Source organism: Topomyia yanbarensis, chromosome 2 (assembly GCF_030247195.1).
Source record: "Topomyia yanbarensis strain Yona2022 chromosome 2, ASM3024719v1, whole genome shotgun sequence".
NCBI lineage: Eukaryota > Metazoa > Arthropoda > Insecta > Diptera > Culicidae > Topomyia > Topomyia yanbarensis.
The window spans coordinates 175,383,970-175,871,610 of record NC_080671.1 but is presented as its reverse complement, the minus strand read 5'-3'; the positions used below and the strand labels follow the sequence as shown (position 1 = coordinate 175,871,610).

At 38.9% G+C, this 487,641-nt stretch overlaps 4 protein-coding genes and 1 long non-coding RNA gene across 6 annotated transcripts; 3 read left to right on the top strand and 2 right to left on the bottom strand.

The window, feature by feature from the left end:
- Positions 1–4,196: 4,196 nt before the first annotated feature.
- LOC131679904 (uncharacterized) lies at positions 4,197–9,060 on the top strand. Its single transcript, XM_058960654.1, has 4 exons — positions 4,197–4,884; positions 5,432–5,689; positions 5,768–6,109; positions 8,912–9,060. The coding sequence occupies exons 1-4, from the start codon at positions 4,197–4,199 to the stop codon at positions 9,058–9,060; spliced, it is 1,437 nt and encodes a 478-aa protein (XP_058816637.1).
- A 1,891-nt stretch (positions 9,061–10,951) lies between these two features.
- Positions 10,952–78,753, bottom strand: LOC131682200 (protein bicaudal D). Its single transcript, XM_058963519.1, has 10 exons — positions 77,962–78,753; positions 29,334–29,699; positions 29,128–29,265; positions 28,908–29,065; positions 28,538–28,845; positions 19,598–19,791; positions 19,330–19,541; positions 18,791–19,257; positions 18,555–18,729; positions 10,952–14,826 (listed from the first exon to the last, which is right to left on the bottom strand). Exons 1-10 carry the CDS (start codon positions 78,163–78,165, stop codon positions 14,688–14,690), a joined length of 2,361 nt encoding a protein of 786 aa, XP_058819502.1. The 5' UTR covers positions 78,166–78,753; the 3' UTR covers positions 10,952–14,687.
- LOC131682201 (tubulin beta chain-like) lies at positions 30,377–32,106 on the top strand. Its single transcript, XM_058963520.1, has 2 exons — positions 30,377–30,956; positions 31,017–32,106. Exons 1-2 carry the CDS (start codon positions 30,435–30,437, stop codon positions 31,818–31,820), a joined length of 1,326 nt encoding a protein of 441 aa, XP_058819503.1. The 5' UTR covers positions 30,377–30,434; the 3' UTR covers positions 31,821–32,106.
- A 7,564-nt stretch (positions 78,754–86,317) lies between the features above and the next one.
- On the top strand, positions 86,318–246,616 carry LOC131682199 (calponin homology domain-containing protein DDB_G0272472). Of its 2 annotated transcripts, none has more exons than XM_058963518.1 (14): positions 86,318–86,882; positions 87,104–87,285; positions 87,347–87,548; positions 87,641–89,629; positions 90,118–90,279; positions 90,346–91,570; positions 91,628–91,751; positions 122,071–122,210; positions 218,454–218,599; positions 218,668–218,757; positions 219,520–219,611; positions 233,975–234,139; positions 245,519–245,671; positions 245,823–246,616. In XM_058963518.1, the coding sequence occupies exons 1-14, from the start codon at positions 86,807–86,809 to the stop codon at positions 245,895–245,897; spliced, it is 4,821 nt and encodes a 1,606-aa protein (XP_058819501.1). In that variant the 5' UTR covers positions 86,318–86,806; the 3' UTR covers positions 245,898–246,616. The 2 variants fall into 2 exon arrangements, with proteins under 2 accessions (XP_058819501.1, XP_058819500.1); XM_058963517.1 differs by having other exon boundaries at positions 86,318–86,891; positions 245,823–246,615.
- A 41,440-nt stretch (positions 246,617–288,056) lies between these two features.
- On the bottom strand, positions 288,057–289,912 carry LOC131682198 (uncharacterized). The gene is made up of 4 exons (XR_009304044.1): positions 289,652–289,912; positions 289,209–289,592; positions 289,046–289,152; positions 288,057–288,985 (listed from the first exon to the last, which is right to left on the bottom strand). It is a non-coding gene; the product is annotated as an uncharacterized LOC131682198 (long non-coding RNA).
- Between the last annotated feature and the right edge of the window lie 197,729 nt (positions 289,913–487,641).

The following is a 487,641-nucleotide window of genomic DNA, read 5'->3' as shown; positions in this document are numbered from 1 at the left end:
AAATGAGAGCCCTTTTTTAGCTTTCTTTTTCGATTTTTACGGCAAAACCATACAACTTTTTAAGTATTTATCAGTATGTTTCGCAGAGATGTGATGCACCTCAGAGCAAATAAAGAGAAGAATAATAAACGCTCTTTGCACTTTTCATGCGAACCACCGCTCTTCTCTTTCATAATAAACCTCTTCACTCCGATGTATGTTGCTCCCATACGTGCATTCTACTCCGTGGCTGCACACCTCAAAGAGCAGAAATAAAGAGGCTCTTTAATGTGAATCTTGGTCCCATGCGCACGGAAGCAGAGAAGGCAACCAAAAAACATTTTAAGAACGTTCTTCCGATCAATCTATATTTGAATTGTAGTTTGATTCGCCGTCCTATCCTACCTGCTTGCTAGTGAGGAGAGGCACAAAAAAGTGGCTCTTCAAGGTGGCTCTTTGCGCGAAATTGTGCAGCTCTTGGTGTACAGATCTTTCTCTTTTTCGTTTTCAAGTTTCTCTTTGTGCGGTCGTTCTACATATCGCGGTGTTTTTGTGCTGCTCTATTTTTCATCGGTGTATTTCGCTCTTTGTGCACATTGTGTGAGCAAATAACAAACCTATGTTTCGAAAGACCAAGGTTTTCATTATTTTATTGCGCAAACAGTTGTAGGGAAATCAGAAAGATGACCGAGTAATTCGCGGAACAGAAAGTAAACAAAGAGAGGCTCTCTTTTGTAGATTGGACCTATTGAAAAAAGTCTTCATATAATGTTTTAATTGATGCGAATAACAAATTACATTCCTAACCAAGGAGGTGCATCCCTATGTTGATTTACAGACGTTGACAGTAGTCAACGTATGGTGGGCCCTGCCGCATCTAGGCCCATGCCTCTCATGCTCTTGCATTGGGTTGTTTTAATAGGTTTGTTCCAGTACACGGAAGTCGCTTCGGAGTAAACAGAAGCAAAGAATACTTGCTGCTCTTTACTTCGGTTTGCTACCAGAAGAAGAAAAAAGAGAAAACGAGAGTACAGGAACGATTTTCTCCGGAGTACTTCCAGTTTCTCCTGGTACTGGAACAAACCTAATGTTAACAAAAGGAGATGTTGGCTTGAAAAAATGGCCGCCTTGAAGGGCACTGTTCCTAACCTAACCACGTGCATTTGGTTACAATGACACAGACTAACAGACATAACACTATGAGGGAATTCCCACAAAAAACAGGAAGGAATTCCCACAAAAAAACATCGGCAATTTTCCCAGAACACTAGCTCCACCTTTTATTCACAGTCCCAAGCACTCATTTGCTGATGGGTTACCCCTCAGGTTTGGGAGCAATTTTTCACTAGTGGTCTATCCCCCATATGCTTGTTCATATGTCAGTAGCGCCATAATTTCAAATGTGGCCACAGTCCCAACTACAAATATATTTAAAATGACCGTTAAAGCGGGCAAAGCATCGTTTTCGAGTGTTATTTCTGTTAGTCTGTGACAATGGTGTACAGAAATCGAAGTGTCACATTCGAAAAGTAATTGCCATACAATCTTGTGTATAATTCTTTATCATTTGAGTATTGGTCGTCGAGTGTAACAAAAAAGTTATACGGAACTCAATTATTAATGTTCAGATTCATTTATACATTCATTGAGTACGGAAAAAAATATTTTCAGTCACACAAAGCCATACATATGAGCGTTCCAAAAGTAGGCGTCCAACTATTTCCACGTCGAGGAGCGCCGCGTCGAACACGATAACACTCGATAAAATTGTCTGATGCGAAAAATTCAATAAGTTTTGTAAAGCTTAGACTTGTAGCTAGTCGATGAACTACAAAAAATAGAAAAAAGTTCGAGTTTCAGAAAATGGCTTCATGGAAACCGAAAAATATCAACTGAAACTGGAACTGGAAACTCCACGCACTTTTCTTCAAAATAATAGGGAGAATTTTTTTATTCAGTTTTCTGTGGTTCATCGACAGGCTGCACATATTGTGCATTCTCATAAAAAAATCAAGTCAATTCGCTGATTAGTTTTTGAGTTATGGTGTTTGCCAATTTGAAAAACGCGGGGTTTCGAGAAAAACGCTATTAAAGGGTGTCCCACATCAAACTGCATCACAGAAAAAAAACACTGGAGAAAATGACCCATTGAGTATTTTCTCTTAGAAATTGGGGTAGATACACGGTATTTTTATCGCTGTCAGTTTCGGAAATTGTTGCCGATAGATTAAAGTCTGCGTGTGTTATAGGAAATATGCGCGAGGGACGCATGGCTGTTTAAAACAACAGAAATTCAGCATGGCCATAGAGATTTCGGGAGACTATTCTAGCGGTTCAATACTTAAAATTAAACGGATAAAAAAGAAGTCGTTTTTTATTCACTACACCAGACACCCCCCCCCCCCCCCCTTAAACTCGTCAGTAACTGCAAATACCAAGAGGCTTGTCGAGCTTAATTCTCAAACCCGATTTATGTCCTTGTACTTCGATTACATGACACAAAATATCAATCCATCTTCATATTATCCTAATTGTGTCAATCTCCAATCAGTGTCTGATTCAACTGTATTCTTCGACACATCCATGAAAGATGAGATTCGTGGAATCCCGGATCACATAGGTCCGCAAGTGATCCCAAGCATCTTTCGTAGTAAATTTCGAGAAGTCGAGTGTAACAAGATGTTTTACACCGATGGGTCAAGCATCGACGGTTCCACTGGTTTCGGTATATTCAATCGAAACCTCACCGCCTCATTCAAACTCAATGATCCTGCTTCAGTTTACGTCGCAGAACTTACTACTAGTCATACCCATGGGATTATTGATACTTCCGAGAAAGTGCAGCCACACGTTTTGCCGAAGCTCACCTCTAAACTGGCTATGCATGAGGTCAATATTAGGACTCTCGCGATTCTGGAAGGTGTTACATTGGCAGATCCAAATTTCTGCAACCCCGAACCGATTGATCTCATCATTGGTGCTGAGTACTACTACGATCTGCTGCTGAAGGAAAGGATGAAGTTATCAGAAGACGGACCCATATTACAAAAAACCGTCTTCGGATTTGTTGTGTCAGGACGCGTAGCCGACAGCATTCTTGGGAACCCCAAAACTATTTCCCACACGTTCATAAAATTTTGGAAACTAGAGTCCCGAAGTAGTAGAAGTACATATCCTGTAGAAGAGACGACGTGTGAAGAGATTTTAGGACAAACGACAGTTCGCGATGCAGATGGATGATTCGTCGTCACGCTTCCCAAGAAGGAGTACATGATCGAGCAACTGGGAGAGTCAAAGGCCATAGTATTGAAACGATTCCACGGATTGGAAAGGCGACTGGAAGTAAATGACACGTTGAAAAGGTTGTACGGCGAGTTCATTCAAGAGTACCTTGTTATGTATTGTCGAATGACCCAGTGCGTGAGGACGGTTGCTGGGCGATCGTTCTCAGTTTAGTGTACACCATCAAAACATACGCGTGTTATTAATGAAAGAGATAGAGAACTGACAGTTACTGTCCCTCAGTTTACATAGTTTACAGTGGCGACGAGGTGAAAATATTTTAGAAAAAAATTAAGTGAAAGTGATTGCAAAAAAATATAAAGGTGTTTTTCGCTGCTGATAGCGGGCGGCTGAAAGGAGTGAACAGAAGGTTAAAGGGAGAGCAAGTGATTTGCTGTGGAATAAGTGCCGGTGAAAATTGGTGCGATATTGCACACGGCAGCGTCAAGGTAAATCGAAATCTGGGCCAGCGTATATGGCTATTGACCGTTGTTGCGCCAATAAAACGTTCTTTCGCAAAATTTATGTGCTTGTGAACGATTTTAATCACCATTTTGTGACGATAGCGTCAGTATTTTTTTGGCGGCGGTGATTGTGTATTTCGTTCTTTTCTTTCCTTTTAGGCTTTGGTGTTCATTCTGTTGTGCTTGGTGTTGGTAGAGTTCTCATTCAGTGAGATCCCAACAATTTCGGACAGTTCAGCGCAGTGCTGCCAGTTTTACTGCAGTTCTGCTGGCTTGAGTCGTGCGAAAAGTTTGTCGAATATTGTGTCGGGCTGAAATTTTCGGCAGAATTCGATACTTTTTGTTTGTTGAGACGGGTGTCGAGTACGGTAAGGTACCATATACGGGACGGTGAGCGAAATAAATAAAAGCATATTTTGTTGTATTTTTTTTTATTTTTGCGCTTGAATTGTTTTATTTAGCACATTCGATATGGCTGAAGGTAGCAATGGTAAGGCCAACGTGTTGATTGGCACGATTGAACTGTATGTGGTTGGTACTTCGTTCACCAATTATTCTGAACGGTTGGAATATTTGTTCCAAGTGAACGGGATTGACGATCCGGGGAAACAAAAAGCGCTCTTTGCCACGTTGAGTGGACCGGCAGTTTACGAGGAGCTTAAACTGTTGTATCCTTCAAAGGATGACCTTAAAAATGTTGGTTACGGTGATATTTCGCAAAAGTTGCATGAGCGTTTTGACAAGGTCGATTCAGACTTGATTCAGCGCTATAAATTTTATAACCGTGTGCAAGGACCAAACGAGAAGGCAGAGGATTTCGTGCTAGCTGTAAAATTACAGGCCGAATTCTGCGCGTTTGGCGAATTTCGCGAAACTGCCATCCGAGATAAACTTGTGATGGGAGTTTTCGATAAATCTTTGCAGGAAAAGCTACTGAATGAGGAAAACCCTAGTTTGGCAACGGTTGAAAGATTTATTGTGAACTGGGAGTTGGCTGGGTCACGGGCTCGAATGATCGGCGATCGACAAGGCGGCCAAGTAGCTTCGGTAAAGCAACGTTTGGGTCGAAAAGAAACGTTCAACAGAAAGGTCAGCCGTGACAAGAGCAGGAGTCGTAGTCGCAGTGCTGTTTATAAACGGCAAGGGCGAAGCAGGAGTGGTGAGTTTCGACGAGCAGGACGGTATGCGGATAAAAAGTGCGACAAGACAAGAAAAAAGATTTGAGTTTTGGCGATGAGAAAATCGGCGAACTTTTCAACCGTTTGCGAGCTGATTTGGACAGTCCTGAGAGCGATAGCGATTCAGGTGATTTTTTATGTATGAAAGTGTCGTCCATGACTAAAATAAGCGAACCATGCTTTTTGAAGTTACTTGTTCAAGACAAGCTGGTTAAAATGGAGGTTGACTGCGGTTCGACTGTTTCTGTTATTGTTCTATTTTATATGAGAAATTGTTTGACTTGCCATTACAGAAAATTAACAGGGAATTGGTGGTGGTGAATGGTTCGAAGCTAAATATATTAGGAAAACTTGACGTTATGGTTCGTTTTAGGACCATTGAACTTGAATTGCCATTGTTTGTATTGGAGTGTAATTATGACTTTGTGCCATTAATGGGACGTAGATGGCTTGACGTATTCTACCCGGATTGGAAAGAATATTTTACAGGGATTTCTCAGATGAACAATTTACATTTACCAAATCTAGCTGAGAATTTTTTGCTGGAAATAAAGCAAAAGTATTCTCAAGTATTTTCAAAGGATCTTACCTCGCCAATCATTGGTTTTGAGGCGGATCTTGTGTTGAAGGACAATACTCCTATTTTTGAACGAGCGTATGAAGTTCCATTCAGACTTAGGGAGAATGTTATTGAGTATTTAGGAAAATTGGAAAAGGAAAATGTTATTACTCCTATTAAAACAAGTGAGTGGGCTTCTCCAGTCGTCGTTGTTCCCAAAAAGGATGGTGAGATTAGGTTGGTAATAGATTGTAAGGTGTCCATCAATAAATTAATTATTCCCAACAGCTATCCTTTACCTTTAGCGCAGGATATTTTCGCAGATTTAGCGGGTTGTAAAGTTTTCTGTGCCCTTGATTTAGAAGGAGCGTATACTCAACTTATGCTGTCAGAAAAATCCAGGAAGTTTGTGGTTATCAACACGATCAAGGGACTTTACACTTACAACAGGTTGCCTCAAGGAGCTTCATCGAGTGCGGCGATTTTTCAACAGGTGATGAACCAGGTGCTGGCTGGATTGAAACATATACGCTGCTATTTGGATGATGTACTCATAGCTGGAAAGGATTTAGACGACTGTCCTAAGAAAGTTTCGGCCGTTTTAGATAGGTTAGCTCAGGCAAACATTAAGGTGAATTGGAGTAAATGTAAGTTCTTCGTGTCATCTTTACCTTATCTAGGCCATATTATTTCGGACAATGGGTTGCTTCCTTGTGCTGATAAACTAGCTACAATTAGAGAGGCTACAGTACCAAGGAATGTGACGGAGTTGAAGTCGTTTTTAGGGCTCGTAAATTATTATGGAAAGTTTGTTCCCCACTTGTCTTCGAAGATTAGTTGTTTGTATAGGCTTTTGAAGAAGGACGTGAAGTTCGTGTGGGATGAGAATAGTAACAAGGCTTTCGTTAGGTGTAAAAATGAGCTACTTAATGCTAATATTCTCGAGTTTTACGACCCTATGAAACCAATAGTAGTTGTTTAGGACGCTTCAGGTTATGGTCTAGGAGGAGTGATTGCACATGAGGTAAAGGGTGTAGAAAAACCTATCCCCTTTACTTCTTTCTCTTTGAATAAAGCTCAAATGAAGTATCCAATACTTCATTTAGAGGCTTTAGCATTGGTCTGCACTGTGAAGAAGTTTCACAAGTTTTTATATGGTCAGAGGTTTGTTGTTTATACTGATCACAAGCCTTTGGTTGAAATTTTCGGGAAAGCAGGGAAAAATGCTATCTTTGTAACCAGATTACAAAGATATGTTTTGGAAATGGCTATTTATGATTTCGATATTATATATAGGCCGTCTGAAAAGATGGGAAACGCTGATTTCTGTTCGCGGTTTCCATTGAATCAGGCAGTTCCAGCACAGTTTGACAGAGAAACTGTCAAAAGTATTAATTTTAGCCAGGAATTTCCTGTAGATTTTTCTCAAGTTGCCAACGAGACTAGAGCCGACGAATTTTTACAACAAGTTGTTAAGTTTATGCAGAATGGTTGGCCAGAGAGAATAGACAAACGTTATGCACGCATTTTCTCAAATCGTATTGATTTGGAAATTGTCGGGGATTGTTTGTTATTTCAGGATAGGGTGTTGATTCCAAATTCCATGCATAGCGGGATTTTGAAATTATTACACGCCAATCATTCTGGAGTTGTGAAAATGAAACAATTAGCTCGTCGGGCAGTATTTTGGTTTGGAATTAACTCAGACATTGAAAAATGTGTCGGTGATTGCGAATCTTGCAGGAAAATGGCTGTTGTTCCCAAACCAAAAGTAATTTCTGCGTGGATCCCTACCAAAAGACCATTTAGCAGAATTCATGCCGATTTCTTCCATTTTGAGCACAGAACATTTCTGTTGGTTATTGATAGCCATTCAAAGTTGATCGAGATTGAATAGATGAAACATGGAACTGATGCTAGGAAAGTTTTAAAGAAATTTGTTGGGGTATTTGCTAGATTTGGTTTGCCAGATGTAGTGGTTACTGACGGCGGTCCTCCGTTTAATTCTTGCGATTTTATAACTTTTTTAGAAAGGCAAGGAATCAAGGTGTTAAAAAGCCCTCCTTATAATCCTCCCAGTAATAGACAGGCAGAGCGATCTGTCAGGATTGTTAAGGATGTTCTCAAACGTTTTATGCTAGAGCCTACAATCAAAAGATTAGACATTGATGATCAAATTAATTTGTTTCTGATGAACTACAGAAATACTTGTTTGTCGTCAGATGGCAAATTCCCATCAGAGAGCATATTTTCTTACAAACCCAAAATGTTAATCTATTTGTTGAACCCCAAGTCTCATTACAAACAGCAATTAGCTGAACCACCACCATTAAGTGATAAACCGATACCAAAGATTTTTGAGCAGATTCAACCTAGTGAACCTGTAGATAAGTTGACGATGGCGATATGATTTATTACAAAAATCACAAATCCTAGGATTTCGCAAGATGGCTGAAGGCTCAATTCATAAAAAAATTATCGAAAAATTTATTCCAGATTGTGGTTGGAAACGTTCGACTCACAGCTCATTGAAACCAGCTAAAGGTGCCAAGTAAGACGATGGCTAAGGCGCGTGGAATTTTATTTCCTTCCGCTAGCACGGTCGTTACTGAAAACAATAGCGATAGTAAAAGCGCCAGTCGAAAGCGAGATTTTCGCGGTACGACGAGCGATGATGAGGAGGATGTTTTCCGAGGATTTCCAGAGAGGATCATCAAACGTAGAAGACTTTTCGAGTCATCGAGTGATAAACGAAGAGAAATTCAAACTCCTACTCTAAGGAGGTCGAACAGATTGAGAAGAGAGAATACGGAAAAGAATTTTGTCTATGCTAAGCGGTGAACTATTTTATTGTATCAACTTCTATTGCTATTGAATTTTATTATATTTTGTAAATAATTGTAAAAAAATGAAATAACCATTGAAAATTAAAATGAATTTATAAACATAAAAGGGGTAAGGATTGTTATGTATTGTCGAATGACCCAGTAATAAGCGAGTACCACAGTGTACGCAAGTATGCGTGAGGATACGATGAAGTAAATAAATATATTACAGACGGTTGCTGGGCGATCGTTCTCAGTTTAGTGTACACCATCAAAACGTACGCGTGTTATTAATGAAAGAGAACTGTCCCTCAGTTTACATAGTTTACATACCTGTCCATAGGTCACATGCGAGAAGTTGACCTAGAAGATTGCTAAGAGTGGTATTCGACGACTCTTGCCGTTCGTCGACGGGAGTATCCTTGAATGATGGACTGATGATGGGACCTGTCGTGCAGGAGGACTTGCTGTTCATATTGCGATTACGTTTTTGGAGGTTTGTGTTAGTAGCGGACATAGTCAAATTGTACCGCATGATAAGAGCAGAAGAAGCAGATCAACCACTTCAGCCTGTGGATTTGTGGACTGTGAACTTCAACTAACGAGCCAGTGAGAGTTTTCCAGTTGACACCAAGTGTCTTCAACGTCTTGCAAGTGATGGTGCAACCTCGCATAAAGCAGCAGTGAAGGTCGTTGAGAAGGATTTTTACGTCGACGACCTGTTGACCGGTACGGACAGCTTAGAAGAAGGAACCAATGTCAATGACTTCTGATGTGAGAACCAGAAGTCATTGACCTTACGATTTCGCATTTGCGCAAGTGGAGTTCCAATAGCCTCGAACTTCTTTCGTCTATTCCTCCTCATCTCCGTGACCATACTAGACCACACTGGAACTCGATTCGTAGTTCTCTTTTAGAAGAAAAACCATCTGCGACACTTGCTGTTCAAATGGAGCTTCAAAGTGACATATTTTAACTGAGTTCCCCGTTCCCGGATCTCGTTCGGATCGTAGCTTGGATTCGTCGTTTCGCTTACGATGCATTGCCTCGCAACCGTAGTAGCAGGCGTCTAGAACGTGCTGTAACACTTTTGGTTCGAGTTCCTGAACACGAGAGCCTTCCTGAAAAAATGCCAGCCTTGTCGAAAGGTGAACCAATAAAGTCATCATCTAAATTGCTCTCGTCAAATCTTCGTTTAGTTCAGCGTAGGCGGCCGATTAGCTCATGCACCAGTGTCAGAATCTCGTAAGCATCCAATGATTCTTCACCACCAACACCCACTGGCGAAGCTGGTCATGGAGCATTATTACCGTAAACTGTTGCACGCCGGTCAACAACTGCTCGTAACTTCGGTTAGAGAAAGGTTTTGGTCAACTCGCATTCGTGATCTATCAAGTTGGACCATCTATCGATGTGTTCAATGTTTCCACGACAAACCCAAAGTCCAGGAGCAGCTAATGACTGATGCACCATCCGATCGTGTCACTCCTGGAGCAATATTTCTGAAAGTTGTAATCGATTTTTGCGGCCGGTGAAGTTCTTCGCATTCATTTTCGTTTGCCGAGCGACCAAGGCAGTTCACATGGAAGTCGTAGTAGATCTGTCAACGCAAACATTTCTGGCGACATAAAAGCGCTTCGTAGCAGTCCGTGGCAAACCGCAACTAGTCATGTGTGACAATGCGACCAATTTCGTTGGGGCAAATCGGGAGCTCGAGGAACTACGGCAGCAACTGTATAACCAGCAGCTTCAGCACGAAATAATCAAGTCAACGGAAAAAGGAAACGATTTCAAATTCATCCCAACACGCTCTCCGAATTTTGGCGGATTGTGGAAAGCAACGGTTAAGTCCTTCAAAGGACATTTTCCCAAGACCATAGGAACTAGAACGCTGACATACGATAATCTACACAGTAAACTGCAGTGATTCTAAACTATCGTCCATTGACACCCTTGAGTAACGATCCTAACGATTACGCTGCACTAACCCCAGGATATCTTTTGGTGGGACGACCACTCACGGCGATTCTTGAACCAGATCGGCAAGAAATCCCCCAGAATCGACTCTCTCATTGGCAACGTACGCAAAGATTTGTGCAACAACTATGTCGGAAATGAAAACGCAATATCTGTCAAATTTGCTTGACAGAAGAAAATGGACTCACTCCACAACGCATCAACATCACGGTTGGGACGATGGTTCTCGTAAAGGAGGAAAACTTGCCTCCTCAGAAGTGGCGGTTAGGCCGAGTTGCAGAACTGTTCACGGGCGAAGATGGGAACATTCGAGTTGTAGCTGTCCGGACCAAGGATGGCATCTTCAGAAGGAGCACCTCAAAAATTTGCGTCCTTCCAATACGGGACAACGACGAGAAGTCCCCTACGGAATCGAACTGGAGATCTGGACAAGACATACCGGACCTTAGCGTGGTTTTATAGATAGCGATGCTCACTTCTGGAAAAGGACCGATCCCGATATTTAGTTTTCTACGGAAACTTTAGTTTTCTCATCATAGTTACTGATTCCCCGGCGAACCGTATATAATATTCCCTGAACCTGTGGACAAATATAAACTCCACCTACGCTATTTCGCAGCTGGGATGAGAACATCAAAATTAGTATTTCTTTAGAGTTCTATAGTGGAAAATTATATTATTGTCCTGTATTTATGTTACTTTATTTTTTTTTCTTTCCGCAAGACTTTTACAATATAGTTTAGTATATTTTACGTTCACTTTCAATGAGATACAATAAATTATTATAAATTAGCATATTACTTTTCGCTTCAGTACTTAATAAAAAAGATGCTTCAACCGATATGTCTTTCTTGCTACGGGGAAAGACTTCAAGCAGTCAAACATAGCGAATATATGGAAGCATGTCGATCGAACAGAGTGCTTCTATTGCTCTAGCTACAAGCTCGCCAAGAATTAAAAAATAGCACTAAACGATTACATCTAGAGAACAGAACAATTGCAGAAATTTAGCTCGAAATGAATCTTGTGCGATGCACCACGACATAACATACAACTTGCATGCATTCAAAAACAAAAAAAAAGGAATTGCTCAAACTTAACGACACTCATGAATTAGCATCAATATTTAGAATTGTTCTTTTACCGATGTTCTCTTTCCATCTTTCAGTGATCAGTTGCATAATTTGAAGGGTTTGCTCAGGGAGATGTACCTAACCGGAATCGGATTGCACGACTAGTTCCGGCGGAGATTGACTGATTCTGTACGCGGTTTTATGAATCATTCGGGAGTAAAAGGTTTAAAAACATGGAACAACTACTATTTTACTTTTGTTCGCCGGATATCTTCTATTTCGCAGTTTAGTCTGCATTCTACATTTGAATTGAATCGTTTGACCCTAAGTAATTGTCTGTAGTTATTAGTTAGTAACAGATGAGTTAGAAGCTGGAAACGGATTATAAGTTAGGTGAGTAATCTCAATACCACTGTTTTAAAGGATATTCTTGCCGACTAATACTCTATCTACAGTAACGGAATCTCGTGAACTGTTTAATTTTTTCGTCAAAGGTTCCAAATGCTGTTAGGCTAGCTATTTCTATTTGACCGGAGAAAAGACGAATAACACTACAAATATTCTCTCAGGTCAAACTTATCTCCTACATATCCTGGTTGGTTATGGCTGCTAAAAATCTCTAGAATGTGCTATTTTACTATGCTGGACAGCTAGGTTACTTCTTCGTTAATTTCTTGTCAGATGGAGTTGGTTAGTTTTATCTGTTTTTTGGATTAAAACATTGCTATGTCTTGCGACGTGTTCCTTGGAAAGAAAACATTGCCTTTTGTTTCAAAATTTCTTCTTTGTTCAACACGCCTGTCGGTCATTTCTTGATAAGTAATATTTTAGAATAAGCGATCAAAAAGCTTTCGAATACTATTTCCCGAAAAATGAATACCATACTTTGGCAATCTCAAAGTTGTACCGTTGAGCAAAGAATGGCATTTCGACATTTTTAGGATAGAACTGGAACATAAATTCCAATCCAAACCGACTCAAGACAACTCATACTATAAAGACGCCATTTCCGGGAAATAATATCAATATTTAATAAGCACAGCGAAACAAAAGATTATTTTCAAGCAAAACAAGACAATCATTCTGACCGACGTATCGGTGAATAAACGCGCGGTCTTTGTTAGAGTTGCGTAACGATGCTAAACAATCAAGCAGAACGTAGATATTAATTTTCCACGCATTGGCTATGAACAATTAACAGTTACACTCAAACAATTATCAAGTAAGATTATTGATCTCCTATTAACACACACGTATCTTATATGTTTTACTTTTACTTCTTCGTTCTCGTAAAAAGGGACGGTGATTAATTTATTTCCATTATTGGTTTGTTTACTTATCTTTTTTTGTCAGCGAATCTCTAACTGATGGACCGTTTGATTTTGGAAAATTGGTTTTGACATTTCCGAATATGCTTTCGTAGCAATTTGCTGTCTTTTTTCACACTTAGTTTAAGTTCAAATTTCTTTAACATTATTGAAATAAATAAATGGCTCGGTAATGTTTTTCATTTTATTCTCTTATTGTGTTATTACTCACAAATAAATTTGTTCAATCCTAGCCCTTAGTCGGAAATTTATTACTTTGTCAGTTAATTTTTGGACGCTTCCTGATTAGTGCTTACTTAACAATTTTTCCTGATAGAAAAAATATCATTCGTAAAGTTAGGACAGAATTGTGATGCATGATTTTTCTTTGTTTTGTTCACAGAATATACTTTTGTTACGATGTTACACATTTAGTATCATACTCAACAGTGTTGTTTGTGGTCATAAAGATTTCAATTGAAAGCAAAAACTTAACCGTTGATGAATCGAAAACGATGGTAAAATTATTTGATTAGAAAGTTTGTTCTAGTTTTCCTATACCTGGTAATTCGGCAATCTTTTTTCGATTGGACGTCCTCAGCGAAAAGAACGTCATTACTACAGCAAAATAACCTTTAAAAAGCATGTATTTTAATTCCAAGGAAAGGTCCGCGTATGTGTGCTAGATATTAGCCGTTAGTCTAATGTTTCAACAACCTATTTGCATGCGGTTATCAGTTCTAAGCCCAGCGTTAGGAAACTAAAGTAAGCCACCTAATGCTTGTAAGTGCGGATAGTAATATTCTACATGAGCTACCACTACATAGTGCCTGCGATTAAAAAGCTACTAATTTTATGCTGAGTACAAATGTTAGAAAACAGACTGCCTCTTGGAAGGTCGAACCATCAGGTTGCCACGCTCAAACTAATCTAAGATTGCAAAAATTACACGAGCGACTAAGCGTTCTGATCTTTATTTTCAGTTTTCGGCAAAGTCCCAATCGAAATAGATAAAACATGTTCAAAAAGTGTGAACGGAGCAAACGTTTTGTGTTGAGCTGCCAATAGAAAATCTAATTGCATCGTGTGCAATTACTTTCAAGTATATTTGCTAATATTTTTAGAGTAGTTTTGGTCCAATGTAAAAGTAGGAGCAGTGGAAGATATCACTCTTCTTAAATAGATAAGTCTAATCATCAATAATTTTACCACAATAGAAAAAAATCAAAATTCGCTTGATAATATAAAAATCTATTATATTGCACAAAACTACAAACACAATTCTGTGAATGGTAATCTACATTGATCCAATTTCATCAATAACATTATTGTTTGACAATAATTTGTTCATTTTATTCCTAGGAAACATGTCTAGAATAACTTCACATATGATACTACCCTGAAGGGGTAAATATTATTACAATAAAAGATTCTTTTGTCTGCTTGATTTTGTTGATTCCTTCTTGTCGCGTACAGCTGTTGTTTTCTTATACTCGAGGCGGTTAGATCTTTCCCCTTATTTATATATTAAATAATAGCAATAATCATCAAGTGTTGAATGTTCTTGGTTATCCATTACAATATATAATAATCTTATCAAAATAAATTAACGATATACATTCACACATTCGCCCTATTCCATATGCCCACTTCTTGGGGGTACCCAAACTTTAGGTCTTCTCTATAATGTTATTAAAAATATATTCTCTTCAAACACACACGTACAATTAGCTCATTAGTCTGACTTGTTATAGCTGGTTTACCTACAACAAGCTGTGTATAGTACAAAAAGAGCAGGTGAGATATTTTCCATTCGGCACAGTGGACGAAGTGGCGTCAGCTGTGCTGTGGATCAGGTGAACAAACTTAGTCTGAATGGATGGATGGAAGGATTCGCTGTGCCGTTCTCATCGGCAGAACGCGTTCGTTTATATGGTTGGTTAAAACTAAACGGTGCGCTGTACGAAAGTTGCCTTTCACGGTTTACAACTTCAACATTGTATAGAGAAAGGCTAAGATCTTACGCTGTACGCTAACCTTATGTTAGAAGAATGCTTGGTTCGGATTGTTGCTACTGTTGTTCGGGTTCTGGTTGCTGCTGCGGGCAGGAACCCCGCGACTGAATGCCGACTTACCACCGCCACGCGCTGGCATCGCAGGCCGCCGGACGTGACGCATTTCGCTGAAATGGATAAATAGATAAATTATTAGAATTTCAAAAAAGAATATGGTTGGCTCTAAAAGGTAACATATCTGAATATGGTTTTTGGCTGATCCTGCATTCGTTGGCTGTGTGGGTTGTGTGCAATAGAGTAAGATGGTAGGAAACGGCACTGAAGAACCTAAATCGAGAAATCTGTAAGTTTGAAACTCGTTCGGTCGTGATCCGGAACAAAGCGCGGATTGTTCGGTCACAATGATTACAGTGAAGATCCGTTTTTACCAGCCCTTGAATTGTAGGCTGATAAAACGGGGACATTGACAAAATCGGGACATATGTTTTGCTTTCTTTGTAATAAACTGAAGCTCTTAAAATATTCTTCTTTAGTCTCTAAATGTAGCCTCATAACCTTTTCTGATTATTTATTTCAAATTTCCCTTAAAGGGGTAAGACAGCGCAAAACAAAAAAGAAGTGAAAGTTTATATTTTACATATTTCGGATCTTTATTCGAATTTTCATATGAGACTGACAAAATCGGGTCAAAAAGGTGATGAATCGAGGGTAGATAAAATCGGGGGTTGAAAAATCCGAGGGCTGCTAAAACAAAACAAAGTACATAACAAAAACAAAGGCTTCCTTGTCAATTTCTTATTTAATTTTTTTCGAGTATTAGACCTGTACAGCTAGGGTCTCAGCAGAGCGGCCTGTCAGAATCACTCATTACTATTGCAGACGAGACAGGAGATGTCACCCACTAAAACATTGCTCAGGGCCAACTGCAGCGGACGATGTTTCTGACGGCGTTTGAGACCTCGTTTGTAACTTCGGAGGTACTAAAACCACACACTAACCAAAACGTTCACTTTATTACCAGAGTGGTTTAAAGTTTGTGCGATCGCTGGCGTGGGTTTGCGTGGATGACCACGTAGGGCTTAATCGTTCGCATGTTTACGTGCTTATTGCATGTGACTTCGTGTGTATAAATTCGAGTTTATGGAACGGGTTGTCTAATGGATATGTTTTTTATTTATCCGATTGAGGCATGGACCTAGCCTTCTGGTACCGGGAGACTTCGGAGGGGACCAACTCATGATCGCGTGAGCACGGGAATTTGTGGGTTCACGCTTTAGACCGTGTTTGAAAATTTATAAGTGCTGAGACGGTCAGCTTACCGCCGGGATGTTATGATGTTTGCGGGATCGCGGATGCAAGTTGCGTGGATGATCGCGAAGAGCTTAAGCATTTGTATGTTAACGTGTTTGTCGCGTGTATGTGACTTCGCATGTATAAATTCGATTTTTTATTACCATGGAACATGTTGTTTAGTCATTAAGTGGATATGGGCGTTATTTTTTGTTTGGTCCACTTGAAGACAATGGACCTAGGGCCGAGAATAGGGACCTCCTGGACGTATCCGATTCATGATCACGCGAACGCGGACGTTTGTAGGTTCATTCTCGAGTCCGCATTTGTGAATTTATAAGTGCTATAACGTCCACTGTGTCACCGGGGTGTTATCCTGTTTGCGAGATCCCGGACGTAGATGTGCGTGGATGATTGGGAAGGTCTCAAGTTTTTATCGCACGTGCTAGCGTATATGCAACTTCGCGTGTATACATTATTTTTTATAACTTTGTTGCCATTCACATATTCGCGTGTTCATGAATGATCGCGCGCGGACCCTTAATGTTTAGTGTAGGACTAGAGTTCCCGCTCATGTTGCCGTGGAACATGTTGTCTAGGGAATATGATCGTCATTTTTCTATTTGTTTAACTGAAAGTTTGAGTCTAGACTGCTAGGATCGATGGTAGATACTGCTAGGATCGATGGTAGGCTGCTAGGATCGATGGTAGATACATGACCAATTCATGATTGCGCGAGCGATGGATTGATGCTTGAGACAGCGATTGAAGTGCTAAAACGTTCACTTAATTTACGAGGGTGTTATAATGTTGGCGAGATCGCGGGTGTAAGTATGTGTGGATGATTGTAATTGCATATTCGCGTTTGTGATCAGGTCTGTGCTATCGCGAAGACCACGTTTGTACGTTTGGAATGAGAATGCTTACGTAATATGGACGATACTGGTCAGATCGACACGGTATATACCGGTTTGAAATCAGCATTTGATAGAGTTGACTACGCAATAGTTCGGGAAAGGCAAAAGTAAAAAGGAGTGTCGTTTGATCTGATTCGTTGGCTCGTATCTTATTTGAGAGATCGTTAACATGTAGCAAAAATTGGATGAGTCGGTTGTTCCTCAAGGAAGTAATTTAAGCCCACTCTTATTCACACTCTTTATCAATGATCGAGCTACAGTATTATCACCTGGGTGTCGTATATTCTACTATGGCGTTAAATTATGCATAACCGTCATGAGCATCGGGGATTGCTTAGCTGTACAACAGCTCTTGGGCTGCTCAATGACTGGTGCTCATTAAACTCGCTTACAATTAGTCTTCACAAGTGCAGTGTAATTTCGTATCATTGCAAGTATAAGCCAATTTCATACGACTACTGTATTGGGGATCGGCATCTTGAGCGTGCACTACAAGTGTGTGGCCTTGGAGTCACTTTGGATTCTGCACACACGTTCCAACCTCATTTCTTTCGACTTAATTATTACCAAGACAAACCGAGGCTGCAGTGAAGTCAGCTAAAACACACCTGCTGAAGGCAATCGGAAACATGGACTTTGTGTACGAGAAGATGTGCACACTGCTGGCGCAGATAGAGGTGTACCTCAGTTCCCTCTCGCTGACTTCAATTTCGGACGATCCGTCCGATCTCGAGGTCATTACACCAGGATATTTTCAAGCTGTTGTTATGTCAGTCCCAGTACGGCCAAATCGATAGTTTGGGTAATGGCTGATCTTGAAATTTTTGCAAACTTCAAGAAAATGGGACGCATTTTAGACAAGCCCTATGAGTTTCAAGGTAATTTCCGCAAACTTTTGAAAAGTTCTAAGCAAGCAAGAGCAGTAGGATATTCCGAAACCATAAGTATGTTATAAGAATTCAAGAATTAAGAATCACTGGGAAGTCCTGGATGCAATTCGGGGATGTCATTTAAACTACAAAGTTGCCTACGATTTTATTCGAAATTCGAAGAAAATACATACTACGAATTTCAGTGATTTTTTTTGCAAAACTCGCAGTTATTGTACAAACTCCAGAACTTCAGTGTTTTCCACGTCCGACTGAGTCTTTAAGACTTATAACAACTCATCTGTTGTTTTGATCTCTTTTGGATATTTGCCATTACCTGGACTGGATAGGACCAAAATAGGCTCTTTATCATATGTTATTTACCAGTGATTTCAGTGCGTTAACCACCTGTTCCGTACTCTCTCAATTGTTTCTGTTTTGCTTGCTCGTTTTTCGGAGCCTTCAATTATTTTATTCTTTTGGTTTGTGTTCGATGATTGTCTTTACACTTCATCGCCGAGTCATTTTGTGCCATTTCTTTTGACGGTATTTTAACCTTCCGACAGCCGCGCCAGTGCACTGAATGCACGCTGCTCTGAAAAACTAGCAAAATCGTCTTAGGGAATCAGCGGCTGCCCATTCAGTGGGGCATATACGCGACTTCAGGAGGGTTAATAAACATTGATGTAAATGTCAACTTTCAAATTCCGCTGGATATGTCAATTTACGGAATTGGAAGTATTGAAACCGACCAAAGAACATACCACCAACTACGCAATAACAACCAAGAACTAAAACGAGAAACTGAGAATAACTTACCGATCCATCTCGATCTCTTCCAGTTTTTGGGTAAGGCTCAGCTTCTGCTGCACAGCCAATCGGAGTAGTTGGTTAAGAGTTTTCTTCTCTTCTTCTGCAGCCGACAACTGATGAGTCAACTCATCGACCTGAGTTACGTACTCCTCGCATCTTGCGGCAAACATCGCTCGAAGACCTAAAAAGCGCAATTGGTGAAAAATTCCGGCACCCTAGAAGACACTGAGACAGGTTCTTACTCGAAAAAGTAGCAGCATCCTCCTTCAAAATCCTCAGCTCGTTTCGTAGCTTTGACATGGTATCGCTTACCACCAGCTTTTCGTTCTCGTACTTCGACTTGAGATTGGTTAGCGCTACCTCAGCCGTGTTCTTATTAGACTTAAGTACAGTTCTCAGTGTAGCGATCTGTTCTCGCTTCGTCGATAGCAGACTCTTCAGTTTGATAATCTGTTCATGCAGATCGGCAATCTCCTCCTTGGAGTCCTTGTCACCGGCGGCAACATCGGACACCTTGTCTTTGTTGAGTTCGATTGTGTGCTCAACAGCCGTCTTGAGGTACTTAATCTGGTCGCTGATGGTGTCGACGTACTTTTTAATCTCGACGGCGTCGCTCAGCGCTTGCAGATCCTCGAAAACATGCGGCCTCGAGGTTAGGATGTCGGATTTGAGCTGCGACTGAATGGCGGATAGCGAATCGTTATCGAAGCTGCGAGTGAAACAATAAGTTTATATAAGGTAGTTTACAAGTTTAGATCAGTTGGAGGAATAAAAAACAAACCTTAAATCATCATTCTTATGATCTAGCAAGACTCGGTTTGGAGTTTCGCCATTGACAGTGCAAACTAGATGGTATAACTGAGCAAGGTCATCACTCAACGAGACTAGATTGCTGCGGGTGGAATTAAGACTTTGGCCAGCATTTTGAGATAAGGTTGTTAGCACCTGCACATCGCTATGCAGATCCAGTGATTTTTGCTCGGATGAGAGTAACTGAAATACGTTGAATAGTTATTTTCGTAAAAAAGACAAATTATTCTAACACTGACCTTATTTTTCAAATTCGTAATCTCATTACGGAGCACGGTCATGGCATCTGAACAGTTGAAGCCCTTCTGCAACTCGACCAGATCCGCCTTCAACGTGTCGATCTCCTTTGCGCTGAGCGCGAACCAGTTGGAATAGATCATGATAGCTTCGTTAAGTTTGTCGTTCATCACTTTGTCCTTGTTGTTGGAGACATCTGGGGACAAAAAGTTAATTGGTAACTTTAACTAGAGAAAATCAAATCCTCATGAAGGGTCATCGAATAGCGTTTTCAATAAGCCGTGTGGTATCAAGCGGCTGAAATCTCTAAGAAATATTTCAGCAAAGAATTGACGCTATATATCGTCACATATCGTAAACCCAAATCTACGAACTGGAACCTGTACGAAGAGGGCTTAGCTACGAGGTTTCATAGGTATCTTTCGACGATTGAATCTCCAAGTGACCTGGATGAGGTCGTGGATAAAACACACTCATTGTAGCAACATACCAAGAGGCTTGTTCGCTTCGAGTTATGCGTGCTTCTAGTTACCGCTTGATGGAATACCGAACTTGTTCAACTCAAAAGTTATGTAGAAGAGCTTTGAATTACAGACACAGGGACAAGTCGGAGGTATTAAATCTAGCTCTCAAAGCATACAGAAATACCTTTCGATCCTCTGAGTGAAATGGTTGGAAAAGCCTCTGTCTCAAGTCTCAACGAGGCTAGTAGAATAAATCGGTTACTTTCGAAATCGAAAGACTTTCACGTCAGTTCCAGTAGAACTGCTAATGGTGAATACTCGTTCGATGAAGATGTAATACTCAACTGTCTCTTTGACACACACTTTCCAGGCTGCACGCAGCCATCACTGACAACCGCCCCTGAGTTCTTTTTAGGTAGTTCTTATTCTTGGGCATTTGTTCGCAGAATTGTGATAACCGAATAATTCCAGTTCTACTTCAAAGAGGATATGGACACTTCAAGCAAGCTGAATACGTTCCGTTAGGATGAGCGCGAGAGGCCTGGAGCTCGCTCATCATAAGACAGAGGTAGTTATCGTCAACAACCGCAAGTCGGCACAACATGCAGTTATCCATGTGGGAGAAGTCGCGATCACTTCACAGCGAAGTCTGAAGTCTCTCGGAGTCATTATAGACGACAAGCTGACCTTCGGCAGCCATGTCGACTATACGTGCAAAAGAGCGTCAACTGCTGTTGCGGCACTATCGAGAATGATGTCCAACAGCTCAAAGGTGTGCGCCAGTAGACGTAGGTTACTGGCAGGCGTTGCCGTATCTATCCTCAGGTACGGCGGCCCGTCATGGTCAAGAGCACTGAGGGTAACCAGTTACCTACAGAAGCTGGAGAGCACCTACCGCGTGATGTGCCTCAGAGTGATATCTGCCTACCGCACGGTATCACACGATGCATCCTGCGTGATAGCGAGCATGATGCCAGTCGGGCTGGTCATTCGGGAAGATGAGGAGTGCTTTGAGCTACGTGGAAATAGGGGAGCCCGCGAGCGCACCAGGGCGACCTCGGTCGCCAGATGGCAGCGTGAGTGGGACAACTCCTCGAAAGGTAGGTGGACTCACCGGCTGATACCTAGCATATCGAGCTGGGTGGGAAGACCCCATGGGGAAGTTCACTTCCACCTGACACAATTCCTGTCAGGCCATGGCTGTTTCCGTCAGTACCTCCACAGGTTCGGGCACGCGGAGGTCCCAGTCTGCCCGGACTGCCCAAGTGTAGATGAAACTGCCGAACACATACTGTTCGTACGTCATCGGTTCGACGTCGAAAGAAGAGCAATGCTTGACGTCTGTGGCTGGGATACAACCCCTGATACCCTTATTCAGCGGATGTGTCAATCGGTGGAGAAGTGGAACGCAGTCTCGGCTGCTACCATCCAGATTGCCAGTAGGCTACAGGTAATCTGGCGAACCGAGCAACAGACGACGGGCACGGCTAACTAGTGATTGGTTAGCTGGAGAGAAAAAGGCCAAGTGCAAAATAAGAGAGTGAATGGTCTGTTCATGCCGAGGCAGGTTGGCGCAGCGAATGGCAACCGCGTAAGGGGTAAACCCAGCCACCCCGAAGCAAGACAGAAGAATGAGTGTATAGGCGTATAAGTGGACTGCCTCATGCCAAGACGGGAGGGTCGTAGCGTAGTATGTTGGAACTAAGCTATCGATGCATCATGGCGTGGCAGAGGAGTGAAAGGGTGAGCATCCAAGTCAGTCTCACACTGCATGTTAAGGGTGAGCATAAAAGTCAGCCTCACAGGTTGGTAGAGGCTAGCACAAAAGTAAGCCTAGCAAGGAATGAGTAAGGTGAGCACACAAGTCAGCCTCGCATGGAACGTAAAAGGTGAGCACAAAAGTCAGCCTCATGTGGGAGTGTTTGAGAGTGAATCAAAGTGCGATTGAGAGAGCACCCAAGTAAGCCTCATACAGGATGTATGAACGCGTGAGTGAGAGTGAATGAGTACATTTAGTACAGCCGTCCCCCCAGAAGTAATACCGAGAGGTAGTTCCTGGGAGGAATGATGGCGGAGCCCAATGGAGTTTAGTCAGTATTAATGGCTGGTCACCATTCGAGTCCGACACGCCCCCAGTGCACCCCGTGCGGTAGATTGGACCCTACCAATAGCACGTGTACTGGGCTAGGACATAAAGGTCTTCTCCATTGTAAAAAAAAAAATACGTTCCGTTGGCGTGGCGGGAAATAACTGTAACATTTATTATCAAAAGTGAACGCATCACTTATGAGGAGATAAAGAGCTTTAGACCTCAATCTGACTTCCTTCCCTCTCAAATCAGTGAAACGTTTAGTCGACCACTACATTCAAGATGTTAGCTTGGACGAGCCCCCGCTGCATACAATGCAACGTGCATATCAGTGGGGGAAGTCTACTCCCACACCTGTTACACAGTGTTGTATACAACATTGAATAAGTTCGTTGCAAGAGCAATCCAGCTTAGAAGTTTTTCTTGATATTGAAGGTGCTTTCGACACGCAATGCTTAGCAACCGACATCTGTGCGCATCGTTAAGACAAACAATAAGGAAACTGAGTGTCTGCGAATGTCCTCAAGGTGGTGTTCTGTCACCACTTCTATAAAACCTTGTCACCGATGGCTTGTTGAGGAAACTTTATGAGCTTGGGTTTCCGACACATGGTTTCGCCGATAATTGTTATATAATGATCACCGGTATTTGCATTAAGGGTTTCATTCATAAAATGCACTAAGGTTTCATTTATAAAATCAAAATTTTCGAGTGTAAGGTGTCAAAAATGACGTCCAAAATGGCGGTTCCAGCAAAAAGTGTTTTGAAAACCGACCTCATCTGCGGACACGATACAGGTCGCAATTTACATTCCATAGAGGCGCCCACCCAAAAAAACAAAATGGCGGCCACTTGAAAATAAAGTATCGTTTTTTCACATTGCCCTGCTGTAAAAAATCGTTAATGATCACAATATTGCGATTTTATAGGTTACAGCGCCGGAGAATGTAGACTACCAAAGTTTCTTTCGGTCGGTATAGTAGCTTGTTTTAGAGCGCGTGGCGAACTTGTTTCTGAGCGTCCGTCAACGCTCAGGATATAGGTCCGTTTAAAGCCGTGCAGCGACGGAACTAATTCCAGCAAAAAGTGTTTTGAAAACCGACCTCATCTGCGGACACGATACAGGTCGCAATTTACATTCCATAGAGGCGCCCACCCAAAAAAACAAAATGGCGGCCACTTGAAAATAAAGTATCGTTTTTTCACATTGCCCTGCTGTAAAAAATCGTTAATGATCACAATATTGCGATTTTATAGGTTACAGCGCCGGAGAATGTAGACTACCAAAGTTTCTTTCGGTCGGTATAGTAGCTTGTTTTAGAGCGCGTGGCGAACTTGTTTCTGAGCGTCCGTCAACGCTCAGGATATAGGTCCGTTTAAAGCCGTGCAGCGACGGAACTAATTCACGGATCAAAAAAATAATTTACCAAGATATCCTAGACACTTTAAGCATTTGATTTATAAAATAAAAAAATCGATCCATTGAAAAATTTTAGAAGACACACCCACTTAACGCACTTTTTTGATTTGATGCAGAAAGCCTTATGTGTTGTTGAGCTATGGTGTCTACATGCTGGACTATCAGTTAATCCAAATAAAACATTAATGGTGCTTTTCACGCAACGAAGGATTATAATCGAAGCTTGTCCGTTGCAGTCCCTTGACTCTGAAATTATTGTCGCAGATCAAGTTAAGTACGTTGAGGTAATTCTTTATTCAAAACTAAATTGGTCGGCCCACTTCGATTCCAGAATCAAGAAAGTTTGCATGACTAACAATCGTTAGACCAGTACTGGCATAAGGTTACCTTGTGTGGTGGCAGAAGAAATAAGTCACGACAATCCATTAAAAGCTAAGCCATCTTCAGAGGATGGTCACGACCTGGGAGGGAGAAACAGACTCAAGAAATGTGAATGTCATAGCCAGCCAGAACGAAACTGTCATTCCGAGCCACAAAAAAGTGTTCATCGAGGAAATGAGAGTATTGTTATCATATGCTTGCTTGAAAATGTTTCCAAACGATGAGTTTCCTTGATTTTTTGTATAGATTGGGTGTAGCAGTAAATATTATTAAAGTTTTTCTGTGATTTCAATGCCATTTTGAAATTAGCCAGATAAATTTTTCGGTAATCCGTGCTGCCACTATCAAATAAATTGTATTTCTATGTATTCAATGATGAATAAGAATTTAGATGCGTTCAAAAGTTTCGAGCATCGTTTTAAGATAATATTGCGATCTTGCTATAATGTAAAATAAACGCCAATTTTATATGAAAATTTCAAATAATATTTACATTTTAAGCTCAATGAACTACGCCTAAAATATATTTTATGCTTGTTATGAAACCAGTTATGGAAATGTGACGACGCTGTAAATAGGGTAAATTAATTGATTCTTTACAAAATATTTAAAAAGTCTAAATTAACTATTACTCTGGTTCAGATTTATTTTTCCCGACTAACCCTTCGTTTCAAGGTGGCGAAGAGTTCATCAAATATTGCTAATTCCTTTCACAAAGCAATGAAAATGAAAAACAAAATTTACTACAAATTAACCTTCCGGAAGTCGCGCTAGTGCACTGAGTGCACGCTGCTCTGAAAATCTAGCGAAATCGTCTTAGGGGACCAGCGGCTGCTCGTTCGGTAAGCCATATGCGCGACTTCCGGAGGGTTAAGGAAAGTAATATTTCGCAATGTGCTACAATTGAAATGTTGCATTCCACTAAGTCGCTCAAAATGGTGTAAAAAAGTTATTTTACTGCAATTTTACCAAATCATTTCACTCTTAGTGGTGCTTATCACCAGCTGCACTAAGGTCTGGCAGATTTTTTCTAATCCAACTGACTAGGTCAACATCAAACGAGTTCTTGCGGTGTTGTTGCTACTCCAGCAGCGATCCTTAACTGGGCTAGGGAGGTGAGTTTTGCCCCTTTGTTGCGAAATTAAAATTTGTTGGTGACGAATAACCGACACCACATAGTGTGATGTCGTAGCTCTGCCTCCTTTGCTTTCCTTCTCCTGTTAGTTGTGGAGGAGAGCAATGCTCGTTCGGCCTCCACAGTGAGAGTAGCTGGCGCTTTTGTATTTTTGGCACTTAAGGCCTATTTACACCCTCGGTGAAAATGAACGTGAACTCGATGCGCACCAAATTGTTTTTTCCAATATCTCACTTATTAGTGCATGGAAATTGATGAAACTGGAACTAAACGATAGTACATTAATATACTTAGCGAATCCATGCACAATTATTCGATATAATTGAATCTATGCAATAATATTCATATTCCCCGATCATTTTAAATATTCCACGGTGAAATATGTCCGCAGTGGATAATTCACTTGTTCACCGGGAGTGTAAACGAGACGATGGGCAGAATTGATGCGGAGTGGTGAATATAAATGTCATCGCTGTTCACGGTGAACGTTCGCCTTCGAATACTAGATTGCATTCTGACAAACTGTAAACTGCCAGGTGAACGTGAAATCGTTGTTCGCTGATGAAACTGTTCACGACATCGTCCACCGTGAACAATGGAAGGTATTCAACACATGTTCACGTTCATTTTCACCGAGAGTCTAAATAGTGCTTTAGTCGGGGAAGTGAAATACTACACCACATTAAACCGATAAAACCGTTCTCAAACGTCAAAAATTTACAGCTTTACTTTAACGTAGTAATAAAAAGCGATTAAAGTTCTCTAAAATGCCTAGCAATCGCTTTGATTCCAATTTCTGTCTCGTTCCACTCAAAATCCACCACCCCCCAGATCAGTGAAAATCTCCGGGTCAAAGCCTCTCCAGAGGTGGCAACCCTAGCTGTAAATGTTCTCTACTCCAAGAAATGGGAATATAGAATCAAAAAATATGCTGTGACGTGCACGTTTTTTGGTAATTCAAAAATATTTTTTGGTTTAATATAATTTATATCATCTTTCTATTTAAAACATGTGATAAAAGCTATTTTCATATCTATAGTAAAGACCAATAATAATGGTGTAAATCGTGCGAAGAAAGTTTTAAAAATTTGTGACTTATTTGACAATTTTAGAATGAGTGACGCCTTGCTAGTCAGATTTGACGGTTCTCCAGTTTAAAGTTTCTTTTGAGAGTATACTGAGAAAATGAAAATCATCAACGTAGGCTTAGATGCATGCTAATAAATAAAAACAAAGTTTCGAAAAACATTGGCATGTTACTTAGACGTGAAGTTTGACATCGACATAATATTTTTAATGTTCGGGTGCTCATGCAGCTTAATCTGATGATCAGAATCATGAAAAAATTCCATTTCTATCTATTAGTTAAAATCTTACACTTCGAAAGTTATTTGCAAAATAACCTTGGCTAAATTTGACAGTTCGACGGTTAAAATTGTTGGATGATGTAAAAAGAAAGGCGGAAACAGTTTTCTGTACTTTATTTAGGTTGGCAATATTTTTCAGTAGTAAATAATGGGGAAATATAAAAACCAAAACATGTTATATCAAACGTTTTTTCGGTTATTTCATTATGTGGATATTTACGTTCCAAGGCTGCAGCCGTACCTATCTACCTATCAAATACCTATGCATTGGTCAACATTTCACAAATCAGATAAATGCCTCTACCGGCGAGTTTCCTTATTCAAGGATTCTGTTAGTTAAATTTTTATAAAATTAAATTCTATTTTTCAGATTGAATTTAATATTGTATCGGTTTTTAATAATCAGTGTAAGAAATTTTTTAGGAAACCGTGGTAGAATGAAGGAGAAGATCGGCACAAAAATCCTATTTTAAAAATAGAAGATTAGATACATCGATCCGAAATTTGATTCTTTTCACTCGAGTACTGGAAGCAAACTGTCGTCTGACTTTATCTTCAAATCAATGTAAAGCACCCGGAAAAAAAACATTCACTGATTTTATACTGTCCCAAGCTCCTTTCCATCACACGATTGAAGTCATGTGCCTGTAACACGCTTGCATCAATGACACGCAAAAAGAAATTTGCTCAATTATGCGTCGCCCACCTTGATTGATTTTGGCTGTCGAAAGTTTTCTTGCTTCTTGACAAGTGCTATTATTTACATTTCGTGCGTAGTGTCTGTTTCTCCCTCCCAGGTCACGACAACACCTACTACTGCTGTAGAGGCAATCTTGAACATAAAACCACTAGATCTGAAACCAGAAGTAAGTTCTTGTGCTACCGTCTTAAGGTTACTGGGCTCTGGAACAGTAACCCAATAAATCGTGGAATTAGCCATACGAGACTGTGGCCCCAAATGGTTTTTCTTGGGATGAATATTGCTTGCTCCTACTGACCTTACATTCACGTGAAGTTTTACTTTTGAAACTTTCAGTGAGAGGATTCCTCCTCGCGAGAAATGGCTGTCTGGCTGGATGGAGCGACAACTTGGAAAATACGTAGTTTGCTATACTAACGATTCTTTATTGGAGCGCCGAACTGGTGCTGACATCTAATGTCGTGAAATGAGAGTAGACCAATCTTCTTCGCTTGGCAAACGCGAGAGCACAATACCTAACTTAAAATTAGTTATATTTTTTTTGCATAGTGCCAGTCGCTCGCAAACCAAAAAACTGTTTCGCAATCCGCTTTCTCATCAGTAAACCAGAGCTTCTGTGCTTGTCTTCCGAGACATCACTCGGAACATGCCAGTTGCTTAGTTCATGCAAGACGTATGATTTTTTGGGTTTAGGATTGCGCGTCTAACTAGTGCTAGCTTTGGTACTAGTTTAGATTTATTGTCTAACAAGCCCAAAGATTGGTGCTAGTTATTAATGAGAATCTGAAACGTTAAAAATTAATTTTACGTAACTGCAGTAATGCAATTGCGTGTCCAGATTTTGGGTTCTTCATACATATATGAACCTAAGCTGAAACTCAAGGATATGCTAATGTTCCAAACCCATGTATGGTAAAAAGCTATAGAGTTTGCTGCAAAGTTCTAAGGACCAAATACAACAGTATTCTTAAAGTATCGACGACCGATCTTTGGAATTTCTGGCAAAAAAGCGTTATAAACTGAACTATAGCTTCCAAAAAGTCACAGCGGAAGTTTATAAACTTAATTCGATTTAAGCCGAATTTGAATGGCAATATCTCCCATCGAAATGTCTTGTTCTATTGGGAGATTAGAATACTACAGTATTGTCTATGTTCTGTGTGCCGTTATTCTCCTTACGACTTCCCCAATCCTTTCCACCAGGAAAATTATGGAAAGACAAATGACGCCCTGGCACCAATCTCCTATCAGCATGGGAAACGTGCCATTTGTGCAACTTGCTACTAATTCCTGAAGTGGTTTGATTGTTTCTGATCAGTGTTGTACGCAGTTGCGGATTCAAAACTTGAAAATAATAAGAGAAAACGTTTAAAAGTGATAACGTACTGGCAAACTTGTCCTCGGCAGCGATCTGTTTCTTAAGGTTCTGTAACGCATCCACGTGGGCAGCCATCAGCATTAGTTTGGCCATGAAGTTTTGCAACTCATTCTGGCTCTTGTCCAGATTCTGCTGGGCATCGCGTAAGTTGGCAGTCAGGCATATCTTCTCGTTTTCCATGGATTCCAGCTGCTTTTCGAGTTTCTTCAATTCGTTCAGATGAATCTCTGAAAACAGATCGACTTTGGTACCGTCCGGTGATTTTAAATCGGCCGTTTCCGCTTCCAAGGTTTCCAGCCGTTTCAGCGTCGAATCTCTGCGATGCGAAAAGGAACATTAGTAAATCAATGTTGAATCATCAGCACTCCACGTTCATACTTCAGTGTGGGCATCTCATCTTCACAATCACTGCTATTCAGCGTGCTTTCCTCCATTCCTCGTATACTGATTGCCAAGTTGTTAATGTTGTACATCGATTCCCGATTGATATGTGTATCAAGCTCCTTCTTCAGTGCATACTTTGTTTCGCGCTCAATCTACAAAAGAATGATTATTTATTGTCGGTTGAAAAAACGGATTATTTATAAATGAATATTACTTGTAGCGCGGTTAATGCATCTTCCATCTGTTTCTCGGCTATCTTTTTCAGACTGGCCAGCTCCTCCACTTGTGAATTCAGTAGCTCAATTTCTTCCGAGAGTCTTCTGATTTCGTGTTTGGCACCTTCAAATTCCACCTACAATCAATGGGACAAATTATAACTTTTGCCGATGATAGTCATTGTAAAATGGCAAACTAACATACCTGCGAGCTTCTTAAACCGGACACCTGCTTCTGAAGAGATATATTCTCCTCCTCCAGCTCACTGTAATCACTGAGCATTCGTGTCTCCCGGTATTTCATGTCTTTCAGTTCAGCCTTTAGTCGGGCCCTTTCTGCTTCTGCCCCGGATTTGTCACGACCAATTTCGGAATTTTCCTGGAGCATCCGGTCTCGCTCATTCGTGACCCGTTCCAGTTCGTGCCGAAGCTGTTTGGTTTCATTCTCCAGGTCTACGATTTGCAGATTTAGGGAGGTTTCCATCGCGGCGGACTCGTTGAGCAAGGCATCCTCTTGTTCAATACCACTTTTGGTGGTAACTTGCTGTGTCTTTTGAAACTTTTGTAGTGCCTGAGGAAAAAAAAAGCAGAAACGGAAAAAGAACACATGAATTGCGCATTCCCTTCTAGGACAACGGCTCGCATAATAGCGATGACGATGATGATGAATGTGCTTCCACATGGTATCCGGTAGCATGTTTCCGTTGGATAGTTCTTACACGACCAGAACGGTTTATCACTTAATAAAAAGGTAGAGTGTGTGCTTCGGCGCCTTCTCAATCGCAGTTGCTAACAGCATCCCCCAGTGATAGCTCTTAAGAGGAACGCAAAAGGAAAAAAAATGAATCCACAAAAGGATACACCCATGCAAAGAGGATGCATTTTACGTTTGGCAAATGCACCGTGTGTAATTCGCCGTTTGGAAAAAAAAGGTTGTGCATGTGACTGTTGGTTGTGTGTCTACCGGGAAATGGCGCTTGAATTGTCACGATAACCGTAGCAGAATTCACATTTCAGTGAACCAGTTGTGGGTTGTCCAATCATCTGCCACTAGGTTAACCATATTTAAATATATAGTCAATTTAGGCAAAATATGAAAAATTATAGATATATGATGTCGAAACTGTTACAAGAAGTTCTGTTTGAGTGTTGAGCTAATGAGAACATATGACACCTCCAACAAATTCCAACCGCCATCTCTTTTCAGAGTAGGCCACGGCAAATCTCTGTACATCTACAAAACTTCAATTGAAAACATACAGAAAAAAAAAATTTTGGCCTTCAAAATATCTCTAAATTTTTTGTGATGCGTGAAATTGTTGCCCTGCACCTTGGGCAGTGTGGCAACAAAATTGCAAACAGTTTTTGGGAAACGATCTGCGACGAACATTGCCTGAACGAACGAGGTCAATTCATAGGCAAGCATTACCTGCCTCTGCAACGAATTAATGTCTACTTCGAGGAAGCCCCATGCTGCAACTTTGTGCCTAGAGCCATATTTGCCGACCTGGAACCGGGTACGCTAAATGGGCTGCGAACTAGTCGTTTCGGTAAGCTCTTTTCACCGGAGAGCATGGTCAGTGGTATTCTGGGAGCGGGCAACAATTGGGCCCGCGGATATCACACCGAGGGTGCTGAAATGATGGACAGATTAATGAATGTTGCCAGGAAGATGGTGGAGAGTTGCGATTGCTTCCAAGGATTTCAGCTGGTGCACTCGATCGGGGGTGGTACCGGATCCGGACTGGGGACACTTGTGATGGAGAATTTGAAAGACGAATATCCTCGGAAGATTCTGAACACGTTCAGCGTGATACCATCTCCAAAGGTAACATTTGCTTAAGCTAATAGAGAAATACATTTTTTTATTTGAATTGCGATTCGACAGGTTTCGGAGGTGGTGGTCGAACCGTACAATGCGGTTTTCACCTTGAATTCAATGATTGATTGTAGCGATGAAACCTTTTGCCTAGACAACGAAGCCCTATTTGACATCAACATGACGACATTGCGAATCGAAAAGCCCACTTTGGACGACTTGAATCACCTTATTTCGATGGCCATGTCCGGAATCACCTGCAGCTTCCGTTACCCTGGTCAGCTTAACTCGGATCTACGAAAACTTTTAACCAACATGGTGCCCTTTCGAAAGCTCCATTTCTTCGTACCTGGAATCGCCCCACTCACATCCAAGGAAAATCAGTGCTACAAGCAGCTGTCCGTTCCGGAATTGGTTTATCAGATATTCGACGAGCGGAATCTTATGGCTGCGTGTAGTCCTACAAAAGGTAAATACCTCACGGCCGCTGCTCTATTCCGTGGTCGCGTCTCAACTCGCAACGTAGAAGAGCAAATGGCGAACATCAGACAAAAGAACAGCAATTGCTTCACTCCGTGGATTCCGAATAATGTAAAGTCAGCCATTTGTGACATTCCACCGAGGGGTATGAAGATGGCAGCTACATTCATTGCAAACACAACCGCCATTACTCAACTGTTCAACCGACTGTTGGACCAGTTCGGTGTCATGTACCGACGGAAAGCGTTTCTTCACTGGTATACCGGAGAAGGCATGGAGGAAGGAGAGATCACCGAAGCCGAACAGAACCTGCGGGAATTGGTCAACGAGTATGAAGCTCACGATACGGGTGACGGTGGAGGCTCGACGAAGGGATCGGTCTGCAACGATTAATGTTTATTAGTTGAATCGAAAAACATCTGATGAATTGTATCTGGTTCTATCGAGGTAACGCACCTCACAAGCCGATCGTCAGGCGTTGAGCTCCCCTGTTCGAGTACTTATGACTTTTTTTTTCCGAAAGTACATAGTTTCTTCCAGGCCTTGTGAAACAGTGAAATAAGAGACTAGTGGAACAGTATTGAAATTGATTCAGTAATTCAAGGCTGGCTTTGCGAATTTTTTATTTTCTGATTATGTCTGGATTTTAGTAGTGGCCAAGCATTAAAAATAAATAAAAATGGGAGACCTGAAAGTTGATTTAATGTTTATCCATAAATAAGGCTGACCATATTTTTTCGAGAGTTGTGCTACTGGAGCTGTAGAGCTAGGTTCTCGGAGGGGCTTCCCGCCAGAATCACACACCACAATTGCAGACGAGACAGGCAATGTCGGCCACTAAAACTCTGCTTAAGGACAATTGCAGCGGGCCGTGATTCTGAATGTGATATTTTTTGTACGGTTCAGATATGTGCGGGTGTAGAAACATCGCGATCGCGTGCGTCATCGCGAAGGGCTCGAGCGTTTGTACGTTAACGTGTTAAATCGCGTATGCGTTTGTATGTCGCGAGCGCAAACGTGTACATAACTTCGCGTGTATAAATTCTAATTTATAACCGGGTGCCTTTCGCACATTCGCGTGTGTTCTTGGATGGTCGCGCGCGGACCGTGAATCTAATACTTAACTTTTGAAGTACGGCTCAGATGCTAGAAGAAAGTGAGATCTTCCATATCACTAGGGTTCCCGATCACGTTGCCATAGAAGGCGTTGTTTGGTGGATATGTGCTTTATTTTTTTATTGGTCCAACTGAATGTATGGACTTAAGTTGCTAGTAAGGAGGGCAATGATTTCCGGACGTGATCGATTCATGATCGCGCGAACACGGTCGTTTGTAAGTTCGCGTTTGAGACCGCATTTGAAACTTCATAAGTGCTAAAGTGTTTGTCGCATGTGCTCGCGTGCATGTGACATCGATTTAATAACCGTGTGGTCATTCACATACACTGCTGGCCAATAAAATAGGTGTGTTATAGATTATTTTGTTTTTCTCTCAATTACACATACCAAGTTACAGCAGTCTCAATCACACCTACCGCACACACAAGCCTTGGTATCTGTCAAGTTACTAGTGGGTTGTTGGCGCTGATTATATTTGCAATCTCTGTCAAGATGTAAAACAAGACTGCCACAGGCTTTTTTGTGTGGTCAATATAATAGGTGTGTGAAATATATTAACTGGTTATTATTTTACTCAATACCATTATATGTTTAATTTGGTAACGTTTGAATTATGCGTGCTAATAAATGTATTTAAATGTTGAATAAGTAAAAGATTTGTTATAGAATGGGTCGAGCATCTCACTGTACTCAAGTGAAACGAGTTTTGCTAAGAAATTTTGTTGAAGAAGATAAGACATACAAATAAATCGCGAATACACTTTGGCATTCCGAAAACTTCTTTACAAATGCCTTAAAACCTTTGAAAAAAGAAACACGCAAAAAAACCCAAGAAAACATCTACAGCAACTGACCATTGTATTGCATTATTAGCGAAATCTGATCCATTCGCGTCATCCAGGACTATTACAGCACAAATTGGAAATGTGGTAAGTCCGAAAACAGTTCGCCGTAGGCTGTAAAACTCCAATCTTCCAGAAAGAATTGCTAAAAAGGTTCCACTATTGCGAGAGCAAAAGACTACGCAGAAATATGCAATTTACTTTTCAACACCGTTAATGGGCATGGTTCCTTCGGAGGGACGAATCAAAGATAAACCTGTTTTCCTCCGATGCACAACGAAACGCTAGACGTCCAAAGTGCAAAAAGTTTGATCTGCGACACACGCAAAATATGGTAAAGCACGGAGCTGAGAACAATGAGGTTTGGGGTTACTTTTCGTGGAATGGCGCAGGTCCCATTTTTCGCAACACCACTATAATGGCAAGATTCGAATGCAAGGCTAAAGAATGGACATCCTAAAGGATGTCATGCAGTTCTATGCCAAAGATAACGTGCCTTTATATGTCAGTTTGAGCAAGATATTGATCGAAAACACACATCGAAGTATGTAAAGGAATGATTTCGAGATAATAAAGTGACTATAATTACGGACCCTACCAATCTCCTGTCATTAATCCCGTAGAAAATCTACGGAATGTACTTAAAAAGAAGTTATCCGGTCAAAATTTTCGAAATAAGGGTCGTTTGTGGGAAGCAGCTTAAAAGGAATGGTACACTATGCCAACGGAAACTTATCAGCGTTTGAATGACTCAATTCCAAGGCGAATGGATAAAATTTGGTTGAATAAGAGAGGTTACACAGGCTACTAGTTGTTAAAAATATTAAAGTATTAAAATCATTGGATTTGAAAATTTTAAATGCAATGGATTTCAATACACCTATTTCATTGACCAGGTGCTTTTTTGGATTTCATGGGGAAGAGAGAGTTCCTGTAAAGCATAACAATTAATTTACAAATAAAAGTGTTATTTTTCATATTTACGACTGTGCCTAACTATAAAATATTGGAATAAAAAAATATTTCTAGAGAAAACTCAAAATTTCATGTATTTTTATCTCACGCCTATTTTATTGGCCAGCAGTGTATTCACGTGCGTTCTTGGGTGGTCACGCGGACCGTCATTCTGACATTTAGTTTACGGTACACAATTCACATTCTGACAGGGAGTGAATTACCCCATATCACTAGAGTTCCCGGTCTTGTCGCCATGGAATGTGTTGTCCAGTGGATATGAAATATTTCTTTTTTTTTTTAATTGATCCAATTGAAGCCATGGACCTAGTCTGCTGATACCAAGGATAGAAGCTTCCGGAAGTGACCGATAATTTCGATTTTATAATGATGTAGCGTGTATTCTTGCATGATCGCGCGCGGACCGTGAATCTGACGGTTAATTTTTAGTGTATGGTACAGATGGTAGAAGAGATTCAGTTTCCCCATATCACTTGAGTTCCAGGTCATGTCACCATGGAACCTGTTGTCTAGTGAATATGAGCGTCACTTTTTTATTGGTTCAACTGAAGGCATTAGTCTAGACTGCTAGGACCGAGGTTGGACTTTCAGGCGTGACCGTTTCATGTTCGCGCGATTGGTGGGTTAATGCTTGAGACCGCGTTTGGAAATTCATAGGTGCTACGTTTACTTAAATTCTGGGTTATTTTCATGTTGGCGAAATCGCGGGCGTAAGTATGTGTAGTTGATTGCAATTGTATGATCGCGTTGTGACTAGGTTTGTGTTATCGCGAAGGCTACGAGCGTTTGTGCATTTGTACCTATATTAGTATAGATAGAGTATAGTAGATATACTAATAAAAAGAATCATAACATGCCGAATAACGAAAAAAAGATGCAAAGGGCTTGTTTAGAAGTATATAAATTGACTGACACTATTTTGGTATACATGAGTAATGGAAAAGCAGACCGGACTAAGTGACATTGTATTGAATTCGAGAAAAACGAGGTTGAAGTTTGAATCGCAGCATCCTTTACGTTATAATGATATCAAATTTTGTTATAATTCTTGCTTATTATAATATATTTCAAATTAGGCAAAAATCGAATGTAGCCAAAGAAATTCTTTATCCAGTGCTATCATTATTTTTAAGATGTTGCGACTTAGTCCGGTCTGACTTAACACCGAACAGATGTATAAAAGAAACATACTAATGAAGTAGAATAGAAAAACACATGTAACATACAATAAAACTACTTTAACTCGTCTAAATGCAGCAAATGTTGTTTATTTACCGTTAACCTTCCGGCGGTCGCGCTAGTGCACTGAGTGCACGCTGCTCTGAAAAACTAGCGAAATCATCTTAGGGCATCAGCGGCTGCTCGTTCAGTGGGCCATATGCGCGACTTCCGGAGGTTTAACGAGAATTGCATTGGGTTGAACTTTCATCACGCTATGCTGGCCGGGAATGGATGATTCACGTGCGTCATTGTACCTTAATTTATCCAATCCGACCTTCTCGAATGAATAGAGTCGAAAACGCAAATTGAACTCCGGAGATATTAGCGACTATTCCATCATATACGCCAGTACTGCATCTATTCCCTGACCCAACTGTCACAAATACTCAGACGAACACATACACAGATAGACATACGACTAGCATTGTGTGACACAACTGTGCACTAGCACTAAAAACTACAATTATTACAAAACGACAACTAATAGGTTTCCACTTATGCGTTTATTAAATTAATTTAATTAGCCTATGCACGATGACAAAGTCGATCGATAAATGGACACACAATGACCCCCACTGTGAGCCCCGTCCACGAATACCGCCATCAAACTGTGGAGCAATGTTTGCAAACACGGCACACAGCAAAATTCAATTCACGTCGACCCGCCAGTCGGCCACGCCACCGCGCACATACTAATGAGTGAGCGCATAAGCCCTCTCGGTCTCCTCGATGCACCACTATCAAAGCGTAATGCAATAACCATCTTAAAGAAATTGTCTGTCAGAGGTTCTGTAGCACTGATTCACGCAATATACTTGATGATGTTTGCAATACCGTCAAACCCCTCAACCTTGGGGAGGGACCAAGAACTCTTCGTATTTTTCGACTGTTATTATTATCAGCCGTTAGCAGAGATCCGATGTATATAAACCTCGAATACATCCCCGTCGATCTGCTTCGACACTGCTTCCAAGGCAGGATCATTCCCGTTCGGTCGCTCCTATCAGCACGTACTTTGTTTTAGACGCGTTCTCCACCAATCCAAATTTTGCTGCTTCTCGTTTCAGTCGGGTGTAAAGCTCAGCCACTGTTTCAAATGTTCTCCCAATAAGGTCCATGTCGTCCGCAAAGCAAATTGGCTGGATCATGCAAAAATCGTACCTCGGTTAATAAACCCGCGGAGAGCCGGGTTTATTAACCGAGGTACGATTTTTGCATGATCCAGATCCACCTTCTAGTGTAATGTTAAACAACAGGCACGAAAGACCATCATCTTGTCTTAGTCCCCGACAGGCTCCGAATGAACTTGAGAGTTCACCTGATATCTTGACACATTTTTGCACCCCCTCCATCCATCGCTTTAATTAGTCTTGTGAGGTTCCCGGGGAAGCCGTGTTCGTTCATAATTTTTCATAGCTTTGTGCGGTTGATACTATCGCCTTTAAATCGATGAACAGGTGGTGCGTTGGGACCTGGCATTAACGGCATTTCTGGACGATTTGCTGCACGCTGAATATCTGGTCCGTTGTCGAGCGCCCGTTGATAAAACCGGCCTGATAACTTCCCACGAACTCATTAGTAATAGGAGAAAGGCGTCGAAGGCTAACCTGGGATAACACTTTGTAGGCGACTTTCAGGATTCCAGCTTGTCGCTCTTCTTATAAATGGGGCAAAGAAACCCTTGCTTCCACTTCTCTGGTAACTGTTCAGATTCCCAGATTTTGACTATCAGTGTGTGCAGACAAATGATCCTGGCCCATTTTGATGAGTTTAGTTCCAATACCATGCATACCAGCTGCTTTAGTGTTCTTGAGCTGTTGAATGGCATCTTTAACTTCCCCCAGCGTGGGAATAGGATAGTTTCCATCGTCCGCCGTACTGACGAAGTATTCTCCTCCGCTGCCTTGTCTTACTGCATCCGTTTCTTCATTGCCATTAAAGTGTTCAAAGTAGTGTTGCATCCACCTTTCAATCACCTCTTGTCCATCCGTCAGAATGCTTCCATCCCTATCCCTACACATTTCGACTCACGGCACGAAGCGTTTGCGGGATGCGTTGAGCTTCTGATGAAATTTTCGGGTTTCTTGAGAGCGGTAAAACTGTTCCATTTCCTCACACTCTGCTTCTTCCAGACGGCGTATTTTCTTCTGGATAAGCGGGTCTGTTGCTTCCGCTTCAGTCGGTATCGTTCTACGTTTAGCCGCGTTCCATGCTGCAGCATCAATGCCTTCGCTGCATTTTTCTCTTCTAATATCCCTCTACACTCCTCGCCGAACCAGTCGTTCCGTTGACTTCGTTCCACATAATCGACGACGCTTTTGGCTGTGTTGTTTATGAGTGCTTTGATAGTGTTCCAACTGTCCTCAAGAGGGAACCCATCGAGCGAGCACTCATACGGCAACGCTGCCTCCAGATTCTACGCGTTATGGCGTTATGGCGACTTCTGGTTGATTCAGTCGCCCAAGATCATACCGAGGCGGGCGCCGGTATCGTACACTGTTAATTACGGAGAGTTTTGGGCGCAGTTTTACCATTACCAGGTAGTGGTCCAAGTCAATGTTAGCGCTGCGATAGGTTCTGACATCGATAATATCAGAGAAGTGCCGTCCATCGATCAAAACGTGTCGATTTGAGATTCAGTCTGTTGTGATGACCTCCAGGTGTACTTAGATGGGAATGCTGTGCTGGAAATTGGCACTACTTGTGGCCATATTCTTGGAGGTGGCGAAATCAATTAGTCAGGTGGTGTGCGCTAAACTTCCCAATAATCGGTCAAAATTCCTCCTCCTGACTAACCTGAACGTTTAATTCTCCTACGATGACTTTGACGTCGTGGTTGGGCAGTTGTCATACTCGTGCTCGAGCTGCGCGTAGAATGCGTCCATATCATCATCAGTGCCACCGGAGTGTGGGCTGGGCTGTTAAAGTTGAAAAACCGACCCTTGATCCATAACTTGCACATTCCTTCATTGATCGGCCACCACCGGATCACGCGCTTCTGCATTTCGCCCATCATGATGAAATCTGTTCCCAGCTCGTGTGTGTTGCCGCAACTCTGGTAGATGGTATGATTACCTCTAAACGTTCACACCATTGATCCTTTCCAGCAAACTTCCTGCAACGCTACTATGCCGAACTCACGACCCTTCAATGCATCGGAGAGCATGCGGGTGCTTCCGAGGAAGTTGAGAGATCTACAGTTCCATGTCCCGAGTTTCCAGTCGGTAGTCCTTATTCTTTGCCTTGGTATTCGCCGATTGTGCCGGTCCGTATAATCTCGTAGATTGTTCGTTGTTTAGTTTTTTATGGCTGGCTTACAAGGCCTGACACCAATTCCCGGCGGACCATGGTGCATAGTTTAGCTTAGAGTCCCTCGCTAGCACTCGGACGATGATAAGCCATGGAGCGCAGACGCTCCGCTCCAGGTTTGTCGAAGCAAAATACTCGGGCGTTTGTGTGTTACTGTATGCAGTAGTTTTCATGGCGTGGGTGCTTGTATGTCGTGTGTGCTAGCACCTTTGTAATTTCACGTGTACTAATGCGTCTCTATAACCGCGTGGTCGCTTGCATATTCCTGTGTGCTTTTGAGTGTTGCCAGAAAGAAACAGCAAAGAAAGAAACAACACGATAATTAGATCATTTAGTAGACGTTAGATATACGTAAGACTCGTGTGCCACAATATATTAGACAAAGACATTAGATATTTTATTAAATTATTTTTTACAGCTTTAGTCGCTTATAACCCTGAAAATGTACATGTGATCCACACATACTATATATTTTTTGAAACAACATACCACTGGCTATTGATCGTAGTGATGGAATGATTTTTTCATGAGATATTGACCAATAACTAAAAGAAGAAAAAATAGTTTTTCGAGAAATCTCCAAAACCATTTCTTGAAAAAAAAAGGTTGAATATTGTTTTCGTGCTCAAATGCTATTTTGAGATTAAGCTATTTAAACAACTGGAGCGCATGATAACTACTCTACGTTATAGTTATTTCCGAAATATTTAATATGCATTGTTTCAGGACATGAAACGAATTGAAGTTTGTATCTACCATTTATACGGAGAAAAAATCATTTTCTACGCTGAGGTAAAACCCACAATTGACTTTGAAAAGGTTCACAGAATTAACAAACTTTGTTTGAAATGTGTTAAACACAAACACAAATCGTTGCGAATCATCTTAACACAAAATTACAACAAAACTATTTTAATTAATGTTAACAAAAAACATGGTGAAATAAACATTAAAAACATGAATAAGAGACGTGTTTAAATTTTGTTCTTTGAAGTCAAGAATATGGCACAAATCACACCTTTGTTCGTGAGATTATTTGCCAATATCGTCCTACTCATATCTACAACACCTAACATCTCTCCAGTTTTCGTTTTTCTTAGTTCCGGAGCGAAAGCGCACGAATTCAGACACCAGGCGTAATTAAATGCTCGATTTTCACCTATCATCCGCCTGTTCAATCATCGCCAGGCCGGTAACAGCCACACCTTCGAGCGAGTATTCATAAAACTATGCCGATGCAGACACTCATACACACCCGTACACACTTCAAACCTCATCGATTCAGCCTTGGACGCCACACCCAACGGCAAAGGTTGAACGAAGCCTATAATATCCCACCCAAAATCATCCGTACTGGATTTTTCCAGCACGTGTATTTGAATGAAACAGACCAAGAGAAGCACGATAGTAGCAATCATGACAAAACTGAAGTACACTTCAACGGGATTCGACGAATCCCATTGGCAGACTCGTTCCTTATGGTTATATACTAATAGCACATCATCGCACATCGAAATGTAAGTATTTTATCGTAGTCACTCATCCATTCCCGATAATGCTGCAACTCATCAATTATTGCTGCTTCAAACTTCAGGACAATCGTAGGAACGAACCTGCCAACATCGACAGAACAAATGATTTTAGAGTGCAATAGGGAATAAAAAAATAAATTCCATAATCCAATCATGGCAGCAGAGGCGGATTCGCCTGGTTTACACATCGACTTGCAGTCATTATCCGACTTTCGCTGAAGGTAAACTCTCCTGTGCACTCTTTTGCAGGCCCTATATTGGGGGAAAAATGCTTCCTGAATTTCTTTTCCTGGATGGAAAATGTTCCAGGCCACCGAATGTGACGAACGATCTGCAGGAACACTTGAGCCAAGCACCATTATGAACGTTCTAGTTTTTATTTCTTTCTTTCTGTTTCTGCGTCCGTGGAAATATTCAGATGAACATGAAGCATTATAATTTTTCCAGGCATATTTCATTACGAAATTTCTCTCATTCCGAAAACAACTTCGGGCGGGTACAATGTTGATGGTTTCTCGGGAAGTGATCTATTATTGCGATGGAGGAAAAGTTCCTAACGATATGAATTTCTTTTTTTTTTTTGGTAGAAAAATTCGTTGTTGCACACCGAAGCAAGTGGAAAACAGCTGAGGCTAGACTACAACTCCGAGGAAAGGCAGATGGAATGGTTCATTGGCATGATAATGCTGGCATCAGACATCATCGTTGATTGGGTCCTGGTCGGTTCACTATTGGACTAATATGCATCGTTATGAGAAAAAGGTCGTAAAACGCCGGTTGGTTCATCTGTTGGATACTAGGGTGACTCAAATTTTGAGAATAACTTCTCTCATCGCTGGAAAATTGTTTGCTACCCATTCCTTCAAATGCGTTTATTTATCACCGCAACCTTAGATTAGACAAGTCAAACTTGTTATTTAGTAATGCAAAGCAAAGTCTTGGTTGTACATTCCGAAGCGGAGTTTGACCTCCTGTTTCGACAAACTAACTACTAATAATCCTTCCTTCTGAACCACCAAGTATCAGGAAAGTTTTTGTTTACCACCACTAAAAATGTTAACAGAAACGAGTATTTTTGACATTGTCGGTAAAATAATGATTGCCTTTCATATCATCCAAAATATACAGCACCCTACTGCAGCATACGTAACATCCAAATACAAAAAGAGACAACGAGGCGCGCTTGAAAAATAATACAGAAGCCACTTCGGTTATTAATAAGTTGCTTTGTTTGGATTGTCTGTTTTTCTTCGTGGCACAGAGCGATGCATATACGTGAAGCGCACTGTAGCACGCGGTTCGCTATCAATTAACATTAATCGGTTAAGTGGTTTGGTAGCAGAGTTGCAGTTCGCAGCCAGGCATGGGAAAATTCGTTCACTCGCGCGACTGCTGCTAACTGTGGATCATAAAGTAGTCAAAATTTTGTGCTCAATAATTAACCATAATCAACGCACGAAGGGAGAAGTCTAATAACTTCAGAGCAGGTCACTAGATGGGCAAACTGCGAATCAGAAGTGAAGCTTAAAAAATTTAAGAGCAGCGTCAATTCTTCGCTCGTGAATGTTTGTCACGTAGCTTCGCGAAGCTCACAAAGGTTTCATCATGCATGATTAAAACATAGTACCTATTTTTGCACTGGATTTTTTGCTGACAGATCGCGTTATGGGTAGTTTTGTGATACACTACTAGCAATTTGATCTACTGAAGTTCCTTGCGGCCTATTTGTTGGCAGTGCATTGTTGCAAATTTCTAAAACCATTGATTATCAGCTAGTTTTAAAATGGTATATGGTTTTCCAAGTATTAATTAGATTGTGCGAATATGAAAATGAAATAAAACTGTGTAATGAAAATCCTATGCAAACCGCGAACCGCTCGAGAAGAGCTTCGCGAACGAAGCCATCCGCGTTGGGGAAGGAAAGGATTAAAACACAACCGATGTGCTTCTTCATTGGTTGTTATAGCTTTGAATCGCATGTGTCCGTAACGACAGGTTGCTAGGTATCATTTTCGAAGCTAACAGAATGCATCACAACTGAAGAAAGCTTGCTTGCGAAGCGCGAACGATCGGTTCACGATGCGATTTTTCCCATGCTTGTTCGCAGCTTTGTAAACATAAGGTTTTGTGGGGGGAAAGTGGAAATGGGCTGGCCTTTCATAGTGTTTTGTCCGTACTGAACTCGAGTTCAAATCGCTTTAGGTAGTACATGATAGTGAAGTCGTGTCCACTCAAACCAACGCATTTTGATGGAGAAATTTCTATTCAATTGGAGTTTAATTTATTGTCAGAATGCCAGTAGGAGTTTTGAGGTGACCAGATTACTCAATTTGTTGCCAATGTTAGCAAATACATTCCGAATTAATGTTTTGGGAAAGACGAAAAAATTATTCTTCAGTCAACAATTTACTTTTGTTCAATAATCAGAGCTATTTAAAAATTTACATGTGATCTCAAATCAAAGTTTTAGGCTTTTAATTTCGATCTATTAACACAATTGGTTCTGAATATTTTCTGCGATCAATATTCTATTGTAAATTGATTTTCAGCGATGTATCGTATAAGGATTTGAAAAAAATTAAGTAGGTACTGGACTATACAGGTGCGACTATAGGGCTCTTGCTACACACACAGTCAAAGCATCTGTTGGGCACACATTGCATGTTTACGTTCCATGCAGCAAGTTAAAAGTTCGAGCAAAATGATATTCTTCTCAACAATAAATCCACCCAGTTCCATAATAATAATCTGTGATTATATGGCGATAAACACAAAGGATTATTTGAAGATTTTTACATATAAACTCGCGTTTAGAACGTGTGTAGTTGATGGTTGCAAAAAGGACAATCGTGAAGAGGAAGTATGGTTTCGCTTTTCGCTGGCGTTTAATTGTCCAGAACTGCTCGGTGCAATCGTAGGGAAATGTACAATACTAAATGTACTGAAGTAGACCGACTTGGTATCAAACCAAATTTTCCAAACCCAAGCATGTAAACGTAAGAAACATTTGGTTTGCTCCTGTGAAATCTACTAACACTTCAGATATCATATTTGTTCACCTATAAAAATAAAACTTATATTTTTTGCAAATTACATTTTTCAAATATGCATTGAAATAGCATAAAATTTCACCCTACTATTTATGATAAGAAAGCCAAATTCAACATGTTTAAAACTTGTATCAGGGGGTGGGAGTACGGGTAAAGGGTTTCAGTATGAAAAAACACTTTATTTTGCGATTTTTTTTAGAAATTTAACTGAAGCGAATCGAGCAAAACTTTTGAAAAATTATCTCGAAGACTCAACGTAGGGGTTAGATATTTTTTACATAGAATGTATATGCAAAGATTGAAATAAATCGGTTCAGTAGTCTTTGAATGGCAGTTAACACTTCAAGTCGTGTTTTTTCAAAGACGTTCTACGAAAAGCTTCACCTCCGACTCGCTTGTTGATATTTTTGCATAGAAAAATTACAGCATGTTAATGAAATGAAATATTATAATGTACAAGTTTTGATTAATTCGCTTCACTCAAATTTCTAAAAAATCGCAAAAAGTGTTTTCTTTATACCGAAACCCTTACCCCGCCCCCCTTGAGTCGTATAGGCCTTAAAACCTTTCAAGTCTAGAAGCTTTTTTGTATGCATAAACTCTCGATGCACAAGATATTTCACAAATTTGAAATAAAAACCATTTTTTTCTGCAAAAATCTTTTGGAATGCTCGTTGTTTCCATGGGTATGAAGCATAGTATTGGCAATGCTTTACTTATTTTGTCCGCGTATCCGGTTCAAACGATAGAAAACATTATGTTACGCAATGAATATTTAATTGTGATTCCTATAATACATTACATTTTCTCATATTTGCTCTTAAAATTGTGAATTAAATATTTAAAATAAATCAATCTATCCGCTCCATATACATTATATGCAACTGTCATTTTTGCCTGCCCAACGGCTCACCAATACATATGCGCTCTGCAAGCACCCTATCGGCAACTCTTATACAGTGCAGCACGTAGGGGCCGGTCCAATAGGGGAGAGTGGTCACAAGTAAGTCCGCTAAATCATTTAGCCGACAACTAAAGTTGGATTTGATTTATAGGAGCAGAAAATTGATATAGATTGGCATTTGAAAATGCATTGCCGTATTCTAATGCTTAGTAACTGCTTTCTTTCCTGGTATGAAATATGCTTCAGTTCAGCCAAACATTAAAAACAAAAACGCTTTTAATCCACCTAACGGTGTGATAAGACATTTCTTATAACTCTTGCAACTGCCTCTTCGGACATTATATCGATCAAATTAGCATGGGACAACATCATTGCGAAAAATTTCGACAGTCAAATCAAATCAAAGGTAATGTGAAAAAAGCCCGTCAAAATAGGCGGACAATCGAATTATCACCAATGATTTGTGAATAAAATATTTAAGTTCTTCATTAAATGCATTATCAATGTAAAAACACAATTTCCTTAAGGGACTATATATGTTATGCTAGGTAAAAAAAGTTAAAAAAAAAATATTGCGTATATTTGAAGTACATATCCTTAATAGCGTTTATTCAAATTTTCATAGCGATCCGAGAACTAGAACTGAAAATGCAGCCCTTCATAATACGCTACCTCAATGCGATTACTACTATATCGGCTTTTTCTAAATGTGACCTCGCAGTCAGCAACATATTTCAAATACCGTTGGACTGACAATAGCTAGTGATTGAACAAAGAATTTTGATTTGCATCATTATTACTAATCCTAATGCCAAAACAACAAATTAGAAAGCTCTCAATACCTGATTTTTTAGGGAAAATCGTCACCATTACTGAGTGTACTGAAAACTTTCACTGCGTTTTTTTTCTCGAAACCACACCTTTTGCGGTAGTCGGAGATATAACTCCAACAAGTGAATTTCTATCGTACTAAAATTTTCACAGTGTGTTCAAAATTGCTTTCTTCAGTGACGTACGCAAGATATTTTTAAATGAGCAATTTTGTGTCAATTTTTATGACATCATCAACGTTTTTCAATTGCAAAGTGTACCATTTTGAGGAAAATAAAAATATCTAAAAAATCCTATGTACGTCGCTTTTTATCTTTCTAAGGAATTGAAAAAACTTTTGTTTTTTGGCTCTAGGTCAAAGATTGAGGGAGATAGATTTCCGGCCATGGGCCTTTCCCAAAAGAACTCGCCTGCGGAAAAATACTGTTCAACCGCCATTTTGTATTGAAAATACTTGACAATTTGATTATTTGTCCATCAGAGCTGGTATTATAAATCCTATTTTACGGGATCTCTATTCATCTTTACATTGCGTAAAGTAAAATTTCCAAAACATTCCTATTTTTTCGTGTTCTACAGTGGTGTAACCCATTAATAGAATTTTGAAATCTTGGTTGGAGAAAATAATGAAAATTTCTGATCTTTATACATCCCCTACATATAAACCCTTAATGGGGTGACTGAACAGCAGTGGCGGATTCAGGGAGAGGGTCCAGAAGGTCCGGACCACCCCCCCCCCCCCGAAAATGTATTTTCAACTTGTTGAGAAATTTTAAATTGGTATGAATTTTATATTAGTTTATATTTGAACTGAATTTTTTTCAAACCAAATTTTACCGCCAATACTGATTTTCTTTGAATGAGGTTTTTACGTATTACATATTGTCAATTTTTTTCTGGATCCGCCTCTGCCAATAAGTTTGAAAAAATCGAGTTTTTTGATCATATCAATAAATAAATCGAAGAATATATCACAACAATCTTTCATATAGCCTTTTTAGGATTCTAACAAACAATATTACCAGAAACTCGGTTTTAACTATTTCTGTGGCACGTTAAAATCCAAAACTCATACCAAAAATACATTAAAAAAAAATGCGGAAAGTCAAATCTTTGTTGTTTCATAAATTTTAACCAGAATACGAATCGCACTTTTCCCTCCAATTAGGTATTACAATAACGAAATAGTTCTTGACTCCGCCATTTTGTGAAGTTTTTAATGAACATTTTTATTTCAGCTTGTCAAACGTGTTTGCAAATGTGCATACATTTTCAAATAGCTTGCTTGAACTTTTCCTTCCCTTTTCAAAAATCACGAACACAAGTTTCTTTTTTGTCTTCTAAAGCAGTCCACCCCCTTAACTGTTCCTATTAATTTAGTACACCTTTTAAAGATAAACTACCCAAAGAAGCGAACGAATGAGAGAAGGTTCGTGATATTTTCGAAGAAATCGTTCAATTGATCTTTTAGCAAAATACCAAAAATTTGGCGTAATTCGATGCAGTAGAACAAATTCATCCTCAAAAATAATCCTCAAGTAGACAGTATTCGAAAAAGATTTTTGTGGACGAGTTTATGACTTTGTTTCCACTTACTAGGAATAATTTATTTCGGTTAGCAAAGCTGTTGGTTTTTATTAGAAATTCTTATGTGACTACAATAGCTGAATGAAACTCAACAGCAGTCTATGGAAATATTATATCTTTCCTTTGTCAAACTTGTAAAAATCAGTTGCGAGTTAATTGGAAAACAGTGACATTAGCTTAGGAGCCTGGCGAGTTCCCTGGGGACATCAAGAACCGTCATTGGTGGCCAATGTGATCAAAGCTACCTTGATAGATCATTAGTGCTCTAGACCCGCAAATCCAAGTAATGATGGATAAGTATTACATCATTCGGACATCATAGCGTTACCAGTTTATATGAAAATTTGCTGGGTGACCGCACTCTTCAACCCGTAACTCCAAAACCGGAAGTCGGATCTGCTAAAAAATCAATAGCAGATTATACAGTTATTTTGAAATTAATTCTGTGCAAATCCGAGCTATAGCTATATCTGAGCAAATTAAGAGACATTATTTGACACACAAATTGCTCAAAATTGACATACCCTCCCCCATGTAACAAATTGTCACAAATTTCACTATCCCCCTCCCCTATTACGTAACAAATTCCGCTACGACAGCTGCTACGCCTACAACATCATAACACAAACTAACAACTTTTCTTATTCTCCCTTTTTACAAAAGGAGTACAGTACCGTCGGATATGTGGGGCTACTTTGCACACTTCAGTTTTTCAATATTTACTAACAGACGCGCGTTTATTAGTTTTATTATACCTTTGACATTTGTAGAGCTATGTATTTTAACCATGTTGCATATGTGTTTTGTCATTTTTCTTAACACTGTTTACCACAACAAACAAAAGACTTCAAAGGTCGATAAAAGTGATTGGAGGCTCGTAAAATATATACCTTGCCCAGTGAACAGAGGTATGACGGGAGCGAACCCGCCCGTTCGAATTAAACTAATAATTCAATTTTTTGGTCTTTTGACTTAGGGGCCGTACACAAATGACGTAGCTTTTTTCAGCGATTTTTGACCCCTCCCTCCCCCCTCGTAGCATTTGGTCACAAAATTCTAACCTCCCCCTCGTAAATAACGTAGCATTTACCTACCCCTCCCCCTCGTCCCATGCAAAGCGGCCGTGGGATGAAAAAAATTACATATGGTTTTCGATTATTTTAAATACATGTCCTTTCAAAATGTTTGACGACTTTTATCAACATTTTCATTATAACGGCATATTGCGTGCAAAATAAGCTCATTTCACGACAAATATAGTGTTGATAGTTTTGTTTTGAATTTTATATGTCAAGGGTAGCATGAAGAGAAGTTCTCTCAGTTCACAATCCTGCAGCTGCCAATGATTCTAAGAAGCATACGTTCATCTAATTTACTAAATTTTGTTTGGTTAAATCCGAAGTGAAAATTCAATTCAGCTTCCAAAGTAAGTCTACTAATAAGCAACTAATGTAGCAAGTTAAATCCGCATACAAAATCTTTTCATATTTTTGCGAACTTGTAATTCCGCGAATCGTAAAATTTACCTCGTGAAAAATCGCATCAAAAGTAACTTGTTTGAATTTAAATTTATTTCTCTTGGGAATGGAGGATCATTAAATTGTTTTCTCTTAACAATGGGTTTTAAACTTAATGCTATGTCGCACAACTTCTGACCCTACCCTCCCCCTCGTCACACTTCGTCACAAATTTGGTATACCCTCCCTACCCCCCAAAATGCTACGTCATTTATGCATGGCCCCTTAAGTGCCAATACCTTATTTAGGACTGGTGGTATCCAACGGGGGAAAACGATCGGAAATGGTGAGTGAAGCTAAGCAACCATGTGAAAAAAATTCTCGCTTTGCAGGCAGGGTACGATCACCGTCGCCAGTGGGATAATCATATGTTCTTTCTGGGATGTCACCATATCCAGGGTAGCATAAGGGTTAGTGCATTGGGCCGAAGTCTCAAAGGTTGCGAGTTCGAGTCTCGCCTCTGGGGGGAATTTTTTTTACATGATTGCTTAGCTTCACTCACCATTTCCGATCGTTTTTCCCCGTTGGATACCACCAGTCCTAAAGAAAAAAAAGGATGAAAAATGGCGTTTTCCGTTTATTTCTAGTACATCAGGATCGGTTTTTATGAGCATTTGAAGAAGTTTGTAAATCGATTGCCTTGTATACAGCTCACCTGGGTTCGAGTCTCAACTCCGCACATAGTGTTAGAGATTTTTCTTAAGAGATTTTTCAAAGTCGAAGAGGCGAATGACCTTCAGATTTAAATTTCTGATCAAAAAAAAATAATCATGAGTTATCAAACAACCACAGAAAACGGTGAAAACGAATAACGGTGGTCAAGATTCAAGAACCTTTTTGCCTTTCTCATATAAAGAAAGGCTATGCAATCACTGTAAAAATCGACTTCTTAACCGAGGTCCGGAGGGCAGAGTCTCATATATCATTCAATTCAGTTCGTCGAGATCGGAAAATGTCTCTGTGTGTATGTATATTTGTGTGTGTCATTTAAACTCATACAATTTTCTCAGAGATGGCTGAAACAACCGATGTTTACAAACTTAGTTTCATCTTCATAAGCTGCTATTGCTATGATTTTTACAAATCTGATTTTAAATAAAAAGACATAGGAATCTCATTGACTGCTGATGAATTTCATTCGGTTTTTACTATTTGCTCCGGAGTTACTCGTTGGTTACTAAGGTTACACTGGAATTTCTCATATAAACCGTTTTAATCGTAATACCTCAGAGGCTAAATACTATTGAAATGGCCACCAAATTACTTCGATTCGCAGGTTTAGATCACTGATTGCCAATTAAACTTTCTTTGAATATATTGTCCACTGTCGACGATTCCGGAAGTCTCGGATTCCGGGCAAATTCCACAATTAAATACACATCGGTTCTTCGGTGATGACTGAACCGATTTTCTCAAACCAAATCTCAAATGGAAGGCACAATACGTTATTGAGTATTGCGTCGCCACACCTCCCCCCCCCAGGACCACCCTCACAGCCGCATTCCCTTCATCCACCCCGTATACCGAAACAAGATGAAGGATTTCTGACACATCCTCCATTCGTGGGTCAGGGGCGGGCTCTGCTATCCCCTTACCCCCTGCGTTGTTCGAGGTGCGACATTTATGTTAAACTGTTCCAAAATAGCAGGGCAATCCAAATGACCTCGCAACGCACAAAGCCCATAACGTATTCCTTCGAACACGCAAGGGGTTCCAAATGTATCAGCTGGCACCGGATTTCGTAATTAGGTAGACGAACAGAATCTCTCCACGGCAGTCTACGAAGTAAAATGCGTCGTTGCACAGACTCAATTCTCTCAACTCCGTTACTATAGTTTGGGCTCCAAACTTCACAGCGATACTCCAGAATTGTCCGCGACAGATAAATATCCGTGAAATTTTTGGCCATCCTGAAGATGCATCCCAGCATTTGGGATGCTTTGCTAACTGTAAAGGAGACGTGCTGTTTGAACGTAAGTTGAGAATCTAATATCACTCCTAAATACTTTACGTGACTATTGCGTTCAATTTCTGTATCCAGTAGACGGTAGTAGAAAAAACGGGTCTTTTTTTCGTGAGAATGAGATCACAGAACACTTCTTCGGATTTACAAACATGCGGTTCGTGCTACACCAATCAGCGAATGTTTAAAACTCTTGTTGAAGTAATCTGCAATCTTCACTAGAACAGATGAGTAGAAACATCTTGAGATCGTCTGCGAAGGACAGGCGTGGAGTCTTCAGAACTAGATGAACGTCGTTGAAGTAAAGAAGAAACATCAACGGTCCCAAGTGACTTCTTTCGCATATTCGCGTGTGTTCTAGAATGATCGCACGCAGGCACGTAGCCAGAGGGGGGGCTAGGGGGCTAAAGCCCCCCCCGAAATTTTTCAAAAATAAATTTAAAAAACTGGTGACTTTTAACAAAACTTGTTGCTTATTTGGTTTGAACAAATTATTGAGAAAAAGTTAAAGAAGGCTATTTCTAACCACCGAAGGCAATGGTCACGAAATTCAGTGTGCTTTATGCTTTTGCTCGAGCCAGTGCGAAGCGAACAACAAAAAAGTAACTTTTATATTGTGTGCCTTGTCTGAAGAATACAAGAGACTGTTACTTTAATTGTAGCTGTAATAATCTGTCGAGATTAGTGATTAGCAGAAGCAAGAATTGGTGCTCCAGCCAAATGCGGTGATTATAAAATTATTGATCATTCGCATCCTGAAGGTGTAAATAGAGATTAGACTTTCGGAAACCGGCTCTATCCAGTTCTACCATGGCAGGCATTTAGCGCTCAACAAATTAGTGCAGACGAAACCATTCATTTCGCACAACTTAAAGCACAAGGTTGTGTGTGACAAGGCTATAATTAAGATCCTTCTGTATATGGACTATGAGAAAATGAATGTTCCGCTACAAGATCGGATACCGCTTACTCGCAGATTAATGTCACATTTGGGAGAAATGGAATCTATTTGGAAGGGCAATTATTGAGGGCGAAAATCAAGGAAGATATTCGCGAACATAAAGGCAGCAACTACGATGATGACACGGAAATGTACAATAGCGAGATAGAAATGAACTACTCCCCCCCAAGACATAGTTGGTGAGGAAAAACATATTTCCTCGCCTCGTAAACAGGTTTCCACGTGCAATGGCTAAGCGCTTGCGCGAGATCTGTAGGACAACCACATAAACTCGTTATATTATTTTTATTGTTTACATAAGGAAATATATAAAAGACCCACGACCCAGTTTGTTATTTTTAAATGATAAGTTTTTGAATTGCATACAATTTTGAATTTCTGTATTAGGTCAGTGCACACTGTACACTCTGTTCTCTGTACACTACTCTGCGCTATACAAAAAGTATTTCAATTTATCTGAGAACGATTGAGCCGAGAATAGAATTTTCATTTCGCGTCATTTTAACGCAATACCATTTTTATTAACGCTTCATTTCATTGTTACGAGTAATTCGTTCCGTACTAATACACTGTTAATCCGTAAATCCGTGATATCTTCGACAAACGTGCAAAAAAAATTCTTTTAAAAGTGGACCGGGCAAAAAGTGGTAAAATAATAGGCAATCACGAAGAGGGACTAAAATGTTGGGACTGATTGAATCTATAAGTCAATAAGTTGGGATAACAGTTTCGATTTCATGTCTTAAGTATGTGACAGTCTTCCGTTCCGTTTTTGCTCGTCATGGAATAAAATGAGAGAGATAATCTTAAATAAGAGAGCAAAGAGAGGAAAAAATCAACCAATCTAAATCGACTCAAGATCACTCTTCTATCTTTACTATACACTCAACACGAGTTCTTTCCGAATTGCGCTCTGATCTTCTCATTTCGTCTTCGTTGCGTTAGGTGCAACAACTTTAATTGAAACTTTTTCCCAAATAGTGATAAAACAAACATGTAATCAGACAAACATTACAACTTTCTTCAAGAAATCATACATCTCTTCCAATCTTGATGATGATTGAAAAAAATCAAGAGCTAATTATTTTTATTCACAAACAAACCTATTACTAAACAGATTAGTGTTCATATTTGTTTAATCAATTGGCAAAGAGTTTTGCAAAAGTTTTACAGGAAACGGATAATTTGCTGTAATTTAAAACAGACAACTCTAAAAGAAAGCCTCGGTAAATTAGGTGCAAGTGCGATGTGTTCTCTTCCATGTGTCGGAAGCAAGTGATGCTGAAATTATTATCTATGTTTATAGTCTCTAGTTATATTGGTGTCATCAATGTTATATTTACCAAATTTTATGTAAATTAGAAGCATTGAGTAATCAGTGCTAAGTAATTTTCTTTCGATTTGTGAATAGATTCTGAGCAGTTTCGCTCAGTAGATTAAATTCTGGGTAGTTTCCATTAGTAGATTAAATCATTGAAATATATATTTGACATTGTCCAAAACCCCACGAATTCCGAAATAAAACCTTCAAATAAATAAATAAAACCAAAATGTTCAAATATAATATTTACTTAATCTAGGTAATCTTCTCAAGTTACAACGGTTTTGCAAGATTGTCAAAAGTCAATAGAGCTAAGGCATTCTTGCTTTGTAGTGAAATCAGTAGTTTTTGCACTCACTTTACATTTTGACTTTTACTATAGTTTTAGGGATCTAGGAAAATCAGTCTACGATATTTTTAATTCATAAGTACAATGATATAAAAAGTACCTAAAAAGAATCAACTTAAATAGATAAAAAGATAGTTATTCTGAGTTGCCTGATAATGTTGTCGAAGATAGTCTTTAACCCATTACCTATGAGAGTCAAATGAAAAAAAACATGTGTTTTTTTCAGGATTGTTTTGATTACGACATGATCAGTATCATTTAAATTGAAAATTTCATAAAGTCGAGTTAACGCAAACTTCGGATGAAGTCAAAGAGCTAGTAATAGTAGAAAGAAACCTGATCATGAAAATAGGAGTTGAACCTATTTTCTGCATCTACAAATCGCCTGCCTTATCAGAAGATTTGAAGCAAATTTCGACATTCACTTTGTTCGGACATTCTTTGCAACGGTAAACTTTGATTTCACACTGATATATTCCTATTCATGGGGACAACCTTGACGTTGGTTTCGTTCTTCTGATTAGCAAATGCGTGTAAAGTTTCATGAGACGGGTTTTTGGATATTTTTCTACTCATTCCAATTTAGCGTCTTCTACAAATTGTAAAGGTGTATCGAATGTGTAGCATTTTCAAGCAGCGTAGCATGCAGCGTAGCATTTTCAAGCAGCCCTTAATACTTTGAGCTCTTGACTATTCATTTTTGTAACTAGAGAAATTTCTAACTTGTAAATCAAAAATAATCAAATTTAATTCGTCGATGCACTATAGCCTTTCTTGTAACAGGCAACATATTATTAGAGTTTTTAGTGTCTATTGTCTTATTTTTGGAATTGTTTTCACTAAGAACTTTTCATAATTACGTTCAGTTTCCAGTGATTGTTTCAAGTCATCAGAATTAATACATTTATGCAATAATTTTTAAGCCCCTCCCGAAACAAAATCCTGGCTACGGGCCTGATCGCACGCGGACCGTGAATCTGATTTTTAATTTTTCTGTACGGTTCACATTCTAGAAGAAGGTGGGTTCTTCCATATCACTAGAGTTTCCAGTCATGTACCTATGGAACGTGTTGTCTAGTGGATATGAGCTTTATTTTGTTGATTGGTATAACTGAATGTATGGACCTAAGTTGCTAGAATGGAAGGTAAAGACCTCCGGACGTGACCGATTCATGATCGCGAGCGTGAGCGGGTTCGCGTTTGTAACTTAGTAAGTACTAAAACGTTCACCTTATTACCGGAGTGTTATCAAGTTTGCGCGATCGCGGGCGTAGGTGTGCGAAGATGATCGCAAACCCGAGCAAATACCCATGGGTTCAAACACCACATAGCCCCTCGAAAAGACCATAAACATGGTCCGTGCCAAAATATACAACTATCGACAATGGTCTCAGTAACCCATAAATGCACCAAGATATGGATGTTATATGGGATCTACCGGACCATGGTGACGGTGTTTTCATGGGTTGAACCTATTTCAAACACCCATGTCAAACCCCATGAGTATGGGGGTATTATGGGCTTTTCGTTTGTTTGGGAAGGGCTTAAGCCTTCGTATGTTGACGTGTTTGTCGCGTGTATGTGACTTCGCGTGTATAAATTCAATTTTGTGACCCTTTGCCAATCATTCGTGTGTGTTCTTGGATGGCCACGCGGACCGTCATTCTGATATTTAGTTTTCAGTGTATGGAACACATTCTGGCAGGGAGTGAGTTACCCCATATCACTAGAGTTCTCGGTCATGTCGCCATGGAACGTGTTGTCTAGTGGATAAGGGATTTTTTTCTTAATTCTTCAATTTCGTTTCTTTTTTATTAATTGACATGGACCTAGACTGTTAGTACAAAGATAGAAACTTCCGGAAGCGCCCGATTCATGATCCCGCAAGCGCGGGAGTTTGTAGGTTGACGCTTGAGATCGCATTTGTAAGTTTATGAGTACTGAGACGTTCACCTTATCACCGGGGTGTTATGTTTGCGAGATCGTGGGCGTAGGTTGCCTGGATAATCACGAGGGGCTCAAACGTTGCTGACGTGATTTTGTAACATATTTGCGTGTGTTCTTGAACGGTCGCGCGAGCCTTCAGTCTGACATTAAATTTTCGGTGCACGGTTCAGATTCTAGCAGAGAGTGGGCTGCTATATATCGCTAGGGATCCCGGTCATGTCACCATGGGACCTGTTGTCTAATAGGTATTAGCGTATTTTAATTGGTTCAGCTGAAGGCATGGACCTAGGCTTCTTGGATCGAGGATGGACTTCCGGACGTGACCGATTCGTGATCGCGTGCGTGAGGGCATTTTTGTAGGTTCCCGCTTGAGGCCGCGTTTGAGAATGTATGAGTGTTAAGACGTTTACTATCACCGAGGTGTAATCATGTTTGCGAGATCGTGGGCGTAGGTGTTCGCGAAGAGCTCAAGCGTTTGTATGTTAACGTGTTTTTCGCGAGTGCTAGCGTGTATGTGCTTCGCGTGTATACACTCGCTTCTGTGACCGTGGTACTACCATTCACATATTTGCGTGTGGTCCTGAATGCTCGTGCGAACCGTGAATCTGATACTCAATTTCAGTGTGCTAGAAAGGTGTGAGTTTTCTTGTATCAACTGTAGTTCCCGGTCATGTCGCCATGGAACGTGTTATCTGGTGGATATGAGCGTCATCTTTGACTGACCAGCTGAAGGCGGGTGTAGAATGGCAGTATAAGAATCGAAAAGAAGAGATAAAAGACAATATATGAGAGATATAATAGATTAGACAGGTACAAGATACAGCTGAAGTTATGATCATCACATGACAAATATAAATTAGTACTTCAAACACTACTAATACTTGAATAGCCAACCACCACACATAGCACATCCTTTCTCAATTATCTATTTGTTATTGGTTGATTGTTCGTTGTGAGCTGGTAACAAGAGAAAAGGCATAGAAAAGAAAAACTACAAGGGGCAGCTCTATGGGGTCGCACGAACTGTAGACGTAGGACTATACTACTTAATGTAAAATATTTATTTTCTTAGTACATTTATAGTAATAATAAATCAAATATATTTCTTACGTATGGTTTAATCACAACCAATCAACATCGAGTATTTCATATTTAACCAAACCTTCTTGGTTATCAGGTCATCTCATTTGTAGCAGGTGATCGAATCCGATTGAACTTATTTAAGAAGATCTGAAGAAAGAAGACAGAAAACTGTGACCGAACTAATATCTGGAACTAAATCTTTATAGCATAAGATTAGCTTGTAAAAACATTTCGATTGTGTGTGGTAAAAACCCGGATAAGTGAAGAAAAATCAAATTTTAGACAATATAATCACATTTCATGTATAGACTAGAATGCTTGGTCTAGTTATATTTTGCCATTATTGTAACTTTCCTAAAGTACGCATACAAATATAGCGAATGCAGTGGTCTTAATCATATATCGAAACTATAAATATACAAGAATCGAAAACAATTCTATATATGGACAAGATGCGCTTTTGCAACGGTTTTTCAAGTGACAGTGTATTCATTTATAAATAGGCTTTGTATTATGTACCTATTAGTAGAATCAAAATACTATAGGCTGAGTGGAAATGAAATCACGTGAAGGGGAAATGAATCAATGAATTGATCGAACGTAAATAATAAACTTTCGTTGTGCAATTTAGTAACAAATTAGATCTAACTACCTACACATTCGACTCAAACGTTAAACCCAAGCGCACAAAGCAAAATGAATCAACGCTGATGATGATGGGTAGAGCGAAAGAGACAACTAATACCACGACACTCTGTTAACCGCGCTTGCAAATGGAGCTCGCATGTACAAACTATTTTGTGTACGAATAATTATACATAAAAGTGTGCTGGAAACGAGCACAACACAAAAGATAGCATAGTGTTTGAACGGCAAGCACAGTCGCATTCATTGGGTAGCGTACCTCCACAGGCAGTGTAACGGACTTCTAACTCAGCTACACTGGCTGTGAAAACACACAACGCAGTGACCTGCTTCATCTGCAGCTCAACAGGCAACTGAGCTGCGCTGGCGAAATTCGTCCGTTTAAATAGTCGATGATGACGTCATTCATAGAAGCGTAGCGCGCTAGGTACACAAATCTGTTGTGCTGGACTAGGGAAGCGCTATCTTCTGTGTGTAAATGCGCGATATTTTGACTAAGTTGTACATTATTTAAATTTTTAATGCCATGATATCAAAAAACTTTGGGTTTATCTATTGGAATCTATTCTTAGAACTATATCGGGGCGATATGCGCAAAAAAATTGAAAATTTATCGTGAGATGGCTGAATTATATGCGTTTAAAATTGGACCACTCTTCGTTACATACCATTTTTGTAGAATTTGCAACGTGCACCCCTATATCGAAAACAAAGACGTAGTCCTACGTCAAAAAAGGCTCCAGTCAGCCCTCCCGGCCCCTTCGATACACCACTATCGAGGCTTATTGTAATCAACATCTTAAAACGGGCTTCTTATATAAATCAAATCTTGAGTAGTCATAAGGAGAACTACCTCTAGTAGTAGAACTTGGTGCAAAAAGAAACTAAAAAGAGCTAAGTTCCTTGTATTTAGATAACTCTATTGAATCTATTATGGCTTGATAATGCTTACAATACCAATGCCATCAACCTTTATATTCTATATTCAATTTGTACTTTTAATCACTGCTTAAATGTAGAAAAAATTACAATTTTCGCTGAATGAATAACAAACCGTTCGAGGTTTCATTTTAAGATAACAAGACGTGAACTAAAGCATCCTCTTTGTAACTTATGTTCCTTATCCAATGTGGTAAAGAGCTTTAGGCTTACTCGCAGGCGATGTTGTTTTTTCCTCCCTTCCAATTCTACTTCCTCCCTCCTCCTTCTTCTTTCCTTCCGTTCAAAGAATGACGAGAAGATGCGGAAAAGCACAAATTCCCTACTAAATACAAGGAACGTGTCATTTGAGCCAATATAATCTGATTTTTCGCATGGTGATAGAGATCAGCTCAAAGATGATCATTCACCTTTCAACGAACTATGCCTGCAACACAAATTTAGCAGGCCGCGAAGAAAACGCAGGTTTAAAATGACAAAATTCATATGCACACTAGCGCCATGCAGAGAGATATAATATTGATTCATTCAGCAAATGTTAGCGAAACTCACGGAACATCTAAAATATGTTGAATATTCTGAATAAGATGAAAATTTCGTTCTATCTGGCACTTCGCGTATTGAGCGTATTGTACCTCTGCTCAACCACAGTACATCGGGTTGACTGAGAATATCAACGACATAATTAATTCGTAGTAAGATATTCTAACAGATAGGAAGCATTTTGACGTACACTTTGACCCTTAATGACAATCTTCTTACTCGACTAGTTGCTAATCTTTTATCAAAAATCTAACGAAATGTGTTCATGTAATGCTGCAAACAGCTTGTTTGCTACGTAAAACTTATTTAAATAGTACAAAAACAACCTTTAATGTGTTAGAACCCAAATACATTGGTGACATAACTTTTCTCAAGGCCAAATGGTCGGTGTTAAGTCAGACCGGACTAAGCGACAATAAATTGATTTCGAGAAAAACGAGTTTAGTTTGAATCGCAGCATCCTTTACATTATAATTGGAAAATAATTTCTGCCATAATTCTTGTTTATTGTTACATATTTGAAATCTGGCAAAAGTCGAATGTAGATGAAGAAATTCTCTATCCATTGCTATCATTATCTCATTTTCTTATGTTTTGCGACTTAGTCCGGTTTGACTTAACACCGACCAAATGTGTTCGATGCACTGAGAAAAACACACGTGCATGATGCATGTTCCGTCTTAGCAAAAAACGACCGCTAACAAGTGAGTTGTTTTCATGACCCCACAGTGTAATCCAAAAAGAAATTGGATCAGTCGGATAAACATGTTACCCTATCTTTCGGAAGTAGACATATCAATATCAATAGTCAATCAATGCATCCGTACTAATGATTTTTTTTTTAATTTACTCTGAAACTGAGGAAAACCTGAGTGCAAAGCGTTGTCAACTAATCCAGTTCAACAAGAGGGTACCACTTCGAAGATTTAGTCACACTGCGAGCTATTCTAAAGCATTCCTTTAAACCGCGACCATGAGTGTGCGAACTAGCGATAATGTCTTCTCAAACGTTTAAAAAAGTGCCAGAAAACGTTAAACAGTCTCGAAATCTAAAACGAGGCCGAAAGCCAGTTCCAATCGTTCCGTATGATCACTTTTTCTGTCTTCTTCATTAACTTGCTTTTTTGAGAGAAAAATATTTAAAATTGCCCCAAACGTGTCCGGAGCGACCACATTTAATTGCATAATTCATTTACAGCCACTTTCTTTCGCTCGACTGCGCTAATTTCTTTTCTCCGCTAAAATCAATTTTCAACCGTCAGACGAGAGAAGCGATGCAAAAGGAAATCGCAAACGATGCACCCAACAGTAGCATCAGCAGCAGCAGCAGATTCAAATAAGAAACGGCTGGCTGGAAATTACACGGCCTTCGCTGAGCACATGTTCGTTCAGTATATATGCACTCGAGGTTTACCTGTATCTATAGTAACTAAAGTTGGCGTAGGTGGGCCTACCAGGAGTGATGCCGGTGACGCCGAAACTACCACTAACCGTTCGTCTCCATCACTGAAGCCTGATGCAGAAGAAGAAGGCTGCATCACATCGTATCGCATTCGCATCACATGAACCAGCAGCAGCGAAGCGATCCATACGCAAACAGGAACAGTTGTCGGGACCAAGAAAAATCAATACAATTAACCCCCACTGCACCCCCACAAAACCGACACCGGCGACCAAACATAGTGAGAATGGGTTCAACATGAATAATGTGAACAACTTGAGATAATCACGAGGGAACAAAATCTAAGCGCACTTTGACTGAGGTTGAGGTGAAGTGGATGTTGGCGGTGGTATACAAAATAATGCGCATATTAAAAAGTTCCTAGTTTCTGAATTGTAGGAAAATTGTTCGAGGAAAAACATGACCACTTCCGGTACGTTTCGATGCACCGTGCCGAAGCAGAGACGAACATAAAAGTAAATAAACCATAAATTAATCCCTTTTTCAGCGTCTGGCTTCTCTTTGATAAGCCTATATTGCAGTTTTTTTGTTGTTGTTATGAAAAGCATTTTGTTGACCTCCAGATAAAAAGCTCATGCTGTTGGTGTGCCTGACGAACTGAGGAAGAAAAGTTAAACAACAGCTGAAATGCGATATTTTAGGTTTGGAACGGTCTCGATTTTGACTTCTTTTGTTGGGAGTGTTTGCGGTGACTAGGGTATTGTGCGTTAAAAAGAATCACTATCGACATTCACCATAACCTTGTAAGTTGTCGGTGGCAGGAAAAAAACAGTGCAATCACAACTGGGGGTTTTGTTACGACAAACTTTACAACCGTTACTTAACCTAACACTAGGCAACGAGGATATCAATGTTTTTTGCTGATTTTTATTTTTTAAGAGTTGTACTGGAGCTGTAGAGCTAGGTTCTCGGAAGGGCTTCCCGTCAAAAGCACTCACTACAATCATAGACAACACGGGAAATGTCACCGACTAAAACACTGCTTAACCCTCCGGAAGTCGCGCAAATGGCTCACTGAACGAGCACCCGCTGGTGCTCTAAAACGATTTCGCTAGATTTTCAAAGTAGCGTGCACTCAGTGCACTAGCGCGACTGCCGGAAGGTTAAGACCAATTGCCGCTGGCCGTGTTTCTGAATGTGATATTCATTGTAGGGTTCAGATATGTGCGGGGGTAGGGACTTCGCGATCGCGTGTACCATCGCAAAGGGCTTTGAAGGCGCAAAGTGTTCGATCGCGTGTGATAACGTGTATAAATTCTATTTTATGACTGTATTCGCATGTGTTCTTGAATGATCGCGCGCGGACCTCGAATCTGATACTAAATTTTTGGTGCATGATTCAGATACTAGAAGAGAGTGAGTTTTTCCATATCACTAGAGTTCCCGGTCATGTCACCATGGAATGAGTTGTCTAGTGGATATGAGCGTCATTTTTATTGGTTCAACTGAAGGCATGGGCCTAGGCGCGGTACTGGTCGAGATTCGAGCAACTATGGTGGAGATCAGGTAACCTACCCCCGGTGGAAACTATGGTCGTACGCTGACAGGGAAGGGGGGGGGGGGGCGGTGCGTTGCTACGATAAGCCTGGAGCGGAGCGTCTGTTCTCCATGTTAGAAGCGGCCCATCACAGCGTCTGTTCCATATGTTAGCAGCGGCTGATCATCGTCCGAGTGCCAGCGAGGGGTTCTAATCTAAACTATGCACCATGGTCCCCCGGAAATTTGGGGGGTTGGTGTCAGGCCTTGTAAGCCAGTCATAAAAAACAAAACAAGGAACAATCAACGAGATTATACGAACCTGCACAATCGGGGAAGACCATGGGAAACAATAAGGATTACCGAATGGAAACTCGGGACGTTAACTGTAGGTCTCTCAACTTCATCGGAAGCACCCGCATGCTTTCCGATGCATTGAAGGATCGCGATTTCGGCATAGTAGCGTTGCAGGAGGTATGCTACAAATGATGATTGCTGCGGACGTTTAGAGGTAATCATACCATTTACCAGAGTTGCGGTAGTACATACGAGCTGGGAACAGCTTCCATCGTGATGGGCAAAATGCAGAAGCGCCCGATCCGGTGGTGGCCGATCAATGAAAGAAAGTGCAAATTAAGGATCAAGAGTCGGTTCTTCAACTGTAGCATAATTAACGTGCCCACACTCCGGAAGCACTGATGATCATAAGGACGGATTGTACGCGCAGCTCAAGCACGAATGTGACAGCTGCCCAAGCCACGACGTCAAAATCATCGTAGGAGATTAAGACGCTCTGGTTGGTCAGGAGAAGTTTAGACTTTTGGGAAGTTCAGCGCACACCAGCTGACGAACAACAACGGCCTACAATTAATTGATTTCGCCAGTTTTTTGTTGATGGGGTTACCTATCGGTGATACCGAACATCCTCACCCCAGTTGAGCTCACTCAATAGCTGATACAGATTTCGGTTGATTATCTTCAATGGGAAGAACGGAGATTTTGTTGATAGGGCGGCGATAGGTTGAGCCATCGATGAACACATCGACCAATCTCACTAGCCCGTCTTCGTCTGGATAAACAGCTGTTAGTTTCCCCAAGTGGAGTGGTGGCTGGATGCGATCATGAATCAGAACTATCACGCTGATGCAGATATTTGGCATGGTTCGTAAGTTCCAAACGATTAACCTTCAAGTTTTCCAATCATGGTTCTGCAAAGGCGGTGAGAGGATGGCCAATCAAGTAGTGCGCTGGTGTAATCACCAACGGGTCAGCAGGATCGTTAAACACGGCGAACAGTGGCCACGAAATCAGCACAGCTTCAATTTCGACGAGAACAGTTGAAAGCACCTCCAATTAGAGCTTCACGTTCCCTACGATACGTTTGAGGTGTGTTTTGGCGGACTTGACCGCCGTTTCCCAAAGTTCGCCAAACTCGAGGGCGTCCGGCGGGATAAAGTGCCACTCGATTTCTCGTGTGTGACAAAACTGCTCGATACGTTGGGCCGCTTGCTGATCACGAAACTGATTCTAGAGTACGTGCATCTCGTGGTTTCCTCCCTTAAAATTCGTGGCGTTGTCGGAATGCTATTCTTGAATGCATCCTCTGCATGAACCATCTCAAGGATGCTAGAAAAGCATCGGTGCTGAGGTTGGATGCTTCTTCCAAATGGACGGCCTCAGCAGTCATACAGACATATACGGCTATATATGCCTTTATGAGAGTGGGTCGTCGCGATCCTTGTTTGACCCAGAATGGAGTCAACGCCGGTGACTGCGAAGGGCGGTGACGGAACAACTCTCGCGGAGGGCAGGCTGCCTATCAATTGAGTCGGCTGGGTTGCATCGAAAGCATCGTACGCAACGCCGCGTGATTTACCTGATCGTGGATCGAGCCTTTAGCAGCCAATATCGTTACCGCATGGCGTTCATCAACCCACTTTAACCGATGTGAAGTTTCTCAGCGTGCATTTCACGGATCATCATACGCACGGCTTTCGAAACGTAGTTGTGAGCGGTCTAAGCGACCACCTACTCGAAGCAGCCCGTCTTGGAAGATAGGTCGGAGGTTGCCAATCATTTTGCAGGGTTTTTTGTGTATCACTCGCTGAATTTCATCCCCTAGGTGGACGATCTGGATCACTTTGATTATAGGCTCCTTCGATTTGCGCAGTTCACGGACGGTCATTTCGACAAGTTTCACGTTCGACAGATTTCTTACGGCAGTTGTTGACGAATCGCAGGATGTAACCGATGACTCGTTGCAGTTTGCGAAAGCTATTGTATAGGGAAAAAAATTGGAAGTGGTTTAATTTTCACTGCTTTCATTTCTGACAAATCTGTATCTGGAACGGCTGCAGACGGTTGAATCCGATAGACTACGCAGACGAGGAATTCAGGACGGTGCCACCAGAGGTTGTTTCTACTGAGGATCTCAGGAAGCTGGCCACGGGAGATGATATCGGCGGGATTGTTTTTGGTGTTGATGTACACCCATCTGAAACCGTTGGTTTCTTCTTGGATTAAAGCAATGCGATTACGGACGAACAACTCAAGTTCATTTAGCGGTTTTTTGATCCAAGTTAGAACAATTGTACTGTCGCACAACAGAACGACTTCTAGAAACTTCATAAACAGCTCTACGGTTACTCTCTTCACCAAATGGAACAGCAGGAGGGCAGCAGACAACTCTTTCCGTGGGATTGACAAATCGTGTAGAGGAGCCAACTTAGACTTACTGTCTAGAAGAACCATCTTTGCCGTTCCGTTGGCAAATATGCTCCGCACGTACACACAGGCTCCGTACGCCATGACCCAAGCATCAGAGAATCTGTGTAACGTTGTTATTTGTCACACACCTAGGAATTCGGCTTTGGTTGAGGTGTAACAATGAGCGAGGAGTTCTTGGCACTGTTGTGCGAATTCATCGTCGACCGGGTCATCCCAGTCTGCTTTAATGCTCCACAGACGCTGCGCTTGTAGTTTGGCGAGGACAATAAATGGTGAGTACAGCTTGGTCACAACGTCTCTTGTCACTGGCTTCATCTGGTTAGCGAGAAGTAGTGCATCTGCCTCTGGACCCCAGAGCAGACCTAAGACCTTGATGACTTTATTCCCTCAGCATTCTTTCAACGGCACTTCGGGTGGCACGTGTTGGAGGAACTCCAAGAAATTGGAACACCATTTGTGAATGGGAAAACCACCGCATGCCAACAGCTGTTTAAGTGCCGTTGTGCTTCGATACCTTCCGACACCGAATCTGCACCAGATAGCGTATCGTCCATGTAGACCACGTTTTTTATTATTTCGACTGCAATCGGGTAATCAGTTCCAGTACACGCAACGGTTGCGACGTTCGTTCACGCAAGAAGATTCGTTGATAGTGTTTATGTTCAGGTGCTAATCACTTCATGGCAATGACCGAGTCTCGTATTCTCGGATGAACTCAATGTACTGGGTCTGGGGCTCGGGGTTACGTAACAATCTCTTCTCTAGCATCAGAAATCGCTGAATCTCGGCAATCGTCCAGCTTGATAACGCTAACTTTGAATGGTTGTTGTACCACAAACCTCCCTGTCGGATCTCGTTTATATGTGGACAGGACGTAGAATTGACAGGCTACTTGTCCTCTGGAGAGCTTGGGGATGTCCGGCAATTGCTCGACTTGCCAGAACCGCTGCACCATGGTTTCAACCTCTTCGATGGAGACCCGGTTGGAGTGCTGCACTGGAGCGTCGGCCACGTACGACTATTTAAGGACACCGGCCACGATTCACCCTAGGTGAGTTTCTTGCAGCTGTGGCAGCTTGTCGTACAGGCTTAGATGTCTAGGCTTCAGGATGCCAAAGAACCACTCTCCACCGATCCACTCTCCATCCGACCGAGTGTGGAACGCTGGATCGCCTATTCCGGAAGGCACCATCTACTGACGTCAATCTTGGTGGTGGAGATTTTTCCAGTCACTTTGGTTGTGACCAGACACTCAAGAATCAGAAGAATGTAGACACTCTGGATCGGAATTTGACCATCACGTTGTCACGAGCGTGGCTTCGCAACTCGTTGATTCCAGTAATGGGAACGTTGGCTCGCTGCTGCTTGACACCCAAACGGTTGGCCATGTCATCTATAACAAAGTTTACTTGGGAGCCGCTATCGAGGAGGACGACGCGACAGGGATGAGGTTGGCACTATTTGTCAATGGCATCTATCACTGCGGTGAGCAGCAGTACGACTTTCGCGCTAGTGTCGAAATAACTGGAGCAGAATGTAGAAACTTGGTGGTCTATCGTAATGGGTGCTTTCGGTTCTTCAATGGATGGTGGTTGCGGTTTAGGTGCTTTGGTTACCACCGATGCTTTGGGTTGGACGTCACGCTCTGGAACTGGCGCCACATCTTCATACAACAAAATGTGGTGCCGAGTCTCAGACTTGCGACACAACTTGGTGGAAGAACAACTTCTGGTGAGGTGTCCTTTCCGAAGCCCAGCGATTTGCACCTTCGCTCTCTTCTGGGATGTGGTCAAAGAGATGAAGATTGAGAACTGGAAGTTGCGGTGGGAACCACCGCAAATGTCACAAGCTGGATCGGTTTTCATTGGATTTGTTGAGGCTGTATGACCTTTCTGAGCTGGTTTCGGCCATAAGGCTGTTGGTTTTGGATTATTCGCTGGTGAAACTTGCATCTGGTACGCGGCTTCACAGGTCTCCAGAATTTCGCCTCTGGATGTCAGGAACTTGATGGTTTGCTCGTAACTTGGAAGCTCTCCCTTTCGTTGTGTGGACTCCCAAGCCTTTCGTGTCGACTTGTAAAGAGCATTTACAACCAAGAACACGGTCATGTGCTCCGACACGCCGGTCATCTCTTACTTAAGGTAACGTAGGCTCTCTAAATGGCGGTAACCTCGTTCACCGGTGATAGCAGCTCTTTGTGAGATTTGGACGTCATCTTCTTGAGTGATAGCAAATCTCGGAGGTGTGATTCCACAATCACACGCACATTTTCGAATCGCACTCTCCTTGCGCTTTCCATTTACGAACTATGTTTCAGTTTAAACAATCACGTCATATTCAATATCCGTGGTCTTCTACGTCAGGAGTACTCCAGGGAAGTCACTTGGGACCGCTCATGTTTCTGTTTTACTTCAACGACGTCCATCTAGTTCTGAAGACTCCACGCCTGTCCTTCGCAGACGATCTTGTTTCTTCTCATCCGCTCTACTGAAGATTGTAGATTACTGCAACGACAGTTTGAAACCTTCGCTGACTGGTGTAACACGAACCGTATGTGTGTAAATCCAAAGAAGTGCTCGGTGATATCGTTCTCACGCAAAAAAGACCCGGTTTGTTTTAACTACCGTCTACTGGATACTGAAATCGAACGCGTTAGTCAGGTGAAGGATCTAGGAGTGATACTAGACTCGCAACTCAAGTTTAAACAACATGTCCCATATACAGTTAGCAAAGCATCTCGAATGCTGGGATGCATCTTCAGGATTGCGAAAAATTTTACGGACATTTATTGTCTCAAATCGCTGTACTGCTCTTTGTTGCGGTCAATCCTGGAGTACTGTTGCGAAGTTTGGAGCGCAAACTATAACAACGGTGTTGACAGAATTGAGTACGTGCAACGACGCTTTTTACGTTTTGCGCTTCGTAGGTTGCCGTGGAGAGATCCCATCCGTCTGCCAAGTTACGAAAACCGGTGCCAGCTGATTAGTTTGGAACCCCTGCTTGTTCGAAGGAATACAGCAAGAGCTTTGTTCGTTGCTGATACTTTGTGAGGTCATCTGGATTGCCCAGCCATCTTGGAACAAATTAATATAAATGTCGCACCTCGAACAACGCGTAACAACCAATTGCCAGTTCGACGCACTAATTATAGCATGCACGGATCCATTACTGGTCTACAACGGATCTTCAACCGAGTCGCATCAGCTTTCGACTTTAATTTGTCTCGCCCAACTCTACGTCTACGATTTTCCAGAACCTTTAACGGACCCGTTAATTTCGGCTGATTCCTTCATTGCTGTTTTTTATATTTTTTCACTGTATTGTTATTATTTTTACTGTATTATTTTTTTATTAAGTTTGTAACGATTTGACTCTTAGCCATAAGTTTAGCATTAAGACATCATTGGGGCTTTGAATTGCCTGTTGGTGTATATATGACAAATACAAATACAAATACAACAACGAACAGGTCATCAACTTTCGCACGAAGTCCTCTCACGTTCTGGTAATATATTCGAAGTTGATCACATATATTATCATCTGAGAACAGTATACGTGTACATTGTGGGTGATTGATAACAATTGATCACCTCACGACTCCAGCGTATCAACGGCTATTGCTTTGCGCCCGCACGGCTAATTAAATAAGTTGTGTGAGGCGTTTATGAATAGCAGAACTAAAAAATAAAGGTCGACACACAACCTCAAATCATGGATGCGTCCATAAATCTTGCCACTTCTCGAGCGTCTTTCGCTCTACTGGCTTAAATCACTGCGGCTTTCTCCCTGGACACCACCCTTCACGCTATTTTAGCAAGAACGATACGATCTATCCAATCTGCTACTGTCGTTTGCTGCTAACGATCGTTCTGGGATACGGTGGTTGACTCGAAGACCGATGGGGGATCACATCGATCGGCCTCGCCGGTGTTGGTTGCTGGTTCCTGATCTATCGGCCAGAAAAGTTGCGATGGGTTTCCCGGCGATTGAAAGAAACAGCTAGTAGGCGGACTGTCCTTCCCTTCGGCGTCGTAACGGTGCCGGGTTCAACCCGAGCAAACAAAAAGATCATAATACACCCATGCTTATGAGGTTTGACATGGGTGTTTGAAATGGGTTCAACCCATGAAAACACCGGGGGAAGCCCGTTTGGCATAAAGTCATTTGGCATAACGTCATTTAGCATAAAGTCGTTTGGCATAAAGCCACTTGGCATAACCATAGCGAGAGTCGAGTAGTCGTTTGGCATAAAGCCATTTGGCATAAAGGTCATTTAGCATAATCGACTAAAACAAAACTCAAGATAGATTGCCATTTGGCATTATGACCATTTGGCATAAAGCCATTTGGCATAATAACCATTTGGCATAAAGCCATTTGGCATAATGGTAATTAAACCTAATTACTCAGGTGTAGACCTGTAGGTCAATAACTGAAATAATAGGTCACCAAATCGGCAATATTCTGGGATGCAGTTTCCCAAAATATCATTGCCCGAAATGAACTATACCAATTATCCGAATTTTCCGTAAATTCAATAAAACTACACTGCCCATGATCGCAAATCAGTCCCATAAAGATAGGAAATCCCATAGAAAACGGACAAATATGCAATCATGGGCAGTACTGCCATTCCACATTGCACTTTTTGAGAAGACCTATTATGCAGCCAACATTTTTTTAGTTTTTCTTTTTTCTTTGAACATGAACATTTTTTTAATTTCATTGATTTTAAATGCAACTAAGAATTTCTAAGCGTTCACATTCTCCTAAATATTGTCAATTCTTCGAAAATATTTTTGATTTCGATTATAACTTACATTGACATTTTGCCTTCTTTTATACATATATAGTAAATTGTCATTAGCTTTTGATTATTTTGTTTTGAGGTTTTTTTTCTTTTAAATATGAACTATTCTTGAGATTTTTCCTTCTTTTGAATTTAGGCTGCAAACAAAAGTAAGGCATCGAAAGAACAAAAATTTGGAAAGCAAGATACCAATACCGTTGAAGATACGAATTATATCACGAATTAAATTTCATATTATGTAAATAGTAGTTGAGTTTATATGGTAGCAATCCAAATATTCGTAAATTCGCCATACAAAAAAATATTTCGTTTTCGCAAATCCCTCCAATTTCTTTGGCCTGGTCTGTAGTTTGAAACTAACAGACTATCATATGAATAATAGATTACAATTACAGATTCCTTGTTAAATGACATTTCACGAATATAGGGGGCAGGTATAGCGTAGTTGGTAAATCGATTGCCTTGTACGCAGTTCATCTGGGATTTTTCTAACCCGAACAGGCGATTGACCTTAAGGTTAAAACCTCTATAATCAAAATAAAAAAACACGATTATGTTAACTTTCATATAAGATGACCAACATTGTTCTAAATACAAAAGTTCTCAAAGCAATTTCGTGCTTACTCTAGTTTTCTATGTAATCAATCTGACACTGAAATATTATTTTTCTCACTGAAGTTGATTCCTTCTTTCAAACATGAGCAGTTCTTGGAATCGCACTAAGTGCACATTTTGACGAAGGTTGATATCAACATTGCATTTAAACCAACACAAGCAACCAGCAGCTCGGAAAATACTTAAAAAGTACACATGTTCCTAGCGAATTTTCAAGCTTTACTGGAACTTGAAACTATCGGATAGGGAATCGTGTTATTTGGCATAACAGAAATTCGGCATAATTATTTTTAACTTGGGAAAACGGTCATTTGGCATAATTTGACAAAGTGATAACACTGAAAGTCATTTAACATAGCGGACATTTGTCATAATTATTTGCATCTTCAGGTAATGGTCATCCGGCTCGTTCCCATCGTATGCAAACGTATCACTTCTCCACATCATGAAAACTCCTTTCTTTATAAGCCCGAACTTTTTCGCCAGCGAATTGTTGCTTTTCAAAACTGTGTTTCAATAACTGAAATAATAAGCTTATTATCCTTCTTTATAACATGTAAAAATTACTACACAGCCAGCCCTATTACGGTACTCTGACCAGGTTTTACCAAATTTAAGAAATGACAATTTATTGATGGATTCACACTTACTACTACCGGTTTCTTCACTGCTCTAGTGTTTAAGGCGTACCTAGAGCAATGCGACTTTGCCGCATAACCGAGCCCGATGATCCAAGCGGTGCAAAGTCGCTGAGGATGCGCTGGGCGAGGTTGCCGTCGACCGGTTGCGGAAGCGGCGGCCCCTCGTAAGCAAATCTGTGATTCGCTCATTTGACCGGATTATTCAAACATAGGGGCTATGAATTTGTTGTTTAATTAGTTTGGGTTTACGACAAGTTTAATTATTAATATATACTATTGGCAAACAAACTCCTCTGTTTCATTTAAATATGCAGCGAAAAAGATACGAAGTGGCACAAAGCCTGTGAGAATCCGCCGGTTTTCGTCAAAAACCTCTCACTAGCAAACCTGTGATCAACACAATTGTCTGGCATACTCAATCATAGGTGCAGGCTCAGCGCTCACAGCTTTCTGGAAGTTTGAATGACAGATAACCATTTTGCCGAATCAAAGCCTATTTTATTTATTGTCATGCCAAACGAACTATTATCAAATAACGCATTCCCAACTTTCTTACCTATCGACATGTGTGGCGTGTTAGTTCGTATAGAGTGAAAAACGTGGCGTGGTGATATACCGCTGGCATAACCAATTGAGATACCGATAGTTATCCGGCACTCATTAGCTCAGTACACTCAATCGCAGTTCTGCTCTCTCCACAATATATTTATATTCATTTAGTGGAAAACGGTTGGAGAGCTCATACGTGCTGTGTAATTCCAAATGTTCGATGAAGAGGGATTTCTTGGATTCGAAGAAGAGACTGTAGAGCCATTGCCAGAAATTCTGAAAAGTTCAAAGAATAAAGATGTGCTAAGCTACCGAGGATTTGTGTACTATTCTAACAGAAAACCGGTACGTATATTAGCTTGAAATATTTTTTCATCTATTGGTCACATGATCACGTGCCGTTACATTTTCATCAAGGTTATGAACACATCACGTGGTCTTACAAAGTTTTTAATTGTATTCACAGGTGGATAGTATATATTACTGGGAGTGTAAAGGTAGCAGTCACTCGACCGGGAGCGTAGGTCGGAAGTGTCGATCCCGAGTGGTTACGAAAAAATGTGATGGAATACATAAATTAGTTTCCAAAACAGAACATAACCACGAATATGATCCAATCTACGTGTTACAAATCAAATACAGATCTGCATTAAAAAGAAAAGCAACGGAAGATCATAGTGGACCGGCAAAAATGATACGATTAGTTTCTGCTACTTTTCCAAACGAAGTTCAACAACGTATGTCCCTGAATGCGCAACGGAAAATAGTGAAGCGCGCTCGAGCCGGCTCACACAAAAAATATGAAGAGCCAAAAACGTTGAAGGAATTTGTCGTCCCGCAAGAGCTTACTGTTTCGATAGATGGCGATAAATTTCTATTAGCCGATACCGGTTTGGACAAGGATAGAGTGCTCATATTTACAACGAACGAACATTTAAAAAAATTAGCTTCTGCAAAGTATTGGGTGATAGATGGCACTTTTGACAGCGTACCGGGTTTATTTCGCCAGTTATTTACCATTCATGGTAGTTGTGCACCTTCCAATGAACACACTTTCCCTATGGTGTACGCCCTAATGACTTCCAAGACTGAAGCACTATATAGGAAACTGTTTGCTACAATTGTGGAAGCAGCCGAAAAGATAGGCATCGATTTAAATCCAGAGGTAATACTCTCGAATTTTGAAAAGGCCATTATAAATTCAGTCCAGAATTTCCAGAAGCCAAACATAACGGGTGCTTCTTCCATTGGTGTCAAAACCTCTGGAAGAATGTACAAAGTAGCGGACTGACAAATAGTAGTACTCTATTTTTTGAGTATTTTAAACGGGTGCAGTCTCTTGCCTTTCTGCCAGCGGCAAAAATCGTAAGAGCTTTCGATGAATTGAAAGCGTCAGCACCCAAAGAGTCAAATTCTTTTTTCCGATACGTAGAAGAAAACTACGTGAAAGGCAGAGTTTTGCGTGTTACATTTGAGGGACGCGAAATTCGAACGGAACCACTTTATCCGCCTCAGTTGTGGTCGATTTATGACAATATTCTCAGCAACATTCCCCGTACCACCAATCAAATTGAAAGTTGGCAACGCCGATGGAATACTGCTGTTGGGCGTCGTATTGGTATATACAATATAATAAAAGAATTGCGTGTAGAGGAGAAATATACAGCAGGGCAGATTAGTAGCTACCTCTCTTGCAACACTAGTAAAAAACACAAAGTTACTAGTCAGAAAATTGACGAGAACATCAAAAAGATAGTGGACAATATGGATTCCTACAATAATGTGCTAGAATATCTAGAATCAATTGCGGCGAACTTGGGATCAAGAGCTCAGTGATGATAATATTGATAAACTATTAAATTATTAAACATTAAATTGATCAACAATAAAATATTTTTTGAAAGATAAATTTATTAACAACATATTATTTCACTGAATCAAAACCCCTAAAAATTTGAACGAGTATTTTCATGCTTTATGCGGAATGGCTCTTATGCCGAACGACCATTATGCCAAAAGACCATTATGCCAAAAGACCTTTATGCCAAACGACCATTATGCCTTAATAGCATTCAATGCCCTGTACATTTTATGCCAAATGGCCATTATGCCAAATGACCACTATCAAATTAGTTCTTATGCCATATGGGCATTATGCCAAACGACTTTATGCCAAACGACGTTATGCCAAGTGACTTTATGCCAAACAGGGTAGCCCCGAAAACACCATCAACATGGTCCGGTAGACCCCATATAAAATACAATATGTTGGTATATTTATGGGTTACTAAGACCATTTTATGGTGTCTTGATGGTTGTGAATTTTGGCACGGACCATGTTTAAGGTCTTTTCAAGGGGCTATGTGGTTTTGAACCCATGAGTATTTGCTATATTATAATTGGAAATTAATTTTCGCCATAATTCTTGCTTATTGTTACCTATTTCAATTCTGGCAAAAGTCAAATGCAGCTAAAGAAATTCTTTATCAAGTGCTATTCTTCTCATATTTTGATGTTTTGCGACTTAGTCCGGTCCGACTTAGCAGCGACCATATATTCCAAACGAAGGACCTCCATGGTGTTCGTCTTCAGGAGAATCTGAACAGGCAATTTAGTCTGTTCCACTCGTGCAGAGTATTTACTTGGGCGTTGCGCAAGAGACGATCGGTTATCTAACTCTTGGCGCAAACCAGACTGGATCCACAAAATTTGAAAAATATTACTGAATATGACATGACCGCTACACATCTGAAGCTCTAAACGATTTCGCCTGAATTTCACGACGCTGTTCCCTCAGTGCACACCGCGACTTCCAGAGGGTTAATATTCCTCGACACTGTTAGCACCCGGAATGACAGACTTCCAGCTTTACTCATTGAGTTTTGCTGTCTGCCAGGATGGATTGCTCCACTATTCTCGAACACCATAATAATTCCAAATTCAAGTTCTGTGAATAAATTGCTTCTGCGATTAACCTTCCGATCACTACAGCCACTGTTAAAGGCATTCAGTGTATTCTCAACTATGTCGATAAAGCTTAAACTTCCACTTAATTGGTCGTTCTATCACGATTGGAGTCAAAAAGTCGAATTATAAGTTTTTTTGACACGTGACTTTGTCCACGTATTTGTACTAGTTACTACTACTATGCTGACAAGATCATGACATATCTCGACAAACATGTCAAACGGTCCTAAGTGTAAATGAGAGCCTCTCTTTGTTTACTTTCTCTTTCGATTATTACAGCGTCAAACTTTTCAATATTGTTCATGATATATCGAAAAACTCGGATTTCGACTATCTTATTCTGCTAAAAGATGAGTAACAAACGTATAAACTGCCGAGTTATTAGCGAAAAAGAAAGTAAACAAAGAGAAACTGTCATTTGCACTTAGGACCATTCGACATGTTTGGCTAGATATTATTTTCTTCTTTCCCTGGACATCAGTACATATTGATATATTTTCGTTATGCTCCCCCATTTTCCCCCTGTAAGTGGAAAACATGTTTTTCTTTTGTGAGTATGCTAGTTTAGTGTTGTAGATTCATAAAAAAGAGGCGGAAAGCGAAATTTTTAATAATTTATTAATGAGAATAAAAATAAGTTCTACCTACTAACCTTGCACATAGGGTTATTGTACTCCCGAAAGTAAGGTTTTTGGTGAAGCTAGTTTAATGCGGTTACGCCACATAGCTGAGTCCAAGGATCCGAAGCGGCGTAAAGCCGCTGAAGATCCGCTGGACGAGCCTTCCTTGTACTTGTCATCAGAAATGCAAGCGAACCTGTGATCCACTCGTTTGCCCGGTATACTCAAACATAGGGGCTATCCCTAGCACTAGCACCCAATTGAAACGATGTGGCGTAGCCACATTAGGCAGTGACAATAATTTAATTTTTGCCGATAAATACAATCCTATTGTTGCTAAATAAAACATTGTTAATGCCTAATGTGGCTACGCCACATCGATTTTTCTCTCATGCTGTCCAACTTCGCTACCGCTCAGTCGGACTTAAACTAGCCGTAGCCCGTATGTTTGAGTATACCGGGCAAACGAGTGGATCGCAGGTTCGCTTACGTTTCCGATGACGAGTACGAGGACTACGGCTATGCGGCATAGCCGCATTAAACTAGCTTCGCCAAAAAACCTTACTTTCGGGAGCACAATAACCCTATGAACAAAGTTATTAGGTACAACTTACTTTAAAGCTAATTAATGAATCATTAAAAATTTTCGCTTTCCGCCTCATTTTTATGAATCTACAACACTAAACTAGCATATTCACGAAAGAAAAACATGTTTTCCACTTACAGGGGGAAAAGTAGCTAAAGTAAACAATTACCTTAAACTCGAGTAAATCCTTTCTTGAGCATATGTTTCTTATCTTAAACACGAAATATATGAAAAAATCGAAAAAAACATTTTTTTTTTCTTCTTGAATTTGCGCTGGAAATTTCTACTAGATACTCAGAAAGGGATTGTACGTCAATTCCCGGTTTACCATTTCCCGGAAAACCATTTTCCGGAATGTCATTTCCCAGAAAACCATTTCCCGGAATGTACCATTTCCCGGAAAACCATTTCCCGGAATGTACCATCTCCCAGAATATCATTTCCCGGAATGTACCATTTCCCGGAATACTATTTCCCGGAATGTACCATTTCCCGGAATACCATTACCCGGAATGTACTTTTTCTCGGTAATTATTTATGCTATTGAAATCTAAAGTAAACATGTAATTCGAACTTTAAGAACAAATCCAGAGCTATGTTGACTTACATATATGGTATTCTATAGCATTCAAAATCTTATCATTTTATAGAAGGCAATATCATGAGTTTATAGAAACAGCCCAACGAATCATGTGTTTTTTACCTTCCAAGATGTTTGTGGACCTGCATACACGTGGCCTGGTTACATAGAGAGAATTCTGGTTTCTAAAAACTTTAATTATCACGAGCGTTTACAATTAACCACTTTTTTCGTGAATGGTCTTCCAGAGGAATGGGTTAAAATTATCGTCGAAATCAAAAGATTTCATTTTCGCCGTTACAGAAGAGTAATCTTGGATTTGTTAAATTATTTTAACAAGGAATCCGTGAAAAAGAAATATTTTTCCTTTTGTATGAGTCATTCCATTTAGGTATATTTAGATGGAACACCGAAAGAGCTACCAACTTTTAAACTAAACTAACCTATTCTCCTCTATTCTTTATTTCACATTATTCCGCGACAAATAAAATTTACAATCAAGATATGATAAGCTTTATAGATATTGATTGAAAGTGCTGGAATAAAACATGATGACATTCTTCTGCATTCCAAGTTTTTGTTTGGTTCGCTTGACACCTTATCTTTGCTCTCTGATCATATTAATAAAAAACAAGCTCTCATAAACCAATAAAGTACCTGAAAACAGATTATGCTTAAAAAAGGCAAAGTCTCAAAGAAGATTGTTATGAATTATTAATTGACAAAAAAAGTATTCAAATTTTAAAGAAGACAAATTCAAAAATATTTTTCATGATTTGCCCATCTCCAAAAGAAGGCGAATAAGCTCATAGAATAACAATTATAATTCAAAAAGTTATAACCCCACAGAAAATCCTCCCGATTTTCCCACTGACTAAATCGGTTTGCGTCGGCACAATCGGCCGACTATGCCACCAATTAATCGGTCGATTGTTGCTCCGACTCTTATGGGGGTTTAACATGGACGTCACGTCAGCCGACGCGACAACCGATTAAATATGACAGACGAAATCTGTTGAAATCGGTCTATTTCAACCAATTAAATCGATCGATTAGTTGATAGTTTAAAACTGGAACCAGATTCACACAGATTAAATCTGGCGATTAATACGGTGACGAAAATTGTCCACCGACGAAACCCAACTTGGTCGTTTAATTAATCTGTCGACCTCGAAGCACCCGTTTTCGTCGGTCGACTGTGAAATTTATGAACTGTCAAATTTTCTATGGGGAAGGTATGTTAGGACCACTAGTACTTAAATCCAATAAAACACCAAGAATATTTTGAAAGAGTACTTAAAAGAATGTGAAACTACATAGAAATAGAAAGTACATATAAATCAAAAATATGCCAAAAATAACGACAAGGAAGCATGCATGCATAAGAAAGAAAAACCGGATTTTTTAGATGCTCCATAAAAATCCCAAAATAAATATATCTGAAGCATTGTTGATATGTTATTCTAACTTACATTTAAAATCAATAAAATTCCAAACTACTTTGTATGTTCTAAAATAGAGAGAATTTCGTAGTTTGTTTGACATTTGCTGCGTAGCAAGTGTAATCAAAATGAGTGGTGGCAAGGTACGTGGTTTAATTTATGTTCCGGGAAATGGTATTCCGGAAAATGGTTTTCCGGGAAATGGAACATTCTGGGAAATGGTTTTTCCGGGAAATGGTACATTCCGAGAAATGGTTTTCTGGGAAATGGTACATTCCGGGAAATGGTTTTCCGGGAAATAGTGCATTCTGGGATATGGTTTTCCGGAATATGGTATACCGGGAAATGGTATTCCGCGAAATGACGTACAACCTCAGAAAGGGTTATGAGATTATGTGTAGAGACTAAAGGAGAGTATTATAACAGCTTCGGTATATTCAAAAGAAAAAAAAAATGTCAATCTTCCCATTTTATCAGCGAGTCTTTACTGTAATTCCTTTTTTGGGGACCATCTTTTGCATAGTACTAGGCGTTTGGTTTGCAAGCCAAAAGAAAGGTCGTTTTCGCTCTCTTATTGGTAAACAAAAACATCCGTGCTCACTTTCCAAGACATCACTAATCACCAGCCAGTTGTTTAGGCGTTCACACAAGACGTATGAATTTTTAGATTCACTGTCTAACTGGTTGCCAAGACGGTACCAGTTGCTGACGAGACAATCCAACTTGAGTAACAATTTTGCGTTTTCTAGACACCAGAAATGTAACTTGTAATTTATTTATCAGCAGAACGAAAACTTGTCAGTTACATAAACTTTGTATCAAGTCAAGGAAAAATGTGGTCAAAAAAGGTATATAATAATATAATTTGAAAGCTACAAGAGCGTACATGCCACTTTGCGCTAGTTGTACAAAATTTAAAGGAGCATGCAGGTGATAAAACGCGTTTTCATATATTCTATAATTCCTTTAATTTTGTCACTAACATTTCTATTTCATTTTTACCAAAAACCTACCGTCAAAGTATAGTTCAATCATTTTATAATCATTTCTTGTTACAATCGGTTGTAGGTTTATGAACCGCACGATAATAAAACAGAGTTACACAAAACAATCCATCGGAATTCAATTAACAATCGATGATCAGAAACTGAAGAATCGCTGTATTGCACCAATAGCCCAATAATCTCGTTTTCTGGAGGAGTGAACTAGAAGATTCTGTCGCAACCCATCATAATTGGCAACGCTGCCACACGAATGCGGTCGATCTGGCCGACAGATGACGTGATCTGCGGTGAATTCATTCGCACACCTGAGCGCACATTCATCATCCCCATCAATCGAACCCATCATCGTCATTATTAACCATTTTCTCTACCAATGACTGGGGCCATACAATGAATTGAAAATGTAACATGATCCTACCTCCTGTGTGATATCCAGCTCGTGCCTTGCATTCTCGTACAGCGCTTCCAGCTCCTCACACTTTGACTGTAGCCCTTGCTTTTCCTCCAGCAAACCTAATCCGTACTTAGCCGACTGGATGTTTTCGCTGCTGGCCTGATCGAGTTCCCGGTTGAGCCGTTCGATCTCCGACCGCAACTCATCCAGCTCAATGGGTGATGCCATATTTATCGGAGCTTCCAGACGAGTTCACCGTGAGATTTTTTGAAATCGAGCAATGAAATCACAAAACACTACACCACTTCCGGGCGATCTTTTCTCATGTGCTACGAAAAAAGAAATATTTCCAAATTCGTTCAAATCATCACACAATATTGCTTTTCCTCAGCCCGATTACGTTACACTTGACTAGACGTGGAACCCAAACCGATAATTTACATACCTATTTCGTCACTACTTTCCACGCACTACACCTTTTTTGCTGATACTGCAATTTAGAAAATTTGGACAAACGAAACAAAAGAGACCAGTCACTTTTCCGCTGGTGCCATTGATTGCACCGAGAAGCAGAGCCCAGATTTTCACTGCCCGACAATCTATAGGTAGCTACTTTGTCCAGCTCAGCGACACATCATGAAAACTGCGAGTCTAATCGAAAACTGATAGCTGCTATGGCTGGCCCGCCGCGGTGGCTACTGAAAATGAAAATTCCGATTGACGATGAAGGTATGCGATACATACGAGAGCGAAACAGAAAAAAACTGACTGACGGACTGGCGAAAGTTTTCTTTTCGGTTCGGAATGAAAATGAAGGAAAATTCACTCAAAAAATCGACCGAGAGCTGATGGGTGTTGAGAGAATGAAACGTCAGCTGTGAGCTAAAAAGTCGCTGAGATTATCGTCAGGCCAGGTTACACTTTAGAAATTTGAAAAAAAACACCGAGAAAAAAAGTTTGAATAATTGAAGTAAATTAATTTATTGGTCTATTCCTGCATAAAGCTTAGTATTTATGCAACTCTTGCGAAGGAATGCCAGATTTACAGACATGTCTGTATTTTACAGACTTTTGATGGTCTCCTACAGACGTAATCAGGCATCTACAGACTTTTAAAAAAGTAACAGTGTTTAACAAAATTATACTAGAATAATTTGATTCGAATACGAGTGATTCCTTCACAATAGTTTACTAATTTCAAGCCACTTTTAAAGTAATAACCTAGTGTAAATAGGATTTGCACAACCCTCTACAGACTTTTACAGACATTTTAATTATTCTTCTACAGACATTTCACAAAAACATGTGGCATCGCTGCTCTTGCGAAATGAACTCGTGAAATATTTTTCCTGCTTCGGTGCGAAATTTTGACAATCAACCTTCAAGCATTTTGCCACCAGGTATCGTTTGCATTCAATTTTTGATCTACCGATCATTTTTGTTTCAAAAGCTTCAAGTTGATTGGATTATACAATTAATATATTTGAATAATACGGATAATATATAGCCTGGACAGGGTTCACTCAACTATAAAATTAAGCAGCCTCTAGCGACCATCGTACTAATGCACTGAAGAAGCAGTTGAAGATTTCGAAAGACAACTGGAACGGGTTCAACTGCCAATAAGAAGAAGCAGTTTATCAAACATTGCTGAAAAACTGGCTGAACTGGAGCAGGAGGTTGTCGCTGTAACTCGTAAATGACCGTAGAGTAAGGTGCCAACGTTGAAGATTCAATCACGAAGGCACTTAAAGAAGAGGACGCTGTTTTAGAAGGAAGAAAAAGAATTGCCAAAGACATACTAATAGCTTGTATTACTGTTTCAACATTGTTCGATGCCAAATTCTCACAGTAGATTTACAATAAAATTGCATGTAACAATAAATTTCACTGCTCAGCAAAAAACTGATACAGTGCATTCACATTAAATTTTACTGTTTTCGAGAAAAAAAATATATACGAAGAAAAATTGATTTTTAAATGTTAAAATACATAACCACCCCGTTTCTTCACTGTAAAAGTCTATTTTACATTGAAATTTACTGTAAAAACGTTAAAGTTTATTGTTTTTGTATTGTATCATAACACTAAAACTTACTGTAAATTATTGTAAAATTACTGTACTGTCACATTGAGAGTCATGGTTTTGTTACTGTACATTTCTATTCGGGTAGGCTACCTTAAGCCCCGAATGAATTATTCTAAACTTGCGGCATGTCGACGACCATTCTTGTACTGTCGGTGTTCAGGAACTATCGACTGAGAATTAACCAAAGCTGTTAATATTGGTTGCCTTCTTCAACAGGTTGCCTATATAAAAAAAACCTAATTTTACTTTAATTATTATGTAAAAAAGCATTAGTGGCGTTGCTCATACCTAAGTATGCGTCATATATATTTGAAACCTTAAAAATCCAATTAAAGTAGATTGAAACTTCCGAAATGCTTCTAAATTGAGCCCTAGTATATAACTAGTACTTGTACATATTAAGAAACTAGTAGATCACCTCAGTAATTCATATAAATTCGTGTTCATTAATAGTCCTCGAACCAGCAGTGTAACTAATTACATTGCCTTCATCATTATATAAACAGAAAAACATTACATGCAACCAAAATACCACCGGTTGTACGTTATGTTTTTACTCCATCACTAGACGTGTACAGAAGTCGCATTGTTTTTGCACGGAATCGGCGATATAATCAAAACAAACGGTCCTTATTAGAACCACGAAATAGTTCTCAGAATAATTACAAATGAATCGGGTTAGTTATTTTCTATAATAATATCCGACAAATGTGCGATAGAACAAATAAACTGACCAATTGGACGGAAGCAAGAAAATACCTACAAAAATTTGAATCAGAAAAGTGACATCGATGGAAAAATGCTTCGATCGTTTTTTTGCGCGGTGCTGTACAGAACAAACAGATTTTTGCGCGATTTGTTGGTAAATAATCAAAACAATTGTGTACTAGATCCCGTAGAGGATACGATTTGTTACCTTTTGTGTTTAGTCCTAAATAAGTCGATGGCATTACAGGATGTATCCACGAATAATATGGCTGGCTCACAAAAATGGTCGCATTTTTAATGTCATCGTGGTCGTGTCTTGTACACAACCTAGGTTCCTCCCGAGGGGAAAGCACTAAGTCTTCAATACGACGCAGTGCCAAAAGTCGCATTTAATTAGTTACTTTAAGTGCCATTAAGTAGCATGAAGTACACTAATTACCGCCAATATTCATAGTAATTTAATTGCAGAAAAGATTTTAAGTACGTCGTATTCGTACTTTAAATACGCAAAACATTTTAATAATTGTAAATATGTACTTGAAATATTTTAAGTACTTGCACCACCGACAAACCGACATGATAACTCGAACGATTTCGGTGGCGGTCTCTGCCAACATTGTCTAGTTCTGCTGGATGTGATTGTACGTCGCTCGTGATATATTGTAAAATTTGCAGTGTTAGTGTTGTTTGTAGTGAAGTTGAACTCTCTAAATGTCGTATTAATTGCACTACAATTCGATTAATTAACTGGCTGACTGTAGTTTTGCTGGAATTAGTCGCTAAATTCCTATTTTTGTTCCCCGCCATCGAAAAGCAAGAAACCTTTCAAGACACCGCACAAAACGAACGAGAGTTGTATCAAGAAGAAGCAAATAAAACGATAGACAGTGCTTGCTGCTAGTAGACTGTAAAGATGAACTGCAATAAGTGTGCCGGCTTGTTTGCTCCAGGAGAGAATACTATCGCTTGCGAAGGTTTTTGTTTCGATCAGTACCATGCCGAATGCGTTGCATTAGCCGTTCCTGAGGCCCTAAGCTGCAATAAACATCGAAACATTTTCTGGATGTGTACTCCATGCGCAGATATAATGAGCGATGCTAGGCAGTTCAGAGCGTTTCGCGATAAAAGACAGGCTATATCCGATGCTGATTCTTTTCTCCCCATCCGTGCTCCTTCTGTAGCTGTTCACACAGAATCGCAAACAGATGAAAACATTTTAAACGATCATGACGAGTTGAGCAAATTGAAACAACAGATTGTGATCATTCAAGAGTCTATCGCCGAGATTTCCCGAGTCCGTCTCGATAGTACATCGGAAGTAGAAAATTCTCCAGATCTGTCATCAACAAGAATACTTCAAGGCACCGGTACCGTATCGAGATTTGCGCACTCTTCGATGAGAAGAAATTCTGCCTCATCACTCTGCTGGCTGTCAACGTCAACACTTGCTTCCCAAAACTGTATCTCAAATCTGACTACCCCTCAGTGAGTCAGGTAACTGGTACTGTCAAATGTGATATGTGGTAGGAAAATATATGAAACTAGCAGCACTATTGAAGCTGTTATTTTTTCCTAACAGCGATTATGTTCTTATATGTATAGCTACCGTTGCAACCCCTGGTTACGCAGACGAAAACAAAGCAACAAAATAATTAAACCGTTGGCTACAAAGGTGAAAATAATATTCTGTTATATACTGCAAAATTAGCATTGTTTTTCAGAGGTAAGTGATTTTTTGATATGGAGCTAGCTATTTACTCAGACTCATCTTGCTTTCAGCACTATCGAATGAATGGCTCCTGAAACCAAACATCTTCCCTTGCCAGCTAAATTAATCAAATACTTCGGGAAAAACAAGGATATGATTTTTTTGCCAGGGGAATGATTATAACCAAGAAGAACCGATGTTTTATAGCCGGTTGCATTATCGGCCGGACTTCGTTAAGCAAAACATGCGTACAATTCCTCCAATCCAATGACTGTGCTGCCCATGCTTACTGCCGGATCCGCGTAACACTGAAATGAGTTTTGAAAAGATATATGGCGAATTTGTTAGGAAAAATCGTAACGACTAAACAACGGGCGAACATAATCAGTAATACGGTGGAGCAACTGCCCGGCTCGGAAGACCGGAGGAAGCCAATCAAGTGCATACCCTGAGTTCAAGACAACTATGAGCACTGAGCAGTGCAATGGAAATATAAAACACGTGACTCCAACTTCTACAGGGATAAGAGCCACGTCATCTGAATGTTGCTGCAAAATGGGCAACAAAATGTTCGCCTCTGTTTTCCAGTTGAATAAACAAAATGCTCTGGATTATCAAAACCTTGTTCAGTTGCCAACATAGATCAAAAAACTCGAGCGGCAAGGTTCTGGAACGACGATAAAACAATTTTATTCCCGTCCTTGACCTCCTCTCCAAGTTCAAACAACAAACGTGGACTCCTAATAATTTTTTTAGAAATTTTCAAAAGCAAGTCCATATACGCAAGAAATGACAATAACAACGGTCCAGATAGCGCCATCCCAATAACAACTCAAACACGTCATCTATCAATCAACATCAACATTAGTCGAGAAAACTCCAAAATAAAATTTTATTTACTCAAAGGCACTGTATTGCTATTGCGCAATTATTTTTCATTCAATAGCGCAACCGTCCCGTTGACGGGGGGTGCCGGTTTGATTGAGACTGAAACCACAGATTGAATTAATTTGAGTCATTTCCAAATTCTAGTTTTAAAACTGACTCAAGTTTCTGTAGCACAAAAACCACATTCCTTAAAAAACTACCAACACTGTTCGGATAAATAATTCTGCAAATTGTATCGTCGAAGCGGACCTCGATAACTGTCCAGTGTACTGGCTAAACCGAGCAGGAGAACATTATGCTGATAAATTGTTTAGTAACTGCTAGTACACGCTAGGCCTTAGGAATATTTCTGATGAGTTCATGATTTAACAAGACCAAATAAACGTATATAATGTCCACTATATTCAATCACTTAATACTTGTCTCTTAAAAAGCCTTCCCTTCCGCTATTTTACAACCTTTCATGGAACAAAACAACTGATGCCGTAAACTGGATGTAAAATGTTTAGCTGAATACCGACAAAATAACCGTGACTATAATCAGGAAGTAGAACATCCTGTCCCGAACTTGGTATCATTTGGCGTGGCTGAGACCATACAGTACTACGCCTGGCGACGGACTGATTACATGCGTTTAATTTAAGGCAAGGAAGATACATATTTTAGAGCCGATTTTTTCACCTTCGCTCAATTTTTAAACTAGGTTTACTAGTGCATTAAACCTGGTTTAAAGTTAAGTGAGAGTGAAGAAATCGGCCCTTAATAATGAGAGGAAAATTTAAAAACCACAAAACACTGTTTAGTTATAATGTTTAATAAAGTCTGCTAAGGCAGCTTTTGAAGAGGAGACGGGTGGTTTCGTCATAGTCGAGAGCGAGAGGGCACAGTGATGCCTTATATATCAGCAAGCTCTTTTGCGCCACGGATAAAGCAGAAGCTTCGACTTTGGTAGTTCGCCGGAAGGTCGTGTCCCAGGGGGGAATTTTGTACGGTGGCTGTTGTATCTCTTGGATGTAGTTTGTAAACGATTCTTATAGCATATGTCCTTCTCATTCCTGAGTTTAATCCTAGGTACTACTATTGCTTCCACAAGCTTTTTGTGTTAACAGCCAAAACAGCGGAAAACCTACGAAACGGTCGATGAGCATTTAAAGCTTTAGCGATTGCGTGACCAGGTGGAATTTTTGTCCATACACAGTCCAAGCTTCGTAATCTCCTCCATCAGCGAGATTTTACCAGCAGAACATGATGCTAGATTGGAGGGTAGTTGTTCCATTTTTTGCACAAACCGATACAGGTCACGACGAACTGCACCCCCAAGATAAATTTACTGTGCTTATTATACCCTGAGGTTCATACATGCAGAAACATAAATAATAATGTAATAATATAAGAGTGGAAAATTCGTTTTTAAAAATCTCCGTAAACTTACGTTTGTTTTGAGGACAAATAATCACTTGGTCCGTTGCCTTTTAACATGCCGTTACCTGGTAATTTGCATGACAACTTGTTTGTTGATTTTTATCAGTGTTGCCCGAGAAATTTGATTTCATCTTTACCGAGGGGTGACTCAATGTAGCGGTAACTAGCGGTAAATAACTCGCACACATTTTCCTCAGTTCATTTCATCAAGTTTTAGGTCGTGTCGTTGGATGCAGCATCAATGCCGTTCATCTCTTTCAAAATTGGGGTTGACATGAAACTAAAACGTAGAGCTTTGTCTCCAACTACTTAGCCTCGCGGAGTTTGTTTTCGGGAATTCCATGAGCACTTCAGCGTTTGGGAACCTTAATGATTTGTTAGCATTGTTATTTTTCGAATATTCAACTTGGTTAATGTTGTCAGTGTTGAATTAAGCGTATGTTTTGTTTATAATTGTATGATATGTATGTAAATGTATGTATTGCTATTGTAACAATTTTAGGTTAAGGAATAGTCTGTGTGGTGCCCCGCACCAAAGATGGAATAAATAAATTAAAAAAAAAAAATAAAATAAATATTTAGCAAATAAGTTAAACTAAATTAGGTCGGAACAGTAGCTCCATCTGTATAATGAGTTACACATTATTACTTTACGTGTCTCTCGTAAAAGAACACTAATGTCCTAGTAAAAGTCTGGACAAGATAAGTTTGACATATTCAAACCTGAGTGCATATAAGGAGAGTGACGACACTGTCAAAATTTAAACAATGATTATTTGTCAGTGTCAGTGTCAATGATTTCCAAACGAGTCAAATCCATGTATTTTGCGAGGTCGTTTGTTCGTTTGGAATATTACTGACAGATAATCATGACAGTTGTCTTCACTCTCCTTACATACACTCTGATTCAAACGAGCAGAAGTTTTTCGAATTAAAATGAGCGGAGTATCGTATATTAACGTCTCAAGTAGAAAGCATTGACCTAGATTTCAAATTCATTACTAAGAAATTTTGACAGGTTGCGATGAAAAAAGAAAAAAAAATTTTTTTTTGCGTTTTTTATTGTAACCTGTAAAAATTTCGCGAGTCTTCGTGCGGAATAATGCGACTGACCATTAGTGGCCATACACTAATTACGTAAGGGCATATGGGGGGAGGGGGAGTTTCAAAATATCTTACAAATTCGCAAGGAAAAAGCTTACCTTGGTGACGGCGCATAGAAAGTAGCGCTATCTTGCGGAAGTAATATGAAACTTATCGTTTATCGAACCGTGTCTCGGCTAACTGTATTTTTCGTTATCGTTTTCGCGAGAGCTGCGTACCGCTTTCGAAATGGAAATGAAATTTTTTTTCGCGACGTTTTTTATGCATAGGAAATTTCATTTTGATTGCAAAATATGCGCATATCATATTTTAGTTTCTCAGTGTGCATAGAAAAATTCACTGCTTTATATTACTTAGTATTCAATACTTTTCTGGTAGCGTGTAATTTAAAAGGTTTGGTGTGCACCCAGCTAAATACGAACTCCGCGAATTTTTCCCATCAGCTGTGAAAAAGTCACAATCCAAAATGTCAAAGTAGCAAAACAATCCTAAAATAATGTCAAATCTACCGAGGCCGTAAATAAAACAAATTAAATTTTATTGTTGTGATTCGTTTTGCTACGGAAATTCGTTTCAACGCATCAGTCACTTCGGTGTGTGAAAAGACTTTGATAAGTTTTGTGCAAGCTTTATTCGTTTTGTGCTCTTTTGTGAATCTCGTTCTGATTGCTCAGATTCTCGCTTGGATTTTATGGTCGTCATTTGTTGAGTGTTTTTTATGTATCGTCGAGTTTGCGATCACGATTTGCACTTCTGGACTGTCATTCGTTAGTTAATTATTGCCGGACGAATTAAGTACTAGAAAGATATCCGGATTCACGGTGGAACAGAGCTGTGTCGTGTCTCTTTTTTTACGTATTGAAACAATCGTTCATTGAACTTTCCGCGAAAGTAAATTGCACGTTGTGTGTCTACCGCGTCACAGTAAAAATCAATGAAGATTCTATGTGATGAAAATGGAAAATCGAAGATATTTTAATCAGGAAGGCAAGGAGGCGAAAAACTTCTACCATCTGTCCGACGACGGTGAGGAGAGTAAGTCCAGTGTAAAGCATAACCATCGTCTGCATCGACATTGCGTGGGTGGTCTGTGGGAAGGAAACATGGCTATATGGACGCTACATGATTCGTCTTCTCAAGTATAGTGGTCGCTTGTGGTGAATCATTCTCACCACATCGCAACTGCATACATGAGGCGACGGAATATGATATTTCCTTTCGTTATTTAAAATTGTTTTTATTCGCAGAGTGCTACAATGTCAGAAAGCCACCGGTGAATTTGCGACCGCGCTCGATTCAGAGTGCTTCCCAGAATAAATCGGCCAAGCTATCGGCACCGCGTGTTCGGTCCGCTTCAACCGGAAGGGACAAAAAATCCGAGCTGCAGGCTCGGTACTGGGCTTTCCTGTTCGGAAACCTACAGCGATCGGTACGCGGCGAGATTACTTTTGCTATTACCGGAATATTAATTACAGTTCGCTTTGTTTTAGGTCAACGAAATCTACCAAACTGTTGAGTGCTACGAGAATTTACCCTCCTGCCAGGAGGCGATTTTGGTGCTAGAAAATTACATTAGAGACTTTCGTGCGTTGGCCGAGTGGTTTAAGGTTTCCTGGGACTATGAGGCAACACCGTTACCCCAGCGACCACACTCGCTGGCCTGGGAAGTGCGGAAGAGTAATCCAGCGCCGCGTAAGTTTCAATTAGCGGGTTTTTTTTATTACTGATTAAAGCGGGGAGTGTCAATTTTTAACTCGGATTTCATTTATATTTCTATTTTTTAGGTGTCCGCAAACCGATCTCTAGTCCTGGTGTATCTGGAAAGTCGAGTCCCAGTTTCTCTGGCAAAAATAGTCCCTGCCATGCACAGGAAGAATTCAGCAAGTATTCACCTAAGAAGCACTTTAGCTCGACGGAAAGCCTCAGCACAATCAAGAAGCCAGGATTTGGTAAAGTGGGTATTTTGAAGCAAACTAGTGCCGCCGCGGTTGAGAATGGTGGTCTTGAGGGAATGGTGCTTCTGCCTCCCCAGTGCCTAGTAAAGACGTCGTCACCAGCGGAGTGTGACACACCGATTGGTTGTATTAGTTTAGAAAATTATGTTCTGAAGTTGGATCAGTACACGCAGACGAATTTGGATGATGAGAACTTGACGTTGGCAGAGTATATGGAGAAATATTGCAAAGAAGAGGAAACGGCTAAGGAGGAAGGGGCGGATACTAAAATTGATATCGATGAAGAGGGTCCAAAAGCTGGTGAAGAAGTTAAAAGCGCTGAATGCGACTCCCAAGAAGATAGAAAGGTGTCTGAAGATTCGAAGGTACTGGAAAAGTCGGAATCATCTATCAAAAAATCTGCTCCGGTTACAAAGTATGCAGCCGTAGTAAACAGCGCACTGAAACCTACATCGCGTCCAGTTTCACAGAACAAAACAATTTTACCATCGAGAACTTTGCCACCCAAGGTACTGAAACCGCCTATGGCCACGAGCAACGTTCGAAAATCCGCTACTCTGTCCAGTTTGACTCAAAGTCAAACAAAAACCATTTCACTGCCTGCTAAAAGTGCTACGCTTTCAAACATCCATTCGATTGGAGCTAAACCAGGTGTCCGTCCAGTCACAAGTACTGCAAGGAACAGAACGATTCCACCTCACACTGCTACTACAGCGACGAGATTGTCGGCTAGATCGAAAACTATGATTGAGATTACCAACCGTAGGAAAGAGGTGAAACCAACTCCACCATCATCGCGGCTCTCACTTTCCCGCAGAACCTCCAGAGATGATATTGACAGCTCCACGTCGACGCTAAAAGCAAGTACGGACCGGCTGGGCTCAAGAAACTTCATCAACGATTCATCCAGGAGCCGTGTCCAAAACGGACCGGTAGCGAACCGACGTTCCGAACCTAAATCTTTGCCATCGGAGGCGGCTTGCAATGACGGCTGGTACACGGTCAAAACGAAGCGACGCTCCAGTCTTCACTGGGCGACACGTTTCAATCAACCAAGTGGTTATGCTAGTTTGCCATCCCTTTCTCTGCTAGACGAAAATGCGATCGGCGAGGAAAGTGATAAGAAAGAATCCAATGGAAGCGCAAATCAACCGCCACAAGCGCAGCTGAAGCCAGCTAAACCGGATACAATTTCGAAGGTTTCCACTGAAACGAAATCGAAGGCACCGATTGTCAATGCAAAACCGAAAAATCCTACCATCAAAGCTGTTCCCACTCCCATCCCAAAGCGTCCCACAACCGCCCCAGCAGCCACGAAAAAACTCAACCCGAACGGATCCGCACAAGCTCAACCACCCAAACAGGCGATGAACGGCCCAGCAGTCTCGCGACAAAAATCCGACCTCACTGGTTTGAAATTGAAAACGCTTCACAAAGAATTTCTCCGGAATGAAAAGATGAAACTTAAACCCACCCCGGAACCTAGCAGAGAGGATGCGAATGTCACCGTGGAACCATCCCCGCTACAGCAAGAGGAATCCGTCTCGCAGCTGAACAAGGTAGATATGAACATCCAGACCAACCTGGTGTCTTCGACGATTCAGAGTCTGTATGCAAAGTGTTTGGGCTCAACCGGGGAGGACGGATGTGGTGACGGGGCTTCGATACTAAGTAAACATACAGTTCGATCGGATATAAATCTGTCCAGTTGCGACGAACTGGAAGAACGAGAGGATTTGGAAAGTGATGAAGATCAACGAAAGCTGCTAGAGGAACAGGAAAGTCTTGAGGCGCAAATCCGTGAATTGCAAAATACGGGTAAGTTTTAGTTGTAGTTGACGAGTTGCGCTGAATAATGGAACCTTGTCTGAAATGTTGCTAACTAACGCGAGATTGACTTATGATAAAAGTTTTAAATTGTTGAAATTTAAATAAGTAAACTAATTCATTCAAATTCTACATTCTACGATTATGTATTCCGCTTCCCACAAAGCTATTTTTAATCTATTTCGTATAGTAATTCCTTTAGCAATTAAGGCTACGGAGAAAGTTATTGTTTTGGCGGCCAACTATTACCTAACATTACTCGACTATTGAAGCGCGCACGCTACTAGTGGGTGTTGCTTCACCACGTGCAGTAAAAATGAAATTGATTACGCACGCGTTGAAGCGCACAAGTTATTGCATTGCAGCTAGTGGCGAGAGGTGGCAAATGAAAATAAAACACTACCCTATCATTTAGGTTCCATTTTTCGGTCAGTTTTGTTTGTTCGGTTATAACTTATTCACCGTTATTTCCACTGCAGAAATTGACGTCGATACCGAAACGGACGAAACGGATTGCGAGGCCATCATTGATCTGGAGGATAACGAGAGCAGTGCGGAGAACTTGGAATCGGTTGACGTGAACGGTCTGGTCGACCAGGAAGAAATGACGCTCGAAATGCGATACGAGTCGGTGCTTGCCGGTGAGTTGTTCAAAAAGCAGATTAAAAATCAAAAAGCAAATTGATTTAAATATTTTTGGGTTTCAGAAATGTCCTGGGTAGAACGCGCTCAAACACTAGCCACCTTGCAGGCTCTGGTGGCTCGACATCCGGGTAGGGCCCAAGAGTTGCACGCAAAACTTTCTAGCCCATCGAGACGAAGGTCGTTGCATGAAACGCTCAAGAAATACCAAGCAAAGCAAGCTCGAGCGCTGGAGAAACGGCAGGCGCTGCAGAAGGAAAAAGCACTCAAAATTCAACATTTGCTGGCAAGAGTTGAAGATGTTAAAACGGCCAAACAACAGTTGATCGAGAAGAAACGAATGCGGATGGAAGAGCGGTTACAGCGCGCCGCGGAAAATCGAACTCAGTATCTAAAAGACAAAATCAAAAAAGCACACGACGAGGAAGAAAAGCTGAAAGAAATTGCCTTCATCAAAAACTTAGAAGCACAAAATAAGCGACTAGATTTCATTGAATCCTGCAAGGAACAGGAAGGCCGACTGCAAGATTTGGAAACGGAGCGGTTGAAGAAGGCCGAGGAAAAAGCTGCCAAGGAGGCAGCCGTCGAACGGAGGAGACAGGAAATCGAACAAGAACGTCAGAAAAAACTTCAGATCATCAGTGAAAATCGACGGGAAAGGGAAAAGCGTGTAGGAAAAATGCAAGAGCAGAAAGAAAAACAGCGTCAAGCTCTAGCGAGGGAAAAGGCTCGCGATAGAGAAGAACGATTGCTAGCACTGCAAGCACAACAGCTAGCCACGACGGAAGAATTGCAGCGAAAGATAATTCAGAAACAGCAAGAATCTGCTCGTCGGCACGAAGAAAACATCGAACACATCCGGCAGCGAGCCGTCGAATTGACTATTCCAAGTCGCAATGCCGACGATGTCAATTGCACCAAACCAGAACAAGATAATGATGACAATCTTAGTGTTAGTGATAGGGGTAAAGAAAACGGCAATGCCAAGGCTAATAAAAAGCGTTTGAAGAAACTGCGACAGCGAATGGTGCAGGAAGCGGAACAATACTTGTCAGAAATGCAACCGTTAGCGCCACAAATCCGCAAACAAAGTCAAGTGCCGAAACTACTTGGCACAATTGTTAAAGGTGGCGGTCACCTAGGAGTGGAACGACCGCTGGGACAGTTGCTCCGGCTGATGGCCAAGGCAGAGGTGGTTGATTTTCAATCGATGTGGCTGTTAGATGGATTGAAAACTATTGCCGATTTGATTCAGATTGGAATGGAACCAAATTCGGAGGTTTCAAAACGGTACTACTGTTGTCAATTTACACAGATCACCAACTAAAGCGCATTTTACTATTACAGTGCGGTCGTTATATCGGTCCAATTGTATCGTAACGCATGTTCTCTATGCCCGCAAATATCCCGCCACGCTATTCTGGGTAACACCATTACAGTATTATTGGATGCATTGCAGATCAGTTTAAAGGTAAGCAAATCACGCATTTCGCTTCTTGCTTTGAACAATTGAACCAGCTGGTTCCGAGTAGCGCAGCTGTTGTTCTTGGCACGTTAAATTGTTTATGCATTTGGTAATAAATAAGGAAGTCCATTAGAACTGTGCCATGAAGTGTTGTTTATGTTTGATACTTCTTTCATCAGTTACTAAAATGCTACTGCATAATGTACGATGATTGACAGGTTGCAATGGAAAGCTGTTTTACAAGCTGTAAACAAAACTTTTCTCATCGGCACATGCACAGCTGTGTTTACTAGCTGTTGAGAACGTTTATTTTCTGCTAACGTAAGATTCGTATTCGGAATAAAAACAATATGTATTTTTTTCGGTTACATCAATTGACAATGACATCGTATTCAGCTATAAAACAAATGTTATTAATTTTTGAGTAAACGTGCATTTGGTTGCAATAAGTACCTGAGGATAAGCTTACAGGGTCAGTTCTATTATAAAAGAATTATTACAAAAATAGATAAATAATTTCAAATTCGAAACTAATTGGTTTTATTCAAAAATAAGTTATCCTCGACAGCATTAACGAAAGAGAGATGAGCTTGAAACAGCGGGTATGTGCCGTGCGGAAAGCAACTAAACAAGCCGTTCTTGACAATTCTGTCGGAAAACCCAAATTTATTTTGGATGTGCAAAGAATGTGTCAAGCTGATGAAACTATCTAAAAACACTCAGCAAATATCGCGCCCCATTAGAAAGGTCTCTGCATATACTCCAGTCCGGCAATTCCGGTACTATTCCATCTCCAACGCCGTTGCTTTGGGTATATCATTCCTGCTTTAATCCCACCAGTAACAAGGAGACGGTAAAAAAATCAACGAAAGGAACACTAAAATTATCTCGCTGGTCTAAAAGGGAACTGACGTCAGTAGTACATCGTTTCATCAAGCTGCACCGCCATTGCCGAAGTAATGTCGATGACGCAACGCAGTTGATATGCGATACCTTGCATCTCTCGCCATTGCAGCCGAACTTGATTCGTCCTCTAACAGCATCGAGGTATACTACCAGAACGTCGGTGGCCTAAATCCATCAGCGGGTAGCCATTTGCTCGCTACTGCGGGCTGCTGTTATGACGTCATCGCCTTGACCGAGACGTGGCTCGACAGCCCTTCTTTGTCTCGCCAGGTGTTTGGTTCGGTATTTACCGCTATGACCGCAACGTCCTCAACAGCCATAATATGTCGAGTGGTGGTGTGCTTATCGCTGTTCACCATGCCATAAAACCGCGATTGATCAACGGTGACCGGTGGGCTAGCTCCGAGAATGTGTGGCTATTAATGAAATATGCCGATTGCTCGTTGTCCCTGTATGGTGTGTATTTCTCGATTATACGTCATTTCCCGGAATACCATTTCCCGGGAAACCATTTCCCGGAACGTACATTTTTTCAGTAATTTATAGTCGTTATACTAATGAAATCTAAAGTAAGCATAGTATTTAAATTTTGAGAACATTTGGATTTTGAACTCTTTTGATCTATTTTGCAGAATAATATTTCTTTGATGTGTCAGACGTTTTAAAAAGATAACGGGTTTTCAATAAAAAATGTGAATGATTTCAATACCTTTCTGTAATTAAAGTAAAGAGCGTAATTTTTTTTCTCTAGAAGAGAATTGCTCTCTAGACTCTCTAGAAATGAGTGGCATGTTTCTTTTCGCTCGGGTGCTATCAGTTCAATCGAAGATGGCGTCGAAACGGCAAGCACTCCGCGAGCGTTTTGTACGGTTTTACGCATGGTCGTCGTGGAAAAAAGTTTACGGTACACCACTTTCGAGACGAAAACATTCCCGTGAGTACAGTTTACCGGAACCTGGCATCCATGAGCGTGGAGTGGAAAGCCGGTAGCGGCCGTCCGGCGAAGATAATGACGAAGAAGAAGGAAGCGTTGAAAAAGTTATACGGCGACAAGGACGGAACGAGTTTGTGTGACGCCGGGCGAAAATATCACTGCTTCCATACCTTGATTCACCGAACACTCAACATGGAGGGCATCATCTGTCGGAAGAAGACTCGGTCCCCTGGGTACATGGGGAAGCAGATGGCGATCGTGAAATCGCAGTGCCGATGGATGACGAAAAACACCGCGGGACGTCGTTCGTGCTGGACGACGAAAGTTACTTTCCGCTCTCGAAGACCAACATTCCAGGGGATGACAGATACTAATCCAGCGACAGTAAAATATAAGTTTAACCATATATTTGAAAGCATTTATGCTCTACATCGCCATATCGGACAGAGGGATTTCAAAGCTGTGGTTCTTAAAGGAGCATCATGCAGATGGAAGTACGTCTTCTGGATGGACAAGGCATCTTCCCATTACGTCAAGAAGACGCCGGAGTATTTTGAGCAGAAAAAGATATCGTACGTGCCGAAAGAAAGGAACCTGACCAACTTGCCCAGTGCCGTCCTATTGAGGATTTTTCCGCTCCATTAGTGGGCCAAGGATACGATGCAGTTGACTACCAGGATCCGAAATTGCATCCGGAAGATGGACGTCAGTGCCGTCCAGCGCTCTTGTGTATCACTATTAAGTTGCGTCGTACGGCTGACCAGGGCTCCTTCTCCAATATTCATTGACGTTTTTTGAAGAATAAACATTGTTTTTAATAAAAAAAAATACTGAATTCTCTGAAATTTTTTTTTGGCTTTTTTGGAATTTTTTTAAAATTCTCATTTTTTATTGAACACCCGTTGGTCCTGTGAACTACGCTGAAAGTAAAAACGACCTATCACAGAAGCAGTTCAGATTCCGGAAAGGGATTTCGACGTTCGATGCCATTCGCAGAGTCATCGCGAGCGCGGAGAAAGCATTGAACCAAAAGAAAAGGGGTAATCGCTACTGCTCCTTGGTGACGATCGACGTGAAGAACGCATTCAACGGTGCCAGCAGGGTAGCTATCGCCGTAGCGCTGTGCAGAATTTGGGTTCCAGACCATTTGTGCAAGGTTCTGAAAAGTTACTTTCAGAACCGAAGACGATCTCCACTCTCCTGGACATTTCCAGTGTTAACACTCCATTGTACAATATATTCCAGAGTGTTGGGCCAAGTATGGAGCCTTGAGGTAATCCCGCCGTGACCGTAAACGACCTCTGCCCCATGTTCGTTTCGTTGACCAGTACTCGGTTCTAGAAGTAACTTTTCATAACCTTGCCCAGATAGTCCGGAACCCGCATTTTGTGCAGCGCTACGGCGATCGCTCCCCAGCTAGCACTGTTGAACGCGTTCTTCAAATCTATCGTTGCCACGGCGCAGTAGCGATTACCCCTTCTCTTTTGCTTCAATTCAATGCTTACTCCGCGTTCGCGATGACACCGTCGATATCCCTTTGCGGAACCCGGATTGCCTCTGAGATAGGACGTTCTCACTTTTAGTGTTGAGGATGACTCTTTCCAGGAGCTTACCGAGAGTATCCAGCAGGTATATAGGCCGTACGATGCTGGATCTCCTGGTGGTTTCCCTTGTTTTTGCCGCAACACCGGCTTCTGCATCTTCTATCTATCCGGGAAGTAGGCATCGTCCAGGGGGAGCATAGCAGCTACAGACGAATACGCCGTTGATCCTGGCGATCACGAAGCCTTCGTGTGTCTTATTAGCCACCTCTTGGAAAGGCAAACCGCCCATCACTTGGATTGCAGCCATCCTTGCACTATCCACCACCCAGTTACCGTTATCTGGAGGAACACAATACGACTCTGCAATAATTTCAACGTATCACTTCGTTTCTGTTGTCGACTGAAACAACAGTTAAGCTGGGTTACAGGGATGTAAAGCACCTCAGAGCAAATAAAGAGAAGAATAAAAAACGCTCTTTGCACTTTTCAGACGAACCACCGCTCTTCTCTTTCACAATAAACCTCTTCACTCCGATGCGTGTGGCTCCCATACGTGCATTCCACTCGATAGCTGCACGCCTCAAAGAGTAGAAATAAAGAGGCTCTTTAGTGTGAATTTTGGTCCCATGCGCACAGAAGCAGAGAAAGCAACCAAAAAAATATTTTAAAAACGTTCTTCCGATCAAACTTTATCTGAATTGTAGTTTGATTCGCCTTCCTACCTACTTGCCAGTGAGGGGAGGCACAACAAAGTGACTCTTCAAGGTGACTCTTTGAACGAAATTGTGCAGCTCTTGGTGCACAGATCTTTCTCTTTTTGGTTTTCAAGTTTTTCTTTGTGCGGTCGTTCTGCACATATCACAGTGTTTTTGTGTTGCTCTATTTTTCATCGGTGTATTTCGCTCTTTGTGGCACATTGTGTGAGCAAATAACAAGCCTGCTGGGTTATCTCCATCATCATTGGCTTACCTTCGCCTTTATGTACGCAGGGCATTTGAAGCCTCCATTCGTGTGGTCGTTTCCGTACTCTGGTTTGCAGATCATGCACTTTGGTGGCTTCGTGCAGTCTCTAGCAACGTGCCTTTTTTCGCCGCATTTTCTACACAGTGCAGACGTGTTCGGGCCCTTGCAGTTCCTCGCCAGATGTCCGAAGCCAAAGCACTCCATCTGCTTGGTAACTAGCGAAACGATTCTCAGCGAGCACACCGACCATTCGACTTTTATCTTGCCGGTCTCCGCCAGCGTGTTGGCAACGGCCACCGGTAGTCGAATCGCCGCCGTTTGAGTTCCTCTATACTATTTCCAAATGTAGTCGCTGATACATCCAGTTTGCACTACTCGATCAGTACACCCTTCAGTTCTACGGTCGTTATCACGTCTAGACCCTTGTACTCGACTACGGCTTCTTGCGACACGGCTCTCCGTTCGAATCGCAACCCAAGGATTTAGCAACAAGCTCGCAGTAGGTCGAGCTCTTGACGGAAGGATCCTTCTTCAGCTCGGAGATCATCTCGCCCTTCTGAGTGCGCCTCATTCTCTCTCAACTCCTTCAGCTCTGTGTCCTCAGCTCTCTCAAGCGTGGCGTAGGACGTCATATCGTTCGCTTCGACGATTAGTGCATCTCTTTTTGGTGCCTTCTGGCGAGCCTAAGATTTTCTTTTCTGCTCCCTTTTTTGCTCTTCCTTCTTCTGCTGTTTTCGCATTTCTCCTTCCAACCTACAACGGTATTCCAGCGTTCTCCCTGTTGGGTGTCGTCTTTTTCTTCGGTAACAGCAACAGCATCCTCGAGCGTCTGGTCTTCAGTCTCCTGGTGAGGATCTTATCCTCTTTGGAGTCACGGAAACTGGCGTGTTCTCCACGCCAATCTGCTTCTCTTTATCCTGCTTCGGAGGGGCTAGGAAGATAGTAGCCTTAGCCGACGCCAATGCTCGCACAGCTACATCAGCCCTCTGCGTTACCCTGTCATACTCATTCACACCAGACAGTAGCGCCTTTAGGATTCTGATTACCATCTCTTTAATGCCCTTATGTACATTGTTTCTCGCATTCACGAACTTGTGGAGTTTCTCCACCAAGTGCTTTGCTGCCTCTACCTTTGGCTTCTGTGGGGTGTAATTCATCCCGCTCTGCTCTGGCTGGTGTTGCTGCCGCAGCTGCTGCTTCTCCTCCTCCTGCTCTCGCTGAATGAGTTCAGCTGCTGCTGTTGGTAGTGACCTCACTAACCCTGGCGATCGGATTCGCCGTGTCTGCTCCTTATATGTGAGTTTCTTGTTTTTTCTTCATTTTATTGGGTCCCAACTCCGGGCCGCTATCTCGTTGTATATAGTCGCATCTCGTGATTCCAAGATTATCTATGAAGCAGGGAGGTCATGTAAAGGTTGACATTATCCTTCATGGGGAGTAGCGTTCAGAGCCGGATCGGCGTAAAATCGGGCATGTTCCAATCGAACCTAGTACCACCAACTAAATTGTGACGAGTTTTGAACGTACTCGGAGACCTGCCAGGGTTTTGTCGAGACGGAGGCAGCCGTGCTGTTAGAGTTTTTTGAAATTTTCTGCCGAAATTGACGACGTAACTAAACAATTTGTATTATTTATATAGAAAGCTCACATGAATACCTTTCAAACGAACTATAGATTGTTGAAATCGGACTGTTATCAAAAAAGATATTTAACATTAAATGCGGACGAAAGATTTTTATCATTTCCCATAGCCAGAAATAGGATCAAAAACATTCAATGAGTATTAGCACCAAAACGGCTCATTTTAGGTCAATAGTATCTTCGAAGCATTTAAGGCATACAATATGGCCTTTTTATGGTATTGTGATTTTACTGATTAATCCCCCTAAGAGTGAGATATTTTCATAAATTTTCTTGGAAGAGATTGTATTGAAATAATGCCTTTCGGCTAATTTGTAGCTCTTAATTTTGCGAATAACTTTATTGAATACATCAAATACATATTTCGAATACTTTAAAAGTTATGGCTTGTTGTTTGTGGATTACCCTTTATCGCCTATTTATTGTTCAATATAGTAATAATCCATTAAAATAAGCGAAATATTATTTCGATAAAACGAATTTCGCATTTCATTTTTCTATCTACAACCGCTAGAATAACCACCGAACAATTCCAAGTTGTCTAGATGGAACTTGTTCATTTATCTGTGCAAAAATTTTCATTTGCGCGAACCTTCTGACATAACTATCGGATCAATCTGAAAAATAACTCCAAGCAGTGGTGTAGCCAAGAGGATACTTTGGGGTTTAACCACCCCCCCCCCCCCCCAATAAAGTTAAAACTTTATTGATGCTGACTGATTTAATTCAATATTACAATGATACTTATCTGATCAGTACATTGATAACCTATTGTTTGAAACATCGTGAGGACCTTTGAAAAATTGTGGGAATGCGATCCTGATCTGTAACTGATCTATTGGTCTTGATCTCACAGTTGTCTAATAACATCAATATCAAATACTTGCCTAAAACATTCCAATAGAAACTCATTCCAGAGTTCTAAAATCAATCATAATCATAATCATAATTTCCTATCATATTGACTTCAGTTTTGAAGGGGTGCACTGTAATATGGATTAGGGTCTTTTTTAATAGAAAGCGAAACTGGAATTGCTTTAATGTCTATGAAACTTTGAACTGCTCACCGAAAAATTGCATAAATTCCAACATTTGCTGAAAATGTTTTTATTTTGGGAATGCGTCGAATTGAAACGAAATCGTTATAGAATTAATAACGAGAAAACCACCTTCCAAAAGTAGGGAAATTTATGAAAAATGACTTTTACTTTTGTTTGAATTTACTCTTCAAACAAATTTAGTTCCAGACTTAATGTCTTTAGCAAAATTTTGGGGAGTGTTATTACAAACCACTTTGTTGAAGACATGAAGGCTCCATGTGTTCAAGGTATTAACATATTAAAGGCTACTTCTATTTATTTTAAATTAAATTATTATGATTTTACTGTTTATGATAAATCTTTTCTATTGTTTATAAACGATAAAACTTACATTTTATCCAATGCGAGAGTTTGTGAAGCTCACAATAAAAGTTATTTTAGAAAAAAAAACTAGATTAAGGAACACTTCGTAAATATCATTTTATGATTCGATATACTCCATATACGTAGTATTCATGCCTACAATAAAGTTGTATTAAATGAAAGTCTCAACAAATTCGCTAAAGACAGGTACTCTGTTACAATTTTTTTAAAAAACTGATTCTCCATTATTTTAAAATTTAAAGATGACGGTTTCGTTATTATGCCATTTGGACAGAAAGTTAGATTTTCACCAAATCCCCACCAAACCGAATTTCTGACAACACCGCTGACTCCAAGTAAGTAGGAACAAAGTCGTTCTACACTCGTCCACAAGAAACTTCTTCGAATACTGCCTATTATAATACATTGAAGACCCGATTTGATCAGCCCCCAATTTTATCAGCCTCATATGAAAATATGTTTGATGGGCTCTAGCAGACACACAATGCTGAATTTGAGTTATCCTTTCTTGACCATGTTTTCCTTATCTTAAAGAAAAATGAAATATCATTTTTTTTAATTTTTGCGCTAGAAGACTATATTAAATAATCTGAAATAGTTATTAGACTACATCAAGGGAAGGGAAGATTATTTTAACAGCTTCAGTTTATTATGAAGAATAAAAATGTCGCGATTTAGTCAATGTCCCCATTTTGGCAGCTTAAAATACACCATGGAGATGATAAGAACGGGTCTTTACTGTATTTATTATTCACAGTAATAGGTACATCCCATTTTCTGAGGATATTTTCTTTCAATTGCACTTGGTATACTAATAAGATTATGTAAATTATAAAATATTTGAAAAATTTTAATAGATGTGACGGAAGGTATCGAAGAGTTTCGTGAAAAAGAAAATTCAAGTAATGATAATGATTTTTTCTAGCGGGTTTCGAGAGTTTTTTATTTGTTCTTTGGCATTAGGATTAGGGATAATAATTCAGATCAAAGATACTACTGGGAAGTCATTTTTAGAAAAAGTCGATATTGAAGTAAAGTTTGAACTATGCATGCAAGCACTTCAGAGGTAGCGAGATATCAAGAGCTGAAATTTCAGTGCTTAGTTCACAGCCGCGTTGGAAATTTGAGTAAACGCTATTGAGTATGAATTTCAAATCCATTTGAAATTTTGATTTTCGAACTTTTTGACTCAGCACAACATATATAATCCCTTTAGGAAAATTCAGTTGATTGAAGAATTTATATGTTATTAACGGAGCATTAGCAATGGGCCTTTTTTCGCTTTTCCATTAAATTGGTTTAACCTTTGAGATTTATTGCACTGATACTGTCCTATGCTAATTTGAGCGATTCTCTAAGTCCAGCCACTATCCCATGTAGTATGTGTTATCAAAAACATCACGAATCATCAAGTTCTAAATTTTCACAATCGATATAATACCCGAAGAAAGCGATAAGAGTTATAAGAAATGTATCATCACACTGTTAGGTGGATTAAAAGCGTTTTTTCTTTAGGTACCGCGGTACTACTTTGTGTTACTTTTCGTTTTCTCGCGAATTTCAGTTAACGTCGCTAAATAGTTTCGGTCAAGTCCTCTCTGGAGCCACCAAATATCACCGTCTGATGACAGTGTTCTTACGACGTTGACCGGGAGGGCTTGCTGGCTTTTCTTTAACGTTCTGCGTTACAGACCGCTAAAAATTTCGCCGAAGTTTAGGCTACGAAACCCCCGCGTGGCGAGGACTTCAATTTCGTAAACTTCTGCAAGGCAGTGATTTGGTTACAGCCGTCCTGCAGTACAGGCCAGATCTCAGTACAAAGATAAATTTACCTGCAGTACAAGTAGAACAGAGTAATCTTTTTGTAAGACACAAAGTGGATTTGAGACAATTGAACTTCCTAACGCCGGAGGAAAACCTTTTCGGATTAATGAGGACTTGACCAGTGACAAACAAGTACTAACTATATTTTACAAATTGATTTCCTTAAATAGTTTAAAATTGATAATTCATCATTTTTCACACCCTTTACCTACTAGAGCTAAATTTGATTATTATTCTTATCCAATTTCGTGATGCAAAGGAGGCTAAAGGGCGAACACGAAATTATTGCGACACATTCAACAGGGCATAACTTTTTTACCATTGGGTAAAAATCAACCAAATTTTGCACACTTTCTCATTGATGTGTATTGTTTACATGCTGTCAAACTCGAAGTCGTGTTTTTTGATTCAACGAAAATGGAGGTGAACCAACGCGAGTCAAGAGAACAAATTCTTTCCAAACACCTGGAATTTCCTGACCTGTCGCACCGGCAGTTGGGAAAAATGTTGAACATTCACCATTCAACCGTCTCCAGAGTGTTGAAGCGGTTCCAGGAGCGGTTGACGTTGGACCACGGCTAAGGAGCTGGAAGAAAACCGGGACCGGAGAACAAAAAGACGGAGGGAAAGGTGAAGCGGATGATTAAAGCAAATCCCAACGTCTCACGCCGTGATTTGGCTAAAAAGATCGGCATGTCGCAGAGCTACGTCCAGAATGGAAAGAAGAGAGCTGGACTACATACATACAAGGTACAGAACTTCCCAAACCGCGATGAGCGGCAACAATGGACGGTTAAGACTCGGGCATGGAAGCTCTACGAGAAAATGCTGACAAAATATGGCTGCTGTGTGATGGACGACGAAACGTATATAAAAGCTGATTTTAAGCAAATTCCGGGGTTGGAGTTTTTCACCGGCAAGAGTAAGTTCTATGTGGACGACAAATTTAAGAAGAAGAAAATGTCGAAGTTCGCCTCCAAATATCTCATTTGGCAGGCCATCTGCTCTTGAGGACTGAGGAGTGAGCCTTTCGTGACAAAGCGCACAGTAAATGGCGAGATCTACAAATCTGAATGCCTCGAGAAGCGCCTTTTGCCGTTCTTGCAGCAGCACGACGAAGCACCGCTATTTTGGCCAGATTTTGCATCATGCCACTATTTTAAAAGTGTCCTGGAGTGGCATGAGGCCAATTCTGTCCATTTTGTTCCAAAGGACATGAATCCGCCAAACTGTCGTGGAGCAGTACTGGGCAATGATGAAGCGGGAACTTCGGAAGAGCAAAAAGACAGTCAAAGACGAGAAGGACATGTTAATAAAATGGAAAAAAAACTGAGAAACTGGTACCGGATGACACTGTAAAGACTTTGATGGAGGGCATCAAGCGAAAATGCGTTCAATTTTACACTCAAGGTTCCATCGATTAACTTTTCTTTTGATTTTTGAAGTAAATATATGTATAAAACTACCCTAAAATTTTGGTTTGATTTTAAACATTATAAGAAAATTGGCATGACATTTTCGGTGTCGCAATAATTTCGTGTTCGTTTAGAGGGTGCACTGCTAAATTATCCCTTTCAATGTCGGTAATTTATACGCTTCACTAACTAATTTGAATAGGATATGACTTGGTCTAAATGGGTTAATATCGAACCCGAAAACTCTGATTCTAGCATAATTGACGGACCGATCGTACACAAATTGACTGCGCTCCTTCAGCTAATGGTGCTAGAGCTTAGCGCCCACAATTATTGAAAATTTATAAAACATCTCGACTGTCTTGTAGAGATGGTCGGGTTTCAATTTTTTTGAACCCGAACCCGACCCGAACCCGAGCGCATGAAAATTTAAAAACCCGAATCCGACCCGAGCCCGAAATTATAAAATTTGAAAAACCCGAACCCGACCCGAGCCCGAACATTTTAAAACTTAAAAACCCGAACCCGACCCGTACCCGAGAATGAAAATTTTGTGAAACCCGAACCCGACAAGACCCGAGAATTTTAAAATTTGAAAACCCGAACCCGACCCGAACCCGAAAATTTAAAATTTGAGAAGCCAGATCCGAATCCAACTTGCTAATACGGAGAATCAACCAAAGAACTCGAAGATTTTCAATTCTAGGCACCCGAGCTGGACCCTTGACTCATCTAAGAATAGTATAATCACTCGAATATGAAGTAGCACCATACGCATTGAGTTATATCTGCATATGGCAAAACAAATCACGGCCGAGTAGAATCCGCATTTTTATTTACTATTATTGAACGTCAAATTTGTAACGTTCTGAGAAACTTATACATCGTCGATATCTTAACCGGAAATTAAGTTAAATCGGCGGCTAACTCATGGGGAAACAGAAAGCTTAATGGTCACAGTTTCCAACAACCTTGCCCGTCGTACTTTCCAACAACCTTGCCCGTCGTACAAAATTTTTGATTTTTTATCAGAAAACCTTCCTGCAAGGCAGTTTCGTATAATTTATTACATGTATAAAATTAAGCTATGGTAATTGGCAATTCGTATTCGACAGTTCACATGACGTCACCCACGTTACTGGTTGGAACGGTCAAACCTGTATCGAAGGGTATCAATCATTTCTGATGTGTTCTTGATGTCCCACCATTAGCGTTAGGACGGTCTATGATTGGGTATCTCAGTTATTTTATGCTTCAGATTATATGGTAAGCGCGCTAATAGAGATGTTTCGACATCTCCAATGGAGCTCTCGGAACGACTCCAAACTTTTAAAAATCCGTTAATGGCTTCAACAGAACACACAAAATTTTTGCGATCAATTCGTTAAGCTCGTGGAAATTCATGTATTTTCATGAAGGAATCCGGATCATGCAACAGCTTAGCCCGGGAACAATCTGACAGAAAGTGCTTGTTTCATATATGTACCACTAATTTGATAGTGGTGCTATTATCTTCATCACCATATGAATGTCATGAACAACGAAACCTACAGAAAGTGAAGCTAGGTTTAGGTCTGATGGAACAAAGAGAGTCTCTAGAAAATAAATTTGGCCTAAACTATCTACTTTTAAAAAAATAATGTGTCCTTTTTAAATTTGAGCCGCCACAATGACACCAACGTACCACCAAATTTATGACTTCAAATCCTTATTTTTCCGTTAGAGTTTATTTTGATTGAAAGCAATCTTTATCATAAATCAATTTGATTATTAAACTTCCGGGAAGGCAGGTACAACCTATTTGTTTCATTTTACCAATTAAACAGTGCTTGCTTAAAGTTTGTTTGGGGTACAAATGTACCCCACAAAACCGTTTGCGTTAGTGTTTTGTCATGTGTACATAATTCCAAAAAATTATTATATATTTTTTAAAAGCAAAAATCGATACATAGTAAGCGAAAAACTTGTGCAAAATAAGTTCCAACTCTGCCGAATAATAGTATCTATTATTTGGTATAACAAAGACTATAGCGAAGTAACTAGAAAATGCGTTTGGATCGGCATTGTAATTTGATTTTGCGAATGAAAGAATCAAAACACATTCGTGAATATGATTTGTATATAGTATGCAAGACGCATCATTCGATTCGCTATCTTCTGCAGCCCAGGCTCTGGAACATACTTACTTTATATACACGTACAATGCACCGGCTCTACCTATTCGTTTGACGCCTTCCTGTTTCATCTCTGTTACGGCATATTGCTGTATTTTTAACGTTTGTATTGGCGTTTGGTTTTCAAAAAAGCATCGGACTAAATATACTTTAAGACCCGTTTTTGAAAAAAATTGTTCAAAAGGAAATTTGATAAGCTTTACAACGTCGTATAAATGGTCAAAATCGATTTGAAACTACCGGAGTTATAGCAATATGAAGAAAAAAGGGAATTTTGACGTATTTTAAAGACTTGTTCTATACAAAATGAAATATTATATAATTAAATAGTCAAAACAAGAATATTTTTAAACAGGTTACTTTACGAATGATTTTAGAATAAAACTATCTAAGTTAATTATAACTTTAATAAAAATTAGGTATACTAGAGCGATTTTAGTTCTGGGGTACGAATGTACCCCACAAAACCGTTTCCGTAGAGAAAAAGTTGCCGCGGCCTATCAGTTTTATAGTACCCGTCGAAATTAATATTCCATTATAGAAAGTTGAACCGATGTTTTCCGATAAATTCCTGTTGACTTGGTTTATTACTAATTATCATGAAAAATAAATCGCAAAGAGATTTTAGATGTGAAACACGTATTGTTGATGCTCTTTCATGAATGTTCGTTTATCAAATTTAATAATTCAGGCAGTTTGCGAATCTGAAGAGACGGAATTTTATGCAAGAATGAAAAATACAATATTTGAGCACCAGAAAATACGACGAATTCTAGCGATTCAGAGGTGCTAACATTTGATACGGTTATATGCGTCATCCATTCGTATTACGAAGTATAATTCACTACTACAAAAAAGACAGCGTTTTGTGTATAGACGCAAACAGTGTCATGAAATGGATGGGTTGTTTTGTTCAAAACCCGAACCCGACCCGACCCCGATAATTTGTAATTTGAAAAACCCGAACCCGACCCGAGCCCGAAAGTCCAAAATTTCAAAATCCCGGACCCGACCCGAACCCAAGAATTTCAAATTTGAAAACCCGGAACCCGACCCGAACCCGAGAAGCTTAAATTTACAGAACCCGAACCCGACCCGAAACCCGTCGGGTTCGGGTCGGGTCCGGGTTTCGGGTCCAAAAACCCGAACCCGACCTTCTCTACTGTCTTGGACTATCTTTTCCATGCACTAAGAGTATTGTAAATATTCGAGGAGAATTGCATTGCGCACTGGAATGTAAAAATTGAGCAGCTTGTAGCACTGCGAAAGAAGCTCATATCTTGATCAAAACAGGATTTTCAAAATATTTTGGAACTAATAAACGATAGAAAAAAGTTGTTCGAGAAAGGGTTAACAAAAGTCGTTTTAAATATATAAATATACAATGGTTTGGATGAGTATGTGATAGAGGGCAATGCTTAGCACCATTTTGAAATACAAGATGGCGACTTTGTATAAAAGAATTACGGCTCCTTTAAGCGCATGCATCATGCCGTGTTAAATGAACAATTAGAAAAAAAAATACTAATAGCAATCAAAAGCATATCAAGAATTTAGACAATTTGTGAAAACGAGGGGCTCCCATGGACCGGGATTCAATCGATACAAAAATTGGATTATTATATGAAGGACTGGCGTACCAAAGGGACTAACCCACATTTTTTTCCGAAATTGACATTTTTACATTTTTTAATAGTTCTAAGTAATCCACGTGGACTGTCATTTGACAATTGACAAAATTTATTTTAGATTTTTTGCTATAAGCAATCAAAGTTGACCATAGGGGTAACCCCAGTACTAGTTGGCGCCCAAAATGGTCTAACCCCACATGGTGTCTTATGGAAAATTTTCTCGTTTGTTTTCTGAACTTCTAAGAAAAAGTAGTATATCGATTCGCCATCAGTAAATGTTAAGTTGTAGCTCACATATCGGTGAACTCGATATAGGGCTGTTTTTAGTTAGATTGCATTATACGTTGACGTTTCGGCCCAGACAGTCGTTCCTAAAGGTGAGTACAGTTCACATGCTTGCTATGTATGACTATTTTCTATTTAATAAATATTTCTTGTACGAATGTATATTGTTGAGCGCAATTTTTCGAAAATTCCAGTGCAAGTGTCATGTCTCTACATTGAACATGCGGGATCATGAGAAAAATGGTACATTGCGGTCGAAAAATTAAAAAAACGTAAAATCAATTATTATCTTTTGTTATAGAGTTATGGTCTCTTCGGAAAAGTTGTTGTAAGGCATCTTTATTTAGTTGGAGCATACTAGTTCGAAATTCAGTCGTCAGGGCGGTACTGTTATCAATTTTTTAATAAATCTAGATAGAAATGTAATGTCTTCGAGAAGGTTGTAGATCCTATCATTTTAAATAGATCTTCTGAAGATGCAAACTTCGTAGGTCCTGTATTTTTCAAGATAGAGCATGTTTTGATTAAAAATTTTACTTACAGATTATGTTTTCTAAAATGCGCCATATTTCAAAATTCGTAGGACCTACAAGGTTAGTATCTTCAGAAGATATATTTATTAGCCTGACATACAACTTTGTCGAAGACACCAGCTTTCTATCTGGTTCCATTAAAAAGTTGATAACACCGCCGCCATAGCGATTGAATTCCGAACTAATATGAAATGATCAAATAATGCATAAATAGATGCAATAACTTTGCCAAAGACACCATAACTCTAAAATGAAATATAAGAAAAGGACATGTGAATTGTGGATTACCCCCTTTTGGTCGCTAGGTACCCCCGGGGTTACCCCCTCGATCTATGGAAATGCTTGTGAATTGAAAGGTAGTTCATGTAATGACCTTACTTTTTCTAGACAACATGGGTCAATGAATTACTAATAAAATCGTGTTATTTTATGTAAAATGTGGGTTAGCCCCTTTTGGACGCCAGCCATTCATATGATGGCTCTAGATGACCAATTCTCCCAAAAATGATTCAAATCCGTCAAAGTCAAGTTCAAGATTTCCTTGTTTTGGCCACTACTCGGAATTCCCCGTATAATTAGATTTGAATGGGACATGGTCATTATTTGAATCTCTCCTTCCTTTCCTGCGAAGAAAATAAATGCCAACTTTGCCAGAGATTCGCTTCGCACATCAAGGGAAAACCCCATGGTACTCTATTCGCGAATGGTATCTTGTGTCCCCCCCAGCCATTTTATCTTCGGCACGATGCTCTGCTCCATGACCTAGTACATCAATTATTGACGAAGATGCTTCAAAACCGTCGGATGTCTCAGGGCATTTAAGCTGAAGAAAAACAATGTAGGCTTTCAAAGTTTTAGTGATGTTGTTGAATGTTTCTGATGGATGATCAAAGACATCCCATTCAACATTATCCTTATTATAAAATCTCTTTGTACATGTGCGTATGTAAGCTAAAAGTACGATTCCGAATTAAAACAATATGTAAAGGAGGCGCCTCCAAGGGAATGTTAATTAATTAAGGAAGAACCGAGAAACTTTTCAATCTGAATTCCGACAATTTCTCCGGTCTCACCATATGAGTGTGTTCTGACATACCCTGACATGAAGAGTCGCTCCGGTGGATTGGATAATGGGTCTCAAAACGAACCAATATTTAATTTACGAGCACTAATGAAAGTAATCAAATCGGCAATAAAATCGTCGCAAATAAACAGTGCATTTCACGCCCGCGAAACTGATAGCGTTGCCATCCATGCCATGGTGAAAGCGACCCCTGAAATTGCTGTTATCTCAGTCCCGCCCGATGAGTGATGTCTCTCCGGTTTGAGTGTGTTTGTAATCAGCACGGTCATCACACAGTCGGCGGAGGCTCTATGATGGTTCGTATTGGATGTCCTCCGAATCTGGAATGGTGATGGCTCTCGCTGTGCCATGATTCGCAACGATCGGTATAACTACACGAACTTTTAACGTACTTTAATGTGATTGTCTAATGAGTGTGATAAAATTTAATTCCCATCGCGTGTTGATGCACCAGACTGGAGCACTCGAGCGGAAATTGGTGAAAAAAAATGAATTAAAGTTGGAATTAAATCGGGTTGCGATTGATTCAGGTTGATACGAAGTTTGCACGTTTTTAACGTCATTTGATAAAATTAAAGATTTTCACTTCATTAATATTACATGTTGTGGCCGTTATTTTTCTTGTCAAATGGCAAAATTCCAAAAAGCACTTTCTGTGCCGGGTGTGACAATTACACTGGAATTAATGCATAGTTTTTATCTGACAAAACTGACACTTCTTCTATCATCGCATATGAGTTCTGCTGGTGCATATCATCCTGAAAGTGGGATGAATAAATTTATATACATACCCCACGCCTCGGCACCATGATATACTGACTGTTCACAGGCAATCGTGCTTCGACAGCGGACACCCTTCGGATAAGTATAAGGCTGATGAAGATCTTGCTCAAGAATTGTAATGCGCCGATGGATCTGCCGTAACAAAATGCCTCAACAAGCGAAAATAAGTCATAACATTCAACTCTACAGCCGCTCTTCTACCCTGCCGGTTCTCGCGTGTTGAAAGTGTGGGCCATTCTTGGAGGATCACCCGTAGGCGATTCGCGTTTAATGGATAAAATCATCGTAAAACGGGCAGTCGGCGTGTAATGCCAACACTTCAGCTACGGATCAAGCAATTGGGCGGACACTTGAGCAAATCGACGGCAGTGTGGGGCTCTTACTCACCAATAGACTTACCTGTCTGGCTCTGGTATCCATTGTGAGGCACCTTGCGTTAGGAAAAACGATTCATCTCGGTCATAAAACCGAACGCAAGCTAGCGAAACCTTAACTTCCTTCATAAACACGTCGTAATCCGATGCAATTTACGTCATTTTCTGCATATCTTCTTTTTAGTCTCAATGGGTGGACAGGATGTCTCGGAATTTGTGTGGCGTTCTGGGTAAGTTGTAAAATATCAGCTTTGCAGGCGGAGACCGAGTCCTAATGGATTCATGTGCAGATTAAAAAAATGTCTAGATTAGACATCACATAGCTTTTTATACGGTTTCGGACCTCGTAAAGATTCTTTTCTCTCTGGTATCCGGTGCTTACTTTTTCACGTGGTTTGCCTTCTTATTGCACATTTTGACTGCATCGAGCTTTAAGTAAGATGGATCGGGCGGTGCTTGATTGATTGCTTCAAGGTCGTAAAGTGTCTGCGGCCGTAATGGGTGATGACTTGTTGATTTACTGCAGCCTGCCGGCAGTGATGGTGATTGATGAAAATATTGTTGATCTAAAATGATGCATATCAACGTTGAATGTTGTATACTGAACCAATTGTCCTTGCTTATCAGGCCATTCTATTTGTAGTAGGCGATCAAATCCAAATACATAACGCGCCAAATAGAACCTTTCATTCGTCAATAAATGCTGTACTACGTGTTGTCAGAGGCAACTCAGCATTGAGTGAAGATCGGGCCAATATGGATATTTTCTCATCGCAATCGATAACTTTCGATGCTTGATGAATGAATCAAATAGCATTCGTTGCAATTTTTTTGGGCATGAAAAGGAGGATGTTTTGGCATCAATAGTACTATCCGTGGCTCTAGTACCATAAAGGCCCGTATCTATAGGTTTCAAATGCCCTTCTTATGCATTAAAGTGCCAAAACTGTCTCAATCACTTCGATTGAATTCGAAAAATATTATGAATCTCGTGCCTCACTTCTGAATGGATAAGAATCGAACATAGTGAAGCATACTCAGATCGAAAAATGATCACGCGGAATGAATGAATGGAGGGAATGCAAACAAGCGAACTTGGTTACGCATTTCATCAATGCTGATTTGTTTGCACCTTGAAAATAGGTTACCATGGAAGGTTTTCGTCTGTATACATATTCGTGCATCGAAACCATGGATTACTATCAGTTTTGATTTGGTGATGAGTGTTAATTTTGATGAAAATTGGCTTCACTGCCTGCCGGTTGGCCGACTGGCAACGATTTTTTGGCACATGAGTTCATAGAGTTCAAGTAATAAATGGCTAATGACGATTAATGTGGTTTGGGGTTAAAACGTTCGGAATGTTCTTCTTTTGTTTGTGTGATGAAGAATTAAGTGGTTAGGCACGCGAAAGAATCCTTAAACCTTACCAACAGGTGTCCCCTGTTGTGTGGTTATCTACCTCCGCTGTTGTCAGCCTGTAGCTTCCGAACAATATTCGTGATGTATCTTTTTGCCTTTCTCCTTTAAAGAAAGGCTATGCAATCACTCTAAAAGTCCACTTTTAGATTGAGGTCTGGAGGACCTAGATTCATATAATATTCGATTCAGTTCGCCAAATCGGAAAATGTTCATGTATGTATGTGTTTTTTTATAGTAAGGTTTAAAAAGCTTCATAAGCTTAATCTGTAATGTATTGGCACCCGCTCACGACTCACATTCGTGCCTAACCACTAAAAACGCTCCTCACTCTTCACGCTTTTCTTCTCTACGGAACTACGTCAAGGTATTATTTCGCGGGGGGGGGGGGGGGGTTCGTTGTGTTTTCGGCGCATCTCTTTCTTCTGCTTTATCTCGGAGCCTCACTTTGTTCATTAAATGGCTCGACCTTTGAGATTTGATTTAACTCTCGATTCTTCTCTTACTTCTTGTCTCCATCTATTACATCGCTGTTTAGATCTCGTCCCCGTGAGCCGTTTAGGTACTGATTCTTTGAGACGTTTAGCTCCTGTTTTCGTGAGTCATTCAGCTCCCGGCCTTATCACGATCTACTTGGATAGTCCCCGACGGTGAACTCACCCTACTCCGATCGATAGTTCCCCGACGGAGAAATTTCTCCCGATACCGATACCTGCTTCTTTGATCCATTTACCTCCCAGTTTTATCGAGATCAACTCGGATATTATCCTACTTCGACTGGGAGTGTATGTATGTATAATATACATAATATAATATGATAATATAATATACATTGTATATGTGTGTGTATGTTTGTGTCATCTAAACTTATACAAGTTTCTCAGAGATGGCTGAACCGATTTACTTAGTTTCAAATGGAAGATATAACGCTCCTCTAAGTTGCTATTTTATTTTTAAATTGATCCGACTACCGCATCCGGAGTTACGGGTTGAAGAGTGCGGTCACACATCAAATTCCCATATGAACTGGTACTACCATGATGGCCAAATGATGCAATACATACTAGAATGTATGCAACATTACTTGGATTTGTGGGTCCAAATGGCCAATCGAAGTAGCTTTGACCACACTGGCCGCCTATGACGGTTCTTGATGCCCCCGGGGAACTTGCCAAGTTTCTAAGTCAATGCCTCACCTATTTCTCAGCGAATTCTTAACCGATTTTAAAAAAACTTGATTTCAAATGGAAGATGTGATACTCCCATTACCTTGCTTTCATTCGGTTCTGACTGACCTTCCAGAGTTACAGGTTAGTTAGTAAGGCCACACTGAAATTTTCCATATAAACCCTTGCAATCGTAATACCTCAGAGACTACAAATCTATTTAATAAATTTCATCCAATTATTTTGAATTGAATATATATCCTCTACCGGCAATTCCGGAAGCCCAGGCTTCTGAGCATATTCCACAATAAAATTCACATCGGTTCTTCGGAGATGACTGCTAATGCTTACTAAGTATAATAAAAATGTATCAGACAGTTCCACAATTATATTGAACAAAAATAGCTAATGAATCAGAGAGTAGATAAATGAGAAAGGCACAATCGCATTACTAGATGGATTGAAACACGTTTTTTATGTTTATTTTTTTGTTTGATTATATTGTTTAGTATGCAATGCATTTCTAATTCAATATATTGGGCGTACAGTAGAGTGATTCGCGGTTGTATGGGAAATCTTTAAAATGATAAAAACTAGTGGGCGCAGCGCTTTTTGATCTCCTTTTGTGGTTCAAAATGCCTGTGCAGAATTTGGTTTGCGTATTGCGTTCAAAGTTTGTATGAGTTTTAATATGGGAAATCAATTATTTTGCTCTTTCACTCAATATGACGCACCAACTTTACAAAACTATAGTCCAAACCTTGGTTAACGACTTTGTCGAAGACGGCAACTAGCTACGAGTTTTTAAAAAATAGTTATAACAATTTTAAAATTTATGCTTCAAACCAATTGTAGAAATTCATTATTTCTTCCAACACTGCCAGTGAACCACCGACAATGGCATTCTAAACTTAAATAAATAAGAGTACTTCATCGCAGAGATTTGGTACTTTTGAATGAAATATTCAGAATGAATTGCTAAATAACATAGACGTAGTCAGAGAATGAAAATAAGAGAGGGGCACCTTTTTCTAGATTTTTTAGTATAGTATAAAGAGAATATATTCAGCGCATGTTTAGACCGTCGAATTAAGGAGAGAGAGAGGGTTTTTAGGCGCTTGAATACAACTATTTAATGACTCAGCTACTGTCTCATTTGAACCGATACAACGATACTTAATATTTTGGCAAAGATCGCAAACAAAGCTTGCATATTTTAAAACCTATTTTTATCTAAGACAATGAGCTTTGAATATATATTGGAACAACAGATTAAATAATGGTTAAACATATTTATTTATTACTAGAAAATTATAATTCATATTACTTTTTAAAGGAAAAAATCTTGGCATTTGAATGGAGATATTTACATTTCTCGAAAAATTCGGAAAAGTAGGGTATTTGGGCATGTTGTCCTCATAATGCCCTATTTATAATATTTTTTTTACTCCGTGATGCAAATCATACAGTTTTTTCAACTGTAAAATAATCTCAGAAATCGAACGGAACGTTTGCTACCTTTGTCCGATTAGGATTGCCATTCATATTAAATTTTAAAATTTTCTCGAGCATATATCTATTATACTTGAATCAATTTTAATAAAATGTACCTTGTTGAACGTGGAAAATCCTAAGGAACAAATTTAAAAAATAGATTCGTTACTGATAAAATTCAGAAACATCAGATTTTTTGACATGTAATCTCGATTCCACATTTTGATCATTAAATTGTACATAGGGTGATGAGCCCATTTTTGCCATGTTTCTATTATCACCTTACCCATTTGAAGCTGTTGGTTAGAGCAGTCTCTGCCATCTTTGTTCAACGCATTGAGTCAAATGGTAGCGCAACAATAGGGGCACTCGATTCGAGTTTTCGTTGCGCTCAAACACGAGAATATCACTGTTTTCAGCACATTTGTGGTATTATATTGGTTCTCAACAACGAAGCAAAGGTGTTGATGTCAATTTTAACGCATTCCATTGATTATAGGCCGAGAAATTAATGAACCCACCCTGCACCCTGCTTAGTATGGTGAAAATAGGCACTTTACCCTATCAATTATTTAAATTGTACATATCAATCATTTAACAATAAATTATTATTTAATTTACTACTTCTAGTTTAAAATAGGGATCGCATGCGAAAAGTTTCGTTTGTGAAAAAATACGGGAAGTTGTGGAATTAGGACATTTATTGAAAAAAATGTGGTTTGCTGAGTTAATGTAAAAAAATGATGTTTCTGAATTTTATCGCACAGAGAACCAAAATTCGATGCGAAAACCTTAGTTGATTTTCTGAACTCAATTAATTATTATTTAGATTTTAGGGCAACTAAGCAAATTCTGAATTTTCTAATTTTGATTAGTTGCTATCGATCCTCCTGAGTCCTGAATAGAGCTAAAAAGCTAGTTGCAATTTTTGTTTTTTCTGTTGATTTGGCGAGAGAAAAGTTGCTGTCACTTTTAGCGGAGACACTTTCTCCACCCTCTCAACCAACTGCTGAATTTAGTAATATTTTCTGTTGGTTTCAACCAATATATTATCTAAATCCAAAACTTTTCTTTTAAAATCAGCTATTTTTTAGTCAAATTTCTAATATAAATATCCTATTTTAGGGAGGTTGTTTTGTTGAATCTAGTTTTTTCTTCAGTTGATTTCAACAAATGTAACTTTTGAATGTAAGCCATTCAGCTATCAAATTTAAAATCTTTCGTACTTGAATTCAGAATGTAAATATTTTACATTTAAGAGATTTGGTTGAATGTAACGTTTTTCTCTATTGATTTAAAAAAGTATAATTCCTGCAAATTCGCTGTTGGTAATTTATGATATTTGATGCAAATATTTTCCAAAGTTTTTGCTCTTTGATGAGCTCCCCTCTATAATATTAGTTATCAATTTTATCTTTACAAGAAGTTTATATTCTAGAGAGATGTTAGAAACTGTATTTGTATGAATACAAGTAGGGGAACCCGGGGCTATTAAGACCGTGGGGGTAATTCAGACCCCCTCGATTTCTCAGAAAGTCTTAAGATTTGCTGACTGTCTCACATATTCGTGGAAGCGCAATTGTGGAACAATAATTTTGACAGATGAATATCATTCTGCAAATTTTTAAGAAAGCAGATACAACGTGTTTTATTTTTTCGCCATCCTACAAACAAAAATCATTATAATGGTACAACTGTGATTAAAGTAACAAAAAAAAGTGAAAAAAATAACAGGTAAGTGTCTTGGATAGCTTGAGGCTCCTATTTTATGGAATGATTTTTGTTTGGATGAAAACACAGATATTATCAAGATGCTCATCTCTTTTGTGCGAAATGATCGTACAGCGCTATTCGGACACCCTGTTCCATCAACCACCGTTCAGCGGCTTGCACACGATTGGACACACCACAGCAAAGAAAAAAATACGGCGCCAATCGACAGTTGTGACAATTTTTTAACACAACATACGGAGTTTCTCCAATTTCTCCAATAAAGATTACATAAGTAAACATAATTCTATTGCAAAAAAAATATATTGACCGTCTGAATTGCCCCGCAGGGAGGTCTATATTACCCCTACATTGTAAAAGGATGGAAAAACGTAGAATTTTGCAAATCGTCGCCAAGCGTTGTTATGGAGTGGTGCAATTGAATTTTCATGGCTCAAAGATGTCTCTGAGTTTTCAAACCAACAATAACTAATCTCTAATCGAACTACGGTTTATCTAAAGGTACCTAGGGCACAGTGAGGCAGGATGCCACATTCGTTTTAAGAACTTTCTAGGGCTCTGGGTATGTATCATGCAAGTTTGGTCTTTTCGACAGAGTATGTATGATAAACAGAGCATCACTTTGAGAGCATTGGTTCCGATTTAGAAAAGCAAAATCCTAAATAAACTATTTCTTTTGATAGAGGAATCCCAACGAAAAAAAAAATCTCATGCAAAAGTGTTCTTAAGTATCACATGGTAAATATCATCGCTAATGTCATGAACGATGATCCCCTTGAAAGAACCCAATCCGTTCGAACTGTATGCCCGTCTGAACCAACTGGGCTTTCCGCTTGAACAAACCACACCGATTTGAGTAAGCGACTTGACATTTACAAGAACCAGTATGATTAGTTCATGCGAAACAATGAAAAAACACCCAAATAATAGTTATCTCTCTGGTGCAAGCCCTGCCCTCATTTCCTGAACAAACTCCACACTCAAGATCCAAAAACTCAGCAACTAGAAGGAACCACGCGTAATCCGCACTCAAGTGCATCAATTAATTTTCCAATTCTACCAAATTGTGAACAATTTCATAATCAATTATACAAAAAATACCTATGTTTAGTGGTATAAAGTTTCGTCACACTGATTAATTAGTTTTTCCTGTATTACATGTAGATTTTCAAATCAATAAAACCTTCTTAGAAATTACTAAAATTTTCATGTATAAACTGTTAATCGGCCAGAAGATGAGCAATAACAAGTGATCGGTAAATGGACGTCCATGTGATCGGTGAATGGATATTCATTATTTGTATTGATCGGCGAATGGTCCTCTAGAGTACTTGAGCGTTTCTGCTAATGTTTCACTTTCCACGAATTCATTTGTAAATTTGTATATTTTTCCTTAGTAGTGGTTTAAATACTCTAGTTGAAAACGGACATCTATTAGATTCAAATCAAAATCGAAATCACGAAATCATCTCCATTCAAATACTATAGTTATTTCCTTTAAAAAGAGATATGAATTGTAATTTTCTGAATGCTACTTCAAAAATTATACCATTTAATGTAGTTTTCCTCCATATTTGCCCATTGTACCAATTTTAGAATCATCATTAGTTCGGTGTAGCGCATTCATTCAGTTATATTCGCTTCAAATTTAATTTCATTTTCAAAATGTATTTTGTTTCTGTGCTGACTCTGAGTAGGATTGTCGAACAAAAACGCATCAGATAAGGACTACGCATTTAAAAGATGTCACATTCTACCTTCTTATATAACAAATAAATGTTTTTATTAATGAATTAATTTCTTTTAAATTGAAGGCATTCAATTCTGTGTAAAACTTCAATAAGCTTGGAAGTGAATGAATGAAGGAGGCGTTGAAACTGAATGCTGGCATCGGTAAATGCACACAGAAATATGCAACTTTTACAAAAAATATTCCGTTCCAAATGTTGTAATTAAACATTCCTCTAAGGCACTCAATAGCAGATTTGCTTGAAATTTAAAAAAAAATCGTGGCTCACTCTATCTTTTCAAGAGTCGATTCTTTTGATTGATTCACGATTCACTCGCCTTTCTCTATGTGGAACCACTGTTTTCAGTCGGTAATTACGATTACGAATGAAACGCTGAACGTGCATTATTTTTTGATTAAACTCACCGCTTGTGCTTAAAACTCTGATATCAGTAAAAAAAAATTAGCGTAAAAAAACTTTTATTTTGCGAATTTTTTAGAACTTTGAATAATTTATCATTTCAATCACAGTCTGTAATTTTTCTATGCTAAAATATCGACAAACGACTCGGTGACGAAGCTTTTTGTAGAACGTCTCGACAAAAACACGATTTGCGGTATTAACTGTCATTCAAAAACAACTTAACCGATTTCTTTCCAACTTTGGATACATATTCTATGTAAAAAAATACCTAACCCCTACCTTGGTCTTTCGAGATAATTTTTCAATTAAAGGGGTTCGGTTTCGACAGCATGAAGTACAAAGTTACTTCACGCTCGTCCGGACATGCCGCAGACTCAGGTGATTCGCATTTCTAATGCCAAAAGATCCTGACTCCTGCGATAACAGACAAAGGGTTAAGTTGCCGGGAAACTATAAGCTTGCTCGTATGACCCTATTCCACGCTTTGCTAAACTTTTTTCCTTCAATTCCTTGCTTTCCCTTGAGTACTATGGCTCTTAATATTGAAAAATATACTTCATCCCTTGCTAATTAAATGCCGTTACAACAGTTAAAAAAATGACTCAATAGGTCATTAACAATAAATGAGAAAAAAGAAAAGAAACATTTTGAATACGATTGCATGATGGAGAACTTATAGGTAAAAAAGTTTTTCCAACAATAACTTTATACATATTTTGACATACAAAACGATAATTTTATTACAGAATATAATTCTAAGTATCATTCTAAATCAAAATACATTTAACACAAATCTTCCAAAAATGCGATAGTTTTCGAGATATTTGGCGTTTTGCTCAAACAAAAACAATTAATTCGTAATGTTTCAAAGATTTTCTTCCATTTAATTCCACTATGTTTTTATAGTTAGATGCACTTGCACTTCACTATTTAACAGATACCGGTATTTCGATTACTACTTGTAATCTTCTTCAGTGTTTGTATCAGTCTATAGGAAATTACGGGATTGTAAAGTCGTTTTATCTTATTATGGTTTTTTTAAAAGTTATTCGCGTTACCCCATCATAAAATGTCAACAATCTATTGTTTATCGCTTTAAAGACGTAAAAGAAACTTTTTCAGTGTATTTGGATTATGGAGAAGCTTTCAATAAGAATGTTTTCTTATCAACAACGTTTGACATATTTTTATAATTCATACTATTTGCAGTCAAAAATGCAATTTTATTTTCGAATATGATTTTAAACGTCATTTTAAATCAAAATGCTCACAACAAAAATTTTCTGAAATGTAGTAGTTATCAAATTATTTTAAATTTTACTTTAACAACACAATTATTTTGTTTTAATATGACATTTTCATAAGGTATTCGCGTTTCTCCATCAACAATAACACGTTTTTCAAAAGGCCTATAACATTTCCTGTAACTTTTCCATTGACATCAAGGCGATATTGTAAACCATTTGAAGCTATATGAACACAATCAAAATGTTATTCAATAGAAGGGTATGATGATTAAACTATATTGTTGAATCATTTGCTGTATAAAATAGAGTAACCGAACAAAATTTTTTAAAATGATGCACGTAGACGCCCTTTTTAAAATTGCACTTTAGTCAAAATAATCTTATTGGTTGTGGAAAATATTTAGTCTTCCATGCCGGTGAAACCTGTAAAGCATCATCGGAATTTAAGATGTTCGGTCATGATTTTGGAGATTTTCGGACGGATCTACGTGGAATTCCTCATTAGTTAAAAACAGTTCATTGGGAGAGCAGAGTTTTTCGATAAGGGACCATCCATAAATGTCGTAACATTTTTTTTAGCGATTTTTAACACCCCCCTCCCCCGTAGCATTTCGTCACAAACTTCTAAATACCCTGCCCCCTGGTAATTACGTAGCTTGACGGTAACTCTATCCCCCTCCCCCCCACCGTTGTCCCCGCAAAATTTTCAAAAACAAGTAAAAAGCGATGATTGTTATTTCCCTTTAAAAAAGCTACGTAGCATGATAAGAACCCCTACCCCCCCTGTCGTCACACATCATCACAAAATACAAAACTCCCCCCATAATGCTACGTCATTTATGGATGGTCCCTAATGTAACGCAACTTTCGATGATATAAGGCAAGCTTCTTTCAAAATTATGTAACGTAACAGTCCATGGTTAGACGCTCTTAACTCATAAATAACAAAGCATCCGACATTTTTTATATTTGTAGAAAATCTCACCAAATGAGCATACTATCAGGTGGATGTATGAAAAATAACAGAAATATCTATTATCGGGGAAATTCATGTCGAAACATCCATCTGAATGTAACGTAACAGTCCGCGATTTGGTCCATATGCAATAGAATAAGATCGAAAAAAGTTATTCACATAACAAAGGTGGTTCATTTCTAAAGATATCACTGTTGATGAATCCCTATATAAAAATAGGTGATAGAAGATGCGGACAAAGATAAGCTGATCACCGCACTTATTTACTTAATTAATTAATCTGAGATTCAAAATAATATACTATGATGAAAAGAAATTTACAAAATCCTAACATTGCTCAAATGTCCATAAAAATTTAGATTAACCCTAGAACATTGCACTGGGGTACAAATGTACCCCACGCCTTCTTTAAAGACGTATGAAGACGAGAATTCGGCAGTTACCGACCTAGGACCCTAACTATAATTCAATTTAGAGCCAGTTTGCTTATAGCCTTCGTGAAAGCAGGCGTCAAAGTTAGCGTTGGGTACATTTGTACCCCAGTGTACGATTGCTGTTAGCGTTTCGTGCTGTCAGTGGAAATGTGACTCGTGACAATACCAGTTTAAATACTGGTTGTTTTACGACGTAAGTAACAATTAGTTTAGTATTGTATAATCGTTTTTAATCATTTATTCAATTAATTTAATTTAATTTTGAAGTAGAAAAAAAAATCGTTCCCTTTTTTGCTGATTTTTATTGTTTATTTTTTTATAGTTTTTCAAAACAATGGCTCGCAAGTATAATTTATGCACAGTAACTGCTGTAATAGTAACGTTGTGTGTTACCAATGTATTACTGGCAAGAAATATTTTTTTCATTTCAATTTCCATCCCATTTCGTGGTATTTTTTAAAACCCGATTTTTAAACACGTGGTACTTTCCAAAACCCGATTTTTCTCCAAATAATTGCACTTTTTCAAAAATATCGAAATTCCAATTTATACAGTTTCTAGACCATACTTTCAACTATTAGAATCATTTTATTTTTTTTCAAATCGCTTGAAAATTCGCAAAGTTATAGTAATTTTTGTGAAAAAAGCCAAAACCGCAATTTATTCACTTTTTTTTATTCAAACCAATTTATGTATCATATATTCCGTACTTTCACTTACACAGCTGTTTTTACAATTAAAAATCGAAGAAAATGATGTATTATACATTTCTTTTGTTTGCATTTTTATTTGCGAAAATTGCGATCAAACGCGTGGGGTACATTGGTACCTCAGTGCATCGTTCTATGGTGGAAAACACAAGTGCAACGCTCTAGGGTTAAAATGGCTTTGTTGGCTACACGTAGTTTGTAATACAGTGAAGACCCGTTTTTTTCAGCCGCTTGGTGAGCTTTAGGCTGATAAAACGGGGACATTGACAAAATCGGGACATATATTTTTCTTTCTTTTTAAGAAACCGAAGCTCTTAAAATCCTTTTCTTTAGTCCCTAGATATAACCTCATAACCTTTTCTGATTATTTTGTTTAAATTTCCCTTAAGGGGGTCTGACAGCGCAAATTTTTTTTTGCATGTTTCGGATATCTAAGGTAAGAAAAATATGCTGAAGAAAGGATTTACTCGAATTCAACTTGATGATTAATAACTATCAATTTTCATATGAGGCTAACAAAATCGGGTCAAAAACTGATAAAATCGGGGGTAGATAAAATCGGGGGTAGATAAAATCGGGGGTAGATAAAATCGGGGGCTGATAAAATCGGGTCATCACTGTAGTCGTTAACTGCTTACGCTTTTTCATATTATTTTTAAAGATATAATAAGAGCAACATCCTAACGTATAAATACCAATTTAGACGCAATTAATGAAATAGTGTCACATCCTAATAGAATAAAAGCTAAATATAGATTTTCTCGAGAAAACAAGCAGTTTTAAAAAAGGAACTGTGACAAACCCTGCAGGAATTGGAAAAAATCTCTTTAACACATAACAATAGACCAACTTAAAGCTGCCATTTCCGAGGCTTTTACTGAACGAACATTCAAGCCGGCAAACACATTGTGTACCATGGAGCCATTCGAGATTTTCCATTTCAATTTTCCCTTAACAGGGAAGGATGGATACGGCGCAGAGCCCCTTTATGTACCGCCGTGGCAGTGCATTATGTACTGTACGCAACGAGGATAGGTGCTGACAAGTGGAACTGAGGAGCCAGAGCGAGTCGTCGTGTTCGTATGGTGCCATTGTTTCGTAGTGGCCCTTGATGGGACACTTTTAGAAGGGAAAAATATTCTGCCATAAAGAGCACAAATTGAAAATCAATAACTCTTCGCAGGGGACTCGAGTTGCGTTTGTGGTGGCCTAGTATCACGGCAGGCAGAGATCTGCGTGGGACGAAGAATGTTGACAGGGAATTTATGCTCTGACACGTTCGAGTCAGTCTAATCGTGCTCCACCGCCCCCCCCCCCCCTCATATGATACCAGTCTGAAGCGGTGATTCGGTGTCTGCGTTAAGCGATACCGTGACTAAAGCCTCGCTAGATCCCAGGTCGGCTTTTTGGAAAGAATTTTTATTTGATCTAACTTTTATGTTGAGTTATTAACGTCTGTTCTTTTGTTTCTTTTCCACAGACACCGGAGGAGAAAAGTCCTCTCTACCCGGTCGAGCTATCCACCGAGCTAATACTAGCCTGCACCGTAGCTCTATCACCGACCAATTCTCTCAAGCAGACACACCCAAAGGTTGTGGAACGCCTTCCGGATCTCATAAGGTAAGTGGTGTGAGCGAGTGCGATCTATTTCTCACTCGGATAGGACTTTCCTCTCCAACTCATCTCTCACACACTAGCGAAGTGTGTCTTACAGTGCAACAGTTTCTCGATTCCGTAGTTCGTATGTTTGTGTGAATGTTCTTAATCCCCTACACAGCACACTCTCGCATTTGAACGACCTGGCATATGCGAACTGTAGAGCATAGAACATTGTTGCGCCGCAGTGGTAGTGATACTGATGCTCACGAATTTTACCATGAAGAAAATTTGCTTTCGTGCTAAGGCCAACTCTTGGGTTGCTTTAAATGCAGTTTTGTTCCACGATCAAACGCACACATATGATTATATGTATTGAGCACAGAAGTTGTAATGAAGTTTAGCGAACGGTGTTGTGTTTCATAGGGATGGAGTGTGGGTGTGGGCTGACGTGCTGCGGTCGCTCTCATGTGGTTTCGGACTGGTCTACCTTATATGTAAACTAGAGATCACGGTGAATTCAATCCGGTCGGAGCACGTTTTGCGAAGGAGTCGTTGCAGGTCGTAACATTTTCGCAACCCATTCTTCTCTTTAGCACGGTTTTACTGCCAGTACGTACATAACTTGCTGTGTCTACGCTCGAACCGCCGTGAGTTCAAGGCTAAAGCTTTTAGGCTAAGCTGTCTCGGAGCTACGGTTTTCGTTGTCCACCACCGGAATAATGCCGAGCGTGGATCGTTTTGTATGTTTTATGTGTTATTTATTGAATATTTAATTTTGACTTATGTATTTCCTCGGACGGGTTATGTATGGGGGAAGATTGGCACTGCTTAGAGCCGGTGTTTTATCAATCGATACGCTGTGCTTGGCAGTTGTTCAGATTATTCGATAGGACCTCAATGATGAGGATGACAGGGGTATGACATTTCACTGTTGAATTGGTTTCTGTTGTTGATTCATGAGCTGCTAAACAGGCATTGCGGTTGTTTCGACGAGAAAGGTGAGAATAGATTTTTATGGTTTACCTTGGTAAATGAACTACCTACTAGAAACATAAAATCACACGGGAATATGCTCAGCTTAGTTTTAATTTAGTCGTGGTGTGCTGCCAAGAGTAACTTTAAAAAATTAATAATTTTTTTCCGGGATATAAAGGTATGATTTTGCGATCAAAAATTAAATTTTTGGGAAAGCGACTCTTAGGACGAAGGTAGTGTAATACGGCTAGGCCGCATAGTTGAGTCCGAGGATTAGAAGCGGCACCAAGCCGCTGAGAAGCCACTGGATGATGTGGTGGTTTAGCTCACCGTCGAAAGTGCAAAGAAAGTTGTGATCCACTCGTGTGCCTGGTATACTCAAACATCAGGGCCGTTCTAGAGCTTCCATTTCCCGACTCATTTCGGCTTCCCGGGATTCGGGAAGTAAATAAAAAAATCCCGGGAAATCGATGGATCCCCGGAAATACACAAGAAAATTTAAAAAAAATACAAGGTTAATAAATTGAAAAGATTTCAAACACAATTAATTTCATGTATATCTGTCCTAAAAATAGTTATCAGAAGCTGTCGATTTAGTGAACAGCAGATCATTGAATCATTTGAGCATGCGTCACTCAACATCAACTTCTTATGGTAGTGGTAATCATAATTACGATTGAGACGATATACCAAACGCAACTGCTGAATTTATTGTCCAAAGTTGAACTTCATTCTTTGGACAACTTGAATGAAATGAGTCATCCAGACTAGTGTTCAGTTATTTCCTACCAAGTGAATAGCGTGATTCGTTTCCGTCACAGTAGGATCATCATAACTTCCAATTAAGATTGTTTCAAAATCCAGCGGCTAACGGGTGTTCCATCAAACATGAGATTTTTTCAAGTCAGGTAGGTAAAAACAAAAAAAAATCAGCGAATTCAGTTTTTTTTAATAAAATCATAATATTTATTCTTCAAAAACACGTCAATGAATATTGGAGAAGGAGCCCTGGTCAGCCATACGACGCAACTTAGTCGCGATGCTCTCACAAGAGCGCTGGACGACATTGACGTCCATCTTCCGGATACAATTCCGAATCCTGCTGGTCAACTGCTTCGTATCCTTGGTCCGCCAACTATTTTTGTACACTAGGGCATTGAGGGAGCCGAAAAAATCCTCAACGGGACGGCACTGGGGCCAGTTGGTCGGGTTCCTTTCTTTTGGGCACGTATCGTATCTTTTTCTGCTCAAGATACTCTAGCGTCTCCTTGGCGTAATGGCAAGACGCCTTGTCCGGGCAGAAGACGTACTTCCCATCTGCATGATGATCCTTTAAGAACGGCAGAAGAATTTTCTCAAGACACTCCTCCTGGTTCACTCTACTATAGTGACAAATGTCAAAGTAAGCTCAGATGCCAAATTTCACATCATTTGGACAATTCTAAACTCCCGCCCACCTCGCTAGAAATTTTTGAAATTGGTACTATGGGAAAATATTGAGGAAAAATATATTAAATGCTATAACTTTTGAAGTCAGAATCAGAAAGCGTCTGATATTTACCGCCAGAGAAAAATTTAGTATCGCCGAAAAATACAAACAAACAATAATTCGAAACTGGCCAGGATTATTTCAGGTTGGCAAGCAATCTATAGTTGTGGCAAATTAAATCAGATTTATGTCACAACCAATATTATGAATCAGAGCAGGGATCTTATCACTTCAAAAACGTAGACTACTGTGGTTCTTCAGTGTTTTGACCTGATTTGTCATCGTACCGTCACGCAAATTTTTTTTAATTGTTTTTTTTTACATTTTAACGACATTTAATTAGCTAGAGATTACTGGGTAGTATTTTAATTTATTTATTTATTTGTTTCACACATGACGTCTTTTTAATTGTTAGTTATAGTACTCCGCTAGTATGTCAATTTAAATTACATTAAACCTATTATGTATCATCTTTTTTTAATTGTCTAACGATTAAAATGTATTAGGCAGCCTTTTTTTGAACGCTACTTCCGTTATCATCCGTTTTAATTCAGATGGTAAACTGCTTTTAGATATTACATATTACAAACTGGATAATAACTTAATTTTTGGCCACGGTTTCTACTTAGTGCAATAATTTCGTGGACAACACATGATATAAACTACATCAATATCGCTCACTTTGATGAGTTTTGTTTCGGACAAAGCTAATTGAAATCAGAAGTGCACGTTCCGAGGGTTTATTTGTCTGTTCCATTTGACCATGCATTAAAGGGCGAACACGAAATTATTGCGACACATTCAAACTTTCCAAACACTTGGAATTTCCTGACCTGTCGCACCGGCAGTTGGGAAAAATGTTGAACGTTCACCATTCAACCGTCTCCAGAGTGTTGAAGCGGTTCCAGGAGCGGTTGACGTTGGACCACGGCAAAGGAGCTGGAAGAAAACCGGGACCGGAGAACAAAAAGACGCAGGGAAAGGTGAAGCGGATGATTAAAGGAAATCCCAACGTCTCAAGCCGTGATTTGGCTAAAAAGATCGGCATGTCGCAGAGCTACGTTCAGAATGGAAAGAAAAGAGCTGGACTACATACATACAAGGTACAGAACTTCCCAAACCGCGATGAGCGAAAACAATCGACGGCTAAAACTCGGGCATGGAAGCTCTACGAGAAGATGCTGACAAAATATAGCTGCTGTGTGATGGACGACGAAACGTATATAAAAGCCAATTTTAAGCAAATTCCGGGGTTGGAGTTTTTCACCGGCAAGGGCAAGTTCTATGTGGACGATAAATTTAAGAATAAGAAAATGTCGAAGTACGCCTCCAAATATCTCATTTGGCAGGCCATCTGCTCTTGCGGAGTGAGGAGTGAGCCTTTCGTGACAAAGGGCACAGTAAATGGCGAGATCTACAAATCTGAGTGCCTCGAGAAGCGCCTTTTGCCGTTCTTGCAGCAGCACGACGAAGCTCCACTATTTTGGCCAGATTTGGCATCATGCCACTATTCTAAAAGTGTCCTGGAGTGGTATGAGGCCAATTCTGTCCATTTTGTTCCAAAGGACATGAATCCGCCAAACTCTCCGGAGCTGCGCTCGGTGGAGCAGTACTGGGCAATGATGGAGCGGGAACTTCGGAAGAGCAAGAAGACAGTCAAAGACGAGAAGGACATGTTAAGAAAATGGAAAAAAATGAGAAACTGGTACCGGATGACACTGTAAAGACTTTGATGGAGGGCATCAAGCGAAAATGCGTTCAATTTTACACTCAAGGCTCCATCGATTAACTTTTCTTTTGATTTTTAAAGTAAATATATGTATAAAACTACCCTAAAATTTTGGTTTGATATTAAACATTATAAGAAAATTTTCATGACATTTTCGATGTCGCAATAATTTCGTGTTCGCCCTTTATAATTGGGCTGGCATAACACTGACAATCTACGAAAACCAAATAACAATATGCCAATAAAAGTTAAGTTTTAAAAATATATCATAGATAGGATTTCACCACGATAATATGTCTTCAAACTAATGTATTTCACAAAAATTGATCTTTGCATAAGCATGAGCATGATGACCGTACAATTCGTGGTTACAATTCCGTGATTGGCCAGAACAAGCCAAATTTCACAGAGAATCAACGAATGGGGGAGCAGATATCCATTCTCAATGTGCATGTTTCGAGAGTTCTACACTTTGAGAGACCAATAACGGCGCCGGCCACGTCCTTACAGTCAACGGGAAAGGAAAGGAATGTTAGTGTGACAACCGTTATTATGAAGGCCGTTTATACCTCTGCATCTCCAAGCTTGTCACGGGAAGGAATTTTTGCCAGTGGGATAGGATATCGAGTTACATGATTCTGGATTCACCTTGATAAGTGATACGATTTATGTTACTGTAAGAAGTGTTATTATGTGTTTATTGCTCTGGCAGGCCGGGTGCCGAGAATTTGATAGATGTATCGTTTTTTGAATTAATTCGGAAATACTAAGTTTTGTGGACTATGCAATTTGAACTCCGTCGTCGCCGCTGGCAGTGGTGAGTGTTACCTATGTTCAAGTCAAATATTTTCCAAACGAGATGTGGATAATGTTATTACTTCCTGTTTCTTTATTCTGGCGAAACGCGAGAAGACCAATAAATTACAATGTTACAATGTATACATTCGATACATTTATCGAAATAGCTATGGTAATACCTGATTGAATATTTCATAGTATAAGGAACAGTTATCGTTTATGAACTTTCGTTTTATTATAAGCAATGGATCGACAATAATGTATTGTTTTCTCTCCTCAATCAAGATTGAATAGAGTGTTGACTGTTATGCTACTCTGAAAATCACAAAAAAATTATCTTTATCTTTATACTAAGGGGCTTACAAAAGTGTTATTCGCAAAATATTGAACGTGAGCAGTACCACGTTCCTGGTGTGATGCAACTGGATAAAGTGTTGCTTCAGAAAAACCATATTTTGTTTTTCAATAAACATTCCACTTCGCTAACAGAAGGCTTTGAAATCAATGAATATTGTGTTGGCGAAACTCCTTCAGATAATTTAGAATCAGGATTTTTCATTTTAGAGCCTCGCGTTTCTTGCTGCAGGATAAAGAATAACGATTCTTTTGTTGGTGTTTGTGACTAATATTCTAATTTTGCGTTTGATATTAATTCAGTTTAACCAAAACTGAAATCAGCAGCTTAAGAATGTTCTATTTGTGATGGGTATAGTAATCCAAGAATACGCATCAAAATATTTTTCGAAGCAAATAAAGGTTGGGCCGCGCTCTTCTTTTGAAGCTGTAATGGCGCCAGCGGTGCAGACAGTTAGTATGATTTTATGCGCCTATCCTCATCGCAAAGCTCCTAAAATGCCAGGGCCCCCGACCTTGGCCCAGTGTGCCCATGCGTAAAGACGGTACTGCTACACTGTACAAGCTGGCTTACCCGACTGGGGGCTATGCCGACCAGTTGAGTATCATTTCTACGTGGTTTTCCATCTTACTTTGGAACCTGTAAAACCTTCGCCGTTCCAGATCGCTTCAACTATAAACTAATACCGAAATCCTGCTGATACTGGTAAGGACTATCCACCAGCGCAGAATTCTAGTTTAATTGTTGCTCAAAATAACCATGCCCTATAGAGTGACAAGAAAAAAATGACCCCTATCGGCTCACCCCTGAGTCGATTCTTAGTCCAGGAGTACTTGTACAAAATTTGAAGCAAATCGGACAAGTCTAGCTACCGGTTCAACGTGCCTGAAGTTTGTATGGAATTTTTCGACAATTTACGTGTAGAAAACTCACTAGCTCGTATTTTCGCCGCTAGGGCGCACTATATGCATCGTATTATCACAGTAAGTAAAAATAAGAAAGATAATTTAATTGTCTACAACTTTGTCGAAGACTGATAGTCAACACCGGCTTTGTTGAAAGAAGGTTTCAAACTGTCGAACGAATGAAGTGATGTCTGAATCAGTTTTGCAGTACTCGATTCCCACGAACTAAACGTTTTTGTGAAATAATGGAATTGTAGCACATGATACGAGTTATGTTTTGGTAGGAAAATTTTAGTTCTATCTGTTACCGCATTGAGGGCGCCAACACTAACTTTTCAACGGAAAGAGATAGAAATTAGGTTTCTTCTACTAAGTTATAGAACAGACATTTTCCAGTAATTCTTCCGAACATCCCGATATTCTATCTCTTTTCAATGATAATGCAATGCATACAGTGCCACCTAGCGGCGAAAATGCAAGCTAGTGGGTTTTCTCCATGTAAATTGCCGAAAAATCCCATACAAACTTCGGACTTATCCTAAATGCTTCACTTATCCGAAATGCTTCAAATTTGGTACAAGTACTCCTGGTGGGACATTATTTTCTGGGCAGTCTAATGTTCAACCTATTACTACCAAGTGCTGAAAACGGGAATGTGCTCGTAACTATATTTAATTTCAGGCGACTAAACATTACAGTTAAAGCCAATTAAAAAATCTTCCGTCACTGGCGCTAGTGCACAGAGTGAAAATCAAGCGAAATCGTTTTAAACTCTAGCGACTGATAGTTCAATTACGCAACTTTCGGAGGGATATGTAATGTTAGGGACACAATCGTAGTAGCATAGAGTAAACTTATGGTTAATAAAGGGTGCCCGGAATCAAGTTGCATCGCTTTCAAATTGCTGTAACTTTTTTTTCATTAGAAATTTTCTACTGAAATTTTGGGTGAAATAAGTTGAATGTGTATTGTTTACAATGTGTTTGTGCCGTTACCGATTGTGCAACCATTGCGAAAATGGAGTCGGAGTGAATAAATTTTGCGCACGTACCTAAAAAAAATCAGATCTCTCTCATCGTGACATTTGCATAAAGCTAGAAATGCTCCAATCTACGGTAAGTCGTGTTTCGAAACGGCACAGCAAATGTTGGACCGTCGATACGAAGGAAAAACGTAGCCAAAATGCATCACTCAGTTGTTGACGAAACAGCATTGTCTTGTCATGGATGCCGAGATCTATGGGAAAGCAGATTTCCAACAGCTTTGCGGAAAGCGGTGAATGTGGACGAACCTTTTTCCTGTGATGCAATTTGATTCTGTGCACCCTTTATGGAAGAAGTCGTGGAGTGGGGAACCGTTAAAGGTATCAAGTTGTTACCGGTAGCGAAATTAAATAAAAAGTATCTCATTATTGATAATGTAAGAACGAAAATTCTCTCCAGCGTTCAAAATATAGACACCTTTTCTACTTAAATTTTTCATAAGTCAACATTTCCTGCTCAACAACAAATAGTCTACCAAGTTCCTGTTTGTTTATAGAAAATCTTTCTCCATACAGTCGTCATCCCAGGGTACCCCGGGTACCTGTTGTTATTCTTAGGCGCACTTCAAAGTGACACTGGGAGTCAAAGTGTAAAATTTTCACTTTCCTTTGGCACCTATTCCCGGCATAGTTGCGGTAAATCGGACAGCCATGTGTGTTCCGTTTCGAGCTTTTCCTCTCGCCAGCAGCAGCGCCGTGGCCTTCGGGAAAAATTAAATCCATCCATCACATCAACAAGGGGTGACGCGACGGTTCAGTTGACGAGCAAAATATGTTTACCTACCCGGTTATACTGAATGGAAAATCTCCATATGGAGGAATGATTTTTTTTCTTGAACCAGAAAAGAGATCTTTCTTGTTTTAAAAAAAACACGCAACCAATATCCGTTGCTTGGAAGCGGTAAGTTGAGCATCTTCGATTTGCCGTTTGATCGCTTGGGTGGTTTTCCGTCCGCTACGCTTTGCTCGGTTAGCAGTTTTAGCACGCGCTCATTTCATACCGGCTGCCACCCAAGTCGAATCAATCACCGCCAAGTTATGCAGTTGGCAGCCGCCTGTAAACAAATGTTTGTTTTAATTAGTTTTCTGGGACGGTCACTGAATTTCGAATATGTTTTTGATTCGTGATTGATGTTTTTTAAAGTACATAGGTACATAGCTACGTAAATATTGAAGTTTAATTTATTATCTCGAGCCATGCTTACTGGACAATGGAAATGTTGGGAATTTGGCTTGCTGGCATTTTATGCGTAACGCTACATGGTCAGAAAAATGGACAGCCGTATGGTAAGGTATCGTGCCCATTTTTCCCAGATTCCCCTTTTCGTTAGAGTTTATGTTCAAAACTGAATATGTAATTCGGAAGAAAGTTGAATACGGCTGACCAAAATCAGCATTTCTTATGTGAAAAGTCCAGAGAACCGGTTGAAGATAATTAGAAAAATCTCACGAATCGTGTACAGGGCCGCCGAGAGGGGGGGGGGGGGGCGGGGTGGTTCCCCCTGGGCCCGGAGTTCTGAAGGGGGCCCGGATTTTTATCAGAAACTAAAATTTTGACAAATACTTTTTCGACCAAAATTTATTTGAGAATTCAATTAAAACTTCAATATCTTGTGTATGAGGTAGCTAGAATAGCGAAAGTTCTAAACTACTGCATATTTGGTATCGACTATGTTTATCCCAACCTAATTCTCGCATCGAAACGAGATCAGTCTCGAGCGGGCATAGCGAAATTTGTACATTAAATGTCATGTACGCAGCACACCTAGGTTCGAATCCCAACCCCGTACACAGGAATAGAGATTTTTTATAGAAAGATTCATAACCTGAATGAAGGAGCGAATGACCTTAAGGTTAAAATGTCTATAATCGAAACAAAAATATGATCAGACTTGCAAGAGTTAAACAATTAAATGGTTTGATTAGAAGTCATGAAGTTGTCTTCAAATTTCGCCAACATGAAATCGATTTTTTTGATCTATTCAATTTCCAATCTTCGAAAGCGCTGGATTAGAATCGACAGTAATTATTGAAAGAAAAAACCCTGCTTAGGGTTGCCACACCGGTTTTTGGGGGCGAACTCCGTGTCTTCGTTCAGGTAAATCCGAATTCGCCTGGATGCCCTTTTCTCTATACCAGGAATCGTCCAGCACCCAGTCCTCGTAAACATCATCCTCGGGTTGCAGGCTGTAATTGTTAAGGACCTTCTCTTCAATGGATCAATGTTCCTTTCAAAGATTCTCGAAAGAAACTGGAGTGTGATTTCACACCCTGTGTTTGTTTACTGAGGAGTGAGCGTGAGATTTTGAACGTCGCTTCCTGAACGTACCGATCTTATTTTTATTTTTGATCTATTTACTAGAAATCAGTTACAACATTCTTGTAATATATTTTAAAGTGTGCACACCAACACAAATGAAAGATTTTTCCTGTTTTTATAGGATTATGAATGTTTTTGAAACCAGCATAGCGTAAAATCCAACCACAACCCTTATTTGAAATTTGATCCATGTTTCTCATTTTTTTCCATTTTTAATTCCTACATGGATTTTTTTTATTTTGTTAAAATTTCATTGATCTATTTTTTCAAGTTGTGGATTATATTTGTATTTCTACAATTGTAAGATTCTGACTTTCTTATACTTTTATCTTATCCATCTTTTCACGTTCCTTACTTTTGCTTTTTTTTCTATTGCTATCATTATCACTTACTTTAATTTATAGTTCTCTCTTTGTTATTTCATTTTATTCGCAATTTTTCGAGAAAATTCTTCTTTCTTTATTTTATTTTTCGTATTGTTTCATATTTTAATACCATGCTTTTTTATTTGTTTCTTTCGTCATTCCATCTAATTTCTAGAATTTGTTTGTTTACTACATTTATTTTTATCATAGCCTTTTTCTATTTCCTTTTTTTATATTTTTCACATTTCCAAAAGCAATTTCACTTATTCAAATCAATTCCAATTTGTCTTATTGTTTAATTTTTTACCTTTCTCCTATTTTCTTCCTTATTTCTAGTTTTTAGCTTTTCGTTTTTCGTAGTTTTATTTTTTTTGTCATTGTCCATTTAATATAATTTTATTTATTGTTTATACCTTAAATATCTTCATATTTAATTCGTTATTGTTATTTCTTCATTGTTTCCATTTAACCTATTTTGAAAGTACTTTTTTGTTGGCCATTTACCTATACGTTTACATTGATTTTTTTTGTTTTCCTAAAAAAAACATTTGATTTATCTTTTTTGCCACTATACGCACTTGTTCTTCACTTTACATTTAGTTCGTTGTTTGAATTTGTTTCAAATTTAAATTCTAGTGTTTTTTATGTTCTTTAAATAATTTCATCCATTTCATTCATTTTCCTTGTGTTAATTTTTCATTTTTTTGATTGTATAGTATACCATGTCGGCTTTTTCTACTATTTTTTGTTTTCCATTTTGTCTGTTTGCTCCGTTTTTGTTTAATACTTCCAATTTTCTTTACTTTTTCGTCTTTTCATCATTCCAATTTTCCAGTTTTTAAAAATTTTACGGTTAGTCCATTTTTTTAAATTTCTCTATGATTATTTTATTCTTGTCTTTTATATATGCTCCTTTAATTTTTTGCATTCTTATAGTTTTATTTACTTTTTCTATTGTTTTAAATATTACTTGTTTTAATGGTAAATAAATTTTATTATTCTTGATTTAACGAGTTATTCAGTTTTATACATTTTTTATATTAATGTTTGTATTCTTTTCAGTAGTTTTTTTTTCATTGACATTGATTCTTAAAAATTTTCCTACTTTTCGATCGATTTTTCATTATTTTCACCATTTGTTCAATGTTCGACTTCTTTAATCTGCGCAATATGTTTTTCTAGTTTCCTGTTTTCTTTTATCAATTTTTTATAGGTTTTATTTTGGTTTTTCTCGATTTAACATTTTTTGACAATTGACATTAGTTTGTTTATTTGGTTGATTTTGTTGTTTTTTGCAAATTTGTACATTCTTTTAATATTTATTTTCCTATTGTTTTTATCTTTTGCTGTTCATCTCCGCTTAGATATTTTTAATTTTTATAATTGCAACATTTTTAATCTTTCCATTTCCTTACTTTTATAAATACTATTGACAAAAATGGTGCTTTTCAAAGTCGCCAATACTGTCGAAGAAAACTCCCAAAAGTATAAAAAACTCTACGTTCTTTTTTTCCTTCATTGGCACTTCAAACAACTAGAGCTAAAACCTGGTACATAAATATAAAATTTCAGTGTACTATACATAATATCAGTGAACTCCAATGGATTTCAAACATTAACTTTTTTGTACTCAGGCAATACATAGTGGTGGGGGCCCGTACGTTGGACCCCCCCCCCCCCGGGCCCGTATTTTCTCTCTGCGGCCCTGATCGTGTATACTCATTTTACCCTAATTCTTCGTACAACTAAAGTTTGAAACTAATTCTGGCTTTATATTTTGGTAAAATGTTATAAGCGACTGATCAAAAGTAGTAATTCTAGAGAAAATTTATCTTTCGTTTATTACGACGTCATTACAACACTTTGCACTAATTTTCCAGTACTATCGAAAGCCGACGGTTTTTACTAGAATATTATGCAAAGAGTAGAGTAGTAAAGGTTGAAATGGCCGAGTAATGAACAGAAGAGAAAGGCCCCAAAGAGAATCTCTCATTGTTACTTACGTCCTATTCTAAATTTTCTAAATTGTATAAAAGTCCAGTTTATTGTTAGAATATAGTTAGAATGACCGTCCGAAATGTGTGTACCCGTTCTATCCCAATCAGAGTCGAAAAATGTTTTTTTCGTTTACCAAAATCCGACGAAAATGACGAGCGAGCGATGCTACTTTCTAAACCACTAGAACATTACGAAATCGAAAATGAGACAACGGCCTATGACAAAGCATGCGGGTAAATTCAATTTCATTATTTCCTCCACACATTCGTTTTCGCTTCGAAATTGAGAACGACATTAGTCTCTTCGATATTGCACACAGCGCTGGCCAAACGAAAAGAAACTAGTAACGATATTTATTTGTCATTGTTCGATTTGGGAGAATAACATGCTAGCGATGATATTGGACGACTGAAGGAGCAGTGGTGTGCGTATTTCCTGTGTTTGCGGCGTTCTAGTTGCATTTTATGATGCACATTGCTATAATTTCATTAAATGAAAATTAAAATATAAATCAAAATTACTGATTTGAAATTAAAACGAGATTGAATTTTCGTATTGTCATAGGAAAACGAAAGTCACTACTTCTGCTACTCGCATCCATAGAATCGAAAGAAGAAGGGGCGTTGTCTTTATTGTTTCGCTTTTCGTGAATTTAGTAACGAATGAGGCAGCGAAAAGACGAAGGTGAATTCAGTGAATTTCATCGTTCATTGAATGGGTATGAGAATTTCAGGCCCTGATCCCAATTCCTCCCAATACTCAAGTATAAAGTTAAACCTATCTCTACACTTCAGAAAGAGGCTGAATGCGACTGATCAAAAGTAGTATTTCTAATGCAAAAAATTCTGGTGAATCGATTGAAGATAGTTAAAATTATCGCACGAAACGTGTGTGCCTGTTTTACTCTTCCCATAATTCAAGTGTGATGTTAAACCTGGCTGTGCTTCTCGGAAAGAGGCTGAATGTAAGCTGATGTGATGTAGTAATTCTTATGTAGAAAAATCTGGGATCTTTTGTGGGAATTATAGGAATGAATACGGTATAGTGAAATTTCACATTTCATTCGGACATTCTGATAATCTGCACTCGATTCCCAGAACCTTTTTACATAAGAAATGCAACTATTGATTAACTGCATGCAAACTCGTTTATCTATCTTTGACATTTTTGCATAAGAAACACTACTTTTGATCAGCGGCATTAGTCCTGCTTCCGCGATGTTGAGTGTAAACTAAACTAAACTAAACTAAAAACCCAACATTTGGGGAGAATTGTGGTGAAACAGATTAAAACGTTTTATGCAGACAATCCTACTATCTGCTATAGAATATTTGAACTTTTTGCATAAGAAAACCTAACTATGGTAGCCCGTATTCGGTTTTCTTCCAAGTTATATAGCCAGTAATAAAACTAAACACTAGCAAAAACGGGAATTAGGGCAAAACAAGCATGATAGCGTACTTAGTGGTCATTTTAAATACGTGCAATCCCCTGACATTTTTAAATAAGGAGTGAACATTTTTGAAAAAATAACAGGTAAGTGTGTTGGAATGCTTGAGGCTCCTGTTTCAGGGCATGATTTTTTGTCAAGGTGCTTAGAGTTCTAAGGTGATTCGTCTTCGGCAGTAACTAGGTGAGGAGTGAGGTAAGCATGCAGCAGACTGCGTGGAAGAAAAATGACAGCGAACAACTTTGTTTACCCATTGAAATCAAAGCAAACGTATGGAGAGAACTAGTAAACAATGTTGTTGGCTGTCATTCCTAAAACCAACATGGCTGATCGGCGTTTTTGAGGATCGTATCATTTGAGAATAAAAACTCCTTGATTTTTGTTTTGGTGAAAACACAGATATTTTTAAAACGCTCACCACTTTTGTGCGAAATGAGCGTACGGGGCTTTTCGGACCCCCATCCCATCAACCACCGTTCAGCGGCTTGCGGCTGTGCACGTTTTTGCACTAGAGTGACAAGAAAAAAAATGACCCCTATCGGCGCACCCTTGTGCCGTTTCCTAGTCCTACCAGGAGTACTTCCACCAAATTTGAAGCAAATCGGACAAGTTTAGCTAGCGGCCAACGTGCCTGAAGTTTGCATGGGATTTTTTGACAATTTTCATATAGAAAACCCTCTAGCTTTTTCGCCGCTAGGTGGCACTGTATGCATCGTATTATCACTGTAAGTGAAAATAAGAAAGATAATTTAATTGTCTACAACTTTGTCGAAGACTGGTAGTCAATCCGACTTTGTTAAAAAAGTTATTAAACTTTTAACGGAGTGATGTCTCGGTCAGTTTTGCATGGGGCCTAGCAGTGCATGGTTGTGTTCCAGTACTCGATTCGCATCAACTAAATATTTTTGTGAAATTATGGCTAGGTTTGGCTCAATAGCATGTCCAGAAGATTTCCAATCGGGCTGACATCTCCTTGGATTGAGCGGATTGATTTCTTTGTTTATTTGGTGTTTATTGAACTGACTACGGAACTTATCCGCCGGGTGTTTGATGTGCGTGGGGAGTACGCATAATCTTGTTTGAGTGGAGTGATGACTGTTGAATCGTGTGCGAGGGTTGAGAGTTGAATTCGTGAGAGAGATCAGGAGCCAGTTGCAATATGCCTGCACGGGGAACGAATGTTTCAAGCTCGACTATTGTCGCCAAAAAAAATTCTTTCTTGCATCTTCTGCTTTTTCTGATTTTGGCATATATGATATGGTTTTGAATTATTTTCTTTTCGTTCTTATAATCTTGTTCTAGTTGTTAGTATGAAAACACGTGCGCGTCATCGGTTGTATGTTCGACATATAAAGTCGGTTGTTTCAGGTAATTATATAGTACTGTTTTTATACCGTTCGAAATGCACTTGAGTTAGCATAACAACGCGCGTGAATAATGATGACATAACGGTAGGTTTTGTCAACACATTTGTTTTGCTCTGCTCCTTAATGCTATTATTCAAGCGACTGGGAGATTCTTGTCTCTGTGGAGCGCCCATAAGAACTTCTGCTCATGGATCCAACCCTTTTTGACCCTTCATACAGCAATAAATTGAAAGTAGTTTGCTGACAACATTTAGACCTTGCTGTTAAAAGCATCTGCATCCACTGGCGTAGCCCTTGCATTGATGGTGGGTTCATTACATCGTCATCACGTTTGTTTTGCTCTGCTTCTGCGAACAGGAAATCCGTCCGACGAATATCTTATAGTGCTTCGATTCGTTCGAAATTGAATCGAATCGACGATTTTATCAGACGTCCCGCCCAACCGAGAAATTGAGAAATAAGAGGGGGGTTGTTATCAAGCTACGTCATTATCTGGATGAAGCCTAAGTTTATTTTGGATGATGTGTGTAACAGTTAAATCTTGGGTACTTTTTTCTTGAGGATATATATGAAAAACATTTTGGCCAGAACATTATGCTGTATTTCCCCTTAGCGGAGAAAAGGTTTTGGAAAAAACCTTTTTTCTCAACTAAGAAGGAAATTGTTTTAAATTACATTTGCACGTTTAGGTCACTAAATCAGTTATTGAATTTGCGTTTCGACTTCGTCTCTTCAAAATCCGACACTTACTTAGTGATAGGAATAAGCTAGCGCCAGTTCTCAGACAATCGACGCCCACATTTGACTTAAACTACTGTCTGTCACGCAGAAAGCTATCGGTTATATTTTCTTGAAAAGACATTTTCATTGAATCGGTCTCTGGCAGTGAAGAGGCAATAAATATCGCATCCATACCAGCACGGGATGAAACAGATGTGAAGCTTCAACAACCGTCATTTAATTTTTCTTCTTTTCGGTGATGTAAAATTAAGTGTTTCAAGTAGCCTTGGGAACGGCATGGGTGTTCCCAGTTCAAGGCGATAGTGTTTTCATAACTCCAACGTTGCTTTAGGATTTCCTTTCACTACCCACCACGGCATGACAAAACGTATGAATGAGTGCATTCGCGGTGTGCCCTTTGACTTGAGCTCTCAGATTGCCAGTTACTGGCGGCCCTTCTGTATATGCAGGTTCAACCAATCTTCGTGGGTGGGTGAACAGAAGCACATGGTCCCAAATACTTCCCGGATACGCCCAACGATCTGATAAATCTTAGTTAATTATACCTCAAGCTATTACGTCAATATCCAAATTAAATGAAATTAATTTTTTCATGGTACACTCGGTGCCAACAGAAATCAACCCCTTCATCTAGTTTATGATGCACCGAACAATTGTCATACTTTCAGAGGATGTACACAGAAATTGAGACATCAAACTAGATTGTGTTTGGGGGTTCTTGAATGCGGAAGTGGGTGCATGGAAATCTGAAAGCTTAGGGTTCAAAGTAAACATCTGCAAACCCCTCGACAGGAATGGGTTCGGGATTTCCACGGGCTGGTTAAATTTAGCATACAAGTTTCGCTATGTGTCAACCCGTTGTTGTTGCGCTGCGAAGGGGAAAGACGGGTTTGTGAGATACACTGTTTAGGGAAGGCCAACAACTGTTTATATTTACACTGTACATGCCTGCGTGTACAATTCTGCGCCTGACATTCCTCCCTTCCATGCAGCTCGACGTTGGCTTACTTTGAACCCATGTATGCTGCTAGCGTTCCACTCTCTACTGTAGCATAAATATATGCAAAATGAAACGTATCTGCATTAGAAAATATTTTCCATGACATATGCAAACAATAGATAGATGAGTCAATCAAACGGCAATGATGAGGGTTACCGGCGGTGGTGATCGTTTGAAATAAAGTCATGTTGCGTTTTTTTTTCGCAGACTAACTGCTCGGGTGAAAGCAAATGTGCACTTTACGTTCGCTTTTTTTGCTTAATTTTATTATCAAAGAATATGGGTGCGATAATAAAATATTCATTACCCGACATCCCCCTGTAACGGTTTGTGCTTATTGTGAACTTAGGGCGATAGGTAATATATTAGCTACGGAAACTTGGTAATAGACATAGTTTCATACATGTTATTAAAAATGTATAAATAATAAAATATGGAACATTTTTGGACTGAAGTTAAAAGTTGTCAATCATTGCAACTGCTGGAACGGCGGTGGAATTTTTATCGATAAATCAAACGTGAATTTCTTTTTATGATTTTTTGAAACTGGACTTTAAAAGAATTCTTAAATTTGCAGTTAGTTTTTCTGTTGTTGGAAAAGCATTAATAATGTGTTCACTTAGTAAAAATCGAGCTTTAAAATTAGAATTTATCAAAATAGCAACGATCTTATTTTTCCAAAATCGTGAACAAAGTGCCATGAATTTTGGAACAGTCACGCTTTACGTTACGAAAACGGGACCCAGAAGAAAAATCACGTGCTTTATAATTTTGTTCAATTTCCCTTCAGTAACGCCCACATAACGCTTTCATTAGTGGATAAATTGGTTTTTGTTTAGTGAACTTCAGTCACGGCGTCCGCCATGTCATTACAAAGAAAATTTTCTGAAGGTAAACTAGTTCACAGTTTTATTAATATTATTCATAAAACCAAACGTTGATTCGTGATTTTATTAATAGTTTTAGGAACTATAGGATATAAACTATTTCATGATTTATTACATCTTGATCATGATATGGTTGTCATAGTTGTGTACTAACACACAAAATCAAAACAATCCGGATACTTTCTCGTGAGATGTTTCACGTAACTCGGGATTTCATTCATGAATCCTCCCCATCCTCGCGAACTAATTCATCATTGTAAATATATTAGTCAAGTTAATTCCTATGCTCGTGGAATAGTTCACAAAGCCATAAAATATTATTTATGTACTTGTGAACTGGTTCATGATTCCATGCGTGCTCGTGAAATAGTTCACAAAATCGTGTATTCCTGAATGGGTTCATGATTCCTAGTATATTAGTCACAACTTATCATTCGTGAAATAGTTTACAAAATCATAAAATATTATTCATACATTCGTGAACTGGTTCATGATTTCTAATATAATGGTCACAAATGACCATGCATGCCCGTGAAATAGTTTACAAAATTATAAAATATTCTTCATGTATTCGTGAGCTGGTTCATGATTTTTAGTGATTCCTAGTACGACAGTCGCTGATTTTATTCATAGATCTAGAAACAGTCCAACTATACGATGTGAACTAGTTCACAAAATCAAAACAAGATATTGGATACTGGAACTATTTCCCGAAACACGGGATTTTATTCGTGAATCCTTTCAATCCTCGTGAACTAAAGGGTGTCCCACATCAAATTGCATAACGCAAAAACGCTGTAGAAAAAAATCTCTTGAAAATTTGAGAAGAAGTAGTTTTGAGTGTATTGTTTACACTGTGTTTTTATCGCTGTCAGTTTTTCGAAAATTGGAAAAAATGACATCACCCGAAAAGCAACGTCGCGAATTGATTTTGCGCAAGACCCTGGAAAATCCTCAACTCTCTCATCGGGACATCGAAAAAAACTCAGAATCAAGCAGTCGACGGTGAGTCGCGTGGTTACACGTTACTACCAAACTCTGAGCATCAGAACGGAAGGAGAAATGCGATCAGAATGGAATGGAATTAGTGATCATTTTTTTTTTTAAATTTTTTTTTCTGTGGAAGTACCCAACTTGAATTTTTGACAGTAGGTAGGGAACTTAATTACCTATCTTGGAACAAAATTTCATCCAAATCAAAGATGAGTTTTTTTGTAATTGACTTTAAATTTTTTAAAAAAATTATTCAAAATTTGACTAATTTTGTGAAAATCACTCCTACAACATTTTTTGTTGAATTTGTCATTTTTAGACTATAGCCATTGGAAAAAAATGGTAAAAAAAGTTTGACCCTTTTCAAAAAACAGTCTAGATCATTTTTGGAAAAACAAAATATGAAAAGTGGCTTTTTATGACAAAGTTTTCGTGTGCAGAAAGTTTCATTAAAATCTGAGAAGGTGCTACCACCTCTGAATACGATTTAGCGTGAAATTCGTCATAACGAAAAAATGGATAATAGAAGACTCCGTCAACATTCCCCAACCGCCAACTAGACCCGAGTCCCCTACCATGTACCTAGCGCCATGTATAACTAGTTTTTTGGAAACACAAATAGTTTCATAAATACGAGGTTTATTATTCATAATTTCCGAAACTTGGACACGGTTTTCGTAAATCATTCGGTTTACGAAATCGTGATTTTTCTTCATGATATTATGAACAGATTTTTTCCGTGGAGGAATCCTAGTACTTACTGTGTACTATGTTTAATAAAACATTCCTATTCTAATAAACTCTTCCAAAACAAAGATAATCGATTTGAACAGTGTTGATTTTAGCAAGGATAATATTTTTTTCAGAAGTTGAAAGATTTACATCAATAGAGTAATCTAAGCCTCAAAAACGTTTCCAACTTATAATATTATAATGATCATTATAATACTATACTAGATATACCTACTTAACTATAAAATAATGCCAATTACAAAATAGTTATTACTGTAAATTGAACTGGGTTATTTACGTACATAACATAATTTTGGGATCATGAATTTATATGCTATGACGATTTATTGATATTTTGATGGGGATCTCTCGAAATTTGGCTTTGATACTGTTGCGACATTGATTAAGTAATATGGTGTATCCCACTACGTATCAATACGTTATTTGTAATGGAGGTTCTTGAGCTGAAATACGGTTACCCCAAACCGTTTCTTTTTCGTAATGGCAAAACTAAACGACACACCAAAAACCGTCTACCACTGGCAACCGCATCAAAAATTTAGACATTCCATTTTAATGTCGACGATTATGATCACGCCACGAACAAGATTGTAAATACTTCCCCAATTGGTACTTACTGCACGCGGGCGTTCGGCCATTTTCAACCCTTGGAGTAATGACGACTACTATATATATTTCTACCGTATCGGGTTTCCGGATGACCTCGTAGCGGCTGAACGAACAGTGTAGCTCTCGCATTAGCCAGGCCGGATCGTAACTGTTCCTAATGTGAGAATAAAAGTTCCGTGTCTCCCAGGGGGGCCTTTCCTATGGCAGCCTTTAAAAAAAATGAATCACTCCCATACATTTTCGGTAGCTCTTCATAACGAGGGCTGCTCAAAACAAAAACAGCATGAATCCCTTTCGCCGCTCTACCCGTGCGATGCTCTTTATTTATAAATTAAGATGATTTCTCCCGATTGGATAAATAAAAGGACTTAATCTCGTAATGGAAAAGAGCCCTCAGCCGAAATCACTTCGACGACGGCCCAGCAGGACGCATCTTTTCAACTCCCGGGTCGGTTGAAATGGCATCCCGCGGTGTAAAATCACCACAATCGGTGTAACACAGGAGGCTTCACGGTACGGGCGGCAGACTGTGAGTGGGCATTTGATATTTGATATTTTCGGCCGGAATGTAGGTACCGCATTTCAATTTGATCTGGAGTGTGTGTGTGTGTGAGAGAGAGTAAGTTTCGGAAAGACCCAGCAGGATAGGATGCTGCTCAGGGTGATTATGTTGATATTAATGGTTATTGGCAGCTGAGGTGGGACGAACACGTGGGGCACTGTAAACAAGTGACTTCTGTGCGACGGTAGTTTTGGGAGGCGACTTCGGGAATTATAGGTTTCCGATCAATTAATCAATTCTGCTTAATCAACGATGTCATGGGGTTTCACTGCATGAGATTCTGGATTGGATTGAGATAATTATCGGTGTACCATACGCGGCTGCTTTAGGTTTTATGTATTTCTAATTATACGTTTGTTGTCTTCAATCTGTTGCTTATCGTTCTGTATAAAGTCGTGGTGTGCTTTGCTCTATTAAGTAATAATCTCCGGTTCTCTTGAACAATGATTGTTCGGCGACATCATCTCCATCACCATTCCTGATATTAGTTTTTTTGCGTGTACCTGCCTAACCGTTCTATTTTCAAGTCAATGAACGTTGTTTACGAAGTTTTTAATCTATTCGAGAAGTATCATCCGCGGAAAAAGCTGTATTGAAGCAGGACAATGTACTCTCTACACAAGTTGAACTTGGAACAAACAACGACCTGGTTGCTAAATCAGTTGAATAATGGATGATGGACGCTTATTTGCAACGATCGCAAAGGAGCGAAAGAGGCGTTTGGATCTTTTAAAAAAGTTGCGATAATTAGATGACTTTAATTTATGACAAGATAAAGTACATAGTAGTTGATAGAGAACGAAGCAATCCGTACGAAGTTAGTTCCGAGGTGGAAATGTATGGGCTACAGTACGATATTGTTGAAGAGTTCAAATATCTTAGAAGTCTAGTGACATTTTATTCATTTATGAAGGCATTATTTTTTGGTACATGAAATATCATGCACTGTTAAAAAAGTTGTCAAAATATGGCGATAGTGTTATTATTGAATTCAAATGTAATGGTATATCTCATTTAAAACAGTATTTTCTAAATAAATGGTTTTTTAAGGGATGGAGCTACAGATTTGCTATCGAAATATCTCATAATGTACATAGAACAATCTAAATGGGTGGAACGTTCAAAAATTTGCCAAACATTATTAAAGGTACGATTCTTATACAAATGATCAAACTATATTTGGTACATTAACCAGGGATGCGAACGGTACCGGTAAACTACACATTTTCCGGTATATTTACATTTGCACAAGCCGTACAACTCGCTACAGAGACGCATTACTACTGCTCTTGCCAGAACGGTAGCCAAACCGAGTACATTTTTCTGTACAGTAGTAAAATACATTTTTGTTTTGCTGCTGTACTCCGACTGCTCGGTGAGAGTGTGGCGTAGTAAAGTTTGCCCTCTCGCTTTGTGCACTTTTCTCTACATAGTCAAAGTGAGAGGCCCGCACACGAAAGCGTTGTTGCCGGTCGTGGCGTAAATGAACCGCATTCACTGTCGTCGTTTGTGATTAAAAATATTAATTAGATTGAAAATTTTAAAAAAATGTGAAATTAGGAAAGAGAAGCTGTACCGCTCGCGTCTGGTGGCTGTACTGGGGGCAGTATTTTTTGGTCATGTTACTGCTTTGCACACAGGCTGCCGTACAGCGTCCTGCACTAGCGAACGACAGCCGCGTCGTATGAGAAAGCATAATGTAGGCAGAAATATTACAGCCGTAGACAGTAACTACAAAAAAATCGTGTTCTTGATCTTCCGTTGTCTCCAATTTGAATTGTCGAGCTTTACGTTTCGTTTCTTCCATCAGATTTTGTAGTGCTGTTGTGTCCGCTTGATTTAATTTCGAGCGCCACTTTTCTTTGACTTGTTTCTCATTTGCAACTGTTTTCTGTTTTTCATTGAGGTTATGCAGTGTGCAGTCGCAATATACTCAGTTTTCCATCCTATTTTTGATACAAATAACGATTATGAAAACATCGCTTAAGCAGTTATCGATTAGTTCTTTTGAATTTCGATCCGAGGCTGGCTTCATAAATTTTAGAACTCTACGGTCATAAATATTATTTATTTGTAGTTTTCAAGGATTTTTATATGATACTAGTGCCGTCATGGTAGAATAACAATTGTATAACACTTTTGGTGTGAAACTTATCCTTTTCCACTTGTTTTTGTATAGTTTGACAAAATAAATCGAGAGAAAACGGAAAGTTGCATTTGTTTTGTCCAACGCAAAAATACATTTTTAATGAAAATATGCATAGTGTGCTCTTGTTAAAGATTTCATAGCTCATATAACGACATAAAATGAAATTAGACTACAAAATCATCGTCTGTGGAGCATTACTTTGCATCGATTCATGAACGATCAAGTTTACTAGCGCTTATTAATAAATTTTGATATTTGTTGCGCATGTTTTGTCCAGTACTGTATTTGTACACCAAATCCTGTTACAGCGTTAAGCGTTGACTACCTGGTCAGCAATATTTCATCATCATATCAAAGCGTGTTCGAAACAATAAAATGATGAAATTTTCAAAAAATGTCTAATCTGGTAGACGATTTGCGAATGTCGTGAGAATAGCGCTCCCTCTATTACTTCTATTATTCCTAGCTTCTTCATTCCGGCGAAACACTATATTCCGAAAACAATACAACATAATGAAAAGCGCAGTGTCTCTAGATAATTGTCGATATACCTATGTTAAGGTTTCGTAATACAAGCATCAGTTACCGTGTATGGTATTATTTTTAATGACAATTATGTATTGGTTTCTTTCTTCGCGGTCGATTGATTTATATGTTATAATTATTCGTGGGCGTTGTTATGCTACCTGAGGCGCTTTTTAAACGGTATAAAATAAGCACTACCGAAATATCCGAAACGATTAACTTTGTAGGTCGAATATACGGTGCCCAGTTTTTTCGCTAATTACTAGAGCAACATTGAAAACAATAAGTACGAAAAGAAACTAACATGACAATACATCAATATTCATGGTTAACATGACATTAGTGTAGTGCATGTACTACTACAAGTCATATGCAATACAATGAGATCAAATTAAAATAATTGGTTGACGATTTGAAGAACTAAAAGTAAAGCATGCTGATATGACTGCCGCAATTTGGTGATTGGCTTTGAATTGTTCTTGCGAATTGTCAATTCTCAACCCTCATACATACTTCAAAAGTCATTATTCACTCAGACAAGACCATGCGTATTCCCCACGCACATTAAATACCCAATGGATTAGTTTGCTAGTTGGTCAAATAAACACCAAAGAAACAAATACATTAGTTTGCTCAGTCTAAAGAAATGTCAACTCGATTGGCATCTACCGGCGAATACGTGTTCCCTTACAATGCCGTCAAATCAAAGAATATTTAAAAATAGGGAAACATGGGGAGACTTGACCAGGTTTTCAGCTAAAACTGCATAAATCTCTAATAAACCCTCCAATACCTCAAAAGTCATTGAGATATGATGTGCAAAGTTATTGTGCGTCTTCATGATTTTTTGCAAAATTTTTAATTTCATTTTTGAAAAGTTACAAAAGTTTTTCTGTGATCGTTTTTTTTTGGTCAAATTCCCCCATTGCGGGGAGACTTGACCAAGGCGTGGGGAGACTTGACCAAGAGAATTTTGGAAAATCATAACAAAAAATAATGATATAAAACATACTGTCATTATTTTTTTCCATATTTTCGAGGTCCTTAAATAGCAGTAAAAAATATAAAATGGTTGCATTCGATAAATTTCGATTTTTAATGCATTTCTTTTTAAGGATTAACTGTGTTGCTTGCATTGCGTGTTCACACGCCACAAAATCAGTCTTTGTTTATTAATACTAAAGTATAAAGACTTATGTTTGAAGTGGGATTTTTTTATGGCGTGATTATTATTACCAAAGCATAATAAATATCAGAAATTTTGCATCTTTCTTCAGCTAATTGCCACTTGTTCAAGTCTCCCCATAAAATCGTGATCAAGTCTCCCCAACATTAGTTATTGCGTTCAATGTCATGCAAATTCTAGTAATAACTATTCCAATGTTCCAATTTATGCAAAATCATTTCACTGCCCGACCAGGAGAAAATAACTGGGCAATAACCCGAGCATACTATTTTTTGGTATTCACACCAAAACTTAGTATTAATTGAATATTATACCTCATTGAGGTATTAAGCAGGTATTGAAGAAACATTTTTCAATACCTGCCTAATACCTCAATGAGGTATAATACTTTATTTTAGTATTATTTATGTATTCCAGTGATTTTTTCGAATACCAAATCAATACCTTATTGAATACCTCCATAGTGTGAATTTTGTTACTGGAAGGTTGAAAAATGTTTAATTATTATTCAGGTATTATAATAACTCGTTTTATTATCAAATAGTTATTTGTAGAACATATCTGCGCTATTTTGTTTTGGTATTTTACCTCTTATGTAGAGCTCATTAATACTATATTGTGGTAAACAGTCGTTGGTATTGATACCTAAATTGAGTATTCCGCTGTTATTTTTTTCTGCTCGGGTGCTTCACAAGGATTAAGATGGTATATTAGTACATTAATAGTCATTAGTAGTTGAGTAGATATGTCCATACAAAGTTTGATAAAAAATTACATCATTTAATGCAAATTTATTAATCACGTAATATTTTTCATTCCAAACTTTTAAAATTACCTTAAGGGATCGAAACGCGCATAAAAATATTTTTGAAAACTTTTTAAGAATCGAATAGAAGACGCCAACTTTGCGCTTGGTCAAATCTCCCCATGTTCCCCATACATGCGGCAAAATATGCGAAATTCTAAATATAACTACATGAAGACTGCTTATTTATTTGCATTAAAATAAGCAATATATACGCGAACGGAGGTCTTAGTGGAATGTACGTAATGTTTCAAAGATTTTCTTCCATTTAATTCCACTATGTTTTTATAGTTAGATGCACTTGCACTTCACTATTTTATTAAAATAAGATCGGAAAAATTACTTACAAAACCGAGGTGCTTCATTTTCAAAGATAGCACTGTTGATGAAACACTTTATAAAAATAGGTGATAAGGGGTGCGGACGAAAATTGCTGACCACCACCCCAACAAAAAACGGAGAGAGAAAGTGTACAAAAAGTATTGCCTTTAGAAGCGACTCTTGCCATGCTTCTAATTCGGTTTATTTTTGCAATTGCGATTTGAAAAGTGCGTAACTCCGAAAAATTTCCGTTGATAGCAGAACAAACAAAATTGATTGTTTTGTTGGATTTTTTTTGCTATTTTATGTTGGGTTGACTTGAAACAGTTTTTCGTTTGGCACTTAAGATTAAAAGGAGCGTATAATAATAATTTTAGAAACTATTTCTTACAAATCCTCTATGAGATATAGAATGACAAAGCGTACGACTTGGTATGATTCGTTTTAATTGAATATTCCGTTTTGTGATGATTTGCTGATGTTTTGAAATTTCGTAGTTCTTTTTCACATAATTCACTAGGAACTACGAGACAAATTTTTAAATAATTTTTTAGCAATGAGTACGATTGGATAATTATGTAGACAAGCATATCGAAAAATAAAAACCTGTTTTAATCCACCTAGCGGTGCAATAGTGCCTTTCTCATTTCTCTATACTATGGCACGGAGGCTTTTAATGTTCAACATAATTGTGGAAATGTCCATTACATTCTTAGTACACTGCACTTATACACAATGTCATGCTAGCCACGAACTTGATGAGCTACGTGTCGACGGTGAAACACTTGAAACAAAAAAATATCATACTCCATTAGCCTAATCAGCATTAGATCAATGTTATCTGCTTGCTAACTCATTTTGTCATGCGGGGGTGGGTATGTGAGGAGGGCGAAAGTCCCATGAACGAACGACTCCCCAGCTTAAATTGGTATGCTTTGTGATATAGTGGTGGTTTAAAGATGATGGGGTTGAAAGGTAGGGGTATGATGGCTGGACGGGGTGGTGGTCTGAGGGGTGATTTAAGGAGATTTTTAAAGGAGGGGAGTGAACAGTAGAGGGGGGGGAGGGTGTAACCCCTCTCCGTAAACCATCAACTACGCCCCTGTTAAAATCCAGAAACCTTATGCGAGTCGAAAAAAAATTAGGTTGGCGTTTTTCAGAGTGATTGCATTAGGGATTAGGTTGACGTTTTTCAGAGTGATTGCATAACCTTTCTATATGAGAAAGGCAAAAATGTGCCAAAATCCAAAAAAGTGAATTGTCTTCAAATTTTTTTTCGAGTTTGCATCATCTCGACGTTTCATGCACCTTGAACACATTTAGCATCAAAAATAAAAATTCTATTTTTAATTTTTCCTATAGTTTATATGAGAAATTTCTGTGTGGCCGCACTCTGAAACTCGTAATTCCGGAACCAGAATTCCGATCGATCCAAAATTCAATAGCAGCCGATGGGAAGGTTGCACCTTTTGAGACTAAGTTTGGGCAAATCGGTCCAGCCATCTCTGAGAAAAATGAGTGACATTATTTGACACATACGCACATACATACACACGCACATACACACACATACACACGCACATACACACACATACACACACACATACAGACTTTTTCCGATCTCGACGTACTGATTCGAATGGGATATGATACTCGGCCCTCCGGGCAGGGATTAGTTTGACGTTTTTCAGAGTGATTGCATAACCTTTCTATATGAGAAAGGCAAAAATGTGCCAAAAACCCAAAAAGTGAATTGTCGTCAAATTTTTTTCGAGTTTGCATCAAATCTCGACGTTTCATGCACCTTGAACACATTTAGCATCAAAAATAAAAATTCTATTTTTAATTTTTCCTATAGTTTATATGAGAAATATGAGAAATTTCTGTGTGGCCGCACTCTGAAACCCGTAATTCCGGAACCAGAATTCCGATCGATCCAAAATTCAATAGCAGCCGATGGGAAGGTTGCACCTTTTGAGACTAAGTTTGGGCAAATCGGTCCAGCCATCTCTGAGAAAAATGAGTGACATTATTTGACACATACGCACATACATACACACACATACACACACATACACACACATACACACACATACACACACATACACACACATACACACACATACACACATACACACATACACACATACACACACATACAGACTTTTCCGATCTCGACGAACTGAGTCGAATGGGATATGACACTCGGCCCTCCGGGCCGGGATTAGGTTGACGTTTTTCAGAGTGATTGCATAACCTTTCTATATGAGAAAAGCAAAAAAGATTGGTTCGGGAGATTGCGTGTTATGATGTACATTGCAAAACCGCCTTTTACGAGATACTATCACCGCGACTTACTCAACTTACAATTTACCGTTTCTGATTTACCTGGAGATATCGAATAATTTAGGTTCAATTTGCAGCGTTTCCATGGTGTACCGTCCGATTACAAAGCTGGTATCTGGGAATCTGTTCTTGAAGGGTACATAGTGTTGTTTGTGTAATTGTATTTCCATGTGTCAGATAGGAAGGAATTGGTTTTCCGACCTTACGTTAGTTACCTTCGTGGAGTACGTGGTGCCAAATCATCTAATCATACCACTATTTTGTCATCTTCACGGGAATCTTTGCCCTACCGCTGTGCCTTTCGATCGCGTGTTTTGCGTTGTCTTGTGAAACTAAACTTTCTACTTGGAGAGATTGTATTGAATGATATCGCTACTGAATGACGTAGGTGATGAAACTGGATCATGGCGACTTGCGTAAGCCTATGCTTCACCTTCAGAACATTTTTCACCTCGTGAATACTCGTTCGCATTGTACATTTGCAGTTCACATCCGGCGGGCATAGGCCGGAGCGACGCACTTATACATTCGATTCAGTTCGTCGAGTTCGGCAAATGTCTGTTTGTATGTGCGTCTGTGTGTGTACGCGAACACAATCTCACTCACTTTTCTCAGAGATGGCTGAACCGATTTTCACAAAGTTAGTCCCAAATGTAAGGTGCAACGTTCCCATAGGCTGCTATTGAATTTTTAATGGTTCCGACTTCCGGTTCCGGAATTACAGGGTGAGAACTACGATCACGCAGAAAATGTCGATTTTAACAAATTATGCAATGTATGTATAAAGGTGATTTTTTTTTCCAAAATGTGACCACAAGTGCTTCGATTTGTAATATTAGGTCACTAACAGCCATTAAAAGTCTCTTTGGCCACATTGGCCACCATCATCGGTTCGGAAAGCCCCGGAGAAAGTATCCAAATGCATAATAACAGTCACATCTGTTTCTCGGAGGTGGCTTAACCGATTCAACCAAACTTAGTCTCAAATGAAAGGTGTTGCGTTCACGTAAATGGCTATCAAATTTCATCACGATCCAACTACCGGTTCCGGAGTTACGGGTTGTGGCATTTGAGCCAGACGCTACTGATACGGGTTGTGGAGTACCGTCAGAAAGCAAATTTCGATTCAAACCGATACTCCGATGAATGCAAAAAAGGTAAAAATTTCGCTAAAATGTCTCTCAAAGAACTTAAATTTGCAGTTCTAGGTCACCGACGGCCAACCAAACAATCGTTGACTACATTGACCACCATAGACGGTTCCGGAAGTGCCCGGGAAAAGCGGCCATCTTTCGAAATTAACAAACTCACATCAGTTTCTCGGAAATGGTTGGGCCGATTTTCACAAACTTAGTCCCAAATGATATGGTTCCGGAAATATAGACTGTACCGTCCGCACACATATGAAATTCCCATATAAGCCGGAACTAAAATTTTTTTCAAAGCGGGGGGGGGCATGAAATTTCAGAAATCGAATTCGTATTTTTGATGCCAACATATTTAAAATGTCGATTTTGTTATCTCGAAAAAAAAACAAATTTCATCAAAATCGACTATTTGGGACTTTGCCGATTTTGCACCTTTTTGCCTTTCTCAATATTTCAATTTACTATTGCCGTGGCTGGTTTTTCTTTTACAAAATTTCAGAACTCGAATAATGATTTCTTTTCTTGTATATAGTTGTCATGTCGTGTATAATAAAAATGTAATATATACATTTGAAAGTTTTTCATAATCATAATCATTTTTTGCCTTTCTCATATAGAAAGGTTATGCAATCACTCTGAAAAACGTCAACCTAATCCCGGCCCGGAGGGCCGAGTGTCATATCCCATTCGACTCAGTTCGTCGAGATCGGAAAAAGTCTGTATGTGTGTGTGTATGTATGTATGTGTGTGTGTATGTGTGTGTATGTGTGTGTGTATGTGTGTGTGTATGTGTGTGTGTATGTGTGTGTGTGTATGTATGTGCGTATGTGTCAAATAATGTCACTCATTTTTCTCAGAGATGGCTGGACCGATTTGCCCAAACTTAGTCTCAAATGAAAGGTGCAACCTTCCCATCGGCTGCTATTGAATTTTGGATCGATCGGAATACTGGTTCCGGAATTACGGGTTTCAGAGTGCGGCCACACAGAAATTTCTCATATAAACTATAGGAAAAATTAAAAATAGTATTTTTATTTTTGATGTTAAATGTGTTCAAGGTGCATGAAACGTCGAGATTTGATGCAAACTCGAAAAAAAAAATTGACCACGATTCACTTTTTTGGATTTTGGCACATTTTTGCCTTTCTCATATAGAAAGGTTATGCAATCACTCTGAAAAACGTCAACCTAATCCCGGCCAAAATTTTTTTTCGACTCTCATAAGGTTTCTGGATTTTAACAGGGGCGTAGTTGATTGTTTACGGAGAGGGGTTACCCCCCCCCCCTCTACTGTTGACTTCCCTCCTTTAAAAATCTCCTTAAATCACCCCTCAGACCACCACCCCATCCAGCCCTCATACCCCTCCCTTTCAACCCCATCATCTTTAAACCACCACTATATCACAAAGCATACCAATTTAAGCTCGGGAGTCGTTCGTTCATGGGACTTTCGCCCTCCTCACATACCCTCCCCCGCATGACAAAATGAGTTAGCAAGCAGATAACATTGATCTAATGCTGATTAGGCTAATGGAGTATTATATTTTTTTATTTCAAGTGTTTCACCGTCAACTCAAGTTCGTGGCTGGCATGCCATTGTGTATAAGTGCAAAGTGTACTAAGAATTTAATGGACATTTCCACAATTATGTTGAACATAAAAAGCCTCCGTGCCATAGTTTAGAGAAATGAGAAAGGCACAATTGCACCGCTAGGTGGATTAAAACAGGTTTTTTTTTTTCAATTCGTTTATTTGATAAGGCAGGTTTGCGTTAGCTTAAAGGTGCCAATTTTGTTTTGTTTTACATTTTAAATTACTTAAAACTAGGGGCTTACATATTGATTTTTGAAATTAAACTAAGGCTAATTTATAGCTATACATATACACAAGGGGGTAGTATAATTTTCGTAAGATTAGAGGGGTCATTTAGTTTTTATGGCAATATGGTTTGACATTTTTAGCAATGAGATTATTGGAGCAAATAATGTTTAACTAAGGGGGAAAATTTTTACGACTATCTTAAAAGTAGAAATAATTAGAGGGCGTGATTAAATTTTGTAAAGATTCGGAGACATTGATTAGAGTTATTTTATGTGATAGTAGAGTTGGGCATTTTCAACGAGATCATATAATATAATAGTTAAAACTAGAAAAGGCAAGAAGAGCTAAATGCTTCATGAAGATATTTGGGGGTGGGGGGGGGGTGAAGGGGTGTTACTTCTGTGTATAAGAGTCAGGGGAAGTAGGGTGGACAAACATGGCAGGGGGAGAACATTATTTCAGTTTCAGACTTCGGGAGATCAACGAATGGATTACAGAATCAGGGTGGTCTTCATCAGGAAGAATCATGTACTGGGACGCCGGGTGGTCGTTCTCGAGATGGCAGGGGTTTCTCCAGACGATTTCGTAGTGCGGCTCAGATGTTGATCGGCTACATTTCGAGTTGTGCGTGTGATGTTCGTGCTTTAGGTCCCGTGTTTGTTGGCTCATTCGACAGGGATGGTTTGTGTCGCTTTGGAGTCGCATCAAACCATCGTGGGTGTATGGTACAGGTGGAAGAGAGCGTTTCTGAGAATGATAAGGAAAAAGGGGCAGTTAAAGTTGGATATTGATGGTTTTTATGAAGGTGTATATAAGGGACATATAGAGGACATCGCGGCTTGCCAACACATCTCGAACCGGGACGTTGGGTAGTCTTCCTCGGGCCCGGAGGGTGTCCATAAGCCGAGACCTGGCGGAACTGTACTCGGTGCACGCCCAGACTATGTGCTCTATATCGTGATAACCGTCGCCACAAGCGCAGATACCACTCTCCACGAGCCCAATACGTCGGAGATGTGCATCCAGCGTGTAATGGTTCGCCATGAGTCGGGACATCACACGAATGAAGTCACGACCCACATCCATCCCCTTGAACCAAGGTTTCGTCGATACCTTAGGGACTATCGAATGTAGCCACCTTCCTAGCTCCCCATTGCTCCACGAGGTTTGCCAACTTTCGAGGGTTCTCTGATGAGTAATATTGAAAAATTCGTGGAAGCAAATTGGTCTTTCAAAAACGTCACCTTCAATGGCACCCACCTTAGCTAAGGAGTCCGCCTTCTCATTGCCCGGAATGGAGCAATGAGAAGGGACCCACACCAAGGTAATCTGGAAAGATTTGTCAGATAAAGCACTCAGTAGCTCCCGTATTTTCCCCAAAAAATACGAGGAATGCTTTCCATGTTTCATCGAGCGAATAGCGTCAATAGAACTCAGACTATCCGAGACGATGAAGTAATGGTCTGCGGGTAATGTGTCAATGACTCCAAGGGTATACTGAATAGCAGCTAGTTCTGCGGCGTAAACTGAAGCAGGGTCACTGAGTTTGTAGGAGGCGGTGAATTTTTGATTGAAAATACCGAAGCCAGTGGACCCTTCGAGGTTTGATCCGTCAGTATAAAACATCTTAGAACAGTCGACTTCTCGGAATTTATTATAAAAAATATTTGGAACCACTTGTGGGCGTATATGGTCCGGAATTCCAATAATCTCATCTTTCATGGATGTGTCGAAGAAAACAGTAGATTCAGAAGTATTTATGAAATGCACACGGTTGGGATTGCAAGAAGAAGGATTAATATTTTGCGCCATGTAGTCAAAGTACAGGGACATAAAACGGGTCTGAGAATTGAGCTCAACAAGCCTTTCGAAATTTTCAATCACCAACGGGTTCAAGATATCGCATCGAATGAGCAATCGATATGAGAGTTCCCAAAATCGATTTTTCAGCGGGAGAACGCCCGACAGGACTTCGAGACTCATCGTATGGGTCGACTGCATGCACCCTAAGGCGATACGCAAACAACGATACTGAATTCTTTCGAGTTTGATGAAATGTATGTTCGCGGCGGAGCGAAAGCAGAAGCATCCGTATTCCATTACCGACAGTATCGTTGTTTGATACAACCTAATTAGGTCTCCTGGGTGGGCACCCCACCACGTTCCGGTTATTGTACGAAGAAAGTTGATCCTTTGCTGGCATTTCTGTTTCAGATACCGAATATGGCATCCCCAAGTACCTTTCGAGTCGAACCAGACCTCTAGATATTTTACTGTGAAGACCTGAGCTATAGTTTGACCCATTAATAGAAGCTGTAGTTGTGCTGGTTCACGCTTCCTAGAAAATACAACTAGCTCAGTTTTCTCCGTGGAGAATTCGATACCCAGCTTAATAGCCCATGCAGACAAATTGTCCAAGGTATTCTGTAATGGTCCTTGTAGATCGACAGCTTTGGGTCCCGCAACAGACACCACGCCATCGTCTGCAAGTTGTCTTAACGTGCAGGAATTGTCGAGACATTCATCAATGTCGTTGACGTAGAAATTGTATAACAGGGGGCTTAGACATGAGCCCTGGGGAAGGCCCATGTAGCTAAATCGTGATGTCGATAAGTCACCATGCGAAAAATGCATGTGCTTTTCCGACAACAAGTTTAGTAAAAAGTTGTTTAAAGTCGCTGAAAGACCATGCTGGTGCAGCTTCTCTGAAAGAATGTTGATAGAAACTGAATCAAAAGCCCCCTTTATATCTAGGAACACTGATGCCATCTGCTCTTTACTAGCATAGGCCATTTGAATTTCGGTTGAGAGCAACGCAAGACAATCATTCGTCCCTTTGCCTTTGCGAAAGCCAAATTGTGTATCTGACAGTAAGCCATTTGCTTCGACCCAATTGTCGAGGCGGGATAGGATCATTTTCTCGAACGACTTCCGGATACAACATAGCATTGCGATCGGTCGATACGAATTGTGGTCGGAGGCTGGTTTTCCTGGTTTTTGGATGGTGATGACCTTCACTTGCCTCCAATCGTGTGGGACAATGTTAGCCTCAAGAAACTTATTAAATAAGTTCAACAAGCGTCTCTTGGCAGAGTCTGGCAGATTCTTCAACAAGTTGAATTTGATTCTGTCTGGCCCTGGAGCTTTATTGTTACACGACAAGAGAGCAAGTGAGAACTCCACCATCGAAAAAGGTGTTTCGTTCGCGTTATCGTGACGGGACGCGGCACGGTAGATCTTCTGTGCCGGGGCGGAATCCGGACAAACCTTCTTGGCGAAATCGAATATCCAACGGTTTGAATATTCCACGCTCTCATTAGTACTGTTTCGATTTCGCATACGTCGGGCTGTTCCCCAAAGAGTGCTCATCGATGTTTCTCTCGTTAATCCGTCGACGAACCGGCGCCAATAACCGCGTTTTTTGGCTTTCATCAAACTCTTCATTCGCTTGTCTAACGTCGCGTACTGTCGAAAACTAGCGGGTAACCCGTCGTTCCGGAAGGTCTTAAACGCGGCGGCCTTCTCTGCGTACACGTCTGAGCACTCTTTATCCCACCAGGGATTGGGAGAACGTTTTTGTATGTTCGCGCCGGGTACTGGCTTAGTCTGAGCTTGATTCGCGCTGTCGAGAATCAAGCCAGCCAAAAAGCTGTACTCTTCCTCCGGAGGAAGTTCTTGAGTAGATTCGATGTTGTCGGATATCGCGGCAGCATAGCTCTTCCAATCGATATTTCGTGTGAGGTCATACGAAATATTGATTGTTTCCAATGGCCTTGAGCCGTTATTGATTGAGACTACGATCGGCAGATGGTCGCTACCGTGGGGATCATGGATTACCTTCCACGCGCATTCTAACTTTAGCGAGGTCGAGCAAAGGGATAAATCTAATGCGCTTGGGCGCGCTGGTGGGGGAGGAATCCGTGTCATTTCACCCGTGTTTAGAATTGTCATGTTGAAGTTGTCGCAAATATTGTGAATTAAAGAGGAACGGTTATCATCATAAAGGCAACCCCATTCCGTACCGTGAGAGTTAAAGTCGCCTAAAACTAGTCGCGGTGCAGGCAGGGATTCTATGATGTCATGTAGCCGTCGATGCCCAATCGCGGTGTTGGGGGGAATATATATGGAAGCTATGCAAAGATCTTTGCCTTTGGTTGTTACTTGACAAGCGACAACTTCAATACCTGTTATCGAGGGAAGGTTAATTCTGTAGAAGGAATAGCGCTTTTTGATCCCCAAAAGCACTCCTCCATAGGGGGTGTCTCGATCCAGGCGAATAATATTAAAGTCGTGGAAGTTGAGATCTATGTCGGAAGTTAACCAAGTTTCACATAATGCAAATGCATCGCAACTCAAATTATTTATTAAAATTTTGAAGGAATCGATTTTCGGGATGATACTTCTGCAATTCCACTGTAGAACAGTGATCAAATCCGTGACCTCGTTCGATGAGTTAGCCATCGAAGGATACAATCGCTGAAAGGAGGGGCCATTTAGCAGTCAACTGCTTCAAAAATGTTCTTACTGTAGGGAGAAAAGCTAACAACAGACTTTTAATAGGATCAGTTATATTGAAAGTTTTTATTATCCAGTCCACAATGTCCGAGAGTTTGATAATTCCAGTGCCGCGATTATTCTCGAACTGAAACAGAGGAACACTTGGGATTTTTGATGTTCCGGGAAGTGCTGGGAACTCCTTCTCTGAGTTTAATCCTCTGAGACCAGGAGCTAATTGCTTCGGTTTGGTTGCAACACTTCCAATAGATGTGACTTTCTGAGTCCCGTCAAGGGATACCTTCTGGCCTTTACAACGAACTTTAGGAGAGGAAATGTTCCTCCTCTTCCTATAACTTCTAGGCGCCCTAGTAGATGTTCCCTCTTGTGGGTCATCAGCCTCGCCCTCGTTAGGAGGCAAGTGAGCATAGATGTTTGTTGAGGTTGGTGGTGTAGCTTTCTTTAGCATTTCTGCAAAAGAACGTTCGGATCGTCCAGCAAGGGAACGTTTTAGTTTATCCCCGCGTAGTTTGTACGCGGGACATGCCGAGATATCATGCAGATTCTCTGCACAGTAAGGACACTTCTCAGCATTCTTACTGCACGAATCATCTAGATGATTCTCCCCGCATTTTCCACAGCGGGCCTTATTGCTACAATGGGTGGCTGTGTGACCCAATTGTTTACACTTTGTGCAATTCATGACCCGCGGCACAAACAGACGCACAGGCAGACGAACCTTGTGCAAGAGGACGTAATTTGGCAAAGCGGTACCAGCGAAGGTCAACCGATAAGAGTTTGATTGGGGGTACGTTTTTGAACCATCCCCCGCAACTACTACTGAGTGCAAACGCTTGCACTCGAGTATTTTCACTGGCTGAAGTAAGCGGTCTCTGAAACGGCCAACCCCGTACTGCAGCAGATCCTCGCATGTCAAACTGTCATCGGTGACAACGCCTTCAGACTGTACTTTCACAGCTGGAATATACACGTGATAGTCCTTCGTAAAGTGCTCGCAGCAAGCAATATCGTTTGCCTGCTTTGAGTTAGTCAGCACGACCCTCAGCCTGTCTGAGCGGACCTTTTTTATTTCGATCACAGCCGAGAACCGTTCCGTTAGGTCTTTTGAAATCTGTAATAGATTCAGCGATTTTGTTTTGGGCCGAAAGAAGACCACAAAGGGACCGGTCGAGAGCTCTGGATATTGTTTGGGTCGGGGGAGAGCCTTAGGAGTCGACTCGATCTCCATTTGGCCATCCGGGGAGGAAGCCATCGACACCGTCAACGCACGGGGTCAGCACCCGCGCAGACGGGAAAAAGCCGTAAATGTATCAAAAAGGTAGATTTCACTTATCTGTATACTCGTTTCCCACGACGCACCAGTCCAGCTTAAATAGCTGGTTATTGTTCAATCCTCGCTTTACGAACAAAAGGTTGAGGAATGTGGCCTAACGGTTAACACACGCACAAAAGAAAATAAAAGTCCAAACCTCGAAGAGGCAGAGAATGGCAAAATAACCTTGAACGCGGATTACTGCACTGTTCTTTTTCCAACAGACCGAAAACAAAACACTTCTATCTCGATCGAGCGATGCGTAGAGACTGGATCATAATCATTGAACAACACAAAAATTCTCCTGTTCATGATTGAGAAAGGCATAATTGCACCTGTAGGTGGATTAAAACAGGTTTTTTGTTTGAAAATCACATCAAATTTTGCAAAATTTTATTTTGTTTGTCAAATTTCTTTAAAAAATACATTTTTTGCAGTTTTCTCGACGTTATTATATTGAAAATTTTGCAGTTTAGTTTGACCATTAAACTTTAAAATCGGCTATTGTGCACTCCGCTTTAGAAATTATGGTTTTTCAGAATAACCCGTTTAAACTTCATAAGCCACATGTAGCAAGTGAGGTAACAAAAAAACTGTGTCTGTCACAATTATTCGAGTTTCGCCCTAAATTTTACACGCGTTTTTTAATTTATATACCTACTATCAAATAAAGAAAAGAAAAAAAGTTTTTAGTCACATTTACGGGTGCTCTTCCTAATCAAAACGGGGTGAACAAGTGGAAGAACATGGATACTCAAATATTGTAATAATCGCTAGAAACAGTGACAATTTTGGAAAAGCCGTCAGCATGCACGAAAATTTAAATTTTGCGGAAGAATTACATTGTTACATATTCTTTTAGTATATAGACATCCTAGAGGGGTATTTTACATTAGCAATTTTACAGTTCTCAATAGTTGTGTTATTCCACTGCGCCACAGAAAGGAACCGAAGATATTTGCACTCTTCTTGATGGAAATAAAATGCGGACAGTGTTAAATTATACACTATTCCTCAATAAAACTGTTAGCACACTGTACTACCCTCCCAAAATAATCGATATTATACGATTTACATAGGCATCGGTTACACAAAGTCTATTCCTAATCAAAAAGTATAAGGCAAACATATCCTACAGTCGGTGATGCCTACGTTGCTTTCAAGGCTCGAACATAAAAATTCGCAAGGCTACGATTTGCTTTGTGAAACTCGGCAAGATTAATCATTCATTGTTCGCAAGCGGGCTCCGGGTGTCATCATCGTCCATTTAGGATCATTTATACTACTTTGCGTACAGGATATTACTTATCATCTTCTTTTCTTGGGTTCCATTTTTTCCCCTCCAAAGAGCACAACCGAATTTGGAGGGACCATTGCACGGATAAACATTAATCAAAAACGTGATCGCAAATAATAACACATGCACGCCGTTTCGAGGGGGGATGAACGAAGTTCGTGAGATGTGAGCAGATTAATAATAAAAAGGTATCGTGATATTTATGGGACAAACTGAGGATCTCGTCGTGTAAGGGAGTAGTTATTAAAACAAACGGCTTTCTGGGATGCGTATTTGCAATATGATCTGCTGTATACATGATGTATGCATAGGAAACATAGGACAAAAAAGAGAAGGAAAGAAAATATCCCTAACTTTTTAAATTATACCTAGGTATACTATTTATAAAAAAAAATTGTGTTCGCCAAACAAACAACCGAAATATGAATCAAAATAAAGTCAACATTACCTCTTTTTCTGCTAATCAGGTAAGTTGTTTGTTTTGTAGGTAGCTGCAATGAACTGAACCCTTTTTCCACGAATCAAGAGTTTTTGTGTCGTACCGGGCGCTAATGGGACTAATAAATGACCTATGTAAATTTCAGAGAAGACACGAGCCAACACATTTTTTCTCCCTCGTTAAGAACCTCCACGATGTTGACAAGTGACTACTCCATCATCATAACCAAGATCGTAACCTTCTTCCCAGTTCCCATCTAGCTGCTGCTCGTCTCTGTCAGCTCGTAAAGGGCGCTGCTTCGATAATTTTCCAATCCGTTTCACTTACTTTACGGTACCTACCATCTGACACGTTTTTTTATGGGAAACTGTGACTAGCAGCTTTTTCCTTATTTCATCAGTTGCATTAGTTATGGCAAATGGGACGAAAATAAAAAACACACTTTTATTCTCACCGCACTTTTGTTGAACGATGTGCAACCGCGGCGTGAAAGTGAAAACGAGCTGCTGAAAACATGTGTTAACCAGCGAACAGACAATAATTTCTACTCGTTTTGATCCGCCAGCGCGGGTGCATCACTAATGGACTATCGGATCGGACTTGAGGACTGGTGGGAGAGGGCAATAGCAAAAATCGACGAGTGATCGGATGTTGGAAGTTTAAATGCACACATTGAGTTATTAGGGGTACCTGTACTCTGGTTCCAATAGGTACCTAGGACGAAATATTTCGAAAAAATAGTGCTATTGAAAAAAGGGAATATTTTTTGCTAAGATCGTTCTATCCTATTTCAAAACTATATCTTTCGTTGTAGTTTGTTACAATTTTCTGTTATTTTAACTACTAACGAGACCAAATTTATAACACAGATTACTACGTCAATTGCATTTTGTTATAATCTTGTTATTGCGTTCTGATCGGGATACAGTACAAATACCAATTTAGCAAATCATTCACAAACATGTCGAAGTCTATTGTATATTATATTTTTTACAAAAAAAACCAACTTGAGTGTGTTGAGATCGCATTTTGTTTTTTTCGAAAAGTATAAAGAAAATTAAGAAACATGAAATAAATCGTTTGTGTCAAGTAGATAAGGATTGGTTTTTATTAGGTTCAATTTCAGTCGAGGTCATGGAAATTCTTTGAAGTGAAAAATCTATGGTCACGTTTTTCTTTGTAAGGGAACTAAAACCGTTGACCCCGGTTCATGTGTTGATGGATCGATTTTTAGAGTCCAGATTGTGGAGTCACCTCTCTACCCGATCAGAAACACAGAACAAAAAGATTTCAAAACTATATCTTGCGTAACTACTAACGATACCAAATTTATAACACAATCTGTTACGAAAATTGTGTTGTGTTATAATCTTGTTATTTCATTTTGATCGGGTAAGAATGAAAAAAATCGTTTGACTGAAAATCGATCGAGCCTCTCTACTGATGTTTCATCCCCAATGAAACTTTTTACTAAATACACAGTGATGAAAAATCGGTTACTATGATCTGATGCAATAGCCTAGAAAGGTTGAAAAAAAAATCATCGAAAGAGAATACAGGAGACTTAATTTTCAATATTTCAGATCCGGAAAACTCGATAAGTACTAGTTTTCACTATGCTGTTCTCTTGATAAAAGATTTGATGATAAAACTGATTTTGTTAAAGATTGGTTTTCTGAAGGACTTTCTAAAGGACATTTTGCATTGGTAACCTATTTTGGTGATGCCGTGTTCGTCAAAATCAACAGAATTAAGCTTATGCACAAACTCTGGTGTTGTTTCTCGGTTTTCAATGGTACACGTGAAAAAAATGTTCCCAAAATTATTAATAAAGTGTCATGAATTCTGGAACAATCACGTTTTTACGTTACAAAAACAGCACCATGAACAAAAATCATATGTTTTATGATTATATTCAATTTCCCTTCAGTAATGCCAGCATACCGCTTTTATTAGAGGAAATATTGGTTTTTGTTTCGTGAACTTCAGTCACGGTTTCCGCTCTATCACTAACAAATCGATTTTCTGTATGTGAACTAGTTCACAACTTTATGAACATTATTCATAAAACCAAAGGTTGACTCATGATGTTATTCATAGATTTAGGAGCATTAGTTCATAAAATCAAAACATTCTAGATATTGTCTCCTGAACTATTTCACGAAGCTTGGGATTTTATTAATTAATCCATTCAATCCTCGTGAACTAATTCATGTTCCTCAATATATTAGTCACGATTTGATATCCGTGCTCGTGAAACAGTACACAAAATCACGAAACATTATTCATGAATTCACGAACTTGTTCATGATCCTTAGTACAATAATCACGACCAAGCTTGCCCGTGCAATAAATCACAAAATTATAAAATATTATTCATGTATACGTGAACTAGTTCATGAATCCTAGCATAATAGCCACGACTCAGCATTCGTGCTCGTGAAATAGTTCGCAAAATTATTGAATATTCATATATTCGTGAGCTAGTTCATAATTCCTAATACATTATTCACGATCCAATATCCGTACTTGTGAAATAGTTCACAAAATCATGAAATATTTTTCATGTATTCGTGAATTCATGGTTCGTGTTATCATGAATTATCACCATTCGTGATCGTGAAATAGTTCACGAAATCATAAGATATTATTCATGTATTCGTGAACTGGTTCATGATTGCTAGTACAATAGACACGTCTGAAGGTTCGTGCTTGTCAAATAGCTAATAAAATTATAAACTATTTTACATTTTACCGACATTCAATTAGATAGTGGGTAGAGAAAGTTATGAAAATGAATTCAATAAAAAAAAATAAAAAAAAAGTGAGAGTAAGGATGTGAAGTATAGAGTAAGGTGGGGTAAAAGTGCGTGTGGAGCAAAAGTGCACATAGAACTTTTAGGAGCACACAAGCACTAGAACCTGGCAATTCCGTATGGATTTAGTGTATCATTAAGTCAACTAATCGCACATATAAGCATGAAAGGTTTGCATATAGTAGTTTGAAATTAGGGGGGAAGGACCATTTTTCGCTGATTTGATATTATTTTTTGAATTTTGGGAATCATAAATTAGCTGTTTGAATAAATCAGGATCTATAAAACTACAATACCCTAAAAATCTTCAACATATGGTTCGTTGCGAGATATATTTGATTTGATGAAAAAAATTCAGTAATTTTCGTAACAATTGAATAAGTTAAAAAACTGACAGTGGGGTAAAAGTGCGCATAGCATATCCGCCCCAAATCAAATGACGCGAGTGAAGCTTTTTATATAAAAATTGAACTAATTATTCCATGATTTAAAGAAGGGACCAGCATCTTCAATAACTGCTCACCGGTCAAATTACGACTGATATGAGCGGTTTAGGAACAAAAGCATCAGCGTAACTGGTTCCAAGGAAAAATATAGAGTGCCGAAAGCTCAGAGTAATTAAAAAAGAACCAAAAAACTATGAATATGTAAATAAAGATGTATTTCCAATATAAAAAGCATATTCGCAAGAATTCTTGTAATGATCTACCCAACTATGACAAATAATGATGTTACCAGGGGTGACAGTTTGATCATGAACCACATTGTCTAAAAGATGAAACATCCAAGTTTTTTCAACATAATGGAAAACTGAACAACATAAACCGAGGCAGGTACTTTTTAGTTATGAAGGAAGAGTAAGAGGGGATGGATATCCTAAAATTGATTAGTTTAATTTATGGGCGGAAATAAATCGGCTATTTAAGCTGTGCGCACTTTTGCCCCGTGCTATGCGCACTCTTACCCCGCCCATGGGGCAAATGTGCGCATTTGAGTATTCATAAGAAAATAACTATTTCTCGGATTACAAGCAAAACCAAGAGATATCTAGTATTACGTTTTGAAGATGTGTGATGAGAGTAATAATTTGCAATCATGCGGATTTTCTAGTGTTTTTCTACCAATAGTTATTTTACGAAAACTGTTAGGTTTTGCCCCACCTTACTCTACAGATCGGAAAACTAATGCGGTTCTCACGGTAAAGAGATACAAGTCTGTATTTGCCAATAGACATGCTGGTGAACTCGAGCGATTCGTAGTTATGCTGCCTAAGCTCGACCCTCATCAGCAGAAGACAAAAGTTAAGCCCGTAATATATTAGGCCTGTTCTAATGACCCTGCCACTTCTAGTTTTCCGATCTTTATACTTCACATCCTTGCTCTCACTTGCGTATTATAGCTCTAATTTTCATAACTTTCTCTTCCCAGTAATCTCTAGCTAATTGAATGTCGTTAAATGTAAAAAAGAAAATATGAATTAAAAGAGGAAAAGATTATGAACTATTATTCATGGTTTCATGAACTAGTTCATGATTCCTAGCACATGATTTACGATCTATTTTGTGTGCTTATACTATTTGGAATATATTTCTAATTATTTTCAATTTCGTGCAACATGGTAATGAAATTTTCACGCGAACTGTTTCACATAATTTGGAGCATTATTTGGGGGATCATTTTTGCTTTATGATATTTTTTATGAAATGTCCAGTTGCTAGTGACCAGTAATAGGTGCGAGCAGTAGCTATGAGCATACTTTTACGACCTCGAACATCGTTATTCATTTGAAAGGTTCAGTGTGATGTCTGGACAGGAAACGAAAACTGCGTTGAGCACCACAAATCGTGTTCATGATATATTTCACAGTATATTTCACAGAATAAAACTGCTGATATTATGAACATGTGTCAAATTCGAAAGTAAGCACTAGAATAAAATATCACGATAACGTGAACAGAAATTACGAAAATCATGGCTAAGATCCTGAAATAATGAACATGAATCACACAACTCTTGACAAAAATGTCAAAAATCATGACTAAGATCCTGTAATCATGAACATGAACCACTCTACTCATGACTAAAATATGACGCTAACGTAAATGGAAATTACGACAAATAAACCAGTTCCTGAAATCATGAACATAAATCACATTACTCGTATTCAAATTGTCAAAAATTGCGAGTAAGATCATGAACATGAATCACACTACTCATGACTAAAATATGACGATAACGTGAATAGAAATTACGTAATTCGCGACTAAGACTGAAATCAAAATCATAAACCAGGCCAGTCTGGCAGACAACTCTGATAGTAAACTCATGAATAAAATAGTACAGTAACGTGATGAGAATCAGAAAAATCTCGCATAATCTCCTAAAATCATGAATATCATGTGACCGGCTGCTGTGTATTCTCAAATTATGAACAAGAATAATAACAAAAACTAAACATGTCCAACCAAACATTTGAATAAAATTCCATGTATATATTCGGTGCGAACTAGTTTTTTGGAAACACAAATAGTTTACTGAATACGAGTTTTATAACTCACAATTTCAGGAACTTGGTCACGATTTTCGTAAATCATTCAGTTCACGAAATCGTAATCTTTTGTTCATGAATTTATGAACGGGTTTTTTTAGCGTGTACGAACAATTTGTCACCGTCATTTTTCTCGTCGCTATGGCGCTGAAGCAGTTCATAATGTTAATCTAGGTTATGTACCTATGAAATCGACGAATTTTGGTTTGGACTTTTTGGTGCAGTTTTGAGAGGCAGTCTATATGTACGGTGATCTTGTTTCCAATATTGTCACACACAAACACGTGTTTTTGGTTGGTGCACAAAATTATTATTTTTATCTGTGCTTATTTTTAACGGTATCAGTACTGTATGCCTGACATGATGGAACCAAATAAAGGCGATTTCCGTAAGCTCAAGCTCCATTTTCATATTCAGTAAAAAAATGTGCTTTTTCGCCAAATAAAATAAAAGGTACATTTTTTTTAATTTTCCTACCTTGTTAGTGTTGTTTACCCTCTATTTTTTGTCCAGATGCTATGCTATTCGGAAATCGAACTATTCTTTTAGTTAGAAGCCGTCCATATACCACCTGGACAGTTTAGGGGTGGGTTAGGGGGTACGAAAAAGTCCACGCTTGTCCAATGGACATGTCCATGGGGACGGAGGTGCGGATATGAGAATTGTCCACGTGTATTTTTGATTATTTTTTCTCCTTTTTTAGAATGTAGACAAAAAAATTTCCGAATTGTAAGCAACACCTAAATCGCACATACAATTCTATAGCTGACCTCACACAATTTAGCTCTCAGAAACATTTGATCCAATCTTCTGTGATTTCGTCAAATCCCATTATTTGTTACATGACCCAGTATTGTGATGAGCGCAAAAAAATTTCTTTTTGACACAATTTTTTATAAACTTTTTCTAAACTGATTTTGTTCAAAAATGCAATATTTTTACAATAGTAAAAAAACTAAAATTCTGTGGATAAAGTTTAAACGAAATATATGTTTTAGTATAATATTCAACATCAGAGTAGAAAAATCCATAATTTCTTGGTAATTAAAACTCCTTTATGAAATTACCGGACAGAAAAGGGCAAAGTCCATGTGGATATGGAGGGTAGGGGTACAGAGATAATCCACCTTGTGATGGGTACATATTCCACTGCGTCCAGTGTTTTGATCTATTGTGGCATCCACGATTATTCACGCTTGTCCATTGAGAGGTAGGGGGGGGTCTCCCTGAGTTTAAACAAATAATAAATGACCTGTGCTAAGCCAAAGAGAACCAAGCGCCATTTGGAGGTACCTGCCTAAAAATCTCTATCGCGTGTATTGTAGCACTAGAAACACTAAATCAATTTATTTCTGAGAATTCAAATATTTTTTTTTTTTTTTTTATTTCGATTATAGAGGTTTTAACCTTAAGGTCATTCGCCTCTTCGGGTTAGAAAAATCTCTTATGAAAAATTTCTAACCCTATGTGTGGGGTCGGGACTCGAACCCAGGTGCGCTGCGTACAAGGCAATCGATTTACCAATACGCTACGCCTACCCCCAGAATTCAAATAGTAATCGAAAGCAACTAAATACCATTAAACTTTCTATGATAAAGATAAATTATCGAAACATGAATATTGGCATTAAAACTTCCAACAAAAAATAAGGCATTCAGTTCGGTTTGGCTTAACGAAGGTCAAATTATCTCCCTAATTTTCAGTTTATTTTAATCAATTGCCCTTAGCCAAATGAAAATTAATAAACTGTAACATTATTTAAGAGAAATTCTCATATTGTTCGCATTAGTTTTAAGAAAATACCAAATTGTGATTCCCATAGTTTTTATGACATTTAATCGCAACTCCGGCACTCGCACGTGCTGTGTCAAATAAACTATCTGAATAAAAAATATGAGCACAATATTGTATCAGCTCTATTCAAAAATATTTCTGTTTCTATGCAATCAGAAAAAAATGTCGACTTCACGAACCCGTCGTTACCGCAAATCCTGCCGAGCGTGGAGTCGCATTATTATACACTACGAATTCTTCTCGTCTCGCAACAGTCGTGAGTAAATATTTTAACAAGTGTCAAATACACACGGATCTTAGTTTGCCGCCGGAACAGCAATCCATGCTTCTTTTATATCCCAATCAAATAGTGAACCGAGTTGGGCGCATCATCCGAGCAACCAGAATGGCATCATTGCACGAACACAAAACCCTCTCTGCCGGGTTGGCGTATTACGGACGGAGCGAAATATCCTTGTTGCGTGCCAGTGAAGGATTTAGCTAAATAAATCTCTCCCGAATCACGGCACGAATGACACGGGCTATTCAAAGTTGGGTGCTATTTACTGCTGGGACGTGTTTGGAAAAGTGGAAACCTAAATTATAGCCTAGCACGGTCATTCGATGCTGTTTGACCGCTTCGTTATGAATGGCGGCTTATCTGGGCTCTTGCGCTCGAGATATCGAGGTTCTCTCGTGTGTCTAAAGGTAGTTGTGAAATATAAAAAATGCTCGGGAATAAAATCTCTTGGAATTGTTTAATTGTGAAAACAATAAAGATTTTAGTGCTTAAGATGGCATTTTTTTACAACCGTCTTATCTCAGCTCGTTTCTCATAGTTTTTAATGAACAAGATCGAGATTGATACTGTCTTGGTATGCTCGCTAGGTCTATGGACCAGCAAACCTTCCGAAGCAGGTGCAAACAGACAAAAAGCAAACAAAATTGACTAATTAATAATAATTTATTTAGACACGGCGGTTAGTTTTTCTTTGAACCCCCCTGGGTCCGTTCGTTTATCTTGTACTGATTTACCGATATGCAAATAGACAAACACGGTACTACCAACAATCGGGCAGGTTCGGTCGTTTTGTGCACGCTTCGCAAACCCCTTCAACTGATAGGTTGTGGTGGTCGCTCATCCATGATTTTAGCGAAATTCATGGGGATACTTTAAGGGCTAGCATCGTTCGCAGAACTGGTGACTCCCGGGACAGGCCAAGAATGCCAAAGTCATTCAGACAAGTGCGCCAGCCAGCCAGCGTTTGTTTTCCATCATCATTATCAGTGACCAAAACCGATTTATCGGTGCCTTCTCTTCTCGCAGTCATACGCGAATGTGGGAGAGAGTACCACGTCTTTACACGAGAGCACAGGCGCATCCCCTTCGTCGTGTTTGCCTGTTTGTTTGTTTGTTTGCTTGTTTGTTGGAAAACGGAAAATTCAGCAGAAGCAGCAGCCGTAGCAACTTTCCTACTGCACACACAATGCTAACGCGCAACACAAGAACTGAACATCAGTGCAAATATTTGCCTTCAGTTACTGTTCGCTAATTGAAATTTCAGAATTTCCATGCTAGGCCATCCTGTTCCTAGCTTCCCGTTCATCTGCTGATGGTTGCGGTTTCAAATATTTTCAGCTGCGAGCAAACTTTTTGCCGTGTGGTTCTTTTCGTCTCACGTATATAAAGTATTGTCCTATATTTATGTGTCGGTTAGATCTGATGGAACGATCGCGTTTGCAATCATAATGTCTTCATGATAGACTAGCCTTAATAGTGACTAGTGGTCCGTTGGTTATATTAATATATACACAAACCAGCCATCTAGATAGTTGATTTGAATTTTTCATTTAAACTTTATAGAATATGTCGCGAAATTTACTAATAAAGGGCATAAATGTTTCAACAGAATATTTGAATATATAGTGTCAGAGTGATAGCATCAGGAAGGCTCGCGGAGCTTCGGAAGCGTGACGAACGCAGTTAACCCTAGAGCGTTACACTTACTTTTTCTATCTTACACACCTAGAAAAAATTGTGTGAATTTACGTCTCCTGACCATGACATATACGAGCATCGAAAATGACATAGTTTTATGTTTGATTTTAATTTTATATGTCGTTCAATTTTGCGAGTCACGTAATTTTACTTTACATATGGCGTTTGTTTAAAATGTTTAAGGGTATAATTTTATGGCAATGCGCGTGGAAAGTACATCTTTCATGTAAAATTGAACAGAACACGGTTATATTTCGAAATTCGTCAATTATGGTTTGTTAGATTGTATCAAGTTTGGAACTACGTCAACGATAAAATTAAGATTTTTTTGGTGTGTAGAACGTTGCACTGGGATACAAACGTATCCCACGCGTTTGATCGCAATTTTCGCAGTTGAAAATGCATACAAAAGGTGGCGGCTTTGTCTTTTTTTAGAAAAATTGGTATCACTTTGCGAATATTCAACCAATTTGAAAAAAAAAATTAAATCATTCAAAAAGTTGAGAAACGGCATAAAATAAAATTTTGAAAAAGTGCTATTATTTTGAAAAACTCTAAAAATACAAATAAAAATCAGAGTAAATGAGAACGAAAATTTGAAAATGAAAATGAAAATAAAAATCAGAGTAAATGAGAACGAAAAATTTTTCCTACTTCAAAACTAAATCAATTTAATTGAATAAATGATTAAAAACGATTACATAATAGTAATTGTTACTTACGTAGTAAAACAACTGGCATTTACGCTGGTATTATCACGAGTCACATTTCCACTGACAGCACGAAACCTGACGAAACGCTAACGGCAACCGTACACTGGGGTACAAATGTACCCACGCCTACTTTGACTCCTACTTTCATGAAGGCTGGTTTATCACCTTTTCCTACTCTTACTATGAACACTAAATCGAATTATGGTTAGAGTCTCAGATCGGTAAATGCCGACTTTTCGTTTTCTCGCGGCTCCAAAGATGGGTACCACCCGCCATTTGTACCCCAGTGCAACGTTCTAGGGTTAATCGAACGCTAGTAATATCATTTTTTCCATTCTCAAATAGAAAGGTTATACAATCGCTCTAATCATGGACTGAGAGCTGAGTCTCCTATAACATTCAACTCAGTTCAATGAGATAGAAAAATGTATGTACTTACTGGTTTAAAAAGCTTCAAAAGCCTGCCAGTAGTGTATTGGCACTGCGGGGGACTCACGATTCACTTTCGTGCCTAACCACTAAAATCATTTTTTACTCTTTTTTCGTTCTATTTTCCATGGAACTATATGAAGGTATTACTTCGTGGGGGGACCTCTATCTTTTACTCACAAGCTATCTCGGAGCCTCACTCGATCCTCGAAATGGGTCGACCTTTAAACCATTTAACTCTCGACTTCGCTTGCTTTTCGTCTCCATCAATTACGTCACCATTTAGCTCTCATTTTAGTATGCCGTTTAGCTGCTGATTCCATAAGCCGTTTAGCTCCTGTTTCCATAAGTATTCAGCTTCAAGTCTTATCCCGGTCTACTCGGATACTTTCCGGCGGTTAACTTATCATACTCCGACTGAAAGATCCCCGGCGGCAGATCAATTGTCAGTTTCTTGAACCAATTAGCTCCCATCTTTCTCACGATATAGTCGAATAGGCGGTTAATCTACCTTACTGTGAATTCCCCGACGGTTGATTTATCCTTATACTGATGTTCGTTTCCGTGAGCCATTTAACTCCCCGTTTCGTCCTGATCTACTCGATCTAGTCCCCGACGGTGGACCTAGTGTACTCACGAGTTACCCGGTAGTGTGAAATTTGGTTGGCTGGCGCCTCGATGATCCGAACCCGGTGCTGCGTCGCGTACTACTTAACTGGTCCCCGACAGTAGATCTAGTCTACTCCAATCAGATTTCCACGATGCCTACTGTCTCTGTCCTCTACGCTCCTCGAGAGTCTTGACGGTTATCGTCAAGACAATATAGTATAGAGCCCTGGGGTACTCCCGCCATGACCCTAATCGACCTCTACCCCATGTTCGGATCGTAGACAGGTATACGGTTCGATTCTGAAAGTAATTTTTAAGACCTTGCACAAATAGTCCGAGAACCGGACACTCTCTGTACAGTGCTTCGGTGATAGCCATACAGCTGGTCGTTCGTCAGCCTGTTGAGGATGACCCTTTCCATAAGTATACCAAGTGTATTCAGCAGGTGGTGGTTTCCTTTGTTTTGGCAGCATTATAAGCTTCTGGATCTTCCATCTATCCGGAAAGTAGCCTCCATCCAGGCATTTCTGTAGAACTATCCTGAACATGTCGAACGCCAGGATTGCGGTCTTCAGTTCGAGCCGGGGGCAACTATAAGGCGTTTGTCGTTGGAGACTCGATTGCACAGTATTCCAGGAAGCGAAATTAGCGGGAAACAATTGTTAACGAATTCATCTTTAGGTTTAGAGATTTGGTGTCTTAGAAACATTTATTGTGCGTGACAAACTGCATCTTTTGGCTGAAACGGTTTTAGGGTAGTGCTTAAAATGTCAAAGTTGTAGATATTATTTCAAATTATAGTTCAGAGAGAATGATACTTTCTTCTGCAATATTGTAGAACAATCAATTCTGAGCAACTTTGTTGAAGATACTAACTTTGTATCTCAAACCGTTTTCATTTTATAGTGAGTTCCATATCATAACTTAGGGTGTCTCTCAAAAAAGCAGTTTTCTCCGTACAGTTTTTTAATATGATTTTTCTCACAAAAGTACCCTTCAGTGTACTTTTATAGCATGATTAGTGGCAACTTTTGCTGAAGAAAGAAAAATTTTATCTTGTCGGGTTCAAAAGTTATACTTAATTTTCACTTAAAAATACGCCCTTTTCAAATGTCGATATCTCAAAAGGGGGCAAACAAAAATTGATAATTTTGATTGCATTTAAAAGGCTATACTTTTGCCTACAATATATTGAAAAATTGGAGAACGCTTTTTTGTCTTTCTCAAATAAATCAAATTTAAGTAAAAGCATTTTTGCGTATAATCCTACAGCGCTCGTATTAAAAAAATATTTGTTTTACGCTGATTCAGTGTATTCTTATAAAGACTTTTCAAGGATCAAATACATTTCCAGGCTTTTCGTAATGCAGATAGGGTAAAAACCACCAATCACCAATGACTTGACCTATAATTTGCTCCCAATTATTGCCAAGATTTCCCAAAATCTACACAAATTTACAATCGATTTCGTTCATTTGCAGGAACGGTTTCAGCAGGTAGCAGTATCAAGATCTGCAATCTACTAACCTCAAACCAAAAACAAAATTGACCTTCATATAACAGTATTGTTCAAGTAAAAAAAAATCTGATATCCTTCTGTTATATAAACGCAACAAATTATTCAACATAGTTTTTAATATTTTTAAATGAAATAAGAGAATCATTCAAGTACTTTAAAACGACTGTCGTAGATTTGGCAGACCACTCTGCAAAGCGCTTAATTGAGTACATCAAGTGCAATACTGAAACCCAGAAACTAAGCATGATTTTGATTATCAAATGGAGAACTGATGAGAGTTCGACTCATTGCAGTTAAGATGTTTGGTAACGTTTTCCAGTATTACACACACTAGCAGTAATCTTTAAAAGACGCGCTTATTGTGGTTTTTAAATCATCAAACTAATCTACAAAAATTAATGGGTATGATCAAAGATTCATCGACGAAGATGAAAACAGAGAATTGCGCGAATGCAACAAATCCTATATACAGTATGTAAAAAATTAAAGACACCCCTATATCGTTTCAGTAGTTTTGGTCATAGGAAAGGTTTGTTGTATTGTACGATGAGCATTCTTTTCAAATTTTTGATTTACCGTTTCACAGCCAACAAATAAAAAACTGAATAAGTTAGTCGTCGTAATAGTAGTAGTGGTAATGGGATTAAATAGAAAAGAACGAGGGTGTCTTTAATTATTTTACATACTGTACACTTAGGCTTCTTTATGTAGGGGGTGCGCGCATAAAAAACCGCCTAAAAAGACTTCAGTGTGTATTTGCATTTTCGATAGCTCCATTATGTTTGTTGGTGGTATGGTAGGGTGGAAGTAAGAGGAAAGCGATTCTAGTTTCTATTACACTCGTATACAAGTTCTTTAATATACTGGTTCTCAGGAATAAAGCAAATATATTGACCACAACGCATTGATCATAATTTATATGCATTTCAACGATTGTACTTAGGTCGAGTAATTAATGATAGAGTGCGCCACCCTATCGAGTGATCCCAAAATAGGGTCATCACCCTATTTGCAATATAAAAAACCTGCAAATGTATGCGATCCTTGAAAAGTCTTGACAAGAATTCACAGAATCCGCGCAAAACAAATATTTTTTAATATGAGCGCTGTAGGATTATACGCAAAAATGCTTTTACTTAAATTTGATTTATTTGAGAAAGACAAAAAAGTGTTCTTCAATTTATCAATATATTGTAGGCAAAAGTACAGCCTTTCAAATGCAATCAAAATTATAAAATTTTGTTTGCCCCCTTTTGAGATATCGACATTTGAAAAGGGCGTATTTTTAAGTGAAAATTAAGTATAACTTTTGAACCAAACAAGATAAAATTTTCCTTTCTTCAGCAAAAGTTGCCTCTAATCATGCTCTAAAAGTGCGCTGAAGAGTACTTTTGTGAGAAAAATCATATTAAAAAACTGTACGGAGAAAGCTGCTTTTTTGAGAGACACCCTAAGTTATGATATGGAACTCACTATAAAATGAAAACGGTTTGAGATACAAAGTTAGTATCTTCAACAAAGTTGCTCAAAATTGATTGTTCTACAATATTGCAGAAAAAAGTATCATTCTCTCTGAACTATAATATGAAATAATGTCTACAACTTTGACATTTTAAGCACCACCCTAAAACCGTTTCAGTCAAAAGATGCAGTTTGTCACGCACAATAAATATTTCTAAGACACCAAATCTCTAAACCTAAAGATGAATGCGTTAAGAATTGTTTCCCGCTAATTTCGCATCCTGGACCACTGTGGATTGTTACCAGCATTTCCACCGTCTGTATAAACGGTGTAGGCGCTCCTGCGGTTGGGTCGTGCTTCGGGAAAAGACCCTCCACGATAATCTTCATTTTGTCCGCGCACATTGCAGCTTGCGTCGTCGTAGGCTCCTTGATCTTGGCCATCATGGTATGGTCAGCGTTGCCTGAGGGGTTAGCGTCTCAGGTGCTCAGAGAAGAGTTTAAGGTGACATTCCAGGTGGCTAGGGTCGCTTTTAAAAGCGGAATAGTGCTTAGTAAGTCCACCTGCTACAAGGAACTGTGACTTCTTTGCACAGCTCCTTGTAGCAGGTGGACTTACTAAGCACTATTCCTTACTAAGCACTAGCCACGTGGAATGTCACCTTACACTCTTTTCTGAGCGCCTGAGATCTTACTTCCTGATTTTAAGCAAGTAGCACTGAGGATCGGCATTAGGAATTTAAGCGAGGCTGTTAACACGAAGTGCTTCCACAAAAGATCCTTAGCGAAGTACTTTTTTCTACTTTCTCTCGTCAATCCTCACTCTTCGCTTTACAGCATAATTCCACCGACCAATGGTCTAGTGGATCGCCTAGTGGTAGCGATGTACTGCTCACTAACTCGCCAATTCGTGTTATTCATCAACGACGGACTACAGAATGTTATGCCGATGATGGATTCCCGACCGTCTTTACGCAATGTGCTAGCCAAACCTTCTTTACACAACCTTGTATCCAACTTCGCCAGGGCTTTTAACAAGCTGTAACCTCGTGCGTTGGTCATTAGGGTCGTTAGGGTGTCCAGCATTCTATTGTACTGTTCTGGTATCCACAGTGGGGGAGCATAACGTATACATACGAATATGTACGTCGTTGATCGTGGCGATCACGAAGCCTTCGTGTGTGCTATCCACTACCTCTTGGACAGGGAATCCGCCATCACTTGGATTTCCGCCATCCCTACAGTATCCACCACTCAGTTACCGTTTTGGGAGGAACACGATACGGCTCGGTAGTAATGACAACGTCGCACTTCGTTTCTGTTATTGACTGCCACAACAGTTGCTATGTAATGTCGCAATGATTGAGATTAGGCTGGGTTATCTCCATCATCATTAACCTGTCTTCGTTTTTTTGTACTGGGTTTGTACAACATCTGGTTGCAACTTCTCTTGTACGGAAACCCACTTTTTATTCATAATTTTTTTTTCTACATAATTGCTCAGTTTTTTCGATGGGTCTTAGTTCCGGTACGTTGGCGGGGGGGGGGGCATATCCTTGGATACGAAAGTGACTCCGTTGGTTTCGTACCATTCCAGGACAATATTTGAATAGTGGGACGAAGCTAGATCCAGCCAGAAGATCGTAGGGTCCTCGTATTGCTTGAACAGAGGAAGCAGACGCTTCAGTAAACAGTCCTTGAGGTAGATCTTTGCGTTTACTATCCCAGTAGTCACGAACGGCACATTCCGTTTGCCGCATGAGCAGATCGCTTGCCAAATCATGTATTTATTGGCAAATTTTGATAGTTTCTGCTTCCTTATTTCCTCTGGAACATCAAATTTGTGCTGGGCGGTGAAGAACAGTGCCCCGGAAGTCCGCCTTGACGTAGGTCTCATCATCCATAATAAGACAATAAGGCTTCGTCAGCATCTGGGTATATACTTTCCGAATCCATGACTTTCTCACCGCATTTTGCCGTTCGTCACGTTTTAGAGCCTTCTACAAGTTGTAAGTATGCGGTCTCTTCCAGTCCTTGGCTCTCTGAACGAAAGACTTGGATAGATTCAACTTTTTTGTCACATCCCTGACCGAAGCATTGGGATTCCGCTTAAACACTTTCACTACATGCTTGTGATTCTGTTTACAAATAGAACAGCCATTTTGACCACATTTCTCCTTCCGTTCGATGCCCAGAGTTTGGTAATTAGAGTAACGTTTAATCACACGACCCACCATCGCCTGCACGATTTCGAGTCGTTTTTCGATGAGAGAGTTGAGGATTTTCCATGTACTTGCGTCAAATCAATTCGCAACGTTGTTTTTCGGGTGAAGTCATTTTTTCAAATTTTCGAAGAACTGACAGTGATAAAAATTCAGTGTGAACAATACACTCTAAACTACTTCTACCCAAATTTTCAAAAGAAAGCACCTGATAGGTTATTTTCTATAGCGTTTTTTCTGTGATTTAATTTGATGTGGGACGCCAATTATCGATCTTTATTTTGGAAAGGGCACCCTTGTCCTATTTATGTTTTTTTTTCTATTCTTTCAATGACAACTCAAAGTACTACTTCCACCTGGCAGTCACTCATGTACGGCTCTGATAATAGTTTCCTGTTCCGATTTACGATCGTGACCGGTGCCGGGGCGCTTTTCCTCCTCATTTTGCTGATCTTTTTTTAACTCTCGCGCGTCGTTCCTTTACATCCGTTTTCCAAAAACTACATCTATGGTTCAAAAATTAATCCGCCGCGTTAAAATACTTTTAAAAGTAAAATACTTTAAAATGAAAAAAAAAAGATAAAAAAAGATAAATAATTCTAGCACTCGTTGGAGTATTATTGCAATAATTAGAGTGTACAAGTTTATATCTTTAAATGACCAGGCCATGTCTATTTGGTTATTTTTCAAAAACTAACGATAACTCGAGAAAACGCTGGCTTTAAGAGTCAGAGTTCATAAATTGATTCGAAATGTGTACGCATATATTTACCCTGAACCGAATGAAAAACCTGCAAAATCATACGCTGTTTATTGTTTCCTTCTGAAGAATTACTCATTTTATGCGGCCAAATCTAAATAGATCAGCCTTTTATTGGAGAAATACGTCTTGCTAATGAAAATGTTGTTCCAATTTTCTCAAATTTGCTTACAAAATGATTGAATCATGATTGAAAATAACCTAGATAATCATATTTTGTAACTGAAATGCACCTATTGGTCTGAAAACACCAAATTTTACAAATACATGAAGTTTTTTGTTTAGAAACTTTGCAGCACCCTATTTCCTCAAATCTTAAAATAAAACAGAATCTTTTGATGGACAGGTTAGCCATTTTCAAAAATTAGTTTCATTCTTCACACAACTTTTTCAATGTTTTTTCCGGTAAAGTTTTATTAAATATCTTATTGAATATATATTAGTTATGGAATTTGCGTTTCGACTTCGTCCTATCAGTATCCGATACTAACATAGTGACAGTGCTAAGCTAGTGCCAGATTGACGTTAACTCCAAAAAACAAACCCCTAGTCAAGCGTGATGTGCAAGAAAAAGAGCTCGTTCTAACCTTTTTTTTTCTTGTGGAACATCACGCTTGACTAGGAGTTTGCTCAGGAACACAAATTGTGTCTCCGTTTTTTTTGGAGGTAGCATCAATCCGGCGCTAGGTTAGTCCTGTTACTTAGTTAATGTCGGATTCTGATGAGACGAAGTCGAAACGTAGATTCCATAACTAATATAGTTATAGGCTTTGTGCTCTTCACGCGTAAAGATGATTTTAAACAATTTTCTCCTGGAGAAAATATAGTTTTTACGAAAATTATTCTCTACTAATATAGCATAGTTATTGAATATAATGTTTTGTAAAACAATCAATATGAACATATGATGATTTTCTTATATCATACGTAAAGAACCCGATTCCGAATGAAACAACGTAACATTTTTTTACCGATATTTGTGTGCGATTTAGATGTCAAATGACAACTAGGTATGTAATATTCTATCAAAACAGTCGTTAAATAAAGCAGATGCCATGTCCAAATCAACTTTTTTGCCATCCCTCCGTTCCTGTGCATTGTCACTTATCTTACCTCTCCCTCGTCAGTTAAGGTACTCAGCGAGTTTCTATCGCTATTATTATTTATAAATTTTCGACTTCAATTGTTATTGTTATTACTCGGGTCCTCTTTAATTTTCCCGTTTTTTTTCCTCCACTCTGTTGTTCATTGTCATTTCGCCAATTTTCCTCTTTTTGAGATTTTTTTGTTGTGTTCAGCATTGAATAGTCGGGCTGCTGCTGTCGCGTTTTACTGTCGGTCAGATTCAATAAATGTTTTCCTCCTCTATTATGTTGTGTCCCTCCTCCGATTATTACAGGGGACACATACACACCTAATGCAGTGACTGTGGCAGATTGTGCGTCACCGAGTTTCCCCGGTCTTTTCGCGTTCCGATGATTTGGCTGGATGTTTATCCACTTGAATGTGTTTCCATCGATCCACTGTGTGTCCCCCTCCCGTTCGGCATCATCTCAGCCCGGTAGCCAGAAACCAGGGTGGAAGAGAGCACAATGGATTGGCACTTGAAATTCACTCGGCGGTAAAATAGCACATGCTGTAATTGTAAATCAATACGGGAAGTAGATTCATCTAGCTGGCGCGGGGAACTTCCACAGCAAAAAGTATTTCATCCTGTCTCGGTCCCCGATGAAGGGGACGCATTTTGCGCTTCAGTCAGGTTCAATAAACAGAGTGTCCTCGATGGCCAAACAATGCGACCGGGACGACAGCGACGACGATGAGGCCGCATTATTGTGCGTGCGTCGGAAAGTATTAACACAATCGGTTCTGGCTATGAATACGCACTTCAGAGATTTTTGGAAATTGCAAACACGAGCATCGGATTGATTTGTAATCACTACTGGATACAGACTTGTTAAGTACAATTAATGCCATTATCGTAGGTTGGAGTGGAATGTATCGGTTGCTGTACAAGTTTTCTTCACGTTTCCGCATACTTATCGATATAATCATGTTACAGAATAATCGAAAATAACCTGAATATGTTATAACTAATAGTGTTATCAACGTTTGAATACTTCTTTTGTATTTGTATTTGTATTTGTATAAAAAAAAGTCCAACTGACAATTTGTCTTAATGAACTATACTAAACTAAGGTAAACTAAACATAATTAAAATAGTGACAATACACGACGACGAAACTGCGAAGAGTTCATGACGAAGTCAAAAATTTCAGCAAACTCGTTGAAGCGACGACTCATTGCTAAAATTGGACTATTGGCACCGTAGTTAGTGCTGCGCATTTCAGAATGCAGCAGGGCTCGAGGGCGATGAGAACGGGTAGGCGCGTAGAGGTTGATTTGCGCTAGTAGCTCCGGATAATCATATTCAGCCAGCAGAATCTTTGATACGAAGGTAGCTTGCGCTGCATGTCTCCGGCGTGTTAAAGTATTAAGTCCTAAAAGACGACAACGGTCCTCGTATGGTGGCAGGCTTAATGGATCGTTCCACGGCAATTCACGTAACGCATATCGTATGAATTTACGCTGGACTGCTTCGATGCTAAGGCTCCACGTAGCTTGATACGGGCACCAAACGACGTTTGGTTCTTTTAGTTTAAACTTAATTATGTATTATAGGAAATGTTATGTATCATACATTTATAGGTACATATCATTTTTGATTTTTTTTTCTTCTCCTATTTGATAAACCTACTACCATTCGTTCGTTGATTGAGACAAATTGGTGGAAAATCGGTGTTCAAAATCAACAAATACTCTTAAAGAAAATCCAGTTTTTACATTTCTTATAAAAGAAATGTATAGAATTCGCTCAAACTTTCAAGATTTTTTCCGAGGCCCGGAGGGCCGAGTCTTATATACCTATCGACTCAGCTCGACGATTTGGGACAATGTCTGTGTGTGTGTGTGTGTGTGTGTGTGTGTGTGTGTGTGTGTGTGTGTGTGTGTCTGTGTGTGTGTATGTAACGGACAAATTCTCATTCGTGTTTCTCAGCAATGGCTGAACCGATATTATCCAAACCAATTTTAAATGAAAGAACTAAAAAACAGTATGAACGCTATTAATTTGTTTTTTATTCTGATGTTTAGTTTCCAAGATATGAATGTTTGAATGTGTAAAAATGGCGTTTTTTGCAGTTTCTTGGAATTATTTGCCGAAGTTGACAATATAGATTAACAATTTATATGTTTTTAGATAGCTTTAACAAATACCTTTCGAACAAGCTATAGATTGTTGAAATCGGACTATTATCAAAAGAGATATTTAACATTAAATGCGGACGAAAGATTTTTATCATTTCCCATTGCCAGAAATATGACCAAAAACATGTGATCTATTTTTAACGCCAAAACGGCTTATTTTAGGTCAATAGTATCTTCGGAGAATTTAATGGAGGCAATATGCCCTTTCTTTTGGTATTGTGCTTTTGCTGATTAATCCCCCTATGAGTGAGATATTTTCACAAATTTTCTTGGAAGTGATTATATCGAAATGATGCCTTCAGCACATTTGTAGCTCTTACTTTTGCGAATAACTTTACTGAAGACTTCAAATATCTATTTTGAATACTTTAAAAGTTATGGCTTGTTGTTTGTGGATTACTCTTCGTCGCCTATTTATAGTTCAATATAGTAATAATCCATTGAAATAAGCCAAACATTATTTCGATAAATCGAATTTTGTATTTCATTTTTCTATCTACAACCACTAGAAATAATCACCGAACACTTCCAAGTTGTCTGGAAGGAACTTGATAACTTATCAGTGCAAAAATGTTCATTTGTACGAACCTTCTGACTGCAATTTTTCTAACTTATAACCTTCGGATCGATCTGAAACATATCGGAAAATGAAAAGCGAAATAAATAACTCCAAGCAATGGCGTTGCCAAGAGAAGGTTTTGGGGTTTAACACCATACAACCCCCCCCCCCCCCCACCACACCCAAAAAAAATGGATTGAAGTTGAAAATTTATTGATGCAGACTGATTCAATTCAATATTACAATAACAATTATCTGATCCGTACATTGATATCCTGTTGTTGTAAACATCATGAGGACTTTTGATAAATTGTCGGAATGGAGTCCTGATATGTAACTGATCTATTGGTCTTGATTTCACAGTTGTCTAATAGCATCAATATCAAAATCCTGCCTGAAAACATTCCAATAGAAAATTCCAGAGTTCTGTAATCAATCATAATCCTCAGATTTCTTTTCAAATTGAGCTCGTTTTTGTAGAGATGTACTGTAATAAGGGTCTTTATTTAATAGGAAGCGAAGTTAAAATTGATTTAATGTCTATGAAACATAGAACAGCTCACCAAAAAAATGCATAACTTTCAACATTTCGTAAAATGTTTTTGCCTTTCTCATTCACTCTAAAATTCGTCAATCTGAACCCGACCGGGAGGGCCGAGTGTCATATGCCAATCGACTCAGTTCGTCGAGATCGGAAAATGTCTGTGTGTGTATGTATGTGTGTGTATGTGTGTATGTGGAAAAAAAATGTGTCCTCTGTTAATCAGAGATGGCTGGATCGATTTGCACAAAGTTAGTCTCAAATGAAAGGTACAACCTTCCCATCGGCTGCAATTGATTTTTTTTATTGATTGGACTTCCGGTTCCGGAGTTACGAGTTGAAGAGTGCAATCACACAGCAAATTCCCATATAAACTGAAATGAAAAATTTTCAAAATCAAATTTGTATTTTTGATGCCAAATGACTTTATAATGCATGAAACATCGAGATTTGATGTAAACTCGAAAAAAATAATGTTTGACAAAAATTGATTTTTTGTGACATTTTTGCCTTTCTCATATAGAAAGGTAATCCAATCACTCTAAAAATCGTCAATCATACCGGCCCGGAGGGAGTATGCAGTAAGTGGTTGCTACTTTAAAATTAAAACTAGTTTAAAATTTCTTAACAAGTTGAAAATTTTCGGCAGGACCCGAACCTCCCGAATCTTACTATGTGATACTGAAACATCGCTTGAAACCAGCGGCGGTCAGTATCTCAAGATCGTGGCTGTCGATCCATTGTACGTATGTGCAAATCGAACTGAACATGTAATATTTAATTCCACCATTGTATTGAACATAACCAGCCATGGAATCGTAGTCTGGACAAATGAGAAAAGCACAATTGCACCACTAGGTGGATTAAAACAGGTTTTCATTTTGGGAATGCGTCGAGTTGAGACGAAAACGTAATATGATTAATATCGAGGATAACACTTTCCGAATGTAGAGAGAAATTTATGAAAAATTACGATTTCCATTCGACTCTAGCAGGTTCTGATCGATTTTGATGAGAATTTGATTTTTGTTGTATGACCAATTATATGTATAGGTCAAATGTTCAAAAACAGTAATTTAAGGTCAAGATAACATCATTTTGAAACCGCCAATTTCGGAGGGTTAGTATCTTCGATGAGTTTTACAAGCGTTAAACAGCGCATCATTTGATAAAATAATTTTGACGGTATATCGTCCAAGAAGTATTTATGGTGAATTTTCTCAGGTTAATATTCATGACTACAATAAAGTCAACAAATTCGCTAAAAACACGAACTCTGTTACTATTTTTTGAAAAATTAATTCTGCATAATTTTAAAACTTCAAAAATTACGGTTTCGGAATTATGCCGTTTGGACAGTAAGATCGATTTTCACCAAACCCTCACCAATTGTAAAATTGGTATTGTAAACAAAATGTAAGGGTGATACTTCAATGCTGATAGGTGGGACCGAAAAAGTAAACAATCGTCAAAGGGGCGATACTATCATTTTGTCAATTTCAATAGCAAACACAAATTTTAATTTAATAATTTCAAATACTTCATGAAGTTTTGGGTTTCGATCACTGAATCATGCAATCTAGGATGTAAAAAACACAATATTTCTTAAATAGGAAATAAAACCAAGTCTGGAAATATTCACTGTTGATTTTCTTTGAATGGTGTCACTGCTAGTATCGCTTTTTTCCAGAAAAAGCGTTGATATTTAGGTCTCAGTCGCGTTGAAAATTTGAGTAAAGTATAAACTTCATTCCGATTCAAAAAAAATTCGATTTTTTGGCTCAGTACAATATACATAACCCCTTTAGGAAAATTCAGTTTTCCCACCACAATGCATTGATTAAGGAATTTAGATATTTTATTAACAGAGCATTAGCAATAATTCGTTTGTATGTCTATTTTATGGGCCACTTTTTCGCTTTCCCTTTGGTTTGAGATTTCTAGCACTGATGTTGTCCTATGCTGATTTGAGCGATTCTCTGTGTCCTGCCACAATCCCATGTAGTATGTGTTATCAAAACCTGTTTTAATCCACCTAGCGGTGCAATTGTGCCTTTCTCATTTCTCTAAACTATGGCACGGAGGCTTTTTATGTTCAACATAATTGTGGAAATGTCCATTACATTCTTAGTACACTTTGCACTTATACACAATGGCATGCCAGCCACGAACTTGATGAGCTACGTGTCGACGGTGAAACACTTGAAACAAAAAAATATCATACTCCATTAGCCTACTCAGCATTAGATCAATGTTATCTGCTTGCTAACTCATTTTGTCATGCGGGGATGGGTATGTGAGGAGGGCGAAAGTCCCATGAACGAACGACTCCCCAGCTTAAATTGGTATGCTTTGTAATATAGTGGTGGTTTAAAGATGATGGGGTTGAAAGGGAGAGGTATGAGGTGGTGGTCTGACTGGTGATTTAAGGAGATTTTTAAAGGAGGGGAGTGAACAGTAGAGGGGGAGTGTTACCCCTCTCCGTAAACCATCCGGGATTAGGTTGACGTTTTTCAGAGTGATTGCATAACCTTTCTATATGAGAAAGGTAAAAATGTGCAAAATCCAAAAAAGTGAATCTTCGTCAAATTTTTTTCGTGTTTGCATCAAATCTCGACGTTTTATGCACCTTGAATACATTTAGCATCAAAAATAAAAATTCTATTTTTAATTTTTCCTATAGTTTTTATGAGAAATTTCTGTGTGGCCGCACTCTGAAACCCGTAATTCCGGAACCAGAATTCCGATCGATCCAAAATTCAATAGCAGCCGATGGGAAGGTTGCACCTTTCATTTGAGACTAAGTTTGGGCAAATCGGTCCAGCCATCTCTGAGAAAAATGAGTGACATTATTTGACACATACGCACATACATACACACACACATACACACATACACACACATACACACACACATACATACACACATACACACACACATACAGACTTTTTCCGATCTCGACGAACTGAGTCGAATGGGATATGACACTCGGCCCTCCGGGCCGGGATTAGGTTGATGTTTTTCAGAGTGATTGCATAACCTTTCTATATGAGAAAGGCAAAACATCGCGAAGCATCAAGTTCTAAATGTTCTCAAACGATATAATATCCGAAGAGAGTGATAAGAGTTATAAGAAATGTCTCATCACACTGTTAGGTGGATTAAAAGCGTTTTTTACGTAAATGATTATTTTATTGAAGTACTTCAGAGTTTTTCTCGCAGAGCATTAGTAACACTGTGCTACAGTGATTTTGTACTTTGAAAATAATTTGTTCAATCATTTTCAAAACATAAGCCAACGCCACGCAGAAAAAACTATGGTAGGAAAAGCTTTGCTCCCAAGACAAGAATATTGCTATTGATTATGGTTGATCTGCACAGGAATTACGTATGATATCAGGGGCATCTGTTGGCTTTTTGGCTTCAATGAGCACTTGATGCTTGATGTTGTCCGGTTTTTTGTTGGCACAAGATAGCACAACTCGAACTATCGAGAAACTGGCGCTTGTCATAATTGCGTTTCGATACATCTCAGTAACTCAGTCGAGTGTCAAAATTCTGAAAATGCCACTTTGTAGGGATTTTAAAATTCAGTAACATGACATATCTAACTTCATTTCTAAATTAATCCCATATTGATGAAGATTTTTATTGTTTTCTGGCCCCGCCATTTTTTTTCAAAATGGCGCCAATAATAAAACTCGGTCTTTCACCTACCAATCTGTTTCAAACGACACCCACATCGACGATGATATTCTCTGTTTTGTGGTAACCGGAATTCAGACCCACAGATCTCTCAGAAAATCGTAAGACTTTCTGGCTGTCATACATATTCGTGGAAGCGCTATTCTAATACGTTAACCCTCGAAGGCGCAAATCAATTTTTTTAAATTTTGTGAAAATTACCTCATAGTGTCAATTCGTTACTGTGATAATTTTGAGATAATTTTCACAATGTTGTTCTATACCAACATTGCGCATTTAAAGGTAAATTTTGTCAGCTGATTCTTTAGTTTTTTATAATGAAGATAAAAGATACATGTTTCGTTTGTGCCATTCTTAAATACAAAAATCATTGAAATAGCAAAACCGCGATTAAAGTAAGAATAAAATTGAAACAAAAAACATAGGAAAGTGTTTTGGAAAGCTTGAAGCTTCTGTTTTATGGAATGAATATTTATTTGGGTAGACAAACAGATATGTTCAAGACACTCATCACTTTTGTGTGAAACGAGCATACGGGGCTATTAAGACTGCCAATTCCATCCCCATCATTCAGCGGCTTGTGTTGGCGTCCACGATTGCCACGCCCCAGCAAAGAAAATACACGATACGCCAATACGAGCTGTGACTACTCAGATTATTTTTTAACCCATTTTTTTGCTTCCTAATCGGTTTCCCCAACTACACACAATTGTACTGTAAAAAATATGGTTTGAATTATCCCATAGAGAAGCCCGAATTACCTCTACATTGTAAAAGAATGGAAAAACGTACTGCGAATCTTGCCTAGCACTACCATGGAGTGGTGCTAACTATTAGGACCATTAACACATAAATTCTTTCACATTTACCTGTTTGCTAGGGTAGCCCCGAGTTCCCCTATTCAAAATGGCCTCATAAATCAATTCTGGTCTTCTTCAAACCACCCCATTTCAATTGACACCAATATTGACGATGGGTTTGTTTGTTTAAATGTTTTGTGGTAACTGGAAGCCGCCATCTTGATTTTCAAAATGGCGTCTATAATCAATTTCGGTCCCTTTCAATTGACAGCTATATTAATGATGGTTTCCACAGGTTTTTGGAACTGAAGCCAACTATCTTGGTTTTCAAAATGGCATCACAAGTCCCTGTTTGATTCTATCTGGAACCGGTCCGAGATGGCCATACCGAGGGTGAAAGAGCTGTAGGACCGTATGATTGTAACAACTTCGCTTTTCGTATAAATTTATGAACCTAGAAAAACTGGAACGAATGGAATGTACATACATTTTCTTATGTTCTCCACGAAGTTTTCCGCTGGTCAAAATTGGTCTCATTCATGTTTACTGTGAAGAATTAGTGGAAAATAGTCATATGTAGGGCCATGCAAATAACATTACTTAAATTTAAATGTTTCTTCAATACTGGTCCGTAATCCCACTGGATTATTGGATGTACCTCACAGGAATTCGGAATAACTCCAGAACTAATCGACGGATTTGAACGCTAATATGTACACAGAATCTGGACTAAGTACCACATCTTTTAAAGTCGGTTCCATCCAAACCGGTCAAGAATTAACGAATTAAGAGCAAATTTAACAAAAAAATCATAAAAAACTTGGTACTGTAAAATTGTTTTAAGTTGTTCTCGCAATTCATTCAGCTTTTTGAATTCAAATGTTTTTATTCAAGGCTTGTGTATAGCTTCACCTCGTCTCAGAAAAAAGATTAAAAATCTTTGGATGCACTTTTATGGATCGTTGCACAGCAAGTTATCATTTCCGTTTCTAGCAAATGATTGGCCCTGATTTAAGCTGGTAAAAATTATAATAATTATAAAATATTATAAAATTTTGCTATGGCATCTAACAATATAACGAAACCAATTGTATCTGTGATATTTTGAACGAACAAGGAAAATGATGAAAGAGTAGTGAATATAGAGCCTAGTTCCTCCTGGACCTACTGACTGTTTTGTTTTTCATTTAGTCTTGCTATCTATAGTCATGGACTGATATTTAGGGAATTTGTTACGTAGAGGAAATACTCATTCTTTGGTCCATGTGGGTTTTTTCTGATATACCTGCATGTTTTCAACTGATCCAAAGTTGAATTATTTGAAAAGATGAAAAAAAAAAAATTCCAAAATAGTTCAAATAGCTGATAATGTGGGCTGCTCTTCGACTGGCATTGTCAATTCTCCTTGATTCGAATACCTCAGACTAGTAAATGACTGCGTTGGTTTACCAGTAAATTAATTAATTCCGGTGCATCTTGCTAGTTGCCAACTTGTTTGCTTAGGATGTGTTGAATGATTCAGAGAAGGAGTACACGACTTGGTACCTATGAGAAATGTTAGGTTAGGGGACTTCAATTTAAAATAGAAATTAACCAATTTTATTTACTTTTATTGAAATATCATTAATTCATTGTGATATCAGTGGTTTTTTCAACAATAAAACATCACCCATTTATCGCTTTTTAAAAAAAAAATTTAAATTGAAATTTTTATAAAATTCAATTCAATATTTATAACGTTGCGTTTTTCAAAAAAACTTGAAAGGGTTGAGACTGCATATTGTTTTTCGGATAGAAAAAGGAAAATGATCAAAAATGGGGTTTTCCGTTTACCTCTAGTATTTCAGAATTGGTTTTTAAGATCATTTAAAGATTTTTTTGTATTATCAGTTAAAAAAATAGTCAGACGATGGGATTGAAAATTTTGCAAAATTAAAAAAGTTAAATAAGGGGCTCTTAATGACATACATTTTAGTGCTAAATTGATTGCGTAATTAGTGCACAAGGTTATGTTCTCAAGTTATGCACTTTATAAGTCAAGATTTCTGAAATAAAGGTTCAAAATTAGTTTTTTTCACGGCCAAGATCGCATTATTTCAACCGCATACTTTGGAGGTTCAATTTCTTCGAAAAAATGTTACAATATAATACAGAGCATCTCTTGAAAAAAATAATTTTGGTGATTAATACTCCTGGAAATAATTATGAAGAATAAACTCCAGAAGTATGTGGTCTCAGTACACTCAAGATTTTCGGTTTTGTCGAGCAGTCTCATTTTACGAGCCTCCAATCATTTTTATTGACCCTTGAAGTGTTTTATTTGTTTTGGTAAACAGTGTTAAGAAAAATGACAAAATACATATGGGTCTTTCCACGCGAAGTGATTACGGCACGTGTAATCGACCTTCACGGATTTGAACCAAATTTGGTGGAATTGTTCATTTAGGGCCAATATATAAAAACCCAAATTTTTGTGTCAATTGAACCACCCGTTGGGTCATGAGAGCACCCCCCGTTTTGACAAATTGCCAAAACTCTTGATTTTCTTTTAATCATATCTCTGGTTCTATTTACTCTAGAATCAAACTGCAAGATGGCTTTTGAAGAAAATTATTCAAGGAATCTAGAAAAAATATTAATTTTTGGCGGCAGTGCTGCCAACTATACGATTTTTTCAGTTAAATATTAAAAATTAATTTTTCTCCCAATACATATATTTTAGTTTTGAAAATTCTAATCCCATCGTGTTTCTCAGACATTTTTACATAAGAAACACTTATAATCTCAATATAATTTGAGTGGATCCTGAGATACACCGTTTTGAAGGGAAAAAATCGCAATTTCCCATATAAAATCGCAAGCGCACAACACTAAAAAACCAACTTGAGTATTCTGAGTTCAAACATGATTTTTCATGAAGTAGACGAGAAATGATGAAAAACTACGTTTTTGGTTTGCTTCTAGCAGATCAGGGTCGATTTTTATGACCGTTTGAAGATTTTCCCAATTTCGACCAATAAAAATGGATTTTTATGTGAGAAAATGCGAGTTTTTTCCTTCAAAACGGTGTATCTCAGGATGCGCTCATATTATATTGAGATTATAAGTGTTTCTTATGTAAAAATGTTTGAGGAATACGATGGCGTTAGAATTTTCAAAATGCAAATATATGTATTGAAAGAAAAATTAGTTTTTAATATTTAACTGAAAAAATCGCATAGTTGGCAGCACTGCCCCCAAAAATTTATATTTTTTCTAGACTCCTTGAATGATTTTCTTCAAAAGTCATCTAGCGCTTTGATTCTAGAGTCAATAGAACCGGAGATATGATTGAAAGAAAATCCTGGATTTGGGCAATTTGTCAAAACAGGGGGTGCTGCCATGACCTGAGGGGTGGTTCAATTGACACAAAAATTTGGGTTTTAATATATTGGCCCTAGATGAACAATTCCACAAAATTTGGTTCAAATTCGTGAAGGTCGATTTCAAGTTTGCATCGTTTTTTGATCACTTCGCGTGGAATGACCCATATGCAACATGGTTAAAAGACATGGCTCTACAAATGTCAAATGTATAATAAAACTAATAAAAGCGCATCTGTTAGAAAATATTGAAAAACTAAAGTGTGCAAAGTAGCCCCGCACGACCTTATTTAAATATCCACTAAACTATCGCAGATGCAAGTCGCTGAACGGTGGTTGATCGAATTGGCGGTCTTATTAACCCCGTACGCTCATTTCGCACAAAAATGGTGAGCGTCTTGAAAATATCTGTGTTTTCACCCAAACAAAAATCATTCCATAAAATAAGAGCCTTACACTTTCCAAATCACTTACTTGTTATTTTTACATTTCTTATAAAAGAAATGTATAGAATTCGCTCAAACTTTTAAGATTTTTTCCGAGGCCCGGAGGGCCGAGTCTTGTATACCAATCGACTTAGCTCGACGATTTGAGACAATGTCTGCGTCTCTCTCTCTCTCTCTCTCTCTCTCTCTCTCTCTCTCTCTCTGTGTGTGTGTGTGTCTGTGTGTAACGGACAAACTCTCATTCGTGTTTCTCGGCAATGGCTGAACCGATCTTATCCAAACCAATTTTAAATGAAAGACCTATCAAACAGTAAGAACGCTATTAATTTGTTTTTGATTCTGATGTTTAGTTTATATATTTTTAGGCAGCTTATACGAATACCTTTCGAACAAGCTATAGTTTGTTGAAATCGGACTATTATCAAAAGAGATATTTAACATTAAATGCGGACGAAAGATTTTTATCATTTCCCATTGCCAGAAATATGACCAAAAACATGTAATCTATTATTAGCGCCAAAACGGCTTATTTTAGGTCAATAGTATCTTCAGAGAATATAATGGAGGCCCTTTCTTTTGGTATTGTGCTTTTGCTGATTAATCCCCCTATGAGTGAGATATTTTTACAAATTTTCTTGGAAGTGATTATATCGAAATGATACCTTCAGCAAATTTATAGCTCTTACTTTTGCGAATAACTTTACTGAAGACTTCAAATATCTATTTTGAATACTTTAAAAGTTATGGCTTGTTGTTTGTGGATTACCTTTTGTCGCCTATTTACTGTTCAATATAGTAATAATTCATTGAAATAAGCCAAACATTATTACGATAAATCGAATTTTGTATTTCATTTTTCTATCTACAACTGCTAGAAATAATCACCGAACACTTCCAAGTCGTCTGGAAGGAACTTGATAACTTATCAGTGCAAAAATGTTCATTTGTACGAACCTTCTGACTGCAATTTTTCTAACTTATAACCTTCGGATCGATCTGAAACATATCGGAAAATGAAAAGCGAAATAAATAACTCCAAGCAATGGCGTTGCCAAGAGAAGGTTTTGGGGTTTAACACCATACAACTCCCCCCCCCCCCCCCCCCACCACACAAAAAAAAATTGGATTGAAGTTGAAAATTTATTGATGCTGACTGATTTAATTCAATATTACAATAACAATTATCTGATCCGTACATTGATAACCTGTTGTTGTAAACATCATGAGGACTTTTGATAAATTGTCGGAATGGGGTCCTGATATGTAACTGATCTATTGGTCTTGATTTCACAGTTGTCTAATAGCATCAATATCAAATTCCTGCCTGTAAACATTCCAATAGAAAATTCCAGAGTTCTGTAATCAATCGTAATCCTCAGATTTCTTTTCAAATTGAGCTCGCTTTTGTAGAGATGTACCGTAATAAGGGTCTTTATTTAATCGAAAGCGAAGTTAAAATTGATTTAATGTATATGAAACATAGAACTGCTCACCAAAAAAATGCATAACTTTCAACATTTGCTAAAAATGTTTTTGCCTTTCTCATTCACTCTAAAATTCGTCAATCTAATCCCGACCGGGAGGGCCGAGTGTCATATGCCAATCGACTGAGTTCGTCGAGATCGGAAAATGTCTTGGTTTGTATTTATGTGTGTATGTGGAAAAAAATGTGACCTCTGTTAATCAGAGATGGCTGGATCGATTTGCACAAAGTTAGTCTCAAATGAAAGGTACAACCTTCCCATCGGCTGCAATTGATTTTTTTATTGATTGGACTTCCGGTTCCGGAGTTACGAGTTGAAGAGTATAATCACACAGCAAATTTCCGTATAAACTGAAATGAAAAAATTTCAAAATCAAATCTGTATTTTTAATGCCAAATGACTTTATAATGCATGAAACATTGAGATTTGATGTAAACTCGAAAAAAATAATGTTTGACAAAAATTGATTTTTTGGACTTTGGTACATTTTTGCCTTTCTCATATAGAAAGGTTATGTAATCACTCTAAAAATCGTCAATCATACCGGCCCGGCGGGAGTATGCAGTGAGGGGTTACTACTTTAAAATTTAAACTAGTTTAAAATTTCTTAACAAGTTGAAAATTTTCGGCAGGACCCGGACCTCCCGTATCTTTCTATGTGATACTGAAACATCGCTTGAAACCAGCGGCGGTCAAGCGATGTTTCAGTATCACATAGTATCTCAAGATCGTGGCTGTCGATCCATTGTACGTATGTGCAAATCGTACTGAACATGTAATATTCATTTCCACCATTGTATTGAACATAACCAGCCATGGAATCGTAGTCTGGACAAATGAGACAAGCACAATTGCACCACTAGGTGGATTAAAACAGGTTTTTATTTTGGGAATGCGTCGAGTTGAGACGAAAACGTAATATGATTAATAACGAGGATAACACTTTCCGAATGTAGAGAGAAATTTATGAAAAATGACGATTTCCATTCGACTCTAGCAGGTCCTGATCGATTTTGATGAGCATTTGATTTTTGTTGTATGACCAATTATATGTATAGGTCAAATGTTCAAAAACAGTAAATTAAGGTCAAGATAACATCATTTTGAAACCGCCAATTTCGGAGGTTTAGTATCTTCGATGAGTTTTACAAACGTTAAACAGCGCATCATTTGATAAAATAATTTTGACGGTATATCGTCCAAGAAGTATTTATGGTGAATTTTCTCAGGTTAATATTCATGACTACAATAAAGTCTCAACAAATTCGCTAAAGACACGAACTCTGTTACTATTTTCTGAAAAATTAATTCTGCATAATTTTAAAACTTCAAAAATTACGGTTTCGGAATTATGCCGTTTGGACAGTAAGATCGATTTTCACCGAACCCCCACCTGGTGGTATTGTAAAAAAACGTAAGGGCGATACTTCAATGCTGATAGGTGGGACCGAAAAAGTAAACAATCGCCAAAGGGGCGATACTATCATTTTGTCAATTTCAATAGCAAACACAAATTTTAATTTAATAATTTCAAATACTTCATGAAGTTTTGGGTTTCGATCACTGAATCATGCAATCTAGGATGCAAAAAACACAATAGTTCTTAAATAGGAAATAAAACCAAATCTGGAAATATTCACTGTTGATTTTCTTTGAATGGTGTCACTGCTAGTATCGCTTTTTTCAAGAAAAAGCGTTGATTTCTTAGTTCTCAGTCGCGTTGGAAATTTGAGTAAAGTATAAACTTCAGATCGATTAAAAAAATCGATTTTTTGACTCAGTACAATATACATAACCCCTTTAGGAAAATTCAGTTTTCCCACCACAATGCATTGATTGAGGAATTTAGATATTTTTTTAACAGAGCATTAGCAATAATTCGTTTGTATGTCTATTTTATGGGAATTTTTTTCGCTTTCCCATTGATTTGGTTTGAGATTTCTAGCACTGATGTTGTCTTATGCTGATTTGAGCGATTCTCTAAGTCCTGCCACTATCCCATGTAGTATGTGTTATCAAAAACATCGCGAAGCATCAAGTTCTAAATGTTCTCAAACGATATAACATCCGAAGAGAGTGATAAGAGTTATAAGAAATGTCTCATCACACTGTTAGGTGGATTAAAAGCGTTTTTCACATTAATCACGGTTTTACCTTTATAGAGATTTTTGTTTTGAGGATGAAGCCGTGTGGTGTCCGGAGGGGTAATTTTTTTTGTTCTATTTCAGGCAAGAGTAGAACCACTGGGAACCTGCTTCCATGTCGTAAGAGGCGACTAACAACATGCTAGGAGTCCGTAGGTCGAGGTATTGATCCGTACCGAAGACTTAACTTGGACGGACCTTAAGTTTTTGCATCATATCCATTCTATATTGAGTAAATCACTGACATATAGTCACCTTTTCTGGTTCGCTATTTCCGATTGCTTATCAGGTTTCTTCTGGCGGTTGTACAATAGCCTTAAAGGATGAAGTCTAATTCTACACTAAGTAATAGCATGTATTAATATACCAGCTCTTCCACGCCAAGGTATAACTTCCAAAGCTTTGATTTAAAACCCGTATTTAAAAAAAGCAAACTTTCAAGTAGGATATTTTTGAATCTAAGATGAAGCTGTCGAATTACACAAAAAGTTTTTTGTGGCAAGCGATCTGTAGATGTGTCAAAATAAGCCAGTTTTTTATGAAATCTGGAACCGTCTACCGATAAATCTACATTGACGAATACTTCCAAAAGAGACTTCTTGCGGTCTCATGAAGGTTTGACACTAGCTTTGTACTATCTCTGCTTTCTTAAACAGTGGTAAACATTTGAACACTCCAGGACTTCACTCTGTCAGAAAATGTAGGGCAATCGGAAGTTAAAAATTCGTAAAATCGCACTCCTGGCCGGTTCTTCAAAATCATCCAGTGTAGTACTCGGAGTTCCTCTTTCGAGTTTGAACCGCTCATATGGTAGTCGGCCTTTGCCTGTATTGCTCTTCTCTCATCCATTTTTCTTCTGGACCGCCGATGGATCAAAAACCCTTGTTGTTGTGTTTATTGTATTTATTACGTAACTAGTTTTACGATTTTCTGAGAAATAGAGAGCATGAATTACCCCAACTGTCTTAATAGTCCCGGGCTTCCATATAATTTCGAAATTCGGTTGGAGCGTTATCGTACGACCAAATATTTTGAACCGCTCTAATGATCATAGAATTTACGTAGTTTAGTGTCCAGATCAATTTTCAGATCTTAATCCAATAGAAAACTTGTGTCATATTGTTAAAAATCTATTGACCACGAAAAAACACGATATTTAAATAAATAATTCGTGCTACATCCAATTACGGCTATAATCAGCCATTCATTTATGAGAATGTGGCGTCTATTAAGTCGTTGTTCCAATTTTAACTGCTTGTTCTCAAGAAAGCTCTGAAATCCATGCCCATTTAAAATAAATAGTGAAACATCCTAAAAACGTGCTCTCCAGATTTAGTACATAAACTGTGTGAAAATAGGGATTTTTGTATAGTCACAAGTTGAGCACGAATATTGAACTGAGTTGCTCAATGAGATGGTTGTACTAACGAACATTAAGTCCATGCCAATTGTGTTGAAACAATCCAAGTAACTTACCGTCTTAGCACCACAGATCATCGGTGGAAGTCTTCCATTGCAGTGTCTTTCAATATCCCCCAGACCTCCTCCAGCTAAAAACAAAACACTCATCTTTGAATTTAAAATTTCAATTACTCATAAACTTAATCCTTCAACACTTATTTCTCGTTAAACAGTGATTCCTTTGAATGGTGTGTGCAAGGAAAAAAGGCCACCCATCAGCGGGACGAGTGTGGTGTAAATACTCTTCACAATCCATCAACATTGCCAGTTCGTGTATCCGTCGTGGTGGAAAGCGGTAGCAACGGGTTTGCATGTATTTTACCGCCAGGGGTCATCGGAACTGTTTATTTTCGTAAAGGATTTAAAAATAAACCCGTAATTTGTATGCCGAAGCGGTCGACCTGAAACCCTTCGCTTAGTCCAAAGATGGACGGAACTGCGAGAACTGAGAGTACGGACGCACATTCAGGGATGTGCCTGGTTATATGTAGGTACTGGACGTGAGCAGGACTGGCAGAGAAGGGTACAAAAAATGAAGCAAATAAGGAAAAATTGCATCACTCCTGAACACAACACGCGTCGTCCATTGCCGAGAGTGGGGTTATATGAGTTTGTATATGCAAACGCAAAGTGTTAATACCTTTTTCATTTATTCCCGACGTCGAACTCGAGTGTGTCTTTTGATGCTTTTTTCCTCCTTGACAGTTGGAATTCAGAAGGGAAAGCAGGTTTTTGTTGTTGATACGGCTCTTGTAGATTTCAATAGGGTGTGACACATGCAGAAGCCGCCTTTTTAGGGGACCAAACAACAACATCAGATCACACGAAGAACTGGAAACTAGATTCAGATGAAGGTTTGAGCACCCTCCTAGTTACTTTAAAATTGTTACTTAATTAGGTCTCGCCGGATTACTGAAGCTAATCTGGCCAGACGATGATTGGAAAGTGATTACGAAGTAGAGCTACAAAAAGTTCTCTTTTATCGGGTGCCCCGGGAAAAGTGACACAGTGTGATTACTTATGTTTTTGCTGCATACAATTTACATTTTGTTTTTATTCAATTAGCGCTCCTCTCCGTAATCCATCGGAGTATTTAATTGAAAGTGACGAAAATTTTTGTGGAAAATAATGAAATAGTTGCTTTCAGGATTCTTTGGGTGGTGCTGTTTTTGTTCGGTTTCAACTTAGCTTTAAAATTTACATACTAGAGAAAAAAGCAAAATGTTGGTGCTACATTCCTATTCATTGGTTATGTTGCTATATAATTTTACAAATTATTTTATCCATTCTCACATTCACCACACTTAGTGATTAGAAGGAAATTCCGTGACTGTGGGAATAAGGTCCTATTTCTTTCAGTAACTACAAAATAAAAAACAAATTTTGTAATTAGGATTCCGATGTCCACATTTCGAATTAGTGGGCTTTACATTTCTTTCTTTCCATCAGCAGCGCTATGCTCTGGAACAAACTCTTCAGAATCTGGCATAGATGGTCGAGGACCCTCATTCTTTGCAGCGCGGCGGCGATGGCTCTCCAGCTGGCACTGTTAAATGCATTCTTCACGTGACCACAGCGCAGTATCGATCTCCGCTCCGCTTTTGTTTAGATGCGTTCTCGGCATTCTCGAGCACTGTCCAAATTGCATTCACTGTCGATGCTGATTTGAGGGATCCGAACTGCATCTTGGGCGCTCGCCCTATGTGCGTTTCATCGCCCTGTTAAGGAGGATTCTTTCCAGGAGCTTTCCGATTGTACATATATGCCTATACGAGGCCGGATCACCCGGTGACTTCCCTGGTTTTAACAGCAGCACTAGCTTCTGTACTTTCCACATTTCAGGGAAGTTAGCATTATCTAGGCACTTCAGCAGCACCATCCGGAACATGTCCGGGTATGCCAAGATCGCAGCTTTCAACACCACGTTTGGAATTCCATCCGGACACGGAATTTATATATTCATTATTTTGACGTGCGTATTTGTTTTTTTCCTTTTTCAGTGGAACCGCTGTTGTTTCCACTTAATTTGTTGCCAAATGTCAACTTCCTTTGAATTGTTTCACTTTTCCAATTATTTCCAGGGAATTCTGTTCAACTTTTGCCTAATATTTTTCAACCGGGCGCAACTTTAGCGGGTTTGAAAAGTTTTGTCCTTGTGTACGGCTTACACGTTGTTGGAGGTATACCATCACTTAGTCGATTTCTCGTAGTGACAGGAAGCTGCTCAAATCAGCATGAAACAACTACGTCTCTTTCAAAAATGTCGCGAGTGTTTTTTTCTTCCAATTATTCCTTTACATAGACATTTTGAGACAATGCTTGTTGTCATGTAAATTTCTCTTTTCATCCCGCATGCGCTAATCGCTTGCCCAACCAAGTATTTTTTTTTATTTTTTTTATTTTTATTTTATTATCTTTAACCTTTCGTTTTCAGGTAAATCTTTAGAACTCTTGACATGGGAGCTACTTGACGTAGGTTTTATCGTCTATCACGACGCAATCAAACTTGGTCAACGTTGTTGTGTAAAATTTACTTTGACATCGCTTTAATTGCAAACCGTATCAAATCCCCCCCCAGATAACGGTAGCTGGGTGTCGGATAGAACCGGAGCGGCTGCGATACGATACAAGAGGGTGTATCCTGTAGGAAGCTCTAGCGAAGTTCGCCGTACGATTGTGTAGTGAAGGTTCCGTTAGCACCTTTCGGAAAGGCGGGAGGAAGTCTATCATCGACGTCACATTCTGTAACCCTTCACTGACAGCGAACATGAATTGGATAGTATACAAGAACTATACCCATAGGGACCACCCGGTGCATTGCTACCACAGCGACCAACGAAACCCGGTTGCAGTCAGGAGAAGGATGGCCGACGAACGAAAGCCTTCTTCGTTGAGGCACTTCGGCGGGATAGAGGAAGCGAGAACGTGGATGCAGCAAATCTAACAAGACGTACAACTCCACAATGCCGCGAAAACTGGCTGATGTGGTAGCAATGCACCGGGTGGTCCCTATGGGTATAGTTCTTGTATACTATCCAATTCATGTTCGCTGTCAGTGAAGGGTTACAGAATGTGACGTCGATGATAGACTTCCTCCCGCCTTTCCGAAAGGTGCTAACGGAACCTTCACTACACAATCGTACGGCGTCCAGCTTTCTTGTGGAACGAGACGCTCAGTACGTTACGCATTGCTTGTCTCAGAATCAGAAGGCGGGCTCAAAGAGCAATATCGGATCCAGATGGAGAAGAGCGCTAGGCAGCGTCTCGGTAAGCTAGGACCGCTCTAAACGGGGGACCAGACTAAGCAAGTCAGATTGCCACAAGGAGCTGTGCCGAGAGGTAGACACCGTACCGAGTCGGGATGGCGCAAATTAAGGGACCATTGGACGGCTGCCGAAATGTGCACGGGTAAGCTGAAGATAATTGTTGAGTGCGTTTTCCCGAAGCACGATCCAACTACTTGGCCACCGACAGTGTACAGCGAAGAAGAAGGAGCAAACACGGACGAAGAGCTCGCATCGAAGCGACTGAAATCGAAGAAACTTCCACGTCCGTTCGATTCCTGCTTGAGGACATATCTTTTCTCAGTGTTTCCAATAAAAAGTTGAATTTTCACCGTTTCTTCATTCTCACTGTTCCGATCATTCTTTCTCTGTCTGTTTTCCAGTGGACACGTTCATAAAAATCCTTGAAAAAGGAAAAAAAAAAACAAATACGCACGTCAAAATAAGGAATATATAAATTCCGTGTCCGGATGGAATTCTAAACGTGATGCTGAAAGCTGCGATTATGGCATACCCGGACATGTTCCGGATGGTGCTTCAGAAGTGTCTAGATAATGCTAACTTCCCTGAAATGTGGAAAGTACAGAAGCTGGTGTTGCTGTTAAAACCAGGGAAGTCACCGGGTGATCCGGCCTCGTATAGGCCTATATGTACAATCGGAAAGCTCCTGGAAAGAACAACCTTAACAGGGTGATGAAATACACGTAGAGCGAGCGCCCAAGATGCAGTTCGGATCCCTCAAATCAGCATCGACAGTGAATGCAATTTGGACAGTGAATGCCGAGAACGCATCTAAACGAAAGTGAATAGGAGATCGATACTGCGCTGTGGTCACGTGAAGAATGCATTTGCCAGCTGGAGGGCCATCGCCGCAGCGCTTCACAGAATAAGGGTCCTCGACCATCTATGCCAGATTCTGAAGAGTTAGTTCCAGAGCAAGCCGCTGCTGTACGAGACGAACCGATGGCAGAAGTCAGTGCGAATCACAGCGGCCATTCCTCAGGGTTCCATTCTCGGTCTAACTCTCTGGAACAGGTTGTATGATGGGGTCTTGACACTGCGGCCGCTTAAAAGTTTCGAGGAATAAATCATTCCCAACATCCAATTGTATCAACAAGTTGCAAAGAAAATATGAGCAAAAAGAATGGAGTTACGGTAAATATGAATTGAATAACAAATTGTACAATTCCATATGAAGTGTAAACAGAGAACCAACCCGGCAGATTCAAAAAATAGCATTTATATCAAATATCGCTTCATGTTTATTAATATTCATTGACGATGCTGGATCGAAATGGACCTGAGGTTGAATAAGAATCAGTAAGGGAGAGTGGGGTTTTGTGAACAATCTTGTGTAATGAAATTTCCAATACAACTTCTTAGATGTTCTTGTGATGTGTGGTACATGGTTTAATCACAGAGAAACAGACGTAACACGAGATGAATTTCCATTTCGCCGAGCGTGGCGCTTGAGAAGCGATTTTGACACATAGCCATAATGATTCGTTTCCGCTCGCACCTGAAAACCAAGATGAAAGGGAAGAAAGGTGAGAACATTTGTCAGTTTTGAGTTTATTAAACATAAAGATCCGAACGAGCATCCTAATTCTTTGGTGCACGATGAAAAGTGAGGAAAGGCCGAGCTTCACCACGAAACTACCGATAAGACCTCTGGCCACAGAAAAGTCCACTACGCCATTGTTTTATGTTTGTCGTCTTCATATCCGTTTTTTTTCGGTTTTATCGAAGAAAAATGACAACTGTACACTTATACACAGAAAAATGTTGCCACCTGTACCGTCTTGCTCGAAAACGATATCGTCGTTTTCATCTAATGTAAAACAAAAAAACAAAATAGTCCGGAAATGTGAAATGTATGCCTGTCCAAGGCAAGAATTATTCAATATCCATCTATAGTTTCCCGCACGATGCCGATCGATCAGCAGATACATTTTAGGATCTTGTCAATATAACTGGTTCGGTGCATCAAAACTAACTGGATGTATGCAATGGGTTCGAATTTGTCGGTCCCCGGAACTGATGAAGAAATTCAATGTTGGCGGGGTGCAGGAGTTATGAAAACTGAAGATACGCTCAGATCATATTCAATCTAGATACATTTACTGATCCGTTGCAACCCAACAGGGTGTAACAGGGTTCCGTATAAGATAAGTACATCAAGCATATTTTGCATTTGAGATAGAATCAAAGTTTTCGCCATGGACTCGTATGGGGAATCATCGTGGCGAACCATTAATTTCGTATTTTATAAAATTGAATTCTCCCATGAAAAATAAAATCGCAAATGTGATTCGTCCTGATATTGGCAAGGAAATTTTAGGGGATATGTCTCCGCGAACGCTATTTCTTCTCTACTCTATTGTATATTGTTTACGCTATTTTCTGTGCTCTTAAATTTTTGTTTTTATCATCGTAAATCTTCGCTCCGGTATCCTGGAAAGCAGTTCAGACTTGTTAGCCAACCACCGTCTTCGCTTACCGAATGAGACTGTTTTATTCGCACGTAAGGCAGGACCGCTACATCCAATAATAATCTGGACAAGCTGAATCAGTTTTCTGATTTGCCGCAACCGCCATATTACCACTGCACCGTCACCTTGCCACTCCGCCACCCCACCGCTCCGCCACCATCGCTACCACTCACAGTATATAAAAATATCACCATCCTGCACAAAACATCCTCACGACCAAACACCGTCTATCAATTTAATAAGCACCCACAACACAATTGTTCCTCACTCAGCAGAAATACACATAATAGCCGCTGCTGTGTTTTATTTCTGGCAACCGAAAGAGCCACCAACCATAAACATCTACATATATCAGTTGTTGTTCGGCTTTCTGATCGCCGTGTGCCAGAACGAGAAAGGTGAGAACTTGTGTTTGTTTTGATTAGTTCTTTCTTGCGCTCCTTCGATTTTGAACCTACGTCAACTTCGTACCCAAAAAATACCTGTCATCAAATTGTGAGGCGTAAGTGGCGCCATCTGTTACTGAGCGCTCCAACTAGTAACCCTTAGGGGAGACTGAGGAGACTTGATCCCCTTTTTTATTTTTCAATCCTACTCCGTGGAATGATACAAAAACTATGTATTTTTTGTAGTTTTATATTGTTTCTAGGGTTGACTGATAATTATAAAAAAAATTACATGGAAATATTATACTGAACATGAGCTATGAGCATTTTTGGAACACAACAAAAAACTGGAAAATTCTTTGATTAGTGGAGACTCGATCCCTAATTTGGGGACACTTGATTATTTTTTGAAAACGTGTTTAAAAGAGCATGTAGGGTAATAAGCCTATTTTTACCCTTTTTCTATTATCATCCTACCCATCTGAAGCCTTTGGTTAGAGCAGCGTCTGCCATCTTAGCTCAACGCATTGGCTCAAATGGTGTTGCGATAATTGGAGTACTCGATTAGAGTTTTTGCTGCGCTCAAACAGAAGATTTTCACCATTCTCAAGACAATTTTGTTATTATATTGGCTCTTAATAAGAGCCGAATGACCTTAAGGCTAAAACCTCTACATTCGAAATAAAAAATGGCTCCTAATAACAAAGCAAAGAAGCTGAAATAATAAAATTAATAATGAAATAATTTGGTACCCTCCCTAATAGGACAAAAATAGGTACCTAACCACATTCAATGTTATAAATGTTTTGTAGTATTGATTAAATTGTTGTGATTACATATTACTATTTTTGTTACTACATATTACGCATCTCTCACAAGATTTTTTTTACGAATTCCCCAAATCTCTGTGCAATTATTTGAAAGCTGTCGTTATTATGGTCGAGGAACGTCAAATGTGGGATGCATGGTTGCTACGTACACTGTAGTAAACAATTACAGTTAAGTTCCTGTACGATGAAGCGTTCATTTTTGACGGTATTTTTTTGTTATTTTATGGCAACAATGACTTCAATTGTTCTGGTGTGAATTTGATTATTTTCAGTGGTGTGTATGAAGCATGGCGAAGGGGATCAAATATCCACGAATTTGAAGGGATCAAGTGAACCCATAGCATCTATTTCAGCAAACTTTAGTACAAGTATAGTTGAACAAAAAAAATCAGCTCAATCATAACGTATTCATATAGTTGACATTCTCCTGTAATTCTGTATGCAAAAGTATAGTATGTAGTGGGTGACTTTATCAATTGTATAAAAGTTTGAAAATTTAGTAAATAAATCTACTTCAGTTCTTCTGAGATTTTTTTCTTTGAATCGGTAAAAATTCGGTAACACATGTCCAAATTATTTTTTTGTGTTAAAGAAACTTATGTTTAGATAAAGCTGCGCAACTTTCTAGTATATTCGATTAATGTATTCTGATCCGCATTTGAGTTACAATGATGGGATCAAGTCTCCCCGGGGATCAAGTCTCCTCAGTCTCCCCTACACTACGGCATATCGTAAAATGCCTGGATTTTGTGAGAGTTGCACTGATAGTTTTTCCGATAGTCGTAATGCTTTAAAATGTGGCGGTTTTTGCTCTCCGTCATTTTGCGCGAAATGCTGCGAACCAAACAGTGGTCGAGGAGCTTAATATTACAATTTGCAACGACATGTTTGAGGAATAAAAGGTGGAAATTCCGACCAGCTTCAAAACTTTTATCGACGCTGTACCAAAAGCGCCGGTTCCTGGACCACAGCAACGACGATACAAGCTAAGCTGCTACGTACTGATGCCGCCGGTTCATTGACATCATCCATCGCTGTGAATCGTGAAGATAAAAAGTTTTGGTTGTATCTGTCAGGAATTCTGCCCGATGTTCCTGATGAAAGTGTCACCAAGCTAGCGGTGGATAAACTCGGAAATTCGGATAGCACTGTCCTCAAGTTGGTCCCTCGTGACAGAGATCCTAGAACGCTGAATGTTGTCTCCTACAAAGTTGGCATGCCCACTGATCTCAAAGATAAGGCTATGACGGCGTCTACATGGCCAGTTGGGATTGCTTATCGGATTAGATGGCTTATTCGAAGAGAAGTCGGATTCCAGAAATGTTTTTTTTTTTTTTGGAAACCAAATGCGCCCGACTCAGCAACGATGACCTCCACTGCTCTTCAACCCTCTCCCAACTAGTTGCATCGCCTGTTTTACTACCTTGTTCCCGAAGTTGTTGCACATTCCGAACAGTTTCTTTTCGTATACTACCAGAACGTGAGAGGAATGAGAACGAAAACACATGAATTCAATCTAGCGCTTTCTTCTAGTGATTACGATGTCATTGTCCTAACGGAAACCTGGCTGTGCGAAGACATATTAAACGGTGAACTCTCGTCGAACTACGTAATATTCCACTGCGACCGCAACTTAAAACCAGTCATCTGCGCCGAGGCGATGGCGTCCTAATAGTGGTAAAGAACAACCTCGCAGGTTCGCAGCTAAGCTTGTCAGGAACTGTACGCTTGGAGCAAATCGCCGTGCATATCGCACTCCTGAATCAATCTGTATATGGGTCATTCCACGCGAAGTGATCAAAAAAAGATGCAAACTTGAAATCGACCTTCACGGATTTGAACAAAATTTGGAGGAATTGTTCATCTAGGGCCAATATATAAAAACCCAAATTTTTGTGTCAATTGAGCCACCCCTCGGGTCATGGGAGCACCCCCCGTTTTGGCAAATTGTCAAAACCCTTGATTTTCTTTTGATCATATCTCCGGTTCTATTGAATCTAGAATCAAACCACAAGATGGCTTTTGAAGAAAATTGTTCAAGGAGACTATAAAAAATATTATTTTTTGCCGACAGTGTTGCCAACTATGCAATTTTTTCAGTTAAATATTAAAAGTTAATTTTTCTCAAAATACGTATATTTTAATTTTGAAAATTTTAATGCCATCGCGTTCCTCAGACATTTTTACATAAAAAACACTTATCATCCCAATATAATATGAGCGCATCCTGAGATATACCGTTTTGAAGGGAAAAACTCCGATTTTCTCATATAAAAATCCATTTTTATTGGCCAAAATTGAGAAAATCTTCAAACTGTCATAAAAATCGACCCTGATCTGCTAGAAGCAAACCAAATACGTAGTTTTTCATAATTTCTCGTCTACTTCACGAAAAATTATGTTTAAACTCAGAATACTCAAATTGGTTTTTTAGTGTTGTGCGCTTGCGATTTTATATGGGAAATTGCGGTTTTTTCTCTTCAAAACGGTGTATCTGAAGATGCGCTCATATTATATTGAGATGATAAGTGTTTTTTATGTAAAAATGTCTGGGGAACGCGATGGCATTAAAATTTTCAAAATTAAAATATGCGTATTTTGAGAAAAATTAACTTTCAATATTTAACTGATAAAATTGCATACTTGGCAACACTGTCGGCAAAAAATAATATTTTTTATAGACTCCTTGAACAATTTTCTTCAAAAGCCATCCTGTAGTTTGATTCTAGAGTAAATAGAACCGGAGATATGATCAAAAGAAAATCAAGGGTTTTGACAATTTGCCAAAACGGGGGGTGCTCCCATGACCCGAGGGGTGGTTCAATTGTCACAAAAATTTGGGTTTTTATATATTGGCCCTAGATGAACAATTCCTCTAAATTTTGTTCAAATCCGTGGAGGTCGATTACACGTGCCTTGATCACTTCGCATGGAATGACCCATATATTAGCTGTTTTTTATGTTTTTAACGATATCCAATTGGCAAGGGACTAGAAAGTGAAGTATATTTTTCAATATTAAGATCCATAGTTTACCGCCGACTTAACGCTTTGTCTGGTACGCAGGAGTCAGGATCTTTTGGCATTAGAAATGTGAATCACCAAAGTCTGCGGCATGTTCGGAAGAGCATAAAGTAACTCTGTACTTCATGCTGTCGGAATCTCGATCTTGCATTCGTAAACAACGATTCGGATATCGCAGAGCTGCATTATTTTCGACATAAATCAAACGAGTTTTATTCTTCGATTGACAGAACTGCAATACGAAACTGTCTTGAATTCCGTTTTTCGTTAGTGTTTGAATCATGTGCAAAATAGCCTTCGTGGTCACTCTGCAACATTTAGGAAATTCGTTAGTAGCAGAAAACGATCCGGCAGTACTTTCACTGACGTTTTCTTTGGAAACGCAAGTGCGCAACCTCTAGCTGATACCGTAAATTTGTTTTCTCATTTCATTCGCGTGTTTAGTGTTTAAAAGCGACTATACCGTACCTTCGGAAGAGTATTTGGAAACATTCCCATCGTACAACATAAATGTCCCTCGTCCCGTTGTAAGTCGAGCTGACGTCTTGAAGGCTCTGACTGCTATTGATTCGTCGAAAGGACCTCTCACGCCCCAGTTTATCAAAAGCTGCGCCCACGTGCTGTCTCTTCCAGTGTGTATCATTTTCAATCGCTCTCTCGCTGAAGGCATTTTTGTATCGTCTGGAAAGAAGCTGCAATCCTTCCCATCCATAAGGCTGGAAATATTCACAACGTCGAAAATTACAGAGGTATCTCATTATCAAAATGCCTCTTCAAAGTTCTCGAAATGCTGGTCTACAACGTCACGTATGCAGATGCATCCCACATTATCTCGGAGTATCAACACAGGTTTGTCACGAAACGATCAGCTACCTCTAACCTGATAGTTTACACTTCTAATTTGTTTCCCGCCGTCGAAAAGCGCCATCAGGTGGACGCAATTTATATCGATTTTTCAAAAGCTTTCGACAAAGTACCGCACAACATCGCAATCCTGAAATTAAAGCGTTTGGGATTTCCCACCTGGCTGACTAACTGGTTGCAGTCGTATCTTTCCGATCGCTCGGCATTCGTGAGTATAAAAAACACGCGTTCAAGCACATTCAGAACACCCACAGGTGTCCCGCAAGGCAGTCATCTGGGCCCGCTTATTTTTATTTTGTTTATTAACGATATCTGTAGTCGGATCAAGTCTGGGAAATTGCTATACGCGAACGATCTCAAAATCAAACTATCGCTTCGGCAATTGACGCCGTATTGCTTCAAGAAGATATCTGTATTATTCAAGAATGGTGCACTTTTAACGGAATGGAAGTCAACGATAATAAATGCAAAGTAATTAGTTTCGGACGCTTTCTTACTCCACGACGTTATGAATACAGTCTACATGGAAGAACAATTGAAAGTGTCGACTCAATCCGTGACTTGGGAGTGCTCTTCGATAGGAAGTTGAGCATTTTCCGACCAAATCACCGCGACAACTGTTAAGGCTTTCGAAATGCTGGGCTTATTAAGGCGGAACACGGCGGACCTTGATGATTTATACGCACTAAAAGCACTTTACTGTGCCCTGATCAGAAGTATTTTCGATTTGCTGTCGGGTAATATAGACAGTCCAGATCTTCTCTCGGGCGTTAATTTGTATGCGCGTGTTCTTCGTAACACCACTCTGTTGTGGATCCCTAGACACCGTACATCATATGGACAATATAATCCACTGGAAAGATGTTGCCGCAGATTTAACGAAACTTCTTCAGTGTTTGATTTTAGCATTTTCAAGCATAGATATAAATTAATATTAAGAAATATATAGTTTTAAAATGCGCCTTTACGGTGTATACCGAAGATAAGAAATAAATAAATATTTATTTGAAAACCACCGAGTGATAACACTTTATACGGACAAATAGTTCTGATATGGCGAAATGTTTTGAATTAAGGAAAGTATTTCCTATTTTTCATATCGGATTGTTTGTAAAATATGCTTATACGAGCAATAGCAACGACCATTGAAGGGAAATACAGAGGGTTGCTAACCCGATGTACGGGTTTGTTAGCAATAACGGAACTTGAAATTAGATTCATACATACAGACGCGGCAAATCTTCACTATGTATAGACCCGTGATCATCGATACTAGTGCGATTAATTTTATTGAGGCTGATGTCCGATCAAATATTCGTTTTTACGATACATTAAGTATGTCTGCGCCTGGATCCACTCGCACCTGCTCATTCTGCTACTATCGGCAGAAAGCTAATAGCACCCAGTCGTCGCCGGTCTAAGGACCAAAATAGACTTAGACTCGCATGGAGGCATGCGATAGGAGACTTGTGAGAACTATGTTATCATAATTTGACGACCAATAAAAACACTTCAAATGTATTTCGTTAGAATGAAGTGTTTATAAAAAGTAAGCTGATAGGCAATATTGACATTAGACAGTATTTGCAACATTTTTACCTTTCACAACATAACGAATATTAACGTCGTTCGCAGTTCCCCTCTGTCCCCTATAAAAACGTCGTCCTTGAATGCAACGCTAAATTTTTTCGCCACGTGAAATGTGTATGGCGCTGCCAGGTTTTAACACGCATGTTTATGTTTTTTTCTCACGTGGCCATAGTGCGGCAATAATTTGAATTTAACACCATCGGTAAAAAGCAAATAAACATCGGTAATACTCGTGCACACATAATTCAGTTCCAATCTAAATATAAATAAATCATCCATTCCATTATCCGCGTGTGAGAAAGACGAGGAAAGCGAGGCAGAGTGGCTGTTGGTGGAGCTGGAACTTCCAAAGTGTAAATAAACATGATTGTTAGGATGACCAAAAATAATTTCAAAACAGTTTCTCATTTAAAAGTTTCGATTATAGTTTCTGTGGAAGTGTGCTTCGTATGTTAAAGCTCCGTTTAGATTGAATCATATTACTAGTACTGCAACGTTCTTGTACACTAAGAATATGTAGAGAAATCTGTTCAAATAGCCCGGAATGTAGTATCAAATGTAAACATGAAACCTTAGCTATTTCCACTTAAGAACTTCTAAGTTTTGTCGAATGTGAAAGAATTATTTTTTCGACAAATACTGTAAATATTTTTTTGTTCATGAACATGGTCACCCTAATATACTAGACGATCTATGATGGAATTTATTGGGTGGGGAGATGATGTTGCTTAGCCAATTGGAGCTTATGTGACCGGCCTATTTTGTTGTCCGGTGCCGTAGTGCGATCGAGTTTCGCGGAATTTCTATTTGTACTAGATTCAAATGGAATATACACATTCCCACGATAACCAATGTTTGTTATTCTCATTTTTTCAATAGGTATCACAAACAGCGTTGATGTTTTTACTTACAATGTGGACACAATGTGTTTAGTTCCTCGTTCGTATAGGGAAAATACGCGAAAACAGGTACTTGCTTTCAAATTATTTGAGAATTGAACATGTGCTGCCTTAAAAAGGGGCAGTCAACATTAATCCTTGTTCTGATGCGAGGCAAAACAATCATAAACTTTGACAAGGATTCAAAACTAGCGCGTCAATGCGAATGCATGCCAAAAAAAATCGTCCCGGAAATCTGTCCATCAGCATCCATTGTAACACGGTCGCCCTCGGGCTTCGCTTGTTTACTTGTGTCATATGTTAATTTTTCACGACTGATTATGTTGTTTGGCAATCCACTTGTTCCACTTGATTACAGCTGACAGTGTCACCATCCAGGGAAAAGCCAACTGGCACGTTACATGCACAAAGGGGAAAACGAAAGGGACAAGCGTCGGTGATTTTCAGCTTCCCTCTTTCGTAGATTATTAAATGCGATATGTGGAAACTCGGCGGCTCGGTCCGAAATGTGACGGTGTAATTCCATCCGCGTACAAACATCTCATCGTGATGCTGTCAAGTATCAACTGTCAGTGCTTGTAAGTGTCAGATGACGTAAGAGTCCGGTATGGTATGGTTGATAGTTTCAATCAAAAATGAATCATGGGGGCGAGAGTTTGCTAATTACAAAAAGTGACCCGATTTACCGATGTTGATTGGAAGAGTGATTTGCGAAATAAGCTATTCAAATGCGCATTGCGGTTTCGTATGTTAATTGTGTACATTACTGTAGTATCAATAACTTATTGTTATAATTGACACTGTAATTGCATGCATACTAGTCAACTGATATTTAATTCCAATGAAGTGTAGTGTATTTTTAGCATTGTGCCATGAGAGCAGTAATTTGACAAACTTTTATTTATCTTGGGATTGCCGATACCCAATCAACTACCGTCATACACCTTACAATAACACTGCTAATCCTCCGTACATAGTCATCGCAACGGAATTTCAATCTTCTTTACCGTTCTCTCCGGTTCTTGATACTCACCGAACAGAACGCCGGCTGTGGCATTTAACCATAAAATGCGTCACCGTGCCGAGACACTCTTATCTAGAATATTTTTGGAATTCCTTCGCATCCAGCATTGGACTGTCCACACATGTACGCATGGAAGCGGAAGCTTAAACAAAGTTATGCTGGAGCCATCGTAATCGTCGCGCCGTTTCACTTTCATCGGCTGTTAACCTGTCACGTTACTTATCTTCAATGCATTCTACTCTATACTAGATCTTTGTGTTAGATCGAATATGTACATTTTTTTGTTCTCCAAATTTGATTAGTTGATTTTTTCTCTCCGAATTTGTGTAATATAATTTTGCAGAGATACCAATCTGTCATACATACAATTCTTTTGTTATAATTAATATTATGACCATCAATTGCTGTATACAAATTTGCACGAAAACTGTACTTTTCAAGTTTTAAATGCTATTTAACCTCCAAAATTACAATATCCAATTACTTAATCTATAACACGGTACTATAGTGATTTTGTACTTTTCATGTGACGTATATGGGTTGAAGTTTAATTTTTCTGGATGGAATAAGATATGACCTTTCCTTACGAAATTTTGTATTCATTTGTTTAAAAAACTACGCGGTTTTGGGACAACAATATGAAAATAACAATTATGATTTTTTCATGAAATGTATAATCATTGTTAAAAAATTTTATAAAGAAACGTCGTTGTTTTAATGAACACTAACATAGAATATTCAGTTCCGACCCGTTTATCAGAAAAATCGGTTGAAAAATGCCAGAATTATTAATATTTTTCCAAATTAGAGACTTCTGTGCACACTTAAAGGGTCAATGAGCAATGTCGCGCTATAGGATATTGTATAATTATATCTTCCGTTATTTTTCCAATTGAAAAGAGAACACATACTTTTGAATGTAGGGTAAAGAAGGTATTTTGGACCAGTACCATATTTTGGAATGCAGTAAAGACCCGATTTTATCTGCCCCCAATTTCATCAGCCCCCGATTTTGTCTACTCCCGATTTTATCTGCTTTTTGACCCGATTTTGTCAGCTTCATATGAAAATTGATAGTTGGTAGTTTGATTGGCTCTAGCACACGAACCATATGGAATTCGGGTAAATCCTTTTTTGATCATATTTTTCTTATCTTAGAGATCCGAAATAAGCAAAAATAAAAATTTAAATTTTTGTTTGAATTTTGCCCTGTCAGACCCCCTTAAGGGAAATTTAAACTAAATAATCAGAAATGGTTATGGGGCTATGTCTAGGTACTAAAAATAATATTTCAAAAGCTCTAGTTTCTTTAAAAAAAAAAAAGAAAAATATATGTCCCGATTTTGTCAATGTTTGGCTGTTTTATCAGCCAAAAATTCACCAAGGGGCTGATAAAAATGGGTCTTCACTGTATTGCTAATGTAACACTGAAATTATCATGCAAAATAGCAACTTTCGTTATAGTATGAGCGAAATGGTATAATAGGAATGAAGTGAATTGAAAAATTTTAAACGTGTTCTCACATTTCAGCTAAACTGGTCCAAAATCACTAGTGGGTGGCACTGAAATTTTACGAATAAATTGGGTTGAAATGTTAACGCTGGGTACTCTGAATAAATCTGTGAATAGATTTTATCACGAACTGGACTCAATATTTCAACGATTTGTGCCTAGGAGGAAATGCATGCGCCGCTCGGAGAACAAACGACATTGGTGTAATGCAGAGTTACGAAATCTTCGAAATCGTCTCAGGAAGGCTCGAAAATTATTTTTAGAACAAGAGGCGAAACCGATAAAACGTCCGTGCGGGAATTAGAACGCCAATTCGAGATCTTGAATGTAACATACTTTCGCTCATATGTTTCCCGAATTGAAGGGGTACCTCTTTTATACAATTGTGCAAAAAGTACCTAATGTTTCATAATTGTTTTTTTTGAAGAAGTAAAATGACTTAGACATGTGCGCTTTTCTGTAAAATGTTTATTAAGGATTCATCAATAAAATAAAAATTTTCGAGTGTAAGGCATTAAAAATGGCGTCCCAAAACCAAAACTATCTTGAAGATTACATTACGTAGTGGCGCCCCAACATAAAACCTGTTTTAATCCACCTAGTGGTGCAATTGCGCCTTTCTCATTTATCCAAACTAGGATTCATTACATTCTTATTTCACTTAGCACGCATCCCACGATTACCACGAAAGTAGACGCTGACTCACTTTAAACAAAAAAGTATAGGGGAGACCGGGGCTGGTTTGCGGTGTTTTCAGTTTCCCTTTTTTAGCGCTTTTATGTTGATAGATCTTGCAAAATAGAACATGTCGCTGTTTCCAACATCCCTGAATTTTATCAAAGTTTTTGTTGCATTGACCGCTAATTTACCCCAGCCCCGGATTAAGTTATCGGTATGTATGAATACGCCAGAAAATGGAGATTCAATTACATCAAAGGTTTGTGCTGAAAGCCTTTTCAATAAAATTGTATATTAACCGACAATCGCCAATATATTTCAATCTCAATACCCCGGCATTTTTTTCGAAATTCTTCAGGCGATTGGCCGAAGTAAATATCCCCTACATTGACGCGATACACAAAGTTTTACTTTGGAGTGAATTTCAAAAATAAAAATATGCGTCACCGCCAACTTACTCCAAACGCATATTTTACAAAAAACTATTTAAAAAATAACTTTAATCCATGGATAGATTTAATATCTATACGGATACCGAAAGCTATTTTTACACACTCTCGACAAATATAATCAATTGGGAAATAAATTTAAAATCACCCTAAATAACACAAAGTGTTTAAAATTTAAATAAATTACTTGGTATGCTCGAAAACACAATGTAGGCTACAACTTCTACAAAACAAAATGTTTTTTAACAAAAACACATTGGATAATAGGTTTCACTTAACTTGAGGTACACAATGATAGGCAGTGCCATATGTCTAATAGAAACGAAGACAGAGGGATTGTGCCCCGGGCTCCCCCAATATTTAATTAACTTAATCAGCATGAGTTCGATGTTATCTTCATTATATTTTGAAATGTTGATGGAATGGGTTTGGAAGTGGGTTAGTAGAGTGGGAGTGGAGGATGCGTCAGAAATGCTTCATCTTATTTCGGTATACGGGGTGGATGAAGGAAATGCGGGTGGTCCAGAGGGAGAGGAGTGATGAAGGAGCGAGGTGTGCTGGCAAGGGAAGGGGAGGAGGGGATGGATGCTGAGTGGACACAATGTTCATCCGTAAATGTTGCCTTTCATTTGAGACTTTGTTTGAGAACATCGGTTCAGTCATCACCGAAAAACCGACATGACTTAAATTGTGGAATATGCCCGGAACCCGGGACTTCCGGAACCATCGATAGTGGACAATATATCCAAAGAATGTTTGATTGGCAATCAGTGAGCTAGGCGAGCGAATCGAACTAATTTGGTGACCGTTTCAATAGTTTTTAACCTCTGCGGTGTTACGATTGTACCGAATTATATGGGAAATTCCAGTGTAACCGTAGTAACCAACCTGTAACTCCGGAACCAAGACTCAGAACTGAATGAAATTCAGCAGCAGTCAATGGCATTACTGTATCTTTCATTTGAAATCAAGTTTGTAAAAATCGGTAGATAATTCGCTGGGTAATAGGTGTGATATTAGCTTAGGAACTTGGCGAGTTCTCCGGAGGCATCATGAACCATAATAGGTGGCCAATGTGGTTAAAACTGCTTTGATTGATCATTGGTGATCCAGACCCGCAAACTAGAGTAATGTTGAATCCATTTTAATATGTTTTACATCATTTGGATATCATGGTTGTACCAGTTTATATGGGAATTTGCTGTGTGACCGCACTCTTCAACCCCTTAACTCCGGAACCGGAAGTCGGATCAACTAAAAATTTAATAGCAGCTTATGGGAGCGTTATACCTTTCATTATACCATTCGTTATACCTAAGTTTGTGAAAATCGGTTCAGCCATTATTGCGATTTTATAGGTTACAGCGCCCGTGAATGTCGTCTTCTTTTAGGCGGGCAAATCCCGAAGTTGACTGGTTGAATGGCTCAAATACGAGAATGCCTGCAGATTTGAAAAATCTTGTTCCGAGAAAGCCGCCATTTTGGAAGTCATTTTTGACACCTTACACTCGATAATTTTTATTTTATAAATGAAACCTTAATAAACATTTTGCAGAATGGTGCACATGTGTAAGTCATTCTATTGCTTCATAAAAATTGTTAAACATTAGGTACTTTTTGCTACAATTATATAAGAGGACCCCCTGAATACAGCACGAAGGACAACCCAAAGCAGTTTTGGTCTTACCTGCGAAACAAAACGTTCCTCCGGTGGAATCCCGGAAAGCGTCAACTATCGAGACAGGACATCAACGTCACCAGCGGAGATGGCGGTTTCGTAATTATGCCATTTGGATAGTAAGTTAGATTTTCACAAAATCCCCACCAAACCGAATTTCTGACTACGCCGCTGACTCCAAGTAAGTAGAAACAAAGTCGTTCTACACTCGTCCACAAGAAACTTCTTCGAATGCTGCCTATCTATTATAATACATCGATAATCCGATTTGATCAGCCCCCAATTTTATCGGCCTCATATGAAAATATGTTTGATGGGTTCTAGCAGACAAACAAGGCTGAATTTGAGTAAATCCTTTCTTGACCATGTTTTCCTTATCTTAAAGATGCAAATATGTAAAAATAAAAAAAATCTTTTTTTTAAATTTTTGCGCTGGAAGTCTATATTTAATAATCAGAAATAGTTATTACACTACATCAAGGGAAGGGAAGAATATTTTCACAGCTTCAGTTTAATAAGAAGAAAAAATGGTTGTACCAGTTTATATGGGAATTTGCTGTGTGACCGCACTCTTCAACCCCTTAACTCCGGAACCGGAAGTCGGATCAACTAAAAATTTAATAGCAGCTTATGGGAGCGTTATACCTTTCATTATACCATTCGTTATACCTAAGTTTGTGAAAATCGGTTCAGCCATTATTGCGATTTTATAGGTTACAGCGCCCGTGAATGTCGTCTTCTTTTAGGCGGGCAAATCCCGAAGTTGACTGGTTGAATGGCTCAAATACGAGAATGCCTGCAGATTTGAAAAATCTTGTTCCGAGAAAGCCGCCATTTTGGAAGCCATTTTTGACACCTTACACTCGATAATTTTTATTTTATAAATGAAACCTTAATAAACATTTTGCAGAATGGTGCACATGTGTAAGTCATTCTATTGCTTCATAAAAATTGTTAAACATTAGGTACTTTTTGCTACAATTATATAAGAGGACCCCCTGAATACAGCACGAAGGACAACCCAAAGCAGTTTTGGTCTTACCTGCGAAACAAAACGTTCCTCCGGTGGAATCCCGGAAAGCGTCAACTATCGAGACAGGACATCAACGTCACCAGCGGAGATGGCGGTTTCGTAATTATGCCATTTGGATAGTAAGTTAGATTTTCACAAAATCCCCACCAAACCGAATTTCTGACTACGCCGCTGACTCCAAGTAAGTAGAAACAAAGTCGTTCTACACTCGTCCACAAGAAACTTCTTCGAATGCTGCCTATCTATTATAATACATCGATAATCCGATTTGATCAGCCCCCAATTTTATCGGCCTCATATGAAAATATGTTTGATGGGTTCTAGCAGACAAACAAGGCTGAATTTGAGTAAATCCTTTCTTGACCATGTTTTCCTTATCTTAAAGATGCAAATATGTAAAAATAAAAAAAATCTTTTTTTTAAATTTTTGCGCTGGAAGTCTATATTTAATAATCAGAAATAGTTATTACACTACATCAAGGGAAGGGAAGAATATTTTCACAGCTTCAGTTTAATAAGAAGAAAAAATTCATATTCAGTCAATGTCCCCATTTTGTCAGCCTAAAATACACCATTCTCTGAGGATATTTTCTTTCAATTGCATCGAGCTACACAAATTTTCAGGTGGTTTTCAAGGGGTTATTTTATCGACTTCTTCCAAAATTTGGCGAACCTATTCCAATTCGTGCGATAGTTTATGTTAAAAGGGTATTCTAAATTAATTGGTATACTTAAGGGTTTATATGTTGCAGATAGAGAAAATTCATAAATTTTCAACTATTACAAAATCTTCTTAAACAACTGTTCCTAACATGATTATGTAAATTATAAAGTATTTGAAAATTTTTAATTGAAGTGACGGAAGGTTATCGAAAAGTTTCGTGAAAAAGAAAGTTCCACTAATGATAATGATTTTCCCTAACGGGTTTCGAGAGTTTTTATTTGTTCTTTGGTATTAGGATTAGGACGAAAACTACATATTAAGAAGACTGATATCTCTTTCCTTCCACCGAGAACCGACAGAGGTTACAGCGCCTCTATTGGAAGAAGGTAGGAAGCTTAATGTAAAAATGTATATGTGTGTGTGCATCACTATGGAAAGTACCATCTTTACCCGCAAGTGGCGTCCCGAACAGAGTCTGATATCAAATTGAGAACTAACCTTGATGCTGTGATGTAGTAGGGAATGATTGCTCAGGTTGTTATCATTTTGGCCGTTTAACCGGTTAAAAAATCGAAAGCAGAAAAATTGCACTATGACATCAAACAGAAAACTATTTATGCTATCAGTGAAAGCAAATTGAAAACTAATTGAGATGGTGAAATATTTCATTGATAACAACATAAGTAATCAATTTGATGTTTGTCAAAGAAATATAAACAAGCATTTTTTTCTAAAAAATATTAGCACATCACAATGAGATCAAAATATGATGTCATATCTGAAAAAGTTTAAACTGATATCAAAATAAGATTTCAATTTGATGCTTGATATCAAAATATGTTGTCTATTTGCTGTAATTTTGATGTTGGACTTTGCTTGGGGTTGCTGTTACTGTCTCCGGATTCTGCACTACTGGGAAGTCATTTTTAGAAAAAGTCGATATCGAAGTAAAGTCTAAACTATGCACGCATGCATTTCAGAGGTAGCGAGATATCAAGAGCTGAAATTTTAGTGCTTAGTTCTCAGCCGCGTTGGGAATTTGAGTAAACGTATTGAGTATGAACTTCAAATCCATTCGAAAATTTGTTTTTCGAATTTATGTGACTCAGCACAACATATAACATATAACCCCTTTAGGAAAATTCAGCTTTCCCTACACAATGCATCGATTGAAGAATTTATATATGTTATTAACGGAGCATTAGCAATAATTCGTTTGTATTTCTATTTTATGGCCCATTTTTCCGCGTTTCCATTTAATTGGTTCAACCTTTGAGATTTCTTGCACTGATATTGTCCTATGCTAATTTGAGCGATTCTCTGAGTCCTGCCACTATCCCATATAGTATGTGTTATCAAAAACATCGCGAAGCATCAAGTTCTAAATGTTCTCAATCGATATAATACCCGAAGAAAGCGATAAGTGTTATAAGAAATGTATCATCACACTGTTAGGTGGATTAAAAGCGTTTTTCTTGCAAAAATCACAAAATAATGGTTATTTTCATATTAACGTCCCAAAACCGCATACTATTTTTGGCAAAAGAACATAACATGGCATATAATTAGCAAGGGCTATTTTTTTCCTTCTAGAACGATTCAAAAAATGAAAATCTGCTGAAAAATAATTGTAGCAAATTTTTTGAGGCCGAAAAGGTTCAAAATTTAGATTTTATTGGTCAACTTCTATGTGCTTGACAAATATTCTGATCAACAACAGGTACTAACAAGTATTCTATTTAAAAAACACTATCACTAACTTTGATCAGAATATTTGTTAAGCATCAATAGAAGAAGTCGATCAATAAAATCTAAATTTTGAACGTTTAATTTTACTCTGGAGTATTTTTCGCATTTTTGAAGAAAATATATAAATACCGGTACTGAGAGTGTCAGTACCGTAATAACGTTGCTCGCTAAAATGGTCGGTACTAGATACCCTAGCTGCAGACGTTTATTCAGACACTCGTTCAAAAAAATTTCCTAGTTAACTGTCAGAATTCAAACCACAGTTACAGAAAGCCTGCCAAACCAGATATTTCTTAGCGAACTTTTACAGCTTCATGTGCTTAAAAATGTCTATCACCTCTTCCTGTTACCGTCACGTTGGTGGTAATTGGTTTGACCAGTTTTTTGTTTTTTGTTAATTCAGTGTGTGAGTTCAGCAATTCGCGAAGCTCGAGCAAAATTTTCGCATGATGCTCTCTTCGTATCTCATCTTTTAGCAAATGATTTCATCTAATGCGGTACATTAATTCATTCCGAGATCTGACGCGCTGCGCGACTTTCATTGGATTCGATAGTTGGTAGATGATAAACTGAATGGTTTCATGCTGATACTAAAAAGGAGGATGTAAGTTGGACACAACTCTCTTTAAATCCCATTCATAATTATTAATACGAGAAAAACAAAAAAATCAAAATATACGTAGACTTTTGCAAAACCACGCCTCCCCCCTTATAGACAAACGTAGACTTTTGCTAGACCCCTCCGTCCCCCCTATAAGTCTACGTAGTCTAAGAGCGGCACCTAAGAATAAAACTACCGTTTTGAAATGTTATCACCAAGTAGCAACTTGCCACTAGCCGGCGCTACGGGCCTTGCGTGCAAACATGTATTCAATGCATTGGTAATTCCCGCATGCGAAATTGTATCCAATGGGGATTTTCAACATATTTTCATTTAAATGTTTACACAGGGTTTTCGGGAAAGTTTGCTTTAGCTTATATGTTTGTTTTATGTGGTTTTAGTTACACCAGCCATTTAGTGTTCGGCAGCAAACTGTACCTTGACTTATAGAGTCCTGTTTCATTCACCTTCAATAACGTGGGAGCAGGAACTCATTGGACCAATTCGTGGCTGAAGATACTTCAATCCGTGAAATATATTCAGTGTAACTAAATCGGACATCGACACATTAAATCTGATTCAATTTTAAATATAATTAATACACTGTTGCAAATGAATTCATACTATTTATAAAATCTGACGAACCCCGTATCTAAAACACGCTACCAATTTCTTCTTCATTTACAGTTATACCGTATCCTTAGGACTGATAGATACCTTAGTTAGAAAATTCAACACCATACGAGAATCAGTGGAGAACCAACAGAGTTTGGTGCTTTCCCTGCTGGCTTCGCTCGGTCTGCTGACGAAGCTTGCGGAACTGTGTCCGAGGGGTAAGTCTAGTTTAAACCAACGGTTCCTACATCCGCGTAACATGATCTGTTTTCCGTTCCATCCGCAGGTCCTGACGTTACCAAATTTCTGCTAACGGTCAAAACGACGGAACTGTTCGGAACGATCTCGTTGTTGTACGCGGCCATCGTGCCTATCGGTAAGACAGTCCATCAAACGATTTCCTAGCGCTGCTGCTGCTGTTGCAGCAAAAGTTCGATGTTTTGTTTTTCCCCATCTGGCTCTCGAGCTACATATTTGCTTTCGAAGTGTTTGCCTTTCAAGTTTGCTCCGTTTTTGTTTGAATAATCCGTTGACTTTCATGTGGCCGGGGGTGCAAACGAAAACACACTCGCACACACAAGGGAAGCTCTATTTGCCCCCATCGGAGGCGCTCAGTTCGGAACGTGAGAATAGCTTAATTTCGGTAATTCCAATACGTTTTTATGTGTGCTTTTCTCATCCTATTCAGTTCCTGCGGGCCTTTTATTTAAGCGGAGGCTGCAAGAATCTAAGTGGGAAAGAGTCCACCATCACGTCTTTGATGGTTCAGGCAATTTATTGCACCGATACCGGGCCCTGCCGTTGTTTTGGACGGTAGCATATTTTTCGTGTCATTCCCATGTTTTGCTGGTAGCTCACCTACCGGAAATGAGATAATTTAATTAAAGTTATTATGATTTCATTCTATGCCGGTCGAATTTCTTTTAAAATAACCCCTTCATACAGCATTTGGTCGCTTCGCTAAGTAATTAGAGTAATTACCTGTGCTAACGGTGGCCCTGAATATACATCACGAGTTGTTTGGAACATCGTTTTAATAGCAATTTTTCATCTTGTTTTATGTGTTTTCCTCTTTTTTTAGGTTCACTAATATAAAAACGACAGAATAGTGTGTTTGATTGTTTTATACTATCCGCAGGTGAATGCATTCCACCGAGAACAATTTCGCTGGCGGCGGCTACCTTTAATCTTCTGGTAACACTGGCCAATCTGGACATTGCGACATTTCAGGTAAGGTTTTCTGGTTGTGCATACCATTGCAATACATGCACGTCTTCTCTATTAGATTTATGCATATTTTGGTTTCTTGTTGTTATTGGGATTTTTGGCTAACGTTTGACACATGTCTTAAAGTGGATTTTGTGGATTTGGAACATTTTTTTGTTAAAAGGGTTAAGAAAAGACAAATCTTCACCATCATGACCATAAATGCAGCTACATTCTTATTATAATGGAATTAAACGGAAGACATCTGTCTTAAGAGCGCTAATTGTAAAATTCTACTAAATAACTCAGAAAGTTTAGATTTTTTTTGTTTGTAGAAGTATCTTTTTTTATTTATTTTTATTTATTCTTATGAACTGGCAAAATTCCCGAATATTACTCCTTCTTTTAAACCTGTTGTAGTTTATTGATGAACGACCACAAACCTTCGGAATCCAAATAACAGTCGATGATCACAAAAATTTCAATAATATTAGACCTTCTAATAGTACATGAACAATCAAATTTAGTTCAATTCATTAGGTTGACTAAATCGTGTCTTCGCCGTATTTCGAACTGTACTGCCAAACTCACCGAGATTGTTGGCCATGTCCAGGTCCGAAAGTCTTCCGAGTAAACTAATTTCGTTGTTGAGTTTTTTTTTGACCACCTAGGGAACTATCAAAGGGCATTAATATGCATGGGGAATACGCATGGTTTTGTCGGAGTGGAATGATGACTGTTGAATCATATGTTTGAGGGTTGAGAATTGATAGTATTTTTTTTGGGGACAAATTTATCCTTTGGAGTTTCCAGTAAAGTAGAACAACATTTTGGAAGGTTCAGTTCTTCATCTCGAAAGATACTTAACAAAAACTTTGTAGCATCTATAGATAAGGTAAAACTGGGACACGAAGTGAGCAAGCAAACATTTCAATGGTTTAGTAGGTTCCTCTTCTACTAATGTGCTCAATACTTCTCATCCGTCATTAAGGCCGCATCTAATTTTCGACCTATCTTTCAAATCTTGTTCGAATGTATTGTCGTTTGCATAATCAGATGCGCGAGGGTTTGTGTTTTGTGATTCAATCTCATTCGAACGTTTTCCGGATCATCATATTCCATGCACTGCCAATAAAGTAGTCGTACTTTCCATCTACTAGACATTTTACGTCTTCCAAGTTCCCGAAAAATATGATTCTAGCTTACCTTAAAACTTCCACGAATTTGCTGTTTGAACTCGGTTAAAAACATTTTTGAGCCACTTTACAATGTAATGAGAAAAGTATTCTTATCTTGTGATCCTCGTGTCAATTTCCAATCGACTATATATCGGCCGACTGTTTGGAGCTCAAATTGCTGTCGATTAGGAAACAAGTAATCATTCTCCTAACTTACTTACTCTTCTTACTCTGCTGAAACTGGGGTTGCATGAGTTAGAAGGGTTTGAAAAGAGACACCCGTGAAGATCGCTTAACAGATCATCTTTCAGCGCAATCGAATAGTGACCTTTCTCCAATTATGCCTGCACTCGATAATGAGCCGAAGCATTGTTGTAGAGAACACCACTGCGATTGTGCTCGTTGTCGTCAATTTTAATCAAAAATTTTCCCATTTTAAAGAATTAGAAGGACCACGTTTCTCGCAACTGCCAGTATTCACACCTGATATTGTGCGAAGTGACTCAATTTTCGATTCCCCCAAAATCCGAAATGGATCTACACGGTTTAATAAAAAATACTGGGAATTTACAATATAGCATAGTCCACACAATTAAATCTCATTTTTTCTAATACCTATTCAAAATTGAATCATCACACAGTGGAACCGCGAGAGACGTTTGAACGATCAAAGACGATGTACTTATGATCAGATAACGAAGTCTGTTTGTCAACTCATGCGCAATACCGTCACAGCAGAGAGTTACATCTAACACCTCTTTTCTGTCAGATCGTGCAAATGTTGGGGGATTTCATACATTAAGTATATGCATATTTGTGCTGCTTAACTAGTCCATCAATTCGGTGCTTCTCAAATTGATATTTGAGATTCCCCAAATTATGTGGTGGGTTTGAAACTTTGAAACCTGGTAGCGTCGCCAGGAATTTCATTTTTTGCAATTTATAATCTTCCGAAATGAAACCATTTTCAGTCATTTTCTCAGTAGAACATATACTGCACCTAAGACTAATTTATTTCAATTTTATTAAATAAATAAAGAATAGGGTAAAGTGGCTCGAAACCGATCCGATAAGCAAAGTATATGCCAAAAGTGTTTTAAAAATCTTTATTTGGTTTAAAATGTTTGTGGATTTTTTGAACAAATCATTTCCTGACATTTTAAGTAGCTGCACAAGGTAGTAGGTTTCTATTTGTTGGAGATAATGAAAGTGTATAAATTCGTCATTGTACACCCAGGTTTTTTTACACGGTTTTTTGCGCGGTTTTTTACGAGGTTTTTTTTCGCGGATTTTCCAATTAACGCGGTTTTTTTACGCGGATTTTCCAATTAACGCGGTTTTTTACGCGGATTTTCCAATTAACGCGGTTTTTGCAAAAATGTTCTAATTCCTTTTGAATGCAAAAGACTTAGACTTTTTTCTGAAAAAAATTTCTAAGTCCTTTTAAATGCAAAGAATTTAGAAGAATTTTGGCAGTTTTTATTTTGCGCGGATTTCGCCATTAACACGGGTTTGGCAAAAAATATTCTAAGCCCTTTTGAATGCAAAAGACTTAGAAGATTTTCGGAAAGATGGAAGAGACGGGTCTGGAAGATTCCTTATGGCCCGCACCCCAACAATATGGGTATTTTCGGAATGGTCTTGAAGAGTAGGTTCCAGAAATTGATTTTTGACGCCATTTTGAAATCAAAGATGGATATTTATGGCGACTTCCGGTTTAGCGAAATTCGCTATAACCTAATTAATATGGGTATTTTTGGAATGGTATTGGCAAGTAGGTATCAGAAATTTATGTTTGGCGCCATTTTGAAATCCAAGGTGGCGACTTCCGGTTTAGCGAAATTCGCCATAACCCAATCAATATGGGTATTTTCGGAATGGTCTTGACGAGTAGTAGACAAAGATCTATGTTTGACGCCATTTGAATTCCAAGATGGCGACTTCCGGGTTAGCCACATTCACTATAACCCAGTCAATATGAGTGTTTTTGGAATGATCTTAACGAGTTTGATTTTTGACGCCATTTTTAAATCTAAGATGGCGATTTCTGATTTCGCGAAATTCGCTATAACCCAATCACTATTGGTATATTTGGAAGTTGATGTTGTAGTACAAATAGTTTTAATTAAACAGTTGAATTTACTTAAATTTAAGCAATATGTTTAATTTGAATAAACTCAAACCCCCAACTCACACCACATACGTCTCTTTCTTCTCTCTCTACCATTCTCACCGCACTTTTCTGGATGAACACATAAAAATATTTTGCATTTTACTGGTTTATGATTAGATCTTATATTTGAGAAGTGGTTAAGACGATTGCCCAAATTTTTCGTGCGAGAATTTCGGTAAACCGGGAGTCGCCATATAGAATTTTAAAATGACGGCAAACATCGACGTTTGTCTGCTACTCGTCAAAACCATTCCAAAAATACCCATACTGATTGGGTTACAGCGAATTTCGCTAAACCGGAAATCGCCATCTTGGATTGCAAAATGGCGTCAAAAATCAATTCTGGCACCAACTCTTCAAGACCATTCCAAAAATATCCATATTGATTGAGTTATAGCGAATTTCGCTAAACCGGAAGTCGCCATCTTTGATTTCAAAATGGCGTCAAAGATCAATTTCTGGCACCAACTCTTCAAGACCATTCCAAAAATATCCATATTGATTGAGGTATAGCGAATTTCGCTAAACCGGAAGTCGCCATCTTTGATTTCAAAATGGCGTCAAATATCAATTTCTGACACCTACTCTTCAAGACCATTCCGAAAATATCCATGTTGATTGAGTTATAGCGAATTTTGCTAAACCGGAAGTCGCCATTTTTGATTTCAAGATGGCATCAAAAATCAATTTCTGGCACTTACTCTTCAAGACCATTCCAAAAATTCCGAAAATACCCATATTGATTGGGTTACAGCGAATTTCGCTAAACCGGAAATCGCCATCTTGGATTGCAAAATTGCGCCAAAAATCAATTTCAGGCACCAACTCTTCAAGACCATTCCAAAAATATCAATATTGATTGAGTTATAGCGAATTTCGTTAAACCGGAAGTCGCCATCTTTGATTTCAAAATAACATTGAAAATCAATTTCTGGCGCCTACTCCTCAAGACCATTCCGAAAATACCCATATTGATTGGGTTATAGCGAATTTCGCTAAACCGGAAGTGACCATCTTTGATTTCAAAATTACGCCATAAATCAATTTCTGGCACCTACTCTTCAAGTCCATTCCGAAAATACCCATATTGATTGGGTTATAGCGAATTTCGCTAAACCGGAAGTCGCCATCTTTGATTTCAAAATTACGTCAAAAATCAATTTCTGGCACCTTCTCTTCAAGACCATTCCGAAAATACCCATATTAATTTCGCTAAAACCGGAAGTCGCCATCTTCGATTTGAAAATGGCGTCAAAAATCAATTTCCGGAACCTACTCTTCAAGACCATTCCGAAAATACCCATATTGTTGGGGTGCGGGCCATAAGTCTTTTGCATTCAAAAGGACTTAGAATATTTTTATTTGCAAAAACCGTGTTAATGGCGAAATCCGCGCAAAAACAAACTTCCAAAAATATTCTAAGTCTTTTGGTGAGAATTTTTTTTTGCGCGGATTTTTGAATTAACGCGGTTTTTTTACGCGGATTTTCCAATAACGCGGTTTTTTACGCGGATTTTCCAATTAACGCGGTTTTTTACGCGGTTTTTTTACGCGGTACGTTTCCCCCGCGTAAAAAACCTGGGTGTACTTTTTATTTTTATTTCAGAATATTCAGCTGTCTTAAATGTATTTTGCATGTTTTGAGCAAAACGAAAAGATTTGGGAATTTTTTAACGCATTTTTGTCACGTATTATTATTTTACACTTATTTTAAAAATAATGCTTTCTTTGAAGAAGAACAAGCATTTTTTCGTTCTTCTTTGTTTATTTTTTTTGTTGCTATTCTTTCTACTTTTTTGGTTTTTGTTCAGTTTATGTTCTTGAGATTCTTTTTTTTCTGTTTGACGTCTTCTTGTGTTTTCTTTTTCTGTCTTCTTTCGCTTTGGTTGTTTCTTCTGTTCCTTTTTCTTTTCGGTTACTTTTCTTCATTTGTTGCATCTTCGTGAACTTCTTCTTATTCATTTCTTTCGTGAAAATTTGGACGTTGTTGGTCGGTCATTAAAACATAAATAAATACTCGAAAACTCGCATGCAAAGTCTAGAAAGCGCGGTGGTTGGTTTCGAATGACTACGACTATTCTTTAAATGTGATTTGTCATTTACAGAATAAATTTAGTATAATTTTATAACTGTGTTTTAAAGTCTAGGCCTTAAGGAATCTAACCAACCTACCTTTAGATTTTTAAAAGAAAGAAACAGCATTATTAACGCAGGCTCCAAAAACTAAAAATGGTGCTTAACCATAGGTTAGAATACGGGAAGAGAATGTTGTCATAGCTCAAAATTGTTGGCTTTCAAAAACCACCACCGATGAATTCGACGGCAGCATGAGACCTGAGAAAGGTCGGGGGTTCGGTTTGGGATCACCGGTCGGTTTCGGACCACCTAAATCGGCATAAAAGCAACGACCAAATTAAAAGAACGGAAATTGCTTAGTATTTTTTATCAAGTCGGTATTAACAAAAAACGCATGCAAAGTCGATCAATCAACCTTACAGCATCGTTCGGTACTATGAAGTTCCAGGGTTTTCCAAGCATAGTTTTTTGGATATAAAACAAATACCGTAAATTCGGTTTGACGAAGGGCTTCTGGTTTTTTTTCACCCCGTAACAGGACAACTGAGTGCCCGCAAAACCGAAATGCTCTTAACCAGTGCTTCTCAACCTGGGGTCGGCGGACCCCTAGGGGGCCGCAAAGTCATTGCTGGGGGTCCGCGAAGAAAAAAATATATTTTCCGAGTGTAGATTGGAATTTCAAGTCTTGTTTCCTAACAAACGAAAAATAACATATTGATAGCATACAAAATCGATGTTTATCCGTGGGGGTCCGCAGCAACCCAGGGCAATTTCTAAGAGGTCCGTGGTACGAAAAAGGATGAGAATCGCTGCTCTTAACAATGGCATTTTTATCCGATCTGGACATAGTTGGATGTTTTGGTTTTATGAACTCATCTACTTTTAGAATCCGTAAAATGCATATGGTTCCTGGTAAACGGATTTCCGGAGGCATTTTATTTGTGAATTTTAGAAATACTAGCAATATGGGTGTTCAAAATACTTGGAATCGACTTAGAAACCTACCATGGTTATGGAACCATTTGATGAGTTGACCCCGGAACGGTCTTTTCGGAGAAGGTACCCGCAAGGCCGTGAGTGACCATTCCGAGGTCAAATCGTCATATGATCCCGTAAGGTTAAGAAACGAATTTCTGAAACAATTTCATGAATTTTAATTCCTATAATACTGGGATTTTATTAGAATTTACAAATCGTGTCCCATTACTGAAATATGCCTCTTGAAATCCGGATTAATGGGAACCAGATGCATCCGTTCAATTTCATATATTCTACAAGTGGATAATTTCCTGAATTCAGGCCTTCCAAAAGTGTTCTAAATCGTTTAAAAATCGTCATAATGCTGAAGCTTTGAATTTGCGGGTACGGCATAGGCGGGGATGCTGCAGCAACGGCGATTCGTCCTCGCGAAGGTTATTTGACACGTGGCGATACGTGCAGGGACGCTAGAAATGAGAACCTTCTACTGAACGCGTTTGAAGTGATGGAAACAGTATTATGACGAACATCTAAATGCTGAATCAGTGGGCGATGATAGTAGTGCGCGAATCAACCCGTGGCACACTGACACCTCTCCATACAAAGTTTTGACAAAATTATTATAATTGGATTATGTGACTAAAAATTGGATTTTTAACTAATTTTGGATTGCTGAATCCATTTCTGCTATCAGTTTTGAAATTCCTTAATTCTTTTTTCGACTACTCTGTTGTAAACCAGTTTGAAGGCGTTGGTCGTTACAGGGTTAATATTCATGTTAATAATAGTAGTCAATCGCATTGGATTGCATAAATGGTAGACAAAAATAGTAAAAATCACTAATTTTTCAGTAATATGATGAATTTTTCAGTAATATGTAGCCAATTTGTAAGAAGATTTATGAGCTATAGGACGTGATTTCATAGCCTTTCTTCACGTGAGAAAGGCAAAAAAGTTGCAATAATTTAAAAGTGATGCAATTTGATTTCGTACACCCTTTACTAAATAGTAGCACTGTACGGGGATAGAAGAAGCGTACCGAATATATATTGGTAGAGCGTTAGCCATTTTTAGTTGAAAGAACTAAGACAAAAATCAACAAGTGCAATACTGTAATTTTGTGATTGCGGGGTTTTCCGTGAATTATACATCGAAAGCTACTATTTGGCGCACTTAGTATTATCATATTCTGCAAACATCAACAGTGGATGGTTTTCCGTTATCCGAGCTTTCAATTTTGATTGCTGAATTTAGCTCTCGAAATTGTTTTATCCACTTTCAATATTTTTTCTACCGAGAAACACACAGTGTAAATAAGAGCTGCGCATCCGTGAAATATTTTTCAAATCAGAATCAAGGCATCGCCAGCAGCAGTCAGAGCATCGCCGTGAATGTGTATGTGCTTTATATTATAATAAAAGAAATATTCTGACTGAAAGCGTACTTGGTTTCAACAAGTTTCGCACACAAATCTCACCATCGATCGATGAGTTCCTCCAAGCACTTGAAGCTGAAAGTATTCCAAGCCCGTCAAACCTAATTAAAATCTTCACTCAAAAACAATATTTATCCAGTTGTTGAAAGCTTGAAATGGAAACTTCTAATCAAGGCAGACTGTATCGAAAAATTTCGTCACGCCTTTCGGCTGGTGACTAGTATGTAGGATGTAGCCGGTACACCAGTAGCAATCTCGTTCAAACGTTCAGCTCACCCTTTGTTTGCAGAATAACACAATCACGCAACAAGTCAGCCAGTTGTAGCGGATCTGATGGGCCGTATCTGAAATACGCCATCCTCCAATAAATAGCTGAGATTCGTTTCGGTCGTGATTACTGAAGATGTTTTGGTAGCATTTTAAATCACTTGCTGTGCTGAGTAAACAGTCGTTGGATCTGCGACAGCAGCGTTACGATATCTATAGATAAAAATTGCAAACGATTTTCTCTCGTGATACATTTTGGATTTTTCACGAAACGCGATGTCAGCTACCGAATTTGGCATATTCAATTATTCATTTCCAATTTAACTTTTCGATTCTTATCCCGTAAACTTATTTGGTACAATTCGCCTCAATGAGTTTATCTATTTCTTATACTTGTTCGCGGTGCTTTGGCTTCTAGTAGAAGACAACCTTACTTACACGTAGCATTAAGCATTAAACGCGCAAATTGGTACTCATTAAAATTTGTGAAATTCGTCTGTGAATCTAATCAAAAGTCTTTTTCAATTGTGAATTATATACTTACACCTCATAGTCGAATTCAAGCACTAAGCTCGTTTTAGTATTTCTCAAAATGCGATGCTTGCTCAAAGATCGAAAAGCAATATATTTGGCAAATATTTATTTTTTGCAATGTGGGCTTCTAGCTGCTGTAACATACCCATCGAACATCACCGTTGGTTAGTAATTTAATTTAGATAAAAAGTTCGTCTTCTCATTTATTGATGGCAGCTCGAAATTATCGGAAAAACCAACCAAACTCGACGAAACTTTGGAGTTCACTTCATCGGTGCTCGAAGTTATTGCAGTTGTACTGTTGCCATATGAATAACTGTCCCTTGTGACATGGGGTTCCTTGTATACATGGGACAATTATGCGTAGAGCGGCAGTATAGTACCGACCAAATAAGGGAGCCGACAATTTTTCTGATCCTTACCGACTAGTAATAGAATAATTTGCTGCCAGGTTGAATTAAAAGATAAAGGTTTTCTTTATGAAATAATTCGTGTACATCGGAAAAATTATTTTTTCCAGCTTAAAATCATAGTTATAATCTCATGACCTACATCAGAAATTCCAGCAAGACTAAATAGAAAAAAATTATGTCGACCATTTTCAATTTAATATAGCATATTTGACAACACTGGAACCAAAAATAACTATTTTTCTAGATTCCTTGACTCATTTCCTTCGAAATGCATCGCACCGATTGTTTATAGACCAAATGAAGCCAATGACATGAATAAAAGTTAATAATTCACATTTTTTTTCTATGGTAAATTTTCCATGCAGTGGAATTTTTCATGCACGATTATGACACGCCATACAAATTTTGTCATCAATGACACGTGATAGTGCGACTTTTGTTTGCATTATAGTAAAAATTTGCAACAGTCGACCGATCTTCGTAGTATTTGAGAGATTAACCCTCCGGCACTCGCGCCGTTGTATTTTGTGCAACACCTTCCGAAATTCTAGCGAAATCTTCTTCCAGCACTAGCGGCTGCTCATTCGGGGAGCCACCCGTGCGAGTGCCGGAGGGTTAATACAGAATAGATAGAAGTGTCAATTGTCTTCTTTGAATTGTTTATACCATTTATTAGTTTCAAGATATTCAATCTCAAACTTTACAAATCGTTTTTCTCGAAATGTGCTAAATGGCGCTTGTCATAAGAAATCACAACAGTGACGAAGTGGCGCTCTCTCTTGGTGTGCTGTTAAGTTGCCTTAACAGTTTTATATATATATATATATATATATATATATATATATATATATATATATATATATATATATATATATATATATATATATATATATATATATATATATATATATATATATATATATATATATATATATATATATATATATATATATATATATATATATATATATATATATATATATATATATTGCTTCGGATCAAATAAGATGTTTTAATGTAATTTTGGAACACCGAATTCGTTTTTGATATTAAACTACATTGAAAATAAACATTGGGGTGGCTCAAAAATATTTATCTTGTTGAAACGTCAATCATCAATTTTTTTAGAATTTTTCGGGTGCCAAATCGATTTTGATATTAAAACTTATTAGGAAAAACTTTAATTACTCATAAAGGTGGCTCAAAAAATAATTTGGTCGTGAAGGTTCATAATGTCTTTAAAGAAAAGCTTTGAATTTGTGTTTAGATAATTAAATATATTTAAAATTAACTTTACTAGTAATTAGGGTGACTCAAAAATAAATATTTTTCTGTATGAATCAAATGATTTTTTCAGTAAAAATTATTGTATGCTGAATTTATTTTAAATGTTGGAACGAATAAATATTTATCTGAATATGTAGTTAAGGTTATTAAGTTTTAACGGGTCAAATAATATGTTTTTAATATTTTGGGAACATTGAAATTATTTCTGGTTTAATTGATATAAAAAATACATTCACTGATTAGTAGGGTAGTTAACGTATAGTTTTTCGTGTCAGTTCAAATAATAAAAGCTGAAAGCTTTTTCCAAATTTTTAGTTTTTTTACAATTTATTTTATTTTTGGTTTATCTATTTTTTCGTTATTCGGTCGTACGAGTGTGTTGAAGTTTCGTGACTTACAGCAATTGAAAGTTGATTTGTGAAAGTAATAGTGAAGTTTTTGGTTTTACTTGACGTTATCACGCTCAATTTTTTCGGCAAAAGCGACCTCTTCTGGTGGATAGCTGAGTTATCACATGTTGCATGCAAGCGTTATTTCGTCGCTCAAAAGTATGGCTTGTACCACCTGCTCGAAAGTCGTTAATGATTCTCAGCGAATCACCTGTCGTGGGTACTGCGGAAATTCGCTCCACATGATATGTGTCAAGATGGATTATGATATTCGAGACGTCTTTGGAATTCACTCACGGAATTTATTCTGGATGTGTGCCGAGTGTGCTGATTTGTTTAGTAATGATAATTTTCGTACAATGGCTTCTCGTTGTTGCGAGAATACAATGCCCCACGACAATTACCTGAAATCTTTTAAGAAGGATATAGCTGATTTGAAGCATATCATAAAATCTCTCTCGGTTAAAGTCGATACAAAACCGCTATCTCTGACTGTAAATACACCATGGAAAAGGATTTCTAAGCGCAAGCGTAAAGATAATACGCTCAAAAAAACTATTATTCGTGGAGCCAAAGCTGCGTATGAAACGATAAAAACAGTTTCACCACCTGAGGAGCTGTTATGGGCAGAGCCTAAAATTCAATGAACGACGAAATTCAGAGGATTCATCTTCGTCCTTTCCTTGCCTCTTTCGTCGCTAAATGCATGAAAAAAAAACAATAAAGGCGATGTCCCCTCCTCTCTCGATTCTACGGAAACGAGTAGCAGCAGCAGCGACTTTCGTTTTCCTATGACAATCCGAAATTTCAATTTCGTTTTGATGCATGCTCAGTAATTTGCGATTCTCATTCATTAAATGAAATTAATGCAATGCGCATCTAATAATGCAACTAGAACATAGTTAAAATGAGAAATATGCACACCGATTAGGCTTCCGTCTTACAATACCCTCATTAGCTCGCAAATCTACAGAATCGAGCATCGACAAATAAATATCATTACTAGTGTATTTTCGTTTCCCCAGCAGTAACCTCAATATCGAAGTTACCAACATCATTCTGAAATTCAAAGCGAAAACGAGCGTGCGTGAGAGAATAATGAAAACGCTCTGCTACACGTTTGTTTTGTCCTAGCCCGTTGTTTCATTTTCGATTTCGCAAAGTGCTAGTGGTATGGAATGAAGCTTCGTTCTTTCGTCAGTTTCGCCTGATTTTGGCAAATGAAAAAAACATTTTCCGACTCTGGTTATGGGTCTACTTGTTTGCATTTGATCCCAGTACGACGGATGATAAATTTTCTACACTTGTGAAAGATTGTCTGGGGAAGGATCTGCAACCGAGAATAGTTCGTCTAGTTCCAAAGGAAAAGGATCTCTCATCGCTGAACTTCATTACATTCAAAGTTGGCGTTAGCAAATCATTCAGTGACAAGGCTCTATCCAAAAACACTTGGCCGGAGAACATCTACTTCCGTGAATTTGTGACCAATTCAAAAATATAATGACCAATCATCAGGATTGCTCCGGAGAAGAATTCATCTGGTGGTGGACAGTAGCACCAAACTATCCCGGATAAGCTCGTCAGTCCAACTTCATGTTCCTCTGTGAGCAACCTCGGATTACCTGACGAGTAAGCGTCTTCTTCTGTCAGGTTAATCCAAGAATGGTATATGTTCTTCCGAAGCAATACAACGCCCTCAAAGTAAATTTAACTTACACGCACCACCGCTGTGAATCTTCAACTTCAAAATGATAATTTTGATCGCATCGTAACTGTCCGCTCAGGTAACACTAGAAGCAGTACATGTCCTGCTGAAGCTTCGAATGGTATTGCTCGTCTCTCAAATAATGACAAGGCGTACGGGTTATCAGACGATCATCATGATGTGGAGGAATTTCAGGAACCGACTTTTGATGCAGACTGAATGGTAAACTGACGATTGTTTACCAGAACGTTCGAGGCCTACGCACAAAAATCGAAGAAGTATTTCTAGCAATCTCTTCTTCCCATTACGATATGATTGTTCTGATCCAGTCCTGGATAGACAACAGGATTCATTCTCGTCAGCTTTTTAGCGATACATATGCTGTTTATAGAAACGATCGCAGTTTTGTGAATCTCCTTAAATCACGCGGAGGGGGCGTACTCATCGCCGTGTCTACTGCATTGCATAGTTTCGTCGATCCAACACCTGTTGACGTTTCGTTAGAACAGCTGTTCGTTAAACTGAAGCTACCTGACCGTTTTGTTAGCGTCGGTGTAATTTATTTACCACCAGATCGTAAGAGTGACATAGCCAGTGCAAACAACATTATCCGATCGATTGCTGCTTGGAAGTAATGATTGCGCATTATTGTTTGGAGACTACAATCAGTCTGCCCTCATTTAGGACACACATGACAATGTCGCACCTGTAGTCAACATGCTTCAGCTTCATCTGTCTCACACAAATTAATAGCATTGTAAATCGTTACGGTCGTATCCTGAACATTGTCTTATGGAATGAGACAGCACTTGCCTACTGTCAGATTCAAGAAACCTGCTGAATCTTTTTCTGTGATTGATGCAAATCATCCTCCCGTAGAAGTTATTATTAGTCTGCCGAATACTGTAATTTTTTAGGATATCCCGAGCTGAGCACTCCTTAATGCGGACTGGTATTCACTCGAGCATGCGGAAGATATTGACTGTACCGTTGCATATTTCACAGCTGTGATCAGTGCCCACTTGACTGATTATGTTCTGTGCGTAGGCCAGCTCGTAAGGCACCGTGGGGTAATGCACATCTACGACATTTTAAACGACTCAGTACTAAGCCACTTCGCTTGTATTACCGTACACGCTGTCGTGTCACTAAATATTGTTTTGCGCTAGCGAATAATAATTATCGATCCTATAACATTTTCTTTTACAAACGCTACTCCATTCGAACACAAGAAAACTTGCGCAGGGAGTGGGCGTAGCGTATTGGTAAATCGATTGCCTTGTACGCAGCGCACCTGGGTTCGAGTCCCGACCCCGCACATAGGGTTAGAAATTTTTCCTAAGAGATTTTTCTAACCCGAAGAGGCGAATGACCTTAAGGTTAAAACCTCTATAATTGAAATAAAAAAAAATCTGCGCATTAATCCCCGCCAGTTTTGGAAATTAGCTCCAAGCGGAAGGAGAACGGATTTCCTACTGATGTGATTTTGAAAGATCAGACTTCGTGACGTGTGAACATGCAATGAAAGCAGTACAGTTAATCCTTAAAAAGAAAAGCATTAACAAACAATAGAAATTTATCAAACTGCTATACACAATAACTTTGCACATTATATCCTAATGACTTTTGAGGGATTGAAGGGATATTTTAGAGATCTTTGCAGTTTTAGCTGAAAACCTGGTCAAGTCTCCCCATATTCTCCTAAATATATAAAAGAACCACGGCTCCATGGAGCTAACGCCTTGAGCCGTGCCAAATAAACGAATTGAAAAAAACCATGGAAACGTTGGAAGTAAAAGCTGTATTAGCTGATACGCCGACTTCTTATAATATTAGCTCGACAGTCTCATAGCTTTGTTTTCTATAAATGAGCTTTTTGTGAAATCTTTACAAGATAATTGTTTCTATAAAATCTACTACGCCGTAATTTCAAATCATTTACTTTTTCACAGGACGTGTTATCAGAGGAGAATCTTTCGTTCAAGTTCCTGGACGTGGTAAGCATCCTTTTGCAGTACTGCGTACCTAAATCGGAGGTGAAAGGCGAAACACAAGCTGTGATAATCGACTTAATAGCTACGTTAGGTTTCTTCTGTGCCAATAATAAAGTTAATCAGGTACGTTATCACGAATTGCAATACATACTTACAAACATATACCTATCAAGAGTCCGCATCAACTTAAGCGCATGATACACCATATTTTATTTCATTCTTCCGCGCATTACGTAACCATATTTTCCGACCCGTTTCGGATAGATTGGTTATGATGGTGGATTTTTTTATGCTTTTGTGTCCCAAGCCAGTCGTTCGAAGGAAAGAAACCACAAAAAAGAAAACACATCTCCCGCTTCCTTTTGTTCTTGCGAAGGCGCGCGCCTCATTCGCTCCGCCGTCAATGGTTTCTTCCATTAGCTTTTACCGTGCGCCGCAATGATTTTCTGATCTAAATTACTTTTATGACTTGTGTATTCTAGTTAGTTTATGTTTTCCGTTGTTTCCTTTCCGTGCTAGCTGATTGCTGATTTGGGTATTTGCTTCAGGGCGCACATCAGTTTTGCAACGGGCGGCCATTCCCAAAAAAATAAAAAAAAGGCTATCAAGGGCCTCCGAGACCATTGCTCGCTGCCTATCGGCGCTCATATCTTTCTGATTCTGGTTTTTACGTTCCTTTTGCATGGCGTTACAATCATTCCGCTTGGAGCCACAGAAAAGCACCAGTCATATCATCGTAACAAAACGTATTATTATCTGTAGTTTGCTTTCGGTGCCATCTTCCGGCCCTCATGTGGAACACTAATCCGGCCGCCTTGATTCGGGCGCGGTCTACCGTCTCTTGTTTGTAGTAGGAATGTTCAAGTTTGCCACATGATTGGTTGATAAGATGCAGAATTTCGTTCGAATTTAGAATGAAGTTTAATAAGATTACTTAAAATTTTGCGTTCAGAAATATAACTACTTAAGCTGCCTTTTAAAAGAGTGCCTTGCTAATTATGCTTAACCTTTACTATGTTTCATATTCCAAAATATTTCGTTCCAAATTTCCAACTCTTGATTAAACTCGAAAAATCTCAGTTTTATTTTTTATAGCTGTTGACACATCCTCGATAGCAGATTTCATATTACCTATATTTTGAACAGCTAAACAGACAATTATTTGCTTGTTTAATGTAAAATGACCATCCCATGAAAAATTCCCACAACAACCGCTATGCACAGAAACTGCCTTCAACGTACAGACGATTGCAGTATTCGCCATCATTGTACAGCAAAATGTTCCTCTTCCATTTAGATGCTGCTGAGTGATAAACAATTTAAAATTTTCAGCAAAATATTTTGATACTTTTTCTGCTGAAAACTGCCAATTATCTCCGGTTGGTAAATATAGAGCACCACACGGTAAACAATGGAATAACCAGCGCACAACTTCATAAAACAGCTTTCCACGCCAGCAGCAGCGGCTTCTTTTATCCTGAACGAATTGAACCTTTTCGATGACCTACCGACCGAAAAGGGGGCTGAGTTTGATGTCTTAATGGCTGGGAGTTTGTAATGATTTTCGTCCATTTGTTTTGCTCTTGGTATTTGCTCTTAAGAATTGAGGTAATAAGGCCTCTTCAGGAATGATTTTGCAAAAAAAAGCAACTATAACGCCCACTTGAATTCGGAACGTTGAACGTGGGCAATGACATCGGTGCAATGGTGTAGGAGCGCACGTAAGATTTGTGCCCTAAGATATCGTGGAAGTAAGCGTCCTGTCTGTAATTATGTTATTGGTACCGCGATCAAATTAGGAGATCGCCGGCATCGTCGGCTGCAGAATTCCATTGTTGGTTGTGTAACCCGCGTACAGCCCGTGAAGGTTGTAAAAACTGGCATTTCTATTTCTATGAGGATATAAAACTATTTTGTACCGATCTACAAATAGTCGGTGTTAAGTCCGACTGGACTAAGCCGCAGGATCTTAAAAAATGAGATAATGACATCACTGGAGTAAGTACGGTATACTTCTTAGATTGCAGACTGATGACACCCATTTCCACCCAGACTACTTGTGAAGCATTGTTTGGGAATAACAATTGATCCAGTTCAAGCGAGAATTTCGTCTGAGGACCCCCATTGCGGGCCACGACGACCACCTTTACTGTAACTCGGTTACGAGAAAGGAAGTGTTGATGTGGTACTTACTTAACGGAAGGCCCCGACTCAGTGACACTCCCATAAGTACCATGGATTGGGTGGTAGTTTGTTAGTCAGGATTCGCCTCAAGCAAGCGATGCGACTGAGAATATATTTTCGTGCATAAAATGTTAAAATATGGACTGGGAAACGTAAATGTTCTAGATGTGAAGGTGTTTAAACGCTGGGTAACCGTTTATCAAGAGTTTGTTTTATCGAAAACAACTTGAACCAGCCAGCTGCCGGGAGTGTTGCCGACAATATACAATGGACCATTAATAATGAGTTTAAAAGTGGTATGGTGGACCATTCATAAATTATGTCACGCAAATATTGCCCAATACTAAGTAACTTTCTCTCATATTACCACGCTCTTTATCCCTTTGGTCTAATAGGAACCAAATGATTACAGTTTATCTTTTTTTGTAGGAGCACAATATTGCCGCTGTATGCAGAAGTGTCAATGTTCTATGGGATTTCCTATATACATCGTACAATCGTGCGTAAAACAGCCGATTACGTCAAAGCACATGACGTGCTCCCCATCCCATTTATGTCACTATTTGTCATAGCTCTTCCCCCAAATAGCGTGGCAGAATTTATAAATGGTCCTTGATTATCACAAGCATTGAGATACTAGAACTAGAAATTTTCCACCTCGTTCGAGTAAACGTTGCGATATTACAATGAAGACGCCAAACAGAAGAAAATATCGATGCTGCGTTCGTAAACCATATAAATATCATGCACGAATCAAACACACCCCGCCTCCAATTAGTAGGGGAACATGGGGAGACTTGACCAAGCGCAAAATTCTATTTTTGGCTATGGCGTCTTCTATTCGATTCTTAATTTTTTTCAAACATATTTTTATACTTGTTGCGATCCCTTAAGGTAATTTTAAAAGTTTGGAATGAAAAATCCTTTCCTTACAGAAAATATTACGTGATTAATAAATTTGCATTAAATGATGTATAATTTTTTATCAAACTTTGTATGGACATATCTACTCGACTACTAATGACTATTAATGCACTAATATACCATCTTAATCCTTGTGAAGCAGTAAAATGATTTTACATAGATTAGAACATTGGAATAGTTTTTACTAGAATTTGCATGACATTGAACGCAATAACTAATGTTGGGGAGACTTGAACAAGATTTTATGGGGAGACTTGACCAAGTGGCAATTAGCTGAAGAAAGATGCAAAATTCCTGATATTTATTATGCTTTGGTATCTACTGTTAATATTAATCACGCCATAAAAAATCCCACCTCAAACAGTGTCTTTGTATTTTAGTATTAATAAACAAAGTTAGCAACAGTAGGACTGATTTCGTGACGTGTGAACACGCAATGCAAGCAGTACAGTTAATCCTTAAAAAGAAATGCATTAAAAAATCGAAATGTATCGAATGCAACCGTTTTATATTTTTTACTGGTACCTAAGGACTTCGACAATATGAAAAAAATAATTACAGTATGTTTTATGCCATTATTTTTTTGTTATGATTTTTCAAAATTCTCTTGGTCAAGTCTCCCCACGCCTTGGTCAAATCTCCCCGCAGTGGGGAGACTTGACCAAAAAACGATCACAGAAAAACTTTTGTAACTTTTCAAAAATGAAATTAAAAATTCTGCAAAAATCATGAAGACGCACAATAACTGCACATTATATCTCAATGACTTTTGAGGGATTGAAGGCTTTTTTAGAGATTTGTGCAGTTTTAGCTGAAAACCTGGTCAAGTCTCCCCATGTTCCCTTACGTACTTATTCTTAGCTCAATATAATTGACTGACCATTTAATGGACTAAAAGTAAACCATTAAATATGATAATAAAACATTTGTTCCTCGTACTGAAATGATTACCGCAAATTGATATTTTTATTATTTCGATTATAGAGGTTTTAACCTATTCGGGTTACAAAAATCAATCGATTTACCAACTACGCTATGCCCGTCCCCTAAATTAGTAATTGGTTTTATTGTTCTTGCGAATTGTCAATTCTCAACCCTCATACATAATTCAAAAGTCATCCTTCACTCAGACAAGACCATACCTATTCTCCACGCATATTAAAGACCCAGTGGATTCGTGTCCTAGTTGGTTGAATAAACACTAAACAAACAAATATATTAGTTTGCTCAGTCTAAAGAAATGTCAGCTTGATTGACATCAACCAGCGGATACGTGTTCTCTTTCAATACCATCAAATCAAAGAACATTTAAAATTGCATACGATGTGTGAAATTCAGAAACTTTTGCCAGATTTGAAAAATGTTTATGACAAAAGTTAATTTCGAATTATGACGTAAAAGGTGCTGAGATTCAAACTTAAACTCGTTTTTCTCGAAATTAATACGATGTCACTTAGTCCGGTCTGACTTAACACCGACCAAATTAAAAGCTCAATGCAAAAAAATAATGCGTTTATGGTCTTTTTGTATGTTTCGATGTGCTAACTCAATGACATGTAATCGAACATTTAAGAAATTTATGTATAAAACAGAAATGTTTATATTCACCTGGGAGATATTTTTTTAAAAAATTTCATGCAAGCTTCGGTTTTAGACTATGAAGCTACATTCCTATTGTTGTCAAACATTCCTTCACGATGATTTAGCAGGAACCCTAAAGCTTTGATATTATTTGGATTTGTTCTGCTCCAGTCCAGTCCAGTTCACTGGGAAAATTCGATGGTCATAAAATTTTCAAAGTTCAAAGAAAGACTTTTTTTTGAGGAAAGTGTGCCCCCAATTTTTGTAAGCTTTGCCGTTAAAAAGATTATTTTCCAATTTTGCATTTTTTAGTTTGACTTGACATTAGACTTCGATGGTTCATTCATGAAATCATCAGGTATTACAATGAAACTTTTGTGTTACGAATTTGTTTTTTTTTTCAAAAAAATTTACGTTCCAGGGACGATCATTAAAATTTTTTTTTTGCGGGTTGCGTTTGTTTTCATGCTAGATATTGATCTTTCATGCTATTTTTAGATGTATTATAGATTTTAGAAAAAAATATTTGAACGCAGCACGGTTCCTTTTTTGAAGCAATAAACATTTTCTACATGGTTTGATGGGATATTAAATGATGATCATTTTCCTTGGTATCTTCTTTTTGATCATCCTTAGTTCTTCATACAAACTTTGGTTTGGGGAATCGCCGTTCCAATTTTTTTCAAAAATTGCTTCAACATAGGTTTCCTGGGACCCAAAACTTCGGGTAATGGGTGTTCAATAAAAAATGAAAATTTTCACAGTCATGTAGTTAAAAAACTTTTTTAAGCAAATTCTGTATTTTTTAATAATTAATTTTTATTTTAACGAATTTATTAGTTTTTAGTATTTATTAGAAAAATGGTCCTGCTCAGCCGTACGACGCAACTTAGTCGCGATGCTCTCACAAGTGCGCTGGACGGCACTGACGTCCATCTTCCGGATACAATTCCGGATCCTGGTGGTCACCTGCTTCGTACCCTTGGTCCGCCAACTATTTTTGTACACTAGGGCATTGAGGGAGCCGAAAAAATCCTCAACGGGACGGCACTGGGGCAAGTTGGTCGGGTTCCTTTCTTTCGGCACGTACCGTATCTTTTTCTGCTCAAGATACTCCAGCGTCTTCTTTGCATATTGGGAAGACGCCTTGCCCGGCCAGAAGACGTACTTCCCATCCGCATGATACTCCTTAAAGAACGGCAGAAGAATTTTCTCAAGACACTCGTCTTGTTGACTGATGATCAGACAGCTCGGCTTGAACCACGGATTTGAAATTCCTCTGTCCGATATGGCGATGTACAGCATAACCTATTTTTTCAAATTTGTTCTAAAACTTATATTTTGCTTCGGGGGGTGTGACCAATTTGTCGCTGGAATAGTAACTGTCATTTCCGGAAATGTGGGTTTTCGAGAGCGGAAAGTAACTTTCGTTGTCCAGCACGAACAATGCCCCGCGGTAGTTCTTCGTCATCCATCGTCACTGCGATTTCACGATCGCTATCTGATCGTCCGTGTACTCAGGGGACCCAGTCTTCTTCCAACAGATGATGTCCTCCATCTTGAGGGTTCGGTGAATCAAGGTATGGCAGCAGTGATATTTTCGGCCGGCGTCACGCAAAATCGTTCCGTTCTTGTTGTCGAACAGCTTTTTTAACGATTCCTTCTTCTTCTTCGTCATTATCTTCGCCGGACGTCCGCTACCGGCCTTAGGCTCCACGCTCAGGGATGCCAGGATCTGGTAAGCTATACGTTTTCGTCTCGAAAGTGGTCTACTGTAAACTTTTTTCCACGATGACCATGCGTTTCGTAAAACCGTACAACATGCTCGCGGAGTGCTTACTGTTTCGACGTCATCTTCGATTGAACTGACAGCACCCGTGCGAGAAATGCCACCCATTTCTAGTGAGTCCAGAGAGCAATTCTTTTGGAGAGAAAAAAATTTTGCGGTCTTTATTTTAATTACAGAAGGCATTGAAATCATTCCCATTTTTTATTGAGCACCCGTTATTTTTCATTTTTTCGTCTTCTGCTCGATCTAGTGTTGAACAGTGTTATCCATTATCGCCTCAGCTACCATGTTGGTTTGAGTATTTGCAGGAAAATCATATAATAATATAATATGTAGCTCGTCCGAACAACGATTATAATCTTTGCATGAATTCTTATACTCCATGTTTTAAAAATTCTAAAAACTTTCGGGTGTTCCCGAAGCCTGTCGCTAAGTGGCAACAAATTGACACAATGCATGTTATTTTTTCTTAGGAAGCAAATAATGAAAATAATGATAATGATTAATAATGTTTCTAAAACCAACTTGATAATTTGCAGTAATGTTTAAATTTCTTGATCATTACAAACAGAATGCATACCAAAAAATAACTAGCGACTAGCTATTTCATAGTTCCAGTAATCTTCAGTCTTGCTGAAAGTATGCCTTCATTAGATTAGGTACCACATCCTCAATATTACTTAAAATACCCATGGCTTTGACACAAGGAAATAAATCAGGACAAATGATCATTAGTTTGATGATTTGAAATTAATATTATTATTATTCTTATTATTTATTGAGGTTTTAACCTCAACGGTCATTCGCCTTTTTTGGAAAGAATATACATTTCTAACAAGCAAAAAAATACAGATCATGAAAAATAAAAGAATATTATTGCTGTCATCTATCCTGGGCACACTGATTGTGTTGATTTTCTTTCTCGGTGGGGAGCAATGATCCAGTTTACCCGCTGCTGCTGCTTGTTCGCTCCTGTTTGTGTCCATGGAGTCGTGGCTAGAGCAACTTTGGTTTTCGCTGTTAGATGTTTGGTGTTCTTTGTGTTTTCGAGTGACTTTGGTATAACCGTCTTTTTTCTGCTTATCACTTCCCAGATATGTTAGCTATTGTTTTGTGGATACCGTGCAATATTGTTCGCACGGCATCTATTTTTTGACTGGGTGTCTGTGGTGTATCAGCATATATCGAGGGCTTTAGTTGTTTTGGTGCATGGCTTTCCGTAGTGTGCCGTCTGGTTACAGAACTGGCACGTGGGCGTCTGCCCAGAGAATGTGCATAGGGTACCCGAGCAAACGAAAAGCTCATGGTCCAAATTCACCCCCACTGTATGGTGTTTTGATAGTGTTTGTAATGGGTTCAACCCATGAAAACGCCATCACCATGGTCCGGGCGATCCCGCTTAAAACCATATTTTGGTGTTTTATGGGGTTTTGAGACCATTTCATGGTGTTTTGATGGCTGTAAAACTTGGCGCGGACCATGTTCATGGTAGTTGAATGGAGTTGCATGGTGTTTGAACCGGTACTTTGGTGCAGACAACACTTTGAGATGATCTATCCTCGAAACTCAAGTAAGAAGGTATAGGTTGGATTAGTTGCATTCGCATCCGATCATGTTTGGGAAAAACTTTTTGCACGCTTCGTTTGTGACGGACATTCGATATAAATCTTTTATTTTTTTTTCCTTTTTTATTGACGACTAAGAGTGAATCAATCTTTTTCATGTTGTAACGACATTCAATTAGCAAAGGACTGCAAGTTGTGAAGTATTTTTAACCCCCCGGATGTCGCGCAAATGGCTCACTTAACGAGCAGCCGCAGCTGCTCTAAGACGATTTCGCTAGATTTTTTGGGCAGTATGCACTCAGTGCACTAGCGCGACTTCCGGAAGGTTAATAATAAGAGCCATATCAATCAAGGAAGAGAAAGGATGTGAAGAAAGAAAATTTAGAAAAGTGTCATATTCGATGTCGTGTTGTATGTTATTATTCGCTGAGAAGCTTTCCGCCTCGTCTAACGAGTTGAGCGTTGCCAATATTCACGTGAACAGAGGTCTTAGTGGAATGCACCTAGTGCTTAATACAGTTTTTCTATCCATTAATTCCACTATTTTTATTTGTAATGAAATGCAGTTGCACTTAACTATTACAACATATTCCAGTATTTCGACTACTACTTGTAATCTTCTTCAGTGTTTGTATTAGTCTACAGGAAATTACGGGATTGCTAGATGAAATTTGTAGTTATATGAATAAAATTAACAAGAAAGTTAATTGGGGCCTAGACACAGAATTAGCACATATTTAAAAATTGCTGTTAATTTTTATCATGATCAAGAATAAGGGTTCATAGCTGTTTTGTCTTTAGTCGGGAAACATTTTTGCTTGAAAATAGTCTCTAGACAACTAGGGATACTTTCAACCAGCTTCCGATATAGTTTCATTAGAATTAAGAGCTTTAACCTAAAATTATGGTCATCCAGATTCTTTGAGATCCAGAGATCATTTAGATTTTTAGATTTCTTTGCGTGTTTTTTCCACGTTGTTCGACAGATTTTCTGTTACATTTAGGTCTGCGCGGTGCGGTGTGCAGGTCATGAAAGAACATTATCCGTCTGATCTTAAAGCCACTGTTTAACGAACCAAGATGTATGCATAGGATCATTATCATGCATAAAGGTTCACCATATAGACCTGCAAATGGCTCCATCGGATCTTGCAATATTTGCTAGTACTGATGCGGATCCATTTCTGTTCCTGTCAGAATTTGCCAGAAAACGCGAGCGAAACCAAGTTCGCCCTAGTTCAGCTAACCCGACAAGATGCGCGCAGAAATCTGACAGGGCAGCTAAACCAAGACTGACAGAAATCTAGCAGAATGGTCTCTGCCAGAAAATTTGGTGACTGGGCAGTAGATCCACACATGCCAAGTTCAAATCGATAACTACACCATCGATCTCAACTTTGTTAGCGGGCGTGTAAGCGTGTTCTTTGTGAATGTCTTGTCATCAGTAACGTCATTTGTTTGTTTTAGACAAGATATCATCATTCTGAGCATATCTAGGTGAACTTTCGAGATATCTGACACAGCAGAATATTTCTGCGTCTTGCGGAATATTAGAATACTTCGCGGATTACCTTTGATCCGAAAGAAGATCGGATATAGTCGAACTCAGTTCAATGTGTTTGATTTTAAACAGAAGCTCGGAGTCTTTGGCGACGAATCTTGTTCGACATCCATTTTGGGATCATTTGAGTCAATTCAGAAGAGTTTATTTATGAACAGACCCAGAGCCTGACGCAAAGTGAAAACTGAAGAATATGAAGGAAGAGTCCCCATGAAACATTTAAGCGCAACTGAAAAACAATGTCATGGAGCGTCAAGATCTGGCGTAATGTTTAATAAAATTCCTTTGTGATACAGGGACTTGAGTTTGGGAATGCAGTTTTTATTTTTTTGCATGCCATTTGTTTTAGAAATACTAAAAATGTCGAAATCTGGTGCAAATTCGAAAGAAACTATTTTTTTAATCTTTATTTAAAAAATTTTAGTTTGAAAATTAAAAATACCAGGTAGGCAACTTATGTAAAAACAATTTTTGACGAGAAGATACAAGATCCGTTGTTTCATGCATGTCTAAGACATTATGCATAGAAAAAAAAATTAAAAGTCGCCTTTTAAAACTCTAGTATCAGCTCAAATCTAGAATTTTTCAAATTCCATAAAGGTTATCTTTTAAAAAATCAGGATGGCAGTAGATCTCGATGTTTCATTACATCCTAATTCAATCTTTGAATCTTCTAAAGGTCCGTTTGTGTTTTTTCACGGGCGAAAATTTTTGCGCTTTGGCCGTTTTCGTTTTGTTCAACTTCTTAATCATGTCCGATTGAGCTGAACTTTTGAAAAGAGACTTTATTTGAGGTGCGTCCGGTTATTAAATTTGATGATCACCTGTTTCCCATACGACATAGGTACATTGAAACCCTAATGAACAGTCTTCCGAATAGATGCTAGCTCCGTCGCCGTCAACTGATTTCATAAATGTGTAGTAAAAGATTTGTGGCTGGAATTTACATGAAATAAACGATAGTAAAGCATGAATTAAGTAGGGAGTAGGTGTGCCATTTGCGTGTACACAAATTGTTGTTTGAATGTTGAACTGAAAAAAAAGCCAAAGTAAAGACCAAAGAGACGCAAAATTGAGACTCCGCCAAAGGTGCCAGAAGCCCACGCTACGGCTGTGTAAGTCATTAGAATGTTTAGTTAGGACGGCGGAAGAGTGGTGCATTTTGCAATTTGCTCAGGAGCGGTACATAGTGATAGGTCATGTAGCCTTACAATGTTCGGATTGGGCTAACGTGTTGAACGACACTGCAATTGGTACTGCATTGCGGAGATGATGATATTGTAGATAGGCGACCTCCGTAAGCCCAAGCTCCATTTTCATCTTCAAGAGCTTCAGAAGGTATTTTAATTCCCGAAAACTCGGTCGTACTAAACAAAATTTAAAGTGTACAACCACGGCGTTGGGTCGGAGCAGAGCTTTTTCGTCAACTTCACTCATGGCAAGAATAAACACAATGTTTCCAATGCACTCTGGATTGAGAGGCTGCTAGTTGTTGTTCACTTGGCTCGATTGTAGGTTTGAGTCCGATGAAGTCCTGCCAAGATTTATTTAGAATTGTGGTGGAATTTTACTTAGAAGTTTGGCGCAACTCTCTGAAGATTTTGAAGGAATCCTGCGATTATGAAGTTACCTAGCTCCGTCAGAATCCTGATAAAGATGCGATCAGCATGTTGAGCAGGATTCCATAAGCTAGATAATGTCAAAACTCTGAATAGAGTTACATCAAAATGTTGAGAGTAAGATTACTTTAAAACACTGAACATAATTCTGAACTCTCAGCAGGATTTTCACCAGAATCCTACTAAGGATTCTTCAAGAATTCATCGGAATCCTGAGCCTTGTTAAACTCGTGGCATATATCAATTAATAGGTATTCAAATTTTATTTGTCGTTTACAGGATCTACTTACATCGGACCAATCGTCAGTGATAATCAAAAACCTGACCAAACTACCGAAGCAGTTCGATATGGTCATCTACCCGACGCTAGTCACCGTCATCTATGAGAATTCCGATGCCAAAGCCGTACTAAGCAAAGATTTCGATATTGCGGTAAGTTTGAATTGTTTCGTTTAGCACCACTTTGTCGTTGTTTGTCGTTTTACGACACAGTCAGACTAAAACCAAAAAAATCAACAACCTCGGAAATCGCTAATGAAGATCTTAATGTTTGCTTTACCTGTTTGTCTTATTTTCGGAACAGTCACTGGAGGAGTACAGCAAGTCGGATTTGGCGAAAAAGAACAGAATCGTGTCATTGCTAGCGAAGGCGGAGTAGTTTCAGTTTATTTGTTTTTCCTCTGCCTTCGACGGTTCGGTAAGCGCAAATGTATCCTGCCAGACGACCGCCGCGCTGGGTCAGGTCAACCGCAGCCGCAAACCGCAGATAGCCGCCGCCAGAAGCAATAAATACTGAGAATGAGGTGGAATCAATAAAAATGCGACATAAAAGCGCAGTGATTAAAGTCAGCAATAATGTCGTCTTTTGGCAGCAGGATTCGTGCGCCACGGGCTTTCGCGCCAGAGATTGTATCCGATCTTGGCGTTGCACAAAATTTATTGACGCCTAATGAGTTGAGTTACTTGCCGGGACGTGGCGCGACCTGCCTACCACTCAGGTGTGCCGGCAGTGAGGCAACCTGCTGTTTAATTGTCCGAAGGATTGCGTTTTTTTTTGTTTTGTTAGTTCGTTTGATCAATACTAATGGTTGGCGAGCATTGGCTCTGTTGATTGTTTGCCGTGCGCACTAGCCGTGAAATTTGCACTCGCTTGCTGTTGAATAATGTGTGTTAGATATTCGAAGCACGTTTGTAGTTCCATATGGCCGTACTTAGTAAAGCCGGACACTTTTTTATGCAGGTAGATGAGTATGGTATGTTTACAGGCATGCTGGTAGGGTGGGGTGCGGCTAGGGTATCCAAAGGTTGATGGTTAATATATTTGAAGTAAACAAACTAGTATTTCGAAATTTTATTGATGGAAAACAAAATATTCAGATACTTACTAATCGTTTCGAGAATTTTTTGTAATTTTCGAAAATAATTATTGTAAGTAATGACAGCATTTTCATTTGCTGTGATACCATGTTTGCCAATTTCATCACTCTTGAGGGATATAATAATCATGTCCCAGAAAAATTATATTTTTTTATAAAAATTGAAATTGGCAGTTCTTCCACTAAAGAATTTTATTCATTTTTTGGTTTTATAACATATCCTACTTACGAAGTTCTTATTATTGATTAAAAACAGCATTTTCGAAGTTATTAGATATAAATTTACATTTAGACAAATGACCTTTTTTAAACGTCATTGTAAGTATAAGTTATTATGCTTTGTTCGCTGTAGCTTAAGATATGGAGCGTTCACATAATTATATCTTGTGAACTCATAGATTTGTAAATGGTGCTAATTTTGGTCTTGGTTTGGCGGTTCGAAGGGGAAATGCGCTGGTCTCATAAATAATTCGTCGTATTTTCGAGCCCCAACCGGGAAGGATTCTTAAGTCATTTTTCATTGAAAAACTCTGGGCCGCGGATTACACTTGTGTTGCATTTTCTAGCAGTAGAGCAGGGCACTGGATGTGTTTCATTCCCAATTCTGCTAGAAAGTGCAACACCAGTGCAATCCACTGCCTCGGTGTTTGTCATTGAAAAATGGTATTAGTTTCTAGAGAGATGCATAGATGTTACAACTACCTTACCAGTACGTCATTTATTAGAATATGTTTATTCAGAATGTCTTAATTCTAATACCATTTTTCGCTTTTTGATCGCTATTGGAATTTGTTTGCTTAAGAATCGTTGTTTTTGGCAGTTGACATGTTATATGATCCAATGATGATTTGGAGACTTATTGTGCAAACATAAAATTTGAGAATGTGTTCAAAGTTTTATAGAAATAGGGGTGTTCAATGAACATGGCGACGTTTTCACTTGTTTCCCTATTTCTGAAACTGTGGACTAGAACTATTAGTATTACTTTTCCATAAACAATTATCTCAAAAGCCTGCAACTACCGTCGTTCGCTTCGCCTTTCGAAAAAATAAAAACAATCTTCGTTGGATTTCGAATGATATCCATTAAGGTTTATATACGAGCATACTCTGTTTTTCAAATCATTGAATTTAACCATCTAATGCCCAAATTTTTGCTTTACTTCGAAAAACTTCTGTAGATAGTCTTAGTGATTAGAAAGAAGAAAATAATATTGGTAATGGATTTTGCATTTAAACCTTAAAATATGTGAACCGCTTAGAGGCGGGGTTAGGCAATTGGGCGAATAAAAATCAAGTCCTTTTTTCTTTTAGTCAATTTGACATCAGCGAGTATAGATGGTTGCCTATATTCTTTTTCACATGATTATCTGCGCTATGGATATCCTAGAATAATATTCTGTAACGAAGATCGCCTCACATCGGTGATGGAGCAGTGGGTACGGGGCCAAGCTTCCCCTGGGTGGTGCTAAACTGATAAGCTACTGAAAAAACCATATTTTTGATTTAATCACTCGAGATATCAACTATAAACTGATACATGGGAAGCTTTAATGGGCAGGGGAAATACGCACCGTTTGTTCCGAGTAGGCTGATGGCTACTTTTTAATTGATGGTGTGTGTCAGTGCTAAGCTTGTGGCCTTCACCTGGAATAGTCCATTCTCGCTGGTTTAGATGTATTAACCCATTACAGACCAAAGTAATATACAGTTATGGGAAATTTCTCCTTATCCTGTGATAATAACGCAAAAAGGAATAATAAGTGATTGCAAAACTAATTTTGGACAAGTTAGATTGGTTAAATCGTTGTTGATGATTGTTTTCTTTTACGTTATTACAAATTTTAGTCATGATGAAAAAAATTGTTTTAGATATTTCAGCACTGTTTTACAAAAACAACTAACTTAAGTGTGCTGAAACCTCTTATTAGTTTTCGAAAAGTAGACGAAAAATATTTAAAAAAATGATAAAGTCATGGGTGCGCTTCGACTTCGTCTCATCAGGAACCGACACTAACTTATTGTCGCAATAGATTAGTGCCAGCCTGACGCTAAATCCTAAAACGGAAACACTATTTATGTTTCCAATCAAACGACTGGTGATGTCCCGTCAGACCAGAAGTTCTGTTAAGCCGATGAGACACAGCGAAGCCGAAAATTGTCTTGGATTAGCATGCTAATGTGAAAGTATTATACTATAGTCCTCCCCAAGGAGGAAAAATTGGTTAAACGTTTTTTTTATCGGTTTAACAATATCCGCAATTTTGTATATTTGGTACAACTTATGATTCATCCGTCTGCGCTACACTCCATTTTTGCGTATCCCGCCGAGTATTGTCCGCAGCGCTTTACGCTCGAAGACTCAGAATGCTCTCCTATCTGCTTCCGTCAACGTCCACGCTTCGTGGCCATAAAGAGCGACAGGGAGGATCAGTGTCTTGTATAAGGCGAATTTTGTTGTCGTTTGCAGATTGCGGGACCTATCTGAACATATCTGCCATAAACTCATTTCTTTTCACTGAGTCGTGCGTCGCCTTAAAATCAATGAACAGATGGTGGGTCTGCAAGTTGTAGTTCCAGAATTTATCTAGGATCATCCGCAGGCTGAACATCTGATCCGTCGTTGATCGGCCCTCACGAAAACCTGTCTGGTATTCGCCGACGAAGGACTCCTCAAGCGGTCTCAGTCTGCTAAAGAGGATACGCGATAGTATTTTGTACGCTGAGTTCAGGAGAGATATCCACCTGTAATTAGCGTACTCCAGTCTGTGGCCTTACTTGTAGATAGGGTAAATGAGTCCATCCAGCCAACTAGCTTTTTGCATTATAGCTTGGTTATATTTTTTGACGGTTCAGCGGTGAACCGACCACTAGGTGGCAGTATAATTGCACGAAAAATCGGTGAACTTTGACACTTTTTTTAATGCATCTGTTATTCAAAGCGCATTAAGATTTTTTTTACATTTTATTCAGATTATGGTAAATAATATACACAGAGTATACGAATGATAATATAATTCATGTCTACACGATTTTTAACCCTCTGCTGCCCAATCTCGTCTTTTGGCGGGTTACGGAAAAATCGTTATAGAATATTTAAAATACGAATGTAGTATGTTGTCACCACTATGAAAACCTCTTCACAATATTCCCATTAATCATATAAATATATTGCTTGCATTTCGAAATCACTATGTTGAATACATTCAACGTTTAAAGTTGAAAATTTGAGGAAAACGAAAAACACTATTTTGTGTATGGCAGTGTAATTTAGTTAAAAAAAATGTTTATGCTTTTTTCAAATTTTTGGAGAAAATGAAAAAAAATATTTTTAAGTTGCTAGCGTGTAGTACTCCTCTGTAGCGGTGAAATTATGTTATGGACGATGCGAAAATAAAAGTTATTAGCAATTAAATTTTGACTCGTGGAATGGCCATGTTGGGTTTTTCTGAGGGTTAAATGAAAAATCCGTAGCTTTCGTGAGCTGACAATATATCTTTCGGCGTTCTCATGACAAAAGTAACATACAATAGCTTTTTTAAGCAAAACAAAAATTTGGGCAGCAGAGGGTTAACATAAATCATCTTATCGGTAAAAATCTGTACCTTTTCGGTATAGTATTTGGTTCGACATTAGCTTGAAATTGATTTCAAAGTAGTGTTCCTTCAAGAGGAAAAAAGACGCTCGTGTTCGTATATTCCATCCCACGCCAGAATCAACAGAGCCGTCTTAAGACCACTCGAGGCCACTAGGCACTATTGAACTGAGGGGCCCCTGTCATAACAGGTGTATACCGGATATAGAGCTAGGGGAAGTGGTGGTAAAATGAACACGTTAAGTAAATTCATTATTTTCTAACTAATAAGTGAGATATTACAATTACCTTACATGTTTCTTATTTGTCATGTTTTGAACATCTTTGGTTAAAATACTTCGACATAAACAGATTTTTTTCAAACATTATTTTTGATATCAAAACATGTCCAAAAATGAGACATCTTTATAGCGTGTGAGTAAAATGAACATGTGATGATGGTAAAATGAACATCTTCGAGTGACCTGCGATATGCGAAATGCAATGCTTAGCGTTGGAAAGCATTTTCCGAGAAATGCTAATGTCCCAGCGAATCATGAGCGTTGCATACACACAGGGTATTTTGCAGCCAAAAAAAACTCACGGCAAAATAAAATTTTCATGAATTTTCAGAATAATATTGAAGTTTCACTTCAAAAGGCCTTATATTCTACATGCCGAATTTAACATCAGCGACAAATATGAATGCCGATTTTGATTTATATTGTATTTTATTCACATTCGACAGCTTTTTATCTAGAGAAATGGTTTCAATATACTTTGAATACTTGACAGGTCAGGTTTCTGTGAAGTTTGTTCCAAATTTAACAAACATTGACTTGATATGGCTACCTGTTCATTTTACCTCCTGTTCATTTTACCCACAGTTTCCCTACATTCGATGAATATGATTTAGTATCATTTCACAGATTTGATTAATCTCATTAATATTTTAACTCAAGAATTCTACAATGGAACATATTGCAATGGTAGTCGAGAAGATTCAACAATTGAAGTCTAGAAATATCAGCGTGAATTCCCTTAATTGTATCTGCATAATCCGTTAATACGACATAGAGTTTTAGAGCGATGATTTAGCATGATCAGTCATGGCCAAAAAAGAAGAAAATGAAAAAAAACTATTCTGCATTTTCATGCCGATCGCTTTCAAAGTGAAACATCAAAATTGCGCGAGTCTATAAATACAAGCGGTACAGATCATTTTAAGGACAATGTATAAAAGGATGGAATAGAAAACTTCGAATATTATAATGGAAATAAATGACCGTGGCCCATCATTTGCCTTAGCGATTGTTGTTTATGCGTAAATTGAGGCCGTGATTTAATATGTGTAAAGTGAATTATATGTTTTAGTTCATTAAGATTAGCAGCACATACACATTGCTCATGGTAAATTGCGCACAATTCAAGAATTCTCATTAACATATTTACAACTTGTGAAGTTTCAATACAGGAAGCCTTATTATTTTATATCTATCCTAAGTGCGGGGCCCCCATGAACCCGGAACTCCTGGTCCTGACCCAGTGTGCCCATGCGTTATGACGGTACTGGGAATCAGATTTAACATTTTGTAGCAACTGGCGAAACAAGGAGATACAAATACTAAAATTGAAGTACACTTTATCGGGAAAACATGTTCAAAGTAAACACAGAAAATGTTGTTATAGGAATTTAAATTATTATTATGTTTCGCGTGGAATACATTGAAGAACAATTTTAATTGTTTAGTATTCACACAAAAAATCCGTTTATAAATTCATGAAAACAGAATCACGATTTCGTGAACTGAAGGATTTACGAAAACCGTGACAAAGTTCCTGAAATTATGAATAACAAACCTGTGGTTGTTCCCTGGACATGCTCAGTTTTTGTTATGACTCTATGCAATTTGGGAATACACAGACGACAGTTAAACGATGTTCATGATTCCAGGAGCTTATTCGCGATTTTTTGTGATTTCTTATCAAGTTACCGTGACATTTTATTCATGAGTTTGCTAACGGATTTTTCTGAGTAGCGTGATTTATGTTCATGATTGCAGGATCGTCGTCACGATTTTCATAATTTTTATTTCGAGGTAATTTAGTCGAGTTGAGTGATTCATGCTCATGATTTCAGGTAACTAGTCGCGATTTTTTTGTGAGTAATGTGGTTTATATTCATGATTTCAGGATCATTGTTACTGTGACATTTTAGTCACGAGTAGAGTCATTAATTCAGGATCTTGGTCACGATTTTTGATATTTTTATCACGAATAACGTGTTTTATATTCATGATTTCAGGATCATGATTTTCGCTATTTTTTCACGCTATCTTAATATTTTAATCTCGAGTAGAGTGATTCATGTTCATGATTTCAGAATCTTGGTCACGATTTTTAATATTTTTGTCACGAATAGTATGATTTATGTTCTTTATTTTAGATTTTTAGTCACGATTTTCGTAATTTATTTACATGTTATCATGATATCTTATTCTAGAACTTACTTTCAAATTTGACAAGGGGAGTAATGTGACTGATGTTCATGACATCAGCAGTTTTATTTATATTTTGCATTTGTAATCTTATCGCGATCTGTTAGTATCGATCAACTATAAACAGGAACATAATTGTGTGACTAATACGCGAGATTTTGTTCCATGAACTATAGCACGAACACGATTTGTGGTTCTATAATGCATTTTTGGTGCCCAGCGCAGTTTTCTTTTCTGTCGAGACATTTTACTGAACCCTATGAAATGATTAACGATGCTCTAGGTCCTAATAGTTTTCTTATATCTACTGCTCGTGCCTCTAGCCGGTTGTTAGCAGCTGGACATATATTATATTTTATGGAATATGGAACAAAAATCATTATACCAATAATACTCTGTGAAAAAGTTCCAGTTAAAATTTCATGACCATGTTGCATGAAATTGAAAATGACTAGGGAAATCTTCTAAATATCACAAGCACGCAAGACAGATCCTAGGTTTAGTACTAGGAATCATGAACAAGTTAACGAATACATCAATAATAATTCATGATTCTTTTGAAATATTTTACGTGCACGAATGGTCAATCGTGACTATTGTACTAGGAATCATAAACCAGTTCACGAATACATGAATAATATTTTATGATTTAGGAGCACGAATGGTAAGTCGTGATTTACAGTTCATGAATGCGTGAATAATAATCTATGATTTCGTGAACTATTTCACGATCACTAATGGTAAATCGTGGCTATTATACTAGGAATCATGCACCAGTTTAAGAGCACATGAAAAATATTGTATGATTTCGTGAAATATTTGACGAACACAATTGGTAAATCGTGACTAGTATAGCAGAGATTATGAACCAGTTCACGAATACATGTATAATATTTCATGATTTCGTGAACTATTTCTCGACCACGATGGGAAGTCCGGACTAGTATACTAGGAATCATGAACCAGTTCACGAATACATCAATAATAATTCATGATTTCGCGAACTATTTCTCGAGCACGAATATTGGATCATGACTAATATATTAAGAATCATGAATTAGTTCACGAGGATTGTATAGATTCATGAAAGAAATTCCGAGTTTCGTGAAATTATTCACGATAAAGTATCCAGACTGTCTTGATTTTATGAACTAATGTTTCTAAATCTATGAATAACATCATTAGTGAACCTTTAGTTTTATGAATAATGTTCTTAAAGTTGTGCACTAGTTCACGTACAGAAAATCGATTTGATAATGAAATGGCGGAAAACATAACTTGAGTTCACAAAACAAAAACAAATATTTTCACAAATAAAAGCGTTACGCGGGCGTTACTGGTCCTTTTTTCGTAACGTGAAAACATGATTATTTAGAATTCATGGCACTTTATTCACGATTTTGGGAAAAACAAATTTCCGTGTAGTAAAGGTTGAGGAATTGTTTCTCTTTGTGTTGAAATAGTCCATTTTACCGATCACCATTGTGAGTATCGAGTGTTACGCAAATGTTCCATAGGGGTTTTACAGCGTCCACATCTAAATTTCTCTGTGTGAATATTCCCAAAGGATTAATGCACTTAATTTCATGAAAATTCTATTACTGTTAACATAATTACTCAGTTTAATTGAACAAGATAAAATGACGGCATCTGACAATTTAGTAACCTTCTTTTCGTAATATCACCGATTTATTCTCTCTGTAGTAACACACTATTTTCGAATTGATTCGAATAAAAAGGGAATAACGACTTATTAAAAAATCGAGAAATTGAGATATAGTATGTCGAAAAAATTATATGGCGCCGTTTAATGGCAGTATCCTGAAATATTCAATGTACCGCCCCATGGGTTTTGATTTTCTAAACAACTTCGCCGAAGACACATACCTTCTAAAAATCTGGATCTTGAAACACAGTAGGCTAAAAAAATCACATTCTCACGAATGCTACCTAGCGGAAGAATTTGATTTCAAACTATTTGGTGTACCACAAGCAAAATCTTGAGCTCCTGAACAAATTTATCGAAAAGAGTAATCCTGTTCAAGTTCGAGATCACGAGATATTTTGAACCGAATATTGTTGTGGCAAATTCCCTTTACCGCGCTATCCCTTTACATGACTTCAACAAACAATTTCAACAATGATTGCCCAGAATATATTATCTGAGTAATGAACAGTGGTTTGGCATTGATTAATGTTGTTGTAACAAAATGATAACGGAAAATCGCAAAGTGTTGTACCAAGCAAAACCGCGCATGTGCTGGAGGGTTGAAATGTGCAAGAAGTAAATCTTGTGGGAATGCTATGCAATAATCATGCTATAATTAGGATTCATATCATGATCGCTTTGCTCATTACAAACAGTGCAATAGTCTGGATTATTTCAATGTCCGGAAATAAAATGAACATGAACACATGAACAGTCGTAATATGTGGACTTCGCTTAACTCACGAACGAATCCTGACTGAAAGAAGATATGAGTCAAAAGTCGGCATCCATTATTTCCTTAATAACTATAATACTCAGTGAAAAAGTGAAAATATAGTCATTACCCAATTCAATGTATAGTATTTCGGTGTGTATTTGGTTAGTAGTTATTTAAATTTAAATTATTCTATTTTTACCTAATTTTTCAATTGTTTTTGTATGTCCTTTGCTAGAACGATTGTGTGTGTTATATTGCGTGTAACACTCGAAAAAGACAGGGAAGGCAGATATAATAAATCTCCCACAGGATATTGTATGTTGTACATAATTACTTCAATAAAGAAAAACTTTGTAATAAATCCAGAGCGATCTGATAATCATTGTCCGAAAAGCCTATGACTGGTGTTATAATTTGCACTAATCTCAGTCACGTGTTTAGCTAATCACTGTCCAGTTCTAACTTCATTTGATGATCCTGAAGTGTGAAAAATTAAATTTAAATTGGTCATTTTTATGTTAATCTGTATATGCCGGTGATTATTCTATGATTCGAAACCGAGTCTGCATAAATTTATACCAGATTCAGTATAAAATCATCACTTGGTATTTTAATGTTAGTTTTGATGATACGATGATCTAAAACCTTCTTAAATCGGTTCGTCTTAACGCTGTATTTCCTGAATAGCATTCACAAGTCTCCAGCACCACTCCTATTACAATTTCCAGCCAAAATCTCGACAATAAATTCTTCGATGTAACTGCTGAATTTCCAAATTTTGCAACTATACATGCTTACCGAAACTAAATCTTCCGCCTGTCCCGAAACAACGAAAAAAAAGCGACAAGTAGTTTCTGTTGTTGTATTACGCCATCGGATTGTTCCGCAGGGTCACGCGTGTAATCCGCTCCCGGCAACCGAGGAAAAACGAGATTATAATCTAATCACTCTCATTATCGAATTAAGTGTTGGAAGCGAAAAGTGCAATCACTCCGCACTGCAAGAACGGCGATATGTTTTTATTATTTGCCATAGCTCATGTGTAAGCGCCTAGGGGTGATTTGGTACAAGTGCAAAATTTGCACCCCAATCGCAGTTGAGACTAGCAGAGGGTGGTTGAGATTTTCTTCCAGCTGTGCCGCCTGTTACGGTTCACTTTCTCCTCCCGCTCTCGCTAGTGGTAGCGACGGTGGTGATTAGATGAATTTTATTATCGTGATTCACCGGAACATGGGAAGAAAAGAGGATATCCTTATCGAAATTTGTTTATTTTTCCGCCGTGGGCTCTTCCGTTTGTGGATTTTTGCTGACATATTTCATAAGGGGGAGATTTAATCTGAATGGGCATGGAAATCGGATATCGCATAGATCCGCGTAGAAAGCAGCACGGACAATATGTGCATATTTGAGCTGCGAAATTCCTTTCGTAGTAGCATTTGAAATTACGTACTGCGGATTGAAACTGTGAACTGAATGATTTTCTGTTCTTCAATTAATTCATGAAATTACGTGCGTTTTCCGAACCGCATCTAAAGTAACGTTTCCTTCTACGGTAAAGCCAGATTCCTACCAGACATGACACTGAGAACAGTTTATTGAAAAAAAAGGCAAACAACATATTAAATTTAAATTCGATATGTACACTACCACTGCCTACCGGCGATTATTTGAATTATACTATCTGTTTGATATAATCGTTCATTTTTTTATTCATTTCGTTTATTTGATAGGCACAAATGCGTTAGCTTGGCGGCGCCAAATTCTTTTGTTTTTACATTTTAGATATTGTAAAACAAGGAGGTTACAATGTTGAAATATTTTTTTTTATGAAAGAGAAAAATTATACAGCTATCTTAAGACTAGAAATAAAATTCTATATACAAGAGAGGGGGCAAAAGATTTTTTTTATGAAAAATTTTAAAACAAGGAGTAGTTTTTTAGGAAATATTTACAGTTCTCTTAAAACTAACAATATAGTTTAGTACAGAAAAGGGGGAACAAATATTTATGAAAAATTTCACCGGTGTTTTAAAACTAGGGATACAATTCTATTTACAAAATGGGGGACAATAGTTTTAACAAAGAGGTAAAATTACAACTATCTTGAAACTAGGAATACGGAATACAAATTTGATTTTTTATCGGAGTCAAGATATTCAGAGGGGGGCTATTTATAATCGTTCATTTGACATGATAAATTGTTTTGCGTAAGTGTTTATTATGGGGGAATGAACCTAACAACAAAACAATCATTAAACGAAAAAGAAAACCCAATTTTCATTCGAAATAACCGAATTGTGGTAAAAGGAATAAGTTGCATTACAGCTGCACTAAAGGGTGTTATTGTCAAGAATGTGTGTAAATCGGTCAAACTTTTCATTAAAAATTCAAATCAATTCGTACAGAATTGAAAAAAATCGCTGAAGCTTCCTTTTTAGCGAAGCGGCTGCCTAATATTTTTCTATTGGTCGAAGTTCTGGCGTATTGGGAGGCTTCAGGTCCTTGGGCACCACTTGGACGTTGTTCGCGGAATATCACTCCATGACCTTTTTCCATAATAGCAAGAAGCCAAATCCGACCAAAACAAAACGGAACAATTGTGTTGCTGAAGGAAATCCAACAGACGTTTTTTCAAGCACTCCTGCACATGAATTTCCTGGTTGATAGTCCCAATGTTGATAGTTCCAATGTGAATTTCGTTCTTCAAACCACAGAAACAGATGCCCTGCCACACGAGATATTTCTTTGCGAACTTCGACAGCTTAATGTGTAATCAAATATCTGCCACCTTTCCTCTTCCAGTCGACGGATAATATTCATGTCCAGCAAGCTGTTCAAAATCTGCCTTCACGTAGGTTTCCTCATCGTCGGTGTCGAGGTCGGTTCGGCGATTCCGGTGAAGCCCAAAGTCCGGTTCACTGGCACCCCGACGACCCTAACCCGGTGCTACGTCGCGTACTACTCAACTGGTCCACAGCGGTGGGCCTAGTTTACACCGTCGGAGGGTTCTCGGCGGCAGAATTCCTCTAGAATGCCGATTTATGGTTTCACGGCGGTTTCCTAGCCAATGGCGCTATTTTGTTGGTCCCTTTCGCCACTTCCTCTACAGTTCGGAGAGTATACTCATAACCACTCTGTTGATAGCGTCCCAGTTATGGTCGTCCTGGCACATCTCTTCGAAGATATTGTCAACTGTTACACCAGAAATACCCCTACGAACTTTTTCGAACCTACACAGAAAAAAATATTTTGTAATTTTAAGTTTATTTTTATGCACATATTTGGAGCATGAAAATAAATGTAAAATTAAGTTCCACCAAAAATTCACACGACTTGTTGTGCTTTCTTCAATGAATTTTATTATAATTCTACACGTGGATTGAAAATTAAAGTTTCTTCAAACGGAAAACCAATGGCTTTCAATGTATTTTTACACGTATATTGCTGTAATATGAATGGCATGTAATATTACACGAATGAAAGTGTAAAATTGTATGCTTTTTGATGCTCCAAGTCCAATTGAGTGGATTGATTTTAACGTAATTTTCAATCAAAGTTTTGATTCAATCTTTGTACGTTTACATTCGTATTGATTTACATGTCGTTTAAATTTCATTATTTTTTGTGTGTAGAGCATTCAAATACCACGTGTTCCGGTGTCCTTTGCACGTCCACACACTTCGGGCAAAGGGGTGACGAAGCATGTCCAAACCGATGCAGTTACTTCCGGAAGCATCCGTACCCGAACAAAAGCTGCGTCAAATGGAAGTTTACCTCTCCATGCTTCCAATGCACCCAAACCGACACATTTGGGATGAGTCGGTGGGTCCACCTTCCTTTCTCCGCGTTGTTTCACTTTTGCTGCCATTTAGCCAACGCGTCCGCTCGGACCAGAACGCATACTGCCTCCGACGATATTGCTCTGTAAGTACTCGTGACTCTTAGGGCCATCAGCCAGAATGTCCTAATTAGCTTTTCACGGTTCCACTTGGTTTTCAGCGCAGCACTTCAGGCAGACTGGGATGGAATGCTCCTCAGAGCAAATCAAGAGAAGAATAAAAACGCTCTTTGCACCTTTCGTGCGAACCACCGCTCCTCTCTTTTAAATAAACCTGTACTCCAACGTATGTTGCTCCCATGTATGCATTCTACTCCATTGCTGCACACCTAAAAGAGATCTGATCTTTAGTGTGCATCTTGCCCCCACGCGCAAGTAAGCAGAGAAGGCAACCAAAAACATTGTTCGGGCTCACATAGTAGTTGTGTCAAATGTCGGTGGCGTAGAACAGTTTTGGAAACGCATCTCGCAGTTGGCGCAACTCTCAATCGATGACAAACCTATACCGCCTAAATAGCTATTCGAGCAGTTAGTTGTATGCAAGATGTGGTACGCAAGGTGTCCACATAATCGCGTAATACATGTCATGGCGGTCCTTGTCCAACAACCGCAGAGTTCGATCGCAAAATACATATGTGTCATTTGAATTTGTGCTGTAGAAGATCACCCTTCATCTTCAAATGGACGCGTTATGTGAATTTACGTTAATCACGTTACGCTATGTTAATTTACGTCCGCTGATAGTTAATTTGATCCAGAAGTCTGAGAATCTGTTCTGGAATTTCGCCTTCCCGAACATATTTAAAAAGGTTCTTCCGATCAATCTTTATCTGAATTGCCGTTTAGATTGCCTTCCTCTCTGTTTTCCAGCGAGGAGAGGCACAAAAAGTTGCTCTTCAAGGTGACTCTTAGTGTGAAATTGTGCATCTCTTGGAGTACAGCTCATTCTTTTTCGTTTTCAAATTTCTTTTCGCGCGGGTGATCTGCACATCGCAGTGTTGCTCTTGTTTTCATCGGGTGCAAAGAGCGATTTTGCGTACAAGCCTGCAGGCAGGAACCTCATATCGGAGTATCGATGACGAAACAGTAGATAGCATACGACTCGTGCTGCTTCTCGGGCCGCCGACGTTTGGCATGATTCTCACTATTGCGTTCGTTGCCTTCGCCGACTTTTCACAGGCGTAATCAACGTGGTTATTGAAGCTCAAGCGGTCGTCGATTATCACTCCCAATTGCCTCAGTGCACGCTTCGATGCAATCACGTGCCCTCCGACGTAGATCTGCACCTGGTGAATGGTTTTGCAGTTGCTGACCAACAACACCTCCGTTTTGTGGTGAGCTAATTGCGGCTTGACACAGTTCATCCAGCTCTGATCGCGTCTACTGTCTCCGTCACCGACACCTCCACTTCTTAAAGTGTTTCATCCATCACCGTTAGTGACCGTCGTCCGCGAAACCCACGATTTTCTATTCCTGGGCAGCCGCAGCGTTAAGACCCCATCGTACGTCTGATTCTTACCACGTTTTCCCCCAAATCATTCAGCTCCGGGTTCCCTCTGTACTTCTTAAGTGGCGTTGCATACGTCAGCGTGTCATTGGCTTTAACTAGCACGGTTTCTCTCTTTGGCGCCTTCTGGCGAGCTGAAGGTTTTACTTTTCTGTTTTACTTTTTGCTCTTCCTTCTGCTTTTGCTGTTTCCCGTGTTTCTTCTTCCGACCTACAACGGTACTCAAGCCTTTTCCCTGTTGGGTGTCGTCCTTTCCGTCGGCAACAACAGCGAGTGTCTGCCTCTTGGGCCCGCTTGGTCTTCCGTCCGAGGTTCATATCATTTTTAGAGTCGCGGAAACTGACGTGTTCTCCACTCCAATCTAGCCTTAGCTGACGCCAATGCTCGCTCAGCTAAATCAGCCCTCCGCGTGACCATGTCGTACTTCTTCACGGCAGACAATAACGTCTTCTGGATTCTGAGAATCATTTCCTTAATGTCCTTATGGACATTGTTTCTCGCATCCACAAACTTGTAGAGCTCCTTCACCAGGCATTTCGCTGCTACTACTCTTAGCTTCTGTGGGGTGTAATTCATCTCGCTGTGCTATGGTTGTTGTTACTGCTGCTGCTTCTCCTCCTCTTGTTTCCACTCAGCTACTCCTGGTGGTGGTAACCTCACCAAACCACCTCTGGCGAACGGATCCGCCGCGCCTGCTCCGTATGTGCGAGTTTCAAAGTTTTTCTCGAATTTGCTGTATCCCAACTCCGGGCCGCTATCTCCACTCGTTGTACATAGTCGCCTCTCGTGATCCCATGATTATCTATACATACTAATATCTTAGCAGCAGGGAGGTCGTGCAAGGGTTTACACTATCCATACTCAGTGCTCAGAGCCGGATCGGCGTAAAGTCGGGAATGCTCCAACCGAACCTAGTACCACCAATTAAAAGGTGACGAGTTTTGAACGTACCTGGAGACCTGCCAGGGTTTTGTTGGGACAATGTATGTGTGTATGTTTGTGTGTATGTGTCAAACAATCTCACCGATTTTTCTCAAATTGCAATTAGTCTCAAATGAAAGGTGCAACCTTCCCATTGGTCGTTATTGATTTTTTGTTGATCCGACTTTTGGTTTCGGAGTTACGGGTTGAAGAGTGCGATCACACAGCAAATTTCCGTATAAACTGGTACCACCATGATGTTCAAATGATGCAATACATATTAAAATGCATGCAAAATTATTTGGATTTGCTTGTCTAGATCATTGATGACCCATCGAAGTTGCTTTGACAACATTGGCACCTTTTAGGAACTTGGCAAGTCCCTAAGGTAATGTCATAGCGAATTCTTCACCGATTTTTACATACCTGGTCTCAAATGAAAGGTACAGCGCATCTATTGGCCGCTATTCTAATTGATCCGACTTCTGGTTCCGGAGTTACAGTGTGATGAGTACGAACACGCAGCAAATCCCGATTTGCTTTTCCAAATGTGCCCAACATTTTTCCAAAATGTTACCACAACTGCTTGGATTTGTAGTTCCAGGTTACTAACAGTCGTTCAAAGTGCCTTTGGCCACATTGGCCACCATCGAAGGTTCCGGAAGCCTGGCGAAAGTATCCAAATTCAGAATAACAGTTACATCGATTTCTCAGTGATAACTGGAACGATTTGACCAAACTCAAATAGTCTCAAATGAACGATGTTGCGTCCCTAAAAACTGTTATTAAATTTAATTCGATCCGACCTCTGGTTGCGGAGTTACGAGTTGTGTAGTGTAGTCACAGAGAAAATTCCTATTCAAATCGATACCGTAATGAATGCAAAAAGAATTTTTATTATTAAAATGTGAGCCCAACATCCTGCTTTTGTAGTTCTAGGTTACTAACGGCCCGTCGAAGTATTGTTGGCAACATTGACCACCACAGACGGTTCTGGAAGTACCTGGAAAAATGGCCATCTTTCAAAATTAAAATACTCATACCGGTTTCTCGGAGGTGTTTGACCGATTTTCACAAACTTAGTCTTGAATGTAATTATATAGGGTGTTGGGCCCATTTTCGCTATGTTTCTACTGTCACCCTACCCATTTGAAGTCGTTGGCTAGAGCAGTCCCGAGCAACACCAGTTGTTGACTAGCAGTTTCAGCAACATAATTCGTTGCATAAAGGTATATGGCAACCATTATTGCGCTGGTTTAGCAACCCAAAAAGCGCACGTGTAAAAGCCTTTGCTTATGCAACTAATCGCTGTCGTTGCTTGTTACAAGTGCTGCTTGGGGTGTTTGCCATCTTTGTTCAACGCATTGAGTCAAATGGTAGCGCAACAATAGGCACTCGATTCGAGTTTTTGTTGCACTCAAACATGAGAATTTCACTGTTTTTAGCGCATATGTGCTATTATATTGGTTCTTAACATCGAAGCAAAGCTGTTGATGTCAATTTAGCGAATTCAGTATTTTTTGTTAAAAACATAATGTTTATTCTTTAAAAATCGTCAATGAATATTGGAGAAGGGGCCCTGGTCAGTCGTACGTCGCAACTTAGTCGCGATGCTCCCACAAGAGCGCTGGAGGGCACTGACGTCCATCTTCCGGATATAATTCTGGATCTTGGTGGTCAACTGCTCCGTATCCTTGGCCCGCCAATTATTTTCGTATACTAGGGCACTGAGGGAGCCGGTAGAATTGAAAATGCAAAAAAGTAGGTTTTCCCATACTAAATTCCATTCAAATTTTAAACGCAATGCGCTGCGCCGGGTCAAAACCAATCGACCCCAAATTTTGCACAGTTGGTTGGAACCCAAAATGGAACCAAAAAACTGTTGTGCTGAAAAAACGATCATTTTGCTCCACCCTAGTATATATGTGTGCATGTTTGTATGTATCTATGTACAATAGAGTTGCTCGCGGTTATATTGGAATACTTCAAAATTATATAGACTAGCGGACACAACATTTTATGAGTTCTTTCTGTGATCCAAAATGCCTGTGCAAAATTTGGTAGCGGTTGGTTGCTTCCTTGGTTTGAGCATTGCGTTAAAATTTTGTATGGGATTTTATATGGGGAAATTATTTATTTTGCATTTACGTTAATAAAGATCGCTATTCCACTCAATGTAAAAACCAGCAAAAGATAATTCAAACATTCGATTACAACTTTGTCGAAGATGGTAACTATCTACGAGTTATCGAAACATAGTTATAACGATTTTAAAACTTATGGCTCAATCCAAATGCAGAAATTTATTATTTTTTCCAACACTGCCGACATTTAAAACTTAAATAAAAAAGAATATATTCATCGCAGTGACTTGGTACCTTCGAATGAAATGTTCAGAATGCATTTCTGAATAACATAGACGTAGTCAGAAAATGAAACGAAGAGGGGGGGGGGCTTGTGTACTTTCCTGTCGCCTTTTTAGATTGTTTGTATAAGACAAAGAATCATTACGTCCTTGTAAATGTGAACGACTGAACTTTCTTAATATTTTGATTGAACCAAATATGAATCATACTACAATCGTTGCTGTAGGAAGTAACATTTACAATGCTTAGGATTTACACCAAAAAACTTATGTGTTGCTTGAGGCTAAAACTAACTCAGTTCTGGAAAGCGTCTTGGGTTCTAACCTGCAGTGTATTTCAGTACTTCTAATATCACTATTTTGCGTGACCCTTACTTAATTTTACCAAAAACGTTTATTTGTAGTAACTATCCTGGTTTCGTTCTTAGATTCTCAAACTAATACGTCAATAGAAACAATTCCAAGACTTCACTATGAATATGCATTTTTTTTTTTAAATTCTGTCTCTGAACGGCTAAGAACACTCGTCGACAGCCATTTTGGTGCAGGGTTGTGATAGTAGTTTTTAGGGTAAATCGGGTGCACTGAGTTCAAAAATGACCATAGTTTTTACCGCCGTGCTCTTGTTTTTGAGATTTCTCCATTAATTTGTTTTACTACTAGTCAGCGTTAAATTTTTTTTCTAAATTTTTCGAATTTACAAACTGTACCAAATCTATTATTAAAAGGTGCTACAAACACCTGACAAATATTTGGAAATCTGGAAAGGCATATTGAATACTGTCAAATTCGAAAAAACTATGCGTAAACAAAAAAAAATACCACTTTATTGCGAAAATTTGACATTTTGCCAAATTCAAAATGCTGCCATTTCAAAAGTTCTTGATGGATTTCGATCAACAATAGCTTTATTGATAGCTGTAAGCATCTTCTTTCAGATAAAGCTAAACAGACGAAAATTGTCAGAGTTCTGATCAATTTACCTGATTGAAGAAAATCTTCAAAACCAACTCTTTTTGGTATTGCTACAAATACGACAAAAACTTCGGAAAATCTATTAAAAATAAATGTCTTTTTATAGACTTCGATGCTCTGGATATAAATTAAAAGTCAAAGTAGTTTTATGATCACATTTTAACATAACCTAAAAATATTTCATTTTGTAATTGTTATACCAGGCTCCTGTTAAGCAGCTATTTTTTTGGGCCTAGAAGCGGCTAGGCTCATCGTAAGTTGACTACTGTCGAAGTCTGGATATCTACATAGCGGATGACAGGAATGACACCTCCCCCCCCTGAGTTATACAGTAAACAAAAATACGTACTTGAAGAGTTAGAAAGAGACAGCAATTTTTGCACCTCACCTCATTACGATCTAAGGCGTTTGACAGTTCAGCTCTATAGTTCTTGGTGTTTCATTTGTGATACCGTTTGAGTTTGTTGCCTGCATATTTCTTGGGATGTGCATTCAAGAAGTAAATGCGAACAGGTATTTATACATTGTATTTATTCAGTACTTGATGCCTAGCACACCGGAACAGAATAGATTCAATTAGAAATATGGCGTCTTTACGGAGACAGTGTAAGAATGATCAAAATCATGGATACTGGCCGACAGTATTTCAAGTAAAAATATATGTCATTCTAGAATGCACTTACGTATGTCTGAAAAGAAAATAACGGTACGCAAACATCTGCATTTTTTCAGATAGTCAGGCTGCGCTCAACGCAATAAGGGCTCCTACATGTCGTTCAAAACTAGTACACTCCCATTCTTGCACTCCAACAATTGGCGGAGAAAAATCATGTTAACCCATTATTGCCCAACTTATTTTTCACGCGCATCACAAATGGTGTTTTCCGATCGAAGAAAAATGATGTGGTCATTCCAGTAAAATTATTTTTGTACTCAAAGTAGCTGATATTATAAGGAACAACCAGTGAAAATTTAAGATTGATCGGTTAATCGGTTCCTGAGATATCGTGATCGCCGCGGATGAACTTTTCAACAAAATACAACTCCGAGATAATCGAGTTTTACTGTCGGTGCAGCGAGTCAACGGTCTAGCGTATCAAACACTACGTACCGCCTACAAGTGGTGATTGGGTAGCGGTCTATGAATAGCTGTAACTTAAGTTGTAGTATTCCGATCTTAATGAAACTTTGAGAAAATTTTCCTCAGCATATGTAGTTTCAGAATATCTGATTTACAAAAATTCGATTTTTTTCATCCTAACAAAAATGTGTAACCCCTTAAGTGAAAATTGATTAAACACAAAACATAAACACCGGTTTAACCACTCTAACTTCTCTAAACATATTCTGTAAGAGTATATGAACAATATTAACTCGTTGATAATGCCTGTTCTGCGTTATTAATTGAGTAATAGGAGTTATTCTTAGCACCTACTATATATAGTAGGTTGGGCAATAATGGGTTAATTTATACTGGGTTCCAGGACATGGAGGCGTTGCAGGGAACGAAAAAGTCGATGAGCTAGCAAGAAGATGGTATTCTACTATTCGGCCCAGAACCTTCCCGTGGAGTCTCACCGTGGAACTGAAAAAGTGGGAAATCACAGCTATGCGGATCTAAAAGTGAAACATCAGAGCATCTGCTATGTGAATGCAGTGCATTGATACAACGCAGACGAAGAGTCTTCGGTAAAGGAACATTGGAGCGTTTTGATATTTGGACTGCAACTCCCAAGCACTTCATACGAAGTTGTTGTACCTAGCTGGGAAGAGTGTGTATCTCAATAACGACAATCACTCATCAATAGTGATGTGTCAGTAGATAGTAGACTTAGATTAAGAAGGGAGATACCACAATAGATCTAAATACTGGTCGCAGTGGTTCGTTTCCAACAAAAAAAGTGTTTAATTTGCTATTGTGATATGATATAATAAAAATTTTCATATATAAAATAAAATATATTCTGTGATCACTGGCCGTTTCTATTCCCTTTTCGAAATTCCATTCGCAAACGCCATTGAACATATAATTGAGTTAGGTTATGTAACTTAACCAAAAGTAACAAAATTACGACTTCATATTCAGATTGAGTATGTCCAAATCTATTCGCTGTCTCTTTCTAACTCTTGAACTCCGTATTTTTGTTTATAGTATAACTATTATAAAACGAAATATTTTTAAGTTATTTTAAAATGTGATCATAAAACTACTTTATGACTTTTAATTTATATTGAGAGCATCGAAGTCTATAAAAAACATTTATTTTTAATAGATTTTCTGAAGTTTTTGTCGTGTCTGTAGTAATACCAAAAAGCGTTGATTTTGAAGATTTTATTCAATTAGGAAAATTAATCAGAACAGACAATTTTCGTCTGTTTAACTTGAACTTTTTTTTGTTTGAAAGAAGACGCTTACATCTACAAACATAGCTATTGTTTATCGAAATCCATTGAGAACTTTTGAAATGGCAGCATTTTGAACTTGGCAAAATGTCAAACTTTCGTGAAAAAGTGGCATTTTTTTGTTTACGCATATTTTTTTCGAATTTGACAGTTTTGAATATGCCTTTCCAGATTTCCAAATATTTGTCAGGTGTTTGTAGCACCTTTTAATAATAGATTTGATACAGTTTGTAAATTCGAAAAATTTAGAAAAAAGCATTTTAACATTGACTAGTAAAAAAACAAATTAATGATAGAAATTTTAAAAACAAGAGCACAGCGGTAAAAACTATGATCATTTTTTAACTCAGTGCACCCGAGTTACCCTAAAAACTACTATCACAACCCTGCACCAAATTTTTTTTTGATTTTGTATACCAGTGGAAATAGAGTTTTCAAATATGTGAAATTTATAAACCGTTGTACTATTTTAAATGAGATAGCATCAGAGCACTTAAATCGTAGCACTGAAACACGTAAGATTATTTTTTTATTCGGCGCTATAAACCTGCCTTGAAGAGGTACTCCTTATGTTATACTAAACAATCTAAAAAGGGGACTGGGGAGTACACATGCCCCCCTTCTTATCTTTTAATCTTTTTCTGGCTACGTCTATGTTATTCAGAAATTCATTCTGAACATTTCATTCAAAGGTACCAAGTCTCTGCGATGATTTTATTCTCATCGTTTGAAGTATCCGTGTCGGTGGTGCACTGGCAGTGTTGGAAAAAATAATAAATTTCTACATTTGGATTGAACCATAAGTTTTAAAATCGTTATGACGATTTTTTGAAAACTCGCAGTTACCGTCTTCGAAAAAGTTGTCAACCAAGGTTTGAATTATCGTTTTATAAAGCTGGTTTTTCACATTGAGTGAAATAGCGATCTTTATTAACGTAAATGCAAAATAGTTGATTTCTTCATATAAAATCCCATACAAACTTTGAACGCAATGCGTAAAACCGGTAAACAACCGAGTGCTCCCAAATTTTGCACATATATTTGGGAACTCAAAAAGTGGCGAAATTATATTTTAATATTAGACGTAATGATAATGGTAGGCCTAAATCAGGTTCTACTAAGAATCTAAAATAGATTATGAAGATTACGACAACTAAACTCTATCCAACTTCTATTTACGACGTTTCTTGGAAAGATAGTAAACTAGTATGGAAAGTGTCGCACCAAAAAACTTATCTGCTTCACCCCTGAGACCTACTAGAAATGTATTGATATAGTTTTTATTCCAAACAAGTCATTAACCGAAACAACTCAACTATAATTTCCAGCAGTTCATAAATGCCGATAACATTGCACAAATATGTCGTTAAAACGAATGTGTCACATTAACATGAATTACGGTTTCGAAAACCGCGTGCTATGCAAGCTGAAATTTTATATCTTTGTAATAAAATAAAGACAATTTTCAACATAATATTCATTCCGGTAATTCTTGTTTTCTCACTCAGTCATCTGGCGCGGTGCTGACAATGCTTTACCTTTCACCGAACTCATTTCTCAGGGAGTACCAAAAAAAGTCTAGCTCACACTGCAACTTGTATCTGCTTCCGCACCCGCTACCCTACCAGAAACCAACTCCTCCAGTGCTTCGCGGAATCATGTTGCGAAATTTGCATCGAGGTAGCGAATGTTCCTGCGATGAGAAATTTGTTCGCTCCCCACTTGGCGACGGCATTCCATAAATCATTTCCCATCGGTTTTATTGTGCCTACCTACGAGTCGTTTGCGGCTGACAAATGCGCATTCTTAGCCGAGCGCACCTTGACTTCCTCTGCATTTGATGAACCGAACTGATGTTGTGCTATGCGACACGCGACACGAAGGACTGGTTGCTTGTAGCTGCAACAGTTCACGAGATAATGAGGAATAATATTAATTTGATTATTAGTGCAGTAATGAACTAATGCACCCGGCCTAAACATGAAACCTGAACCGGTCCAGTTTGAATGGGACTGGAGTAATGTTTTTAACCGTTTCTTCTGTGGTCCGACTATCCTCGATTTTTCCCCGTGTACTTTGAAGTGGGTAAAGATTGATTGAATTAAAGCTGCTCAAGTCAGAACTCGCATTCCATTTATTATATTTTCTCTTTCTGTGGAATAATTTTCAAAAAACTCACCAATAGTAGTGAGTTCCCATTAGTAGAATAAAGGTCCTTCAAAGTCCTTGGAAAGATATCTAGCTTCCTATGAATATAGTTAATTGAGCCGCCAATGAGAAGATGGTGAAAAGTGCGAGGGAAAAAGATTTTAAATTGAATGATACGCAAGACCGTTGAAAACATACTGATTTGAAAGAGCGTATATAATTAGCGGAGATCAACGCGTTGTTTGATCCGATCAGCAATAGAAAATCCATTAGGCAGTCCTAGACGTATCCCCGCGTGTATACTTCCTCGGTTTTACGTCTAAATTCAATTTGGGTCTAGGTTTAGCGATTATCACCATCGTATTCCTCCAATGTTCGGAAACTTGACTTTTTGTTTTACTCTGCTACTCACTCGGTAGTCACCTCCCATGAGCGGTTTTGTCTGGCCAGTATCGCTCTGAAAAAGCCTTTCGTTCATCTATTAGTTTCGATTTAATTTAATTAACTCTAATGCACCATCGACAGCCGAATCATCGCCGCCGAATCTGTATGCGGAAAAGAGCGAGTGTCCCTCGTACGGTTCCATAGTTATTGTTGGAGTGCCAGCAACTTAAAAATATATTGAACAGTAGGTATGTATGCAAACCCTTGAAGATTGTGTCATGATGACAAGAATATGATAGTTTAGGGGGATCCTCAGTTGTTTTAGTCATAGCCAGGGGTGGATCCAGAAAACAATTCCGGTTCGAAATTTCGATTTTAAAATCAACATTGTACAATACGTAATACGTAAAAACATCTTCTAATGAACACCATTTAACTAAATGTCATTTTATCCAATTTAATTTCGCCGAATTGAAAATTTCCGCCGACGTTCAATTTTACAAAAATGGGTAATGTTTGCAATATTACGTTCACCAGTGTACACCAATCTACGTGGTGTTGACGGTTCAAAGGGACCAGGATCGGACGGAATACAACCATGTTTCGTCAATGAATGCTCTTCATCGTTAGCTTTAAAAGTATTTTTCCCGCCAAGTGGAAGGAGGCTTTAATAACACCAATTCATAAAGCGGATTGCACACGGACTTCATCATGTTTGACAGCTGATTATCTAATAAGAGTTGCTTAGGAAATGGTAAGTAGGAATTCATACCAATCCAACCCATATTAAGACGTCGAGAGCGGCGTCGGGCCCCAAGGCTTGTATTACTGCCGGGCCCATTTAAATCTAAGCCCTCTAGTTCAGCATGAGTTAGTACCTCTTCACCCATGAGAAACTCGTGAGTCCGTGATTTCTATTATTGTCCGGTTGGCTCATATTGACGCATCCACAGATAGCGTGTCAGACAGGTGAATTTCGACAGCTTCTTATGCCGTGGTATCCAAATCGGGTAAAATTGCCATAGTTACGAGTTTTTAAATTGGCGAGTACTCGGGTGTACATAACGATTAACAACGTAATTAAAGGTGCACGGTTCGAATTCGTGTATTCGTACCTCGTTTATGTCATCGCCTATATATATACAGAGGTACTGATTTCATGTCGCCACAGCCAACGATATACACTCAGGTTTTTTTTACGCGGGGGATACAGGCCGCGTAAATGAAAACCGCGTAAATTTCAAAATCCGCGTAAATGAAAACCGCGTAAATTTCAAAATACGCGTAAATGAAAACCGCGTAAATTTCAAAATCCGCGTAAAAAACCGCGTAAAAAAATACCGCGCAAAAAAAACCGCGTAAAAAAAAACTTGAGTGTTTTGTTTCGCGAAACAAACGCTTGTGCTGGATCGATGGTCTGGAACATAATCAGCACGCTACGTCTAACATGGTGAAACTGTAGGGTGTAAACATTGGTCACTTGTACTTTTAACAATAGATCTTAGGGGGGTGTCTGGTGTAGTGGGCAAAAAAATCAACTTCTTTTTTATCGTCTTAATTGTTAGTATTGAACCTCTAGAATAGTCTCCTAGTCCTCCTAGTATTTGCTGTAATACACGCAGATTTCAATCCATCGGCAACAATTTTCGAAACACTGACAGCAATAGAATACAGTGTAAACAACACACTCTAAAGTACTTCTACTCAAATTTTCAAGAAACAATACCCAATGAGTTATTTTCTACAGCGTTTTTTTCCGTGATGCAAATTGATGTAGGACACCCTTTAATATGTGTAGCTTGTCAGAACACTGAATAAAAAAAAATCTTCCTATTATTTTGAAGAAAAATGTGCGAATTATGAGTTTCTCCGGTTTTCGTGAAGCCATTTTCCGAAACTCGAACTTATTTCTATTTTTTTGGTTCATCGAGTAACTACAAGTCTAAGCTTTATAAATCTTATTGAATATCCTGTGTCAGACAATTTTATCAAGAGTGACCATGTTCGCACTTGACGTGGAAATGGTTGAGCGTCTACTCTTGGAACGCTCGTATGTGTGGCTCTGAGCGACTAAAAATATATTTTTGTATGCACAATGAATGAATAAATAAATCTTAACATTACACAAAAGATCCTTTGTTGCCTTACCTTCAAAATCGTTAAACAAAATAACTTTCGGTTTGAGCAGAGGGATTCCATGAGAAACCGGCCGACCACAAAATATGACCATCGTAGATTCGAACGGAACTTTAAAGTTGTGTTCGGTTTATGAATCTCCATCATTTTCTTTGACAATTGCAATATTTTGATACCAGAGCAACTTTTCAAAAGGGCGTAAAGATTTCTACGTGCATTAATTTCATAATTTTTTTGTTCGATAACTGTATTTTATACAGCAAAACATTCTGAGAACAAGTTTGGGGGAATGAATATTTATGTACGAAAAAATATACACTGAAAAAAATGTTGTCATTTTTCACAAAAATAAAAATTTATGTTAAAAATTTAAATTGTAAAATACCCATTTTTTCTAATTTTTTACATTTTGTCAACAAAAACCTCAAGAGAAAAGAAACATTTTGAATGTAAGAAAGTTTTTCTAACAATAACTTTATACATGTTTTTAAATTTCATACTAATTGACACACAAAACTGTAATTTTAGTTTTTTTTACAATTTAATTTTTTAGTGCAAATTTTTGTTTTTGTGAAAAATGACAACAATTATTACAGTGTATATTTTTTCATACATAAAAATACATTCTCTGAAACTCGTTCTCAGAAAGTTTTGCTGTATAAAATACAGTAGACGAACAAAAAAATTGTAAATAATTCACGTAGAAATCTTTACGCCCTTTTGAAAAGTTGCTCTTGAGTCAAAATAATCTTACTGATTGTGGAAAATGTTTATTCTTCCATGCCGATGAAAAGTGTAAAGTTTCATAGGAATCTAAGATGGTCGGTCGGGATTTTAATTATTTTCTGACGGATTCCTCACTTAACACCAGACGCCCCCCATAAGGGGTTATCTACAAAGTTGGAACTCAAAAAATCGAAAAAAAATTATTGAATATTCTGAAAGTACATACTTTTGAAAATATCTGTGCTAAATTTCATCCAGATCGGAGCACTACGTATAAAGTTAACACACAACTTTAAACGCAATTATCTCGGAATTAAGTTGTTTGAAAAGTACAGTTGCGGTGAACGTGATATCGCAAAAAGTATTCATCCAATTTTCATAATTTTTTTTGAATTGTTTGTATTTACATTCTTGTGTACTTGAATGGTTCTTTTTTATCCAAAAATTTTTGATTCTTTGCCATGAATTTTTGGTTAAAATTTTGAACACTACAAAACTCAATTTTTTGAACATGTTTTTTGCAGGAAAATTTTTTTTATCGAGAAACCGATCCGTTCAAGTACACCACAATACATTTTTCTTCAATAATCTTTTTACTTATTTTATTTCAATTGAGCGGTTTGGCTTAGAGAGCGTTCACCGCAAACCTCTGCAAAAAAAACTCGCTACTGGGGTTGGGCCATAACTCCGCCACTCTTCAATGTTTTTTTTATTAAACTTGTTTTTACGAACTTCGATAGCACTACCAACGAGCTGCATTTTGCTTTCTCAAAAAAAAAATTTGTTCATCGCTGTTTCAGACGCCGAATATGATATTATTGTTCTAACCAAATCAATCCACTCCAGTTATTCGGCTCAAAGTACACGGATTACCATAACGATCGCGATCTAGACAGTACAGGGAAAAAACGCGGTGGCGGTGTGCTTACCGAAGTGTCCAACCGACTCTCGTCCAAATGTAAAACTGATAAAACCGATCTCGAACAACTATGGGTAGATATTCGCGGTTGCGATACAAATATTTGTGTGGGTTTAGTGTATATTTCCCTCGACTCCGCAAGTGATATAGATATTATTCAGAGGCCCATAGACTCAGCACTTGACATCGCAACTTCCATTCAACCCAACACGGCTAATCTACTATTTGGTGATTATATTCAACCTGGACTTCTATGGAAAAGTACCTCCTCCGGCTATCCCTTCCCAGGCCCTTCTGAATCATCCTTTTCGAGAGCGAGTATTGCCTTACTGGACGGAATGTCTGCATTGAACATACTGCAGATGTGTACCAGTAAATAACAGACGAAATCAAACCCTGGATCTCCTTTTCGTAAATGAAGAAGCTTGCATTAACTGCGCCGTTTCAGAAGCCCTTGAGCCGTTAGTTGCTTGTGACGCACACCATCCTCCTCTTCTAGTAACGCAGTTTTGACCCCAGTTAGTTGTTTATGACGAAATACTGGATATCAGGGAGTTCAATTTTTCGAAGACTAATTTCCATTGGCTTCAAAACTCACTGCAGGCAATCGATTGGGAGATTTTGTTGAATTCCGCGATCGATGTAGATGAACTTTGATTTGGCACGGTGTGGTTGGTAGAACAATTTTATTCGAAAAAAATCGGCATCGCTAAAACTTGAACATGTGATAGAATGAGCTTTTCCCTTTCATTTGAAAGTAAAATTAAAATATTCTGTCGGGGGCTCCAGAGCAACTTTTTATTTGTTTGAAAACTTGGGGTTTTCAATGAAACTGGTTCACATTTTTGCCCCTAGGTAGTACTTTGAACATTCAAATATTACCAAAAGTGAGAATCTTATGGACAATTTTATTGTGTACAACTTGTAGAAAACCACATTGCGAACTAAAATCGCCAGAGAAAGCTTTTAAATTTTTATCAAAATTTCTTGATTCGCACGGAGCCTATTGCTTAAGAAGCTTTATTCCAAAAACATTTGCCTTATTTTAAAAGTGTTCTCAGAACAACCTGAATGCTATCAAAGTCCCATCTTTAAGCGTAAAAATCATAATTCCAGATTCCACCGTTTTATGCGCACGAATGATATTTTAGGAGCATGGAGATATAGAGAAGAGTAGATAAAATTTGAACGAAATTAAGACTCTTTTGAAAGATGCTGGGTAATGCGCATAATGAATCAGTTTTTTTCTTTCACAGATATATTTGTTTATCCTTTTTTTCTTCACTCATTCTGGAGTATGCTTGATGTAATTTTAAATCAACCTTTTTGCTCGTTACCATCTTGTGGGATATATTTGGCCTAAATTTTAACTTTATACTAGATCAAACTCGGTTAGATATTCAGTCATTTGCTTTGATTTCGATTGAGAATCTTGATTGACAGTTTCATGAAGGATAGAAAAATAATTCGATGAGATTTATGTTCAAGTTTGTTAACTTTTGGGAATGGCTGTACATTGAACAGAAATGGCAATAGTAAAGGAGAAATAAAGGTGTTGTCTATTGTACGAAGATAGCGATCTCAATATAAAAGTAGATATAGAAAGTATCACCTTTACCAGAAAGACGTGTTGCTGTTTATGTCTTCAGATTCTGAGCTGAACTGGCAACTCTGTCTTCTTGGTAAGTTATTTTTGCTCTTATCCCATATTATGAGGGAAATCTTCAATAAACTTGTATTACTTTGAGAATTTACTGAATGTATGGTCCAGCCTGATATTTTGTTGTGCGTTTTCTGTTGTGCGTTTTCTGTTGTGATCCGTGTACAACGAGTGACGACTCCGGAATTTCTTCTTAAAGGAAATTATGAAGCTTGGTTTTGATCTTTTTTTCTAAGATTATGTGAAGTGTGTTAGATTTGGAAATAAAATTTGAGGACAAGCAAAAATCTGCATCTATAAATTCAGATGAAATGAATTTACCCTAAAAGATAAACATGGATCCAAAACTCGAAGAGCTTTTTTTCTTTTTCAATCATCTTTCTTTTAATGTTGATAAAGACAAACAGGATTCTCAACCCAAAACTGCAATAATATCCGTCGTTTAGTACAATGACTCGAACTGTCTACTTTAGTTCATTCAAATATAAAGCTTTGAATTTAAGCCTATTGTATTTTACCAGGCAGGATAGGATCAGGAAGTAGGGTCATTCTAGTTTACATTAGCTATCCCCTAGAGTGAGAAAAGAAATGAAAAAGGTATGATAAAATTCGTTACTACATTAACCAACAAGGTGTAAGATTATCGAAAAAAATTGGTCAACACCTTTCCACACCTCCTTGTTCATAAAGTGTCATTTTCGTCCAAAACCCGGAGTAATCTGAAAATATATTTTTTCTGCTGAGAATGGGACTTTGTATACATTGAAATTTATCTGAATTTACTGTTCATTTAAACCCAACATTTTTTTTGTAAGTCCTTGTTAATCGACTTCTTAATCCATGGGCCCCGCGCACACCTAAAAACTGATAAAATTTTAATATCTTTCTCGGGTGATTTTATGTCGATTTATAGCATTCTAAGAAGTTGCAGACAATGGGATTGTTCATCAGATTCTCCCTTTTAGTATTTTTTGAATGTCTATAGTACCAATTAGTAGCAAAAATGTGATTTAATTTCATTAAAAAAAAACTTAAGTTTTCAATCAAAAAACTTTAAAATAAAAAGTTGTTCTAGACCCCGCGACAAAATATTTTCATTTTACTTTCAAATGAAAGGAATAAGTCCATTCATTCACATCCCGAAGTTTTCCAGATGCCGATTTTTTTTTTGAAAAAAATTGTTCGACAATGACACCGTGTTGGCCAAAAATAGCTTTTCAAAATACATGTTCCCGCTCAAGGTACCCGACCAAAACCAGCATGGTTCAATCATCAATTACGTAAACTGAAAAGATTGCGAGTAGCTGCGCTTCGGCATTACACCAGCCGATGAAACATCATTACAAAACGAGAGTTTATTGAAGCCAGCAACAGTTACAAGACACGCAGCACAAACCCAATCGAACCTGAAACAAAATTCAAAGCAGTTTTGGTATTTAGTTAACGGAAGACGCAAACGGATTCGATCATGTAGATCACTCTCGTCTACTGGCAAAGATAAAGCGGCTAGGCGCTTCGGCAAATTTTATAGGGTGGCTTAAATCATATCTCGTAAATCGTTCTCTATCTGTAAAATTAGGAAATAACGAGTCATACAGTTTCATCAACATGTCGGGAGTACTTCAAGGGAGCAATCTTGGACCGTTGCTTTTCTCGTTGTTCTTCACTGACGTTGGTTATGCCCTGATAATATAAATTCGTAAATATAATGAAATTGATTGTGGAATGCACGAATTCATTCGTCGTTTTCTGCAACGAAGTATTTTCGTGCATTGTAAATAGTAGGTTTCGTTCATTTCATGAACAACGCTGAACGCAAGCTTTCGTAAATTTTACACATCAGCGAACAATTCGTTTGCCGAATGAAGCTGTTTCGTAATAAGCCAACGAAAGTCGTTTCATGGTTTTCACGAAAAACTCGCAATAAAAAATAAAAGTGTTTCAATAGAATTACGAACGATTTATTATATGTACGAAAAATGCGTATATTTCACGAAAATTTTCTGTACGAAACTAATTCTAAGCGATTTACGAATATATTCTATCAGTGTGCTATACCTCCTGGCTGTAAAATTATATATGCCAATGATCTCAAACTATTTATTATTGTGCGGTTAATAGATGAACTACAGCAACACTTAGATGCTCTCTGTGATTGGTGTAATCGCAACTCGCTGGCTCTCAGCGTATCCAAGTGTTCCATAATATTTTTTATGCATCGAAAAAATCCAATACTCTGGAACTACATCATGGAATCGCTAAAGAGAATGACAGTTGTCAGAGACCTTGGAGTACTTCTGGAGTCACAACTGACATTCAGAAATCATTACTCTCCTGTTATAGTACAGGCAAATAGAAATCTCGGCTTCATTATAAAAATCGCCAAAGAGTTCACTGATCCATACTGTTTGTGGGCACTTTATTTTTCACTTGTTCGATCTGTCCTGGAAGCTTCAGCAACCATTTGGTGTCCATATACGAGCATTTGGATCAACAGAATAGAAGCAGTGCAGGCAAGATTCCTCCGTTTTGCTCTTAGAACTCTGCCGTGGCGTAACCCAACAGAACTACCACCGTATTTTGTGATGTTTTCAAAAATAGGCTAAGAAGGTTGACTTAGATTATAAGATTCAATTTTTGTAATATTTGTAATTTTTGTTCTTGTAATGCTGTGGACTATGTTATTATATTTAGTAGTGTTGTAAATCCATTGTAATCAGGTGTGAAAATACGAAAAGATAATGGGTTTTTACGCCCAATTGAGGATTGCTTCTGAAGTATATCCTAAAATGGGCTTTTCCCATTCAACTACATTTCATGTAGACCATCATAGGTCAGATAAAAAATAAGAATAAATAAATAAATAAATAAATAAATAAATAAATAAATAAATAAATCAATAAATAAATAAACAAATAAAAAAATAAAAAAAATAATAAATAAAAGGAATCAGTATAGCCTGGTGGAGCTTGTATTCTTCAGGAAACAATTTCTTCCATATAAATTTGAACCAGTCTGAATAATCTAATCTACCAAATACTAGCCAGAAATTCGGTTTGGTGGGTTTCGATGAAATTCGATGATTTTTCGAAGATGCTAGAATTTACTGCAACTTTGATTAAATAGTCTACAAACTAAACGAATCAATATGTAATAGCTTTAAAAGTTTTATATAAAACTATCTTTTACGATATGTTTTAAAAGTTAAATATTAGGTACTTTTAAAGTGGAATAAATGTTCAAAAACTTTTATTACGGTTGAAATAACATAATTCCAAACCGTTATATTTAAAGGTTTAGATAATAATAATATTTTCTGACCTACAACATCGCGTATTCTGACATAATAATTTTAGTAATGAATTTTCCTAGAAGCCATTATTATAAAAATCGTGTAGAGAAGTTGGTGAGAATGTTATTTAGAACAATTTTGTTAGAGATATGTACGCAGCATATCGCGCTATGAAACGATGTTGACGAAATTTTCTTAAATCACATTTGGTTCAAAATAACTGTTTATTTTATGATTCAGAAACTCATGCCTTCGACAAAATGTTAATTTAATTGTTTATAAACAACAGAAGAGATTTATCGTATAAAGTAATATCAAAAAAAAATATTTTAAAGGTTTTTTTACACAAATAGCCTAATATATGACGGTACCTAAACGCAAGGTGCATTCATGCTCTCGAAAATTTTATTGAAGCCATTAAATCTTGAACTAAATTTGTTTCAAAAGTTTATTCTCCATGACTACTTCTTGGAAGATATAAGGCCAATTTTTTTTTATCAAAGTATGTAATCTACGTTGCGAAATTCTTCGAATGTACTAATCCTCCAAATTTTACTGTTTCGAAATGATGTGATCTTAACCTTAAATGTTCTTATCATTGTTAATATAACAAAAATCAAATGCTCATAAAATCGATCGTGATCATTCCAACTTCGCATTCCATTCGAAAAAATTTCACTTGCCCATATTTCGGTACATTCCTTCCAAAGTGAGCTCAACATGATTGGAAAGCTTACAATTTTGATTAGTTTCAGAACGTCGCGACCAGTTTCTATTGAGTCTGGTGCTTTCATGCAGGTATTTTATATGATACTGATATGAATTGACAACTATGAGATCCCGACTACGAGATCAGTTACAAGACCCCATTTTCACAATTTTTCAAAAGTCTCTGCGATACTTAAAACAATTGATCAGAAAATTATTATTGTAAAATATAATTAAATTAGTTAGCATCAATAATTTTTTCTTCAGTGCAGTTAACTTTGGTTTGGAAGGGGTTTTAATCCCCTCCTTTAGCTACGCCACTGCTACGGCGGACTTCCGACTGGAATGATTTTTTCCCGAAACTTGCAACTACTTTTGAGAAAAACAGAAAAAAGTATTTAAACCATGCCGACATCGTGACGGAGCCAATGCTCACCGCTCACTTTTTCGCCAAATTATCTACTAATTTGGGGTAATAGATTTGTTACTTTGAAAATCAACAATAACATACGCACAAGCATCAATCGTAGGTTATAGAAGAAAACAGGAAAATCTTCCCCACTTCGTCAATTTTCTTCAAAGTCAGCTCATCCGTATACGGATCGTTTTGTTTGAAGGGCCGATACTCAAAGAAGCAGTGTGTGAATCATAGAAGAAGAAAAGGAAACCACGGGGACTGAGGAGAGAAAATAGAAAAGCTTTTAAAGTCCATTTCATAAATTAATACCAATTTTCTACTATTTATAGGCACGATTTGTGAACGTCATCTTGTGTCTGATGAATGTATAGTTTTTTTCTGCTCTTCGCATTTTCGGCATTCCCTGCGTCAGCAACAACCTACATATTCGCTGATGCTGGCCGGATTGGCCCTTATGTAGGGTGGATGCTTCAAAAGGCATAATATGTCGACGGTCCTCCACCAGCTTCCTACTGTTGCACAGATGTAGGTAGAGGCGTTTCGTTGCTGTTGTTACAACCTCTATGTCGTCGGGCGTAATTTTTGTCTTTGTTTTAGTCTGTTTTCGTTCTTGGGCATTACGAAGTTGCGTTGGGTGGCTAGGGATACAAATAATATATAATTAATGTTGAAAGCCTCGCTGCTCTTTCAAAAGATTTGCTACGGAGGCGACGAAGGGTGTGTAATTTAGCAAAATATAATTTATGTATCCATAGGAACATGCTGAAATTGTTTTTTTGTCTTTCAAGTTGTTCTACAAAGGAAAACATTTATTTTGCAAGGAATTTAGATACGATTTTTTTAGGAAATTATAGTACAAAATATTCAATTCTAAAATGATGCATCTGTAACCAGTGAGTACTTATTTAAATGCCATTCGTAAAAGTAATGGAGTATACCATTACTTTCAATATCAATCTTGCGATCCATTTCTTGCATATGCACGGAACCAAGAATAGAGAAAGTCGCCCAGATACCTGTTTTTAGAAGCATCAATTTATTCAATTCTGATCGTATCTTGTGAGAAGCTTAATAAATTTCAACTCTTGAAAAATTATAGTTATTCTCCAATTTTTTTCAACAATCGACTCATTTTATCAATTCGATAATGTAAAGCAATACTTTTATTTAAAATTAACAATCCCAGGATATTCATAACGTAGAATTAGGTAATGTGGATAGACTAAAATTGTTGCTGCTGATACAAAAATCACCTGGTACCTGATAAAATCAAGAACTTGTTGATACAAATTCTTGATTTTATCAGGTACCTATGAGCTGCATTGCCTTAGTTTAATACTATCCTTATCGAACAGATTTTTTTTTCATACAGAACAATGATTGTATGATGCCTCACTAATTAGGGTGACCAGACGTCCTAAGTTCCCAGGATTTGTACTGGTTTTTAACTGACTGTCCTGGTATTCTGGTAATTTAAGGATACGCTTGATTTGTCCATTTTGCGCCCGACCGCAACCATAACTCTGCTGTAAACTAATTTTCCAGCTGGTCTGGTCACCTTCTACCACTATTTGAGATATTGTTTTTGGAATCATTCTGAACGTATTTTAAATAACTGAAAATCATTTCGAATGACATTCTGCTAAATCTAGACCAACATGTGAAAAGGGCGTAAGTGCAAATGAGAGACTCTATTTACTTTCTCTTCCGTCAATTACTCAGCCGCTTTTATCTTTGCACGTTAAGGTGAAGCGATGCCAAAATCACAACAAAGGTTCGGTTATGCTCGGATATGTTCGGGTTACGTTCAGCATCTGTGTGCGGCTAGAACGTCCTATACCGATAGGAGATGGCACGCACACAAGCGTATCGTTCAGCAATCAGCTGATTGATTTTTGTACCACGTGTTTGATTTGTTTGTAAAAATAAAAAAGTACAAATTTTGATTTTGTCGATGAAATAAAAAGAAGAAGCAGAAACGACGGCAGCCATTTTAGCTGCCACCTTGTGACTCTGTTGAGCATGTCCTTAAATCTTAGCATAATACGCTCGGCGACTTCAGAGGCTTTCGTTATATACTGAAAAAAAATATTGGGACGTTTTATGATGAAACCATAATAATCGAAAGAGAAAGTAAACACAGAGAGGCTCTCATTTGCACTTACGCCCGTTTCACGTGTTGGTCTAGTAATAATAAATGTCCATAAGCAAGTAAAGAATGTGAATATACAATAATCATAGTCACGGCTCACTGTTGGGTGAATCATTTCTTTTTGTATCCTGCCATCATGAGGAAACATTTCTGACCTAATAACCACTTTGCTGTGATATATCGGCTGTTAGCAGTTACAGCGGAAATATTGTAACACTTTGAATCACGCCGACAATCTTTCGCGGCGTTTTTATGGCGCCCTTCATATTCCAAACATTCAGCAGTCATTTCAGTCAACAGTCGGCAGTGCAGGCGCGGGATACGTCAACGGTAGGTACAAGAAAAATGGAGAACTTTTCTCCAAATTTAATTTACTCGTAATTTATGTACCCGTGAAGCGCGTAACATCGCGCGGTGTTTTCCATTATTGTATTTTACACTTTCTGCTTGCTGTTTCAACTTTACAGGAAGAGCAGGGGAAATGGTTCCTTGAGAATGTATTTTTCTTTTGATGTGAGTCATTTTTATCATTTAGTAGGTACTTGGTGAAATTGTAACGGTGCGATACTTGGTTATGATACCGAAAAAAACATGAATTAATAAGGCTTCTATGTTAGAACAAATAAGTTTATAATACTTATTTATGCAAACATTTGTCCACACACTAAAGCTGTCGTACACACTAAAGCTGTCGTAGAAGCGAATTACTAACTAGAGGTATGATTATTCTGAAGCAATGATACAACACTACGCTATATTTCTCCTTAATGGAGAACAATTTTAGTAAGAACTATTTTTTCTCCATTAAGGAGAAAATTGTTTAAAACTTTTGCGCGTGGTGAGTACAAAACCTATAACTAATTTAGTTAAGGAATTTGCGTTTCGACTACGTCTCATTGGAATCCGACACTGACTTAGTAATTTAGTTATAGGTTGTTGTGCGTTTCACGCCCAAATAAGGCTTTAAACAATTTTCCTATCCTAAATTATTATGTCGTTTGAACAATCCCTCGGGTTATGGAGACACTCTTAGCTTTAAGCAATTGTTTTAAAAATTGTGTTTTCATCGGATTATATCTTCGATACTGTTTGCGCTAGAATCATTCAGCCAGATGATTTTTGAAGGATTTGTTCAAGGAATCTAGAAAAAAATACTAGTTTTAACGGCAGAGTTACCAAATATGCAACTTTTATTTTTAAACTAGAATTTTTCTACACATTTTTCTCGTAATACACAAATCGGTTACTGCAGACTTTTTTGACACATAAAATGTCATTATGCCTATTCTGCTCGGTCGGTTTCTGAAACTCTATTGGGATAATGACTACATGCTTCTCAGTATTCTGTTTGGATACTTTCCGAGATTCTGATCGAAGTTTTCTTAGCATTCCAGTGAAATATATTTCAGAACTTCGACTGAATCCTTAACCCTATTTCTAATAGTTTTTTCTCTGTGTTTTGATGCAGGATTCTAGAGAAAAGCTTCTTAGAGGTCTGGTGGAATCCTTTTCAAGATAGAATTCTGCGAAGATCATGATTTCTTCAAGATGATGATAGAATCAAGTTCCTATTTGGAATTAAATCCGGTGTAAAGCTCTGATGAATATCCTGCTCTGAGTTCCAGTGGACTTCGACACAATATTACTCTCCTATTATCGCCTTCAACAATTGATTCCTGCTCAGAATTCCAATGGCATCTTTAACCCCTTCATATCACGTTTCTAATCGACTATTACTTTTGGTTTACACAACTTATGTTTTAGTTAAGTTTAAGTTTAAGTTTAAGTTTAAGTAAGGCTAATATCTGGGACTCATATATTTCATTTGAGCACCAACAGTTATAAACATAAGCAGTAGAACAGAAGTTATTACAATTAATCTGATTGGGTTCCGCTAAGCAGTGCTGCTAAGGATAGTTTTTGTTAATGGTGAAAATTTGGAATTTTCTCGTAGCCTGGCAATATTGGGACGATGCTACATCCAACTGCACATTATATCTTCCATTTGAGATTTGGTTTGAGAAAATCGGTTGAGTCATCACCTAAGAATCGAAGTGACTTTAATTGTGGAATATGCCCAGAATTTGGAACTTTCGGAATTGGCGATAATGGACAATATGTTTAAAAAATATTTGACTGATAATCAGTAATGTAGACCTGCGAGTCGAAGTAATTTGGTGACCGTTTCAATGGATTTTTAGCCTCAGCGGTGTTACGATTGTACCGATTTATATGGGATATTCCAGTGTAACCTTACTAACCAACTCCGGAACCAAGAGTCAGAACCGAATGAAATTCAGCAGCAGTCAATGGAATCACTGTATCTTTCATTTGAAAACAAGTTTGTAAAAATCGGTAGAGAATTCGCTGCGTAATAGATGTGATATTAGCTTAGGAACTTGGCGAGTTCCCCGGAGGCCTCATGAACCGTCATAGGTGGCCAATGTGGTCAAAACTGCTTTGATTTATCATTAGTGATTAGTGAAATGACCGGACGATATTTAAATAAAGTGCAGAATTTTTTTTTTAGTTTTGATACTGAATAAAGGTCAGTTATGGTTTTCAAACGTAATACTCGGCCTAAAGTTGTTTGATGTAAGAGTTGGCTAAGATGTACAATTCGACTCCAGTACCAACGCCAATTTAAATCCATTCATTCATCCATTTATAATTCCTACTTGCATACCTACTTAATCCTTCCTTGCTGTAAAGTGCATTACAGATTCTTCAAAGTACCAGGCTCGTTCATGAATATGAACGCACCAAATTGCTTTGAGCCACTTACCAAGCGACAGCAATAATCGCTACCGAAATATAAGCTGCCGTGTTTTACGAATTTAAAAACACTCGGTACGGTGCCTGCCGATGTCAGAAACACCTCGGTTGCGGTGCCTGCCGATGTGAGATGCACCTCGGTTACGGTGCCTACCGAAGTCAGAAACACTCGGGTCGGTGCTTTGCCGAAGCAACGAGCACGGTGGTTAAATATCATGCGCTGGCACCGACACCGGTGCCTTGTTGTAGGGTTTTCGATTGATGGCACTGACACCGCGCCGGTGTTTTGCACTGGCACGGTCCCAATGGAACACTCCAATGCGAATCGAGTGCAGGCTTGAATGTGTGCGTGTAGTTATCCGAGCTGTCATTTAACAGCTGTTCTTCTTTTACCACATAAAATGTTAAGTTAAAAGAAGAAGTTATTATCAATTTATGTATTGTTTATGGAGCGAGAATGAATATTCTTCGAAAGAGAGCGGCTTATCGACTACTGTTGTAATTTAGCACCTCAGAAGCAAGTGTCCTAAAAGTCTGTTTTCGGAGTTAAAAGATAGCTGACGAGTTTATATTTACTGCATCATTCGAAATCCAGTTACTGTCGTCGTGAATTTCCTCCACATCATTAGTTGTTTGCCAATGAATATAAAATTGCTCGGCATTGGAAAATATCGATACAAGTGGATGAATGTGGGCGGCAATGAAGTGGTCACAATGATTCATTATAATACATTTTCTGCAACAATGAGATCCGTCTCGGTCGGTGGAGCGGAAAACCATACAGGATAATCTGTGTGTATCTGTGTATCGAAGAAAAAACTGGTTCTTTTCGGGATTGAATTCCTCGACCAGAAGTTACATTCACGGAAAGTTGGTTCCTTACGGATCTGAATTATATTACGCTGTCGATTTTCCTCAAAAGTTTTATTCAAAAATTCAAAACATGCTAGAATTAACTCGTTTGAGTGTTTGTTATATTGAATGATCCGGATATTGTTCCCATTAATTGTAATGAAACCGCCCAAGTTATTACGGATTGACGTTTGAGGTATTAGTAATTGTCAGTACCATATGGGGTATTGGTCATTGTCTTGAATCGCGTCTTTTTAAGAAAAATGAGCTAATTTGGAAATAGTTCAAAATGAACTAATGACTATTCAACATAAACTAATGAAAAATTTTAGAGTAATTTCAAATAAAAGAAAAAATATATCAAGGTCGATTATTTTTTTACCGTTATGTGTCCGACAGAGTACCTGGATACCTTTTCAGATTTCAATCCATGAAATTCCATTATTGTTACTCAAGTTGGAAGTGGATATTTGGCGAAAGGTTAACACCAAGCATAGCTTCTGCGGAAATGAAGTTGACTATGCGGCAAGCGGAAGTCTGGGGAAGGGCTCCCATCAGGTTTCACGTAGCAGGCCGATAAGTATACCCGGGTACCCGCAAAATTGAAATACTCATACTTTTGTATTTTTTAACCGATTTGTACATTTTTTGATTTTTTGGATTCAGAAACTCATCTGTTCCAGTGCTGGGATGCTATTTGTGAATTTCAATGGAATACTGGCAATATGGATATCAAAAATCTTGGAATTCCATCAGCAGACTGCATCTCATGGTTGGGGATTCGACCGCGGAACGGACATTCCAGAGCAGTTTCCCATGATACCGTGACTGACCGTTCCGAGGACAAATTTTCATATGGTCCCGAAACGATAAACTTCTGAGACAATTTGCGGAATTTTGATACCCATATTGCCAGATTACAAGTTAAAATTCGCAAATCATATTCTAGAACTGGAACATTACACCGAACATTACATTACATATATGTCTACGCCGACGACATCGTGTTGGTCGCTATAGGAAGAATAATCCGGCGAACCCGTCGTAAACTTCAAGCCCCCTAAGCGTGGTGAGCCGATGGGCGTTATCAGTCAGTTTTAACATGGCACCCGCTAAAAGCGTGATTACACACCGCTGCAGCACAAACTACATTGCAACAGGGAGGCCGATCCTTCTGGTTGGGGCGGTAAGAACTACTTTCTTCTACAGACAGCCAACCAGATCCATCGGGAATGCACAGACATGGATCTGCCACCGATCGCTCGCTTACCCCGAGTTCGTGACCGGAACTGGCACGTCCGCGGACCCAACCTGGACACAAGTCTGCCTGCAGAACTGTGGGTCGCTGCTGGTAGTGAAGTCCGAGCCAAATATAACTGACTGATGGTATAGCAATCACGTGCGGATTTTCACCGACGGCTCCAAGATGAAGTCGGAATAGGAGTAAGCGTAATATAGAAAAGGCTCTCTTTCCGCTTACCGGCGTCATGCTCTGCTTTTTCAGCCAAAGTGTCAGCTATCGCACTCGCCATGGTCCAGAAACAGGAAGACACTCCCGTCGCCTTGTTGTTGGATTCTCTGGTAGTCATCTCCGCCATTGAGTCGCGGAAATCCCGCCACACCTTCATCCAGGCTATCGAGGCCAAGTATGATCCACTCACAACAATCTGCTGTGTCCGCTTGGTGGCCAGAGTGAAACACACCCGCCGACATCTCCCAACACTTGTCCCAGCCGCAGACAGTTATGGCAAGTTGACGTCAAGGATAGCTGAAACTTTCGTGTGTCATTCGCACAGTAATACTGGACACCGGAGAACAACAGTACTGTCGCGGCCGAGGTCGCGGCTCAGAGTTGGGCATACAAAAGTTTCCCATGCCCGCACCGTATCGCGTGTCCCTCCACCAATATGTATTATACGGCAGTCATCTCGATCCATTGATTTTTCTTCTGTATTTCAACGACGTCAACTTTCGTTTAGTAGGACCACGGTTGTCTTTCGCTGACGACTTCAAGTTATACCACAGAATCCGGAATACTGATGCAGCTTTCCTTCAACGCCAACTGGTAAGCTTAGCGGAATGGTGCGAAATCAACTGGATGATCCTAAATCCCAAGAAATGCACGGTCATTACGTTCTTCAGGAAAAAAACGCCAATTCGTTTCGAATACTGTCTAGCAGAATCCACGATTGACAGAGCGAATTGTGTCAAAGATTTTGGAGTTTTTCTCGATGAACAGCTGACGTTTAAGCAGCATATCACCTATATTGTCGTAAAGGCATCACGCTGCTTGGGGTTCATTATCGTCCTCGTTCTCTTCGCAATAATATATTCCTCAGATTACCTCTTCGCTGGACTAACTATGGAGTTAACGGTGCCATCATTGGTTTGCAGCGGACTTTCAACAGAGTGTCATCCGAGTAAATTAAGGGCCAGATGACTAATTTCAAATTACTTTATTTGTCCTGTTCACTTTTCAATTAATAGAAAATTGGATGTATTCTTCACATAATCAAATAATAATCCCATAGCATAAGATGTTGCCCAACCAGCCTTCCACCTACTCTTCGTACGCCAGAATATAATTTTAGGGGTTTGCCTTTTGACCTTGTCGAACGAAATCGAAACACTCTATTCACGTTCACTGCTTAAACTCCATTAGATATTATCAGTAACTTTTCTTGTTCTGCTTCTGAACCAAACCATGAATTCTTTCCGAAGGTTCAGAACCAACAGTATTCCACTATGTACTAGATGCATTCCATGAATGCTACTCATCAAGCAGTGGTGTCACTCCCGGCAAATTGGTTCCTTGCGACTCGAGTCGGTTATGCAGAGGATCTAGAACATCGACCATTAGAATTCCAAGCCACTTTCGCAACATTTTACTCCTGTGTATGTATCGGTTCGTTAGTGATTTCTGCCACCACGAACTGTACCAAGTATACCAACATGTAGCGCGAATGCCGGAAGAAAAGCTAAAAGAGAACTTGGAGGAGGTCACACTCAAAGATCTGATGGAAGAGGTGTGGAAAACAACCAATGAAATACGTAAATACATAATATATTTCGTTCCAAATAAAATAAGACATACACATATGTAAAGTTGTTACAGCATCATTTCCCAATCACCATATCAAACGGCTAGTCGAGCAAATCCGCCGTCAAAGCTCTCGGCTTTGGATCGTACTTGAGACATCGCTGCAGCATTTCGAGCGAAGTCGGCGGATAATAACTGGGCAACGTCGGAAAATCAATAGTCGTGTTGGGTTTGTTGATAACATTTACCTTGTAGTTGTTCTTGGTGTGGGCAAATGGAGTCCTCTTATACAGCAGTAAATACAGTATGCACCCCAGTGATCAGATTCTCCGTGCAAGTGTCAATCAGAGCTTCCGGGCTGATATAGTTGAATATGCCCGCTTGGGAAAATTTCATAATACTGGTGGAGTCGAAGGAGATATTGCTGGCGATGCCAAAGTCAATCAGGTTGCCATCAGAAAGTTAGCCGGTTTGAGATTCAGATGGATGACACCGTGCTCGTGAATGTAGTGCACACACTGCACTATCTGGTACCAAATATGCATGACCGTGTACAGCGGGATATCCTTGCGGTAGCTTTGCAGGATTTTGTGCAGATAATTATCACCCTTTTCCATTACCAGGTTTAGTTGGTTAGACTCCGGAACATGACAACTAAAAGTTCATCGTTTCGATTAGATTACATGTAACTGTTTTTATTCTATAAATACTCACTAGTCATACAGCGCTACTACATTTTCATTCCCTTGCAATTTCGCCAACAGTTTCGTTCCGTTTAAGCAGCCTTCTACTATGCTGGAATCGCCTTCGAGCTTCACCAACTGAAAACAATGGGTTTGAGATATTTTCTTGAAATTATTCCTTCCCGAACACCTACCTTCAACGCTCATTCAACGCCCGTCCCCATTTGTTTGGCCGAAAACTAAACTGGAGCCACCGGAACCGAGCTTTTCAGAACCTGGTAATCCTTCTCGTTGATAGTGATAACGGGCGACGGTTTCGTCTTGTTCGACGGTTCCCTTTTTTGGTTCACACTGAACTGCTTCTTTACGTAGAGGTGGTGGCGGCTCTGGAGATGATCGCCACTTCGGAACCGCTATTTTGGGGAAATTCCAGCCTTCGGTTGTAATCCACGTCCGGGAAACGGGAGCCACTAATCAATAAAACGCATACCTCTAGTTGACAGAATTGAAGTCTAAAGCCTGCAAACCAATGAGCACCAAATACGATTCCGACAGAAGGGTACTATCCCTGTCGTTTTCTGTAATTATAACAAATAACATTATTTAAAATAAATAAAACCAAGTTATATTCATTTACCTGCGATAACCGGTTTGTTTACTCATCCATTTTGAACATTGCTTTGACGTTTGCGTGATTGGTGTTGGTCTGTGTTGGTGAGTGCACTGGCTCCACCGACAATTTTTTCGGTGCCAAATCTCTGCCCCGAAATTGCACTGGAATTGCACTTTTTTATTGCAGTTCCAATCAATGGAACATGGTGTCGGCGTTTTGACAACACTTCTGCAAGAAAAGTGCAATTTCAGTGCAGAAAACTCCACCAGTTCCTTCAATCGAAAACTCTATTGGTATCGCCGACCGGTGTCTGCTGTTGAGCACCGGTACGGCGTGCCAACTTCAATGCTCTTGGTGGCGTGTTTATTGGTAGAAGTGCCCACCATGCAGCACCGTTCGGTGCTTTTGCCATGCCTGAGTTTGAGTATAATTCGAAACACCACACGAAATGCTCTTTAAAGGATTTACACGTGAAATTGAAAGGTAAATCAATAGTTCTCGACAACCATATGATTACGGTCTAAAAGCCAACTGTCAAAATCCGCTTTGAATGGAAATTCCAGACAAACCGATACTAGTCGAACACAGTTCACAACAGTTTATGAAAGAGAAAACTTTTCTCTTTCATTTACTACCAACATCTGTGATTGGCGTGTAACGGTTTGTCCGGAATTTCCATTCAAAGTGGATTTTGACAGTTGGCTTTTAGGCTGTAATCATATGTTTGTCGAGAGTTTTACTCTAACATGAAAATGCACATGAAAGTGATCATGTTTAATTTCATATATGGTTTTATGGTGTTGATTATTTACGGTGTATCCACTTTTGAGTAAGAGCATGTTCAGGAGTGTTTCAGTTCTTGATTCATAATTTTGACAGTTCTATAATATAAAACTAAAAATTTTAAAACTAGAACTTGCTTTCCCCAGCAGCAGTTTTAGCAGATGTTCTATTCAGTTTAAAATTCAAGCCTCGCCATGCCTTCAGCGTTACTGCATTCAAATTTATTTTTCCCCAGTCTATCGGGTATAAGTGTATGTGCTGAAATGTATTTAAAACACAGTTCTAAGGGCATGTTCAGGAGCGTTTTATTTTGTATAGGAGTTCAAAGTAGAACTGGAACTGATACATTCACATCCCCAGCGGAGCGTTTCATTTTATAATTTCGAACAGTTTTGTTTTAAAATTTAAAACTGTTATACGACGCCGTTCTATTTGTGGCCCATAGAACAGTTCAACCAGATGATCGACAGGTTCTCGTCCGACCTAGTGGGCCGGAAACCGGTAGTCATAGCGGGAGATTTTAATGCTTGAGAAGTAAAGTGGGGAAGCCGCTGTACAAATAGCAGGGGCCAAGCGCTATTGGAGGCGCTTGCGAAACTCGACGCTGTGTTAGCCAACAATGGCTCCGCTAGCACATTCCGTAGAAACGGGGTGGAGTCACGGATTGACGTAAAGTTTGCCAGCCCGGGTCTGGTTCCAGGCATGGAATGGAGGGTAGACGAGGGCTACACCCATAGCGATCATTTAGCAATTCGCTTTAGGATCAACTATGGTGTGCAGAATCCGAGGGCGGGAGATCCCTATCAGGTACGCGGGTGGAAGTCCAATTACTTTGCCAGCGAAGCTTTCACCGCGGCCCTGGGACTGGAGGCCAACACCGACAGTCTAAGCGGGGATGCGCTGGTAGCCGTGCTATCACGCGCGTGCGACGCCACTATGCGGAGGAAAACCCTGCCAAGAAACGGGAGACGCCCGGTATACTGGTGGAGTGCCGAGATTGCAGCTCTACGATCAGCTAGCCTAAGAACCAGACGTAGGATGTAAAGAGCCCGTACCGAGGATGCAAGAAAGAACCGCCGTGAAGTGTTTCGAGCTGCGAAATTGGCCCTTAACAAGGCCATTAAAAGCAGCAAGAGAGCGTGTTTCGACAACCTGTGTGAGAGTGCCAACGCGAATCCGTGGGGTGACGCCTACAGAATCGTGATTGCCAAGCTCTCCACCCCCAGAAAGGTCTCCGGACCGGTTGGCGACGATTGTCGAAGTACTCTTCCCGTCTCGAGTCACAAGCCCCTGGCCACCTGCATCACGAGACAGTGTGGGCGCGGCCGAAATGGTAGCTCCGGTGACGAATGAAGAACTACTCGCAGTGGCTAATTCTCTAGCAATAAACAAAGCTCCAGGGCCGGATGGGGTTCCAAACAGTGCTCTCAAGGCAGCGATCATAGCGAACTCGAACATGTTCAGGCTAGCCATGCAGAGATGCCTTGACGAGTGCCGCTTCCCCGATAGATGGAAAAGGCAGAAATTGGTGCTGTTGCCGAAGCCCTGAAAACCGCTAGGCGACCCATCGGCATACAGACCAATCTGTCTGATCGACACGACTGGCAAATTGCTTGAGAGGATCATCCTAAACAGGCTAACCCCGTACACAGAAGGTACGGACGGCCTGTCAAGCAACCAGTTTGGTTTTCGAAAGGGTAAGTCCTTGGTGGACGCTATCAACTGAGTGATAAAGACTGCCGAGATAGCGATCCAACGGAAAAGACGAGGCATTAGATACTGTGCGTTAGTGACACTTGACGTGAAGAACGCATACAACATCGCAAGCTGGGATGCCATCGCGCTCTCGTTACACCGGCTTAGCCTACCGGTGGGTCTGTACCGGATTCTGGAAAATTACTTCCAGAACCGCGTACTGCTATACGAGACCGATGCCGTTCAGAAAAGGGTTCCTATTACCGCCGAAGTTCCGCAGGGCTCGATCCTAGGCCCGATGCTATGAAACCTCATATATAACGGGGTTCTGAGACTGCAGTTCCCTCCTGGGGTCAAGATCGTCGGCTTTGCGACGTAACCTTAGAGGTCTATGGGGAGTCAATCCTTGACGTAGAACTAACTGCAGAACACGTGATCAACACGGTGGAGGAATGGATGAGCGCGAGAGGCCTGGAGCTCGCTCAACATAAGACGGAGGTGGTTATCGTTAACAACCGCAAGTCGGCACAACATGCAGTTATCCATGTGGGAGAAGTCGCGATCACTTCACAGCAAAGTCTGAAGTCTCTCGGAGTCATTATAGACGACAAGCTGACCTTCGGCAGCCATGTCAACTATACATGCAAGAGAACGTCGACTGCTGTTGCGGCTCTATCGAGAATGATGTCCAACAGCTCAAAGGTGTGCGCCAGTAGACGTATCTATCCTCAGGTATGGCGGCCCGTCATGGTCAAGAGCACTGAGGGTAACCAGTTACCTACAGAAACTGGAGAGCACCTACCGCGTGATGTGCCTCAGAGTGATATCTGCTTACCGCACGGCATGATGCCAGTCGGGCTGGTCATCGGAAAGATGAGGAGTGCTTCGAGCTACGTGGAAATAGAGGAGCCCGTGAGCGCACCAGGGTAGCTTCGGTCGCCAGATGGCAGCGTGAGTGGGATTACATGGGGAACTTCACTTCCATCTGACACAATTTCTGTCAGGCCATGGCTGCTTCCGACAGTACCTCCACAGGTTCGGGCACGCGGAGATCCCCGTCTGCCCTGACTGCTCAGGTGTATGTATGTGGCTTATTCCCCCCAGTAAACTGTATTCTGCATTGAAAAAAAGGAAAAAGAAGACATACTTACACACACACAGGCATTTACCGATTTCAACGAACTGAATCGAATGGTATATGACACTCGCATAGCCATTCTTTATATGCGAAAGGCAAGGCAGGTGCATATATGAGAAAAGCACAATTGCACTGATGGGTTGATTAAGAAAATTTCAATATTTTATTTTTATGTCAAAAAACCGTCCACAGAAAATAACCAACAAAATAACGCAAAAATCGTTGAAATCCGTCATGTCGTTCTTGAGTTATGCTATAACATACGCACAATTTTATTTTTTATATATAAAGATTTTTGTTGGCTTAGCTGCCCAACCCCGCCTTTTGGCGGGTTACATGTTTTGTGGTTAACTGAAAAACCCGTAACTTTCGTAAACCGGCAATATGTTTTATATGCTAGAAAATGCATAAAAATCACAGCAGAATAAAAAAAAACAGATGGCACACCTTTCCGCCTTATTGATTCGCTGCACCTTGCGGAACTGCCAATGTTGATCCGTGTGCTGGACTGGTACATATAATTCCCCCGATTAACCTCCAGCTGTGGATTTTTTTGGTAGCGTCCGTGTTTCGTCGATTTAGCGTATACGCTCCGGAAATGGCACCCCGTCGACTGAGTTTTCACTTCCAATGGTACCGCTCCGGAGAAGTCATCACTGAGATTCGTTTTGATGCGAAGCGCCCAGTTAATCGGCCCGGAGCAGGTTGTTGTCGCTGCACTCGATAGCGTCAGGTCGATATCCTTGCTTGCGCATTTGAAATCTTCCGAGATTGTGCCCGAACGTGCTTCCGATGCCGCTATGGGTAATTCCGGAAGTGGCCACTGAAGAAGAGAGACGATCTAAATCGGTATGTACAAGAACGATTTCAACATTACTGGTACTAAAACTCTTATTATTGTGGTTTTGATTTCGAAACGTTCCACTGCACTATACGGGCATATGCTGGCACTTCCAAATCCATCATAATGCGATGAACCGGAGTCTACCCGTCGTACAGCGGTACTTCGCCAATTCGGCATCGTCAAATGTGCTCTTGCTCGCACGTTCGATTTCGTACTTCCGTATTGGTCGGTCCAACAGATCGTCCTGCCGATAGTGACATTTTCACGTGCTGCTGACTGCTACCGCCGCTGATATTCTCTTCGAGCCACTCACGTATTAACGCCGACGAAGCTTCGTAACTTGGCTCATCTACCAGGCCCATGTCCTCGTAACAGCTATCATCGTTGTCGTCGATGAAATCCACACTGCTTATTGTAATTGCTGAACAGAGCCTGATTCTTGTTTACTATGTCAACGGCCGACTCGAAGCTCATTTCGACCTAGGAGGCTGGTTGTTTTTAACTGTCACTGACCACTAGGGTGGGACAAAAAATAGATTCCAGCTCCGAGCAACTTTTTAGGTACCATTTGGGTCCTAGAACAACTGTGCAAATTCTCAGCTCGATCGGTGAAACTATATTTTTGCGCCCACTGCTTAAAGTTTACATGGGATTTTGTATGGGAAAGTTAACTTTTACAAAATAATTCCCCCAGGAGCCGCCCATTACTTCCTAAAAATAAATCGTTATGTGGTTTGTATAGGAAATTTAACAAGGAAACAAAGTCTCGAAAACCACGAAGCGATTTGACGCTTGAGAAAAAAGTTATTAAGCAGAAACCGATTGATGCTCTGACGATTGATAAAATATTAATTTTTTCTAGCAACACTGCTGTTGGTTGTCCAATTATACGCTATTTTGTTTTAATCCTCTCTTAACGTATCTAAATCGTTTATCTATACTATTTGACAACTTCGCAAGGTTTTGAGGGATAAATTGAGGCTTCTTTTGTACTTAATAAGAGAAAGTTAAAAATTTTGTATATAATTAGACCGTCAGAAGCAGTGATGCTATGAAAACTGAAATTTTAACCAATCTTCAGGGCATCAATCGGTTTTTGCTTAATATCATTTTCCACAAGCATCAGATCGTTTTGCAGTCTTCTAGACTTTGTTTCCTTGACAAATTTCCTATAAAAATCAGACATCTGTTTATTTTTAGGAGATAACGGGCAACTCTTGGAAGAATTAATTTGCAAAAGACAATTTTCCCATACGAAATCCCATGTAAACTTTAAACCGTGGGCGCAAAAATATAGTTTCACCGATCGAGCTAAAAATTTGCAGAGTTCTTCTGGGAGCTAAATGGGACCCAAAAAGTTACTCGGAGCCAAATTTTATTTTTTTCATATAACCATGTCCCACTCTACTGACCACCCTGAGCTGGATAATCTCCGGTACTGGAAAAAGTTTTCAAAGTTTGAGAGAATCCTATACATTTCTTTTGTAAGAAATGTTAAAAAAGTGTGTGTGACAATCGTTTTTGTTTATCATTATAAATAAATTTATTAAAAAAAATATTATGAGTGCGTCGATTATGACATAAATATAGATCACATGTAAAGTTGCATCATATGCAATTGCTTCAGATTTCTCAATTGTCATCTTTAATATTCAGTTTTTTAGTGTGTAACCTACACCCATCACTTCTCAGCGATCATTGACAAAGCAAATCATCTACTAGTTCTGAGCAGTTTCGAAACCGTTTTTTGCCACTTTACGTTAATTATGTATAGTTTAGTTATAGTTCATTAAGACTCAGTGTCAGTTGAACTTGAATTGTTTAAATACAAACTCAAACACTAGGTGAATTAAAACAAACTTAAACACTAGGTGAATTAAAACAGGTTTTTTAAATATATTTGATGATATTAAACAAATATTTATTTCTCGAACCTATGACATAATGCCGAGCCGCGGTTGCAGAACCTTTCGCAATGCAATCCCTCAAACGCCAAACAATAGTTCCCATGCGGGACAAACCAACCCATTCTTCTGTAGAAAACGATTTACAAACCTAGCTTCATTACCTGTTTCCTCCGTTCCAGAACAAGATGCTCGACTGTCGTCTCTGTTTGGTTATGCAGGCTGAACACAATTGGAAACAATGGTTCAACATTTCTCACACCTGCCGAATCACGCACCTGACTCAGACAGCACCTACTCATCAGTGATTAAAATGGGACTTGTCCCCGCGAGACCAGCAACCAGACATCGCCAGCATAATGGCAGAGAGCAGCTCCTTGTTGATTATTTTCCTTCCACCCGCATTTTTCAATTTCTTTCGATTGACAAAGCGATTTGCTTCAGAAGCAAACTAAAGTTGAGAAGGGGGTTGCACTTGGACCGAAAATTAAAAAGAAGTCAAACCATTCCAATTGACTCGAATCGTTCTGCTTGAAGTCTTCGAGTTTCGCAACACCGGTTCCTCATAGCTGCACTGCATCTCATACCATTGTTGTTGTAGCATTAGGACCATGTTTGGTTACAATTCGCATGATGATGGTGAAATAACGACGATGCTTTCTACGACGATGGATCCTGGATGTTTATCCCATTGTCAATGTACACAATGTACTTAATAATCGGTGTATGATGAGAGTAGATTGGTACCTAGAAATATGTTGACAATAATACTGGAGGTTTTCCTCGCTTTCGTCACGTTACCGTTAGTTTGAGTGACTTTTTCCATGGCGTTAGCGAATTGTTAACGTTACCCGAGACTCACATTGTTACGACATTGAACGGTACCTTTCAAGGATCGACCCACTCATATTTCGAGCCTTCGCGTGCTGCTATCCATCCAAATCCTTCGTTGTCACATGAGAAGGGAAGCGACAGATTATTTTTTGTTTACTTTTAATTAGAAATATCTTTCCCCTGTCATTACGCATTACATTGTCGGTGCTGTGGACAATGCTCACGTAGGTATAAATGACGAAGAATTGAAGTTGATTTTTCGGAACACAGCACCGACAATGCGGTGCAGTCACATCTCATTTCACTCCGATGCTGACGCGATTCTTCCAATGACAATGGTATTGAAGGAACATGATGATTATTCTAAACGGTGGCAGCTTGTCACAACGATTTATATTAATCTGGAAAATATTTATACAATATAAGGGGATCTGTATTTGAATTTGCCAGCATTTTTACTGTTCTTTGGGAAACAATATTTTTGATATTTGCAATTGCGGTTGGAAAGTGTTCACAACCAAGCAATTACCTATCAAATCCAGCCGGAAAACGATTCCATTGACACAGCCGATTCTAATTAGAGCCAGCCAGAATTCCGTTTAATTTTCCGGCTGAACTTATTGGGTAGTAATGGGATGACGTCCCGTAAGCACAGAACTTTTGTTTGCTGTTAGGAAATAGAACGAAATCGAAAACATACGAATGAAAGGGTTTACGAAATCAAATTGCCTCACATGAAAAAGTTCATCAGCATTTGCCGATTTTTTTAAACTTTCATTTTTAAACTTTCAGGGAATAAACAACAGTTTCTAAATTAGAAAGGTTTGGGTTCGGTAGCTGTTTTTTGAATTAGTTTCACTCCTATCTATCTGAACGCGGAATGGTTGTAGTTATTTCAAGACTGCACCTCTCTATTTGCTGCCAGCTCTGGGGTTCCTCAGGGTAGTAATCTAGGTTCCTTCATATTCTTGCTCTACTTATCTTAAATATCTCGGTAAAGCGTACGATACTATCATTTGCCGACGACTTTCAACTATTCCACCTTATTGAAACATCCACCGATGCTTAATTCATACCATAAATTGCTGCCCTGTCAACTTGGGTTCATCGCGGTTGCGGTTATTACCGCAACCGCGCGGTATTTACCGCACCCGCACCGCAAAATCTGCGGTGCGGTGAGACACTTTTTCCCGCAGATGCGGTGCGGGAAAGAGCTTTTACCGCGCGGTTTTACCGCAACCGCACCGCAAAAAAAATGATAAGATGATAATTTTGATTATTCTAATTGATAATGAAAGAAAATCTAGCTGTATCCGAAATATTTTGACGCTATTATTTTTACGACATATTCTGGACTAGTTATTTTATACTTCTAAGTAAAACTTCATAAACTAACCATTTCAAATACATAAAATGCAAGATCCAAATAGAGACAAAATTATTAGATCATTTAAAAACAATACATGTTTACTCTTAAATCTAATTTAAAAGTGAATCACTTCTCTCGATTTCGTTGGAAATCGTGGAATTATGAATCGTTTTCGATATCAATTTGGTAAACACGTGATCAAACGCGATCACCCTAGTGAGAAATGTTGGTGTTTACCAAATTTACCTCCTTAGGGTGAAATATATCATAATGCTACATAACTTTTTTTCGCGTACTTCCATTCAAATTTACTATAATTTTCTACCAAATTAGGTCCTAATATTTTTCAGTCAAGACTATTTTGTAGCTTTTTTGAAGCTTTTGTTGCCAAATACCACATAGTTTGACTCCCGTTCACTTCAATTGAAGTTTTTGCCATTGGCTCTTTGGCAAAATATTAGAGGAAATTATATTAAATGCTAGAACTTTCGAACTAGCATTTAGAAAATTACACTTCATTCATTTTTAAAGGGAGCAATCTTAGTTTTTAAATGATAATACATCTGTTTCTTGAAGAATGCGGAAGTTAGAGTTTTGGGATATTTTGTCCGTAAAACCCCTTATTTTTAAAAATCATTTCTGCTGTACAAATCATACATTTTTTGCAGTTTTTCTAATGTGCAATAATTCTGTGCCGGTTGAGACCGGACTCCTGATTAGATGTAATGTATAGGCAATTTTTTTTCGTGAAATATGGCGTCGTTCTTATTAATGAAATACAATATATTTTTATTTCACTGTATTGGAATATATGCGCTCCTATATAGAAGTACCGGTATTTCGACTTTAAATTTTTTTTGGTGAAATTCCGTTAAGAATGAAAGGTGGTTTACTACGTAAATGCGAAAATCATCCATTTCATTTTCATATGTCAAAAACATTGAAAATATGAAAATTTAAAGAAAAAATATGCAACTTCATTTCTTATTACATTTTTATACCACATTTTTCAATTAACTAATGGGTTGCTAAAATAAAAGTTTTCTTATTACTGCAGTAGAACGTTTTTGAATGTATAATGTTTGCCTTAAAATGTATGGAATTTTATTAATAGAAAATGCAAAAGTTGATTTTTTCATAAACATTACATTCTGAGGAGTCTCTTAAAGTTAAATTTCGTGTGAATAAGAATAACATTTAATTATATATGGTTACACAAATGTACAATTTTTCAACACCATTTTTAAAAATATAAAAATTTTACCGCATTTACCGCATTACCGCGCGGTGCGGTGCGGTAAATAAAGTGCGGTTGCGGTAAGCGGTGCGGTTTTATTATTTTTTTGCGGTCGCGGTGCGGACAACCCATTTACCGCCCACATCCGCACCGCGACGAACCCTACTGTCAACAGAATTCATTTGATTATAATATTTCGCAGATTGTTTTACCACGTGAATCGTCCGCGAAGGATTTGGAAGTTCTGCTAGATTCAAAACTGAATTTTAAAGAACACGTAGAATACATCATTTCGTAAGCTTTCAAACTCTTGGGATTTGTTTTTCCTGTTACAAGAGAATTCCTTGATGTACACTGCTTAAAGCCACTATATTGCGCCTTGGTTTACTCTATGCTTGCATGTGCAGCTGCTGTTTGGGCACCTTATTATCAAAACCATCTATTCGACCGATGTTCCGACGTCTTTGACTTTCATCTTTACCATTTTTGTTTGTTAGTTTTGTTTGTTAGTTATGCAGTAGCAGAAAATAGTGTTAGTGTTAGTTGTAGAAATAAGTTGTGAAATGTATCATATGGATATTTGTAATCTGTTAGCAAAGCAAAGGATGAGAAGATTTTATGCCTGTTGGAAAGGACGTTTGAATGAAACCTGCCTACAGGGGGCTTTTCTCTGATCCAAATAAAGTACTGCTCATAAGGTCTTGTACAAGGTTTGGGCCAACTTGTTTTTGCGTGGAAATCCATTTATTCCGTTCCTGCTTTCGATTTTCCACTTTTCAACGATTTTTCAACTGGCCAACTGTCCGGTGCGTTCAGGGGATAAAATTCTTTGGCTAGAGATTGACTTCGTTAGCCTTGTACCATTTAGGATCTCGCGCGAAATTCCGCGCGAAGTTTTGTGCAAAATTCCGTGCGAAATTCCGCGCGAAAATTGGTGCGAAATTCCATGCGAAATTCCGTGCAAAATTCCGTGCGAAATTTCGCGCGAAAATCCTTGCGAAATTCCGTGCAAAATTCCGTGCGAAATTCCGCGCGAAAATCCGTGCGAAATTCCGCGCGAAGATTCGTGCGAAATTCCGTGCAAAATTCCGTGCGAAATTGCGAGCGAAATTGCGATATTACGTGCAAAATTCTGCGCGAAATTTTATGCGAAATTCCGTGCGAAATTTTGTGCAAAATTCCATGCAAAATTCTGCGCGAAATTCCGTGCGAATTTTTGTGCGAAATTCCGTGTGAAATTCCGTGCGAAATTTCGTACAAAATTCCGTACGAAATTCCGTGTGAAATTCCGTGCGAAATTTTGTGCAAAATTCCATGCGAGTTTCCGTGCGAAATTCTGTGCGAAATTTTGTGTGAAATTTCGTGCGAAATACAGTGCGAAGCTCCGTGTAAATTTTGTGAAATTCCGTGTGAAAATTTTGTGTCAAATTCCGTGCGAAATTCCTTGCGATATTCCGTGTAAAATTCCGCGCGAAATTTCGTGCGAAATTCCGTGTTAAATTCCGTGCGAAATTCCGTGCGAAATTCCGCGCGAAAGTTCCGTGCGAATGTTCCGTGCGAAATTCCGTGCTAAATTCCGTGCTAAATTCCGTGCGAAATTCTGCGCGAAAATTCGAGCGAAATTTCATGCGAAATATCGTGCGAAATTCTGTGCGAAATTCCGCGCGAAATTCTGTGCGAAATTCCGTACGAAATTCCGTGCAAAATTCTGTGCGAAATTCCGTGCGAAATTCCATTTGAAATTCCATGTGAAATTCCGTGCAAAATTCCGTGTCAAATTCCGTGCGAAATTCTGTGTGATATTCCGTGCAAAATTCCGTGTGCAATTCCGCGCGAAAATTCCGTGCGAAATTCCGTGCTAAATTTCGTGTTAAATTCTGTTCGAAATTCTGCGCGAAAATTCGAGCGAAATTTCGTGCGAAATTCCGTGCGAAATTCTGTGCGAAATTCTGTGCGAAATTCCATTCGAAATTCCGTGCGAAATTTCGTGCGAAATTCTGTGCGATATTCCGTGCGAAATTCCGTGCATAATTTCGTACTAAATTCCGTGTGAAATTCCATGTGAAATTCCGTGCGGAATTCCATGCGAAATTCCGTGTCAAATTCCGTGCGAAATCCCGTGCGAAATTCCGTGCGAAATTCCGTGTCAAATTCCGTGTGAAATTCCATGCGAAATTACGTGCGAAATTACGCGCGAAATTCCGTGCGAAATTCCGTGCGAAAATCCGTGCGAAATCCCGTGTGAAATTTCATGTGAAATTCCATGCGAAATTTCGTGCGAAATTCCGTGCGAAATTTCGTGCGAAATCTCGCGCGAAATTCCGGGCGAAATTCCGTGCGAAATTCCATGCGAGATTCCGTGCGAAATTACGTGCGAAATTCCATGCGAATTTCCATGCGAAATACCGTGCGAAATTCCGTGCAAAATTCCGTGCGAAATTCCGTGTGAAATTCCGCGCGAAAATCCGTGCGAAATTCCGCGCGAAAATTCGTGCGAAATTCCATGCGAAATTTCGTGGGAAATTCCGCGCGAAAATTCGTGCGAAATTCCGTGCAAAATTCCGTGCGAAATTGCGAACGAAATTCCTTGCGATATTACGTGCAAAATTCTGCATTAAATTCCTTGCGAAATGTTGTGCGAAATTCCGTGCGAAATTCCGCGCGAAATTCCATGCGAAATTCCGCTCGAAATTCCGTGCGAATTTTTGTGCGAAATTCCGTGTCAAATTCCGTGTGAAATTCCGTGCGACATTCCGTGCGAAATTTCGTACAAAATTCCGTACGAAATTCCGTGTGAAATTCCGTGCGAAATTTTGTGCAAAATTGCATGCGAAATTCCGCGCGAAATTCCGTGCGAAATTGCGTGCGAAATTTTGTGCAAAATTCCATGCGAAATTCCGTCCGAAATTCTGTGCGAAATTTCGTGTGAAATTTCGTGCGAAATTCAGTGCGAAATTCCGTGTGAAATTTTGTGAAATTCCGTGTGAAAATTTTGTGTCAAATTCCGTGTCAAATTCCGTGTCAAATTTCGTGCGAAATTCCGTGCGAAATTCTGTGTGATATTCCGTGTAAAATTCCGCTCGAAAATTCGAGTGAAATTCCGTGCGAAATATCGTGCGAAATTCTGTGCGAAATTACGCGCGAAATTCTGTGCGAAATTCCGCGCGAAATTCTGTGCGAAATTCCGTGCGAAATTCCGTGTGAAATTCCGTGCGAAATTTCGTGCGAAATTCCGTGCGAAATTCCGCGTGAAATTTCGTGCGAAATTTCACGCGGATTTTCGTGCAAAATTCCGTGTGAAATTCCGTGCGAAATTCTGTGCAAAATTCCGCGCGAAATTCCGTGTGAAATTCCGTGCGAAATTCCGGGCGAAATTCAGGGCGAAATTCCGTGTTATCGGCTGTAAAGTTGAATTCAACGTCACCAACGCTGATGCTGAATGTTCATATGGTCTTTTGACTTTTTGTCCTTTTCAACCTATCGTCCCTTTCGACCTTTCGTCATTCGACCATTTTTTCCTTCGACATGTTGTCTCTTCAAACCGTCCAGTGCTAGTTAGATTAGGTTTTGAATTTTTCCGATTTCTTTTCTGAAACAAGTGGGGGCTGAAACAAGTTCACATGAACGCCCAACTGAAGGAAAACATTAAATGCCTGACAGAACCTTTCACGATACAGTGATCATCTACTCCCAACATGCAATAAATCATGTTTTATCAGTTATTAATTCAGCGATGGCCATTTTAATAGCTATAAATTAATCACCTCCGTGCCAAAACAGCATAACTGAATAACGGATGACTTTCACTCGCCAGCTCACCGTTGCTTGCAGAAGGGTTTTTGCGCAGACCGTTTCATGAAAGGCATAATTAGCGTGCCCCTTTTTGGTAGATGGAAATCTATCCTTTAGGAAAAATATCACATGTCAGTTCGCATTTGTGGTTTTTGGTCCACGTGACCTTCTTCCTGCTGCACGTTAGTGTACCACGAAGAAAACTGAAACTTTCTCTTAGTTTAACAGAGGTGATTCTAGTCGAATGGCTGCTGCTTCAAGTGAACGATATTAATAGCAGGAATCAAAATAAACAAAATATTTCCAATGCTTCGGTGGTCTCGGTTGCCACCCACGCACAGCGTCATTTGACGGATGGTTTGTGTTTGCATTGGCAGCTCGAAATTTGATAGTTTCTTATATTATGAGGGGGTTGAACGAGGTTGTCCATATTGTTTTGCTTTGTTTTTGAATTTATTTTATTCTTCAGATAAATGCTTGCAATTTCAAAATGATAACGAGTATATCAATAAATCAGTAATATTGTTATCTGAAGCTTTTCGTGCATTTTTTTTGCAACCTCGATGTTTTTTTTACAATGGAGAAGACCTTTACGTCCTAGCCCAGTACACGTGCTATTGGTTGGTGTCCAAGCTACCGCACGGAGTGTACTGGGGGCGTGTCGGGCTCGAATGGTGACGCTGCCATTAATACCGACTAAACTCCATTGGGCTCCGCCATCGTTCCCCCAGGAACTACCTCTCGGTATTACTTCTGGGGGATGGCTGTACTTAATGTACTCATTCACTCTCACTCACGCGTTCATACGTCCTGTATGAGGCTTACTTGGGTGCTCTCTCTCTATCGCACATTGATTCACTCTCAATTACTCCACATGAGGCTGACTTTTGTGCTCACCTTTTTCGTTCCTTGTGAGGCTGACTTGTGTGCTCACCTTACTCATTCCTTGCTAGGCTTACTTGTGTGCTCGCCTCAACCATACCATGTGAGACTGACTTGGGTGCTCACCCTATCACCTGATTCACTCTCGATCGTGCCACTCTATTATACCTCTGTCACTCCCCCTGGCATCCCATGTGGGACATTTTTCTTAGGCCCCACTTCTGACATACCATGCGAGTAGAGCTTCCATTTCCCGACGGTTTTCAGCTTCCCGGGATTCGGGAAATAAATAATAAATTTCCCGGGAAATCCCGGGATCCCGGGAATTCAGAAGGAAAATGAAAAGGTAATGATTTTCTTGAAAAAAAGAATAAATTGAAGTTTTCAAACCCGTTTGATTGCATGTATATCTGTCCTAGAAGCAGTTGTCAGAAAACGGTGATTTGGGGTCCTACAAATCATTCAATCATTGGATATCTCGTCAATAAGTTTACGCAACATCAACTTCTTTTGATGATTTTTCTTGGCTATATGTGTAACCTAAATGTTGGTAATTACGATTACAATTGGACGATATACTAAACGCAGCTGCTGGAGTTACTGACCAAAATTGGAATTCGTTGTTCTGATACGATGGAATGTGATCAATTTAATGCAAAGCACCTTCTTTGGTAATCTTGAATGAAAAGATTGAGCTGCTTCAGTGTATTGTGCAGTTATTTCTGATCAAATGAGAAAATGTGATATATGAAATCCATTTCCGTCGCAGTAGGACCAGCAGCATTCCGAATTAAGTGTGAATCAAAATCTACCATCGATTTCCTGTTACGGGTGAGTATCTGGATTGCTTGATCTTATCCCTTCAAAATCCTGCCAGCATCCTTGAAATCGACATTCAAAGAGTTTGGATGCGCATGATATTGGACAGCTACAGCGTTTTGCATTTCTTTTCATGCATCCAAAAATTTACAAATATTACAGTTACGGTATAACAAATTAGACGAAATATGCATTTGATGAATCGATAAAATATTTCTGCAGACGTTCTAGAAACATTTCCCATTTTAAATAGCGTTTGCGTTAAGCATGATATCACTACAAACCATCCCAAGTTTTGAAACAAAACCTCATTGATTTTTAAGAAATTACCGCTATTTCAATTACTAATTTGATTGCAAGCCTTTTCATTCAAGATATAATTATTAAAATAAACTATTAAAAGCACTGTAAAAAAATCTGATTATTCAGCTCAACGGTTGCAGAGATATCGCATCACTAACGCTGCTGTAAGGAAATGCTTTGGTACAACGGCCGGCAAATTGATCCATTTTTGCATGAAAATATCAAGATTTTTAGCAGTGTTTTGAGTAAGGCTTGGACTATATACATAAAAAAAATCACGAAAACATATCAGCGAGCCTAGGGATATTTAGTCCATTGAATTGCAAATCAGTTGGAAAAGCACAATCTGCATTCATTGCTCACTCCAAATATTTGCCGGTAAAGATATTTCCTACAGAATTTCTTTCGCAGAACCGAAGCCTTTTGGAATAAATTAAAAATTGTTTTTCCCGGGATTCCCGAATCCCGGGAATGAGAAAACCCAATTTCCCGGGAATCGGGAATCCCGGGAAATCCAAAAATCCCGGGATTCCCGGGAAATAAATTCCCGGGATGGAAGCTCTACATGCGAGGCTGACTTGTGTGCTCACCTTTTTCATTCCTTGCTAGGCTTACTTTTGTGCTAGCCTCTACCATACCATGTGAGGCTGACTTTTGTGCTCACCCTTAACATGCCGTGTGAGACTGACTTGGATTCTCACCCTTTCACTCCTCTGCCACGCCATGAGGCATCGATAGCTAAGTTCCAACATACTACGCTACGACCCTCCCATCTTAGCATGAGTCAGTCCACTTATACGCCTATACACTCACTCTTCTGTCTTGCTTCGGGGTGGCTGGGTTTACCCCTTACGCGGTTGCCAGTCGCTGCGCCAAACCTGCCTCAGCATGAACAGACCATTCACTCCCTTTTTTGCGCTTGGCCTTTTTCGCTCCAACTAACCAATCACTAGTTAGCCGTGCCCGTCGTCTGTTGCTCGGTTCGCCAGATTACCTGCAGCCTACAGGCAATCTGGGTGGTAGCAGCCGAGACTGCGTTCCACTTCTCTACCACTTGACACATCCGCTGAATAAGGGTAACAGGGGTTGTGTCCCAGCCACAGACGTCAAGCATTGCTCTTCTTTCGACGTCGAACCGAGGACATACGAACAGTATGTGTTCGGCAGTTACGTCTACACCTGGGCAATCCGGGCAGGCTGAGACCTCCGCGTGCCCAAACCTGTGGAGGTACTGTCGGAAACAGCCATGGCCTGACAGGAATTGTGTCAGGTGGAAGTGAACTTCCCCATGGGGTCTTCCCACCCAGCTCGATATGCTATGTATCAGCCGGTGGGTCCACCTACCTTTCGAGGAGTTATCCCACTCACGCTGCCATCTGGCGACCGAGGTCACCCTGGTGCGTTCACGGGCTCCTCTATTTCCACATAGCTCGAAACACTCCTCATCTTCCTGGTATCTGGCATCATGCTCGCTATCACGCAGGATGCATCGTGTGATACCGTGCGGTAGGCAGATATCACTCTGAGGCACATCACGCGGTAGGAGCTCTCCAGTTTCTGTAGGTAACTGGTTACCCTCAGTGCTCTTGACCATGACGGAGGATAGATACGGCAATGCCTGCCAGTAACCTACGTCTACTGGCGCACACCTTTGAGCTGTTGGACATCATCCTCGATAGAGCCGCAACAGCAGTCGACGCTCGCTTGCGTGTATAGTCGACATGGCTGCCGAAGGTCAGCTTGTCGTCTATAATGACTCCGAGAGACTTCAGACTTCGCTGTGAAGTGATCGCGACTTCTCCCACATGGATAACTGCATGTTGTGCCGACTTGCGGTTGTTGACGATAACTACCTCCGTCTTATGATGAGCGAGCTCCAGGCCTCTCGCGCCCATCCATTCCTCCACCGTGTTGATCGCGTGTTCTGCGGTTAGTTCTACGTCAAGGATTGACTCCCCGTAGACCTCCAAGGTTATGTCATCGGCAAAGCCGACGATCTTGACCCCAGAAGGGAACTTCAGTCTCAGAACCCCGTCATACATGAGGTTCCCTAGCACCGGGCCTAGGATCGAGCCCTGCGGAACTCCGGCGGTGATCGAAACCCTTTTCTGACCGGCATCGGTCTCGTATAACAGTACGCAGTTCTGGAAGTAGCTTTCCAAGACCCGGTACAGATTCACCGGTAGCCTAAGCCGGTGTAACGAGAGCGCGATGGCATCCCAGCTTGCGCTGTTGAATGCGTTCTTCACATCAAGTGTCACTAACGCACAGTATCGAATGCCTCGTCTTTTTCGTTGGATCGCTATCTCGGCAGTCTATATCACTGAGTTGAGAGCGTCCACTTTGAACTTACCCTTCCGAAAGCCAAACTGGTTGCTTGACAGGCCGTCCGTACCTTCTGCGTACGGGGTTAGCCTGTTGAGGATAATCCTCTCAAGCAGTTTGCCAGTCGTGTCGATCAGACTGATTGGTCTGTACGCCGATGGGTCGCCTGGCGGTTTCCCGGGCTTCGGCAACAGCACCAATTTTTGCTTTTTCCATCTATCGGGGAAACGGCACTCGTCAAGGCACCTCTGCATAGCTAGCCTGAACATGTTCGGGTTCGCTATGATCGCTGCCTTGAGAGCGTTGTTTGGAACTCCATCCAGCCCTAGAGCTTTGTTCATTGCTAGGGATTTAGCCACTGCGAGTAGTTCTTCATTCGTCACTGGAGCCACCATTTCGGCCGTGCCCGCACTGTCTCGTAGTGCAGGTGGCCAGGGGCTTGTGGATCGAGACTGGAAGAGTACTTCGATAATCGTTGCCAACCGGTCCGGAGACCGTTCTGGGGGTGAAGAGCCCCCTTTGGTCTTCGCCATCACAATCCTGTAGGCGTCACCCCACGGATTCGCGTTGGCACTCTCACACAGGTTGTCGAAACACGCTCTCTTGCTGCTTTTAATGGCCTTGTTAAGGGCCAATTTCGCAGCTCGGAACACTTCACGCCGGTTCTCTCTTGCATCCTCGGTGCGAGCTCTTTGCATCCTACGTCTAGCTCTGAGGCAGGCTGATCGTAGAGCTGCAATCTTGGAACTCCACCAGTATACCGGGCGTCTGCTGTTTCTTGGCAGGGTTTTCCTCGGTATAGTGGCGTCACACGCGCGTTATAGCACGGCTACCAGCGCATCCCCGCTTAGACTGTCGGTGTTGGCCTCCAGTCCCAGGGCCGCGGTGAAAGCTTCGCTGTCGAAGTGATTGGACTTCCACCCGCGTACCTGACAGGGATCTCCCGCCCTCGGATGCTGCACACCATAGTTGATCCTAAAGCGGATTGCTAAGTGATCGTTATGGGTGTAGCCTTCCCAGTCAGGTCACACTTCCATCGCACATCTGACGATGTGATGTTGAAGTTCAGTTTAGCCTCCATTTTATCATGGACTGTGGTCAAGACAGCGTTTAGCTTGAGTTCCTTTTAAATCCCCATCAAATAATGGTACCCTTTGGCACTACAGCACTGACAATTCATCTTTTATTTGACACACTGGGAAAAGATATGTCCTCAAGCAGGAATCGAATCTGCGACCTCCCAGTGTCTAGTTGGGTGCGTTAATCACTCCGCCATCGAGAAACTGTGATGATGTCATATCACATATCGAAAATACGCCCTGATAATCTTCGGGTGGTGGCAAAAAATTTGAATCTGGCAAACCATATAGCTGGCTACGAACCTTTTACGAAGAAGTAGGGTTCGGGGTTCGAGTTTGAATTGCACGGATCTGCTGATACATGGGGTTGGCTGTTTTAAAGATCCTACGCTCCAGTCGTAGCTAACGGGTGACCTTCGCCGGCACCTCCTCTTTGACAAGGCTTGCGTTTTTGTGCCGCGGGTTATGTACTGCACAAATTGCAAACAAATGGGACACACAACCTCCCATTGCAGCAATAAGTATGAGTATTCCTCGTACCTTAACGATTACTTGAATAAATAATAATTTTTTCCGCATTCTGAAACGATTTGCCTTAAAAATCGCTGTTTTTAGCACTAAAAATTGTAATAAAAAATTCTCATCCACGAAACAAAAAATTATGCATAAAAAAGGAATCGTTAAAATACGAGAAAATGGTTTTTTCGGCAATCGTGATCACGGAAAAAACAATTTTTAGAAAAACGACATTTCGAGAAAATCGCGCCTAAAATTTCAAATCAACATTGCTCTTGGAAGACGAAGCGCGCTTGGAAGCGCTGTAACTTTTGATTTATTTCTCGGATCTCTATAAAAATATTGGGAAAATATTCTCAAGGAGTTGTACTTTCAGATAAAATAATAAAAAAATCGATTTTTTTGGAATAATAAATATGTATGTAACTTCTTAACGGTGAAAAATAACAATTTGAATATCTTCGTTGCCTTCAAATATTATTGAAAACTGATCAAACTGCTTCTAGTACTGCAAGACCAAACCAATTTTTTTCGTGTTTCTTGACCCCAAGAGTGTTATGGAAATACAGCTTTTAAAGCCTAAAGCTAGAAAAAAAGTTGGTCATGAAAGCATTAAATTCTTTTAAAATAAAGGCACGGTGTCTCTGGTAGAACAATATTTATACAAAAAAATCAGTATCGCCTTGAAAATACTACTACATAATAATTTTTTAACGCTTTGTTGATTATTTTTGAAGGCTGCATTTCAATGAATAGCTCTCAGAAGATATCTCACTTTTATAGGGATCAATCTTTAGACATTCAATATTAGAAGAAGGGACTTGTTACGTTAATAAATACCTCTGAAGACACCAATGACCGACATTTAGCCAACTCGGCGTTAATTCACATTTCAAATTTGAATAATATTTTCACCAGGTAAATTTATTGTCTCTGGTAGAACAATATTACCACAAACAAATCAAGATCACTGATGTACTCACTATCCAGAGACTTGCTTTTCTTTTAAAAGAGACAAGTTTTTAATTGTTCTTCCTAAGGGTCCAGAACTTTTTTATTTTAGCAAAATAAATACCTATGTTTTTATAATATGGATACTTTTACTCATTTGCACGTCGATCTGAAAAACTTTATGAATAATTGGCATCACAAAATAAATTTTTTAGTGTATTTGTTTGTATTGATGTTCGTTGAATTAAATTACATAATTATGTTTACGTACAAAAGTTTGATATATAAATTTTGAGAACTTTTTTCACAAACGAGCAGCCCTTTGATCGAGAAGTCATTTTATGTATGTCGACTTGAATGATTACAGTTTTTGTTAGTACATATGTTATAAGAACATTGGCCTAGTATCTGCTTCCTACTTCCTAATATATGCTTCCTACTTACTTCAATGGTAAGTGAGATAAATCTATCTTTGTGAATTAACCTTCTGAAATTGGTTGAAATTTTGAATACTTTCTCTTTGGATTTGCAATCAATACACTAAAATATTATTATATTTTGCCTTGAAAATGCTACTACATAAAAACGTTACAATTTTTCGCATCTATCGAGTTGTGAAAAGACAGAAGAGTTTTTGGGCTAACTTAGGGTCATAAACCTGTTATCATAACTTTTTAGAAATTCTTCAAATCCGCGAAACAATACTATTTTGTTTATATTTTATATTATTAGAGTTTTTTTTTGCTTGGAATTCTTTTTCGACCATTTTCTTATGCAAAATTATATCATTTTCGGATTTCTCAGACCATTTGACCACTAATTAAATTTCAACTTTCCCATATTTCCTATAATAGAATTGCTACTTTGACCAAATATACAATTCCTAAAAACAGATAAGACCCTGCTGCTTGCAAACATTTTCTTGTTGACTACAAAACAGAACATGAAATGAAATTGCGAAAAATATTATTTTTTACTAATATGTGGACCGCTGATTTGATGTGTTTCTAAAGGGAGAGTCTTTCGATCGTGATTAAACTCGTAACTTTCAACGAAATTATAAATGTAAACAAATCTTATTGAGATAAAATTGCACGAAGAACCCATAGAACAATGATAGAATTTTGAATGTAACATCAGTGACATAGGAACCTCGAGCAAAAATAAATTTCGAAGAAATATAAATTAAAGGTTTGTGTTGCGAATTTCAAGAAATCTAATTATCAACGCGAAACTGGGTAAATAGTGTCTTCGAAAGTTTTCATTAATTTTACAAATCCGTTCCTCTGAAAGTATGTGCTCACTGATTAAACCTCCTAAAATGGGAGATATCTGTTTTGAGTTTCTAATTAAAAAAAAATACCTAAAAAAATCATCGTCTAAATGTTTAAAAAAATAAATGTTCTAGAGCCCCCGATAGAACATTTCAAAATTATGCTCAGATGAAAGAGGAACATCAAAGCTTTCGATTAGTTATTAGGGCATCGCAAAAAATTTTTTTTTTGAATTCTCAAAAGCCCCCCCTCTCATATTGTGACAAATGTCAAAGTAAGCTCAGATGCCAAATTTCACATCATTTGGACAATTTTAGACCCCCGCCCACTTCGCTTGAAATTTTTTGAAATTGGTGCTATGGGAAAATATGGAGGAAAAATACATTGAATGCAATAACTTTTGAAGTAGCAATCAGAAAATTACAATTTATACCTCTTTTGAAAGGAAATAATCTTAGCATTTGAATAAAGATATATTTGTTTCTAGAAAAATACGGGAAAGTGGGGTACTGGGTCATTTTGGCCTCAAAATCCCCTATTTTTAATGATTTTTCTGCTCCGTGATGCAAATCATACATATTTTGTAGTTTTTCTAATGTGAAAAAGTCTCAGAAATCGAACGGAACCCTTTTGACTTTAGTCCAAATACGAGAAGTTGGGGTTATAGGGCTTTTTGTCAGTCATATTAAATTTTATCATTTTCTCATGCTTATATCTCTATTATTCTTCAATCTATTTTCATAAAATGTAACTTATTGAACGTATAAAATTCTGAGGAATAAAACAAAAATAAAAACGTTAAAGGTAAAATTCAGAAACATCAAACTTCTTGATATTTACTCTACAAATCTCATTTTTTTCATTATTTGTCCTAATACCTCAACATCCCCTATTTTTCCAGGAATGAAACTTTTCTCATGTGATCCCTAAGCAAATTTTACACTAAAAGTAGTAAATTAAATAAGAATTTTGTTGTTAAATGGAGTTAATATGTGCGATTTTATGATAAAAATGTGAAATAGACACTCTATGTCAGATAATTTGATGTTCCTGAATTTTACCGGTAACGAATCTATTTTTGTTATAATCCTAAGGATTTTCCACGTTCAACAAGGTATAGATTATGAAAATTGAGTGAACAATAATAGAGATATATTCACGAGAAAATGATGAAGTTTAATATGAACGACAAAAGGCCATTTAACCCCAACTTCTTGTATTCGGACTAAGGTCAAAAGGGTTCCGTTCGATTTCTGAGATTTTTTTACCTTAAAAAAAAGTACAAAATATGTATGATTTGCATCACGGAGCAGAAAAAATCATTAAAAGCAGAGGATTTTGGGGCCAAAATGACCCAGGACCCCACTTTCCCGTATTTTTCTAGAAACAAATATATCTCCATTCAAATATAAATACTAATTTCCTTCAAAAAGAGGTATAAATTTTAATTTTCTGATTGCTATTTCAAAAGTTATTGCATTTAATGTATTTTTCCTCCATATTTTCCCATAGTACCAATTTCAAAAAATTTCAAGCGAAGTGGGCGGGGGTCTAAAATTGTCCAAATGATGTGAAATTTGGCATCTGAGCTTACTTTGACATTTGTCACAATTTGAGAGGGGGGGCCTTCGAGAATTCAAAAAAAAATTTTTTTGCAATACCCTATTAGTTATACTAGCGATACTGATTTTTTTTGTTTAAATATTTTCTACCAGAGACACCGTGAAGGTTTTAATCAATTTGTTCTAACATATCTAAGAGAGAGTTAATATACATGCAATTCTCATATTTTTTATTTTGAAATTTTTCGGGAACGAGGCTTTAGCCCACATCTCCCTCCCCCTAGCTACGCGCCTGTAGACAATGCCGTCAAATCATCAACTTTCGGAGATATAATTTAATCAAACTTACTTTCGCTTCTATTAGGAAATGTACATAAACTATAACCTAATTCAATAGTCAAACAGTCGCACGACGATTGATGTATCATGTTTGTCATGTCTGTTGGCATACAGTAGCCGTCGTATTTCTTCACCTGGCATCAGAATCTGCTAAAACGACTATCCATCAGCGATGCTCTCAATCATAAACTCAGTCAGCAGATGGGAGGCTAAAAAGTAGTCCGCAAACGAGTCGCCCGATTCTCGTGTTCTCACTAATAAAGAAATAAAACAATAAGAACCCACAAGACACAGCTCTCGCACAGAAGCAAAGTGCTTCCATCGGGCTAAAATGGACCCGCTTGATGCCGTTAAAGCGAAACAAGTTTTCTTTATCATCGTGGAAAGGAAAAACGATGCGATATAAATAATATGCATTAGTCAACACATTCGAAATTTATGAATTAACAATGCTCTAAAATTTTCGTCTCCGCAAAGAGCACTTCCGAGGTTGGATTTTTCTACTGTTCTTTCCGCCGAATGTGCGCCGACCGAAAAGCATTGGCGCGAGGCCGATGGAAAAGCGAGAGAGGATCGAAAAGCGATCCATTTCCCTGTCGACGCGGCTTTCCTCTTTGGACTATTTAACGCCATGCCGGTAGCCGGAGCTGTAAGGAGCTAATGCATTTTTGGCCCCGCCAGCCAGACGATGTGCCACTATATACTTTGCAGTTGGCACTTGCAATGAAGGTTGTAAACAGAATGCATTAACTTTTTAAGTAGAAAGACTCTAAATGCAGCCAGCGAGAGTGAGACAATCAGTTAGTTCAGCAGCCCAGCATTGTGAAAATGGACGGGAATGGAATTTATAGGGCCGTAAATCAAAACACAAATATGGATATGCATTTTCGTTGGGTGATAATTCGTTTTCCTGCCTCGAATCAATGGAATATAATCGCAGAGGAGATGCTGGGTTACATTAGTGAAAATTTGTGCTACATTCTACTAACGCTGATACAATGTAACAGAATGATTTGGCCATTACCAGCGGTGTTGGATTTTTAAATCATTGCCAAATCAAATGAACTTAGAACGAATAAAAACTAAAACCATGAATTCTCGTCATTATGAAAGCATCACATCGCAATACACATCCCACATTTGTATACTTGGTACACATCAAGCAAATCCGTCAGCTCCCGGACAGGAATGGTTTCTACATTCCGTATAAATGTTCCGTTCCGAAGCAACCCTCACTCCTTATATCGCATTACTTGTACCTCAACAATAGCTATATACGATTGAATAGACCTCTTTTCTTTTCCTCTAGAATAAGCTTAGCACAAACCTAAAAAATTCTGGAAACGCATTAACGAAAAGAGGAAGGAAGCTAGCCAGTCCGAAGGCCACAATCCTCTGTCGGAATCCCGAAAATCCACCGTTGAAATTCCGATGTCGGGAATCAGACGGATTCTCGACATGGGATTTTCGAAATCGGATTTTCGACGCCAGATTAACGACGACGGATTTTCAACATCGGAATGCTGGCGTTTCCGACATAAAATACCAACATCAGATTTCCGACATCCGAATTCCGACGTTGAATTTTCGACATCGAAATTCCGACGTAGGAATACCGATGTCGAAAGTCAAAAATCCGACGTCGGAATTCAGATGTCGAAAATCCGATGTCGGAATGTCTATGTTGGAATTTCGGACATCGGAATTCCGACTTCGGATTTCCGACAACGGAATTCCGACGTCGGATTTTCGACATCGGAATTCTGACGTCGGGTTTCCGGCAGAATTCGGATCTAAGATTTTCGACATCGTGATTCATCATTCCGGTGTCCGATTTTCCACATCGGAATCCCGACGTCAGTTTTTCGACATTGGAATTCCGACGTCAGATTTCAGACATCGAATTTCCGACGTCATATATTCAACATCGGAATTCCAATGTCGTGTTTCTCCGACTCCGACATTTCGACGTCGGATTTTCGACATCGCAATTACGACATCCGATTTCCGATATCGGAAGTCCGACGTGGGATCTCCGACATCGGATTTCCGATATCGGAATTCCGACGTCGGATTTTCGACATCGGGTTTCTGATATCGGAAACATTCTGACATCGGAAACATTCTGACATCGGAAATATTCATAAGTCGGATTTCTGACATCGGAATTTCGACGCCAGATTTTCGACATCGGAGTTCTTATTTCGGATTTTCGACATCGGATTTCTGACATTCAGAATATATTGGCTCAAATGGCACGTTCCCCGTGCATAGTCGGGGATTTGTGCCTTAAAAAATCCCATCGAAATTTCGACGTTAGATTTGCGACATCGGAATGCCGACTTCGTATTTCCGACATCGAATTCCGACATAGGATTTCCGACATCGGTATTCGGCAATCCGGTGTCGGATTTTCGACATCGCAGTTTCGACGTGGGATTTTCGATATTGGAATTCCGACGTGGGATTTCCGACATCGGAAATCGGATCTCGGATTTTCAACAACGGAAATCTGACGTAGGATTTCCGACATTGGAATTCGGCATTCTGGCGTCTGATTTTCAATATCGGAGTTCCAACATCGGATTTTTGACATCGAAATGCCGACGTCGTATTTCCGATATCATAATTCATACTTCGGATTTTCGACATCGGGTTCCGACATCGGATTTCCAACAACGGTATTTCGACGTCGGATTTTCGACAAAGAAATTCCGACGTCGGATTTCCGACGTATGATTTTCGTCATTGGATTTCCGACGCCGGATATTCGACATCGGAACTCCGAAGTCGTATTCCCGACATCAGATTTCCGACTTCAGAATACCAATGTCAGATTTTTGACATCGGAATTCCGACGTCGGATTTTCGACATCGGATTTCTGACATTGGAAACATACTTGCATCGGAAACATTCTGACGTCGGAGATCTGACATCGGAATTTCGACGCGAGACATCGACGTTCTGGTGTCGGATTTCCGACATCGGAATTCCGACGTCAGATTTTCGAGATGGGAATTCCAACGCCACATTTTCGACATCGGGATTCCAGCGTTGGATTTTCGACATCGGCATTCCGATGCCGGATTTTTGACATCGGAATCCCGACGTCGAATTTTCGACATCGAAATTCCGGCGTCAGATTTCCGACATCGATATTCCGACGTCAGATTTTCGATCATTGAAAATCCGACGTCAGATTTCCGACATCGGATTTCCGAAGTTAGATTTCCGACATAGGAATTACGACGTTGGATATTCGACATCGGAATTCCGACGTCGGATGCTCGACAGCGGAATTCCGACTTCGAAATTCTGACATCGGATTTGCGACAACGACAACCCGACATCAAATTTTCGACATCAGAATTCTGGTGTCGGATTTCCGACGTCATATATTCAACATCGGAATTCCAATGTCGTGTTTCTGACATCGGAATTCTGACGTCGGATTTTCTACATTGAAATTCCAACGACGGATTACCGCCATCGATATTTCGACGTCGGATTTTCGACATCGCAATTGCAACATCCGATTTCCGATATCGGAAGTCCGACGTGGGATCTCCGACATCGGATTTCCGATACCGGAATTCCGACGTCGGATTTTCGACATCGGGTTTTTGCATCGGAAACATTCTGACATCGGAAATATTCATAAGTCGGATTTCTGACATCGGAATTTCGACGCCAGATTTTCGACATCGGAGTTCTTATTTCGGATTTTCGACATCGGATTTCTGACATTAGAAACATTCTGACTTTAGAAGTATTCCTAAGTCGGATTTCTTAAATCGGAGTTTTTGCGCCAGATTTTCGGCATCGGAGTTCTGATTTCGGATTTCCGACGTTGGATATTCGACATCGGAATTCCAACTTCGGATTTTCGACATCGGCATTCCAACGTCGGATTTTCGACATCGAATTTCCGACATTGTAAACATTTTTACGCCTGATTTCTAGCATCGGAATTTCGACTGTCAGATTTTCGACATCGGAATTCTGAAGTCGGATTTCCGACATCAGAATTCCGACTTTGGATTTTCGACATCGGAATTCCGACACCGGATTTTCGACATTGGAATTCCGATGTCCGATTTTCGACATTGGAATTCCGATGTCCGATTTTCGACATTGGAATTCCGATGTCCGATTTTCGACATCGGAATTCTGCATTCCAGCGTTCTATTTTCGACATCGGAATCCCGACGTCAGTTTTTCGACATTGGAATTCCGATGTCAAATTTCCGACATCGAAATTTCGACGTCAGATTTGCGACATCGCATTGCCGACTTCGTATTTCCGACATCAAATTACGACGTAGGATTTCCGACATCTGAATTCGGCATTCCGGTGTCGGATTTTCGACATCGCAATTTCGACATCGGATTTCCGATATTGGAATTCCGACGTGGGATTTCCGACATCGGAAATCGGATCTCGGATTTCCGTAGGATTTCCGACATCGGGATTTGGCATTCTGGCGTCTGATTTTCGACATCGGACTTCCAACATCGGATTTTTGACATAGAAATTCCGACGTCGTATTTCCGATATCATAATTCCTACGTCGGATTTTCGAAATCGGGTTCCGACGTCGGATTTCCAACAACGGCATTTCGACGTCGGATTTTCGACAAAGAAATTTCGACGTCGGATTTCCGACGTCTGATTTTCGTCATTGGATTTCCGATGCCGGATATTCGACATCGGAATTCCGATGTCGTATTCCCGACATCAGATTTCCGACTTCAGAATGGCAATGTCGGAATTTCGACATCGGAATTCCGACGTCGGATTTCTGACATCGGAAACATACTTGCATCGGAAACATTCTGGCGTCGGAGAACTGACATCGGAATTTCGACGCCATACATCGATGTTCTGGTGTCGGTTATCCGACATCGGAATTCCGACGTCGGGTTTTCGAGATGGGAATTCCAACGCCACATTTTCGACATCGGAATTCCAGCGTTGGATTTTCGACATCGGCATTCCGATGTCGGATTTTGGACATCGAAATCCCGACGTCGAATTTTCGACATCGAAATTCCGACGTCAGATTTCCGACATCGGATTTCCGAAACTAGATTTCTGACATAGGAATTCCGACGCCGGATGCTCGACAGCGGAATTCCGAATTCTGACATCGGATTAGCGACAACGACAATCCGACATCAAATTTTCGTCATCGGAATTCTGGTGTCGAATTTCCGACATCGGAATTCTGACGTTGGATTTTATACATCGGAATTCCGACGTCGAATTTCCGACATAGGCTTTCCGACATCGGAAACATTCTTACGCTGGATTTCTGACATCAGAATTTCGACCTCAGATTATCGACATCGGAGCTCTGGCGTTGGATTTCCGACATCGGAATTCCAACGACGGATTTCCGACATCCAAATTTCGACGTCGGATTTTCGACATCGGAATTCCGACGTCGGATTTGGAAATATGTTTAAAATGTTCGCGGAACGAGATACAACTTGGATGGGCGACTTAGTTAGATTTTGCAAAGGGAAAAAATGTACTGAATGATTTCTTAACTCAATGGCTTAATTGCCGGACTGGATGTACATCTGCCGAGTCGGGTCAGACCAATAATAATGAGTCTCGTTTATTATTCAAATTATCCTTATATACCATTTTTGGGTTCTAATGCTAGCTGACAATTACAATCTTCCTCAAAGCTAAAAAGAGACATAAAATGAAGCGAGGACCAAACTTGCTTATCCTGCAATATTGAATTTATTGATTGTTTTTAGGTTGCGTCGCTGTGCACCGAAGCAAGCACCGGCTCGGTGTAAAGCGGGAAAACTGTTCCTATAGTGTGTAACCTGAGATTGCATGCGCACTGTGTCACTTTCTGCTTTAATTGTCACTTATTTTTAGTCCCGTTCGACACAGTACCTATGTTGGAGCACGATATTTTGCTTCTGCAGTGTACACGCAAAAGTAAAACAACCGACAGAATAATTCTTTTAACTTAAATTTAGGTACTTTTGAGTTGTGCGTCACTTTCGCACTTAATAGTGTTGTCTAAAACAAAACGAGAGATTCGACTCAGTCGAGGTCTTCCGTGCAGTAAGTTACTTTTGAGTTGTTTGGGGTATACTCAAAATTAGGTAAATTCAACTTAAATTTAACAAATTAAACTCAAGGTTAAGTTATAAATTTTGCCGCAGTTAAATTGAAACTACCTTCAACACAGTTTACCACAGATATCACGAGATTGAGTCAAAATTACTCAATTTTAGGTAGTTTTTCGGTGGCGTGTAGACAATGTGACGCAGTAGCTGATTCAATTGCTGGTAGCGGTGAAGTAGATTTTGCCTTATGTTGTAAGCAAGATGAGATTCAATTTATATTAGTTTATGTCGTACTTAACGAACAGTGGATTTCGCTCGTACTGGATAGATTACAATTTATAATCGTAATATGCGTATATCAGAAAGATTCGCTTAAATAAATAAGTGATAGTCATTTCGTTTTTGGATTTGTGTTGCTCTAGATTCACAAAATCAATATTCATTATCCATCCACAAATGACAGTTTCGAGCGAATAAAGATAGGTTTGTAATAGGATTTTCGATTGATTGACACCGGTGTAGTGGAGTGCACTGAAACTGCACCGTTTTTGCACTTTCTAGCAGATGTGCAGAAAACTGGGTATGTTCCATTGACACTTCTGCTAGAAAGTGCAAAACCAGTGCACTCCACTACACCGGTGCACATCAATCGAAAATCCTACAAGTTAATAATTTTTCTTACAGCACCCTTCCTAAGACATTGGTTCTACTGTAAATACACAGTCACATTTGACATTATCCTACGTTTGTTATTCAACTTCAACTGCCACGAAAAAAAAATTCCCTTGGCCCCGAGAAAAACTCATTTCGAGTGTTTATTTATTAGCTCGGTTGTGCTCACTTAGGTGGCACTTGGAAACACGGCACCCTTTTTCATTTCTTCGATTCGGGAAACAGTTTTTTTTTCTTTCGGCAGCTACATAGGCCCAAAAGGGCTTTGCTCTGAATAAATACGTATGCACTTGAGGAATGGTGACGACGAGAGCCGAAAGAAAAGTGTTGTGTAAATAGAGGCGACAACGCGTTTGAATCTGTCGGACGGCACACATTCTCTCGGACTAAGATCTATGACGGTATAAAGAACCGCTGCTTGTTTTCACAGTGCTACTTTATTATTTAGAACTGGGATCTTAGTAACGTTGAATTTCAATTTCATGAGCCAAGATTGAACTAACTGAATGCTTCAAAAGAGCATTTAAAGTCATTTGTCATTTTTCTCAACGTAAAAGTGTGTTAGTCTATCATTATCATTTATTGACGAATGGATTGCACCTTCCGTAGCGAAAACACCGTTCATTCGCTGCCATAGTCGCACACAAAAGCGAAATGACTAATCACTCACTTTACGCAATATCATTATTCAAATCGGTGAACGTCTGTTCTGTGCAGCTGCATAATTGTTTCCTTCAAATTCAAAATGATGCAAATCCGTGTGTGGGAGTTAATTGTCGCCTAAAGTGCGACCACCTCCTCTTCTTCGGTTAAGCGTCACGACGCAAGGATCGATACCTACTCGCGTGAAGGGAGCATGTGCCGCTTGGTGGTCTCTCCGGGATCCGAGGCGCCTGGGAAAGCGTCGCTAAATGAAGTCAATAACAATCAACGCTGTACGCACGTGAGCAATTCACCGAGGAACGCCCCGACAATGGAAATAATCATCGTTTGTGACATGGAATTAGAATTCTAAAGCACCGACTACCGCTTTCTCGTAGTTGCGTGGGACTTTTTTTTTCCTCGATCACTCCGTCGCCCAGCGTAATTTGTTTTGATATTAATTTAACCGAAATGGTCACGTGCCGATGGGCGCAAGAAGTGTGCTGCCATGACTTCACGGAATAAAGCAATCATTTTATAGTTTCCTCTTTCGGAGAATCTCGTTCCATTGCGAGTTTATTTTTCGCGTTCTCCCTGGTTGACGTCTCCCTTTTTGTCGGAAGGCAAGGAATAACATTGCCATAGTCCGGGACACTCACTGTTTGGACACACTCCGCGAGGGAAGAAGCAACACATTTCCCGAATGTTATGGTTATGGCAGCGGATGGTCGGGGGTAATGTCACTTTGGGAGGCGGGCAAGAACAATAATAATATTTATGCATACGACCCTGAAAGTTGAATAATTCTTTGGGTTACTATCCGCTTTATTTTAGTTGGATATAAAACTGGATGTCCCAACATGTGTCCGAGGTTGAAATGTTATACAAGTTTCTTTTCTTTTTTTAGAATGCTTTCTTCACTCAGGGAATATACAAAATATGTAGAATTTACGAACAAATTTCATGATTATTTTAACTGTGGTTACTTGATCGGATAAGGTTTTTGTGTGTGTAACACAACATTAGGTTTTGGCATTTGAATCTAAAATTCGAATATTAATTTCCGCGTGAGGTCAATCCGAACACCATTTAATTTCTCATTAATTCACTTCCAAGTTATATGAAGTTTTATGCAAAATCAATAACTGCATTCATTTGTTACAATCCTCCCGGTCGGTCGATTATTCAATCTAAAACCATGATGACTAGGGTTCGTCGCGGTGCGGATGTGGGCGGTAAATGGATTTTCCGCACCGCAACCGCAAAAAAATAATAAAACCGCACCGCTTACCGCAACCGCACTTTATTTACCGCACCGCACCGCGCGGTAATGCGGTAAATGCGGTAAAATTTTTATATTTTTAAAAATGGTGTTGAAAAATTGTACATTTGTGTAACCATATATAATAAAATGTTATACTTATTAACACGAAATTTAATTTTAAGAGACTCCTCAGAATGTAATGTTTATGAAAAAATCAACTTTTACATTTTCTATTAATAAAATTTCATACATTTTAAGGCAAACATTATACATTCAAAAACGTTCTACTGCAGTAATAAGAAAACTTTTATTTTAGCAACCCATTAGTTAATTGAAAAATGTGGTATAAAAATGTAATAAGAAATGAAGTTGCATATTTTTTTCTTAAAATTTTCACATTTTCAATGTTTTGACATATGAAAATGAAATGGATGATTTTCGCATTTACGTAGTAAACCACCTTTCATTCTTAACGGAATTTCACAAAAAAAAATTAAAGTCGAAATACCAGTACTTCTATATAGTAGCGCATATATTCCAATACAGTGAAATAAAAACATATTGTATTTCATTAATAAGAACGACGCCATATTTCACGAAAAAAAATTGCCTATACATTACATCTAATCAGGAGTCCGGTCTCAACCGGCACAGAATTATTGAACATTAGGAAAACTGCAAAAAATGTATGGTTTGTAGCATACAGCAGAAATGATTTTTAAAAATAGGGGGATTTACGGACAAAATATCCCAAAACTCCAACTTCCGCATTCTTCAAGAAACAGATGTATTATCATTTAAAAACTAAGATTGCTCCCTTTAAAAATGAATGAAGTGTAATTTTCTGTCAAAGAGCCAATGGTAAAATCTTCAATTGAAGTGAACGGGAGTCAAACTATGTGGTATTTGGCAACAAAAGCTTCAAAAAAGCTACAAAATAGTCTTGACTGAAAAATATTAGGACCTAATTTGGTAGAAAATTATAGTAAATTTGAATGGAAGTACGCGAAAAAAAGTTATGTAGCATTATGCTATATTTCACCCTAAGGAGGAAAATTTGGTAAACTCCAAAATTTCTCACTAGGGTGAAAATTTGTTGGTAAAACCAGTCTTTGCACTTGAGGGCACAAATCCTTATTTCATACTATGTTGCGTTTTGGCTTTGCCTCATCAGAAACCGACACTAACTTTTTGTCGGAATAGATTAGCGCCGGCTTGACGCAAATCCATTAAAACTAAAACACACTTTGTGTTTCAATCGAACGACTGATCAAACGTGATGTCCCGTCCGAGCAGAAGTTCTGTTTATGCCGATGAGACACAGTGAAGCCGAGACTTGTCTTGGCTTAGCAGGCCTATGCGAAAGCACTATGCTATATTTCACCCTAAGGAGGAAAATTTGGTATACACCAACATTTCTCACTAGGGTGATCACGTTTAATCACGTGTTTACCAAATTGATATCGAAAACGATTCATAAGGGAAGATGGGGTAAAACGCACCCCCTAAGGAAATATGCTCATAACTAAGCTATAGAACATCAATTGGGAGAATTTAATTAATGATATGGTTTAGCCAACATTTTCCTCTGTAATCAAAATCATAACGCTTTGCAAACTATTCAAAAACATGAAAATAATTCAATTCTTTAAAAACATTAAAAATCACCTTTTGAAAAATAAGCGGGGCAAAACGCTCCTGTGCGGGGGCAAAATGCACCACAACAACGGGGCATAATGCACTACAACAAAGGGGTAGAATGCACCGCAACAACGGGGCATAATGCTCGGCGAACAAGCAAGTAGTTTTGTTTTCTGACGAGATTTCACAAGAGTGTGCCATTAAATAGCCTTAGGTTATGCAATTGGTAGGTTTTCAGAACGATTTTTCTGCTTTCGATTAAAAATCAGCAAAATCATCAAAGAGGGCATTTTGCCCCCGATAGAGCTGAGATATAAATTTAGCAAAAAATGAATTATTTTGTATATTTATCATATGTAGTGCGACAGAATAATGAACAACGGTATAAATAGAACTGGAATGCTCAAATATAATAGTAAAACAGTATTTATAAGAGCGAAAAATCCTTGTTGCACGAGCCACAATAATTACATGAGAAGAGCACGTTATTGTTTTTTATTTATTTCTCGAGCTGCTATTGATGTACGGTTATCAAACTTTGACAGTGTAGGTTTACTATGGCGGACTTCCGACTGGTGTTACCGTTTTCTAGAAATTTTCAGCTATTTTCGATATAAGCAAGGGGTGCATTTTGCCCCAGGGGTGCGTTTTACCCCATCTTCCCCTAATTCCACGATTTCCAACAGAAATCGAGAGAAGTGATTCACTTTTAAATTGGATTTAAGAGTAAACATGTATTGTTTTTAAATGATCTAATAATTTTGTCTCTATTTGGATCTTGCATTTTAAGTATTTGAAATGATTAGTTTATGAAGTTTTACCTAGAAGTATAAAATAACCAAAATATGTCGTAAAAATAATAGCGTCAAAATATTTCGGACACAGCTAGATTTTCGTTCATTATCAATTAGAGTAATCAAAAATATAACTTTATCATTTTTTTGCGGTGCGGTTGCGGTAAAACCGCGCGGTAAAAGCTCTTTCCCGCACCGCATCTGCGGGAAAAAGTGTCTCACCGCACCGCAGATTTTGCTGTGCGGGTGCGGTAAATACCGCGCGGTTGCGGTAATTACCGCAACCGCGACGAACCCTAATGATGACCGCCACTAGTCAGTTTAGTTCCGAGAGGCATTTTAGTGGGGGTTGTCGTTCGCCATTCTGACTACATGTCCAGTCTACCGCAGCCGCCCAGTTTTAACTGTGCGATGCACAGAGGAGTAACTGGGGTCGAATCCTGGCTAAAATTATTTACTGCTGCTATTGCTGTTATTCGTCTTAGCTCCTGTATTCATCCCACCCATTTGAATACATTAGTTAGAGCAGTGTCTGCTATCTCTATTCAACGCATTAGGTCAAATTGTAGGATGAATTAGGGAGCGTTGTACTCGACTTTTTGTTCCGCTCAAACGCGAGTATTTTACATTTTTCAAACCAGATTTTTTATGTGACTGCTTCTTAGAAACGAAGCAAGGCTGCTGATACCTATTTTAGTGCAATCCAATCACTGTAAGCCGAGTTACAATCAAAATAGTATGTCATCCTGGCTAATGAGATGAATAGGGGGTCGTATACCCCAAAATAGACAATAGCTAGTTTTAGGACAATTTGGCATCTATCCACCTACCAGTGCAGAGGTCTATTTTCTATATCCTTTCGAATACTAGTAATCTCGAGAAGATCTTTGTGAATACATTTGTTTTTTAGTTGCATAAACAGATGACCAGTGGAAAAGGGAGAGAGGAAGGAACGCCTGTGCACGTATTCATTTCGCCCTACAGCATTTCGATCTACCTCAAATTAGTAAAAAATTATTATTTTAAAATCGCTTGGAATTTGTGAATCGGACAAGTCCGGAAGAGATCGAATGTTTTTTGGATAGCTGAAATCTTGTTTTGTAATACTGCTCCAGCAACTTTCCTGGTTCTCGCCGTTTAATGTAACTTTTTTGTCATTAAAGTTTGGAATAAAATGTTTAAAAAATGGATGTGTTCAACTAGGTTTGTAATAATATTGTCTTATTTAATACAGTCATCATCTCCGAACAAATGGTTATATCTGCAATCCTGAAAACCAAGTCATCTTATGCACCTGGCCTCAGTGCTATACCTTCAACTGTATTGAAAAAATGTTCGGACTTACTTGTAACACCACTTGCATATATTTTTAACCTATGGCTTCAGCAGCAAACGTTTCCTGAGGATTGGAAACGCTCAGTAATGTTCCCGGTATTCAAGAAGGGTGACAGATGCAACATGGAGAGCTACCGCGGAGTCACTTCGCTTGGAGTCGAATCTAAAGTATTTGAATCAATCATCAACGAAGCGTTATTTTCTGCTTGTCGGCACTACATCAGTACATCCCAGCACGGATTTTTCCTCGGGCGTTCGGTCGAGACGAATCTCGTCTGCTTCACGTCATTTTTTGCTTATTGTCAGCTTTTGATAGAGTTAATCATGAGATACTGATAACAAAGCTTGATAAGGTAGGGTGTTCTACTAAATTCTGCCATTGGCTTCGATCCTACCTTGTACACCGTGAAGTCGTTGTTCAAATTGGCGATATTGTTTCAGAATCCTTTATCAACACTTCCGGAGTTCCTCAAGGTAGTACGCTGGGTCCACTGCTTTTTTCACTGTTCGTGAATGATGCAGTTTTCGTTCTAAGGCGTGGAGGAAAGCTGTTTTTTGCCGACGACTTAAAATTTTTTCTTGTTATACGAAATGAAGCCGTTTGCCGTTTCAAGGCTCTTTATTGCTCATTGGTGCGCCCGCAGTTGGAATTTGCAAACGTCGTTTGGTGCCCCTATCAAGCAACGTGGAGCCTTAGGATCGAAGCAATCCAGCGTAAATTCATACGATATGCGTTACGTGGATTGCCGTGGAACGATCCGATAAACCTGCCACCGTACGAGGACCGTTTTCGTCTTTTAGGACTTAAAAACTTAAACGAATCGAAGACATGCAGCGCAGGCTACTTTCGTGTCAAAGATTCTGCTGGCTGAATATGATGATCCGGAGCTACTAGTGCAAATCAGCCTCTACGCGCCTACCCGTTCTCTTCGCCCACGAGCCCTACTGCATTCTGAAATGCGCAGCACTAACTACGGTGCAATAGTCCAATTTTAGCAATAAGTCGTCACTTCAACGAGTTTGTTGAAATTTTCGATTTCGTCGTGAATTCTTCGCAGTTTCGTCGTCGTGTATTGTCACTAGTTTAATTGTGTTTAGTTTAACTTAGTTTAGTTTAGTTCATTTAGACAAATTGTCAGTTGGACTTTTTTATACAAATACAAATAATTTCCATTATACAGAGTATTTGGTTCATGGTTGGGAGCCTCTCGAGGGGTGATTGACTGTCACATTTGGAGAGAGGAATCGTTCTGCACATGCCTTCAAATCTCGACCGTTGCTGGGTTGTTGAATTTTGTGTGTTGAAAACTAAGTTGTCTTAAAATGGGTCTAACTCGAGGGATGGACTTTGTGCTTCAAGTCTTTTGGATCCATTGGATGGGTGGGAGGATTTTACATTGAAGGGTGTCCTCAAGTGTTTCAGCTGATGAGGTTAAGTAACCTTTTCACAGTAATTTATTTAAAATTTACCAATTTTGATCGATTTTTCGTTCATTTCGCGAAAATCTTAATAGATTTTTTTTAATTCGTTAATTTGACACGGCTCATAGCGGTAGCTTAACGGAGCCGTGGATCTTTTATACGTTTACAATACATGTAAAAATAAAAAAAAACAAACAAGAATTAATTAATTGGATCTCGTGCGCGCAACTTTTTATTGCGAGCGGAGACCTTTTTTCGCGAGGTCTGTTGGCAAACAGCGTCAGGGGGGTCATTTAATTCGCTCTTGTTTTTCACGTTCCGGTCGAAGCTGGCTTGGTGTCCGGGATCAGATGTTCTCCCTTGCTTCTTGCACTTATTGTTGATCAGTGTAAATCCGTCGTCATTGTTACTGCATTCGTTGGCGAAGTTGCTTACAGTTGCTTTTGGGGTGCTGGATGATTCTTTTGCGGTTGTCATTATGGTCTGAACAGCTGCCACAAATTTGGCCACTGTTTGTGGTTCAGGCATTGGTATTGAAAACTCTGTTTTAGGTTGGTTTGCCGTAGATGAGTTGGCAATCGGTTGAGATGCATTTTCCTCTGCATCTTTCGCGCAAGGTTGTCCATGATGAGCTTTCTGATTACAATACTTGCACGTAGGAGTTTGCCCCTCATGGGTGCATAGCGTAGTTTGCGTAATTGTAGTTCCGTGAGTGTTGAGTTTTATTGCCAAGTAGGAGGGTATAGGCCTTTCAACCCGCATCCTCACTACAAAAACGCCGTTAGGAGTACCCGGGAAGAAATTTCTCCAAGTATCAGGTGTAACGGATTCTACTTCTCCGTATTGCGACATGCATTTTGCAATTGGCTCAGGAGGAGTACAAGGTGATAGGTCATATAACCTTACATCTATATAATCATTCTCAATGTATACGGGAATCTTAATTCCAACGTTGTCACTTTCAACCACGTGTTTTAAGTTGTTCTTTGAAATGAAACGCTCGGCTTGTGCTAACGTGTTGAATGATATTAACACTACATTGCGAAGATGATGATACTGAAGGTATAAGACTTCCGCAAGCCTAAGTTGCATGTTTACCTTCAGAAGGTATTCCACTTCACTAAAACTCGATCGTTTTAAACAAAATTTAAAGTCAACGACCGCAGCGTTCGTCAACTTTACTCATGATGACAAGAATAATCCGATATTTCCTTTGTTATCGAGACAATGCACACTAGATCGAGAGGCCTGTTGTTCACTTGGCTCGATTGTACGTCTGACTGCGGCAGAAGTAGAAAGTAGACTGGAGTTGAAATCTTAATAGTTAACATCACCATTTTAATAGTTCAAACTTTTGGTCTTGAGGAGGTGCATGGTTTGTTCCTTGACATGATTCAATGAAAATGAAAAGCGATAGGGATAAAGTGTCAAATAAGAAGTTGTAGAGAATATTAAGGGGCACTAAATGAACAATAGTGATGATAAATTTAGTTGATTAATAATTAGAATAATTACAAAACTCTCCAAAAAACGCTAATTTTGAGTTATGTTACTAGTAAAAATCATTTAGTACACTTAACTAAGAGATATCTGTACATACATCGAAAGGAAATTTTCTCAACTTTCCAATGAAGCCCTGGTAATAACGATATAAAGCATATTTTTAGATTAGTCCTTTAAGCATTTTAAGTCTTTTAAGCGTTTGCAGGTCGATCACAGTAAAAAAATAGAAGTGAAACTACAGGGAAACGAGAGGGGATAGGAGTATCGTGTTGATGAACAGATTATAAATCGTCCTCAAACCTATGTTTTGGATAATAGATATTGCCATAATCATAATTCATTATTTTGAGAAAATTAACAAAAACCTCATCAAAAACACCAACTTCGAACTACTTTACAACTAAAAGGTATTTAAAACTAATTAGCTTAGGATATGAGAACACCGTTCAGTGGAAGGTTTTCTCATCTTTCCAATGGAGCTAAAGGATTTGAAACACGAGGTGTACTCTTCGAGTTAGAGGTATTTTAAGATAGGTGGGTTTTTTGCACAAGGGGTTCAATGACTCTGTAACGGTTGGGGTTTGATGGTGTGTGTGGAGCGGTTTTTTTCTCCGGGTGTGACGGTCGATCATCCCTCGAGAGATTCTTGATCATGAGCGAAACACCCTGTACACATTATCCCGATAACATGTAATGCTATAAACACACTATATAACAATTGAATACTGGGAAGGGATGGGAGCAACAGGGTATCATGCGAATTGAGGACTGGACGAGGGAACGTGAATAGCCAGCCCAAGTCACTTGAAGGAAACTTGTTTTCTTCAGACGGACTTATATGAGTTTGACGCACCCTTCTCAAAACAAACCATCAGGTGGGTAAAGCATGTATAGCGAAATTGTTTACCTTTTGACTGGAATATTATTGTTGGAAGGGACTCTTTTCCTCCTTTTTCCCCTGCGGGGTGTGCGTAAGTGTCTCTGCTTACGGGCCCGTCCAACCCTTTTTGATTTCCCTTTAGTAACAGCAATAATGTGAAGATTTCACGATAAACTATTTCGGGGCTACTGTAAGTCTACCCTCATTCACTGGAAAAACCTTGAGCTGATGGTGGCTTCAAATTACATCACATCACATCATATTGTCTTATTTAATACAGTCATCATCTCTTGAAAGCGAAATTGCTGGATATATAATGAAAATGATTAAAAAACCCCTTAACATATTACCATTTTGCATCCATGCAAAAATTCTTTAACGATTTTTGACATGTTCTTAATTTTGCCACGTGATTCAGTAGGCTCTTAGGTATGTAAAAAAATATAACGAAGCAAAAAATCGAAAAAAATATTTTGGTTATTGGCCAGAAATTTATTCAAGTTACTCCGCTGTGGCGATGGTTTCTTCTCCAGTCAAATCGTATTAACTTGTTAACAGACAGATTTCAAGGGACTCGAAAGTGTTCTTGATACGCAGACGTCCTACATTACTCGATCCATTTAGAAGGAGGTGTTTTGTTCAGAGAATTTTAGTCTATTCAGTTACTGAATTTTCGGAGACACCTCGGTGCACATTGTAACTCAAACTCAACTAAACTGGATCAATCGTTTTGAAAACGTCTCCAATAACTGCGCTCTTAGAAAAAATGAAAATTACATTTGACGTAAACAACGCAGCGACGTATTTTTCGTATTAACGCTATGATATGTAAAATTGAATTTTTATGTAAAACTCAGACTGAATGACCTAGAAAAAGCCGAACATCTCACATTTTTACATGTAATCAAATGTAAATTTACGTGAATTGGGACGCAATTTTTAAGTGCATCTGGCAAGAATTAAACTTACATGATTTTTTTTTGCTGTGTAGACGTTTTGGCACGACGTAGACTGTCAAATTTGTTTTGCAAAATCAAATAATTTTCAAAGTTCTTACGTATATCCCCTTTCCGTTTCATAATTTCTTTGTAGGCAACTGCTTCATATGCATCAGAGCACTCTTTGTCCCACCAGGGATTAGGGGGCTGTCTATTTATTGTCATGCCAGGATTTCATTTCGTTTGGGCTTGTTCTGCTGCTTCAATAATCAAACCCGCTAGGAATTCATATTCTTCGGTAGGGGGTATTTGTAAGTGATTGTCGCTTGCAAGAGATTTTTGTGTTGGGTGCAGAGAAGTTTATATGAAGCAGGATTACTAAAAGTAGGTAGTACAGTAGGTATTCATTGAAAACACCGGGTCACTAATTTTGCACTTTCTAGCAGAAATTGGAATGAAACACGTCGAGTGACCTGCTCTTATGCTGGAAAATGCAATCGACTGCCCCGGGGATTTTCAATGAAAAACGACAGTCGAAAGTGCATTTTCACCTTAATAGTCTATGCGCGAGAATTCCTAATTTGTAAATATTTTAATAACTCCGCTAGTTTTCGATCATTTAAAAAAAAATGTCGTTAGACGCGGTTCTTACCAATTATGTCTTTGGAAAAAATGTTTATCCAATTGCATACTTTTCATGAAAAGGTCACCAAAAATGGCAATTTTTACAATGATATCCCAAAATTACACAGCAGGACGTATTATAGGGGAACATGGGGAGACTTGACCAAGTGCAAAAGATGGTAGGGGAGAGTGGGGCTAGTTGGCGGTGTTTTCAGTTTTCAATTTTTACCGCTTTGATGTAGGTAGATCTTGCAAAATAGAACACGCGGCATGAAAGAGCAGACTGTTGGCAACATTTCTGATTTTGTTTAAAGTGTTTGATGTATTATCTCCATTTTTAGAGACAAAAATATGTGACGCGGAAAACCCGCCAACTTATCCCGGCCCCGGGGTAAGTTGGCGGTATGTGATGATACGCCAATAACTAAGCAATCAAATGGAGATTCAATTACTTCAAGAATCCTTTTGGAACGTGCTGAATGCCTTTTCGAAAAAACTGTATATGAACCGACATTTGCTATTATATTTCAGTCTCAACACCTCGGCATTTTGACTTTGACGCGTACTCCATATTCAAAAGCAAATTTTCGAAATTCTTCATGCAATTAGCCGGAATAAATGTCTTCTACATTGGCGAAATATACAAGAAAAAGAATTGCTTACTTTGGAGTGAATTCCAGAAATAAAATTTTTTGATGACTTTTTTTGCACTGTAAATAGTACCGCCAACTTGCCTCGCGTGCAGTACCGCCAACTTACCCCAACCGCATATTTTATTAAAAACTATTTAAAAAATAACCTTTGTTTTTGGATGGATGTAATATCTATACGGATACTGAAAGCTCTTTTCACGCGCTATCGAAAAATATAATCATTCAGGAAATAGACTGAAAATCACCCTAAATAACGCAAAGTATTTAAAATTTAGAAAATTTACTTGGTATGCTCGAAAACACAATATCAGCCACAACTTCCACCAAACAAATCGTTTTGCAACAAAAACACATTGGATAACGGGTTTCGCATAACTTGAGGTACGCAAGAAGAGGCAGTGCTATATGTCTAATAGAAACAGAGAAAAAGGGATTCCGCCAACTTACCCAAACCGCCAACTAGCCCCGGGCTCCCCTATAATGATTTTTTTGACCGAAACACAGATTCCAATGTTACATCCCTGCTACAGCACCGTGTAATTTTTCTTCAGGAGTTGCATTTAGCGCCTCTTTCCCAAATAGAGCCTATCCAGCTTTTTACGTGCCATCCATCGTTATGTTCATAATACGTTAACATCCCTTATTTTTATAATAGTTGTTTATTGCACATCCACACCAACGCACTGTTAGGAATGTCGTACATTTATTAAAAAAAACTTTGAACGCATTGGATTACTTTCTACTATGACTTTCTCTTACTGAGCGGATAGCGTAAACTTTTTTTTTGTCAAAATGCGGTTAACATATTATGTATAGGGTAATGTTGGCTGCTACTGTGGTGCATAGAAGCTGGATGTTGTCTGAAAGAAGATGATTTTTTACCAAAAGTAACGTTAGATTTGAATATACTAAATATGCTTTAATACAACACTTTAACATGAAATAAACAGAAATTCAAACTAAACCTAAACAGAACTACTCTTCTCAGTGCCGTCTTTACGCATGGGCACACTGAGCCCAGGCCAGGGGCCCCGGGATTTCAGGGGCCCCGCGATGAGAATAGTCGCATACAATCATACTATCTGTCTACCTTGCTGACGCCATGAAAACTTCAAACGAAAAGAGCGACCCAATCTTTATTTTTTTCGAAAAAAAAATTCGATGAGCATCCTTGGATCAATATACCGATTACAAGTAAAACATTCTTGAATCGTTGATTTCAGTTTTGGCTAAACCGGTTTAATGTCAAACGCAAAGATAAATTAGGAGCCACTACAACATACACTCAACCAACCAACGAAATTCCTTATTCTGCAGTAAGAAACGCGAGATTCGAAATTGATTCTATGTAATCTGAACTGCCAACACAATGTTGATTGATTTCAAAGCCTTCTGATGGCGAAGTAGAATGTTTATTAAAAAACAAGATGTGACTTTTCTGCAGCTGCATTATGTCCAGTTTCATCATATCAGGAACGTGGTACCGCTCGCGTTAAATATGTAAAGGATATTACTTTCGTAAGCCCCGTAGTTTAAAAAAATATAAATTTTTGTGACATTTGTTTAAAAATTGAATTTTATTGGCATATTGTTTCTTAGTTTTTTGTAGATTGTCATAGCATTACGTCAGCCCTATTATAATGCATGGACAAACGGAACAGACCAGAACCGTCTTTACGCATGGGCACACTGGGCCAGGGCCAGGATGAACATGAAAACATTCTGTACACTATATTTCAAAGAATAGTCGCACTCAATCGTTCATAAATTCTTCATCAGGAATCAGTAGCGTCTGGCTCAAATGGCACGTTCCCCATGTGGATCGGAGATTTGTGCCTTGCCAAGAATCGTCTTTTCATCATTTTCCTGATGGGAAGGATTGGGGAAGTGGTAAGGTTAGGGGTAAGGAAAACAACGACACAGAACAATTAAAACAGAGCATTCTGCACCCCCGGAGTGATGCTGAACGATCTGCAGGTGCTACAACAGCAGGAATAAAACTTCCAACCCCCGGAGGGATTTAGAACCTCTACTCAAACAGTGAGCGGATATATCAACACCCCCGAGGGGATATTGAGATAACAGAACGACAACACCCCCGAAGAGATATTGTCATTCAAATACGGCTAAAAAACTATAGCTCTTTACCACACTGGGTTAGGAACAAAAGCATATCCTTAAATTTCAACTCTCTGTACATAGGTTCATCTATGTATGGAGAACCAAAAAATCGGATGCGCAATTGCATTAATACAGGGCAATTGCATATCAAATGATATGATGTTCCGTAATCGGATTTACAAAGATCAAATGAATAATACTCAGCGCGCTGAATAGTAGCTATGTGATAATTGAGTTTGCAATGTCCAGTCAGTGCCCTGACCAGAATACTGCAGTTGTGCTTGGAAAAATGCAACAAATTTCTTGACATTTTCGGATTCACATCCGGCAGAAAAGCCTTTGATTGAACGCAAGTTTGCAAGCTACGCCAATGGTTGGCATGTTCGAATGCAGCCCAAGAGCGAATCTTGTGCTTTATCCAACTTATTGACAGTGGCAGAACTGGTTCTGGACCAACGAAATCAGTCGCAGCGCCAGCTCTAGCCAATTCGTCCGCCCATTCATTTCCAGTAATACCGGAATGACCGGGTACCCATAGAAGGTAGATAGCATTTGAAATACTAAGTTCTTCAAATTGAGTTCGACATGCGATTACTAATTTCGATCTCGAATCTGCCGAACTAAGTGCTTTCAGGGCAGCCTGACTGTCAGAGCAAAAATAGATTCTTTTACCGCAAATTCCCTGTAGAAGTGCGGATTGTACGCCACACAGAATCGCAAAGATTTCTGCTTGGAATACGGTACAGTATCTACCAAGCGAATGAGATTGGTTTAATCTCATCTCATGACAATAGACAACAGCACCGGCTCGGCCCTGCAACAAAGAACCGTCCGTATAACAAACTACGTATTCTTCAAGTTGTCGCTCCATCCAGCCAGACAGCTATTCCTCACGAAGAGGAATTCTCACATTGAAAGTTTTAGAAGGAAAACTACATGTGAGTGTAAGGTCACTGGGAGCAAGTGTATATTCATCCCAAGTAACCATTTGGGGCCACAGTCTTGTGTGGCTAGTTACACGATCTATTGGATTACTGTTCCAGAGCCCAGTAACCTTAAGACGGTATGCACAAGAAAGTGCTTCTTGTTTCAGAAACACATGTAGTGGTTTTATGTTCAAGAGTGCCTCGAGAGCAGCAGTAGGTGTTGTCGAGAACGCACCAGTCATCGCCATCAAGACCATCCTCTGAAGATGATTTAACTTTGATTGGATTGTCATGACTTCTCCCTTCTGCCACCAAACAAGGCACCCGTATGCCAGTATTGGTCTAACAATTGTTGTGTAGATCCACTGAAGTTACTGGGTTTTGAGTCCCCAAGATTTGCCGAAAGCCCGTCTACATTGGCCAAAGGCCATGCAAGCTTTCTTGATCCTGAAATTGATGTGAGCTGTCCAATTAAGTTTTGAGTCGAGAATTACCCCAACGTACTTAACTTGATCTTCAACAATAATTTCAGAGTCAAAAAACTGCAATGGACGAGCTCCGGTTGTAATCCTTCGTTGCGTGAAAAGCACCATTGATGTTTTATTAGAATTAACTGATAGCCCAACATGAAGACACCATTGCTCAACAACACATAAGGCTTGTTGCATCAAATCAAAAAGTGTGGTAATGCAAATACCGGTGATCATTATATGATAATCATCGGCGAAACCATACGTCGGAAACCCAAGCTCATTTAGTTTTCTCAACAAGCTATCGACGACAAGGTTCCATAGAAGTGGTGACAGCACACCACCTTGAGGACATCCGCAGACACTCAGTTTCCTCATGTCTACTTGTCTTAACGATGAGCACAGATGTCGGTTACTAAGCATTGCGTGTATCCAGTTCGTGATATATGAAGGTACTCCATGATCTCGTGCTGCTTCCAAAATGGATTCGAAAGACACGTTGTCAAAAGCACCTTCAATATCGAGAAAAACTCCTAAACTTGATTGCTTTTGTGAAAAAGCTTTTTCAATGTTGTAGACAACATTGTGTAACGGGGTGGCAGTAGACTTCCCTCGCTGATATTCATGTTGCATTGCATGCAGCGGGTGCTCGCCCAAGCGAGGGTAGTGGTCGATTAAACGTTCCACTGATTTGAGAAGGAAGGAGGTCGGACTGATCGGTCTAAAGCGCTTTGCCTCCTCATAAGTGACGCGGCCACCTTTGGGGTTGAATTTGACAGTTATTTCCCGCCACGCTAATGGAATGTATCCTGTTGCAAGACTGCAAGTAAGAACCTTTTTCAAAATATGCTTGAAGTGTTCATATCCTTTTTGTAGTAGAACTGGAATAATTCCGTCCTTTCCCGGAGACTTATACGGAGCAAAACTTCCAATCGCCAATTTGATCAATTCGGTTGTCACAATTCTACGAGCAAATGCCCAAGAATCAGAACTGTCTGAAAAGAACTCAGGGGCAGTCGTCAGTGATGGCTCCGTACAACCTGGAAAGTGTGTGTCAAAAAGACAGTTGAGTACTACATCTTCGTCAGACGAGTATTCACCATTAGCAGTTCTAATGGAACTGACATGAAAGTCTTTCGATTTCGAAAGTAACTTATTTAATCTACTAGTCTCGTTGAGACTTGAGACATTTGTGCAGAGGCTTTTCCAACCACTTCGCTCAGAGGATCGAAGGGCATTTCTGTATGCTTTGCGAGCCAACTTAAATGCCTCCGACCCGTCCCTGCGTCTGCGATTCCAAGCTCTCCTACCTACCTTTTTGAGTCGAACAAGTTCGGTATTCCACCAAGGTGTTCCTCTAGAAGCACGCATAACTCGAAGCGGACAAGCCTCTTGGTATGCTGCTACTATGAGTGAGCTTGTTTTATCCACGACCTCATCCAAATCACTTGGAGATTCAATCGTCGGATAATACCAATGAAACCTAGTCGCCAAGCCCTCTTCGTAGAGGCCCCAGTTCGTAGATTTGGGATTACGATAGGTGACGATATCTAGCGAGACGTTTAAATGATCAAAGACGATGTACTTATGATCAGATAACGACGGTTCGAGCTCGTTTGGTACGAGCCAGTTTGTCAACTCATGCGTAATACTGTCAGAGCAGAGAGTTACATCTAACACCTCTTCTCCTCCAGCTCGTGCAAAAATTGGGCGGTTTCCTGCATTAAGAATGTGCAGATTTGTACTACTTAAGTATTCCATCAATTCGGTTCCTCTCAAATTGATATCAGAGCTGCCCCAAATTATGTGGTGGGAATTTGCATCACTGCCGATTATGAGAGGAAACCCATTTCTGCCACAGTATGATACAACCCTTTTGAAATCATCAGGAGGTGATGGTTCATTATGCGGCAAATATGCCGAACAATAGACGTATTTCTTGTTTATGTTGTCAACAGTCATATTTACCATGACAGTACAAATATCACGAGTTGTGAGGTCCGATATAAGACAAGCGTCAATTGCACTATTCGCAAGTATACATGCACGAGGCATTTCACGTGGATTTGTCATGCCATTTTTGTTGAAAGCTACGAAGACGGGGTTAAGTAGCTTTCCAACATAGAAGTTTCCTTTATGGAAATACGGTTCTTGAACCAAAGCTATGGAAGCTTTCCCTTCCTGCACAAGGCGAGATAGATTCATAGTTGCTGTACGTTTAGGCTGAAGATTAATTTGTGCTATTCTAACCATATTCGATTACAGCATTGAATTTTATTGGCATATTGTTTCTTGGTTTTTTGTAGATTATCATAGCATTACGTCAGCCCTATTATAATGCATGGACAAACGGAACAGACCAGAACCGTCTTTACGCATGGGCACACTGGGCCAGGGCCAGGATGAACATGAAAACATTCTGTACACTATATTTCAAAGAATAGGCGCACTCAATCGTTCATAAATTCTTAGTGTATGGGTAGTATTAGGTCGGTAGCATCTGTAAGTCGCACATTTCACCGTATTTCATGGAATCAAGATGTTTAAAGAGCATCACTATTGAATCAATTCAAATGTCAATCCAACAATTCGATTCATATTTCAATTTATTTTTAACAACAACAATGAAATTTTTGGTACACGTATACACGTTTGAAAGGCAACGGACCTTGGCCAACTAATCAAAAAACCTTGCTATATTTCACCCTAAGGAGGAAAAAATTGGTAAAAACCAAAATTTCTCACTAGGGTGAAAATTTGTTGGTAAAAAAACTGCTAAGCCAAGACAAGTTTCGGCTTCACTTGTGTCTCATTGGCATAAACAGAACTTCTGCTCGAACGGGACATCACGTTTGATCAGTCGTTTGATTGAAACACATAGTGTGTTTTAGTTTTAAGGGATTTGCGTCAAGCCGGCGCTAATCTATTCCGACAATGTGTTAGTGTCGGTTTCTGATGAGGCGAAGCCGAAACGCAACATAGTATCAAAAAACCTTGTTTGGCAAGCAATCTGCGGATGTGACAAAATATTAATTATTTTTGTCACATCTGGATCTGTCAATGGACAAATCTACTTGGAAACCTCCAATAGTGGCTTTTTGAGATCTTATGAAGACTCGATACTTTTTGGCCGGAGGCATAGAACGAACAATGTTGTTTTTGCTCTACACTCCGCCTTATCAAATAAAACTGTTATGAAGACAAACGCTCGGAAATACCATAAAGAAGTTAAAATGCTCTCGTGAAAGTTGTTAGACGTATCAACCATAGCCTTACGCTAGATTTGATTTATTATAATCCCGGAAAATGGGTGAGAATTTGAGGATATGCGCTGCAGGCATCTTTTTTATTTCGACTGTTTAACATTGCTGATATTGAAATGAATTGTGCCGGTCATATTGATCCGAGTAACTTTTTATCTTTCGTTTTGAAAACAATTTTAAACAAACTTTACTTGCCAACTAAGGTATTAAACACGTCTAATATCGAATAGTGAACATGTTAATAGCTGTCTTCGAAACACCTATTTGTTGAATTGGAAGACTGTTATTAATAGGGGAGACTTTTTTTATTTTTCAGTCCAACTCCGTGGAATGATAAAAAACTATGTATCTTTTTGTAGTTTTATATTGTTTCTAGGGATGACTAATAATCATAAAAAAAATTACATGGAAATATTAGACTGGACATGAGCTATGAGCATTTCTGGAAAACAACAAAAAAATGCAAAATTCTTAGATTAGTGGAGACTCGATCCCTAATTTGGGGACACTTGATTCCTTTATGAAAACGTGTTTAAATGAGCATGTAGGGTAATAAGCCTATTTTTGCCATGTATCTACTATCATCCTACCCATCTGAAGCCTTTGGTTAGAGCAGCGACTGCCATCTTTGCTCAACGCATTGACTCAAATGGTATTGCGATAATTGGGGTACTCGATTAGAGTTTTAGCTGCGCTCAAACTGAAGATTTTCACCATTCTCAAGACAATTTTGTTATTATATTGGCTCTTAATAAGAGGCGAATGACCTTAACGTTAAAACCTCTATAATCGAAATAAAAAAATGGACCTTAATAACAAATCAAAGAAGCTGAAATAATAAAATTATCGTAGTAATAATGTGGTACCCTTCTTAATAGGGCAAAAACGGGTACATTACCCCATTCAATTTTATAAATGGATTGTAGTATTGATTAAATTGTTTTGATTAGATATTATTATTTTTGTTACTACATATTACGCATCTCTCACCTGATTTTTTTACGAATTCCCCAAATCTCCGTGCAATTATTTGAAAGCTGTCTTTATTATGGTTGAGGAAGTCAAATGTGGGATGAATGGTTGCTACGTATACTGTAGTAAACAATTACAGTTATGTTTCTTTACGATGAAGCTTTCATTTTTGACATTTTTTATGACAACAATGACTTCAATTGTTCTGGTGTGAATTTGGTTATTTTCAGTGGTGTGTATGAAGTATGGCGAAGGGGATCAAATCTCCACGAATTTGAAGGGATCAATTGAACCCATTTCAGCAAACTTAAGTAAAAATATAGTTGAACAAAAGAATCAGCTCAATCATAACGTATTCATATAATTGACATTCTCCTGTAATTCTGTATGCAAAAGTAGAGCATGTAGTGGGTGATTTTATCAATTTTATAAAAGTTTGAAAATTTGAAAAATAAATCTTCTTCAGTTCTTCTGAGATTTTTTTTTTAAATCGGTAAAAATTCGGTTACACAAAAGTCCAATTTCTTTTTTCTGTGTTAATAAAATTTATGTTTAGATAAAACTACCCAACTTTATAGTATATTCGATTAATGTATTCTGGTCCGCCTTTGAGTTACAATGATGGGATCAAGTCTCCCCGGGGATCAAGTCTCTTCAGTCTCTCCTACTTAAATTGCTCCAGTTCGCCTTTTGCGTATCTCCGAAGCGGTCGCTATAATGTTCAAAACGTTCGTCGTAATATAAAATCAAAAATCTACCTCACCAACACATTGTGAAAAATGAGATAATATTTCAAATAACCGTTATTTCTATTCCGGCAGAAACACACAGGTATTCCTGCGAACAAAATGAATGGATCTCAAGATCGCGCATAGACTCAAAATATCATCGATCATTTTTCAAGGTCACTAAGCTTCGCCATCTCTGAGCAAAGTGCAATATTCATAAAAAGAAAAATGTGATTTTCCAAAGTCGGTAATCAACTCTGTTTAGTTTAAACATATCGGGAATATCATATCAGGGGACGGGTATAGCGCAGTTGGTAAATCGATTGCCTTGTACGCAGCTCACCTGGGTTCGATTCCCAACCCCGCGCATAGGGTTAGAGATTTTTCCAAAAGAGATTTGTCTAACCCGAAAAGAGGCGAATGACCCTAAGATTAAAACCTCTATAATCAGAATAAAAAAACATCATATCAGGAATAACACCAAATGAAACTATGTAAATGAACCAGGCACATAGCCAGAGGGGTGGCTAGAGGGCTAAAACCCCCCCCCCCCCATCCGATTTTTTCAGAAATAAATTTAAGCAAAATATATTTTCGGTGATACTGCACAAATTTGTATCTTGTTTGGTTTGAACAAATTAATGGAAGAATATAAAGGAAAATTGCTATTTCGAATCACCAAAAATACCCGTACCTACTCAGCATGCTGAGAGTGACAAAAACAGTTCCTTTCATATTGTGTGACTCGTCGGAGGGACAAAAGAAACTGTGATCTGTCGAGATGAGTGAGTCGCAGAAGCAAGAAGTGGTGCTCCAGTCAAATACGAAGGCTATTGGTTTCCGGCCTTTTCGCATAAGACGCATAAGGTGATGTGAAACATTTTCTGAAGGTGAAAAAGGAGATTGTGCTCACGGAAGTCGCCTTTATCGAGGTCTATCATGGCAATCAGTGCTGATACCGTTCAACAAATTAGCCCCTGGTTACGGGCCTGAAATGAACATGTGTAAACTATAGCAAGTATCACAGGAATTTTGAAAAGCAGTCCACTTCGTTTATGGTTCCACATTATGGAGTATGTACGATGAAATTTCTGCTACACTGGACAATGTTTCAATAATGGGCGTTTAATCTACCCTACTCCAACATTCCTTCTTCTGGATGGTTGCTCTTAATTCCCAAATGACATCTTCCAACTATGGATGTCCGATAATCCATCATCTGGAAAGACTAGTCCGAAACTGGTAAGTCCGTTAGACTATACGCAGCTCACCTGAGTTCGAGCTCCCCCACCGAATATAGTGTGTTAGGCCATTTACCCCACTCGGTTAGATCGGTCACAAAAACATATTTTTTTTTTAAAAATGTGCTCAGATTATTTTGCATTTTTCGACGGTACTTGGACATCAGCTTCGATACCTTATTGTGGTAAACTGAGATCGTCTTTGTTCTTCATATATTTTGGCTCAAATTTAGAAAAAAACTCTCAGGGTGGCATGGAGTAGAAATGGTTCTGTGATACTGGGAAGCATTTTTTAGCCTGGCCATACTGGACAGCTGGTTATACTGGTTCAATTAAAGGGGCCCCTCAGCTCAATAGTGCCCGCGTAGTTTTAAGACGGCCCTGACTCTTCTTGCGGGGCATCACATATGACTAGGGGTTTGCACAGAAACACAAATAGTGTTTTCGTCAATCCGCCGCTAGCTTAGTCCTGACACTATGTTAGTGTCGAACTCTAATGAGAGGAGCTCGAAACGCATCTCCATAATTAATAAACAGATCAGTTAGCTGATGTGAATTATTGAACCCTGGAAACTTGGTTTGGCTTATCAAGCCAATGCAATATGAACATACAGTGGTGCATATTGCATTGGCATGCTAGGCCAGATTTCTCCTTAGTGGAGAAACATTTTAATAAAAAATTTTTTCTCCATTAAGCAGAAAATAGTTTAAAACCACATTTGCGCAAATATGGCACAAAACCTATAGCTAAATTAGTTATGGAGATGAGTTTCAAGTTCCTCACTAAGTAGGATTCTGATGAGAGGAACTCGAAACGAATTTTCATAACTAATTTAGTTACTGGTTTTGTGTCCTTTACGCGCAAATGTGGTTTTTACTACGATCTGTTTATGTTTTGTACTTATGAACACCATATGATCGCCGTTCTTCCACGAGCACACCCCCGGTTCCGTTACCTGCTGTCGATTTGTTTACTGACTCTGAATATTGTTTTCAATTTTCACCACCATCATTTATCTCAAATTACTCCGAAACAGAAAGCTGTAGGACTTTACTATTTATCCAACACAAATCGGGACCAACTGGCTTGTTAGATTACCCATCTAGGACTATGTTTATCTACCATACATACAATAGATGACGGTGCGGTGGAGGATGAAAATGGCATAAGGCGTAACATCAAACTGAACATTGGAATCATATTTCACGTGGATGACCTTTTTCCTAGGCATGCCGCTTCCGTACGGTTTGTCAAACAGATCGAAGAGAAAATTGATATCCTAGAATGAACCGTTTTATTCTCTTAGCAGCGTTCCGTTGGCGGATAAATATTGGCTTTTGCCTTTTGTTCCTGCTTCGAAAAATGTTGGAATCAGCTTCAAATCTAACTATAACATACATTAAATTCAATGGCGGTTAGGGTGAGAGCTCAAAGCACGGCATTTTTCCAATTCTTCGCGGATTTACTACGTAATAATCATAGGGCAAGTACAATGGTTCCGCTAATACTGACGAGGAGCCTTCGTGGCGCAAACACGAGTCACTATATTTCAAGAAATGATGAACAACATATTACTCACAACAGTTTTAGTTGTATTTAGAATCTTTAGATTTCAAGATAAATTCTTAACATAGAATTGCATGCTTTTGGTAAATTGAAGCAATAATTACAGCATAGAAGTAGCATCATCCAGACTATATTCAGTTTCCCAGCAACAGACCATCGCATCCATTCGAAGATTATATCTCCCATGGAAAGACACTCCGAACAATGGCGACATCGGAAAATGATACGCCTGGCTGCATAAGCCCGACACGTTTGGCAGGAACTCCGACAGTGAAACGACATGACCGAAACCCGCTCCCTGTGCACGCCGGTGCCGACCCGTTCCGTTTCATGTACGGGAGTGCGAAGAATGATGCTAAAGAGGCAAATAATGCCATTGTTTCGAATTTCTGGTTCGTCAAACGGGCAGACACGAAGAACGCTCTTTCTCCCGTACAAAACCAAAGAAGCGAATCACACCTGACTGCGGGAACAGAGGAGATCGAATCAAATTACGAAGCTCCAGCTTTCCGAACGTGAACAATAAAGAAGCGGGAGGGAATGTTGCTTACAAGCGAACGAATGAAATTTCTTCGGAGATTTACAGCGGCGATATTTACGCCCTCGGTGTCTCGTCTCTATTGAATAATTTGTGTTCACCTTTGGCTGAGGGTTTTGTTCTTTTTTGTGAGAATTAAGATACATTATGTCAATGATATTGACATATCGCTCCATCTTAATCTGATTCTGGAATACCATAGTCTGTTCGTTTTTTGTACTCTCCGTTTCTCAGTGAGCTTTTGATGACTCTTTTTGTGTACAGCTGATTATGTTTGGGCTTTAGGTTCAGGTTTCGCTGGGTGTTTCGAGTGCGGTTTGATGTTTGCCGATTTACTAGATCAGACATTCCACATATTTCATGTTATCTAGAAAAAATAAACCATGAATACATAATAAAATAACAGGTGAAGAGAAAATTTAAATCGTGCAAGAACAGAAGAACAGAAGAACAGAAGAACAGAAGAACAGAAGAACAGAAGAACAGAAGAACAGAAGAACAGAAGAACAGAAGAACAGAAGAACAGAAGAACAGAAGAACAGAAGAACAGAAGAACAGAAGAACAGAAGAACAGAAGAACAGAAGAACAGAAGAACAGAAGAACAGAAGAACAGAAGAACAGAAGAACAGAAGAACAGAAGAACAGAAGAACAGAAGAACAGAAGAACAGAAGAACAGAAGAACAGAAGAACAGAAGAACAGAAGAACAGAAGAACAGAAGAACAGAAGAACAGAAGAACAGAAGAACAGAAGAACAGAAGAACAGAAGAACAGAAGAACAGAAGAACAGAAGAACAGAAGAACAGAAGAACAGAAGAACAGAAGAACAGAAGAACAGAAGAACAGAAGAACAGAAGAACAGAAGAACAGAAGAACAGAAGAACAGAAGAAGAGAAGACATTAGTGAGGCACAGAATAGATGACAACGGTGGTTGAGTGGTAAACGTGACTGCTTCTTACCCCGCATGGTTTGGGTTAAATCCCAGCCCAGTTCATTGGGATTCCCTAATGATCTTTAGCCACGAAGGAAAGTAAAGCCAACACAGTTCGTATATTGATGGTTCAACAATTAGGATCCAGATGGTGAAGTTGTCTCTCTGTCGTCACTGATATGCACTAGGTACGGACAGAAAACAACATAAAAGGAAGATGAATAAAAAGAAATGTAAAGATCAGAAAAGTAGCATATCATAAGAACAAGAAGAACATGAATAAGGGAAGGACAAAAAAACTGGTAGAAACGAAAATCAGAAAAAAAAAAAAAAGGAACAGAGCAGGCTGACCAATTTCTCAATTGCTAGTTTTCTTAACCAACAGCACCATTTCAATCGATGATGGCTAATATTAGTAGGCAACACCAATAAAATCGAATTTTATCAGTGGTGTGTTCGACTTTATTGCCACTACTGGACGGTTTGTCCTTTTCGGGATTTTACGCCGAACAACAACTCATTCTACAATAAATGCACGTGCTTCGAGTGCTGTATGTTTGCAAGCAAAGTCACCGACGCATCACGGATACCGTTGCGGTGTGCCGTGCGTGACACGTGCCGACAACAATTGGCACAATTTGAGCTGTTTCCTCTTCAGCCCTGCGGCAGTGGGTGCCATGGAGCGCGTACGTATGACAAAACGCGTGCAGTTCCCATTTCTCATCGCGATGACATCGTCGCTCGTCGCCACTGGCTGCTTCGGTTGTTGTGGACCATTTGGTGCACGAAAAATAATACGTTTTGAAGCTGCTATCATTCGCCACAGATAATTGTCAAAATATGGTGACTTTTGGGCTTTTGAAATGCACTGAACCGGCGCACCAGTGGGAAAATGTCGCTGCTCTGCTGCGTCGGTGTTGCGGGAAGGCGATAGAAACTAAACAATTATTTATTAACTCCCCACGGTGTCGGTCGGACTGCGTTCCCTGAATGGGTGTGTTTACCGGGGCACGTGGCCACTGTCTTGCGTGGTGATGAGTGGTGACAACCGTTGCCGTGCTTTGGCAAGCATGAGAAGAAAGTGGAACATTCGTAGGAAATACGTAGGTTAGGACCAAAGTTCCTCTAAACAAGGTCCTAGCATGCGTCAAAACTGTTAGTGGTAGTGAACAGAGACAGCCTATGAAGCATGGTATTGATGACGTAGACGCTACCATGCGCCCTTAGAAACCGTCACACATACGAGCACAGAGGTAGTTTTCGTTTTGACGCATGCTAGGATCTTCATATATAACGACTTTGGGTTAGGACTATTATTTGCAGTAAAAATATGTTCGATTATATGGTTGGTGTTAAGTCAGACCGGACCAAGTCGCAAAATATCAAACAATGAGATAATGATAGCACTGGATAAAGAATATCGTCAGCTACATTCGACTTTTGCCAGATTTGGAATATGTAACAATAAACAAGAATTATGGCAAAAATTAATTTCCAATAATAATGTAAAGGATGCTGCGATTCAAACTTTAAACTCGTTTTTCTCGAAACCAATATTTTGTCACTTAGTCCGGTCTGACTTAACACCGACCATATGGTCCGATGTTTGCGATTAGATTGGTTTAACTTTTGAATATCTACTCCCCTGATTTCAGCAAGCTCTTCCTTAGACAATGCACAAATTTGGTTGCGTTCGGTTGTGTCTACAAACCCTTTGAAAATTCCAAAGTAGGCGGAAGTGGGGTAATACGGACCGCTGGCCAATTTGGACCCCCAGCTGTTTCTCAGCTATGGTAATATTATGAAAAGCATATACAGGTAAACTTCGATATAACGTACATCTCGGTTTAAAAATTGTACGTTATATCGAAGCGTGCACAATGCTCACAGAATTGTTATTCATGGTACTTTATTTTGTAGAATAACGACAACGCGTAACAAATTTTAAAAATATAACCTACCTAGCAGTGCGAAACCACTTTTCTCATGGTGGTTTCATTTTTTTTTGCTTATATAAATTGAATTTATTAAAAATATTTTTATTCTGACTCCTTTCCTGATTATTAAGTCATTAGTTATTATTATTCTGCCTGTGCTTGTAAAGTGTTTTTTAATATTCCCACCGTGTGCGCCTAATCAAATAAAGGCAATTTATAAACTTTAATCATTAGAATAGACTATAAAGATCCACTTGTATCCACGATTTGAGAATTTCTGAAAATATATTTCAGTCCGCTAACTGGTTTCCTAAATACCCCGTAAAATGTGTACAGTTGTCCGTGTAACTACAAATATAATCTCTCATTCTCATTTATTTGATGTGACACATGATAGGATTCGAAAACATTCTTTACTAGTAACCGGAATCAGGAGTCTCAGAAACCAACAGTAAAATTTTGATAAATATCACTGGATTCCTCGTAGATCGGCAAGGGGACGTAATTTCATGCGTCACATGATGGCAACATCAATGCAAAACAGACAAAACAATCATCAGTCAAGGGAACCGGAATTTCGGATTTCCGGAATATCTGAAATTGGAGTTAAATGTGTCCGCATTACTTTCAATATGATTCGTAGATCATACGGTTGATGTAATTTAATGGCCCAAATATAGAAAATGACATAAAGAATCTCTAATCCGTAGAACCGAATTCCAGAGTTTCAAGAAGCGATTGTAACTGATTGTCATCAAATATGATTGTATTTCGCATACTGTTTTTATGGCAAAGCATGCCATGGAACATAAGAGTAAAAATTTCTGAATTAGTCCCCACATTTTTCACAAAGTCCAGCGACTGTTTCACCCGCGCGTTGTTTTTGGCATGCCGGGTAACACAAAAAATAAATATTTTAAAAACTTATGTTTTCCCAAAAAAAAATTTCTTGGGATTGAAAACTGATAATATATGCAACATTTTACACCTTAAGCGGTATGAATATCGCGTGAAGAAACCGATTAAAACTGTATTTGTTTGAAAAATTGTTTAAAAAATAGTAGACATAGTTAACATTCGTTAAACATTTTTTCGCTATTTTCTGGACTAACCTTTTGTTAAACCACCTGTGAAGTTTCATGCAATTGAAATTAAACTTTGGCTGTAAAAAATATTATAATAAAAAGGTGTATAAATTTTCAGTTAACAAATCCTATTATAAATATTTCGAATAATGACAAAATATTTCACGACAATGTTCACGGGTATCTATACAATAAAATTAAAATATGATTTGCAAAATTCACCACTTTGTGAAAAATGGGGGGAGGGTGCTTCAGAAATTTTTACTCATAAACATTGTCATTCGGCTCAGAGAATCAGATTCCGCAGTTCCCAAACAAACTATCAATGGTCACACCAATTTTGATTTTTCTTGCTTATAATTGGTTAGAACTTACTGATCTTGTATTATTTATTGAGATAAATGATTGGTTTTAATGATGGAATTGGAAAAAAATGCTCTTGTAGCCCTCAATAAAGTAACCAATTGATAACATGCTTATTAGAAACCCAATTATTACTAGTGCTAATTTGGGTTAGTTTAGATACATCGTCTAACTAGACACCCTCTAGTTACTGACGAGATGAATTCGAAACACAAAAAAAAAACAAAACTTAAATTAAGTTCGGTTTTGTGCCCTTAATGCGCAAATTGGTTTAATCGAATTTTCCCTTTTGGGAATTAAGATTGCCAATTATTACGTTTTAAGATAGTGTGTAACATGTTGAATTCTTAAAATATGGAATACATGCGTAAGTGAAGAGAAATTTGGACCTGAAAAATAATAAAAATATGTAAATAAAAAAGTTATATCAAGGAAAAATGTACGTTATATCGAGTGACGCTATATCGAGGGTACGTTGTATCGAAGATTACTGTATATCATTTTCATGGCTGCCATGTAGCTCTGTTCTGTCTCACAAAATATTGCAGTTCTCAGTTTTCGTGTGCGTGCCCTAGAAGCGAATGTTGCTTCGGAGCGCTTTTTTAAATGTGTAAGCCGAAAACAAGGTTTTTGTTGGCAACAACAATTAATTATGGGGTTATATATGTTGAGGTCGGCGAAAAAATCGATTTTTTTTTATTCTTCTATCGTAAAGCTCAGATTCATAAGAATGTTACCTTAAATTTTTGTAGAGTTCGGAGCAGTGGACGCAAAGTTATAGCATTTTTCATCTTGCTCCCTTATGGAGGTGTTCCTTATACTTGAATCTTTAAACGCGATTATCTCGAAATCGTGTTTCCCAAAAGCGTCTTTGGGGTGACTACGATTGCCGGAAAAGCTTTCAACCGATCTCAAACCTTTTTTTACTTGTTCCTAATTTAACTGCCGTGTTCTTGAACGATTCCATATTTTCGTCAAAATTTTAATATTATTGTTATGAATTTTTTAATATTTTTTTCAGGTGAAAATAGTGATTTTTTTTTTTGGAAAATTCGTCTCCGTTTCCAAAAAGAAGAATTTTTTTTAATCGATCGTTGAAGGACACCACAGGTACATATACTAATGAATTTTTCTTAGTTTGATAGTTTCTGTTGAGCTGTTGGTCTGGAATCGTAGTCACGGCAAACCTCTTTGAAAAAAACGCGTTTTGCGGAAATTGCTATAGCTTCGACAATTATTAATATTTTTTTATTTTCTCAAGTGGATTTTGCAAATTGGAAATTGTACTATGCTAAACTTATAACAAGTATTTCATAAAAATATGGCTACATACCTTTATAAAAATTCAAACTTTTCCCTTTATACGCAATACGGTAAAAGATTGGAAAAAGTCGATTTAGAAATAAAAATGCGCTTTTAGGAAAAACCTGTTTTAATCCACCTAGCGGTGGAATTGTGCGTTTCTCATTTCTCTAAACTATGGCACGGAGGCTTTTTATGTTCAACATAATTGTGGAAATGTCCATTACATTCTTAGTACACATTGCACTTATACACAATGGCATGCCAGCCACGAACTTGATGAGCTACGTGTTGATGGTGAAACACTTGAAACAAAAAAATATCATACTCCATTAGCCTAATCAGCATTAGATAAATGTTATCTACTTGCTAACTCATTTTATCATGCGGGGGTGGGTATGTGAGGAGGGCGAAAGTCCCATGAACGAACGACTCCCCAGCTTAAATTGGTATGCTTTGTGATATAGTGGTGGTTTAAAGATGATGGGGTTGAAAGGGAGGGGTATGAGGGCTGGATGGGATGGTGGTCTGATGGGGTGATTTAAGGAGATTTTTAAAGAAGGGGAGTGAACAGTAGAGGGGGGGGGTGTAAACCCTCTCCGTAAACCATCAACGACGCCCCTGTTAAAATCTAGAAACCTTATGCGAGTTGAAAAAAAAATTTGGCCCTCTGGGATTAGGGATTAGGTTGACGTTTTTCAAAGTGATTGCATAACCTTTCTATATGAGAAAGGCAAAAATGTGCCAAAATCCAAAAAAGTGAATCGCCGTCAAATTTTTTTTTCGAGTTTGCATCAAATCTCGACGTTTCATGCACCTTGAACACATTTAGCATCAAAAATAAAAATTCTATTTTTAATTTTTCCTATAGTTTACATGAGAAATTTCTGTGTGACCGCACTCTGAAACCCGTAATTCCGGAACCAGAATTCCGATCGATCCAAAATGCAATAGCAGCCGATGGGAAGGTTGCACCTTTCATTTGAGACTAAGCTTGGGCAAATCGGTCCAGCCATCTCTGAGCAAAATGAGTGACATTATTTGACACATACGCACATACATACACACACACACACATACAGACTTTTTCCGATCTCGATGAACTGAGCCGAATGGGATATGACACTCGGCCCTCCGGGCCGGGATTAGGTTGACGTTTTTCAGAGTGATTGCATAACCTTTCTGTATGAGAAAGGCAAAATTATTTATTTGTGATTCGGTTGACACGTTTCAATTCTATATCTCATAAACCCTTACTAGGTCCGAATTGGCCCAGTTCCCCTTATATATTTATGGCAATTTAATACACATTTTTAATTTATTCCCATTTTTAAACGAATTTTGGAAAACTAGCAATATCTTATAGAATTGTTCAGTATATCTGTCCAAAAATATTGTGTTTCCACCGATTAAGTGAAATGGTGATGTTTTGAATTCCTCGTCTAATTTCTATTGAAATTATTTTGGATTATTCGTAGAAATAACCGGTCACTATTAAATTTCAAAAAGGTGAATCAGCAATATTCAACTTGCAATAAATTCCTCCAAATAAATTTAAACTGTCAAATGATTTGATTGAATGAAATTAAAAATCCGAAATTAAGTACAACCATAATTTAGTACAAGCGTTAAATTACCTCATCTGGTGAAGTTCAAAGTTTGGTAGTTTATTTAAGCTCAATGGTTAAATATCGCGTAAACCATTCCTGTCAAACCGTATTCGTATGGTATTCGTGATCTAACGCTAGCTGTCGACCGCCAGAGGGCACGGAAGTTCAATGATGATGTTTTTATTTTCATCTGTCAAAACGCATTGGAAAGTAAATTCTGATTTTTTAAATTCAATCAATATTATAACTAAACGTTATTTCTTCTAATGAAAAGTAATATTGGTGAAGAAAATATGTTTCCTACCTCTGAAAAATATCCAGATGGTGAATTTCTTGTTACTTCACTCACATTTGTTCTTCCGGTTTCAATTTATACTAAAATGAAATTCAGAGATTGAAATTTCGATAGAAAACACGAAGGTGGGCAAAAATCACTGGATTAAAGAGTGTAGTTGTTGGTAGTCGAGGTTATCCACTGATAAGTCCAATTTCTAGATAAACATTTTCCATATCTAAAACAACCAACCTAACCTCAGCAATACAAAAATAATTCCGGATCTCAATAATTCGTAATAAAATATTGAGTTCAACTGAATGTTTTGGTGTCAAACGAAAGAACGAGTGTCTTCTTATCTCCTGTAAACAAGCTTTTTGTGAAACTATGTGATATTTATTTTAAAACAATTAAAATAGAACAACCATCCTATACCATCAATGCAAGAAAATGTTTTCATCATCATTTGACTAGTACCGAAAATGAAATCCAGTTGGCGCATCGAGCGAAAAAGTTTCACGTTTGAGAGCCAATATGCCATTGCTAGTTCCGATGGATTGTATCATACATGGCATTGTAGTCGTGAGAGTATTAGTGAAACTCGCACATGCTATTGGTGTTAGACTATGACAAATAATTTGGCAAAGTATTTTGTAGTCAACGGTGTACAGCTACTTCAACTGGCAAACTATAGTGAACTTCGTCATGTTGCACTGTAATTCAAACAATTTAATTAAATAATAAAATAACCAATTCATTATGAGCAACCTTACAGCATGTTTCTAGATTTTAAACATTCAATTAATTTTAATGTTTTAGCAATAAAAAATCTTTTTTATTACTAGGGAGAATAAACTTTCAACATGTTCTATGTTCATTACACAGATTTAAACATATGCAGGTCCCCATGCGACTAGATAAGGATAGGAACTTCGAACAGTTGATAATACGGTTTATTGGCATAATCGATTCAAAAATATTTGCATTTGACAGGCTGCCATTTGTGGTGATGTGTGTTGATACCCACTCGATAAAATTTATGCACACTTAAAAGGAAATTTCTACTGTCAGAGAGATATTCTTTTGCTCAACCAATGTTCCGATAATTTTCCACACTGTACCCGAGGCAAAGTGCCGATATATCGAGTTGATAAAATGGATTTTATCATTTGTTTGCCAAAACGTAGCCATAATGCGGCATTAATGCATCAATTATAGTAAATGGCTGTAATATTGACAGAACTGTGTATACTCGCTATTTTATCACTGATTGTTTATGACAGACACGTGCGCATAAAATTAGTAGCATAAAGGTAATAAATACGGGATTTCTGGAAGCAATGGGCAATAAACGTCCTGGCATCGCCCTTTCTAAAAATATTTGGCATGAATAAAACAGTAATGTGATGTAGATTTAGTTAACTAAATTTTAAAATAATTATTATTCCAACGTATTACCTGATATATACATTGATAACATTGTTTTTCTTATATGCTAGGAAGACAGATGTATTAAACTAAATTTGTGAATAACGGGAATGATAGGGTGATGAGCCTATTTTGACCATACTAAGCAAGGTGCCTCACTAATTCGGTAATTTCTTGCCTTACAATCAATGGAATGCGTAAAAATTAACATGAACCGCTTTGCTTCATTGTTAAGAACCAATATAATAACACAAATGCGTTGAAAACAGTGAAATTCTCGTGCTTGAGCACAATGAAAACTCGAATCGAGTGCCCCTATTGTTGCGCTACCATTTGACTCAATGCGTTGAACAAAGATGGCAGACACTGCTCTAACCAACGGCTTCAAATGGGTAGGGTGATAATAGAAACATGGTGCTAATAGGCTCATCACCCTACCTAATTTTAATTAGTGCTAGTCAAGAAAATATAGATTCCGCTATAGTCTTATCGGAAAACCAGAACTTCTGTGTCATATTTGGATTTAGTGTCTAACTAACGGTCGATTCGGTCTGTTAGCTTCTAAAGAAAATTCGAAACACAAAATTCGGCTTCTTATTATTTAAAGTATCATGAGTGGTCGCTTTAGACAGAAGTGAGCCACGGTTTGATTTCTGGTCGTAAATTGGTTAAAAATCGAAATTTTCGCGGTTCTTCTTAATTGCAAGGGGACCAAAATACGTAACTTTCCGCAAAATTTGAAGCTTAATTGCAAATAGGGTTTAATTTTTTTCAGTTTTATGAAAAATATGTGATTTTAAAACTTATAGAGATGCAACATTTCTTTTCAAAAAATGCACATACATGAAGTTGAATGTAGATCTGGGGGTTTTCGGAGTCACTGATTGTCTTGTGTTATGCCAATCAGGGATGCCAAAATTAAATCTGTATTTTTGTCCTAAAAAATCTTTTCATCTGTATTTACTCTTCCAAAAATCTGTATCGAATCAGTTGAGTCGTTTAATCTTTTGCTGGATTATCTATCGAAGATATTAATTCTCGCGGTTAAAAACAGTCAAGCAAAGACCTGTTTACATTTTCATAAAAAAATACTACAAGTCGTTCTGATATTTTACATCCAGAAACTTGAGCTTCATCGATGTGCACAATGGAAAAATAGTTTTCGTCTTCATTTAATGACTTTTGTTGATATATAATGTTATACCCAAGTAACAATTGAAGTTTTATAGAACGCTACAAGTGCAATCTAAGTTTTATTAGTGGCTATAAAACTATAATAAAACCACAATTAATATATTGGGGGTACAAATAAGTTTTGAGGGATCTTTTCGAAAACTATGCCTTTATTTTGAAGTAATGGGTCCTACATGTTTATTCTTAAAAATATTTCCCGTCGCTAGCCACTAATTTCTCCCACCTTTCTGCTAGTATTCAGATTCCATGTCGAAAAAAGTTCTCGTCTTTCGAGCCAATCCAACAATTGAGCCAAATTTTCGTTTCTTCCAACAAAGTGAACTGTTCTCCAGCTAGGTTCGATTCCATCATACGGAACAAATAGTGATCGGAAGGTAGTAGTCTGAGGAATATGGCGGGTGCGGCAGAACGTCCCACTTTTTTTTCTTTGTTGGGTACATTAACCACTGCGACCAGTTATTTGATCTATTGTGGTAAACTTCCCACTTTAGTGTTTCTATGTATGTTTTTAAGGCTTAGCATCATATTTCCGTTTTTGTCGTTGAAACAGTAATCCGCAAGTTAGGAAACGGCGTCCAACATCTTTTGGCTTCAAATCATGAGGTACCCAATGTCCAACTTTTTGGATCGTTCCCAATGCCTTTAAGTGTCGCGAAACAGTTTGCAGAGTTACTTCCAACGATAAGGCTAATTTCTCATGTGTTCGGCACGAGTCTTCGTCCAGTACTTTCTTCAAAATGACTCGTCCAGCAATTTCTTTCGTAGCCAAGTCACCACTTTTAAAACGTGGAAACCAATATTCGCATGTTTTTTTTTGTCGTGACTAACGACTTACCTTTCAAAATTCCGGAAGAAAAATTATGTAAGATTTTGAACGCTTATATCTTTTGTTGTACTGAATGGATTTAATCAATTTCTTCGGCATTTTGTCGAAAATATTTGTACCAATGTTGTATTAAATTTGGGATATGCAGGACATTCATTATCAACGGAAAAATAGTGTTCTGAAAAATCTTTTGAAAACGACTCGGAAAAGTGAAAATTTTCAGCCCATCCCGCACAGAGCCGTCAATATGGTGCAGCAACCGAACAATAAAATAATGAAAAGTTTATATATAGGTCCACTACATGTTTGTTCCTATGGTTATTCGTATTGGGTTGCTTGACTAGAGCAGTTGGTGGGGGGAAAGCCAGCATATTAGTTTTGGTTAAGTCGTTAGAAGACGGACGGAAAGGAAAGGCTCATGCACGCCACGAGAACGAGCGAGAAAGCATTAGTAGTGCAAATTAGCGAAAGCATTACGTACATTTTGAACCTTAATAACTTTCCTTCTACTAAATGGATTGCTAATATTGTTTCATAAATCGGAAGGAAATCGTTCAACGCTTGCTACCGATACGTTGTTTGATATATAAAATGCGTTTAAATAGTTCAAAAACTACTTTAAATGAGAATCAACATTAATAATAAAACCTATAAATAGGGGTGTCGCAGCTTTTCTCAAAGCCAGACGAGTGGTAAGACGCAGTGCATAACAGACGTGCGTGGTCGTGAGAAGCTGCATCGGACGAGATTAAATCGGCTTCCACCGGAGAGAAGAAGAAAAACGTTGGTGGAGGTGGTGGCGGTGAGAAGGCCAAAAAGTCAAAGGCTAAGAAACGCAGTCACTGAAAAGGCGGTAGCAACTGCCACTAAAAATGCCACATGCCACATCGAAGGCTGCAGCGAACAAGCCGAAGACCCCAAAGCCAGAGAAGGCCGCCAAACCTGCCAAGAAAGCTGACCGAAGAAGATAAGTAAATTCACGCGTCTCTAATGTTGCCAACAGTCCTTTTCAGGACTAACAAAATACTTGTAAAGAATTAGTAGTGCTTATTTTCCGATAGCGCTGTTAATTGTAGATGGATTTGTGTCATAGTTGTATGCCAACCGTCCTTAGGATGAATATATAACAAACCCGAAGATTTTTGCAATTCCTTCCAAGAAAATCAGTGAATGTGGCAACTCTACCACTAAGCGAAAGCTACACCAAAACGAATGATTGAAATATTTTCATTTATCGCACAAAAGGAGGGCCTTCCATCTGCAACGAAAAGTTAATAAATAGGAACGCCTTGATGCAAAGCGTACTCATTCGGTGTGAGCTGCGAAAGGGGAATATTCATATGTATGGACGCAGTAGAAACAAAAACAAGGTTTGAGGCGTTTCAAAAGATTCTCGTCTTGTATTACCATAGTTATCTACAAACCATCCTTATTAGGACGAATGCAAAATGGAAAAAGAATTTAATTAGAAAGTTTCTTTTATTAACTAGTATTAAGTTTGCGCTTGTTAATTCTGTACTTTTACCAAGAAAATGTTTTGAAATAGAATACTTCTAACGTTTCAATATAGGGGCCCGTTTCAAAATTTTCTGCCAGAAATTTACCCGATTTTTTAAACGTGCATATCTTCCGGTGTACTGAATGGGAAAATATGGGTTGGTAATGTATATGACATATCAGGGGTGTCGTGATCACACTTCGAAGTTATTTCAAATCTTGCAAAGCATAAATTGACATAATTTCAATGATTGTTCCTATATGAATGAAATGACAAAGTTTCAGGGTAACACGGCAATAACTTTGCAATTTTATATTTTTAGTTATCATATAATAACTGTCTTCTCTTCCAAACAACTTAACTCTCTGCTTCCAACCCCGTGGTTTTGCAGGATTAAGGAGAATCATTGTAAAATGTTATATGTAATATGTTGATACCTCCAGTAAAACCACTTCAAAACACTCCCACCTGTCATACAAGTACATTGTCTGCTTGTTGAAATCATTATATGAAATTATTGACCTGCATTCAATGCGGAGAACTCGTTAATAAAATTGTTTCACTGAATAAATTAACGAATGGGAACCCCAGGAAAATTTCGCTGAGCCCGGTGAATCGAACTTAATGTGTAAAATTTAGCCATTTGAAAGAGATTCAAGCAGAATTTTAAGAATATGATCATTGCGGTTATATCCCGGACATTACCCGCCCCTAGTTTTTTGCTAAGCGTGATTCATTTCTGTACGCTACGAAAAAGATTCCGAAGGTTGTTTCAAAAAATTTAACATTGATATTTCAAAGCAAGAAAATATGAAATTTGTTCATTTCATGAATGAATGTCTCAACGAGCTTAGAATCCAGCGCATCCCCTATCAACGCAGACGCCAACAACAAAGGTTCTTTTCAGAACCACCATAATTATTATAAAGAATAACTTGAAACATTCCCACATATTTCATTGAGTATCATTCGATTTGAATTACAAGTCAAACGAGTAGTCACGACACTCCGGTTATGTCCTAGACATTACCCACCCATCTTTTTTCCTTTGGAGTTTTATCGCCATAGACTTCCAATAATAGGGTAAACAGGTCTAATACGCCCCCCTTAAGCAAAAATAGCTATATTTCACCATTAGACGCCATGATATTCTCACTAACTACTCTAATTTATTGTTATATTAGTTAGAAATGAGTACCCGTTTCATTTTTTATTAAAAACATCCTGATACAAGTACAATTAAACATTTTTCAAAGACGCCTAAATTCTAGTTTTTTCTTTCATCCAGGGCAAAATGCTCCCGGTGAAAATGTAATATGCCCCACAACAAGAGGACAGTATGCCCCACAGCAATCGGTGAGTATGCCCCACAACAATGGGTGGGGCGTTTTGGCCGGTGATGAGCTGTTGTGAATACATGAATAATTCTACACACACACATAGTTTTAAGCCAAGCTATAAACTAAGATAGTAACTATAATATTCTAGTAAGCTACTTGAAATAGTTCTATCAAATCCGACTATTTATAATTGGTTGTAATGCTATTGGAAAAAGTGGAAGCTTACATAAAAATAGCTCTTTACAAAATTTTGTGTATATTGTTGTTTTGCAAGATATTAAAAATACCAAACTAACTTAGTACGTTGATTTCATGAAACGATACTGTTATCAGTCATTTTCACTTTTTAGATAATTCAGGAATCCTGGGAATCGAAGAGGGGCATTTAGCCCCGGTGGGGCGTATTATACCCTTTTACCCTAATCGATGACTTTCAGAGGCACTTTTCTTCGAATAGAAAAAGAAAAGTAAAACTTCCCACAAATGCACTTTACTTGGCACGTACTTTGATATGTTATACGCTTGAATACTCTTTATTATTCACTTTTCCATGAACTGAAATCTGACGCCCGATGACGACACTTAAACATGAAGTTGAATAAAAATTGATACGAAGCGATATATTACTAAAAGCGCCCTCTGTCGTAAATCACTCAAAACTTATGTGTACACCCAATACATTAAGTTGACCAATGTAGCTGTCGAATTCTCGGAAAAAATTGAGAATTAACAAAGTCACACAGCATTACAATTAACGTTTCTGGAAGTAGACTTCAGCCAGGCGTTTGCTGGGTGCTAACCTGAGTGTATTACAAACCTTTACCTTTCAGAGTGAGCGACCAATATCAAAAGTGAAGATATATTTTAATATACAGGGCTAAGCTTAGAGAGACAGAGAGGAAGTATTACTAAAACTGAAAAAAAATATTTCTAAAAATAGTTTTTGTAATTTCATTTCTCAAAAATCTGTATTTTTGTACATACACGGGAAAATCTGTATATCTGTACTTACAGATTCTTGGTCTGTAAATGGCTGAAAAATCTGTATAAATATAGATTATTCTGTATTTTTGGTAACCCTGTCAGGGTTGCCAAAATTAAATCTGTATTTTTGTCCTAAAAAATCTTTTCATCTCTATTTACTCTTCCGAAAATCTGTTTCGATATCTGTATCGAATCAGTTGAGTCGTTTAACCTTTTGCTGGATTATCTATCGAAGATATTAATTCTTGTGGTTTAAATCAGTCAAGAAAGGACCTGTTTACATTTTCATAAAAATACTACAAGTCGTTCTGATATTTTACATCCAGAAACTTGAACTTGTGCACATCGCAATGGAAAAATAATTTTCTTCTTCATTTAAATACTTTGGTTGAGATATAATGTTTTATACATTAAGTCGACCAATGTAGCTGTCGAATTCTCGGAAAAAAATAGAGAATTAACAAAGTCACTGAGCATTACAATTAACGTTTCTGAAAGTAGACTTCAACCAGGCGTTTGCTGGGTGCCAACCTGAGTGTATTACAAACCTTTACCTTTCGGAGTGAGCAACCAATCTCAAAAGTGAAGATATATTTTAATATAGAGGGCTAAGCTGAGAGAGAGAGAGGAATTATTAATGAAACTGAAAAAAATATTTCCAAAAAAAAATTTGGGGCATCATTTCTCAAACATCTGTATATCTGTACATACACGGAAAAATCTATATATTTGTACAGACAGATTCTTGGTCTGAAAATGGCTGAAAAATCTGTATAAATACAGATTATTCTGCATTTTTGGTAACGCTGGTTCCAATATTAAACCTATTTTTCACGAAAAAATCTTCAAAAAAAAGTTGCGCTAGAATTCGGATAGAATTCTCTTCGAATCTTACTACCCAGTCAGGAAAAAAGTGTTCCGCCGACTCTGGACAGCGGTAATCTTACCAATGCACCTGTCATCAACACGAATGCGGATTTTCATTGCTACTATACTGACCCTTTAACCAGTAGTAAAACCGTTCCATCTTGAGCAGCAATAAACTTTCAGATAAGACGTCACGGGACACACCGAATCCTAGGTCATCAATAATCCTTTCTTATTCCTATGATCACGTTATCCTACTGGACGCAGGTATACAGAGATGTGTACTTTTTTCCACTACATTTTAGACTCACGCAGTTTCGTTTCGTGATAAGATACGAAATGTGTGGCTCCGGCCTAGTCCGAAAACTAGTTAATGACTCAATTTATTAATTAAATTTAATTCACTGACTTCTGGACAGACGCTCATGTTCATCGTCTCCATCAAACTGCAGAGAACGATCCGACCGTTGTTTGCGTGTCGCGTTATCCGATTCACCTGTTCCGCTTGGCAAGGTATCATAATCGGGAAGAAGAAAAATGACACTTTTTATGCTCTACATTCCCATCTCTGGGCGTAGTTTTTTTCCACCGGTAAAGTCACAGTTAATTGACAGCGGCGTACGAGTGGCGGCGTCGAAAAAGTTTGTCTATAATGCTACCTGAACGGCGGTTGCCACGTGTCCCGTCCATAAAAGTACAAAGGTAAAGGCGCAAATCCCAGACCGTCGTGCCAGGACGGTGCAGAGCAGATGCGATGTGACATTTGAGGTTAGATTTCGACGCGTGACAAGAACTGCGGCTCGTGGAAACTCGTGCATGTAACTTCCCGTAATGTAATTTCGTAATCAATGTGCCAAACAAGTTGCGGCTGCTATTCTTGGCCCATGGAAGTGGAGCAGTAGGAGGGTGTTTAATCGTCAATATTTATAGGCATCGATGTTTATCTGGTTAAAGCATTTCACAACTTTGTCCAGTCCAAACAATACAAATAGAATTGTAGGTTTACTTTTCTTATATAAGAAATGCGATGTAATCACTCTAAAAATAAAATATTACACGGATACAACAATTGGCGATCTGGAGGATTAACGATGACATCTTTCCCGTTCAGTATGAGGGAGATGACACAGGAAAAATGAAACAAACCAAATCTACTGAAGAGCTTCCTTCCTTCGACAAGGTTGTTAACGGAAAAATATTGCAAGGCATAAGGTCTTGTTTCGGAAGATAAACGTATCGAAAAATTTCACTGTTGTTACGGCATTTATTTAGCAAGGGACTGGACGGTGAAGTATATTTTTCAATATTAAGAGCCATAGTACTAAAGGGAGAGCAAGGAGTTGAAGGGAGAAGGTTTAGAAAAGCTTGGAAGGGTCATTTTGAACAAGCTTAGAGTTTACCGGCGACTTAACCCTTTGTCTGCTACCGTAGGAGTCAAAGTCTTTTGGCATTAGAAATGCGAATCTCCTGAGTCTACTTCATGTCCGGACAAAAAAACTAGCTCATTCAATGAGTGTCAATGTCGCAAATGCTTAGTGTGGAAGTTTACCGTGACTTAACTTTTTGTCGCTTTCGACAGCATGAAGTAACAAGTTACTTTACGCTTGTCCGGACATGCCGTAGACTCTTCAACTCCTTGCTCTCCCTTAAGTACTATACTCTTTATATTAAAATATACTTCACCTTGCTAATTAAATGCCGTAACAACAGATGACAAATTCACTCAATAGGCCGTTAACAAAAAATGGTTAACAAGAAAATGATAAAAATCGAAAAAAATCCGGTGCTTCTAATATTGTTAATAATTGTTTATAATAGTCGAACCAGATTTCGCCAGCAAACCAGAATTTCACACTAATGTTACTCGTTTTAAGTTTGGCTAAATCGGGGCCATATACTGATGAGACGAAGTTGATATACAACCCACGACTTACTAAACTATTTTAATGCAGATAACTTAGCGTAACGTATGTTAAAGTTCAATTCGAGTTCAAAGAAGTTAAAAAATGTTGACTGTTACGTAGTTTGATAGGATTTTTAAATTAGTGGCAGCAAAATATAAATTAGACACATTATTCTATTGGACTGTAATTTATAGCGCCTACTAAATCGAATAACAATTGTTTTATTATATTTACACAAACCGAAATAAAGCTAAATGGCATGGACTTGTTATACTGAACTGCCAGACAATCATTAAACTCGAACCAGCAATGCCATCAATTGAAATCCGTTTCCGCGCTTTCCGGCGCTTTGAAAAATAGTTTTCCGTTCGGTCATAAATATCATTTTTCTGCTTGGCTCGGTCGAAACGGAACCGGTCGGTCAACGCTAGTCCACATCCCGTTTCGCGTGTGTCATTCGAACATCATTTATATTCGAACCTATCCTCCTAGCACCGTATGCGCACCGAGGATTCCTCCGCCCAGTGAACGCCTTGGCGAGTGGTTGAGGAAGCGAACTCGCACAAACTATGAACAATGGAGGACCGCATCAGTAGAGTTCCACATTCAGCTGCAAAAGTGTGTATTTCCTGCCTCACTTCCGGCGTGGGTTGACTGCAGGAAATGCGTGTGTGTAGCGGCAATGGTAGCTGCGTTGCTTTGTATAATGGATGGAAAAATTTCAATGGATCGTGAAATCTGGTTTCGGATTCGTAAATCTTGTTGATTTAATTTTGAATAAAATCGCTTAGGTTGAATGATTTCTTTGATTGCACAGTAGTAGATAGCTTACGGAAAGAATCTTGACCATCCAATGATAATGATTGATTATTCCCAAAATTTACGGATTTCTCCTAATCTTTCTCAACCGCCTCATGTCTGATTCCTATACATAAAGTTAGTTTATATAAGCTTTGGGATGATTGTTTTCCATTCGTGAAATTGTATTAATAATCCGTAGAATAGAGGGTATAAAGCTGTCCCATAAACATTTCATGATTTTGAAAACGTTTGTTCAGTTTGTCTATTGAGTTTTTATTGAACGTTGGGTTTATACTGATGTCTATTCGATTATTTGTATCATTACATCAACAGGCATACCAAAGCATTAAATCCTATTACAAAAATCTTCACAAAAATAATTGTCACGGTTTGAATTTTTTTAACTCTGTTATTGTATTTAGACTTTTAAATTTTATGGCAATATTCAAGGATTGATCGCGACAAAGAGCAATACAGCGATTTGAGATAATAAATATCTCTTTAAAAATCATTCGTTATCGAGCACTCAGTCGAGATAGAAGTCTTTTGTCATCTGTCCGTAAACTCTATAGCGACAAATAGTGTTAATCCGCGTTCAAGGTTATTCGCACACTCTACGCCTAGTTGAGGTTTAAGTATTTTTTCCCTTCTTTTGTGTTTCTGTTTCTAAGTAGGGGAACATGGGGAGACTTGACCAAGGGCAAAATTCTATTATTAGCTATGACGTGTTCTATTAGAATCCTAAAAAAATTTCAAAAATATTTTTATACTTGTTTCAACCCCTTAAAGTAATTTTGAAAGTTTGGAATAACAAATACTTTTCTTATATAAAATGATCCGTATTTAAAAAATTTGTGTTAAATGATGTATTTTTTTATCAAAATTTGTATGGACATATCTACTCGACTAATAATTACTTTTCAATTACTCATATATCATCTTATTCCTTATGAAATGGTCAAATGGTTTTACATAAATCGGAACATTGTAATAGATATTACTAACATTTGCACGACATTTTCCACAACAACTAATGTTGGGGAGACTTGACCAAGATTTTATGGGAGACTTGATCAAGTAGAAATAAGCTGAATAAAGATTCACAATTTCTGATAGTTATTATGCTGTGGTACCTATTGTTAATGGTAAACACGTCACAAAAAATCCCACCTCAAACATCAGTCTATATCTTTTAGTACTAGTAAACAAAGTTAGCAGTAATATGGCTGACGTGTGACTTGTGAACAAGCAATGTAAGCAGTACAGTTAATCCTTAGAAGAAAATGCATCAAAAAATCGAAATTTCTGAAATGCAAACTTTTTATATTTTTTACTGGTACTTAAGGATCTCGACAATATGTAAAAATATGAAGACAGCATGTTTTATGTCTTAATTTATTGTTTTGATTTCACAAAATTCTCTTGGTCAAGTCTCCCCAGGCCTTGGTCAAGTCTCCCCTTGATGGGAAGACTTGACCAAAAAAAACTCATCTCTGAAAAACTTTTATAACTTTGGAATAAGTAAACCAAAAATTCTACAAAAAATCATGAATATGCGCAAAACTTCTGCGCATTATGTTTAAATGAGTTTTAAAGGATTGAAAAGGTTTTTAGACATTTACGTAGGTTTAACTGAAAACCTGGTCAAGTCTCCCCATGTTCCCCTACCGTTAGCCGGTCAGTGACAAGTGAAGCAGTGTTCTTCTAGTAAGCCGTCTGGATACCGTTACCTACACAAGCTAAGTATTAGTTTTCATTTCCCCTTCTTGGTTGTCTTAATAACGTGCACTGGGCAATAGGCCCGTGCAAAAATGACTTCCCCTGACGGCGGCTCATCTCAAGGTGAGATGGACGTCGAAACAAAATCGGCTCCCCGGCTCAAGGTATATCCGAGCTCGGCCACCGAGCCATTTGTGATCTTCTTTCGGACCAATGAAAAAAAGTGTTTGAATCTGTTGCAGATTTCTCGAGTTCTGATGGATCGGTATTCAGCCGTGACAGAAATATCGAAAATTCGCCCTAATAAGCTTCGGGTGGTTGTTAACAGTTCAACTCAGACAAACGATATTGCTGGCTATGAGCCCTTTACGAAGGAGTACAGGGTGTATATTCCAGCTAGCAGCGTTGAAGTCATGGGGTCGTTTCCGATTCGAGTCTGAATTGCGAGGACCTGCTAAAATATGGGAGTGGCTGTTTCAAAGACCCCATGCTTAAACCAGTGAAGATACTGGAATGCAAACGTTTGCATTCAGCATCAGTCGCAGCTGACGGGAAGAAAACATACGTCAACTCAGACTCTTATCGGGTGACCTTTGCCGGCTCTGCCCTACCCAATTACCTCCTCTTTGACAAGGTTCGTCTACCTGTTCGCCTCTTTGTGCCGCGGGTCATGAACTGTACTAATTGCAAACAATTGGGACACACAGCCTCCCATTGTAGCAATAAATCCCGTTGTGGGAAATGCGGTGGGAATCATGCGGATGATTCCTGTGGTAGAGATGTCGAAAAGTGTCTCTACTGTGGGGGAAACCCGCATGATCTCCCTTCATGTCCCGCGTACAAACAGCGCGAGGAGAATCTTAAGCGTTCCCTTCAGGGACGCTCTAAGCGATCTTTTGCAGAAATGCTTAAAATAGCTACGCCACCTGTCTCTACGAACATCTTTACCAACTTGTCTACTGACGAAGGCGACTGTGATGAACCCCAGGAGGGAACATTTTCTGCTGTGCCTAGAAGCAATAGAAAAAGGAGGAACATTTCTTCTCCCAAGCTTCGTCGTAAAGGCCAGAAGGTGTCTCTTCATGGCCCCCCTAAAATAACTACTCAAGGAAGTACTGGTGCAAAACCGAAGCAAGTCGCTCCCGGTCTCAGTAACCTGAGCTCAAAAAAGGAGTTCCCAGCACTTCCAGGAACATCAAAAATCCCAAGTGTTCCCATATCTCAGCCAGAGAAAGAAAACAGCGCTGGGTTAATAAATTTCTCTGACATTGTGGACCGGATTCTTACAGCTTTAAATATTTCTGACCCCCTTAAAAGCACCTTGATAAGCTTTCTCCCCGCAGTTAAAACCATTCTTGATGCAGTTCACTGCGAAATGGCCCCTCCTCTCAGAGATTGTATCCTTCGATGGCAAATTCATCGAACGAGGTCACGGATTTAATCACTGTTCTACAGTGGAATTGCAGAAGCATTATCCCGAAAATCGATTCGTTTAAAATCTTACTAAATAATTTGAAATGCGATGCATTTACCCTATGCGAGACATGGCTCACTTCAGAAATAACCCTACACTTCCACGATTTTAATATTATTCGCTTGGATCGAGAAGACTCTTACGGAGGAGTACTTTTGGGGATCAAAAAGTGCTATTCTTTCAATCGGATCGACCTCCCCTCGACACCAGGCATTGAAGTTGTCGCTTGCCAAACCAGAATTAAAGGCAAAGACCTTTGCATTGCTTCCACCTACATTCCCCCTAGAGCCTCAGTTAGCCACCGACGGCTTTGCGATATTGCGGAACTCCTCCCCGCATCGAGGCTAGTTTTAGATGACTTCAACTCCCACGGCACGGCATGGGGTTGCCTTCATGACGATAATCGATCTACCCTACTCCATGAGCTTTGCGACAACTTCAATATGACCATTTTGAATACGGGTGAAATGACACGAATTCCTTCCCCTCCAGCGCGTCCGAGCGCCTTAGACCTGTCCCTCTGCTCGACATCGCTGCAGTTAGATTGTATGTGGAAGGTAGTCTCTAATCCCCACGGCAGCGACCATCTGCCAATCGTAATTAATATTGCTAACGGTTCAGGGCCACCGAATACAATCAATATTTCGTATGACCTCACACGAAATATTGATTGGATGAGCTACACGTCCGCGATATCCGAAAAAGTAGAATCGACACAAGAGCTTTCTCCGGAGGAAGAGTACGGGTTCCTGGCTGGCTTGATTCTCGATATCGCGATTCAAACTCAGACTAAACGCGTACCAGACGCGAACTCACGCGGGCGTCCTCCCAATCCATGGTGGGACAAAGAGTGCCAAGAGACGCTTGTTGAATTTATTTAACAAGTTTCTTGAGGGTAATATTGTCCCTCATGACTGGAGGCAAGTGAAGGTCATCGCCATTCAAAAACCAGGAAAACCAGCCTCCGACCACAATTCGTATCGACCGATTGCGATGCTGTCCTGTATCCGAAAGTTGTTCGAGAAAATGATCCTGTTTCGCCTCGACAATTGGGTTGAAGCAAATGGCTTACTGTCAGATACACAATTTGGTTTCCGCAAAGACAAAGGCACGAACGACTGTCTTGCGTTGCTCTCAACAGAAATTCAAATGGCTTATGCTAGCAAAGAGCAAATGGCATCAGTTTTCCTAGATATAAAGGCTTTTGATTCAGTTTCTATTAAAATTATTTCTGAGAAGCTGCATCAGCATGGTCTTTCACCGACTCTAAACAACTTTTTGCTAAACTTGCTGTCCGAAAAACATATGCATTTTTCGCATGGTGATTTATCGACATCAAGAATTAGCTACATGGGTCTTCCCCAGGGCTCATGTCTAAGACCCCTTCTCTATAACTTTTACGTGAATGACATTGACGAATGTCTTGTCAATTCCTGTACGCTAAGGCAGCTTGCAGATGACGGTGTGGTCTCTATTACAGGTCCCAAAGCCGTCGATCTGCAAGGACCATTGCAAGATACCTTGGACAATTTGTCTGCTAGGGTCCTCCAGCTGGGTATCGAGTTCTCCACGGAGAAAACTGAGCTAGTCGTATTTTCAAGGAAGCGTGAACCAGCGCAACTACAGCTTCAATTAATGGATCAAACTATTGCTCAGGTTTCAACTTTCAAATATCTCGGGGTCTGGTTCGACTCTAAAGGAACCTGGGGATGTCACATTAGGTATCTGAAACAGAAGTGCCAACAAAGGATCAACTTTCTCCGTACAATAACCGGAACATGGTGGGGTGCCCACCCAGGAGACCTGATCAGGCTGTACCAAACAACAATATTGTCGGTGATGGAGTACGGGAGTTTCTGTTTCCGCTCCGCTGCGAACATACATTTCATCAAACTAGAGCGAATCCAATATTGTTGTTTGCGTATTGCTTTGGGTTGCATGCACTCGACACATACGATGAGTTTAGAAGTGCTGGCGGGCGTCCTTCCGCTGAAAAATCGATTTTGGGAACTCTCATATCGATTGCTCATCCGATGCGATATCTTGAACCCGTTAGTAATTGCAAATTTCGAAAGGCTTGTTGAGCTTAATTCTCAAACCCGATTTATGTCCTTGTACTTCGATTACATGGCACAAAGTATCAATCCTTCTTCATACTATCCCAACCGTGTCAATCTCCTCCATGCTTCTGATTCAACTGTATTCTTCGACACATCCATGAAAGACGAGATTCGTGGAATCCCGGATCACATACGTCCGCAAGTGATCCCAAGCATCTTTCATAGTAAATTTCGAGAAGTCGACTGCAACAAGATGTTTTACACCGACGGGTCAAGCCTCGACGGCTCCACTGGCTTCGGTATATTCAATCAAAACCTCTCCGCCTCATTCAAACTCAATGATCCTGCTTCAGTTTACGTCGCAGAACTTGCTGCTATTCAGTATACCCTTGGGATCATTGATACTTTGCCCACCGATCATTACTTTATTGTCTCGGATAGCCTCAGCTCAATAGAGGCTCTCCGTTCAATGAAACCTAGAAAGCACATTCCATATTTTCTGGGGAAAATCTGGGAGCGCCTGCGTGCTTTGTCTGTAAGATCGTACAAGATTACCTTAGTTTGGGTTCCCTCGCATTGCTCCGTTCCAGGTAATGAAGAAGCGGACTCTTTAGCTAAGGCGGACGCTTTGCAAGGTGACATATATGAAAGACCAATTAGCTTCAGCGAATTTTTCAGTATTACTCATCAGAGAACCCTCGAAAGTTGGCAAACTTCATGGAGCAATTATGAACTGGGAAGGTGGCTACATTCGATAATCCCTAAGGTATCGACGAAACCTTGGTTCAGGGGGATGGATGTGGGTCGGGATTTCATTCGCGTGATGTCTCGGCTCATGTCCAATCACTACACGCTGGACGCGCATCTCCGGCGTATTGGGCTCGTGGATAGCGGTATCTACGCTTGTGGCAACGGTTATCACGAGATCGAACATGTTGTCTGGGCATGCGCCGAGTACTGTTCTGCCAGATCTCAACTATTCGATTCCCTTCGGGCCCGAGGAAGATCACCCAATGTCCCGGTTCGAGATGTACTAGCAAGCCGCGATATTGCCTACATGTCCCTTATATACACGTTCCTCAAAACCATCAATATCCAAATTTAAATGCCCCTATCTTTTCTCTTATCATTCCCAGAAGTGCCCTCTTCCGCCTACTGTACCCCAACGATGGTCTGATACGACTCCAAGACGAGACAAAACATTTGTCGAATGAACCAACAACACGAGACCTACAGTAAAACATCACATGCGCAACGCGGTGTGTTTCCTATCCGTATCTGAGCCGTACTACGAAATCGTCTGGAGGAATCCCTGCCGGCTCGAGGAAAACCGCCAGGCGTCCCAATACTTGATACATCCGTTCGAATCTGTAATCCTGGCCGTTGATTCCTGATGCCAGAAACTGAAAGTTTATATCCCCCCCCCCCCCCGTTCAGCATTGTCCACCCTCTCTCCAATGTCTCTGATACACAGATGTATGACTTCACCCCCTTCTCCCCTTGAATATCTTCCCAAAACTTATGTGCCCCTCTATCTTCTAGTTTTAGTTGATCAATATTTAATCTCGTTAAAAATGCCCAACAGTACCACTACTTTAAAATAGCACTAATTAATTCCCCTTAATCTTGAACCACTCTCTCTGGTTATTTCTAGTTAATAAGCTTGTAAAGTGTTCCGCTTAGTTAATAATTAATTTCTCCTACAATCTCCCTTCTAAAAATTATAAAGTGAATTACTATACAAAGAACACACAAAATGACCCGCCCCCCTAATCTTACGAATAATATATTATCCCCTCTTTTATATGTATAAGTTAGCTGTAAAGTTTTTTTAAGTTTCATTATATAAAACAAAATAATATTGAAATGTGTAACTCTCTAGTTTTAAGAAATTCAAAATGTAAAACAATGAAAAAATGGCACCTTGAAGCTAACGCATACGTGCCTTATCAAATAAACAAATTGAAAAAAAAATCTCTTTAAAAACGCGCGAGGACGATTTTTCCAACATCTTCAGGGTGCATAATGTGCACATTGCAGTTCTGGCAGAAACTTTTTTTAAACTAAATATTAAATTGAAGAGGAACCCTATCATTATTATTCATTGATCTTATTATTTCATCGTCAAAATCAAAACATTGCATTGGCACGCAAGACAAAATCGTTTCTAACTTGAACGTCTTATCTCAGATAGCTTAGAAATTGTATCACTGTATCTAAAAATGTTAGATGAATAGATTCTCTTCAAGTAATTTTTATTCATGTTAGAATTTTGTACCTTTTTTATTCAATTTCGTTTTTTTTTTCGAACGTTTGCGTTAGCTTATGCCAATTTTGTTTTGTTTTACACTTTAAATTACTTAAATTACTTAAAACTAAGGAGATTTTATACATCTATTATCTTATACATATTCACAAGGAGGTAATTCAAGAATTAGGGGGGTCATGTAGTATGTATGGCAATATGTTTTGACATTCTAAGCAGGGAGATTATTGGAGCAAATAGTTTTTAACTAAGGGGACAATTTTACAACTATCTTAAAAGTAGGAATAATACAGGGCGTGATTGAATTTTGAAAGATTCGGAGAGATTAATTAGAGTCAGTTTTATGTGGTAGTAGAGTCTGTCATTTTCAACGAGATTGTGTAATATAATAGTTAAAACTAGAAGGTACAGGAAGAGCTAAATGCTTCGGGAAGATATTTGGGGTGGGTGGGGGTAGCGTAGGGGTTATACTTCTGGGTATAATAGTCAGGGGAGGAAGGGTGGATAAAGATGACAGGGGGGAGAAAATTATAAACTTTCAGTTTCAGGCATCGGGAGATCAACGGCATAGATTACAGACTCGGGTGGCTTTCATCAGGAAGAATAATGTACTGGGACGCTGGGTGGTCCTTCTCAAGACGACAGACGTTTCGATTTCGTAGTATGGCTCAGATGTGGTTCGCAACACTTCGAGTTGCGCGTGTGATGTTCGTACTGTAGGTCCCGTGTTTGTTGGCTCATTCGACAGAGAGCCTTGGTGTCGCATCAAACCATCGTGGGTGTATGGTACAGGGGCAGTTAAATTTGTATATTGATGGTTTTTACGAAGGTGTATACGAGGGACATATAGAGGAGCTCGCGGGTTGACAGCACATCTCGAACCGGTACGTTGGTTGGTCTTCCTCGGGCACGTAGGGTATCCATTAGCCGAGACCTGGCGGAACTGTACTCGGTGCACGCCCAGACAAGGTGCTCGCGATCGTGATAACCTTCGCCACAAGAGCAAATACCAACATTCCACGAGCCCAATACGCCGGAGATGTGCATCCAGCGTGTAATGGTTTGCCATGAGTCGGGACATCACACGAATGAAGTAACGACCTACATACATCCCCTTGAACCAAGGTTTCGTCGATACCTTGGGGACTATCGAATGTAACCAACTTCCTAGTTTTCCAGTGCTCCACCATTTTTGCCAACTATCAAGGGTTCTCTGATGAGTAATATTGAAAAAATCGCTGAAGCAATTTGATCTTTCATAAACGTCATCTTATAGGACACCACCCTTAGCTAAGCTAAGAGACCCACACCAAGGTAATCTGGAAAGATTTATCAAATGAAGCACTCAGTAGCTCCCGTAAAAAATACGAGGAGTGCTTTCCATGTTTCATCGAGCGAATAATGGCAATGTAACTGAGGCTATCCGAAACGATGAAGTAATGGCCTGTGGGTAATGTTTCAATGACTCCAAGGGTGTACTGAATGGCAGCTAGTTCTTCGGCGTAAACTGAAGCAGGGTCACTGAGTTTGTAGGAGGCGGTGAACTTTTGATTGAAAATGCCGAAGCCAGTGGACGCTTCGAGGTTTGATCCGTCAGTGTAAAACATCTTAGAACAGTCGACTTCTCGGAATTTATTATAAAAATGTTTGGAACCACTTGCGGGCGTAAGTGGTCCGGAATTCCACAAATTTCGTCTTTCATGGATGTGCCGAAGAAAACTGTAGATTCAGAAGTATTTATGAAATGTACACGGTAGGGGCTTTTTGGAAGAAGGATTAATATTCTGCGCCATGTAGTTAAACTACAGGGACATGAAACGGGTCTGAGAATTGCGCTCGTCAAACCTTTCGAAGCTTTCAATCACCTCCGGGTTCAAGATATCGCATCGAATGAGCAATCTATATGAGAGTTCCCAAAATCGATTTTTCAGCGGGAGAACGCCCAACAAGACTTCGAGATTCATCGTATGTGTCGACTGCATGCACCCCAAAGCGATACGCAAGCAACGATACTGAATTCTTTCGAGTTTGATGAAATGTATGTTCGCGGTGGAGCGAAAGCAGAAGCATACGTATTCCATTACCGACAATATCGTTCTTTGATACAGCCTATTTAGGTCTCCAGGGTGTTCACCCCATTATGTTTCGGTTATTGTGCGAAGGAAATTGAGCCTTTGTTGGCATTTGTTTCAGATACCTAATGTAGCCCTTCGAGTCGAAGAGACCCCTAGATATTTTACTGTGAAGACCTGAGCGATAGTTCGACCCTTTAATAGTAGCTGTAGTAGATTACCTTCGACGTGCAATTTAATCGCAGCGATGTTGAGCAGAGGGACAAGTCTAAGGCGCTCGGGCGCGCTGGGGAAGCAGAAATCCGTGTCATTTCACCCGTGTTTAAAACTGTCAAATTGAAGTTGTCGTCTTGATCGTGAATTAAGATAGACTGGTTATCATCATAGAGGCAACACCATGTTGTACCGTGAGAGTTAAAGTCTACTAAAACTAGTCGCGGTGCTGATAGGGATTCTAAGATGTCTTGTAGCCGTCGGTGCCCAACCGCGGTGTTGGGGGGAATATGAAATATGGAAGCTATGCAAATGTCTTTGCCTTTGGTTTCAACTTGACAAGCGACAACTTCAATACCTGTTATCGACGGAAGGTTAATTCTAGAGAAAATTTTCAATAGGACGTAAGCAACAATGAGAGATTCTCTTTGGGGTCTTTCTCTTCTGTTCATTACTCGGCCATTTCAGCATTTACCACTCTACTCTTTGCATAATATTCTAGTAAAAACCGTCGGCTTTCGATGTGTACTGGAAAATTAGTGCGAAGTGTTGTAATGACGTCGTAATAAACGAAAGAGAAAGTAAACAAAGAGAGGCTCTCAATGTTACTTACGTCCTATTGAAAATTTTCTCTAGAATTCTGTAGAAGGAACAGCACTTTTTGATCCCCAAAAGCACTCCTCCATAGGTGGTGTCTCGATCCAAACGAATAATATTAAAGTCGTGGGAGTTGAGATCTGTATCGGAAGTTAACCAAGTTTCACATAATGCAAATGTATCGCAACTCAAACTATTTATTAAAATTGTGAAGGAATCGATTTTCGGGATGATACTTTTGCAATTCCACTGTAGAACAGTGATCAAATCCGTGACCTCGTTTGATGAGAAAAGCTAACATAAGACTTTTAATAGGATCAGTAATATTGAAAGTTTTTATTATCCAGTCCAATATGTCCGAGAGTTTTATAATTCAAGTGCTGTGATTATTTTCGAACTGAACCAAAGGAATATTTGGGATTTTTGATGTTCCGGGAAGCGCTGGGAGCTCATTCTCTGAGCTTAATCCCCGAGACCAGGAGCTACTTACTTCGGTTTGATTAGTTGTAACCAGACGGAAGAAAGCAATAAATGTGTCACGACCGATAAAAATCACTTATTTTTAAACTGGGGTCCAATGACGAGCCGATCCAGCTTATAAAGCTGGTTATTGTTTAATCCTCACACGCGAATAGAAGACTGAGGACCGAACTGAACTGGCAAGCTAACCTTGAACGCGGATTAGCACTATTCTTTGTGGCAATATACTGCACGGACTGGAAACAAAGCACTTGTGTCTCGACCGAGAACTCGAAACGAATGAAAACAAAATGTTATGCAACATAAACACACTGAAAATGCATTTCATATTACTTAACGCACCCAACGAGAGACAGTGCCATATGTCTAATAGAAACGGGGAGAAAGCGACATCGCCAACTTACCCTAAACGCCAACTAACCCCGAACCTCCCTACACCATAATTCCCAACGTTAATTACTCGTTTCCCTCCACATTAAAGGGTCTAAACAAGGCTAATAGACACTCGGTTGGATAAAAAAATAAGTTAAACTTTATTATTTTTATCGAACACAAAAACCTTAACGGAGCCAAGTCGCCATGTTTTCAATTCGTCAAATATAGAAAACCAGTTGTATGGTCTTGTAAATGTTCGAATTATTCGATTGGTGCATTGTGCTAAAAATATTCTTAGATAGCGTATGAATATTAACCTCTACCGAAGACTACATATTGAGAAGACTGATATCTAGGTCTGATAGGTTAAAGCGCCTCTATTGGAAGAAGGTAGGAAGCTTAATGAAATATATATATATATATATATATATATATATATATATATATATATATATATATATATATATATATATATATATATATATATATATATATATATATATATATATATATATATATATATATATATATATATATATATATATATATATATATATATGTGTGTGTGTGTGTGTGTGTGTGTATGCATCACTATGGAAAGTACCACATTTACCCCCAAGTGACGTTGCTCAGGCATGGCAAAAGCACCGAACGGTGCTGCACGGTGGGCACTTCTACCAATAAACACGCCACCAAGAGCATTGAAGTTGGCACGCCGTACCGGTGCTCAACAGCAGACACCGGTCGCCGATACCAAGGCACCGGTGTCGGTGCCAGCGCATGATATTTAACCACCGTGCTCGTTGCTTCGGCAAAGCACCGACCCGAGTGTTTCTGTCTTCGGTAGGCACCGTAACCGAGGTGCATCTCATATTGGCAGGCACCGCAACCGAGGTGTTTCTGACATCGGCAGGCACCGTACCGAGTGTTTTTAAATTCGTAAAACACGGCAGCTTATATTTCGGTAGCGATTATCGCCGCGCTATTGCTGTCGCTTGGTAAGTGGCCTAAAGCAATTTGGTGCGTTCATATGCATGAACGAGCTTGGTACTTTGTGAAAAATCTGTAATGCATTATACAGTAAGAAAGGATTAAGTAGGTGTGCAAGTAGGAATTATAAATGAATGAATGAATGAATGGATTTAAATTAGCGTTGGTACTGGAGTCGAATTGTACATCTTAGCCAACTCTTACTTCAAACAATCTCATTATTATTACGTTTGAAGACCATAACTGACCTTTATTCAGTATCAACATTAAAAAGATTTTTCTGCACTTCGAAATTTTAATATCGTCCGGTCATTTGTATTCTCTTCTAAAAACTAAAAAATTTAATATTCAGACTAACTATTTAACGATTAATAGCGATTGGATTGTAACCTCCACATTTGTATTACTAAAAGTATCATTGCAAGACTAAGGTGTCAAAAATTTCCGCTACTTAGTACTAGATAGCTCAGTTTGAAAATTTTATTCAGGTATGGAAATTCATATGCGCCTAAATTAAATTGAAAAGCAAATAGGAATGCGTGATAGAAAAGAATGTTGATATTAAATATTTTTATTTTATCAATACCTTTCATAAGTTTTGCATAATTTTAAGACTTTTGACTCCAAATTGTTAAAATTATTATTACCGTTGCCAAATTTACATTAACAGAGGAAGTGAGAAGTGTTGCAAGTTCTCAGTTTGACGGTTGTATTTTTCATTTGTCTCGAAATGCTCAAAATAATGTCCTGTCATTATAAAATTAATAAAAATATGATTTCTGAAAAAGTAGTATAGGCCAAGGTCGTTAAGTACCCTGTAAAGTATTCAGCTTTAGTCATAACTTCAAAAAGAAATTATGTTTCCAGCCATCAGTCTGGAAAGTGAATATGTCACTGATTGAGAAAACATTTTAGTTTTTAACTCTAGGTAGCAAGCTCATTATTTAAAATCTATGGAAATTGTCTTTTGTTTGTGCATAGGTAAAATCAAACATGAAATTGTAGTATTTTAGTAAAATTTCTAAAGTGGCGGCTTCAGCTGCCATCAAATGACTTCATGAGTGCCATGTATGAATTAAACAAAAACTCAGTCTACCTTTCGGGTAAATGTGAGTGGGTCCAACTAGTTTGTATTTCGATTTTTAGATCTTAGTTTTTGTTCAAGACAAATCAGACCAACTCCCGATTACATCTGTATCCTATTTTGTCATTCTAATAAATTCAATCAAATAAACTGTTCATTTGTCAAAATTTACCGTAAAAGTAAAAGAAACAACTTTTCATACGATATTATGCAAGCGAATAAAGTCAACTCGCGTGGGAACATATCATTTACATACGCGTTTTAATTTCTATGACTTACACAAACTCAACACAGATTATACCGATGGTCTATTGACGAACCAAGCCAAATTCAAGTATCATTTCTTAAGAATGTTGTTCACATCTGTTCATTTGAAGCTGGCTTTTTTATACCTTAAAGCAGAATAGATATTAAAAGGACAAGGTATCGGAACAATTATTAAAAATGCAGAATATAGCAAGACAAAAATCTAGTCTTCAGATTTCAAACTGCATCACTTCAGAATGTGGTTTGGGTGATCACTCACCATCTTGTCAATTAAATTTGTCTTTGTTTTATTGAGTTTACAGGCGGAATAATGAATATAGCTTATATAGTATAACTATCGAAGAACTGATAAGGACTAGGACACTAGCTGGCGATATTTATGATAACGTAGATTTTTCTAAATTAATGCTCTATAAGTTTATAGTACAGCGAACCAAACGGCACTTCAACACACGGACGCCATTGGATGTACCAGAAAAGTAATGAAGTTTGGCTAAAATTCATTTCTATGCATTGTGCTGTGTTAGAAGTTTTGTAATGGCACTGGTAATTACGTATAATGCGGAAATAAATCGTATGGGCGCACCTCGATTGTGCCCTAACGCCTTTATATACGATAACGTGTTTCAAGTAATTTTGAAAATTGAAGTTCTCTGCAGTAGGAAACTTGCTACAAATGATATGAACAATTCCAGTTCCATTAGAGTAAAGCAAAGTCTCCCTCCCTTTTAATTTACCAGGCCGGGGTGCTTGGAATGAATATAAAATATTTGAGAAACATGATCACCTTATACATGACCTTGTTTTAGCGAAGGGCCACAATTTTATATGAGATTAGCTCCTCTGAAAATACGTTTTATTGACCGCAATGATAAAATAAGTACTGTAGTTTGACATTCTAATTGAAATTAATTTTTTTTTTCAAAACAACCTGGTAACCCATTCACTTTCCCAGAATAATCGACTTACAGGTAATAGCATCACCGGATAAACTGATTTTTTCAGTGTCTCCATTTTGTCAGCCTAAAAAGCACTATGAGGCAGTTCATCACTATTTTAGCTAAATATTGTAATAGAGTTTGCGACATAAAATGACTCAATACTTTATTATTACGACCAGCAATAGATAGAATGTCTAAAAATTGGTACCAAAGCTTCGTATAATTAAAATTATCCAAATACTGTGAAATACTTGTGATTGATTGATCGAAAATTTGAAACGTGTGCCCAATTCTAACGCCATAATAAGATTGAGTTGTATAGAAATACCAACTAAATGGCGGCAATAGGAATAGATTCAAATTGAGCTAAGCACCATATGTGCGTTATCCGTATAGATTGGGATCATAAAAAAAATAAAAAGATGTTTATCGATGGCAAAGTTCATACCTTTTGCTTTCAATTAGATATACATTTGCAAGAAGATAAAGAAATAGAATTTTCGTTGACTAGTATTTCCAAGACGCAAAAATAAAAAAATCCACTATCCGCGATCTATACTTGCATCGACTTTGGATATTTTATAATTACATATCTAACTAAAAATCAAACTACCGTGATTATAGAAGTATATTTGCTGTTCTCTTTTATTCCGTCGCACCGAAAAATCTTTTTTTCTTTCTTTTTGTGCATATGCTAGCGGGCTTAAACATTCTCGCTTTGATACGGGTGCAAAGTCAAAGAGTGTCCGAGGTGTTATCCGAAGTTGAAAGCGCTCGGCTCCGGTGCTTCAGAAATTTTAAAGCACCCGGCCCGAGTGTTTTCCGAAGCACCCAAGCACCGGGTCGAAAATATTACACCGCCACCGACACAGGTGATTCGTTTATCGTGCATCGTTGCTTCGCATCTAGCACTGGCTTGGGGTGCTCATTTCAATACACTCGGTTGCGGTGGTAAAATGCAGCACGCGGTGCCGTGGCGTGTTTGGACATGCCGTCGTTGCTGTTACTGTCTCCGGATTCTTAACAGAGTTGCCAGTCTTCGCCTCTACTCAAATTATAGTTTATAGTTTCTGACAAAATACTTGCTTTGGACTTAAAAAACAGCACCGATTGCACAGGAAACAGCACAGAAAAAAATATTTTGTAATTTTAAGTTTATTTTCATGCACATATTTGGAGCATGAATATAAATGTAAAATTAAGTTCCACCACAAATACACACGACATGTCGTGCTTTCTTCAACGAATTTTATTGTAATTTTACACGTGGATTGAAAATTACAGTTTCTTTAAACGGAAAACCAATGCACTCCAATGAATTTTTACTCGAATATTGCTGTAAAATGAATGACATGTAATATTACACGAACGAAAGTGTAAAATTGTATGCTTTTTGATGCTCCAATTGAGTGCATTGATTTTAACGTAATTTTCAATCAAATTTTTCATTCAATCTTTGTATGTTTACATTTGTATTGATTTACATGTCGTTTAAATTTCATTATTTTTTGGTGTGAGACGTCCACCCCGAGGATAAGATTTCTAAATTGCCGACATCTTTATATCTCTAGTTTGCAATATACTAGTATGATGGCGCTAGTGTTTACGGGTATTCGTTCAAATATTCATCTAACTTGTTTATCCTTTTTTGCTCGAATATGGAGATCTGTTCTCTGTGCCAATTCCTGCAGACAAGCAACATCTGCGAAATGAATTCGAATGTGAAAAGCCACTGATTTTGGAAGAAAAGATTGGCTTGTGCCCAAAATGCCATAAAGCTAATGAGACTCTTTTTATGTGACTCTGATGAATACGTGCTCGTATCCAGAAGTGTGCGTGAAGTGATAAAATTTAAAATTTAAATGATTCTTTTTGCTCTCCGCTGCGTTTGATGACTTAAGCCAAATTTTGTTTCGCTTTTCTCTCTCAACGGTCATCAGCGACATAGGGTAGATGGTGCCTTATTTAACTCATTAGCCAGAAACCGATATCAATATATTTGCTTTGTCCTCCAAAACAATTGAATCACTTTTCATAATACCATTTGAAGTAACGTAGTTAACAGATCTCGTTCTAACTGCTGTGTTCAAATGTATATGATAAAAGATGAATTAGTAAACTGATACCTCAGATGGACCAAAACAAACGAGACGTTTGGCATTATAAAAACCGGACAAATTGTTTTCGGAAAGTGATGGAACGATTCCTCTTTGTGTTGGAAATCCTGTGGAATTTCCGGATAGTCTGTCTCAAGTTTTAATCAGAAACAATGCAAATTCAGACACAGAACAAATGATTTTCAAAATGTTGAGCTGACTGGATTCACAACATGTTACCGTATGCATTTAAACCAATTATCTACAGCTTATAACATGATCTAGTAAATGTACTAACACCCTGTAGATTATACAGGCAGAGTAATTTCACATTTGCGTGTTACAAATCTGAGTTTTTTTCTATTTACTCAATTATAACCTGACTCGAAAAGACGTATTTCATGGGCAAGGATAAATATACTGAAACACGGCAACGTAGCTAACTTTGTTTTGTGCCGAAGGTCCCAGAAAATGTTTTTCTTCGTAATAAATAATATTTTTGGGGGTTTATAATAGTTTTCAAACATTGTTTTGTATTGCATTTGATAAGACGAACAACCTGTAATAGGTCGCTTGAAAAGTTTAAAGTCGATGTAGCACCGTGTAAGGACCTATAAGGTCTTTTGAAATTAATAAATTTAATTTGTTGTTAAAGAATTTGTTACATTGCTCCAAGTATAATTGCAGTATTCTAGTCATGGCACTAACTAGGCATTGGAAGTCAATCACCGCATATGGCTACTATTCAGCGTGCTGATACAAAAAACTATGAAAGTAAGATTTTCGGAACCTTCAGCTCAACCAAAAATTAAGAAAAAATGAATGTAGTATTCCCTACTTGAATGTTTGCCATATTCAAGATGACAGCCTCTTTCAACGTTTCATTTAATTACATGGAAATTCATTTTCAGTGTCAATCATGTTTAAAAATATAAACGTATTCGAACCTCTAAAATTTAGTTATTTCAATCTATGAATAACTTCTGTGCCCACCACTCGTGCAAATTTGCCATCAACCGCATCCGATCGATAACTCACGTGCGCGAGATCTATCTTTATAGCTCTTTCTCATCTTGGTGGCATTTATTCCCTTATTTATAAGCTCATAATTTATTTATTATGCCTTTCATGTTATATCCTAATCCCAAAACCGGTCAAAAATAAATATTCCGCTCGCTGGTCCACCGTCTTGACAGCGTTGATCTTTCTCTCTTGTTCGGTTTGCTCCATTGCGAATTCCGACGAAGATGCCATCTATCATCGCGGTTTGATAACGGCTCGAGTTTATTATTTTATAGGACCCGCTTCGTTGTTTCCAGTCGGTCTGAGCTCGGTCCACTCGGGGGGATTAGGAGTTTTATTTCGCAAAGACAATCCGGTCCAATGGATGGAATAAACAAAAACAAACAGTCAAACCTTTCAACACACAATTTAGAATCCCGGTAACCGGACAGTGCTCGGATGCCGGTTCGGTCTTTTGGAATCGTTTAATAGCGGCATCCATGCACACACGTAGGAAATTTGGCACGAGTTGAAAATCGGGGAGGAACAAAACTTCTTTTAGATTATCTTGTATTGTTCAGGTTAGACTGTGGGCTCAACTGGTCAACTTGCTACAATTATGATGTTTCTTAAGAATCTCCTGAGGATATATTTGCAAACAAAAAATAACTGAGATTCATGTTAAATGTTTGAATAAAAAGAACGACAAGCTCCGAATTTGTTTCAGCAACGTACGGTTTTAAAGGTAAGTTTTTAAAGCTGCCAAAATCTTTGAACCAGAATACGAATTGTCGCCGAATTAGAATGTGATGATCCACAGTCATCGGTGCGGACAGCGACCGTCGCGTATTTCATTTTACGATGTGCTGATGGGGCGAAGCTGACCAGATGAACGCCAGACACCTGCCCGGTGTCACTTTTTTGGTTATTTAATAGATAGTTAAAGCTAAATTTATTGCATTTAAATTTACCTCATTTGAATTAATAACCAACATTCCCTTGTTCTTTTATTGTTGACTATCAGGCTTACTGAAGTCTCATCTATATTCGTTTGGAATCGATAGAAGATTTACTGATTTGCGCTGAATCGCTTGCCGTTGCAATTTTCAAGAATATTCTGCAAAATTTTGTAGAGGTGGTATTCTTTAATCAAAATAGTTAGTCAAGTAGCCTTAATGTTTTAATCGGCCACTTCAGCTGTTGATTCCGATTCGAAATAATCCGTAGACATTCTCTATACTATAGTTTTATATGTCGATTTTCAATTCCTCGGATGAATTATGTGACAAAAATTACTAGGTATTTTTTTTAGAAAGCGAATAAATATTGGCGCTATTTTCAGACTGTGGGTGAAATGTACAGCTGGTTTGAGTAAGGCGGGCAGCTTGGGGATATGATGATTAGACTGTCACGAAGTTGTATGAAAAAACTGAAATAATTTCAATTAACGAGCACAGCACACTCCGAGTTCCTTTTGTGATGTCGGATGACTGTGCAAATTTTGGGGGCGATTGGTTTCTTCCAGGTTTTGAGTATCCCGTTTGAAATTTATACTGAAATTAGTGTGGGTCACTTTTTTGCATTTCAGTTCACACTATCAAATAAAAGTATAGTATAGTATAGGATACGGCAAACAACTTTGCAGAAAACAGTGACTCGCTAGGATTTTAAGGAATTGATTGTTGAAATTTATTGTTTCTACCAGCACTGCAAATACCAAAAATATAAATCTAAATACACTATGCTATTAACGGAAAAAAGTTTGGGAGGAAACCGTTCTTTCTCCATAAAGGAGGAATTCAGTAAAACCTATAACTAATGTAGTTATGGAATTTGTGCCTCATCCGCATCCGAAACTACTTAATCTGTAGAAAAAAAAATCCCTGAGTTTACCAATAGGGGCCCTAGGGACCGACTTCTTCACCCTTGCTTAACGCGTAAGCCAGGTTTAAATGTATTGGTAAACCTGGTTCAAAAGTTAAGCAATGGTGAAGAAATCAGCCTATCATTCAAAATCAACAATTTCAGATAAGTTCTAACCATTTTGTAACAAAACAGAATTTTGTGAGATTCCTTCGTTCACGAAAGACCGTCCAGGTATGTACTAAAGAAAAGTCGTTGATTTTTGCTTGGCAGATAAGCCGTGACACCGAAAATGTTATACCAATTTTCTTATAATGTTTAGAATCAAACCAAAATTTTAGGGTAGTTTTATACATATATTTACTTCAAAAATCAAAAGAAAAGTTAATCGATGGAGCCTTGAGTGTGAAATTGAACGCATTTTCGCTTGATGCCCTCCATCAAAGTCTTTACAGTGTCATCCGGTACCAGTTTCTCAGTTTTTTTCCATTTTCTTAACATGTCCTTCTCGTCTTTGACTGTCTTCTTGCTCTTCCTAAGTTCCCGCTTCATCATTGCCCAGTACTGCTCCACCGGGCGCAGCTCCAGACAGTTTGGCGGATTCATGTCCTTTGGAACAAAATGGACAGAATTGGCCTAATACCACTCCAGGACACTTTTAGAATAGTGGCATGATGCCAAATCTGGCCAAAATAGCGGAGCTTCGTCGTGCTGCTGCAAGAACGGCAAAAGGCGCTTCACGAGGCACTCAGATTTGTAGATCTCGCCGTTTACTGTGCCCTTTGTCACGAAAGGCTCACTCCTCAGTCCGCAAGAGCAGATGGCCTGCCAAATGAGATATTTGGAGGCGAACTTCGACATTTTCTTCTTCTTAAATTTGTCGTCTGCATAGAACTTGCTCTTGCCGGTGGAAAACTCCAACCCCGGAATTTGCTTAAAATCGGCTTTTATATACGTTTCGTCGTCCATCACATAGCAGCCATATTTTGTCAGCATCTTCTCGTAGAGCTTCTGTGCCCGAATTTTAGCCGTCGATTGTTGCCGCTCATCGCGGTTTGGGAAGTTCTATACCTTGTATGTATGTAGTCCAGCTCTCTTCTTTGCATTCTGCACGTAGCTCTGAGAGATGCCGATCTTTTTAGCCAAATCACGGCTTGAGACGTTGGGATTTGCTTTAATCATCCGCTTCACCTTTCCCTTCGTCTTTTTGTTCTCCGGTCCCGGTTTTCTTCCAGCTCCTTTGCCGTGGTCCAACGTCAACCGCTCCTGGAACCGCTTCAACACCCTGGAGACGGTTGAATGGTGAATGTTCAACATTTTTCCCTACTGCCGGTGCGACAGGTCAGGAAATTTCAGGTGTTTGGAAAGAATTTGTTCTCTCTACTCGCGGTGGTACACCTCCATTTTCGTTGAATCGAAAAACACGACTTCGAGTTTGACAGCATGTAAACAATACACATCAATGAGAAAGTGTGCAAAATTTGGTTGATTTTTACCCAATGGTAAAAAAGTTATGCCCTGTTAAATGTGTCGCAATAATTTCGTGTTCGCCCTTTAATTTATCTTGGCCACCGCGTATGAGGCACAAAATGTGGTGATCCTTGGCAACAGCTATGTCACTGTCATTCGGTAAACTTTTTCAGCATAAAAATTATTACAAATGCCATAAAACATGTACTAAAACCTAAGCTAAATAGTCTACAAATAATTAAATAAGTAAATCTGAAATAAAAAATCGCGAATATACCGTATTTTGTTGTGAACCAAGTGTATAACCCTTTAATATATTTGGCATTCCTAAGTTTCATTTCCCGTGATGTATAGGAAAACATTAAATTGTTGTCTGTAATCAATCAATTTTGATGTCGGTCGAAATTGTAAAACTTAGTGTTACATCGCACAACTGCTAACCTCTCCTCCCTCTTTTTTATCACACTTTGTCTCAAAATCGGCATACTCCCACATATTTCCCAAAATGCTACGAAATTTATGCAGGCCCTAAAATGAGAATTCTGGACAGAAAATATAATTTTGTCGGTTTTGTGGTAGTTAAGCTTAAGGTGTCGGTTTTAATCAGGAATTCCCAACAAGGCCATTGTAACAGATTGACCAAATACTAAAATTTATGTTATAAATATTACTACAATGATTTGATTTTACTGTTATATGAATAATATTCGTTCTTGAACTTCCAACACCACGGTGTTATGTTATGTGATTTTGTGATGTACCAAGTCTCTGCGATAAACATGTTCGTGAAGGATTGAAACATTATTTGTTGGTGGTACTTGGTAAAAATTGAGCAACGTCAAATGCTCACATCTTGATTACAACATGTTTTTTATGTTTCTGGACCCCAAAACGCAGTCAATTTTGGAAGCCTATATGCGCTAAAAAGTTGGGCATAAGCGGTTTAAACTAATCTTGGGACGCATTACACCTTTTGCAGAACGAATATATCGGAAGATATTCTGAGGGGTTCTGCCTGTTTTGGCCATTTTCTGGGGTATTTCTGCAACCGAATTCTTCCGCACAGTGGCACGACTTAGAACAACTTGGACTAAAGTCAAAACTTGGTCGTATATGTCCACTAGGACGTTTAATGTAATGTATGCTGAATTCATTTTTGATATTAAAACATATTAAAAATAAACATTTACTATTCATTAGAGTGTCTCAAAAATAAATATCTATTTTATCGAAATTAAATTTAAAATTATTGTACACTAGCTGACCCGGCAGACGTTGTCCTGCCTATAATTATTTACTGGAAAATACAACGAAAGCAAAAATAGCAATGCTAGTGGATCAAATTTCTATTTATTTAAAGTCCAGTTAGGTTGTGATACGATAATGATTCCAACTATAAAACATGTTACGAAAAGTTCTATAATATACATTATGATAAACATCGTTTTTGTTTGTGCCTCTCTCTATATACAGCAACAATACTGATGCTTTACCAATGTGTGAACAGGGCCGTGAAAGAATCGACAATACTCCAAACCTATGCAGAAGCTTTTTAATGACTTACTTTTATTGTCAAAGACTCGACTTGAGTTGGAATTTTAATCCGTTTTAACCATGGGAATTCGTGGAATCCAAACATCGCCGCTTTCATACGCTCCTTTATGAATAGTGCCGTTATTCATCAACTCCTTCACCACTCTAGATTTTAAATGCATAAAATCAAGTGAAATCATAAAGTAGAACTTTTTAACAAAAAAGGACCGTCGCGGAAAAAAACTGGAACCCAATAACTCCATATAATGACAAATTATGCAAACAATCCTAAACTAAAAATGTCACAATTGCACTAATAGGTGGATTAGGAACATTTCAATATTTAATTTTTATGTCAAAGAAACTTCCACAGAAAATAACCAACAAAATAACGCAAAAATCAAAGAAATTCGTCATGTCGTTCTTGAGTTATGCGATGACACACGGAAACCATTTCATTTTTATATTATTGTACATTAATTTGCACTAAATCGTTTTTGATATTAACACTTGTTAAAAAACCTTTATTGTACATTAGAAGGATTCAAAATAATTATTTTGGATCATATTTTTTTTCAAGAAATTTTTGTGCGCTGAATTCCTTTATTGGTTTTCAACATATTAGAAATTAACTGTACTACTTAATAGGGTGGCTGAAAAGTAAGTATTTTGTCATAGATAACGATTTTTTTCAATAGTAATTATGGTAAGTTGAATTCATTTTTCACATTGAAACGAATTTTACGGATCAAATAAGATATTTTTGACTAATTGAATTCATTATTGGGTTACTTCAAACGAAAGCTACATTTTCTTTAATTTTTAAAACAGTGGAATGTTTAATTGCATTCTCAAATCAACTGGATGGTTAAGGATTTTTTTTCGCAGGTGTGTTTTCAAGTAACTTATCTAACATTAGAATTAAATCACCCTTTTTTCGCTATATGGTTTATTTGAAAATGGTCTTATTTTATTTGGGTAATATCACTTATTTTTGGTGATTTTACGATGTAATTTAATCACATGGATAATTTTGGTGATGCGATGTATGAAATCAACCGTTTCTTCGAAAAACGAAAATAAACAGATTTAATTCCTATGATCAAATGATGCAAGAAACACTTGAGTTATAAAAAGCTTTCAAAAGTTCAGTTTACGTTCAAATCACCTAAAATCTCGCAAAAATATCTCTGATAGCTCAGCTGATACGAGAAAAACACTAACGAGAATATCGCGTAATCTTCATATATGGACTTAAGTCCGGGCTCGTCCTACTGTGCTCCGGGAAAGGTGAATATCAAAAAGTTGTCGGATCTGAAGCCCATTTTCTGATATGTTCAAGTTCTTAATTGTGCAAAACAGGTATTCTTGAGAATAATTTGGGGATTTTTGATTGAATTGGCCACAATTTCAGAGCATTTCAGAAATCTGGTTTCATCTGAGTGCAGGACACTTCTCAAATGATTCTGACACCCAACCTTGAGGCATGCCAAATTTTCTTATTTTGCAAAATAAGATCACTAGTTTATTTTTTGACGTTTTTAATCGAGTTAATTTTCTCATATTCAACACGTTCTCGACTGACAGTTTTTAAAAGTGCATTTTTTGTTAGCCGATATAATGTCAGGTGCATTGTCGCCGTGAAAATAGTTCTCCGCAAATTTCCATACATAAACAGGTTCCGTCATGATATCAAAACGTTTTAAAACTTATTTAATAGGGTTAAAAAATAATAGGATTTGTCAGTCTTGATAACTAACAAGTTGTTTTAACTATATTGGCCACTTACGACGATTCTTAATTTTATATAACCAAGAACTGAACAATGTTCAAAGATCTAAATTGTATTTTTGTTGCCAAATGTCTTTAAAATGTATGAAACGTCAAGATTTGAAGTATTCTCGAAAACAAAATTTAAGATGGAGTTTGACTTTTTTGGATTTGGCACATTTTTTGTCTTTGCCATATAGAAAGGTTGGGAATCTGAAAATCATTAACCTAATCCCATTTTTTTACTTAAATAGGTTTTCAGAATTCCAACTGGAGCGTATCTAGGGGTGTTCGACGAGGAGCTAGCCCTCCCAAAACACACATATATCACACCACACTTCCCCCTTTTCGCAAACCTCTCTCAGATCAATCTCCGCCATCACACTCCTCTCTGACCATCACCCCATTCCACCTTCCTTAGACTCAAGGTGTACTAAGACTGTAATAGATATTACTAAAATTATCTTAAACGTAACCACACGTGGAATCATAGCTTGAATGAATGAGAAACGCACAATTGCATCGCTTGGTGGATTAAAACAGAATTTCTTTACTGTTTTCCAATGGCAACTAGGAGAAAAAAGTAAAAAAAATATGGATGGGTAATGTCTGTAACATAATCGGAGTGTCGTGAATACACTTCGGACATGGCTTTTCAAATATAATGACATTCAACGGAATCATTAGATTTGAAGTAACATATTTGAATGAAAAATTTTCGAATTTTTCTTTATAATAATTATGATGGTTCGGAAAAGGACTTTTGATGTTTGTGCTGGACTCAACGATCCTTGGATGCTGCTGACTTTTGTAAGCATAACATGAGTCGTGTAGGTGTAGGTCGTTAACTTCGTTAAAAGCTTCATTCTTTTCGGTCTTCTTTGGTGGCAGAACGGCATGGACATTGAGCAATACAACATTCTGGCCAATGGTCACGCTGGAGAGCAATTTGTTCAGTACTTCGTCATTTTGAATGGCCAGCTGCAGCTGACGGGTATAATCCTGTTTTTTTTTGTTTCCACGGGTTGCGTTTCCTGCCAGCTCCAATATTTCGGCGGCTAGATATTACACCACCAACTAGCAGGATGCTGTGGCACCGACACGCTCGGCGTAATAACCCTTTCTCAGCATACGGTAGATTCGGCCGACAGAAAACTGGAGCCCGGCACGAGACGAGAGAGATTGGTTTTCCCTTCAACTTTCCTTCTTTACCGCATCCAGACAAAGCGAGTGTATTTGTGGTGTAGCCAGCAGGAATGTAACACACAAATTATGCCGTACTCGCATTCGTCCCTCGGTTTTGTACTCGGTTTAGTTTACATTCGAGGCCAAATGGGCTGGCCATCAAATGAAATCAGTTTACTTCCATCGTCAAGGAGGTGAGCTTCGGACAAAAACTGTTCAAGATTTGCTGTTCGGTGCATGTAATTAGCAGGAAACAATCAGGAATGAGTTTCAGTTAGATGATTTACAATCGGTTTTTTTCCGGTGTGTATGCTAATTTTGGCCCGTTGGATATAAAAATAATAGCTGGTGAAGGAAACGATTTTCGAATTTAATTCTTAGCTTGCTTGCTAGCGGTGATAATGCCTAATTTGTTTTTCAAAGAAAATGTTCTCTGGGTAGTAAATTTTTGTTCCAATTGACCCCCGTTACTAGCACTGTACAAACTAATTATTACAGTCAATATTGGTCGCTTGGTGCATGAAATTAGCGGTAACCAATCACAAATCGGTTTCGGTCGGATGTTTTAAATCCAAAAAATGAAAATAATTACTTCTGCTAGTATTAAGTAACGACACAAACTGATTCATCTACCAACTGTGTACAGCAGAGTGAGACAAAAATTAGATTCTTGCTCCGAGAAACTTTTTGGGTTCCTGGTACTGATCGAGCAAAGAAATTACGGTTATATAGGTCCCAAAACCTAGAACAACTGTGAAAATTCTTTGCTCGATCAGTGAAGCAATATTTTTTCGCCCACTATTTAAAGCTTACATGGGATTTCGTAAGGGGAGAAGTTGCTTTCACAGAATAGTTCCTCTAGAAGTCGCTCATGTCCTCCTACAAATAAATCGTTATATGGTTTCTATTCAAAATTTCGTCTCAAATACCACGAAATGATCTAATACTTGTGGAAAAAGTTATTAGGCGGACACCAATTGATGATCCGACAATTGATAAAATATTTATTTTTTCTAGCACCTTGCATTTGGTTGTCCAATTAGATGCAATTTTGTTTTAACTTTCTCTTATCGTATCTTAATCTGTTTGGTCACTTCCCAAGAGTTTTGGAGCATAAATTGAGGCTTCTTTTCTTAACAATTAGAGAAATATGAAAATTTTGTATACAATTCGACCGTCAGCAAAAGTGATGCTATGAAAATTGAAAGTTTTATCGATTTTCAGTGCATCAGTCGGTTTTTGGTTAATAACTTGTTCGACAATCGTCAAATCGCCTTGCGATCTTCGATACTTTGCTTCCTTGATAAATTTCTTATAAAAATCAAACATCGTTTTATTTTTAGAAGGCACTGGCCGACTCTTGAATGAATTATTTTTTAAAGGTCGCTTTTCCATGCGAAATCTCATACAAACTTCAAACCATGGGCGCAAAAATATAGTTTCTCCGATCGAGCATAGAATTTTCACAGTTATTCGAGGCTCAAAAGGAACTCAGAAAGCTGCTCGGAGCAAAATTTTATTTTTCTTATGGCCGTGTCGCACTCTAGTGTACATCTCACAAATATTTTCTTCTTGGTATTGTATAGCCCATTGAGGAGACGCCCTGGCGGCTCTGATCGAGATGAGTTGAAACTTTTCACCATCTCCGAGTAGATTTGGAAAGATTTTTCGAAACAGTTTTTCGTTACTAATGCATGTCATACATACTCCAAAATTTAATGCAACATTGCTGAAATTATTTTCGACAAAAAGGCGAAGAAATTGATAAATCTATGTAGTACAGCAAAAGTTAAAAGCATTCTAAACCTTACACGACATTCCTTCCGAAATTTTGAAAAGGTGCCGCGGGGAGGTGCATCTATTTATTTTATTCTACACAATTAGTGTTGCTTATACTTATTGTAGTACACATCGCATACAAAATTTTAATATTGATTTCTCTTTAAAGTTAAACGCGTTGATGGAGTATCATATCGTAAATTTTTCCAACCATTGCATTGTACATTATGCCAATCGTCTAGTATGCACCTCCATCATTTCTGACACACATATACCTAACGTATTTATGCTTAATGTCGCGCGCCCAACCAAGCGACAGTAGTTTTATTTTATCTTGTATTTAAAAACATTATTTTACCAAACCAATCTGAATGATACGCTCCCAGTAGAGTGTACCAAAGTCTTCGGAAAAGCTTTTAATCGAAACGATGCATTTTTCCCGATCTTTTATACCTGCAACAGTCAAAATACTCACTGCATGTCAAATCCCTACGACAATGACCAAACCCAAAGTAATGCGAAACAGGACACGGTACACAACTGTCGTGATTTTTATCTCCTCCTCGACATCAAAATCAATTACTTATAATATCATCCTCTCGAAAAAGGGCGACACGATGATGATCGTGATATCATATCCTATAGGTATACCGTAGCATAGAAGCAGCTCAAAGCACGCACGCAAAAGAACGACAGATTGGCGGAAGTAAAAAGTGAAACACGAAAACATCACAAGGGTGTGTTGATATCCTTTTATCCCACCATCAAAGGCGATGATATACAAATTAATACCTTGTTTATCGCATCTGATTCATCTTAATTCACGCCGTGTGTGCATATACGGTGGATCGACTTTCGTTATCTTGATGCTCGGAACAGTATGTTCTACGTTGAATAAAGCGTTAGATGTGCTTTGCAGATTTTACTTTGATTATTCAGCAGTTTGTTGAAAGCAAATTGGCAGTATCTTCATCACCTCCGTGTGTTAGTTTCGAATCATGGAGTCTGAAGAGACAAATCTAGAATGCTTGTCAAAACAAATAAAGCTAAATAAGATGAATAAATTTTTGCTCTCACTCCATTTCACGGCTTTGGGTCACAAAACTATTTGTAATATTCGAAAAGGACGTCAGTGACGGTAACCCGAGAAAATTCTCATAGGTTCAATACAACCTAATAAAAATGAAATATGGTCCGCGCTAAATTTCACAATCATTAAAACACCAGAAAAGGTCCCAAAAATTCATAAATACACCAGAATATGATTTTAATATGGGATCAGTTTTTTCTTGTTAGGGGAAACTTTGGCACTACGACCACTATCTTTTGTGGGTGCCCCTGTTTGTTACAAATCGCCCAATGTAGGTGGAAGCGAGTTGTATGGTTGTTCCTTCGTGTACAATAGATTTACCGCAACCGAGCAGTAATGTTTTTTCTCAATTAGCGACTGAAGCACAACTTTTCTGTGTATCCGATATGTTCCTTATATATCACAATTGTTATTAATAATATTTCTAAACTCTTCTGCTTGTGCTTCGAAACATTACTGAAACTAATATTTCACGATCTTTTTTTGTTCAACGATATTGCAATGCTCTGGATATTGGAATTAGTCGTTTTCGTGTTTCCCACACTCGAACTACACTTCGCATCGGATATCTCAGGCCTCGGTCTTCGCCGGGCCTAAAGCAGACTTTTCTGCGCATCTCCGAAAGAGACCCGGAGATCTTGATCTCCCAAAAACAAAACATCTGTCGCATACAAGAGTTTATCCGCCTTAGAGTTGATTTCAAGTTTTAAATCATTAAATTCAATTGAATCTTGTATTAAGAAAATAATTATACATTTAACCCATTATAAGGCGGTGGCAACTATATTGCCACCTTTTCGTTTCGTTCATAACGCAGGAATATGAAGTAAGACGTGTTTTAATCTCATGATATCTACTTGTTAGGAGTCTGGCATCTTTTCTTATTGCTTTTTATTGAGATATAGGGAAAAACTTCAGATTGGTGAAGAGTTTTGTGAAAAAATTCAGCGATTTCCTTTTGGACAATAAATTTAATTCGATTCTGAAAAAAATACTTGAGACCCTATAAGTTTGTGATGCAAATTTGTAAAAACAACTATTTTTAATTCGAAAACTTGGTTTTTGAGTGGAAAAAATTACAAAGAAAAAAATAAGTTCATGTTCTTAGGTATGAAAGGGACCCCGTTGCACTATGGTCCCAAAGCTGTATTTAGGAAGACAAAACTGTTTGCGCCTAAACCGTTGGTTTTAGATATATATTATCTTCGGCAAACTTTCTTAGAACTTTCTTACCGATTTTTTTTATATTAGTTGAATTAGGGTGGTCCTTGTGGTTAGGGTGTTCAAAGTATCAACTTCTTAGATATGTAAAATTCAGCTACATAATGTTCTACAAAGTTATAAATCAATCAAATTGAAGCAACTTTTCTGAAGAAACTATGTGGCTATCTCTAATGGTTCATGTGCTATGATTTTTGCAATATTTAAGGTGGGGAGGCTCTTTAAAAATTGGTTTTCTATTAATATATTTTTATGTGTTAATTTCTCGCTAATACTTTGTTCTATAGGTTTTTAGAACTTTTGTAAATACACATTTTTGCCGAAGCAATAAAGTTTCTATCTATTTTGTTTGTATAGTTACAGGCGATTTTCAAAACAAAAATGGTTTTTTCAAAGCTATGTATCTTCCAGCATTGCAAATGTATTTTCAATCTTTTAATTTCATTTGAAAGATCGAAACTTTTGTAGTTTTTGGTGAAAAAACTGCGAGAGCGTTATTTCTGTAAAATAATTTTTTGAAAATGGTTTTCAACAAAAATCGTTCATAACTTTTCAAATAGACGAAATAATAACTTTGTTACTTCAGCAAAAATCTTCGCCATGTAAAGTTCCAAAAGTGCTGCAAACAAAGTATTTACGATAAATCAATATATGAAGTGACAAATAAAAAATAGGGATTTTAAGAGGTCACGTTTTCATCGCTCAATCTCTTATGGTAAAATCAACTGAGAAATAGTCATTGAGTGTGATAATACCGAATGGCATGGCAATTCTATTGGATTTGTAAACGTTTTTGAAAGAACAATCTACCGTACATCTAAATAGTACAGTGGATTTACAGTAGAGCTGCAAACTATCGTTAATTCTAAATCGACCAACAAAAGTTATCTATGCTCACTTAAGTAAATCCATTTTGGTTTGGACTAGTGCTCAAAACGAGTGTTAGAAAGAAAATGTTTTAGTTCACGTCTTGTTATCTTAAAATAAAATCTTGAAACGAGTTTGTTATTCATATCAGCGGAAATTATTGTATGCTTTTCCAACATTTATGCAATGTTTGAAAGTATAAATTAATTATCGACTATAATGACGGCTGTGGGTAAGTTAAGGAAAGATTCTCAATTTTTTGTTACTTCAAAATAAATAAAAGTAAGAGGTCTGAAAATCGCTAACCTTGAACTGGTAAAATAACTCATAAAGCATAATTCCGTAGCATCTATATAATGCATGATGACGGTACTTGCTTTATTGGCCCCGTAATAGATAACTTTTATTTAGAGTTTACTATAGTACGCTATTAACACTATTGTGAATTCACGCTAACATGTAGTTGTACGGTAAATTGTTGTGTTTTCAAACAGTGTCACATATTCAATAGATTTTCATTATAACACACATTGACTATTTCTTAGTTGATTTTACCATAAGAGATTGAGCGATGAAAACGTGACCTCTTAAAATCACTATTTTTCATTTGTCACTTCATACATTGATTTATCGTAAATACTTTGTTTGCAGCACTTTTAGAACTTTACATGGCGAAGATTTTTGCTGAAGTAACAAAGTTATTATCTCGTCTATTTGAAAAGTTATGAACGATTTTTGTTGAAAAATACACCATTTTCAAAAATTAATTATTTATTTTACAGAAATAACGCTCTCGCAGTTTTTTCACCAAAACCTTCAAAAGTTTCAATCATTCAAATGAAACTAAAAGATTGAAAATACATTTGCAATGTTGGAAGATATATAGCTTTGAAAAAAACCATTTTTGCTTTAAAAATCGCCTGTAACTATGCAAACAAAAGAGATAGAAACTTCATTGCTTCGGTAAAAATGTGTATTTACAAATGTTCTCAAAACCTCTAGAACAAAGTATTAGCGAGAAATTAACACATAAAAAGATATTAATAGAAAACCAATTTTTAAAGAGCCACCCCACCTTAAATATTGCAAAAATCATAGCACATGAACCAATAGTGATAGCCACATAGTTTCTTCAGAAAAATTGCTTCAATTTGATTGATTCATAACTTTGTAGAACATTATGTAGATGAATTTTACATATCTAAGAAATTGATACTTTGAACACCCTAACCACAAGGACCACCCTAATTCAACTAATATAAAAAAATCGGCAAGAAAGTACTAACAAAGTTTGCCTAAGATACTATATATCTAAAACCAACGGCTTAGGCGCAAACAGTTTTGTCTTCCTAAATACAGCTTTGGGACCATAGTGCGTTGGCTTCGTACCGCTCCAGGACAACATTTGAATAGTGGCACGAAGCTAGATCCGGCCAGAAGATAATAGGGCCGTGGTGTTGTTTCAACAGATGAAGAAGACGCTTCTGTAGACACTCCTTGAGGTAGATCTCCCTGTTTGCAACTCCGATAGCCACGAAAGGTTTACTCCGTTTGCCACATGATCAAATCGGTGTATTTATTAGCAAACTTTAAAAGAGTCTACTTCCTTACTTCCTCCGGAACACGGCTTAACGTAAGTCTCATCATCCATGATGAGACAATGAGAATTTCTCAGTATCTGGGTGGACAGTTTCCGGGCCCGTAACTTTCCTACCGTATTTTACCGTTCGGCACGATTTGGAGCCTTCCTTCTGGTCCTTGGCTCCCTGAACGAAAGACTTAGACAGATTAAACTTTTTAGCCACATCTCTGGCCGAATCAAGGGGCTTCCGCTTAAACGCTTTCACGACACGCTTGTGATCGTGATCTCTAATAGAACATCTATTCTGACCGCATTTCTCCTTCCCTTCGATGCTCAGAGTTGGCTAGTAACGTTTAATCACACGTCTCACCGTTAACTGCACGATTTCGAGTTATTTTCCGTTAACCCGATGAGAATGTTGACCATTTTCCAGGTGCTTGCGCAAAATCAATTTGCGACGTTGCTTTTCAGGTGACGCCATTTTTCCAATTTTCGAAAAACTGACTGCTTTAAAAAAACAATGTGGGCAATACTCTCTAACCCAAATTTTCAAGAGAAAATACCTAATGGGTCATTTTCCACAGCGTTTTTTCCGTGATGCAATTTGATGACACCCTTTAAATGTAGAAAAAATATATCCCGTAATAAACTGACTACAAGTTTACTTTATTTTCAAATGTATTTGTCCAAATTTTGTCGTGAACAATTATTGCTAGCTTTAAATGGCTTGCTTAGGTGGCTTCAGGAAACTTTTATGAAAATTGACAACGCAGTAAAGTCGGTTAACACCTTAACTTTTATTAAGGAAGTGCTTCAATTTTTGGAAGCCTATTTTCGCTTTGGGGAGATATTTAGCAAGAATATTAAAAATAAATTCACACCGGCTAAATCATTCACAGGTCTAGGTACAAAGGCTTCATCTCTCCTCCAACACTGGTCGATAGCAGCAAAGCTGAGTCTGGGAAGGGAGGCGATGTGTCATCAACAATTTACCCAACGTTGGAAATTTACTCTTAAATTTGAAACAGCATTATGCTTTTAGACGAGAAGAAGTGTTTGTATGAACAAGCGCGGTACAACGGCAACCACCACTGACTGTGCAAAGCGCTGTAAAACAATAAGCAATCATAGCGGGCGAGGGTGGAACTTCCCAATCGATACAATCAACCAGCGAACGAACGGTTGAAAACGAATTGACGAGGAGGGTTGCGTGATACTTTTGTGACGCGTCAGATTCTGATGTTATGATAGCTACTCCAGATGGGAGTGGTGCGAGTGACGTCGAACCCTAAATACGTAGGTACGTTCAAGCGAATGATTCGAACGAGCATGATTAGTGAAATATTCATGACATATGCAAGCGAAAGTGAAGAATAAAGATGAACTAGAACAGATCGCGTCAATTGAGCCGAAGTGATCTGATATGCTTTCAACTTGCAGTGTCATGATGACCGAGAACGTGGATATGGCACTAGTGCAGCTAACGCATATTTGAATGCTAATAAGCAAACACCAAAGATCATTGAGTACATCTTTGTAATATCATAGCTTATTCTGTCACTATCCAGTCGATAGAACAATAGATAAATACAGTGGCGGATCCAGGGGGAGGGTCCTGGGAATCCGGACCCCCCCCCCCCGAAAATTTTTAACTTCTTGAGAAATTTTAAAATAGTTTCTATTTCAAATTCGTTCTAATTCCAAAATCATTCCAAACCATATTCAACCACCGAAACTGATTTTAATTAAATGAGGGTATTACATATTACGTATTGTACAACGAACATTTCAAATTCGAAATTTCGGACCCCTCCGAATTTTTTTTTCTGGATCCGCTCCTGGATAAATAAGACGCAAGACTCCCGATGGACGACTGTCCGGAGTTCAAGTTGCTCGATAAAAATTTTCGGAAATTGATCGCGAACGAATTTCGTGGATATTGTTTAAATCGTACCAAGAAATACCTCCTGATCTCTTTACTCTCCTACTAATACGATTCCTCTCCCGTGATACTTGTGGTAGTCTCATAATCTTTGAACAGTGAGTGTCGAACTAACATAGGGGAACATGGGGAGACTTGACCAGGTTTTCAGCTAAAACTGCATACATCTCTAAAAAGGCCTTCAATCCCTCAAAAGTCATTGAGATATAATGTGCAAAGTTATTGTGCGTCTTCATGATTTCTTGCAGAATTTTTTATTTAATTTTCGAAAAATTACAAAAGCTTTTCGTTTTTTTGGTCAAGTCTCCCCACTGCGAGGAGACTTGACCAAGGCGTGGGGAGACTTGACCAAAAGAATTTTGAAAAATCATGGCATAAAATAATGACATAAAACATACTGTAATTATTTTTTTCCATATTATCGAGATCTTTGGGTAGCAGCAAAAAATATAAAAGGGTTGCATTTAATAAATTTCGATTCTTTTAATGCATTTATTTTTAAGGATTAACTGTACTGCTTGCATTGCATGTTCACACATCACGAAATCAGTCGTACTATTGCTAACTTTGTTTACTCATACTAAATTATAAAGATTTATGTTCGAGGTGGGATTTTTTATGGCGTGATTAACATTAACAGTAGATACCAAAGCATAATAAATATCAGGAATTTTGTATCATTCTTCAGCTAATTGCCACTTGGTCAAGTCTCCCCATAAAATCTTGGTCAAGTCTCCCCAGCATTAGTTAATGCGTTCAATGTCATTCAAATCCTACTAGAAACTATTCCAATGTTCCAATTTATGTAAAATCATTTCACTGCCTCACAAAGATTAAGATGGTATATTAGTACATAGTAATGATTAGTCGAGTAGGTATGTCCATACAAAGTTTAATAAAAATTACATCATTTAATGCAAATTTATTAATCAGGTAGGGTGATGAGCCTATTTGCGCCATGTTTCTATTATCACCCTACCCATTTGAAGCCGTTGGTTAGAGCAGTGTCTGCCATCTTTGTCCAACGCATTGAGTCAAATGGTAGCGCAACAATAGGGGCACTCGATTCGTGTTTTCGTTGCGCTCAAACACGAGAATTTCACTGTTTTCAACGCATTTGTGTTATTATATTGGTTCTTAACAACGAAGCAAAGCGGTTGATGTCAATTTTTACGCATTCCATTGATTGTAAGGCAAGAAATTACCGAATTAGTGAGGCACCTTGCTTAGTATGGTGAAAATAGGCTCATCACCCTAACATTTTCTGTAAGGAAAGGATTTTTCATTCCAAAACTTTAAAATTACCTTAAGGGATCGAAACAAGTATAAAAATATTTCTGAAAAAAAATTAAGAATCGAATAGAAGACACTATAGCCAAAAATAGAATTTTGCACTTGGTCAAGTCTCCCCATGTTCCCCTACTTTTCCTTCCCCTGTAGATTAGCACTGGTCGGGACCGTCATCGCTATTGACAGTATCCTAAAAAAGATTGAGCCAGTGAAATAGGTAAGGTGAGAATAATTTGCTCCTCAAGCATTATGTTTTGATTCATTTTGCATTTTCACTCATTCGGTCAATCACGAAGTGCACCTACCGGCAGTCAAGATAAGCTAAGCTAGATGCATATAAACAACATTTTGTTCTTAACATCTCAAATGATGTGCTAGGTCATTCTGTCACAACCATAACCATATATGTATGACTAGTGACAGTAAACATCCCGACATGATTTCCATGCATTTGATTACATATGTCTGACAGGGTGCGATATATTGTTTCGGGTGCGTGCTGCACGCAATGGCTCCGCTCGGTCATTTCCGTTGACTTCCCGAAAAGTCAAACTCTATTTGCAACGGTAACAGTCGCATGATGACGATGAGCGCTGGTCACGCAAAAGGTATTGGACTGCTCGGCGGACCATCGACAACGGTTAGTACATAACGAGGAAAAGAAGATTGGGGAATAGATTTCTAATTGATAGGAATCCTTCCGGAAAAATGTATGTGGGGAAAACGTAGAAGAAAAGAATAAGAGTGAGCAATGTAGGGACGTTCAAGAGTTTTATGTTATAACGAAGACAACATATCCAAATGGCGCAGTAGACAATACAGAGACAGAAAGAGCAGAACGGATGTTTTGGACAGCATTATGTATGCTTTTGTACGTATCGACACAATATGCTAAATACATACAGATACCTTTTCATCACAGATATTGCTGAATCAATTTAAATAACACTTTACTTTGTTTATTCAATTTTCTCGAAATTGTATAACATATTTACGATAAAACAATATTTAATCGAATATAAAACACTATAGGTCAGTTAGATTCAGCGCATGCCATTTTAAAGGTCGGAAAGCTTTCGTCTCATAGGAATTGGACAAAAACGGGGAACACTAAACGCTGCCTTTTCTTACGACAAGGGGCCGTTTATAAACCACGTAGTCTCAAAAAGGGGACGGGGGGGTCTAGCAAAAGTCTACGGTTGTCTACGAGGGGGGAGGGGGGGGGGGTGTTTGAAAAAGTCTACGCAGACTTTTATTTTTTTTTGTTATTCACGTATTACTAATTATAAATGGGATTTAAAGAGAGTTGTATTCAAAATATCGGTCTATTCAGCTAGCTGTATTTATGCAGACACTTCAAAGCTAGTACACTAGTGAGGTAGGTAACTAATCGTTAAGTGACCACTCAACCCAGAACCCACTATTTTTTTGGACAACCTCACACGTTGTTGTTTCTTGCGTATATTTCAGTGTTTCAAAAATCACTCCAATCAGCAGGCGTTGATAAAACCATAGTTTGACAAATCATTAAAATCCATGATTTCATCACTCATAGTTTTTTGGCTCCTGAGGAGTGAAAACCGCCAAGGAGTGAAAACAGGTTACTAGATTATAATTGCAGCATACAGTTTAAAAGCCCGAGCTCAATTTAGATTTTTAATTTTCATTTTATCAAGCACAAAAGCAAAACAGATCCTTGGTTCAGTTCATGGCGAAACCTTCTTTTCGAGAAACCTCGAAGGCCAGCATTCAATGGTTAGCGTACTAGGCTAGGCTTAGGCCATTGCAGTAACAAATAGTACACCTGTTTTGCATCCTTCCACTATGCATTTGAACTTTTGGATTTCATCACTTCAGCAGACACTGTTTGGGACGGAGTGTGCTCCAAAACAATCATCGGTTCTTATTTTTTCAAAGAGGGAGAGACCATCGACAACGCACGCTACTGTTGGATTTAAGCGCACTTTGTCTGTCCAGAAATGCATAAAGGTCTGAAAAACTTTTATTTTCAACAAGATAGGGCACCTTACCACACCGCAATCAAGTTCTTACAGAGCGAATTCCCAGGACGCGTTGTCTCAAAAAATGGTGATTTTGGAATGCCCTCCTCGTTCTCCGGATTTAACGGCGCCAGACTTTTTCTGTGGGGTTATTTGAAAGTAAAGTGTATTCTAGCTAACCTAAGCATCTTGACGAATTCAAAGCTAATATACGAGCTGAAATTGCGGCGATTAAGCCCGAAACGCTGTCCAATGTCATGCAAAATGCCCGCAAAAGAGCTGCTTTTTGTGTATCAAATGGGGGTGGTCATTTAATCGACGTTGTATTCTAAACCTGGTTTATAGTAAATGGGATAAAATATCCTAAAAAAACTTGTTTACTTGTGAAAACGGGTAAAAATGGCGGAGTTTTCGATCGCCCAAAATTCCTCTCGACGGAAGATTTTGACTGTGAAATCATCTGAGACACCACTAGTTAGCATACATGCATGGATCATTATATGCATGAACCATAAAAAGTTAAAAAATGGTCAAAGTTAAGCATTAAAACAACCACCATTGTAACAACAAAACACCCGATTTTTGACAATAAGTGGATTATTTTTTTTTTATTTATTGATTTCGGTGGTTAAAACAGTAGTGTAGTTAAACTACTACAACAAAGTGTTTACTCGAGTTAATCAGTTTCTCTTGGAATCATTTACACTGACTTCCAAATCTTTAAACACCCGTTAAATTTTACGTTTTGACCCTATGCAACTCCGTGCAAACCAGTTCTACTATAATTATCTATTCGTAGTTAAGCTTTGATACTTTGCGATAACAGTCTCAGGTGATATGGCTATTAATAACATTAGAAAAATAAACATGTTTGGGAACGTTTAAATAGCTTCGTTCCTAATCATATAAGGCAATTTAGATTATCTTATTATCTTAGAAATATTGAAATTTGTTCACGAAAAGTGAAATTTGTGTGCATGTTTGGTTTATCATTTTAGTCTAGATGATAGTACACATCGACAGTATTATTTTGTAATTGTTTCTTATAATTTAACAATTTTGATTGCACGAGTAAGGCTCAAAAAGTGTCTAGCAATTCTGCATTGTTGGTGTAGGTTGCACTTCGGCCAAAATTTGAACTAGTTATAGCAATATTTCTTTTTACATATACTTGAGTGACTAACCTTGAAAAGAAGTATTCTGCTACCAGCAGCGGATCCAAATTTCGGGAGGGGTCTGAATTTTCGGTTTTATAAAAAACATTGTACAATTTGTTATGCGTAATAACCATATTTAATTAATATAAATTTTGTTAGTGAAATTTGGGATTATTTTCAGTTTAAAACTAATATAAACTTGAAGCTAATTTAAAACTTCTCAACAAGTAAAAACATTTCGGAGGGGGTCCGAACCCCCAAGACCCTCCCCTTGGATCCGCCACTGTCCGCTACACAAACGTTGGAAAGTACCTTGAATTGGTATTAATTGATTTATTCAGTCATAGACAAAAAAACAATGTGAAAAACCTTTCTTTAATATTTTAAAAGCTTGAAAAAAATCTGAACACTATTTTTTATTTGAACATTATAACATGCTTCTTGCTAATTTCTATTTCCCGCGAATAAAAAAAATTAAAGGTCTACGTAGACTTTTGGCTTGGGGGGGGGGGGGGGGGTGATGGGTTGGTAAAAGTCTACTAAGGTCTATTAGGGGGTGGGGGGTTAAAAATTCTTAAAATTCGGTCTACGTGGTTTATGAACGGTCCCCAAGGTCGTCTTCAATGAGCAAAGCTTGTCGCGGCGCCTCATCGACTGTTTGCAGCGACGCGTCAACTGTCATGCGGTCGCAGAAGAATAGCAACTGTCACATGAACGTCAGTGATTGAAATGCAATTAAAGCTCCTGTTTCTCGATTATTTTCAATATTAAAACTATCTTTCATGCAACAATTAAAACCTCAATTCGTGGAAAAATTAATATAAATTAAAATTTATATACTGTAAGTATCTATAATACAATGAAAACAACACGATTTACTAAGTAATTTGTTGACATAAGAATGTTCATTAAGCACATGGTATCAGGAGCGACCCACTTCCTCATGGTCGTTTGTGCACCAATAAATGTAAGTGTGTCACTATGTTTTCCTAACATTTATTATAATAAAATTATTTACAGCTTGTAGCTTACGATTATTGACACTGTCTGCTTTCTCGATTTGGACTGCCACACGAAAATTACCGCAACAGCCTTTTTTATTATAGAAATTTTAACCTTTTTCATCTCTTCTTCGAGTTGGAACTATCACTATAGAAAAATCTCTAACCTTGTGTGCGGGGTGGGAACCGAACCCAGGTGAGCAGCGTACAAGGCAATCGATTTACCAACTACGCTATACCCGCCTCGAATTGTCTATTTTGATTATTGTTCGTTTTGGAAGATTTTCACTCGTGATGCTATCCACAAAACTCCACATAGAATTGTTCATAAGTTCTTCTATGAACTAGGCTAAATAACAAAATTAGTAAGAAGCACACTTGATATTGAATATACGTTTCGACTTCTTCTCATCAGAAAACGACACTAACTAAGTGACATGAATAGCGCCGGATGCAAGCCAATGCAGTATGCACTATGCTTTATTTCTCCTTAATGGAGAAATTTTTGGTAAAATCTCTCTTTTCTCCACTACCGAAATTGGTGTTTGAAACATTAATAACTAAATATTCAAATGCACACTCCAAAATTTAATTGTTGTATGAAAAATGTTTTAAATAGTTAATCCAATAAAAAAATCATTTATAAGTTCCAAAAAGGTCTATTTGTTTACTTCTTTTTAATATTTTTCATTAAATAAACAATATGATTAAGTTTTGATATAATTCATCCGAAAGCTGGGAAAAAGTGTTGTATCTTCTTGAGTTATTGAAGCGATTGAAAAAAGTACTGTTTTAGAAACGTTGAAATTCAAAACAAATATTTCGAGAATTACGCCTACTATCGAAAAATGTCGAATATTATTTACATTTGATCCCCGGGGTAACTTTGGTGACATGAAATTAACTGTACGATAAGACGTTTCTATCTAACAAAATCATCGAATCAAAAACCATGTCACTTCTAAACATGTTCAGCAATGAGTCCGCTGATCAAAGTTACCCCGACAGTAAAGAATGAAATTTTACAATAAAATTAATTTATTTCTATAATAAAAGACGAAATAAATCACTCAAGAATTGAAACGTTTTTAATCTGTAATTATTTAAAAAATAACAAAAATACAACTACTTGATTTATAGAAAGTTATTGAAAAAACTTTTTAAAAGATAATCAAAAGTTTACCGTTACACGATAAACCAAAAAAAAAATCGTATAAAAAAATGGAGCGGTAAATTTTGCGTGGAAAGCAAGGATACCAAGCGTGTTTCCAGAAGATCTGTAATATTTGTTGAAAATGTCTGGAATTGTCTGGATGGCCAATTTTTTGAGGAAGTTCCATCTATGAGCTTTTTGGGTTGTCAAACAAATATGTCTCGACTTACTGAAAATTCTGTACTTGCGCCCATTCGGAATGCATATGCTTAATTTTCAGTACAGAGAATCCGTGAAATAGATTAAATTTGAATTTCTAAAGTTTCAGCATTTTGGATTGCAGGAACTTCCAGCTGATGAAAATTCAGAAGATTTTGTTGACTTTCAGTGAATAAACTTTGATATGTGGTGTTTCCAGCTATTGTCAAATACTGGTTTAAAAATAGTATTTTATTTTGTTATTTTTCATATTGCCTGGATAAGTCTGGACAAGATCTCTGAAATCTGGATCAGACAAAAATAAATCTGGATGTCTGGACGACGCCTAAAAATCTGGAAGATATCTCTGGTGGAAAGAACCATATATACCTTCAAAAATATGTCAAAAGTCAATCAAACAACTAAGCGGAAGCACAGTTATTTTCAAGAACGTCTGTCAGTAGACAGAACTAATCGAGATCAGTTACTGCTAGATAAAACCGACGATGTCAAAATAATGCACAGTTCTTCCTAACATATTTTCCTAAAAAAAATTAACCTCCAGGATACACACCCAAAACGGTTAAGGTTTTGTTCGTCCAGTTGCACTGTGCAGAGGGATAGTGATGGCCTCATATCAGTATTAAATGTACGCAAGATTTGTACACAGCATGCAAAAAAGTCACAGTCACAATTTCAGTATCTGTACAATATTCATAACAAAATCGTTGCCGGTTACGATTTTATTTGTATGGCTGGGGAGCGTCTGCTGTAAAGTGCTCAAACCGAAAGTAATTTTGATTTCCGATTTTGAAGGCATGTTGTCTTGCCTGGACCTTTTGTGTAATGTAAAGACTTATTTATACAATTATTATGCACGAAAAACTGTATTTTTCACTCACGCAGAGCCACACATACGAACATTCCAAACTAATGTAGAGATTTTTTTAAAATTCAGTTTTCCGTGGTACATCGAATGGCAACACGTGTTATGCACTCTCAAAAAAATCAAGTCAATCAGTTAAATAGTTTTTACGTTATTGTGTCCTTCAATTTGGAAAATGCGGTTTCGAGAAAGACGCTATTAAAGTTGCCGATAGACTGAAATCTGCGTGTGTTACAGCAAATACGCGCGAGAACTGCGTAGCTGTTGACTTTAGAACGTTGCACTGGGGTACAAATGTACCCCACACCATCTTTAGAACCGCGTGAAGACTAGAATTCTGTATTTACCGACCTGGTACCCTAACCTTAATTCAATTTAAAGTACATAGTAAGAATAGAAAAAGGTGGTAAATCCAGTTTGCTTTTGTCCTTCGTTAAAGCAGGAGTCAAAGTTGGCGTGGGGTACATTTGTACCCCAGTGTACTGTTACTGTTAGTGTTTCGTTCTGTCAGTGTAATGTGCCTCGTGACAATACCAGTTTAAATACTGGTTGTTTTACAACGGAAGTAACAATTAGTATTATGTAATCGTTTTTAATCATTTATTCAATTAATTTAATTTAATTTTGAAGCAGAAAAAAATCGTTCTCATTTACCCTGATTTTTACTTATTTATTTTCTAATTTTTAATAGTTTTTTAAAATAATGGCTTGCAAGTATAATTTACGCACAGAAGCCGCTGTAACAGCAGGATTGCGTGTTAGCAATGTATTACTGGTCAGAAATATTTTTTTTATTTCAAATTCCGCCCCATTTCTTGACCTTATCCAAAACCCAATTTTTCAACTCTCACTCTTCCAAATACGTGCACTTTTTCAAAAATATCGAAGTTCCATCATTAAGCGTTCCTAGACCATTCTTTCATCTTTTAGAATCGAAAATGGTTATCAAACGCGTGGGGGTACGTTTGTACTCCAGTACAACGTTCTAAGGTAAAAAATAAGTGTAACATTCTTGGGTTAATACAAATTAAGCTAGTAACCCGCCAGGGTAACAGTTTAGCACTGGGTGAAAATATACCCTTTTTTGTATATTCACTCCACAGAGTAGAGTGTATTTGTTTATACAATTGAGCGAATAGAAAAGAAGTCGATTATTCATTGTACGGTTCAGGTGCGGGCGTAGGGACTTCGCGATCGTGTGTATCATCGTGAAGGCTCGACAATTTGTACGTTAACGTGTTCGATCGCGTGTGGGTTTGTAAGTTGCGTTTACTAACGTGTATGTAACTTCGCGTGTATAAATTCGGTGAGTTATTTTGGAAAGTGTTAATGGTCGGAAATCTATCTTCCGCAATCTTGGACCAGAGCCTTTTTCCTTAGATTTTAGATTTCTTAGAACGATAGAAAGCGACGTACGTAGAATTTTTAAAATATTTGTTTTTCGCGAAATGTCACATTTTTACTTTTTTCAAATAAAGAAAGGCTATACAATCACTCCAAAAATCGATTTTCCAACCGGGGCCTGGAGGGCCGAGTGTTATATACCGTTCGATTCAGTTCGTCGAGATCGCAAAATGTCTGTGTGTATGTATGTGTGTGTCAAATAATATTACTCAATTTTCTCAGAGATGGCTGAACCGATTTGCACAAACACAGTTTCCAATGAATGGTAGAACTCTCCCATAAGACGCTATTGAATTTTTAGTTGATCCGACTTCCGGTTCCGGAGTTACGGGTTGAAGAGTGTGGTCACACAGCAAATTCCTGTATAAACTGGTAACCCTATGATGTCCGAATGATGTAATACATATTCAAATACGTTCAACATTGCTTAGATTTTCGGGTCTAGATCACTGATGATCAATTAAAGTAGTTTTGACTACATTGGTTGGCGGATCTTGAGACGGCGCCAGTGGTTGTGTGGTAAGCGTAACCGCTACTCATTCCAGTTGGCCTGGGTTGAATTCCAGCCGAGGTAGTTAAGATTTTTCTGAGGTGAAAAAATCTGTGGTCGCGTCTTCCTTCGGAAGGGAAGTAAAGCCGTTGGTCCCCGGTCCATGAAATCGGTGGATCGATATATCTAGTCCAGGGAGTGGAATCACCTCTCTTGCGTCGGTAAAGAAGAAGTAGGATCCAACTTCTATACTCTTACTAACAAAAACATCCTTCTCCTGTGATTACTGGTGGAGTGCGCAGTAGTATATACGGCCTCTAGCAAAAGCAAGTATCGGACTAACCATTCCTTTCCTTTCCTTCCGCGATCTACGTTCGGGCCTGGCCGGCGCTGGTATTGATCAAAAACACTTTAGGATTACCAGGAGTTGCACATTGAAAGATTTTTCGCTACTCCCAATCATAATGATCTACTGATTCCCTGTGCAACTTCAGCTAGTCCCGATCAATAACGGAGTAGCAGCCAGGGGTGGTCGCACAACCTCAAGCTCAAGCTCATTGGTCACCTATGACGGATCTTGATGCCCCCTGGGAACTCGCCGACTTCCCGAGCTAATGTCACACCTATTTTACAGCAAACCGATGTTTACGAACTTGATTTCATATGAAAGATATAATATTCCCATTAACTTCTATTGAATTTCATTCAGTTCTGACTGTTGGTTCCAGAGTTACAGGTTGGCTATTGCGGTCACATAGGAATTTCTCATGTAAACCGGTACAATCGTAATACCTCATTGGTTAAAAATATATTGGAATGAACATCAAATTACTTCGATTCACAGGCCTAGATCACTGATGGCGAATCAAAAATTATTAAAATGTATTGTCCACTATCGATAATTCCAGAAGTCCCGGGGCTCCGGGCGAATTCCAGATCTAAAGCCACTTCGGTGATGACTGAACCAAATTTCACTAACCTAGTCTCAAATGGAACGTAAAATATTCCATCTACAACTCCACCTCCTATCTCTCAACCTCACTCCTCTCTACACCCCCCTCCGCCCCCCCCCCCCCCCCAACCACTCATACCAATCCTGCATTCTCTTCATCCACCTCGTACACTAAAATAAGTTAGATGATTCCCGATGCATCCTCCCCCTCCCACTAATTATATCCCACCCCTTCTCCATCATGAAGTTAATATGAGGACAACATTGAACTCACGCTGATTAAGCTATATAAATATTATATTTTTATTTTTTTCAAGTGTGTCAGTATCGACATGTTGCTTATCAGGTTTGTGACAGTCGTACACTATCATATAATAGACATTTCCACAATGTTATATTGAACATAACCAGCCATTAAATCATAGTTTGGATAAATGAGAAAGGCACAATTGCACCACTAGGTGGATCAAAGCAGGTTTTTAATAGAAAAACGCTGAAAATATTATAAAAATCGACACAAAATTGCTCGATTTAAAAAAAAGATGGGTGGGTAATGTCTAGGACATAACCGGAGTGTCGTGACTACTCGTTTGACTTGTAATTCAAATCGAATGATACTCAATGAAATATGTGGGAATGTTTCAAGTTGTTCTTTATAATAATTATGGTGGTTCTGAAAAGAAGCTTTGTTGTTGGCATCTGCGTTGATAGGGGATGCGCTGCATTCTAAGCTCGTTGAGACATTCATTCATGAAATGAACAAATTTCATATTTTCTTGCTTTGAAATATCAATGTTAAAATCTCTCGAAACAACCATCGGAATCTTTTTTCTAACGTACAGAAATGAATCACGCTTAGCGAAAAACTATGGGCGGGAAATGTCCGGAACATAACCGCGATGATCATATTCTTAAAATTCTGCTTGTACGCATTAAGTTCGATTCACCGGGCTCAGCGAAATTTTCCTGGGGATCCCGTTCTGACTTTTTAGGAAGGATTTGCAAAAACCTTCGGGTTTGTAGATTAATTTGAAAAATATTTTCTTATATGATAATTTTTTTAAATAATACAAATTAATAAAAGGAACTTCCTAGTAAAATTCTTTTTCCATTATATCATCCTAAGGACGGTTTACATAAAACCACAGACCTACCAGACATGACACTCGAGGTCACTAATGTGTTGCAAAAATTTAACGGATTTTTCAAACGTTAATTTATCATGCTCATTACTTTCCGTGCTCACCGCAAGAGGCGCGTAACCATATGACATGATTGACAAGAATGCCCAAACGCACACTATTGAGCGGCTGTTATTGTTTTTTTTTTTTTTTTTTTTTTTTTATTTCAATTATAGAGGTTTTAACCTTAAGGTCATTCGCCTCTTCGGGTTAGAAAAATCTCTTAGGAAAAATTTCTAACCCTATGTGCGGGGTCGGGACCCGAACCCAGGTGCGCTGCGTACAAGGCAATCGATTTACCAATACGCTACGCCCACTCCCCGGCTGTTATTGTCGTTATTGTTATTGTGCCAAATAAACAGTTTTAGATTGAAACAAGAATAAAACTTGGGTTCTACAATTGCTTTTTATAATCGTGCGTCTTGAAATCAAAACTTTAAGTGAGTATAACGAAAACGGGGGGGTAAATTTTTGAGAAGATTGTTTAGGGAGCAATGTCAGGAGAAAACAGTAGGCATCTAAGTGCACCGCAACGACGATGGCAAATTGCGCACTGATTTATTCATGTTTTTCTGCTGAAGTGAAATGAGAGTAGATTGGAATATGATATTCAAAATAGTTAATTGTAATTATACTTGCAAATCAAATAAGACGAAGCTGGGCATTGTGCGGAAATATTTTATTTTTCATTTTCAATTAAATAGCAAAAACACTTTGGTTTGTGCACTTTCCACTAACTTCACAAACTGACCAGTGGGGAATACTTCACATTACAACGCACGGAACAATCAAATTGCCCACATCACATTCAGTGTTAATGATAGATAATCCTTCTTACTCACATAGTGTAGATTCCTGCAAAGAAATCTGTACATTTCTCGGAATTCGGCGTCTCTCCCGTTTGATTAATGGTTGTTGTTAGTTTATGTGGTCTATAATAATCACTTACGCATGCCAATGCACCGCCATGTCAAATACATGAAAGTGTCAAATAGATGGTAGAGTTCAAAAGATCGTCACCAGGCGGTGATAGTGTGCAAAGCGAAATTAATTTCGAAGTGATGATCGCATTTTTTTTCAATGAATTGTTCTTAGTGTCATGTCTGATAGGTCTGTGATATAACTGACACAAATCCATCTACAATTAACAGCGCTAACGAAAAATAAGCACCACTAATTCCTTACAAGTATTTTGTTAGTCCTGAAAAGGATTGTTGGCAACACTAGAGACGCGTGAATTTACTTATTTTCTTCGGGCAGCTTTCTTGGGAGGTTTGGCGGCCTTCTTTGGCTTTGGAGTCTTCGGCTTGTTCGCTGCAGCCTTCGATGATTTGGTGGCATTTTTAGTGGCAGTTGCTACCGCCTTTTCAGTGACTGCGTTTCTTAGCAGCAGCCTTTGGCTTTTTGGCCTTCTCACCACCACCACATCCACCAACGTTTTTCTTCTTCTCTGGTGGTAGCCAATTTGATTGGTCGTCCTATGCAGCTTCTCACGACCACCTAGCACGCACGTCCGTTATGCACTGGGTCTTACACACGTCTGTCTTTGAGAAAAGCTGCGACACCCCTATTTATAGGTTTTATAATTAATGTTGATTCTCATTAAAAGTAGTTTTTGAACTATTTAATCAAATTTTATATAGCAAGCAACGTATCGGCAGCAAGCGTTGAACGTTTTACTTCCGATTTATGAAACAAGATTAGAAATCCGTTTAGTAGAAGGAAAGTTATTAAGGTTCAAAATGTACGTAACGCTTTCACTAATATGCACTACTATCGCTTTCTCGTAAAAATCCTGCGTACGTCACTGGAGAAAGCAATTTTGAATACACTGTGAAAATTTCAAAACGATAGAAAATCATTTGTTTGAGTTATATTTCAGTCTACCGCATTGCTTCGAGCTTGTTTATGCCATTAGGATTAGTAATAATGATGCAAATTAAAATCTTTTGTTCAATCATTAGAGGTTATGGGCCGAAATATATTGTTCACTTCGAGGTCACTTTTAGAAAAAGTCAATATCGAAATAATTACGTTGAGGTAGCGTGTTATCAAGGGCTGTAATTTCAGTTCTAGTTCTCGAATTGCCTAAAAAATTTGAATTGTCGCTATTAAATTTTTTGTCCTAGCACAACATATATCGTTCCTTAAGGGAATTGAGTTTTTCCATTAACTACTTAATGCCCATGATGTTTAGGAACAACAGCTTTTCAAACAACTGTAACTTTTGGATTACGCAAGTTTGACTTACAAAAACAAGTAAGGTAAATAAATATGATTATTACCTTTCTTTTCAGCACCAATAGTTACAAGTATTAGCTCAAGAACTGAAGTTATTGCAATTAATCTGATTTGATTCTGATGGGATAATGCTGCCAGGGACAGTTTACGTTGACGACAAAAAATTGAAATTTTGAGTTATCTTCGTTATTTTGCAATAGTATTGAAAACTGATCAAACCTATCAATTTAATCTGTCTCCGACTACATTTTACACGCAATTAGACTATTGTAAATATTCTAGGAGAATTATATTGAGCATTGGAAGGTAAAAATTGAGCAGTTTCTAACACTGCGAGGGAAGCACCTATCTTTATGCAACGAGGTTTTTCGGGTTTCTTGACCAATCATTTCCAAGGAATAATAGTATTGGAACCCTATATGCGCAAAAAAGTTGGGCATTAAAGGGTTAAATAAAGCATTGAATGAAGAATTTAAGCAGTAGTAATAAGTCGATTGTCCGCCTATGTTAAAGAGCGTTTTTTCTCTTTATCTTTAATGTGATTCGACTTTCGACATTTCTCGCAATGATGTCCTATGCTATTTGATCGACATAATATCCGAAGAGGGAGTTCTAAGACTTATAAGAAATGTCTCATCACACTATTAGGTGGATTAAAAACGTTTTTAAATGCAATCCAGTTTTTACATCATATCTAGAAAGCCCTTCTAGAAAGTTATTTTTCATTATGTAGTATATTCGGTCACTTTATTAAAGCAAAAAATTCAATAGCTAAATTAGTTGGAAGCATCAATTTAAACTTTGAGGAAATTCAAACCCATTATATCAGAAGATGCACCTATGCAGCAAACGACGTTTTCAAACACTGTGCACCAACGCCGTGTCGCAACCAGAGCACTTAGAATCTGATTCGTCATAAAATGAACAACTCTAGCTTCTCAAATAAGAGGATACCCGCCCATATTCAAACGTGAATCGCTGACGCTGATCGTGACTCACGATAATCAGACCACGCTCTGGCCGGAAAATATGGTAATGAAAATGAATAACGCGCTGAAACCAACTGGTCATCATCAGCAGAGCCATTCGGAATAGTGGAAATCAGAAATTATTTCTTCATCCTGTCTTTTTTCATAGCTGACCTCCTGACATCGCTACAGCCACTACGCTAGCCACCAACCACCCTTATCGCTTCCGAGCCGGCCGGAATCATATTTAATAACTGTTTTGGCTGCGGCGGAAAGTGTCCGGTCGTAAACAAAAAAGGGCCGAATAATGTAGCACAAATAGATAAAAATAAACACCGAAAGGCATGTTGTGCTACTCTTCCTTCTATCTTTCACTGCAGCCCTTGTTCGGTGGAAAGGCAGATGCAACTTACACTGGAACTGTCCAGTTTGTGTCCTGTGCATGTGATATTAGAGCGGTCAGCGTAAACAAGTGAAGTGGTTGATCATGAGGGTTGTTGGATCGGGGGAAAATGTGTTCATCAGCACCGTAGTCTCATCAGTGGAAGAAGTTAACTGAAAAGTCGTAAAAATAAATCAGCTTCGAAACCAAGTGGGAAACCGGAGCCGACAACGGCTACTTATCGAGTGGTACCAACCCTTGTCCGAAACGACGATCATCAGATGTTCCGTTCTGGTCACAGTTGCTCATACAGAAAGGTGTAACTTGAAAGGGAGCAGCGCGTAACGAAGAGACACAAATGATAGTTCAGATGACCATTAAATCACCGACAATTCAGGCGAAATAGCGCAAGGGTTCGAAAATGTGTGCGTAGGAGTACATACCTAGTCCAACGTAGTCCACATGGCATTTGAGACACGTGGCGTTTGCACCGCTCAGATTCGGTGTAGCAGTATCTAGTGCTTAGAAAAAAGAAGGAAGTTTTAGCAAACACAGATGCTACTGCGACGAATCGCAGACTGACACGCCATGAGGTGGTACATAATTAACAGAAACATATAACTGCTTCACGATGTTTATTCTCTAAATTACATCAAGTTTTTTTAAATTTCTTATAGGGTAATCAGCCTATTTTGGTCCTTTTAGGGAGAGTTCCAGACTATTCACTATTGTACTCGGCCTACAATCAATGGGATGCGTATAAATATCTTCAATATCTTGACCTCGTTCCTAAGTACCAAGACAACAACAAAAAATACCTGAAAATTGTGAAATACTTATGACTGAGCGGAACGAAAATTCGAATCGATTTCCACAATAGTTACCCTACCATTTGAGCCAATGCGTTGAACAAAGATGGCAGTCGCTGCACTAACCAATAGCTTCAAATGTAGGGTCGGGTGATAATAGGAACAGGGTGAACATAAGTGGATTTAATATATTAGTTTTTAAATTATTGCCTCTGGGTTACTTCATAAATATTGATAATCGGCATTTGGGCAATCTAGACATTATTGGTAGAATCTGCACGGTTTTACAATTTTCGTGATACGATTACCTTCACATAGTCGAATAACCATTTTCGGCCGAAGAAATCCGCGAAAGATTCACGATTGATGTAAATATTCTGCAGCGTGGTGGGCAGTAATTCCCACAATAATCGTTAAGCGGCAATAAAATAAATAATTTTATCACATAGCTTCGACGAAATGTTTTTACACACAGATATATTTACTCTGAAAAATCGTGACTTGTCTGGCAACTTTTCCATCGCTTGTTTCAGCTGAATCTCAACCTCCAGAGAACTGCCCAAATGGCGCAAGTTGTTGTGACCAGGTTTAGAAGCTTTCGTTTATTTTTGTGAAACTCAATTAAGATTCTAGATAGGTGGGGGCTGATCGTGATTGTCTGGTAGTGATTGTGATTTGTTCTGGTTTGTTTTACCTAAGCGGATGATTTTCGAATGGACTCAACGATTTGACGGGAAACTACAAACGAGGCTGTCAATTGAATTCAGTATCATTTTATTTATTATGTGATCTGTAGGGTTGAGTTTCCATACAGAGCATTGAATTGAATTTGTATCAGTTTAAATTTTTAGCATTCTGGAATGAAAATAACAGTTTTATTCGATGCATATATTAGTTCAGCAATAATATATATATTGTTTACAACATATTGCAAGGATTTTTAATGTAAGTTCTAGATCAAATATTTTGGATAGGATTTCTAGTTCCGGAATCAAACTGCAGTATTTTGTTTCCGCATGGATACACTGACCAGTCTTTGCCCGGCAAAATGATCAGGTTCTCCCTCACACCTGGAACCGTCAACGGACAAATCTATAAGGATAAACTACTCTAACAACAACTTCTAATGTTTGAAGTCTGTGTTTCATTCCGTCTATCTTTCATGGCTGGCCTCAATGAGCATGCTACCGCAAATATTGTATGGTTCGAATAATTTTAATATTTTGCATTGGAAACAAATCGAAACTAACGATACGTACGTATATTTAAATAAATAAATAAATAATAATAATAATACTAACGTTACGTATAATTGAAGACACTTCGTTCACCGATTGGTTAAAAAAGATTAATTTCATATTTATGTTTCGTTGGTTTCTTCGAGACAATATTAAAAAGGGTCGTTATTTCTTTTCTTACAATAAGCATCGCGAGGGTATAAAATTGGTGACCCTAAATGCGATACGCGTGCTTATGATCAACAGAATATCGAATTATTTCGATTGCAAGGAGCGGCGAAGAGAGAGTGTATGGCATTTTTCGTAATTGTATGCCGACTCTGTCAAAAATCATATCAGCTACGTTGTCCTGTTTGCAATAAAGAAATGCAAATTTACCATGTGAAAACCGTACCACAGTGTTTTTTGCCAAAATCGTGAAATCTATAACCTTTACAGCACCATGTTAACATTTTTCTGAAAATTTTGTTTAAATTTTGCTCTTATTTCATCAATTTTTGATCGAATTGGATGGAACTGGCTTTAAAAGATCTGGAATTTAGTTCAGTTTCTATTTATCAAGTAGCGTTCAAATCCGTAGACTGGTTCCGGAGTTAATCCGAATTCTCGTGGGGTATATCCGGCATCCCAGTGGGGGAACGGACGAGTTCTGAAGAAACATCCCATAAACTTAAGTAATTGTGTTTTGAAATGTGCTACATATGACTACTTCTCATTGATCCTTCACAATAGACATGAATTGGACCAATCTTGGCCATCGGAGAACTGTTCCGGGAGAACTTAAGAAAATGTATATATTTTTCTATCATTCCAGCGATTTGGGTTCATAGCTTTATACGAAATGCGAAGTTCTTCCAATCATACGGTTCTACAGCTCCCTCAAGCTATGGACGGATGGACATTTGACGCCATTTTGAAAACCAAAATGGCGGCTTCCGGTTACCACAAAACAGTGAAAACCACCATCAATATGGGTGTTATTTGAAAGAGGATGGTCAGCAAAAATCCGAAATTAATAATTGACGCCATTTTCAAAACCAAGATGACGGTTTTCGGGTGCCACAAAACAGTCAAAAGTATTGTCAATATAGGTGTCATTCGAAAGGGGGGTCAATAGAAGACAGAAATTGATTTTTTCGCCATTTTCAAAGTAAAGATAGCGGCTTCCGGTTAGCAGTGAAAAACACCGTCAATAATGGTGTCATTGTAAAGCGGGTGGTCAGCAAAAGCCGAAAATAGGTTGTTTACGCCATTTTGAAAACCAAGATGGTGGCTTCCTGTTCTAAGAAAACAATGAAAACCATTGTCAGTATGGGTGGCATTTGAAATGGGGTGATCAGTAGAAGACGGAAATTGATGATAAACGCAATTTTGAAAACCAAGATGGCGGCTTCCGGTTTCCACAAAACAGTGAAGACTATCATCAATATGGAAGTCATTTGCGAGTGGATGGTCGGCAGATACGGATATTGATTGATTTTGGAAAGCAAGATGGCAGTACCACAAAATAGTCAAAATCATAAACGGTATTGGTTTTATTTAGAAATGAACGGTCACCCAAGTAGCAATTTTTATTTCAACAACTATTTCACATCAACAATCAATATGTGCTGTTGTGACAGACAACTAAGCTTCTTCGTGACTCAAAGGGTGCACGTTTAGACTGATTTCCAATATAGTTATGATTCAGCGAAACTTTTAAAACTTGCTCCCGTTCCGTAGTCATTACGATGCGAGAATAACCGAATTAAATCATATTGTTGTCAACATGTTGAACGCAGATCTCAACGAGATTAGTTCATTCTAGCCCATGTTCCTATGGGCTGTCAATCGCAATTGAAAAGTAACGGCAATATTATTATAATAATAATTTTCGATTTGGACATGTGTATTTTTTCTCGTTCAATACTTCGGGTCGTGATCGTGCGTTGCATTGGAGATGTATTTGTTGATTCACGTGTTCGTGGTTGGTGTCGGCTTCATAGCGTGGTATACGTGCAGGTGTGTGGGTATCTTCTACAAAGTTGTAGAACAGGAATTTCGCAGTAATTCTTCCAAACATCTCAATATTCTATCTCGCTCCGTTGAAAAGTTAGTGTTGGCGCCATCTATGCGGTCACAGGTGGAACTAAAATTTTCTAACCAAAGCATAACTCGTATTATGCACTGCAATTCTTCCGAACATACTATTCAGCTAAATCCAACCAACCATTATTTCACAAAAAATATTTAGTTTGTTAGAACCTAGTACTGATACACTACCATGCACTGCTAGGCCCCATGCAAAACTGACTCAGACATCACTTCGCTAAAAGTTTAATAACTTCTTTTCACAAAGTCGGATTGACTAGCAGTCTTCGACAAAGTTGTAGATAATCAAATTATCTTTTTGCCTTTCTCATATAGAAAGGTTATGCAATCACTCTGAAAAACGTCAACCTAATCCCGGCCCGGAGGGCCGAGTGTCATATCCCATTCGACTCAGTTCATTGAGATCGGAAAAAGTCTGTATGTGTGTGTATGTGTGCATGTATGTGTGTATGTGTGTGTATGTGTGTGTATGTGTGTGTATGTATGTGCGTATGTGTCAAATAATGTCACTCATTTTTCTCAGAGATGGCTGGACCGGTTTGCCCAAACTTAGTCTCAAATGAAAGGTGCAACCTTCCCATCGGCTGCTATTGAATTTTGGATCGATCGGAATTCTGGTTCCGGAATTACGGGTTTCAGAGTGCGGCCGCACAGAAAATTCTCATATAAACTATAGGAAAAATTAAAAATAGAATTTTTATTTTTGATACTAAATGTGTTCAAGGTGCATGAAACGTCGAGATTTGATGCAAACTCGAAAAAAAAATTGACGACGATTCACTTTTTTGGATTTTGTCACATTTTTGCCTTTCTCATATAGAAAGGTTATGCAATCACTCTGAAAAACGTCAACCTAATTTTTTTTCGACTCACATAAGGTTTCTGGATTTTAGCAGGGGCGTAGTTGATGGTTTACGAAGATGGGTTACACCCCCTCTACTGTTCACTCCCCTCCTTTAAAAATCTCCTTAAATCACCCCTCAGACCACCACCCCATCCAGCCCTCATACCCCTCCCTTTCAACCCCATCATCTTTAAACCACCACTATATCACAAAGCATACCAATTTAAGTTGGGGAGTCGTTCGTTCATGGAACTTTCGCCCTCCTCACATACCCACCCCCGCATGACAAAATGAGTTAGCAAGCAGATAACATTGATCTAATGCTGATTATTTTTTTGTTTCAAGTGTTTCACCGTCGACACGTAGCTCATCAAGTTCGTGGCTGGCATGCCATTGTGTATAAGTGCAGTGTACTAAGAATGTAATGGACATTTCCACAATTATGTTGAACATAAAAAGCCTCCGTGCTATAATTTAGAGAAATGAGAAAGGCACAATTGCACCGCTAGGTGGATTAAAACAGGTTTTTTATGTTATGTTCATCATTATACTTGACACTTTTCATTGATTGATATCAACACTGCATGATATTTTGATTATATTAGTAACGAGCAGCATGAGCATTATATTATTTATTTCTTCATTGTTCTTGTTATTGCTCTCTTTTCAGGACATATATTAATTATGTCCACTAAATGTTTTGTTTATTATACACATAACAATACATTTTATGTAATTTAACTATCATCATACATATAAGTCATTGTGCGCGAAGTGATCAAAAAAGATGCAAATTCGACCTTCACGGATTTGAACTAAATTTGGAGTAATTGTTCATCTAGGGCCAATACATAAAAACCCAAATTTTTATGTCAATTGAATCACCCCTCAGGTCATGTGAGCACCCCCCGTTTTGACAAATTGCCAAAACCCTTGATTTTCTTTTGATTATATCTCCGGTTCTATTTACTATAGCATCCACCCGAAAAATGTTTTTTGAAAAAAATTGTTCAAGGAGTCTAGAAAAATATTAACATTTCGCAGCAGTAATGCCAACTATGCGATTTTTTCACTTAAATATTAAAAGTTATTTTTCTCTCATTACATATATTTTAATTTTGAAAATTCTAATGCCATCGTATTCCTCAGATATTTTTGCATAAAAAACACTTATAGTCTCAATATAATTTGAGCGCATCCTGAGATGCACTGTTTTGAAGGGAAGAACTCGCATTTTCTCATATGAAAATCCATTTTTATTGGCCAAAATTGAGATAAGCTTCAATCGGTCATAAAAAAATGACCCTGATCTGCTAAAAGAAAACCAAAAACGTAGTTTTTCATCATTTCTCGTCTACTTCACGATAAATTATGTGTGAACTCAGAATTCTCAATTTGGTTTTTTATTTGTTGTGCGCTTGCGATTTTATATGGGAAATAGCGTTTTTTTTGCTTCAAAACATCGCTGATTTGCTATTTTGCTGAAAAAATCGGATAGTTGGCAGCACTACCGCCAAAAATTAATATTTTTTCTAAACTCCTTGAACAATTTTCTTCAAAGCCCATCTTACGGTTTCGTTCTAGAGTAAATAGAACCGGAGATATGTTCAAAAGGAAATCAAGGGTTGTGACAATTTATCAAAACGGGGTGGGGGGGCTCTGCTCCCATGGCCCGAGAGGTGATTCTATTGACACAAAAATTTGGGTTTTTTTATATTGGCTCTAGATGAACAATTCCTCCAAATTTGGTTCAAATCCGTAAAGGTCGATTACACGTGCCTTGATCACTGCGCGTGGAATGACCCATACATAGAATACATGGGAATTGAGAGGGACCATCAATCCATCTGATTGAAACGATTTGGACAGGAAAAGTGGAGTAGCCAGATTCTTGTTGCTAACATTTCGCGAACATTGCGCTGGATTTTCTCCCCACCTATCGAGGCTACTTTATATAACAATGGCTTGCATTGTGATCGGCTTATATGGTCTTGTTATTGGAAGCAAAATCTTCCGTAGTACATGTGAGCGAAGTCACTTTCCGACCACGCAATTCCTTTTTGGCCCTTCATACAGGAGCATGCTGAGTATGGTCAGAGAGTAATGCTTGAACACGTCATGCTTGTCGTGTAAAGATTGCTCAGTGCTATGGACAGTGTTCCTGTTACAAAGGGGGTAGTACCACCACCAACACTACATCTACTGACCACCCCCTTTCAAATGCCACCCATACTTAGTATGATTTTCACTGTTTTGTAGTAACCTACCATCAATATGTGCCACCATATTGGTTTTCGAAAATGGCGTCAACAATCACTTTATGACTACCCCTTTCATGATACCCATATTGATGATAGTTTTCGCTGTTTTGCAGTAACAGGAAACCGCAAACTTGGTTTTCAAAACTGCATAAATAATCAATTTCGGACTTCTTTTAACCAATCCCTTTCAAATGACACCCATATTGAAGACGGTTTTCACTGTTTTTTTGGATGTGTGTGTATGACAGTATTGTATGTACTCTGACAAACAACTGTCATATTGTATGTACTCTGTCAGCTGGTTGAAATCTGTTCAGCCCGAATTCCGAGGTAGAAGAATAAGCGTTTCGATCTGAAAATCGATGTGGACACGATCGAAACGGCGAAATTTGGATAGACAAATGACAATTGCTTGATGCAAACAAGACATCGGTCCACAGAACACACATTATCGATTCCTTGGAAAAGGTCCCAAACGGACCGAAACGTCGAATAAAGACAAAATAGTGTTATTGTAAACCGCAGACTGCATAGCCGAAACACATAACCTTGTCTGAGTTAAGCATGATTTTTAAATTATGTATGAGGGTTGAAAATTAATAATTCGCAAGAAGAATTCAAAACCAGTTACCAAGTTTCGGCAGCCATATTAGAACGAAGAAAATATGTTCTATTGTCATATGTATCGGGTTACTTTTAGTCCATTAAGGGGTGCGTCTGATGTGAAGTGCCCAAAACGAAAATAATTTTACGATTTTGAAGGCAAGGCAACAATGGATTATTTGTATGTTAAGATCGCTTTATACATTCATTGTGTACGAAAACACAATTTTCAGTCACGCAGAGCAACACATACGAGTGTTCCTAGAGTCCAACCATTTCCACGTCGAAGAGCGCCGCGGCAAACAGGATAACTCTTGACAAAATTGTCTGATAAAGAAATTATTTAGATTGTATGCGTGGCTATCCAGATTGCGGAAGACTATTCAGGAGGTACAATACTAACAATTAAGCGGATAAAAAAGCCGATATTTTTGCCCACTACACCAGACGCCCCCCTTAACTCTCCGGAAGTCACGCAAATGGCTCACGAAACGAGCACCCGCTGGTGCCCTAAGAAGATTTCTCTAGATTTTCAAAGCAGCGTGCACTCAGTGCATTGGCGAGAGTGCCAGAAGGTTAACGAAAAAAACTACAAGGGGCAGCCCTATGGGGTTGCACGAACTGTAGACGTAGGACTATACTACTTAATGTAAAATATTTAATTTCTTAGTACTTAGTGTGTGGGAAAAACACCCGGACCGGTGAAGAAAAATCAAATTTTAGACAATATAATCACATCTCATGTATAGAACAAGCTTTCTAGTTGCTCTCAAACAGATCCTAAAAGTTCAAACACCCATGGATAACCCCAAGTTTGTAAATGTGTTTCAATGCCACAGGATTGTAAAATGGTTAATATTACGTCATGAAAATTCAATTCTTCCGTGACAATTTTTTTGTCTGCAAAATGCCCTGTGTGTATGCAAAGCTCATGACTTGTTGGTATATTAGCATTGATCGGAAAATGCTTTCCAACGCTGCGCATTGCATACATACAGGACATTTTGCAGGTCACCAGAAGCTGTTCATTTTACCACCGCCACATGTTCATTTTACCCACTCGCTATGTTTATAGTCTCATTTTTGGACATGTTTAGAAATAAAGAATCATGTTTGAAAAAATGTGTTTATGACGAAGTATTTTTACCAGATATGTACAAAACATGTCTAACAAGAAACATAAGGTGAATGTAATATCTCATTCACTTATTAGTTAGAAAATAATGACTTTGCTTAACGTGTTCATTTTACCGTCAGTTCCCCTACCTACCAACACATTCTCCCCAAACATTGAACCCAAGCGTACAATGTAAAATGAGTCAACGCTGATGATGATGGGTAGAGCGAAAGAGACAACTAGTACCACCACGACACTATTAGCGCATTTCACCAAAATTCCACGCGGCCTTTCCCGATTGAAAGGAACGGCCGCGCTTAGCCCATCTGTCATAATATCGTGATTTTGCATAGCGAAGGGCTGAATGATAACACATTTTGTTCCAAAAAACAGCCCTGCGTTATGCAACACTTTGTGCAGGTTGTTTATACCAGTTGCAAGTGGGGCCAAATTCACCAAGTTCCGTAAAATTCCTTTTAAATTACAGAATTGATAAAATTGCTTAGATGAGCTAAACTAATTAATCAAATCCTGTTTTAAAAACTGTCCTTGCGTTTAAACCAAAATGGGAAGCTTATTACTGCCATTACATTACTTAATTTCAAGCGCAAATAGTAAATACATGTGCTAGTTAAACCAAAAATTTACTGGCAACATTACAGCGGCATTTAGGAAGCAGTTGGAGCGGTTGCCTGTTGGACGACACAGGGTAGCGTCCCTCCACAGCCAGTGTAACGGACTTCTAGCCAGGGTTACCATATTCACAGATTTTTCTGTAATGTCACAGATTTTTTCGCAATTTTTTATCGCAGATTCTTTTTTACAGATGATAGATTTTTGGCATATTGATAAAAATTTCACAAATTTTCACAGATTTTTGGAAATATTGTGATTTTTCACAGATTTTTTGGAAATTTATCACAGATTTTCACAGATTATTTTTCCTGTTTTAGTCATCACAGATGGTAAAAAGATTTTTTTAGCCGAAACACAGATTTCAATGTGGCATCCCTGCTTCTAGCTCAGCTACACTGGCTGTAAAAAACACAGCGCAGTGATCTGCTTCGCCAGCCGTTCAACAGGGAACTGAGCGTGTCTGGCCAAGTCTGTTCTTTAAATAGTCGATGATGACGTCATTCATAGAAGCGTTGCGCGCTAGGTACACCAATATGTCGTACAGGGCTTGGGAAGCACTATCTTCTGTGTGTTAATGCGCGATATTTTGACAAGGTTGTATATTATTTAATTTTTTAATGCTATGATATTAAAAATCTTTGGGTTTATCTATTGGAATCTATTCTTAGCAGTATTTTGGGGGCGATTTGCGCAAAAAATTTGAAAATTTATCGTGAGATGGCTTAATTATATGCGTTTAAAATTGGACCACTTTTCGTTACATACCATTTTTGTAGAATTTGCAGAGTGCGCCCCCATATCGAAAACAAAGACGTAGTCCTACGTCAAAAAATGTTTAGAAATATTTATTCTTAGAAGAACAACCAACCTCACAAACCGCAATACAACCTCATGCATCAACTTTAACCAACTGACATTAATTTAGCAGATCGATCTGCAATCAATAACGCGATAAGCTACGCTATTTATCCCTGAGCAAGTCCGTGCATTGGCCGTCTACAATAACCCCATATTCTTGATAGCGATAATCACGATAATACGTAATGTAATCAACTAATAACGTCATTGTAACCCCTGTTTTACGGCCAGACAGTGGCTGCAGTATGGGCCTTCCTCAACCTAACCACCAGCGCATTTCGCATCGGTTATTATCCAAAGTGTAAATCCGCATGCCTCGACCGTATGAAGGGTGCTACGTTCCACTCGACTATAAAACAGCGAAGAGCTTTGCACCGAAACATTGTCATCGTCATCATCATCATCACAATAATCATAATCATTGTTGTTATCCCTTTTACCCAAGGCATCGCGATAATCAGCAACGCTCGTATAATAATCACCGAATCCCACTCCCAGTTAGTCTGCACGGTGACGATCCTTCACCAACTGACTCCTGCAGTCGACCGGGGATCGCACGACGAAGGGCTCGCCACTTGGAACCTGGAACAGAGAAATAAAAATCAATCAATCCTGATTAAAAACACCCTCCGCTGAAAGAACTAAAACAACAACAACAATAACGACATAACTGCCGCAGTGCAACAACGCAACGACACGGCTCGTGGTGCGATTTTAATCTACTGTGCCCAAAGTCTCTGGAGATCTTCCCCTAGGTTGAGTTTGTTTTTTTTTGTTCGGGTTACGGTTCATGCTGCATCCATGTATGTTTATTTCGCTCGGTACCGGTAAGGCACAGCAGTACAATGGTGGCAGATAGTTACAACAATTATCCACTGCCGGAGCTAGCGAGGACATCCCAAGGCAGAGAGATTCATTTGCAGTGAGCAGTGACGGAAACCGTAGCGAAGCCAGCCCGCGCGGCAGCAGTGGCGGTGATGACTGCGGAACACGATACGGTGATTCGGACTGATTTCGTGAAAATTATATGAAATCAATTTAAAGCCCAAGAGAGCCATATGGCCTCGTAAAACTATTAGTGTAACTGTGGGTACTGTCGGTATGTTTAGGATGGGGTTCGTGCGCTATAGGGTTTCGTTTTGACTCGCACCAGTCAGTGATGTCCATTTTTCTTTCTCGATAGAATAGAAGAGAGGTTTAGTTCTAATTTCACAAGGAAAGGAGCTAGTGTCGCTAGCTTGGCCATGTCACTAAGCTAGTGTCGGATACAGACGAAGTCGTTGCGCAAATTATATCTATATCCTATATACTATATATCCTGTTCCGCGGAAAGGTCCCATTCGTGTTGTTACCAGGTTGGATCACCCAGCGTTTATTTTACATTTTGTGCGAAGTGCGACAGTAGGCACCATTTACTGTGCCGCTGGTATGGATTAATTAGATAAATATTTTATTATCTTTCTCCTTCCTACACTCTTTTACAGTATCACACTTTGGCGGACGCTGATCTCGTGTGATGGCGGTTTCGCCTTTTGAATGGCCAAATGGAAAACGAATCGACTAGCAAGACCAAGGCTGCCTTGCCGATAAACCCCGAAGTGAACGAAAATTAGAACTCTCAATCGGTTCGTTTGTGGTCTTTCTTTCGGCCCAAAACTAAGTCTTTTAATTTATTCTCCTAGACGTGACGGAACACTACTCGGCAGTGGCTGCAACTTTAAAAATCCGATCGAACAAGCTGCCTCGACACTCATAGGTCAGCTCGGATAAGATCAGGTTGGTGTTATCCTGCTTAAAACACGCAAATGAGATTGATTTGTACGAGTATTTTACAACGGAATACTTGGTCTATTTACCAGCTCACAAAGTAGAAATAGATGGCGTGGTCAACGGTGAGAGTTTGACATGCGAACATTTGCTGTTATACAGGATTGATTGTTTTAAGAACCCCCTATTTCAGCCGGTGAAAATACTGGATATTAAGTAGCTGCATTCAGTTTAAGTCGCAGGGTATGGTTCGAAAACACACCCCCAATCAAATTCTTATCGGATGACCTTCGCTGGGTCTGCTTTACTGAGCTTCGTCCTCTCGCACAAGGTTCGACTGCTTGTCCGTCTGTTTGCATAGCTAGTCATGAACTGTCTTAATTGCGAACAATTGGGTCACTCAGCCACCCATTACAGAAATTAGGCCCGCTGTAGAAAGTGCATCGACAATTATAAAAATGGTTCTTGTTGGTTTTTCGACATGTCTGTACTGAAAAGTTTCCCGAAGGAACGATCTCTTCGCTCTCTTATCTTCTGACGAGGGCGACCAACAAGCAGGAACATCCACAGAAATGTTTATTAGTTATAGGAAGAGAGAAACATTTCTTCTCCTAATCTTCCTTGTTACTGCCAATGCCAACGGCTCAATGCTTTTGGAATCAATCAACGTTTCGTAGAACCTCACAAGAAACATTAATTGGAATATCTATGCGATATTCCAATCCGCGGGCAAATTGGACGGATGCCGAGGCAAGTCCAGCGATTCCGGATGGGCGTGACTTCCGGTAAGCCGACGATCCGAATTTACTACTTCGTCTCACACCACTCATCTAGTCTCCGGCGATGGACTTCAATTACACCGATGGAGAATTCCGACGAATCCTTTATGACCAATCTTTTTGCATTTAGTGAATTCTTCCGCTGGTAGCATTTCACATCATCAGACAGGGAGATGGGGATCATCCCGGAAACTATGCATACCATATTCGACAGCAGCATTATATACGCACTCGCGACATGAACAATCATTAGGCGAAACGTTCTTATCAACTTCGTCCGGTTCTGCTTTGAGTTAAGCGTAGCAGTTCGGGCCAAAACGCCACACCTCAGTATTGAGAATGGGAAACCCACCAGGAGTTGTCCCTTGCTGCATTTTGCTCCTTCGATGTTCGGCATGATCGTTATCACTTGTTAGTTATCCTCGCTACTTTCTCACGTAAATAGTCGACGTTATTATTGGAATTGAACTGATCGCCGACCATCATACCCAAAGGCTTCAGCGCACCCAACGAGGGGATTAAGGGTCCACCTGCACTGGTCATGGCACGCTGGATTATTTATTGTTGCTGACCAATACTACCTCCGTCTTGTAGTGAACCAACTGCAACAATGCAGCAATACGGCGATAGTCACTAGGCTGGCGCTATTGAACATACTGTTCTCCTCGATCTAGGATTGAAATCCCTTTTCGGAATCCAAAGTGTCTCTACCATATCTTGTACTCACTTTCAGCGTAGTTCGTCAGCCTGTTTAAGATGACCTTTCCAGAAGTTTGCCAAGAGTATCCGGCAGACATATAGGCCGATACGCTGCCAGATCTCCTAGTGGCTTCCATGGCTTTAGCAATAACACTATCTTCTGGATCTAACATCTACCTGATAGGTAGCTTTCGTCCAGGTATTTTTATAGCACTATCCTGAACATGTCCAGAAACACCAGGATCTCGATATTTAGTGTCCCATTGGGAGTACCGTCGTTTTAGTCCTCTTTCCATTCTAAGGAACAGGACGTTGGAGACCGGAGAGTGGTTGTCACCAACATTTCCACCGCCTCCATTGACGTAAGGTGTAGGCGGCGATGCAGTTGGGTCATGTTTCGGTAAGAGACTCTTCACGATATCTTTAATTTGTTAGCGCACTTTGCAGCTGGCGTCGTTGGACCCTTAATCTTGACCAACAGGTCGCGGTAAGCGTTGTTCTAGAAGTTGGCGTAACTTCTATAGACATCTCTTTGTAGCCGGTGGATTTGTTCAACATTATCTCACGTTTAAAAGCGGCCCGGCCACTCGGAATATCACCTTACGCTCTTCTCTAATTGCCCCTGATCTTGCTATCTAAATGCTTCTTCTGCCTTTTAGGCCGACACCACGGAGAGTGCAGAGCCTTTTGTCCCACCAATACACTGTACGCTGGCAGTTCCTCCGCTTTAATTACCTCGGGATTATTACATCAAATTCCCTCCATAAATTCCCTCCTAAGTGTTTCCGACAGCCTATCGGAGTTTGGAGTAGCAGCGGTGCTGTCTGCGCGAAGTGCTTCGGCCTTTGTCGAAATGCTCCACCTTACAGTACAGTTCTATCGACCACTGGTATAATGCACCACCAAGCGATCGGTCGTTATGTGTTTATGTGTGAGCAATTCAAGTTATCCATCAGCGACGAACTGCAGAATATTACGTCGATGATAGATCACCGATCGTCTTTACGCAATGTGATAACGGAACCTTCGTTACACAGTCTCACATCCAGCGTTGCCATACCTTCTAACAAGCTGCAACCTCTGGCATTGGTCAGCGTGCTACCTCACTTCACGGCCCAAACGTTAAAGTCTCCGACAAAGCGTTAATGAAACCGCCCATCACTTGGATTGTCGTAAGCCCTGCACTACCCATTACACAATTCCGGTTACGGGAGGAACATAATACAGCTCTGCAATAACTGTAACGTCGCACTTCATTTTTGTTGTTGACTGCCACAATCGATGCTGTGCAATGTCGCAATGATTGAGATTAAGCTGAGTTATCTCTATCATCATTGGTCTGCCTTCGCCTTTTTGTACTCTGGGCATAAGAAGCCTCCCGTCGTGTAGTCCTTTCCGCCCTCATTTGTGCAGAGTAAGCACTTCGGTTGCTTTACGCAGTCTCTAGCAATGTGTCGCTTCTCCCCACATTTTATGCACAGATCAGATCTGTCCGACCCTCCCCATAGGGCGAGCTCTTGATCAATGTATCATTCTTCAGTTCGAACAGCACCTCGCCTGTCTCCTGACCCTAAGGTTAAAACCTCTATAATCAAAAAACCTCGCCTTTCTGAGTGCGCCTGGGCCTTACTACTTTCTTCCCCAGCTCTTTCAGCTTGGGTCACCTTTTTGAGGATAACAGCGTTCGTCTCGCCGTCGTTTACTTTGGCGACTAGAGCATCTCTCCTATACCCGGCGCAATCACAGGTCTTTTTCTTCTTCTTTTCGTATTTTTTTCCTGTTTTTCTTCCTCTCTACGGTCTCTAAGGGTCGCCATTCTCTCTCCATTTGTCCGTTGTTTCACTTTCTTTCACCGACCTTCTTTGACTTCTTCAGCTTCTGCTCCTCTCCTAGTGGTTTCCCTTGCTCTTTTCACAAAATGTGGTCACCCTTCGTCGTCCCATAGGCTTCTATTTTTGCTATCTCTGCGGTCTTCAGTGTCTTTTCAGTGTTTTCAGCTCTCTCCAGTAATGCCATCTGATCCTATTTGACGGCTGCAACGGCGAATTTGATGCTAATCACTAGATCCCTGATCTGTCCGTGCACGTTGCCCTTACTTTTCACAAATTCGAAGAGCTCTTCTACTTTTTGCCTCAGCTTCACCAATTTGGGCAACCCAGGCTACTCGTCTTCTTGGGCAATGCTTGGTTTCGGCATGCGCACTTGAAACCCTAGCTTTTCTTGGCGTCCTATTGATTTGTCGCCGCTCGTGCTCGGTATGACCTTTCAGGGCTGCTCTCGCTACTGCTGCTGTTGCGGTTGCATTTGCTGTTGCATTTGGTCATTTTGCTGGGTCGGCGACCTCGTTAGCCCACCTTTGGCGAACAGGTTCACCACACTAGCTGCGTTTTTTAGTTGTTTTTGTCTTTAATGCTTTTGAAGTAGAATACTTCTAACGTTTCAATATGGGGTCCCGTTTCAAAAATTTCAGTTGAGAAATTTTCCCAGGTTTGAAATGCGAGTATCTTCCGTTCTACTGGACGAAATCGCAATATTTTTGCACTATCTGATCGGAAATTTGTGCACGTATATCGTATTAAATTTCGGAATTACTGCGACTACTATAAATAAACCAAAACAAGGATTTTCAGAAAATCCTTCGGAAACAGCGAGGAAAATGCGCAATTTGTCAGCATATCCCACGCAGAGCCGTCAAAAAGGAGCATGTAAGCGTTTCATTACATACGGGAATGTTATATATACAGGTCACGCGAGCTTGTTTTGTATCAGTGGGTGCTCGCTTACCACACGAGCAACATGCTCGTCCGGACGGTACAATGAGCGGTATCATGTTTGCGTTCCCGTACCAAGCGTCATCGCCAGGTTCTTCGTGATAAAATCCAGGGAATCACCAAATCTGCCAGTCGGCGTCTGGCTCGTCGTGGTGATGTAAAATGCATCTCCAATTTAATCTACGAATGCTGATGGTGTGCAGAAAAATGTCATCCGAGATGCCGTGACCTACACTAAACACGCCAAGCGCAAAACCGCAATGAATGTCGTCTATACTCTGAAGCGGCAGGGACGCACTTTGTATGGATTTGGAAGTTGAAAAGGTAGAACTCACTTGTATCATTATAAAAAGGCCCTTTTCAGGGCCACCAAAATCATTTCAAAGAGCGAGTTTGCATTTTCTGTTTCATGGACTGTTTCTCCCTGGAGAGCTATTTGGGTTAAACCCTAAATTATGATTTATTTCAGTACGCAAATTGCAAATATGGTCAGAAACAAACTGGAGTGAAGTGAATTTTTACTAGGCGCATTCAAAAAAGGTTTCAATTCTCAAACATTTTACAAAGGTGCCGTATTACATTACTCTCTTTACCCTTAGTGTTCGATAATCTCCGTAGTGGAAACACAATTTCAATTTTGTTCTTTATCAAAAATATGTGGTCGACCAACCAAGGGGTGGAGCTACGACGAACACATATTGAGGACAACACAAAAAAGGACGAGCTTACGTTGTGCTGTAGTCAGGTATAAAAACTCAGCATGCTGTTGCTTACGCTCTGTTCGTTTCCAGCATCAGCATGCAGCAGTTTGTTTGCAGCATGTTCCGCAAAATTCAAACCGCCGTCCATTTGCTGCTGTCACAGAAGAGTTGGCCAAGCACGCCGTCTTCGATGGCACCAAAACTGTTACCATATACACCAGCACCAAGTAAATTTCGAAAACTGCCCAAAGAAAAGGTCCTTTTCAGGGCCATCAATTTATCGACAAAGAATGAAATTGAAGTTTTGTTATTACAAGCATCAGCTTGTCAAGAGCGTTGGATGGTAAGTGAGCCACTTGTGAACAATACCGTCGCTTTCACGAGAATGGCACAAAATGAAAAGTTATTTGTGACAGTTTAGTGTAATGATTCAATTTACAAAAATCGAACGTTTCGATATAGGGGCTCCGTTTCAAAATTTTCGGCCAGAATGCTGCCTGTTTTTTCAAACGTGAAAATCTGCTGTTGTATTGAATGAAAACCTTCGATTTTTGCGCTGATTGGAAATAGTTGTGACTAATTCTGTAGAATGTACAATTACTGAAAATAACGGATTTTGTGAAAGCAGTGGTTGGTCCATACAATTCGATTCCAAGCCAGACTAGTTTTCGTTGGAAGGTCCACCTCTGACAATAGAAGTAAACTTTTTTACTATGAATTCAACTACAACTTCCTTGAAAACAGCACAGCTAAAAAACTTTTGGGAAAAACGCGCAAACCTAAATTTTTCACTATAATGGAAACTGCCTGTGCCCAGCCGCACAGCATCATCAAGATTGATAGTAATTCAAGCCGGGAGGAAAGAGGTTGTAAGGCAATGGAAAACGAAAATTTCATTTATATCTTACTGGAATATAATTGGCTGGTCCTGAAAAGAACTTGTTGGTTTGTGGTTTATTTTGGGTCACAATTTAGGCCTGCTCGATTGCTGATAGCTGTGAATTTCTCGCAGGGCGACAGTTTCTGTTCAGTAGTGATGAGGCTTCCTAACGCCAACCGTGACTGGGGTACTTTTACACGACCTTCGTTGCTTACTGCTTGCGGGGAGGCTTTCCTCTGGTGGACTTACGAGCGGTATGTTTGGTACGGGCCATTTATCAACAAAGAATCGAATTAAAGTTTTGTTATTACAAGCATCCGAAAGTAGCTTGCCAAGAGCGTTCGATGGCAAGTGAGCTACTTGTGAACAATATCGTCGATTTCACGTAGAATGACACAAAAGAAAAAGTTATCTTTTGTTTGTTTGTTTACAGTTTCGTGTTTACTAGGCGCATTCAAAAAAGGTTTCAATTCTCAAACATTTTACCAAGGTGCCGTATTACATTACTCTTTTTACCCTGAGTGTTCGATAACCTCCGTATTGGAAACACAATTTCAATTTTGTTCTTTATCAAAAATATGTGGTCGACCAACGAAGGGGTGGAGCTACGACGAACACATATTGAGGACAACACAAAAAAGGACGAGCTTACATTATTGTGCTGTAGTCAGGTATAAAAACTCAGCATGCTGTTGTTCACGATCAGTTCGTTTGCAGCATCAGCATGCAGCAGTTCGTTTACAGCATCTCCCGCAAAATTCGAACCACCGTCCATTTGCTGCTGTCAGAAGAGTTGGCCAAGCACGCCGTCTTCGATGGCACCAAAACTGTTACCATATACACCAGCACCAAGTAAATTTCGAAAACTGCCCAAAGAAAAGGCCCTTTTCAGGGCCATCAATTTATCGACAAAGAATCGAATTGAAATTTTATTACAAGCATCAGAAAGTGGCTTGCCAAGAGCGTTGGATGGTAAGTGAGCCACTTGTGAACAATATCGTCGCTTTCAAGTAGAATGGCACAAAATAAAAAAGTTATTTGTGTGATTTGTAGACAGGTTAGTGTAATGATTCAATTTACAAAAATCGAACGTTTTCTAACATTTCGATATAGGTGCTCCGTTTCAAAATTTTCGGCCAGAATGTTGCCTGTTTTTCTAAAAGTGAAAATCTGCTATTGTACTGAATAAATATCTTCGATTTTTGCGCTGATTGAAAATAGTTGTGACTAGTTGTGTAGAATGTTCAATTACTGAAAATAACAGATTTTGTGAAAGCAGTGGTTGGTCCATACAATTCGATTCCAAGCGAGCCAGACTAGTTTTCGTTGGAAGGTCCATCTCTGACAACAGAAATAAACTATTTTATTTTGAATTCAACTACAACTTCCTTGAAAACAGCACAGCTAAAAAACTTTAGGGAAAAACGCGTAAACCTAAATTTTCCACTATAATAAAAACTAGTGCCCCCGCCGCACAGCATCATCAAGATTGATAGTTATTCAAGCCGGGTGGAAAGGGGGTGGGAGGTTTTAAGGCAATGGAAAATTTCATTTATAATAATAATACTTTATAATTGGCTGGTCCTGAAAACAACTTGTTGGTTTGTGGTTTATTTTGGGTCACAATTTAGGCCCGCTCGATTTCTGATAGCTGTGAATTTTTCGCAGGGCGACTGTTTCTGTTCGGTAGCGATGAGGCTTCTTAACGCTAACCGTGACTGGGGCACTTTTACATGGCCTTCGTTGCCAACCAGCCCCTGTCAAGGACGACGTCTCTGTACAGCCAGCATCACTGCCATGAAAGGCAAAACATTGATTTTTAACCCAATGATTAGAAGCTGTATTTAGTTACAAAATGTCGATTAAATTAAATTATTAAATCATCCCACAAGATGCAAAACGTCGTGTGAAATGCTTGAATATCGAGCATAGTGCCGAACATAATTCTTTGTTTGGGGCTTTATAGCTATAACGCCCCATATATGTCGGTCGCTGTCAAACTCCATATGATGGTATAGGGTTGCCAGGGAGTTGTTGCCAACTGCTTGCGGGGAGCCTTTCCTCCGGTGGACTTACGGTTTGTTTGGTACAGGTCATGTAGCGAAAAATGCTGATCTGCTACTTCTCTAATGCTGGTAGTAGGACGACGGTCAAACGCTCGTTTGCGTGCCTTCATTCATAAAAGTTCAACAATATTTTCAAAGAATGTTGCAAATTGTCAACTTGATAATTCCAAAAATACTCCAAATAAACTATGAATGTGCTAAAGTCGACAAAATCGCATAGAAATTGCTTATTCCAGAGCAGAATTTACCGGTCTAAAGTGTATTCTACTTCACTCCGGTTATGTCTCTGACATTACCCACCCATCTTTTTGGATCCCAACTCCAAGCCGCTACCTACGCCCGTAATAAGTAGTCGCTTCTATATGATTCCATGGTTACCTTTGCAAGCAGTGAGGTCGCATGCGAGGGTTGTCGCGGTCCGTCATAGGATACCACGTTCAGAGCCGCATTGGCACTAGTCAGGAATGTTCAACTGAGCCTACCAGCTAAGGTGCCGGGTTTCGAAGGTACTTGGGGACCTACCAAAATTACCGCTAGCCCACTCGCCATTTCGGAGAAGTGTCACCCATCCTTACTAGGGTAGTGGAATGGCGTGGCCGTCGGTTCGTGGTTATTGGTATCGATCCTAATGTGTCGGTTGGCACTCCACCTCGGTTAAGGTGCTTTATTCTAAGTCTTGGATAAAACAGGACGGAGCTGCTTTCGGATATAGAAAGCTTTTTATATAGGTTTGGCAGAGCCCAATATTGCCTTGCCCCACCATAACCTAGCAAGACTCTTCAACTCGCAGTAGGTCATGAGGGGGCGGATCGTTAAGGCCCATGAACACTTGTTGTCTTGTCCCTGCTGCCCCAAATGGTTGAGATTAAGCTATTCATGTGTGTATGTATGTATGTATGTATGTAGCCGTCTGCGTGCTTATGGTAAGGTTCAAAAAGCTTCAAAAGGTTGATCTGTAGTGTTTTGCCACAGTATGGGATTGACTTACGTGCGTAACCACTAAAAAGCCTCATTACTCCTCTTCTTTCTGCCAGGAACTAAAACATCGACGAGGGGTTTCGTTGTGCTTTCAAATCACCTCTTTCTTTTGGTCATGAGTTTTCCACAATTTAGTCGAATCCTGACTTGATCAATCTAACTGGCTCCCGACTTTCCTCTTGCTTTCCTTTATTCTTTCCATCTAATACTTCGTTTCAATCTATTTGGCCACTTCAGTAGGAAATTCTCCAGCAGTAAATTATCACAAGCCATTTACCTCCTGATTCCATAGACCATTTAGCTCTGATTTCCGTGAGCTATTTAGATCCCAGTTTTGTGGAGAACTACTCGGATAGTTTCCGGAGATGAGCTCACCTTATTCTGACTGAGAGTTCTTCGGTGGCGGAATTTCTCCCGATACCGACATCCCTTTTCATGAGGATTTCTTTTGGCACCGATCTCCGTTTAGTGAGTCAATTAGCCTACTCAATGGGTAAGCGCCGAAGTCTCTCGTCAATTTTCACTACGAGTAACTTACAAAATATCAACTTTTTCAAAAGGAACTAAGAGAATACTATTTAACGCATTAGGCACATTTTTGCAGAACATATCAAGTTTTTCAAAACACAAAATATTTCTAGAGGTGTTTTGTTCCCAGAATACCCCCAATATTACGCCACTGAGTGGGAGTTTTGAAATATCTTGGCGAGAGTCGCACAAAAGAACTTGTTTCTGTGATGAATTTTGTTTAATAATTGATCAACTAATTGCACAGAACTACCACTCCTTCCCAAGACAAAGCTTTGTAAATTCATTACAGCTAAATGTCGTAATCGTGTAATGATAACTCAAGGCCAGCAGGCCGGGTATAACCAGAACGCCGTTTCTAACCAAGTCACTCCAAATATCACTCTTGAACAAAAGCTCGAATGTGAAATTCAAGAATACTCCGGTATCAAGAATCAAGATGTTGCTGAACTGTTTGACATGGTTAAGATTTTTCACAAAGAGCTAACGTTATTCGAACGAACTGGAAATCTTTCGTAGAGACTCCAGTGGCTGTTTGACAAAATGAAGACAATCAATCCAACTTCAACTGAAAGCGAGCGTTTTTTTGTCATCCACAAATATTTGCAGTAAAAGTAGTTCGCAATATCCCACGCTTTGGTTAGTACCGTTTCGATTTAGTATGCGCCGGGCTGTACCCCTAAAAATGCTCATTGATGCTTCTTTTGCCACTGCGTCAACGAACCGGTGCCAATAATCGTGTTTTTGATTTCAACAGACTTTTCATTTTCACTTTAACGATGCATATTTCCTAAGCTGTCGCTGCCGTGGGGATCAGAGAGGTAAACACTAACACTAAAATACTTTGCTTATAGAAGGTGGCTCTAACAGATCGATATGGGGACATAACACGGTAGGAAATTTTCTAGGTTCGATAAATAAAAATAAAATAAAGATTATGTTTCGAGTAGGAAAGATTTTATTCCATGACGTACCGTTAAAAAATTGTTTTTGGTGAAATGTGGAGATAATATATATCAGTCAAAAAATTACGGACGTATCTTACAAATTCTTAGAATTATTCAACATAAAGAAAGTTCGGGCAAATCGACACCAAGCGCTAATAGGACCTGTACAAAAGTAGCCCAAACAGCGCATCATTGAAAGATTAATAACTCTTCATAATGTAGTGGGATCGATTTGCAGTTTTCGTTCTCCCATTCCTGATGTTTGAAATACTCTCAAAACCACACGAGCTTCAGTTTCGAGAAACTCGTCGAGCGCCTGATAGCGGCACACAAGTGCATACCATCCTTGCTAATTCACTTCCGCTGATTACCCGTGACTAGTGGAATTATGGTACCCTCTTGCTTGCCTGCACCTACATACATTCCTTGTTGCATTACGGCCTTATGTCCTGTCGACGATCCCCTTCTTTACCATTGTGACCGAGGAAAAGCCCTTTGTTTGCCTGGAAACATTTCCCCTTCGGGTGCGGTTTGTAGTTTCCAGCAGCACGACAGAGAAGAGGAGAAATTTATTCATCATTTTCACTTTTCACTGTACATATAGTAGGAACCCTACCTACATCATCTGGCATTTGAAAGGCCTAGATATCAGCCGGCTTGCCCGCACCCAAAAACTAGTTCTGTCTAAAGGGAACAGAGTAGCTGACTTCTCGTCCAGGACTGATGATCAGATGGCGATGACGATGATGATACTTTGTTGTTGTTGATTATTATTATTATTATTACTCCTACAGCCGCGGGCAAATTTATTCATAAGTTATTGCACCCAATGATGTGGTCATATAATATTTACATTGGCAAGGTTCTGCTTCTGGCTTCTGCTTTTACTGCTACATATTATGCTACTTCGGCAGTAGTTGCGCTTCTCTCTGCCCGCGCCTTTTATGGCTGATGCCAGTGATTTTAGGGTTCTGATAAGAGTTGTTAGGGATTATGCTGCGCTTTTTATGCACAGCGGGAGTTTTGCGATCGATGCCAACACATATGTTTGATTATAGATAATTGAAATTGCAGGCAGTGCGATGTTTGTTTGGACTAGATAAGTAATTCGAGAAAATGCTAACTCGGGTGGATATGACACTTGTTTATTGCACTAGTTTTGCATCGCTTTGAACACAAAAATCTTTGCTAATAGCAACACCTTCAACATGTTAGTCAAAAACTTTGCATTTAGGCTAAGAACAACGTTTCACAGGTCACGAATCCGACAGAACTTGTCTCATGCATGCGTCCGCCTCACACATTCCTCAGCGTTCAACTCGGCGCCACTGTTTCCAAAGGAGAACGATAATAATACTCACATTATTACCTCGCTAATCAGCCTATATAAGCTTAAAACATTCTGTTACATTTCTGTTGTTCTGTGTCGTCTGTTCGAAATCGGACGCATAATCGCCTTTCGGCGTCTTTCGGTTTGCTTTGTGTGGGGTAGCTTCTACCGCCAGCAGCATCAATGTCAACAGCTCGAGATAAGAACCACATTCCCAGGTACAGACACACGAAGTCAAAAAGATTGGAGACGTGCGTGAAAGTGGCTCCAAAATCCCTTTGTATTAGAGTATATCATAATCTAGAAGACGTATTGATGCATGTGGGGCCTTAATGCAGCAACGAGGTGACAGTTTTCGGGCGTCTGAGATTAGCTGCCGGGCGCCACAATAAAGTTGGGTGCAACGACGAAGTGGCGTCAGTCACCCAAATCGAAAGTTGGAATTACGGTTGCCGGAAATGCTTGGTGGTACAGATATATCTCGATAGTACGTACACCTACATTTCGTTTAGAGAAATTTCACCAGAATTGATCCAATTGTGTCCTGACCTATAACAATCCTAAGAAGCATACCATAAGAATCCCAGGAGGATACCAGAGACCAACTTCAGAGTTTCCGGATTCGATCAAGTGACATTTAATGTGTCAAAAGCTTAAACCCAAAAAATCGATGTTTTTGCATACTTGATAACTATAAAAGGCGAACACGAAATTATTGCGACACCGAAAATGTCATGCCAATTTTCTTATAATGTTTAAAATCAAACCAAAATTTTAGGGTAGTTTTATACATAATTTACTTCAAAAATCAAAAGAAAAGTTAATCGATGGAGCCTTGAGTGTAAAATTGAACGCATTTTCGCTTGATGCCCTCCATCAAAGTCTTTACAGTGTCATCCGGTACCAGTTTCTTAGTTTTTTTTCCCATTTTCTTAACATGTCCTTCTCGTCTTTGACTGTCTTCTTGCTCTTCTGAAGTTCCCGCTTCATCATTGCCCAGTACTGCTCCACCGGGCGCAGCTCCGGACAGTTTGGCGGATTCATGTCCTTTGGAACAAAATGGACAGAATTGGCCTCATACCGCTCCAGGACACTTTTGGAATAGTGGCATGATGCCAAATCTGGCCAAAATAGCGGAGCTTCGTCGTGCTGTTGCAAGAACGGCAAAAGGCGCTTCTCGAGGCACTCAGATTTGTAGATCTTGCCATTTACTGTGCCGTTTGTCACGAAAGGCTCACTCCTCAGTCCGCAAGAGCAGATGGCCTGCCTAATGAGATATTTGGAGTCGAACTTCGACATTTTCTCCTTAAATTTGTCGTCCACATGGAACTTGCTCTTGCCGGTGAAAAACTCCAACCCCGGAATTTGCTTAAAATCGGCTTTTATATACGTTTCGTCGTCCATCACACAGCAGCCATATTTTGTCAGCATCTTCTCGTAGAGCTTCCGTGCCCGAGTTTTAGCCGTCGATTGTTGCCGCTCATCGCGGTTTGGGAAGTTCTGTACCTTGTATGTATGTAGTCCAGCTCTCTTCTTTGCATTCTGGACGTAGCTCTACGACATACCGATCTTTTTAGCCAAATCACGGCTTGAGACGTTGGGATTCGCTTTAATCATCCGCTTCACCTTTCCCTCCGTCTTTTTGTTCTCCGGTCCCAGTTTTCTTTCAGCTCCTTTGCCGTGGTCCAACGTCAACCGCTCCTGGAACCGCTTCAACACTCTGGAGACGGTTGAATGGTGAATGTTCAACATTTTTCCCAACTGCCGGTGCGACAGGTCAGGAAATTCCCGGTGTTTGGAAAGAATTTGTTCTCTCGACTCGCGTTGGCTCACCTCCATTTTCGTTGAATCGATAAACACAACTTCGAGTTTGACAGTATGTAAACAATACACATCAATGAGAAAGTGTGCAAAATTTGGTTGATTTTTACCCAATGGTAAAAAAGTTATGCCCTGTTGAATGTGTCGCAATAATTTCGTGTTCGCCCTTTAGTGTTGTAAAAATGTGGTTAATAAAGAATTCATGCCAAATTTTGGTTGGTTCGTGCGCTACAGGGTATTAAACATGCTTCTGCTAGTATGTAGTTTGAATTAAGTTGGATCAGCTGTACTTTAAATGATGGTTGAAATGGTTACAAATTACAAGTGCTTTCAATCACTGGACTAGTTGGTCATTTTAATTTTATTTTTATTACAAACTTTTAAAATATCCTTAATTATCGTCATCCGTTTGAGCTTGTTGCAATTAATGGATGAACAATGTGAAACTTCAAACAATACTACGGAATCCAGATAACTCAAATGGAGCCTGTCAAAATAAATGAAGGCAATCTCTTATTTTATTCATACACCATCTACAGGTAGAAAATAGCGTGGTAAGCAATAAGTTGATATTGTACGTTTCATTTTAAACACGCTTTTCTGTCATTTTGACGCAACGAATTGAATTGGTCCGGTTGGTAATAAATGCTAAGAAGCATCGAAAAATATTTATTTGCAAAATTTAGTGTGTACTGATTTGTTACGTTAAATGTATTTGTTAATTATTCTATCTAAAATTTGTGCTTCTAAAGTTTCAGTTTTTCGTATGTTATGTTTGCAACCAGGTTTTCACACAAAATTGCACTAAATTTTTTGAAGGTCATTCATCCCATAAGAAAAGCATTACAACGAATCGCGCTCCGAATCTTGCGTTGAAAAATAATCTTTGCGGTTCTGGTACTTTTGACCGAATTCCTTTGGGCCGAAAGGGTCGTTTGGCCAAAAACTGTTAGGTCGAAAGGGATATTTGGCCGAATGTCATTTAGCCGAATACCAAATGATTAATAGCAATTTAATCTTCACAATTTTATTGAAATTTTGCGTGGTTTTGAATGTATACATTGTACAGTTTTGTTGTTGAATGTATAGTAGCAGTTGGTTCAAAACGGTATCGATATCGGACGGAAGAAAATACAATAATTTCTATTAGAATAACGGATCTTAGTGCGCTCGATTCTTGTTTCCAAGTGTTGGGGTTATTGAACTTGAGCACTTTTATCTTATTTTCTCTAATACTAGCTCCAATTGAAAAAGTATGGCACTTGTATTTTTTAATTTTCATTGGAAATGCAAGAAAATTTCGCAGAGAAAAATGTATTAATACCATTCAGTTAAGTAGATTTAGTATTCTTTCAGAAGTATATTAATTTAAAGTTAATGTTATTATTAGCATTTTCTTTAATTTTCTTAAAAAGTGCATCTCGACACAATTTTTTTTTCATTTCCATTTCGAACCAACGGCAATTGCATTTTTGCTTGGGTCCGGATGCTAACTGAGTCAAGTTTTATGACACCATGACTAAGTCCCAAATATTATGAATGAACTGGGTCTAAAAAAAATACACACGGATGTTTGGTCGATACCATGTACCTGTTCCGAAATACGGTTTTATGTTTATGCTAAAACAAAATCATTATTACCACTTTAGACAGCTTAACTTCTACCTCAGTGCCGGCAAAAAGTCGACCCGCAACTTACGACCGATCCCAACGGAAGTCGACAGGCGCCACCCAGCAGGATATAAAATCGTACCACAATTCTCGATCACTATTTGCCTATCACCTTTTATTACTTGTTTCCTCATGGACGGCAAAATTCTTCGGTTCTTCTTTGTTTTCAATAGGACTTGCCTGCTGTGTTTCACTGTGACCTTCATAGTTTCCTGTAGGGGAACGGAACCTAAGTTTGACCTTAAGAATTTGTTATTTTCAAGTGATTTAAACTATTTTAAATACTTCATAAAGAAATCATAGAAATATTTGCACTTCTAAAAAAAGTTTGAATTCTGCATTGACACACTTTTAAAAATTATCGATTGATTGAAATTTCATTCGAAAACTCGGTGTTATTTCATCACTCATTTCTCACATTGATGTATAATAAAAAGAGAACAAACAAACCAATAGACAAGTACATTTTCTAACCGTGCCAGCCAACCAGAAATTCATGGTAAAAACGAAAATCACAGTCGAGTACAAAGGTATTCACAAACTTAAACGTTATGCAAACGCCAAGGCATAAACATTTCACAAAACCTAACAACAATACATCTCTTATAAAAGGTAGATTAAAACACGTAAACCTCGGATTGAAGCGCTTTGTTTTCACTGACTGCAACGGTCTGTAAAGTTGGAAAATTTCTTTTTTTGCAATCAAAAAGTTTGCAGTGTGTTGAAAAAATTATTATAAATAACATAAATTAGTTATGGATATTGCGTTTCGACTTCGTCTTATCAGAATCCGGCACTAACTTATTGACAGGACTAAACTAGCGCCACTAGCTCCGAAAACTAAAACACTATTTTTGTTTGTGAGCAAATCCCTAGTACTGCGTGATGATGGATCTAGCTTAGTCGTGTCCCTAAGTTAGTGGCAGAGTCTGATGAGACGAAGTCTCTAACTAATTTAGTTATAGGTTTTTTGCCTTTGACGTACAAATGTGGTTTTAAAAAATTTTCTACTTAGTAGAGAAAAAATATTTTTTTCAAAAATTTTGTTTTATTAAGCCGAAATATAGCATAGTGCATGAAAAACATCCCTTATACTGGAAACATGGAGTGTTCGTCTCATACGGGATGATATTCTCAGGCGCACTTCCCCTAAATGAAAATGACCTTACTCACGCTGACGTTTCTGCTTGTTAAAGTGAAGATGTTTCCGCTTAAAGTGTTACATGCAGATCCACACATTCTCACGAATGAATGTGGCATTTTGCTTCTTACCTAGGACGCAGGATGGATTTCCACTCTGAGGAGGCAATTGCTTTCCAGCCGCCCTTAAGTGGATGTACCATAAACTGTACTGTCACTGCGCACATGCCCATGAAACATGACTTACGTTGCCCCTGTCCTAGATCCAAACCAGACTAGCATTATAGACAGAATCGCAGTTCAAAAGGGCGACACTGGAATCATTTTCCAGACTGCCGCAACGAGCATGAAGTGTGCGTTCCGTGTAATCTCCTGGGAGACTGAAGTTTGTTGTGCTCTTTGATATGTTCCTTCTCCGAAAGTTCCATCTCGTATAATCCATGACGAGAAAACGTAAAACCCGTAGCAAATAGTTATTCAAAATTTAAAGAGACTGTCAGGCTAAACACGTATAATACACCCCGCAAAAATAACTATAAATTTCAACGTTGGGCACATAATTTATTACTATATTAGTTAGAAAATAGTTCCTGCTGCATTTCTTATTAAAAACATTCTAATACAAGTATTATTACACATTTTTCAAAGAAGCTCACATTCTAGTATCTTCTTTCAACCAGGGCAAAATGCCCTAGTTTACAGTATAATGTGTCCACAACAAAGGGATGGTATGCCCCACAGCAATCGGTGTGTATGCCCCAATTTTTATCATGCTGAAAAAGGGTCACACAATGTATGAAACCTCTATTTACTTAAAAAAACAGAATTACTGTCAGTTAAAATACAGGATTGCCTAAATAGTCACATTGCAGTTGTGCTAATAATGGGGCATACCATCCAGAACTTAATGGGGCGTTTTGTCCGGTGATGAGCTGTTGTGAAGACATGAATGATTCTACATGGACTATGACAATAATTGGGCATGATTAATTTCCATGGTTTGTTTTTGGAAACTGTACAATTAAAGCATAATGCATGACATGTACGAGAACTGTACTCCAGAAAGATTTTTTAAGCAAAGAGAACAAACATTCATTTTTGAACAAATTCATTTATAATAGTTGTGCAAACATTTCAACGATTCTCTTTTTGAACAGTAGCGTCACCATAATAGCACATCCTAGGTCGGCAGTATTTCGATGCGATCAGCTATCAATTCAGCCGAATTCAGTAACGCACATGAAAATTTTAATACTATTTATACCCCTTAGACATAAATTGAAATTCACTTCTAAAACCTAAAAACCTCATGTAAATTTTCTTCGTATATCTTTCTCGCCGTTCTTGTATTTATTTCTTTGTCAATTTTACGTTGCACATTTTCCTAAAATTCTTTGAATAAAGGGAAAACCACACCATAATGTGCATTTTTGCAAACCTATTTTCCTTGATGGAGAGACGCGAAGAAAAATCGTACTAAAACTAAATAATTGTTTTTAATTAAATCAAATTTAAAATACCTCGCAAACTTCCATTGGGGCATCGCAAAAATTTTTTTTTTTTTGAATTCTCAAAGGCCCCCCCCCCCTCTCATATTGTGACAAATGTCAAAGTAAGCTCAGATGCCAAATTTCACATCATTTGAACAATTTTAGACCCCCGCCCACTTCGTTTGAAATTTTTTGAAATTGGTACTATGGGAAAATATGGAGGAAAAATACATTAAATGCTATAACTTTTGAAGTAGCAATCAGAAAATTACAATTTATACCTCTTTTGAAAGAAAATAATCTTAGTATTTGAATGGACGTATATTTGTTTCTAGAAAAATACGGGAAAGTGGGATATTGGGTCATTTTGGCCCCAATATCCCATATTTTTAATGATTTTTCTGCAATGGCCTAACTTCCATATTTTTGTAATTTCTCGTTATGAGCATTTTGATTGGAAATGGCATTTAACATAATATTTTTTTTTCGAGAATTGTCCGACTGGAGCGGCAGAGCTAGGTTCTCGGAAGGGCTGTCAAAATCACTCACTACAATTGCAAACGAGACAGGAAATATCACCCACTAAAACACTGCTTAAGGCCGATTGCAGCGGGCCGTGATTATAAATGTGATATTCATTGTATGGTTTAGATATGTGCGAGCGTAGGGACTTCACGGTCGCGTGTATCATCGCGAAGGATTCGAGCGTTTGTACGTTAACGTGTTCAATCGCGCGTGCGTTTGTATGTCACTTGGGCTAGCGTGTATGTAACTTCGCGTGCATAACTTCGATTTTATAACCGTGCGTCCTTTCGCAAATTCGCGTGTGTTCTTGAATGATCGCGCGCAGGCCGTGAATCTGATACACCGGATTCTGTTTTTGCACGCACTTTTTTTGCACGGTTTTTTTGCACGACTTTTTTAGCACGGTTTTGCAAAATAATACGATTTTTATGTATAAAATATCTATTTCGATATACAAGTTTAATGATTTGATCATCCCGTGAAAAAAAACCGTGTAAAAAAAATCCGTGCTATTTCGAGAAACCGTGTAAAAAAAATCCGTGTTATTTCGAGAATCCGTGCAAAAAAAATCCGTGTTATTTTGAGAAACCGTGCAAAAAAAATCCGTGTTATTTCGAGAAACCGTGCAAAAAAAATCCGTGCTATTTTGAGAAACCGGGCAAAAAAAAATTAATAGGCATTTAGTAACGGCAGCTGAAAATAAATGGCATTGAATATTTGCAATGCAAATGAGGATGATCTGCCAATATGTAAAAATCGCGTGTTCTTCAATTTTAGGAAATGAGTTGTTATTCAAAATTCAAGTTATGGTAGTTGAAAATCAATAATGTTGGGCAATGGTTTTTATAGGATTGTATGCTTTTTAGATATCATCAAATAATATTCCGGTTCATATATCACATCGCATTGGCAATGGAGCAATTGGTATATGGCCAAGTTGGTATATGGCCAAGTTGTGCCACTGCACAAAGTATATTAATTTTGTTTGTTCAGTTTGATAAGCTAGAAACTGATAACGGAGATTTTAATATGCAGGGATACGCAATACGTATTGTTTGGTCTGAGTAGATAACGACTGATGTTTCCTTTTACCAACCAATTAGTGATCTCTGATTGAATAGAGCTTTCAAAGAGTTAGGTATAGGCACAAGTCTATTTTTTTACTGAGATGGGACAAGTTGGTGCTGGACCTGTGGCCTTCGTCTGGTATGATCTATTCTCGTTGGTACGGATGTGTTCATGACTGGTTTGTGAATGAGTGGTCCTGCTTACAAGTGAATTGATCACTTCGCTTGGGTGGAGATATATGTGACTTCTGCTAGCTGTCGAGCTTGGATATGTTAGCTGGTTCCAAGAAGATGTGCAGGACTAGCACCTACGAGAATGTTGATTGTTTCACTCGAGCTTTGGTTCTTGGAAATAACAAATCGCTTCCTCGGTGTGATATGTTCGAGTTGAATGCTCAGTGGTATAAATGTGCATTCGGTTCGAGCAAATTGAGTCGTTTGGAGGATTGGTGGTCTCCGAGAGCAGATGCGAATAACTCTGAAGTATCCAATTAAGAGAGATTGTATCTATGGAACTTAAAAATATTGGTACATCATAACAACTACCAATATCGTCTATTTAGAACAGCGATTTTCAAATTCTGTTATAAGATCGAGAATAAATATAGCACGGTGAATAAAGTATTTGCGAATAAGGGCCAATACTGCTGGCATCTTTTATCATATTCATTAATAGTCGGTTGATCCGCTTCAGACCTAGGAGACGAAAGAAAATAATAGGAACAAGACAAAAGGCGGTTCTAATTCTAAATTGGTTTAGTATAGATATAGATGACTCAAACGCACTGACAAGAGAAAATTTTTCAGAATTATACAAATTATAGGACATCACACTTTTTGAGACACAAATGCACAAAACTTTATCGTCCTCCTAAAGATCGGTGTTTAATTGGCAGATAGTCGCCATTTCGTACGATTTTGTAAAGTTTGCCTCGCGGGACAGACCGATATCCACCCAGGCACAGGTTGCAGTCGTTAAAAAAAACTAGATTCGCTAAGTGTTAAATAGCGAATTTTCAGCTTTTCAGGAAAGAATTTTTCATCAAAGTGCAGTTTTGGAAATTTTAATTGCAAAGAAGGGGTCTGTCAACATTGCAAAATGGCAAATGCTGCCTCTTATCAGGAAAGAGTATTTAATTAAGTAAAAGCCAATCAATAGGCCGTTGAAAATTGACAATTTCTGACATTTCAATTGCGCAAGAGAGTCTTTGTATCAAAATATTTTTTTTTACTTTTCGTGAAAATTCTTTTAATGAGAAGATAACCATTTACATGAAAAAATCGCAAAAAATGACAATTTTGATATTGTTGTCCCAGAATCGAACAATGTTTCTTACCAAACTATTTATGACCGCATACTGTTCGAAAGGTCTAGTTTTCTTCGTTCAAAAAATGTTACAAAACCGAAAATCGGCTGAAAATGACAACGTAGCTAATTTTGTTGTGACAAAGGTCCCAAAAAAATGTTTTTTTGCTTCAAAATTTCGTGTGTACATTACTTTGTATCGCATTTGCTATACTAGTTCATTTTAAAAATTAAAAATCGCTGTAGCACAGTGTAATCTACAAAAAGTTAACAAACTCTAAATAGTTGAAACATTTTACCATTTTAACTATTGCATTTCAACGGACAATAACTTCTTTTAACGATTAAAAAAACTTACATTTTTCTAAAAAAACCTCCTCGAAAAATTAAAAAACTTCTACTGGGCACATTGACAGCCCCCTTGTGCATTTAAAATGTCCAACAGTATTCATTGTTAAATACGATAACCAAATAGCTGTTAATAAAAAAATCAGATTTTTTTTACACGGTTTCTCAAAATAACACAGATTTTTTTTGCACGGTTTCTCAAAATAGCACGGATTTTTTTTGCACGGTTTCTCGAAATAACACGGATTTTTATTACACGGTTTCTCAAAATAACACGGATTTTTTTTACACGGTTTCTCGAAATAGCACGGATTTTTTTGCACGGTTTCTCGAAATAGCACGGATTTTTTTACACGGTTTCTCGAAATAACACGGATTTTTTTTACACGGTTTTTTTTTGCACGGAACGCATCCCCCGTGCAAAAAAAGAATTTGGTGTACTTAATTTTCGGTTAACGGTTCAGATTCTAGAAGAGATTTCCTCCATATAACTAGAGTTCCCGTCATGTCGCCATGTTGTCTAATGGATATGAACGTTATTCGTTAATTGAAATTCAACTGAATGTATGGACCTGAGTTGCTAGGAGGGAGGGTAAAGATTACCGGACGTGACCGCTTCATGATCGCGCGAATACGGACGTTTGTGGGTTCGCGATTGAGACCGCGTTTGTAACTTCGTAAGTACTAAAACGTTCACCTTATTACTTATTGTTGTCATGTTCGCTCGAGCGCGGGCGTGGATGATCGCGAAGGGCTAAAGCGTATTTTGTACTATATGTAACCGTCTGGCCATTCACGTAGTCGCATGTATTCTTGGATGATCACTTGGACCGGTTCCGATTCTGACAGGGAGTGAATTATCCATATCACTGACCTGTGTTGGTCTATATGAAGTGTTTCTAGAATGGGAAAAGCCCATTTCAGGATATACTTCAGAAGCAATCCTCAAATGGGCGTAAAACCCCATCATCTTTTCAAATTTTTCACACCTGATTACAATGGTTTTACACTACAATTAAATATAATGACATGGTACACAGTATTGCAAGAACAAAAATTACAAATATTGCAAAAATGGAATCTTAAAATCTAAGTCTATTTTTGAAAACATCACAAGATACAGAAAAGTCAAAATGGCCATAAACACTTATTAAAAACATTACACATCGATCTAATGGGTTCGTTCTGACCGTACTCTGTGCGCTGAAATTCCACTCTTAAGAAGTTATGCGATCTGAGATTTCTCGGGGGCACATTGATATTTATTTGTGAGAGAATATCTGGAGCATCTATTTGACCGGTTAATATCTTTCCAACAAATGCTTCTCTAAATGTGTTCCGCCTTTTCGCTAGGGTTTCCATATCGAGCAGACGACAGCGATCGATGCACTGCTGGATTACGCCATGGGAGAGTTCTAAGAGCAAAACGGAGGAATCTTGCCTGCACTGCTTCTATTCGGTTGATCCAAATGCTCGTATCAGGACACTAAATGGGTGCTGAAGCTTCCAGGACATATCGAACATAGTGAAAAATATTTTTTTTTATTTCGATTATAGAGGTTTTAACCTTAAGGTCATTCGCCTCTTCGGGTTAGAAAAATCTCTTATGAAAAATTTCTAACCCTATGTGCGGGGTCGGGACCCGAACCCAGGTGCGCAGCGTACAAGACAATCGACTTACCAACTACGCTACGCCCACCCCCTTAGTGAAAAATAGAGTGCCCCTAAACAATATGGATCAGCGTGTTCTTTGGCGATTCTTATAATGAAGCCAAAATTTCTATTTACCTGTGCTATAATATGAGAGCAATGATTTTTGAATGTCAGTTGTGAGTCCAGGAGTACTCCGAGGTCTCTGATAACTGTCATTCTCTCTAGCGATTCCCCTGAGATGGTGTAGCTCCAGAGTATTGGATTTTTCCTGCCAATAAAAAAAATTATGCAACATTTGGCCACGCTGACAGCCAGAAAGTTGCGACTACACCAATTACAAAAAGCATCTAAGTGTCGCTGTAGTGCCACGCAATCTTTCATTGACCGCACAATGAGAAATAGTTTGAGATCATTAGCGTATATAAATTTACACCCCGAAGGTATAACATAGCAAACCTCATTGAGGAACAACAAAAAAGGAACGGTCCTAGGTTGCTCCCTTGAGGCACTCCCGACAAGTTGATGATGAAGCTGTATGATCCGTATTTCCTAATTTTATAGATAGAGAACGATTTACGAGATATGATATAAGCCACCCCCCTGTGAAATTTGACGAAGCGCCCAGCCGCTTTATCTTTGCCAGTAGAAGAGAGTGATCTACACGATCGAATGCAGCCTTGAGATCCGTGTATACAATATCGACCTGAGATCCAATTTCAATATTTTTAATACAGAGCGAAGTGAATTGGGCTAGATTAGTAGTTGTCGATCTGCCTGATAAAAGCCATGTTGATTCTTCGATATGTATGCTTTGGTCTCACGAAACAGCAAGTTTCCTACTAATATCTCAAATAACTTTGATCCAGCGCAGAGTGAGGTTATGCCACGATAGTTCGCAACATTTTGCTTAACACCTTTTTTAAAAACGGGAAACATAACTGATTTTTTCCAACACACGGGAAACGCCGATTGCAACAGTGATTGATTGAAAATTAGCCTTAAAAGGCGTACACAAAGCGCTTGCGCATCTTTTCATTATAATGGAAGGAATACCATCTGGTCCTGCCGATGTTGAAGACTGTTGGCAGTTAGAATGTCTTCGTCAGTAAATTGGATATTACCTAAATTAATTACGTCATGAGTGGCATTCTGAAGGCCATATTCCACCTGAGTGGAGTAAGCCGAGTCCTTTTTAAACACACTCGAGAAATATTGAGCGAATAGGTCACAGATGCCGCTTGGAGTGCTTGAAGCCCAATTTATTTGCGTTTTCCTTTAACGAAAGATAAAAACTGCTTTGGATTTTGTTTCAGGTTTGATTGGGTTTGTGCTACGTGTCTTGAATAGAGGAACCGATTATATATCTTGTAACTGTTGCTAGCTTGAATAAACTCTCGTTTTGTAATGGGGTTTCGTCGGCTGGTGTAATTCCGAAGCGTAGATGCTCGCAATCTTTTCAACTTACGTAGCTGACGATTGAACCATGCCGGTTTTGGTCGGGGACGTGGTGCGGGAACTGTTATTCTGAAAAGCTTTTTCAGGACCAGTGAAAGTTTTTCTACTGGTAAATCTACATCGATCGAGGAATTTAACAAAGTCTCCCAATCAATAGCCTGTAGTGAACTTTGGAGCCTAGAGAAATCAGTTTTCGAAAAATTGAACTCCCTAACATCCAGCATTTCGTCATAAACAACCAGCTGGGGACAAATCTGTGTTACTAGAAGAGGAGGATGATATGCGTCACAGGCAACTAATGGCTCAAGGGCTTCTGAAACGGCGCAGTTAATGGAAGCTTCTTCATTTACGAACAGAAGATCCAGGGTTCGATTTCGTATATTATTTACTGTACAGTTCCCGGTCATGTCGCCATGGATCGTGTTGTCTAGTGGATATGAGAGCATTCTTTTTTTGGTTGGTCCAATTGAAGGCATGGACCTAGTTAGACTGCTGGTATCGGGGATAGAGACTTCCAGAAATGACCAATTCATGATCGCGCGAACGCGGAAGTTTATAGCTTCACACTTTAGAACCCGTTTGAAAATTTATAAGTGCTGAGATGTTCGCCTTATCACCGGGATCATGTTTGCGAGATCGCGGATGTAGGTTGCGTAGAGGATCGCGAAGGCCTCTAGCATTAGTATGCTAACGTGTGTTTGTCGCGTGAATAAGTTCGATTTTTTTGTCATCATGTTGTTTAGTGGATATGAGCGTCATTTTTTTGTTTGGTTCACCTGAAGGCATTGGATCTATACTACTAGGGCCAAGGATGGGAACTTCCGGACGATACCGATCCATGATCGCGCGAATACAGGTGTTTGTAGGTTCACTCCTGAGACCACGTTTGTAAATTTATTAGTACTACAACATCCACCTAGCCACTTTTGTTATCCTGTGTGCAAGATCGCGGGCGTAGGTGTACATGGATGATCGTGAAGGACTCCAGCGTTAGTATGTTGATGTTTCGGTGCCGTATGCTAGCGTGTATGTAACTTCGCGTGCATAAATTATTTTTTATAACCGTGTGTCTATGATGCTAGAAGAGAGTGAGTTCTCACATTACACTAGAGTTCCCGGTCCTGTCGCCACGGTACGAGTTGTCTACTGAATATGAGCTTCATTTTTTTATTGGTTCAATTGAAGGCATGACTCTAGGCTGCTAGGATCGAGAGTAGAGACTTTCTGATGTGACCAATTCATGATCGCGTAAAAGGTGGGTTATTGGCTGAGATCGCGTTTGTAAATTTGAAAGTGCCGAAACGTTCACTTAATTAATTACTTACAGCTGCAATCTCGTCAATTTAGGGGGGATGATTGCAATTGCATGTTCGTGTTTGTGACCAGGTTTGTGTTATCGCGCAGACTACGAGCATTTGTACGTTTGGAATGGGAGAGATTGTTAGTGTATATTAGAGAATATGCAATTTATTGTGTTAGTATGAATCTAATTTAAGACATCGTAATAAAAGGAAAACTAACATGCCGAATAAATAAAAAAGGAAATAAAGTAGAAAAGTATCATTGATCGATATTATTTTTGATATACAGGGTGCGCCATCTGGATGTATCCTATTTCAACATTGAACAACTCCGCCATTTTTCAGCCGATTTTGACAGATAAACACAATTCTGAAACGTCATTTGGTGCCATGTTAGATATGAATCGATTTACACAAAAAGAACACGCTGAAATCGTAGCAGTAAACAATCGTTCAATAGTGAAAACTGTGCGTGCTTATCGTAAAAATATGGCAGGTATTCGACGCCTACAAACACGACAGTCCATTTCTATTCGACAGCGCCCGCAACGTTCCAATGAAGTTATGGTAGTGGTAAAGAAAAGGTGAAAACGCGTTGTCTCAAAAAATGGTGATTTGGAATGTCCCCCTCGTTCTCCGGATTTAACGGTACAAGACTTTTTTCTGTGGTGTTACTTGAAAAGTAAAGTTTACTCTAGCAAACCAAAGAACCTTGACGAATTCAAAGCTGACCCGATCGGAAGAGCATAACAAAACAACAACACTATTATAACTATGGTTGATATTTATAACAGCTGGGGTTATATTCAGATAACGGAATTGAAATTGAATTGCGGACAGTTTTCAATACTATCAATATTATAACATAATCTGTTATGAGACGAGCAATGTATGAATTGATCATTCGTTACTAGATCACTGGCATAGATGATTATATCTAGTACAATTTTTATCTAATGTTTTTAAAAAAAAAAAAAAATATATATATATATATATATATATATATATATATATATATATATATATATATATATATATATATATATATATATATATATATATATATATATATATATATATATATATATATATATATATGTATATATATATATATATATATATATATATATATATATATATATATATATATATATATATATATATATATATATATATATATATATATATATATATATATATATATATATATATATATATATCTCATTTAGTCATAACTTTGATTAAATCATATCAAATTTTGTTACAATTTTGTTATCATTAGCCAGTTTTTTCAGCCGCACGGTGTGTTTGGTAGAACAATTTTATTCGAAAAAAATCGGCATCCCTAAAACTTCAGCATGGGATAAACGGACTTTTCCCTTTCATTTAAAAGTAAAATTTAAATATTCTATCGGGGGTTCCAGAACAACTTTTTATTTTAAAGATTTTTTGTTTGAAAACTTTTTCTTTGAATCTGGTTCACATTTTTGCCCCTGGGTAGTACTTTAGACATTCAAATATTGCCAAAAGTGAGAAACTGATAGACAATTTCATTGTGTGCAATTTTGTAGAAAACTATTAAATTTCTATCAAAGTTTCTAAATTCGCTCGGGGCCTATTGGTTAAGAAGCTTTATTCCAAAAACATTTTCATTTGTAAAAAATGGATTGCTTCATTTTAACAGTATGCTCGAAGAACCTGAATGCTAGCAAAGTCCCATCTTCAAGCGGAAAATCATAATTCCAGATTCCACCGTTTTATGCGCAGCAATGAGATTTTAGGAGCAAGAAAATATAGAGAAGAGTAGATCAAATTTAAACGAAATTAAGACTTTTTTGAAAGATGCTGGGTAATGCAGCAAAATGAAACAGTTTTTTTTTTTTTCTGTCACAGATATAGTCTTTCTTCCTTTTTATTTCTTCACTCATTCTGTAGTATGCTAGATGTAATCTTGAATCAACCTTTTTGCTCGTTAGCATCTTGTGGGATATATTTAGCCTAGTCTTTATCTTTATATTTGATCAACCTCGATTAGATATTCAGTCATTTGATTTGATTTCGATTTAGAATCCTGATTGACAGTTTCATGAAGGATAGAAAAATAATTCGATGAGATTTATGTTCAAGTTTGTTAACTTTTGGGAATCGCTGTACATTGAACAGAAATCGCAATAGTAAATGAGAAATAAAGCTTTTGTCTATTGTACGAAGATAGCGATCTCAATATAAAAGTAGACATAGAACTTATCACCTTTACCCGAAAAACGTGTTGCTGTTAATGTCTCCCGATTCTGAACTGAACTGGCAACTCTGTCTTCTTGATATGTTAGCTTTGCTCTTATTCTATATTATGAGGGAAATCTTCAATAAACGGACTTGTATTACTTTGAGAATTTACTGAATGCATGGTCCAGCCTGATATTTTCTTGTTCGTTTTCTGTTGTGATCCGTATTCAACGAGTAGCGACTCCGAAATTTCTTCTTAAAGGAAATTGTGAAAGTTGGTTTAGTTCTTTTTTCTAAGATTATGTGAAGTGTGTTCGATTTGGAAATAAAATTTGAGGAAAAGAAATAATCTGCATCTACACATTCTGATGAAATGAATCTACCCCAAAAGATAACAAACAAGGATCCAAAACTGGAAGAGCTTTTTTATCTTTCAATCATCTTTCTTTTAATGTTGATAAGGACAAACAGGATTCTCAACCCAAAGTTGCAATAAAATCCGTCGTTTATTACAATGACTCGAACTGTCCACTTTAGCTCATTCAAATATAAAGCTTTGAATTTAAGCCAATTGTATTTTACCAGGCAGGATATGATCAGGAAGAAGGGTCATTCTAGTTTACATTAGCTATCTCCTAGGGTGAGAAAAAAGATGAAAAAGGCATGATAAAATCCGTTACATTAATTATTCAACAAAACTGTTGCTTTTCACTATTACTATATAAGTAATAGTTGAAATACTAGTATCTGATTTATAGTGAAAAGCAACAGTTTTTCATTATTATATCGATAGTAGAATTAAACGGAAGACATCTGTCTCAACAAGTTTAATTGTCACATTCCACTAAGTCGCTCAAAATGTTTTGAATTTTCTAAGAAATTATATACAGTTCAAGATTTGCGGCTGGAGTTCACATGAAATGAGCGACATGCAAATATGAACGAACTTCGGACAAATCTCTTGGAAATCGGATTTCCAACTATCGAAAATCTCTGGAACGTTTAAGTCTACGAATAGTCTCTGGCTGAGCATCTGCAATATTGATGAAAAAATTAAAATTATCGGCGTTTAAAATCATTAGGGTCATGCGTTTAGCTATGCAGTCTTCTGTTTACAAAAACACTATTTTCCAAACACATAACTTTACAGTTACTACCGTCGACCCCCTTCCAAAAGAATAAAATCATTGGCGCAATTTAATAATTTCAACATAGTACAAAGTATAGTCTTCTAAATTTCGCTTGAATTAAAAATGCAGTCGTTGTATGGCTCAATTCCTTTCTGTCGTCACTAGCATCTTTACCAAGCCTTTGTGCTAAATTGAATTAAGTTCTCTGGAAGAAATATTTTTCCACCTTCGAAATCTACTTTCAGTTCATTGAAGAGAAGCAGTCATAATTCAATAAATGAAGAATAATGGAACCCCAACGTTCGCACTGTCTTCCTCTATAGATTCGAGCATCAGCAAGGTACGTCATCAAAACTCCTTTAACGTAGAGAAACACCCGTTGAGAAGAGAAGAGAACTTTACTTTGTCCGAGAACATCGACATTTGTTAAAAAGTAAATAGTTTAAAGACAATCATAATAAATAATCAAATCAAAAAAATTTGAATTGCCCGTCGATTCTATACAATTGTGATAGTCATTCCCTTAGGAGTGACTGTTTAGGAAAACACGTACATCCAAATGACAGTCATTATTCGATAATGACACATCATATGACCACGGCAATGTAGGTTTTGCAGATGTTATATTCAACACCAGTGGCATTTTCCTACTCCCATTTTATAAATGCACATAGTGCATCATTTCTGCGTTCGATTTGTTTGTCATCCTCCATCTCCAAGGAATTGCCGCCAAAACCGGCAGGCACACATATGATTTGTTGTAATCCGTTTACTCATCGTCCATAGCTCATCCGTATGCGATCGCAATACATAAACCACCGCAGCATCATCTGTGCTAGTTGAGTCCAGATCTACCAGCATGCAGATGGACAGCACTCACAGGGCCGAGACTCATCCGTGAAAAGATAAACCAATCTGGCGTTAGGCACTAACCTTTGCTTGCTATTATGGGACGGTGCCTACGCCAGGGGAGTAACCTGAAACCAATTTGCAATTGATGTTAAAATTTATGTTTCAGTTAATCTTTATTGTGATTATACCAGCAGTGTGGAACCCTTCGCTGCCCATCGGTTCAGCCTACTAAGAAGGCACATCGAGAGAATATGGTAGAGCACCGCTCTGATGGCGGTCGGGTATGTTTGTTGAGGTTGCTTCAAATAAATGGGCGAAGGCGAAAAAGAGCGAAGTAAAATCTTCCAGCCATAAAATTGTAACATCTTAACTGGCCACACCTTTTATTTCAGTATGACAGTAACTCCAGCATACCGGTAAGGCACGGGAAGCGATCCGCTCGATTATTACATACGCAGTATGTTACTTTTCACGGACCCTATTTTCGAGGAATATTCGTTGAGCATAAAGTACTACTTGATAGTAAAGGGTAAGGTTTCGCGGTTTACATCATAACTCAAAATGTACTGGACAAATTATTTTGAAATTGTTTATATTTACAATATGTGAAATGGAAACTCGAATTTTGTTGAACATTGTCAGATTTCTTGCATACCTAAACTATTCGAAAAAGTTGTGAAAATTTCTCCAACAATTGAAACACCAAATGATCTTCTTCGGACCCGAAGGTAATCCAATATCTGAGATCTGGCGAAACAGTACTCGGCGCATGTCCAGACAATATGTTCGGTATCGTGATAACTACCGCTATTCGCGAGCCCAATATGTCGGAGATAATCGTCTAACGTGTAGTAATTGGACATGAGCCGAGAATCACACGAATGAAATACCGACCCATATCTCTAAACCAAGATTTCGTTGATACCTTCGAAATATTCGAATATAGCCACCGTTCTAACTCTTCATTGCTCCAAGATGTCTGCCAACTTTCCAGCGTCCTCTGATGATAGGTATTGAAACATTTATTGAAGCAGATTAGTCTTTCGCAGATGTCACCTTCTAAAGCGCCCGCCTTGGCTAAATAATTCGTTTCTTCATTACCTAGGATGGAGCAATCCGAAGGAACCCAAACTAAGGTAATCTTGTAAGATCTTACAGACAAAGCACGCAGGAGCTCCCCAGAAAATTTCATCGAACGGAGAGCTTGTATTGAGCTGAGGCTATTCGAGACAATAAAGTAATGATCGGTATGCAAAGTCTCAATAAACCAAAAAGTATACTGCGACGTAAACTAAAGTAGGATCATTGAGTTTGAAAGAAATGGTGAGGTTTTCATTGAATATACCGAAGCCAGTTGATCCGTTGATACTTGACCGGTCGGTGTAAAACATCTTATTACAGTCGACTTCTCGAAATTTACTATTATAGATGCTTGGGATCACTTGCGTACATATGTGATCCGGGATTCCACGAATCTCGTCCTTCATGGATGTGTCGAACAATACAGTTGAATCAGAAGCACTATGTAGATTGATACGTTCGGTGTAATATGAAGAAGGATTGATATTGTGTGCCATGTAATCGAAGTACAAAGACATAGATCGGTTTGAGAATTGATATAAGAGGAAACTAAATCGATTTTTCAGCGTAAGGACGCCCGCCAGCACTTCTGGACTCATCGTATGGGTCGAGTCCATGCAGTCCAAAGCAAAACGCAAACAACAGTATTGGATTTGATCGAGTTTGGTGAAATATATGTTCGTAGCGGATCGGAAACAGAAACTCCGGTACTCCATCACCGACAATATTGTTGTTTGGTACTGCCTGATCATGTCTCTTGGGTGGGCATCCCACCATGTTTCGGTTATTATAGGAGAAAGTTGATCCTTTGTGGCACTTTTGTTTGAGATACCTAATGTCGAACCATACCCTGAAAAAAAAACTTTCGGATAAGTGTTGTTCAATAAAACATGAAATTTTTTCAGGCATGTAGTTAAATTCAGCGAATTCAGTATTTTTTTATTAACAACATAATATTTATTCCTCAAAAAATGTCAATGAATATTGGAGAAGGGGCCATGGTCAGCCGTACGACGCAACTTAGTTGCGATGCTCTCACAAGCGCGCTGGACGGCACTAACGTTCATCTTCCGGATACAATTCTGGATGCTGGTGGTAAACTGCTTCGTATGCTTGGCCCGCCAATTATTTTTGTACACTAGGACACTGAGGGACCCGAAAAAATCCTCAACTGGACAGTACTGGGGCAAGGTGGTCGGGTTCCTTTCTTTCGGCATGTACGGTATCTTTTTCTGCTCAAGATAATTCAGCGTCTTCTTGGCGTAATGGGAAGACGCCTTGTCCGGCCAGAAGACGTACTTCCCATCCGCATGGTGCTCCTCTAAGAACGGCAGAAGAATTTTCTCAAGACACTGCTCCTGGTACACTTGTTGACTGATGGACAGACCGCTCGGATGTCCGATATGGCGATGTACAGCATAACTTTCTTTTTTCATATTTATGCTTAAACCTATATTTTACTTCGGGGGTGTGACCGACTTGTCGCTGAAATAGTAGTTATCATTTCCTGGAATGTAGGTCTTCGAGAGCGGAAAATAACTTTCGTCGTCCAGCACGAACGACGTTCCGCGGTAGTTCTTCGTCGTCCACCGGCACTGCGATTTCACGATCACTATCTGCTCGTCCGTGTACTCGGGAGACCGAAGACCGAGTCTTCTTCCGACAGATGATGCCCTCCATCTTGTGGGTTCGGTGTATCGAGGTATGGGAGCAGTGATATTTTCAGCCGGCGTCACGCAAACTCATTCCGTTCTTGTTGTCAAACAGCTTTTTCGACGCTTCCTTCTTCTTCTTCTTCTTCTTCTTCTTCTTCTTCTTCTTCTTCTTCTTCTTCTTCTTATTCTTCTTCTTCTTCGTCATAATCTTCGCCGTACGGCCGCTACCGACCTTCCACTCCACGCTCAGGCATGCCAGAATCCGGTAAAATGTACTCGCGGGCACGCTTTTGTCTCGAAAGTGGTCTACCGTATACTTTTTTCCACGATGACCATGCGTTTGGTATAACCGTACAACACGCACGCGTAGTGCTTGCTGTTTCGACGCCATCTCCGATTGAACTGACAGCACCCGAGCGAAAAGAAACTTGACACCCATTTTGAGGGAGTCCAGAGAGCAATTTTCTTGGAGAGAAAAAAATACGCTCTTTACTTTAATTACAAAAAGGTATCGAAATCATCCCGTTACAGGGTAGCATTTCAATCGGACGATAAAAGTTGTGGTCCGAGGCTTGCTTCCCTCCTTTTTGTATTGCGATGACCTTCATGAGGGACAATGGGTTCAAAAAACTTATTGGGAGGTCGTCTGCGAGAATTCGCTTCTGCTACGCGTTTAGTCTAAGCTTGAATGGTGGTGTCGAGAATCAAGTGAGTCAGGAACCCGTACTCTTTCTCCGGGGGAAGCTCTGTATGGATTCGATTTTGCCGGATCAATGGACGCGTAACTCTTCCAATCAATATTTCGTGTGAGATCATACGAAACATTAACTGTATTTGGTGACCCTGAACCGTTAGCAATAGTTATAACGATCAGCAGATGGTCGCTGCCGTAGGGATCAGGGATTACCTTCCACATGTCATCTAACCACAGTGATGTCGAGCAGAGGGACAAGTCTAAGGCGCTCGAACGATGAAGCAGTAGGAATACGTGTCATTTCACCCGTATTCAAAATGATCATATTATAGTTGTAGCAAAGCTCATTGAGTGAGGTAGATCGATTATCGTCATGAAGGCAGCCCCATGTTGTACCGTGGGAGTTAAAATCACCTAAAATTAGCCTCGGTGCGGAGAGAAGTTCCGCAATATCGCCAAGCCGTCGGTGGCTAACTGAGGCTCTAGGGGGGATATAGGTGGAAGCTATACAAAGTCTTTGCCTCTGGTTTGGAAAGCGACAGCTTCCATGTCTGGTGTTCAGGAGCGGTCGATTCCATTAAAATAATAGGACTTTTTGATCCTTAAAAGTACTTCTCCGTAAGTCTCTATTTCAAATTATTTATTAAAATTTTAAAAGAATCCATTTTCGGGATAATGCTTCTGCGATTCCAATTTAGAACAGTGATTAAATCCGTGACCTCATTCTCATTCAGCCATCGAAGAATACAATCGCAAAAAGGAGGCGCCATTTTGCAGTGAACTGCATCAGGAACGTTTTTACAGCGGGAAGAAAAATGTTCAGAATGCTTTTAACAGGGTCAGAAATATTTTATGCTGATAAAATACGCTCCACAATGTTAGAGAAATTTAGTAAGCTGGCGCAAGTTTCTTTCTCTGACGTTGAGATGGGAACATTCGGGGTTTTTGTTGTCCCAGAAAATGCTGGGAACTTCTGACGGCGCCGGTGGTTGAGTGGTAAGTGTGACTGCCACTCATTCCAGTTCGTCTGGGTTCAACCGAGGTCGTTGAGATTTTTCTGAGCTGAAAAAATCTGTGATCACGTCTTCAAAGGAAAGGGAAGTAAAGCCGTTGGTCCCCGGTCCATGAGTTGATGGATCGATATTTAGTGGATAGTGGCGTCGGTAAAGAAGATGTAAAATACAACTTCTATACTTACTAACAAGTATCTCCTTCTCTCGTGATACTTGTGGATTGCGCAGTAGTATTTATGGCCTCTAACGAAAGCAAGTGTCGGACTAACATTCCTTCCCTTTCCTTCCAGGATCTACGTTCGGGCCTGGCCTGCGTCGGTATTTACCATCAAAATACTTTAGGATTACCAGAAGCTGTATATTAAAAGATGTTTCGCTATTCCCAAGCATAATTATCTACTGACTCCCTGTGCAAATTCAGCTAGTTCAGATCGATAACAGAGTAGCAACCAGGAGTGGTCGCACAAGCTCAATCTCAAGCTCAAGTATATGTTGAAAACTTCTTTTCTGAGCTCAGATGTTTAGGACTTGAAGCTACCTGCTTCGGTTTTGCACCGGTACTTCCTCGTGTAGTTATTTTTGGAGGACTTTGAAGAGACACCTTCTGGCCTTCACAACGAAGTTTGGAAGAGGAAATGTTCCTCTTTTTTCTATTGCTTCTAGGCACAGCAGAAAATGTTCCCTCCTGGGGTTCATCAAAGTCGCCTTCGTCAGTAGACAAGTTAGTATAGATGTTCGTAGAGGCCACTGACGTAGCTATCTTTAGCATTTCTGCAAAAGATCGCTTAGAGCGTCCCGGAAAGGAACACTTAAGATTCTCCTCGCACTGTACGCGGAACATATCGGAAGATCATGTGGGTTTCCCCCACATTCCGACATCCCTTCCACAGGAATCATCTACATGATTCCTACCAATTTCCCACAACGAACGTTATTGTGTGTCCCAATTGTTTCCAAATAGTACAGTTCATGACCCGCGGCACAAAAAGTCGAACAGATAGACGAACCTTGTCAAAGAGAAGGTAATTATGTAGAGCAGAACCGGCGAAGGTCACCCGATTAGAATCTGAGTTGACGCAAGTTCTCTTCCCGTCAGCTGCCACTGACGCTGAATACAAACGTTTGCACTCCAGTATCTTCACTGGCTTAAGCATGCGGTCTTTGAAACAGGCAGTTCCATGTGTCAGCAGGTCCTCGCAACTCAGACTCGAATCAGAAACGACCCCGCAGACTTCAACCCTATTGGCTGGTATATACACTCTGTACTCCTTCGTAAAAGGCCTGTAGGCAGCAATATCATTTGCCTGATTTAAACTGTTTACCACCACCCGAGGCATATCAGGGCGCGTTTTCGATACTTCTGCCGAATACCGCTCCGTCAGAACTTGAGAAATCTACAGTAGATTCAGAGCTTTTTTGTTTGTTTGTTTCAACATCCATCTCACCTTGAGATAATCCACTCTCAGGGGAAGTCATTTTTGCACGGGTCTATTGCCCAGTGCAAGTTGGTACTACATACAAGGAAGGGAAGTATAATATTATTGCGTTACTTAGCTTGTGTATATAACGGTTTACTAGAAAAAAGCACTGCTTCATTAGTCACTGGTCAGATAACGGTAAGCTCGCAGAAACACAAAAGAAGGGAAAAAATACTGAAACCTCGACGGCGGAGAATGTGCAAGATAATCTTGGCAGTGGATTATCACTATTCTTTTCAACGTTACTCCGCACGCATTGGAAGGACGGGTCCGAGAGTCACGAATCGAATGATTGTAACTATTTTTAATGTACCTCCTACTTTATTAGCTTCTTCGTATAAAATTCACTAGATAACTTTCTATTTGAACAAACTCGATGAAACTTTTAACGTCATTATAATATTTGATAGGTTTTGTTTTGCATTGCAAATTGGTTAAGAACCCCGATTCTTCTTTTCAAAAGGTTGCAATGCAATATTAGTGACATTGAACAAAAAAAATTTTTTGGGACAAAATTATTTTTTTTTGGGTAGAGCTATTTTCATCCGCCTCCCTTATCACCTATTTTATAAGGTGATTCATCAACAGTGCTATCTTTGAAAATGAACTATCTTGGTTATGCAACTAATCCTATTTTATTGCAAATAATAAAGTAGGTTTTGTTATAGGGGAGACCGGGGCTAGTTGGCGGTGTTTTCAGTTTTCAATTTTTACTGCCTTGATGTAGGTAGATCTTGCAAAATAGAATACGCGGCATGAAAAAGCAGACTGTTGGCAACATCTCTGATTTTTTTAAAGCGTTTGTTTTTTTGTCTCCATTTTTAGAGACAAAAATATGTGACCGGTCCCGGGGTAAGTTGGCGGTATGTGATGATATGCCAATAACTAAGCAATCAAATGGAGATTCAATTACTTCAAGGATCCTTTTGGAACGTGCGGAATGTCTTTAAGAAAAAAACTGTATATTAACCGACATTTGCTATTATATTTCAGTATCAACACCCCTGTATTTTGACTTTGACGCGTATTCCATATTCAAAAGCAAATTTTCGAAATTCTTCATGCAATTGGCCGGAATAAATGTCTTCTACATTGGCGAAATACACAAGAAAAAGATTTTCTTACTTTGGAGTGAATTCCAGAAATAAATTTTTCTGATGACTTTTTTACACTGTAAATAGTACCGCTAACTTGTCCCGCGTGCAGCACCGCCAACTTACCCCAACCGCATATTTTATTAAAAACTATTTAAAAAAATAACTTTTGTTTTTGGATAGGTCATAATCATTCAGGAAATAGATTGAAAATCACCCTAAATAACGCAAAATATTTAAAATTTAGAAAATTTACTTGGTATGCTCGAAAATACAATATCACCCACAACTTCCACTAAACAAATCGTTTTGCAACAAAAACACATTGGATAACGGGTTTCGAATAACTTGAGGTACACAAGAAGAGGCAGTGCTATATGTCTAATAGAAACAGAGAAAAAGGGATTCCGCCAACTTACCCCTACCGCTAACTAGCCCCGGGCTCCCCTATGGTCAGGATTATATTTTGTCGTATGTAACTTTAAATGTTCTTTGATTTGATGGCATTGTAAAGGAACACGTATCCACCGGTTGATGCTAATCGAGCTGACATTTCTTTGGACTGATCAAACTAATTTCTTTGTTTGTTTAGTGTTTATTTGACCAACTACGAAACTAATCCACGGGGCATTTAATGTGCGTGGGGAATACGCATGGTCTTGTCTGAGTGAAATGATGACTGTTGATGCATATATTAGGGGTTGAGAATTGGCCGTCCGTGAGATTAATCAAAAGCTATTTACCAATTTGCAGCAGTTATATCAGCACGAAGAATATATGGTCGGCGTTAATTCAGACCGGACTAAGTCGCAAAACCTCAAAAAGTGAGATAGTCATAGCACTGGATAAAGAATTTCTTCAGCTACATTCGACTTTTAGCTGATTTGAAATTTGCTACAATAAGCAGGAGTTATGGCGAAGATTGGTTAAAACCAATTGTATTGTGAAGGATGCTGCGATTCAGGCTTTAGGCTCGTTTTTCTCGAAATCAGTGCGGTGTCACTTGGTACGGTCTGACTTGATACCGACCATATGTTTAGTTGTCATATTCATTGACTTACTATTAGTCGCATTAATTAATTTAATGAAATCAAATTAATTAATTGTTCTCATTGCATCGAATACTTTTAACTTGTCGTGTTAAGGACATGCTGAACAGAGTCACAAGGTGGCAGCTAAAATGGCTGCCGTCGTTTCTGATTCTTCTTTTTTTATTTCATCGTCAAAATCAAAACATTGCATTGGCGCGCAAGTTAAAATCGTTTGTAACTTAAATGGCTGCTTAGAAACTGAATCACTGTATGTAAGCATGTTAACACATGCAGATGAATAATTTCTCTTCACGGAATTTTGATTCGTTTGGAAAATTTGCACATTTTAATTTTCAAAAGAAATTAAACACGTGGTACAAAAATCAGTCAGCTGATTGCTGAACGATACGCTTGTGTGCGTGCCATCTCCTATCGGTATAGGATGTTCTAGCCGCACACCAATGCTAAACGTAACCCGAACACATCCGGTCATAACTGAAACTTTGTTGTTGCTTTTTTTACAAACCAAACTAATTCAACAAACGAAAAATCTATCATAAATTCTCGGCAGCCGGCTGCCCAGAGCAATAAACACATGATAATACTTCTGAGAGTTGCATAGATTGTATCATTTATCAAGGTGAATCCAGATTTGTGTGACTCTTTACCCCATCCTACTAACAAAAAGTCCTTCCCGTGGTAAACGTGGAGATGCAGAGGTATACACGGTCTCCATAACAACGTTTGCTGCACTAACATTCCTTTCCTTCCCCGATGACTGTAAGGACGACTCTCGAAACGTGCACATTGAGAATGGATAGCTACTACCAGGCCCCATTCGTTGATTCTCTGTGCAATTTCGCTTGTTCTGGTCAATCACGGAGTAGCAACTACGAATCGTAAGGTCATCATGCTCATGCTCAAGATTTTTTTTTGGGATAGATTCGAAGACTTCTGTGTATCTGAGGGTATAGCTGCAAGGTTTTTCTTGTACTCAAATCATATTTTGTTCTCAAAATTTTACATAATCTAGGATCTATTTATGGTGATTTCTTGCATAATCTATAGGAAATTGGTGTAAAATCCAACTGCCACAATATACTATGAAAGAAAGTCTTGAATCAGCCAATCAGCTAAACAGTACCCTCCGACGAATGGAAGGTCCCCCGAATTTGTCGGGGAATTTACAAACTTCAACAAAAAGCACAAATAGTTTTTTGTCTCCATAAAACAAAAAAAGAGAAAAAAACTCCGTAAACAACATATAATTGTGGACGAAGAAATTGTAATGAATCCCGGCAAATATTTTAATGTCAGGAAATATCTGTTTGTTGAAATCGAAATGTTGGAATTTAAGCCAAATGGGACAGAGAAGAACTTTAAAAATAAGACAAAGCTATTCGAAATGCATTTTCTGCCTGAAAACTCACCCAGCAACTTGGAAAACAGCATTAATATCGTACTAGTTTGGTCAACAATTGTCCTTCTCCTTATTTCAAAGACTTCAGAATCTGTGATTATAATTTTCGGCTAAAAGATGAAGCTTTTCATTCTAAGACATAACTTCGCTAAAATCTTAAAAAAAACTTTTTCGGATGATTTCAGATCGATTTCTAGTTGTTCGTAAAGTTGTACACAATGAAATTATCTATCAGATTTTCACGTTTAGTGTTGTTCGAATATCTTAAGCACCATATAAGAGCACAAATAATAACTACACAGCAAAAAAAATATCTTGTAACTTTACGTCTTGCCAGATGCACATAAAAGGAGCGTCCCAATTCACATAAACTTACATTTAATTACATGTAAAAATTGAGTTGTTCATCTTTTACTAGGTCATTCAGTTTGAATTTTACATCGAAAGAGCCTCAATATTTAATTTTACATATCAGAACATGTAAAATCCTGTTATCAGACAGAGAAAATACGTCGCTATGTTGTTTACGTCAAATGTCATTTTCTTTTTTTTTAAGAGTGTAGTTCAATTGTAAAACCTATATTATTACAGAAAAATCTTCCAAAAAAGTTGCTCTGGACCCCCAACGGATTATTTTGATGTTGGTCGCAATTGAAAGGGGAAAACCTATTCTTTCATATCCTGATTTTTTGCATACACACCTAGAAAAAATAGTGTAAATTTACGTCTCCTGATCCTGGCATATACGAGCATCAAAAATAACTTAGTTTTACGTTTGGTTTTAATTTTACATGACGTTGAATTTCGTAAATCATGTAATTTTACTCCTCATACAGCGTTGGTTCTGAATGGTAGGAAGTGTAATTTTATGTCATTGCGCATGCAAAGTATATGTTTCATGTAAAATTAAACGGAACACGGTAATGTTCCGTCATTTCGTAAATTACGGTTTGTTGCATTGTGTCATGTTTGCAATTACGTCAACTATAAAATTCAGTTTTTTTGGTGTGTAAAGTTATTTTACTAAACACACCGTTGCATATATTTCTCCTTAGTGGAAAAAAATTTAGGCAAAAATTATTTTTTCCACTAAGAAGGAAATTGTTTTAAACCATATTTTCGCGTTAACTAAATTAATTATGGAATCCAGCACTAACTTAGTGACAGGACTAAGCTAGCACCGGATTGGAGCTAGCTCCATAAACGTAAACACTGTGTTTCTAAGAAACTCTTGGTCCTGCGTGATGTCCCGCAAGAAAAGAGTTCTGATTAAACCGATAAAAATGAATTAAATCAAAACTTGGTATGCTTTAGCAAGCCAATGCAATATGCTATATTTCTCTTCAAAAAAATTTTGGTAAAAACTGTTTTACTCTACTAAGGAGAAATTTGCGGGCTTAAGTTAGTGTCGGTTACTAAGTTAGTGTTATGGAATAAGCGTCCAAAAGAAATATGCAGATGGAAAATTGCTGATTTTTTTTTTGAAAACAGTTATATTGCGTGTCCCGCTGTGATAAAGAAGTACAGATTTTTAGATATGTTATTTACGAAATGTCTCGGGATTTTTTTTCTGTAAACGACTAGCAATATGTAGTTAGATTTCAGCACCAAGCTGACAAGCGAATGGGAATAAAAATAGTCTCAACCTAAAAACGCAGCCGAAGCCAGCCGGTTAGTACAATCGTAAGTGGTTCCCACCACATGAACATATTTTATGGCACTTGAAAAGTACCGAGTCGTGGCGGCATCGTTACTTGATTTTAGTGTAGTCGCATTCTTTTCCCTTCATGTTTTCTTCGTTTTTTATTGTCCCGACAACGGCCAACACGACATAAACTACTTACTCCCGGTATGGGAGGTAAGAAAAAAAAAAAATAACGCAACGCCATCCGACCGGTGATCCTCTTGAGATCGATCGTAAAGTTCAGGAAAGTCGAACAGCTCATCTCGTTTCGGGCTCTCGAAAAAGACATATCGCAGAAAGGATAATAAACTGAACCGGTGCTGGTGCGTTCCGTTACAAACAGCTGCACACGCGAACAGGGAACCAACAAATTTCATACCTTCATTAGCTTTTCCTACCTCGACCAGTTTAGTATATCAACTGGCTGCAGGCTGTAGGCTAAAGCCTAACGGAATTTTATCGGTAAGTTCTGTACGGTTTTACTGGTTTTCTGGCAGATAACCAGTTAGCGGACATGCGCAAGTGCTCACTAGGTACTCGTTACCAGACGGACGGATGATTTGAAGTTGAGGAAAGAGCGTGCTAAAACAAACATATGCTTCACATAAAAGGATTGATTCGTGTTGCCCGATTCTGACAAAAGTGCCACCATGTGCGCTTGTTTTGCCTTTCAACCCAGCAGATGATGCGTGTAGGAACACTTACCTACTGGTAGTGTGCTGTTTCAAATTTCAGCGGGTTTACTTGGCTTTGGTGTCATATGTACCTAGCCCTTGTGTTAGCCGCAAATTTTATACAGTCTGTGTTCTGCGAGGCGCCATATCCTTTGCTTTGATGTTTTGTCTGTGGCAGTATCTTATGTTCGATGTTTTGACCGTTGCATCATGTGGTGTAACTTCACCGTAGTTAAAAAAAATCGATAATTTTAGAAAAAGTTCTGACTTTTCAAATTAAACTATGCTTATGTATTTCCCATATTGAACTGTACCGTGTTGAAGATGATGAACTTTAAATTTTCTTACAGCAACATTTTTCACCTTTAACGTCATGCAAGTATATCTACGGACGCCTTCTTTAACGATACAACATAAGAAACATCCATTCAACAACGCCCAACAGTTTGTTCCTGTATTCCTCGCTGACAGGATGCGAAACTTTTTCCCAACCCAGTCAATGCAGGTAGGACTTGTTTATGGATACACAAGCCAACGTATTACGTGAACCACCTTTCTCCCCTTTCGAGCACCATAAAATGCACACACCACTGCGCAAACTTGCCGTACGCACACTCGGAAACAGCAGTCGCCACAGCCGTAAAGGAAAAGTCTTTCATATCGCGGGTGGGCTCATACTATAGAGCTCCATATTTTTTAATTTTCCTAATGGATATCGATCAGTAAATACGGCCGCTTTATGTTATTTTATGTTTCCCGTTTAACCCTTCGCTTAAATCGGCTTTATGTTGGTGCTGCTGACGTCGACCATTTCTCCGACTACGGTTGGTATTAAATGAATGTATATTTCCTTCACAAGATATTCTTGTTCTATATTTCATACGGCAGAATTAAACCTTTTCTCTTCGTTATCATTTTTTCGCGTGGCGCTGACAGTAGAAGTATATTTCTGCGAAACATTGTCTTGTTGTAGCAAATTTCTTATCTAAGGGGAAATAAAATTTATGACGGAATCTTACCATTGCGATACAATGGCCTGTTATAGATATAAGAAATTGACTACATGAAAAAAACCAGTTTTCATAAATAAAATATCCTGAGATGAAAAGTTTGTTATCCCGTGACATCAAGACAATGAGCCAACACTACCATTAAGTATTAATCTTAGCTACACCTGGATTAAAAATGCAGTTGTTTCCATGTGTAAGTCTGGTTTGAGTTAGTTAGGGCAATTGTTCATGGAGTGAATTATATTGAACAAATGTTCCAAAAGCGCGACGCGATTGGCTCGGGCGCATGCAAAAATCGCATAAAAAGTTATTTGATTTCTTTATTTTTATTTATTTATTTTGTGGGGCAGGGAAAAGTCCGCTGGAGTTGTATTTCATTCATTCAAACTTTTTCTCCTGTAGGCATAAAACTTCCTCCTCTTTTGCATCAACAGATTACAAACATCTAAATGATACATATCAGCACTTATTTCTACAATTAATTAATAACATTAAGCGATTGCTAAATTATAACTAACGATGAATTAATGAACAATCGCTTGGTAACGCTACGGGACAAGTTAAAGTCAAAAACATCAAAACAACTATTGAATAGACGACACATACAGGCGAATGGTTCATTATATGGTTCTGGCGAAAGGAACGCGGAAGACAGTACTATATCGAAGGGTACGACGACGGATATCGACATTTAACATCTGCAGAAGATCAGAACAATCTGTACGTGAATGCAGTAAAGAGCGAACACGACATTATTGCGACACCGAAAATGTCATGCCAATTTTCTTATAATGTTTAAAATCAAACCAAAATTTTAGGGTAGTTTTATACATATATTTACTTCAAAAATCAAAAGAAAAGTTAATCGATGGAGCCTTGAGTGTAAAATTGAACGCATTTTCGCTTGATGCCCTCCATCAAAGTCTTTACAGTGTCATTCGGTACCAGTTTCTCAGTTTTTTCCATTTTTTTAACATGTCCTTCTCGTCTTTGACTGTCTTCTTGTTCTTCCGAAGTTCCCGCTTCATCATTGCCCAGCACTGCTCCACCGGGCGCAGCTCCGGACAGTTTGGCGGATTCATGTCCTTTGGAACAAAATGGACAGAATTGGCCTCATACCACTCCAGGACACTTTTAGAATAGTGGCATGATGCCAAATCTGGCCAAAATAGCGGAGCTTCGACGTGCTGCTGCAAGAACGGCAAAAGGCGCTTCTCGAGGCACTCAGATTTGTAGATCTCGCCATTTACTGTGCCCTTTGTCACGAAAGGCTCACTCCTCAGTCCACAAAAGCAGATGGCCTGCCAAATGAGATATTTGGAGGCGAACTTCGACATTTTCTTCTTCTTAAATTTGTCGTCCACATAGAACTTGCTCTTGCCGGTGAAAAACTCCAACCCCGGAATTTGCTTAAAATCGGCTTTTATATACGTTTCGTCGTCCATCACACAGCAGCCATATTTTGTCAGCATCTTCTCGTAGAGCTTCCGTGCCCGAGTTTTAGCCGTCGATTGTTGCCGCTCATCGCGATTTGGGAAGTTCTGTAGCTTGTATGTATGTAGTCCAGCTCGCTTCTTTGCACTCTGGACGTAGCTCTGCGACATGTCGATCTTTTTAGCCAAATCACGGCTTGAGACGTTGGGATTTGCTTTAATCATCCGCTCCGGTCCCAGTTTTCTTCCAGCTCCTTTGCCGTGGTCCAACGTCAACCGCTTCTGGAACCGCTTCAACACTCTGGAGACGGTTGAATGGTGAATGTTCAACATTTTTCCCAACTGCCGGTGCGACAGGTCAGGAAATTCCAGGTGTTTGGAAAGAATTTGCTCTCTCGACTCGCGTTGGTGAACTCCATTTTCGTTGAATCGAAAAACACGACTTCGAGTTTGACAGCATATTAACAATACACATCAATGAGAAAGTGTGCAAAATTTGGTTGATTTTTACCCAATGGTAAAAAAGTTATGCCCTGTTGAATGTGTCGCAATAATTTCGTGTTCGCCCTTTAGATCTGCGATGAACGTTGCTTTTGAAATACTTCGACGAATACACAGGAGATCTAGGTCAATAAGCTTGCAGCGATCCTGGTAGCTCGGGAGGTTTAACGGATCCCTCCATGGGAGACGACGAAGGGCGAACCTGAAAAATTTACGTTGGATAGATTCGTTGCGTTGAATATCGTTTTTATAATAAGCTGACCAAACAACAGCTGCATATTCGAGCGTGGAACGAACCAAGGCACAATACAGTGCTTTTAAGCAGTGTATATCGACAAAGTCCTTAGCGACTCGAAAAATAAACCCTAGGAGCTTAGATGCTTTGAAAATAGAGTAATCTATGTGTTCCTTAAAATTCAGCTTAAAGACCAGCAGAACTCCCAGATCCTTGACGGATAATTTCTGATTAAGGATAGTCTGTGAAATATTATAGTCGAACTTGATAGTAGGATGTTTACGGGTGAAGGAGATAGCTGAGCATTTAGCGGGATTCAACTCCATCCTGTTAACCTTACACCAATTTGTGAAAATATCCAACTGATACTGCAAGAATTCAGTATCGGTAGGTGTTTTGATGATAGGAAATAGTTTGAAGTCATCAGCAAACGATAGTTTCATGCTCTTAATCGAAAGATTTAAGTCATTCAGGTAGAGTGAAAATATGGATGGGCCTAGATGACTGCCCCGTAGACTGCCCATAAAGATAATAATGAAAACGCGATCGGCCCACCCCTGAGTCGATTTCTAGTCCCACCAGGAGTACTTGTTCCAAATTTGAAGCAAATCGGACAAGTCTAGCTGCCGGACCAACGCTCCTGAAGTTTATATGGGATTTTCGACAATTTATATGGATAAAACCCACTTTCTCGCATTTTCACCGCTAGGTGGCACTATATTCATCGTATTATCACTGTAAGTGAAAATAAGAAAGATAATTCAATTATCTATAACTTTGTCGAAGACTGTTAGTCAATCGAGCTTTGATAAAAGAAGTTATTGAACTTTTAACGAAGTGATGTCTGAGTCAGTTTTGAATGGGGCCTAGCAGTGCAAGTGCATGGTTTTGTATCAGTAGGGGAACATAGGGAGACTTGACCAAAGGCAAAATTCTATTATTAGCTATGACGTGTTCTATTAGAATCCTAAAAAAATTTCAAAAATATTTTTATACTTGTTTCAACCACTTAAAGTAATTTTGAAAGTTTGGAATAACAAATACTTTCCTTATATAAAATGTTCCGCATTTAATAAATTTGTGTTAAATGATGTAATTTTTTATCAAACTTTGTATGGACATATCTACTCGACTAATAATTACTTTTCAATTACTCATATATCGTCTTATTCCTTATGAAATGGTCAAATGGTTTTACATAAATCGGAACATTGTAATAGATATTACTAACATTTGCACGACATTTTACACAACAACTAATGTTGGGGAGACTTGACTAAGTGGAAATAAGCTGAATATGTGGTAACTATTGTTAATGGTAAACACGTCACAAAAAATCCCACCTCAAACATCAGTCTATATATTTTAGTACTAGTAAAAAAAGTTAGCAGTAATATGGCTGACGTGTGATTTGTGAACAAGCAATGTAAACAGTACAGTTAATCCTTAAAAGAAAATGCATCAAAAAATCGAAATTTCTGAAATGCAAACCTTTTATATTTTTTACTGGTACTTAAGGATCTCGACAATATGTAAAAATATGAAGACAGGATGTTTTATGTCTTAATTTATTGTTTTGATTTTACAAAATTCTCTTGGTCAAGTCTCCCCAGGCCTTGGTCAAGTCTCCCCTTGATGGGGAGACTTGACCAAAAAAACTCATCTCTGAAAAACTTTTATAACTTTGGAATAAGTAAACCAAAAATTCTACAAAAAATCATGAATATGTGCAATACTTCTGCGCATTAGGTTTAAATGAGTTTTAAAGGATTGAAAAGGTTTTTAGACATTTACGTAGGTTTAACTGAAAACCTGGTCAAGTCTCCCCATGTTCCCCTACTCGATTGCTACGAACTAAACTTTGTTCTGAAATACCGGATAGGTTCAACCGTATAGTATGTTCAGAACAATTATAGTAAATAATACGAGTGACCGCATAGGGGGCGCACAACTCTAACTTTTCATAGAAGAGAGATAGAACATCGACATGTTCAGAATAATTACTACAAAATGCCCGTTCTACAACTTTGTAGAAGACACCTAATTTCTATCTCTCTCCGTTGAAAAGTTAGTGTTGGCGCTCTCTATACGGTAACGTGTGGAACTAAAATGTTCTAACCGAAACATGACTCGTATTATTTACTACAATTCTGCTGAACATGCTATTGAGCTAAATTTAACCGTTATTTCACAAAAATATTTAGTTCGCGGAAATCGAGTACTAATACACAACCATGCACTGCTAGGCCCCATTCAAAACTGACTCAGACATCACTTCGTTATTAGTTTAATAACTTCTTTTACCAAAGCCGGATTGTCTAGCAGTCTTCGACAAAGTTATAGGCAATTAAATTATCTTTCTTATTTTCACTTTCAGTGATGATACGATGCATACAGTGCCGCCTGGCGGTGAAAATGTGAGGTAGTGGATTTTATCCATGTAAATTGTCGAAAAATCCCATATAAACTTCAGGAGCGTTGGTCCGGTAGCTAGACTTGTCCGATTTGCTTCAAATTTGGAGCAAGTACTGCTTGTGGGACTAGAAATCGAGCAAAGGATAAACGGATAGGGGTTATTTTTTTCTTGTCACTCTACTGCCCCGTGGAACTCCAGAGCTTGCAGCAAATGGGGAGGTCGTGTTGTCATCAATTTTTACAGTCATTTCACTTCCAGACAGGTACAAGTGGAGCCAATTAAGAAAATAGCCGCCAGATCCTAGTCTGTCTACCTTGGAAATTGTTATCTGGTGATAGATTTTGTCGAAAACTGTGAAGAAGTCAGTGTATATTACATCTACTTCAAGCCTTGCTTGCAACGATTTGATGATGAATGATGTGTAGGATACTAAATTAGTAGAAGTTGATCGCTTAGGCAAAAAACCGTGTTGGGTTTCAGATATATAATCGGAGCAGTTGTGGGTAATGAAATCCAGGACAATCTTTTCAAACAGCTTTGATACTGCGCAAACACTTTGATACTTGTTTCCAAAGGTCTGGCATTGAAAGTGGAATAAGTAAACTATTTGCGCAGTTCTTTAACACAGCAGCTGGGATTCCATTAGGTCCGGTACTTGTCGAAAACTTCAGCTTAGAACATGCTAAGTTAACTGTTGTAGTCGTAATAATTCGATGGCAACCGATGAGGGAGCGTAGCGGGTATTGGTAGCATCAGAGATTTGTTGGCTAGTTAAAGTTTCATCGGAGAAAACACTGCTGAAGTGCTTACGAAATAAGTTGCAAATATCGAGAGAATTTTACGATTGGATGCCGTCAAGTGACATATGTGCGGATAGTCCAGTTTCCTTTTTAACTGACAAAATCTCAGCTTTGAATTAAGCGATTTCAAACAGTTTTCCAGCATAAGAAACAGCAGGGTGACATCAAAAGGTAGCCAATAGGAGAGCTACTAAAATGTTGCGACTAGTTGCATTTTTAATTGCCCAAGCAGCACTTGTAACAAGCAACGACAGCGATTGGTTGCATAAGCATAAGCTTTTACACGTGCGCTTTTTTGGTTGCTAAACTAGCTCATTAATCATTGCGATACACCTTTATGTAACGAATTATGTTGCTGAAACTGCTAGTCAACAACCGGTGTAGCTCGGGTGACGTTTCCATTTCATTTCTTCGGTATGTAGCAGTCAACTCGTCCGCACCATCTGTAAGTTACTCGTGAGAACGTGGCCTTAGAGAGCAACGATACGTTTCGCTCGTTTCCTAGCGGTGGATGAAGAGCAACGATATCCATTCGCTGCCAAAGCGGTTACGGAAGATATGTACATGGATGATGTACTCACGGGTTCTGATGGTGCAGCGGAAGCATTTACCATGAGCATACAATTGTACAATTTGATGACCGATGGGGGATATCAGCTTAAAAAGTGAGCATCTAATTGTGTTGAAGTTTTACTAGGGTTTCCTGGCGATCAGTTCATAAATTGAAATAAATTCGGACCCATTTAGATTTAGACTCTAGAATTAGTGTGGCAGCCTATAAAGCAGATGTCTTAAAATTTCAAATCAACATGCCTTCCATTGGCGACTGTCTGCTTATCAGAGTTAAAAATATTCAAATTCATTGAATGAAAATTGATCATATTCAGCCGCATTCATTTTCAATATTCAGTGACGCAGCTGAAAACGTCAAACGAACAAACCGCCCATTCATCTATGCAGATTTTCATTCGTCTCCGATTATTACACGAAGCGACCGTGCAGCAACGAATCAAACGCATCAAAGTAGGTCCTGGCACAATGTAAGCGATGATGATTGTTGTTGTATATGCTTTTCCGGCATTTGAAAACATTTTCCTAGATAATTAGTGAAATGAATATATTGTACGATATTCAACTGAATGAATAAGAAGGGATATTTGAATGAATACTTTTTCTATTCACCTCGAGTCGCGTCAGGTTCATTTTCGGCCGTCAAGAAAGAGCTTCGATTATTTTTAACTCTGCTGCTTATTACTAGGAGGCAACTTTCATCGATCATTGCAACTCCTTTCGATCCTCTGGGCCTGATAGGGGTAACCATCACAATAACCAAGCCATTTATGCAGCAATCTCTGACGTTGCGTAATGAACACGGCTCCCTTGTGCCATTTAGCACCTTCCTCGTTGTGCTCCCGACTTGAACGCGAACTGCTCGCTCTAGCCCCTGACAATAGGCCTAGCTTACTTCGACGGAAAATTCCCCGGTGAGAGAAGTTCTCCTGAAACCGAACCAGCCAGCCAGGTACCGAGGTCAGTTCTGCCATTCCGTTGGAATCGCGGTCTACTCACTCTAGTCCCCGGCGGTGAATCTAGCTTACGCTGACGGAGAATTCCTCGGCGAAAGAAAATAACGATTCTTCTTTGGTTTTCGATATATTTCTATTGGGTCAACCGGTAGGGTGCCTTGATTTTCAGCGCCGCACCCCAGCAAGCCTGTATAGCAGTATCGATGAAGAAACAGACGTCTCGTGATGCTTCATCGAACCACCTACGTTTGGCATAATCCTCGCTATTGCGTTCGTTTCCTTCGCCGACTTTTTGCAGGCGTAGTCGACGTGGTTGTTGAAACTCAACTGGTTGTTGATTATCACTCCCTGTTGTAGTTGCTGTTGGTTAGCATATCCACATCCGTCTTGTTGTGAGCTATCTGCAGTTTGACCACGTTCATCCAGTTCTCGATAGCGTCTACTGTCTCTGTCACCGACACCTTCACTTCATCTAGTGTCTCACACATCACCGTTAGTGACACGTCTTCCGCGAAACCCACGATTTCCTGGGCAGCCGCAGTGTCAAGACTCCATCATACATCCCGTTCGAAAGACATGGACCGAGAACCCGAGCAAATACTCATGGGTTCAAACATGGTCCGTGCCAAAATTCACAAACATTAAGACACCATAAAATGGTCTCAATAACCCATAAATACACCAACATATGGTATTTTATATGGGATCTACCGGACCATTGTGATGGTGTTTTCATGGGTTGAACCCATTTCAAACACCCATGTCAAACCCCATGAGCATGGGGGTATTATGGGCTTTTCGTTTGCTCGGGAAGGGAGCCCCAAGGAACGTCCGCTATGACTCGCATTAACTTCTGCCCTTCTTTCGTCCCGTACAGCAGCACTCTACTCTGGAAGTAGCTCTTCAGGATCCGGCATGGTCATTCTGTGCAGCGCTGCGGCGATGGCTTCCCAGCTGGCGCTGTTGAACAGTTTCTTCACATCCATCGTAACTACAGCGCAGTAACGATCTCTTTCTCTAGTTTCCGTTTAGATACCTTCTTAGCACTTCCGAGCATTGTCCGAATTAGTTCCAATGTCGATACTTCTTTGCGGAATCCGAACTGCATCTTGGACAGTCCGCACTCACCCTACGTGCGTTTCGTCAGCCTGTTAAGGATGATTCTTTCCAGGTGTTTTCCTAGTGTGTCTAGCAAACATATAGGACTATACGAGGCTGGATCGCCCGGTTAGTCACTTGCCACTCCTCTGTGTTTGCTCTTTCTTCTTAGCCGTACGGTCTCGGTAACTAGGTAGTTGAATCATGCTTCGGGAAGAGATCCTCAACGATTATCTTTAGCTTACCCCGGCACATTTCAGCTGGTGTCGACGGGGCCTCATCTTCGCCATCGCGACTAAGTACACGTCCCCCAGGGATTGGTGTCTACTTTTCAGCACATCTCCTTATGACAAACTGGCTTGCCAAGCTTGATTCTCCGTTTTTAAGCGGTCCTAGCTTCCCGAAACGTCGCTTGTGATCCTCTCTCACTCTCCGATCATGCTCTCTGAGCCCGCCTTCTGGTTTTGAAACAAACAGCATGTAACGTACTGAGCTACTCATTTAACCAGTAAGCTGGACGCCGTCTGCTGCTTGGTTCTATTTTGCCCGGAATTGTAAAGTCACAAGACATCACAATACTTCTTGTTAGATCAGCATGATGTCAGTTGAAGTGACTCAACAAAGAGGCTTTCGACTTCCACTTTAGCTTGCCGGTCGTCCTTCTCCGTGCAGTTGCAGGGTTCCGTTGGCCGATGCAGGGTTCCGTTACCAGTTTTGTCGCGATACCAGGAGCCATTTAGTTTCCCGTTTCGCCGCGATCTACTCGATGTAGTCGAGCCGAAAGGTGGATGCCGAGATATGCCGGCATTGTTCACTACAAGGAAATATTCTCAGAAGATTGCTTTTGTAAATAAAACTTTGAGAATTCAATTTAAAATATTAGGCATATTTTTGTTGAATATATTTTATTTTTTCAATTGTTTTAGCATTTGCACAGTAACTCTCAGACTCATGCAGCATTTGCACAGTGACTGAAGAGGACGCGTTTTTCAGTCTGTGGAGTGTAGTGCAGTAAAGCAATGCTAACTAATCTGCTTTCAAGGTTATCCTGAGCCTTCTCCACTTCTTCGAGGTTTTTGAATTTTTCTTCTTCTTTTGTGTTTACCAGTTAACAATTATACAACCAACAGAAGAGTAGCAATATATATCGTCATGTGAGTTGGTTGGATATTGTTGTAAATAAAAAGTCCTGCTATTATATTACGTTTCCCTCCTTTGATTCTCCCACTAAGGTGCAAAAATGAATTCACCTGAACTCGCCTCAAAGAAAAATGGATGTCAAAACAAAATCGACAAGGTATATCCATGCTCGGTCACAGGTCCTTACGTGTTCTTTTTCCTAAGACCAAAGACAAAAAGTGTTTGAATTTATTGAAGGTTTCTCAAGCTCTGATGACACGATTTTCGGTCGTGATAGAAAAATCAAACATTCGCCCTGATAAGCTTCGGGTGGTGGTAAATAGTTTGGATTAGGCAAACGATATTGCTAGCTATGGACCCTTTACGAAGGAGTACAGGGTATATATGCCACTTAATCGGGTTGAAATCTACGGGGTCGGCTCCGATTCGTGTGTTAATTACATGGATCTGCTGACACATGGGGTTGGCTGTTTTTTCAAAACCCCATACTCCAGCCAGTGAAGATACTGAAGTGCAAACGTTTGCATTCAGCATCAGTGGCAGCGGACAGAAACAGGAAATATGCCAACTCAGACTCCTATCAGGTGACCTTCGCCGGATTTGCCCTACCCCGATACCTTCCCTTTGACAAGGTTCGTCTACCTGTTCGTCTTTTTGTACCGCGAGTTATGAACTGAACTAACTGCAAACAACTGAGACACGCAACTCATTGTAGCAATAAGGTTTATTGTGGGAAATGCATTGGGAATCATGTGGATGATTCCTGTGGAAGGGACGTTGAAAAGTGTCTGTACTGTGGGAGAAACCCACATGATCTCCCAACATATTCCGCGTACAAAAAGCTCGAACAGAAATTTAAGCGTTCCCTTTAGGGACACTTTAAGCGATCTTTTGTAAAAATGCTAAAGATAGCTACGTCATCGGATCCTACGAACATCCATACTAACTTGTCTACTGAACGAAGACAACTGTGATGAATCCTGCCTAGTAGCAATGGAAAAAGAGGAACATCTTCTCTCCTAAGCTTCGTTTTAAAGGACAGAAGGTGTCTGTTCAAGGTACTCCACAAAATCTATTTCATGAGTAGAAACCGAGGTCACCGCGACAGCGCCACCGTTCAACTTACCAGCTTACTTACAATCCGCTATCTATGTAGGGACAAACGCAACGATGTCCGATCAGGCATGCTATGAAAATTTTTTGCATTGATTAGATACCAAAATTTCAGTGTGGTGGAAAATGCAAATTTTTAACTCAAGAAATGTAAAAAATGAAGGCTCCACTTTGTGCACGAGGACCCAACACCTACCTTAAAAAAATACGAAACGCTAAATCGAACTAAGCTTTGCAAGTGAGCAGCTAATTATTTCTAGTTAACTATGCCCTCAGTACTTTTTACGATTCCGTTACCGTTATTGAACACCTTTTCAGTCCTGTCTACGGTAATATGTATTGCACCATACAGCAAAAACGATTCGATGATTCCTGGTAATTGCTTCCACACGCGTTCCGGCACGAGCGCAATCGCTTCGCTTCTGATCAATCCATTCTTTTTTACGACACAAAAGACGGAAAACAATAATTTGTTGAAATTGTCCAAATGATTTATGTTGGACCTCGAATTATTGCTGTTTATATCAAACACCTCGCTCTAACGCGGAACGAGAAGGACAGGACCTTTGATTTTTTCGCTGCGGCCCTTCTCCACATCCTTTGCGTTTCGTTCCAATAAAGCATAGCATCGACGAAGGGCGAAAGGAAAAAAAGCGTTTTTTAATGTGACACCCTTAAAGAAGCATTAATGGTTTGATTTATTGTTATAACGACTACAGTACCTATAGTATTTTTGTTTCGGCGGAGGTCAATTAAGGGTTCACGGATGTCCTGCGCCGCCGATGATGGGTTTCCACTTCGTCCGCTACAATCCGCAAACGCAGCAGGCTACCTATATATGTTACTGTAGGGGATTTGCCCGGCTCTCTCGATACAACACAATCGACGCGCTCCAGTGAGAACAATGGGCATGTTTGTTGTCGTTACATATGTTCGGAATTTTTCGGCCCTTGTCTCGAACGTTAAATTTCTTTTGTAGCGCTGTGCTTATTGTGCTGGAAAGTGTTGATGAATGCGACGAAACCACGATGATTCATGAGTCTGTTCTTGTACTGGTATGTCAAGGTAAACTAGCAACGGGACATCCGTAGTTTTCTATAGTCTTTCATTGGTGTTACGAACCCGGCCTGGGATTTTTTCGAGAGGGAAATCTTAGTGAATATTTCGAAACACGGTTGGTTTGGACAAATTGAATGCATTGTGATCTGATAATCATCGCACACTTCCAGAATAGAAAAAAATCATACATTGAATAGTTCAAATTATACAATTTCCATTCCAGTTAAAATCATCATGAATCATATGATTCGTTAACCGCACAAAATACGATTCAAAGAATTATAGTATTATCTAACATAACCGTTTGTAGGTTAGTTAAAACAACGTTAAACTAAATTGTAAATGTAAGATAATTTGTAATTTAATTTATCATTATTTAATTATACAGTATATAATTATCGAAAACTATTGATGGATGATATGAGTTATACTTATGTTTACCATTGTGGTGGAATGTGAATAAACGTTTATAATTAGTATAACGATTTCCCATATATTTTGGATAAACGCATCAGAATATTTTGATATTAATTAAGAATATGTTAAACCCATTTATGCCATTAGAAAAAATGTGTCTTTTTGTTTATTTATACAACTGATGAATTGATGCTTAAACAGTAAATTTTCGTAATATAAACTAGCGAAAAAATACGATTCAGATTTGATACAATTTGCTTAAAACAAAACTTAACCCTCTGGAAGTCGCGTAAATGGCTCACTGAACGAGCAGCCGCAGCTGGTCTAAGACGATTTCGCTAGATTTTCAAAGCAGCGTGCACTCAGTGCACTAGCGCTACTGCCGGAAGGTTAAGACACTACAATAAATCTTATTATGATTTTTTCTTGGGTCTAGTTAACTGTTATAAGTAGAGTAGAGTGGGGTCAAGTAGGTCAGTTTTATTTGGCGAGCTCGTGCGATGGTATTTTTGCACTGATTTTGATAAACATGCACTCGTTGGAAAGGTTATACATCTGACAACGTTTTGGCAATAATGGTTTTATGCCTGGCCTAATATTTTTCAAGCCAAATCCAATAAGACAAATCCATATCAACATTTGAATAGGGCTAATAAGATTTGTAAACAAACTTTTGTTTTGCTGATTTCTCTTAATTTGTTATCATTTCAACACAGAAAACATTTGAAATTGATTCTACCAAGGGTAAAGATGTTGATTCATGTGTATTTTTCCTAAAATGCAACTCGGTAGCGGAAAAATGAGCGAAATAAGTTTGTTTACAAAAGTCTCATTAGCCCTTTTGAAGAATTACTATTGAAATGTACTTTTTTCGACGCTTTTTAAAATCTGGGGGTACGATAGGTCATTATATTCGCGGTAAAATTTAACAATGTGCATGCCTAGAAAATCACCGGTTCAACTTTGATTTGAAGAGTATGAATACTGCAGATTATTTGAATGAATTTGAATTTGAAAACTAAATTAACGTCATTCAGGTAAGAAAACGAGAAGTGGCAAATGATGTGAAAAATCAGAAAACAGCGAAATGAAATGTTGAACAAACATATTGTTTCGGCAGTTGCGTCTGGCTTTGTACCTGAGAATGACTTTTTCGGTGTCCTCGTCGTCACCAGAGTGTAGAAATGAAGTTTTTCATTCTGGCTCACGTTGTTGATTAACTGTGAGACGATCATAGACCTGTAGAGTGACCTATAGAGCCCCCAAACAGCTGACCTATCGTGCCCCCAAGCGTTTGTTTCATGTTGATGTCCGGATTTCTTCAAAAACAAAAATATGGAAAAACCAACACAATATTCGTGTTAAGAGTTAATTTGTATGCAAGGAAATCCTCACTTGCCATTGATTAAATGTACTGTACTGAGGACGAAAGACAATGCGTTTTCGCAGAACAACACGCGAAAACATAAATGACACTGTAACTAATACAATTGATCCACGGTAACAGTTGAAATGGCAGTCGTCAACGATGTTTTCTATCCTGTAGCTAATTTACACAAGTTGGGCGACCTCTGCAATAACATAGCCCCTATACCAATTTGACCCCATTCTACTCTAATTAATAGAATAAATTTATAAAATACTAATATTCTGTAAGTAGAATATTCCTTCTACCGGGCTCTTTAAAACCTACTAATTTAAATCTTGATTAGAGGAATTGTATGCATTCAAATGTTCAATTCAAACTATGTTGCATCTGTGGCTATTTCTGTCGATCAGAGTCTTGTTATGCTAGTATATAGTGCTTCTATAGAAATGAACGAATTCAAGGAACAAAAATCTGTAACTGCGGATCTTTAACACAGCAGTGATAAATTTCAAAGGGTACCTCCAACCTTTGGCGGAGTTAACATCTGCTGATACTGACAGGATAACGAACAAAAATAGAAGATTTCAATCTATATGTATGGCAGATAGTGCAAAAGAAGGTCAACTATATGGCCAGTTGAAGCACGTCTATTTGGAGAAATATCATTCCTGAAAATAAATATCAGTCGTGCTCGTGTTTCTAGTGGTACAAAAATAAAATTAGTGGTTTTATATTTGCACATTTGAGACACAATGGAAGGATACCAAATCTTTTCAAAAGCTTGTGAGATCTTTTGAAAGCATAATCATTTGTCCGTTGATGCTCTCAGATACGACCAAGCGTTGACTCAGAGGCTAATCGAGTCCACCAACTTCCGAAGAAACTCTCAAAATATTATGGTAAACTGTTTACTAAATGTTTTGAATAAGTAGAAAAAGAACGGTCACTTCAGTTCTGCCAATCTTGACGAATCAGTCTTATGATCTACCTTTCTTTGGGGCAGGTAAAGTTGATACTAGTTATTTATTGATCGTTGTTGCATGTTTTGTTATTGTTTCGAAATGTATTGAAGTATTTACCTAAGTACGGACCATCTAGAAAAATAGTTCAGAGATGCGTTAAGTGTAATTCAGAACATACCATGCCTGGACCTTCTAAACATTTCATTCTGACCATATGATCTTTCGGAAGGGTAAGTCCACGGTGGACGCTATCAACTCAGTGATAAAGACAGCCGAGATAGCGATCCAACAAAAAAGGCGAGGCATTCGATACTGTGTGTTAGTGACACTTGACGTGAACAATGCATTCAACAGCGCAAGCTGGGATGCCATCGCGCTCTCGTTACACCGGCTTAGCCTACCGGTGGGTCTGTACCGGATCCTGGAAAGCTACCTCCAGAACCGCGTACTGCTATACGAGACCGATGCCGGTCAGAAAAGGGTTCCGATCACCGCCGGAGTCCCGCAGGGCTCGATCCTAGGCCCTGTGCTATGGAATGTATGACAGGGTTCTGGGACTGAAGTTCCCTCCTGGGGTCAAGATCGTCGGCTTTGCTGGCGACGTAACCTTGGAGGTCTACGGGGAGTCAATCTCTGAGGTAGAACTAACGAAGAACACGCGATCAACACGGTGGAGGCATGGATGAGCGCGAGAGGCCTGGAGCTCGCTCATCATAAGACGGAGGTAGTTATCGTCAACAATCGCAAGTCGGCACAACATGCAGTTATCCATGTGGGAGAAGTCACGATCACTTCACAACGAAGTCTGAAGTCTCTCGGAATCATTATAGACGACAAGCTGACCTTCGGCAGCCACGTCGACTATACATGCAAGAGAGCGTCGACTGCTGTTGCGGCTCTATCGAGGATGATGTCCAACAGCTCAAAGGTGTGCGCCAGTAGACGTAGGTTACTGGCAGGTGTTGCCGTATCTATCCTCAGGTGCGGCGGCCCATCATGGTCAAGAGCACTGAGGGTAACCAGTTACCTACAGAAACTGGAGAGCACCTACCGCGTGATGTGCCTCAGAGTGATATCTGCCTACCGCACGGTATCACACGATGCATCCTGCGTGATAGCGAGCATGATGCCAGTCACCAGGGTGGCTTCGGTCGCCAGATGGCAGCGTGAGTGGGATAACTCCTCGGAAGGTAGGTGGATCCACCGGCTAATACCTAACATATCGAGCTGGGTGGGCAGACCCCATGGGGAAGTTCACTTCCATCTGACACAATTCCTGTCAGGCCATGGCTACTTCCGACAGTACCTCCACATGTTCAGGCACGCGGAGGTCCCTGCCTGCCCTGACTGCCCAGGTGTAGACGAAACTGCCGAACACATACTGTTCGTATGTCCTCGTTTCGACGTCGAAAGAAGAGCAATGCTTGACGTCTGCGGCTGGGACACAACCCCTGATACCTTCATTCAGCGGTTGTGTCAATTGGTGGAGAAGTGGAACGCAGTCTCGACTGCAACCACTCAGATTGCCTGTAGGCTACAAGGAATTTGGCGCACCGAGCAACAGACGACGGGCACGACTAACTAGTGATTGGTTAGTTGGAGCGAAAAAGTCCGAGCGCAAAAAAGGAAGTGAACGGTCTGTTCATGCTGAGGCAGGTTTGGCGCAGCGACTGGCAACCGCGTAAGGGGTAAACCCAGCCACCCCGAAGCAAGGCAGAAGAGCGAGTGTATAGGCGTATATGTGGACTGCCTCATGCCAAGATGGGAGGGTCGTAGCGTAGTATGATGGGACTTAGCTATCGATGCCTCGTGGCGTGGCAGAAGAGTGAAAGAGTGAGCATCCAAGTCAGTCTCACACGGTATGTTAAGGGTGAGCACAAAAGTCAGCCTCACATGGTATGTTAGAGGCTAGCACAAAAGTAAGCCTAGCAAGGAATGAAAAAGGCGAGCACACAAGTTAGCCTCGCAAGGAACGAAAAAGGTAAGCACAAAAGTAAGCCTCATGTGGAGTGTTAGAAAGTGAATCAAGGTGTGACAGAGAGAGCACTCAAGTAAGCCTCTTACAGGACGTATGAACGCGTGAGCGAGAGTGAATGAGTACATCAAGTACAGCCATCCCCCCATAAGTAATACCGAGAGGTAGTCCCTGAGACGAACAATGGCGGAGCCCAATGGAGTTTAGTCGGTATTAATGGCAGCGTCACCATTCGAGCCCGACTCACCCCCAGTACACCCCGTGTGGTAGCTTGGACACCTACTAATAGCACGTGTACTGGGTTAGTACGTAAATGTATTCTCCATTGTAAAAAAAGAGGTGCGCGGTGCTAACTCTTGTATTCGTACCTCGATTGTGTCATCGCCTATATACAGAGGTTCTAACTTCGTTTTTCCATATTCAACGATATATTTCGTTTCGCGAAATAAACGCTTCTGCCTGATGGTCTGGAACACAATCTTCACGTACACGAAATTATAGGGTGTAAAAATTGGTCATCTATAGCTCCATTTGTACTTTTAACAGTAGATCTTAAGAAACGTCTCAAAAAGTAAACAGAAATACAGTTTGATCACAATAGGCACCTTTCTGCTTGTCACTCATTTGTTTCTACACAGTAGGTTGAAACACGATATTTTGCTACTACGGAGCAAACAAGACGACACACGGATTGATTTATTTGCTGGTAGCGGTGGAGCGGTTTTTGATTTTGTTGTAAGCAAGATGAAAAGATAGCAGATGCAGCTCGAAATTCTCGGTTAAAAAGATTTTCAATTTACGAGAAACCGTTCCTATTCGTACACCCAAAACGCGAACCGCATGAATTACATGCGAATAAGCGTGATTCTAATGAGAATTTGCATTGTAACTGGTATAATGCATATAAAGCGATATTGGTCCGGGACAAAAATGCATTAAGGCGATTACACCACAGAAACTTACACAAACTCACAGTTGAGAATGTATTAGTTAATTTAACGATATCGGAGCATTAGTATTAAAATGACTCCGCACTAATACACATGTAAAGGACATCTCCACTCGGATACATGTGTGCTCTGAAAATATTAATACACGCTCAAGGACCAGTTTCCATTTCGCCTTTCTACTGATCACATGCTGCATATTGGAGAGAACAGTTTATAGCGTCATCAAATTGGTGGGGTGTGGGTGATGATTTTGTTTTGATAATATGTTGAGCTTTCGGCGTTCTCTAAACCCTAAATTTACCAGCGATATGCGAGTTCTAGCTACTAGATAGGTTCATAAATAATGATTAATGATTATTTAAGCGCACTATACGCAGGAGAAAGTTACCTATATGGGAACATTGGGTTAACAAGTTAATTCAACATTTGTCGGATAGAAGCCGTCCGCCAATCATTTCTGGCATTCCTCATATCAACAGTACTTTCAGGTGATATCATATCAGTATTTTGCAGTAAAAGTATCTAAATTTAAAGTATCATAAACTATAAGGGCAGTGATGACATGGTTTTGCACTTTTGAGTAGCAGTGGCACTGGCAGTTAATTTCAGTTTATATTATTTCCCTAACATGCGAATCTAGCGCACATCATCGCCCTAGGCAACGATCATCGAAAATCAATCTTCCACTCTTCTCTGAAGCACAGAATGAGAGAGCGATGATTTTACTGCAAAAACCATTCGCTATGGGAAAATAACAACGCGTATATCACACACTCTCGTGAACGTAAACTGTTCCCGTGTTTAGTGTGGTTGGAATTGAGTTGTTCGCAGACAAAAAAGCGTAACTGTGTATGAAGACAGAAGTTCTTACAAACACCACAGAGATATTCATGTATAGAATACACCACCTTTTTGGTAGACTCAGCAAGCAAAACCAACTAATACTTTTACATGCGGGCAGATAATATGGTACCGTGTATTCTCAATTTATTTCATCATGAATCAAGCGGTGTTGGTATAATGCAGTAGCTATGCTTGGTCTACAATGCGAAGAAAGCATGATTCTAATTCGGAATATGCACGAAAGGATGTAATGCCTTTTTTGCATTGGGAAATTGTTTTGGGTGTAAATTTTATGCAGCTTGATGTTGGTCAACAAGGGAAATCGCTGTAAAATTGAAACTGTTGAAGACACTTTCGACATTTTCAACAAAGTTACTAAAAACGACGCACACGGGGCAATTTTAAGGGGAACTGGGCCAATTCGGACGTAGTAAGGGTTAATGAGCTATAGAACTTGTCAACCGATCCACAAATAAATATTTATTACTGAAAGCCTGATCAATTGCGCACATTTTTTTCAAAGGCGACTTTTTCTGATCTTTTACCGTATTATGTATAAACGGCTCTGCGCAAAAGGATATGAAAGGTCCGAATTACCCCAACCCTGTTCCAATTCGGACCACCCATTTCTTATCAATTTTTTGCAACAGAAATAAATTCCTATTTCAACCTAAGTTATTCCTGTTGAATTTTCACTAAATTTCGAATTGTTGAAAGGAAAAGTTCTCTTCGATACATAAAACTTTGTAGTAAATGTGCAATAAACAGTAAGAGCTGGGTGAAATAGCCTACAAATAGGACTGCGCACACTTTCCTCTGAAACGGTTTTTCGCGATTGCGTATCAGATCGTATATCATGGTGTCTTTGTCGAACTACTTTATTCAAAAAAAATCGGCATCCGTAAAACTTCGGGATATGAAAGAATGGACTTTTCCCTTTCATTTGAAAGTAAAAGTAAAATATTCTGTCGGGGGGTCTAGAATAACTTTTTATTTTAAAATTTTTTGATTGAAAACTTATATTTTTCAATGAAATTAATTCGCATTTTTGCTTCTAATTGGTACTATAGACATTCAAAAAATACTAAAAGTTAGAATCTGATGAACAATTTCATTGTCTACAACTTCGTAAAATGCTATAAATCGATGTAAAATCACCCGAGAAAGTTATTAAAATTTTATCAGTTTTTAGGTGTGTGCGGGGCCTATGGATTAAGAAGTCGATTAACAAGGACTTACAAAAAATGTTGGGTTTAAATGAACAGTAAATTTAGATAAATTTCAATGTATACAAGGTCCCATTCTCAGCAGGAAAAATATATTTTCAGATTCCTCCGGGTCTTAGACGAAAATGACACATTATGAACAAGGAGGTGTGGAAAGGTGTTGTCCAAATTTATTCGATAATCTTTTCAACATGTTGATTAATGTCACTGATTTTATCATGCCTTTTTCATTTCTTTCCTCGCTCTTTTTTTTTTTTTTTACAATGGAGAAGACCTTTATGTCCTAGCCCAGTACACGTGCTAACGGTAGGGTCCAATCTACCACACGGGGTGCACTGGGGGCGTGTCGGACTCGAATGGTGACCAGCCATTAATACCGACTAAACTCCATTGGGCTCCGCCATCATTCCTCCCAGGAACTACCTCTCGGTATTACTTCTGGGGGGATGGCTGTACTATATGTACTCATTCACTCTCACTCACGCGATCATACATCCTGTATGAGGCTTACTTGGGTGTTCTCTCAATCACACTTTGATTCACTCTCAAACACTCCCACATGAGGCTGACTTTTGTGCTCACCTTTTACGTTCCATGCGAGGCTGACTTGTGTGCTCACCTTACTCATTCCTTGCTAGGCTTACTTTTGTGCTCGCCCTACCCATCCATGTGAGGCTGACTTGGGTGCTCACCCTATCACCTGATTCACTCTCAATCGTGCCACTCTATTGTACCTTTGTCACTCCCTCTGGCATCCCATGTGGGACATTTTTCTTAGGCCCCACTTCTGACATACCATGCGAGGCTGACTTTTGTGCTCACCTTTTTCATTCCTTGCTAGGCTGACTTTTGTGCTAGCCTCTACCAACCTGTGAGGCTGACTTTTATGCTCACCCTTAACATGCAGTGTGAGACTGACTTGGATGCTCACCCTTTCACTCCTCTGCCACGCCATGAGGCATCGATAGCTTAGTTCCAACATACTACGCTACGACCCTCCCGTCTTGGCATGAGGCAGTCCACTTATACGCCTATACACTCACTCTTCTGTCTTGCTTCGGGGTGGCTGGGTTTACCCCTTACGCGGTTGCCATTCGCTGCGCCAACCTACCTCGGCATGAACAGACCATTCACTCTCTTATTTTGCGCTTGGCCTTTTTCGCTCCAACTAACCAATCACTAGTTAGCCGTGCCCGCCGTCTGTTGCTCGGTTCGCCAGATTACCTGTAGCCTACTGGCAATCTGGATGGTAGCAGCCGAGACTGCGTTCCACTTCTCCACCGTTTGACACATCCGCTGAATAAGGGTATCCGGGGTTGTGTCCCAGCCACAGACGTCAAGCATTGCTCTTCTTTCGACGTCGAACCGATGACATACGAACAGTATGTGCTCGGCAGTTTCATCTACACCTGGGCAGTCCGGGCAGACTGGGACCTCCGCGTGTCCGAACCTGTGGAGGTACTGACGGAAACAGCCATGGCCTGACAGGAATTGTGTCAGGTGGAAGTGAACTTCCCCATGGGGTCTTCCCACCCAGCTCGATATGCTAGGTATCAGCCGGTGGGTCCACCTACCTTTCGAGGAGTTGTCCCACTCACGCTGCCATCTGGCGACCGAGGTCACCCTGGTGCGCTCGCGGGCTCCCCTATTTCCACGTAGCTCAAAGCACTCCTCATCTTCCCGAATGACCAGCCCGACTGGCATCATGCTCGCTATCACGCAGGATGCATCGTGTGATACCGTGCGGTAGGCAGATATCACTCTGAGGCACATCACGCGGTAGGTGCTCTCCAGTTTCTGTAGGTAACTGGTTACCCTCAGTGCTCTTGACCATGACGGGCCGCCGTACCTGAGGATAGATACGGCAACGCCTGCCAGTAACCTACGTCTACTGGCGCACACCTTTGAGCTGTTGGACATCATTCTCGATAGTGCCGCAACAGCAGTCGACGCTCTCTTGCACGTATAGTCGACATGGCTGCCGAAGGTCAGCTTGTCGTCTATAATGACTCCGAGAGACTTCAGACTTCGCTGTGAAGTGATCGCGACTTCTCCCACATGGATAACTGCATGTTGTGCCGACTTGCGGTTGTTGACGATAACTACCTCCGTCTTATGATGAGCGAGCTCCAGGCCTCTCGCGCTCATCCATTCCTCCACCGTGCTAATCGCGTGTTCTGCGGTTAGTTCTACCTCAGGAATTGACTCCCCGTAGACCTCCAAGGTTACGTCGTCGGCAAAGCCGACGATCTTGACCCCAGGAGGGAACTTCAGTCTCAGAACCCCGTCATACATGAGGTTCCATAGCACCGGGCCTAGGATCGAGCCCTGCGGGACTCCGGCGGTAATCGGAACCCTTTTCTGGCCGGCATCGGTCTCGTATAGCAGTACGCGGTTTTGGAAGTAACTTTCCAGGATCCGGTACAGACCCACCGGTAGGCTAAGCCGGTGTAACGAGAGCGCGATGGCATCCCAGCTTGCGCTGTTGAATGCATTCTTCACGTCAAGTGTCACTAACGCACAGTATCGAATACCTCGCCTTTTTCGTTGGATCGCTATCTCGGCAGTATTTATCACTGAGTTGAGAGCGTCCACTGTGGACTTACCCTTCCGAAAGCCAAACTGGTTGCTTGACAGACCGTCCGTACCTTCCGCGTACGGGGTGAGCCTGTTGAGGATGATCCTCTCAAGCAGTTTGCCAGTCGTG

Coding starts and splice junctions, on each gene's coding strand:
- LOC131682199 (XM_058963517.1), top strand. CDS start 86,807: ATGAAAATGGAAAATCGAAGATATTTTAATCAGGAAGGCAAGGAGGCG. Junction 91,571..91,627: donor AATTCGGAGGTTTCAAAACG/GTACTACTGTTG, acceptor TTACTATTACAG/TGCGGTCGTTATATCGGTCC. Junction 218,600..218,667: donor TGCGGAACTGTGTCCGAGGG/GTAAGTCTAGTT, acceptor TTCCATCCGCAG/GTCCTGACGTTACCAAATTT.
- LOC131682200 (XM_058963519.1), bottom strand. CDS start 78,165: ATGGCATCACCCATTGAGCTGGATGAGTTGCGGTCGGAGATCGAACGG. Junction 29,266..29,333: donor CCGGTTTAAGAAGCTCGCAG/GTATGTTAGTTT, acceptor CATTGATTGTAG/GTGGAATTTGAAGGTGCCAA. Junction 19,542..19,597: donor TTACGAATTTGAAAAATAAG/GTCAGTGTTAGA, acceptor AACGTATTTCAG/TTACTCTCATCCGAGCAAAA.
- LOC131682201 (XM_058963520.1), top strand. CDS start 30,435: ATGCGTGAAATTGTTGCCCTGCACCTTGGGCAGTGTGGCAACAAAATT. Junction 30,957..31,016: donor GCGTGATACCATCTCCAAAG/GTAACATTTGCT, acceptor GCGATTCGACAG/GTTTCGGAGGTGGTGGTCGA.
- LOC131679904 (XM_058960654.1), top strand. CDS start 4,197: ATGGCTGAAGGTAGCAATGGTAAGGCCAACGTGTTGATTGGCACGATT. Junction 5,690..5,767: donor CGTTGTTCCCAAAAAGGATG/GTGAGATTAGGT, acceptor CTTTACCTTTAG/CGCAGGATATTTTCGCAGAT. Junction 6,110..8,911: donor TAAGGTGAATTGGAGTAAAT/GTAAGTTCTTCG, acceptor AGAGTTTTCCAG/TTGACACCAAGTGTCTTCAA.